General features: G+C 37.9%; 2 protein-coding genes and 1 pseudogene across 7 annotated transcripts; all 3 read right to left on the bottom strand.

The window, feature by feature from the left end:
- Nucleotides 1-148,806: 148,806 nt before the first annotated feature.
- Nucleotides 148,807-347,730, bottom strand: PTGER3 (prostaglandin E receptor 3). 5 transcript variants are annotated; one of them, XM_032301835.1, is made up of 4 exons: nt 346,703-347,730; nt 308,773-308,952; nt 262,852-262,943; nt 148,807-150,225 (listed from the first exon to the last, which is right to left on the bottom strand). In XM_032301835.1, the coding sequence occupies exons 1-4, from the start codon at nt 347,594-347,596 to the stop codon at nt 150,051-150,053; spliced, it is 1,341 nt and encodes a 446-aa protein (XP_032157726.1). In that variant the 5' UTR covers nt 347,597-347,730; the 3' UTR covers nt 148,807-150,050. The 5 variants fall into 5 exon arrangements, with proteins under 5 accessions (XP_032157726.1, XP_032157728.1, XP_032157729.1 ...); XM_032301836.1 differs by lacking the exon at nt 148,807-150,225 and adding an exon at nt 259,419-260,188; XM_032301837.1 differs by lacking the exon at nt 308,773-308,952.
- Nucleotides 232,024-234,927, bottom strand: LOC116567044 (annotated as a pseudogene).
- Nucleotides 347,731-363,513: 15,783 nt separating the features above from the next.
- Nucleotides 363,514-382,130, bottom strand: ZRANB2 (zinc finger RANBP2-type containing 2). Of its 2 annotated transcripts, XM_032361790.1 has the most exons (11): nt 381,997-382,130; nt 379,438-379,490; nt 379,238-379,346; nt 378,091-378,173; nt 372,559-372,635; nt 372,153-372,287; nt 370,832-371,001; nt 369,181-369,267; nt 367,074-367,232; nt 365,928-366,001; nt 363,514-365,382 (listed from the first exon to the last, which is right to left on the bottom strand). In XM_032361790.1, the coding sequence occupies exons 1-10, from the start codon at nt 382,050-382,052 to the stop codon at nt 365,968-365,970; spliced, it is 963 nt and encodes a 320-aa protein (XP_032217681.1). In that variant the 5' UTR covers nt 382,053-382,130; the 3' UTR covers nt 363,514-365,382; nt 365,928-365,967. The 2 variants fall into 2 exon arrangements, with proteins under 2 accessions (XP_032217681.1, XP_032217680.1); XM_032361789.1 differs by lacking the exon at nt 365,928-366,001.
- Nucleotides 382,131-406,151: the final 24,021 nt, after the last annotated feature.

The raw sequence follows: 406,151 nt of genomic DNA, 5'->3' as shown, positions 1-406,151 counted from the left end.
AATGACAAGAAAGGAAAATTTTGGACATGGAATTTTTTAGTATTTTATGTTTCCTTCCCTTCCTTTATTTTGCTGCAATATGCATAGATATATTCCTTTTGGGAGAATATATTTGGAGTGAGAAACTGAATATACAAACAGGTATGGCCAGACCATATATAAAAGTAGAACTCTGACCCACAACCTGTAGTAAACCACCTGGGTTATTCACCCTTATCAGCAATAAACAGCCCAGAAAGCCAGCCTGTTGTGTCAGACTTGTGGGAAGTCAGACTTGATATCTCTAGTTATAATTCAGAAAGCCAAATAATGAATTCTGTAACAATCATCTCCCGTTGGCCAGGACTTGATTAATGACTGACAGCTTCTCTAATTCTTCTTTCTTTTTCAAAGTTAGGACCAACCAGAGAAAACCAAACATGCTCCCTCATCAATTACATAGGACACCCCAGTTGTAGTTAGCCCTCTGCAGTTTCCCTATGCCAACAGAACTACAATCAGGACACATAATTGACGCTTTCCCATTAAAAATTTTTTTTTTATTTGAGAGAGAGAGAAAGAACATGATGGGGGTGGGGGTAAGCAGAGAGAGGGACAAGTAGATTCTACACTGAGTGTGGAGGCTGGCACGGACCTTGGGGCTCTAACCCACAACGCTGAGATTGTGACCTGCATGGAAATCAGGAGTCGGGTGCTTACCTGACTGAGCTACTGGGTGCCTCCCCTTTTTTTCCACTATAAAACTTTCCAACTCCTTTGCCTGTTTTTGAGTCTCTACCAGAAGCAGTGGTGGCTGACTTCCTTACTTATATAGCAAACTGTAATTAAATAGCTGTTGCTGTTCTCATTTCATTGGTCTCTCTTTATTTTACCCAAAGCCTTACTCAATCAAGCCGTTGAAACATTCTGTATCCAGACTTATAAAAGCTCCAGAAGAGGAATTTTCCAAGGGTCTTCTGACTGCTCTTGAAATGTTTCCTGGAACATTGGGATTCTTCTGAGTTCTGATCCAATCACAGTTCAAGCTTCTAGAATTTGAATCAACAGTGATGAGAGTAAACTGTCTGTATTCACAATGGGGGCCTTTTGATTTCCTGTTCATGTCCCGATTGCTGCTGACCAGGGCAACTTTTACTAAAAAATGACTTTAGGTACAACAAAGCTATGTTTCTGGACTCATAAGCTATGTGTACATAACTCTAAGTGAAAAGCTGGCATAGGTCCTGTTAATTTGATCAATATTATAGACAGACAACAAGATAATTTAAGCCAAAATCGAAATAGACTTTGGCAGTTTGATGTGGATTTGGCTTTTTAATTTATTCAACTCTCTAGTACTAGATTTCCATTTTGCTTTGTACTGACTAGCCACAGATTGAAGATTTTTACTAGATTTGATAGTAGAGTGGTGAAATGAACTTCTGTTATACTATAATTTAATTGTGTTCCTCTTCCGTATGGGATTATAATGCTATTATAAATACCACATCACCACCACAACCATAACTTATCACCTACTGATTGATATATAAAATCCAAGGATAGAAACTAAGATGGAAATACAGTGAGGGTAGATGCTTTGATTATATTTATATTGGGATGGATATAATATTAATTTGTAAGCTAAGATCTGTCCTCTTGATCCCATTAAGTAATTTTGCCCCTAGATTTTAATGGAAAATTACACATTACTTCTAAAGTAATTCAGACTAGTGTTATAGATGGTGCACATTTCCTACAAAATGAAGAAAGTATTTGAGTGAGAGGTCTGGAATCTTTAGTGTAGGAAAAATGGCTCAAATTGATTTGGTTCATTATCGAGTCAAATTAAATAAAAATGATGTAGAAGTAGAGGAACACACAGTGTCCTTTGCAGAGGAGAGACCCATCAGTAGGTATGATTGTGGAGAGAAAATATCATTTGTGCATCTTGTATATAAGGGAAATGGTGATTATAATCTAGGTTGAGAGTATGTAAGATGCTTTTTATTTCATTCCCTCTCAGGAAATGTCACAGGGCATTCTAGAGAAAATTTTTAGAATGAAGACAAATGCTAAACATAATTTAGTGAAATGTGCCAAGTTATGGTCATTGCTGAAGCTTGTTATTTTTTCATATTATGATTAACTTGCTGAATGCTCTTCAGTGCACTGTATAAAATGTCATTTCAGGCTGACTGTATGGCCTCTATTTTAGACATTCAGGTCCTGGCCACCCACCCCTCTGGGCATGGCTCCTTTTCCCCTCCCCTCACATGTGGTCAGTGTTTATAGAAATCACAATTTCGTTTTGATTTATTTACATTAGAGTTGTTTTACTTACTGTTGAGTGCAAAGACTGGAGTGACCAAGTAAAGCTTAAATCCCCTGACCTCTCTTCCCTAAGGGTCAAGTTAGCTATGATAAAGTTTAAGTCTCCGTAGATTCTCCATCCCACTGCAGCTGGCAACATAGTCTCTCAGTTTTCCTGGAAGCTGTTGGGGAAAAACATAATAAAGAATTTTCTGAGAAAATAAGGTTAGAAGTAGAAAATAAGGTTAGAAGTAGAAAAAAGAATAGTATCTGAAAAACAAAAAGGTATTTACAAATATTTTTGCATGTACCTGATATACAATGCCTATCATACATTACCTCTCACCCTGAAAATAGCTGCTTCTATATCCACCCTCCTCCCCCTCACCATAACTTGCACAAAGAATAATTTCCCTGCACAGTACCTGACTTTTTCTACTTCATATATTGAAGAAACTGAAATTTTTCTACTTAATGTTTAATTGGAGTTAATATATATCCTCTTTTAAAATTTGGATAACTCTAGGAGTACTAAGAGAAGGTATGAGTTGTTTTACCCTCCTATGAATTATATGATATCATATGCTCATAAAGGTTTGCTTTGTGCCAACTACAGTAATGTCTATTTTATATATGAACTTGTTTAATCCTTGTGCCAAGTGAATGACTTCGATGGAATTTTCACCCCTCTTTTACAGATACTGAAACTGAGGCCCAGAGATGTTTGGGACCTTGTGCAAGTTTAGGTGGGTAATAAGTTGTAGAGTTTTGATTTAAGTTCAGAAGACACATTCTTAACCGCCATACTACATAGCCTCTCAGTCAGGTGTTTCCCTCCGACAACCAACAGGCTAAACTAAAGCCTTAGGTTCTAATAGAGAGGAGGGAGGATTTAGGTAGTTTTGGATCATAGACTCTCCAATGGGAGGCTGTGTGGGAATTAAAGTTTGGATCAGGTATTTAGTCAAGGTCTTAGAAGCTGCAGATGGCAAGGTCCCAAGAAAAGGGGTGCCAAATGAAGGGAGAAAAAAAGTGGAAAGGAAGTAGATAAAGAAACTTCTTATTTAAAAAATTTTCGAGGGGTGTGTGGGTGGCTCAAGTCATGATCCTGGGATTGTGGGATCCTGCATGAGACTCCTTGCTCTGCAGGGAGCCCGCTTCTCCCTCTACCTGCCACTCCCCCTGCTTGTGCGCTCTCTCTGTATCTCTCTCCCTCTGACCAATACAAAATAAATGTACGTAAATAAAATCTTTAAAAAATAAAAATAAAAAAGTTGTCTAGATCCTGTACCTATGAAGTAGAGAAAAGCTCTTTCTCTTGCAGCAACTCTTATCTCTTTACCATCTCTTCCTTTTTTGCTCTTCCTGCACCTCACATTTCCTTTTTCTTAGGACCCAGAAGGATGTTCCATAGCTTGTGTCTCACTCTAGGCTGCTTCCAGCCCAAGCACAAAAAGTCTCCGTGTCATCCAGCTTAGCTCAGTAAGCTAAAAACTTCAGCTTGCATCAATAGTTCTTTGCCAGCCATTTTTGTCCACGTATAAAATTATCTAAGGAGTCTCATGGGAGAAGAGGTTGAGGACAAGATTTAGAGTTGAGGACAAGATTTAGAGTTTCTTGGGTCCTCTGGTCAAATCTCATTATAGTCACCATCATAACAATTGAGAAGCTTTGTATTCAGATATATCTGGGTCCAACTTTGGGTTTGCATTTATTGTGTGACCTTGGACTTGACCTCTCTAAACATTAAGTTGATAAAGAAAATCCTTATTTAAAAAGTTGTCCAGACCCTCTAGAGAAAAATACCATTTATCCTGAACTCCTCTTATTTTTTTCCATTCTCTTCCTTCTTTCACCTTTCTGTACTTCATATATCCTTGTTTTACAGAATCCAGATCCAAGAGCATGTGTTTTAGTCTGTATCTTCATCTGTAAAATAACCAATGGAATCCTTGTGATTAGATGATGCAGTCGGAACACCCAGAATCTATTAAGTATTCAACAAATGGCAGCTTCTATTGTGATTATATATATATTATATATATGACATTATATATACATATATACACATACATATATGTGTATATACATACACAATCAAAATAAAATGAAACATGTGAATAGAATCCATAAATCTAAGATTGTTTTACTTAAAATGACCACATTTTGTAAACATTTGTTGTAGTTGTTATTGTCATTTTGGCTTGAAAATTAGCTTCATATATAAACTATTTAAAAATTTTTAAAAAATTATCTTCTCTAATTTTGAAAAGAAGAAAGTAAGACCCTGGAGGTAGGGGGCAGGTGAGTGTTTATTGAGGGGAAGAAAGGGACTCTGTTGCCAGAAACCCTGGACCACCAGGGGGCAGTAACAGGTACTCCGATTAAAAAAGCTAACTATTCAGAAAGGAAAGGCAAAATATTGTGCCTATTACATAGAGGAAGGATTGGTTGCAGCCCCACATTTCTTATTACTTGAGGTTTTCACAGCTGTCTTTTGGACGCTTTATGAATGATGGTTGAGATTTCAAGATTCAACGAACCATTGCCTTATTCCATTCATTGTATTTATTTATAAAGTATGACATGGGAAGAAGACTTTCTTGAACCAAACTCTTATTCTTTTTTTTTTTTTTTTTGCATTCTTATTTGTCAAGTTTCTTCCTTAAAAAAACCACCTTTCCAGGTGTAAAATAAATAAATATCTTCAATTATTTGGTACTGAAGTAGACTACTTATCTTTCTGAAGACATTTGAATGTCTTTAGAAGAATTTTTAAAAAAAGGCAAAAGGTGAAAATACTCTGGACTCTGGGAAAGCCAAACTTGTGCTTTTTAAGATTTTCAGAACTGCAGGGCTGCCTGGGTGGCTCAGTGGGTTAAAGCCTCTGCCTTTGGCTTAGGTCATGATCTCAGGGTCCTGGGCTCGAACTCTGCATGGAGCTCTCTGCTCGGCAAAGAGCCTGCTCTCCCCCCCCCCCCCCGCCCCCCGCCCGCCGTCTGCCCCTCTGCCTACTTGTGATCTCTCTCTGTCAAATAAGTAAATAAAATCTTAAAAAAAATAAAAAAAGATTTTCAGAGTTGCCATGACAGCTGACCTTCGAAAATGTCCTTTTCTTCTGTTGGTTGGATACGGTCATTTGTGCTCCTTACAGGTGGCAAATGGTCATTGGAAGACTGGTTTCCCATCTGGCCTAACTCCAGGTCAGTGGAGGCGGCCATTACACCTGAATATTCCTCAGTTCTGATCCCTGCCTTGCTAACCTTAATTTGTTGCTGTGCAGTTGATGGCTTCCTGTCATCTACTGAAGGTCTGAGAGCACTTCACCAGTTAATCACATGCTTGAAAAGTTGTAATGGTTTTATGCTACAGCCAGATGCCAGGCAGGATATTTCAACTTCCCCTAGCAGCCAGGTGTTAAATGGCCTTATTTAAGATTATTATGGGTGGATGCCTAGATTTTGTGTGTCATAAGAAAAGGTAATAATGGTGCTAATTAAGAATTCTCTTAGAAGGGCTTTTTGGAAATTATTATAGGGAGATAGATGATATGCATTAAAGTTATTATCAAAGCTATGGGTCTTTGTAGTTTGTTTTCTTTCTCTCTCTCTCTCTCTCTTTGGCTGATAGTAGGACATAATAGGAGTGCAGCCTATGGAGAGTGGATTTTTAAGTTCCCAGCAACTCAGTGTTTACAAGCTGCTACCATTAAAGAAGGTAATTCACTGCCCTTGGTGGTATATGGAAGGTAAAATCATAGCTACTCTAGGAAAAAGTCATAATGACACTCAGACTTTGTCAACCTTGGAACAGGAGCAGCCCCATTCTTATCTTCCTGGGAAAGAAACTTCTCAATAAACATCAAACACTGCAGTGTGAAGTCTAATGCTAGTCCTATGAATGTCTAAGTTGTTTAACCTGCAATATGCCCATTTTTATCTTAAAAGAGGTTCTGACAAAAATTTATTGCTTTGCACTGACCATCAAGAAAATGAGCAAATATATTTATATATGGCCCTATCTCAAAGGCACGGGATGCTGGATCTAATGTTTGTGGTAATTTAACATTAGCAGCTTGGCAGTTCAAGACACTGGTGTAGTTCATTGTGCTGGATAAAAACAACTTTCTGGTAAAACAATTTTGTGTTCTAATAAGACAACGTTCTTAATGCATATCATAATGCATATCATCTATCTCTCTACTAACTCTTTTACTTTTGCTAAATCTTCTCCATTCCCTAGCATGCCACATCACCATCAAAATAGCAGTTGGTAGAGGCTTAGAGAAGAAGGAAAAATTTCATTGAATTCTTCAAGAATTCAGATGATGATTGAAAAGAAGATAGAGGAAGTAAGAATTAAGAAGTTGAGATTTAATCAGTAGGAATTTTAAGTCATAGTGGAGTGTAAAACTCTCATCTCTATCCCTGCTTTTAATTTACTCAGGAAAATTGAATTTTTGTAATCTGTATAAAGAAAAACCAGCTTTTGGACTCTCACTAATGAGTGACTATGTTTATTCAAATTTTAAGGTTGCTGTTATTAGCATGTTAAGAGACTTTTTAAAAGATTTTTTTATTTGAGACAGAGTGTGAGTGATGCACATAGTGGGGTGGGGCAGAGGGAGAGGGACAGACAGTCTTAAGCAGACTCTGTGCTGAGTGTAGAGCCTGATGTGGGGCTCGATCTCATGACCCTGACATCATGACCTGTGCTGAAATCAGGAGTTGTATACTTTAACCAGCTGTAACATCCAGGTTCTCTGAGGTGGCTTTTTTTTTTTTTTTAAATTGAAGTATAGTTGACATTCAATATTATACTAGTTTCAGGTGTACAACATAGTGATTCTATATTTACATACATCATGAAGTGATCACCACCATAAGTATAATTACATATATCACTATACAAAGTTATTACAATATTATTAGTATTATTCACTATGCTGTACTTTACCTCCCTGTGATTTATTTTATAATTGGAAGTTTATACCTCTTAATCCCCTTCACCTGTTCTGTTCTTTCCCCTACTGACCTCTCCTCTGGCAACAGTATGTTAAGAAACTTGGACAGAAATGTTAGTAAAGACTTGTAAGACTTGTATAGATGGGGAAATTTTGATCATATATCCCTCATTGTCTACAAAGTGTAGAATAAATGGACTTTGAGACAATGAATTTAGGAAGAAGCTATTTTCCATGCTAGAAGTTTAGATGTGAAAACTTTTGTGTACATCCTTAAAGAAAAAGTGGCAAACCAAGCATTTCATTGCATCTTTCTTTGTACCATTTCTGTCCATCACAATTCCTCTACTAGGTCTTTACCTCGACAAGCTGTTCCTTAGGCCCCAGTTTCCTTGTATATAAATGAAGGTGTTCAACTAACAACATTTAATATGTCTTTAAGCCCTTTTATGTTCCTCTCATAGATCATATGTTTCTCCATTTCTATCTCTTAGGGCATTTTGTCAATTTTTTAGGGAAAATGAAATAGATCCATAAATAAAATGCTGTTTTATAAATGAAAAACAATGAATAAATACCATTTATGGCAAATTTAGAAAACTAAAGGATGGGTATGTAAATTGAATTTATGGGGAGATGTATAACTGACATTTTTAAATGAATAAACCAAATTCTAGCAAATTTTAAGATGTGTTTCTTCTTCTGATGTGTGGTATTCAACCATAGATTCTTCTAAGCAGACAAAACATAACTGAGTTCAAACAAAAGGCATTTCATTCCCCAGGAACACCATGAAGAAAGTCAAGCTAGAAGCAGAACAGTAAGCACTTGAGAAAATTTTGTGAGAGTGTTGTATCTTGAATATTTGAGTTGTTGGCTAAAAATGGAATCCCAAACAGAAATTAACTTTTTGGAAAATAATCCTGGAAGACAGATTCTACACTTACATGAGGGTCAAATCTAAGAATGCCTTGACAAATCAAGAACAACATGGGGGCTTAAGTGGGTAGGAGAAGAATAAATGAAACAAGATGGGATTGGGAGGGAGACAAACCATAACTGACTCTTAATCTCACAAAACAAACTGAGGGTTGCTGGGGGGAGGGGGTTTGGGAGAAGGGGGTGGGATTATGGACATTGGGGAGGGTATGTGCTTTGGTGAGTGCTGTGAAGTGTGTAAACCTGGTGATTCACAGACCTGTACCCCTGGGGATAAAAATATATGTTTATAAAAATAAAAATTATTAAAAAAAAAGAATAGCTATAGAAACATACAGATTAGAGAAAGTAGACACATGATGATTATGGCTCAGTTCTAGGGGACATACACTGAATGTGTGGTATTAGCAATCATTTCTGCTCATGAGTTTTAGAAAGAAGACAAATGAAAAAGTATAATCTGTTTCTTTAGGAAGTCATACCTTACTAATGTGTTTAGATCAAAGGTTCTTAAACTGTGGTTCGTGGATGCTCTCGCTGATCTATCAGTAGCTTAGGAGAAATCCACACGGATCCCCTGAAATTATACATAAATGCACATGCATTTTTTTTTTAATGGAGAAAAGATCAGTAGTCTCAATAGATTCCTAAAGAGATTTAGCACTCCCAAATGATTATTTGCAAAGTTTGTTCAAATCTTTAGATTGTAAGGGATGTCCTTTGATTTTAATGTCCCACAAATAGTGAGTGGAAGAAATGTCAGAATATTTTAAACCACAAACTTAAGGAAATTAAGGATATATGAAGACAGCAACAGGACGACCAGATTGGCAAAAAGTTCTTGAAGACACCATTCAAGAAAATGGTGCAGAAGGACAAACAGAACAATAAAATCCTTCCTTGGATTTTATTAGTGAGCAGGAGCTCTGGAATTTAGGATAGACCTCTTGAGGAGCTATCTTTCTCATTTCAGTTTTGTCCATTTCCTTATCTATGATATGGGGCACTAATGTATCATCAGTTCAACTTCACTAGAATGAGAAAATCCATATAAGCAGATTTTTTTCAGATCACTGAAGTACACTTCTTTTAGCCCCAATGATACCTGTTTTAGCCACTTGTGATAAAATGCTTTTTAAATATTTTATCTTCAAAAGCCAGCTACACTAAGTAATAATAATGATAACAATAGCAAATATTTATTGTATTTTTACTGTTCCTCAGGTAACTTTCTAAACGTTTTATATATATTATACCATGTCATATGACAATAACTCCTTAAGATAGGTCCTATTTTTTTTTTTGCCTTTATTTATTTATTTTTTAATTTTTTATTTTTTATAAACATATGTTTTTATCCCCAGGGGTACAGGTCTGTGAATCACCAGGTTTACACACTTCACAGCACTCACCAAAGCACATACCCTCCCCAGTGTCCATAATCCCACCCCCTTCTCCTAAACCCCCTCCCCCCAGCAACCCTCAGTTTGTTTTGTGAGATTAAGAGTCACTTATGGTTTGTCCTATTATTATCCCCATTTCAAATATGAAAAAATTGAGACAGTCATAAAATAACTTTGTTATTAATAACTAAGTTTGTACAGTCAGGGAAGATTAGAGCTGGGTTAAAACCCAGAGCCTCGCTCCAGAGCTGTGCTCTAAACCACAATGTCAAAATGAATGTCAACAAATCCCTCTCTGATCCCTTGAGGCTTTCATCATCTCAGTACTTTTGAGAAGTATAGCATTAATTATGGCAGAATTAAATGGCTCAAATGAATACATTGTTTGAATTCTTCTTTTTCTCTGTAGTACTTCTGCATTCTCCTCTGCATTCTGTGTCTGACTCCATCTATAATATCTTATTACTGTCACTTTGCCTGATGATAGTTGTGCCATCCTTACTTAGGTCACAGGTCTTCAGATAGAGAGGAAGAATACTAAGCAGCCTACATCTGAAGAACCATGCATAAATAACCTCATTTTCCTGGATTGAATTTAGATGTTAAGATCCTAGATCTTGAGCCCGATGCCATAGTATATGAAACTTTTGAAGGATTTTGGAGAAAGGGAGCATATTTTGCAGGTGGGGTGATTCAGCAATAGACACCTGGAACTTAGACAACAATTTTGGGGATGCTATACTATAAAAATACAAGCAGCAATATAAAAGAAAGAATGCAGAAGTAGAGCTGAAAATCAAATTATGCATGACATGGTCTACTAGCATATTGATGGGATATCAGTTCTGATTAGTGAGTATCTTTGCAATACTGGTCATTAAATATTTTTAGTATAACTCTTATATATAAGTATGTTTATGGGACTACAGTTTGCAATGGTGACCTTTTTCCCCTCCACATGCTGCTACACCACCCCATCCACCACCCCAAAGACAAACCCAGGAAACTATTAAAGAAAATCAATATCTATCAATAGGGGATGATTGAAACATTTGTTTTATTCCTACCATGAAATATGAGATCACTATTTAAAAGAGTGAATTATTGCTGTCCTTGAGGGATACCCATGATCTATATTTAAGTAGCAAAACAAGTTATACATAAAATATGGACCACATTTATCTTGAGAAAGAACAAAGGTGGGGCTGTCCTAATCTCAGATTTCAAGATATACTACAAAGCTGTAGTAATCAAAATCATATGGTACTGGCACAAAAATAGACACACAGATCAATGAAAGAGGATACAGAGCCCAGAAATAAACCTATGTTTATATGGTTAATTAACCTATGTATACAATGGGGAAATATACAACAGAGCATGAATATACAATGGGGAAGAGAGTCTCGTCAATAAATGGTACTGGGAAAACTGGACAGCTAAATGTAAAAAGTGAAACTGGACTACGTTCTAACACCATACATAACAAGAAATTCAAAAGGACTAAAGACCTAAATGTGAGGCTTGAAACCATAAAAGTTCCAGCAGTGATCTCTTGGACATGAGCCTTAGCAACATATTTATGGACATACTTCCTCAGGCAAAGGAAACAAAAGCAAAAATAAACTATTGGGACTATGCCAAAATAAAAAGGTTTTACACAGCAAAGGAAGCCATTGAAAAACTCCCAAATCCAAAAATAAAAAACAAAAGACAAAGCAAGACAATTCTACTTAATGGGAGATGATATCTGCAAATGATATGTCATAAGAGGTTAAAATTAAAAATATATAAAGAACTCATAAAATTCAACATGAAAAAAAAAACACAAACAATACAATTTAAAAGTGGGCATAGGACCCGAGGATATATTTTTCCAAAGCAGATATACAGATGGAGAACAGACACACACAAGGATGCTCAGTGTCACTAATAATTAGCGAAATGCAAATTGAAACCGCAATGAGGTTATCACTTCATAACAGTCAGAATGGTTAGTGTCAAAAGGATGAAATAATAAGTTTTGACAAGGATGTGGAAAAAAGGGAACCCTCATGCATTGTTGGTAGGAATGTACTTTGGTGCAACCACTGTGGTAAAGAGTGTAAAAATTTCTCAAAAAATTAAACTTAGAAATAACATACGATCCAGTAATCCTATTGCTAAGTATCTACCCAAAGAAAACAAAAATATTAATTGGAACAGATACATGTACCCTTATGTTTATTACAACATTATTTATAAGAGCCAATATATAAAAGCGACCTAAGTGTCCATCAACAGATGAATGGGTAAAGAAGATTGTGTGTATGTGTGTGTGTGTGTGTGTGTGTGTGTGTGTGTGTGTATAATTCAGCTATCAAAAAGAGTGAGTTCTTGCCATCTGCACCAATGTGGCTGGATCTAGAAGATATTAAGTGAAATCAGTAAGACAGAGCAAAACAAATACCATATAATTTCACTTATATGTGGAATCTAAAAAACAAAACAAATAAACAAACAAAAAAAAAACCGGAAACAGACTTATAAATACAAAAAACAAACTGGTGGTTGCCAGAGGGGAGGGGCGGATGGGTAAAGTAGATGAAGAGGATTAGGAGATACACATTTCTAGTCATAAAATAAGTAAGTCACAGAGATGAAAAGTACACCATAGGTTATATTGTCAATAATGTTGTAATAACAGTATAGTGACACATAGCCGCTACACCTATTGTGGTGAGTCTTGAGTAATGTATAGGGTTGTTGAATTGCTGCATTGTACACCTGAAACTAAGATAATGTTGTATGCCAACTTTACTTTATAATAAAAAATATGGACCATGTTTCATAAAAAGTGAAAAAATCATTTGTATTTGGTTGTTTTGAGTATGGGGGAGGTTGGAAGGATATATACTACACTACTAACATAGCTAATCCCAGGAGGTGGAACTAGGAGGATCAAAGAAAGATTATTATCATCATATCTTCATGTACTGTTGAATTGTTTCATGTGTTTCAGGAAGCATGTTTACCTTCTGTAACAAAAAAATCCAATACAGCGGATTTGAAGGTAAAAAGTGGTAAGTTTAAGTTGGTTGTGGCTAGTGGGAATTAGGGAGAACAAAGAAGAAGCAGGCTCTGCTGCAGAGGACCTCATGGGGGAGGGCTCCTTGAGGTCTACTGTGGAGTGAGAGGGGTGGAGATGGAGAAGCAGGAAGGAATAAAAATGTGAAAAGAGATAACCATGAGAGACTATGGACTCTGAAAAACAATCTGAGGGTTTTGAAGGGACGGGGGGTGGGAGGTTGGGGTACCAGGTGGTGGGTATTATAGAGGGCACGGATTGCATGGAGCACGGGGTGTGGTGCAAAAATAATGAATACTGTTATGCTGGAAATAAAAATAAATAAATAAAAAATAAATTAAATATTAAAAAAAAAAACAAAAACAAACAAACAAACAAACAAAAAAAAGTGAAAAGAACGCTAGATGAAAAGCAGAAAGGGATATGTGTTTGTTCATGTACTTTTTCTGGTGCCAAAATACTTTTTATGAATTTGTGATTTTTTAAGTACAATATGCCAGGTGGGTATATTTTGGGAAAATTGTTAAAAATGTATTCTCCTTGGTATTACAGAAAACACTATTATTTTCTGCCTGCAAAATCACATGTGAATTGAGACTTAGTTACATCTGACTTTGTTGTACAAATGGAATCAGACGGCTTTACTTGGGATGACTCATTAGTCCTTCCTTCTTTGTTAATATTCTCCAAATTTAATAGCAGCGTTGTGTAATCTGTTGTGTGGGTAATATCAGACAGATTTAACAGAGGATGCTTAACGATGTTTTCTGGTTATGAAGACAACTATATTTTGCCATTTGGGTGCCAAAAGGATTTTCTAATTATCTTAGGTGGCATTATGATTCATTACAGCTCTGTACAAGGACAGGGAAATGAATCAGTCCCCAAAAGCCTGTCTAAATTGCCTTTACACTCCAATGTGGACCGGTGATAGTTGAAGGCTACAACTTCAAATGAAAGTCCTGTCTCTCCTTTAAGAAATGGCAAATTTCACCCTTACCTTTATCTCCCACAAGTCTTTTCCCAAGTCCCAACTTGGAACTCCTTCAGTACTTACTAACTGTTCCATTCCTTTTATATTCATAGTCTTCTGTCCTAGATTGTTGTGTATCTCTCCAGACACAAGGAAACTTTCTCTAGAGAATCTGTAAACTCCTTGTGGGCAGGGATAATTATTATTTTATTTTTATAATTACGAAGATTGTTGGAAATTGATGTGTTTTATTTAGATTTTAAGTTATTTAGGGAAATTTTTAAATTTGAGTTTTTGTGTCTTTTTACATGTTTCCTAATAGCCAGCAGAAGCATTCAAAGTAAGTTTTGAAAGTTGAAAAAACTATTTAAAAAAGAACACACATGACCCAGTGTGAACATTTTAAGCTTTTACAATTTTATTTGTGTGAGTATCTTTGTATCTCTAGTACTTTCGAAACTTCAGTTTTGTGCTGGGAGCTGTATTTACATTATCTTAGATATGGCTTTACCTAAGTCTATGTTACTCAAATTGGGGTACCAGAATTCCCTGAGAGAACTTGAATTTGTGCTGAGAGAACTTAAAAACCTCAGAATAAATAGGAGTTAAGTACTTGTTTTAAAAAAATCTACACAAAAAACAAAACTATCAACAGAAATGATCCCTGAGTCACATAAAAACTTGTACAGAAAAGTTTATAGCAGATTTAGTCATAATACTAAAAATTGCAAACAACCCAACCTGTCAGTGAATAAGCAAACTTATTCACACAACAGTTCACTACTCCACTGTAAAAGGAACAGACTATTGATTCATGCAACAATATGAAAGAATCTCACATGCCTTATGTTAAACAAAATAAGCAGCATCAAAGATTTCATGGAGTTGTGCTCAAAGATAGGACTTTCTGGAAAAGGCAAATTAAAAGAATAGAGAACAAATCAGTGTTTCCAGGAGCTGGCATAGGGAGAGGATTGACTACAAAGGGGCAGTTTTGGGAGTAATGGATCTGTCCTATACTTGATTGTGGCATGGTGACATGACTAATTACATTTGTTTATACTCATAGAACATATACCCAGGGAAGTACCTTTTACTGTATATTAAATTAAAAAAAATTAATCCCAAGAAGCTAACACTGGCAGGATGTTATAAAATTTATACTTTCACTATAGTAATTTGTTACACTTTTCAGAAGTAATTTAACTGTATATTTCCAACACCATTAATATTGCTCATAGCTTTTCATCCAGTAATCCCATACTAAAAATTTTATCCTAAAAAAATTAAAAAATATGGGAAACATATATGCTTAGGGATGTTAGTTGTCTTTTTAATAGATGAAAATGCTGCCTTATAACTGTTTTTTCATTGCTATGTTTGCTGGAAAAATTTTATATTTTTCACATGCTTATTGACCAGCTTTGTGGGAGAGAATGAGATTAATCTCCTCTAGTGATTAAAAGAATAGCAGAATTTCTGTACTTCCCTACTCAGTAACCATACAAAGTCATCCATTTCTGTGAATAATTAAAAATAGTTAAAATTTCTACTGTTGCTGCTGTAGATAAACAAAACATTTTAATAAAAAATACTATGGTTGCAAGTCAGACTCTTTATGGGGATTTTGGTTTGAGAGTCTTTGAGTATAGAACAAACTTGGAAGTTTATCCTAAAATTTTTGTTTCTTTCATTTAACCTGGACCTTTATTCAAGTTTTAGAATATGATTAGTTAAAACAGAATAATAGCAAATATGAGAAATGAAATTTGTTAGTTATTAAATTATAAAATCATTAAATAAAAATTAAAATAAATTTAATTATAAATTAAATATGAGAAATTAAAACTCCAAGTTTTGTGTATCCTTTTTCCTTGAGAGCTTAGAATTTTGAACTCTGCCCTCTATCTACTCTGTACATCCAATGCTGTACACTTTACACAGTGATTTAGGTGCGAGCAAAGCAGACAACAGTTCCTTCTCTCTTGAAACTCATATTCTAGTTTATTCCGAATTGGAATAGATAGTTCAGTCCCTCCTCAGGTTTTTTACCCTTTTGTTAAATACATAGGTCTTCTGTAAAGTTAATGATTTGGAAAAAAAAAAACAGGGAAACATGGAAATGTGACTCCTATTCCATTTTTTAAGAATGCAATTTCCTACATTTTCCTCTACCCTTTTTCTACATTTCAAATGCTGTCCCACTTCCAGAGATGATTTTTTTTGGTCTGTTCTTTGCTTTCCCTTTGATGTTCTCAATAGGTGAACTGCTTTGGATTTTATGAGAGATATAGGAGTAATACAAAGAACATTTCCTTATTCTACCACTAAATTCACTAACACGTGTGCATCTGAGCTCATATCCACTGTCTCCCTTCTGTGTGTTCTGGAGAACTCAGTGTGCCTATTTTAGGTCAATCTATCCCCTCAAACACTACATCTAATCCTGTCTGCCTATTCATGGCGTTTGCTTCTATAATTACCCATGATCATTCCTAACTTATCAGTTTCTACCATCAGCGTAAAAACATGGTACAACATCGCTAATGTTAAAAAACCATCCCAAGATGCTGTGTCTCCTTCCAGCCACCATCCCATGTTTTTTCCTTTTATAGAAAACTTCCTGAAGAAATTGTTTTTAGATGCTATCTTGTGTTCCTTGCCTCTCAGTCTCTAGTGGAATCATAACAGTCAAGTTTCCAACCTTATTATTCCATTCAACTCTTACCAAGTTTACCGAAGACCTCCATACTGCTGAAGTCAGTGTCAGTGTTCAGTCCTCATCTCAAGAGCTTCTGATAGAGCTTTTTACTCTTACCTCTGGAAACACGTTCTTTACTGGGCTCTGGAGATATTCCACATGAATTCCCTCATGGACCACTATCCTTTCCTGTAGTATCTTCCTTTTCTTTTCTTTCAAATGTTGGAGAATCCAGAACTCTGTCTTCCATTCTCTTCTTTTCTCTACCTATATTCACACCCTCGGTGATCTTGTCCCAGCACCTGAATAAATACAGACTGATTATCCCAAATTAATTCTTCAGCCTGGAATTGCCTCTGAACCATAGGCTACCCCTAATATCTGACTGGATGTCTCCCTAGCATCTCCAATTTAAGGTGTCTAAAAAGTAAACACCTGATTTCTTACTTTCTGCCAGTCCTGCTCCTACTCCTATAGTGTCCTCATTATAGCAAATAGCTCCTCATTCACTGGGTTGCTCAAAAATCTTGGAATCCTCTTTCATTCCTCTCTTTTTCTGATGTTCCAGACTTAGTTAGGAAATACTGTCCCAACACTAATTATGTCAGACACTGTATAGCTAAAATTCAGGAGCATAATGCTGAAGGATTTTAAAACAGGCAAAGTATATTTAATTAATTATAAACATCAGGGATGAATTATTTACAGATGGGGATAATCAGCTAGCACTGGGAATATTAGTTAAATGACATGATGTAGAAGACAGAAGACTAGATTGGCAGTTCAGAGATACAGCTTGTGGCCTCTGATTGTCAACTCAGTTATGTGAGTGGTTGTATTAAATGACCATGCTGGGCTCCATTTCTTCATCTGTAATTTAATTTAATTCTTCATCTGTGTTTGACTCTTTAATTTCTCAAAATCTTTAAAGCTACAATCTCCTTTGCTGTATATTGGAAATACACATTTCTTAGATGATAAAACATCTGCTAAAGTAACATTATGTATTTTGTATGGTTTGAAAACTATGTGGGCAGGACTGGGACAAGTATAAACTTAAATATTATTGTGGATATCTATGCTTTAAAGTTCATTTTTCCTGCAAAATGAGATATTTGTTTATTCATTCAACCAAAATTATTGAAATAATTTCCAGGTGTGACTACTTTTTCTTTGGAGATACTAAATGATTATAATAAGATTGTGCCCTTCAAGGAACTCATGGCCTGGTCCTGGGAGAAATACATGACAAATGCAAGGCCAGTAAGAATTGTTAAAATAAAAATAAATATCAGGTTGCATAAAGGCAGAAAAGATGAAGAGATAAATGTGCCCCTCTTAATGGAGATTGAAGTGAGGATAAGGATAGTTAGAAAATATCTAACAGAAATATCCATCTTGAAAGCTGATATAGATATGACATTGTAGAAAAAGTAGACACAGTGTCTATGTGTCAATTTGTATAATTGTTTTTTTCATGGTCAAAGTCCATGTGTGATTTTATATAATCAGTCTATGTCTATGTGTGAATTCGTATAACTGCTTTTTTCATGATCAATGTCCATGTGTGAATTTGTATAATTGCTTTTTTCATGATCGATATCCATGTGTGAATTGGTATAATTGCTTTTTTCTTCCAGTGCCACTTTTCTAATCCACACAGGGGAGCTAATACTTGCCTCCAAGCATTTTGGACAGTGTTGAATGAAAATGTCTGACACACTGAGTTCACTATAATTTCCTGACTCTCAACTACACTTTTAATAAATACACTAATTGATTTTTCATTGGTGATGACTAATAATTTTTAAAGACTTTGGTTATTGGTGGATCAGGGCCAACACATATCAGACATTACAACCCTCTTTGGGAAATAGAGAAAAGTAAGAATAAAGTCATGTCATTGTGTTAATGTAAGATTACTTACTATTCTTTTTTGGGAAGCCTTGTCTTTTATTCTGAGATTAAGCCTTGCCAAGTTCTTTGGCTGTAAAATATACTTTCTTTTATGAAAGATTGATTAAGGAGATGGTTGATTGATTGATTGGTTTTAAAATAATATCTATACTTTATAAAATACAAAGTTAGCAGTTAAATGCTTGTCATATAAATATTTTGAAAATTTAACATTTTTTGAAATTTTATTAAACTGAAAAATTATGGTAACCATTGAGTAAGAACATCTTCCATATGATAAATGGGGTTCTAAATAAGTAAAAATGAATTCTCATTTTAAAGATACATTCAAGGGGCTCCTGAATGGCAGAATCAGTTGAGTGTTCCACTCTTGGTTTTGGCCCAGGTCGTGATCTCTGGCTTGGGAGCTCAAGCCCTGGATTGGACTCTGTGCTCAGCATGGAGTCTGCTTGAGTTCTCTCTCCCTCTCACTCTACTCTCTGCCTCCCCCCAATCCCTATCTCTCTCTCAAATAAATAAATCTTTAAAAAAATAAAGATATATTTGAGATATATTCAATATCCTCAGACATTAATAAAGCCATACATTTGCAAGGGATATCATTAATAATTTAAAATAAAAATTCAAAACAGTTGTAATATAGTTCTAATCATTCTATTCATTTACTCTCTCACTCAACAGCTATTGAACACATATTCTGTGGCTGGCATGATTGTAGGTGTTTAATTAAGCTCTGAGCAGGAAAGACTAGATCTCTGTCCTTATGGAACTGATACCTCAGTGAACGAGGTAGACAATAAATAAGCAAATCATATTTAATATATTATTATCATTATGTCAAGTTACTTGTAGGAGAGTAGTTGGTCAGTGCAGGACTTAGCTCTTACAATTCTAATATTCTCTGGACAAATTGTTCACAGCATTTCAGAAATTGCTCAACTTGCTAATGAACCTATATAGGAAAGGTTAGTTTCATAAGAGTAAGACTGCCTCAGTTTCAGTCTCTCTGGGACCTTGATTAGGTAAAGTCTGAAGTTCACTTTTCTCCATCTATAAAACGGACGTGAGAGAACTTTGAAAGGTAATGATTAAAACACATCTTAGTTAGTGCTCAAAAAATCTTAGATGCTATTACCATTATCATTAAATATTAGTTTATATTTATGCTCAAGAACAAAGAGAGTACGGTGTCTTAGCATAACATAATAATAACATGAAAATGTTATTTTCATAATAACATTGTGAAATAATAACATGAAAATTCTGGTTCCTTGACTTTGACTACTTACTGGTTGCTGATTCATAAGAGACTTTTGTTGCAGAAAAGTTCAAGATACCTGTTGTGACTTTACGGTTACGCATTGACCAAACTCCAGTGAAGTTTACTTTTGTTATTTGATAACTTTATAAAAAGCATAGCTGTTTCCTGGGCAGCTTATTTACCTCTCAGCAGTGTGCCTTATAACTGCATGAAGTCACTGCCACTCTGTCACTCTGATTACTTGGTAGACTTTGGACAAGGAGCCATAATATATATGAAGGTGCAGCTTGCATCAATGACTAAGATGATCTTAAAAAAAAATAATAAGATGGCTAGGACATCCTATGTGTTTTCTTTTTCCATTTTGTGATCTTTACTTCCCATTAAAATGTAGCAGCAAAACACTGATTTTTTAATTTATTTTGTGTATTTGATAAATATTTAGAATGTTTACTGTGGGTCAGGCTCTCACTGAAAATTCTGAGCTTTATCTGACAAATAGGGTACATCTGATAACTTTACAACCTGGAACCCTCAAATAACATGTTTTATTTGTCAGGTAATTCTTTATTAGAAAGTCTTTTTTTTCTTTTTCTTTTTCTTTTTTTTTTAAGTCAGAGATAGGGAGCATGAGAGCCTGAGAGGGGGAGGGAGGGGCAGAGGGGGAGGGAAAGAATCCTAAGCAGGCTTCATGCTCAGCACAGAGCTTGACATGACCCTGAAACCATGATTGGAGCCAAAATCAAGAGCCAATGCTTAACTGACTGAACCACTCAGGTGCCCGTCTTCATTTGAAAGTCTTAAAAAAAAATCATAAAAATTAGAGAAGCAGTATGAAGCAGTTGTCATGGAAAAAGTTGGAGATTTGGAGCCAGATAGATCTACATCCAAATCCCAATTCTTTTATTTATTAGCTATGTAAATGCCCTCTTGTTACTTCACTTTCTTCATTGGTAAAATGACAGGGATAGTATCTAGTTCGTGCAAGGATAGTATCTAGTTCATGTAAGGTAGGTGAAACTACTACCACTCAATAGAGATCAATAGTTCATTTTCTTTCTGTTCTTGGACTACAAGGGCGACACTTGAGTGTAGGTATGGGTGTGCTTGATTCATTCATTCATTCATTCATTCATTCATTCATTCATTTGGTTCATTCACCAAACAAACAATTTTTGAGTGATCCCAATGAGGTAGAAAATAGGGATATTTGAATGACCACATTGCAAAGAGACCCACTCTGCTCAAACAGTGTGACTCCCATGAGGGCTCACCAGTTCCTCAGAAGTTGGGGGAAATCAATGCCATCCAGTACAGCCAAATAGGAGCCAAGTGTTGTTGTCCCCCAAACACCGGGAAAGTTGGAAGAGCTGACATTTTTATTGTGGGAAGACTGCTTGAACAAAAATGCTTGTTGATTACTAAGGGAATACATTAAAGTGGTCTTCTGAGATTGATTTTTCAACATTTAAAAAGTTAGGTAAAACACTGTGGAAAGGTGGAGCACCTGGGTGGCTCAGTGGGTTAAAGCTTCTGCCTTTGGCTCAGGTCATGATCTCAGGGTCCTGGGATTGAACCCCGCATCGGGCTCTTTGCTCAGCAGGGAGACTGTTTACCCCTCTCTCTCTGCCTACTTGTGATCTCTCTCTCTCTCTCTGTCAAATAAATAAAAAATATCTTTTAAAAAAAAAGGTAATGAATCAAAAAGGTAATGAATCAAATTTTGGGGTGATAGGTGAAGTAGTGAACTGAGCCTGCAGCCTGAGTGATGGGTGAGATACGATTGTTGGACATGGATAACAAAAGTGTGTGTGTGTGTGTGTGTGTGTGTGTGTGTCAGTGTGTGTGTGTTTGTTCTTCTGAGAAGGACATAGATTCCCCAGACACTGCAGGGGATTTAGGTATACTTTTCCCCTTTGCTGTTGCTTAGAGGGTAGGGCGAACCTTGGAAAAAGGAGCTACCAGGCATGAGGAAATTTTTAAAATGAACTCTGGTGTCACTTGTGGGAAGTGGGCTATGTCCTATCTTCTATTTCCTTAGTATCCTGAAGAAAAATTCCTTGACCTGATTAACAATTATAATTCAGACCATGACAATTATGGTTTACAACATTAAAAATAAACAGTCTATTTTTACTCCTGTTGTTCCAAGGATCATGCTGGATGCTGGGGATACAAAAATTAAAAGAGCACCATCTCTCTTAATTGTGCTGCATAGAGGTTGGGGGAGGGGTATAGACACATTAATAAATAAATACAATACAGTGTTACAGATTTTATGTTCACTATCCCTACATGTTATAGTGTGGAGATAAACATGGAAATGGTCACATTTTTCCTGTCAGTCGAGGTTAAGTCAGAAAAATAAAAGTTACTCTGTGTATTCCAGTTTTGAGACATTAAGTGAAAGAATTAGAGGCTTTATTATCTTTGGAAAAAATGGGGAATCATAATTTGTAAAAATAGCTACCAATATTCTTAGCCTAGGTGATCGGAGTATATAGGTTTTTAGAGTTTATTGGGAAGCCATTATAATATTTCATAGTTTCTGGGAAGCTCCTAGTAAGTACCTTACCCATAGCTGTGAAGTAGGTGATCCTTAAGAGCACTGAGGTGGTTTTCAAAACCTGTGTCTCTTACCAGCTTTCTCTTCCACCCCAAAGTAAATATATTTACATACTATCTACCTTAATTTGATTCCCAGTTTTCTCTCTTTCAAAGTTCTTTTTTCCTTATTATTTTCTTTGCTCTATCACAGGTTTATGCCTCAGTTAAGAAACTAGTTAATGCCAGAGACCTATTAACAGAAGATGCCAAAAATATCCAGAAGAGGAATTTATTCTAAGGAGAGACAATCAGTGCATACTAGTTAGATTCAGAGAAAGTAGGCAAGGTGGGCAGGAAGGGAATGACTTAGATACCACCATGTTGAGCACACAGATTCATATTAGATTGAATCACTGAAGACTTGCCTGCTGTAGGGCAAACAATTACAATAAGAAAAAGTGAAATTCTCAAAGATCTGGGCTGGTACAAAATGGCAGCACCCTGGTCCAGGCAACTTACGCAGTGATGAGCAAGGTTAGGAATGTATTAAAGCTTACTTATTAAAGTTTACTTATTAAAGCTTACTTATTAAAGCTTTGAAAGCTTAACTATTAATGTTAAGCTTAATTCAAGAAGTATTTCTCCTGCTCCCAACTTACAAGTAAAGAACCTGTATTTCAACAAATGGAAGTTTGGAGAAACTGGCTTTGAAGGACCCTTTTCATAGTCAACAAAACTCTAATGAATTCTCCACTGTTTCATTCGTTGTTTTAGATTCCTCCTTCTGTATCCTTCACTCACTCTGTGTTAGGCACACTGACCTATTTTCTGTTTCTCAAATGCCAAATGTGTTATTTCATATTCAAGGCCTTTGCACTTGCTCCTTTACTTTCTTCTGGTCCTCATTCACCACCTTCTCAGGGAACTCTCTCTTGAACCGTACCCCTTACCCTCCAGCCTGTCTTACTCTGCATAGTGCATATGTCACCCATGATTTCCCCCAATATTGAGCACTTCCTCTCCTCATTTTGATAGTGGCTCAAATTGTGAATCAAATACAGATTCTAATTCTTCCAATGTAAAAAAAAATTTTTTTTAAGGCTTTTTTGACAGTGGAGTACAGATACCACTAATCAGATGGAAGGTTTTAATTTGGAAGGCAGCTGTGTGACAAACAGGCTGAACACAGGCATTCATTGTGCTAATGCAAGTGTCAGCAGAAGCCATTAGCTCCTGGGTTGGCAGGAGAGAAGACAGCCTTGCTGAGGGTGCAGAGGTTAATGACAGTAACAGTAGCAGAAGCAACTTCCCTGTGTGGTCAGTTTTGTAATATAGCTCTGAGGGTGGTTCTTGTGTGAACTTTCTATTAGTCTTTAATAAATTCCTTCCTGCTGAGACATCTAGTAGCTTCTATTGTCTGCATTTAAGACTCTGACTTATAAACGTGCATTTATTTTTCCTCATGACATCTCAACTAATATTTACTTGATTGCAGTGCTTCTTGTCTACTAGAATGTATCCCAGTATCTAGAAAAGTGCCTGGTTCATAGTACGTATTTGGTAAATATATGAAGACTGGAAAAATGGGCTAAACATGACAGATCCCCTTTTGATCTCTAGATATTTTTAGCATTGGTGTTAGTTACTGTTTATTACATAATTGCCCCAAATTTTCATGACTTAAACTTACAAATATTCATTATTTTAAACAGTTACTATGGGTTAAGAATCTTGCAATGGATTAGGTGAGTGGTTTTAGCTCAGGGTTTGTCATTAGGTTGCTGTCCAGAGGTTTGCAAGGGCTGCAGTTATCCGACGGCTTGACTGGGGCTCAAGGATTTGCTTCCAAGATAGCTCACTCATATGGCTGCTGGCAGGAAGCCTTAGTTCCTTGCCGTGTGAGCCTGTCTTTAGATTGCTTCAATGTCCTCATCATATGACTGCCGTCTTCTTCTCAGGAGCAGGTAATAAGAGAGAGAGAGAAATACAATATATTTTATGACCTAGTCTCAGAAGTATAACACGACACTTCCGTCACATTCTATTCATTTGAATCACTCAGCACTGCTCACACTCAAGAGGAGGGCAAGTAGTCTTTTGAAGAGAGAAGTATCAAATAATTTTTGGACACATTTTAGATTTTATTTATTTGAGAGAGAGAGTGAGAACATGAGGGGGTTGCAGAGGGAGGAGCAGACTTCCTGCTGAGCAGGGAGCCTGACATGGGGCTCGAGATCATGACCCAAGCCAAAGGCAGACGTTTAATTGACTGAGTGACCCAGGCACCCCATGGACACATTTTAAAAGTAACACCACTAAAGCATGCAGTGAAAAATGCTGTCGGCTTATTGTCCATCTCCTTCTTGGACTGCCATCACATATTTCTTCATCTCCTTTCCCTTAGTAATCATACTCCAATATGCCTATCTACAATACCATATTTTCTGTCTCTTTGAGGCTTAATTTGGCCATGTGATAAGGTTCTGGGAAGCTGCTGACTCAACACGAGATGAACTCTTTTCATAACTCTGTTCTTTCCGCCTTCCTGCTCTTTGGAATGTGAACATGATGATGGGCTCTCCAGGAGACCCTCTGGACCCTAAGCAATCTTGCAAATGAAATATATAAAGCACAAAGTGGAAAAGATGAGGATTATGGAGTCACCAAAAAAGCCTCAGACTGACTACTCTTCTGTCTTGCTTAAACCAGTATCAGTTTGGGTTATTTATAGTCAGACTAATTCTGATACCTGTATGCTTGGGTATACTGCAAGTGATTTATCTTGTCTATTGTTTATTCTCTGTCATGGGAAATTGTCCTACCCCACAGGAACTCACTGGTGGAGCTTAAATGGAAAGTCTTTGATCCCAGGCTAGGTCTGTTTCTCCCCTGTCACACAGATTCCATGGAGACAGAGCGAAGTCCTTTTCTAGTTAGATCTTGGAAAAGCCAAAAACTACTGAAATTTTCTTTCTGTTCTTTAGATATGAGGGGTTTTGTATCATAACAAATGAGAAAATCTCACAAATTCTTTATTAATTTTGGTTTTAAGTGAGATGAATATCTCTCAGCAAGAGAGATATTGCTTCTCATTTTCATTCTGTCTGCTGAGCTCAGCATTTGATCCTATATGCTATACATACCTTACAGTGATTATTTCTAATGCTTGTGGCCATTTGGAACAGTAGCACATTTACTATCTCCAGTTACAAAGGAAGAAATCAAGCCCTGGAACCTTGCTCCGGGTCACAGAGTTCAAAAGCAGCTAAACATGGATCCAAATCAGGCTCAGAATGACCCTAGAGGCAGTGTTCTTTCCACTTTGCCTGCTCTAAACTCCACTGAGATCTTGCCGGACACAGTTACAGTAGAAAGTATAAATATGGATTGAAAATTACAATGTAATTGCCAAATTGGCTGACTTCAGCAAACACGGTCTTGGGAATCCATCTGTCTACATTTTTTTCTTAATAGAATTTGTTGAAACCAGATCAGCACATCCTTGCTAGTGGGGGTCATTGGTCAGGATATGGGAATCACTTCATGAAAAGTCGTGTTTATTAAAGTAGAACTTTTCCAGAAGATTGTGTTTTAAGTGAAAACACTCAGTGGTAAGTGGTTAGAACTTGCCCACCTCTCTCCTCACCTTCTCCTCAGGTCCTATTGGATGGTCGGCGGCAACCACAGTCATGCCAGGTACAGTGGAGGCTGTGAGGGGCAGAAAGGAGGGGGATGGAAGGCAAAGAGAGATGGTAGGAACATTCAAATATATGTCCACCTAGCACAATACATTTTTTCATTATGTAATTTGAATTAATATTTGATTTAACTTTCCCATGCCCTAATGGCTAGTTTTATTAATCATATTTTATAAATGGAGAAGCTAATGGTCAGAGAGTTTAAGATCAACAAAAGCATAACTGCAGAGAATGATCAAGTTAATGTTTGAATTCAGAGTTGTCTGATTCCAAAACTCGTTCCCCTTGTAGTGTATCATGTTACGTCTTCAAAGGCAATAATAACAATATCATGTGTTTTTATCTTGCTTTATATTTTACATATATTCTCTCATTTACTTTCACAATAATTTCATAACACAGTTGCAATGGTTAATTTTATGTCAATTTGGCTAGGCCACAGTAGCCAGGTGTTTGGTTAAATATTATTCTAGATGTTTCCATAGAGGTATTTTTTAGACAAGATTGACATTTAAATCAGTAGACATTGAGTAAAACAGATAATGTGGATGGGCCTCATCCAATCAGTTAAAGGATTTTTAATAGGAGAATAATGACCTCTCCAGGGGAAGGGGCATTTCTGCTAACAGATTGTCTTGACTTGAACTACAACTCTTCTCTAAGTCTCCAGTCTGCCAGCCTACCTTGCTGATTGGGGACTTGTCAAGTCTTTCCAATTGTGTCAGCCAATTCCTTAAAGTAAATCTTTCTCTCTTCTATATACATACATCCTGTTGGTTCTGTTTCTCTTAAGAACTCTAGTACAGTAGTCATTATTACCCCTTTGGAGGATGTATAAAGAGCTTCAGAGAGGTTTAATAGTTTGCCTCTTCAACTGGTGAACTCTCCAAGATCACACAAGTAGTAATTGGAGGATCCGATACTCAAAGTCAGTTCATTTGTCTCAAGCCTATTTCTTTTTCTATTTTTCTGAAATTATTATTTAAAAATTAATAAACAGTGAAACACAGTTTATTAGTTTCTATGGCCACTCTAACAAATCACAACACACTTCGTGGCTTAAAAAACGCCACTTCATTCTCTTGCCGTTCTAGAGGCCTCAATTCTGAGATCAGTTTCACTGAACTGAAGTCAACATGTGGGTAGGGCTTGATGAAGCCTCCAGGAAGAGAATTTATTTCCTTGTCCTTTTCAGCTTCTAGCTGCTGCCTGTATTCCTCGGTTTGTGATCTCTTTCTCCGTCTTCAAAGCATATTACTCCAGTCTCTGCTTCTCTTATCACCTCGCCTTTCCCTTGTCTGTGGTCAAGTCTCCTTTTGCCTCCATTTTAGAACAGCTGTGATTATATCTGGTTTACCTGGATAATCCAGGATAATCTCCCCCATCTCAAAATCTTTAATCTTATCTGCAAAGGCTCTTGAGCTGTATAAAGTAATGTTCTTTGTATGTTCTGGGGATTAGGAGTTCGGTATCTTTGGGGGCCATTATTCCGCCTCCAACACTCAGATTTCTTTCTATCTCTTTCCCTCTCCTCCCTTCTCTCTCTGTAATATATCAGCTAGTTTTAGTTTGATTATACAAATGTATTTACTTTTCCTTACTTTCTCATTTACCTTCTAATTCTGTTATGAAATAGATTCAGATAAGAGCTCGGAGCAGGAGTGGTTAGAAATACTGGAACAGAAGATCTAGAAGATTGTTGAATTAGAATAAACACATTACATCTGTCCTCACAGAGTTACGGGTTTAGAATCCATAGACATCCTCAGAGCCCTTACGCTAAGCCTTCTCCTCCTCCAGGGAAGTTTATCAAACCTACTCACTAGCTGCAAAGGTGACTGACGGATGAGTAGCACATTTTTATTTGCTTCCCTCCTATTTAGGACAATGACCAAAATGTAGGAGTCGGGTGGGAAAGGAAGCAGAAGTAACTCCAATCCTCGGGCTTTTAATCAGCTCCCGGATGGCTGAGTGCTGACTGGAAATCTGATGCATCTGTGGAGGAAAGCTTGCTTTGCTCCTGTGGGTTCTTATTTCCTTCATCCTGAAGAAATCCCCAGGGCCTCAGTTACTCAGATCCCGTCCAGCAAATTCTCTGGTGTCAGCGCTTATTCTCTTGGCTTCAGCAGCCTCCTGGGACCCTGGGGGTTGTGTCTCAGCCAGACAGAACCGTGTAGAGACAAGAGAGCTTGAGCTCTGTGGTTAGAAAGACTCACCCAATCCACCACTTAGTATGTGGTGTCCGTGGCCTTAATATGCCGAGCTCTAACTCTCCATCAGTGCCACGTGGATGATACTATCTTTTGCACAGAGAGTTTGGGAGGATTGAATACAAGCAAAGCTATTGTTATCGCCTGTCCTCCTGGTATCCCCTCGCGGCCTTTGATCTATTTCTGCACCTGCTAGAGTGACAGGCAGAATAAAAAGCACCAGATGTTCCATATTTAGAAGCAGACCTGTTAGTGCTGCTCTTCTTTGCAGAAAAAATGCTGGCAGGGCTAAAGGCGAGTGCGAGGGCTTTGACAAAATGGTTGTGATGATATAATAATGATTTCCTCCTCAACAACCATTGCCTCTTCTCAGCTAATAGAATCCCCGTTTTGTCCTGACATTGGGCGGCCCTGGCAGCCTGCAGACGATGGTGCCTGATGAGTCTAGGCCAATCATGGTTATTAGCCTTTTTTTTTTTTTTTGGTCAGTGATTAGGTCATGATTGGCTGTGTGATTTGTTTCTGCTGGATGAGACATCAGGGAACTGAGGGAACTTCCCTGAGGAAATTCAGGGAAAGATTTCCTTCAGTTAACCTCCCATTCATTTCTTCGGTGAAGGAGTCCCATCCTAGGGTTATGGGGGAGGTTGAACACATGACACCTGACCCTGGACAGATGGGATCGACAGCAGGTTATTCGTTACATATACTCACAGCCCAGGGGAGAAGGACACCGTGCCATGCAGGGCCACATGGGGATTGCAGTTGGCAAAACAGAGTGGGCAACCAAGGGCCATGGATGACAAGCTTTATAGTTTTTTTTTTTTTAAGATTTTATTTATTTATTTGACAGACAGAGATCACAAGTAGGAGAGATGCAGGCAGAGAGAGAGAGAGGAGGAAGCAGGCTCCCTGCCGAAGCAGAGTGCCCGATGTGGGACTCGATCCCAAGACCCCAGGATCATGACCTGAGCTGAAAGCAGAGGCTTTAAACCACTGAGCCACCCAGGCACCCCAACAAGCTTTATAGTTTTAAGAGAAGTGGGTGCTCCCTGGTTCCTGGGGGAAGATGTGATTGGATTGTTTGAATAGTTTGGTTGGCTGTCAGGCAACGAAAACTTGTTAATTAAGGATAACCAGGAATTGCGCTGGTCACCTTGATAAAGAGGATTGTTTAGCTACAGGACCTTATCCATGGGAACAGTGTGGAGAGGGAACTTTTAGGCCATAGGAGGCCCTCCTAGTTTCTCCAGATGTTAAGACAGCACATAATAATTGGCCTTAATTTTGGGCCATGCACCCTACTGACTTGAGAGAGGTGGGAATGGGCCGTGGAGAGAGAGAAGAGAGAGACCCATTCTTTCTTCCCTTTGGGTATTGTCAAATGTAAACTTGATGGTTGTAATTAGAAGCATAACATCAATTGTGCAACTGTGAAAAGAAACATTGTAGATATTCCAGGGACTGGGGAAGAAAAAAGAGAGCAAGGCTCGGTCCCTGACGGATTCTTTGAAATTGCTCAACTTTCCCTGAAATCTTCTATTACCAAAATTCTTTCATATGGTGATAAACTTCTACTGTTGAACATCTCTAGTCTGTTATTCTGACCCTTGTGGTTGAAGTATCCTGACAGGGAAGGCTAGATGCTACTTTCTGTCAGGGACATGTTTCCCATGATTTTATGTATGTCTTTTTGTTTGCTTGCTTGTTTCAAGTTTTTTTTTTTTTTTTAAAGATTTTATTTATTTATTTGACAGACAGAGATCACAAGTAGGCAGAGAGGCAGGCAGAGAGAGAGAGGAGGAAGCAGGCTCCCTGCTGAGCAGAGAGCCTGATGTGGGGCTTGATCCCAGGTCCCTGACATCATGACCTGAGCCAAAGGCAGAGGCTTTACCCCACTGAGCCACCCAGGCGGCCTTATTTCAAGTTTTTATTTAAATTCCAGTTAGTTAATAAATAGTGTCATATTCATTTCAGGAGTAGAATTTAGTGATTCATCATTTACATGAAACACCCAGTGCTCATCACAAGGGCCCCCTTAATATGTATGTCTTTTTATAAATACCTTACAGAATGTCTTTTCTCTGACTAATGTGGTGATTGTCTTGCATTGTATTATACCGTAAGGGTTCATCTTGGGCCAAAATGAAGGAGTAGAAAAATCAGAGAGAAAACTTTAATGGAAAGTTGTTGAGTCCTTCAGCCTGCTGCCCACCTCAAAAAGAAAATCTGACTTCTATTTGACTCTTTTTAAAAAATTTTATTTATTTATTTTTAATTTCTTTTCAGTGTACCAGAATTCATTGTTTATGCACCACACCCAGTGCTCCATGCAATACGTGCCTTCCGTAATACCCACCACCAGGATCACCCAACCTTCCATCCCCTTCCCTCCAAAACCCTCAGTTTGTTTCTCAGAGTTCACAGTCTCTTATGATTCCTCTTCCCCTCCATTTCCCCCAAATCACTTCTCCTTTCCATCTCCCCACGTTCTCTGTGTTATTCCTTATGCTCCACAAATAAGTGAAACCTTATGATAATTGACTCTCTCTGCTTGACTTATTTGACTCTTAAGAGTTTTCACAAAATTTAAGTCATTGCTAATTCCTCTGTTAATCCCCAAAGTATAAATTTACCCTCAGGCCACTGAGTACCTCAAGCTGCCTTATATGTGACTTGTAAGAAGATGGGGCTGCCATGTTTCTTACTTTTCACCTACTTTGCTGTCCATGAAAAATACATAGTTATCATAAGTTATCTGCCTTAGGAATATGACAAAATAAACCAAAATTCAAATAAGGATAATGTTCTAGAATAATGGAGAATATACTTTCAGATTCCTATCTTCTTTGCATATATATATTTAGTAAAAATAAACAACACAAAATGGAATGGTGCTGCATTTTTCTTTCATAGAAAAATAGAACAAATTGATTATTACCAAGATTACTACCATGATATTACCAAATGACTTTATTTGCTTAAGCCTTGACTTAAATTGTTTCTGAGCCTTAATTTATTTTATTTATTTATATTTAAAAGATTTAATTTATTTATTCGACAGAGAGAGACCAAGCATGAGCAGGGGGAGGGGCAGAGGAAAGGAGAAGCAGGCTTCCCGCTGAGCAGGGAGCCTGATGTGAGGCTTGATCCCAGAACCCTGGGATCATTACCTGAGCCAAAGACAAATGCTTGACTGATTGAGCTATCCAGGTGCCCCTGTTTCTGAGACTTTAAATGTTCTTTTGAACATTTTGAAAATAATCTATATTAAACTTATGTAATAAAATATTTTAAAATCCTTCTAATAAATTTTCAATAAAAGCTTAACAAAACTCAACAACATCAGTTTCAGGAATAGAATATAATTTTCAAAATACTCATATGCATTATCTTTTCTACTAAACCAATGGAAATTTCTGGAGACTGAAAAAAGTCTCATCAATATGCACTTAATAGACAAAAGTGTATGCTCTGAAAATAATAAAAATATTTAATCAATTCATTTTAACCCATTGAAGAATTATAATAGGCCAAGAAAGAGTAGCTTTTCCTAATTTTGTTGATTCTTCACCTTCTCAAAGGTGTGTGAAGACTAGACACGGAGGGGTTTCTGAAGGTCACTTGCCACATTAGACCTCTGTGCAAGCCAGAGGCCATCCCCACGCTGGACATACCTTGTGAACATGTCGGAAGGGTGCTCTTGGCCCTTACTTGCTCTCTTTCACTTGGTCTCTAGGTGGCAGGGGCCACTGAATGAAGAGCCTTGTAGGCCACTCTAAGGAGCTCTCACTCAGTTCTGTAGTAACTTGGAAATCCTTCCAAGATTTAAGCCAGAAGGTTTGGCTATGATTTCCTTAGCTTCAAAGCAGGACCACTGAGGTGAAGGATACCTGAGAGGAGAATTGAGACTGGAGCTACTGAGGAGGTGGTTAGCATGGTCAGGAGAAACAGAATGAAGACCTGAGCTTACGCAGAAGCACTGCAGGTGCCGCCATATCTAGCGAGGTAGAACCAAAAGATCCCAAGAATATGTGGAAAGAGGGAAGTGGAACAGTGAGGAGGTTGAGGCAAGCTAATTAGAATTCAGTCTACTATAAAACGGAATTGACTCTAAGGTCTGAGGTGACCAGGAGCATAGCCATAGGGCTGTAGCACCAATTTTATCCTCCAAAGAGATGATACAGTCAAAGGACTTTTTGCTTTGTTTCCTTTTCTTCTTTTCCTTTCTTTCTCTCCCCCTCCCCTTTCCCTTCCCTCCCTCCCAGCCCCTTTCTTTTCTTTCTTTCTTTCTTTCTTCCTTGCTTCCTCTCTTTCCCTCAGTTCCTTCCTTCCTTCCCTCCTTCCTGTCTTTTAACTTCTAGTTTTTAGCTCTGTTTCAGATAATTGAGGTGCCAAGATAAATGTTCTCCTGAATACACATTTCAGTGATCCATGTCCAGTGAATAAAAAGTAAATCATGTTGTCTTCTATTGGAACTCTCAAAGGTCAGGACCAGGTTGAACTTTCGAAAGCTCATTTTAGGCACTTCACAAACCATAAAAAATTACAATATTTTCCCCATCAAAGACTCTAGAAAGAGAAATATAGAGCATAATTTGAGTAGAACTATCAGTTATAATCTGAAAAATTAAAATAATGTATATAATTTGTTTAATTTCCCAATAATTGCTTATTAATATATTACTTATTATTTATGAATATATTCTATGTGCAAAGCATAGCATGAATAAAAAATTACTACTTATATTGGTTATCTGAAGTTAAAGATATTGTTATCTGAGATAGGGAGAGCTGTATTGAAGGGAGGATCAATTGTTTTATTAATAAATCAGAAAATATACACAATCCAAAGGATGGTTTCTGAAATGAAAGTTACTAAATTCTTAAAACTTGATTTATTTAAGTCAGAAATTTCAGTCATATTTGCAACATAGCAAAGTGTTTTTGATTTCCTAATGAGATTTTTGTAAAACTTTTGGAAATGTATAAAATGTAAATTTATTTAAACTGAAAATTATGCCAGATGACATTTAGAGATGAATGGAGGAAATAGGATGCTGCTGGGATATCAAATGATTATACTTATTAATTGATATATATTTTGCAAAAGATATGAGATGGGGTAAATGGAATGTGTACCCAGAGAACTGGGCTCAATATTCCTGCTTTGCCATTTCTTAGTTGTGTCACCTTCATCAAGTTATTTCCTTTTTCTAAGCCTCAGTTTCTCCACTTGTTAAATAGGCTTAATTCATATTTTCTTTGCAGGATCATTGCTAGCATTAGGAAGAGTAAAAGAAATCACCCAGAATGACACAAATACTTGCTCAAGCAGCTCTTGTAAGTTTGCAATTCCCATTTTAAGACCGAGAGCAAGAATTAGAAAAATCACTTTGGTAATCCACTATAATGTATTTTTTTTTAAATGAATCATGGGAGTATACAAGTTTTCTTAAGGATTTCCAAGAGGTTCCAATGAGCAAAATGCTTTATCAGTCCACTCTAAAGAATTCAAATAGGAGAACATTAGAATGCTACGCTTGTTACTTGGTCACAGTTGTTAGTAATAATGTTTGTATAGCTTCAAATACCTACCAACCATGTAGTATAAAAATCTGACCAGCATAATCAGTATTAAATTATTTTACTTGTAAAAGAAAGATGAGGCAAATGGCAGTGATTTTAAATTGTACTTTATGAATATTTTCATGGAACTGAAAAAAAGATTTATTGATTTATGAGAGAGAGAGAGTGCACACACAGGAGGGGCAGAAGAAGATGGAGAGAGAGAATCCTCAAGCAGGTTCCTGCTGAACATAGAGCCCAACACTGGGCTTGATCTCAAGACCCTGAGATGATGATCCTGATGTCATGACCCAGCTGAAATCAAGAGTCGGGCTCTTAACTGACTGCGCCACCAAGGCACCCTCTTTTCATGGAATTTTATTTACAAAAGGAAATTTGCCATATGTACAGGTAATGGAACTAGAGAGACTGTATCATTTGAATCAGGGAAAAGGAAGGGAATATTCGGGACATTGTTGCAAATACAAACATTGAACTGCATTCCCTAAAGAGAATAAAATTCTCTTGCCTAAGAGATTGCTTTTTGTGTGGAAACATCTGTTAATTGGTCCATGAACTTCTACCTGTGTTTTATGTTCTTGATGGAAACATTTCTTCAAAAGAATTAGATTTCCCCAATATCCACTTAAATTTATTCTATCTTCTCATGCTGGCTCAAATCTGGTTACTTGCATTGTACTTTGTGGCTAACAGAGTCATGCATATGGAAATATATGCAAGATTAGTTATGAGCTTTTCACCTTTACACCAATTCTGCCCCCAAAGCCTTATCTGCTTTAGGGCTTTAAATTAACGTTAAGGCTCTGCAAATACTATGTGACTGTATATTAGGCAAAGTAAAATCCCTTTTGTAAAATTGGAAACCAACACATTGTAGAAAGGAAAGAAGTAGAAATGAAGAAATTCAGGTGATATTTTTTGGGTTACAGTTGAAATAGACTGTAAGGCTACATACTGACAATAAATTAGCCACTGCTCAGTAATCCAATATACCCGCAGGAGTCCTCATATATTTCTTTATATATGTAGAGTTACTCTAACACGAGAAGAGAGAATATTTCTTCTTTTTATTACCCTCAGTATTTTCTGTATGAAATGTTACTTTATGATCTAGCAAATAGTTATCAAAAATTGTCAGAAAATCCTCAACACTTCAGAAGAAAACAGGAACTATTTCCGGGAAGTTCAGAAGAAAACAAAAACTTGGCCCCAGGAGATTTCCTTATATGAATAAACTAAGAAAATGTTGAGCAAGGAAAAATACCTGCAATGATAATCTTAATGCAGTCACATTTTTCAAGATGTACACTATCAGGTGATGATAGGCTAGAGAGCTGCTGCTCTTGCAAGTATATTTTTTAAAGATTTATTTATTTTATTTTAGAGAGAGAGTGCGTGTGAAGGGGGGTGAGCAGAAAAAGGGAGACAAGCAGACTCCCCACTGACTGGGAACTGGACACAGGGCTCCACCCCAGGACCCTGAGATCATGACCTGAATCAAAACCAAGAGCTGACACCTAGCCACTGAGCCACCCAGGCTTCCCTCTCCTGCAATTATTAAGTAACCAGCTTTCAGAAGGTCCTTAAAATAGGAAAGAATTTAATATCTATTGCTTGCCTACTTTGTATCAGTCACTAGCCTGGGCCGTGTGTGTGTGTGTGTGTGTGTGTGTGTGTGTGTGGCGTGAGAGAGAGAGGGACGAGACAGAGAGATTCTTCATAATAGTCCCATGATGGGCAATGTTATCTCCATCTCCACAGATGAAATAATTTGACAAAGGTATCATAGATAACCATGAAAAAAGATTGTAGGCATTTCTAATTCAAATGTTTGTGACCCGTTCTTACTCTGGTGTTTTCATGTAGGATTTATATGTAGGAGAATTAAGTACCTAGATTGAGAATAACTAAGATAATTTAAATCATAGGTGATTTGCATTGATAAGGCAATTACCCTGTGTGTAAGACCTCTATGGAAGGACAGAAAAACACAAAAAAAGAAAAGCTAACCAAACTTATCGTCAGCTATATATTATTATTATTACACATTATCCAATGGACTGAAACAGAGAACAATTTTACTCACTTAACTAGGGATAGGGAACCAGCACTATTGATTACTTAATAACTAGGCCTACCCTGTAAATCTCTATGTTGGATTTGAGCCTTTGGGGCAAGTTCAAGTGATCAGATGAAGAATCTATTCTCTTCCTGTTATCCCTGTTGTTGTACAAATTAGTGCAAGAAAGGAGCAGAATGGCTTGAAGTCCATCAAATGAGCTCAGACAATAAATCTCTTTGTCGCCATTATTTAAATAACACTCACAAGAGAAACTTTGTTATGTATATGGATGATTTCTAAAACATTATCAGAAATATTGTGTACTACAGCCTACCTTTCTATGCTTCAGTATTATTCTCTATACCATGGAAATAGTAATAAGCGTTTCCTGGGTTGTTGTAAAAAATTAGTACATGTGGGGTGTTGGGGTCAATTCCATGTTAAAACATGTTAACCCCCTAGGGCCTGCCTGGGCCTACTTAGCCAAAGTGACTCCATGTTGCCTAGGTAGACATATTGGTGTTTAATAAATGCCTCAACTGTTACTGATATCAGTTCCAGGTAACTGTTCCTAAAACACACACCTAAAACAAGGCCATTTTGTTTATATCAGTTCCAGGTAACAATTACTAAAACACATACCCAAAACAAGGCCATTTTGTTGTTTAAAAAACGCCTCAACAGTTACTAGTATCAGTTTCAGGTAACCGTTACTAAAACACACAGGTAGGAGACATCTAATCAGCCAAAGCCACATACGTAGATGTCTGTGATTGTGCCCTATAAAAACTAGCCTGTAAGACCAAGGGGTGTCGTTCTCTTCCGAGGCAGCCCTGGCCAGTCAGTCTGACTTCTAATGCTTGGCATAGAATAAAGCTTTACATAACTTTCAATTTGTCTCAGCCTCGTTCCCCTGGCCGGTCAGTCTAACTTCTAATGCTTGACATAGAATAAGGCTTTGTGTAACTTTGTCTCGGTCTAGTTCCTTTGATAACGGACCCAACATGGGGCACTTTGAACAGTGCCAGCCACACAGAAACTACTCAATAAATTCTCCTTTTATTATTTTGTCATTATTATTATTATCGTTGTTATGGTCAGAAAGTAGAAGGTGCATACAAGCTGTAGATGGTGATCATGGAAGGCATCCAAAGGAATGGTGTTCAACTGGGGACAGAAGTAAAAAGGGCATGGAAATTACTATAATTAGAAAAAATTGCTACTACATTCAGTGTTTTCCTCCAGGAAAGGGAGGAAATTTTTGAGTAAGAAGGGAGCCACAGGATTAAATGCCACCGAGAGTTTGAGGGCCATGAAGACAGAGAAAGACCTTTGAATTTATTGATCTGGAAGCCACAGTGTTATGGGCTGAGCTGCACCTTCTCAAACTTCATATGTTGAAGGCCTAATTCTTAGTACCTCAGAACGTGACTGTATTTGGAGATAAGGCCTTGAGAGAAATGATTAAGTTAGAATGAGTCCATTAGGATGGGCACTAATCCAACATGACTGGTATGCTTATCGGAAGAGGAGATTGAGACTCACAAAAAGAGACACCGGGGATGTGAGCACACAGAATAAAGACTATAGACCATGTGAGGACACAGTGATGAAATAGCTATCTGCAAGCCAAAGAAACCTCAGAAGAAATCACCCCTTGCTGACACATTGATCTTGGAAGTCTAGCCTCTAGAATTGTGAGAAAATGAGTTTCTGTTGTTGAAGCCATGAATCTGTGGTATTTTGTGACAGTAACCCTAGTAAAAGAATACATGCTGTGATGTTCAGAGAGAGTAGATAAGCCAGAATGCTCTAGTTAATGATGAATGGATAGCAAGGAATTAAAAGCAATAGGAAAAGTAATGGATTTTTAAAAGATTGGTAAGATACCATGATTTTTCCTCAGAGGATTTGGTTACTGTGGGTATAACTTCTCCTATGTGACTTTCAGAGTTAGACCTTTTTTGCTTTCTTCAAAATTTATTTTTATAATAAAATAATTTTAAAACACTATACGGATAAACTAACTTTCATCTGTACTTGAATGTAATAGCTGAATCTATCTTGTGACCACCAGGAAGTCATGGCATTTACATTTATTTATTATTTATTCTTTCACTCAATCATGCTTAATTTTTTGTTTTTAAATTTTACTTTATTTAAATTTAATTAATTAACATACAGAGTATCATTAGTTTCAGAGGTACAGTTCGGTTATTCATCAGTTGCATATAACAGCCAGTGCTCATTCCATCATGTGCCCCCCTTAATGCCTATCACCCAGTTAGCCCGTCTCTCCATCCTCCTTCCTTCCAGCAACTCTCGTTTTGTTTCCTAAAGTTAAGAGTCTCTTATGCCTTTTTTTAAAGAAAAGATTTTATTTATTTATTTGACCAAGATAGAAACAGTGAGAGAGGGAACACAAGTAGGGGGAGTGGGAGAGGGACAAGAAGGCCTCCCTCTGAACAGGGAGCCTGATGTGGGGCTCGATTCCAGGACCCTGGGATCATGACACAAGCCAGAGGCTGATGCTTAATGACTAACCCAGGTGTCCCAAAAGTCTCTTATGCTTTGCCTCCTTCTTTTTTTTTTTTTTTTTTTTTTTTTTAAAGATTTTATTCATTTATTTGACAGACAGAGATCACAAGTAGGCAGAGAGGCAGGCAGAGAGAGAGAGAGGAGGAAGCAGACTCCCTGCTGAGCAGAGAGCCCGATGCGGGACTCTTCTTTGATTTCACATCATACTCAACTGTTGTTAAGCATGTACTGGGTGTTAGGCATATGTTAGCTATGTTTCGCAGATTGGTTTATTTACCTGTTCCAATGACTCCATGAGGCTATTTGTTATGGCTGTATGTTATCACCATTTTATAGATTGAAAAACTGAGCATAAAAAGATTAAGTTCCTCGCCCAAGTTCACAGAGCCAGAAGCGAGAGACAAACTTGGATTCAGGTCTGCCTGATGCCAGAGCTCACGGTCTTCACTGGTAAACTGTATCTGACTTTAAAATTGAATAGTGGTCTGTGGAAAGAGGATGGGTCTGCACTGGTCCATGCCTCACCATAATATTCATTTGTTTAATGACAGTGTCCATTTAAAGTAGATTTTTGGTTGAGAAAGCAATATAAATGGCTTTTTGTGCTTGAGTGTTCTTGGCTCCATATCCTTCTTCTCTCCTGCCAGGATTCTTGGGAAAAAGTCCCAAGGAATCTTGTAATGTACCCTAGAGGAGGACGAGGAGAGAAGGGTAAGGGAGCCCTGTCGAAATGCAACATAGTAGTTCAGAGTTCTGAATTACTTATTCTTCCCTGTATACAAGCATACCCACTCTTTTCTATGTAATAAATAAGAGCTCTTCATTGATGTAATGGTGAATTCCAACATCCCTGCCCTTCAGGAATTTATAGCAAAGTAGGGTTAACAAGGTAACAGCTGTGGCAGGGATCTATGCTCAAGGTTGTAGATCACATAACATAGGCACCAGGAGGATTGCCTGGGTGCTGAGAGATGCCAGAAATGTGGGGAAGCAAAAATAATAAAAATATAATAAAATAATGAAGTAAATCATGTAGGGCTTGGGGGGTCCACCAAAATTTAGAAGACTCATATTCCCCTTGAAGCAGAGAGCGACAGAGACCTTGTTTCCTTCTTTCCTATTCTCTAGTACTGAGAATAAATGACACAAATCCTTTGTTCATATTGGAATGAATTTAATCTCTTTTGTTCCTGTAGTTAATGGAATCTGAATCCTAGGCTGAAGAAAAAATTTAAGGTTATCTATCCACCTTTTTTTTTTTTTTTTTTTTTTTAAATTCAGGACATCAGAGTTCTCCTAATTAGGTGTAAAAGCATTGGGGAGGGAGCTTCCTTTACCATCTCTGGTTCCAGAGCCTATTGTTTCACTATTATCCTACAATAAATATTTCCTGCTCTGGATTGTGTTTCTTACTAAGTTTTGGTCTAGGGTGTTTGTAGTAAACAACAGTATTTATCTTTCAAATAAAATAAGAAGCCAAGTAACAAAATCACCCTGTTCTGGGTACACTATGAAAACAACAGAAAACCATGGGGGTTGTGTCCCTGAGCTGGTGGCAGGGCTCCTAGGAGCGATGAATGCAGCCACTGAGATTGTGAAGAGCCTCTTGTTCTTGTCGAGAGGGATAGGACACTCGGTTCATAACACACTAATCAAATCCTTGTGCTTTTACTCAGAGATGGTTGTGAATCATCCAGGAAACAACTAGAATATAGTACAGGCTTTAAAATAAATGACAAAGTTTGAAAGAGATTAAAGAAAGCAGAATTTGATAGCATAAATAACAAGTAAAAAATACCGAAAGGGAGATTTCATACTAGAAAACATACCAAAATAATGCTATGGCAATGGTGGGTGTGTCTGAAATGATTTTCTGATGGCAGAACCAAAGAAAAGAGTGCAAATTAGAAGCGCATCAAAGCTAGGTAATCAAATATTTTTAATGCATTTGAAAACCAACCGATTCTAGAAATTGCAGCTTCCAGTTTTGTATTTATGGTTTTCTCCCTTTTTCCCTCTTCATTTCAAATCTCAACACTTTGCCAAGAATGGAGCTACAGATAACTGATGTCTTTTGTGAGATTTCCCAATTCCCTTGTGATTGTGTAGAACTTCCATAGATTTTTCTCTAGTAGATGTAGCAACAATGGCTGAATTTAGTCGAAAGATGTTGGGGGGAAAAAGGTACACTCTGCTTCATGCTTCAGGCTAAGAGAAGACGATGAAAGGAAAGGTCATTCAAAGCAAACCCAATGCTTTGCTTCCTGCTTTCAGTGTTGGTCAAAAAAGGTACAGTCTCCCAGACTTGGGTTGGGTGGAGAAAAAGCATGCCAGTAGAGGTAATTTGAATGGACGGAAAAGGGGATGTTCGAAGACTGTGGAAGTCCGCAGTGCACCCCGGAAGCTAAACTACTTGTCCATCTTAGAAAAAATAAGGGACAAATGAAGCTGTTTTGAGATCTGAGAGCCCAAACCAGGGCAACCACCTTGCAGACATATCTCAATCCTTCTCCTCCTTTTCGCTTTCTCTCCCTCGACCCTGTCTCTCTCTGTCTCTATCTCTCCTTGTCTCTGTCTCTCTTTCTATATCCATTTCCCTTTCTTTTTTTGAGATACTCATGAAATTTAATGAGAAAATGGAGAATATGCTTATGAAAAGAAACAATATTTCTTAATGTTTAGTGTTTCTGTTCATAGAAAAATTGAAGCATTTTGGCAGATTCAGATGGTATTAAATTAAAAATCCCGTTTGTTCTACTTTGTAGGATATTAAAAAAGAAAGAAGGTTTTCAAGTGTATCAGAAAAAGACAGCTAGCTGTTATGCAATTATGTAATCAGATTTGAAAGTGTATGTTCATTAATCCATTCAACAGTTATTTCTTGAATACCTGGTATGTGACAATTATATGTTTCCCCCAAACTCAGGCCATTCACAGAAGGGCCTTGATGTTTAAATGAACTAATTGCATTTGATGGTGTACTGTGGCATCTTTTGAGAGCATAAATGTGTTTGATGTTTAGCCCATGATGAACAATTGCTTGAGCTATTAGGCTGTTCTATAAAATTGAAATGACATGTTGGTCATATTTTGAGGAATTTTTTTTATAACGCATTTATTTTTCAGATTAAATTTTCTAGCAGACCCCGTATTTCCTCAGAGTGAATCATACACATACATCTTGCTGACAATTGCAGGATATTAAATTTAAGAAAACAAGTTTTCAGGAAATTATCAGACTTACTGAATGAATTATTGTCCTTGTATTTTGAACATTTTATTGATGCTTTTCTTCTCTTTTTATAATTTTCTGTATCTGCCATTTGAATGCTGGAGACAGTGTCTGTCCTCTAGAGTAAAGAATGAAGGAAATTGAATTGATCCTAAAGACTTAAAAGAGAAAGAACAAAATCTGTTGTTGTAAGACAAATGAACCAGGAACCAGGCAGCCAGGGTTCTAATCTCAAATCTGGAACTAAAAATATAGACAATTTGCATTAAGACGTCTGTCCTTTCTATACCTCTTCTCTATTAGTTGCTAATGTTTATTGAACCCTTACTATGTCCCCGGTAACTGTTTTAAGGTAGAATGTTTCATGTGCTATCTCCTTTTATTCTTACTGTGATTATCCCCACTTTATAGGTGAAGAAATCAAAGCACAGAGAAATTAAGTAACTTGCCCAAGCACACCCAGTTAGAAAACAGCAGAGCTGGTATTCAAATCTCAACAGTTTGTTTATCACTACCCTATACTATTCCCTCCAACACCTTTAATCAAGTAACTCTAATGAAAAACCAATGGTATTATGAGTTACAAAATTCTGAAGTTTTCCTTTTTTTTAAGATTGCTTAAAATTATAAACACAATACTTAGACAACTACATAGAAGTATATAAAGTTAAAATTAAGCTATTTTATTCCTTAATACCATTATTCTACAAATTCGACCGTTAACAGTTTGCTGTATATCCTTCCACAAACTTTTCTATGCTCATATAACAGGTTTTAAAGCAAAAGCCTTTCTTCTAAAAGTTCAGAACTTTCAAATAGAAAGTTTCATTTCACTGCATTCTAAACTTTTGAGAAAAGTGTCCTAAACTTATGAGATGTCATCTGTCATGTATAATTTATGTTAAGTTTATATTCTGTTTTGAAGAGGCATCCTTGTTTTGGCTATCTGTCAAACACTTGGGATCTGAAATTAAAATCTTTTTCATGAAATAAATTATGAATTATAAAATAACAGGACTCTCATGGAAATGGATCTGACCTAGATAACCAAAGCTGTCCTGATGGAATTCTGATCAGAGTTTTCATATTGGTTTAATCAGAAGTAACACTTTCTATATAGCATGGTATTTTATTTCATAATATAGTAATTTAATTTTCATAATTTAAACTGGAAGCCTCAAATTACATGATTTGCCATTTCCCAATATTGTATATCAGTATTTAAAAGATAATGTATGATGATTCTGAAATCTGCAAGTTCTTGGATCAGGAAAGTATGAGCCTATTAGGTATAACGGTTAAGAGTTTAGTTTTGGGGGCGCCTGGGTGGCTCAGTGGGTTAAAGCCTCTGCCTTCGGCTCAGGTCATGATCCCAGGATCCTGGGATCGAGCCCCACATCGGGCTCTCTCTGCCTGCTTCTCTGCCTGCCTCTCTGCCGACTTGTGCTCTCTGTCTGTCAAATAAATAAATAAAATCTTAAAAAAAAAGAGTTTAGTTTTTGAAGTCATATAATTCTGAACCCAAGTACCACTCTTATTTACTTTACTACCTTAGACAAATCATATTACATCCTCTCCCCACCCCTCCTTAGTTTCTGCAAATATAAAGTGGAAGCAGTGGAGGGTGGTATAAATTATATCTACCTCATCAGGTTTGCAGAACAAATGAAATAATTTATGTAAGGTACCTAAGCATGGTGATTGGCCCATTAGAAGTGTCCCCATAATTTATTATAGACAAAAAATACTCAACTCCCTTCTCTTTATGTAGAACCTTAAGCTTTCTAAATTCTTTCTGTCATATCACCTCAATTTATTTTGAGACAAATGAGAAGATATGACAGTAATTGATAAAACCATTTTATAGAACATGAAAAAGGGAATTGTCAGTAAACCCGAGATTGTTCGTTCTATGTTCATTCATTCAACATTCAGCCACAAAATATTCATTGAGTGTCCTCTCTGGGCCAAACACTGAACAAGGCACTTCAAGATATAAATGATTGATAGAATCAAAATAAGAATTGTCCATCAGTTATTTTTGTCATCCCAACTCCTCTTTCTGTTCAATTTAACATTTCTTCCTGGATACTTGATCCTTCCATCATTAGCAACCTTGATGGTGCAAAGGATATGGCATAACCTAAGGCAATCAGTCTCAGTAGTCTGGGTTTTAGAAACTTATGGAGAAGAATATGAGGATACAAACAACTGTAGCTTGTTTAGCCAGGATAACACTGTCCATAAGTTCATGTAAAGATATGCTCAGAGCTGCTCTAACTTATGCTCTATTATTTGATAGATATATAATGTATATATATATATAATATATATATAATGTAGTTAACATTCTGTGTGTGTGTATATGTGTAGAGAGAGAGAGAAAGAAAGAGATACATATATATATATATATATATATATATATATATATATAGTCTAACCAATGTCAGCTTATATTATTTTCAACAAAAGAAATTTAACTTAGAAACTTTGAAAGTGTGACATCACTCACTCCCATAGTCTTTGAATTTGTTTCTAGGACATTGTTATAATATAATGCAGCGTGAAGTTGTATTCATTGTTTCTGCCAGAGTTAGCTTGCTTTACATATATGTCTTGCCATTCATACTTATCAAATACATCATACGTAATTACTGTTTGTTGATATAGTCTGTGCACCAGAGATCTTCTTTACTTTATCAATGCTCCTTTGTTCCTGTACATGTATATAAAGAGTCAAGTTTAATCTTGCACTGAATCAAACCCATTGCTTGCTAAGAAGCCTTTAAGAGGAGTGTCCTGGAACCTAGATTCTTGGTATTTTTTTTTCTTTCAGAACCTCCCCAACCTTGGGATTGGTTTTCCAGCTCATATCCTTCTCAGTGTTTAGTGCTCTGGCTTGTTAAACGCCAGGGATGGATTACTCATGTTTCTCTTCCACTGAGTATCTCTCCTGAAAAGCCTCATACTGTAGTCTTCATGATTACTTTATCTTAGCTTTACTTTGTACCCAGGAAGAGAGAAAGTACTAATGTATTAATGTTCTCTTTACAGCTGAAGCAAAGCAAGATAATGGCAAGATTATTGAAAGCTAATCTATTCCTCTAATTCCTCATTCCCTATTTCTGCTCCATTTCTCTTTTCCATTCTGTAATAATCTAGGTTCTACCTCATTATTTACCTTATGTATTAGTCATTTTTTTTTTCTGTGTAACAAACAACTTCAAAATTTCAGTGACTTTGCACCAACAAAAATTTTTATTTTCACTCCTGGATCTGTTGATGAGCTGGGTTTGGCCTCAGCCTATATGTTGGGTCCAAATCTGCTCCCGGTATCTCCTTGCTTCTTAGAGGGGGTATGTTGCTTTCGTGGTGGGTGGCAGAGATGCAAGTTTCTGAGTGAAATCCTGAAAGCAACCTAAAACCTCTTGTATCATATCTATTGCAGTATGTTGAGCACAGTAATTCACATCACCAACACAAGTGTCAACATGGGTGGGGAACATACCCCATTTACTGGTGAGAGATACTGTAAAGTCATGTACAGTTTTACAGCAAGGCGGAAGGGAAGAATTGGAAATAATCATCTATTCTACCACATCACCCGATCTTCTCCTACAGCACTGCTCTTAAGTCCATCTTATTTATCTCATGCCTTCAGAATCTAAGGTAAGCTAAGCACAGAAGAAAAGCAGAATCCTAGCTAATACAAGCCAATTTAAACTTAATCTTTGGCTTTGTGGATAAAATACATGTTAGTTTTTCTTTTAAATCAAGAGTGGAGAAAGGGAAGAATGGGTGACAGTATTTTATGGTGTTCTGGCAAAAGCATTTAGACCATATTTCATAGGAATTCTATTCGTTCTTACAAGCTGACTTGAGTCTATTTTAAAAATATAAACATAACTTTTACTGACTACTCACTATATGGCTAGTAGAGAGTGTATGGTCTTTATGAGCATTTTCTTTTCAAATTCTTTTGAAACCCCTATGAGGTTTATAGAAATGGAAATTTGGAAAGACCAAGTTTTCACAAAGGTAAGATTAATCGTTCTGAAGCCATGGCAACAAGTAGTCCCCAGAACTGGTTTTATTTATTTATTTTTTAATTTTTTTTAAAAGATTTTATTTATTTTTTTGACAGACAGAGATCACAAGTAAGCAGAGAGGCAGGCAGAGAGAGAGAGAGAGAGGAGGAAGCAGGCTCCCTGCTGAGCAGAGAGCCCGATGAGGGGCTCGATCCCAGGACCCTGAGATCATGACCTGAGCCGAAAGCAGAGGCTTTAACCCACTGAGCCACCCAGGTGCCCCCCAGAACTGGTTTTAAACCTGTCACTTAATCAACATCTGCATACTGATCTCTCCTCATTCCACAAGAGTTACTGTCCAAGTACTCTTCCCTGGAAAACTTGTGAGACCAGTTGAGTCTTAAACAATTTCACATTTCCTGTGGTGACTAATTTATCCATTATTCCTTTATTAACTTAAAAGTTGTTCAATGGAGTATTTCATAGGTTCTAGGCACCATGATAGTGATGAAATGAACAGCTTTCAGTTGGCAAGGGCGTAGCTGCAACGTGAAATGTACCACCGTTCATACACGGTGCCGCAGGACCTGAGAGGTGAGAGGACCTCTTTAGCATAGAGAGAGTCTCTCTTGAGCATTGTAGGCAAGAAATAAACTGCCAACCAACTGTTATTTGTGTATTATATCTTTGGAGGTATTGTTTTATAGCAGAGAAAAATAGTCCTCAGATTGCTAAAACCCTTCATAAGTCAAACGTTGAATCAGGACTTGTACTAAACCAGACAATGAGTTATTTGGAAGGCGGTCACACCATAAATATGCAGTTTATCAGGTGGCAATATATTTGAGGCTGTCATTGTCCGTTTCTGTTGCTCTAAAGGTTTTTATTATTCTTACTAAGTATACTTAGAGTTGTCTAACACATTTCCGATAACTGATGCAGAAGATTGAGAAAATACGGGAAAAAAGTTTCATGATATTTAATAAAACAGGAACTGACTTAATAAGGAGGCAGAAATTCACAGTCACAGTGATTCTTAGTTTCCAATTATACTGGGCCTTTTTTTATTTTTGGTGCAAAGCTATTTTTCTGGACTCCTCCCCCTCCTTTTCCTTGGTTACTCTACCAGTTTTGATACATAACGTAATCAAAAAATGAGTGTTGTAGTTTATACAGAAGATGTCAGTGCTCCAAACATAGAAACAATGTTTTCATTTAGGTCTCCAATTTCAGGGCCTTTTTTTTTTTTTTTTTGCCTTTCCCAAAAAACTTTGACCTCTGTTGATAAGTTTCCTGGCAGATCCAAGAACTCAGGGCCACTGATTGATGATTGATGATCATGTCTTAGGCAGACATGGATTCTCTTCTGTCTGTTAGTGCTGCATCGGGTTAACATAAGATGATATGTAGCATGAACTGAATTACACTGATCTGTGGCCAAGGTTAGCCAAAAAGACAGTACATGTTTTTCAAAAAGTTTAAAACATCATTGGAAAACTGAGACTTTTTTTTTTATTTTTATTTATTTATTTTTTAAAATTTTATTTTATTTTTTCAGTGTTCCAGGATTCACTGTTTATGCATCACACCCAGTGCTCCATGCAATATGTGCCCTCCTTAATACCCACCACCAGGCTCACCTAACCCCCCCCCCCAACACCCTCAGTTTATTTCTCAGAGTTCACAGTCTCTCATGGTCCATCTCCCCCTCCGATTTCCCCCAGTTCACTTTTCCTTTCCTTCTCCTAATGTCCTCCATGTTATTCCTTAGGCTCCACAACTAAGTGAAACCATCTGATAATTGACTCTCTTTGCTTGACTTACTTCACTCAGCATAATCTCCTCCAGTTCAGTCCATGTTGATACAAAAGTTGGGTATTCATCCCTTCTGATGGAGGTGTAATATTCCATTGTATATATGGACCACATCTTCTTTATCCATTTGTCTGTTGAAAGGCATCTTGGCTCTTTATACAGTTTGGCAATTGTAGCCATTGCTGCTATAAACATTGGGGTACAGATGGGCCTTATTTTCACTACATCTGTATCTTTTGGTAAATACCCAGTAGTACAATTGCAGGGTCATAGGGTAGCTCTATTTTTAATTTCTTAAGGAATCTCCACACTGTTTTCCAAAGTAGCTGCACCAACTTGCATTCCCACCAACAGTGTAAGAGGGTTCCCCTTTCTCCACATCCTCTCCAACACTTATTTACTGCCTTGTTAATTTTAGCCACTCTAACTGGTGTAAGGTGGTATCTCAATGTGGTTTTGATTTGAATCTCCCTGAGGGCTAGCGATGATGAACATTTTTTCATGTGTCTGTTAGCTATTTGTATGTCTTCTTTGGAGAAGTGTCTGTTCATGTCTTCTGCTCATTTTTTGGTGTGATTATCTGTTTTTTGAGTGTTGAGTTTGAGGAGTTCTCCAAAGACAAAGGAAACAAAAGCAAAACGGGACTTATGGGACTTAATCAAGATAAAAAACTTCTGCTCAGCGAAGGAACAGTCAACAAAACAAAGAGGCAACCTAAAGAATGGGAGAAGATATTCACAAATGTCACTACAGACAAAGGGCATATATCCAAGAAGCGAGACTTTTCTGACTTCAATTACTGCAGACAGTTTGCCGTTCATCCCTTTCCTCCTTAGGGAAGCTCTGTGACTTCATATGCCCTGGCCCCCCCTTTGCCCAAAACCAACACTCTTGACTCCATAAAGAAACACTCACTCTCATGTTTTAAGTCTATATTTCCACCCTTTATCCAGAGTGTGGCTATTCACAAACCCAGCACCAGAAGCTAACTGATTACTGGAATCAGATAAAATTATTCCTGCAGTATTAAAAAGATACACTAATTATAATTTATGGATAATTTCTTAAGTGTTTTAAAACCTTCATTTTAGGGGGGCCTGGGTGGCTCAATCAGCTAAGCATCTGACTCTTGGCTTTGGCTCAGTCATGATCTCAGTGTCATGAGATCCAGTCCTGCATCCCTCCCCAAGGTCAGCTCAGAGTCTAAGACTCTCTCTTCCTCTCCTCCTGACCCTCCCTACCGCTCATGTGCTCTCTCTCTCTCTTTCAAATAAATAAATAAATCTTTATAATAAATAAATAAATACCTTCATGTTACTTAATCCTCACAAAATCCCGTAAAGTAAGTACTATCATTATCCCCATTTAAAAAAAAAAAAGAGTTTATTTATTTATTTTACAGAAAGGGAGAGCAAGAGAGGGAACACATGCAGGGGGAGTGAGGAGAGGGAAGCAGGCCTCTTGCTGAGCCGGAATCCAGAAGTGGAGCTCAATCCCAGGACCCTGGGATCATGACCTGAGCCGAAGACAGACGCTTAATGATGGGCCTCCCAAGCGACCCTCATTATCCCCACTTTATAGGTTACAACACTAAGTTTTAGAGAAATAAGTCAATTGCTCAAGTGCTCCCGATTTTCAAGCGGCAGAGCTGGGCTTCCTATTCAGGTCTTCTTGATTCCAAAGTCCTAGTCTTTTCACAGAGCTGCCTCACATGCATCAGAGAGTGATGATGGGTTTAGAGGGACCTTTATAATTTGATAAGAGATGGTGTTTGCCGAAATGCAATAGAAACTTGTAGAGAGGGATATTTTTGATCAAGTGGTAGCTTTCCTGATGTTTCTCAAATATTGCCACATGGAAAGGCCTCTCCTGCATTAGAGTCAGGCTAGCTATGCTTGGCACAGTAGTAAGTGTGATGGTACCAGCCAGAAGAGGAGCTCACTGATGTGTGCAGCCTTTCACCTTGTGATAACTATTCATCTTCCTCTTCCTATCAATAAACAAGGGAAACACAGAGTCATGATGTACAGAATGATGAAACGTTAGTGTCAGAAGTCATCTTAGAGGTGACCGAATCTAACTGCTTCATTGTCTGGAGGAAGAAACTGTCCCAGGAGTAAAGTGACTTATGTTCAACCAGCTACGCAGTAGGTGTCATACAGGTCAGAATTCAAGCCCTTCCTCCCTTCCTCTTCTCTCTCCTTTCTCCTTCCCCCTCTCCCCTTCTCTTCTCTTTCTCTGCCAACATTTATTCTATGTCTGTTATGTGCTTGTTACTGGGGAGTTGGAATATAGCAGAGTAAACATGATAAAAAATCCTTGCCATCATGGAGTTTACATTAATGGGAAGAGATGTATTAATAAACAAATAAATCAATAAAATTTATACTATGCCAGATGGCAATAAAAGCTATAGAAAAAAATACGGCAGAGAAAGGTGATAAAGAGTGATAAGAAAAAGGGGTGATACTATTTCAACAAGGTCCTTCTTAGAAAAGGGGCCTTGAGGAGAATTCCAGATGGAGTGCCTGCAAATGGGGAGCACGGTTGGCCTTTACCTGTTTGAGGATAGCGAGGAGGCCAGTGCACTGAGAGTGGTGGACCGGGGAGTGAAACCACAGGGTGGGGGATCAAGAGAAGTCGGACGACAGCCATCATCTGATCAGATGACTTCTCTGATCTACCAGTCAGCTCCTTTATAACAACCTCACTGCCTCTTTTTTTTTTTAATTTTAATTTTTAATTATTTGACAGAGAGAGAGAGAGAGATCACAAGCAGGCAGAGAGAGAGGAGGAAGCAGGCTCCCCGCTGAGCAGAGAACCCCATGTGGGGCTTGATCCAAGGACCCCGAGATCATGACCTGAGCCAAAGGCAGAGGCTTAACCCACTGAGCCACCCAGGTGCCCCTCACTGCCTTTTATTTTAAGAGGTTCCTATACTAGTGAATCTAACTAGTCTCCCCTTTCCAGCCATGGCTAATATCATCCATATCTATCCATCTAGAGATAGGCAACCCACTGGACCTGGAAGCGGTGTACCCAAACCCAAGTCCTGCCATAATTAGCTACATCATTCACTTCGTTTAGCTTCTTTCCCTTTCTTTATAAAATGGACATAATGTTAGCTATTTCCCAGAGTTTTCATGAAAACTGAAGGAGATAAGGTATGTGAAATCCATTTGTAAGTTGGATATTTTGAGTAATTTCAGTCAGTCAATAAATATTCTTTGGATCATGTCCAGGGTGAGTGTAGGTTTGTCTCCTCTGGCGTCCAAGGGCCTACTGTTGCTTCATCTCTGTCTGGCAGGGTATTCAGAGAGATGCATTACAACTGGAAGAAAATGAGAAAAAGAAAAGCTGTTTATCTTTATCTCTGTCTTTCTACTATGACCTTCAACTTCATGATTCACTTGACAGAAATAGAATGTGGGAGGTGGTTGTGATCAGTGTGGTCCTCCCTTAACCCTGTGATTAAATATAGTTTATTTTCTTCACTGTCAGGGATGGGGCAACTTACGAAATAAATAAATCATCTGAAAGTAATGTGGTTAGCTAGATTTCCAGACATAAGTGGGTTTTGAAATGGATCTTTTAGGATGAATTGGGCAAGCATCAAGTAGGAGCAGTGTGGTAGAAAAGGTTGTGTGAGCAGAGTGCTACCTGGGGTAACCTGAGTGGTTAAAGGCCATGCGACAAGGTGAAAATAGCTCAGGTGATGACAAAAGTAGGGAATTTAAATTGGAAACTGAAAGCCACAAGAAGACAATGATGTGATGTGATGTGAAGTCTAGGGAAGTTTCTGGAAGCAGCGATTGCATATTCTGGCAATGTGTTGGCAAAGAGAAAAGGAAAGTGAAGCAATTAATTGGTACTTTGGTCAATATGAGTGGACATATGGATATTCAGGCATACCACCACTTTCTGTTACAGTGTTGGAATGACCAGACAAGCTCTCATACACTGACAAGTACAACCTGAATTAGCTTAATGTTTCCAATACATGAGTTTCTTCCACAAGTTATTTTGTCACATCTGTATATTTCCTGTAATATTATGCCCTTAATATTTTTCTTTAATTGACTTTATATTTTGAAAAATGTACACACATTCATTTCTAAAGGGAATTTTATATAAGTAGGAAGCCATTTGTCTTCTCATAAACGGAAGGTAAGAGTAAAAGTATTTAGGTATTTGAGATAAAGCTATTGCTCACAGACCACCTAAGCCATCTCCTATATCATGAATAATAAGCATACTGCGGTTTGGAAAACCTTGCATTATCTTAATAGGTTATTATATCAGTATTTTCCCTACTTTATTGGCCAGGGAAGAAAGACTAGGAAAAATGAAGTGGGTGCTTAAGGTTGCAAGTGCTTAAAGGCATGGCTGATTTGAGTACCTGGGTTCTAGCCTATGTTTATTATGGCCCAGGGAACGCAACTGGTAAATAAAGTACTCAAAAGCAGGGACCTAAGCGGGTATGTAGACATATGGCCTCATGGTGACCAGGGAGCAAAGCACTGTGGTGATATTGGAACCTGGCTAGATGGAAAGGCTCTCCACTTTTTAAATGCTCTAAATGACCCTCAGTGTGAACAACTCCTAGCTCAGGTTGGTACTGGGATCTCATCCTCTCATCCCTCTACCCCCTGCCACTTAGACTCAATCCTAGCTTGAAACAAAATGAAGGAGGACTAGGAATAACTTTCAGTCTGGAAGTCTCTCAGAAGCCCTGAGGATAGTCTTATACTTATTTAGACCTAGAGCTTCTTAGAAGCCTTGGGATAAGACCAGGGGCCAAGCCTCTGAATGAGATAGGTCAAGTGGTAGCACTCCAACGTTTTTGGTGCTTTGAGTATCCCATCTAGTGATATCAAATCTGTCAGCATGGTAAAGCACTAGAGATATGGATGACTTCAGGCTAGGATGGGGGAAATGAGATTTTAGATCGTTCCTGAGGGATTTCGAGTCCTGGCAACAGTACTAATAATCATATATCAGAGGAAAATTAAATGACAATTCCAATAGCGTGAAACAACTTAATTTTAATTAAATGTGCAGTAGATACTAAATAAATGCTTACTAGAAAATATAGAAACATTTGAAGTCCTTTCCACAATGAGAGATTATACACAGGGTTGAACTGATTTTTTTATAAGTAATAATGACTCAAGATTGGTAATTTTATATCATACAATCTAGTATTTTAGTCGCAAGTATGAATTGGGCATCACTGACTTCTGTCATAATTCAGTATTGACGGTGTTGTTAAACTTGATCAAGCCGTGCAACTTCTCTAGATCTCTTTCTTAATTTCACTGATACTGATATTAGGATAAATTGTTGGTTCCTACTTAGATATTTGTTTGATTAATTAAAATTGGAAAAAGAATGACTACTTAAAATTTTATTCAGTAAAAATATTTTAGAATATGAGACCCAGAGGAAAATAATTTTTTTTTGTAGATGAGTTTCTTATTTTGAGATACTTTAGATTCAAACATTGTAAGAAATAAAGACAATCTCTGCATATTACCCAGTTTCCCACTATAGTAGTATCCTGTAGTAGGACAATACAGACCAATGTTGCGAAAACAGTTGTACCAGAACTTGGATGTAGTTTTCTGTTTTTGATCTGTTTTAGTCTGGTTTGATGTAAGGGTAATACTAGATTCATCCAATGAATTTGGAAGTATTTCCTCCTGCTTTATTTTCTGGAAGAGACTGTATAAATTTAGTGTTAATTCTTTAAACTTTCAGCAGAATTCTCCAGTGCAGCCCTCTGTGCCTGGAGATTTCCTTCTGCTCACTTTGAGTTTATTTCATCTTTGTTTTTTGTGTTCTTGAGATAGAGGATAGATTTTTTGAGACTTGGTTTTTCTTTTTTTTATTTTATTTTATTTTATTTTATTTTATTTTATTTCCAGCATAACAGTATTCATTATTTTTGCACCACACCCCGTGCTCCATGCAATCTGTGCCCTCTATAATACCCACCACCTGGTACCCCAACCACCCACCCCCCGTCCCTTCAAAATCCTCAGATTGTTTTTCAGAGTCCATAGTCTCTCATGGTTCACCTCCGAATCTCACAAAACAAACTGAGGGTTGCTGGGGGGAGGGGGTTTGGGAGAAGGGGGTGGGATTATGGACATTGGGGAGGGTATGTGCTTTGGTGAGACTTGGTTTTTCTAATATATTTATTTAAATGGTATAAATACCTCTCTCAGCACTGCTTTAGCTGTGTCTTACAAACTCTGATATGCTGTATTTTTGTTTTCTTTCAGTTAGATGTATTCTTTGATTTTCTTTGAGGCTTCCTATTTAAGCTGTGGATTATCTAAAAGGGCATTGTTTGGTTTACAATATTTGGTTATTCTCCTGTTATTTTCTGTCACTGATTTCTGACATGATTCTCTCGTTATGAGAATCTCTGAGTCTCTCATGAGTCTCTCTGTACGACTGCAGTCTTTAAAATTTGGTTAAGGTTTGTTTTATGGCCCAGATTATTGTCTGTTTTGGCATATGTTTTGTGGGTATTTGAAAGGAATGCATATTTTTTCTTTTGTTGGGTGAGGTTTTCTGTAAATGCTGAACAGATCCTTTGACTTATAGTGCTGTTGAGTTAGTGAAGATCCTTGCTGATTTTCTGTCTAGCTATTCTACCAATTGTTGAGGTATTGAAGTATACAAGTGTAGTTGTGGATTTATCCATATCTCCTTTAAATCCTTCAGTTTGTGCTTCATATATTTTGCAGCTTTGATGTTTGATGCATAGAATACACATTTCAGATTCTTAGCTCTTGATAGATCGAGCCTTTTATTATAAAATGTTCTTCATCTCTGGTAATTTCCTTTGCTCTAAAATCTACTTTATCTGCCGTTTATATAGCTGCTTTTCTCTCCTTTGATTAATGCTCATGTGATATATATTTTCCATCCTTTTATTTTCAACCTGGCTATATTGTTACATTTGAAGAGAGGATTTTGGAAACAGCATATAGTTGAGTATTTTTAACACCATCCTGTCAGTCTTTCTCTTTTTTTAAAAATTTTTTATTTTTTCAGCGTAACAGTATTCATTATTTTTGCACCACACCCAGTGCTCCATGCAATCTGTGCCCTCTCCAATACCCACCACCTGGATCCCCAACCTCCCACCCCTTGCCCCTTCAAAACCCTCAGATTGTTTTTCAGAGTCCATAATCTTTCATGGTTCACCTCCCCTGTCAGTCTCTTTTAATGTATTTGGATCATTTACATGTAATGTAATTGTGCCAGGGCTCAAGTCTGCCATTTTAATTTTTGTTTTGTTTGTTCTCTCTGTTCTGTCTAAAAAACCCTATCTATGATGGGTTACTTGAACATTGTTCAGAATTCTATAGATTCTATAATTTATAGATTCTATAGATAAATCTATATGTCTTTGAGCACATTTTCTTGTAAACTTTTTTAATAGTTTTACTATGTATTACATAATATATATATAACTCAGCATAGTCTACTGATGTCATCATTTTACCAATTTGAGTGAAGTACAGAAACCTTAACTCCCTTTATATCCCTTTACTTTCTCCATTTATAGTTACTAACATATTTCCTCTTTTTATATATATTTAAAACCACATCAGATAGTGTTATAACTTTTGCTCCAATTGTCAGATATAATTTAGAAAACCCAAGAGGAGAAAGAAAAAAAAACTATATTTACCCATATTTTTGTTTACTGTGTTCTTTCTTCCCAATGTCCCAAAGTTCTTTTATCATTTCCTCATTTTTTTAACAATTCTTTTTAGGCATTCTTTTAGGGTATATCTGCTAGTGACAAATTCTTTGTTTTCCTTCATCAGAGAATGTTTTAATTTGTCCTCCATTCCTGAAGGGTATTTTCTGTAGGTATAGGATTCTGGATTGACAGTTCTTTTCATTCTTTATCCTGATTCCTAATGAGAAATTTCTTGTCATTTCTATTACATATGTCCTACAGAGGTGTCTTTTTTTCTAGTTGCTTTCAAGACTTTTTTTACTTATTGTTCAGAAATTTAATTATGGTGCTTCTTGGCTTGAATTTCTTTTGATTCACAATATTTGGGGTACAATCAGCTTCTTGAATGTATAGGTTTATATTCCTTTCCAAATGTGGCATGTTAACAGTATTATCTCTTCAAGCACTATTCAGCCCTGTCCTTTGTGTCCGCTCTTTTTCCAGACTCCAAAAATGTGAATATTAGATGTTTTGTTTCTTTTAAGCTTTATCCAGCCATCCTTTGGTCCTGGGAGTAACAGACATGCTGAACAACTAACAGATCCAGTGACCGGCTGGCTCATAGATGCATGGACTCATAATTGACTCATAACCAGTCTTTACATTTATGTATATAAGAAATGTTATATGCATACTGTGAGCACTCAATGATTGATATAGAGATACATAAAAGTTATCTTTTCCTTATGGATGTCTTGGTTTTACATTATCTAACAAAAAAGATACAAAACTCTAGGGATTCCTACTATAAATTTGCCTCTATATTTATGTTCAAGTACTAGTCACTATGGATTTAAGAGATTTAAGAAATGCAGTTTTGAGAAAATTACCCTATTTACTTTCAGGCCTGCCATTTCTTTTCTTTATAGTGGTTCTTCACTAATTTCACAAATAAATTATCTGGACATTTAGCTTGACTTTGTTGTTTAGATACATCTGAATAGTAGGACAGTAAAAAGGAGAGCCCAATGATTTGGACCCCAATGTACACTCTATTGTGTAAACTTCAAGCTTATCCAGTTATAGGTTTGTTTGCTGAGTTCCTGAGGCTATCCACAGACTCAGGGAATCACTTCATGAAGGAACTGCCTCATCTCTATGGCACAGCCAACTACCACAGTTCTAGCTGGAAGTCATGTTCTGTACTCAATACTGCAGAAACAGTAATCTAGCAATTGTGCAGCTACATAACTGATCTATAATAACAATCAGTGTCTCTTAATGGCTCAAAATGCGATTGGCAGAGACAACATTTGCTGGTTCGAATGAATGGAAGAAAGACATTTTCTTCCTCAGCAGGCCACAGAAAATCAGTGCCTGATTAGGAAGCTGGCAGGTACAATCATTCTGCCAGCCATAATGGTTATTGAAATTGTTTATGGGGCTCTCAATGAGTTTTCAAAGGCATCCTGGGAATAGCAATAGATGACATGATTTAACTAAAGAAAGCAAGACCAAGGAATTATAATGCCTTACAAAACTTATTAGTATAAACAAAATACTTCTAGTAGCTCCAATAAATAGCAATTCACTCTTGGCAGCAAGTGATCAATAATGTGTCTTTGCCAGAAACAGTTATCCATAGTTCATACAAGTTAGCAAATCATCCCCAGCATTTTGACAAGTGGGGCCATGACCATTGTTCACTAACAGTGACAGTGCATCATAAAATAGTATAGCAGAAATGGAATAATAATAATAATTTTCTGTTTTCCTACAAACCAGTAGCCATCACATAATTTTGTTTAGAAAATATCCTTTACTCCTCCGACAAGTTTTTCTGGACAGATTATAGGAGCATAAGTGTTACATGGGAATGCACAAAATCTTACTCTAATCATTATTTTCCCATATTAGTGGTAGAACATGGATCTCCTTGTCACCTTAGAGTCCAGGTTGAGAACAGATAGGTTCATTGTTTTTTCTCCATGAAACATCACTTACATACTACATACTTGTCTACCGAGCCCTTTATCTTTCTATTCCTTTATGTATATATTTAGTAATTAATACATCTATTCATTGACCCACCCTTGTATCCATCTACCCATCTTTCACAGTATCTTTCTGGCTAGAAGAAAAAAAAATAAAATAGGAAGGCAGGAGGAGGAAAGTAAAGGGAAGAAAAAATATGTTTTTATTAAAAGCCATCAGAAAGAATGAATGCCCAACTTTTGCATCAACACGGATGGGACTAGAGGAGGTTATGCTGAGTGAAATTAGTTAAGCAGAGAGAGTCAATTATCATATGGTTTCACTTACTTGTGGAACAGAAGGAATAACATGGAGGACATTAGGAGAAGGAAAGGAAAAGTCAAAGGAGGTGGGAATTGGAGGGGGAGATGAACCATGAAAGACTATGGACTCTGAGAAACAAACTGAGGGTTTGGGGGGGGTGGTGGGTGAGCCTGGTTGGTATTACAGAGGGCACATATTGCATGGACCACTGGGTGTGGTGCATAAATGAATCTTGGAACACTACATCAAAAACTAATGATGTACTGTATGGTGACTAACATAACACAATAAAAATAAAATAAAATAAAAGTCATATAAAGCAGAAAGAAAAGGAAGAACAGGTGATGAACTGGAAGAAACACTGTACCTGGATTCGCAATGCACTTTTTTTCAGCTCCATTAATTCCTGGCTATATGATGAGGGACAGATTTCTTGAATCTCACCATCTGTATTTTTCAAGGGGTGATATCATGTCTCTACTTACCTCAAAAGATCAATGCAACAAACAAGAACATAACAACATTCTGTAATTGCAGACTGCAAAACAAATTTTAGATAGTTTTTATAAGAACTCGCATATAATATAAATAGCTTAATAGGACTCAGTTATTGGAGGTTTTCATTTTGTAAGTGTACATTCTCCTCTAAGAATTTCTTCTAGTATTTGTGTGGTTTTATTTAAAAAAAATTAAATCTCCATTTTAACTGTAATTTATCCTTTTAAAAGTATGAAAAATGGACCAAACCCTTTTCCTCACATAGCAGGTGTTCTAATACCATTTATTAATAAGTTTACCTTCCCCACTGATTTGAAATGCTGCCTTTAGAATATACTAAATTTTCATATGAAATTGGATCTATTTTGTATTTTTAAATTGTTCTGGCCCTATCTACCCCTATGTGAATACCATGCTGTTTAATGATATATTCTTCATAATGTGTTTTTTATGGTTTTGTATTATTTTCTTTTATCCATTTGATTAAAAGTTTTCTCTTGTCCATGCTTAAGTGAAAATTTTTAAAAAAATACTCTCAAAAGAGAAGTGTTGGCCAGTAGTTTTCCTAGCTTCAGAGTTGTAAAACTCCCTCTTACTATTGCAAAGTGGTTAAATATATGATTTACACTTCTGTGACCCATCTTCTCTGTTCTCCTCCCCTACTTCTATCTGGATCTTTTCTTTCATTTGGTCCTAGAGTCTTTATCTTGCTCAGTTTACATTCTATTCCCAGAAGATTCTCCGGGAGACGGGTCTTTGTCCTACAAGGAAACTTTAGTTGTTTCACATCAATTTTTATAGGGTAGAAATTGACCCATACCATCTGACCTTTTGCTGTCCCTTTGCACTCACCCACAAATTGGAATCTATGAAACCAGTTCCCAGTTTTGGTGTTTTTCTAAGAATGGCCTACTGAGTTTTCTGGAACAGACCCCTCAATGTGTGGTCCTTGGGAAATTCAGTTTCTGAGTCCTCCAGCTTTCCCAGCTGCCAGAAATCCCCCACCTAATCTGCTTTCTTCCTTTTAGTTGCCAGTACAATGTAAGGCTTGTTAGGGTCAGCTTGGCCTCAGTTTCTCCATTTTGGGGCTCATGGAGATAACTTGTTTAGTTTTGTTGTAGATTTGGCAGCTTTGTTTTTTAGTGTTTTTTTGTTTTGTAAGGGAATTTGGGAAGTCCAGAATTATACTGTACTCCTACAATCTTCCTTTTAACTTCACCCCTCAGTTTCCTTATAATACTTTTAACAGTTTGCCTTTCTGTATATATTGACTCCATGTTTTATTTTCATGCAGGATATGAAGTAAGCATTTAGTTTATTTTTTCCACTTCTATAATTTCCCCTCACATATATGCACCTTTTCTTCCTCTGAATTATGATAATATTTCTCTCAGGTTTTCATATAGCCTTGGCTCTCTTCTAAGACCTGTTTTCTATATTTCTATCCTTACACCAAAATTGCTGTGTTCTCACTACCATAGGAATTCTCTTTCTTGGTCTTTGCTGTTGCATTTCATCCCTACACCTTTTCCCTGCTCTTGTTGTTCAAAATGTACTTCTCTGTTCTTTTCCTCTGATCATGTGAATTTTATGATCAGCTTGGTAATCTTGCTAAAAATATTGTTGGAATTTTAGAAAGACCTGACTTTTTGAAAACATATTAATTTTTCTCATCTATACATATAGTATATCACCATTTATTTACAGATTTTATGTACATTAAGCTGGAATCTAATAATTTTCTGAGCTCTCTTGCTAGTTTTCCTAAATTCTTTGTAGAGTCTCTTGAATACTCTTTGTAGGTAATGTCATCTGCAAAGATTAATTGCCTTCTTTGCTTTCCAAAGCTTATATTCCTTTTCCTTAGCTCATTATTCTGGCTAGGCCTTCCAATTCAGTGTTTGTAGTGGTGGTGTAAATAGCATTCCTATCTTGCTACTGTTACTAAGGAGTGTAGTTCCAATCTTTTACCATAAAACATGAAGCTTGTTCTGTATTTTTTGGAAGATATTTTTATCAGGTTTTTTAAAAAAAAAGATACTTCTATTCCTAGCTTCCTAAGAGTTTTTATCATGAGTAAGTATTGAATTTCACTGAAGATCTTTCTTCATCATTTTATCATTTTGTGTCACATGTTTTATTTTAATCTATTAATGTGGTGAGTATATTAAGAGGTTTTGCCCAATATTAATTATTCTTGCATTACTGGGTTAAATCCATCTTGTTGATGATATATATTATTATTTATAGTCACGTAACATGAATTCAGAAATAATGTGTTTGGCAACTGGCTCTTCTCTTTCATAAAAGTTCTCTAACAAGTGTGGAACAAAGTACTTATCTTCTTGGAAAAATGGGTGGTAAGGAAGGGAAGGTGAGGAAAGTGGAACATTAGCAAGCAGCACTTTTTGGGAAACAGGGAGGTAGAAAGTAGATCTCTATATCCCAGGATTCTCCAAGCCTAATGTTACCAGGTCAGTGATGCCGTCCTAGAAGTCACAGCTGACCACCACATGGTACCAAACCATATCCAGGACTGGGACAGACCTGTACCAGGTAGCTGGACCCATACAACTTCCAGCTAGCTAGCTAGCTCTGCAGGTGCAAACCAGTCATCTCATTAGTTTTATAATAAAGATATTCACTGACTTCTGAGATTCTTCTTTTTTTTCACTTCATCTACTGTATATAGAATTTGGTAGGAGAAGTGCTCTCTGCCAGTGACCTGAAATTTAGATTGACTGAATCTCATAACTTGGAGACTTGAAAAAATGGAAACCTTAGTTTAATATTAGTATATCCCCAAGCTGAAGCAAGCAAATTTAGGCGGCAGCCTTAAAGGAGAGAATAGTGAGGTTCTAGGTCTTTCTCACAAATCGTATTTAATACAGGAGTGAGTCTCAGGGGAAAACTGGATTGGGATAGTGCCTTTCTTTGTGAAGCTATTGTTTCAAGGATATTCAAAGGAGCTGCCAGTAAGATAGAGGCAGGTGGATAAAAATGTATTTGCCTGGATTCTATGTCCAGAGAAACAGAACCTATACATAGATATAGATATATAGAGAGATATATAATGTAGACATAGATATATAGTTAGATACAGATATATAGTTAGACACTGATACATAGATTAGTATAGATATATAGATACAGATATATAGGTTCCTGAGAACCATGGAAGCTGATGGTGTAAATCCTAGTCCAAGAGTAGGAGAAGAATGATGTCTGAGCTCCAGCAGGCTGGCAGGAAGAAAAAAGGATGAATTCCTCTTTCCTCCACACCTTATATAGTATTCAGGCCCTTAAAGGGTTGGATGATGCCAACAGACTTTAGCAAGGGCAATCTACTTTACTTAGTCCAACAATTCAAATGCTAATCTCATCCAGAAACACCTTACAGACACACCCAGAAATAATGTTTAATCTGGATACCCTGTGGTACAGTCAAACTGACACATAAAATTAACCATCACAGAGGTCCACAGGTAAGTAGCTAGAATTTTCAGTCTAAACAAGCTGTCCTTGTTACAGAATATTTCAAAAACTTTAAATTAGCATTTAATAATCATAACCTACTTTTCTAATTTAATCTCTTTATGCAACCTTTTTTCTGTGAAAAACGTTTTTTTTTTTTTTTGGCTCGGAAAAACCCCACTGAAGTTGTCTGTTCTGTGAACAAATTCTTTTCCACCTTTCACATTGGTTTTATCTACATGAAGCATTCATGCCTTTTAAACTAGATTGCTATCTCTAGGTCAAAGAAACTGGTTTGTTTTGTTTGTTTTTACAGAGGGAGATGGGGGATGGGCAAAGAGAGGGTCGGGGAGAGGGAAAGAATCTAAAGCAGGCTCCACGCTGAGCAGGGAGCCCAAAATGGGGCTCAGTCCCAGGACCCTGAAATCACCACCTGAGCTGAAATCAAGAGTTGGATGGTTAACCTACTGAGCCACCCAGGTGCCCCCTGGAGACTTGCTTTGAAGCTTAACTAACTGAACCACTTCAGCACCACCAAGAACCTGTTTTTAAATCTTACTCATTTTCCTTGCCAAGAGATGTTCAAAGACTGTTTCTTGGTGCCTGATTAGTATATTAGAATTATTTTAGCTTCTCGTATCATTTGCAAATACCAGACTCATTTTCTTTTTACTTTACTAGGTATTTCTCCCTCTAGAGAAGTAAAATATTTTAAATTGTAGAAATACATGTTTTTATATAAAATAATTTCATCTGCAGAGTTTATGAAATAAAGATAATGACTTCCTTTTCAACGATAACCAGGAGGTATGGATAAGTGGAGTAAAACCTTCTCAGGGAAAATGAAGACGAATCTTAAGTGACATCAATGGAATCAAAATAGTATTACCTTAAGCAGGATTAATTAAAAATGTATTACTAGCTCATTAAGAGGTATATTCGTACAAGCACATTTACCCTGTGAAGACTAAATATTGTTTTTTTTTAAATATATATTTTTAAGGATTTTATGTATTTGTCAGAGAGAGAAAGCGCAAGCAGAGGGAGCAGCAGGCAGAGGGAGAAGCAGGCTCCCACTGAGCAAGGAGCCCCATGCAGAACTCTATCCTAGGACCCGGGATCATGACCTGAGCTGAAGGCAGATGTTTAACTGACTGAGCCACCCAGATGTCCCTAAATTTTGTTTTAAATTTAACAAAGTTAACTGAATATGTATTCTTACTAATTGTTTCAACTGAACGTGTGATCTAATATTCCCATGGGATTGTATTTTTCCAGGGTTGGTTATATTATGTGTCTATTCCTAATCTGGTTAAGGATATTTGATTGCAGACAACAGAAAATCGCTCAAGGAAAATTAAACAAAAATGGAGGGGCATCAAATGCAAGTCAGATTTATGTTTTATACTTTTCTCAGTCAGTCTGATTAGCTGTCATTAATCTTCATTTCTTTGTGTAGATCCAAACTTCTGTCTGTTGTCATAGTCCTTTTTCCTAAAGAATTTTCTTTAACATTTCTTGCAGTTCAGATACACTTTTAATGAATTCCTCGTTTCTGTTTGTGGGCGAATCTTTTTTTCTCCATCATTTTTAGCATTTTCATGAGATAGAAGGTTGAGTTTTCTTTCAGTCCTTCAAAAATGTTACTCTATTTTCTTTTGACATGCAAAGTTTCTGTTAAGATGTCTTGGTGTACTTTTGTGTCTTTGTTTTTTCTATATTATGTGGCCTTTTCACTGGATGATTTCAAGATTTTCTTTTTACCTTTTGTGCTCAGCATTTTCAGAATCATGTGTCTGGATGTGTTAATTTAATTTATCTATTAATTTTTAAATTAACAAATTAATTAATTTTAAAAAGCTTCTCTGCTTTTCTGAGCTTCCAAGACCTGTGGTTTCATATTTTTAATCTTTTTGGAGAATTTTCAGCCATTGTCATGTCTTCAAATATTTCTCCAACTCTTTTTCTCTGTCTTCTTTTGGGATTACAATTACATGTGTGTTAGCCTCCTTGATGGTGTCCTAAAACTCTTGGATGCTCTCTTCTGCTTTTCTTTTCTAGCTCTTCCTGTGCAGGTTTTAGTTTGGGTGAAATCTAGGGACCATCCGTATTGTGTCAAATGTACTGACAAGCCTGCACCTGCAATTTTTAGTTGTTAGCATTTCTCTTTGGTTATTTACTATCCTTTACCTTCCCCATCTGTTCATCCTGAAAATCCCCACTAGTTCATGCATGTTGTCCATGTCTTCCATTAGATAACATATTAATCACAATTATTTTAAATTTCCTCTCTAATAAATAAATTATCTATGTTGTCTCTGGATCTTATTCTGTTGGCTGATTTGTCTTTGACAATGGGTCTTTTTGTTTTTTGTTTGTTTGTTTTTGCATTTTGGGTGTCTTAGAATGTCTTACTGATTATTGGACATAGTGTGTAGAGGACTAGAGCCTAAGGTAACTAGTATTCATGACTAACACCCTTCTTTCTGCTAGGCCATTGGTGTGGGATATTATATCCATGTAGTAAGTATTTTAATTGGGTTTGGGTTTTATTATTGCTATGGCAAACTTTAGTGCACCAGCAGTTTTACATTTCTTTTTTATTGTCTTGTTCTCATCATGGTGTTGGTTGTTTAGACCTTTTTCTCAGTTCCCTGTTTTACTTTATGTTTTAAGCTTTCCCTGATCTCTCTCCATGCTCTTATCCCTCTGCAGTGGTAGGCTGCAATTGATAGTTTTTGCTGCTTGTTAGCGTGGTGATGGAGTATGGGGGAGTTCTCTGTTGTTCTTGTTAAACCTCTGTCTAAGGCATTTCCATTTCATGCTTGAAAGGTAAAGGTGTTGTTTCCAACATTCTGCAACCCAGTAGGGGTAAGAGGTCAGGGAAATTAAGCATCCAGTTTATGATGTTCATTTGCTCATTTTCTCTGTTACGTTTTGGTATCCTGCTGTAATTTAGAGACCCTCTCTTTTTTAATTTCTTAAGAGAAACAAAACGAAACAAAAATCCCTCCAGGCTTCTGTGAGAGTGGAGATACGGTTATATAGCTGATCAGAGCAGAGAAAGAAATTGAATATAGCTTTCTGAGAAAATCTTCAAAAAGTCTTTCATTTTAGCTGTTTCCTCTCTACTTTGGTGGGCCAACAATTCCAAGATTTGGGGGACATTTTGAATTATAAATCAGGTTATTTTATAGCATTTTTCACTGTTACCTTAGCATTCAACATTTTTTAAAAATTTATTTTCAACTTAAACAATTTTTCTAGTCTAAGCATATCTTTTATTTTCCCTGATTTTATACCTTTGTACCTTTAAATTGAATCATATTACTATTATTTTAGTGGGATTTTTGGAAGGAGCAAAGGAAGTAGATGTGTTTATACCAATGTCTTGGGGCTTATAATCTTAAAGTGATTTATCCTTTTCACTTCTTATCCAGTTCCTCTATTATATGTATAAACAAACTTTGGGGAGAGCCCAAGTAGCCCTATCGGCATGGTCAGAAATAGATAAAATTGTCTAGGATATGTAGTTTACATTTCATCTCTGGGATACATATGTTTGTCATGTCTTATTTCTTTATTAAGACTTTAGTTGCCTGGGTGGCTCAGTGGGTTAAGCCGCTGCCTTTGGCTCAGGTCATGATCTCAGGGTCCTGGGATTGAGTCCCGCATCGGGCTCTCTGCTCAGCAGGGAGCCTGTTCCCTCTCTCTCTCTCTGCCTGCCTCTCCGTCTACTTGTGATTTCTCTCTGTCAAATAAATAAATAAAATCTTAAAAAAAAAAGACTTTAATTACCTTGATGGGAAAGTTTATGTCTCACATGTTTTTACAAATCCTCTAATATCTAGTCTGTTCCCTTGAGTTATATTATTTTATTAAACTCTTTCATGTATTTAACAAGACTCCCATCCCAGTTTTAAAGTCCCATAACTTTTGTAGAGACATTGTGCTACATAGAGATTATTCTTTATTTTACATTTATTTTAAGCTCTTTTTCCCCCCAAAAAAGTAATCTGTTTATGCAAATCAGAAGTATCTATTTTAAATGGGCTTTTATACCTGAACACAATATAAAATCTAAATTCCTTCTTTTTAATATTATTTTGGAGTAAGGTTAAGTGCTCTTGTTAATGCAAAAATGGCCCTTCTATTTTCTCATGAGGGATGTCACAGTATTTTAAGAAGTTGCTGAGTTTTCTAATTAGAAATTCTCAAAGTGAAGTTATGCCTGTGAAGTCCAGATCACTTTTATTATCCCATTTACATTTATTGGACAGCTACTTAATTTAGGGATCTGTGTTAGATACTGGAAAGGGGGGAACTTCAAGGAGCAAAAAATCCCATCAGGACCCAACTGGTTGCTTAATACTATGTACCTCTTGTCCATGCATAAGAACACTAAAGGTAGAGGCTTATTCCTATATTAAACTCTAGCCACACCCTGAAAATTAGACTGGAAAGCTTTAAGGAGCTTCATTTTATTGTTTTGGGACTCAACATTATAGTACTCTTGCTGCTAATTAAGCTTATTCTGCTCTAGTTCTATTGCTGAGATTTTGACCTGAAGCTCCAATGATGTGTCTAGGTCTTGGTCTTACCTGTTTTTCCCCTGTTATTCCTTATTTCCCTAAGCTATGAAAAACAGAATTTACCACCTAAAACAAGCCATCCTGGTGGCTCTCCTCTGCTACTAGATTTTCTTGATATCAACTGCTTTCCGGAGTTGTAAGGATTCTGAGTTTTTGTTTCACATTTTTTCTTTCACTTTACTTTGACCATGTACCAGGGACGTTCCTTCCGAATTTCTGAACACCCACAACCTCCAACCCCCTCCAAACTAATCACTGTTATTCTCTGCTAGCTTACTCTTGAATTCTCTGTTCTCCTGAGGTTCTGTAGCTGGATCTATCCCCTAGCTCAGCGACTGTGCTCATTCCATATCATGGTTTCTGTAATCATGCTTAGTCACTTTCTGAGCCAAAGCAATTATTACTCTTTAGAGATTTATAATAGGTTGAGTAAAAAATATATGCATAAACAAATATGAATAACAGGATGAACTGGAATGTTATCAATGCCAGGTAGAATGGTATACTTTACCATTCATGTGACAATGAGAACTGAAAACTCTGATCTAAAGATCCAGTTCACTTCATTGTTAATTCACGTCTTTCTTAAAATTTGTGAGGTTTTCAGTTGTCTTTTTTTTTCTATTTTATGGGAATGTTTATACACATCTTTACATTTATTACAGCAACCATTTTTTTTCTTCCAGTATTTTGTATGCCACTTTGTCTCTCTTTTTATTCTGGAACTCCTGTAAGGGGTATGTTGGTCTGCTTGATGTGTCCAATAGGTCCCTCAGGTTCTGTTCACCCTTCTTTATTCTTTTTTCTTTCTGCCTCTAAGACCTGATAGGTTCAGTCATCTATCTTCACATTCTCTGAGTCTTTCCTCTGCCTGCTCATATCTGCTTTTCAACCTCTCCTAAAATTTTCATTTCAATTATTGTACTTTTTAGCTATAGAATTTCTGTTTGGTTACTTTTTATATTTCCTTTTATAAAATTTTCATCTTAATTATGCATCACTTTTCTGATTTCCTTCAGCACTTTGTCCATATCTTCTTCTAGATCTTTGAGCATGTTTAAGATAGTTATTTTAAAGTGTTTTCCTAGTAATTCTGATGTCTGGGTTTCCCAAGGGGTGATTTCTTTCAGTTTTGTGCCTTTGAGTAGATCATACTTTCTTGTTTCTTTTATGTCTTTGTGTTTTATTTTTCTTGTTGAAAACTGGACATTTGATTATTATGATATAGTCACTCTGGATGTCAAATTCTTCCCATTCCCATGGTTTGCTTCTTATTTTTTAAACTATTTTTTAAAGATTTTATTTCTTATCTTGTTAGTAACTGAAGTCTCCATACCTTTAATTAGTATTCTAACATTTTGACAGAGCTTTCCTTGAGTACTAGAAGCTAACAAAACAAAACAAACAAAAAAAAGAAAACAACTCTCCCAGTTTTTTCAGATTGGCTCTGTGTTGGGGCTTTTGAGGAGTCTTGGGGTCAGCCTGAAATGAAAGCTTTGCATCTCTTCTAAGGATGTAACTTATACTGGGAAAATGGCTAGCTTTCTAAATCTTCCATTATAAATAGTTCTTTTGAATATTCTAATTTCCTGAAGAATTTTGCCCAGCTTTTTCTCCTGTAACATAGTCTACATATTTGTGTACTATAATCTTTTGTAGTATGTGTCTGTACATTGATAGTTTGCCTTGAAGCATTTTCAAGCAATGCGTGCTGCTTTTAAGGCCTCAGTTCTGAGTTAGGCAAAATAAAATTGAGTGTTTTGTGATAGTCCTTCAGATAACCCTCAGAGAGTTTAGAAAAATCTACATGGTAATTTGCAATCTACACACAAAAATCTACATGGTAAGATCCATCTACTCTCTCCAGAACCAGGGACCAGGGCTACACAGGATTAATAGCAGGATAAATAGAGTAGAGATAAGTTATATACAATTGCAATATTCCATTCTATGTAAAGTTCTACACAAGAGTCATGGTGATGAGAAAAAATATCAAGACCAAAGGGATGTTCCCAGCAGAATTAACAAATGCCCACAGCATGGACTGTGGAATTTAGGTATGAAATATTAAAGATGATAAAAGAAGGCAGATGACTTTCCTTTGAAGCAAAATGTTTATTTAACCCAAACATGCATGAAAACCTGATTCCAGAAACATTTGCTGTCATTGTTCTATTTATATTTAATGACTTGAAGAATAAAATAAGGCATCTTACAGAAATGGCCTCTTTCTTCTAACAAATCCCTCTGAATCAGAGATTGTCAGATAGAGTCAAGGCATTACAGATGGAAATGTGAGCTGTATTGCTAAGACTCTGACTCATTTATTGGCAGATTTTCAAAAGAAGAGATAGAAACAGAAGTATGAAGTTCTGCTAATGTTTCTTCCCTCTGTGCAACCTTGTTCCCTCACAGTCTGTTGTTGGTTACTCTCAGATTGATTCCAGACAGGCAGCATTATGGTCAGATTTATCTTGTGTTTAGGAAAAAAGCCTTCTGTGGATTACTTAACATTGAAAAAATGATATTTTGTATTGAGTTTTTGATCCACACAGGATGAGTTGGAAGAGCAGGAGACACATCCAAGAGTAATTTTTGATGGGATTGCTAAACTTTCCATCATGGCTATAGAGAGGATAAATACGGTGCTTCTCTAATTTAATAAAAGTGTAAGAGAGGTGAAATATCTGCTGACGAAAGGCACAAGCATTTCCATTTAAGATTTAAGTCGGCTCCTCTAGAATGTTTGGATGGAAACTGTTATATCCCCCATTCTGGACTCTATCACAGTTGAGAGTGCTTATTTGTCTCTAAAATGAGGTGATTATTCTGTTCCCATAGAAATATGATGCTCTGGAAAAAAAAAAAAAAAGATGATGCCCTTGTTTAATAAGAGCTTGGGGCACATGAATGGCTCAGTTGGTTAAGTGTCCAACTCTTGATTTCAGTTCAGGTCTTGATCTCAGGGTTGTGAGTTCAAGCCCCATATTGGTGTATGGAGCCTACTTAAAAAAAAAAAAAAAGCCTGATATAGAAGATGCCCATAGCATATTGACAGTACCCTTGGTCCCTCCTTTAGTTACTTAGAGACAAAGTATATTATATATTTTGGTGCATACCAAATGCCAGGCATTTTGATAGGTGCATTCACACCTAACTTTTCTTATTTTAATCTCATAACCTATCTGCAAGTATTATCATTACTATTTTTACCAGTGAAGAAATTTTCCCATATCACATAGTAAGGATTGGGCCTGGGATTTGAATCCATACTTGTACTTTTGTAAAATCTTTTCTTTTAACAAGAAATGATAAAGCATGATGTTTGAGAGCAGGGTTTCTACAAACTACTGCTTAAGAAAGAGTTACCTTTACTTGCGGTAAAAAGAACCATGTCTTTCAGCAGAATATTGAGATTCAGAATAAAGGCCAAAGTTATTTCTGTGAGTTTCCTACATCCTATGGGAAACGAAGAGAGTTGGGAAATTTTCCTGGCTGACCCCACATTTCCATCCATGTCAGGAAGTGATACCTGATAAATGTGGGTTAGAGTTAAATACCAAAATACCAATTTTTATAATACAGTTAGAATCCCATTAACAAACCAGATGGAGATGACCCTCATACTTCTGACTTTGTTAGTAAAGACTTTGGTTTTGTTTTGGTTTTGTTTTGGCTTCTTAAGGGATCCCCAAAATTTTAACTCAGAAGGCACTTATTTGACAAGTTTATGTTTTACTTTTTCTTCCTTTCCTTTCTCTCCCTCCTCCTTTCCTTTTTGTAAAAAGTTTTGCTGGTTTCAAAGCTAAAACCAAGTGGACCACTGTTGACAGGGATGGTCCTAAGACAGGGACTGCTGGGGCCTATTGAAGTGGGAAACTTTTATGGAAAGTAGTATAATGATGTACTATATGCTGGCTAATTGAATTTAAATTAAACAAAATTTAAAAAAAGGAAGTAGTTAGCAATTTATTTAATCTTTTTTTTTTTGCAATTTATTTATTCTTGTTTAACACTATCTGCCAAAGTAAATTATAGTCCTTGAAACTTTAATTTGTATCTATATATACACAAAATAGTTTATTCTTTTCAGTTAACCCTGCTAACTCTGCAGTTTGGGCTGCAATAAAATTGATTTTGAGGTAAGTGAATGTTAAAAGTAAAACTTATATTATTAAGTATTAATTACTAGGATTTATTTAAGATGGCATGGAGAAAGTTGCTAGAGGAAGAATCAAAAAAGTTCAAGGGGACAGCAAGGGTAGGGGTAGACGGTGTTGAAGGTCAGTTCTACAAAGTGAAATGTGGGTGAAAGTTGGAAGGTCGGAAGCTAGGGTGTCAAGGATAAGACAGTGCCAGAGGAATAGTTAGGACAAGTTGAAGATCAGGAATGAGAGAATGCTGAAGTTCTAATTTTTCCGTGGCATTTGGTATGAAGTGGAGGTGATTTTTCAAAGGTATCCTACAGGATGAGACATTTATTTTTTTGTTGTGTCAAATGGCTTGGGTATCGAAAGGCTCCTCATGCATGAATTCTGTGACATATTAGACCTTTTGCTGTTGTTTTTTTGACCTCGAAGAATATTTGGTCTAGAGATATGTCAAATATCTTGATAATTATTTTTTCTCTGGAGGAAGGATGTGTGAATGAACTAGAAAGTGTGAAGTCATACTTTGGGAAATAATCTTAGAAAAGCCATGATATCTAATTTCTCTTACCTCTTAAAAGTGAAGTGAAAAAGAGAACAGGTGAAAGATGTTATAGAAAAGCAGAGCACAGGCCCATCATCCCCTAACTCTTACCATGCTGTTCTCAGAATGCCAGCTGGAAAACTGATGTTGAAGCTTATTGGAACTGGCCTCCTTTAATCCATGAATAACATCAAAGTAATCCAAATAGAAGAAATACTCTGAAGAAAAAGCATATTATAACTCCAAATATCAATCTACATAATAATAAAAGGTGAACCTGAAACTACCAACTTTCACATGAACAGATGCATTTTTTTATCCCTATCCCAGTGAAAAAGTGAAATCAAAATAGCAGTTTACTGAACAAAAACGTCTGTCTCAAGAGGTATGGCCATGATCCATTCCTGAGCTCTACCATCAAGGCTAGAACATGAGTCTAGTCAGGTTTACAACTAATTCATGCAACAGTCCCATTTACAACTGAATCCTGGGAAAAGGGAGGGTGCCTGCTAGTGATGTCATATGATTTTAATTGTAAGCAATTTCTGTCATCCAGCTAAGAGAAAAACTGTAACCATAGAGAGCTAATGTAAAAATTTTTTACAATTTTAGATGTCCAGTCTGGAAACCAAGAAGGCTGCTGGCCATAGATGCTCACCTAATATAAATAGATGTCTAGGTTATTAACTGTGAAATCACCAGTCTATTCCTCTGAATTTACAATAAACATTTTTTTTAAAAAAGCATCCAGGTTTTTTGTTTTTGTTTTTGTTTTAATTTGTCTGGTAAAAAAGTGGAACAGTATTGTTCCAAATAGAATTGCTTCTTAAATAGCAAGATCTGGGAGACATTTCCAGCTACTCTGCATCTCCATTACAATATTAAGGCACAGAAAATTCCAGCTGTAGGGCCATCCGGACCCGGCAGTGTAGCAAGTGAGCCTGCAATGCTTCAAGCCCTTTCATCTAGAATGTTTCAGGGAGAGCTTTTTTTATGAGAGAGTCATCATTTCCCTTTCTTAAGATCATTTATTTATTTTTCCCTTTCTTAAGATCATTTACCATTTATCACTTAGTATGTAACACGATATTTACAGGTGTCTGTCACAATTGCTCAACCCTATTCCAGAGTATATTAAAGGGAACTGGTGAAATATGCATGTGCTGTGTGGATACAAAAAGAAGTTGTCTATAAAACCTCTATGAAAGAGGAATTGTCAGTTCCTGCATCTGGGAACTGTAAAATGCTTCTTCCCTATCCTTGAGCTTCCTGCCATATTCCTGCCCTCTGTTACAAGAAGACCTGGCTTATGCACACGTCACACAGAGCTACGTGTTGGGCAAGAGAAAGAGAAGAATGCACTTTTCTTTCTTTTTTAAAGATTTTATTTATTATTTATTTGACACAGAGAGAGAGAACAAGGAGGAGGAGCGGCAGAAGGAGAGGGAGAGGTAGGCTTCCCAGTGAGCAAGGAGACTGATGCAGGGACCCTGGGATCTTGACCTGAGCCAAAGGCAGACGCTTGACCAATTGAGCCACCCAGGTGCCCCAGCATGCCCTTTTCTAACCTTTGCTGTTAAGAAAACACAATGATGTAGTTGTTTGTATTTAGAGGGGTCAAAAGCAAATTCCTGCTTTACCACTTCTAATAGCATGATCTTTGGAAAATTATTTGATTTTTATAAATGTCAGTTTCTCTGCCTGTAAAATGAAAATGTAATAGCATCTGTGTCTTAAGATCACTGTGAGGGTTAAATGAAATGATGTACTCAAAACATGTTGCATATTGTCTCATTTAATTTGAAAATCATTCTGCAGAGTGAAGCTATTATTACTCTTTCTCATCCTACAGAAGAGAAAGCTGAGCCTTACAGAAATAATTAAAATTAAAATTCCCAAGGTCATGCTGTTAACAAGTGTGGAACATGGTTCTAACCCACTTCTGCTTCACACGAAGTCCTGTACCCTTCCCTGCACAATATACCTTCCTAAGTATTCACTCACTTTTAGTGAGAAAGCGTTTCAGTCACTGTCAGAACTCTGCTACACAGTTTTTTTATTTGTAATAAATGTAATATGGCCTAACTTGATTGTATAAAAAACCTGTCTCTAGTTTTTCTACCATACTAGAGGTTCAGCCATTTCTTATCAAAACTTTGGTTATTATTTTAAACTCACAGATCTAAACATCTTCTCAAGTGTTCCCATAGTTTGATAGCTGACAGATAAATCCCAAAGGATAGTCGCAATCAAGGGTTTGTAGCTCAGATGGGCAGAGCAAATTAGTAGCTGGTAGAAAAAGATTCCTCTCTGGATGTTCCGTGGTTTATACCTCTATTCACAAATCCAGCTGCTACCTAATTGAAATTGCTAATAAAGTTATAATGGGTTACGTTTCTTCAAGCCAGCACCAGAAAACCCAAACCATGGAAAATGAGCCCCGTAGGAACTGGCAGCTTAATAGCCAGTTGGGTGTGAAATTTTTGGCCTGAGGATGCCTTTATGAGGACCCAAAGTGTGTGTTATGCATGTTGTCATTTGTCTCTGTTACATATCTGTTGCTGGGCTCCATGTTAAAAACTAAAACTGGGAAATTTTTCATTTGAAAATAATGATAATGAATCCATTACATGTTGATGGAAATCAGTGCCAACATAAACAACAAACAACATATTTTTATGAAAATAACTATATTTTCCAAAACAAAAAAAAATTAGGAGGAAAAGTAGCATTGTTTAATATTTGTGTAAATCTCTTGATGGCTTACTAGAAGACTGCTGATTCTTATATCTGCTTCTGCACCCATTCTATTACATCGTTGTATGTCTACTGACTTTGCAAAACAGCACTGTTCACTCATGAAGGAATGAAAAAGAAAGGAAGATAACATTTTAGAATTATTATTGAAACAGTTTTGACATTACAGATCCCCTGAGTGGGTCTTGGGGACTCCCGGGGGTCCTTGGACTACATTTTGAGAACCACTTTTTGGTCTTACTGATGCTATTTGTCTCATTAATAGCACAATAATATTCATGGCTCAGATCATCCAAGCTTAAAAAACTAGATTATTTAGAAATATAAGGTATTGGAACACACAAATACTGATTTGGATTTATAAGTTCTAAAACTTTCACACAAGCTTTAGGAAGTTCAGAGATCTTTGTCACCACTGATTTGCAAAGATGAGAAATAATAATATTCCTTTCTCATGATTTTTTTTTTGCACTTGGAGCCTTATCTGACTGTTTCCGTAAGCCATTTGACAGTGTCATTGCTGTGAGATTCAAATACATATTCCTTTCCGGTATCCAGCCTCAACAAACCCATCAGGCATCCAGTGCATAAACAAGTCTCTTGGAGCCCAGCTGGCTTTCTCTTCTAGAGGTTTCCAGAAAGTCCAAATCTCCCCGTTTTTCCTGCTTGCTATTTGAAGTATGTGGACTGTGACGATTATGAGACTGGTATACTCCCAAGGTTCTCGAAGCCTTAGTTTATTGTAGACTGTGTATTTTGGCAGGCTGCTTGAGAGCACAAAGCCTGGCTTTCCACCAGTGTGAAAGTCCCACATTTTCTCTGGGCACTCTTCCTTTCCTGCTTCCCAACAGATTCATTAGGTTCCCATAGTAACATTATTGAGGTTCAAAGTAGGCCAGACCCCTCCACCCTGCCGCCGCCAGAACACAGTCCGCTAATCACCTCTCCTCAGAGTATCACCTGCTTTCTTCCACCTCACTTGGTTTTCTCTCATCTTCTGCCCAAGGAGTTCCATAATTGCCTGGTGCAGCTCATTCACAATAGTCTCTGTTAGTAGTATTAGGCTACCCCCAAAGCTAGTTTGGCACATAATAAACCTTGAAAATAAATGTGATACCAGTGTTACCAGTATTTACAGGATTTTATAAAATCTGTAAAACTCATTATTTTTGATGTTATGCTCCAATTTTAAAAATTTAATGCACTCCCGTTGATAGACCCATAGGTAAGGAAGAAGTGGTATCCATGCTAGACTGATGGATAAGGAAGAAGTGGTATACATACATACAATGAAATACTGCACAGCAATAAAGAAGGATGAGACCTTGCCTTTGTGACAACAGGGATGGACCAAAGGGTATTACACTAAGTGAAATAAGTCATACTGAGAAAGACTAATACAGTATGATTTCATTTATATGTGGAATCTAAAAAACAAAATAATTGAGCAAACAAAAAGCAGACTAACCCATAAATATAGAGAACAAATTGGTGGTTGCCAGAGAGAAGTGGTTGGGAGATGCACAAGATGACTGAAGGGAAGTGGGAGATAGAGGCTCTCAGTTATACAATGAATAAGTCATAGGGATAAAAGGCTATGGTAACAGATGGTAGCTACACTTGTGGTGAGCATAACGTAAGAGTATGGATAACTTGAGTCACTAAATTCTATGCCTGAAACTAATGTGACAGTGTCAACTATACTGAAATTAACAAATAAAAAAATAACACACTCATATCATGCATCTTGCAATCCGTATGACTCTGTTAGAACACTGTGATATAAGGTGAAATGGCAATGGTCATGTATTCATAAAAATAACAAACTAACATTTATGTTACTATTTTTAGTTTACAAACTTCTTCTGCGAACATTGTTTCATTTAATTCACAAAAAATGCTCTTTCGGGCAGTTGCTGTAATCCCTCTTCTACAGATGAGTGGGGAAAATTGTGTCTCAGGAAAGTTAAGCACTTTGCTTGAGTAACTGGCAAAGTGTACCCCAAATCCAAGTATTTGGATTCAAAACCCAGCACCCTTTCTACTGGTGTTTTGCACGTTTATTTGCATATAATTTTCATGCATTTAGTATATCCATGTACTTGAGTGTGCGGTATCCATGAACTTAAATATGTTAACTCAATTTCTTACTTAAGTATATTGAAAGTAGCTCTTTATTACTATAATTTAAATAATATAATAAAATAGTTTTATTTTTATTTTCCTTTAAAGATTTCACTTATTTGAGAGAGAGAGAGAAAAACAGAGAGCACAAGAGAGTGAGCATGAGCTGGGAGGAGGGCAAATGGAGAAGCAGGCCCCCCACTGAGCAGGGAGCCTGATGTGGGACTCGATCCCAGGACGCCGGGATCATGACCCGAGCTGAAGGCAGATGTGTAACTGACTGAGGCCCCCAGGTGCCTCTTTATTTTGCTTTAAAATAGACCATAAAAATAAATATAAACATAAAGCAAAGTTATTAAATTCTGGTTAAGAGACTGTTGCCTACTAAAACACTTGAGGTCTTATATTCTTGCTGGTAAAAAGGGAAAATCGCAGGAGATTGAGAAGATACGCAAGTCTCACAAACATTGAACAGGGACATTCTCTCAGAGCACTGAAACAAACTGAACAAGGACCACCTTTAACAATACACTATGTAAAATCATTTTAGTGCCTATGCTGGGAGGTACCAAGTTGCAGGATGGTATATCTGAAAGAGTAACGGAAGAAAAGAAATTTAGTTAGAGACAAGGCCAAGTTTACAAAAAAAGTAATTGGTGAGAATGTCACCCCAACTCATCTAAAGATGAATTATACTTGTCCAGGAAGAAGAAAGTGGAGGTAAATAAAATTTAGGCCCCATTTCAAAGGATTTCCTCTATAAGAGAGAACCACATACATCAAGGATCCCAGTTGGGAAAGAAGATAAGATGGGCCCATTTCTTTTGACTTTTCTCATGTCAGAGCCCTATACTATGGGGATAAATAAAAGGAAGCTGCTGTAGTTTCCCAGGCCCTACATGGCTGTTGAGCAGGTGTAGAGGTCAAGATATGTGCACAACTGAAAATCCTTTGTGTCTCACCAGGGCATAGCAACATGTGGGTGAGAAGTTCCACCATAGGAAACTGATGAGAGGTCATAGAATAAGGAGATAGAAGACATGGTCCCTGACAGCAAAGAAGTCATAGTTTCTTCTGGAAACATCCATGGAGCACCTTCCATGAGCAAGGAACTGTAACAGATACTATGGGCATGGGACAGATTCCTATTGGGCAGAATATCAGTTTTACCACAGAGGAAACCCTGTTGAGTATCTGACTTGTGACAGATAGGGACAACTTTAAATTTACAAGTATTCAAGAAATGACTACTACATATTTCCCTGCCAAGTGAAATTTAGTTATTTTTGTTCTATATACTTTACAGTTCTTCATTTCATTGTATGCATTTCAGTTCTTTCAATAGCCTCATTAAAAAATGAGTAAAAATGGTAATCTAAGCTCCTTTATTTATTCAGAATGACCAAGTTTACTGGGTACTAACAATATAACCGGCATCTTACTGGTGCCTAATATAAATTATTTTAACTTCATCAATCATCCAGAATCAGAATACTAACTTCACTTTACAAATGAGGAAATTTTGACCAAAGAAAACAAGTGAACAATGGGTAAAATCCCAGCCTTCGAATGGAAGCATTTCTGACTTCAAAGCTGGTCTCCATTAACTACAACATACTGAAATTTTGAAATCTTTCTTTATTGATCTTAATCTTGACTTAATGAAATAAAAACAGCAAATTATTCAATGATAATGAATTATGTTCCTCCTTTAAATACTTTACAGACTTGTAGCTGGACAGAAGACAGAATTATGCACACACACACACACACGCACACACACGCACACACACAACACACACACACACACACACACATACCATGTGCATGCATTAAGAATATAAACTGATAACACTGTGCTTTAAAAACATAAAATCATCTATTCATATAAAAATTGATGTTTTGGGTAGTAGGAGAAGACCTATAAAAACTGTTCAATTATTAATCAACAAATAATTACAGTATCCCAATAAAATGAAAAGACCCTGATAGATGCACTAAAATGCACATATTTGATCTCTTTTGGGTGTCTCTATTTTTGAACAGTTTAAATAGATTTTTGATTGCGCACTTGTTTATCAGTAGCAGAAGGGATTCAACATGACCCAGGACAGTGTTTCTCAAACCTCAGTATGCCAGTTTTGATCCAACAGGTCTGAAAGTATTCCTGATACTCTGCATTTCCACCGCTCTCATAGGGAAGATCACAACTGCTGGTACTGAGGCCGCGCTCCGGGGAGTGAGGGTCTAGGACATGTCAATCAAAGTGTGGTCCATAGACCAGTGAAATGTGGGTGACTGGTCTACAATGGATTAAATATACAAATTCAAATTAAGCATTTAGAAATATTTATAGCATTTTGACAGTAATTTTAGTTTTGTTGAATATAATAAAATTGGGGTTTATAGTTTATGTCTTCTTAAAATTTCATCTTTCTAGAACTTATTTTTATTAGATTTTACAAAAATATTGTTCTGTGACAGAGTACATATCTATAAATGGTCCTTTTTCATAAATGATTTGAGAAACACTGGTCTAGAACAATGTCCCTGGCTCCTAAAATGCACATTAAAATTGAAGAAACATGGCAAGCAAACATAAAGACACAAGACAGAATATGATGGAGACCATGCAAGAAATGAAGAGTTTTGGGGTTTGGAGGAGTGAGAAGAACTCATTTTTTTATATACAAGAAGACACCATGCTAAGATCTTAACTGTTAGCCCACACAAAACCCCATTTTAAAAATGAGGAAATTGAAGATCAGAGAGATTATAACTCTTGTCAAGAAAGGGAAGGGCCAGAAATAAACCTTCACTTTAACTATGGGCCTTCCTATTTATTTGTGGAATGCTGTCCCTACATTCTAGTAGAGTCACACAGTATGAGTCTCCCTTCCCGAGTTAAACTCCAGAGACTTATCTGCTAACCTTCATTACAGCCAGGGTGCAGGCAGGCATGTGATCTAGGTTTTGTATTATGGAGATGGGAGAGGTCAGAGACTGGACACGGGGACACCAGACTAAGGATAGTATAGAAGACACTGTTGGTTTCTGTTATGGGTTGAATTTGGGTTGAATTGTGGACTCCATCCTGCCGTCAACCTCATGTATTGAAGTCTTAACCCCTATTACCTCAGAGTGTTACATTATTTGGAAATAGGATCATTGCAGATGTAATTAGTTGAATTCATACTAGGGTGGGCCCCTAGTCCAGTATGACTGGTGTGCTTACAGGAAGGGGAAACTTGCAGATAGACACACACAAGGGGGATGTCGTGTGAAGATGAAAGTGATGCAGGAGAAACCAAGGAACATCAAAGATCATCAGGAAAACTACCAGAAGCTAAGAGAGAGGCATGAAAAGCATTTTCCCTCACTGCCCTCAGAAGTAACCAACCCCAAGACACCTTGGTCTCGGGCTTATAGGCTTCAGAGCCATGAGACAGTAAATTTCTGTTGTTTGAGCAAATGTTGTTTAACATTTTCTGGAGGTAATATTTGAGCCATCAAATTAAGAAGAACTTAGTGTAGAGCAGGATTAAAAAATAATTCACCAAGGAATATCATAGAATGATAGCAGAACATCAAAGATACTAAGAAATATCTTAAAAATGATCAGAACAGAAAGAGAGCTTGTGAGTTTAATCCTGGGGTAATTCTATAGGGCCTGAAGAAAGGGTTGGAAACAGGAGAAAAAAGGCTGCTTTCAGAATGAAGGGGACAATACCCCTCTCTCCACTTCACTTTGCCTAGAGTCAGGCTTCACAGTGACTTGGGAACCTTTCATCTAACCATGGAAAGTAAGTGTAGGACTAGAAAATCAAAACAAGGTTGCATGCATGCACACAGACACATAAGGTGGGAAAGGGGGAAACTTCTCTTTATATTTAGCTGTTTCTGCTTTCCTGGGTATGTCAGAAAGAACAGAGCTCAGTTTATCAGTACATACTCAATTCAGTACAATGTATATTAAATACCTAAACCAGGTACTACTTTAGGTCTATAAATTCAAAAATGAACGGTCTAGTTTCTTTCCCCCACTCGTGGATAATTTCACTCTGTCGTACTATTTATTATAACTGTATGAATAAAACACAATTTTTGAGGGCAATCTGTTCAGCTTAAGTAGTTTCTCTAGGATTTAAGGATGTTTGTTGGAAGCTTTCTAGAATGTAGACATTTATTCTGGAAATTTGCTAAATGCCTTTTCATCCCATTTTGGTAAATTGGTTAAAAAAGGACAGAGATAAGTGAATCCACATGATTCTTGTTTAGGAATCAATACTATTGCTTTAATTTTTTTGTACACACTTTAAAGAGGCAGATAAAGTATGAAGTCTTGGACGTCAGCGTAAAACTTCAATACCGAGGCATTACCGAGTCTAATTTTAATGTCCGTAGTAAATGTGTTTCCAAATTAAACCGAAACAACCATAGAGGAAGTCAAATATTTTCTCTTCAGTAAGTCATTGGTAGCAAAAGGAGGAGGGGTGATGATAACCCTATAAGAGTTTTCTTTAAAATCTCTGCATATGTTATTGTATGTACATTTTTCATCTTTACCATAATTAGTTTTTATGGATTGCTTCATGTACATATTTTAGTGGGAAGTTTGCTTCAAGTTTCAGAAATTGGTTAAATTATCGCTGCCTCATACAAGAAAGAAAATTTTCCTAAGGAGGAAAACTTTTTTTTTTCTTTTTGAATGACTTTTTTGTTGTTGTTGGTAATATATTTCAAAGTACTCAGAGAAATATATGTGAGTGTTTTATCCATCAATGCCAAATTTATCTCCTTGTTATGGCCTTAACAAATAATGCTAGAACATGGTAATAATAAAAAGTAAAAAAAAAAAACAAGACCTAGCTTATTTTGAGATCTGCAGTTACCAGTCAACCAGTTCTTTTTATTGTCAGTAGGACTAACAATGGAGTTTATAATTCATGATAAGGGTAATAACTAATACTGTTATCTTCATAAAAGATGGTGATGGAAGAATGCTAAGCATTTTATTCCCATAAAGAAGACAAGGGGCGCCTGGCTGGCTCAGTCTGTGGAGCATGTGACTCTTGATCTCAGGGTTGTAAGTTCGAGCCCCTCTTTGGGTCCAGAGATTACTTAAAAATAAAATCTTAAAAAGAAGACAGAGAAAATAAGAAGTAAGCTGTGTTAGAGGTTAGTTAAAAATGGCTACTTCACTTTTATATTCCTTCAGCCTTAAAAAATCTAAACCATAAAGAGGAGAGAGAGGAAGAGGAAGAAGGAGGGAGTAGCAGAGACCAGTCACGGAGGGAATATGAACATTAGAATAGAAAGAAGAGAGGGTTTGGAATTAGAAAGCATGGCACTTAATTCTTGGGCACAAAGATGTTTGCTGAAGATGTTTACTATTTTTGAATGTCAATTTTCCTAGCTGTAAGATATAAAAATGTAAGGCAGTATGAGAAAAGACTTTGTAACTATACAAATGACAGTTAACATTATTCAGACTCACAGAGAGAATGGTACATACTCTGCCTTAAGAGAAGGACCCCTGCCACATCACTGAGCCATGTCACCCAAACACAGATAAACAACCAGGGCACTCTGGAGGGAAGTCATTCATCTAAGAGGGAGGAATGTATCACACAGGAAATGCCCCACAGAGAGCAAGTTATATCTGTTTGGGAGGCTTTCTTAGGTAATGATTGAGCGGCTACTGACAGCCCGCATTCTCGTGTTGTTCATACCAAGAAAGAGAATTTACCTGAGGGATTCGGACAATGGGATCCGCAGGCAGAGGAATTAGGAGCAAGACTGCCTATTCCTTCTGTGAAGAGCCTCGAACGAGAATGCTGTCGTAAGAAATTGAGAAATACTACAAAATGCTTATGTGGTACAGTTCACTCCTTTGTCTCCTATCAGAGCCACGATGACCCACCTGCTACATAGGAATCACCTGATATATTGTTAGTCGATTTTGATTCAGGAGTTTGGGGATGGGGCTCCAGAGTCTGTATTTCTAATAAGCAACCAGGTGGTCCATGGGTCCACACTTCAGTCAGTCTCTACAGAGAAATCTTTTCAGTTTGTACCCCTGCCTTAAAACAGCATTATGTGAGAGAAAGAGCAAGATGATTTTGGAATCCGCTAGAACTGGATTTGAAATCTGGCTCCGCTAATTCTGTAAAAGAAGTATGACTTCTATAAACCTTGGTGTCATCTGGAATAAGAGGATGATGATACTTGTCTTACAGGATTGCTATAAAAAGTAAATGAGTTTTGGTAAGTTATATTGGGAAGCACTTCAGCAAGGGGTCTAGATTGCTCTCTCTCCTTTCTTTGCCCATTTCAAATTCTTCAGGCAGATGAGGACGGTCATAATTCCGCCCCCAGTTCTATTTCAAACTTCGTCTGCTTCATGACAAGTGAAACCATTTATACCCATATAGCTTGTGCTTCACATTAACATAATTGCACTTTTTGACTTCTGCATTAACCTAACTTTGAATTCTAGGAAAAGTTTGCCCAGGAAGATGAAGTTGAAATGAACTATTGTCTATTTCAGAGCCTCTTGAATTTATCTAAATAATCAATTTGTTCTTCTTAGATAAATAACCTTTTATCAGAAGAATAGATCACTCAACTGGGCTTATCAAATGATTGTTTAATTTTCAAAGATTCTCTTTAAAGTTCCCTCCTTACTTTACCCTTAATCTTATGCTCTTCCATTATGAACATTAGTCAATACCAATCAGACTCCCTCACTGAAAGATATGCTTTAAATTAGACCCCACAACCCTACAAATGCTGCTTTGCTCCCCCCACTTCCAAGTTGCTACTAAGATTCTCTCAGAATCGTAAGTGGCTCCCTTTACTGCAATAAGCAATAAACATCTCTGCTTGATTGAACAGGTTGTTTTACTGTTCTCTTCAGAGAGTTGGAAGTCAATAATCTCTTCTATGAAAATGATTATCCAGGCAAACATAATTAATTACTTGTTATTTCCTAAAGATATTATGCTTTCTCCTAGTCTGTGCTTCTGCACTATTCATTCCTTTTTCCTAGAATATCATCACCTTGTCTTTTATTTAACCTTCAAGACTCCAGCTAAATGTTGCTTCCTCTTTGCTGAAACACTAACCCGAAACATAGACCCTCATGCTTCTGCACGTCCATAGCCTTTAGAAAGCTTTTTTTGCAGTATCCTATTGTTTTCTGATTGCTTGGTTACACACTTCTCTTTCCTAATGACATTGTGAGCACTAAATCACAGGGATTGTGCCCTAACCACCCATATCAGTGCCTTAAATGATGAAAGAATCTTACTAATTGATCAGTAAATATTTGTTGAATATTGAATGAAAAATATCTAGCTTAGCTATTTAGAGAAAGAAATAGGATAGAGAAATTTTTGTCAAAAGGAGCGTGGGCTTATTTGCATAAGGATGTGTTTTGCCTCTTAATTTGCATTTTCCCTTTTGTTCTAGGTAACCTTGAGAAATGTGAACCTCTGGAGTAGCAGCTCTCCGAGTCAACAGAAAGGTTCTGTGCATGTTTCTTGACTGTTGAGAAGGTAATTTCTCATTTCCCTTTCATCCGGCAATTCCAGATGACAATTAAGAGCATGAAGTTGGCCCAGCCCTTTTATCAGGGTAGCAGATGGTTTATGTCCCTCCTTGACGAATATTTTATCTCCTCTAGCATCAGTCTGGATATAAATGTTGTCAGTTTCATGATATGAAATAAAGGGTAAGCATTTTGTTTAGCATGATCAGAGCTGGAAGGACTAAGTTTTATAGTGTTGTAAAATTCATGACACTCTGATGGCTGATAACAATGTAGCGTGGACATAGTTATATATCTGTTTAAGTGTTATTTACTCCCTCTGCACAATATGTGCTTTATCGCAGAGCCATGATTAATCCAACACATGGGCTATTAAAAGTTTATTTTAAAATTTAATCTAAATTTACCTAAATTGAAATCTAAAATTAAAATTAGAGTTTTAAAAATTTCCATTTACACTATAAACTAGAAGTTCCAAAAAAAAGTGTCAGAGTTCATGACTAACAGGTTTTGCCAAGAGCTAAATTAATGTTTGCAACAATGAAGCATTTCCTAGGTAATAGTATGTTGATACGCCAGAGAAATTATTGAGGAAAAAAAGCAAAGTCTAAAGAGTATTTGTAACAAACACTAAGCCTTGGTTGTTATTCTACAGTAACAGAATAGGCTGTTTTGGAAAGAATGCAAAATTATGTATATCATATCTCAGTTTCTGATTGCCTTGGATCATTTGGAGATATAATTATTTAATAAATAAATTTAGTGTTCAGTCACAAGTCTCAGTTATTTTCATACCTTTGTCCTCTAAAAATGAAATAAATAGAGCTTCTCCTAACATAAGCTAGTTAGCCCTCTGTGAGCTCTGTACCACACTGACCTCATATTGTAACAATAATAAGCGTTGTAACTTATTTGTGCTGAGTCCCAGTAATTCTGATTTCTGTGTGGCTGGTGTTAGTCATATTTTTTGGGAATGTGGGTAGAAATCATAATGGTTTATTATAAGAGTATTGCAGTTTTTTGCCTGTAACATGCATGACCTGTGTGATCCTGAAGCAACTTTGTAGGGTAGGAATGTATCCATTTTACAGTGGAGACAGAGTGAACCAGAGGAAATGACTTCCCGTAGGACACACAGTGGTGAATGGTGGAGCCGGTGCCAGAACTCAGAACTCTGGTCTTGCAGAAACAGTGTCTTCTGTCCTGCAATACACAGATCCCTGTTAATATATTTTAAAATAATTATACAAGAGATGTTACAGACCCTTAACATAGAATCTGATCAATGTTTATTTTGAGGAAAGTGCACTAATATAGCATTAGTTTTAATTGTATTCCCCACAGGAGCACAGTAATCATGAGAAGAAATTAAAAGATGATTGAGTTCAGGATTGATTTTCTTGTCTTTGCAGTAACCCTTGCAGCTTCAAGAAGCCCATAGGAAGGCTTTTTTTTTTTTTCGAGATTGTTTTGACTTTTCTGTGTTAGGGTATTAAAGACAATCTCAGTGTTCAGTATAATTATATTGGGTTTGAACTCAGACCTTTCTCTAAGGATGTGTCTACACTTTGCAAACAGTGTCAGGGCAAACAAATACATGCTCATGGAGAGCATAATAAAACAATTAGTGACACGGATTGACAGTTCCTAAGTATTAGATTGTGCCAGAGCCTATGTTGGATACTTGTTTGACATGTAATTTCTTCAGTTAATATTTACAGTCCTACACCTATATTTATGGGTGTAGAAACAGGTTCAATGGAATTAAGGAACTGTCCAAATTCACACAGGTGTTAGGTGACTGAGTATTTGAACCCAGGTATGTATGCTTTCAAAGTCCCTTTTGCTCAGACACTTCTTTTCTTTTACCACTTTGTGGAGCCTCAGAAATAGGGTGGGACAGGGTGCCTGGGTGGCTCAGTGGATTAAACGTCTGCCTTCCTCTCAGGTCATGGTCCTAGGGTCCGGGGCATAGGCTCCCTGCTCAGCAGGGAGTCTGCCTCTCCATCTCCTTCTGCCCCTCCCTCTGTTTGTGTGTCCTCTCTCTCTCTCTTTCTCTATCTCTCAAATAAACAAAATCTTAAAAAAAAAAAAAAAGAAATAGGAAAGAACAGATGGGGGATTTCTGATGGAAGGAAAGGAAATGAATGAGTGGGGAGAATAGAGCTTTGTGGGAAAAGAAAGAGGCTAGCTTGTGGAAACTACATGAGAACAGAAATCAAGAAGATATGGCTTCTAGTCCAGACTCTGGTATAAGCTATTATGACTTGGGAGATATCACATAACCTTTCTGTCATTTAATTTCCTTGTCCATTAAATGTGGGAATTGGACTTGATTAACAGGTTTGTTACACAGGTTCTGTGAGTTCCAGAGATTCAAAGAGTGACATAGTTTCTAGGAGGGACTAAAATAAAAAAAATGCAGCTCATTCACATATAAAAAAGTATATGTAACTATAAAAAACACATTTTTTGCACTAATTTAACAAACTTTTACTGAGTATTTACTATGTGCCATGAATTTATTAGTAAATTGAGCATATAGTTATAGGGGAAAACAGTCCACATTCCTCATAGAGGTTATTGTCTCATGGCACCAAGGGACTTAAAAAAATTACCACATTAATAAATAAATCTGTAACTACAAATTGTAATATGTGCTAGTATTAAAAGTTCAAAACTGTGTGAGAAACTTTACCCCATGATCTAATTTCAATTAATGTGGACATGAATGATTTCTCTAAGGAAGTAACATTTAAAGCAAGACTTGAAGGATGACCAGGAAGCAGCCAAGAGAAGAGCGGGAGAATGTTCCAGGCAAGCGAATGTGGAGGTGGAGAAGTATTTGCCTTGTTGTAGAAACATGTAGCAGACCTACTGGGTGTACCTGCCACATTCACTAAGTCTCAACTGCTCTCCTCCCCATCGGGTCTCTGCGACTTCCTGCTGGAGATCTGGAGCACCTCCTAACCGCACTGGCCGGCTCATTCTCTGTCCGAGGCCAGGCCTTAGCGAGGCCTCCACCATCCTCAGCACTGCAGGTCGTGTGAGGCAGTTTTTAAAACATCCAGGAAACATATATATTTATCCCCAGGGGTACAGGTCTGAATAAAAAATTAATTAAATCTCAAAAAAAAAAAAAAAAAAACATCCAGGAAAAGCTGACTTGCATTTCATAAAAACTTTCCCAGAGCACACAAACGATGGTGCCTGTTCATGAGGCCTATTCAAATGATCTTAGAGAATTAGCAGAACCTTGATATCTAAATCTAACAATAAAACAAAGCATAACAGAAAAAAAGATCTATTGACTGATCTCACTTAGGAGCAGAGATACAAAGCAACAAAATACGATACTAACAAACAGACTCTTGAAGTAAAAGAACAATTACCTAAAGAACAGGTAGAACTTATCCCGTATATATATAATATATACATTATAAATTCAATTAATATATTTAACAACAAATCAAAGAGGAAAAGCCACAAAACTATTTCAGTGACAGCTGAGGTCCTTCTTTGCCTGAGGTGAGAAAGAGACAAGAGGCTTGGCTGCCAAGTCTACTGATGGGGGGGGAGGGGTTGCTCTGACAGACTTGCCTTCTCATCTGGTGAGCCAACCAACCATGAGTGAAGCTGTGTTTCTTGGGGAACAAGTGACAACTGCAAGAAACTTTTGAGAGGACTGGCTGAAGATTCAAAGAAGCTCCGTTAGCCCATTGACCACTGAAAGCCCAAGTGGCCATCAGAAGGGGATGCATTGTTTGAATGAGAGGGTCACAGAAGCAACCCCCAGCAGACAGATCTCCAGGGAACTTCTAGAGAATGCTGTGGGAGAGCTGGTCAGCTTTGGGTAACACACTGGTCACATCCAGGGTTCTCTAAGATGCTGGATTGCACTTGTTTCGGTCACTTGTGACTGTGCTGTTTTTCAGTCTCTGGAAGGGGTGAGAAACAGCAGTCAGCAAGTGGGGAAAAGATGCAGAAGGAAGAGAGAGGGTAGAAAACAATGGCAGCCTATCCCTTCACAGCCTTAAGCTTTTCCAGATTTGGCGTCAAGTTTAAATGCAGGCCCCACTGGATTACGTAGAGATTTTTATTCTTGGGGGAAAAAAAAAAAAGAAAGTTTACCATGTTAGAGTAGAATTATGTAATTCTCAGGCAGACCTGTAATCTTCAAGGCTTTGAAGTTATGAGGAAATTTTATTAGCTAAAAATTTCCCCAAGAATGATGGGATCTTCCTGAGATTTCACTTCAGACAGGGCTAGGGAAGAAGTCCACAAGGCAGTCTATCAGGGCATGGTGAGGAAGAACAAAATTGTTTTCTTGTAGCCCAATGGAGTTCAACTTGTTTCTAAATCTTTATAGACAATTTTCTGGGTTATTTTCACTGCAATTTTCATTTCACTCCCTAAATTTCAAAGCTAACCACACCTACCTATAAAATGTACTAAACCAACCCACTTTTTTAAAAAAAAGCATAGAAAAACTTGTACAAGCATATCAGTATTATCTCCAAAATAGTCATACACTTGAGAAAGTGTATGTTCTCATAAAATTACTTTGCTAAAAGCATTTTTAAAATTTGTCTTCAGTATTTAAGTCTTAGAAATAGCTTTTAGGCCAATACTACATTATTTTGTTTTATTTTATAAATAAATTATGAATATATAAAAATATATAAAAGATATGATTATGTATTTTACTATTTTATATATATTCATACATTTTATGCTTTTATAGATAATTTGTATAATTATATATTTTATCTGTAATAATGAATAATATATAACTTACAGAATAAATAATTATAATATAATAATTCTATGATATGTAATTACAATTCATTTTATATAATATAATGTGTATATTATATAATAGTACATCATTGACATTCATGCCTTTTCCTAACTAAACCAATGAATAAGCCAAATAAGCTCAAATAAGCTAATTTTGAGTCATTGAACAGAAGGTTTTACAAACACGTCATCTTTGCTTCTGCTCAAACACTATTACTGGTGACTGTTCATATGATGGGGCACCAGAAGTTTATCTCAGTGTCAAGTGTCTGTTTACATATTTCTCTTCTTTTTTCTTTCCCTTCTTTCCTTCCTTTTCCTTTCCTTGGCTTCCTTCCTTGTTTGTTTATTTCTCTCTCTCTCTCTCTTCTTTTTTCCCCCTTTTTATAAAAATTCTTTTTTTTTTTTTTGACAGAGAGAGAGAGATCACAAGTAGGCAGAGAGGCAGGCAGAGAGAGAGGGAGAAGCAGGCTCCCCGCTGAGCAGAGAGCGCAACATGGGGCTCGATCCCAGGACCTTGAGATCATGACGAGCCAAAAGCAGAGGCTTAACCAACTGAGCCACCCAGGGGCTCCATTTCTTTTTGCCTTTTAACTATACGTTTTATAATTACAAATAATGAAGTAATTTAATATATTGCTTTTTAGATAATATTTAAAAGATTTAAAAGATTTATTCACAGCACCACTCAACACCAGTTTTTTTTTTAAAGATTTATTTGTTTGTTTGTTTAGAGAGCAGATGTGGCCCATGTGCGTGGCAGGAGGGGCAGAGGGAGAGAATCCTCAAGCTGACTCCCCACAGAGCTCGGAGCCCGGAGCAGGTTTCTATCTCATGACCCAGGAGGTCATGACCTGAGCTGAAACCAAGAGGTAGATGCCCAACCAGCTGAGCCACTCAGGCACCCCTCGGATTCCAATATTTTTAAGTTAATTGAAAATTTATATATTCTTTTTTTTTTAATTAATTTATTTATTTTTTCTTCTTCAGTGATTTTTTTTTTAAATTTTTTATTTTTTATAAACATATATTTTTATCCCCAGGGGTACAGGTCTGTGAATCACCAGGTTTACACACTTCACAGCACTCACCAAAGCACATACCCTCCCCAATGTCCATAATCCCACCCCCTTCTCCCAAACCGCCCCCCCCAGCAACCCTCAGTTTGTTTTGTGAGATTAAGAGTCACTTATGGTTTGTCTCCCTCCCAATCCCATCTTGTTTCATTGATTCTTCTCCTACCCACTTAAGCCCCCATGTTGCATCACCACTTCCTTCTTAATGGAGACTGTATTTACATGGTTTAAAAACCAAACGGCGTAAATTTTGTATATTTGAAGTCTTGCTCTCACCATATCCCCCATTTCCACCCCAAACTGGTACTCATTTTTACTAGTTTCTTGGTAGGACTGGATGCAAGTTTATGGATTTTTAGTTTTGTGAAGTTCATAGCTGTTTTTAAGGAAAAGAAAACAAAATTATAAACTTAAACTTGGTACTACCTTCTTGCAATTAAAATATCTAATATATGCAAAATTTTCTAACACCTATGACCATTTGAATCTTTCCAAGGTCTTGGAAGGAGTCCATGTGAAGGAAGGGCCTGAATCTGATGCCTTATTAACTCTATAAATCCCTATTTTTTCTTTTCCATAGAGTTTTGTAAATTTTTTAAAAAGCAAATAATATTGTGTACTTTCATTTTCCCTTATTTCTTAATCCTAAACCTTTTCTATGTGTTATTTTTTTCTTGCTGTTTGCTTTATTATACATCTTATATTTAGAAAGGTTTGTAATTTGCTCTAGTAGTTATCTGTATTCTTAAACTTTTATGTAGTCCTTAGTCCCCAGTTTCCATAAGCAGTGGCTATGGGTTTTTGTATGTGAACAAGAATAAAATTAGCTTGTATTCTCTTCTTCCTCAACTTCTCAAATTTAGTCACTAATATTATTGTTACCGGGGTTTATATTATTAAGCATGCTTAATTTCTATTGTATGATCACTAAACTTTATTTTTTAAAAATTCTTAAAAAATATTTTATTTATTTATTTTTTTTTGAAAGAGACAGACACGGCGAGAGAGAGAACAGAAGCAGGGGGAGTGGGAGAGGGAGAAGCAGGCTTCCCACTGAGCAGGGAGCTGATGCGGGGCTTGATTCCAGGATCCTGGGATCATGACCTGAGCCGAAGACAGACACTTAATGACTGAGCCACCCAGTCCTCACGCATCCCTGATCACTCAACTTTAAAAGATGACTTTGATTCCCAGTTGTTACAACAGATGAGGCAATGATCCCAGTAATAGAACCTATATGTTCTCTGATAATGCATAATGATCCGACTAACAGATAAATGAAGCAGAAAGGGGAGACAGCAGAGAAGCTAGAGGTAATAGAAATGATCCACAAACCAATCAAGAAAACCATAAAACATGTTCATTCTTATTGGTAATTTGAAAAATACAATGCAAACTCACAAGATAGAATTTTATATCCACCGGATTAGGAAATATGTAAACATTGGATGATACTCAGTGTTGGCACGGATATAGAAAAACTAGACATCTGTGCCTTTTTGGTGGAAGTATAAATTAGTTACAAGAACTCTGTACCAGTATAAAATAATAGCACCAAGAACTTATTTTCTAAATTGCAAATGCACTTGGTGTATGATGCCGAAATTCAGCTCCTGTAACTATTTCATAAAGGAACTCTGCCACATGTCTATAAGAAGGGTGTTCAAAATGTTCCAAGCAACATATTTTGTAAAAGCAAAATACTAAAACAACTCAAGTGTTAATTAACAATAAGAAAGATAAATTGTATAGTCATACATTGTACTTCAGCAGTGAAAATGAATGAAATAGGGGTGCCTGGGTGGCTCAGTTGTTAAGCATCTGCCTTTGACTCAGGTCATGATCCCGGGGTCCGGGGATTGAGCCCCGCATTGGGCTCTCTGGTCTGAGGGAAGCCTGCTTTTCTCCCTCTCCTACTCCCCCTGCTTGTGTTCCTCTCTCACCGTCTCTGTCAAGTATGTAAATAATCCTAAAAAAAAAAAAAAAAAAGCAAAAATGAATGAAATACAACTAAATGGAAAATCAATATTGAATCTCCTTATGTTGAATAAAAAACAGATTTTTGGCCCCAAATTTGTATACAATATGAATCCAATAGACATTAAAAAAACCTTGCAAAAATAAATGGCCTATTAATTGGAATATAAATATATGTGGTAAAATGCTAAGGAAAATGACAAGCCTGAAGCTGAAAAGAGTGCTTACTTCAGGAGGGGAAGGCTGTGCTAAAGTACACAAGGTTTTGTAAGGGAATGAGATTAGTCATATCCTTAAGCTGGGTCCATTTTACCTTTATTTTTGTAAAGATTATAGGTCTTCTTTTAATGCATATAACATTGAATGTAAACAACATACTGACTCATTAGAAGCATGAATAAAAATGTTCATCTTATAAGAAAAGAAATGCCAATTAAATATGGTACACATTTTAACTACTATTAGCAAAGATTTTTTAAAAACACTATGTTTGTAAGGGTGGTTGAAAAAAATCTTTTTTTCAATATTGCTAATGGAAAAGTAAATCAGTCAGGTTTGGAAGGGGCGAGGGAGAAGCCATTTAGGAAAAGCTTTTTTTAATTCAGAAAGTCTATTTTAAGAAAATTATCCAAACGAATTAATCAGAGCTGCATATAAAAATTTTAAATGAAGGTATTCAGTATAGTAGGAAGATAGTTTACTCAACCCAAATGTCCAACAATAAAGAATTGCTTATAGGACATATGTTCATGCAATAGACTATGTATACATTAAAAATACCATTTGTGAAACATATTTAATTGCACGAGAGATGTTCCTTATTTATCTTTAAATAAAAATGTAGGTTACAAAGTTGTGTAAATCTTATTTTGTGTGTATTTAGAAAGCTCTTCTCCCACATATCTATATAACTTCATTCCTTCCTTGGGTTTTTGCTCAAATAGCATCATAATCACAGAACATAAATTCCCCTCCCTCATGATATCATGCTTTATCTCTTTACTCAATTCTATTTTTTCCTTCTTGCACTTCTCACTAACTGACATACTGTCTTTCTCTCCTGCCCTTTGATTGTAGGTTTCCTAAGAGCTGGGACATTTTTTGGTCACTACTGTGTTCTCACAGTATCTCACATATAACAGAAGAGCTGGGACATTTTTTGGTCCTACTGTGTTCTCAGAGTATCTCACACATCACAGAAATTCAGTAAGTGGTTGCTGAAATGAATATATAAATATAAAAATATTAGCAATGATTATCTCTGGGTGATGGGCTTAGGAATGATTTTTTCTAACATTTGTTTTTTTGTACTTTTCAAAAATGTTTATAGTGCATATATTACTGTAGGAGTCAGAAATAGAAGAAAAATGTTTTCTTTCTCTTTTTAAAATTATGTTCAGTTAGCCAACATGTAGTGCATTGTTAGTTTTTGATGTAATGTTCAGTGATTCATTAGTTATGTATAACACCCAGTGCTTATCATAATAGTTTTAAGTCTTCACTTATTTGGAGCAAAATTTACCTGTATTTTCTATCTTCTGAAACTGTGCCAAATCAAACACTCACCAGTTACATGTAAAATTCATTATAATGTATCAAATAGCTACTCTTCTCCTCTGACATTCCCCTCCCCACCATATTGCTACCGCCATTCCATGGATGGCTCAATTCAAGTCTCTTCCCTAATCTGGCTGCTTTCATTAACTTCTTTTCTTTCTAGGGTGAGGCAGAAGTCACTCGTCAATGGTTATCTAATCTTACTAGCAAGCTGGAAACACGTAATACCTTCATTCTTTTCACTGCGAAGAGGAACACATCACTTTGTGGTATTGTGCACTCACTTTTGTCTTACCTGCTCTGTACACAGGTACCTGTGTGTTTCTGACTGGTTCAGCCTCCCCTACTTCATAATTTGGAGTTAGCTTTTTTATGAAAGATAAACAATGGAATCAAAAATTTCGGTGTCCTTAGGAAAGTATTTACTTAAGTCATGTAATTTTAAATGTCCCTAATTTTCTTTATTCTCAAACCCTGGCTTCGAAATCACCTTTAAAAATATCCAGAAATGAATCAAGGAACAGAGTTCATTAGGTTCAATTTGTTTTCAGTATCCGTGCAGGGGAATAAATAGATTCCTCTGGGGCTGAGACAGAACTATAGTGGAGTTTTAAGAACGGTAAATGGTAGCACCATTTTGTTTCCCTCTATGCATGTGAAATGAAAATATTTTATGTTTTCAAAATAATGTGGCTTATGTTTACAATTTTCTTTGATGTACTGAGTACCAGTTAACTAAGATCATCATAAGTTAAATCCTTCCTGAATTCAAAATATGTTTTCTAATAAGGGACATGTAGTTTGGCTGGGAGATTGTATTTACATATCCATTCTGTATATCAAGTTATATCTCTGTAGCTCTATCCTCTGAGTTCTGTAGCCACATGTCCATTTATCTTCTTAACATCTTTTCTTGCATGTTTCTGGTATCACATACCCGCATATCCAAAACAGACTCCGTGATTTCCATCTCAGACCAATTTTTGTCTTCTTTGGAGCTCAGGATAAATTGAGAAATAAGATAAGGAAGTGGAAGATAGAAACCAAGTATCACTACAGCACAAACTCGGGAATCCCGGCTGACAGAATCTCTGGTATCCCGTAACTGTGCCACCCGTGTCCTTCTGAGTTGCCCAGCAAGAGAGGAAGACGGAGAATCTTACCTTTATTGCTTCTACCTACAAGTGAGACTTTTCACTTCCCTTCACATTTTATTGTTCAAAGTAGGTCACATGGCCATGCCTGAGTCCAGGGAGCCGTATGCCTAGAAGCGAGAATGAATGGGAAATCTTGGTGATAACTAGAAGATTTTTCACAAGCAGGAACATAACCAATTTCATTCTTTTTATTCAGTTTGACCCAGTGGGCTCATATGGATCCCTTGTGATCTTGCTTTCCATTTTGACTCTGGGCTGAGACCTAGATGCACACTGGGTCTAGAGAAGGCCCAGGCAAAATCTAGAGTCCCCCTTTATTCCTCCCACAGCCCTGGAAAGGCTTTTTTTCCCCCTTTCGTGGGAGCTGGGGACTTCCCCGAAGCCATAGACTATTTTCTTGTCTGCATACACTCTTCCCTATTCTATGAATAATGTCAATCAATCTTTCAAACGTTAGTATCTGAAATTTAAGGGAATTTTTTAGGAATCAGAAAACCTCTTCCTCGCTCAAGAAAACCAAGTATTCAGAACTCCTGCTCTAAATATACTTAGAAAGAAGTCTACTTTGGAACCCAAAACTGAGTAATGATCCTTTGGTTCTAGGCAAGAACCATTTTCCCTTTAGGAAATAAATGCTATTCTTCTGAAGTTTGATAAATTATAAAATAAGATTTAGAGAGAATTGAGAAGACATCAGATAGTATTAAAAAATAAAGTTATTTCTGCTGTACCTCCCTCTCCTCAAAGGTACAAGATTCATGAAGGCAGGAACCAAATGGTTTGACTCAACATTGCTGAGACAAAATATAAGAAAACAGAGGAATAAGTGAATGAACAAAAGTACATTAGTATTTTGGAAAAAATAGGAATACATTTAAATTTACAATGTGATCTAAGGTTCTAAAGTTAATGTCCAAAAATAAAAGGGTGGCAAAATGCCCTGGGTGAGCAGGGAGCTCACTCTGGTGAAGAAAAGGAATCAAGATGCACTAAAGTCTGACTGGGACGCTGGTGGTAGGGGCAGAGGAGAGAGTGAAGCAGAGTCACTGAAATATCTTCTCACCCAGAACTGGGAACTTGTCCTAAGTTCCTTGAGAATCGAGGGTGTGGAAAACAGAAAGAGCCGCTTGCCAGGGGATCCATATGAGAAGATGCGCTTGCCCTGCAATAAAACCATGAGAGACTATGGACTCTGAAAAACAATCTGAGGGTTTTGAAGGGGCAGGGGGTGGGAGGTCGGAGTACCAGGTTTTGGGTATTAGGGAGGGCACAGATTGCATGGAGCACTGGGTGTGGTGCAAAAACAATGAATACTGTTATGCTGAAAATAAATAAATAAATAAATAAAATTCAGAAGACTCTAAAAAAAAAAAAAAAACCACCATGCAGGGCAACCTGGGGGGTCATTTTCCAGTTGAAGGGCGACAAGGCATCGGGAGAAGAGCACAGCAGCCGAGGATGGAGAAGTGGTAATGGCTGAGACAGCAGCTCTGTTGACCCCCCAGTACTTTTGAGGTCTAGGTTTGGGTCTTACTTACTTTGGATCAAAATCCACCAGGGACTGAACAGGAAATGCAAAATGGTCTTGGAATCCTCCTGTGACGGAGATCAGAGGCCGGAGGTCATCAAGATTACTACTGCCCACACTGAGGCTTGAGGGACCCCAGCAAACAAAGGTCACACACTGAGGCTGTCATTGCTACATTATTGGGAAGCTTCTCTCACACACTGAACAATTCGGTGAACAGGGTCTCCTTATGAGAGGAAAATTCCACAAAACTGTTTTGGGATGGTTGTGTTGAGAAATTGCACAAGGACTCTTCACTGGGATTTGGTATGACTTTCTCAGAGTTCATGTCCTGTCAGCCTCCAGGAGGGAGTCCAACAGCATTAAAATCTTAATGGTATGAATCTGGCAATGTCCAAAATGAGCATGGGTGAAATTTGAACTTTCAACCTATGACTATGTGATAATGATTTCACATCAAGTCCAAAATATCCAGTTCTCAACTCTGACATCCTTAGTGAAAACTGTCCAGAATTTGGTAGTTTTTTTGGGGGAGTTTCTGTTTTTTTTTTTCTCCTAATTAAATTAAACAACAACTTTATTGAGGTCTCCTATGTCATGTTCTAAAAACAAATACACATTTTTTCCTTTTTCATCTTTCATAGATCTGTTTAATTTAATACAAAAAATATTTTACACAATTTGACACTAACCATGCTTATCTTTTCGTTTCTGCTGTGAAGAACAAGTAGTGTAGTTTGAGAAACTTAAGGAAGTGCTTTGTAAGCAGTAAGGTATCCCATACAGTTTTCATATTAATAGGTGTTGGAGGTTTTTTGGCAAACATGTGGGACATCCATTAGCATATCTACTGACTTGGATGTCTCATTTACACATTTCTTAGGCTGAAGTTTGGGTTTTAAATAATCAGATGTACGAAAAGATTTGAAAACTGTCCAGAATTTGAAATTGGACGTTTTTTTGTGTCCAAATGGTCATGGGTCTTAATATAAAAGAATTGTCCAGCTGTTTCCAATCAAAAGGGTAAAACTGTCTCCAGTTCCCAGAAGCCTACACTGGCCTATTTCATGATTATCTATGGAGAGTGAAATACTATTTTTATGCATGTTTATTTTCTTCTTATGAAGTTATCATTAATATAAATGGAAATTATGTAAAATTAAATTATAAAAAATGGTGACCTTCAATAAATTTCTAAATTATAATTTTTTGTTATCCCTTTAAAATAAACAAGTACTACACAGCACTCACCAAAGCACATACCCTCCCCAATGTCCATAATCCCACCCCCTTCTCCCAAACCCCCTCCCCCCAGCAACCCTCAGTTTGTTTTGTGAGATTAAGAGTCACTTATGGTTTGTCTCTCTCCCAATCCCATCAGGTCATGATCCCGGAGTCCTGGGATCAAGCCCCGCATCGGGCTCCCTGCTCAGCGGAGAGCCTGCTTCTCCTTCTCCCTCTGCCTACTGCTCTATTTGTGCTACCTCTGTGTCAAATAAATAAATAAAATCTAAAAAAATAAAAAATAAAAAATAAAAAAATAAACAAGTACTAGAAAATGTCTGAAGGGGTCTCAGAAAATGGTTTTTTGAATGGTGATCAAATAATTGCATGACAAGTAATTGTAGAGTTTGGTTTGATTCAGTTCATTTGCAAGAGGGTTGCCAGACTTAACAAATAAAAATATTGGACATAAAGATAAGTGTTCATATACCAAATGTCAGATGATGGGGAATGCTGATGATTTTTCTGAGTCTGCCTCCAAAAGCCAGGACTAACCTAGAACATGCTTCTGTTAAAAAAATTATTTGTTGTTCATCATAAATTCAGATTTAATGAGCATCCTGTATTTTATCCGGCAACCCTAATTTGGAGGAACTGGCTGCTAGCCATGACACTAAATGTACTATGGTAATTTTTCATTCTGCATTATACTTATGTCATTAGTCTTATTTATAAGAGAGAAGAGCAAATTAAATTGGATAGCAGAATATCATTGAATGAGATTACTCTAGATTTTTACTCTATCAGCATTTTCCTTTGCTAATACTGAAATCTGTATGAGTTAGAGAAGAGGATTTGTTGTGAGGTACTTTAGGGTGGTTTAGGCCAGGATTTTATAAATGGAGCCATTGTCGAAGAAATTCCCTGGATTCAGCAAAGCCTCACTTTTACCAGCCATGGGTGGTAACTCTCTAGTGCATGGATATGCCCAGTGGAAGGGGGAGGCATAGGTTAGATTTACCTCTCCTTATATCCTGGAAGTTCAGAGCTTTACATTTTTACAGGAATAAAAGTTCCCACTTCATCAGTCAGCTCAGGGAGTTCAGGTCAATTTAGTGATCTATTGTATATGTATGGTGCAAGTTAGTGTACATTGCAAAGCCCCTTGAATTCTTAAAGAGCAAGGAGCACTATTTAGGGAATAAGTAGCCTTTGCTTGGTTTTAACATTTGTAATAATAAAATCCCCAGTTTATTCAGCACTTAATATGAGCACCAGATAAATGATCTTGAGTCATTATTTCTCTTATCCTCACAACATTGCTCTCAGTTAAGTATTTTATGTCCATTCTACAAAAGTTTTAATTTTAACCTGGGTTCATACAATTGCCAAGTGCAGAGCTTGGTTTTAAACTAAGGTCTTATGAGAAAACATACATTTTAACCATCAAAGTACTTGTGTGAAAATGTAACATTTTAACCAATACACTTTGTGTGTTGCTTTTGCTTTAGAGCATGAGGTGGCTGCTAGCAAGGCTCTCCCTATTAAGCCCCTTTACCTTCATCAAAGTTACAATTCCTTTTCCCAAATGCCAGGCATATTGAAGATCTGCTCACTTGGAACTTAGGCAAACAGGCCAGATGCATTCCTCCAAGGTGCTAGGGAAAATGGAACTAAATGAATATTTTCTGCTGAAAATGAATCACGTTTCATGTCAGCTGCTGGGTTCAACAATGTAACTCTCAAGTTTCTGCCATTTGGCATTTTCTTTCTCTTCTCTCTCTCCCTCTCTCTCAAATAAAAAGAAAAGGAGGGGGGTAGAAGCAAGTGGGGTAGAAGCAGAGGGAGAGGGACAAGCAGACTCCACTGTTGAGCCCAGAGCCTAATGAGGGGCTCGATCTCATGACCCTGATACCATGACGTGAAACAAAACCAAGATTTGGACATTTAACCAGCTGAACCACCCAGGCACCCTTCATTTGGCATTTTCTATCTTAGGGTAAAATTCTGTAAGAAGAGCTAATACAGGGGTCCCTGCATGTTTCAGTAGGTTAAGGTCTGACTTTGCTCAGGTCATGATCCCAGGGTCCTGGGTGTAAGCTGCCTCTGGCTCCCTGCCCAGTGGGGAGTCTGTTTCTTCTCCTCCCCCACTCCAGACACAAGCAGCCACTTGTGGGCTGTCTCTTGCTCTCTCTCAAATAAATAAAATCTGTTGGGGATCTGTTGGGGGAAAAAGAAGAAAAAGGAGAAGGAGAAGAGCTAATGCAGGCTCAGCTTGGCTCAGGACCTGCCAGAGCTGTCATAGATGATCTGATCATAATCACATTTCACGAAGAAGAGCAGCCTTCGAATCCAAAACCAGGAGTTAGGGGTAAGTAATGAGAATATCGCTGGAAGAAGATACTGGGAAGTGATTGAAATAGTTCTAGGTTTCAACAGCTACCAAGATTAGCCTACAGATTCATCCCTCTTCCTCAAGGAAACTTTCACCATCAGAATTGTCTAGATTGGAAAACTGACACACAGCTTCATGATTGTCTGATACAAAGCATTTGTTTTCTTTGGGGGAAATACTATTGTCCTTTAATAATCAGGAAGAGAGAAAATGAAGGCACAATATGTAAAAGTAAATATAAAAAGTAAATATAATTTACTTCTGGGGTGCTGTTGATGCTTTATAATATATTATTATTATGCAAAGAAGGGAGCTTTTTCAGGATAGCTTCCATGCATAATTTTGCCTTGTGTTAAATGCTACCCCAGTGGCCAGAAGATTTAATGTCCCTCTGCTGCTTGTCCATAAATTTTGATCACATTTGCTAGTATTGTAATAATTCATGAAGTATGGGAAGTACTTTACTGACGTCATTATTTTATAGTACTTTGGGCAAGCCTGTTAGGTAAGTCAGTGTTATTTTCCATCTTTTGCAAGGCTATTTCTCATATCAAACAAAATAGAGTCCAGTATTTGATAACTGATCAACCAAAATTTGATTTGATAATTGATCAATCAAAGATTGGTTTGATAGTGGTACAGCACAGTGCTGGGAGTCAGAAGATTTATTTGGAGCCAAACTCTGCTAGTGACTGCCCATATGATCTTGGGCCTTCACCTTAGTGAACTTCTACTACGTCCTCCACAAAACAAGGCAGCTAGATTGCAAACTTCAGCCATTCCATCAAGTCATCACATCCGATGATTCTTGTACAAGACGCAACCATTTATTTAATTCTGTTCAACCAAGATTAAGCACTTGCTGAATGCTTAACCGACCCCTCCTGCCTGAGAAGAGAGCCGCAGCAGACCATCCCAGAGTTTGACTCCAGACATGATGAAGGCCGTTAGCCCACTGTTTTCTCTGTTGCTTTGGCGACCTTCCTCTGTCACTTAAAACATCTAGTTATTACTAATGGAACCTAATAAATCTGTATAAAAAGATTTTGGGAACTGACAGCTGCTTTTGGACTACATTGAAGACCTGAAGATATCTGAACACCTGGACTGTGCTTTCAATATGCATATAGTAGGAGTTCAATCAATACTGCATGAATGAATGAAGGAATTAAAATATTAGTTATTACTGAGATAAAACTTTCACACTTGATTGAGTTTCCAAAGTTGGAAGCATCTTCTCCATATTTTCCAATATCATCCATACTCCATAGAAATTTGAGAAATAGTACCATTTGTATATTTGTATGATGCTTTTGGCTTATATTTAACTTTTATTTATATCGATCCTCATGAGGGTTGCTGGGGGGAGGGGCTTTGGGAGAAGGGGGTGGGATTATGGACATTGGGGAGGTTATGTGCTTTGGTGAGTGTTGTGAAGTGTGTAAACCTGGTGATTCACAGACCTGTACCCCTGGGGATAAAAATATATGTTTATAAAAAAAAAAAAAAAAGCATATTGGCTAATTGGGAAAATAACCATCCAGGTTGAAATTTGGCTCTAACAAGGCTGTGGTGGTTTAAAATGTGTCCACAAATTCTTTGACATTCCCTTCAAGAAATGGAGTTTAATGTTCCTCCTTTGAGTGTAGGCTGGACTTACTGACTTATTTTTAATAAAAAAATATGGCCAAAGTGATGATATTTCACTTCCAAGACTATTTCATGAAAGACAAGTGGATTCTGCCTCACTCCTTCTTGGACCATTTGTTTTGGGAGAAGTCAGCTGACATGTTGGGATACTCAGGAAACCATGTGTGGAGGCTCCCATGACAAGACACTGACACCTTCACCAATAAGAGGCAAGGAACAGAAACCTGCTGCCAATAGCCATATGAGTGAGCCATCTTGGAAGTGAGTTCTCCATCCCAAGGAAGCCTTCAGATGGACAGCATCCCTGGCCAACAGCTTGACCACAGTCTCATGAGAGACCCTGAGCCAGAATCTCCTATCCGAGCTGTCTCTAGGTTCCTGATCTACAGAAATGATGAGATAATAAGTATCTGTTACTTAAAGCTCCTAAGTTTGGTTAATTTGTTACATAACAATAGATAAATAATGTGCAACAGATGGGAGGTATTTTGTGAAAGTGTTTTAGTTGAGGGAAGAGCATGTGCTCAGATCAGGAAGGAAAAACATGACATGTTTGAGGAAATGAAAGTACATAATACTACCAGAGACTCAATTTGGGGCAGAAGAGACTGGAGAGGAGTAGTGAAGCAAGCAGTTCCTGAAATGTCTTAGAAAACATGGAAAGGAGTTAGGAATTCCTCCTGTGGCCTGGAAACTTTATAAAAGAGGAAACTCAGATATGGTATAATTGGAAGAAGGTGTATGTTCTTTTTATTTTATTCTACTACTTTCTCTAATAACATAATTTCTTTTTAGCTGAAAGTCTTAATGAAATGTATAACCATTGTATAAGAGCTCAGAAATGTAGAAGCCACTAATTACATGGGCCTTGAAAATGGGGAGGAGGTTAATAACCAGTATCGGTTATTATCTGATAAAATAACATTGTTATTCTAACAGAACTGGGAAGGGTAGTTTCTGGTGGCTTCATCTGGGAAACTCCTTATGAAACCCTACATGTTCCATATTTCAGTGAAGCACTTGGTCCAAGGAAGAAGAAGATGATGGTAGGCTTACTCTGCTCTAGTTATCTTGGAGTTGCTAATGAACTATAATTAAAAAGATACTTCCTTCTGGTAAGTTACTGCTTGTAACCCCAGAGAATAGGTGACCATCCAGTTACTCTACATTTGGCTCAGTTTACCATCACAGCTAAAGTGTAAAGTGCTGTCAGTCATGATGGAAATAGTGTTCGAAGTGAGCATATGAATACGCATTAGCCCTGCCCTCATCAGAAGCTTGTCTTCATATTTGTCTGGTCCACACTTTTGTGCCATTAGGTTGGAGCATCTGATTAGAACTCAGTTGCTATTTTAGGTATAGGTTTTCTTCTGTTTTTATCAAGAATATTTAATAGGTAGTGTATACTGGAAGTTCCTAACTCTAGTGCCACAGGCCCAGGCATTTAGGGTGTGCTAGTGAAAGCAGGTCAGGCAGTCAAGTTGGAAGGTGCATCCTGCATACTAAAAGACAACTGCTCTTCAACTTCTGCCAATTGTTGTCACCCAGGAAAGCAGGTCTTCAAACCCCAGAGCCTCCAGTTTCTCGCCCCTTCACTTCCCTTCCCTTCCCTTCCCTTCCCTTCCCTTTCCCTTTTCCTAAGGAGGCTCCACATTGGGCTTGAACTCTTGACCCTGAGATGAAGACCTGAACTGAGATTGAGTCAGATGCTTAATCAACTAAGCCACCCAGGCACTTCCCAAGTTTTTCAATTCAAGACAGCAGTCCAAATTTTTATGTGAAATTTCCTGCTTTTTATTGCTTAAACTGAAAATTCAGCTCATCAAATTGCAATTGGTAATAAACAAGCAGAGAATAAATTAAAAATACACACATATGCACATGGGTTAGATGCAGCTCACATGCTCCCGATTTGTAGTCTCTGGTATAATTAATATAATAGCTCTGCGTCCTCAAAATTCATATTCAAAAAAACAGCCCGAGTGTTCAGACTGAACCACAGTTCCATCTGTAGTTCTTCACTCATTGGCTTCCCTTGTTTAATTGTAAGCTCCCTTACAAAGGATCTGGCCTTTTCTTCCTTCCCTAGCTTTTTATCCTACCATCACCTTGTTAGCTGATCACATATCCTCTCTGTGTAAAACCATTCATATTTATGAATTATTGTCTGAGAGCCCCTCCTGGTTTAGTATTTGCCCAGGATTTTTCATTGGATTAAATAAGGTGGTATTACTAATAGTTGCAATCAAATAAGCTGGCATGGATTTATTATGTTTTATACTTCCAGCTTTTGTCATGTCTTAACTAGCTATGGTGAGTTGCTTGTATATTAAAGACTGTTTTTTCTATAACACATAGCTATATGTGAAAGATGATCAATGATAACCATCTTTTGTAGCCCAGACCTTTCCAGACGTGACGTAACGATCACCTGCCTTTTAAAGACACAATGCAGAGTATTTGGTAATAAACAACAAAAAAAAGATAGCTAGTGATAGCTCAACTTTTTGGGTCTTGGGGATAAAGGGAGAAGTTTTTAATGTTGTAGTGTCTCAGAAACTGGTTAAACTCAAATATCTGTATCAAGAATAATTATTCTGCTTATGTCATATTTGTAATGTTCAGATAATCAGTGGGTTTTGATTTGTTTTAATATGCGTAGATATATTTTAATTTTTTAAAAATATTTTATTTATTTGACAGACAGAGATCACAAGCAGGCAGAGAGGCAGGCAGAGAGAGGGGTGGGGGAAGCAGGCCCCCTGCTGAGCAGAGAGCCCTATGTGGGGCTCGATCCCAGGACCCTGGGATCATGACCTGAGCCGAAGGCAGAGGCTTTAACCAACTGAGCCACCCAGGCACCCCTATATTTTAATTTTTGAAAGAACTTTATGTTTGAAGATAGTTATGGAAGACTTATGTTGCAACCCTAACAACAACAACAATAACAACAACATAATAATTATTATTATAATGAGAGTTTTAGGTCAATATATAAATGTTTTAAATTATATAATTTTAATCATTTTAACATTCCTTTTTGCTTTCAGAAGTGTCCCACTTTGGACAGTAAACTATACGGTCACTTCATCTAATTTGTTCTGCATTCCAGCCATTCAAAACAGCTTGGTAATCTGCCCAGTACCCTGAACTGTTTCTCTGAGCTTTTTTCAAGCAAGTTCCTCTATTTGGTATGACACCATTCCCACTCCCACACCATTTTTACCTCCTTCCTTCAAAGTTTAATTTACAGTCAGCATTTAATAATTAACACAGATAATTGTATATGTGTGAATGTAGTAAATAACAAATTGTACAAGTGTGAAGTGGTATTACTTAACTTGTTAAATTTATACTTAGTGTTTAACTAAACCAAAATTTAATTCTGGATCATGATCTCTAGAAAGATTTGTATTATAAGAATCTGTATAGGTGACTATTTCCCAACTTGATTTTAGCTTATTGATGGCTAGCAACTTGTTGTTATTATTGTTATTGTGTTCTCAGAGGCTAGCACAGTGCTGGTATATGGTTGCTTAATAACCATCAATGATACGAAAGGAGAAGGAATAAACAAATGAATATGGGTAAAAAGAAGAATCTGATCCAACTTCTTTGGTTTCTCATCCTCTTGGGTATTTCCCCCAAAATAGAAACAGAGGGCAATGGGTCTTATCCTGATTGTACATGAGGGTTTCTCACCACCCACACATGCCTATTTCTAGTATAGTATGTACTCTCTGAGAGGAAGGGGCACCAGTGATACCTACACTCCTCAATAGTGGTGCTCTGAAAATATAATGTTTGTTCTTCCTCTCCCCTCAGGATACAGTTCAGTTTCTTGGCTGTTAGTCACTAGAGCTTTGTGTTCCTTTCATTTGGTACTAGAAAGTAGAATGCAAGGCTTAGTTTGCATTTTTCATTATTGGCTCAACAATATGGAACAAAAAAAGAGAGATTTCTTTCTGACATTTCTCTTCAAAATAAGAAAATCAAAAGCTTGGGCTTCTGATACAAAGTAGAAGTGAACAGAACACAATTGTTTTGTCTTTGTCTGCAACATATGGCAGGAATTGGCTCTGGTTTAATTCTGAAGAAAATAAGAACATTAGTCAGAGACAATGCAACTGCAGAAGCTTTTTATGCCTCAGTTAGAGATATCACCATAATATGAGTTGCCAGTACTCTGTGGTCACTCTGCGGTCACTCTGAGCTCAAGAAGATGTGAGCACCAGCTCTTTGTATGCAAAATTTATAGTGGTGGTGAGGGAAGTTTCCAATATATATATCTCTCTCCATGAGTTGTATGAAAGATGCCCATATATGCAGATTTGGTGGCATCTATCCAAAAGCTTGATGGGGAGGAAGAAATCATGTTGAGTACATGTGTCAACTAAATGGAAACTAAAACCTTCTCAAATCAAAGGAAAAGAGGCAAGTGCCTGACAAGAGGATGTTAAAATCACCAGGCAGACTGTACATCATTCTCTGTAAGTCAACGATTTTAGCTCTGTCAAGATCCACTGTATGCACAGATCCTGCCTTTCCTGGAAAGGGTGGGTGAGATCAATATTTATAATCATAGTGGGATCTCTATGGCGGTGCAGAGTGTCTTCCCATCTCGTGAAATTATGGAAGGGAAAGCGAAGTTAAGACATATCTAGATCTAATAGAGGAAATTTTAAATCATACTATTAGAATATTAGAAATAGGATCTGTACTCGAGGAATTACAGAACACTCATGAAAGAAATTGAAAAAGACACAAAAAGATGGAAGACCATTCCATGCTCTTGGATTGGAAGAATAAACATTGTTAAAATGTCTATACTGCCTAGAGCAATCTATACTTTTAATGTCATTCCAATCAAAATTCCACTGGTATTTTTCAAAGACTGGAGCAAATAATCCTAAAATTTGTATGAAATCAGAAGAGACCCCGAATTGCTAAGGAAATGTTGAAAAACAAAAATAAAATGGGGGGCATCACATTACCTGATTTCAAGCTTTACTACAAAGCTGTGATCACCAAGACAGCATGGTACTGGCATAAAAACAGACACATAGACCAGTGGAACAGAGTAGAGAGCCCAGATATAGACCCTCAGCTCCATGGTCAAATAATCTTCGACAAAACAGGAAAAAATATACAGTGGGAAAAAGACAGTCTCTTCAATAAATGGTGCTGGGAAAACTGCACAGCTATATGTAGAAGAATGAAACTCGGGCGCCTGGGTGGCTCAGTGGGTTAAGCCGCTGCCCTCGGCTCAGGTCATGATCTCAGGGTCCTGGGATCGAGTCCCACATCGGGCTCTCTGCTCAGCAGGGAGCCTGCTTCCTTCTCTCTCTCTCTGCCTGCCTCTCAGTGTACTTGTAATTTCTCTCTGTCAAATAAATAAATGAAATCTTAAAAAAAAAAAAAAAGAAGAATGAAACTCGACCATTCTCTTACATCGTACAAAGATAAACTCAAAATGGATAAAAGACCTCAGGAATCCATCAGAAAAGAGACAGGAATCCATCAGAATCCTAGAGGAGAACATAGGCAGTAATCTCTTCAATATCAACCACAGCAACTTCTTTCAAGATATGTCTCCTAAGGCAAAGGAAACAAAAGTGAAAATGAACTTTTGGGACTTCATCAAGATCAAAAGCTTCTGCACAGCAAAGGAAACAGTCAACAAAACAAAGAGGCAGCCCACGGAATGGGAGGAGATATTTGCAAGTGACAGTACAGACAAAAGGTTGATATCCAAGATCTATAAAGAACTCCTCAAACTCAACACTCAAAAACCAGATAATCGTATCAAAAAGTGGGCAGAAGACATGAACAGACACTTCTCCAATCAAGACATACAAATGGCTATCAGACACATGAAAAAATGTTCATCATCTCTAGCCATCAGGGAGATTCAAATCAAAACCACATTGAGATACCACCTTACACCAGTTAGAATGGCCAAAATTAGCAAGACAGGAAACAACATGTGTTGGAGAGGATGTGGAGAAAGGGGAACCCTCTTACACTGTTGGTGGGAATGCAAGTTGGTGCAGCCTCTTTGGAGAACAGTGGGGAGATTCCTCAACAAATTAAAAATAGAGCTTCCCTATGACCCTGATTGCACTACTGGGTATTTACCCCAAAGATACAGATGTAGTGAAAAGAAGAGCCATCTGTACCCCAATGTTTAGAGCAGCAATGGCCACAGTCTGCCAAACTGTGGAAAGAACCAAGATGCCCTTCCAACGGACGAATGGATAAGGAAGATGTGGTCCATATACACTATGGAGTATTATGCCTCCATCAGAAAGGATGAATACTCAACTTTTGTAGCAACATGGACGGGACTGGAAGAGATTATGCTGAGTGAAATAAGTCAAGCAGAGAGAGTCAATTATCATATGGTTTCACTTATTTGTGGAGCATAACAAATAACAGGGAGGACATGGGGAGATGGAGAGGAGAAGGGAGTTGAGGGAAATTGGAAGGGGAGGTGAGCCATGAGAGACGATGGACTCTGAAAAACAACCTGAGGGTCTTGAAGGGGCGGGGCGTGGGAGGTTGGGAGAACCAGGTGGTGGGTGTTAGAGAGGGCACATATTGCATGGAGCACTGGGTATGGTGCAAAAACAATGAATACTGTTACGCTGAAAAGAAATAATTAAAAAAAAAGAAATAGATCAACAATATGAGTGTACTTAATACGATTGAACTGTACACTTTTTAAAAAGTTGTTAAAACTAGAATGGAAGGCTTGGTATGTAGTATCAGTCCTTTATTTTATACATGAGGGGAATAAGCTTTTTGAAGGTTAAATGTTCTTGGTAAGAAGTTGTGGAGCTTGCCCCGGGTTCCATCCAGTGGTAGGGGAGGTACTTCCCCACTGAAAAGTGTTTTGATTATATTCCACAGGTCATGTTTGTTCAAATCCCCATTTCAGATATATAGAGATCATAGTATGTGCTGAACACTGAACAGTGGTTGGATATGAATGAAATGCTGCCAGTTGTAATGGTTAGAAACAATCATTTCTTCTGAAACTGATGGGAGTTCCTCAGATCTCAAACACTAAAACATGTGCCGTGAAAACAGATAGTTAAGATGGCATCTTATATCTAAAGGGGATGAGATAATAGAAAACTTCAGTCCTTATTTTTCGAATCATTTAAGAAAACCTTGCAAAAGAGATAATGAGGTCCAAATGAGATGGGAGTTAATTATAAAATATTTTTAAAAATAATTCGTTTCTTTATTTGAGAGAGAAATAGCACAGGTGGGGTGGAAGGGCAGAGGGAGAGGGACAAGCAGACTCTCACTGTTAAGTAAGGAGCTCAATGCAGAGCTTGACTCCAGGACCCCAGGACCATGACCTAAGCCAAAGGCAGATGCTTAACAGACTTAGCCACTCAGATACCCTTAAATATTTTTGACATAAGTTAGATCTTATAAGTATTAGAACTATATGTATTTACTTATTCATTTTTTGATGGCCATTTATTGAGGGTCTACTTTGTGTCAGACACTCCTTGAGATCTTAGACATATAAATGCATATATGTGAAAAAGATGAAGGCCTTGTTATTAAAGAATTCATAGCCAAGTTCAGTGCATACAGGTAGAAGAACATAAAGAACTCTATGTTTTGTTCAGCTTATAAAGAATTTTTTTTGTTCAGTTTAAGTGAACTTTGAAAAATTAAAATTTTGTAGCTTATAACAACTTACCTTTTTAAAATTAGAACCTTTGATTAGTATAGACATTGAATGTTAGTTTCTAAATTCCTGTTGGGAAGAAATCCCAAAGTTACTCAGTAATGCAGCTCTCGAGACATTTTTTTAATTGAAAGTGTCTAACTTGAGGTTTTCACACAGCTTACAGGTTAGAGTGAGGATCTTCTGCATGATCATTTTTTTATTTTTTAGATATATCATTGTTCTCAGATATTCTCATTCAGATTTAATTGGTCTGGGTGAGATCTAGACTTTAGGATTTTTTTTTTTATTTTTTATAAACATATATTTTTATCCCCAGGGGTACAGGTCTGTGAATCACCAGGTTTACACACTTCACAGCACTCACCAAACCACATACCCTCCCCAATGTCCATAATCCCACCCCTTTCTCCCAAACCCCCTCCCCCCAGCAACCCTCAGTTTGTTTTGTGAGATTAAGAGTCACTTATGGTTTGTTAGCCATCAAAAGAAATGAAATCTTGCCATTTGTGACAACATGGATGGAACTAGAGCGTATCATGCTTAGGATTTTTTTTAAAGAGTCTTTTCAAGTGATTCTGAGATGCCAGTATTGCGAACCACTGGCATAAATCATTGTTTCTCAAAGAGATTATACTCATTAATAAGATCATTTTAGATGGTGTTAAATCATTTTAAGTTGTAGTCATTATTGTTTTGGGATGTATATCAGAAAAATATGTAAGTAGTCCATGGATATTGTTATTTAGGACAAAAAAGATTATAAAAAGTGAGTTAGTTCAAAATAGATTTATCTGTATATCTATCAATATTTCTATCTCTATCTATCTATCTATCTATCTATCATCTATCTATCTATCACTTGTAAGAATACAGTTGGCAAAGGTTGTGCAGTTGCCAGAATTTTAATGATTGAATTTTAGATAACCCTAAGCTGGATTATGACATAAGATAAGAAATATGGAGTACAGAGGAATTTGGAAGATAAAATAGATTTTCCTTTTAAAAAATGAAAGGAGTATGTGGTAGGTTTGATACTCTTTTGTGTAAAGAAAGAAGCCTTTCTGATACTCTTGCATGTGTAGAGGACTTACCCATGTCTCTGGATATAGACTGAATTGAATTGACCAGGAGATGACACTTCAGACATTATGGCTACCTGTGAGCATTGAAAGCATCCATAATGTTACAGCAAAGGTAACAAAGAGTAAATAAACCCCAAGAAGCAAAATGCTGCTTAAAATCAGTTTGGGTAGGCAGCTATTTTCATTGGCTCCACAAGGTGTCATGATCGCTGCTCTAAGAGCTTGTCTTATGGTGAGTATTCATGTGAATTCACTTCTGTGAATATTGACAGGGAAATCAGTACTGGCAAAGAAATGACTATTTGAGATCCCAAAAGGTAATTGTCCTTGGTTCAACAGAAAAGTCAGACTGACACAATAGTTTTATCTTCTCTGGCAAGTTTAATCGGTCAACAGTGACTGCTGGAAGAATGCATTGGGGAGCACTTTGAAGATGAGTCTGTTTCATGGAAAAGGATGTCGTGATGTGTTAGTGAGACCGTCAAGGAATTGCATAGGGGAGTGACAGTACCATGGTCAAATCCTCCATTTCTGAAAATGGTTACTCTATTGTTTGATGATATAACACCCAGCATAATGATCTTAGTCAAGGTAAATTTAACAATTTAAAACTAATAAACTCTTCTGAAAGATGGATAAGTTTCTCACTGCACCAGATAAGACAGCGTACATAGATGAGTGCTTTGTATTTCTGCTTTCATAGTGCATGAACTTCTGACTTTCAGTCTTGCACTTCGTTCTGTAAGTCAGTATCTTCTTATTCCTTAATCTATCTGATTATTACATGAGACAGGTTTGGAAATCAAGTTGTTTTAGATAGCAGTCTTTAGAGCTAGTTGCCCCTGATCATTAATCCATAAACTAATATAACAGTAAAGAGGTTAAGTGATCCACTTAAGTCTCTCAGCGGTGGGTAGACAAATCTCAGCTTTCTTTCTTCTAAGAGAACTTGGGTACCTTGTACTGGGAGGGAAGCCGGATATCATGGCTAAGTGATTCTGGATCCTGTTGTTTAATCGCAGGAGTTATCTTGTTGCTGAGTATGTGTTTTATGGTTATTAACCTTAGCCATCATAAAGAGCTGACACACGGGAGAATTATACTGGCTTGAAAATATACACACATCTTTTTTCCGTAAAGGTATTTCTTTTAAGGAGACATTTCCTGATTGGAATCAGTGTCCCAGTTACACTGGTATTCAAAAAGACATCATTTCTCCTCTTTCAACATCTCTTTCTCTCTCTTTTCTTTTTCATTCACTTACTCAGAAATACGAATGTATTATGAGTCAGGTTCTGTTCTAGACTATAGCAATATAGCATTGAACAAACAGACACTGTTTTACCTCAGGGCTCATATATTCTTATTTCAAACAAACAAATTTAATCACATTAGAGAGTGATATGTGAAATTACAGGAGAGTAAAGGGAACAATGGGAGCACATAAAAGATGTGGAAAGTGGGACATCAAAGAGGGCTTCCTGGAAGAAGTAACATTTTGGTTAAGTCCTGAAACCTAAAAAGAAGTAATCTGAGTGAAGTGAGAAGCTGAGGTATGAAGGAGTTAGTCAAGGAAGTAAAAGTCTTCACCGTGATGGGAATATGGAGGTGGAGTTGGAAGAATGTGATTGAAGATTGCACCGGACTCCACAAAATATAGTATTTTGAGACCATTTTAAGAAGTATGAACCTCAGGAGGAGTCAAGATGGCGGAGAAGTAGCAGGCTGAGACTGCTTCAGCTAGCCGGAGATCAGCTAGATAGCTTATCTAAAGATTGCAAACACCTAAAAATCCATCGGCAGATCGAAGAGAAGAAGAACAGCAATTCTGGAAACAGAAAAACAACCACTTTCTGAAAGGTAGGACCGGCGGAGAAGTGAATCCAAAGCGACGGGAAGATAGACCCCGGGGGGAGGGGCCGGCTCCCAGCAAGCGGCGGAGCAACGGTGCACAAAATCAGGACTTTTAAAAGTCTGTTCCGCTGAGGGACATCGCTCTAGAGGCTAAACCGGGGCGAAGCCCACGCGGGTTCAGCGTGGCCTCAGGTCCCGCAGGGTCACAAAAGGAGCAGGGGTGTCTGAGTGTCACAGACCTTGCGGGTATTGGAACGGGAAAGCCGGCTACAGAGACAGAGCCGACAGTAAGCTCACAGCTCGGTGTTACCTTGAACTGGTCGCAGGCTCGGAGAGCTCGGAGCGCGGCCGGAGGTCAGGCAGACGGGAGTAACTGGGCGCTGTTCTCTGAGGGCGCACTGAGGAGTGCGGCCCTGAGCTCTCGGCTCCTCCGGGCCGGAGACCAGGAGGCCGCCATTTGTATTCCCGTCCTCCGGAACTCTACGGAAAGCGCTCAGGGAACAAAAGCTCCTGAAAGCAAACCCGAGCAGATTACTCACCCCGGCCCCGGGTAAGGGCGGTGTAATTCCGCCTGGGGCAAAGACACTTGAGAATCACTACAACAGGCCCCTCCCCCAGAAGATCAACAAGAAATCCAGCCGAGACCAAGTTCACCTACCAAGGAGTGCGGTTTCAATACCAAGGAGAGCAGCAGAATTCGGAGGAGGAGAAAGCCAAGCACGGAACTCATGGCTTTTTCCCTGTGATTTTTTTTTAGTCTTGCAGTTAATTTAATTTTTTTTCTTTTTCATTTTTTTTTTTTTTTTCTCGCCTTCGGGTAAAATTTTTTTTTTTTTTTAACTGTTACCTTTTTCTTTTTTAACGATTTTTTACTAGTTTATCTAATATATATATTTTTTCTTTTTTACATTTTTCTTAGGTGTTTTCCTTTTTTTTTTAAATTCTTTTCTTTTCTTTTTTCTTTTCTTTTTTTTTTTTTTTTTCCTATCTTCCTTTTTGAACTTCTTTTTATCCCCTTTCTCCCCCCTCACGATTTTGGATCTCTTCTAATTTGGTTAAAGCATTTTTTCCTGGGGTTGTTGCCACCCTTTTAGTATTTTACTTGCCCCTTCATATACTCTTATCTGGACAAAATGACAAGACGGAAAAATTCAACACAAAAAAAAGAACAAGAGGCAGTACCGAAGGCTAGGGACCTAATCAATACAGACATTGGTAATATGTCAGATCTAGAGTTCAGAATGACAATTCTCAAGGTTCTAGCCGGGCTCGAAAAAGGCATGGAAGATATTAGAGAAACCCTCTCGAGAGATATAAAAGCCCTTTCTGGAGAAATAAAAGAACTAAAATCTAACCAAGTTGAAATCAAAAAAGCTATTAATGAAGTGCAATCAAAAATGGAGGCTCTCACTGCTAGGATAAATGAGGCAGAAGAAAGAATTAGTGATATAGAAGACCAAATGACAGAGAATAAAGAAGCTGAGCAAAAGAGGGACAAACAGCTACTAGACCATGAGGGGAGAATTCGAGAGATAAGTGACACCATAAGACGAAACAACATTAGAATAATTGGGATTCCAGAAGAAGAAGAAAGAGAGAGGGGAGCAGAAGGTATACTGGAGAGAATTATTGGGGAGAATTTCCCCAATATGGCAAAGGGAACGAGCATCAAAATTCAGGAGGTTCAGAGAACGCCCTTCAAAATCAATAGGAATAGGCCCACACCCCGTCACCTAATAGTAAAATTTACAAGTCTCAGTGACAAAGAGAAAATCCTGAAAGCAGCCCGGGAAAGGAAGTCTGTAACATACAATGGTAAAAATATTAGATTGGCAGCTGACTTATCCACAGAGACCTGGCAGGCCAGAAAGAGCTGGCATGATATTTTCAGAGCACTAAACGAGAAAAACATGCAGCCAAGAATACTATATCCAGCTAGGCTATCATTGAAAATAGAAGGAGAGATTAAAAGCTTCCAGGACAAACAAAAACTGAAAGAATTTGCAAATACCAAACCAGCTCTACAGGAAATATTGAAAGGGGTCCTCTAAGCAAAGAGAGAGCCTACACGTGGTAGATCAGAAAGGAACAGAGACCATATACAGTAACAGTCACCTTACAGGCAATACAATGGCACTAAATTCATATCTCTCAATAGTTACCCTGAATGTTAATGGGCTAAATGCCCCTGTCAAAAGACACAGGGTATCAGAATGGATAAAAAAACAAAACCCATCTATATGTTGCCTCCAAGAAACTCATTTTAAGCCCGAAGACACCTCCAGATTTAAAGTGAGGGGGTGGAAAAGAATTTACCATGCTAATGGACATCAGAAGAAAGCAGGAGTGGCAATCCTTATATCAGATCAATTAGATTTTAAGCCAAAGACTATAATAAGAGATGAGGATGGACACTATATCATACTCAAAGGGTCTGTCCAACAAGAAGATTTAACAATTTTAAATATCTATGCCCCCAACGTGGGAGCAGCCAACTATATAAACCAATTAATAACAAAATCAAAGAAACACATCAACAATAATACAATAATAGTAGGGGACTTTAACACTCCCCTCACTGAAATGGACAGATCATCCAAGCAAAAGATCAGCAAGGAAATAAAGGCCTTAAACGACACACTGGACCAGATGGACATCACAGATATATTCAGAATATTTCATCCCAAAGCAACAGAATACACATTCTTCTCTAGTGCACATGGAACATTCTCCAGAATAGATCACATCCTCGGTCCTAAATCAGGACTCAACCGGTATCAAAAGATTGGGATCATTCCCTGCATATTTTCAGACCACAATGCTCTAAAGCTAGAACTCAACCACAAAAGGAAGTTTGGAAAGAACCCAAATACATGGAGACTAAACAGCATCCTTCTAAAGAATGAATGGGTCAACCGGGAAATTAAAGAAGAATTGAAAAAAATCATGGAAACAAATGATAATGAAAATACAACGGTTCAAAATCTGTGGGACACAACAAAGGCAGTCCTGAGAGGAAAATATATAGCGGTACAAGCCTTTCTCAAGAAACAAGAAAGGTCTCAGGTACACAACCTAACCCTACACTTAAAGGAGCTAGAGAAAGAACAAGAAAGAAACCCTAAGCCCAGCAGGAGAAGAGAAATCATAAAGATCAGAGCAGAAATCAATGAAATAGAAACCAAAAAAACAATAGAACAAATCAACGAAACTAGGAGCTGGTTCTTTGAAAGAATTAATAAAATTGATAAACCCCTGGCCCGACTTATCAAAAAGAAAAGAGAAAGGACCCAAATAAATAAAATCATGAACGAAAGAGGAGAGATCACAACTAACACCAAAGAAATACAAACTATTATAAGAACATACTATGAGCAACTCTACGCCAATAAATTTGACAATCTGGAAGAAATGGATGCATTCCTAGAAACATATAAACTACCACAACTGAACCAGGAAGAAATAGAAAGCCTGAACAGACCCATAACCAGTAAGGAGATTGAAACAGTCATTAAAAATCTCCAAACAAACAAAAGCCCAGGGCCAGACGGCTTCCCGGGGGAATTCTACCAAACATTTAAAGAAGAACTAATTCCTATTCTCCTGAAACTGTTCCAAAAAATAGAAATGGAAGGAAAACTTCCAAACTCATTTTATGAGGCCAGCATCACTTTGATCCCAAAACCAGACAAGGATCCCACCAAAAAAGAGAGCTATAGACCGATATCCTTGATGAACACAGATGCGAAAATACTCAACAAAATACTAGCCAATAGGATTCAACAGTACATTAAAAAGATTATTCACCACGACCAAGTGGGATTTATTCCAGGGCTGCAAGGTTGGTTCAACATCCGCAAATCAGTCAATGTGATACAACACATCAATAAAAGAAAGAACAAGAACCATATGATACTCTCAATAGATGCTGAAAAAGCATTTGACAAAGTACAGCATCCCTTCCTGATCAAAACTCTTCAAAGTGTAGGGATAGAGGGCACATACCTCAATATCATCAAAGCCATCTATGAAAAACCCACCGCAAATATCATTCTCAATGGAGAAAAACTGAAAGCTTTTCCGCTAAGGTCAGGAACACGGCAGGGATGTCCATTATCACCACTGCTATTCAACATAGTACTAGAGGTCCTAGCCTCAGCAATCAGACAACAAAAGGAAATTAAAGGCATCCAAATCGGCAAAGAAGAAGTCAAATTATCACTCTTCGCAGATGATATGATACTATATGTGGAAAACCCAAAAGACTCCACTCCAAAACTGCTAGAACTTATACAGGAATTCAGTAAAGTGTCAGGATATAAAATCAATGCACAGAAATCAGTTGCATTTCTCTACACCAACAGCAAGACAGAAGAAAGAGAAATTAAGGAGTCCATCCCATTTACAATTGCACCCAAAACCATAAGATACCTAGGAATAAACCTAACCAAAGAGACACAGAATCTATACTCAGAAAACTATAAAGTACTCATGAAAGAAATTGAGGAAGACACAACGAAATGGAAAAATGTTCCATGGTCCTGGATTGGAAGAATAAATATTGTGAAAATGTCTATGCTACCTAAAGCAATCTACACATTTAATGCAATTCCTATCAAAGTACCATCCATCTTTTTCAAAGAAATGGAACAAATAATGCTAAAATTTATATGGAACCAGAAAAGACCTCGAATAGCCAAAGGGATATTGAAAAAGAAAGCCAACATTGGTGGCATCACAATTCCGGACTTCAAGCTCTATTACAAAGCTGTCGTCATCAAGACAGCATGGTACTGGCACAAAAACAGACACATAGATCAATGGAACAGAATAGAGAGCCCAGAAATAGACCGTCAACACTATGGTCAACTAATCTTCGACAAAGCAGGAAAGAATGTCCAGTGGAAAAAAGACAGCCTCTTCAATAAATGGTGCTGGGAAAATTGGACAGCCACATGCAGAAAAATGAAATTGGACCACTTCCTTACACCACACACAAAAATAGACTCAAAATGGATGAAGGACCTCAATGTGCGAAAGGAATCCATCAAAATCCTTGAGGAGAACACAGGCAGCAACCTCTTTGACCTCAACCGCAGCAACATCTTCCTAGGAACAACGCAAAAGGCAAGGGAAGCAAGGGCAAAAATGAACTATTGGGATTTCATCAAGATCAAAAACTTTTGCACAGCAAAGGAAACGGTTAACAAAATCAAAAGACAACTGACAGAATGGGAGAAGATATTTGCAAATGACATATCAGATAAAGGACTAGTGTCCAGAATCTATAAAGAACTTAGCAAACTCAACACCCAAAGAACAAATAATCCAATCAAGAAATGGGCAGAGGACATGAACAGACATTTCTGCAAAGAAGACATCCAGATGGCCAACAGACACATGAAAAAGTGCTCCATATCACTCGGCATCAGGGAAATACAAATCAAAACCACAATGAGATATCACCTCACACCAGTCAGAATGGCTAAAATCAACAAGTCAGGAAATGACAGATGCTGGCGAGGATGTGGAGAAAGGGGAACCCTCCTACACTGTTGGTGGGAATGCAAGCTGGTGCAGCCACTCTGGAAAACAGCATGGAGGTTCCTCAAAATGTTGAAAATAGAACTGCCCTATGACCCAGCAATTGCACTATTGGGTATTTACCCTAAGGATACAAACGTAGTGATCCAAAGGGGCACGTGCACCCGAATGTTAATAGCAGCAATGTCCACAATAGCCAAACTATGGAAAGAACCTAGATGTCCATTAACAGATGAATGGATCAAGAAGAGGTGGTATATATACACAATGGAATACTATGCAGCCATCAAAAGAAATGAAATCTTGCCATTTGCGACAACATGGATGGAACTAGAGCGTATCATGCTTAGCGAAATAAGTCAAGCAGAGAAAGACAACTATCATATGATCTCCTTGATATGAGGAAGTGGTGATGCAACATGGGGGCTTAAGTGGGTAGGAGAAGAATAAAGGAAACAAGATGGGATTGGGAGGGAGACAAACCATAAGTGACTTTTAATCTCACAAAACAAACTGAGGGTTGCTGGGGGGAGGGGGTTTGGGAGAAGGGGGTGGGATTATGGACATTGGGGAGGGTATGTGCTTTGGTGAGTGCTATGAAGTGTGTAAACCTGGTGATTCACAGACCTGTACCCCTGGGGATAGAGTATTATGCCTCCATCAGAAAGGATGAATACCCAACTTTTGTAGCAACATGGACGGGACTGGAAGAGATTATGCTGAGTGAAATAAGTCAAGCAGAGAGAGTCAATTATCATATGGTTTCACTTATTTGTGGAGCATAACAAATAGCATGGAGGACATGGGGACTTAGAGTGGAGAAGGGAGTTGGGGGAAATTGGAAGGGGAGGTGAACCATGAGAGACTATGGACTCTGAAAAACAATCTGAGGGTTTTGAAGGGACGGGGGGTGGGAGGTTGGGGTACCAGGTGGTGGGTATTATAGAGGGCACGGATTGCATGGAGCACGGGGTGTGGTGCAAAAATAATGAATACTGTTATGCTGGAAATAAAAAAAAAATAAAAAATAAATTAAATATTAAAAAAAAAAAAAAAGAAATTAGGGAGCACATTCAAGCAAATATATCATTCATCTGCCAATAATATAATTTTCACATGGCAAATATTTTAAAACATTGAATTAAACTGATGTCATGTCTATCTAAAAAAAAAAAAAAAAAAAAAAAAAAAAAGTATGAACCTTCTCTTGAGAACAAAGAGGTGGTACTGAAGGTTTTGACTGGACTGACATGATCAGATTTGCATTTTAGGAAGATTTTGCTTTTTTATATATATATATAATATGTATACATGTTATATGTGCATATAATTTGTATATAATATACATATTATAATATATAATATATAATATATAATATATAATATATAATGTCTATATAATATATATTATATATTAATATATATTTATAATATATTGTAATATATAATATAATGTGTAATATATAATACATATATAATATGTATATAATATATACATATTATAATAACATGTATATAATATGCATTATAGAACATATCAAGATAGATTGAATTTTTCAGGTGCTTATGCTGTGGAAAAGATTAGAAACAACTCCATAATCCCTAGTGGAAGATATATAAATTATAAGTTGGGTACATGACACCCAAAGCAAACTGAATGTGACAGTGGTCTTGTGATAACTTTGTTCAGAAAATAGTGCTGATTTATTCCCCTTTATGGTGTTATCATGGACATCTTCCCCTTGTTTGTAAGATCTGTTGTTGAACAGACAAAGAAAAGGAGTCACTGTGCTTCCCCTTGATGAATTGTGTCTCATAATTGTAAGTAACAGAAATCAAACTCAGCCTAGCTTAGGCAGGAATGAGAACTTACCAGTTTATCTGTTGGAGGGGCTGAAGTGATTGGAAGCAGAGATTCAACCCATCTTCCTATTTGTTGACTTTTATCTATGAGGAAGCTCTTTATCCCTGAGGAACACCATAGACTGCTGGCTTTTCTAATGTCTTAGATTAGATTCTCTAGAAGCAGACCCCCTGAGAGGATTTATTAGACTGTCTCTGGAAAATCTGATAAGGGCATGGAGACAAATAGACTCAAGAAAATTATAAGGAAAAAGCTACCCTGAAGTAATTTGGAGAATGTATATTTTGTGGCAAAATTTCCTGAAATTATGGTATTTTTTTCTTCCAAAGTTCCTGGCATCCCAGGTCTACAAATAAGAAGGTACAGGGATTGACCCAAAGCTGGTGTTTGCTGAGTAGGTGTGATAGAAGAAAAAAGGTATTTGGGAAATGAGGATGTTGATGGAAGTCATACAAATAGAGGGAAAGAAAGACAGCAGGACACTATTGGGGGAAAATACAAGAATCAGGGGACCTCTCTGAGGAATTAAAGGTGTGGGTAGCTGAAAGGAAATGGTGTTTATATCAGGTTCCTATTGACTGCCTCAAACTTTGTGGGTTAAAACAATAGAAATTTGTTCTCTTACAGTTCTCAAGGCCAGAAATCAGAAATGAAATTTATGTGGCTAAAATCAAGGTTTCTCCAGGACTGATTCCTTCTGGAGGATCCATGGGTGAATCCATTCCTTGCCTCTTCCAACTTCTGGTGGCTGCTGGCATTCCCTGGCCTGTGGCTGCATCATTCCAGTTTCTGTTTCTATCACCACGTTGTTGTCTCCACCTCTGTGGTAGCATCTCCCTCTGTCTCCAACTCTAAAGGACACTTAGTAATGACCTCATTAGTTACACCTGGATTACATTACATCTGCAACATCCTTTACATCTGCAACATCCTTTTTACCATATAAATTACATGTTTACAGGGCCCAGGGTTGGCATGGATTTGTTGGAGAGAGGCTTTTTTCAACCTACCACAACACTGAATTCAGAATGTAGATTGTTTATGTTCAAGTTTTCATCAGTGGAACAGTTCCCAGAGAAAAAATACTAGAATCGAAGTATAGACACGAGTGGGTTTGAATAAGATCATTAAGTCAGTCCACAAAATAAAAAAACTAGGACATCGGATGATATAGACTGGGCGTGGGATGCCTTGAGACACTTCAGTAACTTGCTGTAAGTCACACAATTTGCAGGGGCTGGAAGTATGCTTTTTTATTAGTTTTATGAAAAAGTCAACTTTTAGTTGTGGGTTACCTATGAAAGAAGAGAAGACAAGGAGAAAGAAGTCTGGGGCACCCACGTGGCTCAGTCAGTTATGTGTCTGCCTTTGGCTTGTAGGTCATAATCCTGGGATCCCATAATCGGGCTCCTTGCTCAGTGGGGAGTCTGCCTCTCCCTCTTCCTCTGCCTCTCAGCCCCCCTCATGGGCTCTCTCTATGCTCTCTTCTCTTTCAAATAAATAAATAAAATATTCTTTAAAAAAAGAAAGAGGAAGTCCATTTTCTCTCTGTTCCAGAGCAAGTTTGACTATATTCTCCACTTGCACCTGTTTTATTCATTCCGGGTCTCCCTCTGACCCCCACACCACAATGCTACCAGATCTCTTCTCAGCCCTTCTCCACTTTCTCAGTGCTCTAGGAGATTTCCTTCTATGAACAAGATCTTCCAGGGTCTTCTGCTGTCTCATTTCCAGTTAGGTTTACTACAGGGGAGCCTCCAGCAGGGGATGAGAAAAGTATCATTGTAATTCTGTACCCACCCCCCGCTCCAGCCCTGACTACTATCACCCTGGCAGTGACTGAATATCTCTATGGACAAAGCTCTGTGTGGAAGACTCTCTTTCCCAGCTCCAGGTCTTTCCGATCTTTGGTAACTCTGTTCCCTTTCTTTGCCCCATCAGGGTCCGCTTCATGCTGTTGTTAGATTCTGGGTGTTTCATTATCTTGTTCATTCTGTGACTCTGTGGAACCCTCTGCAAATAATCTCCCTTGAATGACCTTTAGTTAAGCCAGCCACTTTGATTATTTGATCTTTTTCTTCCTGAGACTCTGGCATAATAGGACATAACTCCAGCTCTTTCAAGTATTTTCCTAAGTTATTGTTATAGTTTGGCATTTCTTCAGAAATCCCTTCGGCCTCCACTATTTTTTGTTATATGGCAAATAAGCAAACAAGTCAACAAACCTGCCTCAAATATATTACCTACTCTTAGTAATGTTTTTTGTGACTTGTATCATTTTAGCTTGTCTTCAGTTATGAGTAATAGAAAAAATATTACTGAGAGTGAGTAAACAAATTGGAGTTTGTTATTATACAAAACAAACTTGTTATGTGACAAGGAGAATGAATATGATTAGGTGCTGCCATTGTTTCAGTGCTTCAATATTGTCAAAGCCTTGGCTATCACCTTCACAATTCTTTGGTATTTTCCTCTTGGGCACAAGATGGCTGCTAGAGCTTACTATCTGCATTCCAGGTAGGAACCAGAGAGAAAGATGGCCAGAACCCACATTTATACCATTACATGTTCAGAAAAATATTCCTTCTGAGAAGGATTCCATCTCCAGAATATGTCTGCTTATGCCTTATTTATCAGAATTGGCTTGCAGAGCCACTGTTAGATGCACAGAAGACAGGAAAAGCAATAAAATTCAACTTGTCCTTCAAAGGAGATGGGCAAAGGAGAAGATTGGACATAGATGTTAATTAAGTGAGAATGTCTTCTGTACTCTCTACAAAACCCTAGCAAAGCATTCAAGAGCATGTTTTATGAAGTCATAGTGCTGAGTTCCAACACTAGGTCTGCTACATTCTATAGTGTGAATTTGGGGAACAGCTTAATCTCCCATGGCTTCAGCTTCCGCCCTGCAAGTAGGATGATAAAAGTGTTTCTCTCATAGAGTTACTATGATTGCCAAATGAGTTAGTGCAGCATTTAGAACAGTACCTGATGCATGGCAGGCACTATTTACGTTTTTGTCTGGTATTTTTGTGGTTTCTACCCCAACCCTCAAAAAGGTGGCTACAGGAAATAGAAAAAGTAAGGGTGAATAAAAAGTGGCAAGGGCAGAGCTTGGCCAAATTGTGAGATTAAAAAGATTATCTCCTCCCTCCTTCATTTTCCCTTTCATCCCAATCCATTTCCTTCCCAGGCTTATAGTGCCTCCCAGATATCCCTCACCCTTATGTCATGGAGAACTTGCTGCTATAACACTCCACATGCATTCACAATGTACCAAACAGTCAATCAGTCAAATGTATTTTTTTATGCCCTAAGGATGTGTTAGGGTTTGAAAACAGAATGGTAAATAAAGCAGCCATGGCCCTGCTGTGATGATGCTTATAGTCCTTGGGAAGCTGATATTAAAAAATAATTAGACAAAGTATTAATTGGTATTTGCTCTATTTGAAAATGGAAAATATCAGTATTCTATGATAACATGCTAATTGTAGGCGCCAGAGAAATTTTACCTAAAGAGGTAGCATTTATGCTAAGAACCAAACGTTGAATAGATCGAGAGGTGGGGTTGGGCTTGGGACAGAGAGTAGAAAGTTTCAAGGGAGGGGCACCTGGGTGGCTCAGTTGGTTAGACGACTGCCTTCGGCTCAGGTCATGATCCTGGAGTCCCGGGATCGAGTCCCACATCGGGCTCCCAGCTCCATGGGGAGTCTGCTTCTCCCTCTGACCTTCTCCTTGCTCATGTTCTCTCTCACTGTCTCTCTCTCAAATAAATAAATAAAATCTTCTAAAAAAAAATATATATATATATAAAAAAAGAAAGTTTCAAGGGATTAGCAAGCGCAAGGACCTAGAAGAAGGATGAGAGCTGGCGTTTGAGGAACTAGAGGCTTGTGTCTCTTTCTTTTCTATGCCACCAAAGTGTATTTGTCCCTTGTGTCCTACTCCCTCCGTATTACTCCCAGCAATCTATCTTGACAGGTAGTTATTTGATGAAACCCTAACTGCCCAGCCATACACAAGCCACAGAATTCTCCTTTTCTGGTTCTTCTGAAGCAAAAAGACCTCAATAAGCCAATCTACACTGAAGTGAGCAAAATTTCTAAGCCTTGATCCTCCGTTTTCAGGACTGTTGTATTTGACTAAGAAGCTTCTAGGTACACAAATGCTTACTTTCATAGTGATTTCTCTATTAGTGGAGATTTCAGTGCCTTTGCCTGGGAATTTCTTTTGCTATAGGGGGTTGGAGGGGTGAAACAGATTATTTATGTGATCTGGTAAGAAGTCAGCTCTGAAGGTAAAGTTATGATTATCTCAAGCATGTTGGCACCTCTAATGACCTGGACAATTTACTCTATAATTTACTATTAGCTGGAACATAATCATTTCTTATTTATTAACACAACTAAACATTTATACTCTTTCCCTTTTATGGAAATCAAAATTTTGAAATCCTACTTGGAAAGTGAGAACAGAAATGGGTTTTTAATCTTCTGGATTTGAGTATATTGAATATTCTTTTCCTCATTGCTGAACTGTGCTTAACCTATAGTTAGATCCTCTGGCCAAAGCAATGCCTTTCTCAGCTGTGGAGTCCATCCATCCTTCCCTCTCTGCTCCAGAGCCCCCCTGTAGCTGGTGAGTGCAGAAACTACTGATGCTTGCTGTGACTTCTTTTTGCTTCTGAGGGGAAAGACAAGTTTAAATCTTGTAATATCATGTCTAACCATAAATACATGATTCAAAAGCCACAGTTCTGAGGAGCAAGAGGTTAAAGGGAACCTTGAGTGTTGTAAGTGGTCAAGGTGCATTCTTGAAGATGATCTCATTAAATAAACATGGAATGCAGAAGCATTTGTCAATATTACACATGCTGTTTTACACTAAACTAATAAAAGATTCATTGGTGCTCTACTTCACATTGGCTTTGCCAATTTGAACCTCCTTTAAGTGACTGTCTTCTTCATTTGTGCAGTTCACAGCTAAGCTTTTATATTTATTCCAGCTCTCTCCAGGCTGTCAGTTCTGCTTCTCTTTCATGCCCATATATCAAGTTATTTCTGTTCCATCAAAGTTATCTGCTTTTCTTATAGTGTATGTTTCCACATGTTTATTTTTAGCTTATTCCAAAATGATTTTGACACAGTTCAATAGACTGGTTGCTAACTTTTATGATCATTTTGGTTGCTCAGAAGCTATTAAAAAACTTTCAATATTTTCACTCGAAAACATAAATGTTCTCTTTAGATTTTTTTGTTTTATTAAATTCCTGCAAAATGTATGGCCTGTTTAATAAACTGGTTACATCTGATGCTAAAATGAAAATCTGATTAAAAGTACATGTCTACAGCTGTTACCAAGGAAACCAGTGACCTCTTTTGTTAACTAGCTGCTGGGGTACAAGTTACCTCCTTGAGAAATCTCTAACTGAAAACTCATTGTCCTAGAAAGTCTGTTGGGGATGTGAATGCATATCTAAAGATTATAATTTGTCTAGTAGCAGCTGAGGTCAGGTATGTACAACAAGAAGTCATTTTTCCAAGTGCAAATAACAAGTGTTGAGACTTTCAGGTCCTCTTGGGATTAGCAGATATTTGGAAATACTTGGTTTAATTGGCTTAGTTTCAAAAGCAAATAGAGTTGACAACAGAGAAAAACTGCAATTTTAACTACTAATGACTGGGAACTTTATATAAACCAAAGGTTTTATATATTCATGATGGTAGTTGAACTTTTTATTGAAGCAGAATAAGAAAATTCAGTATCAAGATATTACTGAATCATACCTAGGTATTTGTATTTAAAATTATTATAGTATATCTGTTTGTAATAAGTTCTAGATTAATGACAATAATGCCTGAGTTTTACACTAGATTTCCTTCTCCTCATTATCTGTTAATAAGGGGAACTTCAACTGATACCATTTATTCATTTATTCAAGGAAAATGTCTTCAGCTCCTAAAATGGTGAAAAACTATTCAAGGCTGCATAGATACAAAACATAGTATCTTGTGCTCAAAGAGTTTATCATAGTCCAGCAGTATAGTAAAAAATTCAGCCCTCATAATTCAGTGAGATATATGCCATAATAGAGCTGTGCATGCAGCATTGTGAGAATATAAAGAAGCAGCATAGAGGAAAGGTACCTAACTCAACCTAAGAGGCAGAAAAGGATTTAGGAATGTCTTCTTAGAGGAGGCAATGCTTCCATAAGAATGTAATAACTACAGGAACAAAACCAGAAAGGTAATACTCCAAAGACTAGTTTTCAACTAGTGTTAGCTATTTACATTACATCTTAATTCAGAATAACCAAATGTTAAGGGGTGCCTGGGTGGCTCAGTGGGTTAAACCTCTGCTTTTGGGTCAGGTCATGATCCTAACGTCTTGGGATTGAGCCCTGCATTGGGATCTCTGCTCAGTGGGGAGGCTGCTTCCCCCTCTCTCTCTGCCTGCCTCTCTGCTTACTTGTGATCTCTCTCTGTCAAATAAATAAATAAAAATATTTGAAAAAAAAAGGAATAACCAAATATTAAAATACAGTATAAAGGAATAATACATTAAGATATTATAGAGTTGGCTCAAGAGTAAGAATATGATCAGAGTTCACAAGAAAGAACCCCCAGACTGTTCTTATTTTATATAAGAATTATATTTTCTGATTTAACATACAATAAATAAATACCATAAACCAGTGAGGAATGAGATAGATTATTTGATAAATTCTAAGAAAACTGATGTTTGTGGAAAAAAATCAAATTGACTTTGCTGTTATATGTCAAAATTCCAAATGAATGAAAAATTTGATATAAAAAGTGAAATCATTTAAAAACCAGAAAATATGAGTGAATTTTTAACTTTTTCTAAGATGGTGAAAAATATAATGGTAGATATTAGTGTACTCAACTTGGTTAAAAAAATCTCTGTGTGCAAAAATTACAATATTTAAAAACAAAACAAAATATTTAAAAACAAAACAAAATACTACAAAATTAGGAAGTTTTAGCAAATAAAATATGACATGGTTTTCATATACTTAAAAAAATAACAGTCCAATAAGAAAATCCAGTACTACAGTATAATGGGCAAAAAACATAAGAAAATTCCCCAAAATGAAGATCTTATGACTGTTATACATACAGAAAAATAGAGAAGAATGATCAAAATGACAACGCCTTAGTTTGGGCTACTTTAACACAATACCATGAATGGAATTGCACCAAATTCATGTATCTGCCTCACTTCTAGAGGTTGAGAAGTCTATGATCAAAGTGCCAGCACCACCAGGTTCTGATGAGGGCCCTCTTCCTGGCTTGTAAATGGCTACATTCTAGCGGTATGAACATTAGGTAGAGAGAGGAAGAGGAAGCGATCTCTTGGATCTCTTGGATGTCTTTTCTTCTAGGGGCACTAATCCTGTAATGAGGGATCCATGACCTCATCTAAACTTAATTACTTTCCGAAGGCCCTTCTTCCTAATACCATTATACTGAGGGCTAAGCTGTCAACAAATGAATTTTGGGGAGGACACAAATCTGCATAACACAGAGTGAAGACCTCTGAAAATCCATTTTCTCAGAAAAGCAACGAGACCACTGGGGAAAAAATTGTCAAAATCAACTTCTTAAAAACTCTGTAAATTAACCAAAGGCATGCAAAAATCTGAGGAGAATTTCTTGAATAAAAACAACTGACTTTTTTTTTTTTAAAGATTTTATTTATTTATTTGACAGACAGAGATCACAAGTAAGCAGAGAGGCAGGCAGAGAGAGAGGGGGAAGCAGGCTCCCCGCAGAGCAGAGAGCCCAATGTGGGGCTCGATCCCAGGACCTTGAGATCATGACCTGAGCCGAAGGCAGAGACTTTAACCCACTGAGCCACCCAGGCGCCCAAAAACAGCTGACTTTTGATAAGAACAGTGAGCTCTGTGGTGTTCTAATTTGCCATATTCCCATTTCTCTCTCCTCGGCTTTTCAGCAGCCTTGAAACCCAGCAACCTCTGGAACATGGTGTCTATGAAAACCAGCAGCTTAGCAGCCACTGGGGGGACTGTTTGGAACGCCCCCCAAAACTCTCTTATTTCCAGAGAATTGTCATTAGATAACTTGCATGTTAGCTCCCTGGGAAATTCACAAAATTTATCTTTGACTAGACTCACATCTTTCTCAGTATGGCAATCCCTATCCTTAGGGAAGTTGTCTAATACAAAGAGCAGTTGTTACAACTGGTAGAGGCAGTTGACCAAAATATTTAAAAGTAAAATCCTACAGTATACAAAAAAGTAAGGTCCCATCACCAAGGTTGGGTATAAGTAGTTCTATATTAAGGAAGTCATCTGTTCAAAATAATCGTGATTATAGGAGAAAAATCCTCTCTATTATATCAATATATAAAGAGCAAATAATAAAATTCAACATTAATTCATAATTATTTTTTCTTATCCAACTGGAAGGAGAAAGAAACTCCTAAAAAGAGAAAGGATTTCTACCAAAAAGCATGCATCATATCCTAATTTATGGACAACAAATATTTATTTTATGCCTGCATATATCAAATACTCATTCTAGGCCCTGGTCACATAGCAGTGAAGAGAATAGAGACTCTGTCCTTGTGGAGCTTAAAATCTCCTGGTTAAACGCATCTTTCATATTCGTTGATATTTAGAAGTATTTCTAGTAAAGTCAGAAATAAGGAAAGGATTCCTTCTCTTTTTCTTTAACTAATTAGAAAACATAATGGAAGAAAAATTCTGCTGAAAATAGTGCCACAGTTATAAATTTCATTGGAATTAATCCAATACTACAAAAGAAGAATTTATGGACACAATTTTCAAATATTAAAGGACATGTAAGGAAATCTGAATAAATGGAACTCTATGTCATGTATATGGAAAACTCAAGATCATAGAGGTGTCATTTATTTTCAAAGAACACGAGAACCTAATTCTAAAATTAATACAAAAGACAGAAGTAAAAGGTATGCTTGAAAAAAGGTTGGGGTATCAGATACTAAGATTTATTATACAGTTATAGAAATTATAGTAGTTATTATTAATGTATGAAGAGATTTATACAACAGGGTAGAGAATTCTAAAAAATACATATATGAATATATAAGAACTTGATATAAATTATAAATATGCTGTCTATAAATATAGATTTATAATATATAACTGTAATATACAAGATATCTATAGATTTAAATAGAAATGCTATGTAAATATATAGTTTTTTATTTTTATTTTTAAAATTTATTCATTTTTTTATTATGTTCAGTTAACCACTGTATAGTACACCAAATATATAGATATTTAAATATCATATAAATGATAGAGACAGTGTTACAAAATAGTGAGAAAAAGAGTCTTTTAAAAAAAATGACTTTGGGGGCACTCTTCTGTACTTTCTAGATAGGATGCTACCTGATTCATGTACCATTTTATAAAGCCTATTAGATATTTTTTTTTAAATGGTGTTGGATTAGTAGATTTCCTTGGAAAAGGTAAAATTAGGTCCCAATTTTACCCCAAGCACAAAAATGAACTTCTGAGATATTAAAATTTTTAATATGAAAAAAAATCTTTTTTTTTTTTAATTTTATTTTTTTTATTTCCAGCATAACAGTATTCATTATTTTTGCACCACACCCCGTGCTCCATGCAATCCGTGCCCTCTATAATACCCACCACCTGGTATCCCAACCTCCCACCCCCCCGTCCCTTCAAAACCCTCAGATTGTTTTTCAGAGTCCATAGTCTCTCATGGTTCACCTCCCCTTCCAATTTCCCCCAACTCCCTTCTCCACTCTAAGTCCCCATGTCCTCCATGCTATTTGTTATGCTCCACAAATAAGTGAAACCATATGATAATTGACTCTCTCTGCTTGACTTATTTCACTCAGCATAATCAAAAAAATCTTTATTAGAAGATAGTATGGGAAAATATATGTTGCCTCATGGTAGGTAGGGTATTCTTAAATGTGATGCAAAAATAGAAGCCATGTAAGAAAAGATCAATAGATGTGTTGAAATTAAAATTTAAAAACTTGTGTCTTTTTTAAGATTTTATTTATTTATTTGACAGAGAGAGCATGATAACAAGTAGGCAGCTCAGCAGTCTCTGCTGAGCAGAGAGCCTGATGAGGGGCTCCATCCCAGGACCCTGAGATCATGACCTGAGCTGAAGTCAGAGGCTTAACCCACTGAGCCACCCAGGTGCCCCTAAAATTTAAAAATGTGGGGATGCCTAGGTGGCTCAGTAGGTTAAGCGGCTGCCTTCAGCTCAGGTCATGATCCCGGCGTCCTGGGATAGAGTCCCATATCAGGCTCCTTGCTCAGCAGGGAGCCTACTTCTCTCTCTGTCTCCTCCTGCCACTCTGTCTGCCTGTGCTTGCTCTCTCTCTCTCTCTCTCTCTCTCTGACAAATAAATAAATACAATCTTAAAAAAAATTTTTTAAATGTGTATTCTAAGAATGGGATAAAGGTAAAAAGAAACACTGCCTAGCTGGAAGCAGATATAGTTGCAATTTATAGCAAATAGATGATTATTATCCAGAATATGTAATGAACTATAAATCATTTTTCAAAAGAATTATGTTTATTCTTAATACTCTTTTTTCCCTCCATCTTGGTAAACTGTTAATGTTATCTTTAAATTTTTACATTGTTATTTATTTTTATTTTTTATTTCTAAACTTTTATTACTTGAATATAGTGGACACATAATGTTACATTAGTTTCAGAGGTGCAACATAGAGATTCAACCTCTCTATACTATCCTTCAGGATTCTTAATTTTTTCTCACCCAGGGCTCTCTACACATCTGAATGACAAGAAATAATTCTTAAGCTCTTAAATCCTGTTATTTAAAAACCGGTTTTAAAGTCCAGTTTTTCAAAACACTGCCATTGTCAAGTTTATCCTACTGCTTAGAATTTGAAAACTGGATATCTTTTTATCATGTGAAAATGCAAGAAAATACTTATTTTCATTAAGGTAGATTTAGATCCTTTTTGTCAGAAGATTTATAGAATGCATAAATATATCTTACATGTGTTGTGATTAACTTAATTGTCTGTATCTTGGCACTGTTATACTTGTGCCACTGGATTTAATTACATTGCATTATGACTGGTAATTAAACAGAACAAAATATCATTATGTCATTAGTTGGTTTTAGAAGGCCCTGAAACCTTTTTCTTAGAGCTCTTATATGTATTAAAAGCTCTCACCACTATGATCAATGCTTCCAGAATTGTTTCTGGTCACTGAGTTGTCAGGTATACATTTACCAGTTACTTGGGATTTGAGCTCAAAGGCACTGATGTGCATTGATTTAGGTGAAGGCTCCAATTCAATCAGGAAGATGACCATCATTTTGTATCAGTGTTACTGTTAAATTTGTTCTCTTCCAACTGGGGTACTGAAAGATTTAAAGCAAACACATTTTGACTGATTTGTCTATGACTATGCAATTAACAGAAGAAAAAAAAATAGTTGTCATTCACAATCAGCTGAGTTGTATCTTTCAATGAATCCTGACACTTCCAGGATAGAGCATCTTGTAAATCTTTCTGTGATGCCACAAGCAGTGACACGAAGGGTGGAAATATGTTGATCGAAAGACACGCTGGAACTATAGTTGTGACCATGATCCAGAATGTATACAATTATGAAAAAGATAATGCCTTTCAACAAGGCCATATCCTGGTTGTATGATTTTTTCCTCCCACCAACACTTGGTTCTGTCTCCATCTTGGTAGTCATATTTCAAGCTATTCTACTTTTTATCAAACCCTGCTTTCTTCAGAGAATGTAGAACTAATATGTAGAGATGCCCTATGCTTCCCAGGAACCATGTTATGTGTGATGTGTCATTTAAATCTCACAACCACCTTGTAAATAGGCCCCCAATATCCCAGTTTTACAGATAAGCAAACTGGGACTTAGATAAAATATATTGCTTAAAAGAAGCTGCGTAGAGAAAGTAGCTTGGTTGGTATTTAAACCGAGTACTTTCTGATTCCAAAGCTATTAACTAGTTTTTCCTACTGTGTTGTCTCACAAAAGATTGTCTGTTGAAATTAAATGCCCTCATGCCTTTTTTTTTTTTAAATTTATTTTCAGCATAACAGTATTCATTATTTTTGCACCACACCCAGTGCTCCATGCAATCTGTGCCCTCTATAATACCCACAACCTGGTACCCCGACCTCCCACCCCCCACCCCTTCAAAACCCTCAGATTGTTTTTCAGAGTCCATAGTCTCTCATGGTTCACCTCCCCTTCCAATTTCCCCCAACTCCCTTCTCCTCTCTATCTCCCCATGTCCTCCATGCTTTTTGTTATGCTCCACAAATAAGTGAAACCATATGATACTTGACTCTCTCTGCTTGACTTATTTCACTCAGCATAATCTCTTCCAGTCCCGTCCATGTTGCTACAAAAGTTGGGTATTCGTCCTTTCTGATGGAGGCATAATACTCCATAGTGAATATGGACCACATCTTCCTTATCCATTCGTCTGTTGAAGGGCATCTTGGTTCTTCCCACAGTTTGGCGACCGTGGCCATTGCTGCTCTAAATATTGGGGTACAGATGGCTCTTCTTTTCACTACATCTGTATCTTTGAGGTAAATACCCAGTAGTGCAATTGTAGGGCCATAGGGAAGTTCTATTTTTAATTTCTTGAGGAATCTCCACACTTTTCTCCAAAGAGGCTACTCCTGCCTTTTTTATTCCACAAACACTGAAGTTATTTGTGAAGTAGAGATGTGGATATTGCATCCAGTAAGGAGGTCCGTGGAATCCCTTCAAGGAACTGTGAGGACTAAAGTTTAACATCTCTCTTGAGCTAGAATTTAAAAAAGAGTAGGTACCATTCTTGGATAGTGAATATTTAAAGAGAACTTCCCCAGGTAGAAAGAAGAAGAGCAAAATAAGAGGATGCCTTTTAGGATTCAAAAAATATGAGAATTCAGCTACATATTATAATGTGTTCTTAAAGTGTTTATGTCTCTCTTATTATTCAGTAGCCTTTAGTCCAGATAATCCAAAAATGTTAGTCTTGCTTATGCTTTGTTACAGAATGTTATAGGAAGAGTATTATTGTTATGCTTAAGTCAGAATATTTAAAGGAACCCCAAAATATCTCCTTAGGCTCACCCTATTTAATCCATTTTTTTCCTTTAAGGAGACTTTGACAGGAATTTACTCATAGAATTAGATTCCCAGTGATTGTGCTGCCTCGCTTGCCTACTGTGTTAAGGAGGCACCTTCTATTTTTTTTTTTTTAATTTTGGAATGAATTTTAGATTTATAGAAGAGTTGCAAGGGTCGTATAGAGAGTTCTTATATACCATTCTTTCCAGCATTCCCTAACATTAACATTTTATATAACCATGTACATTTACCAAAACAAAGAAATTAACATTGGTGCATTACTACCAACTGAATTCCAGACTTTGTTCAGATTTCACCAGTTCTCTCATTAATTTCCTTTTTCTTTTCCAGGATCCAGGTCAGCATATCACTTTGCACTTAATCACCATGTCTCCTTAGTAAGAGGAGACAGTTTTTAATGTTTATTAGTAATGAGAGCAAAAATACAAAAGACTCAGAAAAGGTTGTAGTAAGTGGAAGAGAAAGTTTATTAATCAACTCTTCAAAATCCATAGAAAAAGGAACCTCTGTATCCATCTATGAGAAACAATATTAGAAGGCTACCATGAGTCTTCTTTCCCATTGTCCCATTATTTACTACTCTAAGGGATAAGATGGAGGTGAACATCATTGTTGTAGAAGACAATAGTCTCTTCCCTCTCCAGCATGTCTTCGAGTCATACCTACTCTTCTGTTTGCTAACTGTTGCATATATTAAGCTTTCTGGAGCAGGTAGTCTGCAAGGGGAAGCCCACAGTTGTCTAGCTGCTTTCCTGGCAAGTAGATGGGTATGTCAGTTCACATTATGTGGGATGGAGTAGAAAAACCTATTCTGACCGTTTGTTTTTTTTTTTAAGATTTTATTTGTTTATTTGACAGAGATCATTTAGGCAGAGAGGCAGGCAGAGAGAGAGGGGGAAGCAGGCTCCCTGCGGAGCAGAGAGCCCAATGTAGGGCTCGATGTAGGGCTTGATCCCAGGACCCTGAGATCATGACCTGAGCTGAAGGCAGAGGTTTTAACCCACTGAGCCACCCAGGCAACCTAGAGTTAAAAAGCTAATATTTTGAGATTTTTAGGAGGAGTCAAGATGGCGGAGAAGTAGCAGGCTGAGACTGCTTCAGCTAGCCGGAGATCAGCTAGATAGCTTATCTAAAGATTGCAAACACCTGAAAATCCATCGGCAGATCGAAGAGAAGAACAGCAATTCTGGAAACAGAAAAACAACCACTTTCTGAAAGGTAGGACCGGCGGAGAAGTGAATCCAAAGCGACGGGAAGATAGACCCCGGGGGGAGGGGCCGGCTCCCGGCAAGCGGCGGAGCAACGGCGCACAAAATCAGGACTTTTAAAAGTCTGTTCCGCTGAGGGACATCGCTCCAGAGGCTAAACCGGGGCGAAGCCCACGCGGGTTCAGCGTGGCCTCAGGTCCCGCAGGGTCACAGAAGGATCAGGGGTGTCTGAGTGTCGCAGACCTTGCGGGTATTGGAACGGGAAAGCCGGCTACAGAGACAGAGCCGACAGTAAGCTCACAGCTCGGTGTTACCTTGAGCTGGTCGCAGGCTCGGTGAGCTCGGAGCGCTGCCGGAGGTCAGGCAGACGGGAGTAACTGGCGCTGTTCTCTGAGGGCGCACTGAGGAGTGCGGCCCTGGGCTCTCGGCTCCTCCGGGCCGGAGACCAGGAGGCCGCCATTTGTATTCCCGTCCTCCGGAACTCTACGGAAAGCGCTCAGGGAACAAAAGCTCCTGAAAGCAAACCCGAGCGGATTACTCACCCTGGCCCCGGGTAAGGGCGGTGTAATTCCGCCTGGGGCAAAGACACTTGAGAATCACTACAACAGGCCCCTCCCCCAGAAGATCAACAAGAAATCCAGCCGAGACCAAGTTCACCTACCAAGGAGTGCGGTTTCAATACCAAGGAGAGCAGCAGAATTCCAGAGGAGGAGAAAGGCAAGCACGGAACTCATGGCTTTTTCCCTGTGATTTTTTTTTAGTCTTGCAGTTAATTTAATTTTTTTCTTTTTCATTTTTTGTTTTTTTTTTTTCCTCGCCTTCGGGTAAAATTTTTTTTTTTAACTGTTACCTTTTTCTTTTTTAACGATTTTTTACTAGTTTATCTAATATATATATTTTTTCTTTTTTACATTTTTCTTAGGTGTTTTCCTTTTTTTTTTTAAATTCTTTTCTTTTCTTTTCTTTTTTCTTTCTTCCTTTTTGAACCTCTTTTTATCCCCTTTCTCCCCCCTCACGATTTTGGATCTCTTCTAATTTGGTTAAAGCATTTTTTCCTGGGGTTGTTGCCACCCTTTTAGTATTTTATTTGCCCCTTCATATACTCTTATCTGGACAAAATGACAAGACGGAAAAATTCAACACAAAAAAAAGAACAAGAGGCAGTACCGAAGGCTAGGGACCTAATCAATACAGACATTGGTAATATGTCAGATCTAGAGTTCAGAATGACAATTCTCAAGGTTCTAGCCGGGCTCGAAAAAGGCATGGAAGATATTAGAGAAACCCTCTCGAGAGATATAAAAGCCCTTTCTGGAGAAATAAAAGAACTAAAATCTAACCAAGTTGAAATCAAAAAAGCTATTAATGAAGTGCAATCAAAAATGGAGGCTCTCACTGCTAGGATAAATGAGGCAGAAGAAAGAATTAGTGATATAGAAGACCAAATGACAGAGAATAAAGAAGCTGAGCAAAAGAGGGACAAACAGCTACTGGACCATGAGGGGAGAATTCGAGAGATAAGTGACACCATAAGACGAAACAACATTAGAATAATTGGGATTCCAGAAGAAGAAGAAAGAGAGAGGGGAGCAGAAGGTATACTGGAGAGAATTATTGGGGAGAATTTCCCCAATATGGCAAAGGGAACGAGCATCAAAATTCAGGAGGTTCAGAGAACGCCCCTCAAAATCAATAAGAATAGGCCCACACCCCGTCACCTAATAGTAAAATTTACAAGTCTCAGTGACAAAGAGAAAATCCTGAAAGCAGCCCGGGAAAAGAAGTCTGTAACATACAATGGTAAAAATATTAGATTGGCAGCTGACTTATCCACAGAGACCTGGCAGGCCAGAAAGAGCTGGCATGATATTTTCAGAGCACTAAACGAGAAAAACATGCAGCCAAGAATACTATATCCAGCTAGGCTATCATTGAAAATAGAAGGAGAGATTAAAAGCTTCCAGGACAAACAAAAACTGAAAGAATTTGCAAATACCAAACCAGCTCTACAGGAAATATTGAAAGGGGTCCTCTAAGCAAAGAGAGAGCCTACAAGTGGTAGATCAGAAAGGAACAGAGACCATATACAGTAACAGTCACCTTACAGGCAATACAATGGCACTAAATTCATATCTCTCAATAGTTACCCTGAATGTTAATGGGCTAAATGCCCCTGTCAAAAGACACAGGGTATCAGAATGGATAAATAAACAAAACCCATCTATATGTTGCCTCCAAGAAACTCATTTTAAGCCCGAAGACACCTCCAGATTTAAAGTGAGGGGGTGGAAAAGAATTTACCATGCTAATGGACATCAGAAGAAAGCAGGAGTGGCAATCCTTATATCAGATCAATTAGATTTTAAGCCAAAGACTATAATAAGAGATGAGGAAGGACACTATATCATACTCAAAGGGTCTGTCCAACAAGAAGATTTAACAATTTTAAATATCTATGCCCCCAACGTGGGAGCAGCCAACTATATAAACCAATTAATAACAAAATCAAAGAAACACATCAACAATAATACAATAATAGTAGGGGACTTTAACACTCCCCTCACTGAAATGGACAGATCATCCAAGCAAAAGATCAGCAAGGAAATAAAGGCCTTAAATGACACACTGGACCAGATGGACATCACAGATATATTCAGAATATTTCATCCCAAAGCAACAGAATACACATTCTTCTCTAGTGCACATGGAACATTCTCCAGAATAGATCACATCCTTGGTCCTAAATCAGGACTCAACCGGTATCAAAAGATTGGGATCATTCCCTGCATATTTTCAGACCACAATGCTCTAAAGCTAGAACTCAACCACAAAAGGAAGTTTGGAAAGAACCCAAATACATGGAGACTAAACAGCATCCTTCTAAAGAATGAATGGGTCAACCAGGAAATTAAAGAAGAATTGAAAAAAATAATGGAAACAAATGATAATGAAAATACAACGGTTCAAAATCTGTGGGACACAACAAAGGCAGTCCTGAGAGGAAAATATATAGCGGTACAAGCCTTTCTCAATAAACAAGAAAGGTCTCAGGTACACAACCTAACCCTACACCTAAAGGAGCTGGAGAAAGAACAAGAAAGAAACCCTAAGCCCAGCAGGAGAAGAGAAATCATAAAGATCAGAGCAGAAATCAATGAAATAGAAACCAAAAAAACAATAAAACAAATCAACGAAACTAGGAGCTGGTTCTTTGAAAGAATTAATAAAATTGATAAACCCCTGGCCCGACTTATCAAAAAGAAAAGAGAAAGGACCCAAATAAATAAAATCATGAATGAAAGAGGAGAGATCACAACTAACACCAAAGAAATACAAACTATTATAAGAACATACTATGAGCAACTCTACGCCAATAAATTTGACAATCTGGAAGAAATGGATGCATTCCTAGAAACATATAAACTACCACAACTGAACCAGGAAGAAATAGAAAGCCTGAACAGACCCATAACCAGTAAGGAGATTGAAACAGTCATTAAAAATCTCCAAACAAACAAAAGCCCAGGGCCAGATGGCTTCCCGGGGGAATTCTACCAAACATTTAAAGAAGAACTAATTCCTATTCTCCTGAAACTGTTCCAAAAAATAGAAATGGAAGGAAAACTCCCAAACTCATTTTATGAGGCCAGCATCACCTTGATCCTAAAACCAGACAAGGATCCCACCAAAAAAGAGAGCTATAGACCGATATCCTTGATGAACACAGATGCGAAAATACTCAACAAAATGCTAGCCAATAGGATTCAACAGTACATTAAAAAGATTATTCACCACGACCAAGTGGGATTTATTCCAGGGCTGCAAGGTTGGTTCAACATCCGCAAATCAGTCAATGTGATACAACACATCAATAAAAGAAAGAACAAGAACCATATGATACTCTCAATAGATGCTGAAAAAGCATTTGACAAAGTACAGCATCCCTTCCTGATCAAAACTCTTCAAAGTGTAGGGATAGAGGGCACATACCTCAATATCATCAAAGCCATCTATGAAAAACCCACCGCAAATATCATTCTCAATGGAGAAAACCTGAAAGCTTTTCCGCTAAGGTCAGGAACACGGCAGGGATGTCCATTATCACCACTGCTATTCAACATAGTACTAGAGGTCCTAGCCTCAGCAATCAGACAACAAAAGGAAATTAAAGGCATCCAAATCGGCAAAGAAGAAGTCAAATTATCACTCTTCGCAGATGATATGATACTATATGTGGAAAACCCAAAAGACTCCACTCCAAAACTGCTAGAACTTATACAGGAATTCAGTAAAGTGTCAGGATATAAAATCAATGCACAGAAATCAGTTGCATTTCTCTACACCAACAGCAAGACAGAAGAAAGAGAAATTAAGGAGTCCATCCCATTTACAATTGCACCCAAAACCATAAGATACCTAGGAATAAACCTAACCAAAGAGACACAGAATCTATACTCAGAAAACTATAAAGTACTCATGAAAGAAACTGAGGAAGACACAAAGAAATGGAAAAATGTTCCATGCTCCTGGATTGGAAGAATAAATATTGTGAAAATGTCTATGCTACCTAAAGCAATCTACACATTTAATGCAATTCCTATCAAAGTACCATCCATCTTTTTCAAAGAAATGGAACAAATAATGCTAAAATTTATATGGAACCAGAAAAGACCTCGAATAGCCAAAGGGATATTGAAAAAGAAAGCCAACGTTGGTGGCATCACAATTCCGGACTTCAAGCTCTATTACAAAGCTGTCGTCATCAAGACAGCATGGTACTGGCACAAAAACAGACACATAGATCAATGGAACAGAATAGAGAGCCCAGAAATAGACCCTCAACTCTATGGTCAACTAATCTTCGACAAAGCAGGAAAGAATGTCCAATGGAAAAAAGACAGCCTCTTCAATAAATGGTGCTGGGAAAATTGGACAGCCACATGCAGAAAAATGAAATTGGACCATTTCCTTACACCACACACAAAAATAGACTCAAAATGGATGAAGGACCTCAATGTGCGAAAGGAATCCATCAAAATCCTTGAGGAGAACACAGGCAGCAACATCTTCGACCTCTGCCGCAGCAACATCTTCCTAGGAACAACGCAAAAGGCAAGGGAAGCAAGGGCAAAAATGAACTATTGGGATTTCATCAAGATCAAAAGCTTTTGCACAGCAAAGGAAACAGTTAACAAAATCAAAAGACAACTGACAGAATGGGAGAAGATATTTGCAAACGACCTATCAGATAAAGGACTAGTGTCCAGAATCTATAAAGAACTTAGCAAACTCAACACCCAAAGAGCAAATAATCCAATCAAGAAATGGGCAGAGGACATGAGCAGACATTTCTGCAAAGAAGACATCCAGATGGCCAACAGACACATGAAAAAGTGCTCCATATCACTCGGCATCAGGGAAATACAAATCAAAACCACAATGAGATATCACCTCACACCAGTCAGAATGGCTAAAATCAACAAGTCAGGAAATGACAGATGCTGGCGAGGATGCGGAGAAAGGGGAACCCTCCTACACTGTTGGTGGGAATGCAAGCTGGTGCAGCCACTCTGGAAAACAGCATGGAGGTTCCTCAAAATGTTGAAAATAGAACTGCCCTATGACCCAGCAATTGCACTATTGGGTATTTACCCTAAGGATACAAACGTAGTGATCCAAAGGGGCACATGCACCCGAATGTTTATAGCAGCAATGTCCACAATAGCCAAACTATGGAAAGAACCTAGATGTCCATCAACAGATGAATGGATCAAGAAGATGTGGTATAGATACACAATGGAATACTATGCAGCCATCAAAAGAAATGAAATCTTGCCATTTGCGACAACATGGATGGAACTAGAGCGTATCATGCTTAGCGAAATAAGTCAAGCAGAGAAAGACAACTATCATATGATCTCCCTGATATGAGGAAGTGGTGATGCAACATGGGGGCTTAAGTGGGTAGGAGAAGAATCAATGAAACAAGATGGGATTGGGAGGGAGACAAACCATAAGTGACTTTTAATCTCACAAAACAAACTGAGGGTTGCTGGGGGGAGGGGGTTTGGGAGAAGGGGGTGGGATTATGGACATTGGGGAGGGTATGTGCTTTGGTGAGTGCTGTGAAGTGTGTAAACCTGGTGATTCACAGACCTGTACCCCTGGGGATAGAGTATTATGCCTCCATCAGAAAGGATGAATACCCAACTTTTGTAGCAACATGGACGGGACTGGAAGAGATTATGCTGAGTGAAATAAGTCAAGCAGAGAGAGTCAATTATCATATGATTTCACTTATTTGTGGAGCATAACAAATAGCATGGAGGACATGGGGACTTAGAGTGGAGAAGGGAGTTGGGGGAAATTGGAAGGGGAGGTATACCATGAGAGACTATGGACTCTGAAAAACAATCTGAGGGTTTTGAAGGGACGGGGGGTGGGAGGTTGGGGTACCAGGTGGTGGGTATTATAGAGGGCACGGATTGCATGGAGCACGGGGTGTGGTGCAAAAATAATGAATACTGTTATGCTGGAAATAAAAAAAACAAAACAAAAAACTGAAAAAAAAAAAAAAAAAGCTAATATTTTGAGATCCACAATTATACCCATTTCCTGTGGGGTTTTTCTATACTGTTTAAAATGCAAAGAGGACAAAAGGTATGATTGGCTCCTTGCAGAACTTATACCACAGGTCATTTGGTGTACGGTTTATTTTTTGGCATGGTGTTATAACAAATAATCTAAATTACTAAAAATCATTTTTAAAGGCATAATTAAAAATACTTCCTATAAAAAAGCACTATTATATCATCAAAATTCCTCATGCAACAATTTACTAATCATATGTGTATATATGTGTGTATGTGTACATATATACCTATATATTCTGGCTAATACACCTCTTATATGTCTTTATGTGTGTATATACATATATATTAACTTATATATACATGTAAAACATACATGTAAAACATGGATATATATACAAATAATTTTATACATATATATGTACACACATGGGTGTGTATGCATGTGTATGTATATATATACACATATATATTATATAATTATACTCATATATAGTCTTACCTATGTGTCACATATTAGGATAAGCCATGCTGTGCTAACAGTTTCAAAACTGCAGTTGCTTAACCCAATAAAAATTTATGTCCTGTTCACATTACATATGCATTGCTGGTTGACATGGGATGCAAGTCCCCAGTCTTTGAGGAACCCAGGTTGACAAGGGCTCTACCATGTGGTGGTTGCACCATTTAGAACATAAGCCCTCTCAATCACTCAGTATGGAAACAGAGAGCTTGGGTATTTAAATGAGATTTCTACAACCTCAGTTACACACAAATTTCACTTCCAATTTATTGATCAGAATTAATCATGGTGCTTTACTTCAACCTTAAAGAAGCCAATAATCACACCTTCTAGATGTGCAGAAGGCAGGGGAGAACAAAGTGTTGGAGAAAAATTATATATGTCTACCACATGAAAAAAATTACTTATGTGAAAAAAAGAAATGTTCCTCTGGGCATAGGTCAGGATAAGTAACACTAGCAGCTATAACAAGCAACTCCAAATTCCAATGACTTAATATAGTAAAAATTTATCTTTTGCTCATTTGACATCATAATGCAATTGGCAAGAGGTCCCTACTACAGGCAGTCAGATAGGGACTTTAAGATCTAACATTTGATGATATAGAGCAAACACTGAGAAATGATAACAGTAAAGAGGGAGTTCTATTTTACTTCCGGGTTGAGTGTAAGATGGATGACATGGTCAGTTCAAATTGCCTTGTATCAGAAGGTTTGATCCCTTAACAAGTTAAGTGAGCAGTGCCCTAAAGGGGATTGCTCAGCCACTAATTCCCTTAGTGCTCTCAAGTTCTACAAACTTATTTTTTTTGAGGGTAGAAAATAGTATTCTGATAGATAAAAGTGTTTTGAAAGAATAACTTAGTCATCCTGGCTTATCTAAATTGGGCAAGACCTGCCATTAAAAAAAAAAAGGGTAAAATTCAGAGGAGTTTAAGAAAAATTTATCTTCTCAGCTTTCCTACCTCTTTGTTCTCTTTCTTGCCTTATATTACTTTTAAACTTTTCAACTACTCTGGCATATAAAATTTGCTACCGACTGAAGTCGTGGATATTTGCTATTTCCTGTGTCCTTGATTTATGTGATTCAGTTCTTTGGTATGGATAGCCAAGGTTTGGGGCTACTTGTCTTCCCTCTGCTTAAGCAAACAAACAGAAGAAAGTTATCCTAGAACTTTTAAGATTTGTGAATAACTTGCCATTTCAAATGAACTAAAAGTCTTAAAACTTCAACCACGATTCATTTGAAATTATGTGGGGTTATTTAAATGTCATAGAACTCAGAAAAATATGTACAAATTTCTTTCAGAGCTACATTATCCTCATGATTAAAGACTGATTGGCAAGAGCCCTGTACTTATGTGAGGAATTCTTGGTTTTTGTTCTGGGTCAGTCACTAATGACCTCTATGACCTTGGGCAAGAACTGACTAGATGACGCTCTGTTATAACTATCTGTGAGTTGTTAACTAAATTGGCTGCAGCAATCTCTACCGTGGCCTTATGGCCTCTGGATTTTCACTGTGTAACCAGAGCCATGCCTCTGAATAGTTGACCAGTAATCCAGATCTGTATTTTTTATCATCTCTCCAGTTGACTGAATTTAATTGCTGTGCCGGTGTTCAATGTGTAAAATCACCTGATGAGTTTACATTTTACAAGAGACCCTTGACTGGGTCTCTTTTAGGTGCTGTATATTCACCTCCCTGTGGTTAATGGCAAGGTGGAAATTAAGGTGACTGAACAGGAGCAGACCCTGGAGACTCCGTTTTATAGTCTGTGTAAACAAATAGCCTGTGTCTAGGCAGAAGAAAAAAGTGCTTAGAAACAATAATTCTCCAATTAAAGTAAAAAGGTTATCATCATTAATATAATACCAAACAAAGGTAATGGCAAAATAGGTTAAATATTCATCTATAAATTCGGGTAACCAAGTGAAATGCCTGGCCAGTTTAATTATGGTATCACGCCACTTGATGCCCAAATCATTAGATGAACTTAGTAAGATAGATATAACTGAATGGTAAAGATAATATGTTCTTCTTTTCTGATATATTCTCTATATAAACTTGTTCAAACTTGTTCTCAAAAATTATATTTAGTACTAAGCATTTAATGTATTTCTCATTCTGTGATACTTATGTCATCAGAGTCTTGAGAACAGAAGCTTTTCATCTCTTCTGACTGATATAGAACCTCTACATACATCCATCTTTATTCATTCATGCTTTAACAATATTCTACTGGGCTTTTGGTCTTATATTTTGATTTCTCCTTCTTGATCTATGGATGCTTTTATGTAATATTTTCAGCTGAATTATATTTAATGGATAGATTCTGGGTCAGCTTTCTTATTCCTTTTTTGTGTTCCTTTTTTGTTTTCCCAGTTGCAGTCTTCTGTAAAGAGGTTAGAATGACTCATGAATATGTTGGTGGTTTTATTTGCCACCTGGGAGTCCTAACTCTAAAGTGAGACATATGAGTTTTGAACACTTAAGACTGTTGCACATATTAAAAAATATTTTTGGATGGCATAAATGCTTGATTTAATTCTGTCACGTTGTCTCAGAGAGTTATTACATATTTCCTTTACCCTATGTGTTCAAATAAGTTAGTCATGAGGTAGAATATAAATGGTTTCAGTGCTTGTCTAGGCATCTTTCTTCAGGGAAGCCTGTGAAATCCTCAGCTCTGTCAATATTTGGAGAAAATACAAAGCACAATTAATTGATAAATGCACAGATTTGAGGCAAGACAAGATGCTAGCATTACATAAAGTTTATGTGCATGATGCCTGCTTGTTCAGGCATATCTGACACTGTAAGCACAGTTGACTGAGCACAGAAGTTGTGTAAACTCAGATTAATATGTTCTAAACTATTCATTAGAGAGACATCTCAGGGGACAGACTATCATTTTAACTGCTGAAAGTAGAGGGAGAAAAGGTCAGGTGATAATTACAACACTCTTGACAGAAACTTAGTATGATTTCTATAAACTTTCTTTGCTTGTATTTATAACATGCATTCTTCTTTATCATCTGTCTTATGATTTTCATTACTCCAAATAACTCATCTATAAATTATTCTTCCTTTTGGATTTGACTCTACAGAAATCCTCTGCGCATAATGTCATCTCTTGAGTGTTACGATGGTGATGTACTTTAAGATTGTTACGATGGTGATGTACTTTAAGATTGTATTAGGTAATGGCTTCTTAACACTATACAGATTGTTACGATGGTGATGTACTTTAAGATTGTATTAGGTAATGGTTTCTTAACACTATACAGAGCAGAAAATACTAATAATGAAAGTAGATTCTCAGAAGGGACTTAATCGGTTGTCTCTCTTCACTTGAGTGAGGGGGATAAGATTATTCTGTTAGAGTAGATGCCAGCATATTGCTCAGGCAAGCTCAAAATGACATGGGTAGCAATGTAGGACTATCTGCTAAAGACGTGTCTCTGAATTTCATCATATTGCTCTTTTCTTATAAAAATGATAAATATTATTTGAGTGTTGTTAAATATCAGCATGCAGATTTTAAATAACCCAGCATGAGCACAAATAATCATCATAAATACACAAAGTTCCTGGGCTATTGTTAATATTCTCCACATTTTCTTGACCTTCTGGATGCATGATCTCATTCAAACAAAAAAAGAATCCTAAACCAGTGTTAGGCTGTCAAGCTCAGAAAGAAGAGAGTAATGATAATGGGTTTTGCCTGAGCTTGGGTAATTCCTAGCCCTCTTGGGAACTTGCATTGTATACGAACAAAGTATTTTCATCCATTCCATTATATATTTCACACTTTCCACACTTTAGGCTCTGGGGATATGGCAGTGAGTAAGTTCTGGGGGCATCTGGGTGGCTCAGTTGGTTAAGTGTCTGCCTTCAGCTCAGGTCATGATCCTAGGGTCCTGGGATTGACCCCCCCCACCCAGTAGGGCTTCCCACTCAATGGACAGCCTGCTTCTCCCTGTGTCAAATAAGTAAACAAAATCTTGGGAAAAAAAAAAAAAAGAAAATGAGTAAGTTCTATACTCTGATTTAGTCTTGAAATGCCTGTGTGCATTCATTAAAAAATTTATTGTGCCCTAACTATATACTAGGAAACAGGTACTTAGGATACATTGGTTAAATAAAGATTTTAGGCTTTATGAAGTGTAGGGAAAGGCAGAGTATGAACAGTAAACATAATGAAAAGTAAATTTTAGAGAGTGCTAGGAGATGATAACTGCATTTTAAAAAAGGAAAGAAACAGGGTAAGGTGAATCAATAGTATGGTAACGAGGGAGCAGGAAGGAAGGACTTGTAGAGGTTGCAATTTAAAATGAAGTTGTTGAGATAAGCCACAATAAGAATGAAACTTTTGGGGCACCTGGGTGGCTCAGTGGGTTAAAGCCTCTGCCTTCGGCTCAGGTCATGATCCCAGGGTCCTGGGATCGAGCCTCGCATCATTGGGCTCTCTGCTCCACAGGGATCCTGCTTCCTCCTCTCTCTCTGCCTGCCTCTCTGCCTACTTGTGATCTCTGTCAAATAAATAAATAAAATATTTAAAAAAAAAAAGAATTGAAGGAGGTGTAAGAGACAACTATCTGCATAACTGGGAGAATGCTCAAGGAGAGGGAGCGGCCAGATCCATTGCCTTAGGGCAGGAGAATGTCTGCTGTGTTTGAGCAACAAAGAGAATCCTTGATGTGGTTGGAGTGACTCCTTCCCCATCGTGAATATGTGAATGTCTTCTAACGCCTAATCCAGTCTCTGGGGGTGGATGAGTTGGGTACAGTTAGCCTATGGTGTGATGAAAAAGGAACCAATAAATACTGAGCCCCTAGTACTTGCACCCTATGTTTTGTTACCTCATCTTCACAGTAACCTGTTGAGGGTGTTATTGTAATCGCTGTTTCACAAATTGGAGTAAAATGCATCGATAGGTTATAATAGCAAGGCTACAAAGTGATTGAGTAATGGGGCTGAGATTTGATCCCTTCGAATCCTGAATTCTTTTGACTACACCATCCAATCTCGCTAGTAGTCATTACTTGGAGGTTCAATTTCTAAACAAAGAAGTCACATCTACCTAAGGATTACAGAACTCAACTCCAAGCCTAGCAAGTGGTGTCTTGCGGGTGAATAGGGCCAGAAGTGACTGTGACTCCCACTTGTTTTCTGTCATTCACCTATTTCCCAGCACTCCTTTCCCTGTTTACAGGAAGAGAAGTTATTGAGGGTGACCTAGGTAGAGATCACAGACACCAAGAGATGTAGACAACTAAACAACCCACTAAAGAGAGAGCCGTATGACCAGTCTGTGTTCCAGTTAGTGTCCCCTTTAGGTCACATTCCTGAGCAGTCATCTGGTAACACCTGCTTCCTCCTCTGCATGTAACTGCTGGAATGTTCTGGAGCAGTCAGCTGGCACCCCCAATAGCAAAACCCCTGCCAGCAGCCCCCTCCATTCCGAAGATTGGAATCTGCTGGTAATAATAATGAATTTTAACTCCGAATGGAGTTCTTAGCATGAAATATGAATGTTTATGCCTTAAAATTTCATTTCTGACCAAGCCTGAGGTTTGTAATCCTTCCTTCTTCGAGGACATAAGTTGTCTGTTCTCTGACTTTTTTATTACTTGCACTTGACCTTCTCTCTTATTACACTGAAAAATACTAAAAATTTTTAGGTTACAGTTTACCACACACATTTACTCAGTCATGCTCTATCCTACTTCAGATAAAATATGCAAAATGTGTAAAATGTAATGCAACAAGATTAAAGCTGCTATGTTGAGGTCTAGAGAGGAAAGGAGTAAATAGATAAATTGATAAATAGGCAAGAGATCAATGGGAAAGGATAGAGAGAATTAAAAGCAGGTTTTTTGGAGGGCATGGTAATGGGTAGGATGCTGGTCCCACACACTTAATTTCCCCCATGAATTTGTGCTATTCTGGAAGGAGAGTGGTAAAGCCTATAACCTGGAGGCCTTCTTGAGGTCAGTTTTAGCATAGTATAACAATCAAAAGAAACACAAATCTAAGTCTCATTGGACTTCCCCATTTAAAAAAAAAAAATAGAAAAGAACTATTGACTTGCATCATCCGTTTTCCTGTATGATGGACAGAAATACTGAGTGGCGGTCCCCCTATGGTGCAATGAGCTTGCAGCTGAAGTATTGCCAACAAACCTTCTGAATGTATTCTTAGGATGACAGTAAGAAAAATCTCCAACAGGAAAAAAAAATAAGAAGAAAGAGAAAAAAGGAGAAGGAAAAGAAAGGATAAGAAGAAGAATGAGTTGAAACTCTGAATACTGAACCTTGAATGGTAAGCAAATGGGTTACCTGGGATTACCTGGCAGTTGAAACTGGGAGGTAGAGACCCAGCCCTGCAGAAGTAGAACCTGAGCCTTTCATATTAAGCCCAGGCCCTCGAAGTGGACTGAAGTGGTCACAAGTCATTACTAACCCTGCCCCCAGGTAGAAGATAAAATTTATCTTGGGAGGAATGCATTCCCATTTTGGCACCTGAAGATTACTCCATCCCCCCTCCCCTACCCTTACCCCAAACTGGTTAACATCTGGAAAGCACTATTTAAAAATCTCTGGCTCCTAATGAGTCATGATTAGGGTTAATAGGAGGATCCGTTCTGCAAGGGAAGAGCTGAAACCCATCTGGTGTTGTTCCAGAGACATATCTGAGCTGTTTGGACCTCACACATAATTTTGATCTGATGTCCAAAAGGATGAGGAAAGCTAAGTCAGCAGAATCTTTGCTAAAATTCTCTCACAACAGAATTACATTATTAACCACCACAACAGTAATGCAGTAGTAATAGCAAATATTTAAGAAATGCTTATTTTGTTCCAGACACTATCCTAAGAAAAAATGTACTGAATTATTTTAGCAAACTCTGAAAAAACCACATGTTGTCTTTATTTTATAGATAAGAAAACTGCAGCACAGGAAGTTTACATTCTTGTCCCTGTTCCCGTGGGTAGTAAGCACCAAAGCCTGGCAAAATGGATCCGTGCTAACACTAGTATGTGGGGGAACTAAGTAAATAGTAATTTATTTCAATTTCTGTTCTGTTTGCTGACCTATTGAGCAGTCTTGGCTGGGCTGGAAAGAAACAGAGATCACCTTATTTTCTTCTTAAAAGCTTCTGGCTCCCAGGCCGGTCCAGAATCTGTAGCCTCCTCCCCGTTGGCGGGCACTAGCATTTGTTCTTGGCATTGTTGTATGTCCTAGTCTACTGCAATGTCATGGGTCATTCTCATTAAGGGACTTTGGAGGAGGAACTATTCTTTTTCATTGAGAGTCCACAGGATTTTCACAGGATGAGTGATATGTGTGAAGCACCACAAATATAAAAACTGCCACCTTTCATAGTTCTAAGCAGTATAGTTAATGTGAGAGACAAAAAGTGACATTTGTTATGAATTGCAAACATCTCTTTGATCCAGGCTTAAGAGATAATTTATTGGAATTCTTATTGAGGAATATTCTAGGATAAAAACAAAAGTCCTAATTTTTTTTTTTAATTTAAGGAAGAAAGAATTAAAAACTCAAGTCATGGGTAGATCATTGCCTAGCATATACAAAGACATAATACAAAGATTTATGAACTAGCTTGATAAATAAATCACATTAAGCTTTGGCTGCTAAATTAATAGCAAATAAGAAGAGCTCAAATTTACTTGGAAATAAGCCTTTGGAAGAAGTTATGAAATAAGCTTATCTGTCTTTTCCTATTTTGGACATTTTGGAGAATGGTTTCAATTATTTAGTAAACCCAAGTGAGACTTTGTAGAAGGTACAACATGAAGCTAATATGAATATTACATTTATCATTAAAACAAACAAAAAACATTGAGGCAGATGAGGTACAAAAGCACCAAGATAATTTCTTTTGACTGTGATATAGGCTTAAAGTGCAAAAGAATATAATGATTTTTTAAATAAAATTATTAACCTTTGTATTGTGCATTTTAGAAAACCTTAATCTAAGAGCACTGACTTTTTTGAACTAAATTAAGAATCAGTTTCCTAAACAAACTTCTCCAAGGTGCAGGTGTAAACTAATGAACAGTGGAGAGTTTATGAGCCTTCCTCCAAGATAATTTGTTCTGTTAAAATAACTGAGGGGCATGAAACGCTGAAGAATGTCATTTTTTAAATGAAAGCACTCCTATTTTTGAACAATTTCAACATTACATGCTACTATTTTTGTCTTCAAATCTGACTCATTAGTTAGAACCCAAATATTATTTTTGGGTTATAATTCTGTTTTAGATTTAAAAATTATATTGGATACAAACTTGGACTAGGTATATTATCCCAGGCCAGCTATTTCTTCCAGTTATAATTATTATAATTAAAACCCTTACTATCTTTGTCTAATGCATCCCGTTAAAAATAATTATTCTAGATGATGAAATGCCTACTTACTCTTGGATGTTATCATCTTCTTTGGTTTATTATTACAAATGTTAAAATATTACTTCCATTTCAAGAACTTCAGTAAGAAGACAAAAAAAGTGGGAGCTTTTCTCATGAAACCAAACAAATGCCTATGTTTAAAAATGAAAGAAAAATAATGGAAAGTTTAAATTAGAATCCAAATAAATAACTCTAAACATTTACATGTGCCTTTATTTCTCCAGTCTCTGCTAAGAGAGAAGCCATAGGGAAATATAGAGGAGCAAAACATAATAAAGAAATCTTTAGTCCATATATTTTACATCAAGAAATTATATTAATTAGATATCAATATTCAAAATAACATTGTTTTAGACTCATAAACTTACATAATCTTCCAGAGGAATTTATTCATTAACACCAGTTTTGTGTGTGGTGACAATATAGTATATTCTAGAAACTTTCCTTTTTTTCTTTCTAAATTCATTTTGACATCTACCCATTTAGATATACTGACATTATATCTCAACGGCTAGGCTTACAAAAGAATTTGGATTTTTTTTTTCTTTTTCCTATCATCTATATAGATGAAATGCCTACTAGTCCATATCCACTGCACACCTAACTTGAATAATGACTTGCAAAATCCCGATAAAGACAGGGAATAGGGAAGGTCGCAAATAAAGAAAAGGGTGAGAGACATGCTAGAAAAAGGAAAAACACCAGTTGAGCTTAAACTAATATACAGATTCTGATTATAACTGACAAATAGGTTGTCCATAAAGGCAGAACTCTTCTACTCTTGGTATCTGTTTACATGAATGGCGGTGCTTCAGAAAGAAAAGATATTCCAGAATGAAGTAAATGGTGGTCATGGGTTTGAGAAAGATGGGAAAATGAAAAGTTTGGTATGTGGTCTGTTTCCCAAGATATTTTCATGGACATCCATTTCATGGATGTTTTCTGGGCTGTAGGAAGAGAAGTTTTTTGAGCTAGAGACAGGGGTAGAGGTAGAGGTAGAAATAGAACAAGAGAGAGAGAGAAGATTTACAGAGGAGTTAAAAGAATCCATTGCATTTAATAAACACCAGAAAAGGATTTTTATCCAGAGGATATTTTTAAGACCCTTGCAAATCAGTAATAAACTGACATATAACCCAGGGGAAATTGTCAATTTTAAAAACAGGCCAGACACAGAAGAAAACCAAATCATAAGTAACAAAAATTCTCAACCTCACATTTCAATCAGGAAAATGTAAAATAAATTAATAATGAGATACTATTTCATGCTTATAAGGACATAAAAGTCTAAAATATCACAAATGTTGATATAGATACACATGGAGGAAACTCTTACACATGTGAATATAAGAAGATGCATATGCCCTCTGACCGGCCCTTCCCTGCCTAGGCATCTGTCTGAGAGAAACTCATGGGGATGTGCACAAGCTAACATGTACACTGGTGATTTTTTTTTTTTCAGTGCAGCTTATTACCATGAAATAAAATAATTTTCTCTTGTCAGGGAACTGACAAATTATGCTTTCTTCAAATTATGGGATACTCTACAGCAGTTAAAATTAATGATCTAGAGTTTCTTGTTTCAATATGGATAAATCCCAAGAAATACAATTTTGAGTGAAGAAAACCAAGTAGCGAGTCATACATATAATGTGAAAACATGTATGTAAATACTCTAAACTCGTAAAACAAGAGGATACAAATTTAATGGATGCATATATGTGTAGTAAAATTACAAAAACATGCATGGGAACAGGTCATACCAGCTTCTGGGTGGGTGGGCGGGCATAGGGGGTTGAAAGTGAAGGGGAATGGGTTAGGAGGTACAGTTTTTCTGTGATATTTTCTCTCCTTAATAAAAAGAAAGTTGAAGAACTTCCAGTGATGTGATCTTGGCAGCATGCTCGATTTTTAAACTCCATAAAATTCTTCCTGAAAAATAAACAAAGAAATTAGGATAGCAAATGAAAACTCCATTGACAACATCTAAATAAAACTAGAAAGAAATATTTCTGTAAACTTCAGATTATAAAAACAATGTAATAAATCACCTACCGCAGCAGAACAAGACCATGATCAAAGCTGGGTGGTAGGAGTAATGAGAAATGAATGGGGACCACGTGTGTACTCCACAAACCAGGGTTTTAAAATTTGCCAACAAATATTCACCTCTAAGAGAAGACCCTACATATCCCAGGTACAAACATGGGAAGACACAGCTGAGAATGGCCAGTAAACCTTGGAAAGGTTCCCAGTCTCCAGTTTGCAAGTGAATTAAGAATACTGCACATAGGTATGAAAAAAAAATTGAAGGTCTGAGCTAATTTCAATTTATAGTTAAGTGACCATAAAATTAAGCCACCAGTTAACTTCCATTTACAAGTTGAATGACAGAACAAGGAAGTAAACAGAAAAATCCAGAATGTAAGACATTCTATAGAACAACTAATCCAGTTTCTACAAGTCAATATCTGAGGGGAAAAGAAGGAAAAGGACTTCTCTGAATCAAAAGAGACTTATAAGATGAAAGTGGGGACCTTGTTTGGATCCTGATTCAAACAAATCAATGGACACATTTTCCAGACCACTCGTAATTTGATTTTGGACTCGGTATGAGATGATAGCAAAGAAATACTGCCAATTTTATTATATGATATTAATACTTTTTAAAAGGAAAATGTCCACAATTTTTAGAGATTTATATTGAATCATATAGGGGTAAAACTATGTTGCCTGATATTTGCTGTAAAATGCATAAAGAAGAAAAAATGGAAACAACATTTTTTTAAAAAATAGGTTAATTTATACAAAGCTACATTAATTAAAACACAATGTGGTACTGGCATAAAAATAGACGTCTAGACCAATGGCATAGAACAGGGAGCTCAGAAATAAACCCTTTTGCATATGGGCAAATGTTCTGCAATGAAAGTGCCAATGGAGGAAAGAACAGTCTCTTCAACAAATGGAATTGGGGAAACTGGATACTTGGATGCAAAAGAATGAACTTAGATCCTTGCCTTAGACCATATACCAAAAGTTAAGTAAAAATGGATTAAAGACCTAGGTATAAGACATAAAACCATAAAACTTCTAGAAGAAAATGGGAAAAGCTTCATGGCATTGAATTTGGCAATGGTTTTTGGAAGACACCAAAAGTCAGAAGCAAAAATGGATAAATGAGACTCTATCAGATTTCCAAACTTTTGCATATCAAAGAAAATAGTCAACAGAGTGAAAGGCAATCTTCAGATGGGAGAAAATATTTGTAAATTATATATCTGGAATTATATTCAGAATACAGAAAGGACTCCTACATCTGAAGAGCAACAATAATACTTTCACTTTCTTTTTCTTTTCCTTTTTTTTTTTAAAGATTTTATTTATTTATTTGACAGACAGAGATCACATGTAGGCAGAGAGGCAGGCAGAGAGAGGGGAAAGCAGGGAAAGCAGGCTCCCTGCAGAGCAGAAAGCCTGATGCGGGGCTCAATCCCAGGACTCTGGGATCATGACCTGAGCTGAAGGCAGAGGCTTTAACCCACTGAACCACCCAGGCGCCCATACTTTCACTTTCTTGAAAGAGGAATAAACCAAACAGAGGCGCGGGGTTAGCGGCAGTCTTAGGCTCAGGTCATGATCCCAGGATCCTGGAATCAGCTCGGCATTGTGCTCTCTGCTGGGCTGGGAGCTTACTTCTCCTTCTCCCTCTACTGTCCCTCTGCTTGTCTCTCTTGCTCTCTCTGTCAAAATAAATAAACAAAATCTTAAAAAAAAAAAAATGCTTGCAGTCTTCTAAGGTATCTACTGCCATGCCCTGATAGCTAAAGCTGATAAATGATCTTTTCTTTAGGAAATGCTAAAAACTTGTTAGCTATATTAATGGTCCAGGCAAGATGACTCATGAGTTTTGCAGTGTTATTACTGACTACATAAAAGGAAGAAATCAAATGATATTATATTAGTAATGTAAGGGGACAGATGGTAGTTACACTTATGGTTAACATAATGTATAAACTTGTCAAGTCACTAAATTGTATACCTGAAACTAATGTAACATTGTGTGTCAACTGTACTCAAATTTATAAAGAAAAAGCAAAAATTGATAATAACATCAACATCAAAATAAAATTGCATTCCCTGAATCAGTTAGGTCATAAATGACTATCAATTGTCCCGCCTCCCAAATTACTGGGGAAATCTGTCCTATGATTTTATACTAACTCTTTATTGCTTGCTCCTTATGTTTTTTTTTCATGGTTAGGAGAAGTTTCTGAATATGACCTATAAAGATCTTTTTAAAAGCTTATTACTTATTGTGTATTTTGAAATAATTAAAGATTTACAAAAAGTTGCTCTAATGTAAAGTCCTTAACAGCTACTTTGTCCTAATGGTTACACCATGCATTAACTATAGTACAATGTCAAAAACAGGAAATTTATATTGCTACAATGTTGCATATAGTTCTGTATCATTTTACCATTTGTAACCATTGTATCTTTGTACCATACCATAACCAGTACTGCCTTCAAGATACAGAGTTCTTCCATTGCCACAAAGATCAACTAGCATCAGGATCAAATGAAGAACACTTTTTCTTTTTCTTTTTTTTTTCCTTTTATTTACCAGTTTCAAAATGCCACGTCATACTCTTCCATCTTCCAATATCAAATGTAGAAATCTTACCTCTGTTTAAGTTTCTTTACCTTTTTTTTTTTTAACTTATAATTGTCTTAAATACTTCCTCTACATAGAGGTCCACATCAGAAAAGTATTATACTTTCCACTGACACTGCAAGAAGGAAACTGTTTTCCTGCTGACTGGTAGCGACAGTTCCCCAAACTGGCCTCCTCTGGTATCACTTCTGTGGAGATGAGGGGGTCGTTCCAGGTAGGGCCGGGAGTCCAGGTTCCCAGGAGACTTCCACGGACACTACCAGAAGAGGCTTGCTACTGCTGGATGAGAATGAGAGGCCCCTCTCCCAATCTGTCTTCTCTCTCACCATACTTGGGAAAGGTAGAAATCTAGGATCCCCACTCAGCCTTTGCTGACAGCCATGGAAATAGAGCTGCATTTCTTTCCACAGTGCACCTCTGCAGTAGGGCACTTATTATCTAAAAACTTTTCATCTTGCTAAGCTGCCCCTTTCCTTGTCCTTTGCTAGAAAGAATTGGATTTTATGAGGGCTCTTATTTGTTAGTTTCCATTGGTTGTTGTTTTTTTTTTTTTTTTTCCCCCAGATATGGCTTCTCTAGTCCAGGATATGGGAATCAAAAAGGGAACCTGGGGAACGGGTCATCATGATCTTTCCTGGGTTTCCAGGTCCATAGTTGGTCAGCCTTCTTCTCTTTACCTCGCAGTCTCATGTTTGTTTTATAGATCACATCCGGGACTTCTGCCTGCACTTAGGGGAAGAAATAGGGAGAAAAGGGCATCTACTCCATTGTGGTCCAAAACAAGACACCTAGAGAGATTTTAGAACTTCATGAAATTTAACCTTGTCCTGGCATTTAAAAAAAAAATTAATTAAGCATTATGTAGCTGTGAGTAAACATACCTTTGTCATCTAAATCAAGACATTAAGAGACATGAGTTGTAGTGGAGGAACCATCTTAAACCAACTCTAAAACCTAAACTAATGAATTCAGCATGTAGTGACTGAGATCAGCCACCACAAGTCATCTTCAAAGAACAAAGTGATTTCCTTTGGAAACCAGTAGCAACAGGGCTTCCCTGTGGCTTAGATATGTGCTGAAATAAAGGAAGAAATGTGTGAACTGATTATTGATGTGAAAGCTCAAGAGGGGGAGTGCTCCAAACCCAATTTTAATACTTACCATTTCAACATCGTGAAGTGAAAAAATGCCTTGAGCAGAGGAGTGGATTTCCCAATACTGTATTAACCCTACGCAGAAAAATGTATGCTCTAGGCAAACATAATTTGACTAATTCATTCCTTTTGTTCTGACTCCACAAAAAGAAGTGACTTTGCACTTCTCTATTGGACTTCACGTCAAGTTCTTAGAGAAAATAAGCGGAGAAAAAGATTCAAACATCTGATACTTGTGGCAACTCTTTTTCTCAGTATAATTCTTTAAATTCGCATTGTCACCAGTATCTTATGAGTTTTGATTAGTGAGCCAGTCTCCCTAATTTCCAGACTTAAATCCAGAAGTAGATGATGAGTCCTTGATAGACTCTGATGACCTTCCTAAGCACTATCTCTAAACTTTTAAATTATTCAAATTATGTATCTACTTCAAAAACAGGTAAAACAACATTGCTTTAACATGACCACAAATATTAATACCTAATAGACATTTACAGTGAGCCAGGAGTTATAAAGAAAAAATACCCTTAAAGATTAGTAATCAAGAGTATATGTTTCCCAAAGATAATCTGATAGCAGTCATTCTTCTATTTAAAAAATATTCATAGAGTGCCTGGTACTGTCCTAGGTCTTAGGATAGATCACAAAAGGCATCAGGCAAAACTCCTGTCTGTGAAATTTGCATTCTGGAGAGTGGAGACAAGATGGAAATAAGATGTATGTGTCATAGGGATGTTAGAATGTAGCATGTGCCATGGAAAAAAGGAAAGCAGGATGAATAAGACCAAGAGTGTGAAGGTTGGGTGGCGAATGGACACGATGTAATGGTAAACAGGATGATCCAACTGAGAGGGTGAGAATTTGCACAGATTTAAAAGAGATGAGGGAGGTAACAAGGACATCTTGAAACATAGTCACGTAGCAAGGACATCTGAGGATCAAACATTGAAAGAGAAAGCAATGAAAGAAATGATATCAGCGAGGTAATGAGGGTACACAAGACAATATGGCAATTGTTAGCCATTTTTTGAAATGGAGTCATACTGACACAAGAAGCCATTGAAGGTATTCTTTAACCTTTTGGTTTGATACAATCTCAAACATACAACAAAGTGAAAAATAAAAGGGATAATTTTATTTACATTAACCAATTGTTTACATTTTCTCACAATTAGTTTTATCATTTGCATTCTCTTGATAGATTTTTTAAACTATTTGACAGTAAACTGGAGACCTTTGTGACCCTTAACCACTAACTAGTTCCATGAATAATTTCTAAAAACAAAGGCATTCTCTCTTTCTTGCTCTCTGTCAAAATTAATAAATAAATCATTAAAAAAAAATGGATGGTGGCATCTGGGTGGCTCAGTTGGTAGAACATCTGACTCTTCCTGGTTTCCACTCAGGTCACGATCTCCTGGGTTGTGGGATCAAGCCCTGCATCATGATTCACACTCAGCAGGGAGTCTGGCTTGAAAGATTCTCTCTCTGCCCCTCCCCACACCGTGCATGTGCTCTCTCTGTCTCTCTCTTTCTCTCTCAAGCTAAATAAATAAATCTTTAAAAAAAAAAAACAAAAGAATTCCCTCATGTAACTACAGGTGGGAGGTTGGGGTACCAGGTGGTGGGTATTATAGAGGGCACGGATTGCATGGAGCACAGGGTGTGGTGCAAAAATAATGAATACTGTTATGCTGGAAATAAAAAATAAATAAATAAATAAATAAATAAATAAATATAAGGAAATAAAATTTAAAAAAAAAAAACCAGGAAAAATGATATTGATAAATACTGCTATCAAATTTAAAGTCCATTTATCAATTTTCACAATAATATTCTTTATAGTATATTTTTTCTCTCTGATACTACCCTGGAATCAATTTATTCTTTAAGAAGTATAGGTTCTGGGACGCCTGGGTGGCTCAGCAGGTTAAGCAGCTGCCTTTGGCTCAGGTCATGATCCCAGGTTCCTGGGATCGAGTCCCACATCAGGCTTCTTAATCGGCTGGGAGCCTGATTCTCTCTCTGCCTCTACCTGCCACTCTGCCTGCTTGTGCACTTACTCACTCTCTCTCTCTCTCTTTCTCTCTCACATGCTGATAAATAAATAAATAAATAAATAAAATCTTAAAAAAAAAAAAAAAAAGAAGTAGTCTAGGCTCCTTGGGGCACTTGGGTGACTCTGTTGGTTAAGTGGCTACCTTTGGCTCAGGTCATGATCTCAGCGTCCCAGATCATGCCCCACATCTGGCTCTCGCTCAGTGGGAAGCCTGCTTTTCCCTCTCCTTCCCTGCCTCTATGCCTACTTGTGCTCTATTTCTATCTCTATGTCAAATAAATAAATAAAATATTATAAAAAAAAAGAAATCTAGGTTCCTTGATTAAAAGAAATCAAGATCTGTGTTCTAGGTGTGTTCAGTGCTATCATAACTTTTAGAGAATCTCAGTGAACATGTCTAGTATATATACATGTATATGTACATACACATGTATGGCTGTACCTATAATCACTTCTAAATTTATTTAGCTAGATAGGTAAATATTAAAAATCATAAGTTTATGTTGATATTTTCCATTTCAATACAATACCAATATTTCTTCTTTCTATATTTTAACTTCCCCTTAAAATACTACTCCCTTTGCTTTTAATATATTTACTTATTTGTTTAAGCAAGTTTTAATATTGCTAACCCAAATCATTGCAAAAAGCCAACCTATTAACTGAAGTTCAGTATTTGTTTAAAGTTGTTGGTAAAATTACATGCAGTGAAATGCATAACTCTTAAGTGTACAATTTCATAAATAAATAAATTTCATAAATAAATGCTTACCCCTGTGTAATCTGCATTCCCTCTACTTCTGCTAAGCATGGAATGAAACCAGTCAGGGAAAAGTCAAGAACGTATGTAAGGACGTGATTATAATGACTGACCAAAAAGTTTTATTTATTTATTTTTTAAGATTTTAATTTTAAGTCATCTCTACACCCAATGTGGGGCTCAAATGCATAATGCCAAGATTAAGAGTTGTATGCTCCCTGACCGAGCCGGCCAGGTTCCACTCTACCCACCCGCCACCACCAGAGAATTTTAGTGACTCAAGGAGAGGTGTAAGGACATGGGGGCCGGACAATAAAAAGGAGATAGGATTCATCGATTTGAGGTTCATGCAGAGTTGAAGAATAACATGGGATATTTTCTTAGGATGTGTCATATCTCTGTGACAACATAGTGACTGACACAATAGAAGTTTACTGTCAAAATATGAAAATACATTGAGAATTCATTTGCTTTTGAATAATCCTAAAGACTTCTTTTCCCTGGGAACAGCTTTCTTTCTTGAGGCCACTTATAGATTAGTGCATGCATTTATAAATTGCTCTCTACATTTGCTGATTTTAGTATGAACATGTGAAATAAAAGAGAATACAAAACTTAGAGTTGTTATTATTATTTTGCACTTCCTAGAAAAAGGCCATCTAGCTTTACAATTTTTTAAAAAATATTTTATTTATTTATTTGATAGAGAGAGAGATCACAAGCAGGCAGAGAGGCAGGCAGAGGGAGAGGGAGAAGCAGAATCCCTGCTGAGCAGAGAGCCTGACATGGGGCTCAATCCCAGGACCTGGGATCATGACCTGAGCCGAAGGCAGAGGCTTAACCCACTGAGCCACCCAGGCGCCCCTAGCTTTACAATTTTAATTAACAAATTCATCACCTTTTAATGACTTTTGGTCCTGAAACTTGACTGAGACATTATAGGGTCATTTTAGAATTTTGTATTCTAAAATAATTATGGTAAGTTACAAAGATCCCTCTAAGAATGTAGTGTGAAATATAACTATGTTTTTTGGGGTATTGCTTAATAGTGGACAGTGTTAATTTTTCTAATTTAAAAAGAAAAAAGATATCAAAATCTCTTTATGAAGCCAACAGATTCCATTCCAAAATTTCCATATAGGTTATTTATTTTTAGACTTCAGCTAATAGAATATGTTTGTTTTGTTTCAACTTTAATATAACCTAAAGTATGTACATATTCATTGCCTTGTTTTGTTTATTTAATTTCTATCACTCATATGAAAAACCCTTCACAAATAATCTATGCCTGGAGCTGCTGTAAGTAGATGTAAATGGTCACTTATAACACATAAATTCAATCTAGAGTTTCCTGACAATAATTTCTGCTGATGTATTGTCTTTATCACTTTATTTTTATTTTATTTTATTTTTCCGTGTTCTAAGATTCATTGTTCATGCTTTATTAAACAAAATTTTATATTTGTACTACCATCTGCTTAGATCAAAGATAGCCATTAAAAAATGAATGGTGCAAAAACAGCTGGTACATTTTCTCAGTGGACTTTGAATTCTGTGACCTGAGAAAGTTCACTGAATCTCCTTAGAGTTCACATCTCAATTGGTAAAATGGGGTTGATAGAGGCAGTGACCTGACCTATTGAGTTTAGAGATTTATATAAATTGAAGATTCTTTTTTTTTTTTTCAGTGCAACATGGTTTTTGGTCATTTCATTGCTTTATATGTATATAGAAAAGTATACAGAAAGGGAAAGTATATGGAAAAAGAGAACAAAGGGGACATCTGTATATCACTTTTAAATTTCATGTCTCAAGTGTACCAGTAATTATAAGTGAGACGTAAACTGGAGGGTTTAGAGTAACCACTTTTTTCTCCGACAGACTTTCCAAAAGAAAGGGATGACATAGGGACAGGGATGGAGGTGGGAAGATGTGTTTACCAGTGGCTGTGGGCCGGTTTATTTCATCTTTTTGAATCTCAGATTTCTTACCTGTAAATTGAAAGCAACAAAATCTATCTAGCAAAGATTGTAATGAGAATCAGAACTAAAATGTAAAGAATTTAGCATTACTGGGGAAAGAGAAGGGACATAATAAAACATCCTTACTTATTATTATTTTAATAATGTACATTACATGCTGGAGTCAGGGAGCCTGTGTCCTATCTCTGACTATGTGAGTGGACCTGGCCCACTTCTGCTTTTTCAGCAGTACAAAAGAAATAATACCTGTTTTAGCTCATTCATAGAGTTATTAATAGGTTGAAAAAAGTGAAATTACCTATATTTGTTGTAAAATGCTATAGAAATAAGTGAAATTAATGTTTACTGACGTTCTATTGGAATTTTGAAATTACTGGTACTATGGCAATGCAGAAGAGGTGGAGAAAAAAATAGAATGATTCAGCCATTAACCCTGTCTATATGGAAGCTTTAATATGTATCAGACACTATTGATCCTGTGGATGCAGAATTAATGAGTAGCTCACAGTCTTTTATGGAATAGAGAAACATTCACCAATAAGGATAACATAATGCAATAAGTACAATTTGAAAGGCAAATCACAAAATGCTGTGGGCACTCAGAGTGGGGAGGAATTAATTCAGCCTAAGAGATTTCTATTGATCCTGTTGTGGTGTTCCACAGAAGAGATGGGATTTGAGTTTAACAGGCATCTAAGGGGCTGAAGGCTATACCAATCAGAAAGAACAGCAAAAGTATAAGGTCTCATACAGCAAAGTGTGTTAAGGGAATAGCAGGAAATTCAACAAAACTCTACATATTCATGCAAGAGCCTCAGAAATGTATTTTGAAGAATTCTTAGGTTGTAAAAATTGCAGAACCATTCTGTTCAGAAAAGTCTTGCTAATTACAAATTTTGCTTAAGTAAAAAATCCTTTAGAATACTTTTTCACTCTTCAGGTGTCAGCATTAGTAACCTCACCATTGACACTTAAATATTAATAATTTGTAGCAACATGGATGGGACTGGAAGAGATTATGCTGAGTGAAATAAGTCAAGCAGAGAGAGTCAATTTTCATAATGGTTTCACTTATTTATGGAGCATAACAAATAGCACGGAGGACATGGGGAGTTAGAGAGGAGAAGGGAGTTGGGGGAAATTGGAAGAGGAGGTGAACCATGAGAGACTATGGACTCTGAAAAACAATCTGAGGGGTTTGAAGTGGCGGGGGGGGGTGGTGGGAGGTCGGGGTACCAGTTGATGGGTATTAGAGAGGGCACGGATTGCATGGAGCACTGGGTGTGGTGAAAAAATAATGAATACTGTTATGCTGAAAATAAATAAAAAATTAATAAAAAATAATAATTGTCACAAGCTTTAAGTGTTCACCACCTGTGACTAACCACAAACTCTATTACATTGGATGTATTTTGCCTGTATGTCTTTGAAGAAATGTCTCGAATTTTTGCCAGACTATTTGTATTTCAGTTGTGAATGAAATTCAGTAAAAGGGTAACAAACTCAAATAGCACTGGCTAAATGTGGATTGATGCAATGAGAATCATTCCACGTCCATTAGCAAAAAAAAAAAAAAAAAAAAAAGCAAAAAACCAAAAAAAAAAAAAACTCCCCCTTACGGTATCTGCTGTTTGCATGCAGTATGTTCTTCTCTCAGAATAGTTACCCTGTAGGGTGCCTGGGTGGCTCAGTGGGTTAAGCCTCTGCCTTGGGCTCAGGTCATGATCTCAGGATCCTAGGACTGAGCCCCTCGTGGGGCTCTCTGCTCAGCAGGGAGCCTGCTTTCCCCACCCCCTCTCTCTGCCTGCCTTTCTGCCTACTTGTAATCCCTTTCTCACTCTCAAATAAATAAAAATCTTTTTAAAAAAGTAGTTACCGCACATAAAGCTTATTTTGTTTTTTTCATACATAAAGCAAAACTTTCTCATTCTTTAACATTTGTTTATGCCTCAGTGGAATTCTTTGGCTAGGTTCAAGTTTGCATGAGCTTGGAGGGCATCTATATTATAATAGCTTACATTACTGTTTCCTTCCTTCCTCCCAGCCCTGATTAGGTTGGGTCTTGAGGGAAGGGATGAAATCTCACCCATTTAGTATTTCTTGTATCTGGCACTTAGTAGGTATTATACCAATGAGAAATAGATGAGTAAGAATAAGAGAACAAAACTGGAGAAAGCCCCACTGATGTGAGGATAGTGAACCTAGAAGAAGTACAATTTAGTTGTCTAAGAAAAGAAATTACCTGAAATGTTGGGATTTTATGTAGTCATAAGTAACCCTCTCTTTTTTACCCACTCCTGAGTCTGTAAAGTAAGACACATAAAACGGATGGACATACATGGATCCAGGTGTTGGCAGTGCACACCTAAAATGGAAGAAATACTGAAAAACTGAAATACCCCACTGAAAGTTAACCCAAGATAAAAGAATGATTTTGAAAAACAGATCCTTAGGTGAGTGTTTATTACAAAAGATTCAAGTATTCCCCATGGGCAGTTATAAAGCACTCTATCTGCAGAGGTACATTTAGTACATATATGGGATAATTGCCATGGATTTATTTGCTAATGGTGGCTTTGGTTTGTTTGTTTATTTTTCTCAGTTATAACTGGAAGAAATTTTCTTCCACGTTCATCTTTGCTCAGTATATGATTTGGAGCAGCTCACTATAATTAACAACTTCAGAATATTGGCCGGGATTGAAAAAGCGACGTGTGACGTCCTACAGATTGAAATGCATTGCCAAGTATCTTCAGGGGGCCTTAGCTCTTCCTTATTCATCATGTGTTCATGCAAAATTTTACCATTCTGTCTTCAGAGAATACAGGTGCCCAACAATCAAGATGTAACTGAGTTAAGGGATTCTGCTGCTAGAAGAAAAACTAAAATCTACTAAAGCCAAACTTCATTCAAGAATTATATATCTTGGAAAAATCTTTAAGGTTATTTGGGGCACCTTGCAACTGTGGGTCAAGATCCATTAGTGAACTGTGAAATCACTTTGGTAGATTACTACTTGCTTGTTTAAAAAACTGAAATAGAATAAAAATAGAGTAAAAGAGACTAGAAAATATCAAAGCATGTCACACACAGAACAAGTAAATATTATTTTGTGGAAAAATAAGCCTAGAAAGGAATAGAGAAGAAAAGCATTTTAGTAATAATACTAACCTGAGTAAATGTGGGAGAGTAAGAAAAAATAAGGGAATATCAAATGATTCTTGATGGTTATTGTTGAATATAAATGCAGATTACTTATGAGAGATGGTAATGGACCATTACCATTACCAGAGCCCATATTGCATTGGGTCGTGAAAAACAATTAAGGAATTAATACGTCATTCAGTAGGCAACAGAGAATTATGGAAGGTTAATCAACGTGATAGAAAGTTTAATCTTTGAGCTTTAAGGGAAGGTCATTCTGTATAGAGATCAGATAGCATTTGTAGCAATAATCCAGACATAAGGAACTCAAAATTGATATGTGCCAAATTTCTTCCTGACTCAGGGCTTCCTACAGGGTGTTTCCTTTGCCTGGATAATCTCCATCATAGCTGCTACTACCTTATGCTTACTTCTAGTCTTTCATATATCAGTGAAATTTCCTCCCTGAGAAAAACTTCCTGGTCTTCAACACTAGGTTAGGATATGTATCACTTTACAATCAAATGACTAATGTGCTATTATTTAATGTCTGTTTCATCTGGTAGAATGAATGTAAGGTCCATAGCAGAGGGAATTTATCTTGTTCAAAGCAATATTTTCAGGAATTAGGGTGATGCCTTTCACACTCTTTATTAATAATTTTTTGTTGAAATGAAGGAGTGTTGATAGTGACTACAGAAAGAAAATTAAATGCAGAGGGCATTGTAAAGGAAAACCCGGCAGGATTCGGGGATCTACTAGGTGTTATAGCAAGGAAAAGGAAAGAGCCAAAGATTGTCATTCCTTCTTTCCACAAGCATTTGTCCCATATACTGTCAATGTCAGGCACTGTGCTGGACCCTAGGAAAACGGCGATGAATAAGATATAACTTCATAGTCAAAAGTCAGAGCAAATTCTTACAAGCAATTTAGGTACTTTCCATTGGACTCTTTCCTAAATGGATTAATAGTTAACTGAATGGTTTCCAGCTAGAGGATGACATGTTATTCTGTCCATTTTGTGAAATATGTTAGGAAAGATGGCAAGAGGATCAGTATATATTTACAAAAACAAGCACACATGCACGCACACACACACATACGCCAGGTACTATTCAAAGCACGTGATATACAGTAACCTGATAGCAACTTCACAAGGAAGGTACTTTTATCATCCCTGCTTTATAGATGAGGAAGCTAAGACAAAGAGAAACAAGTAACCTGCTTAAATTTCCTCTGATAACTAGCAGAGCTGGGATTTGGTTCCATTATCTTTATCACCCTGCTATACTGCTGCTCTGGCCTGAAGCAGGGAACACAGACAGGTAAGCAGATTATCACAAAATTACATACTAAGATATGCACACTCATGGTCCAGAAGTAGCCCAGAGAATAAAGTGGTCATCTATTAGAAAGGGAAGGTCGAGGAAGGCTAAATAGGGGAAAGGGACATCAAACTGAGTTTGCCATGTGGAAAACACAATGGGGCGAGTGCTTTACATGACACCTCTTCAAGATCAGAAAGTATGAAATAACATGATGTTTAGGGGGACCGACAATAAGTTTGGAACTTCTGGAAAATTCCTGGAAGCAGAGAACAACAAATGAGGCCAGAGAGGTTAGCGGGAGAGGTTTGTCTACTATCCTAAGGAACTGAGACCTGATTCCGAAGGCTGTAGGGAATACAGAAGCATTATATACAGGAGGGGTGTGTAGCATAAATATAAGATCAGACTTGCTTATTAGAAATACTGTGAAGGAGACAGCCTGAGGGGGTGAGCTAGAACCTGAGAGATTAGGAGGCCACTGTAATCAGCCAGGCAAGAGATTATGGGACAAATTTAAGGCAGTAGTAGTGGACACAGAAAGAAAAGGATATCTATGGATGCTGCAGAACTTGGAGAGACACTGGATGCTTTAAGGTCTTTTCAAGTTTCTTAACTTACAACATCAGACAACTAAGGGTGGAAGGGACAACTAACCAAGGGAGAGGAGGATTTCAGAGATTAAAGATGGTGGATGCCATTTGCAGCATGTGTCATTAAGTGTAGCCTGACTCGCTGTGTAAAAAGTGATATACTGAGTAATTTGAGGTCTTGACTAGGTAAAATGTTTGAAGTATCATGGAAGTCATGGGTGTGAATAAAGTCACTGAGAAGGAGCAAAGCAAAGATCTGGGGGCTCAGCATAGAACCTTGGGGGATTGATCATAGCAGGGGTGGGAAGAAGAGGGGGAGCCAGGGAAGCAAAGTGAATGTGACCAGAGAGGCAAGAAGACATTCAGCCAATGCATTACACGTCACAGAAACAACCTTGACATGTCTGCCATCTGGCAAATTCCTGCATGTTTGTTTTTCCATGCTCAAGTCAGGTGTTCTCTACTTTGGAAAGGTTCCCTTGATTGCCCTTTTCAATGTAAATGCTTCTTATCCTTGTTACTAACTGCTACTTGTGTAGAACTTGCATTTTATAGAAACTATCCCCTCACATTTCTCTCTGAACATGTCTTAATGCTGGATTGTAAGCATCTTGAGGACTAGAATAATACTTAATCACATTTCCTATAGAAGATAATGTGTGTTGAATTAATAAATGTGTGTTGAATGGAATGCTTTGGGAAACACTCGGTACCATTTAGACTCTCTCAGAAAGGGCCAGTAAAAAATCAGTCTAATTCTATTCCCACTTGACATTCCTGGAGTATACTTACTTGCAGTTCTTGAAATAATCATGTTGATCTCTTGTCCTAGAAAAGTCCTATTAATTGCCTAGTGAAGTCCTACTAATCTTCTTTCAGAGCCCAGTTACATCATCCAGGAAGCCTTTGTCACTGCCAGCCCAGACATCAAGCCACCACCAAAGCCCCGAGATGCAAAGTTAAGCATCCCTCTTGTACACAAATTCTATCTGATGCATATTTCTGATTGCATATTTTTTTTGCACTGGCCACACACTATGGTTCTGATGCATTTATCCCTGTGTCTCACATCGTAAACTGTGAGCTTCTTGAGTGAAAAAACAAATGTCTTGAACATCTGTGGCTCCAGCAGCTATCACAGAAGCCAGCACATATGGGGACTTGGGAAATGGGTGAGGAATTGGAGGGCTCAACTCTTATGGCCATTACGTGGGCTACCACTAGAGGACACTAGTGGCTCAATCAGACTGAAAGCGCTTGAGGCTTTCCCATGGGCTGAGGCTGGGGGCAAGGCTGTTTGCGAAGGTACCAGAACTCAAGCCTGGTCTTCTGTATTTCACCAGGACAGCAGGACAGAAGGTGGTTTGCTCTTATTTCTGCCTCAGCTTCTCTGCACTGAATACCATATTGGATTTCTAACTACCTTCTCTGCCTCTATGCTCTTGGGCATATAATGTGTTCCTCTTACCTCATCAGGTGAGTCTGAGGAACAGCTCTATTCAAGTTTTCTTAGCATATTGTACAAGGCCCTGTGCATTTGCCCAACCTGCCTTTGCAATTGTATGTCTGCCCCTGGTCCTGATCCTCCCCAGTACTACAAAGTCTCAAGAAATGTTTGTTGAGCTGGGAAGTCATGATTTCTCCACCAGGGGCCGTTCGGTGACAGATCTGAGACTAGTGATTAGTTCCAGAAGATCTGGACAGGATAGGGGAGAGCAAAAATGAGGAGACTCTGAGGTCAAGCTAAGATCTGTGATGTAAATGCACACTTGATTACCTAGTAGCTAGAACCTTATCTGACCTGAAACTGCTCCTACTGTTCAATCCCTGTGTGGAGTCATTCAGTTTTTAAGGTGCTGTTTCAGTTTATCAAAAATTAAATATGTTCTCCCCTCCCAGATTCCACTGGAGAAGTGTATTTGTCATATTAAGATACATTTATGAAGTTCAACAGCCTTCTTGTCAAAAGTCTGTTCCAGTTAGTCATTCAGAATTATAAATATCTTTAGGCTCAGATGTGGTTGTGTTGGAGGAAGGGAGGGTGAAAAAGGGGGAGGGGGGAGGTGTCAGTTGACTTTTTAAAAACTGTTGCTGTGTTAAGTGTTTTGAATTGCTTCTATTGTTCTTCCTCGAGGTCTAAGGTTTATTGGACATGCTGACCTGAATGGGTATGGCCCTGTGTTGGTAAAGTTGTGGGGGCTGGTTGATGTTTTTCTTGGCCCTGTGTTCATATTGTTTTTCCTGTAAGGGATAGTGGTATTTCTCCCGAAGAACTATTAATAACTTATTTTCATCTTGTAAACGGTGTGCGTAAGTGATGGTGTTTCCCTCTTTGCAGTGGTTGTGTTTGTGCAATGGCTGAAAGTTTTCTGTCTCACTTCTAGTACACTCATTTTTCAAACGGAATAAAATTAACAACCATTATTGAATACTTAATATGTTCCAGACACTGAACTGATGTGCATGTAATCCTTACTACCTATAGTAATTTATGAGTTAAGTTCTACTTTCATCTCCATTTTACGGATGGAAAAAACTGAAACTGGAGAAATTAAGTAAAATACCCAAAGGTTACTCAGCCCTAGTTCTTTGTGATGCCGAAGTTTGGGTGGCAGGTATGACATTCAGACCACAAATACAGATATGTATAAAATATCTTATTTATGTGTTTATTCATATTTAATTTATTTATTTAAGATTTTATTCTTTTATTTGACACAGAGAGAGCATGCACAAGCTGGGGGAGCAGGAGAAGGAGAAGCAGGCTTCTTGCTGAGCAGAAAGCCTGATGTAGGGCTCGATTATAGGACCCTGGGACCAGGACCTGAGCAGAAGGCAGAAGCTTAATGACTGAGCCACCTAGGTGACCCTATTTATTTATTTTAGAGAGAGAATGAGACAGTGCATGAATGGAGAGGGGGAGGGAGAATGAGGGGGAATAAACCTCAAGGTGGCTCTGTACTGAGTGCAGAGCCTGATCTGGGGCCAATCTCAGGACCTTGAGTCGTTAGCCAGAGCAGAAACCAAGAGTCTGACACTCAGTGGACTGAACCACCCAGGCATCCTTCCTTTACTTATTTTTATAAAATTTAACGCAAATCGTTCTCTAAGTTTGTTTTGCCAGGGTGGTAGAAAATTCAAACTGAGTCACTACTGGAACTCATCATAGGATGGAGCTGAGAGGCGGTCATTCATCTCCTTACTGAGTAGGAGTGAGATTCTCAATGTTCCAGACAATAATCCAATCTTTCCGACCTGGCCACTCTCCTGCTCCATCTCACATTTGAGGCTTCAAAGGGGATTTTGGAGTTTAGAAGTTTGGAACTCTGGTGCCCAGGGTGCCACTCTCGTGGCGCATCAAAGAGACATTCCCACAGTCATGTGCCATCCCCCTGGAAGGCTGTTTTTGCTACTGAATGATGTGTGGTCCCTGAATTTGACCTTCTTCCTGAGTTTCTCAAAATTCCTCTCTGCTCTTATTCTCAGGGTAATGGTAGAATAGTTTCTTCAACAAGCTCACTTTAAGTGTCTTTTGTTTTCTACCCTGCAAAAATCCCAGAGGCTAGGATATAACAAAGGTCTGTCTGTAAGACAGGAAAATACAGGAAAAATAAAGGTAAGCTACTCTTCCCATAGACTGTGACTTTTTCTAGGTTTATCAGCTGGGTTAGTCTGAATGGGTGTGGACTGGTTAATGAGGTATTAATGAGTTTTAATAACTGTGTCTTTCCCTGAAAAGTCTGTTTTATAGAACCCATTGCCAGGATAATATTTCTCTTAAACCTCTGGTTTATTTTTATATTATGGATACCATGAGTCATATGGCAGACATTTCCCTTTCTGTAGGTCTTTTGAAGGCATTTTGATAGCTGTGTGTTTGTGAATTCTGATATTCCTAAGAAATACTTTTTTAGGTTGAAATTCATGAAATAAAGAGAGAATTGTTTTAAAAATACTGCACATTTTCATATATGTGAAGTCACGATGGGGAGGGAGCTCTCATGAAAGTGGGGTCTGATTCAGTCTTTTTTTTTTTTTTAAGATTTTATTTATTTATTTGACAGACAGAGATCACAAGTAGGCAGAGAGGCAGATAGAGAGAGAAGGGGAAGCAGGCTCCCCACTGAGCAGAAACCCTGCGATCATGACCCGAGCTGAAGGCAGAGGCTTTAACCCACTGAGCCACCCAGGCGCCCTAGATTCAATCTTTTAAAAGAATTTTTAACATTTCTATTTTTAAATAACTAGATTCGAGATTTTTATGTTTAAGAAATATGCCATTACTAACACTTGTTTAGACCTGATATCACAAGTATGTGTGTGTGTGTGTATATATATATAGAGAGAGAGAGAGAGTGAGAGAGAGAGAGATAGAACCCAAGAACATATAATGTCTTCATCTTTGTTTCCTAAGTATTTTTTTTCCCCCATCAGATTGAGGGAAGGGAAAATTAGCCCAGAAGGCACAGAAATGTTGGGCCAAACCGCTGGAAGCAAAGCACAGTACGGATTTACATGCACTTATACCTTCTCTGCCTCAAGGCAGCTCCACAGAGTTGAACCTCCCCACCCTTCAGAACAGGAGAGAATTGAATTTATTTCCACTTAAGTTCCTGGAGGTTGCCATGTTCCCTTGGGCACTCGGTAAATATTGACTAAATTGAATGTTACCCTGTGTTATCTTCCTTTCTCTCTTTTTCCTTCTCTGGTCCTCTGGTTATTTCTTAGGTCCTTGAAAATTTATATATATATATATATTTTTTTTTTTTCAGTCTTTTTGTCTCATCTCTTCTCAGTATGAGGCCTCTCTATTTTAGTATCACTTCTTTGTGTTTGTTTTCTCTATGTTTGGGTCTTCTCTCAGTTTCTCTTGAAATCTGTCCCTCTCTGTTTTCTTTCTCTGAGACTGTCTGTTCCTCCATTCCTCCTGTCTATCTCTCTGTATCTCTCTCTATCATACACACATAGCTTTCTGTATTTGTGTTTGCTCCCCTCCTAGAGTGATCATCTGAAGGGGTTCAGAATAAGGCTCCCCAAAATGTGCTACTTTGGCATGTGGATTCTTTGAGCTGAAGTCTATCGAGGCCCAAAAGATGCAGGCAGAGCATTTTACCATCCTCTTAGCTATCCAAAAGAATTTAGGTAGAGGGCCTTGTCCAGGAAGAGAGCAATCACCAGACATAACTACAAGGACTATGGGGCAGGTGTGGTAAACTGGGGCTAGGAAGTACAGGAGGGCCTGAAGATCAACTTTCTGTGTTCCATTATTTCTGCTTTGCATGACAAATATTTGTTTACCACACATTTGTTCTTTCCATTTTCCTATGAATTGTCTTTCTCCCCTTTGAGGTCTCAGACTCCTATTCCCTTCTCCTTAGTTCAGGATGACATAGAAGTCTTAGTTGCCTGACTGGCTGGGGGTCTCATATTGTTTTGAGGATCTCATATGTATGCAATTAAATTTGTTTTTCTCCTGTTAATTTTTCTTCTGTCAGTTTAACCAGTAGACCAGACAAAAGAATCTAGAAGGGTAGAGGAAAAATGTTTCCTTCCCTACACATCAAAAATATTTGCCTTTTTTTTCCCAAGAAATTAGACACTTGAAGATTTTTTATAAATGCTCAGATTAACTAATTTTACACTTTTCCCCCTTAAAACACCACTTTCGGTCCCTAAATATAGGAATGTGGGAAAAGCTAATTGGTTTATATTAACAACAATATGTTCTAAGTTATGGAGAGTGATTGTGTCAGCACTCCTCTGAATTTTCTCTTTGCACTCTGCCCAGACAGCACTGCATTCCTCTGCTCTTTTTGACACAAATACAGCGACATTTCACCAGGCGACTATTAGCCTAGAGGGATACTAACTTCCCCCTTCCCCTAGAGTTTATATCCCATTCCAGTAATTTGGCCCCAGATATTGGCACAGAAACACTGGTTGCATAAAGTCCTTGGAGCCTGATACTTGCTTTTTGTCCTCTGTGCCTCCAATTTTAAAGACTGAAATGGGACACTGGTTTGCTACTACTTTCCTACAGCCACCTTCTGGAAGACTTAAAGGGTGTGATCAACCTCCTGTGGGGTTTCACACAAGTTACTGCAGCCTTGGGAATTAAAATTAATCCTCCAAACATCATTGGTGCCTGGAAAGGTAACAAACTAATTACTATCTAAGAGGATATATAGAGGATTGAACTTTAAAGTGTCCCTGGTATGGATAGACTATAAGCAAAACTTCTGCCCTTGTGTTTAGGAGAAAAATCATGTTTTCTTTTCCTTTTAAATTCTTATTATTGAGAGTCTAACATGTGTCAAGCACTTTATGCAAAATATCTCATTTACTCTTTAGAGCAACCCTGCAGTTAATATGATGACTGCCCCCTCCCCATTTGGCAGATGAGAAACCGAGACTAAGAGAAGTTAAGTGAAGTGACAAAAATCATAGTAGAGTTGAAACTTGCTATGTATGAGTATCTTTATGTTATTTAAGTCAAGTTTTATGCCTAGAAAAGAGCTACTCAATATATTTTTGTGCACAATTGGTATTCAATTAATTTGAAATCCTTATTTTTCTTAAGCTTGTATGTTAGTTTATAAATTTAATTAAGGTACTCATAAATCTAGCAAGTCTTATCATTACTTTGAAGGAATACTTTACAACTTAATTAAATTATTTGAATGTTTAGCCACATTTATTAATGTGATAAGTTGTTTTCCTTTCTAAGTGCATTGTGTGACTTAACAATCTTCCCAATAACTCAAAGTAATTCTTATAAATCTAATAAATCTGTAGATATGGTGAACTGCAGGTTCTATTAAATATTTCAAGTGAAATTTCAATCTCAGATTATAAAGCAATTATTATAAATTATTACATATAATAATTATAATATATAATACATATAATATAATATAATTTATACAATAATTATAAATTATTATAAATTATAAAGCAATCTCTGATTATAACTCAGATTATAAAGCAATGAGTCAATTACTCATTTTAACTTGAAAAGCCTGTTATTCTAATAGGCCTAATTTTCTTGAACAAATAATTGAACTTCAAAATAAGCACAGATTCCTAAATGCAGACATTTTAGTGCTAATTTTTATATTTTGGTTTTCTTATACATAACACTAAATTTTGTTATCATTATGCTATCATTAAAAGATAAGGACATGAGATCTCCCCAATAATTTTGATGTTATTTTCCTAAATTAATTTTAGGGGCTGCCTTCTCAATTTTCTGGGGTTTCTTAAAAACCAGAATTACCAAATAGACACAGCTGAACCCTTATCTGCCTTATCTGTAATTCTGTTGGGATACATTGAGCCCTATTTACATAAATCAATTTTTCCCATGGTAGATAGCATTATAAGATGACCCCCAAAGATTTCTGCCCCCTGGTGTACACAACCTGTATAACCATCTTCCATTTAGCATGGATAGAACTTATGCATATGAATTATCACTTCTGCAATTGTTTTGTTACATGGCAAAAGTAGTTTCCCAGATGCAATGAATTTCCAGATGTCATGAATTTGAGTTCTTCAAAGTGAAAAAAAAAATTCATGGGTGGGCCTGGCTTAATCAGGTTCAGGTGAGCCTTAAATAAATGAGAAATAGTGGCAGCTCTTTCCTGCTGGTCTTGGAAAGGGACTTTCAAGCCTCAACTGAGATCATAGCCCAAGATGACACCTTAGTTTCAGTCTGATGAAAATGAGCAGAAGATCCAGCTAACCCATACCCAAAGCCCCATAAGAACTGTGAGATAATAAATTTGTTCTGTTTTAACCTACAAAGTTTGTGGTGATTTGTTAGAAATTGATAAAAAAGTTAATACATTCTCTAAGTGGGGTCCTCTCACCAAGGTCAAGTTATACATACCTAAATCTTCTGTTTACTAACAGAAATCTGAACCCACCCCCACCAGCACCAACCCCTAGGCTGTTGTGCTTTGATAGACTTTTGTATCATTTGCCACCTGAGATTTTTAAATATCTTCCTACCTACAAGAATTCTGTAAAGTTTCTAAGTTCCTATAGATAGTAACTGGAGGGAGCTCCTCTATGTTTGTTATATTCGTCCTATATTTGGACCATAACACTTCTAGATGGTACAATGACATCTCATTAAATTCTATATACCATTCATCATTTTGTCTAGCTATTCCAATGTCAGTTTCTGGGAAACACTAGAGTCCAGATCTGTCTGACCCTAGAGTCAGACTCCTTCTACTCTTCCCTTTAGTAAAAAAGGATAAGCTAAGTTTTGACGAACAGTCATGAGTGCTATAATGATATTGAGATTCCTATTGTCCCTCACCATCCTGAGAGTATTCCAAAATTCCTCTAACTTGTGCTTCTTAGAGTTCTTTCCAGTTTCTCTGACATGGTAGTAATTGCATTCTAACATATCTCTTACTCCCTCGAAAATGTATAATGAGCCTTCATCAAGCAATCCTTAAGTCCACTTGTGCATTTATTCATTAAGCTTTCCTCTTAACAGTACAATGATAGTTGATCCATAATGAAAAATACTCTGAGACATACCAAGCATAAAAGACACAATTTCTATTCCATAAGACTTTATGACCTAGTTTGAAGCAAGGTATAGATAAAAAATATTCATAGTTTTGCATACAAAATAATATAGGTTAAGTGTTACATGTTAAGTGATATCACTGGTAAAAATAATTCATGGAGGTATAGATGAAGGTAAGTTAAAATACTTAATGGAGGGCGCCTGGGTGGTTCAGTGGGTTAAGCCTCTGCCTTCAGCTCAGGTCATGATTTCAGGGTCTTGGGATGGAGGCCCACATCAGGCTCTCTGCTCAGCAGGGAGCCTGCTTCCTCCTCTCTCTCTGCCTGCCTCTCTGCCTACGTGTGATCTCTCTCTCTCTGTCAAATAAATGAATAAAAGCTTTAGAAAAAAAAATACTTCATGGAGCAAGTAGAATTAAGTTCATTTATTCATTCAACAAATATATAGAATTGCTGGTGTGTCAAGCACCGTGTTAGGCTCAAAGGGCCCAAGAATAGGACATAGCCACCCTCTTCATCAAGCTCACATTGTAGCCAAGAAAACAAAAGCATAAGAAACGTCTGAGGAGGGCGCCTGGGTGGCTCAGTGGGTTAATCCGCTGCGTTCGGTTCAGGTCGTGATCCCAGGGTCCTGGGATCGAGTCCTGCATTGGGCTTTCTGCTTCGGCGGAGACCCTGCTTCCCCCTCTCACTCTCTCTCTCTGCCTGCCTCTCTGCCTACTAGTGCTCTCTGTCTGTCAAATAAATAATTAAAAAAAAAAAAAAGAAAGAAACGTCTGAGGACATGCACTATGATAAACACTATTACAGTAGTGTGTACAATGTGTAATGCAAAGCAAGTGGAGAGAGGGACTGGACTGGCCATGAGAATGGGCGGAGGTCAGTAGTGAGGACGATTTCAAGAGGTGGTATTTTTGCTGAGCCTGGTAGCCTGATAGCCGGACTAACACTTCCCTTTTCTTGGCCATTTCCTGCATGCCAAGAACGGTGCCAAGCTCTCTACACTAATAAACCACATATAATCCTCACAACAACGTCATTTGATCAAAGATATAATGGCAGTGGGGAGTAATTCCTGAAGAGGACACTGAAGTCATCTGGTCATGTCTTGTCTTCTCCACCCCTGCTCCAATCAAAGCTATTATCATCTGTCTCAGACTTAGGCAGAAACTGCTCTCTCTGCTGCTGCCATTGCCTTATACCTGGTCTCTTTGTGATCTTTTAAAGACACGAATCAGATAATGTCAGTGTTCTGAACAAACTCCAACAGCTTCCCATCTCAGTTGCTTTAAAACCTAAGGTTCTTAGCACAGCTTTCAAGATCCTACATGATTTTCGAGACCCTATAAAATCCTCAACCACTGTGGTATCATTTCCAACCACTCTCTCCTGAATCCATCAGCCCCCTTTCCCCATCTTTGCTGCTCCTCAAATGCACCAAGAATGCTCCTTGCTGATCCCCTTGCCTTGGAACACTGTCTCCCTGATATCAATACACCTCACTCTGTTCATTCAGGCCTCTGATCAAATGCCATCTTCTCAGAAAAGCCTTCCTCACCAGCCTGTGGAAAACTCCACCCACTCTCATTCCAGTCCCACATCACTCTGAACCCTTACCCTGCTTTATTGTTCATCATGACGTTTATTGGATATTTTCTGTCTTCCTCAATGAGAATAAAGGCCTCAAAGTTTATACTCTTCTTTACTAGATCCCTAGTGTGCAGTACAAAGCCTAGCACTAGAACCTCAATAAATATTGTTGAATTTGTGCATTCATGAATGAATGAAATGACTTGTTAGCTGTCACACTCTGGGTATATGGCAGAGCCGGCTTTTGGATCCAGTCTTGTCTAATTCCAGACTCCAAGTTCTTTTTTTTTTTTTTTTTAATTTTTTAAATTTTTTAAAAGATTTTATTTATTTATTTATTTGTCAGAAAGAGAGAGAAAGAGAGCACACAAGCAGGCAGAGAGGTAGGCAAAGGCAGAGAGAGAAGCAGGTTCCCTGCTGAGCAAGAAGCCCAATGCGGGACTCAATCCCAGGACCCTGGGATCATGACCTGAGCCAAAGGCAGCAGCTTAACTGACTGAGCCACCCAGGGGTCCCCAGACACCAAGTTCTTTAAATACTTCTTGCTCCTGAGGAAGAAGAGGAAGGATAAGTTGACACTGGGGAAAAAGAGCATAGGGGATGTGAGAGTGAGGGTCCTAAAGGTGAAACTAAGAAGGCGGTTTGGGACGGATCATAAAGGGTCTAGAAGTCTTGGAAAAGAAGCTTATGGTTTCCCCTGTGGTCGTGGAGAGAAGGCTTACAGCGTGGTGTTAAGAGCCCCTCTAAATGCTAATGGTGAGAGTTTGAGACCATCTGAACTGGGGAAAGGGCACTCATATAAACTCTAATGATACGTCAGATCTTTTTTTCATCTCCATTATAATTCTACAGAACACTGCATTCTAAAAGGGACTTAGTGGAGAATTTATTAAATAGGTTTCTTTCTCGTATTTTTCACACCCAACTTGTTACAGACTTATTTCAATAAAGATTTTATTTATTTTATTTTATTTTATTTTTTTTAAAGATTTTATTTATTTATTTGATATACAGAGAGAGCACAAGTAGAGGGAACAGGAGGCAAAGGGAGAGGGAGAAGCAGGCTCCCCACGGAGCAGGGAGCCTAATGTGGATCTGGATCCCAGGACCCTGAGCTGAAGGTAGACGCTTAACGACTGACCCAACCAGGCGCCCCTGAATAGACTTTTAAAAGCTGGAACTTCACATTATGGTTGGCTTTGCTCTCCAATCTCTTTTGCTGATCATTCTGCATGCTGTTAATCATAATTATTATACTTCTTTTTTTAAACCAAATGTGTTTCTGTTGTCCCTGGTTCCTGTTGAGCAGCTTCCTTTTATTTTTATTTTATTATTATTTTTGTTTGTGTGTATGGTGGGGTAAGCAAGGGGAGAGGTGAGTCTCAGGTTTCTGAATCCATACCTCCTGTTATTTCTTATGGCCAAGGAAATAATTGAAGTTAGCATCTTTTCAGTTCGATTCTAGGTTCTTTCTATGATGGATTTTGTTGGTTGCCCTTGATACTTATTTTCCAATGAAATCCCTAAATAATTTCTCTCTGTTTTTAAATATCCAAAGTTTTGTTACCCTCTCTGGTGCATTAGAAAATATAAAACAGATTTTACAAATCTGTTTTAATGTGAGCTGCCTGATTTATGTCAGCTATCATTTTCTAGCTGGGTGGCTCTGCTAGGTTTCATAATATGCCAAAGCTCATATTCAAATACAAACTATAGACCAGCATGTAAACAAGAGCAGAGAAATATTTTCTTTCTTCCACTGAGTAACTCAAAATAAGAATGGGAAAAGGCAGCTTCATATGGGTTTAATCCTGGCTGGAGAGCAATGAAACAACAACTCCGTCTCTTTCGTTTTGGTGGTAATCAAAGCATGCAAAGCTGTGGGTGTTGACTCTTTGAAGATCAGCAGAACCATACCATGTATGCTGGCAAGCAGTACCCTGGCCTTTCTCCAGCTGAGTAAAAAACAGCCCCAACCAGCCCCTTGACCGAACAAAAAAAGCAGCAGCATGGTTGTGTTGCAGGAGACGCCTAAGAGGCATGAAGGGCACTAGGGAGATAGCATTTTATGCTCTCTGGCATATTCAAAGCTTCTGAAAAGCCACCAAAGAATCGGTAACAAAGGCCCAGAAAGAAACATAAAGATGGACAGGGAAGCTTAGGAGTGGCAAAATGTATGCTGACCCTCATTTTCCAGTCAGTCTCCCAGGCTTCTAAAACCACTGGAGATGCTAGGAAAGGGGCATGTACTCTTCTGTAGTAAGAAAGTAGATCCTGATTTGTGTATTTGGTATTTTTTTTTCCTTCTGATGGAGAGACATGGGATATAGCAGTGCTGTTGTTTACCCATGCATTCGTGCAAGGGAGAAAAAGATTCTTCTTCCTTAGAGATCCCTTCCCCCACATGCTTGGCACCCTTGTGTGGTGAATACCATGTGTATAATTCGAAGCCGTCTGAGATAGAGTGAGCCTTAGTACACTGCAAGAGTGTGGAAGGTTGGTTAGGGAAATAAAATGCTTGAGAACTCCTGAATATATCTGGTGTTCGAGGAAGTTTTTCCCCTTTTTGATACCACCTTCACTTAGATTTACATGCTGCTCACCTATTGTATCTAAATCTATGCTAAATCATCCCTTTGCAACATGCCAATTAACCCCCAAATCTAAATCCTGTACATCAGAATTTCCACTTAAGGTTGTACTGCTCCATCTTGTTGGTTTATATTTTATTTATGTTCTGTTAATAATAAATATAATTATTTTATTTCTCTGTTGGACAAGCTTAGTTCAAAGGTGCAAAGGTATTATTTTAATTTTTAAAATTTATATATAAAGATTAACATGTCTTGTATTCAGAAAAAAATTAAATTACCAAAAAATAAAAATAAAATAAGAGTCACAATACAAGCCAAATAATATATCAAATTAGGTGTTCAGATCAGGTTCCTATTCTAGGCTAGTATAAATAATAACATATATATGTTATATTATAAAATTACAAAAATAACTTATTTTTGTAAAGTTTATGCCCTATAGTTTTTTTCCTTGCAGAAATAATGTATTAGATGATTCCTGATGTGATATCTTGATAAAATCTTAAACCAAAAAGAAAAAATATCAGATTACTAACTTCCTCTTGAAAGCCACAGGTATTTGTGTGAAGACTTCTTCTTAGGCTCCTTCTCTTGGGTTATTTTGCTTTCTTTACTATTAGAAGTTACCTTCCTTTTTACTTAATACCTTAGCTCTTTTCCTGTCCTTCATCCCCAAATGTCACTCTCTTTTTTTTTTTAATTTATTTTTTATTTATTTTCAGCATGACAGTATTCATTGTTTTTGTACCACACCCAGTGCTCCATGCGATCCGTGCCCTCTCTAATACCCACCACCTGGTTCCCCCAACCTCACACCCCTCAGATTATTTTTCAGAGTCCATAGTCTCTCATGGTTCACCTCCCCTACCAATTTCCCCCAACTTCCTTCTCCTAATTCCCCATGTCCACCATGCTATTTGTTATGCTCCACAAATAAGTGAAACCATATGATAATTGACTCTCTCTGCTTGACTTATTTCACTCAGCATAATCTCCTCCAGTCCTGTCCATGTTGCTACAAAACTTGGGTATTCATCGTTTCTGATGGAGGCATAATACTCCATAGTGTATATGGACCACATCTTCCTTACCCAAATGTCACTCTGGACCTTTACTGTATGACTACCTGAAGTTATACAGTAAACATGCATGAATTCTTTTTCACCTCTTTCAGAAACTTCATTTGGTCCTTCTGTGTTACACCATTTCAATTCAGCTCAATTCAGCAATAATTTCTTGATAAACTATTATGTACAGATCACTAGACAAGGATTTTGGGGGACACAAAGTTGAGGGGAAGGTAGACCTTGCACTCAGCATTCAACAGGCAATAGGAACAATGGTAATAATAACTGGCATTTAAATTTTATTCAATGTAGAATTACAAGTCCTAGCCATAGCAATCAGACAAGAAAAAGAAATAAGAGACAAAGAAGAGGCAAAGAAATATCAGTAAAGAAGAAGCTAACGGTCACTGTTTTTTAGATGATATGATATTATACATAGAAAAATTTAACAACTCCACCAAAAAAACTAGAAGTAATGAATGAATTCAGTAAAATGGCAGGATACAAAAATAATACCTAAGAATCAGTAACATTTCTATACACCAACAACAATGTCACAGAAAGGGAAATTTAAAAACAACAGTGTTTACAATTACACCAAAAAGAATAAACTACTCAGGAATAAACTTAACCAAAGAGGTGAAAAACCTGTAGTCTGCAAACTATAAAACACTAATTAAAGAAATGATAATTTAACATAAACAAATGGAAAGATATTCCATGCTGATGGATTAGAAGAATTAATATTATGAAAATGTCCATATTACCCAAAGCAATCTACAGATTCAATGCAATCTTTGAAAATACCAAAAGCATGGGGCACCTGGGTTGCTCAGTTGGTTAAGCAACTGCCTTCAGCTCAGGTCATGATCCCGGAGTCCCTGGATCGAGTTGCACCGGGCTCCCAGCTCTGCGGGGAGTCTACTTCTCCCTCTGACCTTCTCCCCTCTTATGCTCTCTCTCTGGCTCTCAAAAAAGTAAATAAAAAAAAAATCTTAAAAAAAAAATATCAACAGCATTTTCCACAAAACTAGAACAAAGAATTTGTTTGGAACTACAGATGACCCCAAATAGCCAAAACAATCCTGAGAAAGAACAAAGCTAAATGTATCATAATCCAGATTTCAGGATATACTACAAAGCTATAGTAATAATCAAAACAGTATGGTACTGGCACAAAATTAGACACAGATCAATGGAACAGGATACAGACCCCCAAAATAAACCACATATATATGGTCAATTCATCTTTGATAAAGGAGGCAAGAATATACAATGGGGGAAAGACTATCTTTTCAAAAATGGTGTTGGAAAAACAATAGCTACATGTAAAAAGAATGAAATACCTTTCATACACACAAAAATAAACTGAAAATGGATTAAGACCTAAACATGAGACCTGAAACCATACAAATCCTAGAAGAGAACACAGGCGGTAATTTCTCTGACAGCCGTGGCGACATTTTTCTAGATGCATCTCCTGAGGCAAGGGAAACAAAAGCAAAAATGAACTATTGGCACTACATCAAAATAAAAAGCTTTGGCACAGCAAAGAAAATCATCAACAAAATAAAAAGACAATCTACTGAATGGGAGAAGATATTTGCAAATGATGTATCTGGTAGGGGGTTAATATCCAAGATATATAAACAAGTCAACACCAAAAAACCAACCAACCAAACAAACAAACCAAAAAACCAAAACAAAACAAAACAAAAACAAGCAATCTAATAAAAAAATGGAAAGAAGACCTTTTTTTTCCCTCAAAGAAGACATTCAGATGGTCAACAGACACATGTAAAGATGCTCAAAATCACTCACCATCAGGGAAATACAAATTAAAACCACAATGAGGTATTACCTCACACTTGTGAGAATGGTTAAAATAAAAAAAAAAAAAAAACACAAGAAATAGCAACTGTTGGCAGAGATGTGGAGAAAAAGGAATTTTCCTGCACAATTGGTGGGAATGCAAACTGGTGCAGCTTCTGTGGAAAACAGAATGGAGGTTCCTCAAAAAAATTAAAAATAGAGATACTCTAACATATTCTTATCATTAGTTTACCAATAAGAACCCTGAAGCTTCTAGAGGATAAGTGGTATTCTTAAAATCAGAAAGCCAGTAAGTGGTAGAGTGAACATAATAAGGAGCATGTGCCAAGAGTTGACTGGGACCGGACCCAGGCCTCATCTCAACTGCGTGCTCATGGACAGATATGTGCATGTCTGTGTGTGTGTGTGCTTCCACTGGTAGCTTTATTCAGTCTGAAAGCAACTTTCACACCACTGTAAAGCAGGTTCTTCAGGATTCCAAACTCAATTTCATTATGCACTTCACTTGACTTCATACGTGTCACACAAAGAAAGCACGAGACAAAGTCACACAACCTACAAGATACCATGAGGTGTTAACAAACCCAATTCAAAGTCAGTTACTGTGTTCAAGCAGTGGAGGATCTCCGTATGTTCAGGGCTCCATCAGGCAGAACCCTCGGCCGCTGTTGCCTTTTTGATGCCGTCACACATGAAAGGGTCTGCGTCTGGAGAGTCTGACAATTTGCTGCAAAACCTTCTCTTTTTAAAGGAGTTTAATCAATCTGGGGCCTCTGCAGGCCTCCCCTGGCTCTGCAGGTTATAAGTTTGGGTGTCGTCAACCTGTGCTGGTTTCAGCGATATCCAGTAAAAGCGATGATGCCCTTGGCTGCTTCTCTCCCTGCTTGACGCGAGTGACTCCATCTTGTCCCCTACATACATTCATAGGAGTTTTGTTTTATTTCTCTCCCACCTTAAACCCAGTAAGCCCTCTTACTTTCTTCATATTTATTTGCATGCTATCCTCTCAGGAACCCGCATCTTTGCCACAGTGACTTCTCCTCACCTCATAAAACTCACCTTTAGCTTCCTCAGACTGGGCTTCCCTGACACAGTCCCTAGCAGGTGAGACTAAGTGACTCGTGTTTGGATTTCATGTCCAGCCAGCAAATCCACTCTCACAAACACTTACCCCACTCCTTTCTTGTCTCTTTCTGTTCCTAGGCCATGAACTGCGAGCAGGAGGGGACTATCGTTCATCACACAGGCGCCCAACTGGTGATTGTTTAACCAAGAATGAAGAAACAATAATCCAAAAATGATTTCTATTTGATTTTAGAATGCATTTCCTGTAATCCCGTCTGCTATAAACACAATCACCCACGGCTGGAGATGTCACCCTCAGACTTAGAGTAAAGCACTGATAAAGCTGCCAGAAACATTTCAGGGAGGTTGAACCGTTTAGCTCCTCTAGTATTGCTCCTACTCTCGCTCCTTACTACCCTTTGTAGAGGTTATCTTCTCTCTAACTGACAAAGGCAAATCTTAAGAAAGAAACAAGCAAGCCAAAAAAGCCCCTCCTGCTTTCAAATATAGGAACATTGAATGATGTCTGCAACTGCTTAAGGGTGTGGAAACAGTCAGTGCCTACTACATCCACAGTGGTTGGCCCCCCAGGGCCAGAACTGTGTTCTTGAGCCATGCTGTTTGCTTTACAGCTCACGGACTCACACAGAATTCTTTTTCTCTAACAACAACAATCATAAAAATAGCATGGTCTTTTTTGCAACCTTACTCATAGCCTAAGGAAGGGAAGATTACAAAATATGCCAGTGTAAGATCATCAACTCAGATCCCAAAAGGTCCTAACAATGTTTAGCAAATTCTTTATATGATTTGGAGAGCCAAGTAAGAGAGACATGTGCCATGAGTCTTAGAAAAAGACATTTGAGGTAACCCTTACAAGTAGGTACTGTAACAAATCAACAAAATCTTTGCTCTGAAATCTTCCTCAGCTGGGAAGGACAGATCCAAAATAAGTCTGAGTCCGTTTTGGAAGGACTCTAGGCCAGAAATGAGTAAGTATTACGGAACATCTAAGAGATGACCTCTGGTGTGGGGTACCTAAAGGTGAAGTAGCAAAACGTGGAGTTTCAGGGGCAAAAAGACTGGAGGCCGACAGACCTGCATTTCAGTCCTTTATTAGCTGTCATTCTGAAGCATGTTCGGGAACCTCTGTGCTTCCTTGTCTGTAACATGTTGATAAGAACCCTACCTCAGGTTTGGTGTGACGTTTGAACAAGATCGTGTATTCAAAGTACTCAGCCAAGTGCCAGGCACAGAGTGGGGCTTAGTAAACGGTGGCTGTCACCTGCCGACATGTATTTAACGTGGCTGGTACCAAGCCAAGTCAATCTCAAGTGAGAAGCATACAGAGAAAAACTGTTACAAGTGAAAGTACATCTCTAGTGTTCGTGTACTCATAAATTATACTAGACCCTCCAAGGATAAACACAGCCCTGCCCTCTGTCTTCCTCCTCCGCTAATTGTAACCTTCCTTAGAGCAAAAACATTTCTCAGTTTCCTTTTCTAGTTTTCTAGCAGATGACACAATACCATTCCCACAGCACATCTCGAAATATATATGAACATTATTTCATCATGATGCATTCTGCACTTAGGTGATTGGCTCCTGGAAAGCAGGAAAGTCCACTGTTATTTGTTGGTTTGTTTGTTTTTATGCTCAGTTACTACTGAGTATGAACTAGAGGGAAACTAAGGACAAAGCAAAACAGCATAGATTAGATCTAGTTTACTACCTCCAAATCCAAAACTTACTAGACCATCGTCCTCCTTGTGTAGTCTGAGGGAAGGTTCCCATCATGTGGCTGGTACCTTATGTCACTAAACCTAATTTTCATGATAATCGACAAGGTAGATCCTTGTTTCCCAGGGTACAGAGGAAGCTCAGAGCTGTGAAGACTTTTCTAACACCAGACAGATGTGTGCAGCACCGCGATTTAAATCTAGAACAGCCCGATGCCTCTTCTCACAGTACACGGCCTTGTTTCAGTAGTGACAGTGGCATGAAGAATGATATCGGGCCCAGGCCCACGTGCTAAGAATTGTAGAGTAGGATCTTGGTTATTCTGCCAGCACGCATCTTTTTTTGGGACACTGTAATTTCCTGATGAGGCGACCTCACTAGGACTTTCCCCAATATCTGCCTTAGCTGGGAGGTGTCAAGATCGTAGAGAGAAACCATTATTTTCATTGAAATCCAGCTCCCTGAGTTCATTTGTCAATGTTCAGGCAAGAATGTGAAATGCCTTTTACATGACTAAAAGCTCTTCCCTGAACAGTCAGGACTTTTCCATGAATGGATAGAATTTTATTATACAAGATGTTCAAATAAGTTAGGAAAGATTCCTTTGAAAACTACTGCCAAGACGAAATTCTCCAAATGTTCTAGTCAAGAGAATGCTTGCTGCTGGGAATACAAGAGACAGAGAAAGTTGATTTGTTGGTAGCTTCCCTGATATTTTAATTATATTCTCCAGATTCTGCTTAACATTTTCTTTGATCCAATAATTATCTTCTCAAAATTAAAATGTTTAATCTATATGCAATAGTAAAATTAATTCGTATCTTTTGCCTTATACTGAAATGAAATTGCAAATGCCAAGAAGCACATTTTACTTGTAGTCAGAGTGGAAAGTAACCTTTTGAAGGGTTTGATAAATTTGATTTCTTATGTAGTTTTCTGATAATCATCAGTTTAACTCTGTTAAATACCAAATGACATTTTGAGCCTGCAAGTCTGGCAGAAAACTACATTGAATTCCCAGTGTTTTAAGTGACCTTGAATAGCTTAACACATCTCAGTACCCTTCTGGTTGTCTGATAGGAAGCATATTTAGTTATTTTCTGCTCTTGTTGAAGGCAAATTCATCATATCTTTAAAAAAAAAATGGGTTACATAATTCGCTTAACCCATGGAAGAGCATTAACATTTTTTAAAAATTCTGTGAATTTTTAAGTTCTTTTGGCATTTGGATCAAGGCTCACCTTTAGGCAAAAGAACATTGAAGTTACTCTTTGCTTCTTGAAATCCCTCCCTTGATAGCCACCCCTATCCTCTTCAGAGATATGCTAATCTTTATGACAGTCTTATTGAGTAGTCTTAATTCTACCTTATAAATGATGAAAATGAGACTCAAGGAATATAAATATTGTCCCCAAGATTATGCAGCTATAACGTGGTCCAGGCAGGGGACAAACCACTAGGTCTGACACCAAGTCCAATCTTTCTACCTACAGCATGATTTTCTTAGCATTCCCTTATTTTTCTCCCCCAAAAGTTTCTCTCTTGACATTTCAACTCTGAAGACTCCCACAACACCACAGGAGAGGTCAGAATTCTGACAAAGAAATGACAAACAGGAAACATGACTAAATAATATATAAGCCATGATCTTTCCCTATCCTTTTTTTATTTTCTCCAAACTACTTAATAGTTGATAGTTCACCCTCTGTGTATATATAGGACTTTCTGAGCAAGTTTGTTGCTGGGCATGAATAGCAACGCTGACAATCCAAGGTTACTGTTGTGTGTGATTAGTGTTCTAAAGGTTTGAGCAAACTTGTCTCTATCACTTGTCTCTATCCCTGAATAAGATGAGTGCTTCCAGGATTCAAGTGGTTGCTTATGATCAATCATTGCCTTTGAATAGCAGTTACTCCTCATTCCACGCAACTACAAAATCCATGAAATTTCACGAAAAATCCACTGTAAGGGCTGACTGATTCAGCATTACTTTAAAACCAGGCTGGAAGAGATAAAGCTGAAATTTGGATTTCAGATCCTGCAAAGATGTTTTAAAATGCTCTCTTCAGTCCCTGCAGTGAGACAAAACAAAAACAAGTTTCCGTTTCAAAGAAAAAGCTCATAGCATACTTGAGGAAGAAAATACAGAGAATAGGAAAGGAGCCAGGTCTCACAGAATGTCCGGCATGGTACTATTACATCAAGTGCACACTGTATTCTCTTAACAGTCGGTTTTATTTGTATTTGTCATCATATAAGAGAATGAGAGTTTCAAAGCTCAGGCTAAGTTTACAGAGATCTTTTTTTTTTTTTTTAAGATTTTATTTATTTAAGAGAGAGAGACAGTGAGAGAGAAAGTCAGAGGAAGAAGCAGACTCCCTGTGGAGATGGGAGCCCCATGCGGGACTGGATCCCGGGACTCCGGGATTATGACCTGAGCTGAAGGTAGTTGCTTAACCAACTGAGCTACCCAGGTGCCCTACAGAGGATCTTTTAACAGTGGTCAAACTTTGTACTAGTCCAAGGAAGGGTGCCAAAGAAACCCCTTTCACAGATCCCTGTGGTCCGTGACAATATCCCCATAACCCCAGAGTAATATTAGGAAGTAAGAGCAATGCCGTCCTCACTCTCATGTTGCTTGGTAGAACACTGCACTTGCTTTTGTGAAAAGACTCCCTTTTGCAATGAGATGATGACACTCCTGAAAGTTTTGTGTTTAAATGTCTTCTATTTGAAAAGATGATGATAATTGACTGCAGAATTTTTTAAAAATTCCTTACTTAATTAAATTAAAAGTCTGTCATTGTTAGGTGTTGAATTTCATCTCCTTAAAGATGTCAAAGTTTTAATCCCCAGTACCTGTGAATGTGATCTTATTTAGAAACAGAATCTTCGCAGATGATCAAGTTAAGAGGAGGGCAGTAGGGTGGGTCCTATTCCAATATGACTGTGTCCTTACAAAAAGGGGGAATTTGGACATAGAGACAGGTGCATACAAAGGAAAGATGAAGTAAAGATACTGGGAGAATGCCATCTACAAGCCAGGGAATGGCAAAGAATGCCAGCAAACCTCTAGCAGCTAGGGAAGAAGCATGGAACAGATTTCCCTGCACAGCCCTCAGAAGGAACAAAATATGGACACAGTTTTATCTCTGTTTCTAGCCTCAGAACCTTGAGACAATACATTTCTGTTATCTAAGCCTCCTAGTTCGTGATGATTTGTTATGGCAGCCCTAAGAAACTAATGTGGCCATCCTAGATTAATTATCTGTTTTCATACTTATCTTGCTTTGTTTTTTAAAATTTTCCTGTTCTTGAAATCTCAACGTCTGAGAACCCTTAAACCGAATTACCTTAAAATCCCATCCAGCCTTAAGATTTTATGGTATCTTACACTGTGGAATCTTTTTCCTAAATTTTCTGATGAGTCATTGGGAAGCTACAGGATTGCAGACTTCCACATTCTCCTTAAGATAGCAGAGTATAAATAGGAGCCACATTTAGGCATTTCAGGGCCAAACCTGAGAGAATATCTCACTTCATAGCTTGAAACATTAAACATGAATGCTTGATGGAGTTCTCTCCCTGTATTTTGAGTAGGAGTAAAACTCTAAGTGCTCCTGGTATAAATTATAAGGATTAAACACTCCTTTGTTCATGGATCTGATGAAGGTACCTGTTTCTCAGAAGCTTAGAGGTAGGTACCTCAAATCTGTGGCATCCTCTGTTTGGTTTACCAAACAGTCCTCATCTCTCATAGGTCATGGAAACTCTTTCTCCTTTCCTTTCTCCTCCTCAGTGAGCTACACAAGAGGGGATTGACAATGAGGTATGTTTTACCAGCTCATGCTTGAATGCACTGATGACTGCCACATTTCCATTGCTCAGGTGGGGTTTGGAAAAAATCTAACTGGAAATTCATTCACTCATTTATTGACTCATGCAGTTATTCAATGAATAGTTAAAAGAGAGAGAGAGAGAGAGACCAGTCTCTGCTGTATCAGTTGTCACAATATTGAACTCTACATCTGAACCTCATGATGTACTATATGTAGGCTAATTGAATTTAAATTTAAAAAAAAGAAAAGAAAAGAAAAGAGACATCCTTTCCTTCCAGGGATGGGAACCTCCTTTTATAATGTCTGCCCACAAAGATTAAAGAACTGTTACCAAAAAAAAAAAAAAAAAACTGATGTCACAAAATGACGCTATAATTATAATAGCTACTATGTGTTAAAAATTTCTAACTTCATTTTTTTTTTTAGATTTTATTTATTTATTTGACAGAGAGAAATCACAAGTAGATGGAGAGGCAGGCAGAGAGAGAGAGAGGGAAGCAGGCTCCCCGCTGAGCAGAGAGCCCGATACGGGACTCCATCCCAGGACCCTGAGATCATGACCTGAGCCGAAGGCAGTGGCTTAACCCACTGAGCCACCCAGGTGCCCTCTAACTTCATTTTTTTAAAAAAGATTTTATTTAGGGGTGCGTGGGTGGCTCAGTCGTTAAGCATCTGCCTTCGGTTCAGGTCATGTTCTCACATTGGGCTCCTTACTCCGTAGGAAACATGCTTCTCCTTCTCCCACGGCCCCTGCTTGTGCTCTCTCTCTTGTTGTGTCACTCTCTGTCAAATAAATGATTAAAATCTTTAAAAAATTTTGTTGAAGGTTTTATTTATTTATTAGAGAGAGAGAGAGAGAGCATGCAGGCGCATAGGAGTGGGGGAGGGTAGAGGCAGAGGGAGAAGCAGAATCCCCGCTGAGCAGGCAGCTGATAACAGGGCTGGATCCCAGGGCCTTGAGATCATGACCTGAGCTGAAGGCAGATGCTTAACCTCCTGAGCTACTCGCATGCCCCTACCCTCATTTTACAGCTCAAATAATTAAACTTGTCCTTGGTCCCACAGCTGGTAAATGCAGCAGCTTGACCTTGGTTTTGTATGACTCCCGTGTCTCCACTATATCAAGCTGCCTGCCCTTAGAACCCACTAGACTGGTGTACATACAACACTGTAGCCTAAAACAGGAGCTGGCTTCTCCCAGTCTCTCCTCACCTTCAGTCAAAGTACATCATCTCACAAAAACCTGGTTGAAAACTAACCTGCTCCGGGAAGACTTCCAGACTTATTGGTCACCATCTTTACTAGGCCAGTCTCTCAGCGCTCAGATTTGTCATTGCCGAACTTCTGTTTGTTTCATTTGCTTTTATTGAAATGCTGTGCTGTTTTTGATATGAATGTGTCTCTGTATTTGATATTATCTCCATGAAAGAGCATCCGGTCTTCAAAGGAAACTACCGTTGTCTCCTACTTTCTAGTCCTAACCCTGCTGCTGAGGAGATGGACAGTTTCGGTTATATCACTAAATCTACTTGAACCTCCATTTCCTTATCAATACAGAAGGAGAGTAGTGGGAAGATGTGGCCAACTGATATGTCTTACCCTGATAAGTGTATATGTAGTCTCTTCCAAGCATCCCTGTCCTTTGTTGGCTCTGGGAAGTGCCCCGTTGAGGCTCGTGGCCAGATTTGCTCATGTGAGGGCTACTCGGGTCTTTTCAAAGCAGAGTACCCTCACATTCCTGCTGGGCAACCTTAGCCAGTACTACTGAGTATATACTCAGGCAGCCCACAGTGCTGTCTAACCTGATCTTCCTGTTTCTCTCCTTCTCCCTTTCACTTGCCATCGAGGCTTAAGTACTGCTGTAGACCAAGTGACAGATTTTTCTTCAAATCCTCCTCATCTTTACAGACACCATTCCGTCTTCCTAAAGTACATTTACATTTCCTGCCCCCTTGAACAATCCCTTCTCCTATAAGACTTGTTTATTTCTCACCTCCTCAGCGAAGCCTTCCCTGACCACCAGTCTGCCATCAGAATCTTCGCAACTGCTGCAGCTTTTAAAAATATTCGCCCCTCTGCATTTTAACTGGATCACGTAGAAAGAATGCACTATCATGATTATGAGTATAGTGTCTTGGTTTCAGACAGCCTCCACTTATAATCGTCACTGTGTCACTTATTCACTGTGTGCCTTGTACAAATTATTTTTCTGCACCTAAGTTTCCTCATCTGTCAAATGAGGATAATAATAGTACTTATCACCTGGAATGTTTTTAAGGCTTGATGAGTTAACGCATGAAACTACATAGAAGAGTGAACGTATTATTGAGTTAGCATGCACACTAACATCATCCGATATTCCTTTTTCCCTCTAGGGTTCCAAACAAGGGAAGAACTAATTCGTTGTAACATCAGAGCTATAAAGTCTTAAGATCTCCCTTTCTTTTCGTCTCTTAGTATCTCTCCTTCCATCATCCACTTTACATCTCAGCCTCCTCTCTCTCCTTGAATTGTGGGATATAATAACGTTCACTTGTACCTCTGCCTGATACTTAAAGAATGCAACCACAGTTGGAACATTCCTGTAAAAAAGGGACACGGTAGGATTTGTTTTTGGAACGATTAAAAGACCAAATATATGTGAAAATGCCCAGGGATGAATGTGGCCCAGTGAGAGCATGTGGAGTCACTCACGGAATGTTCGTTAAACACCCGTTCTGTACCTAATATGTGCCACCAGATCTTGGGGGTACGGTCCTTGCCTTCATGTTGTTTACTTTTTAGTGAGGGATACAGATAACTCCACCCACAATTGGGATGTGATGTGATTGGTTATGATGAAGGAAGGTAACCAGATGCTATTGGTAATTCTCTCCCAGAGAATTACCCAGACTAGGTGAAGGCTTCCTGAGGAAACGACACCCAGACTGAGTCTCAAAGGTTAGATGGGAATCAGTTAGCCTTAAAAAAGGAGGAATCTTCCACACTAAAGGATAATCGCATGGGAGAAGACTCAGAGGACCAGAGCACTGTGGTGTTTTGGAACTACCACAAGAAATTCTGAGTGATTGAGGAGTGGGAAGAGATAAGCTTGGGTCAAATTATAAAGAGCTTTTATGCGTCTGCCTGAATTTTTCCCTGCAGGCAGTGGGAGCTCTTCAAGAGTTAGGTAAGGGATTAATAGTGCAAAGAGGAGTTTGCAGGGTTATTTCAATAACCTCTGTGAAAAAAAAGCATGAACTCAAGTTAGGGATGCAGATGAAAAGATCAGAGAAGAAACAACTGGGTGGCTCAGTAGGCTAAGCGTCTGCCCTCAGCCTCGGTCATGATCCCAAGGTCCTGAAATGGAGCTCCGACTTGGACTCCCTCCTCAGCTGGGAGACTTTTTCTCCCTCTCTCAAATAAATAAACAAAATCTTGAAAGAAGGAAAGAAAGAAATAGAGGGAGAAAGAAAGAAAGAGAGAGAGAGGAAGGAAGGAAGGAAGGAAGGAAGGAAGGAAGGAAGGAAGAAAGAAAAAAGACCACAGGAAAAAAAAGACAAAGTACAAATAAATAACCTCAGCAAGAAAATACATGAAGTTCACACTAGTTGTTCTGAGGGCATAATTGTTCTACATCTTTCACTGATTTCATATCAGACTTTTCAAAATTTCAACAGACTTTCTAGATGCAGTGACTGTAATGGTAGGAATTTTGAGTACATCCAAGATGACCTTTGAGGAGTAAGGACTGGAGGACGCCTCACCCACATCTCGGTGTCAAAAGTCTTTCCCATGGAGGTGCAGGCTTGGGTTGCAAAAATAACCCAAAGCTACCAATTTTATTCCTAATTTTGTTTGGCCTATTTCTTCAGATACAGAGCCTGTTTCAGATTAACTTTAATTTTATCTCTTGTCTTACAGACTTCTATCCCTATTTCACTGCTGGATCATTATCAAACCCCAAGATCCTATCATGCATGGTAACTATTTCCTTCTCTGTGGGTAGGCAGACTGCTAGAATTGAGGGGAGAAAGAGATGTTCTCTGCTATATATATTTAAAGTGGCTGGACATTGACCCGTGGCTGCTTTGTATCCTCAACCTGAGCGTTAGCCTCTTACAGTGTGCAGGAACCAGTGACTAGGTGTCCATAGCTCTGAGCAATGCTAAATGTAGATCAAACCAGCAGAGACTACTTCATTTTGTTTTTATATCCTTTCTGACAATTTTATATTGTAATTTGGTATAAGTGATAGACTGAGGGAGGAAAAAGACTGTGAACACATTGCATTAAGTACTTCTTTTAAGGTTATATTTGTTTTCCTGTCTGAAGTGAGACACAAAATGTTATGCATGCAGTTTGGGGCATACAGTAACATGGGAATTGCCTTATAACCTATATCTCAATTTTAAGACAGGAGAGGAGGAATAAGAGACACAAGCACAGCCTTCTGTAGGGGACCACTGACATATGGAACTTTGTGCACTCCGTGAAGAACAGGAAGTCTGTACTTGGAGGTAATTGTAAGGCATGATCCAATTTATCTTGGATAAACCTCTCCAAACACAAGTGACAAAATGGTGATGGTCTGGACTTGAGTGTTTTGATAACTTGACTGTTTGTTGCAAGATGTATGTTGGACCAGTGGGAGGAAACAAAGTAGCTTAAACAGGAATTATAGTTTAATGAAGATCGAATCAACTTTTTTAGGAAAGACAGTGACATGTATGCTGAGACTGACACCCAAGATTCTAGGGAAGAATTTACAAATAAAATGGAGTGAAAAGGACCTATAAGTTTCCTTGACAATCCCCAGAGATCTCACCTTGAGCTTAGAGGTTTAAGTGCAAGAGCTGAAACTTGAAACACTGGCAGATGTTGATTTTTCAAGACGATTACTTTGGAGTATGGTAGATTTTTGTCTTTTTATTTAAATCCCTAGAGACCTAAGTGGAGTTTAAATTCCACTGATTTGATATCAGACTCTGATATCAGTAGGATTGGAGTGCTGTAAGAAAACGAGTAATCGTCAGCATTGCTATCGTATGGAAGGATGTCATGCAGAACAGAAATTGTGGATGGCATTGGTTTTGACCAAGACTTTCATTCTAGATGTTTTGTTAGTAAAAGATTATTTCAAGTAGGTTACCACAAAATTGAATGGGCATTATAGTAGGAAAGAGAAATCAGAAGTATCTATTGTCTACTGAGGTCTTGCCAGCTCCCAAGACAGAGAGTTGCATTCACTGATGAATGAAACTTTTTTTTGACTATGTATTATGTGCCAGACACTCTTTTGGCAACGTGACTAGTGATGGACAACAGAGAGTTTCCACCTCCAAAGGATTTACAGTCCAAGAAGTATGTGAGTATAACAATTCAATTTAAGAGAATGTGAGAGCTGTTCACTTCAAAAGGAAAATCTTTCAACAAATCATGAAGGCAAGTGCGTACACACCACGTGCAGCATTGGTGGTATTCAGGAAATGGGACAACATGAAATCTGTTTACTTTTTCCCAAACCTAAATTTGGATTTTGAATCTAAGACTGAAAAGGGATTTAGCCATGAAAAGGATGAGAAAAAATAAATAGAAAAACAAATAATCTGAACTTCAAAAAGATAAAACTTAAGTCAAAGCATAGAACTGAGATCTGAGCAGAATAGAGACTCACAGCTTCTGTCTGCTTTCCTCTCCCTCATGCAAAGTGTTTCCTGAAGTAAGATGATGTAAGAAATATCATTTATCACTGAAAGGAAAGCTACAGACTCCACCAAAGAAAAATACTTTTATAGAAGAAACTGTAGTACATATAAAAGTTAGGGGCACCTGGGTGGCTCAGTGGGTTAAAGCCTCTGCCTTCAGCTCAGGTCATGATCTCAGGGTCCTGGGATCGAGTCCCGCATCGGGCTCTCTGCTCAGCAGGGAGCCTGCTTCCCCTCTCTCTCTGCCTGCCTCTCTGCCTACTTGTGATCTCTGTCTGTCAAATAAATAAATAAATAAACAAATAATTGTATAAATAAATATCTAAGAAAAAAATTAATCACCACAGATAAGCTACCAAGTGAAAAAAGGAAGAAAAGGGACATATAAATCTACTTTTCTAAAGAATGAAAATGGTAATAATAATAATAAGCCAAATAAAGAAAATAAAAATGTAATATAATTTGAACCATTGAAAAGGAAATGAAACTTTACGGCCTAATTTCAGGGCCCCAAAGAGTCGTAGACTGAGGACCATGGAAGAAGGGTTATCCACCATCCCTGAGGTTCACCAGCTTTGGTGAGAAACTGCCATGTGCTTGGTCAAGGGCCTCATGCAGTAACTAGTACAAAGAAGAATGAGTCACCATCTGTATCCTGAAAATGTAATAAAAACAAGTTCAGTCTACTGGGAAAGCAAACAGGTGCTCGGTTTTAGAGGTGAAGTTCAACCTGTGGTAAATGCTAGAATCAAGGGTAGGAAGCCAAGAAATCTAGCAGATTTGGAAAGAAAAAAAGGATCAATCTTCTTTAATAATCAGTAAATTCTTCACAGAAGAAGACAATAGTGATGAGGTACAGAAAGAGAGGGAAGGTAGGCAACAAGAATGGCATACATAAAGGCACAGGGGTAGGAAAGTGTGGGAAATATTCAGAAAATGGTAACAAGTTCCATGCAGTTGTTTGGTGGATGGGCAGGGCTGACTTAGGGAATGAAGATCTTATTTACCATATAAAAGATTTGGAATTTAAATTTATTAGTAATCAGCAGTTAATGAACCAGAGAGTGGCATATTTAGTTTAAGAGAGATACTTGTGGTATCTATAGTGGGTTGAATGATGGCTCCCCAAATGATATGTTCTGATCCTGATTCCTGAAACCTACCTTACTTGGAAAAAAGCTCTCTGCAGGTGTCATAGAGTTAAGGATTTTGAGATGAGAAGATTATGCTGAATTAGCTAGATAGGTCCTAAATCCAATGACAAATATTCTTATAAGAGAAAGTAGAGGGATCTTTGAGACAGACACAGAGGAGAAGATGATGGGAAGGCAGAGCCAGAGATTGGAGTGATACGGCTACAAACCAAAGAACACCAAGGAATGTCAAAAGCCAATAGAACCTGGAAGAAGATTCTCTCCTAAAGCCTCTGAAGGAGGGGCTGGCCCTGCTGACACCTTAATTTCATACTTACAGTCTCCTGACCTAGGAGAGAATAATTTTCTATAGCTTTAAGTCACAGGTTGTAGTAATTTATTACCGCAGCCCTGGGAAACTAATACAGCATTTCAAAACTAACCATTACAGATGAAATAGTAATAATGACTGGAATTTAGTGTAACAGCACCTTTCAGTATACAAATCTCTTTTATACACATTATCTTATTTTCGTGATAAAGCAGTGAGGTACTACTATTCTTTTCCCCCATTTTATTGTTGAACTTGAGCTTCAAAGAAATAAAATCACATGCTTCGGGATCCAACATGTACCTTCAACTCTGTTTTTACTACCAACCTCTATTGCTTTAGTAATGAATCAGTCCTCACAGCACCTCTCCTCCTCATCCAAATGTAGTTAATAGCTTCAAATGGCATCTAAGTAGCTCTTAAAGTCCTGGGCTGGAGATGATATCAGAAGAGGAGGGAAAGAGATGGAGGGGTCCGAAAGGGGCCAAGATTAGGAGATTCTAAATAAGGATTAAAAAGACTAGAGTGTCCCTCTTCAAATTTTCTTAGATTTTAGCTACTGACTCTGTAGTATTGAGTAAGATTTTTAAACCCCTTGAGTCTCTGTTTCCCATTCCAGAAAAATGGGCATACTGATTTCTAACTGGGTTGGTTTAAGGAGTAAACGGTGTGTTTAAAAAACAACTTTGCAGACTAAGGACAGAGCATTAATGTTAGGTAATTATGAGAGTGAAAGCAGAATGGTATAGTGCTCTGGTTCAGACCTGATTGCTCACTAGTATCACTGGGGGAACTTTTAAAGCTTGCTGATGCTTAGATTCTTCCCCAGAAGTACTAGACCAGAATCTCTTAGTGTGGGCCTTGGGCATCCTTTATTTATTTATTTATTTATTTATTTATTTATTTAGGCATCCTTATTTTTTTTTAAATCATCTTAAATTATTCTTACACATGCTGCCAGTTTGAAGAAGCCCCTGCTGGGGTGGGGAAAAAAATGAGCTCTGGGGTCAAATTGATTCAGGCATAAATTCCATATAATAACTTTATAAATCACTGTTTATAATTGTGTTATAAGTAAGTTACTTAACCTTTGTTAACTTTCAAACAAGTGTAAGAATACTTAGCTCTTAATGCTGCTTTAAGAATTGAATTGAATGGGGGCGCCTGGGTGGCTCAGTGGGTTAAAGCCTCTGCTTTCGGCTCAGGTCATGATCCCAGGGTCCTGGGATCGAGCCCCATATCTGGCGCTCTGCTCAGCGGGGAGCCTGCTTCCCCCTCTTTCTCTGCCTGCCTCTCTGCCTACTTATGATCTCTCTCTGTCAAATAAATAAATAAAATCTTAAAAAAAAAAGAATTGAATTGAATGCATATACAAATGAGATAGTTGGTTCAGGTTACTTTGATTTCCCCCACCCCTTTCACATCAATAAAGTGAATGGAAAGCTAAAAGGGAAGAGGAGAATGAGGGAGTTGCATTTAGCACACGATACACATTTCCAAACATTAACCCCAAGTTGTTTTCTTAAAGTGAAGTCAAGTCATATGGAGATGTGGTTCTTGGTTATGAATGCTGACATCAGTATATGAAAACATTACCCAGAACTGTTTCTTATAAAATTAATAGATTCCCAGGGGTTATAATAATTCACATTAAGTGTGAAACCAAGTGTTTCCTCATTAATCAATGCCCTAGGAAGGTGCCAGCTATTTCCTGTGCTTAGCAAGTCGATTAGATTAGAGTCACAAGACAGCACTTTTATTGTCAAGGGCATTTATGGTCATTGAATGTTAGGTCACCTGTAATAACCAAATGTTATTCCATTCACCAATGGTGAAGGTGTTCAAAAATTGGTAAGAAGATGGGGTGATGGTCACAACTTTTGTTGTTATTTTTATTTTAGTTATGGAAAATCTCTGTACTTCAAGGTATTCTAGAATCCAAACTGGCATTTTGTCTTCCTTCTTTAGTCTGAAAGATGTTTCTTTTCTCTTAGAAATGTATAGTTTCTGCACACACTTAAAAAAGCCCTAAAAAACTCTATATCAGGTACATAATTGGACAATGCTGCAACAACCTTGAGGATACATGACTTTAATTTGTAATTATAACTAAGAAGAGAATACTTCAGCATATTGAGAATTACATTAGAAACTTGTTTATTAAATAAACCATGTTGTATTGGTTTACTATGTCTAACCCCAGTAGTAACAGGCATATCTAGAGTCCATATTTGGATTCTAGTTCTGTCTCCAATAAAAGAAACTAGGGGAGGAATGGCTGATTCTAGCACTGTGGTAGGGAATACATGAGATAAGCTTAGAGCATCTTGGAGTGCCAAAAAGTAGGAAGTGCAAAGAACAAAGCAACTTGCACAATTATGGAGATATGTCAAAGGGACACAAAACCAACTAAAAGAGCTCACAGTGGCCAAGGAAGAAACATTTTAAACAACAAAATAAAATCATATTGGATTATAATCCAAAGTATAAAATAAATAAATACCCATGAGTCCATACTGATATAAATAAATGATTGGATAATTTTTTGGAGAACAGACAAATCTCCCATATAGAAGAATTCCAAATAATTTACGTAAATCCTTCATCCTCAAGGAGGTGGAGCACAACTCCTCATTCTTTTTTTTTTTTAAGATTTTTATTTATTTATTTACTTGTCAGAGAGAGAGAGCACAAGTAGCCAGAGAGGCAGGCAGAGGCAGAGAGAGAAGCAGGCTCCACTGAGGAAGGAGCCCAATGTGAGACTCGATCCCAGGACCCTGGGATCATGACCTGAGCCGAAGGCAGACGCATAACCGACTGAGCCACCCAGGCGTTCCCTCCTCATCCTTTTTTAAATATGAGCTTCACCTAAGTGATTTTCTCTCAAAGAATGCAGTCTAAAAAGGGCAGGGAAGAGGGGAGGAGTTTATTTGTTAGAGTTCTCCAGAGAAACAGTGTAACCAATAGGAGATAATATACATCTATATTCAGCTGTTGGCAAGATGGATAACCAGGAAAGTTTGTGGTATAAATCAAAGGCTGAGGCCAAGGAATCAGGGAAGTCAATGATGTAACTTCCAGTCTGAGGACACAGGCCTGAGAAGAGGGATTACAGAGGTGTCTGGGGGGAAGCGCTGCTGGTTCAAGAAGAGAGTGCCCTTCCTCTGCCTTTTTGTTCTATTTGAGCTCTCAGTGCATTAGATAATGCCCACCCACACTGGTGAGGGCAGGTCTTCTTTACTTGGAGTATTCACTCAAATGTTGATATCTTCCAGAAACACCTTCACAGACACACCAGAAATACTGTGTTATTGACTACTTGGGCATCCCTTAGCCCACCTAAGTTGATACATAAAATTAACCATTAAAGAGATTGACTTTACAATAGAGAAGTCTGAAAAAAGCTAATCAAGGTCAATATCAACAGTGATAAATAATGTTGATAGTATGTGCTTTTGATATGGTGTGATAACAATGACATTTTACCTCTGTGGTCTTTCTTCCAATCCTTATCCAATCATGAGAAAAACATCAGGCAATTCCCAATACAAAGAGATTCTACAAAAATCCCTGACCTGAAACATCTGAGAAACTGTCATAGCAAAAAGGAGCTTAAGGAGACATGATGACTAAATATAATATGATATCCTGGATGGGAGCCTAGAACGGAAAAGGAACATTTGATAAAAAAGAAATCTGAATAAAGTATGGACTTTAATTACAACATGTCAACATTGGTCCATTAATTGTAACAAATGAATAATAGTCTGCTATTGTGATATATAAAAGTATGTATTTGGTCATTCAGATGACCAGAATATGTTTCTCAGACATAGTTGGTCTTTGCCCACAGTTCCTGGCTCACAGTTCCCAAAACCCTTGAAATTCCCTGAGCAGTGAGAGTAATAGGAACATCCAGTTATCATATTTGGTCACTTGTCCTAAGTTCCTGAAAATGGGCAAAGCATATCAAAGGGATTGCCAGGGGATTTCTCATAGTGAAAGACATCAGTGGTTTTCCTATGTGTGACAATAGGTGTAACTTTACGATAAAGAAATAGATGCAAAAGAGCAATGAGGTATCATTTGTAAAAACCCATCAGATTAACAAGCAAACATTTCATAATCTACTGAGATGGTAAAGATGCATAAAAACACCTATCTTACATTTTGTTGATGAACATGTAAAATGAAATGCCTTCTTTGGAAGATACTTTAGTAACAGTGTAGCAGAAGCTGATGGAGCCTTGTCTCTATCTCTGCACCCCTACATTTCAGTGCATATGGCCTGACTTCCTCATGACATCAGCACTTACTACAATGTGTTGGGATGCAGGACATCAATACATTTATGCAATATCTCTAGAATATGACAGAATAGGTGATAATGAGAATTATAAGGACAGTAGCGTTGCTGTCAGTGTCATAGCTATACTGAGATAGCTCAACTATCAATCAGGATACAATAGGCAAGCCAAAAGTCTTCAAAGAACTCTTTACCATTCAAAAAGCAGCTTTTGGTTCTACTTGGACCTAGTAGAAACTTTGCCTAATTATTAGACATCACCTGATCACTTGACTAGAGCTCCTCTTCACAAGCTGGCTACTGTTAGATCCTCCAAGTCATTTGGTTGGGCCGGTGCAGCAGGATCCCATGATGCAGTGAATGGTACATTTGTGATCAGACATGAACAGCTAAGTTATATGACCTGGTGGTCCAGGCCCCCTTTATTACCTAAGTGTAATAGGTAATAGGTAATAAACCAGTGTATGTCCTTTGGGTCACACCCATGGTTTCAGAGTGTTCCCATAACCAGTTGTCAGAGGATGATAAAACCCAGGTCTGATTCACAGATGGCTCAATATTTCATGAGAGCTAAAAATAGACCGCTTAGGCAACATATTTCCACTCAGGGGTGGTCATAAAAGACTGCAGAGAGGGGATATGAAGGGATACAAATGTTCATGCACTTGTATAGATGATTTAAGTGAAGGCAGGTTTAACTGTAGCAGATGCTGTTGGTACTCTGACCATATTCTCTCTCCCTTGCCCTTCAGTCCATGCTGGCAGGGCCTCTGACTAGCACACCTGTGTTTCTTTCCTTCTCTTGCCAATAAAACCCACTTTGCCTGCACTGTGAAGTAGGCCAGAAGTGTGGGGGAGTTAATCCCTCCTGGCAATAGGATAGAGGGAAGCAAAGTGGGGAGCACTTCTGAAGGGAGGAGTATTTTATACCTAAGATTATAGAGAATTTCCAGCACATTACATTTAGAATGACTTTTGGTCTATTTCGTTACTCTTTTAATTTTTATTTTTAAGTATTTTATTTATTTATCAGATAGAGGTCACAAGTAGGCAGAGAGGCGGGGGCGGGGGTGGGAAGCAGACGCCCTGCTGAGCAGAGAGACTGATGCGGGGCTGGATCTCAGGACCCTGGGATCATGACCTGAGCCTAAGGCAGAGGCTTTAACCCACTGAGCCACCCAGGTGCCCCATGTTACTCTTTTAAGATTATCTACAGACAATCCCATTACTACCTGAACCCAAGGCAGAGGTGCTCTGTCCTCAGATATCGCTGCTCCCAGGATCACACAATGGCCCTCAGATAACAACTGACCTGACAGGACAGGAGTTGGTGTACCCATAGTCCAGCTCCTACACCCTCTGAATAGGCTAACTCTGAGACTTGTGTCAATAGTGTCTCCTGGAGTTTCCGAGGGTTTCAGAAGGATTGAGCTCCAAACACTCAAAGCAGTGAATGGCTTGTGATGCACCTATTACTGGCCCCTTTCCTACCCTCTCTCATTATCCCACGCCCACGTTGGGCTTTCCTTTACTGCCTACATGAACTATTTGTATTTGAGTCCTCATCTCAGGGTCTTTTTCTAAAGGAACCCAATCAGGATGGTTTTTTATTAAACTTTATTAAACTTGTACATACCTTTTGCCCCAAGAATTCACTTGCAGAAATATGTCCTAAAGAGAGACTCACACATGTGCCCAAAGACATATGATCTTTATGATTATAGTAGTAAACACCATCCAGTGCTTACTATATACTAGACATTAAAGTTCCTTTCACAGAGTAATTCATCCGATCCTCAGAAGAACACTCTGAAATTACTACTGAATCCCCATTTTACATAAGAGAAAACTGGGGCATAGAGAGGTTAAACACAAAACTATAAGAGCAAAGCCAAGGTTCAAACCCAGGAAATCAAACTTGAAGGCCCATCCTTATCCACTCTCTATATCCATACCAGGATAATTGTAGCAGGATTTTTGTAATAGCTAGAAACAACTGAAATGACCCTCATGGGAAACCAGTTAGGTAAATTATGGTAGGTCATACTGAAATATTCAGAGCTATTAAAAATAATAAGGTTTATATGGTAATACAGAAAAAAGCCAAAGATATTGTTATGTGGAGAAAGCAAGGTGAAGAACACTGTATTTGCTAGATAGCTTCCAATCTTACAAAATCTAAAGGGCTAGGTGTGCATATATGTTTCTCTGTGTGTTAGTATCATGGGAATAGCTATTGCCTTAGGAGAGGCCTGTGTGGCATGCACAGGAGACAAATTTACATTGTAAATTGTAAACCTTTTTTTTTTTTTTTTACTGCTTTAATTCTTTAACCTAAATATATGTCACTCTTTCAAAAAGCTATACTAAAAACATGTGTAATTAAGATATATACAAATTGACATAGGATCACAGAGGAAGGAGCAATTCTTTCTCAGAAGACCCCATGAAAAGATCCTAACGTACAAATAAGTGCAGAAGATAAATACAGAAGCATATGTGACACTCTAGAAGTGTAAGAGCTCACAGGATTATAGTTTGATGTGTAGAGTTTGCAGAAAATGAAGCTAGGAAGGGAGGTCCATGCCAGATGGTCTCTAGATACATTACTTCACAAGAGAAATGAAATACTTGATCCTATCAATAGCTACTTGACAAAGGTGTTTTTATTGTAGCCTTTAAAAAATGTCTTTGAATGGCCATGTGTGCCATATATGGTATTACAAGAAAGGAAAAGAAAAATATATCAAGTTAAAGAAGCCTTCTTGTAAGGAGTATGAATTGTCTTCATTTTCTCTTATTGCAGAGGATTTGGCAAGGAAATATATAGATTAAGAGTCAGAGGACTGGGGCTCTGGGTGGCTGAGTGTGTTAAGCCTCTGCCTTTGGCTTAGGTCATGGTCTCAGGGTCCTGGGATCGAACCCCACATTGGGTTCTCTGCTCAGCAGGGACCCTGCTACCTCCTCTGCCTGCCTCGCCTACTTGTAATCTCTGTCGGTCAAATAAATAAATAAAATCTTTAAAAAGAAAAAAAAAAAAGAATCAGAGGACTGAATTAGAGTGCTGACTTTACCACTTTCCAACCCTGAGTTCCATGTCTTCATCTGTAAACAAAGATTATTGTAGTACAAGCTTCATAGAATTAATGTGAGGATCAATTGAGATAATTCATGAAAGTAACAATCAGTATATTGCCTGGAGTTTATCAGGCATCCAATAACTGTTGCCCATTACTATTGTCAATAAGTGCTAATAAATAACAATTTCAACATTTTTACAACCTTATTACCTTATGGAAAACAGTGAAAGGAAAGCACTTCCCTAGCAAAATGAAGGTCTGCAGTTTTGATTCGAAAGAATTTCCTGTGTTCAAAATTATCTCGTTTGCCTTTTCCGTTGCCAACGTCTAAATGACACTTGTGTTCTGCCCAAAAGCATATGGGCTGACTGACAGTGTCACAGCTGTGGGATCTGTCGGCAGATCCCTAAAACGTGCCATGTCCTCTGGTCCCACCAGTTATATCCCGGATACTAAACAATGGTTGGAAGTGTTTGACTCGGACTCTGAATGAATACGTTAAAAATCAGAACATTAGTGTTGCCCAGGGAAACACAAATATCTAAAAGCCATTAGACCTAACTTCATGTTTAAAAAATAAAATATTTTTTAAAAATATTATAACCATCCATTCTGCTAAGAATGCTTGCAAAAAGGTGACATTTACAAAATAGAAAAGACAGATCAACAAGTACTGATTTAAAAAACAATGGCACTAAACAATGTACTGGTGATCCTAATTAGGTATCACAAAAGCCACCAAAAAAGGATGTCAAATGAAACTTGAATGTGCTTAACCTGAACAAAGTATCAGACTAGTAGAACAATAGAAATACAATAAAAAATCTAGGTTAGAGACAGTTGTATCTAATATTTTGGTGACTCACTGTACCTATTTTCTAATTTTTCTGTTATACTCAGTCACTGCAAAGTTCCCCCTCCATAATTACAATGACAACTCTTTTTTTTCAAACCAAAACTTTGAGCACACATTTTCATAACATCAAATACTCTTATGGGATCAAGGGAATAGATTATCTTAAGACTCTTTTCTCCCTAAATTCTAGAAATCTGGTAGTTTCCATGTGACAGTGTATTTTCTTCTCTTCGTCCTGATCCTCTCTCTCTTAAAATGGTCCATATTAAGCTTTGAATTTAAAGTACTTGGAAAATGTGAGTTCAGTGAAAAGAGAGGAAAAAATAAACTGAAAGAAGACAAAAAATGTAGGCTTGTAGAATTGACTGTACTGCAAAGGGGAGGTCAAGAGTGAGATAGGAACGTATATACTGGAGTTTTTTAAGCCAATTTTAGCAAAAGTTTAGATGAGGTTAGATTTATTGAAACTCTGTAAAACTCAGAGGGGCAATAGTATGAAATGAAATGGAAATGAAAAATGTGTTTGTTTTTTATTCTACAGTGAATAAAAGGAACCAGATGAACAATGTTTATAGCACTTTTCACTTTCGACAGATTACAATTGTTTTTTAGTAAGGAACCTTAAGGGAGAAAAGAGACTACTACTATTTCTTCTTCTTCTTCTTTTTTTTTTTTTTTAAGTACAGCTATACAATTTCTTGGTACTTTCATGAGCCTAAATATTTACAGTTATGATCAGAAAAGAAAACCCTTCCTCAGAAAATAGATAATAGTAACATCAAAAATTGCTCTAATGTTTTACTGAGATCTAAACTGTTGTGCAGTCTTGAGGTAATATCTATGGACCTGGTTGGCCATGGATCAAAGAACTCAAAGTTTTAGTGATTTGGGCATTCTTGAGGAGATAACATAATTACAAGATGCTACAAAATCCTAGGCAATTTTCACAACTCAACATCTATGCAGCTTTGAACTCTGAATATAGGAGCCAGGAGACCATTCCTTTGTTCCTCGTTGTAGCACCTAGCACTTTCCATCTTGTAACAGAAATAAAGAAATAGAGAATGTTTCTGGTCTATGACCTTTAAAAACTGTGACATAATCAGGAGCTTAATGGATTGGTTCAAGTGAAATTTAATATAATACATTTATATTTGGAGCATAGAGACTTCTAGACTCTTACTCCTTGTAATGTTGCGAGGTTTAGCTGGGTACATAATAGCACAGTTAACAAACTATATCTTTTGGCCTCTTGGTATGATCAGTCTTTATTTTTAGCCACCATAGTGGGTGTGTAGTTAACATTCACTTCCCTAATAACTAATTGTGTTGTGCGCATTTCAGATGCTTATTTTCGATTCATAAAATTTCTTAGGTGAGGTGTTTATTCAAATCTGTTGTTTATTGTTTATTACAATGTTAGTCTCATTGTTGAGTTGTAAGAGGCTTTTTGGTGTATTATAGACACAAATCCTTTGTCTCTACTGATATATGTTTACACATCTTTGCTCTTGTGCTTTGGTTTGCCTTTTCGCTTAACAGTACCTTCAGAAAAGCAGAAAGTTTTAATTTCAATGAATTCCAAATTGTAATTTTTAAAATTTAATAGCAAGTACTTTTTGTTTTTGACTTTAAAAAACCTTTGCTAAGGTGACCCAGACCTTATGCTATATTTTTTCCTAGAGTTTTATGGTCTTGACTCTTACATATTTAATTTCATGATACATTTTGAGTTAACTTTTGTATAGGGTATGAAGTAAAAGTAGAGAGTTTTCATTTATTTATTTATTTTTGTTTTGTTTCACATATGGCTATTCAATTGTTCTAACACTATTGTTGGAAAGATTATTCTTTCACCATTTAATTGTTTCAGCACCTTTGTCAAAAATAAACTGAACATAGCTGTGTAGAACTGTTTCTGAATTCCTATTCTTTTTCACTGATCCATATTTTTATCTTTATGTCAGTATCATGCTGTCTTGATTACTTTGGCTTTATAATCACTTTTGAAGTTAGGTTTATAAAACCTTTAATTTTACTCTTTTTCCAAAGTCACTTTGGCTATTCTAGGTTTTTTGGTATTTTCTTACAAATTTTACTATCAGTTTACCATTTTATAGAAAAACTCATTGGATTGATTGGAATTGCCTTAAATCTGTAGATAAATTCGGGGAGGACTATCATTTTAATAATATGGAGTCTTCATTCTATGAACATAATATATCTCTCCATTTAGGTCTTCTTTAGTTTCTCTCAGCAATGTTTTGTGCATATTTTATCAAATTTATTTATTTTATATTTTTGGTGCTATTATAAGTGGTATTGTCTTTTAATTTTTCTTTTAATTTTTGTTGCTAGTATAAAGAACAATTTATTTTTAAAATGTAACTTTGACTTGTTTCTGGAATACAAAAGTGGTTCAATATTGATACATCACATCAACAAAAGAAAGGATAAAAACCATTTGTTCATTTCAATAGATGCAGAAAAAGCATTTGGCAAAGTTCAACATCTCATTCATGATAAAATGAAGTAGGTTTAGAGGGAACATGGCAACATAATAAAGGCCGTATATGAAAAACCCACAGCTCACATCACACTAAATGGTGAAAAACTGAGAGCTATTCCCCTTAAGATCAGGAATAAGACAAGGATGTCTACTCTCACCACTTTCATCCAACATAGTACTAGATGTTCTAGCCACAACAATCAGACAAAAAAAAAAAAAAAAAAGAAAGAAAGAAATAAAAGACATCCAAATGGGAAAGGAAGAAGTAGAACTTCTACTATTAACAGATGACATGCCACTCTATATAGAGAACCCTAAAGACGCCACCAAAAAATAACTAGAACAAATAAATGAATTTGGTAAGGTTGTAGGATACAAAATCAATATACAGAAAGCTGATATATTTCTATACACTAATAATGAATTAGCAGAAAGTGAAATTAAGAAAAGAATCCCATTTACAATGGCATAAAAATTAATAAAACACCTAGGAATAAACTTAGCTAAGGAGGTGAAAGACCTATACTCTGAAAACCATAAAATACTGATGAAAGAAATTGAAAATGGCACAAACAAATGGGAAGATATTCCTTGCTGATGGATTGGAAGAACAAATTTTATTAAAATTTCCATAATCCCAAGGCAGTCTATGAATTTAATGCAATCCCTATCAAAGTACCAACAACGTTTTTCATAAAACTAGAACAAATGCTCCCCAGATTTGTATGGAATCACAGAAGACCCCAAATAACCAAAGCAATAAAATAATTGCTTAATAGTAATAATAATAATAATTTAAAAACTGGAGGTAATAATAAAATTGGAGCTATCACAATCCCAAATTTCAAGTTATACTACAAACTGTATTAATCAAAACTGTATGGTACTGGCACAAAACAGCACACAGATAAATGGAACAGGATAAAAACTCCAGAAATAAACTCACGCATATGTGACCATTAATCTTTGACAAAGGAGGCAAGAATATGCAATAGGAAAAAGTCTTTTCAACAAATGGTGTTGGGAAAACTGTACAGCTACATCCAAAAGAATGACCACTGTCTTATATCATACACAAAAGTAAGCTCGAAATATATTAAGGACCTAAATATGAGAACTGAAGCCATAAAAATCCTAGAATAGAGCACAAGCACTAATTTCTCTGACATCAGCCATAGCAACATTTTTTTAGATATGTCTCCTGCGACAAGGGAAACAAAAGCGAAAATAAACTATTGGGAGTAAGTACATCAAAATGAAAACTTATGCACAGAAAATAAATAATCAACAATACTAAAAGACAACCTACAGAATGGGAGAAGATATTTGCAAATGACATATCTGATGAAGGGCTAGTGTATCCAAAATATATAAAGAACTTATACAATTCAACATCAAAACCCACCAAGTAATCCAATTAAAAAATGGGCAGAAGACATGAACAGACATTTCTCAAAAGAAGACATCTATTTTTAAAATTTATTTATTTATTTATTTGACAGAGAGAGAGAGATCACAAGTAGGCAGAGAGGCAGGCAGGGACAGAGGAGGAAGCAGGCTCCCTGGTGAACGGAGAGCCTGATGCAGGGCTTTATCCCAGGACCCTGAGATCATGACCTGAGCCAAAGGCAGAGGCTTTAATCCACTGAGCCACCCAAACGCCCCTCAAATGAAGACATCTAAATGGCTAACAGACATGAGAGAAATGCTCAAAATCACTTATCACTAGGGAAATGCAAGTCAAAAACCATAATGAGTTATCACCTCACATGTATCAGAATGGCTAAGATCAAAAACACAAGAATCAACAAGCGTTGGTGAAGATGTGGAGAAATATGAACTCTTGTGCACCATTGATGGGAATGCAAACTGGTGCAGCCAGTGTGGAAAATATGAAGATTCCTCAAAAATTAAAAATAGAATTACCATATGACCACTGTCTTATATTTCCACTACTGAGTATTTTAAAGAATATGAAAATACTAACTTGAAAAGATATATGCACCCTTATGTTTATTGCAACATTATTTGTAATAGTCAGGATATGGAAGCAGCTAAGCATACCTCGACAGATGAATGGATAAGGAAGATGTGGCATATATATGCACAATAGAAGATTACTCAGCCTTAAAAAGAATGAAATCTTGCAATTTGCAACAACATGGATGGATCTAAAGGGTATAATGCTAAGTGAAATAAGTCCGTCAGAGAAAGGCAAACACCATATGATTTCATTTGTATGTTGAATTTATGAGATGAGACAAACAAGCAAAGAAAAGAAGAGACAACCCAAAAACCAGACTCTTAACTATAGAAAATAAACTGGTGGTTGTCAGAGGAGAGGTGGAAGGGGGAGGGGTGTAATAAATGAAGGAGATTAATAGTATACTTACTGTGATGAGAACTGAGTAATGTGTAGAACTGATGAATCACTATATCGTACACCTAAAACTAAAATAATACTGTATGTTAACACTACTGGAATTATAATAAAAATAAAATAAAATAATAAAATTTAACCTTGTAAAAATAAAATAAAATAATAAAATTAAACCTTGTACTCAAAATCCTGCTAAACTCACTGATTAGTTGCAATAGCTTTTAAAAAATTATTTATAATTTTTTTACAATAAACAATGAAGTCAACTGTGAGTAAAGAAAGTTTTATCTTTACTTCTGATTCAGATTCATTTTATTTCTTTTTCTTGCCTTATTTCTCTGGCTGGGTTTCCAGTACATATAGAATATAAAACATTTTCATTCTCATTCTCATTCTTTATCTTGGGAGGAAAGCACTCAGTTTTAAACCACTAAGGATGATACTAAGCTACAGAATTTCATTAATGTCATTTTTCAGATTAAGGAAGTTCCCTTTAACCTCTAGTTTGCTGAGAGATTTTATCAGGAAAGAATCTTGTATTTTTTCAAATGCTTTTTCTGTATTGAGATGATCATATGGTTGTTCTTTAGTCTCTTGACAGGATTAATTACATTAATCAATTTTTGAATGTTAGACCGCCTTGTTATTCCAGGACTACTCCCCTCGGTCATGATGTGTTATGCTTTTTGTATACCATTGGATTTGACTGACTAAAACCTCTAAAATAATTCTTGTGTTTGTGCTCATGAGAAATATTGGTCTATAGTTTGTATTCTTTTAATGGCTCTTTCTGGTTTTGGTATCATAGTAATGCCAACTTCTCAGAATTAGTTGGGAATTATTCCATGGTTTTCAATATTTTGTTAAATTGACTGTTCATTTGGCTTTTGTTACAGCTGACACACCTGTGTTCTATCTAATATCATGTGTGTACAGCTTAGGAATAGATGAATGTGGCTGTGAGTAAAAGAGAGGGAAAACAGCATAATCTTTTAAAAATAAATTGTATTTACTGAATATTTGGAGTTAATGGAAGCCATTGAGCCTCCATCATCTGTAAACTGGAATTGATAATATTATCAATGTCATGGAGTTGTTAGGATTTGTTTGAAATAACATGCAAATGACTTGTCACATCACTGGAACATAGTTGAATCTCAATAAGTGATAGCCTTTTTAAAAATTATAATTAGGGCAGCTGGGTGGTTCAGTGAGTTAAAGCCTCTGCCTTAGGCTCAGGTCATGGTCCCAGGGTCCTGGGATTGAGCCCCACATAGGGGTCTCTGCTCAGAGGAGAGCCTGCTTTCTTCTCTCTCTCTGTCTGCCTCTCTGCCTACTTGTGATCTCTGTCTGTCAAATAAATAAATTAAATATTTTTAAAAAATAAATAAATAAAAATTATTATCAGCCTCATTATGGTCATCCTTGATATCATCATAACTATTATTTTTATAATGTCCATCATTTAATGATGAAAAACATGGGCATTTCAGGAACAAATTTATAGCTGTTTGCCATTAGAAAATGTCACATATCTGGTTCATTACTGTTCCCATAAACTTGCCACAGGATTCATGAGGCTTGCATTCTACCAGGGAGCAGTGTGATCATCTCTCTGATATGACCTGATGGACCCCCTGATAAAAATTACCTACTCAACAGAGGTGTAACCCCTAGAGAACCAATCATCTATCTCAACGGAGACTGTTCTTAAGTTTGTTAATATATTAATTAATAGCTTCATAAGCATTAATTAATTGGAATGTTTTATCTCAAGTAGATGGGACTCAAGATAGATGAGAGCCCTTGCTCTGAAGAGCAAAGAGAGGTAATGCTGACAGCTGATATTGAAAATCAATGCAACAGAATAAATCCTGACTCAAGATTAGGACACCTCAGTTTAAGACACAGTTTTGACATTTGCTAGCTACGTTCAGCCTTTCAGTCAGATATTCACTGAGCTCCCAGTGTATGTCAGGAACATATATGCAAGTCACAGTGATGAACAAAACAGATATGAGCCCTGAAATTTACTGACATCACTTTAATCTCTTTTAGACCTTTGCTTATTCTTCTACCTCAGGAGTTTAGTGTGAGGAGCATTTACATATGAGCATATTGTAATCTACCTTATTCGAGAAAATCACAGAACTATGCAGATGATTCCCAAGAGTGTATGAATTTCAGTCTCAGATATTTGAATTGTAATTCTGTCACAATTTATGTTCTCCTTACAAGGCTCTGAACTCTCAGGAGAAAAAGCTATCATTTACATCTTTGATAACTTTTTTTTTTTAAGATTTTATTTATTTATTTGACATAGATCACAAGTAGGCAGAGAGACAGGCAGAGAGAGAGGAGGAAGCAGTCTCCCTGCTAAGCAGAGAGCCCGATGCAGGGCTCGATCCCAGGGCCCTGGGATCATGACCTGAGCGACCTAAGCTGAAGGCAGAGGCTTTAACCCACTGAGCCACCCAGGCACCCCAGTACATGGTAAATTCTATATGCCTGTTGAATAAGTGAGTTGAACAAATGCATAAATGGAGAGCTTGGAAAGAAAGTACACTGATTAAGAATTCCAAAGATCTTAAAAGAATTATTGTTTTAAAAATAACTGAGAAGGAAAAAATTTGGATACAAATATAGTATACTGGTTAAGATCATAAAATTTGGAGTTAGGTTGTATCAGTTTAGTTTGGAGCGCCTGATTATCTTCTGCCAACTTGCTAACAGTCTCTAAAAGAATAAACTTCAGTTTTTAAATGATAGCAGTTATTAAGAGCCTTGATTATAATTGTACATTTGGTCAATTTCTGCCAAAACTCAAAGCCAATCTAGTTTGGAAGCTTCCAAATTCACTTTTTCTCAAACAAGAATTTACCTTTTCTGTCTAGCATCTTAAATATTTTGTTTATGCATTGGTCATTCTGGACTTGAATTATAGGAACTAGGGGTCAGAATCTTATTGCACTGTACTTAAACATTTTGTGTAGTTCTGGGCAATTCCCTTCAAAGTTCTGGGCCCTCTTTCTTCTCATCAAGAACAAGAATACATTAGAATAGACTGTCATATGGCTTCTGACAGCACTAGCATGCTGATTCTGTGGTTGGGTTTTGAACATAGTCTTCCAATTGGTAGTACACTTCTTATTGTAGTTCCTGAAACAAATGATGATAGCTGATACGTAGTTGACTTCCTTGGACACCAGTTGCACGAGACCCAACTGCCCAAGCAAAATGAAGCAGAGAGAAAGGGACAACTTTGCTATTACATTTAAGTTTAAAATATCTCTATCAATGAAACAGACATAGTTTCTTGAAAATTTATCCAGAAATAAGAACAGAGGCCCTGATTTTCAGTAAGAAGTTGAATTACTAATGACACAGCCTGAAACTGCTCCCTGGGCTCATTTGGAATGATGCTACATTCTATTCAAGGAGGCCATCTGCAAAGCATGGGTTCCACATCCCCATTCCTCCACCTGCCAGGCCCATTGCAACTTATTTCTCTAATCATTTGAACCACAGCCCCAGTTCTGTCCTGTAATTTAGGCTGCAGGGATCTAACTCAACCCAAAATAATGTTGAATTCTGAAATGATGACAAAGGAATAACTTTGCCTATTTTTCCCTTTCTAAAAAAGGAAAATTCTCCAGTCTGTATATTCCAGTGATGCTCTATTGGGTCATGCTATAAAGAATCTGGTCCTTCATTTTTCCTAATTCTCAGAAACTAGCACGAAATATCTCTTCCAGTAACCCAAGAGGAACTGAGAAATTCGGGAACACAGTTGATCAGTAAACGCAGGGAGTGGAAAACATATCTTATAGAACATATTTATCTAGTAAGGACATCATTTAGATTTTCAGCACCTGTCTGATATGTTGACTTGTGTGTATTTAAATGACTAGATATCATTTCAATTCAGGCAGGGAATCATTCAGCTATTCTATCCTTTACAGTAACTCAAATTCAGGCAGTTGAATAGGCATTTTTAATCTCTGCTTTTGTTGAAGAAAAATACTTACTTTTCACTTTGAGTTTTGCTATTGCTAATATGTTAAAGAAAATAAATATAGGATAAGACTATTGCTTTCTGAGTCTGTGTTTAATGGAAGCACTATTTTATACTCCGTGCATTAGAGAGAAAAATAAAAGCCAGGTAAGTTGCAAAGGAAGTTTCATTTAAAATGTCTAAACTATTTTTTTTAAGTATTTTAACAGATTAGGTTGGACATCCAGTTATCATAGCCACAAAGTGGCCTTAAATATCTTATCAGAAATTTTGATTTGTAGCAGCCTAGGGTGAAAAGATGTATCTTTACAAATGACAAAGGAGCCCTACACATTACTGGGGCAGGGCTAGTTTATGGGGTCACCTCTTTGTCCTTTGCAGAGGCTCTGTTGATTGTGGCAATTCTTGGGGCTAAGAATTGGGGGCCTGATTAATCTTTTTTTTTTAATTTTTTAAAACTTATTTATTTTCAGCATAACAGTATCATTATTTTTTCACCACACCCAGTGCTCCATGCAATCCGTGCCCTCTATAATACCCACCACCTGGTACCTCGACCTCCCACCCCCCTGCCACTTCAAACCCCTCAGATTGTTTTTCAGAGTCCATAGTCTCTCATGGTTCACCTCCCCTTCCAATTTCCCCCAACCCCCTTCTCTCTAACTCCCCATGTCCTCCATGCTTTTTGTTATGCTCCACAAATAAGTGAAACCATATGATAATTGACTCTCTCTGCTTGACTTATTTCACTCAGCATAATCTCTTCCAGTCCCGTCCATGTTGCTACAAAAGTTGGGTATTCGTCCTTTCTGATGGAGGCATAATACTCCATAGTGTATATGGACCACATCTTCCTTATCCATTCATCCGTTGAAGGGCATCTTGGTTCTTTCCACAGTTGGGCGACCGTGGCCATTGCTGCTATAAACACTGGGGTACAGATGGCCCTTCTTTTCACTACATCTGTATCTTTGGGGTAAATACCCAGGAGTGCAATGGCAGGGTCATAGGGAAGTTCTATTTTTAATTTCTTGAGGAATCTCCCCACTGTTCTCCAAAGAGGCTGCACCAACTTGCATTCCCACCAACAGTGTAAGAGGGTTCCCCTTTCTCCACAGGAATCCATCAGAATCCTAGAGGAGAACATAGGCAGTAATCTCTTCGATATCAGCCACAGCAGCTTCTTTCAAGATACATCTCCAAAGGCAAAGGAAACAAAAGTGAAGATGAACTTTTGGGACTTCATCAAAATCAAAAGCTCTGCACAGCAAAGGAAACAGTCAAGAAAACAAAGAGGCAACCCACGGAATGGGAGAAGATATTTTCAAATGATAGTACAGACAAAAGGTTGATATCCAGAATCTATAATGAACTCCTCAAACTCAACACACACAAAACAGACAATCATATCAAAAAATGGGCAGAAGATATGGACAGACACTTCTCCAAGAAAGACATACAAATGGCTATCAGACACATGAAAAAATGTTCATCATCACTAGCCATCAGGGAGATTCAAATTAAAACTACATTGAGATATCACCTTACACCAGTTAGAAGGGCCTGATTAATCTTAACATTTGCCTCAATTTCTCTTTTGTGTGTGGAAACTTTTGGGAGTTTTTTAAAAGAATATAAGCGACAATTTCAATTTCTCTTTTGTGTGTAGAAACTGCTGGATTTTTAAAAAAGAATATAAGTGACAATGCAAAGTGAATGTTCAGGAAACAGACTGTCTCTGGAAGATCTTTCGAAGTTGAGGATCCATTTTCTACTCCACACTAAACTTGTCAACCTCACTTTTCCAACCTTTTGGTCAATTTTGTGTTTTTAATGACAGCCCTTTCAATGTGCTAGAGAATGGAGGACTGGCAGATTTCTATCCCTCCTGTAATACAGCTCTTTAGAACTCCAAAGGCTCACTGTGACTGGGCAGGGCTTCAAGATACTTTGGACCAAGATTTCACTTTCTCAGGGTTCTGCTTGCTAAAGGAAATTTTAGAAAACAAACTGAACCAAGGTGTTAATGATTAATTATGGTTTACTTTGTTTTTCCCCAGATTATATTTGCATGCTGACATATAGTATCAATGTCCATAGCCCAAAGTATAAATAATATGGGAGTTTTAGAGATAGACACAAAGCCAAGGATTGAGGGGGTTTTGTTGTTGTTGTTGTTGTTAAAAAAGCATTTTTCTTTCTTTCTCTTTTTTTTCTTTTTAAGATTTTTATTTATTTATTTGACAGACAGAGATCACAAGTAGGCAGAGAGGCAGGCAGAGAGAGAGGAGGAAGCAGGCTCCTTGCTGAGCGAAGATCCCTGATGCGGAGCTTGATGCCAGGACCCCAGAATCATGACCTGAGCCAAAGGCAGAGGCTTTAACCCACTGAGCCACCCAGGCGCCCCAAGAAAACCTTTTTCAACAAACCTAGTCAAGAGAGTAAAACACATATATGAACAATTATATAAAACAGGAAAAAAGCTGCCTCTGTTTGCCAATAGGTGTGTGAATTTAGTTTCCTTATAGATGTTAGATAGGGGTGATGCCACCTCTTCAGATAATTATTTTAAGAATTAAATGAAATAACTTGTAAAAGAACATATCCTAGAAACAAAGTACATGTTAGCTTCTGTTCTATGTTCTGAAACAAGAACCCTAAATTCAGCATCTGTCATTCATATTTTATTACTGAGCATTAGTGGTGGTTAGATAGAGAAGGACAAGAAGCGCTAAAGGAGAAATCAAGAATCCTGACAACTACTGTAAGTTGCTGACCTGACACAAGTTCTATACATAACAAACCCCTACCAGTATACTGGTGACATGTAAGACAGTTAAGGAAGCTGGTAAAGTTTTGTTTGAGGCACTGCAGTTATTGTGAACTCTTCATCTGCTTTTGTGTTCACTCACTCACTCATTCACTTATTTATTTGAATTGCAAATAAATGACGGGTGCTCAGAATTTTTTTCACAGACGAGTGAAAGAGATTTATGAAGAGTCTATTATGTTGTAGGTACTATTCTAAGTACAAGGCAATTTTTAAAAATAGAAAAGTTTTGCCCTCAATGGGCAGAAAACTTAGTGGCAGAGATAGGGCAGAGATAGGGATAGATCCAGAAAAACGTGTGCACATTTCTGAATGTACAAAAGAGGAAGTGTCACAACCATGTGCCTAACGGGCTCTCAGTCTTTGCCCACTCCCAGGGCATTGTTTCTTTGCTACCAAATCTGGATCATCATTTGTTTCATGTGGTTTTTTGCTAACAATAAGTATCTGTGCAGGCCTAAACAACAGGATCTGTGCGGTTGTCAAGTCCCAGCTATTGTCCAAGTACATACACAGAGAAACATATCCCTGGAGGAAGCTTCTGGGTCTCTGACAAATACCCCTTTGCCCATCAGAAAGAACATTCATTGGGTAGAAGAGCCAGCACAGCTTGTTTCCTGGTGCAGAGAAAGAAAGGGAGCTGTGAGGCTAGGGATTCCAACACTCAACCTCCCTGTAGTGCATATGGAGGACATAGATTCTCACTGACAGAGTATTTTCTACCTGGAACAAGGGCTGCTTTTGCCCATAAGATTTAATTTGCTTTGGAGTGGCAGTAAAAAGTCTGGAGTTAAAAGTGCCCGCTACAGGGCACCTGGGTGGCTCAGTGGGTTAAAGCCTCTGCCTTTGGCTCCCGTCATGATTCCAGGGTCCTGGAATCGAGCCCCGCAACGGGCTCTCTGCTCAGCAGGGAGCCTGCTTCCTCCTCTCTCTCTCTCTCTCTGCCTACCTCTCTGCTTACTTGTGATCTCTGTCTGTCAAATAAGTAAATAAAATCTTAAAAAAAAAAAAGTGCCCGCTACTTCCTGTGTATATGAGAAATGCATGACTCAATGCATCATGTGTCTGCTGTTGTGCAAAACTGTGGTCAGCAGAATGGATACAAACATAGTGATTTGAAGGAGCAGCTACACCACAATTTTATAGTTGTAATGTCCACAATAACCAAACTATAGAAAGAGCCCAGATGTCCATTAACAGATGAATGGATAAAGAAGATGTGGTATATATGCAATAGAATATTACTCAACCATCAAAAAGAAAGAAATCTTGCCACTTGCAGTTACATGGATGGAACCAGAGGGTATTATGCTAAGTGAAATAAATCAGAGAAAGACAAACACCCTATAATTTCATTCATATGTGGAATTTAGGAAAGAAAACAGAGGACCGTTGGGAAGGGAAGAAAATTAAGATGAAAACGGAGAGGGAAACAAACCATAAAAGATCCTTAACTGTAGAGAACAAACTGAGGGCTGCTGGAGGAGATGTGGGTGAGGGGGTGGTAGAATTGGGTGATGAGCATTAAGGAGGGCACTTGATGGAATGAGCACTGAGTGTTATATGCAACTGATGAATCTGAATTCTACCCCTGAAACTGATGATACAGTATATGTTAACTAAATTGACTTCAAATAAAAACTAAAAACCAATGGACAGCTGTGGTCAGTGGTGATTTGAAGACATGAGGGCAGGGGCATAAATAATTTGTCCATACTTCAAAGCCTGTTGTATGTGTGGGCCAGCCATGTTGCTATGACACTTCAGTGCCTTTGGAGTCCTCTGTTAGCTCTGTTGAGTGCCGCAGGTACTCACAGTTGGTAGCAGTGCCCTGCAAATCTACCCTCTTGTTTTACAGCGCTTCAGAGCAATAGCAACCTGAGAAAGCTTTTGAAGACTTTAACCTCCCAATCTCTACTAGAGTTCTCGTGAACTGTCTCACATAAATTAAGAAGAAGTAATGCATTTGCTACGTAAATGCATATTTAGAAAACAAAACAAAAAGGCTGATTTCCTAGCACCTCACCCCTACCAGTAAGATTATCTGTGAAGATTAAGTAAATCAGGCATGTATTAATGTAGTTATTGGCACAAGTTAAGTGTTCTATGGATATTATCTGTTATTATTCTTATAAGAATTTAAGAATAATTATTATTAAGAATAATTATTTTTGTTATTAGAATAAGAATACTATAAGAATAATAATTGTTATTTCTATATATATATCTCATTGTCAACATCATATTGCCTTGTCTAATTAGAATATTTCTATGTTAACCATTAACCCAATAAAAGAACCCCAAACTCCCAAGTCCTTTATAATCTGTCTCCAACTTACACTTCTTTCTGGCTTTATCTCCTACTACATGCTGCCCCACATCCTGTACTTTGTTTTAATGGCTGGCTTACCACTTCCTATATATCATGTGTTTTACCTTCTCTGTCTTTGCTCCTGCTGTTTCCACTGCTTTGAACAGTCTCTACCTGGAAAACTCCTAGCCATCTTTTCACATATTAGAGTTCATATGGCATTTCTTTTTTAAAGTTTTCCCTGACTCAGAGCCTAGGGAAAAAGGAGTCACTATTGTGACTAGTCTTTCACAATGTTATGTCTCCTCTCAAGACTTCAGAATCTTCCAGATGCTGACTTTATAATTCATGTTTTTTTTTTCCCCTTTGGGATCTACTACAGAATAAAGCATGTGCTAAGTGTTAACTAAATATTTGTTGAATGGGTGAAGTTTTTTAAAGTATAGGATGTTCTTACATAGATTATCTCATTTGATCCTTTCAAAGCTCCTGGGAAGAAGCCAGGGCAAAGTAGAATAGTATAATGATTAAAAATGATAAAAATAGTATAGTGATTAAAAAAAAAAACAATTTCTCCAGAAGGATGTTAAATGACTTGTGACTTGAGTCCATAAGGCCTTGAGCAAGTTGTATAATCTCTCTGATCTTAATTTACTTCTTCTGTAAAGTGAAGGCAACATTTATACCTATTATTAAATGAGATAATCCACATAAAGTGCATGTCTCTGTACTTGACACATGCTAATAAACAATAGCTCTCTAAAATTATTGTACAGAGTATCAGAGAAATTAAATGACTTGTGAAAACTCACATGGCTAGCCAAAGACTGAATTGAGTGAAATTTTTTTCTGATTCCTGGTCCAGTTATCTTTCCATTCTAACATAACCTCCATCTCCTAGAAATATTAATAAAGAGAACTAAGTTAGAGACAGAAGATAATTTTCTGTTGCTTTTCTATCATGTTAGTGCATCTAAGGTGAACATAAGGAGTAAATAGAGAATTGATTTTCCTGATTAATTCCAAACTAAAACATGTATTTTGATATTCAGGCTTTAAAACACCATTGATTAAATACCATCATAAAAACTAATACTTTGAATTTGTATAATGCTTTTCCTCCAGAGTATACAGGATTTTCTTGTGATACTTCATTTATCTTCTCACCTATATAAAATGTGATTCTTATCATTTTATATTTGTTCACTCATCATATATATATCACCATATATATAGATAGATAGATAGATAAATATCTATCTATCTATCTATCTATCTCTATCCAGTATCTAGTCCAGTGGCAGCATGTAGCAATATTATATATATATATATATATATATATATATAAAATGGACTAGATACTAGTTACTAGACTAGATACTAGAGATACAAAAATGAAAGAGACTGCAATTCTGCTCTTGACTGTTAATCTAGATGAAGGAGTCTGACTTGGAATAAACCACAAGTACTCAAACTAGTAAGTACTATCATGGTGACAAAAGCAGTGGATGCTTATGGCAGCGGGAACATATAATTTGCTTAGGAATAATGGAAATGAAAGGAAATTTGGAGTTAAATCTAGGAGTGCTACTTTATTCTATAAACCAGTGGTCTCTAAACATTTTTGATTACACACTGCTACTTAGAAAAAAATAATGTTTTAGGTACTCATTCTTTGCATATCTTTAATGCATTTAAAATAAAGTATGTGTCTGTATAACTGCTAATATGTTATGTTTGGGGCATTTGTCTGTTCTATGATACAACCATTCCACTGCCAGGTGTATTCTTGAATGTTTTACATGTGCCCCAAGAACATATATTAATACTACCATAGGGGCACCTGGGTGTCTCAGTCAGTTCAATGCGCCACTCTTGAGTTCAGCTCTGGTCATGATCTCAGGGTCATGGGACTGAGCTCCAAATCGGGCACTGTGATCAGCACAGAGTCTGCTTGTCCCTCTCCCTCTGTTCCTTCTCTTGCTCACTCTCTCTGGCTCTCAAATAAATAAATAATATCTTTTAAAAAATACATACTCCCCATAGTAGAATTGCCCATATAGATAAACTTGGGGGGAAAGTCTAAATATCCATCAGCAAGAGAGCTGATAAATAACTCTTGAGTCATTTGTATAGTGGTATATTCCTCCTCAGTAAAAATTAATGAACTACAGCTTCATGCAACACTATGAACAAATCTTTAAAACATAATACTGAATTTAGAAACAAGTTGCAAAAAGCAAATATAGTATGGTACCATTTAAAAAAGTTTAGAAACAAGCAAACTATACAATACAATATTTCTAAATAAATACATATGTCATAAACCAATGAAAAAGTTAGGAAATCATAAAAAAGTTAAATATGACTTGGGTGGGGATGGGTGGGTGATAGCAAGAGGTGGGGAGAGGTGAAAGCAGAGGCAGATGGAACAGTTCTGGTGATGTTCCAGGATGTAAGTGAGTGATGAGTTCACAGGTATGAATTTTTTACTATACTCTATAACTTGTATATATGTCACAGTCTTTAGTAAATATCAAATATCACATAATAAAAAAGATCGAATATAAATAGAAGTCCTGATATTTTTTTTCTGAACCTCAACTAAACTCCTCTTGGCGCTACACAGAGACTATTAAATCAGGCAATGGGAGCCATTGATATATTTTCAGTAGGGGAATGAAATGCTATATTCCTGATTTTAAAAGAAGATATTATACATTATATGTTAATAAAAAATGAAATTAAAATAAGATGGTTTATCAGCAGTATAGAGGAGAGGCAATTCATGTGAGATATTGGGGTTATAACTCAATAGAGTGGTTTTGGGAACAAATTATAGAACGTTGGCTTGAGAGCCATTGAAGAGATAGGACCAGCAGGAATTAGTGAATGTAAAGGAGATGACAATCATTTAAGATGGCTCTTAGTTTCCAAACCAATGCCCTTAATCAAAACAGAGAATACAGTCAAAAAGCATAATTATGGAGTATAATGATAGAGAAGATAGTGTTATATACCCAAGGGTTTGAAGCTATAAATAAAAATGAGATTTTCTGGGAGCAGTTAGAAATACCTCTGGAGTCACAAGAATGGTGGGCTCTGGAAATAAGGCCCAGACATCGCCAATGCTCCAGTAACAAAGACTGCAAAAGTAGGTGAGATCATTCAAAAAACAGCATGTCAAATAAAAAGTGAAGAGAGCAGTACTGGATTCCTAGAAGCTGTCCACCATGAAGAAGGCTAAGGAGAAGAGAATCAGGAAAGTGTGGAAAAGCTAGTGGCCCTGATGTCAAGTACCTCTAGATAAGTAAAGTGAAATAGAAATTGTAACTGAAATACAGAGGCTATGCCAAACTCAAGCCTATAAACCAGATGTCTTAACTTAGCTCCCCTGTGAGTGCCCTATTCACTCATCTAATCGTTTTCAACTTGTACGGTAGAGAATGCTATAGCTACTTGAAATGTCTAAAGGGACATTATTATTCTTTCTACAAATACTAAGCAATTTTATCTACCAGGCACTATGTAAGGTTCTGTTCTTGTAGTGCTTAAGAATATTTTCTGTTATTAGTGAAGGAACCCATTTATCATAATCAATATGCACATATATAGCATATGTAATACATATACTATATATATTTAATGTATATATATATTTGTGTATATATTACTGTGTACACACACACACACACACACACGTATTAGGGACCGTGTATAATCCCTTTTATGTCACAGGCACTGGGCTAGAGACTATTGGTAATAGAAAGATAATAACTATGCCTCAAGAAACTTATAGCATTAAACAGACAAACAAAAATCCCTCAAGAACTAATTATAAATCACTGGATTCTTACTTGAGTATCATAGCATATTGCATTTTAACACCAACACTGTAATATTTACTAATTATTTTTTTAAATTTCGGTTTTACTGCATTTTCACAGTATATTAGACTTCACCAAATATATCTTACTATTGTATTATATTACTGCTTTACATGAAGCGGTAATAATAATAATAAATAATAATAAATAAAAATAATAAAAAATAAATAAGCAGTAATAATAAGTAATAAATATAATAATTATATTACTTTTTACATAAAGCACACAGTTATGTTACAAAATAAAGGATTAATTATAAATCTAGTTTATGGGATAAAAATGACTTCCCAGGAAAAGTGACATTTAAGCTGGAAGACCAGCTGTTAAGCATGAAGTACCATAATTTCCATGAGATATTTAATTTGGAAAAAAAGTAGTCTTCTCCCAAACCACTGCATTTTATAGAAATTCCAGATTATAAATCACGTTGATTGTGTTAAAAATATCTAACTTCAAATGTGCCACACACACACACACACACAAATACTACTCAGCCATAAAAAATGAAATCTTGCCATTTGCAGTGGCATGGATGGAGCTAGAGAGTATTATGCTAAGCAAAATAAGGCAGAGGAAAAACGAAAATCATATGATTTCACTGACATGTAGAATATAGGAACAAAAACAAATGAACAAAGGGAAAAAAAGAGACAAACCAGAAAAGACTCTTCACTATAGAGAACAAACAGATGGTTACCAGAGGGGAGTTGGGGGGGGTGAAATAGTTGAAGGGGATAAAGATTAATAACGAGCACTGAGTAATGTATAGAATTGTTGAATCCCTCCACTGTACACCTGAAACTAATTCAACACTGTATGTTAATTATAATGGAATTAAAATGCAAAAAAACTATGTCTAAAATGCAACTGCTAATGCAGTAGGATGTGTTTAAAAGATGTGGAGGAACTTTGGCAAGAGAAACAAAAGCAAGATTAAACTGTGGCGACTACACCAAAACAAAAAGCTTTTGTGCAGAAAGGAAACCATTAACAAAGCAAAAAGACAACCCATTGAATGGGAGAAGATATTTGCAAATGATATATCCAGTGAAGGGTTACCATCCAAAGTATGTGAAGAACTTATAGAACTCCACACCAAAAAATCAAATAATTCTTTTAGAAATGGGCAGAAGACATGAACGAACATCTTTCCAAAGAAGACATACAGGTAGCCAACAGACACATGAAAAGATGTTCAATATCACTCATCATCACGGAAATGCAAATCAAAAGTATAATGAGATATTACCTCATACCTGTCAGAAAGGTTAAAATCAAAAACATAAAAAACAATTGTTGTCAGGGATGTCAAGGAAAAGGAACCCTCATGCACTGCTGGGGAGAATGAAAACTGGTGCAGTCACTATGGAAAACAGCATGAAGCTTCTTCAAAAACTTGAAAATAGAATTACCATATGATCCAATAATTCCACTACTAGGTATTTACCCCAAAAAATTGAAAACACTAATTCAAAAAGATATTTGCACCCCTATATTTATTGCACCATTACTTACAATAGCCAAGATATGGAAGTAACCCAAGTGTCCATCAATAGATGAATGGGTAAAGAAAATGTGGTATACATCTACAATGGAATATTACTCAGCCATGAAAAAGAATGAAATCTTGCCATTTCCAACATCAGGGATGGAGCTAGAGGGTATAATGCTAAGTGAAATAAGTCAGTCAGAGGAAGGCAAAGACCACATGATTTCACTTGTATGTGGAATTGAGGAAACAAAATAGGTGAACAAAGGAGAAAAAAGAGAGAAAAATAAGAAAAGACTCTTAATTATAGAGAAAAGATGGTTCCCAGAGGAGAGGTGGGTGAGGGCATGGGTGAAATAGATAAAAGGTATCAGGAGCACAGTTATCCTGATGACCACTGAGTAATGTATAGAGTTGTTGACTTCCTCTGTTGTACACCTGATACTGTTTTGTTTTTTCAAAAACACACATAGTAACAATGTGGGAAATAGGAAGTCCAATTCTAAGATTTGATTTAAGCAAAACCCCTGATTGTAGCTTTGAACTGAGAGAGTCCCCAGACCACAGGTCAGGATAAAAATTTCTCAAGATAGCTGTAAACCAGAGCTTTGTAAACTGGCCTTGTATAGAATGCTCTGTTCTGTTCTAGAAAATATATAACTGATTTAGTATTTTTAATGACTAATCCAAAGTTATGAAATAAAGGAGTAATGAAGACTAATAGAGCTGTGCTTTAATTCGGCACTTTTCAGGTGAAGTCCACTTTGAAAGGCCCCTTTTGGGGCGCCTGGGTGGTTTAGTCGGTTAAGCCTCTGCCTTTGGCTCAGGTCATGATCTCAGGGTCCTGGGATCGAGCCCCGCATCGGGCTCTCTGCTCAGCGGGGAGCCTGCTTCCTCCTCTCTCTCTGCCTGCCTCTCTGCCTACTTGTAATCTCTGTCTGTCAAATAAACAAATAAAAATAAAATCTTAAAAAAAAAAGGCCCCTTTTACCTTCAAAATGTAAAAGCTGTGTAGTTCTTATCTATCATCCTGCTGTCACGTCTGGATGTGGTTATATAAAAAGCAATTTGGAAGAAACTTAGTGAGGTTAAAAAAAGGGGGGGGGGGTGTTTTTTCCTAGAGCCATCTTTTTTTTTTCTTTCTTTTATTGCAAACATAACTTACAAGAATGAGGCCAGGTACAGGTTTCTGACAAAATATGATTTAATCTTTGGTTTATCTTTTGCAGTTGACCTTGTAATTTAAGCACATTCATGTAAAACATCAGCTGTGTAGGTGGAGAGAATTGAAAATAGTAATTAAAAATAAAACAGGTAGTAAATGAAAAACCTAGTAAAATATTGACCAAATAATTAACTGTCTTTGGCCACCCTGGTTAATCAAATACTTTGTGACACACGTCACTCTGTATGAAATGACATTGCTTTCACCCTAAACCAGTTTTTCCAAATGGTGTTTATGTCAGAGTGGTAAACTGGGAAACAGGTGGAAAGGTAATTCTTCACTGAGTTTGCAGAAGTTTACAAGGAAGAGCACTTATCTCTGCTACTTCTTAAGTTACTAGTAACTGCATGGAGAAATAAGTAATACTTTTAACTTGTAATTTTATCTCCCATGATTTATTGGATCTTCGAAAACTCCAGTAGAAAGGGAAAAATAAACAGTATTTGCCGTAATACTTCTTCTACCAGTGGGGGGAGATTAGTGAATGAGTAAATGAAATATGGACAAATACAGTAATGTTCTGAGAACAAAGGAAGTTAGCTATTTTGAGCAACTCAAGGTAGAGGAAACGATTTCTGGACTATTGCTCAAAAAATAGAAATCTCTTACTGGTTTAAAATCTGCTTCCAGGTATATAGTCCTATTTTATGTCTCTTATTTTTGGACCTCAATTACATTTATATCCAAAGATGAAGCTGTTCCAAACTAAATAACTGTTCCAAACTAAATAAATTGTTATTTTATGTTCCCAAAGTATATCAAGAAATGCCAATGGACTTTGGCTTCAGGGCTTCTGAAATTGAGAGTATATATTCTCAACATAGCTGGCTGGGAGTGGGATAAGGGGTATCTGAAGTTCTGAACCAGAGCTGAACATTGAACCAGACTGTAACATGTTGACCCAGACGCCCACAGCAACTTCCAGCCACTGAGCTAACTGTAGCCACCTCAGGACTCCCTGGTGGTTAGTACCTTGAGCAAACACTGGGAGTAAGAAAAGTCACAACCACCCAGTTTTAATAGCTAGACTCATTGTATACTTTTTCTTTCAATGCTTAGGTATTGGAAATCATGACTTCAGAAGGGATAATGGCAGAGCTGGGGTTTTTTTGTTTGTTTGTTTGTTGTTTTTTAACTCAGAATTTAGGGAAGTGTTAACTTTTTTTTATTTGCTGCTTTGTCCTCCAAAGTGGTAACAATGTTGCAAGCAGTTGGTAGTGGGTGGGGCAGTCTCTTTCTTGGTAGCTGATTGAGAAGTTAAAGGATGCTCTAAGCACATAAATCAGGCACATAGAAGAAGAGGATGGTTCTAGTTGTGTAGAATAAAATCTTCAAAGATTTCATCATTCTCACATTGATAGTAATAGTTCCATTTATTGAAAGCTTTCATACACCATCCTTGTATTAATCTCTTCACATAGATTCTCATTTCATTCTCCTGCCAATCACGTAGACCAAGTATCCTCATCCGCTTCCTACAGAAGAGTAAAGTGAGGCTTAGAAATGTTCATTGGTTTACCCAATATATTTTTTAAAGATTTTATTTATTTGACAGACGGAGATCACAAGTAGGCAGAGAAGCAGGCAGAGAGAGAGGCGGAAGCAGGCTCCCCACTGAGCAGAGAGCCTGATGTGGGGCTCGATCCCAGGACTCTGGGATCATGACCTGAGCTGGAGGCAGAGGCTTGAACCCACTGAGCCACTCAGGTGCCCCTATCATTCAGCGTTTTAAAATTCTGTGCTGGTGATGGATGAGCCAGTTTTGCTGATGTGGGAAAGAAGCACCAAGAGACCAAGTTTCTCAAGAGCAAACAGTTAAGGTGAAGCTGCAGAGTCAGGAGACTAGGAGATGAAAGGAAACTCAGCTTTGCCAAACTAAGTTTCCTCAATAGAAGTAGCTGAATTCCTGAAGTGAAGCCAGTCACTTTGAGATATGTGTCTTATTTATGGTACAACATTTTCACAATGATGTATGTGACTCATATGTACACTCAGAGACACAGGACTGTGAGAGAAAAAAAGAAGCAGAATTCAATAGGCCAGTCTTGTTGGTTAGCTTTGGTAAAAGTCTTGGTTGCGATTGTTTTACCTTGTGGGTTGTTTACTGTTAGGTTTGAAGTCCCGCTTCCCAGAAAATGAAGAGTTAATTTTTCTAACTTTTTATCTGTGCTTCTGATGAACTGGGGTAATAAAATTCTGTTCCAAAGTCACAGAGACATGTATGGATCACTTAGGAGGCACAATAAAGCCCTGAAAGAAAGTCAATAAAGACTCTTCTTCGGGTGCCTCAGTGGCTCAGTTGGTTGATTGGCTGCCTTTGCTGGTCTCCCTGCTCAGCAGGGAGTCTGCTTCTCCCTCTGACCCTCCACGTCTCATGCTTTCTCTCTCTCTTAAATAAATAAAATCTTTAAAAAAAAACCCTCTTTAAAAAACAAAACAAAACAAAAAGATTCTTTTCCTACCCTTATTTTCTAACAGAATTGAAGTGACTCCTGTGGTAAGGCAGGATAGCTATATAATGTTGGGTAAACCAAGGGTGCCTGGGTGGCTCAGTGGGTTAAAGCTTCTGCCTTCGGCTCAGGTCATGATCCCAGGGTCCTGGGATCGAGCCCCGCATGGGGCTCTCTGCTCAGCAGGGAGCCTGCTTCCTCCTCTCTCTCTGCCTGCCTCTCTGCCTACTTGGGATCTCTGCCTTCCTCTCTGCCAACTTAAAAAAGAAAACACTGAATGATAAAAATGTTCATGGACTGCCTGTAGAGACAATTAGGTGTCTCCAGAGATATGGGAATACAGGCCATGCATGTAATATTACCCAGAGAATTTGCCTACATCAGTGTGAAGATATAAATAAAGTTAATAGTTACGTAAGATGATTTAGCATTTGAATTATGAAGAGCACAGTTTCTAAAACACTCTCCAGACCTCCTCTCCTGACAGAAGCAGCCATAACAACAGAAACAAAACTTCCATAAGAAACAGCTGTCCAAGCCCATTTTAAGCTGTAATGTCAGTTGTCACAATGATTGCTTCCTCAAATTGACCTCCTCTGACCCAGCAGCTTTCAACTTTCTCTTCTTGGCCCTTTAAGATACTTGTTGATCACCAGATGTGCTTTGTATAAACATGTGGTTTATATTTTAAACCAGAGATAAAGAGAGAAGACTGTATCTGTTATGAGCCCACTAAGATGCCCGTATCCTAAAGTCAAGTGTAACAAAGCATCTAGGAGATTTGAGAAAAAGAAAAAAATGTTGGAAGGAAGCACTGTAAAGACAGAAATGGGTTAATAAGAGGTTCTGGGAGCTAATTTCAGAAATTTCTCACTGTAGGTGACATCAGAGATATACTTTTATTTGCACATATATATAATACACAGGAAAATCTATATATTTCTTTACTTCCTCCTCTAATTTTCACCTAGGTAGCCTAATTTAGACTAAGGGTGGGGGGGCATTTCTCATTTCCTTTTGCCAATTCTTTCTGCTCAGTTATTATTATAAGCAGAAACAACAAAAAATTTATTTTTGTGTCATTTGGCATGATTTTAGCCAAAATTATTATTATTATTTTTTAACCTCAGACAGCTTAATACAGGGATTACATTCACTGTATACAGGATTCTCTAATGAAAATGGGCTGGTCACTAGCCAGGTGACCTAACCGACACCAAAAACAAGGGTAGTGCAGGGGCCAAAAAAAAAAAAAAGGAACGTAAGAAGGATAAAACTTTTATACTGAATTGTCATGCAGAATATTGAAAAATCAGTTGGATCAATTCAGACAACCCTAATACCTATTAAGGCTAAATTCTAGGTTCTATTAATATGGTAACTCAGTGTCAAGTTTTATCTTTGGCACATTCCTTTTTAGTTGTTTTGGCTTGGTCTCATTGTTTGTGTTTGCTTTTACAATATTTTATAAAGAATTGGGTACTCTTTCAAAAATATTTTTAGAGAGATATTGGCTTGTACTAGGGATGCCAATGTAAATGTGACCTGCTTCTAGCTTTAGGAGTTCAGAATATTCATCCACAGATTTTCAGTGGTGTTGTTAAGTTCGGTGATCTATGGGAACAAAGAGATGGTGTGGAAAGTGGTAACTATCAAAAATTCAGAAAAGACTACAGAAGAGGAGATAATACAACTCAAAATTAGAGTTTTCCAGTTTGAAAAGTGTTGAAGAGAAGCTAAGAAAAGGGATTAACATGAAGTTACCAGGATACATGGTCTTTTCAAGAAGTGAGAAGCTCAGCATGGTAGGAGTTAGGATGTGAAGGCATCAGGTTTTTTGAGAACAGACCAAAGTGTAATAAATTTGCAGAGGTGATGGGTATTAAGGAGGGCACAGGATGTGATCAGCACTGGGTGTTATATACAACCAATGGATCGTTGAACACTACATCAAAAACTAATGATGTACTTACTACATGTTGGCTAACTGAACATAATAAAAAAAAAGACTTAAAAATATTAGAAATCAAAATTGATTCAAATCATGTAATAGGTAGGTGTTATTTATTTTTTTAAAAGATTTTATTTATTTATTTGATAGAGATCACAGGTAGGCAGAGAGACAGGCAGAGAGAGAGGAGGAAGCCTGCTCCCTGATGTGGGGCTTGATCCCAGGACCTTGGGATCATGACCTGAGCCAAAGGCAGAGGCTTTAACCCACTGAGTCACCCAGGCACCCCTAGGTAGGTGTCATTTAAAACACGGAAAGTACAGCCAAAGAGACGCACACACATTAACAGTTATTACAATGTAAGTATGAACGCATCCGCATATAGCTCTCCCTCTATACTTCCTCCCGCCCCTCTGCTGCCAACCTAGTAAGTCCTCACATTTCTGAGACAGTGTAACAATTCCATGTTCAAGATGCTTCTTTCCTATCAATGATAACAAAAAGAAACTTATAAATTGGTTGATTCACTAGCTGTACATTTTATCATACGTTGTCACCTCAGGACATCCAAAAAGCTTAGATGTTACAAAATAATGACACTTGTCCACAACAAACACAGGGACTTCATCAAAATGCACATCCAGACCTATGGTTATAACCTAAAATGGTCTTCCATCTGTGGAGAGAACTAGCAAAAAGCCCTTCCCTTCACCCCTCCTCTGCTCCCTCCACCATTTTAATGACCAAGCACAGGACTACATCAGGCTCTGAGAGGTGACTGACAGACACTCCCAGAACAGTCCTTCCTAAAAACTAACAAAAGGGCATTCATAAAGGGAGTATTTTACTACCTCTACTTTTAATATACTTTGGGTATTAGGACTTGTTTATCCTTTGACACACAGCAACATTAACTAAAACGCACATACAGAACTTTAAAGACTCATGGGCACAGAACCCTTTTCTCCTCACTTCCTTCCCTGCCCCCCATCCCCAGCCCCTAGTGACCCCAGTGAACAGTCAGCATACGCTCCAAGACATCAAGTTTAACAACTCCATTCCCAAAATACAAACATTCCTGTAAATTAACAATAGGAATGCATTAAGTGATTCAATGGAAACATACCCCGTTGCTAATATTTGAATAGTATAGATTGGATAATGAATTCTTTTAGAAGCATTATATTGTGTACTCTTACTTATGTCTGTTTTAATTGAACATTAAGGGAATGCAGTATTTTAATGGTAACCCTGCCAGGATCTTTATCTAGAGGCCTGTTGCCATTTTTGTCCTCTCTGAAATCTTTGTTGCCGAGAAAGGCGGGATTACACTTTTTTCTTTCAGATGGAGTTGGTGGAGTGTATTCTTGGTTATCGAAATACTCATAGTTTGGGGACTTTGAAATGGTAAATATTCATGGTGTGTAAAAAAGCATGATACATAACTACGATCTTAATTACATTAAAATGCTTACTTTTGTAGATACACACATGGGACCTAGAAGTCAAACTGTAAACTGCTTGTGATTATGGATGACTTTGTTCTTTGCTTCTTGTGTTTTTCAGTTTCCTTTTATGCACAAGTTAACTCTTAAAAAATAAATTTTTTAAAACCTAAAAAAAAAAAAACCACAGAAAGTAGGATTAGAGACAGAGGTTGGTCTCAGCATAATATAGAGAGGAAGATTATGCTTATAAATACATGAGTTTGGGGTGAGGAGGGATAGTAGGTGAGAATCACTGTGGCATTTGGAAATTCAGGGCTGGAATTGGTATTAGCTGATGTAGTGTGTATTTAGTGTCAGCAAAGATACCTATAACTCAGTGTTTTCGACAGACCATGTAACATTTCTCAATAAACTGCAATAAATATCATTCATTTGGTATGAAATATATTCTAATGTCATAACTCTAACAACTGAAGTTAGCACTTACAATGCAACACCCATCTTCTCTCAGCATATACTAGATTTATTGCACAAGAGAGCACAACTAGTAGAGGTGCTGTATATAATGGCCAGACCCTGAGTCCTTTATGGGACCTGCATGGGTTTGGTCCCTTGGATCGCAGGCAACCTCAGACTAGATCATCAGAGCATAGAAAGCACAGGTCATGCTTTATTCCTAGACACTTCCAAATGCACAATGAAAGCCCGAAGAAAAACAACTCTGACGTTAGAGTCCGCTGCTATGCATCATCGCACATTTTTCTATTCTTGGTACTTAGGAGGACACTACTGCTGTTTTTCCAGATGCTGCCCAGAAAAGAACCAGAAGAAGTCTTTCTTGTTTTTCCCTCTATTTTCTCAAAATTCCATGGTCAGATTCTCCACTTGCTTGCTCCTCCCAGCAATTTTCTAAAGTCACACTATTTGATAAAACGTAAGAAAACAAAACAAAAACTACATTGATTCCAGTTATTGTTTCAGGCAATTTCCTTACACGATTTATTCCTGGCAGTAATGAACAAGTGTTATTATCTCTGTTCTTACATCTAGAAAGAAAGAAATTAATTGAGTAGCCTGCCAAAGGTCATATCTAGTGAGTAGAAGAGGGATTTGGGGAAAATGTGTGGAGCACAGATATTTTGTAGGAGCTGATTTTGAACCAAGGAAAAACAAAGCAACCGTAATTTGTCCATTGACCCTGAGACTAACCGTCTCTCTTTCATCTTCAAAGCCTTCCTTATTCAGCGTCAATAAGTCGAGGCTGTGTGTTGGGAACTAGAGCTAACCTAGGCCCTTGATTTGAAGGCAGTTTGCTCTGGATGCCCCCTGCAATTCTGTTTAGAAACTCTTACCCTAAGCCTTTAGTTTCTTTGCTTCCTGTTGCTCCCAGATTCCCCTGGGCCCACTTTGGTTTCAGTTACAAACTAGTAAAGGAATCCTTACTAGGAAAGAATCATGTTTACAGCCAATGATCGAATGTACGCACCTGTCACTTCTAAGGAACATCTAATAAGTTTCCATTTATTCAATCAGTGAATATTAACTAAATAGCTACTGTGTTTTGAGGCTGGTGCTAAACACTGAGAGATACTGGTTAAAAAACAAACAAACAAACAAACAAACACACACACAAAAAAACAACCAAAAAACAGTTCCTGCTCCCAATGAGAACTTTTAAGGAGCTTGAAGTATGAAGAGAGATAAAATAAACTAATTATTAAAATATGATGTGATGAGTAGAACATTGGGGTCAGAAAAGAGAGCTCATGGAATACATGGGAAGAATATAAAATCCAACCTTGATTGGTTAGGAAAAGATTCACCAGGGAAATTAAATCAAGACTAAGTTCTGAAAGAGAGTAGAAGATAAGGCAGTGGGCAGAGGGTTTGAGGTGGGGACAACACTCAACAAAGTCCAAAATGCTGTAGAGGGGCCTGCTACATTTAGGAACTCAATAAATAGTAGAATAGAGCTATAAAGGGCCCCACTTATTAGGAATCATATATGTGGTGCTACTAAGCGTGGACTTCATTCTGGAAGAAATGAGAAATACTTAAAACTTCTAATCAGAGGGGTGCCTGGGTGGCTCAGTTTGTAAAGCGTCTGCCTTGGGCTCAGGTCATGATCTCATGGTCCTGGGACCGAGCCCCGCATTGGGCTCCCTGCTCAGCAGGGAGTCTGCTTCTCCTCTCCCCCTGCACCCTCCTTGCATTCTCTCTCTCATTCTGTCTGTCTCCCTCTCTCTCAAATAAATTAATTAAAAAAAAAAAACTTCTAATCAGAAAAGTGCCAAGGTTATTTCTGTTCTTTGGAAATATCTCTCTGGCTGCAGCATGGGGAGCTGATATGGAGAAGAGGTCACTTTAGCTACACAGTGGATAGATCTGGTGAATGAAGCTGAGGGTTGGTGGGAGGAATAAGGCTGGAGGCAACAAGAAAGCATTAGAGTAAGCCGTAAGATAAGGTGCTTGAACCAATTTACCTGCAGTGAGTAAAGAGACAAATGAAGATGAGGCAGAAATAATAGAGGCAGAATTGGCACATGTGACTACAAAGACAGGAGGGACAGGTCATCCAGAATGATTCCCAGGTTGGTAGCCAGGGCATGGGGCGGCCCAGGGAAGAAGCAGGCTTTGGCAAGCTGGTTATGAGTGAAGTTAAGCTGACTGTAATGTTCAGCCAGACATTGGCTATGGAGGTAGGAAGCCCAAATAGCAGAGAGACTTGCAAGTTTTTAGCATGTGGATGTTAACTTAAGCTACATAATCCACAACCAGTATGTTGTGCAAAAGGGATCAGTTAAATTTCTGGAGAACATCAAAAGGAATAATTAGTTGAAGATCTTGCAAATGTGGATGTACTTGAAATGGCCTTTCTGGTATCTTCAGCTTAATCTGAAACTGGTCAACCCCCAACCCCAAAAAGCCTATTTAAATAGCTTAGCGATTCTCTATGTCCACTAAAAAATTCATAATGCTTCTTTATTATTTTACATGGTTAATTAAACATAAAATATGCAAATGAAAGACACTTTTAAAGACATCAAATTTAATCATTTTTATTATATTTATGCTTCATATAAAGCAATTGGATAGTTTTAATTTCAAGTACATTTCATTTTTATATTATGCCAAAGAATAGCAAGTTGGTTCTATAATTTCATTCCTTTCAAAATTGGGTAAGAGTTAATCCTTACTTAAGGTATCAGCTTTTAACTTTGAGGTAATAAAATGACATTTTGGAGCCAAACTCAAATTCTATAATGAATTCTATGAATCTGCAATCTGGATTACAGATATCTATTTTGAGATACAACATATAGCCCTCCTCTTTTAAATTTTTTAAAAAGAATGGGGGGAGAATCAGGATACATTTTAGCAAAAGGCTTCTTTAAAACACTTCATGATAGAGAAATAAAATTAGAAATCAGACTTCAGAAGGGGATGAAAAGAGTCAGGGCCCAATCATCACACTTGAGCCTGAGCGCCAGATTAGACAGAGCAAAAGTCAAATCTCTGTAGAGTTTCTCAGTATAATTAAACTCAAGTATAATTTGTAAGGGACACTTACTAAAATTATGGTGATGTTTACAAAATTCACCCTAATGATTCTAACTGAAAGGAAAAATTAGTATTTTAGGAAGTATTCGATGATGGTGCCATACTTTAAAAACATTTTACATTTTCGTTCCCTGAATTTAGTAGTATCATCTAAAGAAATTTCAAGCATTTTTTGTTGTTGTTGTTAAAGGTTTTATTTATTTGACAGAGAAAGATCACAAGTAGGCAGAGAGGCAGGCAGAGAGAGAGGGAAGAAAGCTCCCTGCTGAGCAGAGAGCCCAATGCGGGGCTCGATCCCAGGACGCTGAGATCGTGATCTGAGTTGAAGGCAGAGGCTTAATCCACTAAGCCACCTAGGCACCCCAAGCATTTTCTAACATCTGGTTACTATTTAGTTGTTTATTTGACATTTTTAAACAGTCATCTGATGGGAGCTTTCATTGAGGTCTTTGATTCATATTTCCTACTCAGGGGTCACATGATCATCTTTAATCCACTAGTAAGTATACTGAGACAATCTTTAAGTGAACAGGTTAATTAAAATATAAGTATAAATGATTCAGGGTTTCCAGGAAGGAGCTGGTTATTTGCCAGGAAGGATAAAATTGGCCACCTTTAGTTTCGTCAACATACGTGAATACTTATGAGAACATAGGGTTATTAATTAAATGTGTACTTCATTGACTATACATATAACAGTGGCAGTACTCATGCATGAAGACTTCTGTAAGTTCAGAAACCACGCCCCCTTCCTTGTAATGATTTAGTTTTGTGATGGTTATCTCCTAATAATATTTGAATCTCATATTTGGAGGAACTTTTTGTTCTCTTTTTGCCATTAAATACTTAATGAAATAGATAACATACCGCTTCTGTAACTTGCATTATTTAAATTTTTTCTTTTCTTTTCTTTTTTAAACTAAAACCTTTTTTTTTTTTTTTTGGTTTAAAGTGGAAGTTGGAAATAACGTTCTTCTGTCATTACATAAATCTACGATTACTACGGATGACCCTATTTATATGTATTTCAACTACCATATCATTACTATGACAACTGTAAAATCTATTTTAAGCCTCACATTCTCTCCTGAAAAATGTCATTTATATACACAACAACTTACTGGATACTGCCATTTGGAGAGCCTGCAGAAGTCTCAAACTCAGTATGTTCAAACTGAGCCTTTTCCACATCCAATCCTCCTTATTTAAAGTTACCAAGATCTCCTCATTCACCCTAGCCAGAAATCATGACATCTGTAGAATTTTCCTCTTCTTCTCTCCTAAGAAATCAGTCAGGAGTCATGATAAGTCTATTTCTGAAATATCGTTGGAATCTCCCTCATCTTCTCCACTTCCCCCAGCACTGCTTAATTCAGAACCACTTGCCAGAATTGCCAAAATAGCCTCTTTCATATTTTATCTGCTTCTAATATTGCCCCACAAGTCCTTTATGGCACTACCAGCATTACATTTTAAAATAGAAATTTAAAAACTTGAAAAAAATAAAAAAAATAAAAAATAAAATGAAAATTTAGTCCTGTCATTCCTGTTAAAACTCCCAAAGCCATTCCCTCTTTCTTAGTATAAAACCCTAGATTATTATTATTATTATTACCCTCCTCCTCCTTTTTCTCCTCTTCCTCCTTCTTCTCGGCTCGATAAAATATACTTTATTGATACACTATATTGATGGTACATGACATGGTAGGGCTCCCCTCTTCTTCTTCAGAGGGCCTGAAATGGAAACTGTGGAGGTCGGGAGATTCTCAGTGTATTGGGACAGGAGTTGGGGCGAGAAATCCTCGGCTGCTGAGGACATCTCTCTTCCTCTTGCTCTTACTGGTGCTGGTGGTCTAGGGGGCTCTTATTCCTTGGAGGCCATGTGGAAACCATAACGTCTACTGCCTGGTTGCTGCAGCCCCATTCGTTGTCATGCCAGAAAATGAGCTTGACAAAGTGGTCATTGAAAGCAATGCCAGCCCCAGCATCAAAGGTGGAAAAGCAGGTATCACTGTTAAAGTCACTGTTAGAGACAACCTGGTCCTTAGAATAATCCAGGATGCCCTTGAGGGGGCCCTCTGATGCCTGTTTTACCACCTTCTTGATGTCATTGTATTTGACAACTTTCTCCAGGTGGCAGGTCAGATCCACGACTGACACATTGGAAGTGGAGTCACAGAAGGCCATGCTAGGGAGATTCCCATTCAGCTCAGAGATTACCTTGTCTACAGTCTTGGCAGTGCCAGTAGAAACAGGAATGATGGGGCGCCTGGGTGGCTCAGTGGGTTGAGCCGCTGCCTTCGGCTCAGGTCATGATCTCAGAGTCCTGGGATCGAGTCCCACATCGGGCTCTCTGCTCAGCAGGGAGCCTGCTTCCTCCTCTCTCTCTGCCTGCCTCTCTGCCTACTTGTGATCTCTGCCTGTCAAATAAATAAAATCTTTAAAAAAAAAAAAAAAAAGAAACAGGAATAATGTTCTGGGCAGCCCCTGGGCCATCACACCAGAGCTTCCCAAAGGAGCTATCCAAAGTCTTCTGGGTAGCAGTGATGGTATGACCTGTGGCCATGAGTCCCTCCACAATGCTGACGTTGTCACAGGTGACCATGACTTGAGGGGCCAAGCAGCTGATGGTGCAGAAGACATTGCTGGCAATCTTGAAGGAGTTATCATACTTCTCATGATTCAAACCCATTACAAATATGAGGGCATCAGCAGGAAGAGCAGAGATGAGGATCCTCCTGGCCCCATTCTTCAAGTGAGCCCCAGCCTTCTCCAAGGTGGTGAATGCCCCAGTGGACTCTATAACATACTCAGCACGAGAACCATCCCATTTGAAGTTGGTAGGATCTCGCTCCTGGAAGATGGAGATGGGCTTTCCACTGATGGTAAGTTTCCATTCTCAGCCTTGACTGTGCCATGGAATTTTCTGTGAGTGGCTTCATACTGGAACATGTACACCATGTAGTTGAAGCCAATGAAGGAGTCACTGATGGTGATAATATGCACTTTGTCAGAGTTAAAAGCAGTCCTGGTGACTAGGTGCCCAATAAGGCCAAATCCATTTTCTCCGAATTTTACCATTGGTTCTCCAGGATGTGGTTGGCACTACACCAGAAGATGCAGTGTCTGTTGAATGCAGAGGAGGAGAGAGCTCAAAACTCAGATTCTTTAGTATGACTTACAAGACGGACAGAGAGAGCTCCTACGTACAAAATGTTTTCCATAATGGAATTATGTCCATGAAAGTCTTTTATTTGCAAACTCCCTTATGATATCATAACCTCCACAATCCCACAACCAGAAGAGGTCATATGACTAGTTCTCAGCAAAAGCGCAAGTGAACTGTGCTGTTTGCTGGTTTAGACCTTAAAGAGAAAGTGCTGGACATTAGCACCCTAGCCTTGACACACGACTGAGACCCTTAACATGAAAGAAATCTGGGCCCTGAACCATTGTGTGAAAAAGAGCTCCTACTTGGATCTGTAACACCCACCCTGGACACTTATTAGAGGGAAAAATAAACTTTTGTTGTTTTTGTTTTGTTTGAATACAAAAGTGTATATTACATTTTGAGGCATATTTGTTACCATAGTTTAACCCCACTCCCATGCAATATACCCTAATATAAAATACCTTTTATAATTTAATCCCTAATTACACGTACAACTTGATATTTTACAAATTTCCAATCTCTCCTGTGTAGCCTAAGTTTTACCCATACCAAACTACTTAAAATTCCGTAGATAGTCATGCTCACTCTTGCTTTTATACATTTGTTCATGCAGAGTTATGCCCTTTCCTAACTTATCCTTTAAGGCTGAAGCAGATATTGGTCCCCTGGAAAGTGGGCCCTTCTCTCTGTGATGGACTGAACTGTGCTCCCCTCCCCTAAATTCATAAGTTGCGGCCCTAACCCTCAGTACCTTAGAATGTGACTGTGTTAGGAGATAGGGAATTTGTGGAAATAATTAAGGTTAAAAGAGGTCTTTAGGGTAAAACCAGTCTTGCTGGTGTACTTACGAGAAGAGGAGATTTGGGCACACAGAGAGACAACAGGCAGACTCACACCAAGTAAAGACCATGTGAGGACACAGCAAGAAGGGGGCTGCTGGCAAGCCAAGAAGAGAGGCCACGGGAAAAAGTAAACTTGCCAACACGTTGACCTTGGAAGTCTAGCCTCTAGAACTGTGAAAAAGTAAATTTCTGTTGTTTAAACCATCCAGTCTGTGGTATTTTGGTATGGCAGCTGTAGTCAACCAGTATACACTCCTTGAAGCAGGATGTTTGCTCTTCTGAAATTTGGGAACATTCTGAGATACCCGCTTTGAGCACTTACCATAGCTGTTTTTCTTTTTTTTTTTTTTTTTTAAATATTGTAATATTTTATTATTTTTTTTTTGCGTATTTTTTTTTTATTTCCAGCATAACAGTATTCATTATTTTTGCACCACACCCCGTGCTCCATGCAATCCGTGCCCTCTATAATACCCACCACCTGGTACCCCAACCTCCCACCCCCCGTCCCTTCAAAACCCTCAGATTGTTTTTCAGAGTCCATAGCTGTTTTTCAATCATTGGTTTACTTCTCTGTCTTCCTAACTCTTCTGTGAATCTTTGAAGGAAGAAATCTGCCTCATTTATCTGCTTCATAACCCCTGGTGTTATTTTAGAAAATTTGTGGGAGGTGAATAATTATCCTTTAGAATGGATCGACTTTTTCTCCACAACTTGCAGCTTACCAGTAATTAAGTAAGTAAGTAAGCAGTTATTAGGGTTTTCTCTTGCTGCATAGCCTCCTGAAATATCTGTCCAAGCTGCCAAACATGGAGCATTGATTTCGATACTGGATTTCATTTTTGGAGGCTCTGCCTGACCATTTTTTTTAATATTGTTGTGTGATTATCATTTTGCATATTTACTAAGGTCCAGAAGATGAAGATGAGTTTTAGAGCAAGAACAAGATCTTCTTTCAGTAAAATTGATGGCATTGTTGTAGTGGACTGCTTTTGGTATTTTATCCACATTGCAATGGCTCCTTTTTCCCAAGAGCTATCCCTTTATGCAGAGGTGGGCTTAATCCAGGCTGTGTGCCACACAAGGGTTGAACGAAAGTGGTCATCACATCCAAGTCTGACAAATAAGATTGTATATCACAGATTTTGAATTCAGAGTGAGATAGGGTATTTGGTCTTTTTGATTTGTTGAAACCAAAGAGATATAAACTCCAGAAGAGTTTATTGTGAGACAGTCATGTGCACTGAGAAACAGACATTTGACTGAAGAATGATACATATCTCAAATACAGAAGTTGTGCAGAGAAAAATAAAGACTAAATCATGGTTACAAAGATAGATAGAGCGATAGATCGGTAGAGAGAAATATAAATATGGGGGGAAGCAGCTGTAATGCCAATTAATTTTATTTCCTCATTTCAGTTCCTTGTGAGGTCCCATTATATTCCTTGCTCTTGGAATTCCATGAGGTTTTACAACAAATTCCATTTTACTTTAAGCTAGTTTGAGATTGCTTTCTGTTATTTGCCATAAAAGGGGATCTTGCTTGAATCAATTGGATATTATAATTAACATTTGCAATTTTTGATCACCCAATTCATGCTTCTTAATTCTGGAAAAACACTTCAGTCATTCTGTTTGGAGTAACTTCATTTTCCTCAGGTCCATAAGGTTCATTAGGGCCAACCCCAGACCATAGTAATTAGTTCAAGAAGGGAAATATGATCCAAACATCTGGCAAATATCTCCATAGTCAATATTTGCTAGAACCGTGAAGAAGCTGTGAGAAGTTGAAGCATTTTTTTTTCTCCCTACTGGGGTTGCCTAGCCAGTAAGGGTGACAGTCTGAAGCTTTTGCTGGTTGTCTTGCCCCCATGAAAAGAGAACACTCCTGTAAATAAAACCAATGCAGGGCACCTGGGTGGCTCAGTGGGTTAAATCCTCTGCCTTTAGCTCAGGTCATGATCTCAGGATCAAGGCCTGCATCGGGCTCTCTGCTCAGCAGAGAGACTGCTTCCTCCTCACTCTCTGCCTGCCTCTCTGCCTACTTGTGATCTCTATGTCAAATAAGTAAATAAAATCCTAAAAAAAAAAAAAAAAATGCAGAAGAAGGCAGAGCAAAGAATCCAGAAAAACCCAGATTCTCAATATGTCATCTGAGCACCAAGATCTTCAGTTATTTCAGCAATAAATATCCTTTTTTTAAAAACCAGTCCGTGGTGCTTTTTGTTGTTGTTATTTGCAACCAAAACACCCAGATAAGTCTGGCTATAATTTCTCTGTGTATTTTTGAGTCAGTCAAGTTTCCTTGTGTATACCTAGTCTTATCATATGGCAACAAATGCTTAGCACTATATCTGAAATACAGCAGATGCTCAAAAAAAAATCTGCTTCTTCTGAATGAAGAAGATAAATGCTACCCAGCATGTCATTTTTGGATATGTCTTTTTCTAGCCTTACCTCTTCATTTGAATATTCTGCCAAGTCAGTGCTCTATAGCCAGTGGGTTTTAGTCAGAGAGATTAAATAAAAATGCATATTATTTAAATCCTTGCTATTCCTTGCCATCACAGCTAACATTTATTCCCCCAACACCAAATCCTAAGTGGTTTTTCCTTCTCCTCACTACCACTATCTTCATGAGAACTCCCCATAAGAACTAGTCTAATAGCCTCTTAATTCATCCCTGTGTCTCTAGACTCTTTTGTCTTTTTTTTTTTAATTTTTATTTATTTATTTGAGAGAAAGAGAGAGAGCAAAAGAGAGCGCAAATGAGGGAGAGGGTCAGAGGCAGAGGGAGAAGCAGACTCCCGCTAAACTGGGAGCCCAGGGCTCAATCCCAGGACCCTGGGATCATGGCCTGAGCTGAAGACAGAAGCTTAACAGGAGCCCCCAGACTCTTTTTTCTCCAATCCATTTAAGAGTGTAATAAGAAACGTCTTTTTAGTCATGGTTTCTGGCTGTGATTGTTATACAAATTACAGATAATATACATAAGGGAATTAACACTGTGCGTGGCATATTGATTAATATTAAAATTTCTACAATTCTAAAGCTAGTACTAGAATAATTTTTTAGTACTAACTATATTCTTGGTGCTTTATCTAATTTATCCTTTACATTAACTCTTTGAGGTACTTTGCAGGTGAAAAACCCCCAAAATCAGAGAGCGTAAATGACATACAGTTAGCTAGTGGCTGAGATTATATTCAAACCAGGGTGCCTGACTTCAAAGTCTTTGCTTAATTTCCCTGTTACCTATTGTATCTCTCTACAATACTGTTTTTATATTTTCTGAGCTGAAAAACAAACCAAACATGGCCCCTTTTAACTTGGAGAAACTGATAACAATGAGGCCCAAGAGCTAATCTTCGAAAATGCACCCCCGGACCCTGCTGCAGGGCCTTCATTCAATGCTGTCCTTACAGCTTTACACTTTTGTGAAAAGCAGCACAGGACAAATTTTGCTTTTGGCGTGGGATGTGGCCTTTACTACAAAATGCCTGATCTCAAATTCAGACTGCGTCTCTACCCACCAGGTGTGTGCCCGTGCATACAAAAACCAGAGAGAGTGACTCTAATCAACAAAATTGGGATGCTTTCCAAGGACTCAGAGTCATGGGACAACAGATCTTATACAACCTAATCTGACTTGATTCGGCATAAAAATGTTGTTTTTTTTACAAAGCACTGACACTCTCATCTACTGGCGAGACTGAGCAGATGCAGGTCTGTATTTTTATCTTTGCTTCATGTTAAATTAAAAGGAGACATCACAAGGTAGCTAGCTGTTCCTTCTTTGCAGAAAGCTATCTTTATCTTTTAAAGTACTCGACTTATGGAAGTACACAAAGAAAACCTCTAATGGCCCTTTGAGGATCATACGTCCAGTGGTATGGGCTCAGGGCATCTGTGGAGATCCGACCAGCAGTCCACCCTACAGGCACAGCCTGGGCCCCTGGACTTCTAGTTTCCCTGTGTGACGTTCCTACCTCCGGTAGGACTGAAGCCCAGACCTGAGTCCCAGTGCCCTTGGCTGGGGTCCTGACTATTTTTGCTCCAGGAATCAGGTGTGCTTGGTGATGGACGGGTCTTGTGTTTCAGTTCCTGCTACATTTTACTTCCCTTTGTTGATTTGTCCCTGTATGTCCTTGAGAGGTTTTCATTCCAATATAACAACGTAAGAAGGGTTTCAGTGACCAGAAGTAGCATGATTAATCAGAAAAGAAATAAACTCCATGATCCGGGACTGGGTTGGCTTCTTTGCCTCGGTACTATGTTCTTGGGCAAGTTGGTTATCTGCCATATGACTTAGTTTCCTCACTATTAAAAACAGGATTAAGAATTGTGACTCTCCTATGGTGAGTGCTATGAAGTGTGTAAACCTGGTGATTCACAGACCTGTACCCCTGGGGCTAATAATACATTATATGTTAATAAAAAAATAAAAAATTTAAAAAAAAAAGAATTGTGACTCTCAGGACCATTGTTAGGTTGAAACATGATGGCACTGTGTTTAAGCTAAAGTAGATTCTTGACAAATTTATTTTCTCTCGCCTTTTGAAAGTAAAGGGGAACGTCATATGTTTAGAAAAATAACTCAAGTTGTGCATTACAAAATAAACAAACACAGTCTCTCACACAGCCGGAGACTAGCATTATTGAGCTTCAGGTTTCATTGCCGGGACTCATGAAGCTGATGGGGTCGTGAATTGCTTACATCAATGTTGAGTACGGACACCTAAAAGAAGCAGCATGATATCATTTAGAAACAGTTACACACCATACACTTGTGTTTATTTATCTGTGTATACATGTTCTAAAAATTTATATTTCTACATGCTATGGCTTGTTTTGTTTTGTTAGGATGGGTGATTGTTTGTGCTTGAGAATCCTAAGAAACAAAATATTTTAAAAAATATTTCGTAGTAATCAAAACATACTATAAGTGCCAAAGAGCACAATCATGGATTTCTTCGGGGCTCTGGACATAGTGAGTGCAATGGAATAGTAGGGTTTTCCTGTAATGCCTGAGAGAGAGCCTGAACCATGCTTTCCTGCCTAGGGGAGACAGTGATGGCTGTTACACAAAACCAACCCTCCCTGCAAAATTGAACATCAAGCTTTATAGGTTACCATTAATTTGAAAATAGCTGCATACTAATTTACAATCTTTTTTTAATATTTAAAGAAAGTGGAGAGACATGATCTAATCACTGAGAATGGAAACTGGCACAACTTCATAGGCAATAGTGCAGCTAGTGTAGCTGATTATTTTTTTTTACATACTTCATCCTTGTAAAGGTTTTTTTTTAAATTATACAGAAACAGATAAGCATGTTTGACTGAAGCAGAACTTGCATAAACTGAGAAAGAAAATTGGCATTTAATCTGAACTGTGAGTGATCTCTCAAGTCATAATGTGTTCTTGGTTTAAGTGTCTGAAAATTAAGATGAATATTCTGATCTTGGTCAAATTGGGATCTATTGAGTGGAATTAGTAAAACCTTGTTACAGTTACTGCATTTTCAGGATGATATTGCCACTATAAGTATATTATGAATCTATTCTGTTTCCATTTTCTTATCAATGTGAAACATGTACCTCAGAATAAACTCTCCAGTCTTCAGGAAACGTGTTAGGAAAAAACACTTCTTCTGTCATAAACTAAACATGTTTCCTGCAGAGACCATTGTCCTCAGTCTTCATACCCCAAACATGGAGACAGGGAGACAATGAAGAGATGATGTAGGTGAGGTGCAAGGCCACATTTGAAATCCATTCAAATATTAGTACTAACAGATTTTAATACGAGGAGACATCTTCAGTGTGGGTACTTCAACTCTGTGACATTCCTGGCTATAATTTGGCTTCATCATTAAATGCTCTTAACCAGGTAGGAGTCTGGTGTCTGTGCTGCTCCTGTCAACCCTATTCTTGCTGTGGATGGTTCTGCTTCCCAAATGTTTCCTCTAGGAAGAGATCACAAAAGATAAGCAAGGATGTTCAGAGCATGCTTCTCAAAGGCTCTGCTAGTGTTGAAATACTGTCTTAGAGTTAAATATTGGAATGGATTCAAATGTAGCTTGCACCTTATCTGCAGAGCTCCTCCATTGTCTCTTCAAGTGTGGGGTAGGGGGTCAAGAGGAAAGTCTTTAGTGATGGGAGCAAGTTACACACACACACACACACACACACACACACACGCCTACGATAAAGATACAAAATGTCAGTCTCTTACAAAATACTTGGAACAGTTTAAGTCACTAGGGCTGAGACCTCTTCACTTAAAAAGTTTGGCATTTCATAATTTTCCATGTACAAAATACAGTTCAACATTCTCCCTATGCCCTAAATTGCTTTCTGATGTTGAATGATATGAATTGTCAAGCAACATTAAATTAGCCACGTATCTCCAAGTTGTCCAAAGGGATTTAGCACCTCCTTTTAAAGTGTTCCACAACACCAGAAAATGCTTGCGACATTGATGAGAAGGGAGGGCGATTCCAGACAAGGAACGGCAAGTTTAAAATTGGAGTTGAGAAATGTAAAGTAGTTCGGAAGGGTACAGTTCAAAGGAAGGGAATGATGCAGTTAGACAAATGGTAAAGGTCATGATGGATTTGTAAGCCTTGTGAAAGAGCTTGGAAAACAACGATATGCACCATTAACTGAAAAGAGAAAAATGTCAAGGACATTTGTACTAAGACTAAGTTTGAGTTGTGTGATCATTGATGCATTCCAATCTGGGCTGCTCATGTTTTGATCAGGTCGTCATCTGTCGAAAGGAGCTGGTGGGAAGTCTAGTGAAGATATGCATTGTTCGGTAGAACCTTCTGTACTATCAGGTAACCACTAGTCACATACGGTTGCTGAGAACTTGAAATAAGGCTCATGCAATAAGGATAGTAATTGCCGTTAGGGAGTAGGTCATGGAAAAAAAAATAGGGATAAGCTCATGGGGGATTTGATGCTAAGAAATATGGGCAGAACTCCAAAATTTATTCTGCAAATCCAGAGCAATATTAAGAAGTTGGCCAAGTTCAGTGACCTCAGAACACACCAAATCTGAAGAGTGAAAAGTGTCAAAGTGCAGAGGCATATTCCGGAAGAATTTGGCAGAGTTAAGGAACAGGTCAGGCTTGTAGGAGAGTCAGAAAAATTCTTCTGGACCTGATTCATTAAAGCAGCATTGTTTTAGAAACACAAGGTGTGGTCTCCACCGGTTGATCTTTATTCTTCTTTAAAACAAGACAAAACAGAAAAACAAAACAGACTGAAGTAAACACCCTGTAGCCAATGGAGGGATTAATTAACTAAGAACAAATCAAAGCAAAAGACAACTTAAGGGTCTTTCTTCTCATGCATCTGAAACAGTTGGCTATCCTCTGGTAAATATTTCCCATCCCAAAACAGACACCATTTTTAAATGAATATTAGTACAAAACTAGGAAGGGTTACTTTTAAATAAATACTGGTCTCTTCACCTGAAGACCTAGCCTCTAAAGTTATTCAGGCAATTGATGAGGAAGAATTGAGGCAAGTTTGTGGGACTAGTTGCTTCACTTCACTAAGTCCTTCATAAGTAAATTCAGGGAGTAGGTTTGTCCACCTTCCCAGGTGGCAGGTAAGGCGTGGGAAGGAGCACGTTCCGTGAGCAATCCACTACTTTCAGACAAAATCAGACTAAAATCACCTAAGAAAGTCAAACATGCAAGAGATGGATTTTAGAGTGGAATTCTCTTCCACAGAGAGCAACTGGTATAAATTTCTTAATTATGCCTAACCTTTTAAGCATAATACTTGATAATAAATTCTAGTACTTCATGCTGTTATTTAAATTTATTCTTTTCTTTTGTAAAGACACTATTAATCAATTTAATTTCAACATGTCCAAAACAACTAAATGTTAACCATCCATTATATGCTTAATTGTTTTCACCTTTGCCTTAATGTATTCTCACCCTGACCTTTTCTTCACTAGTTTAATTCATTTTCCACTCATCTTTTTAAACAATAGGAGAAAATTGTAATAAAATAGCCAAATAATTTTGCAACACCTCTGTTCAAGACAAAATTCAGAGATACTGCATAACCTATAGGAAGAGATAGTAAGAAATAAAAGTTTGTTAGCTGATTACAAATCTCCAAATTTGTCACCAAAAAGGTCCTGTGAGGGTGTCAGTACATAATCCACAAAAGCACAGATGTTGAAAAGACAAATGTATCAAAGCCAAGATTAACCTCTTCTGTTCCCTCTATTTCACTATTTTATACCTTTTAGTTTAGATTCCTAGGACATTTCTATGTGATAGGGAATCACACCTCAAACAGGGAGATATAAAGAAGAGGTGTAGACTGATTGGGCAGCCCTGGTAAAGAAAAGGGACAAAATACTGATATTTACTGAGAGCCACCTAGGTGCTTAAAGATGCACTGAATTATCTCACTTCCTTTTCACAATAGCCCCTTCACTCATCATACCTTCTCTCATTCCTTTGGCACCTGCAATGTACTAGGCTCTGTTCTAGGTAAAGACAAGGATGGACAAGACCAAGCCAGTCTCTATTCTTGTGAAACTCATATTCAAGTACATAAAATAAAGAAAGAAGTAAACGAAGAAGGAAAAAGAATTATAAATTAGGATAGGCACTATGAAGGAAACAAGTGAACTAAGATAGCAAATAATAGGGGAAAGAACTAGAGATAGGAAGCTTAAGAAAGATTTGAGAAAGTATTTAATCCATTAACCAAAGGAAGAAACAGAGTTATGTATGCAGGAAATAGGAAAAAAAAAAGTGGGCTAGCATGTGCAAAAGTCCTGGGGTGAGAAAGATCCATATGTCTACCAAGTGATGAATGGCCTGGAGAAAGAAGAGAAAAGTTATTAGGAGGCTATCAGTGGTGGTCTAGCTGACAGAGGAATTTTGCATGAATTAGAATAGAAGTATTCGAGATGAAGAGTAGTGAAGAGTATCAAGATATATTTTGCACGTAGAGAAGTATTCTATGACAATACTTGCCACATATACTTATTAATATCCCCCCCATTAACAGATGAGAAATAGCCTTAAAAATTAGGAAAGTAACTGAGGCTTTTACAGGAAATAACTTCAGGACGGGAATATGACCGCTGCCTTCCTTAAAGCCCTTTACCTTTATCACACTTGCTAGCTTTATTAATTCAAGGTCAGTGTAGGTTTTATAGAATCCTAATAGTAGTAGAAGCTTTTGCCAGTCTAATGATTCTGAATTAGAATGTGCTTTAATAGGGAAGCCTGGGTGGCTCAGTCGGTCAAGCATGGGACTTTTGGTTTCTGTTTGGCTCATGATCTCAGGGTCCTGAGATCAAGCCCCACAATGGGCTTGAGTCTGCTCAAGATTCACCCTTTCCCTCCCTCTCTGATTTCTCCCACACCCCAGCCCATGCTCTCTCTTCCTCTAAAACAGATAAATGAATAAAAATTTAAAAAAAAAGAATATTCTGGACATAACTATAACCTAGACAGTGTATAGATTTTCAGTTCACAAATCCATAACTTCATTTCATCTGAAAAGGGCACCAAATTCTACAAGCACTCCAGATACATCTGTTCCATGCAAAATACCAAAACACTCTTGCATTTCTTCCAGAAACATGCCATGTTAACACCATGCATATGAAAAATTTTTCACTAAAAAAAAACAATTTCTAGCAAGTGTGAACCATACACTCTTAAGTCTAAACTGGGTAATTTCCATGACCAACCTGTTTTTTCAGCTTTGCTAAAAATATGCCCATATCTCCCCATATTTAAAATGGCACTGGTCGCTGAAAATCTCCCAGCACGTAAGTCAACACATGAAAAAGGCTTAAAATAAGCTGGGCTTAGAGTAAAAAAATAAGCTGAGAAGGACCTTGCTTTCTAAATTCAGTACTTCCTCAGTTAATTTCTTAATTTTTATTCTACCCTTACTTCTGAGATTCTGGGGTATGTATTAGTGCCTCTCACTAGTACTTCCACTTCTCCTTTTTCTTCAGCACCTGATAGGATTGTCTTCCTCACCCTTTTCAGTTGGCACAGCCTGCTACTTGCTCTAGAAGTATGTGGGTGCCGTTCTATGCTCTACAGCTCTCCCCTCCACTACTGCGGGGTCCAGCAATGTTGGAAGCCTCAGTCAGCCTGAGTCTCTGACGAGGACGACTGGTAGCCAGGTCTCCACACCCAACTCTCGACAGGCAAGCTAAGTGAAGGCAGAAGAACTTTTGTTGTTTTAAGAAACTAAGATTTGGGGTTTCCTTTTCACTGATGCTAATGTATACCATTGTTTCCTTGGTTTGTTAAGCTTCCTTCACATTCTTTAGGTGAAGGGAAATACAAATTTCCAAATTAGGGAAGTATGGCAAGCTGTATAGTTGGCAGGTCAGGAGGTCTGCATCCAAATGGACCTGTTTTTCATCGTTCTTTGCACTTTGCCTGCTCTCTATCCCTCCTTTTTCTCAGCTGTGAAAAAGAGACAGTAGCATAAGTGCGTTAGAACAATTTGCCAAGTGACTAGCAGGATGCCAAACCACAGATGATGTTCAACGACAATAGGCATTGTTGAGAAGGGTAACAGCAAATAGACTAGAAATCTAGAAGGATCTATCCATGTAGGAAGGACTGAATCTGAAGAATCTGCAGAAATGGTGTGGGGCAGGAGGGACCTGCCATTTATCCCTCTCACGTCCCCTTCTCCCCCTGCAAGCTTCTCCCTAGCCACGAGCGCACCTCTCTGTCCCTTTCTGTGTACCTGATGCTCCCTGTCTTCCTCCCGCTCCGCTGTCACGAACTTCTCTTATTAAACCATTCATTAAAATAGCCGTGTTTTCATAAAAATTAACCTCCGTTAGAAGACTAGAGCTTCAACATAGTATCTTGAGCCTTAGGCAGAGAAGGGCTAAGGCATACCTTTCACCTGAACCCAGGACAACAGAGAGGATGCCCCTAGCCTGTTAGGTCTGCTAAGTGGACAGATCTCGCGGTTAGTCTTTAGAGAGGGCTTTTATGAAGCTGTCCAGAGTGTGCAGGAAAAAGTACCATGAGAGTCCAGCAGGGTGTTCCTGGAGCTCAAGACTGGTGGCGTTCATGCTGGGTGTTTGCATGACTCTTAAAAATGTACAGGGACCACAGACCTTTACCCCTGGGGCAAATAATGCATTATATGTTAATAAAAATAATTTTTTTAAAAAAATACAGGCACCTTCTGAACGTCTTCATATCAACCCTTAAAGCAATCCTGCAAAAGAGTGTTAAGATCTTTGTTGCTGCTGATGAACTGTAGCTTTAGGCTTTTAAATCATTTACCAAGTTCCCACAGATGGGAAGTGGAAGAGCATGTATCCCAAACCAGCACTTCTAATTTCCAGGCTACCACCCTCTTTCCCTTCACCAACACAGCACCTCTACCTCTGGAAGTGAATTCAATACTGTCTCTTGACGTTAACAGCATATGCTATCACAGAACGGGATGAAATGATGTTTTCTATATTTATAAAATAATTAAAAGAGGAAAAAAGAACAAGCCTTTAAAAAAAAAAAACTACAAATATGCCCTTGAAAAATGAAATTAAGGTGAGGTATCCTATAAGCCATGTGTTTCGGCTCAAAAAAAAAAAAAAATCCCACCGCTTCAGAGCATTTACACCTTCTCCTCCATAAAGAGAGAAGAAGATGGGGAAGGATGCTGTATTTGTAAATCCCATCATTTCTCTAAGGAACTATCATTGCTTTCTTATATCTAACATAATTTCCATATTTTATCTACTTGAAGACCGACTTAAACATTGGAAACACCTAAAGGTTACAGCAAAAACACAAGATCTGTAGCCAAGCAAACCTGGGTTTGAATAGGAGTTCCAGCATCTAAAGTTAAAGACCTTGGGAAAGTGAGTTATTCAAGCCCTGCTCTAGAATTGAGCCTCAAGTTTCTCACCTCTCAAATAAGAAGTTTACAGCCATGATCTTGTGGGATGGTAGTGAGTATTACATGGTATAGTGAATAAAACACTGATACTTTACAGATTTTTAAAATGTTACTTCTTTCCCTTTTCATTATACAGATTCACATCATTCTCTAACTCCTATTCCCAAGTAACACACAATCAGGTAGATTTCAATAATTCAATAAATATTTGAAAAAAGAAGGAAGGAAAGAGGGGAGGAAGTAAAGAAGGAAGGCAAAGAAGGAAGACCGGCAGGGAAGAAGGGAGGAAGGAAGAGGAAGAAAATTTTATTACAAACATTTCTAAAATGTGGTGGAGATAGTTTCCTTTCTGAATGATCTGGTATTGTTCTATCAGCAGAAATTGGAAGCCCTTGTAGTTGTACTGACCTTGTCCTCTTTCCCCAGTAGTGACACAGAGATATAGAAACTTCTTGTAATATCATGGGAAACTGGGACACCTGGGTGGCTCAGATGGTTAAGCATCTGCCTTTGGCTCAGATCATGATCTCAGGGTCCTGGGATCAGAAGCCTGCTTCTCCCTTTTCCTCTGCCCCACCCCCCACCCCCAGTCATGCGCTCTCTCTCTCTCACTCAAATAAATAAAATCTTTTTAAAAAATCATAAGAAATTGGTCATTTATTCACAAAGAGAACCTCCTGTTTGAAAGACTTTTAGTTCTCTTTGATTTTATCATGCATTCATTACTGGAATTGTTATAGAAATGTATTTTAGGGCCACCAATCTCCTTTCTACACACAATTATACATTTATTTTTCACACGAATAACCAGATATCTAATGTAAACCTAAGCAACAGAAGAATTTCCCAATGCCCAGTTATGCCACCTCCAGTTTCTCTTTCCATCCCCGCCTAAGAAGAGAACATCTACAGGTTTGAACCATGATCTCCACTCTAAAGAAGGACTAGTTTCTTTTATAGTTTCAGAGTCTGAAATGTGAAATGTGAGTTTATTAAGTACGTGGTGGGTGTTGTCAAATGGATCATATCAAAGCAATTCCTCCATTTCCTACAACCATTAGTGTATAGACAGGTATCCTGGGTAATTACAAGCACTTATAATTAGGTTTTGATGGGGAACCATTTCAAGCAAATGATTTATTCAGCTGTGAACCAGATTAGTAACAGCGGGTTGTTGGCAAAATCTCCCACTCTAACTGAAAACACAGCAAGAAGTGTTGATACAAAGAGAACTTTAGAACTATGCTGAAAGTTTCATTATTTTGCCAAAAACAATTGCATCGCTTCCTTCGAATATAAGTACATGCCTTGTGAATCACTATTTTGATTTTTAAAGTATGGGGGGGCGGTATGAAAATACAGTGATGAAACAAAAAAGAATAGCCAATGGAATTTAATTGGCACAACCTTTAAGTCAGGATTGGATTAACAACATGTGCATGAGAAACAAAGGCCAAACAATGTTCAGTGTGATTGTGGATAGCCTTTAGAGGCCTCCAAAGTTCCATCATGAATGGATATCAATAGTTGGACCTTGACATTAAAAAGATTAGGAGAGGCAGTTGACCTTCAATCCAAGATGAGACTTTAATTAGCAGATAAAGGAGGGTACAATGGCCTGTTATACTCTTTTAGAAGGCTAATCTATGTACAGGCACAACATTGTAATCAAAAATCTCCAAATAAGCAAATCTAGCTCAAGAATGCATTAGCTAGACTACTATTACCCTCAGTGCTCACTTATAGCTTTATATACCTTTTTAAATGCCTCCTTCAAATGACTTTGTACATCCTTAATTATCCTCTTTTTCATTTTTATTTTTTCTTTAGAATTTTACTTATTTATTTTGAGAGAGTGAGCGTGTGTGCAAACAGGGAGAAGGGGAGAGGCAGAGAGAGAATCTCAAGAGGACTCCACTCTGAGTGTGGAAACCGACACTGGGCCGATTTCATGACCCTGAGATCACAACCTGAACGAAATCAAGAGTTGGACGTTCAACGGACTGATGCACCCAGGCGCCCCTTAATTAAACTCTTTTAAATGAGTAGCATCTAGCTTCCCTTGAAATTTCAATCTCTAGGAGAGTTTATTGCTTTTATTTGAAACTACCAGGGAAGAAATTTGACTGTTCAAAGCAGAGAAACCAACCTCAGTTGATAACTTAAGTACAGGAACTCCCACCACCTCCCACTCTTTCCAACATAAATAGAGCAATTTGACTTTAGTCTAATTTGATCATTTATAATCTGATACAAACAACACAAATATCTTTCCTAAAACTTGTTTATGAGCTTTGTATTGTTTATTTACTGCAAAAACCTCCAGATACTTCTGTGTTAGAAATATGATCACTTCTGAATTATCTTTCCTCATTGGAGCCAGGGCTGGCATGCATGATGGAGATTTTTATTCAATCCCTAAACGCATTAAATCCAGAAGCAGCACCATTTTAGATCTTACTATTTTGAAGAGGTTTCCTCCCTAAACCAACCAACGTCTTTCTTATATGTCTCCTTTTCCTCTAATCAAATTCACATGTTGAAGTCCTAACCCCCAGTATCTCAATATGTGACCTTATTTGAAAATAGGGCCACTACAGACCCAATTAGTTAATATGAGATCATACTGAAATAGACTGGTCCACTTTGACTGGTTCTTATAAAAAGAAGAAAATAGGACATAAAACACACACATAAGGGGAATACTATGTGGGATGGCATGTCCACAAGCCAGGGAATGCCAAAGATCACTAGTCAACCACTAGAAGCTAGGAGAGTAGCATGGAACAGATTCTCCCTGACAGCTTATGGAAGGAAGCAATCCTACCAACTCCTTGATGTTGAATTTCCAGTCTCCAAACTATAAGAAATAAATGTCTGTTGTTTAAGCCCCCTAGTCAATGGTTCTTTTAATATGGAAACCTAGCAAACTAATACACTCTCTTCACTACTGTGCCAGCAAATAGTTTTATTGGGTTATTAGTGATTCTTTTTTTTTTTTTAATCCTTGCTCCTGGTATTAAATGGGAATATTTCCATGTTAGCAGTGATCCAGGAATTATCCTTCAAATGATGGCTATTTTTAAAATGGTATCACTTATTTGTGGAGCATAACAAATAGCATGGAGGACATGGGGAGTTAGAGAGGAGAAGGGAGTTGTGGGAAATTGGAAGGGGAGGTGAATCATGAGAGACTATGGACTCTGAAAAACAATCTGAGGGTTTTGAAGGGGTGGGGGGTGGGAGGTTGGTGTACCAGGTGGTGGGTATTATAGAGGGCACGGATTGCATGGAGCACTGGGTGTGGTGCAAAAATAATGAATACTGTTATGCTGAAAATAAATAAAAAATAAATAAAAAAACAAAACAAAAACGAAAACAAAAAACAAAACAAAAATAAAATAAAATGTATACTATCTCTAAGCATTGCGTTGGCCTTCCAAAAGGTGGAAAAATAGTGAGACTTAGAAGGAGAGCAAGATAGTTTGTCTTCTTCTTATACTTTCCTTTAAAAAATATTGTAGTAGCTCGGTGGGTACATACTAATAGTGAAACACATTTTGATGGAACTATGAGCATCAATCATAAATAGAGTCAGTTGGGAATTCAACCAATGTCTTTAAGGTGGGAGCTAAGTCACAGAAGGGTTTCAAGTAGGAGATAAATAGTACATTTACTATCAGGAAGGAGAGGAGAATATGGCTTTCATCATTTGGGAAAACAAATGATATCCACAAAAACAAACTACTGCTTAGAAAATAGAAAAAAGTAGTAATATCAAGGGAAGATCAACAGTCAGTACCTGGATTAAAACCATGGCTTTCCAAGTCCTAGAAAAATTTGGACTAAACATATTTCCTACTACCATACACTCCCAGCTTGTGGGTCTCTGGGCCACATTTGATAGATGTAGTTCTTAACCTTTCATGTGCATAAGAATCATCTGGGGGGCTTCTAAAACACATTTCTGGGTTCCAGTCTCAGAGTTTCAAATTCAGTTGATCTGAATGGGACCAAAGAATTTCCATTTCTAATAAATTTCCAGCTGATACTCCTGCTGCTGGTCTGGGGATAATACTTTGAGAACCATTGGACTATATCAATGTTGTCAAACCTGTCTGACGAAGAGACTCATCTGGGAGAGCTTATTTCGAAAAATATAAAACCATAGGCCCCATGTCAGACTTTCTGACCCATAATCTCCAGAGGAGGGACCTGAATTTTCTATTTTAACAAACTTTGGATGATAAGTAAAATTGGTTAAGTTTGGGAAATGCTACACCAAATCTCTAAGTTCACTTATATCATCTTCCATTTTCCTATATGGTATGAATGGGTGGGTTTTACAATATGGCAGTAATTGTATGATGAGTTAAGAACAGCACAAATGGGTTCTGTAACCTTAATCTGTTTGCCCTATAGAACCTCACTCCTTATTTTCATGAACAGGTACCCCAGGAGACAGTCTTTCTTAATACCAACTGGCTCTGGTACCATGATGCAGTCCAGAGAACTTGGACTGCATGATGTAGCCTTTACTGGCAACTGTACTACTAATTTTTGCTCTTTGGGTTATCCCATAACCCACATCTTGCTCCGAATATTAATGGAGGGTCTAGCTTCAGGCTATTTCCTCTTTAATATCACAAGTACTTATGTATGAGTTTTATTTCAAAACCACCTTCTCATTTTTTGCAGGAATATTCTTGCTGGCATGCACAAAGGAAGTCCCACTGGTTCAGCAGCTGGCTGATGGTAATTCAAGTTAACTCCTGAAAGGACAATTGGAGATTTGCAAAGAGCTTATAGCAAAATTGCCTGGGATCCTATTAAGCCTATGTGTTGCTTTGCACACATGACTCCTATCTCTTAGATCCAAATTCCAGCTGCTTTCTCAAAATTGAGGTATCCTGTAAATGGCTTTCGTTGGGCCATATTTTACCTCTGGGGACATATAGTGGTCTTAAGAATAATGGCCTCACACATGTCATCTCTAATCTTTGCAGCAACCAATAAGATGGGTGTTACTCTGTTTTATCAATAATGAAACTGAGGCTAAGGGAGATTAAATATGGAATCCTCAAGGTCACATAATTACTTACTGTCAGTCAGGATTCAAACCCAGGACAATCCAACCTTAAATCTTGAGCTGCCTCTACAAGACTACACTATTCTGCCTTTGAAGAAATGCTGGATCAAGTTGGAGAGCAGTATTTCAGTTTGTTTTTTTCTCCTTGAGTTTCCAAGATTGCATTTAAACCTTTGCCAAGTGAGATAAGATTGTGGCACTCTTTCTCAGCTTTGTCTGTTACCTCCACAGAATCTCTGCCAACACCAAATGTAAATATAAAACTAGTTCTGTGACTGGAAAGCCAGGCACTGAATGGTTATTCAGAAAATGTGACTAACTGCCTGCTTTAAGTAACATATGGACAGTTTGGACCTTGAATTACCCTGAATTACTACTTTTGCTCAAATTCATAGCTCATTGTTGCACATCTTCTTTCTGTTCTTTATTTCACAAGCAAGGACTTATTGAATGCCAAGCTTATGTCACACAACAGACACAGAGATGAAAAACATATTCCCTGTCTTGGCCATGCAAAGAAGTTGGGTAAATAAGCCAACAATTTGCAACACAGACAGATGTTTTATCATGATTTCCTGGAAGAAGTGATACTTGAGCTGAAACTCATGAGAGATGCATTAGATTTAATCACATAGACAAGAGAAGGGAGTATCCAGCATAGAAGGAACAGCACATGTGGAACATGGAGGCATGGGGTTGGCAGTGTTGCTGGAGAACAAGGCAGACCTGGAAGATGACACTAGAGGCTTAGTGGAGATCAGATTATAGAAAGCCTTATGGATTAAGTTGTTTTAACTTCATTCTGAAGTCCACAGGAAAATGTTAAGAATGTTAAGAATGTTAAGAAGGAGACATACAAATGGCTACCAGACACATGAAAAAATGTTCATCATCACTAGCCATCAGGGAGATTCAAATCAAAACCACATTGAGATATCACCTTACACCAGTTAGAATGGCCGAAATTAGCAAGACAGGAAACAACATGTGTTGGAGGGGATGTGGAGAAAGGGGAACCCTCTTACACTGTTGGTGGGAATGCAAGTTGGTGCAGCCTCTTTGGAGAACAGTGTGGAGATTCCTCAACAAATTAAAAATAGAGCTTCCCTATGACCCTGATTGCACTACTGGTTATTTACCCCAAAGATACAGATGTAGTGAAAAGAAGAACCATCTGTACCCCAATGTTTATAGCAGCAATGGCCACGGTCTGCCAAACTGTGGAAAGAACCAAGATGCCCTTCAACGGACAAATGGATAAGGAAGATGTGGTCCATATACACTATGGAGTATTATGCCTCCATCAGAAAGGATGAATACCCAACTTTTGTAGCAACATGGATGGGACTGGAAGAGATTATGCTGAGTGAACTAAGTCAAGCAGAGAGAGTCAATTATCATATGGTTTCACTTATTTGTGGAGCATAACAAATAGCATGGAGGACAAGGGGAGTTAGAGAGGAGAAGGGAGTTGGGATAAATTGGAAGGGGAGGTGAACCATGAGAGACTGTGGACTCTGAAAAACAATCTGAGGGGTTTGAAGTGGCGGGTGGGTGGGAGGTTGGGGGAACCAGATGGCGGGATTAGAGAGGGGACAGATTGCATAGAGCACTGGGTGTGGTACAAAAATAATGAATACTGTTATGCTGAAAATAAAATTTTAAAAAATATATAAGCAAAAAAAAATGTTAAGAAGGAACATAACATGAATAAATTTTCATTTTTTAAGAAAATATCACAGTGGCAGCAGATGTGGAGGATAACTGAAGGGCCCAAAACCAGATGTAGGACGCAAGTTACCAATGTAATTCAGATGGGAAATGATGGAGACATAGATTTGGGTCATGGCAGTGAAGATGGAGAGACAGAATTAAGAAATGCTTGTAGATTTAGGAGAATTTAAATGATGGTTAGATATACTGAAAAGAGATTAAGTCATTCAATTGTTTTCATTTGTTCCAAGGTCTTATTAAGAATATATTATTCTTTTTCTTATTCCCTGCTTATTCTCTTACTATGACGTTCACTTAACTTTGAATATCTCTTACTTCACCACCACCAGCAGCAGCATCACTCACTACCAGCACCACAGCAATCAGCAAGAATTTATGGAGCACTTATTACTGAATCATACTTTGTCCAATCTTGTAACACATTTATATCTGTCTATTTTATGCCCCTATTTCTATTAGTAGCCTCTGTTTGATTTAGTCTTGTATTTTTAATGGTATTGTGTTTTCTTGGTGTGTAATTTCTTTCTTCTTCTTCTTCTTCTTGAAAGATTTGACACAGAGAGAGAGAGCACATACATGCACAAGCAGGGGGAGTAGCAAGCAGGAGAGGAGGAAGCAGACTCTCTGCTGAGCAGAGGCCACCCCCCCTTACCCCGCCACTCCTCACTACAGGGTGCTTGATCCCAGGACCCTGGTATCATGAACTCAGCCAAAGGCAGCCACTTGACTGACTGAGCCACCCAGGCGCCCCTGTTGGTGTGTAATTTCTTCTGTCCTTCCTGTGCAATAGTATTCCAAGGCCTAAATTCTCATGTTTTCTGTTTACATCTGCCATTTAAAAAATTATTTTCTCAAGGTAATGATGCACAAATATTTCTTGTCCATTTTCAGAACATTTGAAAGGATTCAACGTTTAAGTTGTAAGTTAAATCAATAAACTGACAAAAACTATAACCAGCAATTACTATCATTAAGAAATCAAGTAAAGACTACTATTCATTTACTAAGGCTCTGGTGTACGTGTTTCCAAGAAAAGTACATTATACTTTGCTCAAAGAATTCATAAGATGAAAAATTTTCTACTGTCCTCATAGGTGCAAATTGTGTTTATTTTATTTCACAGGCTATACATTTTCAGCAATACCTTCATCTACCTCTAGATATAGAGTTAAAATTCAGATCCTATACCAAGGTAAGAAGAAATGACATCACTAACTAAAAGACAAGTTATTTTATGTGCAGGCTTATATTTATCTCATGTATTCTTTTTCTAAATATAATAGAAATATATAAATATAAATATCACATTCCCCAAAAATATGTATAGTTAGAAGTATAAAAAAAGACTCCCTTGTGCCACTCATGTTTAAAGACTAGACAAAATGGCATAACACAGACTCTTAACTATAGGGAACGAACTGGTGGCTGCCTGAGTGGAGGTGGGAGGGTGAGTGAAACAGTTGACACTTACCATGATGAGCACCGAGTAATGTATAGAATTATTGAATCACTATACTGTACACCTGACGATAATATAAGACTGTGTGTTAACTGTACTGGAATTAATTTTTAATGGCTTATTAACAAAGAGGAAGAGTAATAGAAAAACAATTGTCCACCCTTACCCACATACCTAGTTGTCATAAGCATAACTCCCATAGATCACAGTCTGGCCGCTTAGCCTCTCCATCAAGGTTTTATTGAGTAATTTCTATGAGTTTAGTACTGTTCTAAGCTCTTTGGGTACAAGAGATACATAAAACATGGGTCCTGCCCACAAGGAGCTTACAATATGGCTGAGAATTTTGTTAAAACAATATATAAAATCTCTTAAAAATACATTTTGTACATATTATTTTTATATAAAAAAGCACTTCAGATAATAAAAAAATAAAATCCTAGAACCTGAATGAAATGGAGAAACACTTTTATCCATAGGATGATCCTAGAGATATTTTGAATTAACAATTAACAAAATATTCAGTAAAAGCCTGGATTAATGAAAAAATATGAGCACAAATATTTTGAAGACAGCAATTAAACATTGAAGTATTCTTAATCATTAAAAGTATGTCAAGCAAGATATGTCTTATACAGATCCTTAAGGTGCCTGAATAATTATCTTAACAATAGGTTTCTTTAGAGTGTGCTTCCAACTAGTGAAGATACTGAAAAAAAAATTGTTCTCTTAACTAGTTTATATGTTCCTTTATAGCCTGGGTTGTGTTACTTGTTTAAGTTTTTAAAGTCAATCATATAGACAGTAAAAACAGAATATTCAACTTTGTCTGAATTTTCATAGATTTCAGGGACCAAAATCCACATATACATGTAAGACACATATACACATATACATATAAAACATAAAGACTCTTATTTTCTCCCCCCTCCTTGGAAGAATTTGGATAATATAGCTTCTGATGGAAGCCTAATCTTCTAAACCTTATATTCTCTATTATGCCATTCCCTAATATGCCATTCCTTTTCATGGTACCCTGGTCCAACCTCTCCTGAGAACAGCATAGTTGGGTGTTTATTTTTGTTTGTCTGTTTCATACTGGCTTGCGCTGGTGCTGTATGAAATCTGTAATAGGATGGAGGTGGGAGTAGGCAGGAATTTTTTCTTCCAACACAGAAGTCGCAGGTCTAAAATTACACAGAATATATTATATGCAGTCAGGAACCAGGTCTATACAACTCAGCTGCAAAGCATATTAATACCACAGATTTGTTTTGCATATGTATTCCACAGAGCTCTACAGTAGGCACTATAATTACAATAAAACTGTAGATCAAGCCCCGTTTCGCACATGTAACTCTTTATGGAAGAAATTTGTTTTATTTTGAGGACTAGTTCTATTCTCAGTGTAACCACATTACATAATTATGAGAATCCATGTATACGGATGGTAATTTAAAAAATGAAGAGGAAAGCCTTGTTAAGAATCCGTGTATTGCTGAATCATGATCTAGAATACTTGAGAACATATGTTACAGAGCTTATTATTTTGGGTGAATTTAGTATGAAATGGATACATTTCTATAGGTTAAAAATGAAAACATCAGAAGTATTTTATACTGACATATACCGTCTTTCCATCAGATTTCAAACTAATTGGACAAAGATCATTCTTTAGCTTTAGTAAACTTTATTACATTAAACTGCAGGTGACTATTCTGCCTGGATTAGCATTTTTAAATCAGGGAAGTTTAACATAAAATTTCCCAAGTTGAATAGCAACACAGAAATGAAAGACTTTCTATCACATTCATTTAAATTGGCAACTGCTAATATTGTACATAAATTTTACCTTCATTGAGAATTTACCAAATAAGGAGCATCTTTCTTGGGGTCAAATACTGCACCAGTGCTAAAAGACTTATGAAGAAAATATAAGAAAAGGGTTCTGCCCACCAAGAAATAGAATTTTTGTTAAGGGGGAAAATATGTAATGAAAATAATTGAAGAATAATACAATAATCATCAAAATGAGAACTATGTAACTTCAGAGTTGGATAAAGGTAAGGAGAGAAAAAAAGATACTTTAATTGTTCAAGACCCAAGGACAAGATGAAAGTTGCACATGTGGAAGATGGGTAGGTTTTGCATGGGAAAAAGTAATCATAAAATATTATAAATGAGAACAGCATCAAGAGATTTGAAGTTGATTCTGTCCATGACATGTAAACCTACACAATCAGGAAGCCAGTTTATAGTTGAAATTGAGAACTTATATTATATAGCTGGAGATAAGTCTAGATAAAGAATTAGTTGCAATTAAGATTTATTGAGCATCTACTGTATTAGACTCACTTTACACACATTATCTTCAATTTATTATTATCTTTAGTATTATTATCTTTAATTTATTATTAAAATATTATTATCTTTAATTTATTGATTAATTCATTGAGATTCAATGAAATTAATCAGATTTCTCAAGGTCAAGGAGCTAATAAGTGGACAGCCAGATTTAAATCCAGGTTTCATTCCAAAACCCATGCTTCTATTACTATATCACATTGTCTTATAAATGGAATATCATCGAGGCAGATCTCACATCCCCACTGTAGTATAGGAAGAACAATAAACCTGGAATCAAAGAACTTACAATGAATCTGAATTCTTATATTAGCCATGTGACATTGGGCAAGCCCTCTGTAGACTTGGGCTTCTTTTGTAAAAATAAAATAATAAATATATGACAACCAGACAACCACGTAGATGGATGATAGACAGATAGTGGTAACAGAAGCAAGGACATTCTTATGATTATTGGCAAATTCTGGTTGCTCAAAAGAATTCATTGAATTTAAACCTGAATAAAGGGATTAGATACATCATCTTTGTGTGAGTTAAATAAAGCCATTTAAAATACAAGTTCGAATGAATATAATTTTCCAGCTAATCCACAACTGATTCAACTACTTAAAGGAATGATTCACTGTTTTTGGTTCAATCTAGTTGACAGATGACAGTGGAATCACAGTACAGGCTTGTATGGCAAAACTACTGTTACCATATTATCATGTCTTCCTAAGATGTAGGTCACAGCATTGCCCTTAGCACAATGCCTAAAGACGGACACTCAATAAATACGTGTTGCATTAAGTGAATGATAAGAGGAAAAGGAAGGAGGGAGGTACGGAAGTGGGAATAAAGGCAAGAGAAAGAAAGATTGGTTGAATTTACAAACAGCTAAGGACATTAGCTGAAAGACATCCAATGCTCAGAAGTATTTGTTAAAAGTTCATAGAATTTCTCATTTCAATTCAGATGACAGTTTCTTTTGTATAAAATGTAACAAAATTTGCTATTGAATAACTATGTCACTTACTAGTTTTGCCTTTTTGTGTGACACCTGGGAAGAAATTTTAAGAAATCCTGAACAGATAGTGGTAAATCAGAGGGCTGTGCCTGGATTTTTTTTACTGCTCTAACACAACAGCTAATCATGTAGCCTCAGTATTGTTTCCTGTGACATTTCAGGAAAGTCCTTAGCTGCATCCACTCTTTTCAGTCTTCAAAGACGCATAACCCTTACATTGATTGCCAGTACACTGTGAGACATAACCAGAACACAGACCTACAGATGTTTAGTTCCAAACTTAGCCGAGAGGGACACAGTATCTCCAATACATTCATCACATGTTTGGCATAAATATCATTTATCATGGCACCCTCCTGCCTCCATCTGGGCACCCTTTTCTATCTCATTTAAGTTTATGTCCTATTCATTGAATTCTTGCTCTCAAAATGTTAACTTTTCATTGTTGAAAGCTTATATTGATTTTTTTCAAACTCCTTATAAAATCAAGACTACCATAAAATGTAAAGATGTCCGCACTGGTTGAGATTCAGGCAAAGGTTTGAAGTTGGAGGAAAACTCTCGGAAAATGGGTTTTTCTTTTTCACACTTTTCACCAATCGTTATCTGTGAAATCATGCCCAACTTCTTAAATATGTACTCAAAACCCAGTCCCAGAAGCCAATTTGATACTCAGAGACACAAAGCATGATAATAAACCTGGTGTCAGTGGGTATTACTGAAAAGAAGAAATACTAAATTTTTTTCAAAGATGAAAATGAAGAAACAATCCAAATCAAACATAAATTCTCCTTCTCAGGTGGGAAGATATACACAAACTCAGGCAAGCAGGAATTTCAATAAAAATTCAGCTCCGTTTTTCATCTGTTAGAATAGAGAGAGAAAGATGTAATAAGCATGAGAAGGCGAACTTTTTCTGTGTGATGTGAGAAGGTCCTGAGAAATACATATGTCTTAGACATTGAAACATTCTTGTTTGAAGTAATTACACATATGTTTTGTAAATAAAAGCAATTTAAATAACTGGAATTTTGGATCACTTAAGCTTTTAGGTTATTTAATTATGCTACGTATATGCTTTTTTTTATGAGTAATTTTTCTGGTTTCCAAGTTTGAATTCCAGTAGAATAATTAAATCATGGCACTGAATCAATTGTAGATGCATTGAATGATCAGATAAACTTTCCATAAAAACAAGCCCCAATCAATGTATAACTGTACTCCAGAAAGATAAAAGGAAGAAAGCAAATTTTAATAACTATGAAACACAATTTTTCTCCCATCAAACCAACGAAGTGTGTGTGTGTGTGTGTGTGTGTGTGTGTGTGTGTGTGTGTTTTAAAATAATATGCAGTGCTGGTTAGGATGAAGCAAGCAGAAATTCTCCAACGTTGCTGATGGAATTTTAGATCTCTATAGTTTCCTGGAAAGCATTCACACTATAAGCATCTTTAAATTATTAAAAATTTATATATTATTTATTTATTAAAGTAAATGTATGATGAAAACAATCAGAAATATTTTTAATTGCATTTCAGTCTTTAGGTAATAATATATTTCCAATTATTGTGGTGCCAAATTTGAACACAGATTATGATTAGCAAACTACAATGTATCCTTTTAACAGACCTATATAAATACCAAAATTACTTTTTAAATAATTTGTAGGTAGTCTGGGGAATTTTTATTTTACATTAAGTTAGATAAAACCAAGATATAATAATGCACATATAATATTATCCTAAGTATGTAAAGGAAAATCAAGTGAAGTGTAAGGGAAAAAGATGAGAAAGAAATTTACTAAAACAATGGTGAGTTTCTATTGAATAGTGGAAGTAAAGTTTAGGAAGCTGCTTTTCTTTCTAATTTTCTTTATTTGGCAAAGTTTCTGTAGAGAGCTGGCTTATTTTCATAATGAAGGGAAAGGATAATAGAATTTACTTTAAAAAATTAAAAATGAAATTAGAGTGAGATTACCAATAAACAAATGTGAACTGCATATCTCCCTTCTTTTCCCTTCGTTTGTTCTCCAAGGACATCTGTGTTTATAGCAAAAAAAAAAAAAAAAAAAGAAGAAGAAAGTGCCCAGAATAGGTGTATTACATGCATATATTTAAGGAAAAGATGTGGGACTAAAAAGTGAATAAAAATTTTATTGTCCCCATGACTTTTAAGCTATGTTCCAGAATCAGCCAGTTTATTGGTATCCTGTAGGCATTGTTTTACACTGTATCTCTATTGAAAAACACATTTTGATCTTCCCCTGAGGAACAGAAGTGATTATCTTTCAGGTACTTCAGTCATGGGAGAACAAATGGCCAAGGATATTGAGCTGCTTAAATGTCCACATCCATCTTTACAACTTACACAGAATAGTGGAGTCATTGTGCCCAGCCTCACCCAGGCAATGAAGTAAAATGAACATGCTGACTGTCCATTACAATGGAGAGTTCAACTTATTTGAGAAGCCAAGTGTGTCTTGTTTGAAAAAAAATAATTAAAAGTTTTCACCTTCTTTCATTAAAACAAAAAAGGTCATAGGGAAGCTCAAATACCCAGCTTTTGTATCATCATGGATGGGACTGGAAGAGATTATGCTGAGTGAAATAAGTCAAGCAGAGAGAGTCAATTATCATATAGTTTCACTTATTTGTGGAGCATAACAAATAACATGGAGGACATGGGGAGATGGAGAGGAGAAGGGAGTTGAGGGAAATTGGAAGGGGAGGTGAATCATGAGAGACTCTGGACTCTGAGAAACAATCTGAGGGTTTTGAAGGGGCGGGGGGTGGGAGGTTGGGGGAGCCAGATGGTGGGCATTACAGAGGGCATGTATTGCATGGAGCACTGGGTGTGGTGCATAAACAATGAATTTTGTTACACTGAAAAGAAATAAATAAAAAAATTAATTAATTAATAAAAAGAAAACCTAAAAAAAAAAAGGTCAAACAATGGAGCAATAGCCACATGACCATTTAACCCTACAATCAATAACAGAAATATTGAAACAAAGTGTTTGAGGGGGGAAACTAAGGTTTGGAATTTAATACGACCAACTATGAATCATATTTGGCATCATGATCTGCTTTCTAGAGTGTTCTTTCATTAAAGTACACATTTTATTCCAAGCAGATCTAGGCAAAGGGCAAGCAAGAGTGTGTTGACCATGTAGGGAGTACACTGAGTTCTGACGTCGATTTAAAACAGGGTAGCTTTGCCTTAAAATACTCCTGGACACTGTTCTTTGTGTGAAAATTCAGTGACATGCAGGCTCTTTTACTACAGGAGACTTGACTGGCCACAAAATCAGCCAGGAGCCAGTCTGCAAATCTTGGTTGGAGGAAATCCAAGTGAAGTTGTAAAGACAAGAACAACTCCTTAAAGGAATCTGGTCCTGCTTAATTGGGTGTGTGTGCCTAATCTGCACTTTAGTTCTTAGAGATATTCTGTCCTTGTCTCATGAGGGCAGATCAGAACAGAGATGGGGGAAGGCTATGCTGAAAATCTAGACAGCTTCTAAATCTCACCTTTCCAACTGGTCACTCCACATCAAGGTTGAGGAGCACTGGTGGGGTAAGGAGGTGGAACTGGATGCATAGTTGTTTGTGTGGTGCCTGATCTGTAAACAGACAGAGGGTTTCAGTGGACAGAATTATTGATGATGACTCCTTTTGTCAGAAGACTCTTCCTTCAAAATTCTTTTAAGAAAAGCAGAACCAAAACTCTATACATCAACTTGCATTGACCATAACCAACTGAAGATATTTTACATCTTACCTTCCCAAGACTATCTCATTTCTGCCTCGAAGTTTTGACACACCCTCAATTTCCTCCTACAATTTCACACCAGATATTACTTAAGGTAGAGACCATGCCTAAGATGACTTCTAAGTACCTAGAGCAGTTATCACAGCACTTGTTAAATACTGAATAAAAACTCATTGGCCAAATGATTAGTGTAGGCAAATCCAATTCTACCACTCTCTAGCTTTCAGTGACTTTCTGTTGCTCTTAGGATAAAGACCAGAATTCTTTTTTTTTTTTTTTTAAAGATTTTATTTATTTATTTGACAGAGAGAGATCACGAGTAGGCAGAGAGGCAGACAGAGAGAGAGAGAGGAGGAAGCAGGCTCCTGCTGAGCAGAGAGCCTGATGCGGGACTCTATCCCAGGACCCCGAGATCATGACCTGAGCCGAAGGCAGCGGCTTAACCCACTGAGCCACCCAGGCGCCCAAGACCAGAATTCTTAACATGACCTCCTAGGTCCTATTTGATCTAGCCTCTGCTGCAACTCTAGCTTTGTTTGCTCAGGCCACATTAGCCATCTATGAATATCATGAACAGTGTCATCCTTTTTCCTACCGCAGGGCCTTTGCACTTGAAGCTTCCTCTGCTAAGAGTGCCCTTCCAATTCCCTCATCACCTGGCTGACTCCTACTTGTCCTTCCAATCTCAACTTGGAATATCACTTCTTCAGAGACTATCCTGTTGAGTAGGACAGGCCCCCCACTATGTGATACCCATTATTTTCTTTTCAGAAACTCATTGTAGTTTGGAAACAAAGTTTTTTTGTTGTTGTTTTGTTTTGTTTGTTTAGTATTTTTTGTTATACTAATATTCTAAATTTATTGTTATACTAAATACTAAACATTATTTGTTTAATATTTGTTCTTATCACTAGACTACAAGTTTCATGAGTGCAGGGACCATGCCTAGTTTTGCCCACCACTGTGTCTCCAGCAACTACCGCAGTGTCTGGTGGATAGACAGTCAGTATTTGTGGTATGAATAAACACATCTGTGTAATTGGCTGAGGCCCAGGCCTGAACAATATTCTCCAAATAGTAGCTTAAGTTCATTGGTTTTAATAAAAAATATTAAGAAAAAATATTTCCTCTGTATACATTTCTCACTAATTCTCTTACAAGAAGTAGCAGAATGAAATTAAATTCTCACAAAGAACTGCTACAAGAAAAAGCAGAAAGAAATTAAATTCAATGTTTCCTTGGTCTTTTTTATTGGATTCCTAGAGTGTTTTCTTTGTCAAAAGTTTAGTTAAGATCATTTTAAACAGTATGTCCATGCCCATTTCAAGTGGCATTAATGATATAAGCTATCCAGACAGACATGTAGTTCTCCAAGTCCTGACCGTGTTAAGCAAATAGATAATTTCTGTTTTAGGAAAGTAGTGTTATTTGAAAGACAATGAAATGACATGTCTTCTTGACAACACAGATTACATTTTGACCAATGTCTATTGCAGCACAAACAGAAGAAGTTTAGTGGCACTTTAAACAGAAATATTGAGCACTACATCTAAAACTAATAATGAACTATATGTTGGCTAATTGAATTTAAATAAAAAAAAATGAAATATTGTGGTTCTGGGTGAGTGCTCAGAGTTGAGGTCAGAGTAGGAAAACAACCCCCACAGGATTTTCTGTTTATTCTCGAAGACTTTCAGAATCCCCTATGTGTCCCTGTTAAAGAACAATCTGGTTAGATTGGTCCTAGAGGACCACGAAGCTTTTCTCTTCCTGCTATTAACAGGCCTGCTTTAATGAAGTACTTTGGGTTGCATTATTTGTTGGCTTAACTTTAGGAGCAGATACAACTGTAGGAATCTGGGTATCATATGTCTCCCTGATGTCAGGGAGCAGAAAAAGAAAAAACTGAAGGGGGTGCCTGGCTGGTTCAGTCGGTGGAGCACGTGACTCCGGATCTCAGGGCTGTAAATTTGAGCCTAACCCTGGGTATAGAGATTACTTAAAAATAAAATCTTTAAAAAGAAGGAACTGAAGACACGAGGCACTGCAAGGTAACATGGGATAGAGGCAGGAGTGGGAAGCATCGTACGATTCCCTACCACACTCTCTACACCACGCCTCCAGTAGGCCCTATTTCCCTGGCAAACATTCTATGATTCACTCCATCCTTCTCAGAAAACTCTACTTTACTGTCACACCCAATATTCTACAGCTAACTCTGGCCCCGCAGCCAGCGGATTGTTCATTTCATGCTAATTTTCTCTCCTCTGGGTCTCTTTTATTTTAGTCCTCCCTTCTAGTCTTTGTGCCATTGTTCAGATTCTCACTCCTGTTCTTCCTGGCTTGCTGATCAGTTTGAACTTGACATTTCCGTCAGGTCAAAAATGGTTGAATATTGGAAATTCTTTATGTTTAACCTAGGAACAATCTTTTAACTAATTAATGTTCTGACCCAAGTCTTTCTCAAACTCTTGAACACATCCTTCATATTCTCTTTTTTTTTTTTTTTTTTTTTTTTTTGAGAAAGAGAGAAAGAGCACACAAGCAGGGGAAAAGGCAGAGGCAGAGGGAGAGGGAGAATTTTAAGCAGACCACACACTGACTCCAACACAGGACTTGTCTCACAACCCTGAGATCATGACCTGAGCCAAAAGCAAGAGTCCCACACTTAACCAACTGAGCCACCCAGGCGACCCTTGTACTATTTCTAAGGCAAACCTCATATCCTTGAATGTTCCCCAATGCTACAGGATAAAGTTCTGGAGTACTAAAGACCCACTGCTGAGTGGCTCCATCCTGTATCTTGAGCTTAATCTCTAATCTCCTGCCTCTCTCCTTTATGGAAGCCTTGATTTAGTCCCTAAACTATACAATCAGAGCCCTGCCAATGCTTTTTCACACCTGATCACTGCGGAGTTTGCTCTTGTCTTTCTAAAATGCCTCTCTCTACTTCTGTCCAGAATTCATCCTATTTATCCTCCAAGACCCAGCCTTTCATTTTCTTGGAAAAGCATTATTTCTTTTATTATATTCCTGTAGCTTTGTATACATTATTCAAATTATACATAGTCTGTCAGTTTGACAAACTCGAATTTGCAGTAGGAGCCCAATAAATGTTGGCGAATAAATTGATTTCTAAGTAAATGACTGGCTCTTCTCAATGGTCAATATTACGAGACAAGGACTGATCAAATTTTTCAGCACCCACAAGAACCTACTATATTTATGTCACTTTTTCAGGTGTAATAATACGTTCATATATTAAAAGTTCCCCTTGGCTTAGAAATAGGTAGTTTCTATATCCCCCACATCTCCCTTGAGAGTATCTATTGGTACATCTTATCTAACTGTGTATAGCTCTTCTTCCCAGGACTGGGAAGAAAGCACTCAGGCACTCAGTGCACATTTTTGAATGAGTGAGTGAATGAATGAGTGAATGAATGAATAAGTGAGGGCTGTCTTAGACTGAGTACTCCCAGAAGTAGAACCTAAGGCAAGGGTTTGTATGCAAGTGACTTATTAAGAATGTGCTCCAAGGAAAAAAACGAATGAGTCAGGAAGTGGGAAAGTAGGACACTGAAGGAGAAGCCAAGCAGGAGTGAAATTTTAAGTGATTCCAGCCTCAGTCTGAACCTTGGGGAAACCCTGGAGTATAAATTACCTGTCAAAATTTGTTTCGCTTACAAACAAGGGGTGTGGGCTTCTCTATTCCCACATTCATCAGTCACTGCTGCTTTGAGGGGAACAAAACTCCTAGGCCCTTCTGGCTCTGACCTTGTGTGAGCCTCTGAAGGTCACAGTGAGAGCAGTTAGCAGCAAAGTAAGCAGAAGCAGGGAATGGGTACACAGAACTGCTATATTGTATCTGAGAGGTTCTGGGTAGGACTCCAGTTTTGTGGGATACATTACCTGCCATATATTTATTAAGCCAAGTTTAGCTGGTGGTAGTGGAGGAGGCTGCTGTGTGCCTGGACTGGAGAACTCCGGGAAGGGAGTCCTGTTGAAAATAATCTTCTCTACTCCTGCTCTTGATGCCTAGGATCCCTTTGGTTAGGGCCCAAACTTTTTAATCTATATTGAGAAGTGGTATTTTAAAAAAGAATTACCTTGGGTGGAAGAGAGAAAGGGACAAAATCCTATGTAGAACCCACTATATGTCAGGCGGTGCCAAACTTTTTAAAATGCTTTACCGTTTTAATACACTGGTTTTCATCCACACTCAAGTATGCATCTTCCTGAGAGTGCAGGATGTACAGGACTTGATGAGCCTTTCTTGAGCCTTTTACCCCTTGTCACCATGAAGATGGTATCGTTTATGCTGCCCAAGAGTTTCCTGTTGGCTAACTGAACATCATTCATTCATTCATTCATATTCAAGAAAATGTCAAAAAAATTAAAAATAATAAAAAAAATTTTTCTGTCCCAAATAAGTCCTATTCCTCTTGTTTCAGCTAAGCTTGTAGTTCTGTGTGTTCTTCTCAAATTACCAAATATGCCTGATACCCAATCTGCCAATGATGCTGGTCCTCTCTCCGGATAGGAGAGCCCAAACATTTCAGTTAAAGAGACTCTATTTTCTAAGCCATATTATAGGACATTTTTTTAAAAAGATTCCAGTGCAGATAGAAAAGACTCTGTATGTGTGTGTGTGTGTGTGTGTGTGTGTGTGAGATCTTCAATTCGAATTTGCCTCTTGGGCCACATTATGTTCCTGTGGAAATTGTGACAAAAACATTGATGTGTAAGTGGCCACTCCACAGACACCTGAACACAGCTTAGTTGTTTTGTCTACGGCCATGGCCTGTTGGTGGCCTCTGGGCAGCCTATGGTATGGCTGCAGATGCCCGACGCCTGTGTTCCCAGAGCTATCCTCTCTCTGTCTGTTGAACACTGTGTTGGTCTGTCTGTGAGGCTCCTTCCAGGATAACCCTGCTGAACTCCAGGGCTATAGTTCCTCTGTAGCATATCATTAGAGTGTCCTCTGAGGAGACACTCACCCCACACTAGCTCACTAAGTTCTCCCATCCACTGCCTGATCCTGAACAGCTGAGGGGTATGGCAGTCCGCATTGTTTTCTTCAGAACTTCAATTCCAGATTTGTAACATGTCGTAAAGGCTGTCTGGCTGGCTTTCTGGGAAACACAGAAGCTATTCGATAAGTACTTACCCTCTATCCTCTCTAATTACTTGTGTCCTTATTACAGATTATCCCACCCCCACAGCATCCTTCCCTTCTTCCACCTTTCTGTTCACTGGCTTTGTTCCATCCACCTTCAAATATTCATAGACTTCCCCTGACCTGAGAAATAAAAGACACAGAAACACCTATGCTTGACTGCCTGAACTTTTCCCCTCCCTGTGCTTGCAATCCAGTTTCTCACCTCCCTTTTTATGCCCAGCTTCTCTATGTGCTGCATCTGTTACTCCTACTTCCTCTCCAACTCTCTCCTAAATAATAGCCCCAAATTATAAAGTACTTTCCATTTTTCAGACACTGTTTTAAACATTTTACAAATATTAATGAGATTTATTCTTCGAAGTTGAACTATCATCTTCTCTTGACAAATGAGAAAACTGAGACACAGAGAGGTTAAACAACTTGTTCAGGGTCACCCAGCAGCATGTGGCTGAGTTTGGATTCAAATGCAGGGAGTCAGGTTCCAGAATACATGCTAACTAGAATCCATACTGCCTCATGGTCTCCCATCCCCATGACAGTAAAACTAGTGTCTTGGAAACTTTGGGTGTTCATTGTCATCTCTGGTACTGTAATATTTGGGCTAGATACACCTCCACTGCATATTAAGGTCTAATATTTATAAGATTGTCCCTCTCTCATTATACAAGTATAATAAGTTCATTAATCTAGAATGAATAAATTATTCTAGTGGAGGATGAACTAAATTTAATTTTTTCCAAACTTTGTATTTTTATGATATATAAAAAATAAGTCATTGGTCAAAGTCAATAGGGACAGAATTTGGCCTACTTAAGGGGGGGAAATAGAGATCATTTTAGAATACTGAAATGCAGATCTAGGCTTCTGGTGTCAAACGAGTTTTACTAGATCCAGGCAATAATATATATTATGCACTTTTTGATTCCTACCTTGGTGTAATATAGCAGGGAAACAAATGAAATAACAAGAAAATGACAGAAAATGGCATATGATCACACTCCAGAGTATAACATGGTGCCTTTTGCCATCATCTTATTTGTTGGAATTTTGCAACCCATATCCTGAGAACTGAGAGTATTCTTAGTCACCATTGTGATCCCTGTAGAAGTAAACAAAACCGCACATTTTAAAGCTAAAGTAATCACTCAGTCTGACTCTCATCTACGGTTAAAGATATGAGTTAACATTATGTCTTATAGTCAGAGAACTTGTTTGCAGCAAAGTCTCATCTAAGGGTCAGCTTCCTCATTTCTGTTCCATCACAAAGCCCAATAACTAATTTACAGATTTGATCCACTTATAAATAACCCTACAGTATATCATAGCTATTCAGCAAATAGTGAAAGAAAGAAAGAAAAGAAAGAGAAAGAAAGAAGGGAAGGAAGGAAGGAAGGAAGGAAGGAAGGAAGGAAAAGAAGGAAGAGAGGAAGAAAGAGAGGAAGGGAGGGCAGGAGGAAGGGAGAAAGCCTGGCCCATAATACTAATCAACAAGCCCCACAGGACTGAGATTTTTATTGCTACTATTCAATTGATGCACCCGCAGTGACTGGACCAGAGGCTTCCACAATACAGCTTAATTACTATTTGATGTTTAAATGAATGATGTACATAGAATGTCTCTAAGTAGGTTGATAGTATTTCCATTTCATAAATGAAAAAAATTAAAGCTCAGTAAAAGGACTTGCTCAAGTGTAGACCTAGAACCAGGACTAGAAACTAGAACTTTGGCTCTTAATTCATTACCTGACTGTAAAAATATTGCTTTCTGATTTAAAAAAAATCAATTAATGAATTGTGTTGTAGAGGAAATAAAGATAGATACGTAACCTTCAGCAAATTCTAGGGAAAGGCATACAGCTGTTGATCATCTGTAGTCCCTCTACGCATGCTGGTCTTCACCATGTCTAAGCCGTGTCCTTCTATTTCACACTACCAACAAGCAGAAACAGTGCTCGCTCCTTACTCTTCAAAACTGTCCTTCTTTTTCTGCTCTTTTCTCAGAGGAATAAGAGGTAGACCTAGTGATTGTTCTCATGGCTCTCCATGAGATTCTGAGCAGCTAGAACGACACTAAATTCTCCAATGTCTTACCACTTCCTCCTCAGTAGAACTTCATCTTTGGGGTTTTTACAGCCTTCTGACCAACAGGAATTACCCTGTAACTAGACTAGGTGGCCTCTAATACTTTGACTTAAACCTGGCCTTTTGAAGGCATTCTATCTCTTCTCCTTTTTAAAACATTAAAATACAGTCTAAAGAGAATGTACCTTAAATACAGTGAACAACGTTTTCCTCGCAAGAAGACAGATGGTAAACACCTGAAGAATTCAAGAGAAGGGAAATAAAAGTGACTTAGGTGGAGTCTGAGTTTTTATCAAGACGTATAGGATGTGAAAAAGAAGAACTAAGATTGGGTAGAGCTGCAGAGTGACCGGGGAGACGAGACTGCTACCACTCAAAGAAGTCTAACACTTGGACACAGTTTTTGGATCTACAAACTGAGGATGATGGGTAGCTGGCAACCTAATGCAGGAAGAAGGAGTATAGGTTAAATATCAGCTTCTGAGAGGAGTGTCTCAGACCCCACAGACAGCAGTAGGTGCTGAAGCCTCTGACTTTCAGGGAATATCATTCACACCTCTGCCACATTTATTACAGTACCTGGCATATTTGCCCTCACATCTGCCTCCCCAGGAAACCCTGGGAAGCTTGAATATCAACATGCGAGGTATAGCTCACCTAGAAATTTTCTTTATTCCATGCTACAAAGGAAGGGGAAAAGTTTTTCCTTCAAAATTATGACCTAAATTAGAAAAACCAGAGTTTCTCAATAACTTAGTCTAACCAGCCTTTTGTGGGGATATCTAGAGGCAGGGACACTTTCTTGGTATGATACTTCTCTGTAGGAAAGAATATAACAATTTTTTCCATAGCATTGGATAAAGTCTTTAGATACTGTACTTTCCATCAACCAAGTAATCATTTTTCCATGCTAAGGAATTTTAAGTATATTCTCCGGTTTGTTTTTTCATTAGGAGGGCATGTATAATGTTTTTCATTTGAATATTTATTCCAAAACCCCTATTCCAACTTATCATCAAATCCAAGTGGCTCTTGTTTTCTTGTACATGTCTGAGAAATCCTCTCTTTCCCATCCATTCTGTTTTTTTAGTCTCTCCTTTATTGTTCACCCACTGCATCACTGCAACATACTTTAGTCCCCTAAGTGATTTCTCTGCCTCTGACCTTGCTACAAACCAGCCTTCCTAAAATCTCAGATAAAATCTCACATATGATGGAGAAGACAATGGACTTTAAAAACTACTACCTGGCTAGAACCCAGGTTCCACTAGTTATTAGCTGCATGATCCTGAGCAAGTAACTTAAATCTGCAGGGCATCAATTTCCTCCTCCTCAGCTAAATGGGGCAAAGGTAGTTACTACCCCACCAGATTGTTAGTATATAGGAAGTGCTTAGAATAGAACCTGACACAGGGATGGAGTGGAAGCTTTCAGGAAGTATGAGCTAGTATGATTTCAACTATACTGAACATGCCATTCATTACGCCAGATTCTCACAAGGGAAATTCCTCTGCACAACCCCTGCTGACGGGGCAGTCACAGGCTGCCATATTTGTATAAGGATTCTGCATGCCAGGCATACCCAACTGGAAAAGGTATACAAACGCAAGCTGTAGGCTAGCCATTGATCTATGACCTTGCGAGTCAAGGAACAATGAACTGATATGGCAGAAATTTCCTCTCAGAGAACCTGAATTTTGAAATGTTAAGAAAATGAGGATCAGAGCAGGACCAGAGCCACGAGGAAGCAGGTATTGTAAGCAAACAAAATTATTAAATTAAGAATTTATATTGACCACAGGGAGAGATTCGTCAGTTGGTAATGGAAACACTATCAAGCAGGTAGAAAATAGTTAGGTCCAATGACGGTGGAAGACGAGTGTGAAATTCTGTTTCTTCCGCAGGTTGAATCTCTGAATCCTGACCTCTCCTCCAACCCCAGACTACATATTCTTGCCCATAATATTCCATTACAATAGACCTCCCCTTGCTTGAGCTAACCTGAGAAGTACTCCATTTATTATATCCCAAAGAACCTAAAAAGCTAAACTAGGTCTCTACGGACACCCCAGATGATGAGTTGGAAAAGCAGATTCCACTGATTAATCAACTCACTGCCTCCCGATCACCCCATGCACTACTACTGTCCCTCCTGTTCTCCTCAGCACAAAAGAGCTCTCATTCCTTTTGGCATATACAAAACTTAATTTTTCTTCAAAGGCTAGTTCAGATCCCACTTTCTCCACGAATGCCTCGGTATTATATCAGACAGAAGTAGGTCCAGATTTTGGGGGAGCCTGAAGAGTATGAAACTTTCTTTAATAAAATGAATATGAGCCCAGGGTCCAAAAGGCCTCATGAAGGATGGGCTTCGAAGCTGGAGCTTCATTAGTTTTACCTTATGTCTGCCTTTGATGTCAACTCAGGAGGAGCTCTTCCTCCATAAGATTATCCTACCAGGTACGTTTTCAGCAATGTGTATAGTCACATAGACCTGTTAGATAAATTATCACAGTATTATATTTTGTCTTACACTTTAGGAACATCATTTGTGGCTACAGTATTCCTTCTTCCTGGAGCTTTGGGAAGAAATTTTTGATGTCTAATATATCTACATTTGTGTAGGATAATATCAGTACATACCACTGTTCCTGCTCATTTAGCATCTAGCATATGCCACCCGAGATCATTAGCTAAGCCATTCTCCACCCAGATGTTGATAAAACCTTGTCATTATACACATACATTCACAAATATGCCCACACATGGGCTTCATAAAATTGCTTGTTATTTGCTTGCTATTTTCTTATGATCTTTAGTATAAAGGTCAAAATCAATTTTATGGTATATGAGACTCTTGTCCACCTCTCGGACTTAATTCATCTCTCTTTTCTTCTCCATGCCTCACCAGTGCCTGCCTTGCTGTTGTTTGAATATTGTGCCTCCTAGAACTTTGGGGATTCTACACATGCTCTTCGTTGTGTCTGAAATGCTGTTCCGCATATACCTGCCTCCCAATATCCAGCTATTTCTTCCTCCAGGAGAATTCATTCATCCTTCTGCTATTGGCCTCCAAGGTGGGGGGGGGTGCCACATAATACACTCTTACATCATTCCTGGCCTCCCCTTACTTGTGGGCAGAACACAACAAAGTAAAGGCATTTCTGTGATACAAAGATAGCAGTGGAATTCACCTTTGTGGGAATTCCATTCTTTTTGTTTGGGAAAATACTTAAATGAGCCTTTTGGGTTTTGGAAAGGTGAAGTCCATGGCCAAGAAGGGAAGAGTTAAGACAGGCACAGAATTGCTCTGTAGACTGCTGTAAAGCGCAGCCTTCCTGGTGGACAGACCTGTGTTTCTGGGAGGTAAAACAATGTTTGGCGTCTTTTTTCATGAGGAGGGATTGTTTGAGAGCTGGAGCAGGTTTGGAGGCTTACAGTCCTGGGACCCTGAAAGAAAGTCTGAGTGTTACCCAAACAAACTTCTGCAGGCTGAGATAGATGGTGTCCATCTGTGAACACCAATGCATGTTAAGGAGTAGTTATCCCTGGGTTTAACTTCTAGTTTGTTTGTTTTTTTCACTTCCTCCCTCTCTGCTCACCTCTTCCTCAGATGAAGCCCTCAATAAAGATTCTTACAAAGTAGAGCTTGTGAGACCTCAGAGAAAGAAGGGAGAGGCTCACGGAGAGTGTGGAGGTGAACACTGCGGGGAGAGGACATCCGCCTAGAGAAGCCAAACACAGAAACCTGAAGGAACCAGCAGGAATGCAAGAGAGCCAATCCAGAATGAGACCTGCCAAGTGACAGTGGAATCATCAGCGGGTTCAGGAGGGACTGCACCTGCGAAGTTACCCAGAACGTGCTTGAATTATTTTATTTGCTGGGAAAGGAAAGGAACGCCATATGGCAGAACTGGGGATATTTGGTTACAGCCGGAGTCACTTACTGAATACAGTATTTCCTGATTATAAGCTCCATGGAAGCAGGGTTCATATCTATTTTGTTTCTGCCTTGTACCCACAAATCACAATGCATGGCACAAAGGAAGAACTCAATCAATATGTATTTGCTGAATGAATGAATGATCTTTCAACAGACTCTAGCTTTAACATCAAGGACTGTATTGTAAATATTCTCTAACTCCAAAGAGCTCAGCATGATGTCTGATGCAGAATGGCGCAAGTTAGTATTTGCTGGCTGATTTACAATGCACTATATATAGAGAAGGGAGATTTGATTTTTTTTAATCTTAGTGATAACCATGCACACCTGGTCAAATTCACAGCTTGCCTTATCTTTTATGCACTCCTCTGTTTAAGGTAAACCTCTCAAAAGGAAAAACAATTGATTGGTCTCAACAAGACGGTACACTGGAGACTAACTCTTTCCTGCACCATCCTTGTGGCTCTCTGACACTGAATTTGGTTGGTCTGTTCCACATTGCAGTTTCCTGGCTCTCAGAAGCAGGAGGATACAGCCCTATTCCCAGTAGACTTTAACCCGAGCCTAGTTTCTAAAAGATTGCGCACTGCAGGGATTATCATCATGGAGAACTTGAGCTGGCCAAATGCCTCTTGGTGCCCATAATTGTTGGGTTGAGTAATGAGAACTTGTTACTAGACATACAGCATGTATGGCTTGGCCATTGTGGCTAGCTCTGATGCTGCTAATTGATTTAAATTATGATATTCTTTAGATGGATCAAAATGATGAGATTATTTGAACTATTCAAAATTACTAAAAAAGAAGGGTAGTCTAGGAACTCACATTACTACTTATCAATTGAGAGGAAAAAAATACTTTTAAATGTATTTTTTCACAGATGGGAAGGAATGAAGTTGTGCAATTCCGAAGAGATAAGGTATTTTAGTAAACAATGGCAATATCCTTTAAATACTTAAATACTGCTTAATTATTTTTTGGGTTGCTAACTGTATTCTTTTGGTCTCCTCCCCACACCTGTGGCAACCCATCTATCATTATAGCCCCAGGGAAATGGGTGACTGATTATCAATAAGAAGGAGGAAAACATGGAGGGATCTCTGTAGACAAAAGACTAACTATCTAGTGCTGGGATGAGGGAATAATGTCCTTACTGCTCCATAACTGTCTCAACATCAAACCCCAGAAGTGGAAGGATGACATAAAGAATAGAAACCCCAAATGGAAAGAAGGAATGGTTTTGAGCTCTTGAGGACACAGCCTCACAGGTTGCCCTGGCACATATGTGTGCCTGCTTCTAGAGAAGGGGAATGGCAGAGAGGAGGCCATAATCATTCTGAGTATCCCCAGCCTTCACATGGTAGAGGAGGCCCCCTGGGGTTCATAGAAGAGAAAGAAAAGCTGAATGCCTGAGGGGCTACTATGGAGCTGCTATGTTTATGGCCATGGTCATCCCTAGGGTTTAGATAGCTGAAGCCAGTGTCCAGAGGAAGGAATGGCGGAGCCTCTGTCAGTAAGAAAAAACGGGGTCAAGTAAAGTAGGACCCCAATGCTCAAAATGTGCTGAGGAAACAGTTTACCAGATTCACTAGCCCTGAGTCAGCCGGGATGCCAGCAACTTCCCCACAACCAGCAAGACCAAACTCTAGGGAAAATGGGAGGAGCCAAAAGAAAGGATTAAGGCTATATGTAGACAATTGGCCTCTCCTTATCTGCCTCCATTATCATGAGAGGACATAAGCTTTCTCCATCACCTAGATGCTATCTTGGGTAAGGGAAGGGGAAGTGGGAGAAACCGTGAAACAAGAACATTTCCCTCAAAGACACTGTATTAACACAAAGTGAGAAAAACATTCAATTGTAAGTTGAAAAATCCATCCTCGGGATGCCTGGGTGGCTCAGTTGGTTAAGCAGCTGCCTTGGGCTCAGGTCATGATCCCAGCGTCCTGGGATCGAGTCCCACATCAGGCTCCTTGCTCGGCAGGGAGCCTGCTTCTCCCTCTGCCTCTGCCTGCCATTCTGTCTGCCTGTGCTCACTCTCTCTCCCTCTCTCTCTCTGATAAATAAATAAAATCTTTAAAAAAAAAAATCCATCCTCTACTGTCCCACCTCCCAGCCCCTGCCTCAGCCATCAGAGAACATGGATTTGTGATGAATTTTTGTCCTTTATACAAAATTTATAAAAAGAAATTTTAAAAATATCTAAGTTGTACACTGTGCCATTTTCACCCTAGCCATTAACAAAAGTAGAGATGCTTAATAGCCAAACAAATGTCCATAGCTCTTAAATAAATGTAGTGACTACCTTCAGAAATCTGATTATGAGCTTTTTCTTTTCAGTTCAATGCATTATAAAGGTGACCAGGAAAGAAAATGCAACAGTGTCCAAGATGACACTGTTGTGTCATCTGTTGCAATAAAAGAAGTCCATCCTGTAAAGAACATCTCAAATTCAACACCCCAAAAAAACAATCAAGTCAAAAAATGGGCAGAAGACATGAACAGACACTTCTCCAAAGAAGACATACAAATGGTTAACAGACACATGAAAAAATGTTCCACATCATTAGCCATCAAGGAAATTAAAATCAAAACCACATTGAGATACCACCTGATACCAGTTAAAATGACAAAAATTGACAAGGCAAGAAACAACGAATGTTGGAAATGTTGTGGAGAAAGGGGAAACCCTCTTAAACTTTTGGTGGGAATGCAAGTTGGTGTAGCCACTCCAACAGTGTGGAGGTTCCTCAAAAAGTTAAAAATAGAGCTACCCTATGGCCCAGCAACTGCACTACTGGGTATTTACCTGAAAGATACAGATGTAGTGAAAAGAAGGGCCACATACACCCCAATGTTCATAGCAGCAACATCCATGATAGTCAAACTGTGGAAGGAGCCAAGATGCCCTTTGACAGACAAATGGCTAAAGAAGATGTGCATATATACAGTGGGATATTATTCAGCCATCAGAAAGGATGAATACCCAACATTTGCATCAACTTGGATGGAACTGGAAGAGATTATGCTGAGTGAAATAAGTCAAGCAGAGAAAGTCAATTATCATAGGTTTCACTTATTTGTGGAACATAAGGAATAGCATGGAGGGCATTACGAGAAAGAAGGGGAAAATGAAGGGAGGAAATCAGAGGGGGAGAAGAACCATGAGAGACTATGGACTTCAAGAAACAATCTGAGGGTTTTAGAGGGGAGGGGAGTAGGGTGGATGGGTTAGCCAAGTGATGAGTATTAAGGAGGACACATATTGCATGGAGCACTGAGTGTTATACACAAACAATGAATCATGGAACACTACATCAAAAACTAATGATGAACTGTATGGTTATTAACATAATAAAAAAAAAGAAGAAGGCCATCCTAATTCCAAACAATCAGGTGTGTGTGTCTAAAAACAAATTAAACCTTATAATGCGTGTAAGTTTTGTTCTGTTGTATAACTTATAATCGGAGACAGTTAGTGGAAGGTCTTACTGTAATTTTATGTCCATGATTTAAAAGGTTAACCACAGGACATACAACTCAGATAAAAAGAAAATAATCAAATATACTCCTATAATATATTACCAAATCAATAGTTGGGAAGGACTGAGTAAGATTAAAGACGATGGTAAATTTGGTAATTGCACTGAGTAATGAATTTCATGATAAATTAATCCTTATCCTCCAGGGCAGAGCTGATTTGACTGACCTCTATGCACTTCAGTATTCTGGAGGATTTCCTAATCTCTGACGCTGCAGGTATGATCACTGTCTAAGCAAAATGCTTACATAGCCAGGAATGGATTTGATTCCCTATGGTTCTGCCTGTCCTCAGCAATAACCCACAACCATCTAGTACAATCGGATTAAATCAGAGCTAGCGTAACGCTAGTCATCAGACTAGTGATTGAATACCAGCAGAAGCTATCAAGGGTCTTTTATCTGTCAGGCAAATAGATTTGACTGAGTAGCAGAGGTCAATTCAATTTAGCATTCATTGATCGCCTATCTTTTATGTGTAAGACACTGTGTGAGGCATTAAAAGAAAATCTTGACTCATCACCAGTAAAAATGTTATAAACTGTATATAATTAAATAGTATTCAGCATGTTGTATACATATCTAATTGTTAGGATAAGTCTAAATCCTGAATACATTCTCATTTCTCTAAGTGACAAAAACAAAGAAGAATAATGAAAGTCCCATTAGTCACAATTTGGTCAACTGGAATCTACATCTTCTGTAACAATAGTTTGGAAGTCAGTTATTTAAATACAAAATAATTTAGCCAATCATTTATTATCCAGCTTCTCTTGTTCTTAGTAATATGGTAGAATATAGTATGTAATAACATAATAACTATGATCCTTAGGCAAAAACTTAATAGATTTTCTGACATAAAATACAGAAAATATGTTTAAAATATCATGAGATACAGCTATGAGAAAGGACATCCTGCCATTTGCGACAACATGAATGGACCATGAAGACATAACAATAAGTGAGATAAGTCAGAGAAAGACAAATATGATATGATATCACTTTTAGGTAGAATCTGAAAAAGCCAAACTCATAGAAACAGAGATTAGAATGGTGGTTAACTGGAGGAAGGGGGTTGGAGGTACAGGACAGATGTTGTTTAAGGCTACAAACTGGCAACAAGTAGTAAATAAGTCTTAGGGATCCAATACACAATATAGTGATTATAGACAACAATATTACATTATAATCATCTAGTTTACTGAAAGACTAGGATTTATTCCAACCACTAAAAAGAAATGATAATTACATAATGGGATAGAGGTGCTAATTTCCACCTCAATGACAATTGTATGAAAACGTTTAAATGTATCAAATTAATGTGTTGTACATTGTTACATGTGAAATATATTTCAATAATAGAAATGGTACATAAAATAAGGAACTACTTTTTTACTATGGCAGAGATTGCCAGTTCATTTCTAATATCCATTGTCTCCCTCTTTATACTAGAACCCTGATTATTAGCTAAGATCCAATTAAAATACTGCATTTCAACCCTCTCCCTGTTAAGTGTGGCTGTGTGACTAAATTCTGGGTAATTATATACAAGAGAAAGGTGATGACACTTCTGGGAAATCTTTTAAGGGGAAGGGAATGCTCTTTTTTTTTTTTTTAACTTCTTCCTCCTTTCTCTGAACAGAGACAGATAAGTGGTTGGACCTCAGCAGCTGTATTGGACCATGAGGCAGTGCATTAAGAATGGCTAAAAATAGCATCCATCTCTAATGATCAGGAATGGCCAGATCATCCCAGGACTGCTTATATGCAGAATTTATATAAGTTGGAAAGAAATGTCCTTCTATCTTCTTTTTAGCCATTGTCATTTTTGTTCTCTGGTTTTGTTTTGATTTGGTTTGGTTGTTTTGCAGTTGACCAAAATCTAACACATTGATAAAGCATCCCATCAGCTAGAATAAATTCTAGGCAGCTTTCCAGAAAACGTCTAAAGTAATACAGAAAAACCATGCTGATGTAAGGAAACTAATAATGCTTTCATCATGTCTAGCTTAAAATGAATCAATTACCGGACATGTACAATCTTTGAGGCTTTAGGATTTGACCTGACATAAGGAGACTGGTTTGGGAGCCTTAACATAGGTCATGTTCCAAAGTTGAAGATGACTTCAAATTGTTTGCATGTTATTTCCCCCAAATTTCTACAGTATTTCTGTATGGTCAAAGAGAAGTGGCAAAGCATCATACGTCTGTGTGAAACAAGTCTGCTCTCTCCCCATACTGGGCTTACAACACAGCTCAGGAATAGATCGTAAAACCTGGACTGCAATCTTAACTCACTTTAAACATGGACAAGCTTGCTTAAATTTTATAAATCTCATTTAATTTATCTATGATGTGGGAATAATGATAACATTGCCTCCATTTCCTTTCACAGGGCAGTTGGGATTATCGAATGAAATAAACGTATGTCAAATTGTTATTAACATCATTTTGGTCTATTCACTTATGTTTCTATGGGAAACATAGAAACACAGTGCCTGGGAGAGGCACTTTATTTTCAACTTTCTGAGATAATTACCTTTAAAAAGAACTCCTTTGCACATTGAACTCTTCGCCCTAATATCTCATTTCATGATTCTGTAGAAGAGTTTTGCTTGTCTAATGTTTGAGTTTTTATGAGCTACATGTGTTTGGGTATTTAGGCTAAAAGGATACCATTGGGAATGAGTATTCAGTTAATTTGTAATTGTTTGTTTTGTAACCAGCATATGAGAAACACGTGGCCATTTGACAGGTAGTGGAGGTGAGATCGAACTTCTTGCTCAAGCAATAGCAGGCTATTTGATTAATTTCATTATGGTCTTTTGGGGCACCTGGCTGGCTCAGTCGGTAAAGCATGTTACTCTTCATCTTGGGGTCATGAGTTTGAGTTCCATGTTGGGGTGGAGTAGAGTTCACTTAATAGGTAGATAGAGAGACAGATAGAATTGCCTTCTGGACTGGGATTCATTTCACAGGCTTCCTTCTGATTCATATCTAAGTGACCTGGAGCTACCACGTGATTGGTGATGAACATCGCCTCAACACTGCTCTTTTCCCTTTCTGTCTCTGTCATTCTCATTCTGTCTATATGTGTGTATGTGTGTGTGTGTGTGTCTCTCTCACTTACTCTCACTTGCCTTCTCTAAACTGATGCTGAAAAGTGAGAGACTCTACAAGGACATGAATGTGGGCTTGATCCTGGCCTCACACTTCAGAGCTGACGATACAAGGAACCTATGGGAGAAGAGCAACCGCCTGATGGATGCTGGATGGTTTGCTCCCTGCTCCCTTCTTGAAAAGCCCACCCTCTCCCCCAACAACTCTTGTCAGCAAGGCTGACTGGTATGACATCCTCTTCCCTGTCGTCTCTCCAAATTCTCAGTCTTTCCTTATAAACTTGTTTGATTTCTCTCTCTTTCCACTGCTATATTCAATATATTGCCTGAGGCCGAAGATGAGTGAACAGAGAATGTATATGGGGTGAGAAGGGAGGAGAGAAATGCACTGGGAAGGAGCTCGAGGTGACCCTGGCACCAGTCCTTTCTAGGGACTCTGTGGAGACTCGTTCTCTCCTCAGTCTCTGATGTGGGCACAGAAGAGAATTTTGAAAGGGGCCGCTTTTGTTTCAGGTATGTTTTATCCTACCAGTACCTTCCCTCCAGACTTGTCCCCCTTTCAGCTCTCATCCTTTCCTTGGTTTTTATAAAGAAATCTCATTCCAGACCCATCACTAAATTTTAACTATTCTATGTCTCATTCTTGTAAGGTCCTACTAAGTAGCTAGAGCTGATGAAGTATTGTTTCTGGGACATTAGAGATTGGCAGTGCTTTACTGTGTTATTTTTTTACCCAGAAAATGCATTTACTTTCTAAGAGGATCTTCCGTGCCCTTGCTAAAAAGAACACTAGTTCTAGGATTTTTAGATCTTATGATGGGTACTGTAGGATCAGGAGAGATTCTCAAAATCTTTTAAAAAGAATAATAGCTCAACACATTTTTAAAATTAATATCAAGCACCTTCCTAAATGTTTTACGTATTTTAGCTCATTTGATGCTCATAACAATCCGAGAGGAAGGGTCTACTCATATCTTGACTACAGATTAAGATATTGAGGTACAGAAATGGTAGGTAATTTACCTACAGTCATACAGCTAGTAAGTAGTAGAACTATGATCTGAACCCAAGTCGTGTGGCTCCAGAATCCCAACTTTTAAACAGCGATCTAATGGCTGTCAGAAAAACCACCAAGGTTGAAATTAGCTTGGGAAGAAGGCATGAGTACTAGTCTTGGCTCTGTCTCTAAGAAATTGTGTGACCTTGGCCAAGACACTTCAATTCTGAGTCTCAGTTGAACTAAATTTGTGGGTTATGTTTTTATAATTTTTGAATACTGTGATATGGTAATATAATAAAAATATATATTTTGGTCTTCATCCCCAGCTCCTGAGATAGTTCTGAGTGATAAAGGTGTTGCTATAACATTTGGTTTTTGTCCCCAGTTATGAAAGGGCCCCAGTAAGAGAGAGGTGAAAGGGGCTTCTTAAGTTTATTCTTAAACCTCATCTGAGTTTATGTTAATGAGGTGACTTTTAGAAAGCCCCTTAAGATGGAGGGCTGGTTGCCAAGGGAACTTGCCATATGGTGAGAGGATTGGAACTTTCAATCCTGCCCTCTGAACTCCAGGGAGACGAGCAGAGCTGGAGATGAGTCAGTCACTAATGGCCAATGACCTACTCAGTCATGCCTGTGTATTGAAGCCTCCATGAAAAACCCTAACGTTGGGTGTTTCAGAGGGCTTCCAGATTACTGAATACATGGAGGTGCTGGGAAGAAGGTGTACCCAGAGAGACACAGATGCTTTGTACCACTTCTGCATACCTTTCCCTATGCATCTCTTCCAGCTGGCTGTTCCTGAGTTGTATCCTTTTGTAATAAACTGGTATCTAGTAAGTAAACTGACTTCCTGAGTTCTGTGAGCCATTCATGCAAATTACTGAACCCAATATGAGGGTCCTGGGAAGCTCTGATATATGGCTTGTTGGTCAGACGTCCAGGAAGCCTGGACTTGTGACTGGCATCTGAAGTAGGGGGTTATCTTTCAGACTGAGCCCTTAATGTGGGGGTCTGCTCTCACTCTGAATATTTAACATCATAATTGAATGGTAGGACCCCCAGCTGTTGTTGAAGAATTAGTTGATGTGGGAAAACCCCACATGTTTGGTGTCAGGAGTGTGAAGAGTAGGGTGTAGAAGAAACTGTTTTTCTTTTAAAAGCAGAATCATCTTTAAATGAAATTCCAATTAGAAGCCTGACAGACATGACAGATAAAAGGGAGATCTTGAGCTCAGGCTATATTAATACTCGCCTTTTACTCTTTGAAATCTAACCCATCACTGTTGTCCCTAACTCCACTTTACACACACACATACACAGAAGGCAGCTTCTGCAGATAGGGCTTTGTTGAATCCAATTAAAATCCTCTTGACTCAATGGTCTCTACCGCCTCTATGTATCAGTTATTGGAGTCTATGTATCAGTTACTTAGACAAGCCCAGGAGTAAAATATCAAAATATGACCTCCTCTCTACTATGCTCTCATGTGGAAACAGCCTAGCTTAGAGTCAGAAAAGAGAACAAGGAAACAAGTCATTTCTTCCACTTGATTTCCTTTAGGACTCAAGAAAATAAGGAAATATGATTTTAAATCCTCACCCTCTGCTATGAATGTCCCTGTGAGATGCAAGAAATACAGCTTCTAAGCACTTAGCTCAGTGACTGGCATCTTGGAAGCATCTGATGAATGATCACTGAGACTGAACCGCATATCATAGTAAACATATGTTGAGACTCACAACATAAGGAACTACATTGCTTGGGCAGAAGTCTTTGAGATTAATTCCATTAGGTAGATGAAAATAAATCCCATTGACCTTATTTTTCCTCTGGCTTCAGTAAAAGTACATTGAGGCTCCTCAATGTTAAATTCCTCCCTCTTCGAACACTGAATGTGGATAGTAGAACTGGTTGTGCTTACTTTCTTCCCACCTCCAGATCATCTCTTAAAAGCCTCATTCTCGGGGCACCTGGGTGGCTCAGTGGGTTGAGCTGCTGCCTTCAGCTCGGGTCATGGTCTCGGGGTCCTGGGATCGAGTCCCGCGTTGGGCTCTCTGCTCAGCGGGGAGCCTGCTTCCCTCTCTCTCTCTCTCTGCCAGCCTCTCTACCTACCTGTGATCTCTCTCTGTCAAAGAAACAAAATATTTATTAAAAAAAAAAAAAAAGCCTCATCCTCCCTTTCCTGCACATTCATCATTAATTCACTTACTTTTCAGGATCCTGGTCCCACCTTGATATGTATTCCCATGAAGCACAAGACATACCAGATGAGGTCCTTTTTAATGGGTCTAGAGAGACCAAGAAAGGTCCCCCAGTTTTTGGTTTGCTCTGTAACACACCTGCTTGCACAAGGCGCACCGGTGAGCACTCCTCTGGGATGGAGGCTCTTGGTATCTGAGCTGGAGGATTCTGATGCTCTGCTCACTTCCTTAGAAATTCACTACATACTGAACAATGAACTGGTGTAAGCAGACATCTAGGTTTTGTAACTTAGGCTAAGATATCAGACACGTTAGCAGTGCATTAAACCTGGGGTGATGCTCAGGAACGTTAGCAGACATGTGAGCGGCAGGCTCTGAAGGGCTCAGAAAGGAGTCTTCCAGGATGACCTGAGGAGGCTGCTCAGGGGCGCTTTTGAGTTTTTCTGGATTTGAAATGGGTTACAGTGCATGCTTTCCTCCGGAGGGCACTTGGTCTGCCTGTGTGGCCCAGCATAGTAACAGCAGACGGAGCAACCAAATACAAATGGGCTGAGTGAGTGAATGGAAGATTGAGTGAGTGATAACGGAACAAATGGGGAAGCTGTGGTCCAGTGATAGGAGCACCTGACAGGAAGCAGAGAAGTATTTTCAAGTGTTAACCTATCAAAGCCTGGGGGCTGTGCTGATACTTCTCTGTTTAGCTTCCTTACATGTCCAAAGGAGGTGGTCAGAATTTGTTTCTCTTGAATGTTCTCAGTTCTTGGAAGGGAAGTGTTTTTTTTTGTTTTTTTGTTTTTTTACTCTGACTCCACAGCAGCATTGCTGAGAGAACCAGGGAAACCCTTGTGGGATTCCAAGCCCAAGTTATTCAGACCTTGTGGCCAAAGAAAGTTCTGCTCCTCAGACCATCCTGTTAACCACAGCTCTCCTTTCTGCCGGCCTGGATGATCGCCCCGTGACCACCCATCCCCTACCTCAGGCTCTCCCACAGACACAGGAATCAACACTGACAAGACTTTCCCTTCACATTACCTTGCAACCTTAACATGAGTGGCAGAAGTGTTGCGTTCAATGAGACTAATTTAATACTTGCAAATTAATAATTTGACTCTCCATCCAGTTTAATACTTTGTCAAATGATGGCACCAAGCGACCTTCATTGGGAAGGGATAGGAGGCATTCTGAGTGACATGTATGCCAGAAGTTTGCAGGCCGTCATCTCTAATTTCAGTCTAATTATAGTTAACAATTCTTTGCTAAAGTATGTACTGTATACATCTAGCATTGGGATAAGTTCTGTAAGCCTTATTTTTTTTTTCCAACTAAAAGCCCTTCTTGGACATCTCATCTTTTTATTCATACTCTTTGTACTGCAGTCACTAGAAGAAATGTAGAAGATATTTCTATGTCTACTATGTCTATATTTCAGTCTTCACTGACTTGGAGGCTGTGGGGAGGAGAGGAAATGGGAGGGTCTGGGGCACTAAGATTAAAAGATGTGGTCTTTCATTCTAGGACATGAGAGCCTAGTGAAGGAGCTGAAGCATGTGCAGCTGACTCTCATACAGAGTCAAACAGTGAGAAGTAATCACAGAGGCATAAATAAGTTAACATGGATGCACAAGCGAGCAGTCGTTAACTCCAAATCAGACATTGTCAAAGAATTCTTAAGTAGGTCTAATTACAGTGGGCCTTAATGAATGAGGAGGATTTTCTCAAATTCTTAATTTCTAAATTAAGAAGAACATTCCAAGAAAACAGTAGGAGGGGCACCTGGGTGGCTCAGTGGGTTCAAGCCTCTGCCTTCGGCTCAGGTCATGATCCCAGGGTCCTGGGATCGAGCCCAACGTCAGGCTCTCTGCTCAGCGGGGAGCCTGCTTCCTCCTCTCTCTGCCTGCCTCTCTGCCTACTTGTCATCGCTGTCTGTCAAATAAATAAATAAAATCTTTAAAAAAAAAACAGTAAGAAAAGAATTATGAAGTGCATAATGTGTTTGAGGAGAGGAGTCTCAAAAGGATGGGATCTTGTTGATACAATGGAAAGGTGAGTTGGGACCAGTTTACTGACAGCTTTGAACACATGACTCATTCAGGCTTTGTACAGTGGGCACTGGGAAAACACCAAAATTTTTTTTGAGGACACCTGCTACTATATCTATTCTCCAGAGGAGAACAATGAGGCTCAGAAGGGAAAGAAACTCACTCATAGCTCAAGTACAGAGATGAAGTTTAACCCCGAGGTCCAAACACTATACTTAGTCCTTTCTTTCCTTTCCTTTTCTTTTTTTAAAAGATTTTATTGATTTATTTGACAGAGGAAGATACAACAAGACAGGGAACACAAGCAGAGGGAGTAGGAGAGGAAGAAGCAGGCTCCCCACTGAGCAGGGAGCCCGATGTGGGTCTCAATCCCAGGATTCTGGGATCATGACCTAAGCCGAAGGCAGACACCTAAAAACTGGGCTACCCAGGTGTTGATCTACGGTCTAGCAACTTTGAAATACACAATACGGTATTATTAACTGTAGTCACTGTGCCATCCGTTACATCCGTATGACTTATTTATTTTACACTTGGAAGTTGTACCTACCTAGTCTTAGTCTTAGTCCTTTATGGATAAAATTTGAATGATCACAATATTCCCTTCCCTACTTGAAAAATTTTCTCAAATAAGCCTGCAGATAATAAAATGCCTTAGAGATTATCAAAGAATTCTACAAATGTTGATTATCAGATACTAAGTTATCACATTTACAACTAATGTTACTCCTGAAGATGGTATTCATGTCTTTTTGCAAAGATAAGGAAGGTTGTTTAATGTTAATACTGGCTATAAATGATTGAATTTCTACTGTGCTTTGTATATGTATTATTTCCATTCACTACCTCATGATATAGGTAATGTTATCTCCAATTTACAAAGAGTAAACTGAATCAGAAAAAGATTTAAAAACTGTCCATTCACACAGCTAGTAAATCAGGAACCAGGCTGTGAATCTGTGTCTTTAAATCCCCAGACTCTTCCCTATGGCTACCCAATGCTGCCTTCCCACGGATGATGTTAAAATCTCTCAGACTGCAGTGGCTCGTAGTTGTTCTTCAAAGAGCAATGAATGATACCAACAATTTCAACACTTTCAGCAAGTATGTAGGAGTCTGATTCTGTGCTTCAAAAGAGAAGTAACTATTTCTAACTTGTTTAAGGACCATGTTGTATAAATAAGTAGTAAGTTTACTTGCCTTACCCAGTGAAATGAGAAAAAAAAAGTCTTTCTTGAAGAATAATTCTATTGTTGATTAAAAAAAATAAAATATGAAGCCCCTCCCTACTTATTCAATGGTATTGGTTCCTTAAAGTTATTTCAAATTTTAAAAGCCTCCTTAAACGTTTACTGAATCATTTGTTTCTCTATATTTTAAAGTACATTTCTCTTTTCTTTTGGTCATGAAACTTCAATGAAATAGGACTGGTAATGTACAAAAACTTGATATTATTCATGCTGGGTTTATTCTCCTAAAATATATGCTTTATACATAGTAAAACATGATCAGAGTAGATAATAAGCTAAGTTTGACCAAATTCACATTCTTGGTGACCTTTTACAGTCTGTGAGGACAATCAGTTATCCCAACTAATAAAATCATCCATATTAAAGGCCACCAGGCCTTTCATTGGAAAATAATTACAGTAGCTCTTTTTGATAACATTTTTGTTGTTTTTCTGTGCAGTGTTTTCCCAAAAAAGTCATAAACTGATAGGATTAATATAGAGAACTTGAAGGGTAGCTTTGAGATTAGATCCAACTGTCACATGAAACAGAATATAAACCACATATAAAGGGGTTAAAATAGGGCACTAAGTTTAACAGCTAAATTTAGCCATCTTTTTACACCATTTCGAATGCTGTAGCCAATTTACAACTGGTTTGATGCATAAAGTCATAGAATCTTGAGTTGGAAGAAGACTTTCAAAAGGTATCTGTAGTTCCTGCTTGTACAACAAACTCCCTAGTGGTTCTCTAGTATTTGTCTGAACATTTGCAACCATAGGAAACTCACTACTAAGATAGCCCTTTCCACCTTAGGCACCACTGATTTTCTTCTTTTTACATTGGGTCAAAATCCTCCTCTCTGTAGCTACTTCCCATAAACCTTAGTCCAACCATAAACCTTTCATATTTCATGTGGTACCCCTTCAAATGTTTGAGATTTTCTCACCATAATTCCTAGATGAAGCTACGGTTGAGGAGAAACTTGTAAAGACAAATATTTGAAGGAATTTTAATTAAAACATTTACAGTGGTTCACTTTGAGTACTAGAGTATTGGGAATTTTCCTTTGGTCTTTGTGTTCTTCTGCACTGCTTGAGAAAAAAATATTAAAGTTCTAAATGTAATGAATGAAAATTGATATTTCACTTCGAAGAATCAGAGAATCTTAAATCTGGAATCTTAAAAACATCAGGATCCCCAGGACCTAGACCCACATGGTAAGGTTTCATTAAAGATGTATCAATGACAAAATAAACCCAACAAATTATTCAATTAATCAGTGATCAAAATTTATCAAAATCCAATACAAATAGTCTGATCCTCATTTCTTTCTTAGAGATAATAGTCATCACCAGAGAAGTAAGGGTACTAATGGCCAAGTTGTTACTATTTTCGATTCAAGTACTAAAATGAAAAAGAACACCTCCATCCTAATTTAAACTGATTTAATATCTTTTTTTTACTGTGTGTTTTCCCCAATGCCTCACAGTCCAAAAATTCCCTGGCAGTTCTGTTTTCTCCTGACTTTATAGCTAAAGAAAAACAAATGACCTGAAGTTACCCAGAAGTAAATTATTGTTCTGTCTGGATCTTGGTAAATTTATGAGGATTTTGCACTTTGAGGAGGAGGAGGAGGAGAAGGAGGAGGGAACATTGTGTGTATACTGTGAAAATTGATACTATAATGGAGTATCCACTGCATTATAATCCACACTATAATGGAGTCAGAAGGCCAGAAAGGGAAACTCTCATGCCATACCACTCAAGGTCAAGAACTGATGCCAACAGAAGAGAAGGTAACAGGAAAGACTCATCAGTCACAAGCACTAACAAGAGAAGATGTGCATTGCATCTCGTGTAAGAATTGACTCTCCCCTCCCCCCGCCAAAAAAAGAATTGACTTCCCCAGCAACTCAGACAATGAGAAACTGTCATCACCTTGAACTCTTGCCTTTTTCCAATGGGATTTTGTTCAAAGAAACGCCTCCCAACTTCTTCCTTCTCCATAAAATAACATTCACCTCCTTTGTTGGACTAGCCTATGGTTTTTGCCATAGTTTATTTGCCCTGAATTGCAATTCTCTGCTATTCCCAAATAAATCCATTTTTTGCCAGCAAAATGACTGTTTTTATTTTTAAAGGCAAAAATACCAAGTGGTTTGTCTGCATTGTTTCTTCTAATATTTATAGTTACCCGATAAACTAGAAATTATTATCCCCATGGTCCTTACTAGATCAGGAAATTGAGGTGGCAGACATATGTTTTACTAATCTGCATTAGATAGTGGTAAGAAAGCATTCACTGATTCGACCAGATCCTATTTGTTCTTTCTCAGACAAGAACTACCGTACTGAGATTCACCTTTCTGCTTGTATGCCTTATTATTTATTTTTCCTAGATTTTACTTGATGATATTATCATAGGGACTTTTCAAAATACTTCTTCTGGGTTCCTCAAAAAATTAAAAATGGAACTACCATATTATCCAGCAATTCCACTTCTGGGTATATATCTGAAAGAAACAAAATCACTGTCTCAAAGAGATATCTGCACCCCATGTTCATGGCAGTGTTATTTACAATAGCCTAGACATGGAAACCACCTAAGCGTTGTGTATATGTATGTATGTATGTGCGTGTGTGTGTGTGTGTGTGTGTGTGTGTGTGTGTATAGTGGGATGGAGTTTATTCATCCATGAAAAGAAATAAATTTTGCCACTTGAAACAACATGGATGTACTTTGTGAACATTATGGTAAGTAAAATAAAGACAAAGACTGTATGATATCATGTATATGTAGAATCTGCAAATACTAAATTCATAAAACAGATAGTAGACCAGTGGTTGTAAGAGGTGGGGAGGAGCCTGCCTGTGTGGGGAGGAAATAGGTAAAGATGGTCAAAAGCTACGAACTTCTCATTATGAGATAACTAAGTTCTGAAATGTAATGTGCAGCATGGTAACTATAGTCAATAATATTGTATTGTATATATGAAAGTTGCTAAGAGAGTAAATCTTAAAAGTTGTTATAAGAAAAAGTTGTAAGTATGTGAGCTGATGGATGTAAACTAGACTTGTAGAGATCATTTTGCAATATACTGCATATATATCATTATGTTGTACAGCTTAAATGAATACAATGTTCTATGACAATTATATCTCAGTAACACTGGAGAATAAATAAATAAACCACAAAACCTCTTTTGTGCTACTGGAACCATTTCCTTATCTCACAAAGACATACACTAAGCCATAAAGAAAACTTGAATTTCTTTATTTTGCTGGTTCTTTTAAGTTCTTCCTCTTCCTATAAGTTGACCCACATCCTTATTTTCTCACCCTAAGTCTTGAGAAGGTTGGATAAAATTTGTGTCCTTGTGAGGACATTCAGCCGCCATTAGAAACTGGACTTAAGTCTTCTGATCTTCCTTTTAACATTAATGACAATAATTTATAGTAACATAATAACCCTTTATTGAGTCTTATTAATGTGTCAGGCACTAGGTAAACATTTGCATGAATCGTTTCATTAAATATTTGCAAAAAAATTTGTTAACTTTAGATAAAATTATTATCTTCATTTATACCTAAAGAACTAAGGTTTAGAAAGGTTAATTTTTTTTAGATGTATTTATTTACTTTAGAGAGAAAGACACAGAGAGAGAGCAAAGGTAGGGGCAGAAGAAGAGGGAGAGAGAAACCTCAAGCAGACTCCCTGCCAAGTGCAGAGCCTGACTCAGGGCTCTATCCCAGGACCCTGAGATCATGACCTGAGCTGAAAACAAGAGTCAAATGTTTAACCAATTGAGCCACGTGAACACCTCAAAAGGTTAAGTTAATTTGATTAAAGTCAGTCTACTAATAAGTTAACAGAATGAGGCCATGCCACCAAATATAGTCTTTTATTTTTAAAAGATTTTATTTATTTGACAGACAGAGATCACAAGTAGGCAGAGAGGCAGGCAGAGAGAGAGGAGAAGGCAGGCTCCCTGCTGAGCAGACAGCCCGATGAGAGGCTCGATCCCAGGACCCTGGGATCATGACCGGAGCCAAAGGCAGAGGCTTTAACCCACTGAGCCACCCAGGCGCCCCCATAGTCTTTTTTTTTGATCCTCTCAAACACAATGCTATGTGCTTGGGTCTCCCAAAATAATATTAAGGAATGAGTGCAGAGATCAGGATGTGTTTTGCCACCTTAGCAATATGGTTTATGGATTCCTCAAGCAATTGATAGTGCTACTGTGGCTACTATTATCACTATCGATACAATCCAATAACAATACCTCCTACATAGTTATTGTATCCATCACTCTTCTGGAATATTTACATATTTAATCCTCCTAGCTACCCTATAAAGTGCAAAAATCTCAATTCTTCATATACAAAAATCATAAAGAGCTTAAGGAATTACTTTCAGGCTCCATAGATATTAAACCAAAGTTTGATCCCAGGTCTGACTCCAAAACACATTCTTTTTTTTTTCCTCCAAGATTTAGTTTATTTATTTGTCAGAGAGAGAGAGCATGAAGCCAGATGCCAAGCTCAGTCTCATGACGCATAAGATCATGACCGGAGCCAGAAGCAAGAGTCAGACACATAGCCCACTGAGTCACCCAGGCGCCCCATAGGATACTCATCTCCTGAAAGAAGATCCTACTTATCTAGCTGACATCTTAGTTGTCTCTTGCCTTTCTCTAAGAATATCCTTCTCTCCCACCCAAATGGTTATCTTGGGCAATTGAAAAAGATCCCCCAAGTCTGAGAGGATCGTTTTTCATCCAATGAAATGGAAAATGGCATTCCCCTTTAAGGAACTTCAAGTAATGTGTGTAATCACTCATTGCTATTTTAATTTTTTCCTAAATGTATTCTCATATTAAAACTTACTCTCATGAAATGAGGTCAATAAATTACATTATTTTTAAAATTATATTATTAATAAGAAACCATATGAAAATCTCCAGTCTCCATTTCTCATGCAAATTACACAGAAGACGGCAGACAAATGGGAATTTACCCTTCAAATATTTGCCCGAAGCATTGATTCATTTGATTTGGTTTAATTAACCACCAATTAGTAAAAAAAATTTAAGTAAAGATTTTCATGTAATTGGATTGAGCCCATTCTGAATAAAAGTTAATTGATCCCTAGATGGCTGAGAACGTTAACTACTATAATTATGTTGCAACAGTAAAGATAACATGCAAAAGTAGACCAAAGATAAACTCCAAGCTGTATCGATTTTTCAAGTTACACAGCTATTGGTGGGTTACCACTCGAATCCATTTCCTGATAACAGAATTCAAGTTTTGGAGATGCCAAGAGTTTATTCCCTGGAGCAAAGTATTCTGGACACTTTCTAATCAGTCTGACCAGTTCTGTGGAAATCAGAGCAGCTAGTTGAGGAGAATATTGGTTAATGAATAAAATGTCAGATGTACCAAATAGATTTTGCCTGCTAGGAACAAAGGAAGAAAGACTCAAAAACAGAGAGCAATTTTTCTCTTAAAAAAAACATTATCCACTCTGGAACTAGAGTATATTTTGCAGGAAGAAGTTTGAGCAAACCTCAAAATTAAGCCTGGGGGATGATAAGCAGAATGGTTTTACTCCTGACAAAGGCTTGTCCTCCCTCTCTTCTATCTTGATGTACCTATTCTTCCAGGAGGCCTCCTGTAATTAGGAAGCAAAAGTACATAATGCTTTCCAGCTTCTCAGTAAGGCTGCTCCTGAGTTACCTTATAAACAGGAGAGGTATTGTGGAAGGAAAACCACAACAAAAATGAAACAAAAGACAAAGGGGTTGCAAGAGATGTATACTTAGTAACGTAAATCATGATAAACATACATCTGAAAAACCACAAGCCTGGACGGAAGTGGAAAGAAAGCCTTTCTGTGCAACCAACCGTCTGCTGCTAGGCAGCTGATACTCCTCCACTTCAGGCACAAGTCCATCTCCAGCAAGAAGGAAAGGTCACAATGTTTGCAGGACTGTGCACATGACCAGGCTGGGCATACGGACGTTCAGATTTTTGCTAAAAACCTTGTTAGCAGACTCTAGTCAGTACTGTTGGAAAACCTGCTTACCCACTGCTGCTCAAGATTGTCTGTGGCTATTTGAAAATGCCCAAGCATCATGATAGTCAAACCTTTCTTCCATGGGGCTTTCATGGAGACCTCAAAGATAAACTTGAAGTTTCAGAAAATAATCACAGTAGTAATGCTTTGCTTAGGGATCACGGGCCAAATATATTCTAACCTGAAATCAGCTGAGAACCCCAGCTTCACTTTTCACTAGCTCAGTGGACTTGGTGGAGTGATTTATCCTCCCTGAGCCCCAGACTTTTCATCTGGAGAATGATGATAGTAACACCTGCCTGTAGTATTAGCATGAGAATTTGATGACATACGTAAAGTACAGTTGCTCATAAAATTATCTTTACCGCTATTGTTATTATCCCCATTATTATTAGTGTTTATGTTTACTTAAAACATTTTCTTTTTTTTTTCTAGGAGTTTGGTTCCTTTTCCTTACATTAAAAAGCCCATTTAGAGCAGGTGTGTTCAAAATGAGTGAATAATTCAAGAAACAATTTCAGACACAGGATCTAGAAAACATGGTGTCAAATAAATAAATAAATAAATAAATAAATAAATAAATAAGAGGCACAAGGGTAAATGGCAAGAAACCCAGGATTCCAAAGCGGGTAAAGATGATCAGATAGGCTTGGTCACTTGGAAAACGTTAAGGTTTAGGTTTTGGCACAAAGAAAGCTAATAAGCAAGTTTAACTCGATAGGCTCTTAACTCTAAAAATAAGAAAAATGTGTCCCAGAAAGGAAACGTGGTCACGGTACTATGATTGAGCACTGAGGGATATCTGCATTGTAAGAAAAATACATACACTGAATACTGATTCAAAAAACATTGTGTTATAACCATAATGGGAAAATGGGTGAGGAGAAAGCTAAATCCAGCAAAATAAATCAACATACAATGTCTAAAGTTGATGAAGCGAGAGATAGCAACACAAGTACGTTATTTAGAAATACAGTCATTTATGCTAGAAGAAACGTTGAAAAAGAAGCTGAAAGTGTAGCAGAGTGCTGGGAGTAGGGCTAGACTGAAAACAGGGCCTTTTTACACTATGTGACCTTTTTAAAGGGATGCATGTAACATTGTGATTAAAAAATAAAATGTATTTGAGGAAAGAAGCACATATTTCAACACCCAAAAACCAAATAATCCAGTTGAAAAAGTGGACAGAAGACATGAACATAACATTTCTCCAAAGAAGACCTACAGATGGCCAATAGACATGTGAAATGATGCTCAATGTCACTCATCATCAGAGAAAGACAAATCAAAACTACAGTGAAGATACCACTTCACTCCTATCAGAATGGCTAAAATCAACAACATAAGACATAAGTGTTTGGGGAGGATGTGGCAAAAAATGAACCCTCATGCACCATTGGTGGGAATGCAAACTGGTACAGTCACCATGGAAAACAGGATGGAGTTTCCTCAAAAAATTAGAAATAGAATTATCATATGATCCAGTAATTCCACTACTAGTTATTTACCTGAAGAATATAAAACACAAATTCAGAAGGATATATGCACTGCTATGTTTATTGCAACATTACTTATAATAACCTAATTATGGAAGCAGTCCAAGTGTCCATTGACAGAGGAATGGATAAAGAAGACATGGTCTACGGGCGCCTGGGTGGCTCAGTGGGTTAAGCCGCTGCCTTCGGCTCAGGTCATGATCTCAGGGTCCTGGGATCGAGTCCCGCATTGGGCTCCCTGCTCAGCAGAGAGCCTGCTTCCCTCTCTCTCTCTCTGCCTGCCTCTCTGCCTACTTGTGATCTCTCTCTGTCAAATAAATAAATAAAAATCTTTATTAAAAAAAAAAAAAAAAAGAAGACATGGTCTAGATATACAACGGGGTATTACTCAGCCATTAAAAAAAAAAAAAAGAAATCTTGCCATCCATTTGCAAGAATATGGGTGGAGCTAGAAATAATGATAAATAAAATAAGTCAGAGAAAAACAAACATCGTATGTGGAAACAAAAAAAAAAAGAAAACAAAAACAAAGGAAAAAAAGAAGAGAGACAAATCAAAAAACGGATCCTTAACTATAGAGAATAAATCGATGGTTACCAGAGGGAAGGATATGGGGGGATGGGTGAAACAGGTGATGGGATTAAAGAGTATACTTAGGTGAGCACTGAGTAATGTGTAGAAGTGCTGAATCACTACGTTGTACACCAGAAACTAACACTTTATGTTAATTACAATGGAATTAAAATAAAAAACGTAATAAAATTTTTAAAAAATTTTTGAGATATAACAGACATCACATACACAGACATACACACACACATACATAGTGATAAACCCAAATGTATGAAAATCTACATGTCCTAATCTTTGTGATATTTACTGAGCCAAAATAAAGAAGTAAATAAGATCCATCACATTTAACAACAAGAACTAGGATTTGGTAGTTTGGATGAGGAGCAAGGGGAAAGCAGGCAAAATACCTTAATGAGACGAAGACATGGTCTCTGTATTCAAGGATCTTGAGAACTGGTTGAGAAAAGAGAACAATCTCAAAGGAGAGGGAGAACAAGAACCTTAAAAATTCTTTTTAGAGAAAAAAGAAACAAACATTTTATGGGACTGCTATCTGTGTCTCCTAGAGGTTTTCTATGAGTTGTTTTTCAAGGTTCAAAAGAAAAGAACTTCTCTGTGTTTAGTTGACAAGATTAGCTGTATGACATCCCAGAGAGACAGGAGAATCACGTTTTTCAGTTAGAAGATATCACACAGATAGACCAACCCTGATGGTACAGATAAGGCAACTAAATTTAAAAGAAGCTACTGTATCTTTCTTAAACACACACACCCTATGTGGGACCAGAACCAGTTTTTTAATATCACTTGGGTGTTCTGCTGAATCCCTAATACGAAATTAGCAAGACTGTGCAATAGTTGCTTAAGATGAGATATTATAATTAATTTTTAATGCTGTTCCATCAATGAACATAATAAAATAAATTAACCATCAACTACTTGTATAGCGCTTCCAAAAGTGTCCTTATCTTGGTTGTCTTATTTAATCCTAACGATTTTGTGCTGATGAGAAAATTATTGGTTTCCTGAGTGGTTTACTGAATTGTCAAGGACAGATAACCAGTGAATAGCAAATCAGATAATTGGATGTAAGTGTTCTGACTCCTTTCCCAATATTAGAAATGTTTCTCTTTCATTATGACCCCAAAAATTTTATAGAGCATTTTAATGAAATAATTTCATTTTAAAAATATTTTAAAATATTTTAAATTAAACATATAGTATCTTAGTAGTGGTCAATATTAATTAATCAAATTAACAAATAAATTATTTAAGCTATCAATGAAAATTATGCTGAAGGTATAGTAACAGAAATATTCAAAATTGTCATGGTAAGGAGAAAATCTGAGATAAGGATAAGGGCTAAGAATATCTAATTAGGGCTGTGCAACATTTAAGGCAGTGGCTCCTCATCAGAGCTTGGTAATAAATCAATCATCAGCCTCACTCAAAAAAAAAAAAAAAAGAAGAAAAAAAGAAAAGAAAAATCCTGAATTCACCAACTAACTTTACATCTTAAACAACTGGGAAAAAAACAAAAAACAAGCCTCATACATGCCTAAGCCATGTATGAAAAGAGAAATAAGATTCAAGCATGGATCAATGAACTAGAAACCAGAAATACAGTAGAATAGATCAACCTAGAAACTGTTTTTTTGAAAGAATTGATAAGATTGATAAACCACTGGCCAGACTTATCCAAAAGAAAAGAGAAAGGGCCCAAATTAATAAAATTATGAATGAAAGGGAGAGATCACAACTAACACGAAGAAAATAGAAATAATTATCAGAAACTATTATCAACAACTATATGCCAATAAATTAAGCAACTTGGAAGAAATGGATGCCTTCCTGGAAACCTATAAACTACCAAGACTGAAACAGGAAGAAACTGACAACCTGAATAGACCAATAACCAGTAACTAGATTAAGTAGTGATCAAAAACCTCCCAAAAAACTAAAGTCCAGGACCTGATGGATTTCCTGCAGAATTCTACCAAACATTCAAAGAAGAAATAACACCAGTTCTCCTGAAGCTGTTTCAAAAAATAGAAACAGAAGGAAATCTTCCAGACTCATTCTATGAGGCCAGCCTTACCTTGACCCCAAAACCAGGCAAAAACCCCATCAAAAAGGAGAATTTCAGACCAATATCCCTGAAGAATATGGATGCCAAAATTCTCAACGAGATCCTAGCTAATAGAATCCAACGGTACATTGAAGGATTATCCATCCGGACCAGGTGGGATTTATCCCTGGGATGCAAGGGTGGTTTAACATTCACAAATCAATCAATGTGCTAGAACATATTAATGAGGAGAAAGAAGAACCACATGGTCCTCTCAATTGGTGCAAAGAAAGCATTTGACAATATACAGCATCCATCCTGATTAAAACTTTTCAGAGTGTAGGAATAGTTGTTCAACATCATTAGCCTTTGGAGAAATTCAAATCAAAACCACATTGAGATACCACCTGATACCAGTTAAAATGGTAAAAATTGACAAAGCAAGAAACAACAAATGTTGGAAATGTTGTGGAGACAGGGGAACTCTCTTAGACTGTTGGTGGGAATGCAAGTTGGTGCAGTCACTCCAACAGTGTGGAGGTTCCTCAAAAAGTTAAAAATAGAGCTACCCTATGACCAAGCAATTGCACTACTGGGTATTTACCTGAAAGATACAGAATATAGTTAAAAGAAGGGCCACATGCACCCCAATGTTCATAGCAGGAATGTTCATGATAGTCAAACTGTGGAAGGAGGCAAAATCCCCTTCAACAGACAAATGGATAAAGATTATGTGGTCCATATACACAATAGAACATTACTCAGTCATCAGAAAGAATGAAAACCCAACATTTCCATCAACACAGACAGAACTGGAGCTGATGCAGAGTGAAATAAGTCAAGCAGGAAAAGTCAATTATCATATGGTTTCACTTATTTGTGGAGCATAAAGAATAGCATGGAGGACATTAGGAGAAGGAAGGGAAAAATGAAGCAGGGAAAATCAGAGGAAGAGATGAACCATGAGAGACTATGGACTTCAAGACACAATCCAAGGGTTTTAGAAGGAAGGGGGTGGAAGGATGGGTTAGCCAGGTGATAGGTATTAAGGAGGGCACATATTGCACGGAGCACTGAGAGTTACATGCAAACAATGAATCATGAAACACTGCATCAAAAACTAATGATGTACTGTACAGTGACTAACATATCATGTTTTAAAAAATCATTTTAAATGTCATATCTCTATATGAAATATCAATATCATTTCTCTAAAAGTTACTCCGAAAGAACTACAAATTAATATTTTCACCACAATTCTTGAAAACGCTCAGACAAAAAAAAAAAAAGTTTAAATCAACAAGGAATGTTGAAAATAAATACAAATGGCTTTTTCTCTAAAAATGGCTTTTCATGGATCTGCTAAAGGAGAAGACTCCAAACCACTGACTCATGAAAATCGACTTGCAATTTTATGCACACCTCATATAGCTGTCCAATTCATGTACACACATCTAGAAAATAGGATGGTTTGGTATCAAAGAGTTGTTTCCAATAGACAAATATTCAGTGTTTTAAAATCTCATTTCCATCTTCCTCAATAAGGCTAGAAAAATGCAAAGATAAATGTCATTAATTGCTCCAGACTTTTCCCTGTAGAGAAACACAAACTGTAAACATCAATACAGCATTTTACTAATAGCTTTAAGTGTTGGCCTAAAGCATCATTAATTTTACATTTGTAAGAAGATCTGTAAGTGTATGCCTTGCATTCTCACTGAAAGGATCAATCAGTAAAGTCATCCTTGCTGTCTTCCTTCTAAACTGCAATGCAGACATTGAACATGCAGAAGTGTGAATTTGTATGTATCCGTATACATGTAACATAACAAAGTTACTTAACAGAAAGTTACATTCTAATCATTTGGTTTTTTTGTGTGTGTAGGGCATTGTATTTTTCAAGTGGTGTGATTTTTTTTTTTTTTAAATTGACTTTTAAATAGCTTCTTTTTAAATCTCTCTTGCTGGGTTAGCACAAGTGAAAACTGAAACAAGCTCTTTGTTGTAAGGCAAATGCATCACTGAATTACTTGTAATTTTTTAAAAATAGTACTTTTACTTTCGACCTGTTTTTAGTGAGTAGCCTATGCTTCCCCTCTTCTGGTTGGATTGTCTTACTTTCTTTTCTCCATGTGATGGCATTTTTTTTTTAAATGATTGCAGCTCTTCTTTTAATAATTCTATCCCTGATTATTTTGTGGTCATATAATGAGATATCAGGGAATTTTGGCATTCACAAGGAAGCAATTAGGCTGACTTAACTCCAGTTTCAGATTTTGGCTTTCCAACCAAACATGGAAAGCTGTGAGATTCCTTGAATCATAAAGACTCTCTCACAGTGAGAATTCCTAACCTGTGTCCAAAAATTTCCAAGGCATCCACAGACAGAATTCAGGAGGGCTGTACAGTCTCTGACACTCTGTAAGAAATGTCTGTGCTTTTTGTGAGGAGGGGATCCATATCTTTCATCTGATTACTGGGGCGGGGGTGAGGTGGGCTCTGATTCCCAAAGTGATCAAAAGTCAGTGTTCTATCAGGTATATTCTAGTTAAATCTAATTTGAAAAGACCACAATTTGTGCAACTTGTTTCAGAATTATGTTCTTCCCATATTCTTGTCAAAATTAAATTCAAGCAACCTTGTATATTATATTCAAAGCCTTCTTTTAAAAACTGCTTAAGAATGTTAGGCATAAATACTGATTATCCATAGATCTTCTTACCTGGCCTCAGAAATATACAGTAGATTAATAAGTATTCTTGTTCTAATTTTGCGGGGTCAGATTTGGGGTTTAATTTTTCAGCTCCCATTCCGTACAAACCAGAAGCTTAAGGGTTCGTTACAGAGATCTGAGTTGAACTTTGGCTTCAAAATGTGTGGTAATAGCTCCGTACTTGAGGTACTGAACCACTGGCATGAGCTCAGAGAAACACAGGCCAATAAAGAGACATTTGCCCAGAGTTGGACTGCTTTTTGATAAAAATCATCTTTCAGATTAAATAAAGCTGTTGCAGTTCTGTAACACTGACCAAATAGGCCAAAATCCCATAAAAGGCAGAGCTTGGTAAATTAGTTCTCTCCTCCTAAGGCACCTGTCTGGAAACGTGAACTTAAGAGGAATTATAACAGATTTTTAAAGATCCTGGGAGAAATGGACTCATTACCTTTATATATCCGCTTGAGAGACATATAACCCCACGGCCTCTTATCAAGAACAAAATAGGGATTGGAGACATCAATAGAAAGGTGATACTTTCTAAGAAACTATACCTCCTCTTTTGTGAATAGGTTTATGATTACGGAAGTGGATCAGGGCCTGTGATGATCCGGGTATTGTTGTAGTGGTAACACCACATTTTTGTGCAGTCATACACAAACTGACATTCTAGCGCCTGCTGCTTCAGGAAATGCCAGAATGGTGTCTTTCAGATCCAAGATCTCACAGATGGCCTTGGCCTGCAAACCCTCAGACACTTACACCCTAGCAATGGCCATGGCCCTTGCCCTTGCCTTTGCCTTAAGGCAGTGTTCTCACCTGAGAGCAGTTAGGTCCCCCATAATATATTTTGCAATGGCTAGGGACATTTTTCTGATCATCATGCTAGCAAAGTATTGCTCTCATCTAGTGGATAGAGGCTGGAGATATTATTAAACAGCCTACAATGCACAGGGCAGCCCCATAACAAAGAATTATTTGACCCAGTATGCCCAGAGGGCTGAGGTGGAGAAATCCTGCCCCAAGGCCGTACCACTTTGTCCCATTCTGAGAGGTTATAGATATATGCTTATTTAGACCTATACTTCTCACAGGGCCACTAGAAGTTAGTTTCCTTGAATCCCCTGGAAATGATAATTTGGGACAATAAACTGAAAAGGTATCCTAAAACGCCCTCCCCTTCCCAAATAACACCCATTCCTTTCTCCAAAATGCAGGTTAACGGTCATCTTCTACAGGAAATGATTTCCTATTTTAGTTTCACCTCTCCTATATGCTTTCTCTAATAGAAGCTCTGATCAAATTCTTTCCTATTCCCTACAAGATTATACATTCAGTGACAGCTGAGTTTTTAGGAAAAAAAATCTTTGTGTCTTAACACCTACCGGAATGCTTGGCACATCATAGGTACAACAACAAATACATGTTGAAGGAAAGAACAAGCCTGGAGGACTGGGTTGGATTCTGAGTACCCAACCTCCAAATTGGATTTGCTCAGAACTGGTGTGGGTGAGCAAAGTGGTATCGGTGGGCACAACACCCCAAGAATATCTAACGATGTCTGAACCCATGTCCTTCAAGGACCTGAAACTGGGCAGTGTCTCATTTTATGGTATGTAGGTTCAAAAACATCGTGGTGATATTTCTGGTCTACCAGAAGCTATCATTATGACGTTTATCTGATGCAACAGGGCAAAGACTATAGAGATCATAAAATCTGGTTGGGAGCCTAGAGCCCCATGGGAGAAGGAACAGTCAGAGCTCTCCCTAATTACCTTTTCTTAGAAGGAAGAAGCCTGGTGCGCTACTTTTGTTGAGGTTGGCCTAGCAGCATATGTTCTATAGAACATCTCCTTTCACTAAATAAGGAAGAGGTAGATTGAGCTGAATGAGCACATAGAAGAGAGTATTGGGTAAGTCCAAAGGGTGTCTCTGATAGTAATGAGCTCACACAAATACCCCGGTACAAATCTATCAAAGGGTCTGACTACAAGCAAGGACAATTCTTTGGTTGGCTGTCTATAGATTATACTAGAATCCACAAATGAGAGGATGAACTAAATTGAGAATGATTTATAAATGTGCTTTCATATTAATAACAAAAAATCTGGGATTATAACATGAATAGATATCACGTTGAAAATAGGAAAAGGGCACCTCAGGTCTACAGCAAATCAGTGATAATTTGTACTGTACACAGTTATAGAATGTAAAACAAATTGGTATTATCATTAAGTTAGCATAATGCTGCTATTACATTGTGCTGTTATTTGACAAAGCGTGTCAAATAGGATTTCAAAAATATATTTAACACAATTTCAAAAAATATTCCTGACATGGGTTGGCATCAGGAAAAAAAGACAGGAACATTTCAGAACATTCAACTTTATTTTCCATTGACAAACACAACATGAAAAACACACATTTATTAAGTACACAGACTAGCTATGACTTGAATGCCATCAAAATTTTGATGTAGTTTTCAGTCTCTTTTATTCTTTGTCTCCACAATCCTGAAGGCTAGCATTTAAAATATACTGGAAGAGGTGTTTACCTATGGTGGGGATAACTCCAAAAAAACTTTACATGGAGATGACAAAAGTTTATCTTCCCACTTAGTCAAGTGTGTAGGGATAGGAGGCTGAATAGGAAAGATGGAGAAACATACGTTTTCTATGCTGAGTTTTACATTATTGATTAAAGTGTCAATGTTTTCAGTTCTTGCTTAAATATGCCATGTAAATAGTACTTACACTCATTTATTGTAAACAGATGAAGATAATCAGTGCCTCTTTTAAACTTTTTTTGTGTAAAGAAATGTTCAACTTTATGCTATTGGTCCATACACATTAGGTAAGAGAAGAGGGAGAAAGTAAAATATTTCATACAAATTCCATACATACATGGAAAGAAGAGAATTTAGTAGTCAGTGATGACTGGAGTGAACTTAACACCTGATCTTACAGAAAAGAATACTGGCCACCCCTTGCTTTTTCCTACTGACATTCACGTGATAAAGATAAACGTGGTGCCTTCCTCTCTTTGATTCTGTGGAAGGGCCTGAAAGGATGAAGAAATTTAACAAATTGCAAATGTATAAGGTTCCCTCCGTATCTTTCTTTATGTTCTCTACACCCCCTCCCTTTGCGTACTTGACATAAGTACATTTTCAAAAGTTGAAAGAACACTGGAGTGTATCAGTAAGTCATATGCATTTTTCTGTGTTTAACATTATCGCTTTGACTCTACACAAACAGAAAATAAAGAAACCATTTTCAAATAACTGTTGAAGTTTGGTGATTGGCTACTTTTTGTCTAGCTATCTGATGCACTTTAATTAAGAAGCCAAAATATTCTGTTTCTAAAGCAATTGACAAAAGAAGGTAAGAGCTGCACTTTTTAAAATGACTTCAGGGGTGGAATCGTCTCCAAATGCTCAAAAACTTGGAAAAATCTGATTTTGTTCCTCATGATCATCTCTTTCCTTTCTATCTTTACTCCCATAATAAAATTGTTCCGTCAAAGCAGACTTACTAAAAAACAGACTTAGATGTGTTTCATATATTAAGGCATAAGCATGCTAGAAATACGAAGCTGTTCTCTATCCTCTTAAAAACAACACCAATTTCACCAACAGTGAATATTTCTATTACTTTCTCTTTGTTGAGAAAATGAATAAACAGGTTGGAGGCAAGGGGTTTGGGGCCACAGTCTCGTTCCTAATGAAGAAATATGTAATCCAGTAAATATTTAGGTTGTTGATAATATTAAATTGATTGACTTAAAATTTTGAAAATGAAAGAATTTTGATTCTCAATAAAGAAAGTAAGTGATATATAAATGAATATGGATGGTATATATCTGATTCTGTTTTTCCAGATAATCAAAATATACTCAGTTTATGGTATCATTATGTCATGGTTTAAAATTCAACTTGTATAAATTATAAACCTTTAAAATAGAATCCTTATTTTAGGAATTATAAAATAGAGAATATATAAAATAAAAATTCTGTGCTCTATTGTTCCTTAAAAGAGTAAAGAACAAGGACAAGTGAGAAAGAAAATGTTAAGGAGCATGTTTTGAGGATATCTTTCCATCTGACTTTAACATGAATTGTTGATCTTCTTGTAAAAAAAAATAATAATTCCTTAACTCTAGACTTGGGGAAGTCTTTCTGAGAAGGGCATAGTCTCAGTTTTTCCTTTGTCACTTGGAGAACAAGTTCACTCTGCACTATTCTTTTTATTTTCTTCTGTTTTATGCAAGGTGGCTCAATCCAAAAAAGGTATTCAAAGAAGACAGGTAAAAGATTTTACTGGATAACTAGAGATATGAATTCCTAATAAAACTGAAATCTTTTGAGTAACTCAGCTTAATATGAAATTTCTTATGAAATCAGTATCTATATAAAGGATTCCAATCTAACAGAATTATAATTTTAACATTTTCCCTAATTCTCTGTTTCATGCTTCATATGTAATCACTAGTTAGTTGTCTTAGAATACCGAACTGCTACAACTCTTTAACAAATGTGCATGTGAGTTTTAGGTTGATTTTCAAATTGGCTCTATCAAAATCTATGTTAGGAAACATCACAGATGTATGCCATCTCTTATCAGAATTTTATTGCAATTCAGATAACAGTCCTCTAAATATAACCACAGTGTTAAATAGCCCTCCTTTTTAAAATGATATAATCTTATTCATTGCACAATTCTGCACATTTACTAAAACCTCAGTTTTAGCGAGTTGGGGATGTATGTGAGCATAAAACCGTCAATAAACATCTCTGAAGATTTGGCATGGGTGATGGTCTAAACTTTTCACATGGGTAAATCATAGAAATTTTAATTTTCCACATTAAGCTTTTAATATGTTCTTAGGAATAAATACTCTGCAATCTTTCTATGTCACTCATCTTCTGGTATCCTGTTTATTTTGAGAACAGCTTTTGGGGTTAAATATTTAAAAATAAATATGAATATATGTGCTTAAACTGTGAACAATAAAAATTTTTCTACTTTCTGTCTCTGATTTAATCCCAGTACAAAAGAACCATTAAGTGATTGCTGACACGGAAAGATTGAAACTAATCACAAATTAGGACTCAAAGCCAACAGATAAAAAGTATCAATGAATAAAAGATCTAATTCACTGGAAAATGTATTATTAGAATATTGTCACAGATTGACCACCTTTGAAAAATAGTTATGTCTTGAGAGTTTCTAGTTGGTCCATCACTCTATGCCAGCATGGTCCCAGGGTCTCTTACAGTTAACTTTTACATGAGCTTCCACAATTTTATTCTATAACGCAGCCAAGAGATTTTTTATATAATAAATAAATGTACACTTTTTGTGCACTTTTTGATTCATAGTCATTTAAATCTGTCAAGATTAAACATATCTACTTAAAAATATCCTGGTATACAGCCTTAGGCAAATTTTGATAAATCTTAAGATAAAACATTTAAAGTAGTTTTGAGATATCCACTGCACCGATTTTATTTGAAACATAAAATATTCTTATTGGATTTAGCACATCATCCTTCTTGTCTATGACAGCTTAGCTGCATAAATTCATCATTTGGAAAATCAGCCCTGCTATGTACAATCTACAGTAGCTGATTGTACCTTAATTTCTACATTATCCTCACTTCTTCCCAGGTGGTTTCCTAGGCCTTTAATTTTTTTTAAATCAATACTGTCAAGTTAAGAATCATCATAATTAATGCCCACATCTTCTTTTCCTGCTCAGACAGATACATAGATACACAAAGTATATGAGGAAGAACTTAAAGGCCAATAAACTTAAACTTGGAAGCAGATTTTTAATGCAGTGACTTCAGATGTCTGTTCACTTTCTGACCACATCTAGGGCCTCTGTACAACATTTCTGAAATCTAACTTCAATTATCATCCAAAGGTTGAAATCATTTGGGGCTTATATTTCTTATCAGCTTTTCCCTGGACAAACCAATGGCTGGCCTGATAACAAAACCCATTCCATTTACATCATTTTTCCTTCTCCACTTTCTTTTCAACCTTGTTGAAAAACTGCCAGATGTGTCCACTCCTGCCACGTATCACAGGCAGAAATTTATTGTGAACTTAAGGATAAGTGTCAGGTTGTTTTGTCTTTATGTATTTCTGCGCTTGGAGGAAAAGTGGTATTTCTTTGACAGTAATCTCCATCTCCATTTGGAAGTATCAGTCTCTTAAATTATTAATACAGATAAAGCACTTTGTTGTACAGTAATATGTTACTACACATTTGAAGGTAAATTCATTTTTCTGAATTAAAGAGGCAGAGAGCGTTCACCTCATCAGTATGATGGACTATAATGGCATGTGGCCCTTCAGTCATATGGCAGGCACCTTACCAAGACACACTTGGCTTTGGCAGCCATTCATTCATTCATTCATTGACTAAATGCTGAACTCTTCCTACATTTCAAGTGTTGTACTAGGTGCTAGAAGGGAAAACCCAATCCCACTCGCACCACTTAAATCCATACCGTGTGTGTGTGTCTATCAGATTATGACCTAGGACCAGAGGACGATTCAAGAGGGAAGGCCTCTTTTCTGTAAGGTCATTTAAGTGCACTTTTTTTCTGGGACAAAGGAGGTAGCTTTGTCTAATTCTTCATGAGGTGACTGGTGGAATAATCCAATTCTATAGCATAGACAGATTTTATAACAGGGCTTTAGTATTAGGTTCTATATCATCTTTTTTTTTCTACAACATAGATTAGTGGATCCATCATGAATTACATAAACACTCTCAGCAGACCTTTTTTATCGACTCAGTTTGACATGGTATTCATAATAATAATAATAATAATAATAATAATAATAAATTGATTATTCCCAACTGACCTGGATGGTTTATATATTAATCTAATAGATATGTAGTACCTATTAAAATCAACTATTCCTCAAATGCCTACTAAACACAAGGGGAAAAGTAGTTACTATAAAGAAATATAAAATAAATATCAACTTTTAAAATTAGGAATGCAATAAGGCAAGCTGTAGATTACTATCTTCATGAGAAAATGTTAATGAGTTTGCAAAATGAGTGCTCCAAAGGATACAAAGAGCATTTTGTGTAGGTCTCATTTAAAAGATTGTTATGTTTTGGGGGGAAGTTTTTCTGTTTGTTCGTTTTTTAAGTGCAACTCTCAAAACTTAGTGTAATAATCTACTTGTGTCAAAAAGATACCTAGCTTAGTTATAAGGTTTGTACACACATAGAGTGTAAGAAAACATATTAATAATAAATATTTAGATACAGAGCTACTTTGAAGAGAGAATAGAGAAAGTGCTGTGAGGGGTCAATACTATTAATTTTCTAATTCTATAAATAGGCCAAACTATAGAAACTCTTTATGGAAACTTCAAAATATTTAATGGAGTTAGTATTAACTCTATAGAAATTAGAGTTAGTAGTTAAATATCCAGAAGACTAGAGGATACTTTTGGTGGAACAATCAGGGAAGAGAATTAACCACAGTACCTGTATTTAGTTCTCAAATCAGTTCTTAAATAGCATTTTGAAAAATCACTTTCCTGACTCTCCAGATCAGATTCATAAATCTTACCCAGGCTTTTAAGAATGAAAAATACATTCAAAAAGAAGAACATAGAGTGATTTGGATAGTCATAAATCCTGTCATATTTCAAATAAATGCAATTGGCTCTTATATAGGAGTAAACATAATTACCAACACATCCAAAACTTAAACTTCGTTAAGTTCAGCAGATAATTTATGCATTGAGCAATATTTACATCAACACCACTGAATATTATGGATACATTTATGTTTCTTATCCTAATGCAACTTTTTAAAAAATGTAAGAGGAAAAGAGTGACATGGGGAGATAGAAAGAAAGAGAATACAGAAGACCAAGGTCTTTGGACAAAGGCAAATTACCGCCTATCTCTGATGATCTATGCATTCCGTCCCCCATGGACTCAGTACACTGGAATATTAACTGTCCCCACTCCACCCCCACCACAGACCAAGATCATTTATATAACAAAAAATGTTTTCATCCCATAAATAATCACATATTCAGCTACACATGGCAGAGACCCAAAAACACTAGACTGTTAATAATATATTTTCCTTTGTTTGCGTTTCAACACTTTTGGCACATAGGGGATTATCTAGGCTTCTGAGACCATTTAGCCTTATATCAAAATTCTCCTTCGATGCCTAAACAGTGGCATGCTAGAGATGCCTAAATTCACAGTAAGGTTTATGGCTACTTTGTTGCCAAAAGCTGTGAACATGCAAGTTGATTAGGTGTTTTCTTTCATGCTCCTGTCTGTATTATTTCATTGGATAACGAGATAGGCTGCCCTTTCTGTCCATCATTAGAGCAGCTGGAGACAGCATTGGCTACCTGACAAAACTTTCGAAGAAGGATCTTTCTTAGCAGCAGATAAACCCAGGGATCCAAGATCTGGTTCAGTGAGGCCAGGCGCACAGCTATTAAGAAGAAGTTGCATTCTTTCAGCTTTTCAGTGTGAGTCTTGCAGTGCTCAACCGATGTCTGATTGAAGATCATTTTCAACATCATTATCTAAGAAAGAGGGACACGTAATTGTTCCAAAGATTAACAAGGTCACACGCATCTCTTCTATACAGCACTTTGCACATGGTTTACGGTAAATTGGTTTTAGATTAAAATGATTAATTCAGGCAAAATTTATATTCATAGGACACAACCCTGAATGAATACAAGGCATTCCTACAGATTTTCCCACATTTTTGGCATTTGACAAAAAAGTACCCATTCTCAGGCTCTTGGTTTTGGGGATTTAAGAAGCTTGAAATTCCAAAAACACATCTCAAAATTAGCTAAGTTCATCTGTCTTGTCACAGAAAGTACCAATAGGTTGACACCCTGATGAAAGCCAACACTTCAACAAACCAAAACATATTTAATCTTAAACTTCAGAAGTTCTGAGAAGAAATTACAGGGAAAAAGGAGAAGCAAAAAGGGGGGAAATAATACTTGTTATCATTTTCTGAGTCTTACAATTTGCCAGGGCTGTGTCAAGTTCTTCATATGCATTGAATAAACAATGAAGATGGTATTATTACCATCTCCTTTTTACAACTGCAGAAGCTAAGTTAAGTCCTGACATAAAATGGCTGAACCGGACTTAAATGAGGTTTACTAACAACACTTGACATACGCCGCTTCACTTTTTTTTATTGTTATTGTTTTTTCTCTTCCTCTTCACGATATACACAACACTAGAAGTAAACTCCTAAAAGGCAAGATATGAGACTATTTTCCCCCTACTAGTATAGTCTCTATACCTAGACCAATACGTAATAGACAGTGCTCAAAAATAAAATATTTGTGAATAAATATATAATACGACATATATGAATATATGGCATATACCATATATAAGTATATTTATATTTGAATGAATAAATATTTGTAATTTCTATAGACGAGGACAAATGAAGGTTCACATACTTCTCAAAAGGTATTCAGGCTCATTAATAATCAGAAAAATGCAAATTGTGAAGAAATAAGAAACCATTTTACACCCACTAGTTTGACAAAAATGAAGAAAGGAGACTTTTCCAAATGTTGGTATGGGAGTAGAGCAATAAGGACTCTTTTCCACACCACTGGCTGGCATGTGAACTGGAGTAACCACCTTGGAGAATAAAGTGAGCACTATTTCACCTGCTGCCTGCCAGCCGTCCTGCACTTAGGAATATACCATCTTTAATTCCTGCACCAGGAGTTCTATATATGGCTGTTCATTACAGTGTTACTCACAACAGCAAAAATCCCCAGAAAGAAGCCAAACACAAGTTCATATTTGTAAGCGAAGAAAGGTACTGACTTTATAACTGACTCCTAAATTCATTTTTCTAATTGTGCGTAACGATGAAGCCCTTGAAATGTGGCCAGAACGAAGTGAGATGTTGGAATACATAATGACTATCTAATGAAATGATAAGATTTTTGATATATTGTATCAAATACAATACACTATTAAAATCAACATCGCTTCCTTATTATTATTATTATTATTATTTTTACTTTTTAAAAGTGCCACTACTAGAAAATTTAAAATTGTATATGGGGCTTGCATTTGTTCCTCACAGTACATTCCACTGAACCCAAGGTATCTCTTGAAGCCCACACCTATTTGGATGCTTGTCCTTAGGACATCAAATTAAAGTCAACATCCCTGGGGCGCCCGGGTGGTTCAGTGGGTTAAGCCTCTGCCTTCAGCTCAGGTCATGATCTCAGGGTCCTGAGATTGAGCCCCACATCGGGCTCTCTGCTCCACAGGGAGCCTGCTTCCCCCCACCTCTGCCTGCCTCTCTGCCTACTTGTGATCTCTCTCTCTCTCTCTGTCAAATAAATAAATAAAATCTTAAAAAAAAAATAAAGTCAACATCCCTGAACATCCAAAACCCACAATCCCAACAATGGCACTTGCTTCTTTTATAGCCATCCTGGCCCAACATGTCAGTTATCTTTGAATGTTCCTTTTGTCTTACCCTCTTCAGTGACTTTTGCTCTTGTTCCAACCTCATTCTAGTTCAGCTCCTCCACTCATCTGAACTAGAGCTGTAACAGACATCCTAACTAAATTCAGCATCTTAATTAAATTCCAGCTCTAACCAAACCCTCACTAGCTAAAAAAAATTTCAACTTAATCTTTTTGGACAAATTTGACCCACAAATTCTGAAACCAATCACTGGCAAAGGACATAGAAAATTCCAGGTTTTACTTATAGGACAAATTCATCCCCTGGGGCTTAAACCACCCTACCAACTAATAACTGAACAAAATTATGGTTCTACAAACAAATAAAAAGAGGGGACTATGTAGACAACCTTCAGATAGTCATATATTTTTACTCTGTAAATTTCTTTCAATGCAATTTTTTCCAAGGGATTTACTCAATAAAAGCAAAACCCTTGTATAAATAAGTCAATGTTCAGTTGACTTCATTATCTACATTAATAAGAAACTATAAACACATAAATCTCTAACATCAAGATTAAAGCTTAATAAAATATGGCCTATTTGTATAGTTGTATATATAAGAATTGGGTAAAAACAGAATATAAGATAGTTCATATATATAAAGCTATATTGTTATTATAAATAAATTATGTGAAATATGCAGATTTGTGGAAGGCAATGGAATTATTACTATTAATAATTTACCATTAAATAATCATTAAGTTATTTTTAAAACTGTATGTACATAAAAACATTTCAAACAACTAATGAAAGTTTTATAAAGGTGGTAATTGCCTTCATTAACAAGTATAAATTATTATACACCAATTTTTTAAAAATCAATCTACATCAGTATCTTCTGATGCTGACTCACGGTTCTGTGAACTGAGAGCTACCTCTCAGTGTGTACACAGATGGCCGTCAAAGAGATCGACATCTCAGTTCCTAGAACCTGTGAATATGTTATCACATGTGACAAAAAGGATTTTGTAGATATGGTTCATGGTAAGGGTCTTGTGATGGGGAGATTATCCTGGATTACCTGGGTGGGCTCCATGTAATCACATAAATCCTTAAAACCTGAGAACTTTATCCAGCGCTGGTAAGAAAGAGGGAGTCAGAGAGATACAGCGTTGCAGGTTTTTAACATAGAGGAAGGGAGCCATGAATTGAGTTAAGGAATGGAGATAGCTTCTAGAAACTGAAAAAGGTAAGGAAGTAAGTCTCCGATTCTCCTTCAGAGGCTGGAGAAAGGAATGCAGCCCCATGAACAATTTGAGATTAAGCCAGTGAGATTCATGTCAGGCTTCTAACAGAATTGCAAGAGGAATTGATCTTGTTTTAAGCCACTAAACTGATACTAATTTGTAAGAGAACTGCTGTAGAAAACTAACACACCTACAGACTGAACTCTCAAAAGATGTGGAGAGGGGATGGGGAGGAATTTGCCTGAAAATGATTTAACCTCTCTCATAGATACAACATCTCAGTAAGCTAGTTTACTTTGCTCACTTTCTTAGGAAACTTTTTTTAAAACATAAAGTAAAAGTAAACTTAATCTTAACTCCTATTTAAATAATCTCAATTTTTAAATTTGCAATATGTAAAAATGAACCTCTGTTGTAGTAGCATCGATTAAATTTCAGTGTTTGATTAAAAGGTACAAAATCATATTTTCAAAAGTGTTCCTTTAAGAAAAGCATATCTCTACCTATTCTTTTTTCTCCCTTTTATAAGCTATTAGAAAGGTTGTATTTTGTTCTTTTAACCCCTCACCTCATCCAACAATTAAATATATTTAGCTGCCTACCATCTTCCATGAAGTCCATGAAGTGCTCTGGGCTTGGTCTAGAATCATTGAAAAAAAAACTAATTTAGGGCTATCTGGGTGGGTCAGTCGGTCAAGTGTCTGACCCTTGATTTCTGCTCAGGTCATGATCTCAGAGTCATAAGATTGAGCCCTGCATCAGGTTCCATGCTCAGCATGGAATCAGCTTGAGATTCTCTGTCTTCCTCTGCTTCTCATCCCACTTGCATGCCCTCTCTCTCTCTCTCTCTCTCATAAATAAAATCTTTTTTTGTTTGTTTTTTTACTCTTCTTAAGCTTTATTGTGTTTTATTAATTATCCCCATCTCCTATTCCCACAGTACGCTCTACCCTCAGTTACAAGAGAAACTAGTACAGATTTAAATGGATTAGATCAGTCATGTTTCTTCACCTAGGCTGTCTCCTGAGCAGAGCCCATGAATACCTTAGAAGAGAAGTAGGTATGCATGTCTACTAATTAAGTTGAAATATTGTTTGGGCTATGGGTTCCACATGTGATATTTTAATTATGCTACTAAACTGTATAATATCATGATAATAAAATAGATTGACATAACAAAAACAGACTATAAAATTCACATTTGATCATTTTGATTTTCAAACAAGCCTTTGTAAGTTACATGCAAAATTATTCCTGCTTCACATCTCTGAGCTGAAATTTCTGGTACTCACATGGCCTATTTTGCACAAATATTTTAAAGGAAAAATAAACCTGAGAAAAGCACTCAGTTATACAGAGTCTATGAAATAAAGACAGTCATGCCAAATAAAATACTTCATGTACAATGATCATTTTTTTTCCTAAAGGTCCTCACTGAGTGATCACTATGAAAATTCCAAATAAAGAGTTATCATACTGACATTTCTCTTGGTACAGATCTCCAGAGATTTATGCTTTCTTGACAATTTGTTAATTACCCTTGCAAATAAACAGTACAAAATAAAAATGTCAAAACTGAACCTCTGAATTCCCCCTGTGATATGCTATATTTCTCACTCAACGGAAAAAAAATCTTAAAAAAAACCAACAAACTCACTTAAATAACATTTTCATTTTTTTAACAAAATGAAGTATTGAAATTCTCCAACTTTTTATAATACGGAAAATTAACAAAATTGCTAATTAAAATGGGGTTTCAGTCATTTCACACACAGTCCTTCTTGATTATTTTAAAATTAGCTTTTATGGGGCTATTACTTTTAAGTTATTATTAAGCTAATATAGGTTTCATATGCCTTATATTGATTAGTTCTCCATAATTTCCCATATTTACTATGGACAGTGCAATGATTATGGTGATGCCAAGCTCTGTAAGCAATAACTGGAACCTGGGGAGAGACACTCTAGCTTTTCCCAGAAATCTTGAGGTGTGAAATATGACAATAACTAGAATTAGTGGCAGTAAGCATGACATTGTCATTTCCAAATGGCAGCAGGGATGGAAGTAAGACTCCCAATCCATCTAATCTGGAACATACATGCAAATTAGCATCCACCTGTTGATATTCCAATACTTAAGGAGCTAAAAAGTGATTACAATTTTTGCAAATATTTTTCAGACATTCAGACTTTCAGAGAAAACCTTTGACTTGAATGTGTAGATTTCTAGTAGAAATAATTTTTCCTATTAATCCAATTCAATTTCTTACACAAGGAGAAAAGGACAAACAAAAAAAACAGGGTGCTTGGACAGCACAGAGCCTACTTTTTTAGCAAATGCCTGAATACTCTGCATGATCGCTCCTTCTGACCAGCCTCTTACACTGATCTGGTGAAGGGATTGGTAGAGTAATTCTGGTTGCCCTGAGATGCCCCTCTTCTGCCAGCGTCTTCTCCAGGGCTCCACGTGACTCTCCGAGGCCTCTTGCCTCTCCCTGCTTATCAGCAGGAATAGAAAGTTCTTTTTGTACCCATGATAACCAGGAACACACTATATTTGTTCCCCCTAAATTCTTTAACCCTGCCCAGGGTCAGGGGCAACTACTTTGTCCCACTTAAAGGAAAAAAAGTGCTCTCTCTCTCTCTCTTTTCCAGTGATAATGATCTTATAAATGTGCAAAGCACTAACCAAGGAGACAGTTCTCAATATTCTGCATTTGGACTTTGTTTTACTGCAGCAGGATTTATAACTACACATTTAAGGATCTTTGGTGTTCACTTCTTAATTCAAAAATGCCTTGAGTTATAGGTCATAAATATCTTTTGAAGATGATAAATGAATAAACCCAGAAAAATTAACTTGTGGGGGAGGGAATAAAATTGCTTACTTGTTGTTAGGCTACATTTTGTAGCTTTTAGGCATTTCCAGTTTATCCCTAATGTAAATGTGTAAGAGAACTTTCTTCACAGCCAATTTTTATCTATGATGTTTTGTTTTTCATAATCCTCTGTTGTCAGGCTAAGGGAGAAGAACCTGCTCTACTGGAAATTCCCTCTATCATTTGATAAATGTACTACATTATAATACACTGAAACCAGTCAGGGCCCTTTAAACAACTTAATTACATAATTTAAAGGACTATCATGGGAAGAAGCTTCACTGTAGATTTAAGAAATAATTGCTGTCTTTCTAGTCCTGCCTACAATGCTGTTCTCCAGTTGCCAAATCATCTTAGTGTTCTATGCTCTACTGTTTCAGAAGCTATTTCTGCCTTATCTAATCTGAAAAATGAAAATAAACAGCTCATAAACATTAAAATTGTTACTAGACATCATGTTATTTCATCTTTGCTATTATGTAATTTTATAAAATTTTTCAAAACAGTGACTGCTTTCACCATGTGTGATTTTCGGCACGTCACTTACCCTCTATACTTTAATAAACTCACAAGGAAACAAAAGGGCTGGCCCAGAAGGCCTCTTACATATGTAGGTACGTACCTCTATGGTTCAGTTTTTTCTTATCTAGTTCATGGCAAAGTTGGAAAATGAATAAGGATTTAATTACAGAAAGAAAAGGTAACAGGTATAAACAAAAGACAATATTCCTCTTCAGTAAAACCCCAAATGTAGCTTTTGGAAAACAGGAGAAAGAAAAATTATAAACTTAGAAAATGGGCAAATGAATAGTACAAGGGACTAGATTCATAAAGCTTTCGGGAAGATGTTTTTAGAAGTAGCTGACTTTGGCAAACACACTGACCAAGAAACCCACCATAAATCTGACTCAGCTCTGCATGGAGGCTGGGGACGGGTTACCTAATTTTGGATCTTAAGTTCTCCCTTCTCTAGAACATGATTAATACGCGCTTACCGAATATCTTCTCCATCTAGTAATGCGGTGGCAAAAAGGAAAATGAGATGAAAATGATTAAGGTCCTCCATATACAAAGCATGTCTCTTCCCAAGCCCCAGGCTATTGCTCTATTGCGTATGTTTCCAGAAAAGAATTCCCTGACGTTCAGGGATAGACCAGTGGATACTTGAGGAATACTAGGAAATGAATGTTTTCTCTACATGTCTGCTTTCCTTAAATTTCTACCTAATTGAGTGTATTTTCTTAAAAGAAAAATCTAAACTTTCAGGATGTTTGGTAATGCAGAACCATTAATCGATCACTGCAGAGGGAACCTCCAAATGGTAAAGAAGTCTGTAGCCAGCCACCACTTTATTTAGTACATAAGAATTACCATCTCCTATCAAGTGGTATAAATTGTAAATTCTGTTTGATATGGCTCAGTAGAGTTCATTACATATGTTATGCCTACATAGCTACCTTCCTATTAGAACAGTCAAAAAATATCAGTAATTAAGTATTCAAATTCTGCCTGAAAGGGGCAGGGCAAAACATACTATATAAAAGTATTTATGAGAGGGAGGAGTCAAGATGGCGGAGAAGTAGCAGGCTGAGACTGCTTCAGCTAGCCGGAGATCAGCTAGATAGCTTATCTAAAGATTGCAAACACCTGAAAATCCATCGGCAGATCGAAGAGAAGAAGAACAGCAATTCTGGAAACAGAAAAACAACCACTTTCTGAAAGGTAGGACCGGCGGAGAAGTGAATCCAAAGCGACGGGAAGATAGACCCCGGGGGGAGGGGCCGGCTCCCGGCAAGCGGCGGAGCAATGGCGCACAAAATCAGGACTTTTAAAAGTCTGTTCCGCTGAGGGACATCGCTCCAGAGGCTAAACCGGGGCGAAGCCCACGCGGGTTCAGCGTGGCCTCAGGTCCCGCAGGATCACAGAAGGATCAGGGGTGTCTGAGTGTCGCAGAGCTTGCGGGTATTGGAACGGGAAAGCCGGCTACAGAGACAGAGCCGACAGTAAGCTCACAGCTTGGTGTTACCTTGAACCGGTCGCAGGCTCGGAGAGCTCGGAGCGCGGCCGGAGGTCGGGCAGACGGGAGTGACTGGGCGCTGTTCTCTGAGGGCGCACTGAGGAGTGCGGCCCTGGGCTCTCGGCTCCTCCGGGCCGGAGACCAGGAGGCCGCCATTTGTATTCCCGTCCTCCAGAACTCTACGGAAAGCGCTCAGGGAACAAAAGCTCCTGAAAGCAAACCCAAGCGGATTACTTACCCCGGCCCCGGGTAAGGGCGGTGTAATTCCGCCTGGGGCAAAGACACTTGAGAATCACTACAACAGGCCCCTCCCCCAGAAGATCAACAAGAAATCCAGCCGAGACCAAGTTCACCTACCAAGGAGTGCGGTTTCAATACCAAGGAGAGCAGCAGAATTCCAGAGGAGGAGAAAGCCAAGCACGGAACTCATGGCTTTTTCCCTGTGATTTTTTTTTAGTCTTGCAGTTAATTTAATTTTTTTCTTTTTCATTTTTTTTTTTTTTCCTCGCCTTCGGGTAAATTTTTTTTTTTTTAACTGTTACCTTTTTCTTTTTTAACGATTTTTTACTAGTTTATCTAATATATATATTTTTTCTTTTTTACATTTTTCTTAGGTGTTTTCCTTTTTTTTTAATTCTTTTCTTTTCTTTTTTCTTTTTTTTTTTCTTTTTTCTCTTTTTTTCTTTCTTCCTTTTTGAACCTCTTTTTATCCCCTTTCTCCCCCCTCACGATTTTGGATCTCTTCTAATTTGGTTAAAGCATTTTTTCCTGGGGTTGTTGCCACCCTTTTAGTATTTTACTTGCCCCTTCATATACTCTTATCTGGACAAAATGACAAGACGGAAAAATTCAACACAAAAAAAGAACAAGAGGCAGTACCGAAGGCTAGGGACCTAATCAATACAGACATTGGTAATATGTCAGATCTAGAGTTCAGAATGACAATTCTCAAGGTTCTAGCCGGGCTTGAAAAAGGCATGGAAGATATTAGAGAAACCCTCTCGAGAGATATAAAAGCCCTTTCTGGAGAAATAAAAGAACTAAAATCTAACCAAGTTGAAATCAAAAAAGCTATTAATGAAGTGCAATCAAAAATGGAGGCTCTCACTGCTAGGATAAATGAGGCAGAAGAAAGAATTAGTGATATAGAAGACCAAATGACAGAGAATAAAGAAGCTGAGCAAAAGAGGGACAAACAGCTACTGGACCACGAGGGGAGAATTCGAGAGATAAGTGACACCATAAGATGAAACAATATTAGAATAATTGGGATTCCAGAAGAAGAAGAAAGAGAGAGGGGAGCAGAAGGTATACTGGAGAGAATTATTGGGGAGAATTTCCCCAATATGGCAAAGGGAACGAGCATCAAAATTCAGGAGGTTCAGAGAACGCCCCTCAAAATCAATAGGAATAGGCCCACACCCCGTCACCTAATAGTAAAATTTACAAGTCTCAGTGACAAAGAGAAAATCCTGAAAGCAGCCCGGGAAAAGAAGTCTGTAACATACAATGGTAAAAATATTAGATTGGCAGCTGACTTATCCACAGAGACCTGGCAGGCCAGAAAGAGCTGGCATGATATTTTCAGAGCACTAAACGAGAAAAACATGCACCCAAGAATACTATATCCAGCTAGGCTATCATTGAAAATAGAAGGAGAGATTAAAAGCTTTCAGGACAAACAAAAACTGAAAGAATTTGCAAATACCAAACCAGCTCTACAGGAAATATTGAAAGGGGTCCTCTAAGCAAAGAGAGAGCCTACAAGTGGTAGATCAGAAAGGAACAGAGACCATATACAGTAACAGTCAACTTACAGGCAATACAATGGCACTAAATTCATATCTCTCAATAGTTTCCCTGAATGTTAATGGGCTAAATGCCCCTGTCAAAAGACACAGGGTATCAGAATGGATAAAAAAACAAAACCCATCTATATGTTGCCTCCAAGAAACTCATTTTAAGCCCGAAGACACCTCCAGATTTAAAGTGAGGGGGTGGAAAAGAATTTACCATGCTAATGGACATCAGAAGAAAGCAGGAGTGGCAATCCTTATATCAGATCAATTAGATTTTAAGCCAAAGACTATAATAAGAGATGAGGAAGGACACTATATCATACTCAAAGGGTCTGTCCAACAAGAAGATTTAACAATTTTAAATATCTATGCCCCCAACGTGGGAGCAGCCAACTATATAAACCAATTAATAACAAAATCAAAGAAACACATCAACAATAATACAATAATAGTAGGGGACTTTAACACTCCCCTCACTGAAATGGACAGATCATCCAAGCAAAAGATCAGCAAGGAAATAAAGGCCTTAAACGACACACTGGACCAGATGGACATCACAGATATATTCAGAATATTTCATCCCAAAGCAACAGAATACACATTCTTCTCTAGTGCACATGGAACATTCTCCAGAATAGATCACATCCTCGGTCCTAAATCAGGACTCAACCGGTATCAAAAGATTGGGATCATTCCCTGCATATTTTCAGACCACAATGCTCTAAAGCTAGAACTCAACCACAAAAGGAAGTTTGGAAAGAACCCAAATACATGGAGACTAAACAGCATCCTTCTAAAGAATGAATGGGTCAACCGGGAAATTAAAGAAGAATTGAAAAAAATCATGGAAACAAATGATAATGAAAATACAACGGTTCAAAATCTGTGGGACACAACAAAGGCAGTCCTGAGAGGAAAATATATAGCGGTACAAGCCTTTCTCAAGAAACAAGAAAGGTCTCAGGTACACAACCTAACCCTACACTTAAAGGAGCTGGAGAAAGAACAAGAAAGAAACCCTAAGCCCAGCAGGAGAAGAGAAATCATAAAGATCAGAGCAGAAATCAATGAAATAGAAACCAAAAAAACAATAGAACAAATCAACGAAACTAGGAGCTGGTTCTTTGAAAGAATTAATAAAATTGATAAACCCCTGGCCCGACTTATCAAAAAGAAAAGAGAAAGGACCCAAATAAATAAAATCATGAGTGAAAGAGGAGAGATCACAACTAACACCAAAGAAATACAAACTATTATAAGAACATACTATGAGCAACTCTACGCCAACAAATTTGACAATCTGGAAGAAATGGATGCATTCCTAGAAACATATAAACTACCACAACTGAACCAGGAAGAAATAGAAAGCCTGAACAGACCCATAACCAGTAAGGAGATTGAAACAGTCATTAAAAATCTCCAAACAAACAAAAGCCCAGGGCCAGACGGCTTCCCGGGGGAATTCTACCAAACATTTAAAGAAGAACTAATTCCTATTCTCCTGAAACTGTTCCAAAAAATAGAAATGGAAGGAAAACTTCCAAACTCATTTTATGAGGCCAGCATCACCTTGATCCTAAAACCAGACAAGGATCCCACCAAAAAAGAGAGCTATAGACCGATATCCTTGATGAACACAGATGCGAAAATACTCAACAAAATACTAGCCAATAGGATTCGACAGTACATTAAAAAGATTATTCACCACGACCAAGTGGGATTTATTCCAGGGCTGCAAGGTTGGTTCAACATCTGCAAATCAGTCAATGTGATACAACACATCAATAAAAGAAAGAACAAGAACCATATGATACTCTCAATAGATGCTGAAAAAGCATTTGATAAAGTACAGCATCCCTTCCTGATCAAAACTCTTCAAAGTGTAGGGATAGAGGGCACATACCTCAATATCATCAAAGCCATCTATGAAAAACCCACCGCAAATATCATTCTCAATGGAGAAAACCTGAAAGCTTTTCTGCTAAGGTCAGGAACACGGCAGGGATGTCCATTATCACCACTGCTATTCAACATAGTACTAGAGGTCCTAGCCTCAGCAATCAGACAACAAAAGGAAATTAAAGGCATCCAAATCGGCAAAGAAGAAGTCAAATTATCACTCTTCGCAGATGATATGATACTATATGTGGAAAACCCAAAAGACTCCACTCCAAAACTGCTAGAACTTATACAGGAATTCAGTAAAGTGTCAGGATATAAAATCAATGCACAGAAATCAGTTGCATTTCTCTACACCAACAGCAAGACAGAAGAAAGAGAAATTAAGGAGTCAATCCCGTTTACAATTGCACCCAAAACCATAAGATACCTAGGAATAAACCTAACCAAAGAGACACAGAATCTATACTCAGAAAACTATAAAGTACTCATGAAAGAAATTGAGGAAGACACAAAGAAATGGAAAAATGTTCCATGCTCCTGGATTGGAAGAATAAATATTGTGAAAATGTCTATGCTACCTAAAGCAATCTACACATTTAATGCAATTCCTATCAAAGTACCATCCATCTTTTTCAAAGAAATGGAACAAATAATGCTAAAATTTATATGGAACCACAAAAGACCTCGAATAGCCAAAGGGATATTGAAAAAGAAAGCCAACGTTGGTGGCATCACAATTCCGGACTTCAAGCTCTATTACAAAGCTGTCATCATCAAGACAGCATGGTACTGGCACAAAAACAGACACATAGATCAATGGAACAGAATAGAGAGCCCAGAAATAGACCCTCAACACAATGGTCAACTAATCTTCGACAAAGCAGGAAAGAATGTCCAATGGCAAAAAGACAGCCTCTTCAATAAATGGTGCTGGGAAAATTGGACAGCCACATGCAGAAAAATGAAATTGGACCATTTCCTTACACCACACACAAAAATAGACTCAAAATGGATGAAGGACCTCAATGTGCGAAAGGAATCCATCAAAATCCTTGAGGAGAACACGGGCAGCAACCTCTTTGACCTCAACCGCAGCAACATCTTCCTAGGAACAACGCAAAAGGCAAGGGAAGCAAGGGCAAAAATGAACTATTCGGATTTCATCAAGATCAAAAGCTTTTGCACAGCAAAGGAAACAGTTAACAAAATCAAAAGACAACTGACAGAATGGGAGAAGATATTTGCAAACGACATATCAGATAAAGGACTAGTTTCCAGAATCTATAAAGAACTTAGCAAACTCAACACCCAAAGAACAAATAATCCAATCAAGAAATGGGCAGAGGACATGAACAGACATTTCTGCAAAGAAGACATCCAGATGGCCAACAGACACATGAAAAAGTGCTCCATATCACTCGGCATCAGGGAAATACAAATCAAAACCACAATGAGATATCACCTCACACCAGTCAGAATGGCTAAAATAAACAAGTCAGGAAATGACAGATGCTGGCGAGGATGCGGAGAAAGGGGAACCCTCCTACACTGTTGGTGGGAATGCAAGCTGGTGCAGCCACTCTGGAAAACAGCATGGAGGTTCCTCAAAATGTTGAAAATAGAACTGCCCTATGACCCAGCAATTGCACTATTGGGTATTTACCCTAAGGATACAAACGTAGTGATCCAAAGGGGCACATGCACCCGAATGTTTATAGCAGCAATGTCCACAATAGCCAAACTATGCAAAGAACCTAGATGTCCATCAACAGATGAATGGATCAAGAAGATGTGGTATATATACACAATGGAATACTATGCAGCCATCAAAAGAAATTAAATCTTGCCATTTGCGACAACATAGATGGAACTAGAGCGTATCATGCTTAGCGAAATAAGTCAAGCAGAGAAAGACAACTATCATATGATCTCCCTGATATGAGGAAGTGGTGATGCAACATGGGGGCTTAAGTGGGTAGGAGAAGAATCAATGAAACAAGATGGGATTGGGAGGGAGACAAACCATAAGTGACTTTTAATCTCACAAAACAAACTGAGGGTTGCTGGGGGGAGGGGTTTTGGGAGAAGGGGGTGGGATTATGGACATTGGGGAGGGTATGTGCTTTGGTGAGTGCTGTGAAGTGTGTAAACCTGGTGATTCACAGACCTGTACCCCTGGGGATAGAGTATTATGCCTCCATCAGAAAGGATGAATACCCAACTTTTGTAGCAACATGGACGGGACTGGAAGAGATTATGCTGAGTGAAATAAGTCAAGCAGAGAGAGTCAACTATCATATGGTTTCACTTATTTGTGGAGCATAACAAATAGCATGGAGGACATGGGGACTTAGAGTGGAGAAGGGAGTTGGGGGAAATTGGAAGGGGAGGTGAACCATGAGAGACTATGGACTCTGAAAAACAATCTGAGGGTTTTGAAGGGACGGGGGGTGGGAGGTTGGGGTACCAGGTGGTGGGTATTATAGAGGGCACGGATTGCATGGAGCACGGGGTGTGGTGCAAAAATAATGAATACTGTTATGCTGGAAATAAAAATAAAAAATAAAAAATAAAAAAACAACTACTCTACAGATAGAGAATTTAAAAAAAAAAAGTATTTATTCCTTGAATTATAGAAAATAAATGAGCTTTGTGACATACATGTCAGAAGGGTGAACTGTATTACATTTTACACCTTTATATCTCCGGAGTCAAGCGAAAGTCCAGAAAATATGCCTTTATCAACATTTAAAGAACATTCATCCTTGCAAATATTTAAATTTAAGATAGTTTTCTTTTTTCTGCCAAAACACAGTTTCATTTAAACCCAACATGCTGAATCCTGTCACCGACTCAGAGATCCACAGTGTTAGTGACAATGACGGTGTTGTATGCTGACAGATGGTAGCTATACTTGTAGTGAGTACAGCATCTCGTATAAACTTGTCCAATCACTATGCTGTACACCTGAAACTAATGTAACATTGTATGTCAACTATACTCAAAAAACATTTTTTTAAAGAGTAGCTAAATGATTAAAGAAGCAATCGGAGATGTGGGCTGTTTTGTGTACAGATATTCACCTCAAAAGAAAATTAGGAAAACTGTAAAGGCCAACAGTAAGGCACAGAGGACAGTTTAAATTATGGGACAACCACTGATTTGCATAATATATATGTATTTCAATGGTGCCATTTAAAATGACATTTTTGAAAAATATTTAATAACATGAAGAAATATTCAGGATGTTGAGAGTAAAAAATAAAAAAGTTTATTACATAGAATCATCCAATTTTAAAAAACATCTCCAGGTGGGAATTAGGGTAATTTTTATTTTCTTCTCTATTTTTCTTTGTTTTCCAAATTCTCCACAAGAAATGTGTTTTGACACACTTGCAAGAGAAGCATTACATGCAGGGTAGCTGGAAGTTTCAATGTAAACAATAAACATATGAAATAGTTGATTGGCGAAATATTATTGTCACAATCCACCCTGGAACCATTATATGGTCATGTCTGGTTGGATTCTTAGGTAGTCGATGTTTCCTAATTTAACAATCAATAGGCAAACAGTCTGACACTCTATAACTGATCAAAACATTTAACTTAATCATCAGTTCGTTATGGCTTATTAAAGGGAATGTGATGTTTGGCGGCCAATTACTGGCTTCTGTGGTTCATGGATAGCACAGTCACCACATGCCAAGGAATCCCTTCCTGCGCCACAGCCTGTGAGCAGTGCAGACTGACTGTGGTTCTAACCCGATGCGATAAATTCTTATTTAACCTGATCTCATGTCAAAATGACACTCTCTTCTGGAGCTATGCTATGGGAGGACTGGATCTCATAGGAGGATCTACATAGGCACATCTTGTACTTGGGATGAACACCAGGGATTATGGGCAGGTTGGGGTCTCTCTCTATTCATGGTCCCCAATCTTCCAACCTTGTCTCGTTCCCTAGTCACCTCTCTCTCTCTCTTCCATTCACCACAGTTGCTATCTCACCCATTCTCCACTGTCCTTCACCTCACAAACTACTTAGAAGCTTCTCACCTTCTCACCACCAAGTTTAGCATCTGTTCCTCCTTGCCTCTTGTTCAAACAGAAGAGGTGTCCCATCTACCTAAGACTCTATCTGTGCCCTGGATCTCATCCATCATGAATGTCAAAGGACTTATTTGTTTTCAGTTATCTCGTTCTTTTAACTTTAACTTTGGCTCTTCCCAAGTATCATAATAACATATCTAAATTTCTCCTACCTTGAGAAAATAAAACCTTCTGCAGAAATCTCACCTCCCTACCTATAAAGCTCCACAAGTTATAGCTGAATTCTCAAAAGAGTTGTCTACTTCCTTATCTTCGCATTTATTCTTAAACCTACTAACGTGTGGCCTGAGTGCCCACAGATCCTTAAGAAGCACTGTTCCCAAGGCCACCAACAAGGTTTCAAAATCCACTACACACTTACAAGCCTTTCTAGAAACATTCTCTTCCCTAAGAACCAGGTTGCCAAAGGTACAGCTTGCTATTTCCCAAATATTCCCAAATATTCAATGTGCCATTTTGACTTCAGTTTCTTACTAATTTCTCTGCTACCTTTCTGGATGATCCTTTGCAGTCTTTTTATGGATCCTGTTTCTCTACCCATCCTGAAAATGTTGGCATTTTGGGGTCCTATCTTAAATAACGGAAGGTTGCCTCCCCTTCTTTCTCTGCATAAACTCAGTAGGTGACCTCTTCTACCCCAATGACTTCAAAATCCATCTTTGCACTATAGGCTATACCTCTTCTCTGAGCTCCAGACTGATTAAACTGGCTACTTATAGCAGAGTTCTGCCTAGATGTCTCACATCAAATTCAATAGTCTCAAAACTGACATTATCTTCCTCAAAGTTGCTTCTCTACCAATCTTCCCAATTTCAGTGAACCCAGCTCTCTAAAACAGAAGCCTAAGATTTATCCTTGATTCATCTCGATTCATTTCTCTTGTGCGCGCACATTTCTCTCCCCATTCTGCCTCATTATCCATAGTCCTCATGTCTAATCAATCACAAAGTCTCTCTCCCATTAACTAATACATTTTTAAATCTATAATTTCTCTCAACTCCATTCCCATGGACCCTAAACCCAGACCACCACCATCTCTTGTCTGAACTACCACAATAGTCCACTACATGATTTTTTGACCCTCCATTCTGATCCCCTCCATGCTGCCTAAAAAGGATGCTCCTAAAATAGAAATTTTACTGTGTTATTCCATTTTGAAAAGTTCAACAGCTTCTCATTGCCCTGAGTGAAACCTTTAAATGAGCGTTCAAGAATCATCACCCTGCTGAGCTCACTAGCCTAAATTCTCAGCACTCTTTACCCTCAAATCTATATTCCAATCACCTTGAACTTCTCTGAGTTCTTTACAAGTTCATCTTGCTTCTAAACTTCTACAAATGTGGACCCCTAAGTCTTATTATAACTGTTATTCCCTTCTCTACTTGACTAATTCCAACTTATTTTTTGTGTTGACTTGAATTGACTTGAAATGTCAATTTATCTGGTGTTTCCCTTGCCAAAAACCTAGTGGGTAAGTTTTAATATAGACTCCCCAAATTCTTTATTTCCTTTATCATCCCTTATCCTTTTACATTGTTGCTGCTTTTAATGTCAGTTTCTCTTCATAGATCAACATTGTTAGAAAACTAGGGACTATTTTGGTCCTTTCAGGTGTATCTGAGGAAGCACCTAGCACAGAATATATTACATTGTAAATTTATAAATATTTTTGAATTAACGAATGAATGGTACAAAGAGTACCCCCTCCCATTTGGGGGTACCAGATTCTAGAATTTTTATCTAATGTACAAATGAAATATTTATCCCTATTCAGGTCTTTTTGTTGTTGTTGTTGTTTCTGTTATAATTAGCCAGGATAACAGCTTCAATTAAGGGACTAATGGACTTCAAGTACATCTATTATCACTCTAAGAAGGGAAGAATTTTTGTGTATTTAATAACAATTTTTCTTGAAATATACCTCAAAACAAAAATAAGACATGCATATTATCACAGTCTTTAATAAAGCTATTTGTTATCAGTTTATAGTAAGTCAAATTTCTGTTATTATAAAAAGTGTTACATAGGATTCCAGTGCTCCTTCCTTAGAGAATTCTTGCCCATGAATATGAGACTGTACCTTATATGTATATTATAATACATATTTAAAATACCCTTCAAAGTCTAACAGATAACACATCAATAAAAATTTAATTTTTTTAAAATAGTAGTTTAATTTACTTGTAAAATTCTCTGCCAATGTTAGGCTTCTAGTCAGCATCAGCACAGGAACTTTCTAACATTACATTTAATTCGTTTTCTTTTTCCCCAATACCAAACACACCCTCATAAAATTTACGAGCTTTCTTTATAGTTAACCCTTGCGGTGTTGACTGTAAACAGGGCTTAAGTAAATATGCAGTGCCAGATCCACAACGGAAGGGGCTTAATGTTTTGGCATCACTTTTTCTTTGACATTAAAAAGAACATTCTGTGATTTCCCAGTCATGACAGGATGGTCTGTCTCCAATGCCTAAACCTTTCTAAAGAGAACTGTGTTAACGGAGTTTAACCTGCATTTTTCCTGCTTGTGTGAAAAAAGCTGCAACCAACATTCCTGCTGACCCTTTTTCCTTCTGGGTCTGCCAAGAATCAGCATTGCAAACATCGATTTCCTTATCCCACTGAGCTCACTGCTCTGCTTCATTAACAGGTATGAAGGCATATAGCAAATGGTAAAAGACTCAGACTTACTGACTATATAACTGCTATATAAATATTGTTACTATTTGTTATTCTTTTTCAGACTTAAGTATTAAAAGGAAGCATAAAAGACACCCCTCACTGTTGCCTCCCAAGTACATGGATTCCAATTAGGAAGAATGTGGCCATGACGCCACAGAATGGCAACTTGTTATGCCCATGGAGAGACACAGTTCCCTCTTTAACTCCATTACTCCTCGAGATTTCTGTAGCTGTCTCATAATACATCTTCACGATCACACCTTCCTTTCAGGCACCACATATATGGCAGGTAAAAACTATCAAGTGCCTGTGTTATTTACTTATAAATGATAAATTTTATTTTTCAAATTGTTCTTCTGAAAAGATTGTGCTTTTTGTTTTCAGAAAGTCAGACTTTATAAAATCACTTAAAGTACAGTTAGCACTTACAATTTTGTACCAGGTTTGAGGAAAGTTTAAAGAAGACTGAACTCACAATTACATGGGATATAGGAAAATGGAAACTTGTAACCTGTTCCTCTTCTATGGTTTGTCCCCTTAGGCTGCTTTTATCTCATCTGTTGGCTTAGTTGGATTTATACCATTTGGTCCAAGAGCACAGTAACTAATGGGAACCAGAAGAAAGCAAACATGAGAAAGAAACCAATTTTTCACATGACTCAGAAGCCAAACTCCTCTGAAGACTATAGGTTCCTAAGAGAAGATAACCAAATCCCAACAACGGAACCCATTGGCTTCCTCTCTCCTTAACATGTGAGTTCCATGAAGGCATTTTACTGCACTATTTAGCTTCCTAGGGAAGATCTTAAGCAAGTAATTATAAAACTATTCCTCTTACTATCTGATTTCATTTTAAAACCTGTATTTGATGTAAGTATTTTCATAAATGCTTTTGCAGGAATTGGTGAATAGATCTTATCGGCATTTTCAGCTCCCTACCCCATTGGACCAGAGCAGTTCTGTTTTTGTCTGTTTCTCTACAGAGACTTTTTGAAATAGTTTCTCCAGTTGAAACAATTGGAAAGTCAATGGCCTAATGCAGCTCTATCCAAAAGAAATACAATTCAAGCCACAAATGAGAGCCACAAATAAGATTTATAGTAACTGCATTTAAAAGAAGCAAAGAAACATGTAGAATCGATGTTAGTAATATATTTTAATTTACCAAATAGATCTGAAATGCTATTTTGATATATAATCAATATAAAAATTATTAAGATATCATACTTTTTTGTACATACTGTTCAAAATCTGATGTATATTTTACACTCTCAATTTGGAGTTGCCACATTTCAAGTGTCCAGTTACCACATGTGGCTAGTGGTTACCACAATGGATAATGCAGGTCTAGGGCTTTAGTGCACGTGCATGTGTGAGCTGGGAGGGAGAGGCAGAGGGAGAAAGAGAGAGAATATCTTTTTTTTTTTTCTTTTCAGCATAACAGTATTCATTGTTTTTGCACCACACCCAGTGCTCCATGCAATCCGTGCCCTCCATAATACCCACCACCTGACTCCCCCAACCTCCCACCCCCCGCCCCTTCAAAACCCTCAGGCTGTTTTTCAGAGCCCAGAGTCTCTCATGGTTCATCTCCCCTTCCAATTTCCCTCAACTCCCTTCTCCTCTCCATCTCCTCATGTCCTCTGTGTTATTTGTTATGCTCCGCAAGTAAGTGAAACCATTTGATAATTGACTCAGAGACAGAATATCTTAAGCAGACTCCACACTTAGCATGGAACCAATGCAGGGCTCAGTCTCACAACACTAAGATCACAACTTGAGTTGAAATCAAGAATTGGACACTTAACTGAATGAGCCACCCAGGTCCCCTCAGGGCTTTATACTTTTTGAGGGCCTTTCACATATATTCTTTCAATTAAACTGCACTGATCTCATCACTGTAGTGTCTACTATTGGCTGCCTATCCAACATCCATTCTTCCATCTCCCCTTATCATCAGTACATGTATTTTTATCAGAGTCTAGGTACTCCAGAGCTGACCTCATCGCTATATACTAGAATGTGTCTGGATCTGGGTTGATGATGGGATCCCCTACTACGCAATGAGATACAAGAGCAAGTGCCCTGAGGGTATCTGGGGGAAAGTTTCTACATTTTTAGGAGTGAGCCATAGAAAAACACAGCTTCTTACTCCTGTTAGAAGTGAATTAGAAACCATGTACACTAGTCCCCAAAAGTAAACAGGGGATACATTCCAAGACACTCAGTGAATACCTGAACCCACAGATAATACGAGACCCATATGTACTATGTTTTCCCCTATTTATACATACCTATGATAGTTGAATTTATAAGTTAGGCACAGTAGGAAATTAATAATAACTAATAATAAAATATAATAATTTTAATAACATACTATAATAAAATTTATGTCACTGTGGTCTCTCTGTCTCACAATACTTTACTGTACTGTACTCTCCCTTCTTCTTGTGATGATGTGAGATGATGAAATGAAGACATGTCATATGATGACATGAAGTGAGGTCAGTGATGTAAACATTGTGACATAGCGTTAGGCTACTACTGACCTCCTGACAATACATCAGAAGGAGGATCATCCACTTCTAGAACTTCTAGACCATGGTTGACTGAAACCATGAAAAGTGAATCTGGATCGAAGCGGGGAGTAAGGGGAGGAAAGATGCTGTACTACCGATCTTTCTAAAACCTGAGAGGAACAAGCCATCACCAGGATGAGGCCAATACTGCAGACTGCAAAAAAAAAAAAAAAAAAAAAAACAAAACAAAAAAAAAACCAGGACAAGTCTTGGTCCTTGATAACAATGCTAAATTCTGGATTAACCAACTCTGAAGGCTGCCCTCACTCTGGATTTGCAGTCAGGTTTCACTATTCTGAAGGCAATATATCATTTCTCATAACAACTGAAGGCAAAATAATCGTACTAAAAAAACCTTTGAGCAACTTTTGAAGTATTGTTTTTTCCTTTGTTATTTTTACTGTTTCCCCATTGTTGCTAAAATTCCTCATTGTTTCGTTGTTATCCCCAGGGCACCTTCCTAAACATCCTTTTTTGTTTTCCCTGCTTTGGACACCAGACATTAGAGTAGCGGTTTCTAATGCTTCCACCCGCTGCTTCTAATTAACTTCTCTCTTCCATTACAAAAACAATGTTATGTCTCCCATTCTTGTCTATCCTGAAGGTAGTTTTTAATCTTTCTAAGGCTTGTTATTACTAACAACAGGGAAAAATAAAAGTAACACATAACAGAAAAGGTATGTTTTCTAAAATGCTCACAAGTTGTACTGCATAAATAGTACACAATACTCTAATTAGACACAGCTGTCTTGGTAGCTCTGGCATCAGAAATACTTGGGTTTGATTTGCTCAACACAATTTGCAAACTCTGGACCTTAAAGCAAGTTGCTTCCCCCATCAAGTGAATAAGTAAAGTAAAATAAAATAAAGAGATAGATACCATACGCCTTGAAGGATTTATGAGAAGATTAAATCCATGTAATTTATGTAAAACTTTAAGGGCCGGGATTTATACATTGATATTCTGATTCCAAATCTAGTGTCTTTTTCACTTCATTACAACTTCATTTTTTTCCATTTGTCCCACAATCACTTATTGAGTGGTTGCTATGGGCCAGGAAAATGTATAAATTAGTAAGGTAAAGTCTCTGTTCTTAAGCACTTTACAGTGTACAGTGAATAAGACAAATAAATGAATATTAACAAGAGGGAGACCGTACAATTTGGTCATTTATCACATAGACTATAACAGCAGGCAAAACGGGATTTGAAAGTCAGCTCTGCTTTTTGTTGGCCATGTATCTGGGACAGTGACTTAACATCTCAAAACTGCTTTCCTCCTCTGAAAAAGGAGATAGCCGTATCTTTTCAATGTTGTTGACAGAATGTAATGAGATGATGTCTGTGAAATGCTTAGTACTGTGCCTCCTATAAAGTAAGCATTTGTCTACTGTGGACAATAGTCTTCATTGCCATAATAAATATTATGACAACTGTAAATACAACTGTGCATAATGAAGTGATCAAGGTATACACAGACACTATGGAGTAGAGGGTAAGGCATTGAAATCTGTCTCCAGGATCAGGGAAGTTTTGCCCCCTAAAATAGCAGATACTTCTGGAGAGTTCTGAGAGACAGAGTTCCTACTGCTGAGTGGGAAATTGTGTGAATCATCCTAGGAACTGCAGATTGACCTTGATGACTTAAGTTAAGGATGCTGGGGGTGGGGGGTAGAAAATGAATAGTAGGTGAGACCAAACTCAGGAGATCCTAAGGATTAAACTAAGGAATCTGAAGCCTTTTAATCTGGGAGAGAGGATGCTGGATAGTACTATGCCTGAATTCCTTGTGAGCGAGTCCCTGTGAGCACACTGAAGTTCGTTTGCCGGGACTCTTTCTCTTTTCCACAATTATAAGGCAAAAAAAGATGAAAGCAGGTTTGCAAGACTCCCAATTGCACTATATCATGCTGCAAGTTTTAAAACTTGTCAAAACAAATTTTCTGAGTTTGACTGTAGTCAAACACTTTCCCACTAAGCAAAGAGAACTCAATAAACAGTTTTATTTGTTTTATAAATAGTTCGGTGAAAAGAATAATATTTGTGAATTGTACTTGCTGGAAAATGTTTGCCTAGTAAAACTATCACTGCATGAGTGTTCTAAGCCTGAAAAGACAGACCACTGGCTGAAACTGATGTCACACCTTTACAGAAACCCCTCCCATGTTGTAGGTACCGTGGTGAATAGAACCTTTGGAGAGTCTATTGCAGGACAAGTGAAAATTCTCACCTTCTACAGGGATTTGCAGAGTATTTTCCCAAAACCCAAGTTGCTAAGAAGGCCAGTCAATTAATGGATCAATAAGATTCTGCAGGAAATCGTTAATCCCTGTGATTATCTGACCCAGCCAACTTGTGTGATTTTTTTTTTTTACTGTTCTCCTTCATTCTGTTCTTTTTTTGTGCAATTTCAATGAAGTATTAGGACAGTGTTTTAGTAAACCAATAAAAGTAGAGACAACTAATATGAAACAAAACATTATAGCACAAAAAGCCTCATTTCTACCAATTTCTAGGGGTATAATTGGGGAAAATTGTATAATCCTTGGAATCTTAGAATGTGCAACCGAAAAACAGGAAAGAAGAACACCACACTGATAAACTGTTGTGAAGATTCAATTAAATAATATCTTTTTTTTTTAATTTTTATTTTTTTTTCTTTATTTCCAGCATAACAGTATTCATTATTTTTGCAGCACACCCCGTGCTCCATGCAATCCGTGCCCTCTATAATACCCACCACCTGGTACCCCAACCTCCCACCCCCCGTCCCTTCAAAACCCTCAGATTGTTTTTCAGAGTCCATAGTCTCTCATGGTTCACCTCCCCTTCCAATTTCCCCCAACTCCCTTCTCCACTCTAAGTCCCCATGTCCTCCATGCTATTTGTTATGCTCCACAAATAAGTGAAACCATATGATAATTGACTCTCTCTGCTTGACTTATTTCACTCAGCATAATCTCTTCCAGTCCCGTCCATGTTGCTACAAAAGTTGGGTATTCATCCTTTCTGATGGAGGCATAATACTCTATCCCCAGGGGTACAGGTCTGTGAATAATATCTTAACAGTAATTCTCAAGTACTGGCACACAGCAGGCATTCAGGAACTATGTCTTTTTGTTTTGTGCATCTCTTCGGCTTCTTGTCCTTCGGTCTTCTTTCCACTCCAGCCCATTAAGTGACAGGCACACACACATATGGAGGCACACACACATATGGAGGCACACAAGGGCTTAAAAGATACATTGTTACTGTCACAGTGTTTCTAAAAATGAATTTGATGGTAACAATGAATCCATACCTGTTCCTCTTCTTAATGCCTCAAGTCTGAAGAAGTTTTTCTGCATATTCTGAGAGAGAAATTCCAGCACTTAACTACACACTATCACCTCCTACCTTGAAAACAAGATGTCGCAGGGGCCTGATTCTTCTTCTGGTGACCTCTTGAGATAGCCAGGGGGTAAAAGCCCTAAGCTAAAGCAGCTAGGTTTGCACCCAAGACTCTGAGTTTGAGAGAGTGACATAAACAAGGGAGCTCTGGGATGGCGCCTCCCAGCCGCATGCAGCGAACTGTCTTGCAGCATGACCTTGGCAATGTGGTCTGATGCTCAGAATCCAGAATAGCCTAGGGACCCTGCCTATCTTCCAGACGTGGTCTGACAGCTTCTTATGGACCCCATGACCCCTGGATATCCTTTTGATATATGTCCCATGTGCTTGGAGTCAGAATCTGTTGTTTGTGATCAAGAATCCGGTTTAGGGAAGAGACTAGAACTCTGAAGTCAGAAGATTTTTCCAGGCTTCCTGAACCTGATTTATAGCATAATTTAATTAGAAATAGATGCTACAGGGGAAAAAATTCAAAATGTACCCTAATGTCTTTTATAGAACAAAAGCTAACATTTAGAAATTTACTTCTGGATCCAGGCAAATCCTCAGTCTATTCTTGGAGGAAATTACTACCATTAATAAATTCAAAATCTGCCACCCAGCAAGTTCACTGTTAGCACGTCTACTGATTTATAAAGAGAAAGTTACAAGATTAACATCAAATCCAGACTACAATTCACCCTTTATGGCAACATCAAAAAGAACTGTTTTCTTCACTGGGCATCTCATTACAGTGTTAACAGAGCGTGAGCTTTCAGAGCCTCATATGGCCACCTCTGTTCCACTGTAAACCTCATATTACCCTCTTACCTCACTTCTGGACAATTCTCTGAGCCTAAATCTTGAAGTGTGGCCTAACAAAATTTACATTAGTCTTTGAAGATGAAGCAGGGTCCTGAGATTTTTTGTCATGTATAACTGTTTCTTGTATTTGCAAAACAAAAACATTATAATAAAGACGAAAGAAAGATGTTGAAACAGTGCTTTGTGATGACATAATCACTGAAATATTGTATTGCTAGGAAAGCAAAATGAAACCCCCACATGCAGACTGTAAATATAAACCCATTAACCAAAAGCTTAAAAAAAAAAAAAGAAAGAAAGAAAAACACCGTAGGATTTGGCCAATGAATGAGCTGTAAACCTATGCCTTAAATTGTTTCCTTAGAAGAGCCTGAATTGGGGATTCTGACACATGGCAAGAAACGAAAGATACGGAAGGAGACAGTCCTGGCTTTAGTCTTCCAGAGGGCCACCGCCAACCTTGACACTCCTGCAATTTATGTGAATCAAGCAACGTTCTCCGTGTCTCTGTCTCTCTGTCTCTCTCTCTCCTTTTAAGCTTAGTTTGGTCTTCTTCTGGGGATCATGATTCTTATGACATCCTATTATTTCATAAGCAAACTTACTTACTTCTCTTTCCCTGGGTGAGTACCCTGATGTACGCCTCAGGGGGAAAAAGAAAAGCAACCGTTAGATAGAACTTAATCCTGACTCTGCCCATTATTAGCTGTGTAAGTTTGCAGCAGTCACTTCCTTGTTAAGGAGCCAAAGAGAAAGAAACCCTTTTGTGGACAGAGCCACCTTACTACCAGAGGCCCAGAGATGAAGAGAGGACCCTATTTCTTGTTAGAGTCAATGGGCAGGGATTAAAGACATTTTAGAATGTCTTATAGAATCTATCCTCAAATCCCTTCGTGTGAATACATCCAGTTCTCCAGCTGTCACCCTCTCTCACCTGGATAATTTCAGTACCTTCTCTCTGGTCTCCCTGCCCCTGCTCTTGCCTTTCTGCAATCCAAGGTCTTCTAAAAACATAAATCCAATAATGTCACACCCATTATTCAATCCTTATAGTGTTCTCTTGAAATAACATCAAAACTCCTTAGTATGGCCTGATCTAGTCTGGCCCCAGCATGGTCTCTTGACCTCAATTTATAGCACTCCACCCCCTCCTTCTCACTTCCCTTCAGCCACACGAGTCTACTCTGTCTCCCTCGAACACACCAGGTGAGGTCTTTGCTGTTCCCACTGCCTAGAATGTCCTTCCTGTAGATCATCCATACCTGGTTCTTTCCTTCGTTCAGGTCTCAGCTAGAATGCTATCTCTCAGAGGCATTGTTCTCTGACAATCAAAGAAATTTGATTGACAAACAAGAAATTCCCTAGGCTTCCTCTATCACATCAAGCTTCTTTGTTTTCTTAGCAGTGTTTATCACAATCTGACTTCTAATATACCTATTAGATTGACTTTCTTCTTCTACTGTTCCTTGAGAGCAGGGCATTACTCTATGTCATTACTATAGTTTCAGCAACTAGTACTATGCCTGGTGGATAGAAAATATTCACCAATCACTGAAAGTGTGAATGGATAAATGAATTCTAAATGGTCCTCAGCCTTGATCCTATGTTGAAAATTGGCAATGGAAAATAACACTATTTTTTTTTTTAGTCACAAACTCAAGTATTTCTAGGCAGTCACCCAGCTGACAACACATTCCTTGCATTTCGCAAGGAAAAGGGCACACCGTCATTCTGATGGGTTATAACATGGAGCCTGGCACACAACTAATATTCAGTAGAATATAACTTAAATGATAGAGCATGGCTTCTGTCCCTGACATCGTCAAGGTAACTTCATGTTATTTTGCCATTCATAAATTTAGTGGAACTCCTTGGTACCTAATACAGAAGCATCATAAAACTTAAAAAAATTGTCTCTAAGTAGTTCTTATCTTTATCAACACTTCAATTCAAGCAACATAAGGGAATTGAAATTTTTGTAATAAAAAGAATAACTCAAGATGAATTGAGCTATCTGAGTTACCATGGCTTAGAGAAAAGAGCTTGTCCTTTGATTCCCAGGTTGGCCACTTACTAGCTCTATTATCTTAAATGAATATCTCCCAATCTCTTTCAGTTTTCATTTCTTCATTGTCTGTAAATGGAGCCAGTAATGTCTACCTCTTGGGGTAACTGTAAGAAATTAAAACAAACAACTGTTCATAAGATAGAGCCCAGCATAGTACTTGGCTCTAAGAGAATTCTTTGCACCCCATGAAAAGCAACAAATTTCCTAGAGGTAAAAGTGTTCAAAGCTTAAACAATCTCACCAAGAATATTTTAGAAAGATATCAAACATTAGATGAGTTGTTTTCCTAAATGGCCTTCATAAGCCAAGAGATTTTATAATGTGAACCCTCTTATTTTATAAATACGGAACAGGAGCATAGAAAAACAATATAACTTGCCTAAGATGAAATATCAAATTCCTATTTCTAATCTTCAAGGCAATCCACCAATACTCTCCTCTCTCCCTCATCCTTCAATCCCTGTTTGACTCATAACATTTCTCCACATGCTCAAACATATGTCAACAAGAACAGATTTTCTTACCATTCCTAGCACACCTGGTTCAATTTTTTCCTTTGTGCATCTGCACAAACTCCTCCTCCACCCCACCAATTCTGTGTCAAACTATGCCCCTCCCTTCTTTTCAAGCAACACTTAAGGGAAAGAAATTTTCTTTACTAATGACTCTACATCTCCATCTGACCTTGGTACTTGTGGGCTATGACACCCTGTCTCTCTAATTCAGGATGCAACAACAGAGTAATACTTCTGGATACATAAAACAGATCAATGATCAATCCCTCACTCAAACCTTTTAGCTGTTTTCCATCATACTTAAGATGAGAATGTAAACACCCAAATAAAACCCACAGGGTTCTGCTTGGTTGGCCCTGCCCACCTCCCTGGCCTCACCTTGAAGGGTCTGTCACTCTTACTCGCTCCAATATATCCACTGGCCTTCTGTCCATTCCTCTAACGTTTTCGCTCCTTTCCACCCTGGTGACTCCTCACACTGCTCTTTTGTCCTCAAAGTATAATCCTTCACGATTCATCATAAGTGACATTTTTTTAAGAGACTTCCTTAACCACCCACACCCCAGCAAGGGATGGAGTCCCTTTTGACACTCTCTTAAAGTACCTTTTTCTTGCCTTCATAACATGCTTATTGTTTTAGTGATATACATGAGGAATGTAGAAGCTACCTTATTTCTCTATTCAGGTGGACAGAGCAAGTCACATTGGAGCAGACCTCATAGAATAAGAAGTAATTGCTCTGGTAAATGTAGAATGAGTAGATCACATAGTGGAAATTGGTTTAACAAGAAAATCCACATAACACTCCTGGTACACACCACTGATCACTTAGGAAGAGGTAAACCGTCATGCTTTCTGGAAAGAAAAAGGTTGGGGGAGGGTTGACAGACTAACCTCTTCTCCCAAGATGTGAAGCTAAGAAACTTCAAGTAAATTGACTTTAGCTACATTCATTGGAGGGAAAAGACATGGAAAGTTTCACAAGGAAATTCATCAGAAGGGAAAAGCAAACTTGTCAGGAGATGGTCTGAGTACAACCTGGAGACGAAGGACGCAAAAAGGCTGGTTCCACATTGTATGTGTCCTGAGGCCACCTGCCCTCTGGATCCATAAACTGTAGCACAGTGGTTATCCTCTGGGTAATTACTGCTGAGCTTTACACCTGTATTTATGGGTGTGGATTAATTTGTTCTCTGACAATGGCACCCAAGCACAGACCTACTACAGCCTGGGTAGCGACGTGCTCCAGCAGGACCTCAGACCAGCAGCAGACCAGCAGCACTGCCCTTCTGCCCAGAAAAGGCCCATCTGCGGCAGCAGCACCATGTGGCAGTGACAGCAACCATGGTAATGACCCTTCATACTGTAACATTTATTGACTGGAATGACTTTTCTTCATTGTCTGCTACCTCAGGAGGTGGAAAGCTTCATGAAAGAAAATTGTAGAGCACAGATTGCACACCACTTAACGAAAGTGTCATTCACCTGGAATACAATGTGGACAGTGCCCCCTAGAGTTACGTAACTGCTCAACACGGACAGTCCTACGAGTCAGCCCTGGTCACTACGGTACAACCGGGACGAACAGAATGGCAGGCACACAGCAAGCCCTCAAAAAATAGTTATAGAATGACTGTATAAAACAATGTGTGATACACTTGGTCCTCTTGCACACACATCTCCGCCTCTGCTGAGGAAGTCTTTGGGTGTTCCCCTCACGCGTCTAATACAGTATGTCCACAAGGGACAGTTTTATCTATTTCAAGCCACAGGAAGTCAGAGCTGAAAGGAAGGTTAGAATTGATAATGGTTTTTATTTTACTGATGAGGAAGGGAAAACCAGGAAGATAAACAGACTTCCATCATGTGGTGGTAAAGCCTAGACCAGAATCCTGGTCTTCTGCTTTCCGGTGCCTTATTCCCTCACTTACTTCTCTAGTCACCTTCTTCTGTTCTGATGAAGCAGAGAGGAGAGCTCACGAGTCAGGGGGACATTTCCTCACTAACTGCCACTCATGCCTTAGGACTGTTGAGGCACAGGCATGCAGGTGTGCGCTCCACCAGACCCACGCAAGGTGGCGGGTAGCAGGACATTATCCGGGAAATTTCCTACATCGAGACCACAGTGAAACCTCCTCCCTACTGTCAGGTGAATTCCCCTACATGTTTCTTGTGTTTTATAATCTCTCTTTAAGCATTTTCCACACTAACAACCTATTTCTTTTTCCAAATTTCCCTGAGTCACACCAATAGAAGCATATTCTCAACCACAGAAAATAACACTCACAAAGTTTGGAAAGTAGGGGGGAAAAGATCAAATCTACTTTCAGGAATCAAATATTTTTCAGAAATATCAAAAGATTAGTGAAAAATAGGTCTTATTAAATTACACTTGATTTTTTGGAGGGTCAATAATTTATGGTTCTTCAAATGTCTATCTTAAAAATTGGTACTGGTAAACTAATATTATACATTTTTAATAAGTGCTAAAATCACTCAGTGAAATGTCTTTCTTAAGAATGTTGCCAAAGAGACCGTCTAGGAGGGCCACTGGATGGGAAAATCATACTCTGTGCTATTTATAGACTACAAATAACATTAATACCTTGTCAGGACCTGGTCTAATTGTGACACAATTTACAACTCCGTGATTCTCACGCTTGGCCTCATTTAAGGATTGTGTAAACAATCTCGGGCTTTGAGTCAGTGGTGGAAATTCTGTTTAGCGTTGATATTAGTGATCATTTCTGAAGAGATCAGAACTGAGTCACCAAACATACTCTTAAGTCTGCAGGATAATGACTAACAACAATAATGAGATGCACAATTCATTTGACTTAAACATTTGTGTGAGAACAAGTAGGGGTATACAAAAATGTCTCTGACTGGAAAAACAGGGGCACATTCTAGACCTGAAGCAGAGGTCTTCAGAGGGTGAGGCAGTGGTTATACTTCCAGGTTTAGGGAAAAGGGAGATGAGACACAGCATGTTTTAGATGTAGAGAGTTAATTAACAGTCAGCCATGAAGGGGAAAGGATTCCAGAGCTGACAAAACGCAGAGGAGAGATGGTGGCAGGGGGAGAGGGGGAGGGATGAGTTTTATTACCTTGTAAAAATTTATGCACCTGAGTTGACCATTTTTCTTATTTTATTTTTTTCTGAAAAGTTCCATTTCTGCACCACACATTTTCTCCCCCAGTGAACTACAACTAATCGAGCTGTGAAACATCACTTATCTCTTTTCTTCAGTTTCTTGGGGGAAAGGTTTATCTGGACACAAGAAATCAACCTTATTATCCGGTAAAACATCATAGTAGTATTCATAATATTAAAGGGATATTCCCAATTATTTACACAAAGATTTATGTTGGTTTTCATTACAATCCTGTGAAATTGGTGGGTGGGTGTTTTTATTCCCACTTTGCCAAAGGAAAGTAAATAGTTCACAAAGATAACAATTATCTAAAGTCACACAATTGCTTATGTAACTGGGACTAGATAGGGTCTTCTGATTTAGGTGCTTAGTTATTCAAACAATAACTATATACCTTGTATATACACCTTGTATATATACCTTGTATGGCCATGCAATTATGACTGTTGCAGGGAAAAGAACAAGACACAAGACACAAGACAGATACTGCACCCGGCCTCAGGACGCCAATTAACCAATACGTCCAGGAAAGTGTGACTCAGACTATGACTGGGAAATGCAAGGTAGGTGCTATGGAACCAAATGGCCAGAGCACCCGTTTGGTCAGGTGAGGGTGAAGAAAGTCTTTTCCAACAAATTGACTTCTAACTTGAGACCTTAGGCAATCCGGGAAGGCTGACTACTTGGCAGCTATCAGTTAACTGCAGAGTGAAGTGGCCAGTGAAAACATAGAGAGATGAGAGTTCTGAGTAAAGAGCACAAAGGGTTTCTTGCATTCCATAATTCTACTTCTATATGTGTGTGTGGTGCTCCCCTTGCTAAAGAAGTCACTCATCCAACTGTCATTTCTGCATACAAATGACTATAAAATATTGACATACACTTAGGGGTCAAAATAGAAGGGGAACCCCAAGAAAAATCAGGCTCCTCTGGTTATCTTCCTTAATCTATGGAAGTTGGAATTTTCTAGGGAAAAAGGGGTGCTTTGAGAGGCCATCTAATAATCCTCTAGAAGTATGGAGGGAGTTGAAATATAAACTTCCTACTTATCTCTATGTAAGGAATTGAGGAAAATGGGAGAGTCAAAATTTGACATGCTACAGTTGTAGACCTTTGAAACTTTAGGCATGAGTGAAATAAATGTGGAACACTGTTGTATTAGAAAAAATATTACACAAATGTGGGGCACCTAGGTGGCCCATTCAGTTAAGCAACTGACTTGGTTTCCTCCCTTCATGATCTCAGGTTCCTGAGATGGAGTCCCAAGTTGGTGTCCATGCTCAGCATGGAGTTTGCTTGAGATTCTTTCCCTCTGACCCTTCCCTGCTCTCTCTCTCTCTCTCTCTCTGTGTCATTCAAATAAATAATAAAATCTTCAGAAAAAAATACACAAATGTAAGAAGTTTAAGAGAGGACTACCCACCCAACCTCCCTGCAATGCAAGGCCAGAACTAGAAGCTGAAACATGACGCAGAATCCCTTACTACCAATCCGGGAGGATTCATCACCCCCGGGAGGATTCATCACCCCTGGAGGAATCATTGTCTGTTACAAATGTGTTCAGCACATATTCCTGAAGGTTATTCCCAGAAAACTGAACCCATGGAAACTTTCTTAATTGATTTCTTGACCTTTACACCTTTTTCAAAAGAGAAAAGCCAATGAGTCACAATTATGTTACAAGTCTAGACCATCTGAATTTCTTCAAATAGAATGGCTTAAGAACTGTTTAATTCTTGGCTCTCTCTGTTATACTCAAGATAAAAAAAAATCTGTGTTCTTTAAGCCATGATTTATATAATTAATCTTCAAGTTATATTGGTTTCTAGATATATCATTTAGATAATCCACCTTCACCATATGTACTCTGTCCAAAACCCTAGTGACTCAGGAGCCTGTTCTTACAAAAAAAAATAACTGGCCATCCAGTCTCCTTTCTAGGTTTCCCATTCCTGTGTATTGAACTATCATTCTTCCCAGTAAGAGAACACGAGAATAACATAAATGGGAAAAATATCTTAAATGTCTAATGGTCTGACCTCCAAACTTTACAGATAAAAAGACATATAAGTTGCCCAGGGCCCACTATTACAGCTAGAATTCCTGTCAAAAACAAAAAAATCAACAACAAAAAAAGCTGAAAGTTAATGATAGCTAGTTCTAATATTCTTTATACTTGCATTTTTTGAATGAGAAAATAGTAGAAAATATTGGCAATCTTACAGGATGCAGTTAAATGGTATAATGGATGTGAAAATATTAACCACAGTGAAGAGGACAGATGCACAAGAAACATCTTTCAATCAATCACAGAAACTGACCATTCTGACAACTTCAGTTCTCTATTCCTTTTCCTTCTCTGACTCATCTCTTCCCACCGTCTCTACCCTAAAGCCCTAACTGACTTGTAAAAGCAACTCATAACTATTCTCTCTTTTCCATTTTCCAGTCCAAATCTATCTACACACCACAGCCATATCAATCTTTGCAAACCTTCTCCCCTGTTCAGAAACTCAAAATAGAAGTTCTATGGTTGACTGGCAAAAGAATGCTGTCCTCAACCCATGTTCATCTTAACAACTTCAGTCTGATCCCATAAACCTTTTCAAAGCATTTTTCCCATGGTTCTAGTGGACACATTCTGTTCTGGTTTGTGGGGAACTCTCACGTGGGGAACTCATAGCTGCAAGGTCAAGCACTGCCATCCCGCTTCTTCCCTGAAGTCTACACTGCTAAGGTCAGACGGACATTCCTCCCAGAACCAAAGGCACTAATTACATCAAATCTTGCGTTGTCCTCTAATTGTTTCACTCATAAATGTGGGGATTCTGCTTCTCTGAACAGATTATAGCTCTTCCACCAGTTTTCAGTAATTCTACCTAATATCCTCTCCACAGTACTTAAAATGTACTGCAATAAACAAAAAAGTAAAGAATTCTGAATAAACTCAATTCTTATAAAAACAAATTAGAGATGGGGCACCTGGGTGGCTCAGTAGGTTAAAGCCTCTGCCTTTGGCTCAGGTCATGATTCCAGGGTTCAGGGATCGAGCCCCACATCAGACTCTCTGCTCAGCAGGGAGCCTGCTTCTTCCTCTCTCTCTGGCTGCCTCTCTGCCTACTTGTGATCTCTGTCTGTCAAATAGATAAAAATTTAAAAAAATAATAGAGATTTTTTTTCCCTCCATAATGGCCAGTTCACATGTGTAATCATTTTCTCTGAAGCAACATCCTAAATAAGGCAGAAATTTACAGGCAGAGAAAATTAGCAATTCCATAATGCTTTTCTGTACTATAAACAGTGTTACCTCTGTAAATAATCTACCCTGTATAATAATAACACGTGGTATATTTAAGGCAAGTTTCATTTGTCAAAATATATCAGTTATTCCTTAAATTTAAAGAAGTCACATCCACATTGTGAAATATTTTCTTGAATTGAAGCATCCCTATTTACATTTATGGATACTGAGCAGAATTTGGAAGCTCAAGATTAAAGGCAGAAATTTCTATGGCTGCTTTTATCCAGTTCCAAAGTTGTAGTTGAGAAACATTGGTCCTCTGCCCTCCTTTTTCACAATGTTAGTTTTATATTTACTATTTTTTTTAAAGATTTATGTATATTTATTTGAGGGAGAGAGTGAGAGAGAGAGAGAAGGAGCAGGGGGAGGGGCAGAAGGAGAGGGAGAAGCAGACTCCCCGCTGAGCAGAGAGCCCTACATGGGTCTGATTCCTGGACCCCAGTATCATGACCTGACCTGAGGGTAAACCCTAAGCAGACTGAGCCACGCAGGTGCCCCATATATTTACTATTTTTAAGAGAGTGACCGTGTTAGCTATATTCCACCTGTTTGGGGAGGGTCAGGTTTACACAAGCGCTCTATTACACAAACACCAGAGGAACAACACAAGATGTAGTCATGACTTTTGGTGAACAACACCCTGAGGTGATTCCTGTTTCTGGAAACTTGGCTATAATGTCTAATACCTGGACTATTTGGTGAATTTGATTCATAAAAAATAAAATAATAATAAAAAGTCAAATAAATTGCATTGCTGACTCAACTAGTTGATTCCAACAGGATTTGATGCCACATAGAAACATAAAGTGACCACAAATTGTAGTTCATTTATCATAACGACATCATTTCCCACTGTATTCTCAATTTCACATCTCACATTTTGTGAAGTTTCTGGAAAAAAGAAAAGTAAAAAAGTTTTGTTTCCACCATAGATAAACCTCTAAGTATTTATGTGGCAGAAACTTACTGCAGGTTGGATGTTTTTTTATAACGGTATCTATCCTTTGCTAAGTTTTCCAGCAGTAACATTGAATATTACTATAGTTGTGATAGTCTTCAAAATAAGATACACTCAGGACCCATTTAAGTTAAGCGTGAATAATTAGATTAGTATCCTGCACACAACTCAACAAAAACTAATAAGGAATCTATATTTTTCTACAGTTATAAAACAGATGTAAAAAAAGATCTTTCACTTCAACATTAACACACTTTAAAAATTTAATTCACTAAGTTCGTGTTTTTATTCCTACAATTCCCTAACCTACTAAGAAAGCAGTTTTCCCAGTTTCTTCTCTTTGCAATAACTTTTTACTGCAGATCTTTCTGACAATATTGGAAGGTTTAACTTCAATGGTGCACAAAACAGAAGACAGAACCATCTCCTTTGGTTTAAAAAATACCTACTTTGGAAACCATGAATTTCTCCTCTTTGATATGATTACATGTTAAATTTATTTCATTTTAAGTTTAATGTATTTATAAGAAATAAATCAACAGAGTCTCTGATACAAAGTTGTAAGCCCGTTAATATCTTTTGAATGCGGAAATTAAATAGGAGTAGTTCCAAATATGTTTTTCTGAAGAGAGTGAGTTTTACTATCCTAGCTTACAACTTTCAAAATTGATCTAAATTCTTAGAGTTATCATGCTTGTGACATTAGAATCAAAATTATGAAATAAAAACACACTACATAGTTTCTCTTCCTCAGCTTAGCTGTATAGATAAGCATTTTATTTGTGTAATTTAATTGCATTTCTTTTAAGATATAAAGTGTGTGATAAGAGCAAACTCAGTCTCAAATGACAGCTGTGAAAAACTCAGATACTCCGTCTTTAAAGTTATGCTAATTACCACATTCATAAAGTGTTTGTTTTTTAGAACTCTTTCTCCCTTCTGTTTGGGCGCCGACGTACCCCCCAACCATAGAAGTAAATATGCCTAAAATTGGTGCTGGTCTTGATAAGCCATGGTGATGACATCAGCCTGAGTTCCAGCTCCTGGAACGCAGAACTGTGACCACACAGTGACTTGTGAGCAGCTAGGTCCCGACATAGCTCTCCTTGTCACCACGTGTCACTGATTTGGAGCCAAGACTTGTACTCTAAATATACTGCACCAGTTAAACACAGGTATTCTGGCATATCTGCTTGGTCAAATGCAAGGGAGAGAGAGAGAGGGAAAGAGGAACTAAGGTTTTGTTTTTAAATATGAGGAATTTAAAACTAAATGCGGTACAGAGCAATGTCAGTATACTTAATACCACTCAATCACCCGCTTAAAAATGGTAAATTTCATGTTATGTATATTTCATCACCAGAAAGAAAAACTATTTGAGAGTGGTTCTGAAAACTGTGTCCATGGATTTCAGAAGTTTTTCACAACTGTCTAGTAACTTTCCAGGTCCAATATTTAATCCACTATAATTCTGCCACATTGACCAGGTCACTCTTTCTGCCATACCTCCTTAGTAAGCCAGGCTGCTTGGAACCTAAACAAATCCATTCATTAGGTGTTTCTAAACTATAATCACCCACAGAAATCTCTAGCTGAAAGTACCACAGAGGAAAATCTGGAGAGGTAAAGCTGGGTGTGACACAAGGAGCAAGTGTAAACATCACTTGCTCCCAAGCTGTGAACCTCTATGAGGAGCTAGGAAGTGCAGAAACCCCCAGGATCTTATCTCTGGACTGGCTCTGCCACAGCCCTGCATGTTTGGCACAAGGGCAAGCAAAGGATGGTGAGAGTTCCCAGGCTTTAGGGTCCCACCAATGGAATGTGGGTTCAAACACTTCCTAGAGGATACAAGCACCATTCAAAAGGTCTGAGGCAGGCTGCAGCAGCAGCAAGACCTATCTTCACTCTCTTGTTTCCAGTCAAGAGTGAGCCTGCAAGAAAGCCCGGTTCTGCTGGGCAAGCGCACACTGCTGCCTCAGGAGCTGCAGGACGTCTGTGCCTGCCTGCTCTCCCAGGTAGGATACATCCAGAGACTGAAAAACGCCTCAGCTTGCAAAAGATATTTGAAATTAGGAGAAAACGCACAACACCAGGCTATAGTTGTCACAGCCATTCTGCTCCCACTGCACCCGTTAGAAACTCGTATCTGTGCACAGGCACTGAAATGACAGCTGGGCATCCTCCTACTTTCTCTGGTTAGAATGTAAGCAGCCCTGTGGTCTCCAGTTGTGCGTAAACAAAACCTAGGAGGATGTCTGGCACTTGAAAGGTGCTCAGCAAATAAATGAGGAGCTCAACTCTGAAGCCACAATCAAGATAGGGGGACAGAGGCGTCTCCAGTCCTCTGTGGTTGCAAACACACCTATGCAGGTGTTGCCACATCCAGAGGCTTCCTTGGCCCGCCACCACGCGCGCCCGCCCCGACCTCCGCACTCGCTGGAACTACTTACCAGCAACGGCGACCAGCAGACCGACAGCACGCACATGATCCCCATGAGCTGGATGGCCGTCTCGGTGGTGATCCGGCCCCACTGGGCGCCGGACTGCGACGCCGTGGCCTTGGCCCGGCAGCGGGACACCAGGGCCTTAATGGTGGCCAGGTTACAGGCGAAGGTGACGGCCAGCGCCGAGAGCCCCAGGAAGGCAAAGGTGGAGGCGAAGAAGAGGTTGCCCCAGTTGTGCGAAGCGCTAGTCCCGTTGCCTCCTTCCCCGGTGCTAATGAAGCACCATGTCCCGGGCCACTGGATGGTGTACTGGCCTACGCCCAGCACCGGCAGCAAGGCGAAGGCGAGCACCGCCAGCCACACGCCGAGCAGCACCGCGCGGGTGGCGCGCGTCTTCATGTGGCTCGCGTACCAGTGCGGCGCCCGGATGGCCAGCGCCCGCTCGACGGCCATGGCGCTGGCGATGAAGAGCGAGGAGAGCCCAAAGACGGTCATGGTCAGACCGAAGAAGGTGCAGAGCCTCCCCGACGGGTCGAGATGCTCCCAGCGCTGCTTGGACAGGTACACGACGATGACCACCGGGCTGGTGAGCAGTTGCCCGACCAGGTCTGTGAGCGCCAGCCAGCCGATGCACAGCAGGAACGACTTCTTGCGCTTGCTCTCCCGCCGCCGGTAGCTCCGCGACACGAGCAGCATGGCCAGCGCGTTGCCCACGAAGCCGGTGATCAACATGGTGATCGGGAAGGCGACCGACACCGAGCCGCAGTCCTCGCGGGGGTCCCGGGAACCCGTGAGGTTGCCCCGCGCCGCGGCGGAGAGCTCGGGCGACCACATGCCCGGGTAAGAGTGGTTGAGGCGGGTACAGAAAGGGGCGCTCCCGTCGCCCCGGGTCTCCTTCATGTTGGCTTCGAGGTGAGGAGGGGACGGTGCCCGGAGAGCAGCAGCGGGAGCTGGCGGGCGGGGCGCGGGCGGCGGCGAAGGTCGGTGTCCACCCGGACTGGGGCTAGGGCTGGGCTGCCCTCCATGATGCGGGGCGTAGCCTCCGCCTCACTTCTTTCCTCTGGCGGCGGCGCCGCACCGTCGGCTCCGGGAAGCCTGTAGCTCCGAGGCGCGCGAGGTGCGGGCCCCTTCTATAAGGCCGCGGAGGGCGGGGCGCCCGGGGGTGTGGGCATCAGTGCGCTGGGAGGAGGATGGAGAAGCAACTGTGCGCGTCTCTCGGCTGCTGCGTGTCCGCTGTCCTAGCCGCCTGGGCTGGAAACTCCCAGGAGGACTCCTTGCTCCCACTCCTGGCCGGACGGGACGCCTAGCCAGCCCTCTCTTCCCTGCGCGGCGCCTCCTCCTCTTCTTTGCCAGAGGAGCGCCCATGGGCGGCCCGGACTAAAATGTCTCCCAGCGCTTCCAGACCCTGGGCAACTTGCCAAGGCCGACCTGAGCGCCCGCCCCCCTCCTCACCCATCCACCGACTCTAACGTAGGGACTCGATCCTCGACCTGAAGCTCTTTCGTAACCCTGGCAAGTGTAAATCACCTGTCCCTAAGCGATCCAGGCAGACCACATTCTGCGTAGCTGAACGTGAACTTTTCTCCCTTTATGTCCTCTGGGGCTCCAGAAGGATCGCGAGCCGACCAAGCTGCTCTGTTGCCAGAGGGCGCTTTGAAAGTACAAAACTAATAGCGCCTTGAGAGAAGGGATTCCTAAAGGGAAACAAAATCGGACGCTGGAATCCAAAGATGAAACCTCAACCACCGCTCTCCACTTAAAAATCTTCCCCTCCCCCTGTTAAAAAAAATTAGACAGGGCTAAAGTGCCTAGAGGCAGGTAGCACCCACTTGGTTGTCTGAGATCGTGAAATCAACTGCCGCCTGCCTATGGGAGCTGGAGCGACTGGGTGCGGAGAGAAGCAAGCTCTTCAGAGCCTCCAACCTTTCTCCAATCCTTGCCCATTCTCATACAGTTAGGACTAGAAACTGTAGTTAGATGTTAGGAAGGTCTTCACATTGAGTGAATGGACATAATTGTCTAGTAACATCTTTTGTTAAACCAATATTTAGTGTGTTTTCACAGTCTCCTGTTCTTTCAGAGATCTTCCAAGGTCCTGTTGCTATTATTACTCCCCTTTGACGATGAGGTACTCAGGCTCCATGAAAGTTAAGGGATATGCCCAAGGTCTTCCAGCAATTCTCCAGCCTCTGTCTTTACAGTGCCGTTTGTGTGGGTACCGTAACCACTCTTAGTAGAGGAAAATCAATAGTAACATCGTTCCCACATTTTGGAAGGGTCTAGTTTTTCTGACTCTGCCCATTGTCCAGGAAATGAAAAGATTTAAAAATATTTATAAATTTCATTTTTCTTCAAATTTAAGAAATTAAACCTGATCATATAGCTGTGTGAATACCATTAACTCAGACTTCAGACTGACTTCTGTAGCAAGCCGGGTTAGCTCCTTTGCTTTTCCTAGCTTAGTTGGTATCTTTTTTGGCTGTAAATGAATGGTAGGTGATGGGAATGGAGTATGTTCTCACATTCTTTCTTTCCGTGCTGTTGTATTGATTCTGTTTTGAGAGCTTGAAAACTATCATTATGGGATTTATATAGTTTTTGATTTTTTAAAAGATTTCATTTATTTTTGAGAAAGCACATACAAGGTGCGGGGAACGGAGGGGGAAGCAGAAGCAGACTCCTTGCTGAACAAGAAGCTGGACTCAATTCCAGGACTCTGGGATCATGACCAGAGCTGAAGGCAGCTGCTCAACTAGCTAAGCTACCCGGATTTATATACTTTTTAAAGGAGAAAAACAAAAATGTAATTTAAACTTCAGTTTAACAGCACACATTAATGAAATGATAGTATTATTTTGTTTTGATATCATTTAAAATTTTTTTCTTTTAATTTTTCTTAAAGATTATTTATTTAGTTGTCAGAGAGAGAGAGAGAGAGAGAGAGAACGCACACAAGTAGGGGGAGAGGCAGTTTGAGGGAGAAGCAGGCTCCCTGCTGAGCAAGGAGCCTGGTGAATAAGGCTCCGGACTTGATCCCAGGACTTCTGGGATTATGACTCAAGCTGAAGGCAGATGCTTAACCAATTGAGCCATCCAGGCATCCCATGAGTTTTCTCTTTTAAAATGTCATGTTTCTAATAAGAACAACAGCTAGGAAGGAATACTAAAGTGGTTTACTTTTTAAATCTTTCCCAAACTTTTATTAATTCAAAATAATCTGAAACCCATAATTGTGAAAGATTTTTCCCTAAAATGTCATTTTAAAAATAAGATCATAGTTGATGTTATTATTAGATATATATTTTATCTTAAGCATATGGATGAAAGTACATATCAAATTTTTTCAGCAGTCTCTAGTATAATTATATATTTAAAGACTTAAGACTTTTTCATGATTTAAACAGCGAAAAAAGCAAAGTTGATGTTTTTCAGTTACATCAAAAATTTTTCTCTGGGGTGCCTGGGTGGCTCAGTGGGTTAAAGCCTCAGGTTGGGCTCAGGTCATAGTCCCAGGGTCCTGGGATGGAGCCCCGTATCTATCGGGCTCTCTGCTCAGCGGGGAGCCTGCTTCCCCCTCTCTGTCTGCCTGCTTCTCTGCCTACTTGTGATCTCTGTCAAATAATAAATAAAATCTTAAATAAAAAATTATTCTCATCTTTATGAACATTTGACTTACTTGAATTTTACTTTCCCCCTTGCAGTGCATGTTGCAGCTAACTGGACTTTATAAGAGTAACAAGCATCTCGTAGAGATTATGCTGAGTGAAATAAGTCAAGCAGAGTCAATTATCATATGGTTTCACTTATTTGTGGAGCATAACAAATAGCATGGAGGACATGGGGAGTTAGAGAGGAGAAGGGAGTTGGGGGAAATTGGAAGGGGAAGTGAACCATGAGAGACTATGGACTCTGAAAAACAATCTGAAGGTTTTGAAGGGGCAAGGGGTGGGAGGTTGGGGTACCAGGTGGTGGGTATTATAGAGGACACGGATTGCATGGAGCACTGGGTGTGGTGAAAAAATAATGAATACTGTTATGCTGAAAATAAATAAAAAATAAATTTTAAAAAAAGCTAACTGGACTTTATAAGAGTAACAAGCATGGCGTAGTATGGAAGAATTAATGTTAGACTCTTCACTCATCTCTATACAAAAGCTCTAAATGTGTTGCATTTCAGATCTTTTGCATAACACTTTCCTTTCAGCAGTTTGCTTCATCTTACTCTAAGTTGTCTGCTTTGTAGTTATTTACCTTATAGTGATTTAGGGAATCTGAGGAGTCACAGAATAAGATACTGCCAGTTAGACTCTGGTTGGCACCTTTCGGTGTCTACTCGGTGTCTAAGCAGTCTGAATTGTGTTGGTCTGAAACACTAGCACCCTCTAGTGACCAACCTAATAACATCCTGTGCACCATAAAAAGAATTTCTAAATGAGAGTTATGTGCTTTACTTAAGGAACATCTGATATCTTTCTTAGAGATTTACTCACTAATACACAACTAGTTTTCCTTTGAGTGCACAAACTGTCATGTCTGCTTGATCAATACACCAGTGAAGTATTAAAGTTAGGTCAGATCATTGAAAGACCACATTTTCAAATATGTTTTTTTTTTTTTAAATGTAAGTATATGTTCACACATTATCTAGTTTTAAATTAAATCCCTATCTAGAAATGATTTTAATCTATGGATTCATTTCCCCCATATCTTATTTTTAATTCACAACATATATCAATATTTAGCTAGTATTGATGAATTTATTTTGCTACTTCTCCTGAACTTGTATTAAGAAATTCTAAAATAGGGCGCCTGGGTGGCTCAGTGGGTTGAGCCGCTGCCTTCGGCTCAGGTCATGATCTCAGGGTCCTGGGATCAAGTCCCGCATCGGGCTCTCTGCTCAGCAGGGAGCCTGCTTCCCTCTCTCTCTCTGCCTGCCTCTCCGACTACTTGTGATTTCTCTCTGTCAAATGAATAGATAAAATCTTTAAAAAAAAAAAAAAAAGAAATTCTAAAATAGACATGGTTACAAAAACAAGATTAATGAACAGGACCTTGATTACCTCATTATGGTTGGAAAATATCTGCAATTCTTACTTTATATATCCAACTCCATAGATCCAGCTAATTTCAGCATTGTTTTTTATTTTTTATTTTATTTTTTTAAGATTTTATTTATTTGACACAGAGAGAGAGACAGCGAGAGAGGGGGCACAAGCAGGGGGAGTGGGAGTGGGAGAAGCAGGCTTCCTGCTGAGCAGGGAGCCAGATATGGGGCTCAATCCCAGGACACTGGGATCACGACCCAAGCCAAAGGTAGACACTGAACGACAGAGCCACGCAGGCACCCCTTCAGCATATTTCTTTAGTCACTCATTTATTCATTCATTCAAAAAATATTTACTGAACACCTATTCCATGTCAAGCACTGTGTTCGTTGTTAAGGATATAAAGGAAATACACAGAAGTCTACATTCATGGAGTTTATGTTTAGGACAAAATACTTGATTTTTAAAATCTGAAATAACAGAAGAAAGGAGTGCTAATTTCAGTGGCTTTTGTGATTTGCCATGGAGGTAAAATCTTATTTAAAATCCAATTTCATATGTACACTTTTCATGAAAAACTGAAAAATATGTACCATTTTCATGATCAAATGAGATTTATCTCAGGAACCCAAAGTAGATTTAAACACTCAAATAGGGGCACTTGAGTGGCTGTCATCAAGCAGCTGCCTGCAGCTCAGGTCATGATCCCAGTGTCCTGGGATTGAGCCCTGCATCAGGCTCCCTGCTCAGTGGGAGGCCTGCTTCTCCCTCTCCCACTCTCCCTATTTGTGTTCCCTCTCCCGCTGTATGTCTCTCTGTCAAATAAATAACATCTTTAAAAAATAATAAAAATAAAAAGAAACATTCAAACATCAACCAATATAATTGCCATCTTAACAAAATAAATGCTTGAAGTCTTTTGTTATATCAAACATCTGGGAACACTGAGTCCCTTTGTATTGACTGCATTTACTTCAAACCCTTCTTCCTGTTTTTGTTTTTACATTCCTAGTAGTCTTTAGTTGAAGACTGCACATTGTAGTTAATATACTGTAGTGACTGCAGACGCTATTGTTTTCTTATGAGGATTACTGATTTGGTCTGGGGCTGGGGTGCGGGGTGGAGAAGACAGATGGTGCAGTCATCCATTAGGTGGTCAATCTGCCTGGATTCAAACTGCCAGCATTTCCTCTCTTATGGTATACAGCTGCTTCAGTCTCTGCTCTGTTCCCGTGGTTTCTCATGGCTGTTCTGTGGAATGATCTACTCTATACTACATAATTTGTGGGTCAGTTAGTGATGGGGACCACCCTCTCTGTGTTTTTCTTGACTTACAGGGATTCTCCTCTAATTTCCAGCTGCTCTGCCAGCCTTGGGTATTTCAAACATGTAAAGCTTCAACTTTTTGCAACCTAAGGTGCATATGGTGGAGGAATAAACTCATTTAAGAAAAGCATCAAAGTCATGGACATAGTCTTGAGTAGTTTAAGACTAGATTCTACTCTGGGCCTCTGCTTGCTTTTTCACCAGGCTTCAGGGGTATCCTCTCTTATGCATAGTTTAGCTGTCATATATTTGGGCAGAAGTCCAATCTCTTGCACTTTTTTGCCAGTGAGACTGATTTTTCCACCACTGATATCCCATAGACATAATCATGAGGGATGGGCATCACCCTCAGTCCTAAATACCAGTAATACTTAATTCTTATCCCTTTTAGCTGCAGGGCTTGTTGTTGTTGTTGTTTTGCAATTAAACTCCTCTCCAATTTCTGTATGCCTTTGAAATGCTTTCCAGCAAGTTTTAGTTGTTATAAAATTTTTAATCAGATTTTATAATTGTTATCTGTAGGGCAGTGTGATAATATGAAGACAGACATATCTGTTCAATGAAACAGAATACTGTTATCTACCTACCTATACCTATATATTTGTATTTATACAGGTAGATATATATGACTGTGTGTGTAGAGACGGAGAGAGAGATAAAAGAGGTCATACACACACCTGTTCACACATATAAATTCAATTAATTTTGAACAAAGGTAATAGTCTTTTCAACAAATGTTACCAAAAAAAAAAATAAAAAAAACCTGGATGCCTGTATGAAAGTGAACATCTCACACCACATAAAATGGACTGCAGATTAAATATAATTATACCTAATCTTCTAGATTAAAAAAGAAAAATCCCCATGACTTCATTAGCTTTCCATCATTACTGGAAGTACTCTTGCAACCTGTTTTTTTGTCTTTTGTTTTTAACATTTAACAACCATCTGATCATCTCTTGGTTAGTATGCATAGAAATTCTTCATTCTTCTTAAATACCACAAATAATCCAAAAACTTCTGAATGTTTGGATTATTAACAATTTTTGATGTAAGAATCAATGGTGCAATAATATTCTCATATATATTGGTGTGTATCCTTGTAGGGCTTTTTATATGATAAATACTTAGAAATGAACTGCTATACCTAGTGACCCCCAAATTTATCTGCAGTCTGTACTTCTTTTAACTCCAGCTTCATATATACAACTGTTTGTCATGCCATTTGGATAGCCCATAGACACCTCAGTGTGTTCAACTGGAACTTCAAATTTTCTTCTCCACTCCTAGTTCTATGTGAGTCTTCCTTTTCCATCAGCTCTGTCTTCCAATCTCATCCAGTAATATTAATTCTAATTCAAAATATAGCTCAAATACATTCACTTGTCTCAGTCTCCACATCTACTGCCTGGTTCAGGTCACTACCATCTTTTAATCTACTGCAATAGTTTTTTTTAAATTGCCTTGATTTTTATCATTTTAAATTTTATTATAACATATTAAGCTAAACAAAAAGGTTCAAATAGCATTTAGATTTTATTTTTTTAATTAATTTTTTATTTTTTATAACATATATTTTTATCCCCAGGGGTACAGGTCTGTGAATCACCAGGTTTACACACTTTAAATGCTAATAATATCCTCATCTCTCCTTTTCACTCCCCAAACCAGTATTAACAGATTGGGATGTATTCTTTCCAATTTTCTCTATGCTCATGCAAAGATATTTCTCAAAATGTCCTTTCTGCTTCTGTTTGCCAGTACTGAACTAGTATTGCTGTCTAAAATATTTACAATCTGATGGGTGAAATATATTTTGTTAATTTGAATTTCCCTACTAGTGAATTTAAATCCAACTTCACTAGTGAAGTTAAATCTATTTCCACATCTATTAACTTCCTCTTTATTTTGTGTTTTCCTATTGGATTGTCATAGGTTACTAATTTGTAGTTCTTTGTAGAGTTAGAGATATCTCCTGTTTTACATTTTCCTACCTTGTCATTTGTCTTTTTTAACTTTTTGTGTTGTGTCTACTATCGTAAGTAAAACATTTATTCAGAAAAAAAAATGCTCATTTTTTCTTCTGCATTTTGAGGATTCCCATGTAATAAAGTTAAGGTCTCAAGGGCCCCTAGGTAGCTTGTCGGTTAATCCTCCAACTCTTGACTTCAGCTCAGATCATCTCAGGGATATGGAATCAAGCCCAGCATCAGGCTGTGCACTCAGCATGGTCAGCTTCTCTCCCCACACTTGCCTGCTCTCTCTCAAATAAATAGTTAAGATCTCTTCTATTCCTAACCCCAAGTTAGATTCTAAAATATTTTTGCTTTAATAGTCATATCTTTAACCCAATAGACTTACATTTTTACTTTGTTGCAAGTGGTAATGAGGTGGAAGTTTAACTTCCTTTATGAAGGATATCACGGGTGTGTGTGGGCATGTGATTTGCTACAGTTTTGTTTCTATGCTTGGGTTAGGTGTTTCCTGCATTTGTGTAAGTTTCTTTCCAGGGATGTGCTAATACTCACCTAAGACTTGGGAAGACCTCCTGGGGATCTCCACGTGTGAACTTTTCCTATTACCCACCCTATGAATGTTTGTGACTTCTTCCTTCCTGTCCTCCCACCTAGGTAAGTCTCCACCCAGGAAACTCCAGTGATGTATCCAAGAAACCCAAAGGAGTGGGGTGGCAGCATTCAGTTTCACCTTGTTTCCTTTTATCAGATTATCATTGTCTCCCAATCTTTTTGTTCAACACACTTAAAAATCCTATTTAATATATTGTTTTAGATAGAAGGGTAAACCTTGCCAGGAAGCAAAAGTTTTACTTTTGCTTTCTCACTTTCTACTTTGATCTATTTTTGACATGGTAACATATATTGGTTTACCTTTTTTCCTAATTTATGCTTTCAAAGTTACACATTTCCCTCTAAGCCCTGTTTTGGGTGAATCTCATCATTTTAAACTTCCGTTGTCATTTGTCCTTTGATATATGTCAATGTAAAATCTGAACTACTTTTTAGTTTTGCTGTTGAGTTCTAGTTTAAACCCACTGGCCAAGTTATGTTCTGTGCTATAAAATTGTTTGAGAATTGTATGGTTCAACAGTCTGTGTAAATACTCTATGTGTAGTTGCTTGAGGTAATGTTTTGCAATTATCAATTACATCAACTTGATCATGTTTATTCCATATGCTTAATGCTACTGTTACTGAGAAAACTATTAGGATTTCTAACTACACAGATCTATTCACCCTTTCAGTCTTAATATTTTGAAGTTACTAGATTTTGATATGGAATGCTTTATGAGAAGCCTGGGCTTCAAGTCACTTCCAAGTTTATGATGATTCTGTTAAGTGTTGAACTGACCCTTTTATCCAGGTGCCTGGGAGGCTCAGTCAGTTAAGTGGATGCTTTCGGCTCAAGGCATGATCCGAGGGTACTGGGTTCAAGCCCCACATGGGGCTCCCTGCTCAGTGAGGAGTCTCCTTCTCCCTCTCCTCTCCACATGCTTGTGCTCTTGTTCTCTCAAATAAAGTCTTTTAAAAAATATTAATATTGGCACATACTGGTTAATATTTGCTTGGTACCTATTTTTCCATCTTATTTTCAACTTTTGTTCTTATTCTGAATGCACCTTACAGACATAATGGGATTTTGGAAATTTTAATCCAGTGTGGAAACCTGTAATAGGGAGGTAAAAATCCATTTTAATTACAGATAGTTTAACTCAGTTGGTGTATTACATGATTTTAAGAAAACCTTTTTTCTTAAAATCTTTTTTAAAGACTTAAAAAAACTTTCTGTAAAACCAAATTTTCAATTTTTATTGCAATTATCAAATTTTCATTATCCTATTTTTCTATTAAATTTTTGTTGTACTTTCATTATTGCAGAAACTGAAATATACATCCTTAACCATTAAATTTACCTTTAATCAGTATGAAATCTTCATTTCTTGAGGAATGTATCTTAAAATGGTTTAAAATCACTTACCTTCTTCCTTGTGTTATCTTACTTCCAAGTTTTAAAGCCCAACACATTAGTCACATAACCCCAAATTTAGGAGCGTATATTTTATTGATCACACAAAGGCTGTAACTTTAAACTGCTTAAATAAGCTTTCTCACTGTCCTTTTCCATCAAGTAGGTCTTTCTAATCTGTTCTCCAAGAAGCAGCCAAAGTTATGTTAAAGCTAAATAGGGCTATTTCAAACCTTTCAGTATTTCCCAACTGTTTTTAGAATAAAATTCAAATTCTTTTCTATGACCTAGAGGCTGTGCATGATGGAATCCTCTACCTCTACTATTTCATTTTATGCTATTAATTTTTTAACTCATTAAAACTTATACCACCTTCACTAGTTATCACCTTAGAACAGACTTGGCAACTCTAGTACAGATCTTTCAGGAATAACTCTCCCAAGGATTATCTGCCTGACCTTTAGGCCTTCTACCCACCACTCCTTATTTCATGATACTCATCAAAATTTGTTATTGTTCTGTTTTCCTTGTTTTGATAGAAGATTCACTGGAATACCTTACTTTTATCCCAATCTAATAATTTAACTAGTTCACTGCTAAGCACGCAGTAGCTTCAACCAACATTTATAATTGAATAAACATAATGCTTCAGTATGTTCTAAATCATTACCCTCCAAAGGCCTGTGTTAAGTCATCCAATGATGAAAAAAAAATTAAGGCTCTTAAAATGAAGAGGTCATACTGATCAAAAAGTGCCAGCAGGGGTGCCTGGGTGGCTCAGTCATTAAGTTTCTGCCTTCCACTCAGGTAATGATCCTGCAGTCCTGGGATAGTGCTCCCTGCTCAGCCAGGAGCCATTTTCTCTCCCTCTGCCTGCTGCTCCCCACTTAAGTTCCCTGATGCTCTAATAAAATCTTAAAAAACAAAACAAAACAACAACAACAAAACCCCAGCAAATGCAAAAATGGCACTAATGACAAGAGTGCAGTGGTGTTGTGTTTCAAAATTTTACATGTGAATTGCTTATAAATCCAATTTCCTTTTCTTTCCTACTTTGTTGATATAAGAGTCAAATGTAGAGGGAAATTTGTTAACTTCCTAATTGGCTTACCAAACTCAAAAGTCCAATGTTAGAGCTCTTGCCATCATTTGCTTCAGTGTGGTTTAAATGGTCAGATACTTGATTTAGATCTTGATATGAGATGTTTTATGAGAAGCCTGGGTTTAAACCCATTTCCATCATCATTAAATGAGGGAAAATATAAAAACACAATTATTACAAGTAAAATCTGTCCCAATCTGACTCAGCATTTTCCAACCTAGGGGTTTAGTACTACAGACTCTGCAGCACTGGGTATGTAGTGGGCCAAGTACTGATGTGGTCTTCTTATCTGGTGGCCAACTGAACCACTTCTTGACATTTTCTGTGATTTTTATGCATCAACAATGGCTGTTTTAAAAGTATGACATATGGCAATGCAATCTTGTAATGCTAATCACACTGCTTAAAAGGTGCAAATAATTTCCTATTATTCTCTGATCGCTCACTAATATCATGTTAAAATTCTTGAACTCTAACCTACAGTTTTCAACTGTAAGAATGCAGGCTCATTTATTTTCTCTGCTCGAAATTCTGAAGTATTTAATCATTCAGGCAACATTTTCAGCAGGTTTCAAGCCAACAGACAGATTAAAGAATAATTTCACCAAGATTATTAATATAAAACTTGTCTATCACTTTTTAATATCCATGATTTAACACTTCCATTTTGTATTTATTTTCATTTCATTACTGAGCAAATAATACATCACACTTTCCTCATAAAGGCCAATGCTATGTAAGAGTCCAAGAAAATGTTCTAAACATTTTTGCCAATAAAATGTACTTCACTGGTATAACTATCAAGCAGCGCTATATTCTATGCTATTTTCTACTGAAGTTTTTAGTCTTGAAACTACTTAAAAAAAACAAAAACAAAAACAAAACAAAAAAACACCGTACTGGGGCATCTGGGTGGCTCAGTCCTTAAGCGCCCGCCTTTGGCTCAGGTCATGATCCCAGGGTCCCGGGATGGAGCCCCAGATCAGCCTCCCTGCTTAGCTGGGAGCCTGCTTCTCCCTCTCCCACTTGCCCTGCTTGTGTTTCTGCTCTTGCTGTCTCTGTCAACTACATACATAAAATCTTAAAAAGAAAAAACCAAAACTGTACTTATTTAAATTTTGTTATACATTGCCCATAATATGCCTACTGTTCTAAAGACCTACATACATTTATAAGACAGTACTTTAAATACACAGAATCATTTTGAACTCTATCTGCTCTTACATCAGAATGGTAAGGCAAGCTACATTTTTTTTTTAAAAGATTTTATTTATTTATTTGACGGACAGAGATCACAAGTAGGCAGAGAGGCAGGCGGGGCAGGGGGTAGGAAGCAGGTTCCCTGCTGAGCAGACAGCCCAATGATGTGGGGCTCTGATCCCAATACCCTGAGATTATGACCTGAGCCAAAGGCAGAGGCTTAAAACAATGAGCCACCCAGGCGCCCCGCAAACCACATTTTAAATTTATTGTTTATTTTGAAAACGATGTACCCCATACACTTAGCTCAATTTGCCAATTTATAGCAAAGTTGCTCAGGTCAGTATGTTTGCTGAGGCATTTTAGGAATAAATCAGTAGCTGACCAAAAGATCTTACTTCCAGCTTAGTATTTTTTAGGGCTTCTATCATTAAAAATCTAAACAGGTTTCAAAATGTACATCAGTGAGGCTAACCACTGTCCCTAATTCTATCTTGTTTGCAAAAAACACAAATTGCATCCTATAAACATTAACAGGAAAATAGCTTATTTACATTAAATTTCTAGCGATTCTATACTCTAATGAAGCATAGCTGAATTGGTAACTTTAAAGCTTCCACAGCTTATGAAGAAATGAACTTATTAAACTTAAGTAGAAAAAACCCTGTTCTTTTTTTTTTTTTTTTTTTTTTTTTTTTTTTTAAAGATTTTATTTATTTATTTGACAGAGAGAGATCACAAGTAGGCAGAGAGGCAGGCAGAGAGAGAGAGAGAGGAGGAAGCAGGCTCCCTGCTGAGCAGAGAGCCCGATGTGGGACTCGATCCCAGGACCCTGAGATCATGACCTGAGCCGAAGGCAGCGGCTTAACCCACTGAGCCACCCAGGCGCCCGAAAAAACCCTGTTCTTAAGACTAAAGTTTAGGAACTGATTTTCATGCTGGTTAATCTTCAGAACTTCAGAAAAACTCCATCAATCAAGGAATTATTTTTGGTAAAGACAAAAAACTTTACCTACATTAATACTGGAAAAAAGACAACTAAAACCTCTTAAGAAACGTAACTACTATTAACAGGATTCTTTGTCAAACACTGAGTGCTTGCCAGGACAAAGAGCTGTTTAAGAGCTGGGAATACTGGGTATAGACAGGGCCTGGCAGGAAATTCATGCTAAGTCCTGTGGAAATTCAGAGGAACCAGGAACAGCATCCTAGAACTCTGAATTGAGTCATGAAGGCTAGGTGAGAAAGTGATAATGGGGAGGGGGGTAGGGGCATGGGGGTGGGTACTGGACATTCCAGGCATAGGAAACTTGTACAATGATGAAAATCACAAGTGGCTCAGCAGAGTTAAGGTGGCTAGTGCCTGAGTTGTGGGGGAAGAAAAGGTGTGAATATTGGAAAAAATAAATTACTTCTTAAGGGTACATAAGGGATTTTAGTTTAATTCTAAAAGCTAGAAGGCACAGGTTTTAAGCAAAGAAATGACATAAACAGAATTGCATGTCATCAGTGATGAAATAAACATTTGAGCTTTAGTATATATGAACATGAGTATGGGGAAAATAAAAGCCAGTATTTGCAGGCTGGAGATACTCAGCCTTAGTGATGACCCTCCAGATATATGATGAAAAGGCACTTTTCCCCTCATAGTAGGCTACAACTGTTTCATCTTGGGTCAGTACAAAACTTTTTGCTCTGAGTACAACACTAAGATCTTTAACTCAACACTGTTTTCAGTCAGTGTTCAAAGTGGGCCAGTTTAATTCCAACAGATTATGAGGTTCCTTCTTTCTCCAAGTTTTCCTGGCTGTATTTTTGGTACCCTAAAAATATGACTAAAACTTGGGCCTTTGCAAATTAGCTCACATTCATTATAAACTTATCCTTCAAAACTATCTGGGTCAATTCAAGAGTTTTGCTTTCATGCAGGCAAAACTAATTCTTCCCATTTTTATCACTTTATTTCTACCATTAAATATTTTGTATGTGCTCCCCCACTAAATTAAGATAATGGGAAAAGGGCTATCCTACATATTTTTGACTTCAAACCCAGTCCCTTTTACATCTTTGACTACTACTATAGAACTTTCCTCATAATCTTCTTAGGTATATTACTTAGGAATTTACTAGGTTGTTGTCAATATTTTTCTTTTGCTAGTACCTTTTATTTTGCTAAGTATGTACATTTAGGAACTATTACTAATCACATTTTAAAAAATAAGTGTGTGCAATGCTATGGAAAGAAATCACATTGTTTATTGGTCACTCTCAGTGACCACAAACTTGGTTCTAATGCTATCCAGATCCGTCCCTCCCGATAATTATAATTGTTAAGGCTCCTTTTTAAGGTCAAAGTGCCCTGGACCCTACCCCTCACCCCACCATGATGAATGCAGATCGTATTCCTTCATCTACTACAATATTCCTTCATCTCCAGCAATTCTTCCCTCCCTCCTCCATCATCTTCTTTATGTTCTACTGGAAGAATGATGGTATGTCAAAAAAACCACAGAGCCAAATCTCAAAACAATTTCCCCAAGGCCAAAGCTAGAACAATCTGAGAAATAAGATAAAATCAGTATAAAAGAAATATGCATGAGTCCATACAGATACAATGGGAGAGCTTTTCTTTTTTTACAGAATTCCGAGTGAGTAGATCACCTTCCCCAACAAGAGTTTAATTCCCTGATCTCCACCCTGAAGATGGACTATACTTAGTAACCTGCTTCCAAAGGATGGAGTAGGTAGGTTAAAGGGCAAATACTAACTGTAATATGAATCTGGGCAAATCCATATAGTATGAACTCCAGATATATGATGAAAAGGCACTTTTCCCCTAATATTCTTTCCAACTTCCCCTTCTCCCAGTCTAATCATCAGAAAAACCAGACTAATTCAGAATGGGAGATATTTTCCAGGATACCCTGTCAGTATTCCTCAAGGCTGTCAAGGACCTCATGAAAAACTGTCAGACCAGAGGAGACCGGAGAGATATGACAACTAATTGTACTGTGGTATCCTAGACTGGATCCTGGAACAGAGCAATGGAAAAATGGTGAAATTCACATGAAATCTGGATTGTAATTAATAGTAAACATCAATGCTGGTTTCTTAGTTTTGTCAAAAGTACATGGAAATGTGTTAATGATGGGCAAAACAGGGTGCGGGGGGGAATAGTGGAACTGCGCAAATTTTGCAACTTTTCTGTGAATTTAAAGTTATTCCAAATTGTGTGTCTAGCCACCTATAAATGACTGAAATACCCTCTTACCAAACCACTAAGAAACAACCTGACCATTCTGATTTAACATTTATCTTCTGAGACAAATTATGTGGCTATTAGAGATAATACTGAAATTTGCTATCAGACTTGGGAATAAATCCCCATTTAGCCACTATTGTGGCTCTCTTAGACAAATTCTAAATTTCCTTAAATTATAACCTTGCTTTTTGTAAAACAGTATGTAAAACTAACAGGGAGAATCCTATAATGCCTGTAATCTCTTATTACATACCTTAAATTGTCTTTTAATTAAAATCACTCAAACTATTTCCCAGTTCAGTAAAGCTACAAAGTTACTTATAAAACATCTCAAAACTGTATCAAAAACAGGGGGCAGAGTGGAGAAATACCCTGCTTTCTTACCAACATCTACACACTAGCTGTGGATGCCAGAATACAAAAGATAAAAGGGGAAACAAAGACTTATTTTACTTTTATAACTGTGCCTAGAGGTTATCTTGCATTTTAAATTTGTACTGAACTCAAACATAGGATACCACTCAAATATTGTTAAAATAAAAGAATTCTAAATGGGAACTTCAGAAAATTTAGCAGTTAAAATAGTTGTTCAGTGTCCAAAAGTCAGTTTTAAGTTAATTCAAGAAGCACACTATGGAGTACTATTTAATAACATGAAATAAACTGTGTGATGTTGTGGTAGGAAATAGTCAACGAATTTGGGTATTCTCCATGAAAAATAAAGTCACAAAAATTTTGAGTATCCAAGGTTATAGTTGATCATAAATCTGGTATGTTTTAAACGAAGCACTCCCATATAAACACAGGGTGATGTTATACAAAGGTAAAGGAATATAAAGAATTTAAAATGCACAATCAAAAGTAACAGGACTATAATTAATTTAAAAATGAACATTAACTCAGAGCTTAAAAATTCTAATTTATTTCTCACAAATGCCACTTGATGCTTGACTCACAGCTTTATTTACATTTGTCTACAGCATCATTTCCTCATGAAATGAACTAGTACAGCTTAGTTAAACCAAATGAAATCATAATCATCTGAATTGTCTGTAAACTATTAGCTAAATTTATAACCTTGCATTTGCTTAGTACAGCCAAAGTTTCAAATACAGAAAGCACAAGAATAAACCAATGGTAACATGTAGACTCTAGAAGATCATCTGGGCAATTTAGAAGGTGGACTTTCAAGAAGTCTGAGGCACAATTACAAGAGAGTAAAAGTTCTTGTGCAACCTACAGTAAACGTAGCAAAGAAAATTAAGACGTAAAAAAACAAGGGGAAGTTCATTGTAAAAATATCGTCAAAATACTTCTACATAAGATATTTTTGCTTTCACCTTTAGATCACTTGAAGAGAAAAATCACTCATTTTAAAATTAAAAACAAATAATTCTGTTTGGTCTGTCTACTAAACACCTTAAAACTTTAAAATTTTTAATTGCAGTAGACAATAATTTAAAATTAAGGAAAAAAAACAAAAAGTGGATACTGACCCCCATGACAAAAAGTCCCCAAGTGCACTGTCGATTTCCCTTAATATACTTACCTTGCATTGTCACTGAAGATACTGCTAAGAGAAACCTTTCTGTTTTTAAGCCAGAGGACAAAATGGGGTTCAAGTGACCAGATTTTAATTTTGAGAAATAAAACAAACTCTGAAAGTATTTTAAGCCATAAGTAATTTCAAGTGAATAGGAACAACAAGTAATTCTGCGTGTCATGCAGAAATAAGCATTCATTTGTTACTCAAGAGAAAATTTTATGCAGTGTTTGAACATCCCAAGGCAAATAAATGTTCACTTAAATTCAGAATCTCTGTTGGTCTTTCACTCAGAGAAATATTCTTCTGAAGCTTTCTTCAATTTGTTCCTCATTAACTATGATTTAACTTTGTCTACCCTACCATATGTGATAACTGGGTTTTTAAAGGATATCACATAAAGCTTCTTAAAATATTAAGATAAACATTTTGAAATAAACGACTTTCTCATCATTAATGCCAGTAAAGAGAGGAACTGGTTTTACACTTTTGCTCAAAATTATGTGTCAAAGAGAAATGAATAACATCCCTTCTGCAATTCAGAAGATTTTTCTTCATTAAATGTGGTGATACAAAACGTAAAACAGAGTAAGAGAGAGACAAAGATTCTAAGGCACCCTCAGCATAGGGAATTTCAAATAAGTTTCCAGTTGGCTGTTTTCAACGAGTTTTAACTTTTTCTGGTAAGAATCACTTTGACATAGATTAACATAAACAGGTTGACTCCTCTTCCCAAATTGTCATAAACAGATTGTTTCCAACTACTTTACCACAGTCTTGCCTCCATGCCCAAGTTCAGGCAAGCCTAGGTTATCCTGTGTTCAGTCAATAGACAGTTCGTATTTGGAAATGAAAAAAAACAAGAGTTCAAATTAGGAAACAAAGTACCTTGCCATAGCTGAGATGGTTTTAAGTGAAGCAAATGGTTGTAAATAATGAATGATAAATAGAGCATATATTTTGGGGCATTATGGCTTAAAATACTATTTAACTTTTAATTTCACAAATAAACACAGCTGTATTGATCTGAAAAGCAATGAAAGGCATGCACCTCTACTAGCAGATTTAGCACTTCTGACCAAGTAAGACACCAACTTCTTAAAAAATATGCTTCATGCACTGTACTTTTTTTTTTTTTTTTAAGATGTAAATTTTAATACATTATTTCTTTTTTGAACTTGAACGGGAACCAGAATGGGATGATCCAGATGATGACCTGTGGTGCCTGTAAGACATAAGGAGAAAGCAGATAATCTAGTAAGCTAAAGTTGATTATCCAGCATTCATTCATAAGACTGTAAAAATATAAAAAATAAGACCTTAATATGCTGGCAAAATAATTAAAATGTAAGATACAAATGTATACACATAACAACTAACTAGTATTTAGATGTTGGGTGTGAGCTCAGCAATAGCATAACCATAATTTAAAATTCTCTATAATTTACAAATATCTTCTCTTTTCAAGATATAGCCACCTCTCAATTATTTAAGGTAATGAAGAAAAGCCTTGCAGAAATGTGTAAAATTACAGATAATATACAACAAAAGCATATAAACTTGGTAATGGAAGTGTGACTAAATCAATCCCTGTGATACACTGTAGTGTGTAGTAAGTCTATATGTAAAACAAATAAAGCAAGGCTTCTGTGTATGAAAATATCTATTCATAAATAATTACGTCTGGAAATCTAGGTCACACAATATGATTATACAATTAGTTATAGGGTTATATTCATGCAGCTAATATGAATAAGTCAATATATCAACCTGGGTAAAGTAGTGGTGTTCCGAGGGGTTGGCCCTGGGCTCAGGGTTGTTTAGTGTTTTCACCAATCACCTGGCTTATGGAATAGAGAACATGTTCATTAAGTTTAGATGACAACAAACTAGGGGGATTATATGTGGCTAAGATATAAATTTGCAGAGTGGTAAGAAAGCAACAGGATGAATTTCACTCAAGTACGGAGTAATTTTCTTACAAAGGAACAAATGCACAAAAACAACACTAGTTGTGTGTAACCTTAATATCTAAACTTTAAAATGTGAAGAAAAATTAATCGTTCTGTACACAAAGGAATCATGAAGTAACTCTACCACTGAACCCAGCAATAATTAGATTCTTATTTCTTATTTTCAGAAGCTGAAAGGACATGGAAAATTTGCAAAGACTACAAAGGAAATCATTAAAATGCCTATATAATTAGACATTGAGAATGTAGAGAAAGTTTATGAAACTGAGTAATTAATTAGCCTGTTGCAGAAAAGGCTGACAGATGACACCTGCCCTCTCTAAATTTTAAAAATGTCAATATAGTAAGGTGATCCAGTAAAGGTCTTTCTCTTAGGGAGAAAAATAAAAGATCTGGACTGCAAGATGAAAAATTTATTAGCTACAAGAACAATTTCCTTATATCCTTATAGATGAAGGGCATAAAACAATAATTTGCTGTGGAAATGCATTTATATATATTTATATGAGAAAAGATTTCCAATAATAAAATAATTTTTTTTACTAGAGGCCCCAGAATTCTAATTTCTAATATTTAATGTAAACTCAAGAACATAAATCAATACATTTAAAAATCAACTTCTAAATTATTTCTACATACAGCCTCTGAATTACAATCTTAAAAGACAGAAATAACCGAGAGTTGGCTATAATAATCATATACGAAAATAAAAATTTAAACAATAAAATGACCAGATAGTGGAAGAGTAGTTTGATCTATGACTTTTCTAAGCAACCTGATCAAGCACACAGGATAAACAAATTAATGGTTTTGAAGTTCAAAGTTGAGAAGTGTAATTTAAAATTGGAACAAGGAGAAAATGAAAATCTAATCCTTGACTAGGAAGTTTAATCTAATAAACACACTTAAGAACACCCATTCTTATTTCTACAGAAACCCAAACCTTTCGGGTGACCGTGATCTTGTTCGTCTTTTTTTGCGATCACCAGATGAAGAAGATCTAGAACGACTTCTCTTTCTGTTCCTCTCAGGAGATGATGATGAACTTGAATAAGATCTTTTTCGTGGGGAAGAAGAGCCCCTGTGGGACCTGGAGCTGGATCTTCATTGATTGAGAAACAAATCAAACATTTCATTAAAAGAAGAAATGAGGCAGATCGTTTAGTTAACAGATAGCTCCAAAAATAAACAGGACATACAACTGAAAACTTTGTAAGAAGGAATACTTACTGCATACTCAACAGAAGACTTCTGGGTTCAACCATGAAAACAATTCTATTTAAGTACAATTACTTTAACATTCTAAGCGTTCATCACTTACAATTTAAAACCAGCTTAATATATTATGGAACTAATTTTTTTTAACTTAAGACTTACATTTTAAAGTATACATAAATAACAAAACCAAAAGGTAACTGCATTGGCATGACTTTATGTCTAGAAAACATCATCCCATTTGGGAACAAACTTGTGTTATATACAACTTCCTGAGGCAAATATAATAATTCCCTGAGGAATTATGCAACCTATTGGTTGAGTTGCTATATAAGAGGCAGGGATTGAGGACAGCAATGGGAAAGAAAAGTAACTATTAAACTGTCAAATAAAGAAAAATAAAATGAATAATTTTAAAACTTTGATTTATATTAACAATCTTTATTTTTATGAAGGACTATTATTCATGAAGTATGAAGTGTTGACATTCACATGTTTCAGGCAGAAGTAAATGTGCAAATGTTTAATGCAAAATTTTTTCTTCATTTACATATTTTGGTTGAAGGAATTTAGCTCAAACTTCCCAAAAAATTCACCTTTGGGCTTAAAATAAAATCAGAAAGCCCAAAAGGAGAATTCTTTGGAAAGTTATAAGCAATGAAAAAAATGTTTGGGAAGAACATGAAGGCTGTTCTGTAAATCTGAATTCTAGTACTTCCCAAAGGGATATAGGACTTAAGGATCTTCACCTAAGAAGCACTCAAATAAAAGTCTAAAACATTGAAAATACATAGTAACAAGAAACTCACTTGCTCTCCATTTTATACTGGCTTACTACAAGCCTGCATACCATTCTTTCTTCCTTTAATGTTAAACTGCAAATGCCCGTTAATGCTACAGATTTGGCTCTACTACGCAAGTGTTTTTTACCAAAAACTATCCTAAAACCTCAGTGTGAATTTCCACACAAGTGGAATTTTAGTCGTTTTCTATTCTTGTTAGATGCTTTAAATAAATGATCAATAAATAAACTTAAAGGGCAGCATATTTTGACCAAATTTAGAAAAAACTTCAAGAAAGTAAACACTAATGTTTCATTTGCTTCTCCACAAATTGTTTTCCTTTACAGGTTCGACTAAATGCAACTTGAAGTTAACAGTAATGCTTGCTTAAGACCACATCCTACCTAGACTAACCAACATATATATTTTTTAACCAACCACACTTTAGTTTATAAAGTTTAAGGAGTGTTTGTTCTATATACAGTATTTATGTAAAACATTTTGTATTTGTAATTCTGTAGTATTTTATATATTACCAAAAAATGGAAATATGTATGAAACATTCCAGAAACTTTATCTGATGTAAATGATAAAATCGTTTCTGTAAATACGGAAAGAACTGCCCTACAAAACAAAATCTGTTTGGGGGCAAGGTTAATTTTCTTCCTTTTAAGAACATAGTAAACTTTTTCTCTGCATATTTCTAATTTTATTTGAACTATTATTGCAAACATGACTTTAATGTACTAGAGATCTGATGATAAGACTTGGCTCCATCTTCCTACTTCAGCACATTTTACCTAGCACGAAAATAACAAACCTTGCGTTATGCAAAATTGCAACCTTAATTCAATCATGGGAATGTCTTGGCACACTGCTGGCAATGGAAACATCTCATGGTGAGAAAATTAAGCTGAGGCAAGTGCATTAGTTTTCTAATGCTAAAATAAAATTGACAAGTAGAAGCAAATTAAGAGGAAAAAAGCAGCAACGCCTTCTGCAGCCTTTAAATATTTTTTCTCTCTCTTTACAGAGAGATGCTACCTCATTCACCTTGATTTCGACCCACGAGATCTCGAACGTTCTCTGGAACTGGAACGAGATCTTGACTGCGAACTGGAAGAACTTCTTGAACGGGACCTGGAACAACATGGAAGGATTTTTTTTTCCAGGACCACTTAAATGAACTTTGTGAAATGAACACTGAAAGAAAAATATATATTAGAGTTCATTTTCATATAAAAAGACAGCTATTTGAGATAGATATTTTCAAAATACAGTATTTTACGGTAACTAAACAGTTTACTGCTTCAATAGTTATGCCCAAACTTAAGTTAGTTTAAAAAAAAAAAACAACTAAATTTTGCCCAATTTACTAAATTTACTTAAATTTGCCTAAATTACTACAAAATTTTGCCTAAATTACTACAAAAATCACTCAAAATGTACAAATAAAAACACTAAGCATTACCTCACTTCATTAAGTACTTTCTGTCCACAAATAATTTTTAAAGCAACTGAGGACTTATACATCCAGGAATAATGAATGCTGTTTATAATTTAATTTCTCTGATAGATCTCTATCAATTTCCCTGATCTCTAACAATTTCCTTGTTTCCTTTGTCTGTAGCTAATATGACATTTTTTTTAAGTATGATGCCATGTGTATGTTTGTTTAATCGCTGTTTTCTGTCTACTCAAAGGTTAGTGAATTAAAGAGATAACACATTAACAATCCTGTCATTGTCTTAGGTAATTACTGAAAAATGACACAAGGGGAGATACGGCCTATTTAAAATTTAAAAATCACAAAGAAAATAAAATTCACTTATTAACCTAATAATTTATCCCTTAAATTTATCCCTTTAATTTATCCCTTTAATTTATCCCTTAAAGTAATACCTTGCAGAAAAAGATTATTATTACATTTAAATCTTAAAATTATCACACCTGTAAGCTTTCAGACTTTACAGTACTCAAACAAAAATTATCTGTTAAGTACTCAATTAGCTAATATTTTTGTCCCTAAATACCATTAAAATTCATGGTCCATGGCTTCACTGCACCACGAACACAATTCTTCAAGAGAACACTGTCTATAGAAGGTACTGCTTTTGCTCACCTAAAATTTTCACTGCTGACTATGCAATCAGGTATTATTAAAATTTTACATTACTAGCAAAATAATATTCAAGTACAACACCAACTAAATCCTTTTTCCTGGACATCTCAAAATCTCAAGCATTAAGCCAAAAGAACTAATATGTCTGAATTTCCTCCTCCTTTACTCAAAACACTTATATCAAAGTAAATTATTAAAACACTGTCCATTAAAACCAATGATATAATTAGTGTCTAGAAAATTTCTATACTCGCCTTTGACATCATGAGTGAAATCTTCCTTTTACTTAAAAGTACCTAAATGTATACTACCTCTTTAAGTATCACTATATGTAATGATTTAAATTAATTTTTAAAGTCTATTTTAATAAAAGGCATGGTGCTAAAAAATGGGTTTGCACTTCTGAAAATACCAGACAATAACTTCATGCCACTAAGAAAAATTATTTTGTAAATGTTAACTTGAAAGAAATCTCTAAAATAAAAAGGAAAGCTTATTCAGTCAAGAAAAACAAAATTTATAAATAAAGAAGTTAGATACTGACATTTTGACTGGTGTTACCCTTGACCTGTACCCGTTTACCTGGACCTAGACCTTGAACTTGAGGGGGAGGATGAGCGTGATGAAGATCGTGAATGTGAAGATCGAGACTTTGAGCGACTTCGTCTATTAGATTTCTTTTTATTACTATCTTCTTCTTCACTGGCATCAAGATTATATTTTGAGAGATCAGCATCATCTTCATCCTCATCCTAACAAGAATTGAGTCAATTATTTACACATTTGTGTATGAATGCTATCTACTAGGAATGATGAACAGTTCTCTGCACTCAACATCTCCATATAGATATATGGTATCAACAGATATATGGTTCCATCGACATTTCAGCAAATTCTCAATCCTAAAATCTGCCCATTATATTCCTCGTCTCAGATAAACAGATGACTATCTCAGACATTTCAGTGAAGTAAACCTAAAAGTCATACTCATTTCTTCTTTTTCTGTCACAATTACCAAGTAAGCTGTCAAGAATTTTCAGTTTTACCCCTTAAAAGTCCTTGAATCCCTCTTTTTTAGTCTAAGTTCACAACTTTGCTCTTTTCTTTAGTATATTACAGTATAACCTCTCACGTAGTCTCCCTAACTCTAGAAATCCATTCTGCCTCCCCAGTATGTTGTTATATTGACAGTCACAAATCTGAAACAGATCAGATTTGCTTGATCTCATTTCTTAGGAAACAAGCTTTAAAAAACTTGTTCCACAATGATTTGTTAAGTAGCATTTGAGGGCTTCATAGGATCAGACCTCAAATGTACCCTTAATCTGGATGTATACATCAGGCCATAAAACTTTATAGACTCTGGACTCACAGAATGGATACCACCTGACCTGATAGTGTTTGACCCTCTCACCACATTCTCCTCTCTGCTTTAACCACATTAGTTTATTATGATTTTTTGATGTTGCTTGTTTCTTTCCTTTATTTAAATGACTTCAATTTGCTGTTCTCTGCTTGTGGCCAGCACCTAATATCATTCTATCATTCAAGGTCTCAGCTCAAATTCACCTCCTCAAAAATCTTTCCATCCACTGAAACCAAAGTAGCTCTTCTCATGTTCTGTTATTATATTTATCTTTACAATACCACTGCTATCTAAATTATCTCATTCATTTATATCTTTCCGCTCTAGAATTGAAGTTCCATTAAAAGAAGGATGGTTCTGTCTCATTACTGTAACTCCAGAGAATAGCGCTTGGCAGAGTGAAGTTCAAAATCTTTTTGAGAACAAATGAATACATAAAAACATATCTTCACTACTGGGCAAAAACCACTGAAAAGATTCATGTTATATCATAGCTCAAATAAGACTAAGGGGAAATAAGACAAGGAAATCATTTACCTCATCTAATTTGTATTTAGAAAGATCTTCATCCTCATCCTCTTCTTCTCCCTCAGATTCTTTATCTTCAACTTCCTTTAAAATAGATGCAGGACCAACTGCCTTCCCTCTGTATTTTTTCTTTTTACGTCCGAACTACAGAAAAAGTTTCATATTTCTGTTAGCCGAAATGTTTTAAAATTACTATTTTTTCTAAGAAATTGCTTTTACATATTTAAGTAAATAAGTATTTTCAAGTTAATTGCAACAATTATGTATTTAAGTTAGGACTTCTTAAAAATGATAAGCTGTCTTAAAGGATACAGAGTATACTTACAAAAATACACATTTATTATTCCTTTACATTTTAGGTATTTTTTAATGTGTTCTAATCTGTGTTCAATCTGCACACTAACATATGGCTTACCTCATCATATTCACCATCAGATTCTTCTCTTTCTATATATTCAACATTTTCTCTTTCATTAAAACCACCGCCATAGCCTAAAAAGGGAGGGGGCACAAATTGTTACCCTATGACAATTCATTAAAATAATAAAAACATGTCAAAACTGGGGCGCCTGGGTGGCTCAGTGGATTAAAGCCTCTGCCTTTGGCTCAGGCCATGATCCCAGGGTCCTGGGATCGAGCCCCATATTGGACTCTATGCTCGGCAGGGAGCCTGCTTCATCGTCTCTGCTTACTTGTGATCTCTGTCAAATGAGTAAAAAAACAAAAACAAAAACAACAACAAAAATGTCAAAACTGCCTCCAAGCAATGGAGAAAAGAGAAAAATCTCATCAGTTACATTTGCCTAGCTAATAAATTACTACCTTAAAAAAAGCGTATTAAAAAACATCACTACAGAGAAGAGTGTTAAACTTAGATACTTCGGCTAAAAAAAGCCTGTTGCTACATTCCTAGCTCTTCTCAATTTCAAAATGTCCTGTATGACTTAGACTATGCATAGGATACCCAGGTGGAAAACACCTCCTTCAAATCTATGCTATAACCCAGGTTTTAAAATAACTTTCCTCTGTACTTTATCATAATTCTTCTAGGACAAGTGGACTCAGTAAGAACTAAGAATCAAATTTCACTGAGTACAGTTGCAAATAGACTGGTATCTTTGGATATGCTGAACTTTTGCTGGAATAAAATGTAGCTAGGGTTTGGAATATTCCTCATTATATAAACAAACATGATGACATAATACACAACACAAAGTTGGTTTTAATACAACTATTTTTAATACACTGTTCAAAGTCACTTAGGTTCAATGAAGTAGGCAATAAAATTTTAAAATGAAAATATTCGGGGTGCCTGAGTAGCTCAGTGGGTTAAGCCTCTACCTCTGGCTAAGGTCATGATCCCAGGGTCCTGGGATCAAGCCTCGAATCGGGCTCTCTGCTCAGGAGGAAGCCTGCTTCCTCCCTCTCTCTCTGCCTGCCTCTCTGCCTTCTTGTGATCTCTGTCAAATAAATAAATAAAATCTTTAAAAATAAATAAATAAATAAATAAATGAAAATATTCTATTAAAAAGTAATCAAGATCAGCAAACCACTATTCTTTGATGTCACAACTAACTATAATTAGATCAACAGTTTTTTGACACAGACTTAAGAGAAACTGGAGCTCGTTTTAGAGAGTGAGATTTTGAATAAATCTGCCATTGAAAACGTAACAGACCTATGTCAGCAAGAGCAACATTATCTAAGTACTACTGTACATGCTGCAGAGCAGTACCAGCACACAAAGGCAGCGAGTTAAAGATTTAAGGATTTCATGAATGCGCAAAACCTAAATAAATTTATGAACAAAAAAGTATTTTTAAAGACCTTAGGCTATGTGGCTTTAATATTGACAATCATGGGCATTTAAAAAATGATCATTTACCCTATCATCATTTATAAGAGACACAAATAGTAGAAGGGATATAATTGTCCCAACAACAGAATGTAATAAATTTAACTTAAAAAAAATCACATTAGGGGTGCCTGGGTGGTTCAGTTGGTTAGGCAACTGCCTTCGGCTCGGGTCATGATCCCAGGGTCCCGGGATTGAACCCCATGTCGGGCTCCCTTGCTTGGCAGGGTGCCTGCTTCTCCCTCTCCCTCCCTCTGCCTGCTGCTCTGCCTGCTTGTATTCTCTCTCACTCTCTGTCAAATAAATAAATAAAATAAAATAAAAAATCACATTAAATTAATCTTATCTTCATTAGAGTCTGTATCAGTGAACACTGCAATGTGTAGGTGCTTATCCCTCAAATACTTGCATGTGATCTCTTTCCTCCTCCTACCTTATTTCAGAGACAATACGGACTTCAACTGTATTATACAAGAATTTCCTTTTGCTTCTGTACGTGATGTACAAATGAAGAGTGTATTAAATAACAGTAATAACTTTTCCTTACTAAAATCTTGGCTCTAGCTTTTCAGAAATATAAAAAGAGAAAAACGAGTACAAACAAGTATACCCTGAACCTCAAGAAAACAGCTCATACTCAATGCTAATTTTAGATTACAAATACTGTGGAAAGTTGTAATTCACTATAGTTTACCTCTAGATACATTTAATATTTTATCAGTATGTCCTGAGATTAAGGTATGTGTAGTGTAATAACGAACTTAAAAGATGACTAATAATAAAGATATAAGCTTCAAAGTACTTAAAAGTAGGAAAAACCCAAAATTTCACAGCATCTAGATGGAAAGTAAGTCATTTTAAAGAGATGACTAGTAATAAAGAACTAAACTCTAAAAACTTAAAAGGAGAAAAAACTAAAAAACCAACCCCAAAAAATCCACAGGATTTAGATGGGAATTAATTTACATATGAAAACAAAAAAGGCAAGTGAACAAATATAATGCAATATAGCACGATTATTTTCAGGTCAGCAGTACAAAAAAATGCCTGATAAACCAGACTATTACTATGTGGAAACATGTAAAAATATTAAAACAATCGTATTTAAAACCAATAGCTGGGCTTTTAGACAGTTCTTTGTTCATATTTAAGTAATTTATAGCTGAAAAATGATACGGCAAATAAATTACTGCAGGATTTAGAAAGTGAACTATAATTCACAAGTAATTCTGCATAGGTATGTAAATAAAATTACTTTTTTTAAAAGAAGATTTTATTTATTTGAGAATGAGAGAGAGAGAACACGAGCAGGGAGAGGACAGAGGAAGAGGCAGACAAAGTGCCAGACAGAGCAGAGAGTCTGATGTGGGGCTGGATCCCAGGATCCCAGATCATGACCTGAGTCTACCGCAGCTGCCTAAATCCAAGAGCCCTATAAAATTAATTTAAAATGAGTATCATAGCAAATATAAAGCTATTTTCATGTTCTCATATAGGCCATAGAAAAAATTCAATTTTTGACAAGAACATTACTAATGTATAAACTATTCAAAATAGAAGAATGGCTAAGTAAATTATTTGTATAATTATTTGAAGGGATAACAGAGAAGTCAGCAATCTTTCAGTAGTACATCAACTTTTCTTTTATGCAAACTATCCCATGCTTAGGAAATGTTTCCCAGAACATTGGACTTCCTTATTAAAAATAGTAAAGAAACACTGGAGAGCAATGGTATAGGTTTTTTCACACCTACAACTGTGACCAGCAAAGACTACTAGTTATAGCCAGAGAAGCGGGAAAGAGTCAAGACACCAGAATCACAGAAAAAAATACTAGGTAAAGGAAAAGTGAAGACATCAAACTTTGAGGACTTCAGTTGCTCTTGCAATAGTGAAACTTAAAAGACTCATAAAATAGGTCAGAGAATATGAATAGACAAAAGGCTTTTCAGGAATACAATTTAAAAAACTGTTAAAGATTTTGGACTTTATCCTATAAACAAAACAGTTTTAAACCAATGAAATTTTTACTCTAAAATAAAAAACAAAATAAAATAAAAAACAATAAAAAAACAAAACAAAACATCACATCTCTGGGATGCCTGGGTGGCTCAGTTGGTTAAGCAGCTGCCTTCAGCTCAGGTCATGATCCCAGCGTCCTGGGATCGAGTCCCACATCGGGCTCCTTGCTTGGCAGGGAGCCTGCTTCTCCCTCTGCCTCTGCCTGCCTCTCTGTCTGCCTGTGCTCACTCTCGCTCCTCTCTCTCTGACAAATAAATAAATAAATAAAATCTTTAAAACAACAACAACAACAACAACAACAAATCACATCTCTGGCTGCCAACAGAGAAGTGGGGGCAGAATATATACAGACACCTGCTAAGGAGCTATTTCTCCAAGACAAGATATAGTGGTATTCCTATCTAGAGGAGTGGTGGAAAAGAATTTTACAGGAGGAAGAGGGTGGAGAACAGAGGAGAAATGAAGGAGTTACTAAGCACATCTAGATTTCTGGCTTACGCAACAAGCATATGGTGGGTAGTACTAATCATGAGAAAGAGATCACTAGAAGAGGGCCAGGTCCTGGGGGAAAATCATGAGTTCAGTTTGGATATAATAAGGTTGAAATTTAGATGGTAATGTTCAATAGGCAGTTTAATATATGGGTCAAAGAAGGCTCAGCTGAAGACATATATCTGAGTATTATGTGTGCCAAAGATTACTTAAACTAGGGGCTCAGGAAAAAATGCCCAGAAAATAAAGAGCAAAGAAAGAAAACTTAAGAGACTGGATCTTGAAGAAACTCAACAAATATTCTGTGGCCAGGGAGATGATGATGAATCTAAAAAGGACACAAACTACCAGAGGTGTGGGAAGAAAAAAGATCAAAAAAGATAGAACATATACTTTAAAGGTGAAGGAAGGAAAAAAAAGGGAGACTCTTTATGAGAAGGCTCCAATCTATCCAATCAACTTAAAGGCCAAGAATGAGAAAAGTGGGGTAACACTTGAGGACTGAAAAAGAAAAAAATATCTAGGACACTGGACTATAATCTCACATGAGAGATTATTATTTAAAAAAAAAAAAAAAAGAATTAAAAAAAACAAAAAAGGGGGAGAATAAAACAAGAATTTCTGTTGCAGCCTCGAAGGCTTGGTCCAGGTGATTCTGGAAGGACTAATGGGTCTCATACCCTCAGAAACCACACAGTGTAAGTGGTGTGAAGGTCTCAAGGAAAAGAAACAGGGAAGTAGTTTAGTAAGTCTAAGTCTGACAATGGTAACTGTATACAGAAGCCTTTGATTATGTGATGTCTGAGTCACTACATGATAAAGTCAGATTTGATAATATGGTTGGGTTAACTGCTGATAACTGAAAAACTATATTCAATTAGGTAAATATTTTCATCTTACCACAGAGAACACACAAAGCCAAAGGTAACCTATTACTTAGGCCAATGGTTACCAAACACCACCCAAATCACCTACAGATTTTTGGGACACACACCCAAAGAGCTTTCATGGTTCTGTTTTGAAATCTGTTTTTTAAAAAGTTTCTCAAATGACACCAAGGCACAGCTAAATTTGAGAATTACTGCCTAACCTTTAGACAATTATCTTAAAAGAATAGCCTCTCTGCCCTTTTTTTTTTTTTTAAGATTATTTATCTATTTATTTCTTTGACAGAGAGATAGAGAGCACAAGTAGGCAGAGCGGCAGGGAGAGGGAGAAGCAGGCTCTCCACTGAGCAGGGAGCCTGATGTGGGACTTCATCCCAGGACCCAAGGACCATGATCTGAGCCAAAGGCAGCTGCCCAATTGACTGAGCCACTCAGGCATCCACTCTCTGCCCTTTCTAATGTCACTATTTGTCAGTACAGGACTCTCTAATACTGTATTTTATGAACTGTGTTATTATTAAACAAAATATGATCTTTTCTGGGTATGAGAGAAAAATACCAAGATAAAAATCTAAGGGCAAAACAGACAGAATCTTCACCTACTGTGCTCTTGTTAAGAGAAGATGATAGAACTGTCAATTAATTTTTAGTTTTTCTAAAATCATTTAGTTAGAATGTGATTTTATTTTACCTGTCCTTTCTTCTAATTTAGCATACTTTGGAGTATTACACATGTTACACTCTGATCTTCTGGCCCAATTCACATTACTGCATCTTTAGAAGAGAAAAATACCAAATTAGTAGGCTATAATACAACATAAGAAAAAAAAGTAAATTTTTAGACATTCTAAAATTTTAAAATAAAAACTAGGATGAAATCACTACCATAAAGAAACATTTATTAAGAATATTGCAAACAAAGAAAATGTACCAGTAGTGGACATTTTCTGAAAAGAAAATACAGATTTCAACAGAACACTGAACTATTTAAGCAGAGAAGCAAAAGCTATATAGTTTGAGAAGTGCCTGTCATTTTTTTTTTCCAAAAATATGAGGCCAATTATACCTACAGAGATTTTGATGCCTTCAGGGGAAAATTCATTTTAAAGGTTTCACTAATTTTTCAGTCTCCAAATTCACCTCAAAGAAGGTTATACCCTCCAAATAAAGTTAAATTTTTTTTGAGGAGTAACTGCAAACACTGAATTTCACAGCATATAAAATCCAGTGATTTAATCTGTGGGAGAATTCTCCAATACAAATTTACTATCGGATCAGGAATTTATGTAAAACCCTCTTCTGATTCAGTCCTTTTTCATATATGCAATTCATCTGAACAGAAAAGATGAAAGTTGGAAAAAATCTATACAGAACCTGAAAATCCAAAGTATTAAGGAAAACTACCTGATCAGAGATAATTATGGCAAACAACTTATGATTCTAAATCTACCTTGTAAATAGGCAAAATGAATTTTGTAGTGTATTTCGTATTAATGATAGAGACTAAAAATTTCTGAGGTTTTTCAATGAGAGAAGTAGGTTTTGGTAGTTTTAAATAGCCCCTCTTTTTTGGGAATGCAAGCTTACCTTAAGCATTCATTTACTAGTATACATAATTCATCACAGTAAAAACCAATACCAATACTGCCCTTAAAAAAAAAAATAGAATTTAAGAATTCTTTATACTACTCTGTCAGATATGGACTAAACAATCAACGTATCTTTGATTTAAAGGTTTTCTTGGTTTGTCAATGTGACTAGTAAGAATTGGAAATACTAATAAGTAAAGGTTAGACATGTTATTATGGAAGAAAAAGCGGATAATTTAAAACACATACGTTTTGCACTGCCAGTCATTAGCACTAAAAAGGCCTCGGCTCTTTTCTGCGAGTGTCTTCCCTATTTCAGTACCCCCAGCTTTCATCATCTTAGCCTCAGTTGTTTTTTCTGAAAATAGGAAAATAATGCTTTACGAATCTGGGGAAATTAAAAAAATGGTCCATATACAGTTGTAATAGAAGCTTCCTTAAATGCTTACCTCGACCACATCTATTACAGCTGGTTCTTCTGGCAAAGTTTACATTTCCACATCTGAAAATAAAAAAAATATAGATATAATATTTAAGTCTACAGAATTTTTAAAATTCTATATGCACAACTTTTAATGTGTCCTTATTATATACCCACATCCAGAACTTCTAATGCCATCTCAGTCAAATCACAAAACAAACAAACAAAAAAACCCCAATTCCCCCCTCCCCAAATCCTTGCAATGAGGTGGAAAAAAACGTATGATTTAAAATCACAAGTCCAGGATAAAATATTCCAATCTTTCGCTAACTGGTTATGTGATCCTGGTTAGTCATTTGATCTCGGTGTTTCAGTGTTCTATTGGCATCTACCATTGATTATAACAAAATCCCCCTGGCAAAACTGAACTGAGATAGGACTCCACTTCAACAATTACTGAAAAGCACCAAGAACTAAAACAACTTCAAAATAAATCCTAGTACAGAAAGAAGAATATAGGTACAAAAATACATTAAGTATTGTTAAGAAATACATAATCCTAAAGATGGACCAAGTGGGAAAATAAAGATAAATCAGAGACGGCTTCATGGGTCTCGACAAAATCTTTTTACAAACGAGATGGATTGTAAGGAAAGAAGACAGATTATACTAACTAAAAGTGTAGGTAAGTTCAATAATCACAAGGAAATGGGAGTTTTCTAGGGTTATTTACCAAACCTCTGAAACCTAGTTGAAAAAAACCACCACAACCAATAAACTCAACATGGTGCAACACAATATCACTTTGTTTATATCCAGCAAACATAATTAAAAACAAGAAAATTACCAGGTTCTCTAACAATGGTCTTAAAAGTGCATCTGTATATTGGTAAAATCCTGTTAAATGCTCTGAATAACATGCAAATCTTAAATTTTAAAAAGCTGATTTCTTTTAGGTGTTATACTAGAATGAAATAAATGTATGAATTGTGGAATGGGCACTAAACTGAGCATTCCATGTAATTTTTGGACATTTTCCCCCATAAATCAAAGCCTTATGACCCAAATAAGCACTGAAAATATATCCTGAATATACACACTGTAGAAATAATACTTTATTCACATAACAGTAACAGAGCTGAAGATACTCTCTTCGACCTACTTCAAGTATTTGCATATGCTGTCATAATGACACCATCAAAGGCACATCATTCTACAAGTAACCCACAACACAAAAATCACAAGTTTTTAATCTTCTGAATGTTTTCAACAGTCTGTATCACTTAGGCCAATGCTATTTGTAGCATATGAATTTGTTCTATTCAATACTGTTAGGCTGACCTGATCCTTCAGGTAATCCCAATCTTCATGCAAATGGGCCATCCATTTATTATTAAATAAACACAACAATATTTCCTTTAACTACTTAAGGTGTGCAGAGAAATCAAATGTTGGGGAAATAAGGATTTAATGTCCTTTAGGGACAGTAATTGATTTAACTTTTCTAAAACTACTACCAATAGCTAACAAGAGTACTCACATTTTGTGTATTTTGTTGTTCTACACATTATCTATACTATCGTGTATTCATTAAAGTGGAGCTATCCTATACCAGTTTTTTAAAGTTAAATAACCTATTTACATGGTCTGTAAGCAACAGAACTGGAATTAAGCCCATGTCTGTTTCAAAGTTTCTCCTCTTTATTACCACTAACTCTATGATGTTTGAAGCCAACTTAGTAAGAAATCACAGATTTTTATTTGAACGTGAGTTGTGCTTGCCATTTTTTGGACAATTACTTTCCATGTGTTTCCAAATAGGTGCATTTATTTGAGCACCCTTCCAAAGAATGTGGCCATTTAATAGAGCACACCGGCTTCAGCAACAATGTCAAATAGCTCAGCGACTGAAACACGTGCTTCTCTGATGCAGGAATCTCCAGGGCTGAGCAGGCAAAAACACAGGCCTCTCGTCTTTAACAAGGTGATTGGTGCAACTGTTGTGAGGAAATTATCAATGAGGAGAAAAAAATCAGAATTTCTTAAATAAAAGAAAGGTAGTGTTTGGGTAAGGGGGGGAATCACAAACAGGAGGGAACAAAACTGAAATTAAAAAATTAAAAACAAAACAACCAAAAATCCACGGCAAATTATGAGAAACAAAAAAAACCCCAAAACACCGAGTTCGAGAAAGCAGCTTCCCGCGAATAAAAGTTCCGCAGAAAAAAGTCACGTGGGGCATATCCAATAGCAAGCTGGCCTCCTCCGGAGATTTCCTTATCGCTGAAACCTGGCCGAGGCGGGGGTGGGGTGTGGAGGCAAAAAGGTAGGCCATCTCGCTTTCGAAAAAGAGGGGCTGCCTTGGAGAGAAAATGTCGAGGAAACCTGGAGACCTCCTCAACACAAAGGCCCCCGAAAGAGCTCAGAGAGAAGAGACTGGAGCCTCCTTCCCGCCTGGGAGCTGGCGGTTCGCCGCCTCAACCCGGCTTGAGGTACCAGAGACTGTGAGAACGGAAAACGCCGAGCGAACCTTGAAAAACTTCCACCGATAAACCCTGCCCCTACTTGGGACCCTTCATGAACTCACTTTTTGTCAGGGCAAATCCAGTCACCGTCACTGACTCGGAAATTCTTGGTCGACATCTTGGACGCCGCCACCACAGCCACCCGCAGCTACGTCTTCGCAGGAGGAAGCGGGCTGGGGACTTTCGGCACTCCGGGGCTGTCCCCAACGACGCCTGACTGCGACGCACCACTGCACCAGGGCTTGATAATGAGGACCCTCGGCGGGGATGGAGTGTGAACGTTATAGTCCAGAGTAAGATGCCTGTGCGATTGTTTTCTGGCCGAAGGAGTTACAGTGCAGATGAATTCTCTAGAGCTAAAGTAACAGGCGCCGCAGGGTCAGCCCAGGCGGGAGGCCTTCGTGGCACTGGAAGCCTCGGAGAGCCCCCTACAGGCGGGAGGACCCAAAAGAAAAATACTTCCGCTCATATGGGCGGAGCTAGGGAGCCCAGGCGGAAGGGACTGTACTCAGGTTTGAGTTTGGGACCGCGGATTGCTCAGTAGGTTTAGCGGTGGAGGTATGATGGGCTAGTCAAATATTTGTAGAAGTTATTTTAATAAAGGATTGAGAACTCTGTTCTTTAATCATGCACTCAGCACACGGATATCACTTAGAAACTTGCTGGGTTTTGACGCGTACGTCGATGTAACATAAGCAATGTACACGTGGGAACCGACCAATAATTTTAAAACTAGGATAGTGCCAGTATTGTTAATATTATCAGTGTGTCTTTTACCCCTTGCTTCTCTCCGGAGTTAACACGCTCCTCTTTCGGGTTTATTCTTTTGCTTTTGAAAAATTTTATGTTTCTAAACTGTTGAGCTTTACGAGGATAGTTGGTTGTTATGGTTTTGTTTTTGTTTTGTTTTGTTTTCACTCAACAGTGTACTTCCAAATTCGTTGGATTTTAGGTTGTTGCGTATATTTGCATGTGATTGTAGTTCCTTAATTTTACTGCTGTATACTGATAATATTTCTTTGGGTGGCAGTTTATCCCTTCTATTTAACAGGTTTGTCATTATAAACAGCGGTGGTATAAATATTCTAATGCACAGATTTCTGCACCAAAATATAAGAATTTTTCTAGAGTATGACGTATACCTACAGAGAACATTTTCAACTACTTCCTAATTATAATAAGTGCTTTAAAGTCTGATGATTTTAACCTCTTAGTCATTTAGGGGTTGGCAGCTGCTGGGCTTTTTTTCCCCCTTGAGAATTGGTTATATTTTCCCACTTCTTTATATATTGATTAATTTTCTTTGTTGAGTAATTGTAGTTTTTATCTTGGACACTTTGAATGGATCCTGTTAAAAGCCTTTGGGGAATATTGGTTACTTTGTTTTGTTTTGGGAGGCAATCAATCCAGTTTGATACAGTTCCGCAAGCTCAGTCTCACTTTCTGTGTGTGCTGGTCCTTATCAGTTCAGTTTCCAAAGGCTTTGTTGTTCTGCTTTGAGTCTGCCCTATACATACAACACGGAGAATTATGTTGGAACTTGGGCAATACATTAGTTCCCCTTATTTGCAGTTTTGTTTTCCCTGGGTTCAGCTACCTGTGATCAACTATGAAAAGCAGATGATTCTGACTTACCTCAGAAGGTCAGGGGTAGCTTAACACTGTGTTACAAATGCCTATGTCATTCACTTCACTTCATCTCCTCTTATAGGCATTTTATCATCTCACATAAAAAGAAAAGGGTGAGGTATGCCTACGTGGCTCAGTCATTTGTGTCTTGATTTTGGCTCAGGTCGTGATCTCTGGGCGGTGAAATGGAGTCCCGTATCAGGCTCGGGGCTCAGCACAGAGTCTGCTTGAGATTCTCTTTCTCCCTCTTCTTCTGCCCCTCTCTCCCACTTGCACATGCTCAATAAATACATAAATAAATAAAATCTTAAAAAAAAAGTATAAGTGCAGTACAAAAATATATTTCAAGAAAGACCACATTAACATAACTTTTATTACAGTAAATTATTGTAATTTGTCTATTTCATTTTTAGTTATTATTGCCTAATTTATAAATTAAGCTATAAATTAACATAGGAATGAACATATAGAAAAGATGTATATATAGGGTTTTATATACACAGTTTCAGGCCTCTGCTGGGGGTCTTGGAACATATATCCTATGGATAAGGGGAGACCAATTAGTTTAAATTGTAGTTCAGTTCACATACCTTTTGCTATACAGCTTTGTGTCTTTCCTGCAGATGCTTAATTCAGGTGTGAGAACAGAATTTATATGAGTTTATGCATAGAATTAGGGGATCCCCTTCTACAGCTCTTTTTGATATTCATTTCATGCTCTCTGTTTTGTAGGGACCCCTCTTTGTGTCCCTCTTGTCAGAAATAAGAAGGTTTTCTTGGACTTCTAGCTGTCTTCCATAGCAGCAATAGCTGACTGGGGCCCACACTGGGGCAAAGAAGTAAGACAAAAAAACGTGGATTCCCTCTATGCCCTTCATACCACAGAGACCTTCTTTCTGAGTTCCCTTGTTCAGAAAGATAGGGTTTTTCTTGGTCCAAGTCTAAGGCCCAACTCTCAAGTAAAAGCCCAGATGGAGAAAAGGAGGTGGGGGGGGGGGAGACAGGTGTTCTGCCCCCCCCCCAACCTTTGGCTCACAGAAACCCTTTTTCTCCATTTATTTTGCTAGAAATACAATATTTCTCAAAAGAAAAAAAATACAATATTTCTCTTCATTTTTGCTGCCTGTGTGACCGTTAGTTTTATTAGAGACCAGGCCTGAAGTCAGCTGTGGGAGAAAATAGCAAAAACAAATAGGGCATTTCTCCAGCTTTGATTCTCCCCAGTCTGCCCATCTTTGTTTACTTTTCAGAGTCCTCAGGTAGTTGCTTTTTTTTTTTTTTTTTTTTAATTTTGATCTGAGCTTTTAGCTGTAGTCAGTAGGAAAGAATAGTGATCCTACTTCATCTTGGCTCAGGCAGTGCAAATCAAGGAAATGCAAATTACTACTATATACTCATCAGAATGATTAAAATGAAAAATTCAGGGTTGCCTAGGTGGCTTAGTAGGTTAAGGGTCTGCCTTTGGGCTCAGGTAATGCGGGGCTCCTTGCTCAGCAGGGAGTCTGTCTCTCCCTCTGCCTGCCACTCCCCCTACTTGTGCGCCCCCCCCCCGACAAATAAATACATAAAAAATCTTTTAAAAAATTTATTAAAAAAAATAAAATGAAAAACTTGGACAATTCCGAGTGTTGGAGAGGGTGTGGAACAACACATTCTTATACATTCTTATACACAGTGGTCGTATCAATTGATGTGTCTCCTTTGGAGAACATTTGTCCAGAACTTCTAAACATATGTATACCTATGGTCCTGAAACTCCACTCCTAAGTATATTCCCAACAGAAATGCACATAATGTTCACCAGAGATGTATATAATAATGTTCATTATTACACATTCTTAATAACCCCAAACTAGAAATTCCCAGTTGCTTATTAATGAGAGCCTATATTCACCCATTGGGATATCATATATAACAATGAAAATAAATTACAACCACATTAAACAGTGTGGCTGCCACTGAAAAGTATAATATTGATTGAAAAACCATATACAAATGAGTACATTTACATGAAGTTCAAAAGCAGACAAAACTAATCTAAGATGATGGTTGCCTTAGGACATGGGAAGGAAATAACAACTGGAAGGGTACATCAGGAGCTTTGTAGGATCCTGGTAATATTTGTCATGATCTGGGCTCTAGTCTTACAGTTATCTTCTCTTTATAAATACCCATTGAGCTGCACACTTAGGACTTGGGGATTTTTTAAAAGAAAAAGTTTAAAAAATACTTATATTTACCTATTTCACTTATCCCATCATTCAGTAGATGCTTTTTAAATATTATACCAACTTGAGGGACAAAGGGTGTGTTCACAGACCCACTTGTGACATGTTATTGAGGCTGATAGAGACCCCAGGGCCTTAGCCCCTTCCTGTCCGCTGCTCCCTATTGCTCCTGCTGAGACAGAAAAAGATGAAATGGCCATCCCGCTTGGTTAAGAAAAAAAGTTCCCTGGGATGACTTAGCACTCTCCTGAGACGCTTCCTTATAGATTATACTTCCACGTAAAGGGGGCCAATCAGCCCTGAGAGACTGTGAAAAAGTCCTCTTACCATCCCCCATCACCTGTAACCATAAAAACTTACCCCTAACCCTGCTGGGTGCTCAATTTTGGGGGAATGATCCCACTAGCCTGCCAACGATAATAAAGCTGAGTTCTCTCAGATTTCCATGTGCTGCTTTAGTTTCCTTGGTCGCTTCAGATTTTCCCCAACATTTGGTTCCGTGACTGGGAAACCCAACTCTGCTGGCCCATTGTGTCACTGGTGTGGGACAGGAGCTGAGCCGTGAAGGACAATGGAGTACATACCCTAGAGTTTAGGCATGTCCTGCTGATTTTGGCAGACCCAAGATGGGTTCTCCCAGATAGTCGTGGCTCACCTCTGCCTGCTGGACCAACAATACGAGACCGAGGACAACTGGCTGGATCCACCCATCAGGACCAGGTAAGCCCCGGGGCCACTGGCCAAGTCAGACCTGTCCATTGGGGATGGGAGGGGAGCCTGATCACCTCCCATTAGTCAGGAATACCCAGAGGGGGTTGTCCAACCTGCTTGAATGTGAAGAGTGCCTGACTATGTGAATCTGTCTGTACGGCTCCACTGCTTAGGCTATGGAGTCTGAGTGGGCTGCACCCTGAGTCTTGCAGAGCATCATATGGCATAACAGTCATCCACTCCACGGAGTAGCCTGGTCCAAGGCTTATACAGATAGACCTTAGCTAAGACCTTCCTAAGTTCCCTTGAGGGATTTGAGCAGGACAGCATCTGAAAAAATCCCCTCCCTTTGTCTGCAACATCATTCACGATGGGAGGGAAACCCAGTAAACCCACTGTCTTAGACTGCATGCTTAAAAACTTTAAAAAGGGCTTCAGTGGTCACTACAGGGTTCATATGACCCTGAGATAACTCAGGACCCTCTGCAAGCTAGAATGGCCTAGTTTCGACATTGGATGACCCTCAGAAGGAACCTTAGATTTGCTTACTATCCGACGTGTTTATCACGTAATCACCAGAAACCCAGGGCATGCAGATCAGTTTCCATATATTGACTCCTGGTTAGAAATAGCTAGAACTCCTCCCCCATGGGCACAGTTCTGTGTAAATAGTAAGGGACAGCGCAGGATCCTCATCGCTTAACCAACCAGAAGTACTTGGAATAAAGCTATACATCAGGGCACCAGGAGGAAGAGCTCCCACCACCAAATGATCTTCCGCCCCCGCACAACTGCTCCTGGAAGTCAGACCTGGTACCCCACCACCCTTGGTCTCCCCATCACCACCGGTTCCATAGGGATGGAACCGGTTGGAACCTGCGTCCCCCCCATTCCAGCGCCAACTACACCTATGATTCCGCCAATGGCCGCAGTCTCCCTGCCACCTCTGGTTCCCCAACCATCAGTGGTCTCACTACCAGCCTCCTTACCACCCCCAACTACTCAGGATGGGGACTCCTCCCCAGAACCCGAACCCGAAACATCACGCGCCGCCTCTGAACACGGGAGATCCTGGCTTACCAAATGCCCCTCCGTGAGACTTGAGGTCCTCATATGATTGGTGCAGATGGCACCCCCCAACCAGGTTGGCCTATCATTTATTATCAGCCTTTCACCACTACCGACCTCCTAAACTGGAAACATCATACTCCCACATGTTCAGAGAAACCACAGACAATGATTGACCTCATGGACTCCATCTTCCAAACCCACTGACCAACATGGGAAGATTGTTAACAGCTCCTTCACACCTCGTTCAACACCGAGGAGAGGAAAAGAATCCTTCAGGAGGCGCATAAGTGGCTCGAAGAGGTGGCTCCAGCAGGCATTATGAATACCAAGGGATGGGCTCAGGAGTCTGCACTGGACAATCAGCCTGACTAGGACTTCAACATAGAAGAAAGCTGTAATGCTATCAAGCACTACAAGGAAGCCATCCTGCAAGGTCTTTGACAAGGTGCCAAGAAACCTACCAACATGTCAAAGACAGTTGGTATGACTCAAGATGGGGAAGAAACTCCTGGTTATTACTACAAGTGACTTTGCAAGGCTTTCCACATATACACTTGATTTGATCCAGAAGCACCAGAGACCAATGGATGGTAAATGCAGCCTTTGTGGCACAGTCAGCTCCTGATATCTGTTGCAAGCTCCAAAAACTTGAGGGTTTTGTCAGGATGAACATCACCCAGCTACTAGAAATAGCCAATAAGTTCTATTGAAACCTAGAGACTTTAGCAAAATGCGAGGCTGAAAAGAAGATGAAACAAAAGGTCACCCTGCTGACTGCAGCCCTTCAAGAAAACTCTCAACTATGAGGACTGCCAGAACAGTTAAGAGGACAGCCTCAACAATGCAGAGCCCTCAAAAAGGATCAGTGGGCATCCTGCAAGGAAATGGGGCACTGGAAGAGTGAATGCCCAAATCAGAGGCCAAAACCATTCAAATCCTCCACCCATCCTGAAACCCAGGCAAACCAGGATCCAGACTTTATCAGACTAGCCAACATAGACTCAGACTGACGGGGACTGGGCTCATTAATGTTAGGCCCCCGAGAGCCCATAGTTGATGTAAATGTGGGGGGCCAAGATCACGTTCATGGTGGATACCAGGGCAGAACACTTGGTAGTAACTATACCAGTGGCACCCCTTACAGGACGAACCATAACCATCATGGGTGCCACAGGGAATCGAGCCACAAGCCAGCCCTTTTGCCAATCTCAAACTTGTAAACTAGGCAGACACATTGTGTCCCATGAACTTCTATATGTTCCAGACTGCCCACTCCCTTTACTGGGAAGAGATTTGCTTTCAAAATTAGGAGCACAAATCTCCTTCCGATCTTTGGACAGGCCACCATGAGTCTAAAACCTGCCAGATCTCAACTCATCTTGTCCCTCAACGCACCCCAGGACGAAGAATGGAGACTGTTCAAACAAGAACACCCTGGGACAAACCCTGAGGCCTACCAGACTGCAGTAACCAGTGTATGAGCAGAAGATAACCCTCCCAGACTTGCCATCTGGTGAGCTCCAGTCATTATAGAACTAAAGACTGGAACACAGTCGCAATGGCAAAGGCAGTATCTGATCTCACAGGAAGCCTAAATAGGCATATAGGCCCACCTAGAGCAACTAAAAGAAGCAAGCATTCTGGTCAAATGCCAGTCTCCCTGGAACACTCCACTGCTCCCAGTCGAAAAGCCTGATGATGACTACCGACCTGTCCAGGACTTGTGTGCCATAAACCGGGTTGCTCAGATTCTACATCCGGTGGTGCCAAACCCCTATACCCTCTTAAGCCAGATCGCACTGGTCGCTGCCTGGTTTACCTGCCTCAATCTGAAGGATGCCTTTTTCTGTATTTGCCTAGCCTCTGTAAGTCAACCTCTCTTTGCCATTGAATGGACTGATGTCAGCTCGGGACTCCAGATGCAACTCACCTGGACCAGACTTTTGTGGGGGTTTAAAAATTCACCAACAATATTTAGTGAAGCCCTGGCCTCTGACTTGGCTGACTTCCCCAGGGAACAAACTGGCTGCACAGCACTCCAATATGTTGTCGACCTTCCGTTGCCAGCCCAGCTAAGGAAGCCTGCCGCCAAACAACACTCAACCTCCTACATCACTTATCAAAAAGAGGATATCAAGCATCCTATAAAAAGGCTCAATTATGTAGACAAGAGGTCAAATACTTAGGATTCGTGATAACTCAAGGAAGATGGGCCTTCAGCACCGAACGAAAAGCCATGATAATTAATATCCCATGGCCCACCACCAAAGGAGCCTTTCATGAGTTCCTGGGGGCTGCAGGATTCTGTAGAATCTGGATACCAGTGTTCTCAGTTGTAGCCAGGCCCCTATATGTTTCACTAATGGGACTGGACAATCAGCCTCTACAATGGGAAGACAGACAAGAAAAGGCCTTCAGATAGCTCAAGGACTTACTTGGAAAGGCCCCAGCCTTAGGCCTACCTGATACCGAGAAACCCTTCTGCCTGTATGTTCATGAGAAAAACAACAAAACTGCCTTAGGACTTCTAGCCCAACCAATGGGCCCTTGGGCGAAGCCCATTGCATTTCTGTCAAAATTTAGACCCTGTCGCCTCCAGATGGACTCCTTGCCTATGGGCTCTGGCAGCCACCATACTCCTCATCAAGGAGGCTGACAAGCTCACTCTTGGACAACAGCGCACAGTAAAAATTCCTCACTCAGTAATCACTCTTATGAACAGTCAGGGTCAGAAATGGATATCAAACACCAGACTCACTCAATATTAAGGGTTACTTCTAGAAAATCCTCAAATAAACCTAGACTATGCATGCCCTCAACCCGGCCACATACCTCCCAAAGGTGGAAGGGGAACCAGAACATAACTGCCTGGAGATCATAACTGAAGTCTATGCCACCCGGCCAGACCTCCAGGACTCCCCTTTGACAAACGCCGACCTTACCCTATACACTGATGGCAGCAGCTTCCTAAGCAATGGCCTAAGGAAGGCAGGGGTATGCCGTCATCATGGCTACAGAGGTCCTAAAAGCAAAAGCACTCCCTGTGGGATGGTCAGCTCAGAGAGGTGAACTCTGGGCCCTCATCTGGGTCCTCTTACTGTCTAAGGACAAAAGGGTCAACATATATAATGACTCAAGATATACCTTCACCACTCTACACATACATGGGACAATCTACAAAGAAAGAGGACTCCTCACATCCTATGGAAAAAACATCAAAAACAAAATGAAATCCTCCAGCTGTTAGAAGCAGTATGGGTGGCCTGGAGCTTAGCTGCCATCCACTGTTGGGGACACTAAAAAGGAGATGCTGAGCCAGCTATAGGGAACCGCTTAGCTGACCAGGCAGCCAGGGAAGCTGCCCAAGACGGACAACCTGCCATTATAGCATCCATTACCCCTTCCTTACAAAATCCTACTTATACAGCAGCTGAAGATGACTGGGCCAAAACCAAGGGAGCCATTCACCATTCCCAAGGGTGGATCCTCCTGGATGGGCGCTTATTCATTCCAGCAAACCTCACCCCCTATGCCGTCACTGAACAGCATTCAACTTCACACGTGGGATAAACAGGGCCTGAAAAACTTCTGGCAAAACATTTCTACATTGCCAGACTTGCAACCTTAATGCAGGTCAGTCACAGACTGGTGCACCACTTATGCTAGACACAACCCAAAAACCGGACCTTCCCTGCCCCCTGGAGTACAGTGCACAGGGATAGCTCACTTTGAAGACCTGGAAGTGGACTTCACAGAGATGACCCCTTACCGTGGTATAAAATATCTGCTAGTTCTGGTCTGTATCTTCTCAGGATGGGGTAGAGGCATATCCAATCCAGACCAAGAAGGCCAGAGAAGTCACCAGAGTACCCCAGGAGGACATGCCTTGGTACAAGATCCCACTTACCATACACAGTGACAATGGCCCAGCTTTTATCTCTGAAGTTCTACAAGAGTTAACTTCAGCCTTCAACATCTCCTGGAAACTCCAAACAGCCTACCGGCCTCAGAGCTCAGGGAAAGTAGAGCATATGAACCGTACCCTCAAGGAAGCCCTATCCAAATTACATGCTGAGACTTCCTTAGGGTGGACAGATCTACTTCCCTTAGAAGTACTCTGCTCCTGCTGTACCCCTCAGAAAAATGGATTCTCCCCATTTGAAATACTCTATGGCAGGCCACCCCCACTGTTGTCTTCTTGTCCTAACTGTTGTCCTAACATCTTAGGAGACACACACCTCCAGGACCAATTATCCCTAGGAAAAATCCTCGCAGAATTACATGCCCACATATTAGAGGGCCCCTATATCTCTAGGAACCCCTGCCCATTCTTTCCACCCTGGAGATGAGGTCTGGGTAAAAGATTGGAAACATGAATCCCTTCTCCCAACTTGGACTGGCCCACAGATCGTAATTCTCATAACTTCTATTGCCCTCAAGGTTAGCAGTATCATGCCATGGATCCACCATTCGTGAGTTAAAAAGGAAAACCCCGGCCAAGCTACCTGCACCCGACATCTGTCACCATCAAACCCTCTGAAGATCACTCTGAAAAAGGGCCCCTAAGATCTGAAATACATCCTCTCCTATCTCAATCCATCTGGAGCTTCATGTTATGGCTACTAAGTTTCTTCTGCCTCTTCCTACTCTCACTAACCCAACAGCATATGAATGAAAGTTAACCCAGACTTTGGGAGGCCAGGACAAAGTCCTCTGTAACCAGATCACTGATGACTGTCTCACCTTCCAGATATCCCTCCGTCAACTCCTGGCACCATACAAGGAACAAGTGCTTGAAGGGAGGCTATGTAAAGAGCAGGGACACCTGATGAAATTTTGCCCAGACCAGGGGTTAGAAGAATACAGAGAAACCTTTTGTGACCAATGGGGGTGTGAGACCATGGTCCCATGGGTGACATCAGGCAACCTTCAGGTCTCCCCAGTTTACATGTCCCAGGCCAACCAAACACTCACAATTACCCCCAAAGAACTGCGGAGGACCCTACTGGGACCGGCCTCGATGCTGGGGACTGCGTTTGTATGTTTCTGGGAGAGACCCTGGAACGATATTCACTCTTTGCTGGGACAGAACCACTCCACGGTCCAGGTTCTCTTCTATAAACCCCACTCCCCCAGGGCCAACCATTCAAAACTATACTTGTCAACTCTTAAACACCTCCTACCACTTATGGCTCAACTGGACCCATTCCCCTAATGGTTCCACCTGCTGGGTCTGTCTCCCCTTGACTCGATCCGCTTTCTTCAGTATCCTCATTCCTCCTAACTGGCAGTTGCCCAATAATACAAGCCCTTTGAGTTTTGGCCCCATACAAAACTCAGTCCTGCTGCTCCAGCTAACAGTCTAACCTGCTTTCTTCCCCTGGTTGCACCAAGACCCCTGACCCAGGCTGCCAGAACTTCACAGCTCCTCTACCTTACTGCTCCCCCCTGGTATTTTCCTCTCCTGGAAAACAACCTTCTCTTTAGGTGCCACAACGAAAGTAACGCCCCTTCTGGTTGCATACTTATGTTTTTGTCCCCCTCTGCCTCACTATACTCAGACTTCCAGTTCCAGTCCCGAGTATCTCTTCACCACCGAGGCCAATGGGCAGTAGTCTTACCATTCCTCCTGGGGGCCAGAATCTTCACCAGTATAGCTATTGGTGCATTGCACCTTGGGACTTCCCTTAACTTTTACTTCAAGCTTTCACAGGAACTCAACAATGACATGGAACGTATTGCAGTTTCATTAACATCCCTCCAGACACAACTCTCCAGTCTGGCAGCAGTAGCCTTCCAGAATCGGTGAGACCTAGATCATCTCCTCATTACTGAAAAGGGAGGAACCTGTCTCTTCCTACAGGAAGAATGCTGCTACTATATCAATCAGTCTGGATCATCATTTCCAAGGTTCTTGAGCTCCAGGAACACATCCAGCATCATCAAGAAGAAATCACATCTTGGGGTTTCAACCCACAATCATGGACATCCTGGCTATTACGCCTAGCAGGCCCTTTATTGTCCTTACTCCTCCTAGTTACCTTTGGTCCTTGTCTCCTCAACAGCCTCTTCTGTTTTATCAGAAATTACCATCTCTCAACCCAGGACTGCCCGTATCCTTGCCTTCAAGGATACGGTCCCTAAAATCTAGATAATGATGATCTCTAGGATATCTCTGCCGATCATCAAGAGGGGGGATATGAGGCGGATAGAGACCCCCGGGCCTCAGCCCTTTACTGTCCACTGCTCTCCATGGCTCCTGCTGAGACAGAAAAAGACCAAATGGCTGTCCTGCTTGGGTAAGAAAAGAAAACAAGTCCCCTGGGATGATTTAGCACTCTCCTGAGATGCTTCCGTATAGATTATACTTCCACATAAAGGGGGCCAATCGGCCCTGAGAGACCGTGAAAAATGTCCTGTTACCATCCCCCATCACTGGTAAACATAGAAACTCACCCCTAACCCTGTTGGATGCTCAGTCTTTGGGGAACAATCCCACTGAGCCCACCAGTGAAAATAAAGCTGTGTTCTTCCAGATTTCCATGTGCCACTTGAGTTTCCTTGGTAGCTTCATATTTTCCCCAGCAGTATCACTGCTAAGTGGGTACCTTCTGGCACTAATAACTGAGCTCTCTTAGAGTTGCAATATTGAGTCTACCATAACTTATATTAAGTCATATTACAGGTCTATTAGGAAAAGATCTGTTCTTGGTTCTAGAATTAACTGAGAGTTTAAGGTGGGATTGATCCAGTCTCTTAGGTTTACATTTGTAGATTCAAGGAGAATTTTCTAAAAGTACAGATAAATCAAGCAGATTTTATTTATGCATGGTTAGTCATATTCAGAAAAAAATCTGTTACTCAGTAACAATGGAAAATAACTTTGTATAAAGTTCCAACTCATTAATTTCACTACAAGAGTCATAATTGAGATACATTAAAATAACTTTTTTTAGTTGACCTGAATTTTTTCCTTAATTATGGTATGTAATCCTTGTGTTCTAAAGTATCTGTAATTACAACTTAATAAACAACCATAAAAATATTTGCTCTTGAAATAAATAGGTCTTATTCAAACAAAAGAGTAAGGAATTTAAATAATAATGTAAAATAGTACATTTAACACTCACACCTAAAAAACTCTGTAATTTTAATCTGGGAACTTGTGGAAAGTAAAATTTATTAGGTCATGAGGATAGCAGTGACTTTAGGTAATGTTGTGGAGTATATGAAGTTGTGGCTGGGCTTAGTGCAATCTGTGAGGATATTGCAGGATAGAGGGGAGGGTGGTTCTAACCTCCAGAAAGGGACTCAGAATTTAGAAATGGAGTAATAAAATACCATCATTTAGAAGCGAGGTTGGAAGGATTAACATGCAATTGATTAAATCAGCCTTTTGAAAATAGAATTAACTCACTCTAACATCTGATTTGTAGTTATAATATGAAGATGAACAAAAGTCTCCTAAAGCCAATCTATATTCCTGAGGGAATTCTTTTACAGGTAATAATAGCTTCTATTTATTGATCACTGTATATTCAGTAGTGTGCTAAGAGCTTTACATCCATGATCACATTTAGAATCCTGCCAATCTTTAGGAAAGATATTGTTAGCTTTGTCTATTGATGAGAAATCAAGGTTTAGAATTATAATTACCTTGTGCAGGGCTATAAAATGTAACATATGGTGACTCAAGTCCAATCCCAGCTCTATTACATGTTAACTATGTGACCTTGGGCAAATTACTTGATCTATATTTTGTTTCTTCGCAGATGAAATAAAGATGATGTTAATAGTACTTGTATTTTATTTATTTTTTTAAGATTTTATTTATGTATTTGAGAGAGAGTGAGAGAGAGAGAGAACAAGAAAGGGGGAGGGGCAGAGGGAAAGAGAGAAGCAGACTTCCCACTGAGCAGGGGATGGGGTACAGGACTTGATCCCAGGACCCTGGAGTCATGACCTGAGCCAAACCAGATGCTTAACTGACGGAGCCACCCAGGCACCCAATAGTACTTATGTTATAGAATTGCTGAAAGGATTAAGTGAGATAACTCACTTAAGGTGCTTGATAAACGGAACTCAGTGAATAAAAGTAATTATTATTATTCAGTTAAAGGCTAGAGCTGGTGAATAACATCCAGTTAATGTACCAAAAGTCAACCAAGTGTAGTTAGTAAAAATTTTCTGTGAGGATAGCATGTCAACAGAAAGATGACTTACAACAAGTGTAAAACAACAATGAAAAAAAAAAATAATATATCTGGTAATGACCAGAAGAGAAGGCTATTTGTGTTCAAGGATTACAACTAACTTTTCAAAGAGAAATATTCCTAAAATAGAAAAGGAATTTCAACTATCCCAACTTGAAAGAAAAATCCCTCAAGACTACTCATTCTCTTTCTTCTAATTATATGCTCACCAAACAACCCTCTGACTGATCATTTTCTCTCCTGTGTACATTTAAACTATGATGGCAAAATACCCAGAGTGAATTCTCCATACACATTATTCTTTCAGATTTAGTTGTCTTTATAGATTGACACATTGACATTCTGAGATGCCTATCAGTTTCTTATGGGTCCTCTTAACATGTTGGTCCCCAAGAGGCTTAATTAGCACTGGTGGAAATGATAAAGTTGAGTTTCTGAAACTACAAAGCTAAGAATCTGGCTTTGGATATTGTACTCTTCGGATATTGTGCTCTTTATGCTGGCAAGTGACAAAAATCACAATAAAATGGCTTAAACAACAGAAAGGGGAGGAAGTTAATATTATAAAGAGAAGGCGTTTGACAAATAGCCAGGCAAGAATGCAATGTAGATTCAGGAGACTGAAAGATGCATCCCAGCACTCTTCCCCAGTCTATTGTCACTGCCTCTCTGCTTACACATCATTCTTTGCTTTCTGTAGATTAACTTTCCCTGCCACTTCATTTAGAGGACAGTCATAAGTAGTACATACTGACCCTGTACCTCATGGTCCCTCACCCTTTGGAGAACCTGCTTCAAATATTCTAGCTCCCCTCTGGTGCTCTGGAGCTGGAACCTAGTCCTATGTGGGTCTTGGCAATGGAAGCCCTCAAGTGCTCTGTTGTTGCTGGTAGTGGAGTTTGGCCTGGTCAGTAGAATCTTCTGTATGGGGTATTCTAACCTTAGGAGAGACCTTATTGGCCTCAGTTCCTGTTTCTCCCTTGCAGAGTCCTCTCGATAATAACCCCTTCTCACTGTGAATGGAGTCCACCAGGTGCCAGACAAGCTCTGATCAGGAGGCAAGCTAGGTGTAGGTCTTGGGCTGCGTCGACTTGCCTACTCCTGGTGAGCCAAAGCTCACCAGGATAGTATTTCTTTCATGGGATTGCACCAGGCTTTAGCTTCCAGAATGGGGCTGATTCACTAATTTGGGGGTAATTTTCAATAACAATGGACACAGGACAGGTTTAGACCTTGATTACCCACTGTCCTCCATGGGCTGCCTATGTGAGGTGGTGCATGGGTGCTTGCCTGACTGTAAGGTGGTGCTCTTCCTGGTGCGTGGGTGCTTACTTTAAGACCTTCTAGTGAGGAGCAACTGTGAGAGGTATGAGTAGCCCACAGGTCTTTAATCCTGGGGTCCCCATCCCTAACATATTGCCAGTGCCCAAGGCAGTCACACCACCCTTTTGCAAGTTATGTGCTACATGTCAGGTAATCCTCGTCATGGCCATTCTTGTCCCCTCCCAGAGCTTTTCGGACTGTAGTACTGCAAAGCCAGTGGCCCCTTGTTGTCAAAGTCATTTCTTGCCTTTAATCAGTGTGGTGACATTCTGCTGTCCTGGGTCAGTCTTAAGCCATATGGGACAAATGATAAATATGGCTAACCTGAATAGGACTGCCCTTCTTGCTCTGCCCAGGGCCTCTCATCTATCCTTACCACTGGTAACTGGTATGTGGAAGGCAGGGCTGTGATCAACAAAAGGTCACATTCTGGCAGTGTAGTGATCAAGGCTTAGTTCAGAAGACATGGTTGGAAGGTATGTTTTTCTATGTTAATGCTCTGAATTCCATAAGTAAATGCCATAAACTTCTAAATGATGATGTAACATAACTATAAAACAATAATTGTTTACATTTTCCTGCATCCCCTGGCTAAGACTTGCACTTGTGGTCATCACCCACAAAGCACATTAACAACCTTTGAGAGTCATTGGAAACTATTATTCAAGAGAGTACAATGGATGTTGCTATGAGATGAGTGATGATGTAATCAGAATTCAATAAATGACATTAGGGAACTGCAGAGGCCAAGAGATCTATACTCTTTCAATTTTAAAAGCTTCCAAAGAGCCATAGCATTGTGAATAGTAGTAGTGTTGTTACATTTTCCTTGCTTGCAGCAGGCTATATGAAATTAGTCAGGAATAGTATCCTTGATAATAAATAACACAAAGAAGTAGATCCTGGAAACTGAGAAAAGTTCTCATGTGCATTGATTGAATAATAAACATTTGTGTCAATACATTTTTCTTGCCCTAAATTTTTACCAGCAAATCACTACACCTCACATGGGCTTATGATTTTTGTAATTACTTTTATAATCAAATTGTTGCTATTGATGGCTTGCATCTGCACACTCCAAGTATTTCCGCAGGGCCTTGATACCCTAGAGGCTATGCTGGACAGAAGATAGTGTTAACAAAGCATACGCATTTATTTCTCCTTTCCATTCGAGAGATTCCCAACTGGAATCTTTCGTCTCCAACTTCAGATTTCTAGACAAAGGCTCTGGCTTTGCTAGCTTGGTTCCATCAGCCATGTCAGGTGGTCAAGGGCATGATGGGTTGTACAATCAAGACTTCTAGGAGGAAAAGGGAAAGGGATCACACCCAGGGAAAAGAAAAAGCAGTTGGGGAATGCCTGGGTACCTCAGTGGGTTAAGTGTCTATATTCATTCAGGTCGTGATCCCAGGGTGCTGGGATCAACTCCCGCATTGGGCTCCCTGCTCAGCAGGGAGTCTGCTTCTCCCTCTGCCTGCCACTCCCCCTGCTTGCTCTCTCTGTCTCTGACAAATAAATAAATAAAATCTTAAAAAAAAAAAAAAGAAAAAGCCATTGGTTCTTATGTTAGTTTTCTAGTGCTATGTGACAAATCACCATAAATTTAGCATCTTAAAACAACTACTATATTATCTCTCAGTATCTGTCAGTCAAAGGTCTGAGCCTAGGGTCTCTGCTTAAGGTCTCACCAGATGAGGATTGTATCCACTGTGAGCACAATTCTGTCTGAGGTTCAGAGTCATCTTCCAAGTTCATTCAGGTTGTTACCAGAAGTCAGTGCCTTGCAGCTACCGAGTCTCATTTTCTTGCCAGATGTCAGTGAGGGCCAGCTCTTAGAGACTGCCCTTAGGTGCTAATTATATGACCGTCTTAGAACATTTGGAATTTATTTCTCCAAAGCCTGCAAGAGAATTTCTCACAGTCTATTCCTGATGCTGCTGCTACTAACACCACTACTATTATTATTACTTGCTACGGCTACCACTACAGCTACTATAGTCTTATAGGACATGATGTAATCACTGGAGAAATAAATCCATCCTTTGCTATATAATATAACCGGATCAAAGGAGTGGCATCCCATCATATTCGCAGGTCCTGCCTGCATGCATGGGGGGAGTATAATACATCTGTGCCAGGAGGAAAAGTCTTGGGAGCCTTCTTAAAATTCTGCCTACCGTGGCTCATAAATAGGCAGATACTCCATAAGATGGCGGGTATAGTTACCTCTGTCTTAAAGCACTGAGAAATCTTTAAACTGACCCTCCTCCTCCTTCTTCTCAACATTCTTTAAAGAACAACATAGTTTATAATCGCGCTTAAGATGTGTGTGACTATTCATAGACATTCAAGTCTCCCCAAAAATACATCTGTGGGAGTAATTTGTCACCCAGATCTCTTCTATAATTCAAATGATTAAACATTGTTTACTTAGTACACTTATAATTTGACATTCTTAGAAATTCAGTGGATTAAATGTGAGTATGTACACACATGCACACTTCATACATCCCCTACAACTTAAATTCTCCTTTTGTTCTGTGCAAACCATTAATAGGGAATTTTTTGCCAGCTGGTGTTTCAGAGTTCTTTATAAATTAATTATTGTATTTACTAGCCATGTGGGAGTGGAGAAGTCTAATTGGGTCAAGGAGGCTGGCCCTGCTGGAGACTGAAAGGCAAAGCATGTCTAAGGTGTCACTTGCAAATCTAGCGCAGTGCTTTATTGAATACATGTTTAAAAAAAAAGAAGTGAACAATACTGAAATTACATGCAAATTTATGGGAAAATCACATCATAATTAGAGTAAAAATTTATTGAAATTTGCCATCAATCTATGGCAAAGACAAAATATTTTCACTGACATGGGACTTCATGCCACGGGAGAAATGGGCTGCTGTACGTTAAGAGCACATTCCTTCACTCATTCTTTTACTCACTCAGGGGGACAGGGCTAGAAATTATAACAACAAAGAGGACAATATCACAGCCTGGTGCTCACAGGCTGCCGGTGAATATGGATGTGTAAAGAGAGAACAAAGTGTCATAAGTGTAGTATAGGCAGAATCAGAGAATATTGTGGGCATTCCTAGGAGGAACAACTCTTCCAGTTCACAAGTGGGGAAAGGAAATCCATCAGGGTTAGTTCACTGCAAGTAAAGAAACCAAATCTGGTTAAACTTCATCTTTCAGTGCTAGGACAAGAGGGGGCAAGCCAGTCACGTGGGGCATGAAACTTAAGGAGGCAGTCTCACAGCTGTTGGACCTGGATGTGTCATCTGAGAGTGAGTGTCTTCTTCAATTTTGGGGTAGACAGCGTCTCCCTGCAGTCTTGGTCCTGTTTTGTCCTTCAGTCTTTTTTTTTTTTTTTTTTTTAAGATTTTATTTATCTATTTGACAGAGAGACGCAGGAGAGAGGGAACACAAGCAGGGGGCGTGGGAGAGGGAGAAGCAGGCTTCCCCCTAGCCCGATGTGGTGCTGGGTCCTAGGACCCTGGGATCATGAACTGAGCTGAGGACAGATGCTTAACTGAGCCACCCAGGCACCCCTTGTCCTTCAGTCTTACAAATTTAGTCAAAACTTTTTTTTCCCCCTAGTTTTCTTTCCAATGAAAAACATTAGAGAAATTCATTCTCCTTGATGTGAATAACTAAAATCAATTTGAAGAACATGTTCTTTTTATCTTTTTTTAAGATTTTATTTATTTGAGAGAGAGACAAAGAGAGAGAGCAAGCACCAGCAGATGGAGAAAGAGTCTCAAGCAGATTCTGCAAGCATGGAGCCTGCCCAAAATCATGACCAGACCCGAAATCAAGAGTCAGATACTAAACTGACTAAGCTACCCAGGTGCCCCAAAGTACACATTCTTCTAAAAGAACCCTCAGCTTAGCTGAAACCATCAAGCCCTTAAATCATGGTGGAAAACCTCAGATGTTGACCGGGCCAGGCAGTAGCAGGAATGAAGGAAGCAGGCCTGTGTGAGATGCTGGGCAATGAGCGAGATTGTAACTTGTAACAGGCTATTCAGAGACCTTCAAATTCAACCTAAAAATAGATATTGTTTTGGCCAAACAAAAAATACCTGCTGGATTGTTAGATCAATAGAGTAGTTGTTTGCATTCCCTGCTGAAGGTTAAAAAATATTCAGATGCTATGTCAGAATTTCTGTAGGCCAATGCTGTTAAGGACATAACGAGAATTGGACGGAGAATACCTACTTGGGGTATTCTTTCTCCAATTAAACTTTCCTTGTGAGGCCTTATTAAACATTTCTTTGGCCTGGCTATTCCCACTTTCTGCTGTCACAGCTTATTGTCTTGCCTGTATTCCATGAATCACAAGACATAACTGGGAAGTTTTCACAGCTAGAAACGAGAGAGAAATTCATAACGTTTAGGGAAAAGAAAAGTTGTAGTATCACTAGAACTCTTTAGAGTCTCTTGCCCAGACAGAAGTAGTATAGAAGACAAGAGTAGTCAAAGTTTATGTATGTCCAAAGTACTTTCCTATTACTTCCTGGTGCTTCCGAGGGGACTGTCAATCATTGTGCTCCCCTTTCCCCAAGGGCAGTTGGAATACCCAGGCTCTTGAAGGGGAGGAAGGAACAAAGCAGCCAGCCTGTGATCCATTCACTTCCTTTATTAGAGGGACACCACTAGCGGAAAGAAAAGAAGAAAAGTGGTATGGTCTAATCTTGTCAGCTATAAATAGAACAATGATTTTAGACAGGAGGAGGAGGCTTTATCTACAGAATGCCCTTAGCAGGATCTCTGTTGATAAAAACTGCTTTCTGTAAATAAACCTGGAATCTATTGATTTTTGGAACATGGCTTCCCAGAACCATGTCATATAATCTACCCAACTCTTGGAGGTAGAACATGAAGATGGCTCATAAGTTACATGCCCCCTATTCTGTGAGATAATAATCTCAGAACCTCACGCAGAAACTTCATCTATTATTCTGAGCTGGTGGATAGAAAGGACCTTGCAAAATTGCCCTCAAACTTCTCTGCTTTGTCTTTGTCTCTTGATTTCCTGTACTCTTGAAATTTTTAGTAAAGCTTGATCCTAGGAACTATATCTCATTTTTGTGAGTCTGATTTGATAATCCATTCGTGTGTGTTAGCTCCACTGGCGGTGGTTTGGTTGAAGAATGAATATGTGAACTAGAAAAGACCGATTAGAATATTCCCTAAGATTCATTTAGGAACATTGGGTGAGGAGAATTCTCTCTCCATTTGGGTTCCTAAACTGGTAAATGTGGATATGAGACACATCGTAGAGAGAGAGTCCACCCATAAAAAACAAGTCAAGCCGGTACAGTAAGAGCTGATGGATGGAGAGAATTAGAGGTGGGGGGTGGGGAGAAGAGAAGAGATGGGAAAAGAGAGTGAATTCTGAATATAACTTTTCAATCCCTGAATTTTGTTCTGTCTGAAGCCATGTCTATCCCTTGGACTTCCTCCATAAGCCATGTGCACACATTCTCTTTGTGCTTAAGCTAGATTGTGCTGGGTTTTTCCCACTTGCAGCTAAGAATTCTAATACCATAGCTGGAATTTGGTATGGACCAGACTAGGAGGAAGATCTGAGTTCAGGAGCAGACAAGCTGTCCAGGAAAGAGTACTTTTCAGAGATACAGATCAGATGAGAAACAAAGAAAATCCGTATCATAAAGCTACTTCTGGCTCATGCATAAACATTATTGAAAGGTTAAAGAAGATTACAACTCTTATAACAGTATTTTTAACCATCTTATCCTAAGCAGTGTGAAGGTATGCTTTTCTGCTTTCCTTTTCTTTTGCTAGCTGTACCCTGTGACCTCTTTTGGGGCTATGTGACCAAGACAGACAGTGTTTTGCAGCTTTGGCTTTGGCTTAAGAGACAGAGCTCCATTTTAAGAATTGTTCCTTTCTGTTGTAATTACCTATTTGTTTTTTTCATCCCCAATTCCTCATAGGTGGGAGACAAATCTTATTTATTTCTTCAATCTCAGCACCTGGAGCACAGTTAGTGTTCAGTATTTGTAGAACAAACGAAGAGAGGAGTTTTGTTTTTGCCGTCACTGAATCTCTGCACAGGCCTGACCAATGGGAAATTGCACAGGCTTGATTCCTTCCTATTTCCTACCAAATGTGCATAATTATATTACTCAGGATGCAACCAACTGTTAGACTGTGATGAATGCTATCATAGTTAAGGCATGTTGCTAACATTTGCAGTGAGCAAGGAAGGACTGTTTTAAATTGTTCCACAGTTTAGAGTAAGGGTTACAATATGGACTTTGGAACTAGAATTCCTGCTCTACTGTCTGCTTGCTATGTAACCTTGGTCAAAGTGCTACATCAAAATACATCATACTGTTATTGTCAATATTAAATAAATGCTATATTTAAACCCTTGGGGTAAACATAGTAAACATAGTAAATGCCATGTATCTGCTGTAATTAGTCTTCTTGTTTACAAAGCCTTACTTTTATCACAGGAAAATGGGTATAAAATCATATCTGTGTGTAAATTTCCACTAAGATAATGCATATAAAATGCTTGACAGTAAATGCACAATACAGAGAAAGTATTAATAGCTATTATTAGGATATAGTTAGATTAACTAAAAGTTACCATGTGTACCAAACCTGCATTACCCATTTTCAAAAACAAAATAATAATGTAACTCATTTAACATTAAAGTACACTCATAGACTCTTAAGTAGAATAATGTTGGAGTTAATGATAGAGGCATTGAAACCAGTTGGCCTAGGTTCAGATCTTAGCACTACGACATATTGTGTGATCTTGGGCAAGTGATTTAACTTCTCTGAGTTATCTCTGATAAAATGAAAATAATGATAGTATCTGCTCAATAATGTAATTCTGAGGATTAATGGAGGCAATGCCTCTAAAGTAATAAACACAAAGAAAATAGTAAGCCAGGAAAATAGTAAGCAGACAATGAATATTAGCTCTTATTATTGCTCTAAGCCTCAATCACTTCCAATGGTAAAAATGAAGATAAAGATATCTACCTCACCAGGGTGGTATATGGATAAAAATGTGTTCGTTCTAGTGAAAATGTCTAGTAAATAGTAGGTACTTCATAAATGCCAGTTTTCTTTCCCATTTTTATGATTCAGGAGACAACTCAGGATTTTACAATGCCTTAAGGTTATCAGTACAAATATCAATTGGATTTCTACGTGTGTGGGTATAGGACAGAGAGGATTAGGTAAAATTTGATCAGTGACACATACTAAATGTTGTTTATTGAATAAATATCATTCAGACCATTCAGTTGGCTTATTAGCTGTTCTTTCTTATTAAAGAAGATGGTGTCAGGAAAACCCCATTTTTGTATGTTTGTTTGATGCAGGTCACAGATAAATGGCGATTTACTCTATTCAGAGAAGGATAGAAAACTAGACTGGTACTTTGAGTTTCTCGCAGTGAACATGGTGCACAATCTGCTAGAACTGAAGGAGAATGTTATTAATCAAAGAGTGCACAAGGAGGCAAAGGACTTCATTATACTGTTTTGCTCCCACAACTTGCACCTGGAGCTTTTTAATGAATGTGCCCTTTGGAGACAGGTGGCACTCTGCAAAGTGTAAACCTCTCTAAACCTCTTCTTGTCTCAAAGTGACACGTCTTCATGGCACTGTGAATAATCAATCTACGCCTTAAATGATGTGAAAGGCTTTGGTAATTAGTTGAACAATTTTTTTCTTGGTCTTTAGGAGTACACATGGCTAAAACAAGGGGAAGAAAGAATGTCAAGGAACAGCTGGAAAAAAGAAATTATGTATTCGTTGGAAAAGGCAAGCCTGTAAGTGATGATAGTGTGTACTGGGTGAACAAGCACAGTAGATGGCAGTTTAGTAACACCCAAGATCATTTCGTCACGTTTAGAAGTCATCTTTTTAAAGAATATGTAGAAAAATAGGTATCTTATGTTTTATACAGTTATTGTCATCTTTTTGGGGGTAAGTTCTGCATGTGATCTCTGTTGGTTTAGAGAGACAGAACTGTTATAAGCGTGTCAAATAGCACAGAATATAAAAGGGGCATTAGGGTGCTCTGGGATTTTTACACATTTTATTAGCATCTCATTCATTTTGAAGCATATAAAAACTTTTAAAATATATATATTTGAAGCAATAAAGCGCTTGGGAATTACTCTCAAGTAAAATAACCCCACAACCAACAATTGATTCCTAGGAAAACCTGGCTATACTTTTAGCATTTCACGAATGGGTATTCAATTGTTAGTTAAAGGATTTAGCAAGCGAAGAGGTGTGGAAAGGGAGCAGAGACAGTGGGTATTAAGATGAGAAGGTAAAATTTCCATGAATTTTTGAATGTGAAAATGAGAAGAAAAAAGAACCCACCTTTTCCTGAGTTACAAGCTTAAGATTGCATCACTTGTCGCATGGAATTCACCAAAAGTCCTGGCATTAAAAAAATTCTGGTCCCAGAACAGAAAGCTGACAGTTCTTCCTACAATGGAATCAGACCATTACACACGTTCTATTGGTTTAATTGAGCATACATTATATCCTTCAGCAAGAAATCTTCTGCCATGGTACCCTATTTTCTTGGGCACCAGGGCTTGACAGATTTCTCACACAAGTAAGCAGTTGAGAGTGATACAATTTTGACATGAAATGTGCTTATACTTTGAAAGCCATTAAACAAGACTTGTTTGCTTATAATTTTCTAATAAAATAAAGGGCCTTCTGTGGAAAGCAGTTTTAAAAACACATCATAACATTTTAAGTGTGTAGGTCTTGCAACGTTTGTTCTAATTTTCTAGTGACAGACACAGAGTAATAAGATTTCCCTAACAGATGCTTAGTGGTGGGTACTCACATGTCACTCAAGCTGACAAGGTTTTAGGAAAAAAACACTTTTATCGCCATGTAACCAGTTTGAAAAATTAACTGCACGTAATTATACATGATTCAATTTTGCTTAGTTGAGAAGTATAAATTTCACAAAATATAATTTATTAAAGTTAACACGATAGAATTAATTGGAAATACAC

The sequence above is a fragment of the Mustela erminea genome, chromosome 10 (genome assembly GCF_009829155.1).
Source record: "Mustela erminea isolate mMusErm1 chromosome 10, mMusErm1.Pri, whole genome shotgun sequence".
Taxonomy (NCBI): Eukaryota; Metazoa; Chordata; class Mammalia; order Carnivora; family Mustelidae; genus Mustela; species Mustela erminea.
Note: the sequence above shows the minus strand (reverse complement) of the source record. Positions and strands in the feature narration are given on the sequence as shown.

Bases quoted from the DNA above. Each gene is read 5' to 3' on its own strand.
- PTGER3 (XM_032301835.1), bottom strand. From the start codon at position 347,596: ATGAAGGAGACCCGGGGCGACGGGAGCGCCCCTTTCTGTACCCGCCTC. The intron at 308,953-346,702 runs GTAAGTAGTTCC...CCTCTTTCTTAG, and splicing joins TCTGCTGGTCGCCGTTGCTG to ATAATGATGTTGAAAATGAT. The intron at 262,944-308,772 runs GTAGCCAATGCT...GTCTGTTTACAG, and splicing joins TTCTTCGAAAGTTTTGTCAG to ATCAGGCACCACACAAACAA.
- ZRANB2 (XM_032361789.1), bottom strand. From the start codon at position 382,052: ATGTCGACCAAGAATTTCCGAGTCAGTGACGGTGACTGGATTTGCCCT. The intron at 371,002-372,152 runs GTAAATGATTTC...AATTCTTGTTAG, and splicing joins CTAAATACAAATTAGATGAG to GATGAGGATGAAGATGATGC. The intron at 367,233-369,180 runs GTGAATGAGGTA...CAATCAATGAAG, and splicing joins TCTCGTGGGTCGAAATCAAG to ATCCAGCTCCAGGTCCCACA.